Raw genomic sequence first — 540,422 nt, 5'->3', positions numbered from 1 at the left:
CACCATCCCTTACAGGTCAGCATGGTTACCAGATGGCCCTTCCCCCTGCTCCCAAACAAGTCGAGCACGGAGGTGAGCAGCCCCAGGGAAGGAGCCTCCTGAGCAGCAGCCTCGGAGCGCCTGGCCACCCTCGCTGTCGTCAGATGGCAAGGGTGACTGGGTCCAGCTGTCTCAGGCCATCTGGGTGCTGGATCTTCCAGGGCCATCTGGTCGCCTGGCTGCGCGACTAGATGGGCCTGTGGGCCGGGCGACTAGATGGACCTGTGGGCCGGACGACCAGATGGCCCTGCGGTCAAGGTGACCAGATGGCCCTGCGGGCCGGGTGACTAGATGGCCCTGTGGGCTGGGTGACCAGATGGCCCTGCGGACTGGGTGACCAGATGGCCCTGCGGGCTGGGTGACCAGATGGGCGGCCTATCGGCAGGCTGGGCTCTCTCCAACTTTTGTCCTTCCCCAGGGTTCTGTAAGCCCCCACTTGGGAGCTTAATAGTCAAGGAAAATGGGCTCCCCGGGCAGGCCGGCGGGGAGAGGACGTGGCCTGGGCTTAACCCGACTTGGTTCTAGCCGAGGGTCCTGGCGCTGGGTACGGGGATCCACTGGAGCCTGGAGAGGCTCTCCCTGGTCTCGCTAGGGTTCGGAAGCTGGGACCGGGCCTGGGGCTTTAGCTCTGTCCAGCGGGCCCCGGGGTGAGGGAGCCCCCGTCCTGCAAGCCAGCCGAGGGTCCGGGCATTGGGGACGGGGGTCCAACGGGGCCCGAGGAGGCTCTCCCCGGCCTGGCTAGGGTTCGGAAGCTGGGACCGGGCCCGGGGCTGGAGCACCATCCGGTGGGCCCCGGGGTGCAGAGCCCCCCGTCCTGCAAGTCAACCGAGGGGTCGGGCACTAGGGATGGGGGTCCACCAGGGCCTGGGGAGGCTCTCCCTGGCCTGGCAAGGGTTCAGAAGCTGGAACCGGGCCGGAGGCTGGAGCTCCGTCCGGCGGGCACCGGGGTGCAGGAGCCCCCCGTCCTGCAAGCCATCTGAGGGTCCGGGTGCTGGGGATGGGGATCCACCGGGGCCCAGGGAGGCTCTCCCCGGCCTGGCTAGGGTTCGGAAGCTGGGACCGGGCCTGGGGCTTGAGCTCCGTCCGGTGGGCCCCAGGGTGCGGAAACCCCCCCCGTCCTGCAAGCCAGCCGAAGGTCCGGGCACTGGGGACGGGGGTCAACCGGGGCTTGGGGAGGCGCTCCCCGGCCTGGCTAGGGTTCGGAAGCTGGTACCAGGGCTGAAGCTCCGTCCGGCGGGCCCCGAGGTGCGGGAGCCCCCGTCCTGCAAGCCATCCGAGGGTCCGGGCACTGGGGACGGGGGTCCGCCAGGCCTGGGGAGGCTCTCCCCAGCCTGGCCGGGGCCCAGAAGCTGGGACAAGGCCCGGGGCTCGACCTCCGTACGGAGGGCCCCAGGGTGCAGGAGCCCCCGTCCTGCAAGCCAGCCGAGGGTCCGGGTGCTAGGGACAGGGGTCCACCGGGGCTCGGGGAGGCTCTCCCCGGCCTGGCTAGGGTTCAGAAGCTGGGCCCAGGCCCGGGGCTTGAGCTTCATCCTGCGGTTTTGATGGGTGTAAGGCATGAAATCGTCTTAGAAGGATTGGACAATTAAGGTTATCCACCGGTTCCCAGGTTCGAACCCCTTCCAATCCACAAAATAGTACACCCTCCCTTTCCTTAACTTGGAATCTAGTATTCTTTGTTCCTCATATTCCAACTCTCCTTCGATCTCTAAAGGTATCAGCGTATCTGTTAGTCTGGTGTGAGGTGGACAAGGACGCAGCAGGGACACATAAAATACCGGGTGTATGCGCCAAGAAGGGGGAAGACCCAGTTTTATAGCCACAGGATTAATGATTTCTTTCAACGGCATATGTCGCTACATAACTAGGTTTCAGCTTATCTACCCCCTTGAGATCTAGATTTTTTGTGGCTAGCCATACTTTATCCCCCACTTGGTATATTGTTTCCTTCGAGCGCTTTTTATCCGTAAAACGCCTACATGTATCTTGTGCTTTGGCCAGATGGTGCTTAGCATCTATGAGGATTGCGCGGAGATACGCATGGTGGTCGTGCATGGAAGGATGTTTAGCTGTGATTGGTCACTCAAAGGGGAGCATATTGGGATTATGTCCATACAAACAAAAGAAAGGTAAACAACTCAATGTGGAGTGTTCTGTGTTATTGTAGGCAAACTCTGCAGTCCATAGTAGAGTGCTCAATTCCGTAGCATTTTCCAGACAGAAACACCTCAAATACTGTTCCAAGGTTTGATTTAGGCGTTCTGTCTTTCCGTTTTGCGGATGATAGCTAGTGGACAGATGAGCTTCTACCTTCATGGTTTTACATAAGTCCTGGCAAAACCTGAAAGGGAACTGAGTACCCCTGTTCGTAATAATCACTGCGGGTACACCATGGGCACGTAAGATGTGTTGGAGGAAGGCTTTTGCTAGTTCGGGGGACATTGGAAGTTTCTTCAGAGGAATGAAATGACCCGTCTTGGTCAAATGATCTACCACCACAAGAATGACCGTGTGTCTGTCGCTGGGTGGCATTTCCACAATGAAGTCCTTTGATACCGTGTGCCAAGGACTCGAGGAATAGGAATAGGACGAAGCAGACCAATAGGTTTAGCATGGCTGGCCTTCCCCTGCGCAAACACAGCGCATTCCTTAAAGAATGTCTTCGCTGCTTGCCATAGCAAAGGCCACCAGAAGTATATTTCGGTTGTTGTAATGGTCTTATTTATGCCCATATGTCCTCCCAGCATGGAAAAATTTGTCCAGGCAAAAACTTGAACTTGTAAGGCTTCATCAGGGATGTACATAGCATGGAGATGGTACAACAGTCCATCCTCTGACCTCCTGGTCAGGGAACTATGCTCTCCACCCCAGCAGCTCTGTTGTTGTGCCGCTGCACCCTACATCTCCCCATCCAGGTAGGTGTTCGAGGCCTTCCTCCACCCACCTCCTGCCTGCACCTCATCCCTGGTGGTCCAGTGGGAGAGCCTTGTTCTTCTGCTGGTCCGTTCGGCTGCCTACTCTGTCTGACTGTCTTTTAGTCTTTTTGTCTCTTTACTGTATTACTGTATTTGTGCCTGTCTTTTGTCTTTTTTCACTGTTATTGTTATTGTGCCTGTGTTTCTGGTCTTTTGTATTTGTCCCTTTAGCTGTCCTCTGATCCCTCTGCACCCATTTTCTCTGCCCTTTTTCCCACCCCTGCTGCCCCCGCTGCCCGTCCCCCTGCTGGTTCCAGCTCCCGCCTCCCAGCTGCGTTTCCATGCCTCCGCAAAGGAACTGGAGCAAGATCAGTGATGAGCACCTCAACTCCACCCTCAGCCACGATCCCACTCCCACCTCAACCGATACCAAATCTGCAGCCAAAGAACTTCACAGATGGATCTCCAACTGTGCAGACAAGATTGCCCCCCTCCGCAACTCCAACAGACAGCGTCCCATGAAGGCCCCTTGGTTCACCACTGACATCCAAGAATCCAGACGCACCTGCAGACATCTCGAGAAGCTATGGAGAAACAGCAAAACCACGGAAGATCGAACCACCTAAATAAACGCCATGACAGAATACCACCAATTCATCAGATCAACCAAAAGTCCCTTCATCCAGAACAAAATCCTTGCTAACTCCAGCAACTCAAAGGAACTGTTCAGCATCATTCAGGAATTCACTAAGCCCCCCAGCAAAGCCACAGACATCACACCCTCACAGGACCTTTGCAACAAACGCAACTCCTACTTCCATCTGAAAATCAAGACCCTCTACGAAAACTTCAACAAACAGACACCAGACACCAAACCCACTGCTTCACCCAGCAACTACAGCCAACCTACCGTCTCTGCCTGGACCTCGGTCACCACCGAAAACACCGCCACGACCATGAAAAGCATCCACTCCGGAGCTCCCACAGACCCTCTGCACATTTTCCAAAGGGCCACCCCCGCCATAGCACCCGAGCTAAGACACACCATCAATGCCACCTTTGAATCCAGCCCATTCCCTGACAATTGGAGAGGTGCAGAAGTCATGCCCCTCCTCAAGAAGCCCTCTGAAGACCCAACAGACCTGAAAAACTACTGACCCATCTCTCTCCTCCCTTTCCACGCCAAAGTCACTTAGAAGATCATCAACGTCCAGCGAACGAACTTCATAGAGGAAAACTCCATCCTCAACCCTTCCCAATCCAAATTCCACAGCAACCATAGCACCAAAACCACCCTCCTTGCCGCCACAGATGACTTCCGCATTCTGTCGACCAAGGCCACTCCGCTGCCCTCATCCTACTGGATCCATCTGCAGCCTTCGACACCATTTCCCACCGCACTCTCACCACAGACTCCATGACGCCGACATACAGGGAACTGCCCTCGACTGGCTCTGCTCCTTCCTCACCGGCAGAACCCAAAGAATCAGACTCCTTCCCTTCCTCTCCGAACTCACAGAAATCAACTGCGGAGTGCCCCAAGGATCATCGCTCAGCCCCACGTTCTTCAACATCTACATTGCACCCCTCGCCGCCATCGTCAGACTTCATGGACTCAGCATAGTGTTGGACTGAAAATGCGTCTGGCTGACTTCTTCTAGCATTGTGGGAGTTAAGTTAGCATTTGGGGCACCATTTTGTATTTGCCCGCCATTTTATACCATGATAGAAATTAAGCCTCTGTCTCATACTGTCGGCCTCAGAAGAAAGCAGCCTCAACTGTTTCTCTTTATCATTCAAGGTTGAGCTTCTCTGCACTAATGAATAGATCATTCTGTGACTGCATGCCTTTCCCCGTGGGTAGGTCTGCTTCCACTCTCAGGAAGACAAGCACGGGCAGAGTTACCTTGAAACTAAGAAAGCGTGTACCCAGACTCAGGATGGTAGCCCATCTTTCTGTACCGCCTTTGTTCATCAGCGCCCAGGCTGGAAAATTCCAGTCTGGGTGGGTCTTAGAGGTGTTGGAAATGTATATCTAACTTTACCTTGTGGACGTGGGTCAGTCCCTCGGCAGCTATCTAAGGAGGCTGGTCAGACCGGACTCCGCTCGAGCGCATACTAATAAATAACTTTGGTTTGTATTCTCTACTGTTTGACCGAGTCTTCATTTGTATGGAAGGTTGAGAGGCGGTCGCGAGTGATCCAGGTGGCCCTAATCGGGTCACTTCCTTCAGTTGGTGCCCGAACAGGGACCCATTGGGTGAGTGACCCTTCCTTCCCCTCGGACGGGTGTGGAGGACGGGGCCAAGTCGGGTAAGATGGGCAGACCAGGGATCTCTGCACGTGAGAGTCTGGTACTCGCAGCTGACCCGTCTGTCTGACCGGGCAGTGCCTCGGCTAGCGTATGAAAGAAAAAAAAAATAATAGAGTGTGCGATTAGGAGGTTTCGATTGCAGAGTAAAAAGTCTCATATTGCTTGAGAAGAAAACAATACGTTTGTGGAGGAACAGTTAAATACTTGACCTCCACCCCCATATGCCCCGCAGAGAATATACCCTGTCATGCCCAGCCATCCGCTCCTTCTGTCTCTGCTGTTTCTGTTTCTTCTATTATTGATTCCGCTGCTTTGGCCACTGTGCCTCCTGTCCTTTCTTTGGCTTTGCCCCTGTGCCTGTGATGACTGTGTGTCTTCCCGCTACGCCTATTGTTTCGGTATATCTCTCTCCAGCTCTTCCACGTAAGATAAACAGTCGTTAGTGACATTGGTGCCTGTTCCCTCTGTTACTACTCCGTTCCTTTTTCTTCATTCCCCGACAGTACTGAGTAGTGGAACACCCTTTCGTGGATTAGGGGAAGGACACTGAGCCACTGCTAGGGAGCAACTGGGGTGGATATTGATGCGATCTGATGTGGGAGGAGAAGTGAAAAAGGTGGTAGTTAATAAGGCCGCTCAGTGGGCTCGTCACCCCGGTATACAGTGTGAAGGGTGTGTGGAGTGTGATGAAAGATTATGAGCAGTTTGTGCAGCAGCATGCCCTTAAGAATGTGTCGGCTACTTTGATTGGACTGTGGGAGCAGTATTCCAATGATGTAGCACCCCAGATTAATAATGATATCAGGGACAATGTGTATTCTGCTGCTATGGCATCTGGTAAGGTATTTGGTAATGCTGCAACGCTGGTCTCTTATTGAGGTAGGCTGCTTGAGAAGAGCCCGAAGACAACATACAGGAAGTCACGTTCTTGGGGACGGGGTCTTGGAGCTGGTGGACAGGACAGAGCTCAGCATGCTGCTGCCTCATAGGATCGTTCGGATAGTAACAACATTGTTGACAACAAGGGTGGACAGTATTATCACGATGACTATGAAGATGGTTATCGTTTGTGATTGATTTGCATGAAATGGATGTAGCAGTGATTTTCCAGTTTTCAGCGGTTATTGATGTTCCTGATTTCTTTTTTTTTTTTTACTATGATTCCTTTTTCTGCTGTTTTCTTTTCTGTCCCTGACTGGAAAAGCACTTTTTTCAGCATTCCTATTCATCCTGCCAGCGGATATCTGCTGGGGTTCACCTGGATTTTGGGGTACATATGGGTCCACCCCACTGGTTGAGGTTTTAGGTTTTGACGTGCTTCTTCCGGCTACCTCGGTATAACTGATTAGACAGTGAAAAGCATTTCTTTGCGCTCCCCACAGATAATGCATTCGTTCAGTATGTCAACATGTAGCTAAAGATGACCATAAAGTATCCCTTTCTAACATTCAATACTGTCGACAGGAGGTTTCCTACATATGTCACCTACTGTCGAAGGAGGGTAGGGGACTGACCCTGCTGTGCATGATTCTGCTGTGCATGGAAGCATGTTCTGGACGCCCGAGTGTCAGCAGTCTTTAGAGTAATTAAAGGTTGCACTTTGCTTGGCTCCTGTGCTTGGTTCATCTATTAGTCTTTGTGCTGGGTGCAAAGCTGTTCATGTTGTGTGTACATGAGACAGCCGGTTGTGCACTCTTTGTTTTACCACAGACCTCTGGAGGTAAGCAACAGCTATGTGCTTATTTTTTCTGAAATGCTTAACACTGCCGGTTGAGCCCTACCAAGATGTCTAAGAGCGGTCGTGCCCATGGCCGTCTTGATAAGGCAATCAGTTGGCCTCATATTTGATACTGATCTCACAGTCACGGTACTCCATGCTGTGGATACATTTTTTGAATAAGATAAAGACACAGCACCTTACCCGTGCACGTCTAACTGCCTATGAATTAGTTTGGTTTGCTAAAAACATCACTAATGACAGATGTGCCACTCTGAATTTAGCCATGTTACTGCCCCTCCCTTCTGAGGAGAGACGAAAGGACGGGTAGACTTGATTGATGTTCCCCTATCTGACCCCACCAAGGGTAAAAATATGTCGATGGTTCCTATTTTGAATTACCAGAGGGCACAACTACTGCTGCTTATGGTATTACAGTCGATCGGTCAGTCTGAGCAGAACTTGGAATTGCAAGTGTAGTGTCCACCGAAAAGTCATTGATAATGTGGGAAGGGATAGAGCATTTGCAGATCAGGCTGCTAAGGAAATGGCTTGAAAAATGAAAAGGATGCTTGTAGCAGGCCCTACTAGGTGGGTGCCTGAAGTTATAATGCTTGAGGACACGTTTGAGAATGTGAAAAAAAGTACAGGGTGAGGCCACAATAGGGGAATTAGCAATATGGCAAGGAAGTATAGCACAATTGAACGACCCTTAATGGCAGAATGACAGTATTTTGAGAAATTGCCCATCTAGTGAAAATACTGTATCCATGATCCATAATGTTGAGTAAGGTATCCTTATACCACCCGGTAGTTCTACACCACCCACTTTGTTTAAGTGTTCAGTGAAAGGATTGAGGCTTATTTTGCCACTTCTTGCTGATAAAATTATCTTTGCTAGTTAACTGAAAGTTTGTATTCTATTCACTCATAGGTTCTGGAAGCCCTACCAGTCACACAAGAGGGGCCGGGATGCGATACCCAGCCTGGGTATCTATTATGGGCCGATTCAAGGTGGCTGGGACAAAGATGAATTTACAGCATGATGACGTATTACTTGCAGCAGTACCACTAGACATGAGGAGATATCTAGGAGTAATTGTTTACTGATCCCTCTGTGCCTAAAGTCATCAGGAACAATTTGTGCCTCGACTGAGGAACAGTGCACCAAAGGAGAAGTCAGATTAGTAGGGATGGAGCGTAAGAGATAGGGTGTACCCTGCCTGTGGTACCAAGGGCAGTTTAGGGAAAGGCGAGATTGGTGCATTGTTTGGACATTGGACAAGATAGATTGAACGTGCTCTCCTGAGCGATGTGGGATTTCTTCAAGAGCTGGTCCGACAGCTCCACCGCCGTTGCTCAACAGCGCCAACAGTGATGAACAATAGGAGTCTAACAGTGAGACTCTGACAGACACTGGGAACTTGTATGTTTGTCTTGCTGGAAATTTGCGCCCTTGCTTACCTATTCACTATACACCCCTTTGGCAAAATGGTTACTGACAAAGAACAACAAGTAATCCTCCTTGTTTGCATAAAAAACGGTTGGTGTACTAAGAAAAAACTGCTCCGTGCTCTTTTTGTATTTTTACTGTTGTTTATTTTGGGTGGGGTGTCCTGGGTGTTGGACTGTGATTGTAATGCCCCATCATGTGCTATATACAAGATTGTTTCTCTAGTTCATGCCAAAAGAACAATCCCAAGCAATATATTTCTAGATACCCATAGAAAATTATTTGGTGAAGGTACAGCTTCTATCCTACTGAATCTGTTACGAGTTTGAGGACTGCTTACTCATTGTCACTGGTTAATTATACATATGTGCGCCCACCACAATTCGTAGAGGTAAAGGGTGAGTTTGGAATGGGATATCAGGTCCCTGTTTGTATCATAGGAAGCCACGAGGGAAGGGATACCCAGGTTGTAACCTTAATGTGTATTGTGACAATATGTATATAGAGGAACAGAAAATTACTTTAGTGGGCTGGCATTATCAAGATTTGACAGTTACTCGAGAGGAAGGTTACTATCCTGCATGATGTCCGATAGTAAATAGTACTGACACTTTCCTATACATAAATTGTTCTGGACTGATATTGTTCAAGAATACAATGTCTTTAGTGAGGAAGAACGACCCGAGTACAGTGGGAATGAACACCAGATATGCTCCTGTAGATTATCAAGGTCCACTTTATGCACAGCCAGGATTTTACTTTTTGTCCAATGCAACCTATTCCAATGTTCATAATGGCACAGAGGACATGGCTTTGGGAATGGTGCTTCCTCGTGGGGTGACTTGTAAGTAGAGTAAACCAAATATAAGATGAGTTAAAGGTACGTTAACAAAGGAATTTTGCGACAGAGGGACAGACCTGGAGGTCAATAATTATAATAATGGTATCCCCTTTGGGTAAATACTTTCCTCCATTATTAAGTTTGGCGGTACAGGTATGGCCAGAGGTGAAAGGGCTAGGGGACATTTTGAATGTAAGCTGTAGATACTGTCTAACTCCACAGTAGGGGCCAGGAGTTCTTCGTTTGTTTCTGGGAGACCGTGTCTGGATAGCACATCGGCCTTGCCATTCTGGGGTCCTGGTCTATACTTGATGACAAAGTCGTAATCCGAAGAGAAAAGAGACCATCTCAGTTGTCTAGGCGTGATAGCCTGGGCGTTTTTCAGAAACAGCAAATTCCGATGGTCTGTATTTATTTCTACAGTGTGTTTAGCCCCTAACAGGCGATGTCTCCATTCCTCACATGTCCTTTTGATGAGAACTCTCCCTAAGGCATATTGTGAGGCATTGGTTTCCACCACAAATGGCAATTGAACATCCGGATGCCGCAGTACAGGCGCTTGGGTAAAATGAGTCTTTAGTTCCTGAAAGGCAAGTTCTACTTGCTCATTCCAAACATAAGGTATAGAACAACAGTTGGTCCTAGGACTCCTTCAACATGCATTTAAGGCCAACAATGCTAATATATTTATGTTTCTAAACATGCAGTAATATATCAAGAAAGTAGTAAAAATATATAGTTATGCACCTTAAGAGAAAGAATACGGTAACCACTGTATTTGCAGAAGGATGGTCTATTTTTACTTATAGTACTAATGCTAGAGGTAAAAACATTACCAAACATGAGATCGTCAAGAGGTTGCTCAGAAAGGAAAGAGAAGTGAAAAGAAGGGTGCTCATGTGAAGTGAAGCTTGAGAAAAAACTAAGGGGCATATTATCAAGCACGGCGTTAAAATTATCGCTGCTTTAGCGGCAGAAAACTGCAGCTGAAGCGGCGATAATGGGCTTGATAATATGTCGCAGAGAATTCCCATAGAAGCCCATGTTGACACCAGAACATGGGCTTCTATGGGAATTCTCAAGGGCATATTATCAAGCCCATTATCGCCGTTTTAGCAGCAGTTCTCTGCCGCTAAAGCAGCAATAATTTTAAAGCCGTTTCTTGATAATATGCCTCATAGAATGGAGATAGCCCAACCGAAATTACAATGGTTTGTTATGCGCAACTGTTTATAACATTGGCACCAGTTGGTTGTGGCCAGTACAATACTCTAATTTAATCAATAATTCAAGGTAATTCACAAGAAGTGTGGCAGAGAAATATCATCTGTTCAACAAGAGAGGGATGGTGATGTTGCTAGGTACAGGCCCTGGATAGGGGGTGGATGTCGACGTTTCGACTCAACTTATGGTGCAAAGGGTTGCTTTAACCGCTGCTTGCGGGTCTTCCACAGGACAGGGGCGAAGGAGGGGCAACCTACAGAGGAAGTACAGGATGAGTACTGCGTACCAAATACGAAGTTAGATCAAATACAGTGGGACCTACAGAGAGAATAGATTACTAACCTATTCCAGGCGCCAAAGGATGAAAGGCCCTGGTGACAGCTCCCTTGATCGGGTAGTCTGTAAAGCGAAGGTACATGTTAGTAAGCCCAAAGGTTAATTAGGACTAAAGCAACAAAATTTAATGGAGAGGCCATATCAACTTATGAACTTACCCGCATCACAGTTGTGGATAGGGAGGCCAAGAGACCCCTGGGGGTCCGTTCTGAAAGAAAAAATCCAAAAGTCCACATTTAGCTAAGCACATCCCAAATATAAGACACTCCTTTTCATAGTATATAAGCTATAGTTTGAACGACTTTAGAAAAGTCCCTGATGAACCGCCTGTAAAAGTTGGCAAAACCCAGAAAGCTTTGTAGGGCCTTGATGCTCGTAGGGGATTTCCACTGTGTGATAGCTCTCACTTTTCTGGTGGCCATCCGGATTCCTTTGGAATTAATGACATACCCTAAAAACTCAATCTCCAAAACATGGAACAAACACTTCTCAAGTTTGGCGTACAATGAATGCTTCTGTAATCTGTTAAGAACTGCTTGTACATGACTCACATTGTGTGTATGAGTGGTTAAGTATATAAGGATATTGTCTATGTATACTATACAGAAGATGTCCAAAAATTCACAAAGCACCTCATCCATGAAATACTGAAACGCTGCAGGGGCATTATAAAGGCCAAAAGGCATCACCTGATATTCAAACAGACCGTATTTTGTTCGGAAGGCTGTCTTCCACTTGTCTCCCTGCTTCACCCGCACTAAATGACCCGCTCCCTTCAACTGATCCAGCAACACGGGTATGAGGGGCAAGGGATATTGGTTCTTGATGGTTACCCTGTTGATTTCTCTATAATAGATACAGGTTGTCAGATTGCCTTCCTTATTTGGGATGAAAAAGAGAGGAAAAGGGGCTGGAAAAGATGAGGGACAAACAAACCCTGTTGCGAGGTTCTCATCCCAGTACTGACGTAGTTGTGTTCCCGGTACGGTTAGTGCATAGATCCTATTGCAAGGTATTGCTGCACCTGGCGTTAACTCAATTTTGCAATCATACTCCCTATGTGGAGGGAGGTGAGTGGTTTCCTGTTTGCTGAACACTGAACAGAACTGTTCTTACTCAGGAGGTAAGGAAGCAACACATACACCATATGCTCTGCACACCCAAAAGACTAAAGGCCTGCTTGCGAATCCACTGATAGCCGCTGAAACACCGTTTCTCTAGTACAATGTTCTACACAAAATTTGTAACCGAACGAGCAGCCCACTGGATCATGATGTGTCAGCCATGGCATGGCTAATATCAAACGAAAGTGGGGAGCATTGATCAAATTGAATTGTATGGTTTCGAAATGTTCCTTTCCAAACTGCATAGTTGTGGGTAATGTGTGAAAGCACACCGGCCCTGAGGTAATCACAATTCCATCCACTGCCTTCACTGGTTCAGGTGAATCCCTCTTTCGGTACGGCATGCCTATTCCTCTTGCGTAAGCTCCGTCTATAAAATTACCCGTTGCTCCAGAATCCAACAAAGCAGGCACTTGTGTCATGTTTCCAGCTTACAGCCAGAGGGTAACGAGCACATTGATTTGTGGAACAGAGGGCTGTATGATATTCACTATAACTGGTGATATAACTAAATCTTCAACACCCGAGGAAGGAATCTCTTGCTTCCCTTGCTGACTCGGGTTCTCTCATTTTCCGTCTCCTCACTTCGTCTCCAGTGTTTTTCCATGATTGCTTGCATCTTAGTAAAGAGTTGTTTCTCTGCTGGCCTCGTTCTTACCTTGCAATCTTTGATGAACTGTCCCCCTTTTCCACAATACATATGCAGTCTTTGTTTTCACCTTTTTTCTTGTTCCTCCACAGTAATGGGGCCTCGTATCCCATTGACCTGCATGGGCTCCACTCCCTTGAAATGTCTCACAACGTTTTCAAAGACTGGTCTAGGACACGGAATAAAGTACTTAGAATCGCCACAGTTCCTGTCATTTTTCTTTTATTGTAATCAGTGGTCGAGCTGTACTGTGAGTTTGATCAATTCCTCACACATGTGCGGTAAATTAATCACTTGCGCAAGGCCATCCTGTAGCTCTCCTTGTAGCCCTTGATAAAACTGTGTGGCTCTTTTTTCTTGGGGCCAGTCAGTTTTCACTAGAAGGTGATTGAACGTGGTGATATGCATTAATAGATCTCGTGAACTTTGTTTGAGGGTGATTAGTTCACAAGCTGAAGTGAGTAAATGTGATTTCCCATCAATCCGAACAGCAGTGGGGCCATCCCTGTCTATCAAGGGTATTGACCAACTTGCTGCATTTCTCCCTAAATATGACATGATAAAAGCAGTTTTGGACCGATCATCATGAAAGACTGTAGGTTTGCACAAGAAATGCAATCTGCACTGACTCAGGAAAATCCCAAACTTTTTAGGATCCCCAAAGAAGCGTTATGGTGCAACTAGAGGTATATGCTGGGGCTGTATAACCTGAATGGGTGCTGGGCCTGAAGCAGTTACAGAAGGGTTAAAGGCTGTGGTAAAACACCCCGCAACTGACACCCTCCCCCCTGTTGAAACCAGTATCGACTGCCCCTTATGGTTTCCTGATGCTGGTGTGGGAGGGGGCAACGTCCATCCCTTAATGTAAGACCTCTCCCCCCCATTCTCGGACCTGCCCTTTCTAGTTATTCCGGCCACCTCTCTCTTTATGGAACCCATCTCTTTCGTTAGTTCCTGATTCTCAGTACAAAAGGCGTTAACTTCTATCTGCAGTGTGGTCATTGTCTCCAGAATGGAGGTAAGGACTGTATTGGAATCCATCGCCCAGGCTGGATATGCTACTTGGGCTTGTCAATCTGTCAGGTTCAGCAGGTTAGTTAAGAACACAAGCCACTCACCTGTAGGAACAGAACCAGCGGTGGGCAATGAAAATTTACCCTATTCCTCCGTTCTACCACATGTTTATACATAATTTTTTATTCTCTCTCACATACAGGGTCTCAAATTCCATATTCATCTCCTACAGAAAAAGGGTATTCCTCTATGAGGAGAGTGACGATTGAAGAGGCCCCACAGTGCTGTTCCACAGCTGTTTGTTGTTTTATTCATTTCCCTTTTCCCCTGTGTGTAGATGTATGGAGAAGTATACTTTTCTGTTACTTATCTGCCCATACGATGTTAGATGTCCTATCCTCCTGGCAGTTCACAGGACATGGAAGCACACAGGTGCTGTACCCTGCATGCGCCAGCAGCGAGAAACACCCCAGGCCGTGAATCCCCTAAACAAAAGTAAAGAAAGGCGCCCCACACAGCAATCCAGTCTGTGAGCGTGGTCGTTGTGATAAACAAAATAAAATAAAACAAGAATCTGTTGTGAAGAGTAACCCTCTACTTTCTCGAGGCAATCTGCCACGAAGCTGCGGCAACACCAGAAGAGTAGTTTTTAGCTTTCTGACATGAAAGCACAGTCGTTGACTCCTTAGTGAGTCGAAGAGCGAGAGCCGACGGAAACGTCCAGTAAGCTCGTGCTGCAGAGAGAAAGCAGGACGCAGTCCCGCTTACACGATGAATGGCTTCATAGCTGCAAATGCGTTCGAGCAAGAACAGCTGGACAACAGGGGGCAGATTTACAAGCCCCTTGCGCCATGTTGCGTCACTTTTCCCATGTTAAAAGCAGGGCCGGCGCTAAGCATGGGCAATGTGGGCAGCTGCCCAGGACCCCGCGCTCAGTTCAAAACATAGGGCCCCGCTTCTGTCTGAAAGGCTGCACTTTCATAGTCAGTCCACCTGCTCCTTCAGGGCCCCTCCACAACGCGATCACATTGCCAATGTTAAGAGAGGTGTCTTGACCTCGCTGGTCCGAGCGTGGTAGCATTACTGGGGCTCCAATGGTGGGGGGAGGGAAAAGACTAGGTAGGGGACGTGACGGCAGCAAAGTGGGCTCTCAGGGACGAGGGCAGGGCAGCACCGCTGTTAAAAAACTGTGAAGACTTGTCTGCCTTTTGTGTATTCCGTTTCCAGGCAACAGAAGACTCTTTTGTTTCCAAAAGGAGCCGGACATTACCAGGTAAGGACAGGTTGATGAGGGGAAGGAGCATCCAACTCAGACTGGCACAGTAGAGCAGTGTTTAGCAGCGTGTCTCGCTACAGTGTCCAGGCACAGGGGAGGTGTTTCCTCACCCCATGGGCCTGGAAGCACTGGATAAGGCTGCAAGGTTAGGTGTGGGGCCCCTATCACTTGGACATGGGCCATAGCGCCAGCAGGAGGCAACACTCCCCACCCCCCCCCCCCACAGTAGCATGCATGTCTACACATAAATAAAACACACCACACAAATTTTGTTTGGGTAAGAAACTGCTGCAGGTTTATTACATACACCGTTATGTAATATGGTGGGTTATCTTACGGGCGATCCAAGGGCAGGCAACCAACTGGGCCGCCTGCCCGTCTGATGAGCCAAGCAGCACTTGAGCGACCCCATCAGTGCTGCCCCTTCGGTGATCCTCTTCCCGATCATAGTCCCTTATTACTCACGGCCCTTTCAGGGCGGAGCATAGCAAGGCAAGCCCCCGGTTGTTCAGGCCCACAACAGCCCGAAGGACTAACAGGGCGCCAACACAGTTTTCCAGGAACCTCCCATGGGGCTCCTGGGCTCTGGCTCTGGTACCCCCTATGGTGCCGCCCAGAGGTACCGTTCGGTACCCATTTGCTTCCCAATCGCCCTGTTACTCTGCCACAGCTCTGGAGGCGGCCACAGTCGCCGCCGGATCCCCCCACCAAAAAGCTATAGTCTTGCCCGCTAACTCTCCTGTCTAGAGCCTCCTGCAAATCTAGATGAAAGAGAACATCCCTACTGGTTATCGATGCCCCATCTATATCCCAATAGCCCTAGCCGTTAGCTTGGATCAGCTAGTGTCTGCTGCAACAAAATGCCCTTTATGCCTGTGAAGTTTGTGCCAAGCACTCTTCACCTCATGCTGCAAAGTTCCACTGCGTCGCATGACTCAGCCCCGTCCCGCTCTGGGCGGGACAGTTTCAGACACCCTGGCACATGATGCCCCACCTATTTGCTGTTCACACTGGTAGCCGCCCATCTAGCACAGTGTGTAACTGGACACATGTGTCTCCCATCTCTGGGACAGCAGCTCACATGTTAGAAGACCGTTCCTACCCCCGCTTGCTCTATACGGGCGAGGGTGATTATGCTTAACCCTTGCACAGTCCCTTTACTTGCTAAATCCATGCGCACCGGAATGTCCATAACAGGCGTATGCGACAATGAGCACGGCTGCCCTCCAGCACTTATCCTGCATCCCTTATTCCTTATGGGAATTTCGAACACTCAGCTCCCTCTGGTGAAGCCCCCTAGGCATACCCGCTCAGAGAATCTGTCTGATTCGATACAGGGCGCACTGTCTGAACCAGTGCCTAACACTTGATGTGGGGGATGCCACACACTGCCTAGGTCATGGGAACCTTGAGGGGCACACCATTAATACCCGGGCGTACCACTAAATGGGACTGACTCCGCCCAGCTGTAACGCTCCTGCTGGGCTGAGTACTGTGGCCCAGGATGACCCTTAAACAATCCGCGTGGTGTGCTGCCACAAACCGTATTGGTAATAAGAACCTCAAGAAGCACACAATTACCACCTGGGTATACCCCTCAATGAGACTGGCTCCACACAGCTGTAGGCCTGAGAGACATAAAACTCAACCTATTTACTGGATTTTGCCACTTGGTACCCTACTGGTTGCAGCTCTGTGTTTATGTGAAGCGCGTGTGCCCACGGGGCATGCAGTCGCTGATAACCGGGTATATTACCCACTCGCTGATGTATCGCTACCTGCCCTTATTTGGATAGTAGGAAAGCTGGATGATTCCTAAGGACTGCGGACTTAATACTCCAACCCAGTTTGACCCCAAAACTTGGGCAGGCCAAGAACAAATCATGCCCTTTAAGGTACATCTACCCCAGCAATGACTATCAACATACTTGGGACACCGGTCGAAGAAGGTGCCCCTTCTAGTCTCAGGTTCTAGCCCCTAGAAGGATAACCAGAGAGCGGACAAGTCTGTGGGAGCCGGGGGGGGGGGGAACATACTGTACAAACCCTGCCCTTTCCTGAATATTGGGATGCCAAAAGGTCTATGATACCCTGTCGCCCTTTGGCACTAACGCAGTGTTAACCAAACTTTATTGCGCCACAGCACACTTGTTAGCTGACAACTACCACCACCCGCCTGCTGCCCTGGTTAACGCGCGGGTGAATATATCTTAACTGAAGCGACCTGATACCTGCCCTTGGCTGCATCCGAATGCCCACCCCGTGAACATGGTACCCGGTTCTATAAGGTGCCCGCAGGTGTTCCCCATGAAGGCCCTCGTAGCCAATTGCACAATGCAGTCATTATTTGTAAGTGCCTCTCTCTGCGTTGAAATTTCCTGAGAAAGTGTAAATTATACTTTCCCACTATTGGGCATGAAACCGGTGGCAAAGGCAGGCTGACGATTAGTGGCTTCTGACATTGCCACTGTATAACTACTACAAAACCGCAGTACACCTACAACACGCCAGTACCATTGGGTTTAACAATGCTTGTTAGTTGCATAAGGTAACTGAAGTCACAATTCCGGCTTCGCTGCGTAGCAAATTGAACATGCCTCCATTACAATTGGTGGGACTGTCACCTTAATGTGTTGAACAAGCATGAATTGTCTCCCTACGATGAGTAATGAGCTTACCCGCAATTGGGACCATTCCACTAATCAACTTCCGCAACAGCCAGACAGGTCACCTGCACGTGAGCCAGGTACCGAAAGCGGGAGCCCTTTGGAAACGGAATAGCGGCGCACAATCCCCGCGTTGAAGACACAATTGACCTCGATGTGCTGCGAAAGAGGCACATGCGGAGGCAAAATAACTATTCTTAGCAAAACAGAGTCTGTCCGTATCTTTTGCCTAAATAGGGACAAAAGATGAACCATGCTATTCTCACTGTCCAAGTCTGTGATGTCCTCTTCGCTACCTCTGGCATGTTTCTCATAATTCGCCATATATGACTGACACCGCACTCTCAGCCTGTGCTTAGTGTGCTCTTGGCCCACTTTGGTGTGACCAGAGCCCCGTGAAGTATACTTGGGTTCTAGGCCGGTAATGCACAAGTGTTAGGTGTGAAAGATGAAACCATACGTGCCGAGCCCCGGCCAGAACTGAAAACCATTTTACCACTTGTCATCCGTAGCACATTCATCAATAGGACATTGAGAAGGGCCACATGCATAACTCCTGGTGGCCAAAGGACCTTGCTGGCCCGGCGGCAAAATCTTCGTTCACTGCAACAATACGAAACAGACTTCTCATGGCGCACGCCACCCAAGCGCCAAGCAGGATACCGAGGTTTACCCTAACAGCATAACTCCAAAGAAAAGGCACCCCAAACCCAAACCCCTGCGCGAGTCACTCCCAGAGGCACCGCTGAAGGATCCATCACTGAACAACGCCTTCGATGAATAGCAATCTCAACCGCAAATGGGGACCATTACACTGAGCAACACCACCAATCAATGGAAATCAACCATACCCCCCTGTAAAACAGGTAAAATGTGTGTGAGCCCAGCCATGGCCAGACGAAACCATAAACGTAGTTTGTCTGGGGCATTGTAGAGAAGTAACCGATACCAGGCCCTTCCATCTGAGAATCGATAATCATTAACAGAATGCCTAGTGACCTACAAGAGGCATATTACTGTGCAGCTCCCCACGGTGCCAAGGGTCATGCTATAAGAGGGAACCTCAAATAAGGTGCTTTCTATACCTGCCTTTGCATCATCTGTGGTAATGCGACCTTGGCTGGTGGCGTGCTATCCTGAACCTAACGGAAACTGAAAAAAACCCAAAAAACTCTGGACTGCAGCCAAGAACGCTAAATAAATGAATTTGCCCCACCCCGGGCACTCTGTCCAATTACCGCCAAGAAAGGCACACCGCAACGCCAATTGAAGGCAGACTTAGACTTTGTTCAGAGAAATGCGTTTGTTTCATGCAACCTCAATCAAATGTTTTTTCTGGTCAACAGGACCTCACCTTTGAAACATAGGAGGTTGTAAAAGATTTTTTTTCTCCTTTTTTTTTGCAGTAATATTGGGGTGCTGCTGGTGTTTCCAAATTGAAAATTACCTCGCTATGCCTGTATATTGGCTGTAGACACATTAGGAATTTGGACAAGTGTGCCTGTGCACTGTGAGTGTCCTGGCCGCAGGGGACATGGAACATCAATTCAGAGCTGTTCTGAACACGGCCCCCCCCCCCCCAATATGTTTGGCCCCGGGCCCCCAACACCCTTAAGATGTCCCTGGTCGCACTGCAATGCCAACTGAAGACAGCATAGCAAGTTCTGGCCTAGAGCTGCTCACGGTGACGCCTACATAGACGCCCAATATTGTGCAAAACTAGAATCAGCATATGCTTGCGCTACCTTCCTGCAAGGCAGTGCCACAGACAACCTGACACTAGTGTCACTGTATGCCTTGACTCATGTCAGGCGGCCCCTTCCTTAGCACCATACCTTGCTCCTGCCGTGCTGCCCCTCCTATTATCACCACAACTACTACCCTGACACCCGTGCAAGCGTGACAAGTCCACCTATTCCAAGGCCCTCAAAGCTATAAGAATGGCTTGGGCAGCAGGCCATAGTGATTTTAATGTAAATTGTATTGAACAATGCCAGTTGCGGTCATCTCTAAAAAGACAGACAGTGCCAACTCGTGGCAGGCCGTCACAAGCGCCGGTTGAGTGAAGTGCACAGGTGCAAATTTCTTTTATTCTTCTCAGTGTGAGAGCCAAACTATCCGACGGCCCACAGCGCTCCGCTTCCAGACCCCGGTGTGCCTACCTGCAAAGCTTCACCCAGCGCCGCTAGGGCCATGAGTTCCACACTTACCACGTCACTAAAATGTTTCTTTTAGATCGAGACAGAACATCCTATCTGCTACTTGGTGGAGTCGCCTATTATTTCCAGTGATATTAGTGAGCTGTTGCTGTGTTACTGTGAAAAATTACGTCACCATCCCCCAAAATTGTATGCAAACACATTTAGAAATTGGAAGGGTATGTCCGTGCACCAACCGTAACTTACCCCAAGGGGGCAAAAAAGGGCTGGACTGTTCACATTCAAGGCAGTTCCAAAAAGCCTTTCATTTATGCCACGCGTTTTATTATAATTATTTATGAAGGAGACAAAATGGAGTCACTGCCAAACCAAGCACTTTTACTTGCCGACAGTTACAGTGTTACAATGTCCCTTAAATATTCCATCGACTTTTAAAAGAAGTAAAATTATTCACCATCTACTAGACAGTTAAAGTTCATGCAAAATGTAGCCAATATTTAAGGTTAATATAAAATTCTACATTAAATAAAGCACATGTCGAACTAGCATTGTCACTGAAGAGAAAGGAACTGTTCTAAGGCATATGTGAACAATGTGCACGGACTTTGTCCGGTCACCCAAGGTGAGGAGGACAGTGGGAAAAATTGGTTTACCCATTGCCCCATGCAGTATGCTGCAAGTAGGTGGAGCCAGAATATGCGTGACACCTTAGCAGACCAATGGGTGAAGCACACTGACCAAAAGCCCCCTCTTTTTGTGTGTATATTTATTATTATATTTATTATATATATATATATATATATATATATATATATATATATATATATATATATATATATTCACGCTCACGTTTCCAAAAGAAAACACGCTGCACTCACGGGACCCCTTGGAAGATTCTTTAATTACAAGGACGCGTTTCGTCCATCTTAGGGGAAGGGAACATTTTTTCCGAGGAAATGAGTCCCTCTTTGATGCCTAGCAGCAAGAACCAATGAAATAACTTCTACCTGTTCAAATGATCAGCAGGACAGGTTGCACTGTCTTTAAACAAGCAGATGAAGGCAGAACGCCGAAACGCGTCCTTGTAATTAAAGAATCTTCCAAGGGGTCCCGTGAGTGTGTGTATATATATATATATATATATACATTTTATTTTTATTTTTTTGGAAAAGCACTAGCCTGACGAGATAGCTAAAGCTGTGCCAAGGCTATACCGAAAAGGTTTGTCCAACTGAGTGCACTTTAACCCATTGAATCCTGAGTAATATTGAGAAGATTTTCGCTCAAGACATCTCAAATCCGGAAGTCGGTCCCACTCATGGCCAGTCTCAGCAATCTCATAGGCCCTAATTATGGGTGTGTTGGAGAGTTGGTGCTGTTTATTGCACTCAATAAAATTGGACTCCCCAGTGATCAAAATGACATTGGTGCAATAACTGGCACCAATTCTGAGGTTTGGGGAATAATGTGGATTTTTGTGCTGACTGCACTAAAATGTGCATGTTGCAGTGAATACTGCACTATTTTCCTTATTAAATCTTGGTAGGTTTGATGTGCCGAGATTTAATAAAAGGTGAGATTATGAACACTCAGTAATTAACAAAATGTGATAAATACTGCATAACTCTGAATGTCAACCCCTGCGCAAAATTCGTTTGTACAGGAGTCGAAAATACCAACCCACTCATAATGTCCCGATTTTCCACCGTTCTCAGATACACTGGCAGATGGCAGATTGTCATCACTGTTGATAGCAGGTGCGCAGTGTCGGCAGACATAATATTAAACGGGAACGAATGCTAAATCTGACCACGGTGCTGTGAAAAGTTGCGTTTGAGGGCTTCACGTCACAAGAACGTACCATCTCCTTTATTTATTTTTACCGTTACGATGGCTGAGGGAGTTAGGTTGCCAATTATTTCATCCTGTTTACCTACAGCGAGGAGACTCTTTTATCACTCCAGAGGTCAGGCCGTGCCATACTGCACTTCCGCCTTTAATCTCAGCACAAAAATTATTTGACATTTTTATTTTTTTTTATTTTTTTTTTATAAAAACCTTTATTTCTTCAAGAATCTGGACACAGCTATTCAGCCGACAACCCGGAGGTTCGGCAGCTTCATTAGGAGAGTATAGAGAATCGTCCACAGTACATTGAAGGAGCAGTGAGAAGGTTCCATTTTTAATAATTACAAACACACAACAAACCCCAGCAAGGCAACAACACTGAATGCCCACGGTGGTAGCCCCTCAGGGGGAGCCGGACCCCAATCATCTAACGGTCACAGTACTATGATAAGAGGAAAAAGGGGGAAAAGCAGAGGCCCAAGAGGTCAATTAACCATCACATCTACATACGGAGCTGGAAAGAAGGTCAAGAAGAAAGCTGTTCCTCGGGGGGATCCAGATCAGGGGCAAGACATATTCCCCCCCTGTATTGGTTCCACCGCCCCCAGATGGCATGCCACCTCCGAGGGCGGCCTCTGGCGCAATATACTGTCTTCTCCCTGAGCATACTCCAGTCCATATTTTCTTTCCACGCAGTTAACGTGGGGGGCCCCCCGGAACCCCACAAGCGCGCGATGTCCCTCTTAGCAACCATGTTACCCAGGGTCACCCACTGGGTCTGTGCCTCATCATGGTCAGTGGGCCCCCAGACATTCAGGAGACAACACCGCGCCTCCGGCTGCATGGCAATGCCCGTCACCTCCCCCATCACCGCATGAACTCGCCTCCAAAATTCCATGATGACACCACATTCCCAGATGATATGTAGGAAAGTACCCACCATACCGCATCCCCTCCTACATAGGCCTTCCTCAGAGAATCCCATATGAACCAGTCGCGGCCCCGTCACATACACTCGATGCAGGATCTTAAGCTGCACCAGCCTCAGACGCGACGGGATCGCAACCTCCTTAGGAGAGGAAACAGCAGACTGCCAGTCCTCATCGTCCAACTCGAGTCCGTCCCTAGTCCACTGGTCCCGCAGCCCCAGTAGCACATCAGCCCGAACATTTATCAGTTTCTTGTAGATGAGCGAGATCGTGCTCTCCGGCATATGGCCATCAATGATCCGGTCCTCCAAAGGAGAGGACTCAGGCACCCTCTCACCCTCCACAAGGACTGACCGCAGGGCATGATGCACCTGAACATATCGGAAAAACTCAGACGCCCCCAACTCATACTCCTTCTGCATCTCTTCAAAGGACTTCACCCTACCCTTAATCAGCATATCTCCAACCCTGGAAATGCCGATCAAATCCCATTTATCAAACCCTTTCGTATGCCAAAGCCTACCCAACCTTTCAGATTCAAACAACGGGGCAGCTAAGGTGAGCCTATCCTTCCAGCCCAGAGAGTCAGTCGCCATCTTCCATACACGCACCGCCACCCCAGTGGGCCCCGTGAGGGATGAGTCGAGGGACCGCGAGTACAACGCCCTAAGATAGTTCCCACCGCGCAACAACCATCTGTCCATGGCATAACCAGGGCTGAGGGCCGGGCCATAGAAACCGTGGTTAATAGCGGACAACTGGGTGGCCCAGTAATAGCGTCGGATGTCTGGAAGCGCGATACCCCCGTCATACCATGGAAGCGTCAATTTAGCAATCGCTATCCGCGGCCTCCCATCCCACAACAGCGTCCGTTGGAGGCTTTCGACCTCCCGAAAGTACTTGGCCGGCACCCAATCTAGAGTGTTTTGCAATGCGTAGAGGAACCGAGGAAGGGACATCATTTTGAACAAGGCAGCGCGCCCGACAAGGGAGAGCGGCAGCCTCCGCCAGCCCTCAACATCCCGCCGCAGGCGCGCCAGGGGGGGGAGCAGGTTTCTCTCATACCGCAAAGCGGGGTCCATGGAGATAAAGATCCCCAGATACACGAAGCCCTGCTGAGCAATCTGGATCGAGCAAGTTCGCGGGACCGGCGGAACCTCACCACTCAGGACGTATAAATACGATTTACTCCAGTTGATGACGCGACCCGAATTCCTACCGAAGGATGTAAGAACGTCACAGACCACTATGAGTGAGTTCTTGGGCGAGGCAAGATACAACAAGATGTCATCAGCGTATAGCGAAATGCGGTCCTCGTGTTCGGGCGACCACCGAAGGCCACGTATATCCGGGTGCCAGCGTATCCACGCCGCCAGAGGTTCAAGAGCAAGGGAGAACAACAGATGCGACAGGGGGCAGCCCTGCCGAGTCCCCCTCCCAAGCCGGAACGGAGTCGATGCCCGGCCATTTACCACCACGCTCGCAAGGGGTCCCTCGTACAGCAACCTCACCCAGCTCACAAAACCAGGGCCAAAGCCGAACTTGGCTAGCACAGCCCACAAATACTCCCATTCCACTGTATCGAAGGCCATCGTGGCATCAAGAGACGCCACAATAGCCGGTTCTCGCAGCGTGCCAGCCCTGGCGATCACCCCATGGAGGCGCCGAAGGTTCAACGCGGTGTTGCGATGCGGAATAAAACCGGATTGATCCGGGTGAATCAAGTCTCCAAGTACCCTGACCAATCTGCCCGCCAGGATTTTAGCCAGGATCTTCGGCTCGGCGTTGAGGAGTGATATGGGCCTATATGAGGCACACTTATCTCGGGGTTTACCATCTTTATGTATCACAACAATTGCCGCCAGCCTCTGGTCCAACGGGAGGGTCCCACTCCCCCGCGCCTCCACAAACATGGCGCGCAGGTGAGGGGCCACCCTATCCGGGAACAATTTATACAGGTCAATCGGCAAGCCATTCGGGCCCGAGGCCTTGCCCGAGTTCAGCGCGCGAATAGCTCCCGCCACCTCATCGACCGTTAAGTCTCCATCAAGATCATCTCTATCTACATCAGAAAGACAGGGCAGAGCGATATCCCGCAAGAGGTCACGTGAGTCCCCGGGCGGCCTATCCGACACTGAGGCATAAACCTTACGGAAATAGTCCGAGAAACACTGGACAATCCCCTCAGGTTCCAAAATCACCTCTCCCCCCTCACCCGTCAGCTCCGGCACTACTCTATTAACCCGTTCTTTTTTATCCAGCCAAGCTAGGAGCTTCCCGGCCTTGTCACCAACATCATACAGGCGGCCCTGCTGCTCCCTACTGAGGGTCTTAGCGGCATTTGTCACAAGGTCCTTATACTCGGCTTGCTTCAAGCTCAGCTCATGCAGTGAGGCCGCTGTTACCTCCTCCTCTAGCGCTCCTTCCAAAGCCATGATCTCCTCCTCCACCTGCATAACCTCGCCATCTCTCCGCCGCTTGGCAGCCACTACAAGTGATAGGGCCTCCCCTCGCAGAACGGTCTTAAATGCTTCCCAGAGCGACACTGCCGAGTCCACGGACCCCTGATTATCCTTGAAAAAATTATCAACTGTCTTCACCAGTGCGCTGCGCATCTTGGAATCTCGAAAGTACCAGGGGTTAATAGGAGCCACCCTTCCCCCTCCCTCTCGGCCGACATCCAACCTGACCCACACTGGCGAATGGTCCGATATGCCACGCGCCATGTGCCTGGCCTCAGAAACCAAAGGGGCGTGCACAGCCAAAGTGAGCAGATAGTCAATCCTAGAAAGGCTACCATGCGCCCCGGAGTGGAAGGTGTATTGACGCTGTGTGGGGTGTCGGAGCCTCCAGCAGTCTATCAGGCCGAGTGTGTCTAGGAAGTCTGGAAGCCACTTCTGAGCCCCCCCTGTGTCTCTGGGCGGGTGCCTATCCAGCAGCCCAGAGCCGACAGCATTGAAGTCCCCCCCTACCACTAACATACCCCCCGGGAGATCCAGCAAGGCCCTACCCAGATCCACAAACGTGGAGGCCTGCAGGGCTGGAGGGACATAAACCGAAACTAAAACCAAAGTTCTACCTTCCCACCTCCCCGCCACCGCCACAAACCTCCCCCTATCGTCAACAACGGTGGAGTCCACCTCAAATGGCAGCGAGGCCCTGACAAGGATGCCCACACCCCTAGACCCGGAGGAGAATCCCGAATGAGCTATGAATTTATAACCCTTTCTATTAAGAGCATAGCACGTGTTACCTATAAGGTGTGTCTCCTGCAGTAGGGCAACATCTGGCATTGACCGTTTCAAGTGTTGCAAAACTATCCCGCGCTTAATGCGATCCCCCAAACCATTAACATTCCAGCTAATAACACTTAAACCTCTACCCCCATCCCCAAACACAAAGAGGCCCACCCCCCCCCGAAGAGCCACCATGGGACACTACCGAAGATGATCACTACGCCTTGCAGAAACAGACCCCCCAACAACAACCCCAAAATCCCAACCATCCCCCCCACCCTGCACCCCTGCTGCAGCTTACAAAGCCCCCCAACTTGCAGTGTGCATGTCGCCCTACAAACCCCAACATCTACAAAAAGCACCCTAAGGGAGGAAAGAGCTCCCCTCGTCCTCCCGCAACCCTCCGCATTTACTGCACTCTAATCAAGTCATCAAATAAAGTCAAATCGAGTCAGACCGGCTCCGAGAAATCAGCCTTGCCCATCCCGGCCACTGTCCCCATCCGCGGCAGTATCCTCTCCCGTCCGCCGCCGGGGCAAAGCGTCCAGCCATTCATCGGCCATAACAGGAGACTCAAAGAAGAATGTCCGATCTTCGTACACCACACGTAGTCTGGCAGGGAAGAGCATGGCATACTTCAGATCCCTCTCCCGAAGTCGCCTCTTCACCCCCAGAAAGCCCTGTCTCTGCCTCTGCACCTGCTGGGTGAAGTCCGGATAGAAATTCACCGACGCGTTCTGGAAGGGGACCGGGCCCGTCACCCTCGATGCTTGCAGGATAGCGTCCCGATCTCGAAAATGAAAGAGCCGGGCGACAATCGGCCTCGGTGGGGCTCCCACCTTGGGCCTCCCACCCGGCACTCTATGGGCCCTTTCAACCGCAAAGAACTTCCCAAGACCCTTAGGCTGCAGATGGTTAAGCACCAAGTCCTCGACGAGCAGGTCAACCGAAGCCTCATCCGAGGACTCCGGGACCCCGATAACGCGCACGTTGTTGCGCCTGGCCCGGCTCTCGAAGTCCTCCAGCCTGCGGGCGGCGAGATCACTCTCGGTCCTCAGCTTACGAACCTCGGTCTGCAGTTCCGCGACATCATCGGCGAGGCCCGTGGTCTTGAGGTCCAGGGTTTTAACCCGTTCATTCGTTTTGCCCAAGTCCGCACGGATCAGGTTGACATCCACCAAGATGGCATCCACCCTATGCGCCAGGCCATCAAACTGCCTCCCAATCGAAGTCTGCATCCCTTCAAGCGCGCCCATGACATCCTGCAGCGAGAGCTCCGGGGCCAAGGGCGAGGCCTCCTTCTGGGTATCTGGCGACTGGCTCGACCCACTCGGTGGTCCCTTCTGCAGAGCATAGCGGTCCATATTATTGACCTGAGTATAGGCACCCCGCCTGGTAGATTTAGGCTTCAGCCGATCCACCTCTGCTTTGCCCGACATGGTTGGTACCAAGCAGGTCGGTTCAGATAAGACGGCCCTCCCTCAGCGAGAGGAATCAGGAGTGATCAGTTCTGCAATGGGCCGCCAGAGTAGCATGTAGAGCGTCCAAAGGAGAATGAAGCCACCAAGAGCTCTCCAGGGGCAGGGCAGACAAAGGGAGAGAAAGCGAAAGTGAAAGGACGGGGACCTCCATCCGACAGTTCACACCTCGCCTGGCCGTTGTTGTTCAACTAGAAGTCGGGCGTCCTGCCAACTCTAGCCCCTGGCATTCCTCGGAGATAGGCCGCAATCTTCCGCCATGCATAACTCCGGTTCCCGGTGGGCGATCCGACCGCGGGTAGCATCAATCGCCTCCCTGGCAGGTCATCTACACGATGCCATGCATACAGACAGGATTAGAGACAGGATAGTCGACGGAGGGCGCGAGGGTCTCGGGAGCTCAGAGCTCACGCGGCCATCTTGGTCAAGCGCTAGGCTCCTCCCCCTATTTGACATTTTTTAATGCCTATTTCAAGCTGCATGAAAACACCCAGAGGCTCAATGGGTGTTTGCGCAAAGGAGGAAATGGTCCTAACAGAGCTCAAAGTAGCGTCGTTGGCTTTCCTGCCTTCCATAAAGGAGGTACAAGAAAATTAGATCCGAAGCTGCAAAACACAGAAATGGGGATTGTAATATCTGCTGGACCCTCAAGGGAGGCTTCAGACCGTTTGTTATTGTACCAGAAATACCTGGACGCCGCTGGCCACAAGCCCGACCGGTCAGCCCGTGAGCCCTAGCACAGCTCAGCAAGCCTGGGACCCCGCATGCGGATCAGCGCTTGGGAAGGCATGCGATGCGCTAGGTAACATGGCACAACTTATGTAGGCGCTGGGACTTGAACCCAGGGCCCTCGGGCCACGTCTATGCAAAGCGCTATCACACACATGATTAGTGCTTACCCCTGAGCTACCTACCCACCAATGTAACACTTGGGGGGGAGGGAGGGTGCGACAAGGGGCACAGGCAGACCCGCATCGGTGGACCCCACCAAGGCACCACCGCACTGTGCACGCGGTCACCGTGCTGCCCCCTGGGAACAGCAGCGGGACAGCTCCCCTCCCGCCATGCAGCGAGACCCGCAGTTAGCAGGACGAAACCCAGGGCCTCCAAAACCAAAGCCCGTGCCTGGTCTGCCAACCCACATGCGCTCCAACCGCGAGCCAAGACAATCAGACCCCGATGACTCTCCCCGCGCTGCACCCGTCCGGCGCTGACATGCGGGACAGAAGTCGGCACCACCGGCGCGCTGGGAGAACAAGCCATTCAGATCAAGCCACGCCAAACTCCCAGCCACCAGCAGAGGCCGAGCTCCAGAGGCCGAGCACCAGGGGCGAGCCCCCCCCCCCTCGAGCTCCGACCCGCAAGGGCGACCACTTTCCCTGGCCACATCCCTACAACGAAACCCTCCAGGGGCCAATCTCGGAAGGGGCTGCCCAACGGCGGCTCGGCAGGGGAGCCGAGCAAAGCCACCTCCACTTGCCCGTGGCTGCTCGCTCCGGCCCGAGCCGCCCCCCGCAGCCCACAGGGTGCCCCCCATATGGGGTAAAACGGAAGCGCCACTGTCCCCCGAGCGCCGGGCACGCCGCCACGGACTGCGGCGGGAGTCGGACCCCCCTCCCAGGTGCCGACGACAACAGCCCCCAGCGGGACCGAGGCCCGGACGTGCAACCGGGGCGGGGTCCCACACTGCTCATGGCAGCATGGTGAGACCCGGGGAGGGAAGGGGGGTTAGCTATTAGAGGTGTTGGGCTCACCTCAACTCGCCGTCCACACAACCTCCAAAACTCGGAGAGGTAACCCGCCGCAGCTGGTCCGCATGACCCCTTAGATGGCGTGTTTCCAAAAGGAGCCGGACATTACCAGGTAAGGACAGGTTGATGAGGGGAAGGAGCATCCAGCTCAGACTGGCACAGTACAGCAGTGTTTAGCAGCGTGTCTCGCTACTGCTTCCAGGCACAGGGGAGGTGTTTCCTCACCCCCTGGGCCTGGAAGCACTGGATCAGTCGGCAAGGTTAGGTGTGAGGCCCCTATCACTGGGACATGGGCCATTATGCTGCGAAGTCCATGGCAGCTGGGCCTTGCAGCCCTCTATCAGGCTGCAAGGTCTAGAGTGGGCCCCTTCCGCAGGGCTTTGCAGCCGTTATATAGTGCTAGGAGGCCCAGGGCATGGGGGCCCTGTCCTTCGCCTCGCAGAGCTATACTGTTGGATAACTAGATTTTCTTACACAGAGGGGCTAGCATGTTTGCTTCCTAGCCCAGGTCACCAGTGCTAAACTTAAAGGGCTGTCTAGTAAATGCAGCTCGGTGCGGAAAACCTGTTAAGTTTTGTTTTATTTTGCCAAGTCTTCGATTACTTTGCACTCAAGTTTTCTTTTGTTTTTGCTCGTGGGCGCTGTTCTCAAAAGATGAGGATTGTTTTATTGCAAAGCTACATTGTTTCTTTCTTATGTGTATTTTCTGAAATTATGTTTTAACACATAATCATGCAGTACACCCCAATGCACACCACTCCAATCCGCACTACTCCAATCAACGCTATTCCACGCCAATCCACTTCAAATCACAACACACGAATCTGCCCCACTTAATCCAATCCACCCCAGACCAATCCATACACCTCCACTCCACCACACTCCAATCCTCAACCTCTAGCCCAAAACAATCTGCCCCACTCCAATCCAAAACAATCTGCCCCACTCCAATCTGCCTCACCCCAGTCCACCCATTTAATCCTAATTCACTTCACTCCAATTCACCATAATCTATCCTACTCCAATCCAATCCACCCCACACCAATCCAACCCATCCCAATCCAATCTACCCCACTCCAATCCAATCCTGCTCACCTCAACCCAATCCAATCCACCTCCTCTCCAATCCATCCCACTGCAATCCAATCCACCCCACTCCAATCCCAAAAAATCTTCCCCACAACAATCTGCCTCACTAAATCCAAAACAATTTGCCCTACTCCAACCCAAAACAATCTGCCCCACTTCAACTCAAAGCTATCTGCCACACTCCAGTCCAAATCAATGTGGCCCACTCCAATCAGCTCCACTCCAATCTTCCCCACTCCAATCAGCTCAAATTCAAAACAATCAGCCCCACTCCAATCTGCCCCATTCTAGTCTGCCCCAATCCAAAACAATTCACCCTACTCCAAAACGCTCCAATCCAATCCAATCCACCCCAATCCAATCCACCCCAAACTAATCTAATACACCCTTCTTTAATTCACCCTATTTCAATCCGCCACACTCCAATAACCCACACTCCAATCCTCCACACTCCAATCCACCTCACCCCAGTCCACCCATTCCATCCTAATTCACTTCACTGCAATGTATCACAATCAACCCCACTCCAATCCAATCCAATCCACCCCACAGCAATCCATCCCACCCTATTGCAATCTAGCATACTCCAATCAAATCCACCTTACCTCAACCCAATCCAATCCACCCCCTCCAAATACATCCCACTGCAATCCAATCCACCCCACTCCAATCCCAAAAAATCTTCCCCACAACAATCTGCCCCACTCAATCCAAAACAATTTGCCCCACTCCAATCCACAACAATCTGCCCTACTCCAGTCCAAAACAATGTGCACCACTCCAATCAGCTCCATTCAAATCATCCCCACTCCAATCTGCCCCACTCCATAACAATCTGCCCCACTCCAATCTCCACAACTCTAGTCTGCCCCACCCAATCCAAAACAATCTGCTCCACTCCAATCTGCCCCACCACGTAACAATCTGACCCACTTCAATCTGCACAACTGTAGTCTGCCCCATCCAATCCAAAACAATCCGTGCCACTCCAATCTGCCCCACTCCATCCAAAACAATCTGCCCCACTCCAATCCGCCACACTCCAATCCACCACACTCCAATCCGCCCTATTCCAATCTGCCTCTCCCCAGTACACCCATTCAATCATAATTCACTTCACTCCAATGCACCACAATCCACCCTTCTCCAATCCCATCCACCCCACACCAATCCAACCCACCCTAATCCAATCTACCCCACTCCAATTCACCTCCTCTCCAATCCATCCCACTGCAATCCAATCCACCCTACTCCAATCCCGAAAAATCGTCCCCACAACAATCTGCCTCACTCAATCCAAAACAATTTGCCCTACTCCAACCCAAAACAATCTGCCCCACTTCAACTCAAAGCTATCTACCACACATCATGTTGGACCTCAGCACAGCCTTTGGCACTGTGTCCCACAGCCTTCTACTTGAACAGCTGTGGAACTGTGGAATTGGCGACTAGTCTCTGCTGTGGCTCGCCTCCGTCTGCAGAACCGCACCATCCAAGGTTTTTCCACTACAGCAGGGGGTGTCTCAGGGCTCTTCTTTGAGCCCTACCCTTTTCAATTTATATTGGCGCCCTTTGGCAGATATCATTGAGTGCTATGGCTTCAACATCGTGACGTACGCCGATGATATGCAGTTGGTAATCACGCTATCTCAGAACACACCCACCACTGTGGTTCTGCTTAGATCCTGCTTGTTGGAGGTGGCTGAGTGGATGAAACCCAGTTGTCTCAAGCTAACTGCTGAGAAACTGAGGTTCCTATCCTTGTCAAGCAGCATTCGATTTGGCCCCCAGCCTGGTGGCCCTAGTCGCATGGGCCTCTACCTGTACCCAAGTCAAGAGTTAAAAATCTTGGTATCTGGTTTGACTTAAAGCTCTCATTCGATCGTTAAATCACAAGCCTAGCGGGACAGTGCTTTGGGATCTTAAAAACTTTTTAAAAGATCCTCAGATTACTACCAGAAGCAGCCAAGAAGACAGTGGCCAAGTCTCCGGTTATATCCAGATTGGACTACTGCAATGTTTTGTATCTGGGGTCTCGCAGCCACGACTGATGAGACTCCAGCATGTGCAGAAAGCAGGAGCTCGACTATTGTTCAATCTGCCAAGATGTTGCTGTACAGCACCTGCTCTTGGAAAATTGCACCGGCTACCACTAAAGGAAAGGGTTTTCTTTAAGGCCATGTGCTATTTTTACAGAATCTTTCACAATGATATCTGCACCCTCTAGTCACACCCTGCTCCCTAAGGAGAAGTTTGGGATCAGCTGGGGCCTCTCTGGCCTTCATCTCTATCAATAATAGGTTCTGCATCGGAGGATGCTCCACTCGCCTCCTGGCCGCTAAGATGTCGAACTCTCTTCCCCATTTGCTTAGGCAGAAAAAACATGAGCTATCCTTCCGGAAAAAGCCAAAGACTGGGCTCTTTAAATCAATGTAATTGTTCCTCTTTTGTGGCTCCTCTGTTCTGGACTCTGGGAGAGAAACCTTAGTGCTGGGACACTTCAGCTGAAGTAACTATGTGCTCTACAAGTTATATTATTATTATTATTATTATTAGCAAACACAGTACACTTCTTAAAACAGCAAACAATCCCATCTAACTTTGTGCGTGACCTCAAAAATTATTGCACCAGTAATAGCGAAACACTTTGTCTAATTATGTGCGTGTCCAAAGAGGTAACATATACAATACAATATAGTGGCTGAAATTTGATTTTTTTATACAATGTAAGTTTTCACAATATTTTTGACAAAATGTTTCTGCACAAAGGTTGCTCCACCAATCATTTATATACTAAGATGAAAGGATGCATGGTGTGATACATATTATGCACACACTAAATTAAGATACAAAATAAAATAAGCAAATGCACAGTTAAATAAGAAAGTGCAAGACAAAAAAGTCTCAGTGCAATCGCTTAAAAAGTGAAAAATTCCAATACATTGTAAAAGAGGTGAAGGAAATTCAATCTGTGCTGAACGTAAAAGAAATATACTTAGTTTATGACTGGTTAGAGGTAAATTACTTCATTCATTACCCCCAGAAAGTGTAAAGAGGATGGTAAGCCAGGACTGTGAAAAAGAAGACCAGAACTTGAAGTACAGAAATTTGCCAGTAAGTAATTGGGACATTACCTCCACTTCCATCTACTTCCTCCCAGTTCCAACTAACCATGCAAGATTGAACTACAACAGAAAGCACCACACAACCCCAGGCGCTCAGAAAAAACAGCCCAATTTACTACATTACGGGAGTCACCATCGCAAGGCCCTACGGGACAACCTACCTAAGGGGAGTTTTTGCAACTGAGGCGCAACTGCAGCAATATAAATGACTACACAGCACAAGCGAGCGAGTTAGCAGATCACCTAGCCAGACGAGGGTACCCCTGAAATGTATCAAGGCAGCTCAGAGAAGAGCACGTAATAACAGCCGGGAAACTCTTCTAGAGATCCAAGACAAACCCGAGTCAGATTTCCTAACACGTGTCACCACCTTCACTCCAGAATCCAGCTTTATAAAAGAAGTAATCACAAAACATTGGAGTATCCTACAAACGGGGACACACATATTTAGCCCTCCAAGATTCGCATATAAGAGAACACCGAATCTCAAAGATATGTTGATTCACACTAGACCAAAAGCCCAAATCACACCTAGAACTAGACTACTTTGGAATTTACCTCCAGTTGTAGGCCACTATCCTGGATGACATTGTAACGTTAGTCCACTAACACACATAACCAAAGTCATTCATCTAAATGACTCATTGACTCTCAAGAAACACACCAATTGCAACACACACAATTGTATTTATTTGATCACTTGTCCATGCATATTACTATACATTGGCATGACAACAAGAACAGTAAAAGTACAAATTTCTGAACACCGCAGCAACATCAGGTGTAAAAAAATCAAACGCTAAAATGAATATGCATTTTATCTCATTAGGCCACTTCCCTTACGAGATCAAAGGCATAGTTTTGCAAACACACCCATCCATAAGACAGGAGGCACTGTTCAGAAAAGAACAAAACTGGATTTTCAGTTTGTCAACACACAAGGATGGTCTGAGACTATGACATTGCATGGTTTGAATGTAATAAGTAATCCGGATACCAAGAGACCGACTCTTTTTTGATCCTGGTATCATAACCAATCACAGAGTTCTTACCAAAACTTCTCTGATACCTGAACAACACCACTCTGACCGATAGGATAAGTATTACTAAGTATTTTAGGATCACACTATCTTCTTTTCACACATGGGTAAACTTTAGGTCAGGATACTAGAGATCACCCTCTTTAGATTGCCGCCTAGGAAGGTCTCTTGACATTCCCTTATGGCATGTATTATCAACATTGTATATTCTGTATGCTTTGACACGCTAAAGTCTAGGTGATGCATAAAGAAAGCTACTTTATTCGAAGACTCAACACATATACTGGACAATGGTCTTCCTTTTGGAACCAAGGGGCAGATTTATGTTAACTGGCGCATCCCTGCATATCAGCAGGGATGCGCCAATTATTAGGCGCCACAGCTGCGCCACCATGGATGCGCCGCATTTATAATGCGGCGCACCATGGGGCAAAAACGGCACAGATGCGTGACGCATCTGTGCCGTAAAAGTGGCGCATTGCTGGAGTTGCGTCGCAAGCGCGACGCAGCTCCAGCAATGTTCTGGGGGGCCCTATCTGTACAATGCTGCGTCAATCCTTACGCCTGCTTCAAGCAGGCGCAGGGTTTTGACGCAGCATGGGCCTAAAAGTGACTGAGTGAAAAATTGTAGATTTCACTCAGCCACTTTTACGAGGCGTTCCTGCGCCGGAACGCCCCCACCTGCCCTGGAACGCCTACATGTGGCGCAGGGCTTTACAACGTGACGCATCTCCCAGATGCGTCACGTTGTAAATACCCCGCACCATGGCGCAGGATTTGCGCCGCTGCTGCGTCACAAAAGTGACGCAACGGCGGCGCAAAAGTGGCGCAAGTGCAACATAAATCTGCCCACAAGTATCCATTTTTTGATGAACACATACATATCACTCGGAAATGCTGTCATCATGATCTCAGTACGGTCACTCTCACCATTGTTATTTGTGACTGTTCAAAACTTTAAGAATACATGATTTTACAAAATTGTCCTACATCTATACTTTGAGCATTAACAAGGACATTTGATGAAACCCAGGAACTCATTAGTTTTCTGCTCCAAGATACATTAATTATTGAGATACTACGTAGGGGTACCTATTACAATCCTTCACTATAACAGCCAACTATGGCACACAATGTTAGCATCCGTTTTTCAAATATGCCCCACGTCGATGCCTACTTGGACATTTGATGTGGCATAGAAAGTCAATAGACATTAAACATCGTGATACTGTATAAGATTTCCTCCCAAAAATCCCCCAGCAACCAGCCCAATATGGCGCATAATGCTAGCGTTCTAGACGCTGCACGCATTACCACACTCATGGATGCGCGCCCTCAACACCGATAGGTTGATGTCTTCCCAGTGACTGATCCGGAAGCAGACATTCGGCTTCCGGGGCAGGGGGGCGGGACGATCGGGGTGCGGGCCCCCAGTGCGATGGCAGCCTCCTTTATAAGGCGCGGGGAGCGGGGGGGCACCCTCTTCCTCCTGGCTCGCTCCCCGCGTCTGCCGTGTGCCCCACGCTCGGGGCGGAATTAATTATTATTATTATTTTTTTTTTTGTCTTGCAGGTCTAGGGTCGACGAAGAATTCCGCCGGAGAGTGAGCGTCAGCGTTGCACCTACAAGGAAGAGAAGCAGGCTGCGGGGGAGGCTGATCTACCGTGTGCCTTGCGGGGAAATACACTGGGTCCAGGGGCATTCCTGAACAAAGGGGGAGTGGCATAAACGAGGAATCGGTGAAAACGGAGGTGGATTGGTGTCTGTAAACCGGAGGAACGTGGCGCTGCAGGTGCCATTCGGCTGGGGACAGTGTTGAGTACTGAAAAACGGCCGGTAAAGTGTGGGAGCTGGTGCCGGTCGAGCGGCGAGATAGGCTGCAGGCAATTGGGTTACACGGAGGCTGATTTAGCTGATGTCTGCTTGGTTTGTGCAGGTTGCGAAGCAGGATACAGCAGGGCAGCCACTGGAGGGGAGACTATTTAGTAAATGCTTGAATTTTAAACAGTTTGAAGTGGGTTTTGAATGATTTCTCCCGACCAGTGCTCATTGCAGTGCCCAGCAAGGTTATTTTGCGGGGCGGCTTGCGTTGAATAGTTTTTAACCCGTTTTTGGAATTAATTTAAGGAGCTTGGTGTGAATTGTGGGGCTCTAAAAGGGGTTTTGTATTGTTTGCTACGAATTTATTCCAGGCACTGGGATTGCGCTCACAAAGGTGCCGATCACGATCCGGTAAAAACCGTGTACGAACCGTCGGTCGGAGCGTTTTCCCCGTCCGACTCGTACCCAGTCGTAAAACTTTACAAACATGGAATTACGATTCGCACGGAAACACCATTTCCGTACGAATCGTAAAAAACACCGACCAACGAAAATATACATACGAATGTGATCTGGGAATGCTGCGACGTGACGTCGGGACGCTTTCAGGCAGCGTTTCACGACCCAGGAATTACGATTCGAACCGACAGCAGTCCGGACGGCAATATTTTCACAGCACCCAAAAAGTGCCGCAAAAGCGAAGTACGGCGCGAATCGACCAGAGTAGGTGGCCCGGTACGCACCGTACCCCCCCCCGCCCCCGTAGGTACGCGCCGACCCCCCCCAGCCCCCGTAGGTACGCGCCGTCCCCCCCCAGCCCCCGTAGGTACGCGCCGAACCCCCCCCCGCCCCCGTAGGTACGCGCTGAACCCCCCCCAGCCCCCGTAGGTACGCGCCGACCCCCCCCAGCCCCCGTAGGTATGCACCGACCCCCCCCCAGCCCCCGTAGGTACACGCCGACCCCCCCCAGCCCCCGTAGGTACGCGCTGAACCCCCCTGTATGTACACCCGTGTACGTGTCGAACCCCCCCATGTACGTTCGAGTCGAACCCCCCCGTGTACGTTCGAGTCGTACCCCCACCCGTGTATGTACGGTGCGTACCACCCGTGTACGTTCGAGTCGAACCCCCCCGTGTACGTTCGAGTCGAACCCCCCCGTGTACGTTCGAGTCGAACCCCCCGTGTACGTTCGAGTCGAACCCCCCGTGTACGTTCGAGTCGTACCCCCACCCGTGTATGTACGGTGCGTACCACCCGTGTACGTTCGAGTCGAACCCCCCCGTGTACGTTCGAGTCGAACCCCCCCGTGTACGTTCGAGTCGAACCCCCCGTGTACGTTCGAGTCGAACCCCCCCGTGTACGTTCGAGTCGAACCCCCGTGTCCGTTCGAGTCGAACCCCCCGTGTACGTTCGAGTCGTACCCCCACCCGTGTATGTACGGTGCGTACCCCCCGTGTACGTTCGAGTCGAACCCCCCGTGTACGTTCGAGTCGAACCCCCCGTGTACGTTCGAGTCGAACCCCTCCGTGTACGTTCGAGTCGAACCCCCCCGTGTACGGGGGGGTTCGACACGTACACGGGTGTACATACAGGGGGGTTCAGCACGTACCTACGGGGGCTGGGGGGGGTCGGCGCGTACCTACGGGGGCTGGGGGGGGGTCGGTGCATACCTACGGGGGCTGGGGGGGGGGTTCAGCGCGTACCTACGGGGGCTGGGGGGGGGGTCGGCGCGTACCTACGGGGGCTGGGGGGGGGGTCGGCGCGTACCTACGGGGGCTGGGGGGGGGTCGGCGCGTACCTACGGGGGCTGGGGGGGGTTCGGCGCGTACCTACGGGGGCTGGTGGGGGTCGGCGCGTACCTACGGGGGCTGGGGGGTGGGGTCGGCGCGTACCTACGGGGGCTGGGGGGGGTCGGCGCGTACCTACGGGGGCTGGGGGGGGTCGGCACGTACCTACGGGGGCTGGGGGCACGTATGCGGGCACGTCTCCATGGTTGCTATGGGAGTTCGGTGCGGACGGTGATTTTTCCATCCGGTTGTAACCTCGGACGCACGGGATGGATCGTGATTCCTCGGTCGGACTTCACCTTTCACGTTTGTACGGTAAATCGTCCGAGGACGTGTCGGACACATTTTCCGACCCGAGGACGTGTGGGGAATGATTCCCAATGCGGTTCGTATGGACTTTTTACCATGCGAATCGTGATTGCCAGTTCGTACGGCACTTGTACGATTCGTACGGTAAAAAGACCGGATACGAGTCGCACGGGGATATTTTTTACCGGATCGTGATCGGCACCAAAGTGTTTGTCCAGGCTAGTAATATTTGTTTTCCGTAGGAAGCTTGACTCTGGTGCTTCTTTCCGGTGGCGGACAACGGATCACGGCAGAGCACAGCAACGGGCTGAGGACACACGGGTCTTCGGTGGTAAGGGGAGTGAGGCGGGCCTGCATTTCATTGCTTCTGGAGGGCCGCGGGGCTTGAGACCTTCCTACAAGGGGTTGGCGCTCGCCCACACGCTAAGACTAGCTTGGTGTGTTTTGCGGTCACAGTTGCTTGGTGCTTACGGCCAGCTTCACATCCTACATCTGAAAGAGGTATAATCGCCGGTGTTTGGCTAGGTCTAGTTTGCATTACGATTGTCGAAATATGCCGGGGGCGCGAGTTAATAGGAGTTCCCGCATGGAGCAAATGATGCAGGCTATGATGCGTAGGATGACGGCGATTGATAGGCGCTTGGGTAAGGTGGATGAGTTGGGTAGGAATGTGGCAGAGATTAATCAGAGGCTGGACGGGCCTCCGGGTCCACAAGGCAGGCCAAAAAGAATAGTCAACCCACCACGGCCCAGAGGTGAGTTTGTCACCCCTCCTAAGAGGGGCAAGTCTAAGAAAACTGCGCGCACAACGCCCAAGAATACAGCGGAGGGGAAGGTTCTGCCAGGGGGAGCGCCTAAGGAGACTCCCGTTCTGCCCCCAGTGGCACCGGCGGGGCCAGCTCCGCTTATACCAGCTTTGCCAGTCGCCCCTGTCGGGGTCATTCCCCCTGCCACCCCCGTGAACATTGCCCCCGTTGGGGTCCCAACCCCCCCGAATAATGTTGTCCCGGTGGAATTGGCATCACAGATAGCCGCTGTTTTGCCCTGGTTACAGTTGGGGGGGGTATTGCCATCCTCTCAGGATCATTCAGCAGAAGCATTGAAACTGGTTGAGTTGATTAAGTTGGCCAGGGCGGGGGAAGGGGCACCATTGGCACCACTTACTTCCCCAACAGGTTCCACCAGCGGGCAGACGGCGAAAAAGGATGGGGCGACGTCACAGGGGATTGACAATGGTAAGGAGGTGGCTTTGCCATTACTTAAAGATGGTGCTATACCCTCAAGGAAGGAGAATTTGGGTCAACATGCGTCTCAGGCTGTGAAAGAGATGATCTGGGCGGGCAAATATATTAACATTTTCTCCTTGCTGCTCGACAATAGGGAACTGGAATACGCCAAGTCACAAAAGGAATGGATGTTACCCAGTGAATGGAGAACAGAGTTGGTTAAGTTCAGGGTTGAGGAGACATTTGTTAACTGGATGAGGGCCTTTTCCGTGTTTAGTGCCATTACAGCTGAAAAGTCGCCCAATTTACAGGCAGAAATGGCCTGCTACCAGAGCAGGATTGCCATGTGGAGCGAGACACAAGTGGGGAATGGGTGGAAGCATTTATAATGCGGCGCACCATGGGGCAAAAACGGCACAGATGCGTGACGCATCTGTGCCGTAAAAGTGGCGCATTGCTGGAGTTGCGTCGCAAGCGCGACGCAGCTCCAGCAATGTTCTGGGGGGCCCTATCTGTACAATGCTGCGTCAATCCTTACGCCTGCTTCAAGCAGGCGCAGGGTTTTGACGCAGCATGGGCCTAAAAGTGACTGAGTGAAATCTTGTAGATTTCACTCAGCCACTTTTACGAGGCGTTCCTGCGCCGGAACGCCCCCACCTGCCCTGGAACGCCTACATGTGGCGCAGGGCTTTACAACGTGACGCATCTCCCAGATGCGTCACGTTGTAAATACCCCGCACCATGGCGCAGGATTTGCGCCGCTGCTGCGTCAGAAAAGTGACGCAACGGCGGCGCAAAAGTGGCGCAAGTGCAACATAAATCTGCCCCCATATTTTTATCTGGGGTAGTGTGCTTTTTTCCATTAAATAAATTGACATTTAGCATCACTATACCTATTTTAAGACACTTTCAATCACCACACCACACTACATGACCCACACACCAACACTTCACCTGACGGCATCGAAAAAGATCTCCAGCAAAGAGCTCCTTAGTGGGTGCTCATCGGGCATTGCAACGCCGGCCCAATGAGGCGCATGCCCAAATGATGAAGCATGAAATCTCTTGGAGTGCGTGAGGGCACTTGCTTCTATTTGTAGCTCTTCTTCCTGTGACCAGGAATTCACGCATCTCTGTTGCCTGATAGGAACTGCACACCCTCAAAAGTGCATAATGCGTGCATCGTTCCACCACTGCCATTCAGAAGTAATATCAATAAATGACATTTCATGAAGTAACACTACTAAAGTTAAAAATGCAATAAATCTGACATTAGAAACTGCTAAAACAGAAAAAATATTTAGTACTAAATATAAAGTGGAGTGCTGCCATGGTATTTGAGGTGCACAACAGCACATCATCACATAACCGGACACAGCCATCATCTGATAGATGCAGCCATCATGTTTCCAGGTCCAGCCCTGAACACCCAATTAATGCCTCAAAGGCCCGGTGCAGACTCAAATGACCAGACACAACCACCATATTACCCAGGCATATCATCACTTCTTCAAGCAGATCCAATATTTTGCCCATATTTTTCTCAAATGCCAAACTACAGAGTCCGTTACGTAGCAACATCTACGAGTGCCAAGCCACAACCATTATCTTCAGGCACAACCATCAGATGCCTAAGTATAGTCTAAAATGGCCAACTGCAGCCTCATATGTTAAGGACAGGCGAAGAGCTATTGGCATCTCTTCCTTTCTGTTTCATCCTGCCTGCACACACTGGGCTCAATTTACTTGTGGTGTCAAACCAGGACCTTAACTTGAAGCGATGTGCCTAGTCAGCAGAAAGCACTCCAGGTCAGTGCCGACCAACTTGTTGCCTTCAGGACAGCACTTTTTCCACCACCTATAAAGTTCTGTAATCTTAAGTGTCTATGTCAACAACGCGTAAGCACCAAAAGTGTAGGAAGAGGTCTCTTATACTGGCCGGCGAGCCGGGGTAGAAGGTGTGGAGCCCCAGATCTTTTTCCTGCCCAGCTCCGGAGGTGAGCATTAGATTATTTAATTCTATGCTATATTTTTGTGAAGATGTCTGTTTACTCACTCAGTTAAAACAATGATCGCCCTGTAAAATATTGTGAAAGTATGACCACAAAACCACTTCAGAACATAAGTTTTTAAGTATTTATACAACTCTGAGAACAAACAATCAAAGACTTGACAAATAAAAGAGAAGATTATTACTAAATATTTGCAGAAAAGTTCTTAACTTCATCAAAAAATGTAATAAACTTGACATAAATAAATCAAGTGTGTATTTTATTAATGGACATATCTCTGCAAGATGACTCTCTCTCCCATACCAATTCTACTTAAGCAAATAAAGCCTCAGTTGAGTTGGTCCTGCATTTGATCACTTGAACGGGTCTAGTGTTCAACATCAATCAGTCTCATTAACTATTCATGATGTCACCTTACCCAATGTGCCATCTGTGTCTTGAATGGACACCTGTCATCAGGGGGAAGTGGATGGTGAAAGAGCCTGGGATGGTTTGCATCTTCAATTATATCTTATTGAGTGGTTGTAGGAGGCTGGCTTAGTATATGGTATGTAAGTGTAGCACCCTGCACTAATCCAGACAACCCTTATGGTGATTTTAGTGGTCTTAGACAACCTTAAAAAGATCTCTAAGTGGTAGCTGTGGAGAGCTGTCTTCAGACTTAGTCCAGGAGTGTAAAGCAGCTTGTTTTACCGGATCTTAATCTTATTGGTAAAGGTTAAGTGAAAAAGAACCACACAGTGTATTTATAAAAATAGGTATTTATTGTAAGACACTCACTAATCACACAACAATATCTCCTACCCGGAGATATGACACAATGCACACAATACTTTGCAATAAAAACAGGTAAGTAGCACAAATACACAGTAATCGCCAGAGGGAGACCAAACGATATACTAAAATAGTGGAATGCGAACCACAACTGGAGTCAAGACTATACCCAGAAGACATAGAAGTGCTGGGGACCCATGGAACCACCAGAGGTAAGTGCCCAGTAACCCCACGGAGGCTGTGTGCAGAGTGGGAACACGATACTGTGCTCAATTCAAGTCAATGGTTAAGTCGCGGTTTCAATTCTAAAGAAGAAGGACCCTTCCCAGTGGACCCTTAAGAAACCCCGTGGAAGACAGAAGGTTGAAGAGCCACTCCACCCGCGGATTCCATAGGAACCATTATACCTACACCAGGGAAGCCAGTTGCATAGGTGTGAAGTGGCTTCGGAAACTGGAACTGAAATCAACGGAGGACTTCAGGAAGATGACATTGCTCGAGAAGGTCAAAGTGTCAGGTGGAACCCAAAGAGAAATTCAAGTCAAGAAGTACCTGCAAGCAGAGAGTACCGAGTCTATTCCACTCAGGAGTGACCAGGAGGCACGGAAGACACATGCCCGCCTATGTCGGTAGATGCAGGAGAGTTGACGATGACCTTGGAGCTGCAACTGTGTGGAGCAGGTGATGCTGTGGAAGACCAGGAGCCATTCACAAGCTGTACCATGCCGGATTACGAGAGCTGAGGGGTCTGTGTCTGTCGGGAGCACCAACAAGCCTTGGCAACTGCAAACAATGTGGCAAGCGAAAAAGGTGCAGAGTTAATACCAGCAAGGTCCAAGGGACCCCACACAAGTAGGGGAGTCAGAGTAGGCCCTGAGCAATCAGTGGAGCCCACTGGAGCCAAAAAAGACCTTCTGGAGGACCCACAGGCCGGAGGCACAGGAGTCGCAGGAGGACCTTGAGCAGCTCACCAAAGATGCAGGCCCACGGTGCAAGAGATGTGGTGAAGACAAACATCTTGGTTGGAGAAGATGCCTGAGTCTAGAGCTTCTTGGAGACCAGAGATCTCTGGTGAAGAGAGGCAGCAAGCCTTGGTAACGACAAGTCAATGAAGTGCATAGGGGTCTGGTTTCTGCTTTTCTGACGAGGGATACTGGCCTCAAACTTGGTGAGATGACAGTACAGGGCTCGAAGGAGTTGTAGAACCACCACCTGTGCTGCAGAGCCTTGCAGAGTCCATGGGAGCCCAGGAGCAGCAAACCGGTCAGCTTGGTTGCAGTGCCTGTAGATGCAGGGAAGTAACCCCTTCACTTCAAGGGAGATTCATCCAGGTGTCTTTGAATGTCCACAGGCCTTGGAAGGATCCTGTGTGGAGCACAGGCACAGATGTTGCAGCGGACAAGCAGGACGACGAGACCGAAACAGAAGGAGTCCTCCCAGTTGCAGTCTCGGTGCCCAGAGTAAAGTTCAGCCAAGTCCAGAGTGCCCAGATGCTCGAAGATGAAGTGGTGCCTTGATCCAAATCTTGTCCCACTATGAATCTAGGGACCCATGTACAGGTAAGCCCTTAAGTACCCTAAGGAAATGGTTGGGATGATTCAGGGACCCCTCCCAGATGAGGGGCTGGACAGTGGGGAGGGTACACCCATGTCCTTTGTCCAGTTTCGCACCAGAGCGGGAGCCAACGGCTCCCTGAACTGGTTTGAACTTGAGTACGCAAGGAGGGCACCAAGTGGGCTCTCCCAGCAGTCTCAGTGGTGCTGGCAAGCGCCCCCACCCTGCCCCAATACACTAAACCCTTTCTAGGAGGTTCCCACACCACCCTGTGACAGGATATCTTTTGTTTTGCCCTCCCCTGCTCGGGCTGGCTAAGCAGCAGGAGGGCAGAAACAGGTCTATTGTCAGCAGCAGCCCTAGCTTGCTGTACGGTTCTGGAAGACTGGTACTAGGAGCACCGAGGGCCTCCCCGGAGGAGCATTACAATGCATAGACTCATACCCCCCACATCGCTTACGGTGTGGGGGTATGATTTCATACCTCCCACACTGTTCATGGTGTGGGGGTTTGATTCCAACATGTTCGATACAGGGTTCGTAACTCCCAGTTTAGAGATGGTCCTCGCATAATGACACATGGCCACTCTATATATCGTAATGGCTGAGGTACTTAAAACACAGGAGATTGGATTTCAAAGGTTGTAGGGGTGTCCTGCTCATGCACGGGCACCCTCACACTTAGAACCAAGCACCCTGCCATGCCCCCATGCAAAAGAGAGAATGTCCTCTTAAGATATCACTGGCACAATATGTGTGCTAGCGCTGTGTATTACAGAATTGGCCGCAAAAGCTTTTGCAGCCCCTTCTGTAATACCAAAGTGCCCCAGGGGCGCACAAAGCGAGCTCAAACACCTGTTTCAATCCCAGGGCACTTCTCTAATATGGGCCCTGTTGTCTAACAGGGAAGTCAGTAAGGAAAGTAAACTTTCATACACATGGGGTTTAGGCTATCGACTACTTTGGTGTTGGTTCAAATTGTGCATTCATAATCTTGTAGTTGCACGCTCCAATGTACAATCGAAAAACCTTGGATTGCTCCTGGAAGATGACTGAGGATTACTGAACACAGAGAGTACAGTTTAACGGCCTGATTTAGAGTTGGTCGGAAAAGGTACTCCAAAGAAACACTATGGAGTACCATGTTCTCAATCCACCTACCTCATTTAGAGAAGGGCAGACCTTAGGTTTTCTGCCAACAGAATACACATTGGCTCCATTGATGTAAAGCTTGTCCGACATCCTGACTGAGGCGGGATTCAGGGTTTTGCGAATGGTACTTCATCTCTTAGCGTGGCACAGGACATTCATGCAGCCTCCCTAATGGAGTACCATTTGCCACATTTAGAGGTGACCACGGGTCCAGCGGTTGTCTCTGTACATTGCAACGAATCGTCGTCCTAGCTTTTCCTTTCATTGTACAAAAAGTTTAGTGGACAGATGCTGTTGGTTTTGACAACCATTCACCAAACTTTTCCAAAGTTTTTGTTTTTAAGAAACAAACACCCAAAGTAGGAGTTTGTTTGTGAAAAAGAAAAAAAATAATGACACCCACACACTGGGAGGTTACTCTCAGGGTGAGGGGAACTTTACTGTTTCTTTTTGTCCCTCACCAAAGGATATTACATCATCTGCCCAAAATATGTGCAATGTCCTTCCTCCTTATGGGCCCTACTCCAACGGTTCATCGGAGGAACATACTCAACGAGGGCTGCGTTGAAGGAAAAGTAAAGGTCTGTCCATCTCTAAAGGATGCGGCTGGACGGAGGGTTTGAAGGACTGGGTACTCCACCAAACTCTGAATCGATCCCTAGGTCCTTGGAAGTCCACTAGGCTGTTATTGAAAGGAAGCAGAGTGATGCTGGTGCTGATCCTTTTTCACTGATTTTTACTGAACGTTCTTTTATTTATTATTTTTTTTTTTCTTGTCCTCATTTTCAACCCGCTTAGGCTTGCCCGCACTGATGATAAGAGAAAAGTTCCACCGTCTCAGTACACTGGATCTGCAGGCTTATACCCAATAAGGGCCCAGCCTGCCGTTGTTATCTCAATCCAACAGTTTGAAGACAATGCCCTCTTGGGAGGCCCATTACTCAACTTAAAATGTTGGAGCGTCTCAAACATACCCATACGAATGCTAAAGGGTATGCCAGAGAGGGAGGGCTGTGTAATCCTTGGACAAGGGGAAAAAAAAACAACAACAAAAAAAAAAACCCTAGCTCCATTTCAACAAATTCCAGAGGTCTCGCTTCTTCTAATTTCCTGCCCGTGAGAGATCCAGTCTGGATATCCTCAAAAGAGAAGTCTGCCAATCTTAATATGTGGGAGGTAAAGAGTCTTTCCATTTAATGCAGATCTCTCTTCTGGCAAGTAGAATGGCGTAAAATAGAAGTTTCTTGGATGGGCCTTCCAAATTATTTGCAAGGCCGAAGATAAGCATAGGTAGATTGATAGCAATATGTATCCCCAGTGACCTTGTAAGTGTATTGCCCACACCATCAGAAAAATCAGTAAGGGCAGGGCAGTTCAAAAACATGTGGATATCTGAAGCTGCGATTTCCCCACATTTCACACAACATACTAGTGGACCATTTGAGAATTTTGTTAGCCTCTGAGGTGAATAATAGGCTCTGTGGATTGTGAAGAGATGATTCCTGCGGAGCCAGGCTGGTTTTACAGTGTCCCACAACATTTTACAAGAATTTAGCCATAATGACTGAAGGTATTGTTGTGGGATACAGCTCTCCCAGAGTAAAATAGGCAGTTGAAATTCACCATCCTCCTCTTCCATAATGCACCGATACCAAAACGCAACTTCTTTCTTTGCTGGGGATTTTTGTAAGATCAAGTGCTCAAATTGGTTGCTACCGCCCAATAGATGTTTATTTCGGGAGGCTCCAACTGCAGTAGCCCAGCTGGTTAGTTGCAAATATTGAAATCTAGAGAGAGATGGACCTACTTTATCTCTGAGAACCTCCCAGGGAACTAATGTGTTATCCACAAAAAGATCTCCCCACCTCTCAATTCCAGCCGTCCTACGGGGGATTGATAGACTGTCTAACAAACATTCTGGAGTCCCTGGAGAATTCCAGATTGGAGCACAACTAGAAAAATATCCCAACTTCAGCGAGACCCTCAACTTAACCCACATTCTTACCAACCCCTGTAATACCTACAGCCTAACTTTTTTGAAGAATTTAGGGTCACCGTACTTATATAAAAAACCTTCCTCTGGGATATCAGACCCTCTCAACATGGCCAAGAACATGATACCAACTCCCCTACTAGTGGGTGTCTTTAATAACATACGCGAGTGGGAGAAATGAAACGCCCAAGCATACAGCTGTATATCAGGGGCTGCTAGGCCTCCCTTCTCTCTACGCCTTCTAATTTTCTTCCAGGCTATCCTGGAATGTCGAGAAGCCCAAACAAATGTGTTAAGTTCACTTTGGAGTTTAGCCAAAGCACCAGTGTCAACAAATAAAGGAATAGCATCAAAAAGAAAAGTGTATCTAGGCAAAATGGACATCTTGATTAAATTAACTCTCCCCAGTATTGATAAAGGTAGTAGAGCCCAAGATTTCATTAACTTCCGAGTTTCTCTTGCAACCAGCATTAAATTGTAGGTGGGTATCTTATCAATGTCTTGGAGAATGTGTATTCCCAGGTATCTCATATTAGTTTTCAAAAGGGGGAGCTGATGCTGAGCCTGCATGTTCCACGTCATTATTTCGGTTTTAGAAGAGTTTACCTTGTACCCTGAAACTAAAACAAATTCTTGTGCCAACTCCATAACTACGGGGTAAGCACTATTCAGATCTGATGTATATATCAAAACATCATCGGCATACAAGGCCACTTTTTTTCCCCAATCCCCATACTTAAAAGAAGATACTCTATACTCATCTCTCAACAATTGGGCAAGAGGTTCAATATATAGATCGAACAACAATGGGGAAAGGGGACACCCCTGACGCGTACCCCTCGAGATCTCAAAGGGTTCTGCTAGGGAGCCATTTATAAATAAATTAGCCAATGGTTTGCTGTATAAGAGTGCGATAGACCGCCTAAACTTATTGCCGATCTTAAACTTTGCCAGGGCCTTCGACAGGAACAACCAGTTGACCCTGTCGAAGGCCTTAGCAGCGTCAAGGGTCACCACTGCCAGTGGGAGAGACCACGTTGAGGCTAGATCTTTAGCCCCAATCAAATCATAGGTCAGCTCTGACAGATGACGCCCCCCAACAAAGCCCCTTTGGTCCTGATGTAAAAGATCCCCTGCAACTCTTCCAAGCCTAGTAGCCAATATAGAGGCGTAGATTTTATAATCCGCGTTTAATATAGAGATTGGCCTATATGATTCACAGCTTGAAGGCGATTTTGCCGGCTTTAATATTAGGGTCATGGTTGCATTATTCCAAGACGGCGGGGGCGCCATACCATCTTGAAGGATTTGATTAAATAGGGTTGTCAGGACCGGCTTGAGTCAGTCACAGCGGAGAAAACATGGCGCCCATGAGTTGAGCGGCCGTGGCACCTCTCCGTGTATGGAGCCCTTCATTTGATTTTTCCTGACGTTATGGATGAGTAATGCCGTTTTTTTTTCTCCTTTTTTGCCGGTTGCCCGTTTATTGGCGAGAAAACTAAAATAGTACCTTGGAGGTCCCGAGGGCGTCTTGATGAGCTTTTAAAGGCGGAGGTCCGTATTCTTTTTTTTTTCCTTTTGACTGTGTGCGGCTCCCTCTCCTGCCGATGTGCGGGCTCGGTTCCAGGTTTTCTCGTCATCCCATCGTTCCCTCTGGCGCTCTTCGTTGGATCTTGGCGTCTTGGGAGCTCCGACGTATACGAAGCGCCAGTTTCGGCTTTTCACGAGGTAGGGGTCTGCTTGGGGGCACTGTGGAGTCTGCAGGAGCAAGGCGGGTCACCCTGGAGGGATCACTGAGGGGGGGGTCTGAGCTTTTGGGGGTCAGGGAAGTGGATACCGGCCTCTCCAAAGTGGTCATCTTAGACCCTGAACCTGCTACAGCCCCTCCTAAACTTAGACCCAGACGCCAGGGGGCGCTAGCTGGGCTACACGTTCATCTGGAAGCTAAAAATTCAAAGAGAAGGGGGAAGAAAGCTGGCTCTAGAATATCAACAACTTTACTACTTAAACAAAATTCGGATATTAAAGATCAGAGCCATCTGACGCCAAAAGGCTTGGAGGGGATTTCTGAGCACACAGGTGTTCCAACTAGAAAAGAAGAGGGGGAGCTATCATCCTTCTCAGTGGGGGCTGTTTCACGGAAAATAAGGGGCACCAAAAAACAGAAAGCCCAACAGGGGGGGCCCAAAAAAATAACGCCTTCTTTAAGGTCCTATTTTAAGGTACTTCCTCAGATTTTGGAGCTGACTAAACGGGATTCTGCTCCAACTAAACCAATGGAGGATATACAAGATCCCATTTCTCCTAAATCTACAGGTTCACGGGCTCTTTCTCACCTTGAGGCCTCCGATCTTGAAAGGCTGACACAAGCAGGACAGGGGTAGCTCGAACTTTCCTCTCCGTCTTCGGTTAATATTGTTGAATCTCATCAGAGCACAAACGGACATGGCGATTCAAAAGTGCGGGAATATATATCTGACGATCATCCAGAGTGCACTGTTGGAGAAATGCTTAGAGCTTTATCCCAGGATATCAAACAGGGCTTTCAAGCTACCACAGCTAATCAAGCTGAAATTAGAACTCTCTGTAAGACGCTTGGATCAAAAGTGGATCTTTTAGACACCAGAACACTTCAACTAGAAGAAAATGTTACCAACCTCACGGCCAATTTAGAATCTGCTGAGACTGAAATAAAATCTCTTAAATCGAGTGAGGCAGCACTATCTGAGCGTCTAGAGTCCTTAGAGAATAATGCAAGGCGAAACAATCTCCGAATTCTTAATGTCCCGGAGAATAAAGAAGGAGGAGACCTTAAACGGTTTGTTGTCGCCTTGTTAAAAGAAGCTCTGTATTCTGAGCTCTCAGACGAGGTCTTATTTAAAGACATCCAGCGAATACACAGGGATCCATTCCGTAGAAACTTGCAAAGGCAGAAACCTAGAAAGATTTTAGTTAATTTGCAGACATATGCCCTCAAAGAACAAATCCTCACTTTAGCACTTAAGCAAAAATCTTTAACTGCAAGTGGTTGCACCTTTCAAATAAGATCAGATCTGTCAAGAACCACTCTTGAAAGGCAATGGGAGCTGGGCAGAAGATTGGATGATTTTAGGAAACTGGGCTCAGTTGCCCAGCTGAAATTCCCTGCAACCCTAAAAATAATGCTTAACAACAAGATGCATAATGTGAAGTCAGTAACGGCAGCAGATGCACTTTTGAAAGACTTAAGCAAGTAACGACGATCTAGATGTCAAAACTATTTGATACATTCAAATGGCAATGAATATAGGAACTATAAACATAACAAAACAACTAAGCAGTTAAGGGCCATACATGGTTAGGTGCTGAATACTGGACTAGGTCTAGATACTAGGGGGAGGGGTTTTCAGGGGTGGTAAGGGAGGTCGTTGGGTCACTGGGGTCACTGGGGTTTGGGGTAGGGATAGGGGCACGTGGGGGTCGCAGGGGGAAAAACTAAAATAATAACGTCCTCATTCTCAGTCGTAAAATGCCTTCTTCTTTGTTTGGCAGCTTTAAAAAAGGGAAAAAAGAAAAAAAGTGCACATGTGTATCAGTGTTTCTCTTTTGTTTTTTTTTAGGCTAAATGGGCTGGTGAAACTGTATCCAATGCTGGTAGTTTTCTTATGAATTCAATCCATGTTCTCTCCTGGAACGTTAATAGATTGCGCACTAATCCTAGAAAACAAAGGATCTTTCAATATATACGCGATAGTAGTGCGCAGATCATTGTCTTACAGGAGACACATTTGACTGAGCAGGAGCTATTAGCCTTAGCTAAGAAGTCAAGATGGATCGATTTTGTAATCTGTACCACACAATCAGTTAATACAAGAGGGGTGGCAATCCTGGTTAAAAGAGCTGCACAAGCGACTCTCAGATCATCAACGGTTGACCCAAGTGGCAGATGGGCTGTTGCAGAACTTCAGTTGATTGGTTTGAGAGTGACGATTGCTGGCTATTATGGTCGGAATCAGGATGACCCTTCTTAGTTTAAAAACTTGATATCAGCCTAGTTGGATTTTCCAGAACCAGTCATATTATCCAGCGATTTTAATATAGTTTTAGATCCATTAGTAGATAAATCACAAATAATCGTGCGTTAACCTCTCTTAAAACAAGAGCTTGTCTCATGGGTGTCATGAAACAATTGGGGTACTTAGATATATGGAGGGCCAGGTCGGGTCTTAGACGTGAATACTCGTTTTGTAATTATAAGTATAAACATCAATCTAGAATCGACTTTATACTTGTTAGCCACTCTTTGAAGAAAATGGTAAAAAATATTTCCTAGCTCCCCTCTCATCTTTCGGGCCACTCGGCTGTGAGTTTGGATATAGAAGGAGTTGTGGTACCTTTGACGAGGACGTGGTCCATGGACCGTTCACTAATGGCATCAGATGACATCTCACTCACCCTCCGGAGAGAGACCGAAAGTTTTATGGTGAGGAATCTGGACACCGCTTCAGTGGTCAATGTATGGGAGTCATTTAAGGCTTTTTTGAGGGGTAGTATAACTAGCATTACGGTCTATAAAACGAGAAAATATAAGGATGACATTTCTGAGTTAGAGAGCAAAATTAAAACTACACAAACACTGCTCGATTTGCAAAACCCGTGTTCACTTGTGGGAATACAAGCCAAATTGCGCGATCTTAAGGGGCAGCTTGAAGCTGTATTGAGCTCACGTTAAATGCAAAGGTGGGAGGCTAGCAGAATAGCCCATTTTGAATATGGCGAAGGTGCAGGGAAACTACTTGCTTGGAAAGTAAAATCTGATCAAGCAAGAAATCATATCAACTCTGTCTTCAAGGATGGTATATCCTATATTTCTGATGAGGACATCAGAGGGGCGTTTCCCTCCTTTCTTCAGGAAATTTACAGGGAGGATGGCGATTCAGATCTTATGAAAATTCAGTCTTGGTTAAGTAAGATAAATGTCCCTGCACTAAACCCGGAACAACAAGCGGTCTTAGATCAACCGGTAACTAAGGAGGAGGTCTATAAAGAAATAATGAGATTGAAAAAGGGTAAGGCAGCAGGTCCGGACGGTCTTCCCTCTGAGATATATATAGATGTATTATTAAGGAAGTCGTTCCGGTCCTGACAACCCTATTTAATCAAATCCTTCAAGACTGAACGTTCTTTTGTTGAAATACAGAAATCCCTTGCTCATTAGACCATAGGGAGAAGACAGAGGAGGCAATATATCACACACACCGGCACATATTGGCCAGATAAGGAGTCTCTGACCACAGGCTGTCGAGTGAAACAGGCTGCTTGATAGAATCGGACAGTCTAACAAGTTTAAATCTGTCACAACGTATCTTGGACCATTTTGAACCATAGGTACATTGCTAGATACTTTAGATGACACTGTCCCAAATTTGGAGGAAATACACGTCAAATACTGTGGAAATCTTTCAAATTCACAAGATCGGGGAGTGAAGCCTCTTTTATGGAATAGTAGAGAACCAAAGGTAAGATGGCAGGGGAAGCATAATGCAGGACAGTCAGTCACAATATCAGTCTCTTACACACCATTGTGCATTATCAGACAAGCACAATAGACACCAACTAAACAACCCTGTCACACTATTAGAGGTCGATTGACATGGCTATACACCAATAAACACTTCACACACTCAGAGACCAACTGATACAAACAGACATTGACAAAAATGCAGCCAGATACTTACAGATCTGCTGACACATTTAAACTCTCACAAATAGGCACTATCAAAGACCAATGTACAAGATCAGACATTGCAAAAAAAGAAAACTTAATGTTAGACACAAACAATCAAACGTGAAAACAGCAATGAACATCTTCAGACACAGATAAACCATGGATCATTGTCAGATACTCTTAAACTTACTGCCACTTTCAAACACAAACACTAGGGGGAAATATTAGACAATCAATGGCCAATGGAGATTGTATTGGACTTAGCCCTGTTTATCCATAGCCTCACAGACACCAACAGACAACCACAGGCTAATGGTTCCTTTAAGAAGCTAAAAACCAACAATTAGAGACCCCAAATGTCAATACATACACCAAAACATGAACAGAATGTAAATAACAGGGAGAACGTTGTATAGTATCAGACACATACATATAAAAAGAGACTCTATGACATCAAACAACAGATGAACACTATTGCAAAACCAAAATTCAATGGCCACTTTTAGACGCTCAAAGAACAGCAGACACAATCAAATGCAGCCGCCTTAAATATGCTCTAACCTACTGGCAATTCGAGTTATCGGGCACACTTAGACAAGAGGGTACTGCCAGACACCCAAAAACCCAAAGAGGCTAATAGACAGCCAAGCACCAGAGACCACTGTCAGGGACACAGCGATTAATGGATACACGCAGATAAATAAACGCTCTCAGATTTCGAAAGACCAATGGAAAAGATTAGAGCCCATGAGAGATGGCAGGGGCAGTCTACTAACTAAAGCTCAGACACCAACAAATGCTGTCAGACACCCAAAGGTCGGCAAACGCGATCGGAGCCCTGCTTCAAAGTAAGAACAAACACGATCAGGCGAAAAGAAACAAACCTGTCATGAACTGAAACTGTGAATAATAGTCTGTGCAAAACGAGTGCCTGACCTGAACTCCTATGAACAAAATGAAACGTTTTTCAACGTTTGCCAATATTTGCGAATCTGTGAATTGAGTCAATAAAACATCCTTAGTCTGAACAGAATAGATTAAAAGCGAGTTTTTCAGGCATAAAGAGAGAGAGAGAGAGAGAGAGAGCAAACTAGTCGTAATAGAGAGTGAGGGAGGCATAAAAAATGAGGTTGAGGGATGCGGCCAGAGAAAGAGAGTCAGAGAGGGCGAGCGAAGTGGAAAGAAAGGGAAAGTGGGTAGCCTGAGTAGAACGAAAAAGTGGAAGAGAGAATGGATGCAGAGAAAGGCGGTGAGGGGTGAAATATTTGCCTTCGCAGGACAACAAGCAACTACATCCAAAGATTAATTAAACCCTTGAATATCCGGACTGTCCTTGCTCGTATTGTGCTCTCAAAATGCGCCATTTGGAGGCAGCTGTGAGAGAAATGCGTGCACACAGATTGTCCTTGTCCGAGTGAATGCCCGGCCAGCCGAGGGCAGATAGGTGGGTTGCGGGCAAGAGGGGAGAGGCCACGACATGCATGCGAATTATCCAGATCCTGAGAACGCAGGCACCATGGGGGCTCCCAGGGCTCTCCTTCTTCCCTGCCACTCCGCTCCTACTTTCTACCATTCCGTCTCCGGCTGCCTCGGGAGAGGCGCGCGCGGGGCCCCGAGAAAAGAGGTGAGTGCCTTCCTCGCGCCATGCGTCGACGCACGCCACTTGGAGTGGTTCTTTTAATGGAGATCAACAGATGCCTACACGATGCCCTCCTTAGCGCATACATGCCAGGCGAGGGCAAAGCCGGGTACGCCCAGCTCCGTGACCCAAAGTCTGTGCCCCGAGACATCTAGTCACGAGCAGTGCTTGTAAAGTAATACTTGGTGAGCGGCCGTGTTGGCACCTGCGTTCATGGTTTAATTGTACATCTGGCTGGCGATAGGGATCTGAGGTGTGTGCCTTCAGCCTCTATAGTCAGTGCCTTCTCAGTAGCTGCTGCGGTGGGACCTGTCAGTCTGAGTCTCTTCGAGGATAGCTCTGCTGTCTGAGAAGCGGACCTCAAGGTAGATGCACCTGTATTTTACTTACCTTCAGCTTGCTTTACTTGCTGGACTAACCCTGACCTGAATACTATTACCACCCCTCATGTACAGTGCTTAAAAAAGAAAGAAGTACGGTATGTAGCGTTGCATGAAAACACATTGTCCCTGGTGTTGTTGCTATTACCGCTATCAGTAGTGCAATTAGAACCAGGAACAACTGAGCTGGAAGAGAATAAGATGCGAATCGAGCAAACGAAACAGCAGGAGCCATGAGGTGTGCAGCGTTTGTACAAGAGTCAATAAATACACATAGCACGTGAATTTGTAAAGCGCATATTCACCCCCAACGGGGTGTCTTGGCGCTGAATAACAGATGTTTATTGTTACCCAACTCAATGGTACTCATTCTATCGACCTCGGAAAGGATGAGAGGCTGAGTGGGCCCGCCGATATTTGAACCTTAGACCATGAGGTCGAACAGAGGCCCCAGCAATGGGTGCATTAGGCCACCGAGCCACCAGACCAGCTTTGACACACACGTGTAAATGGCTACATTGTTTCTAATTAAATCACTAGTCTGGCATGATAATAACGTAATAATACCCAGAATGCATTCAGATTCCAGACGCCTGGACTAATCGTCTAGGCGCTTTCAAGATACTTGGCATGGTTTATGCACAAGCACTGTTAGTTAGCGCTTGTTGCTATATTTTAATTTTGCAAACCAAATTATAAATACAAATACTGTTTTAATCTGTAGGTTTTGTATAATGTGCTGTGTAATTATCTAGTGTTATTTCCCTTGCAAGTCTTATTGAGCATACCCCAAAATAAACATTATCATTATTATAATAATAATAATAATAATTATAATAATCATTATCATTATTATCGTTGTTGTTATTAATACTAATAATGACGATATCATTGATGTTGCTAGGGCTCTGCCTGTCTGCTTGTTCCACTGTCATCTTAGCCCTCTTCCCGCTCCAGGAGCTGTTCCACCCAAGAGTATCAAGACAGTGGCGCTGATTGACTATCAGGCTTTACTTGTTGCTAAAATCACACTATGCCTTGTTCTGGTTGATTAGCCTATTTTGTGTAAGCCAATAATAAGTTTAGCGAACTTCCAAACTTATGCTTAAGCAGTTATTAAGATTTCTTTGACTAAAAATTAGTTTATGCCTCATTCTGGCCTTAACTTAATTGTTGGGTTATGCTCTACATTTTTATCTGTAGAGCTTTAGTTCCAAGCTGTTCCACCTACCTCTTGGCATCTTGTATTTGTAATCAATCAACGATTAGGGGCAGTGGGCTTTTGGAAAGGTCCAACGTAAGTGCCCTGATATACTTCAAGAAATGAGTACGAAGTTCCTCAGTGGGTCACAAAACACAGTAAGAGAGTTCCTGTTTTATCTTGCACATCCACCATCTACACGTACTAGGCCCCTCACACCCATGGCACCTAAACGGCAAGGAACAAAAGATCTCCGGTAAATAGCCCCTTTATGGGTGCCCATCGGGTATTGCAGCGCCGACCCGACGAGGAGCAGGCCCATATGATGAAGCATGACACCTAGCTTGCTGGGTGTGTGAGGGCCCTAGTTCTGAAAGGAGGAATTCCCTCCTCCTTCGAGGACAACCTATCAACGTGATATCACATAAAGGTGCCGATTACGATCCGGTAAAAACCGGGTACGAACCGTCGGTCGGAGCGTATTCTCCGTCCGACTCGTACCCGGTTGTAAAACATTACAAACATGGAATTACGATTCGCACGGAAACACCATTTCCGTACGAATCGTAAAAAACACCGACCTACGAAAATATGCATACGAATGTGATCCGGGAATGCTGCGACGTGACGTCCGGACGCTTCCAGGCAGCGTTTCACGACCCAGGAAGTACGATTCGAACCGACAGCAGTCCGGACGGCAATATTTTTTACGGCACCCAAAAAGTGCCGGAAATGCGAAGTACGGCGCGAAACGACCAGAGTAGGTGGCCCGGTAAGTGCCGTACCCCCCCCAGCCCCCGCATGTATGCGCCGTACCCCCCCCAGCCCCCGCATGTACGCGTCGAACCCCCCGTGTATGTACACCCGAGTACGTGTCGAACTGTACGTGTCAAACCCCCCGTGTATGTACACCCGAGTACGTGTCGAACTGTACGTGTCGAACCCCCCGTGTATGTACACCCGAGTACGCGTCGAACCCCCCGTGTATGTACACCCGAGTACGTGTCGAACCCCCCCGTGTATGCACACCGAGTACGTTCGAGTCGTACCCCCACCCATGTATGTACGGTGCGTACCCCCAGCGCTGGGGGTACGCACCGTACATACATGGGTGGGGGTACGACTCGAACGTACTCGGGTGTACATACACGGGGGGTTCGACACGTACAGTTCGACACGTACTCGGGTGTACATACACGGGGGGGTTCGACGCGTACTCGGGTGTACATACACGGGGGGGTTCGACGCGTACATGCGGGGGCGGGGGGGGTACGGGGCGTACATGCGTGGGCTGGGGGGGGGTACGGCACGTACCGGGCACCTGTTTGGACGTCTCCATGGTTGTTATAGGAGTTCGGTGCGGACGGTCTTTTAACCATACGGTTGTACATTCGGACGCCCGGGACGGATCGTGATTCCCCGGTCGGACTTCGCTTTTCACGTTTGTACGGTAAATCGTCCGAGGATGTGTCGGACACTTTTTCTGACCCGAGGACGTGTGGGGAATTATTCCCAATGCGACTCGTATGGGCTTTTTACCATGCGAATCGTGATTGCGAGTTTGTACGGCACTTGTACGATTCGTACGGTAAAAAGACCGGATACGAGTCGTACGGGAATTTTTTTTACCGGATCGTAATTGGCACCAAACTCTCTTACTGTGTTCTGTGACCCACTGAGGAACTTCATACTAATTTCATGTAGTATCTTGTATTTGTACTCATTTATGATTGTCTTTTTATCATTATTATGATTTTTTTTCCAAGAAGTGCTGAATCTAATTAACAGACTCTGCATGAACTGAATTGAAAGTGTCTGGTTACATCAAATGCCACGAAGAGTGGTTGACACAAGAGGCAAGGTATAGGTATGCTTCTTAGATTGATTATACAAATTAGAACATTAGTGGTAACCTGCTATCAAATGGGTGTTAATGCTGTAGTCAAAAAAGAATTACATGGGTCAGCATACCTGGTTTTCAAGTGTGCTGAAGTGAACTTAAATATGGTAAAGAGTCCGAATATAGAGTTGGAATTGTCGACTTGTACTAATATCGAGTGCAAAATATCGAGATACATAAATATCGACTGCAAGAATATTGTGGTCAAGAATATCAAGTTTAAGATAAGTAATATTGTTTTCTAAAATATCGAAGTCATTAATATCGTTTGCAAAAATATAGGGGCCGATTCCGATCCTGGAAAAACCGGGTACGAACCGTCGGTCGGAGCGTTTTCTCCGTCCGACTCGTACCCGGAAAAAAAACATTACAAACATGCAAGTACGATTCGCACGGAAACACCATTTCCGTACGAATCGTAAAAAAACACCGACCGACGAAAAAATACATACCAATGTGATCCGGAACAGCGCCGACGTGACGTCGGGACGCATTCAGGCTGCGTTTCACGAACCAGGAAGTACGATTCGAACTGACAGCAGTCCGGACAGCAATATTTTTACGGCACCCAAAAAGTGCCAGGAAAGCGAAGTACGCCGCGATGCGAGCGGAATTGGGGGACCGGTATGCGCCATACCCCCCCCCCAGCCCCCCGTATGTACGTGCCGTCCCCCCAGCCCCCCCCGCGGATGTACGCGCCATCCCCCCAGCCCCCCAACGGATGTACACGCCGTCCCCCCAGCCCCCCGCGGAAGTACGCACCGTCCCCCCACCCCACCCCCGTATGTACGGTGCGTGCGCCCAGCGCGTAGCGCTGGGGGTACGCACCGTACATACGGGGGTGGGGGTACGCACCGTACATACGGGGGTGGGGGTACGCACCGTACATACGGGGGTGAGGGTACGCACTGTACATACGGGGGTGGGGGTACGCACCGTACATACGGGGGTGAGGGTATGCACCGTACATACGGGGGTGAGGGTACGCACCGTACATACGGGGGTGGGGGTACGCACCGTACATACGGGGGTGAGGGTACGCACTGTACATACGGGGGTGGGGGTACGCACCGTACATACGGGGGTGAGGGTACGCACCGTACATACGGGGGTGAGGGTACGCACCGCACATACGGGGGTGGGGGTACGCACCATACATACGGGGGTGGGGGTACGCACCGTACACACGGGGTGGGGTGGGGGGACGGCGTGTACATCCGCGTGGGGTCTGGGGGGACGGCGCGTACATCCGCGGGGGGGGGGGGCTGGGGGGATGGCGCGTACATCCGCGGGGGGGGCTGGGGGGGCGGTGCGTACAGCCGCGGGGGGGCTGGGGGGACGGCGCGTACATCCGCGGGGGGGCTGGGGGAACGGCGCATACATCCGCGGGGGGGCTGGGGGGATGGCGCGTACATACGGGGGGCTGGGGGGGACGGCGCGTATGCAGGCACATGTCTCCATGGTTGCTATTGAAGTTCGCTCCGTGCGGTGTTTTTTCCATACGGTTGTACAATCGGACGGACGGGATGGATCGTACTTGCGCGCTCGGACTTCAGTTTTCCGATTTGTACGTAAAATCGTCCGGGGACGTGTCGGACACTTTTTACGACCCGAGGACGTGTGGGGGAATTTTCCCAATGCGATTCGTATGTATTTTTTCCCATGCGAATCGTACTTGCCAGTTTGTACGGTACTTGTACGATTCGGACGGAAAAAAATCCGGATACGATTCGTACGGGGAACATTTTTCCAGGATCGGAATCGGCCCCATAGTTGCAAAAAATATCGTTCTTTTAATTAGTGTTATGTATTTTAGTATGTATTTTAAATGTATGTACTCTATTTTTTTGTCTAAGTATTGCATTTGTTTTTTAATATATGTGTTACATTTTTAGAAGTTATTAATTTTATTTTCATTAAATTTAGCGTTTTAGTTCCGTAGCCGGTTGTGAGTTTATAGGGGTACAGGGTGGGAAGTAATTTAATTATAATACATTTATTAATATTTTTTATTAATTCATATTTATTTATTTTATTTTGTTAATTGTGGGAATTAATTTATTATCAATAATGTATTAATTTGTTGTTAATTATTACTAATTATTTGGTAATTATGTTAATTGTGTCATTTTTTAGGAGCGGGTTGTGGGTTAATAGGGGAGTAGGGTGGGAAGTAATTTAATTATAATTAATTTATTAACATTTTTAATTAATTAATATTTATTTATTTTATACTTTATATTGTTATTTGTGGAAAATAATTAATTATTAATTATTTAATAATTGGTTGTTAATTATTATTAATTAATTGGTAATTATGTTAATTGTGGATTTTTTTTAGGAACGAGTTGTGGATTGATAGGTGAGTAGGGTGGGAAGTAATTTAATTTTAATACATTTATTAATATTGTAATATAATATTCAATGAATTTTATTTTATAGTGTTAATTTTGTGAACTAATTTATTAATAATTATTTATATTTTGCCTGTTAATTGTTACTTAATTATGTTAATTGTGTCATATTTTACGAAACTGGTGGTGACATTTATAGTGGAATATTGTGGTAGGTAATTTATTTATAATTAATTAATTATTTGTTCATTAATTCTAATTAATTAATTAAAATTTAAATATGCCAATTGTGTAATATTTTGATTTGTGAGTTGTGAGGTTTATAGTGGTAAATCTTGGGAAGTAATTTTTAAAAAATTAATTAACGATTTGTTGTTAATTGATATTAATTTATTAATGTAAAATTAGTTATGGAAATTGTGTAAATAATTTTAGGTGTGTGTTTTGGAGTTTATTGGGGTAGAGGGTAGAACATAATTTAGTTTAAAATAATTAATCATTATTTGATCATTAATAATAATTTATTAATTGATAAATATTTTTGGTAATTGTTTAGTTTTTATTGTGTGTGGGGATTTAGGTTCAATAGTTGTAAGGTTTGGTTAGCATATTCATTTCCCCTTTCTTAAAGGTGTTTTTTTATCATTAATATTTGTTTAATTGATAATTAATTGTGTTAATTATGGAGGTACACTTTTTGGTTTAATTTAGATGCGTGTTGTAAATTGTATGGTGTTATAGGGTAGGGAAATAAATGTTACATTTATGTAATTTTTATTATTGGGATTAAAATTAATTTCTATTACAAAATATGTATTTGTAATGTTTTTGTTAAACTAAAAAATGTATATTTTTATGTCAATTTTAGACTTGCTACATTAAAATATTGTTCTATGTTTAGTTTATTTTTTTTATATGTTTTGTTTTTGTTTTTTTAAATTATATTTTGTATTGTAGTTGATATTCTGTTTGTTTTTAAATTTGAATTTTGTCTGTGGGAATAGTAATTTTTACCCCTCCGCTATCCAACACTTTCCCTACTGTTGCATTCGCAGGAGTGGAAATAGTAATTTATATCCCTACGCTATCCAACACTTTCCCTTCTATTGCACTTGCTGTAGTGGGAATCGTAATATTTACCCCTCTGCTATCCAACACTTTCCCTACTGTTGCATTTGCAGGAGAGGGAATAGTGATTTTCTCCCCTCCCCTATCCAACACTTTCCCTACTGTTGCACTCATTGGAGGGGAAATAGTAAATGAATACCCTCCGTTATCCAACACTCTCCCCACTGTTGCACTCATTGGGCTGGGAATTGTAATTTGTATCCCTCCGCTCTCCAACCCTTTCCCTACTGTTGCACTCCCTGAAGTGGGATTAGTAAATTATTCCCCTCCACTATCCAACACTTTACCTACTGTTGCATTCTCAGGAGTGGGAATAGTAATTTTACCCCTACTCTATCCAACACTTTCCCTACTATTACACTTGCTGGAGTGGGAATAATAATTATTACACATCCGCTTTCCAACACTTTCCCTACTTTTGCACTCGCTGGAGTGGGAATATTAATTGGAGTGGGAATAATCAATTATTCCCCTCCGCTATCCAACATTTTCCCTACTGTTGCACTCGCTGGAGTGGGAATAGTAATTTTTACCACTCCGCTATTCAACACTTTCCCTACTGCTGCACTTGCTGGAGTCGGAACAGTAAATTATTTCCCTCCGCTATCCAACACTTTCCCTACTGTTGCATTCTCAGGAGTGGGAATAGTAATTTATACCCCTACGCAATCCAACACTTTCCTTACTGTTACACTCGCTGGAGTGGGAATAGTAATTTTTTACCCTCCGCTATCCAACACTTTCCCTACTGTTGCACTAAATGTAGCGTACAATGTAGGGTTAAAGAATATTATATATTTTAATTTTTCAAATTATATTATAATTTTTTCTTTTTATGTTACAGGTGTATGTTTGCATATATTTATCTTTATTTTTTAATATATTTCTAATAGTGTATAATTAATTAAAAGTATTATTTATTAATTATTTGTAAGTAAATATATACATATTACATTTTCTATATGTATGTTTAATTTCTTTTTAAATTACATTTATCACTTATTTTTTTTTTTTTTTTGTAAAACCGTTTTTATTGCAGAACAATAATAGCAGCAGCATACATTCTTACTTTGCCTGCGTCGCTTTCAACAATGCCATATGTCCCGTGGCCATTTAGACAGCCGTACACAGCTCATGAGCCCACATCCCGGAGGCCGGGCAGCGATGTTCAGGGTATCATTATACTGAACTATATTTTGAACTTTACTTTTGCCGCTAACACGGTAGGGTGACTACGTTCCGCTTTAGAGTTTTCCTCCTCCCCGTCCCCCGCCCCCACACTGCCCCTCCCCCATCCCATTCCCCGTCCCCCTCCCTCCCTCCCCGCCGCCCGTGCCCATGCCCGCGACTGCGACTGTTCCCGGTCCTCGCATTTAGTCTGGGGTACAATTCAGAAGTACATAACTATTCGCTGTGTTTGTGTGGGTGGAATGCTCCGGGGGACCCCCTCGGGCTCGGACGGCGTCCCGTCCTCCTCCATCACACTATTGCGCAGGGCCTGCACCAATCCCTCCCATGCCGTGGCCGCCTCCAGCGCCCTGTCATCAGCCTTGCGAGTCGCTAGTTGGTATCGAAGCGTGCTTTCACTCGCCGCCCATTTCTGTAGCTCCTTGGCCCACCTCCCGTGTGTGGGGCCCGCTTTTGACTTCCAGAGTCTCGTCACCTCCCTTTTAGCTAATAGGAGGCCCATGTCGATAAATCTACTTGTATTCTTGTTTTTGGGTGTGTGAGGAAACCAGTGTAGGACACAAACCGCCTTGGTGTATTGTAAGTCCCTGTCCGTCACCTCGGTCAGCATTTCGCCTACCGCCCTCCAGTAGTCTCGCAGGTGAGGGCAGTCCCACAGCATATGCCCCAGCTCTGCTCCCACCGTTCCACACCTAGGGCACGCCGCATCTGCCACCCCGAAATACTTCCCAAGGTTACTCGGTGTAAGGTAGGCCCTGTGGAGGATATAAACATGTATCAGCTGAAAGCGCGCGTTTCTGGTACTTTTCCGAGCTCGCCGCACTAGCCCCGCCCACGTAGCGTCAGGGATCTCAGTCTGCACTTCCAGCTCCCATTTCGCCTTTAGTGCCGCCAGCGGCCGCAGAGTCTCACGCAACATTCTGGAGTACAGGCAAGTCACCCCCTTATAAGTGCCAGCAGACATCATGGTGTACTGGCAGGCTGCGGATGTAGTGGGTTCCATGAGCCCCGCTCCCCAATGCGCCTGCATCGCACTTGTCACCGCCGCATGCATCAGGTAGTCTCCCCTCGGAAGGTCGAAGCGCTCTTGCAGCGTTTGGTAAGGGACCAGCGCTCCCTCTTCGTATAAGTCACCCAACATTTGGAGGCCCGCCTCCTCCCACATCTCCCACATCTGCAATCCCGACCAGTCTCCGCCATGCGGGAGCGCCGTTACCATTCCCAGTGGGATCTCCGGCGCATACGGTCGCGCACCCCGGCCCGACGTTGCGATCGATTCCAGCATTACCGGAACGTCTGCTCCTCCAGAGATAAGTCTCTGATAACCAGCCTCTGCTGCAGCGTAATATACGCCAGTACATGTCGAGGGGTACCCTCCTCCCTGTCCTGCTCTGGCCCCCGGTATACTCGCGCTACTTCCTGCGTAAAAATCTGCAACTGCGCTGCCAGGTAATACAGTTCAAAATCAGGCACCGCCAGGCCTCCTTCGTCTTTTGGCCGGGTCAGGGTCGCCATCGCAACTCTGCGCCGTCCCGTGCCCCACAAGAAAGAGACTACCAACGATCGCAACTGTCGGAAAACAGAGCCCGGTATCCACACTGGGAGCGTGCGAAAATAATACAGAAGCCGCGGTAATGCAATCATTTTCAGCAGCGAGACACGCCCCGTTACCGAGAGCGGGAGGGTGGACCAGAAGGACATGTTGCCCTTCAGTGCCCGGATACACCGCCCCACGATGCCATCCAGCATATCCGCGGCAGTGTGGTATATGTGTACTCCGAGGTATTGAAGGCAGTCAGGCTCCCAATTGAGCAGTGGCCGGAACGGGTACAAGCAGGTCTTGGACCAGTTCATCCGCAGCCCAGAAAGCCTGCCAAATCGTGCAAGGAGCCGCTCCGCTCCGTCCAGTGCCTCCGCCGCATTCTCCAGGAACAGGAGCAGATCATCTGCATATAAGGAGATAAGTTGCGGGGCCCCTCTATAATCCAACCCCCTGTAGTAGCGGCCTGTTCTGGCCTCCGCCGCGAGGGGCTCCACTGCTAGTGCAAACAAGAGTGGGGAGAGCGAGCATCCCTGCCTGGTGCCCCGGCCCACGCAGTACTGGCGCGATACCAGGGGTCCCACCCGCACCCTTGCCACCGCCGAGGCGTATAGGTCCTTCGTCCAACCGATGTACCCCTCTCCAAGGCCGAAACGCCGCATGGCTTTGTACAGATATCCCCACTCTAGGCTATTGAAAGCCTTCTCTATATCTACGGATAAGACGAGTGGTGTTCGAGCGTTCACCTGCGGATCCCCCATCAGGCGAACAAGTCGTCGGATGTTAGCCGTGGTGCTCCGCGCGGGGATGAACCCCGACTGGTCCCTGTGTATCTGTCTCGGCATGTGCCTCAACAACCTAGCCGCCAGTATGGTGCTCAGTATTTTATAGTCCGTCGTCAACATCAACAATGGCCTATAAGAAGCGGGGTCCTGTCCTTCCCTCCCCGGCTTCAGTAGTGGGATCATCAGGGCCTCACACAAAGATTGGGGCAGCCTACCCCTCGTCTTGGCCTCCTTATAAACCTCCTGAAGCCGCGGGGCCAACTTGTCCAAGTATCTATCATAAAATTCTATTGGCAGGCCGTTGAGGCCCGGGGTTTTATTTCGGGCCATCCGGTTCACTGCCCCTCTGATTTCCGCGAGGTCAATATCTCCGCCTAGGGCCTCTGCGTCTTCCCGGTTAAGGCGCGGCAGTTGTAATCCTTCTAGAAAGTCGTCGATGTCCTCCTCCCGTCCCTCCGGCGCGCTTTTGTCGAGTGTCTCGTAGTACGAGCCGAACCTCTCCAATATATCCATCTGGGCCGTGACCACTCCGCCTCCCTCCCTGTCTAAGGCCACGATCGGTTGACTACGTTTGTTGGGGTTGGCCAACCAAGCCAGCAGCGTTCCCGCCCTGTCCCCCTCCGCGTGCGCCCTCACCACGTAGTTCTTATAGTCGAAGCTGCGGAGCCTCTCCACTTCGACCGCCACCGCCTCCCTCGCCTCACTCACCGCCTCTTGGAGCTCGGGGTGGCCAGGCCGCGCCATCTCCGCTGCCCTCAACGTCCCCTACGCCTTGTCCAAGTCTTCCAACAGAGTTCGCCTTACCCCGGCATATTTCCCTATGCAATGCCCTCTAACAGCAACTTTGAAAGCGTCCCACTCCATTGCTCTAAGCGCCGTGGACCCAGTGTTCTCATTAAAGTAGTGGGTAATCCTGTCACCAAGTGCCGCCCGGTAAGGCGGGTCGTCTAGTGTTTCAGGCCTTAGCTGCCATGTTGGGACCCTCGAAATCTCGGTCATCCAGTCCAACGTCAGCAGCAAGGGGTTATGATCGGAGAGTGTTCGGTTTAAATACTCGGTGTGCGCGACTGATTGTAGTACAGTCGGGGATCCCAAAAAGGTGTCCAGCCTAACATGGAGGTCATGCAGTGACGAATAATAGGAGTAGTCCCTCAGTGTTGGGTGCTGCGCCCTCCAAGCATCCTCCAGGCCCCACCTCCCCTGCCATTCAAGCCTGCCCTTCGCTAGCCGGTGTACCGGGGATGTCTCTAGAGGCGGGTGGGATCTATCCAGCACGGGGTCCGCTATTGAATTAAAGTCTCCCCCCAGTAGGATAGGACCCGTTAGGTAGCTGGCCAGCACTCCAGAAAGTCTCGCAAAGTACGGCCCCTGATCCGTATTAGGTACATATACGCTACATAGCACTATGTCTCGGCCCCTAAGTTTACCCTCAACCGCCACATATCTGCCCTCAGGGTCTATCGTGTGCCTAGTTACCTGGAAGGGGGTCCCCGCTCGGATCCAAATCAGAGTGCCCCTCGCAAAAGCGGAGTACGTGGTGTTAAATAACTGTCCTCGCCACCTACGCTGCAGCGCCACGCCCTCTTGCTTTGTTAAGTGCGTCTCCTGCAATAACGCAATCTGAACACCCCTGCGCAGCAAGTAAGCGTGAATCTTATGTCTCCGTGCCATTGTGTGCAGCCCCCGTACATTCCATGTCACACATTTCACCATCCCAGTATTAACCATAGTCCCATGTCCAAAGCCAGGGTGCCATGCCCCTCCAAGTCCAGCCGCAGTCCGTAGCACTATCCCTCCCTCCCCTGAAAGAACCCCGTACCCCCCCACCAACTCCCCCGCCTCGAGTCCCCCCAACTACTCTCGGCCCCACCCCCCCCAGAACAGGACCTAACTTCGAAAAAGCAGCTCCCATCCAAACTGTAAGGAAGAGCAACCTCACTCGACCACCCACCGAAGCCGCAGTCAACACTGCGGCAGCCTTAAGGGCCTCTAGGGTGCGACCCGGCACCAAGGGCGGCAACCACAATCCCGTCCCCCCGCCCCCAATCCCCCCAGTGTCACTCACGAAAATCCAGACATTTCGGCAGCCTGATTCCTCCTCAGGAGCAGCCGGGCCCTCCGACCCCTTCACTCCAGCCGTGCGGGAGGGCCTCTCCTTCAGCCTTCCACTATTTCTCCCGAGGTCTGCGGAGTCACCACCGGGCCCCTGGCCCCAGTAAGTTCCGATTGGTCAGTGTCCGAGCTTGTAACACGGCTTTCCGAGCCCGACCCGCGGGTCGACTGGGTCGCTCCCGCTCCCGACAAGTCCACCACCACCTGCAGGGCCGCCTTCCTCTCTTCCTCAGTTTGCGAGACCGTGGGCCGTCCATCTCTCCGCTTCCTCTGCCGGAGCCTCCGCAATTTCCGCACGGGTTGTAACCGTTGCTCCTCCGCCGCTCGGGATTTCGCACCGTCCGTCCTCGCCTTGTACTCTTCCCACCACGCCCAGGCGTCCTCCGCTGCGGGGAAAAACACCGTCTTATTGTCGACCACCACTCGCAATTTGGCCGGGAAAAGGAGCGAGTACTGGATTCCCTCAGCTCGCAGCTCTCGCTTGAGCGGCAAAAAGGAGGCGCGCAGTTTCTGAGTCTCAAAGGTGTAATCCGGGAATAGTGTAACGTTGCTGTTAGCCACTCGGAATGGTCCCACATCCCGTGCCCGCTGCAGCAGCCAGTCCCTGTCTTTATAATGCAGCAGCTTCATCACCACTGGGCGCGGTGGTTGGCCTGGTCTGGGGGGTCTTGCCGGCACACGGTGCGCCCGCTCCAGCGTGAAGAAGGGCGAGAGTCCGTCCGGAGCCACCTCTGTTCGCAGCCAGGCGTCCAGGTATTGCACCATGTCATCCCCTTCCGTTTTCTCTGGCAAGCCCACCAGGCGAACGTTGTTACGCCTGCTGCGGTTTTCCGCTTTCCCCGCCCGCCGCTCCAGGACTTGTCTGCGGTCTATCGCCTGTACCAGCCTCCCCTCCATAGATTTGTGCGCCGGCACCAGCTCCTGTAGAGTGTCTTCCACGGCCGTGACCCTGTCCCTCAGCTTGCCGTGGTCAGCTCGCAGGATCCCCAAGCCGGACGCCACTTGAGCTATGTCCTGTTGCAATGCATCTTTTGTGGCCGCTATGGCCTCTAGAATGCAATCGCGCATCTGCTGTAGGTCCGCAGGGCTCTGGGTGGCCCCATCTCTCGCCTCCGATTCAGGTACCGCGTCTCCGCCTTTAATCTTGGGCTTACCCATGACGCAGGGTCTTCCGCCAATCGCGGTTCTCTCTCAGTGCGGTGCCTTCTCCAGGTAGGACTCCCTCTAGGCGTTCCGGGGGGCCCGCGGGCGCTCGCCGCCCTCTTCCAGGCTCGTTCTCGTTCCAGGGGCACCGCCGCCGCGCCGTCTGCCAGCGTCCTCATGCAGGGTACCACTCAAGCACGTGGGCCAGCGCAGCCCAGCCCCTCTCTCCCTTCAGGGCCTGCTCTCCGGTAAGCGTCTCCTCCTACGCTCCGTGTGGCCGCTGTCCCCGTCGCAGCCCGCTGGCTCCTCACGGCCGCGGGGCACAGTACTCCACCACTAGGGCGCTCGGCGCCGTTCGGCTGACCTCCTCCGCAGTCGCTGGGGGCCCCGCCACTCACAGGAGGCGCAATCCGGCGCCCCCCCCCTCGCCGCCGTCCTCCGCCGCTTTCGCGCCGGTTCAGGGGCCGCAGCAGTGTCAGTGCCTTCCAGGGCGCGTCTCTCCTCAAGCTGCCAGCTGGGAGCGCTCTCCTCGGGGCCTCAGGATCCCCCCCAGCGCAAGGGAGCTCGGCGTTGGAGGCCCCCGGTCTCTCACCCCCGGCGCGCCTTCATAGGCCCCGGCCGCCCCTTCTGCCACTCAGTCGCCAGCCCCTCTCGCCAGCTCCATCGGCGCCTCCGCTGCTTGGAGCGCGGGCCCGCCGTTTCGGCGCGGGCCGTCCAGGCTGGCAATCCGTCCCCGGGGCCACAGACGGGGTCCGCCAATCCTCGCTCTCTTGGGGGCAGCCTCCTCTTCCTCGATCCGCCACACCGGTAGGCCACAGCCCTCAGGGCGTTCGCCGGGGCAATCCTCGCCCCTCTCCCCGAGACGGCCGATCCGCCGCCCGCTCAGCGCTCGCCAGCGGGGCCCAGGGTCGCAGCCCCAAGCTACCTCCCGCAGTCAGGGCCAGCCCGGGTGGGTCCTCCTCGCGCCGCCTCCGGCCCTACCGGGTCGTCGCGATCCCGTCCGCCGCTAACTGCACAGGTCCGGATTCGCGGCCGCCACTTTGGGCTCCGTCGCTCGCCAGGTCGGCACTTTCCAGCCCCGGTCGATCTCCTCCGGATCGGCACCAGATGGCGTCCCGCAGGTCACTGCCACCCGCCCCGCACTTAGCGCTGCTACAGGGGCCCGGTGAGCGCTGGATTCCGTGCTGTCTTCAGGATTATTGCGGGGATCGGGAGCGGAGCTCAGAGCTCACGCCGCCATTCCCTTCGGCATCCAAGCCACGCCCCTTACATTTATCACTTATAATTGTTAAAATTTACAAATAAATCTAAATATATTTTTAAGTAATATGTATTATTTTACATTATTTTTATACATATAAAAAAACAATATTTTGTACTTGGATATTTTTAACAACAATATTTTTTCCGATATTTTTGTACTTACCATTATGAAGATAGGAGGTCTATATTTTTGACAACGTTATTTATGTCCCGATATTTCTGTAGGTCGATATTAGTGTTGCCGATACTCTGTCAGGTATCCCTTAAATATATAACAAAAACAATGGTCCTTAATAGGAATTAGAAAGCCATAAATTCTCAATAAAATTGTCTGCATTTAATGATGTCATATTAATCAATAAACATTAACCATCGATCATGAAAAATGCAGTGAGGTGATCAAATGTGCTCGTTGCTCAAGCAGTGTGTGATACAAACGTGTGATATACAATATAACTACATCACAAATCAGAAAAATGGCCCACACTGCACAATTAAATGCATTAAAAAGCGGTAGTCGATGGTGTTTCGATCCTATTCAAGATATTAGAATCATCATCGGGACTCAAAAGTAACAAGAGCCGGAGGGGTAAGCTTTATGAGGAGGAAGTGTTGGTGTAAAGATAAGCACAACAGAAGGCGAAATACAGTTAGACATTACTGTATGTTAATTTTGTTCAATCATTTATGTCCAATGTATAAGGATTTTGCAAAATCACTTACTTCAAACTAGAATTCTATGCGGAGCAGCATGTTGTAAGGACACTGACTAGAAGATCATAGATGCTCTAGAAATGAAGCATGAGTGAATATGCCAGAATGCTATTAAATATGGAAGAGAAACTGGTGACCCTGTATAGGGTATTGGGGTATACTTGGAATGCCGCATGGGCTGTTAGCACTTCCTAGATAGTACGGCTTAGAAAATGGAGAGTATCCAAAATGGAAGAAATGGAATTAATTTATGCCAAGTGTGTTTTGTACATTTGCCAATAAATATTAGACAGGAGGCGTAGGTATACCTGGGAGAACAGTATGGCTCTAGTTAGAAGGGTACACAGGAAAGAGTGAGTACTTCTTGGCTGCTGGCTTGCTTCTTTCAATTCTCCTGCTGGATCCGGTCTACAGGCCAGAGCTCCGGGCACTCCACAGGCATGTATACATGCCCAATTCTCGGGTAGCCCAGATGGCAATATTTCCTCACTTGGCCCTCTAAATATTATTATCCGATGATACTGAAATGGAAACATATGTTTTAAAAGCTCTAGTGTTGGATAGGCTTTTATGTCTGTCACAAATCCAGCATGCCCTGAAACAGAAGGAAGTGCTGTGAGACTCACCATAGTGCTTAAGGGCACCTGCTACATCTGCGGAACTCCGGCAGCAGAGCAGCCAGGAAGAAGCAGAACTTCCCTGACAGGAATCTTATGGTGATTCAGGTAGAGGCCTCCTCTACTGGAACCTGTCCGTACATACTCCCTGCCTACAGGACAACAGCTAGAGAAACAAATCAAGGTATTTAGAAATACATTTCCTCTCTTACAAAAGGGTTGGGTTTTGCGACAGTGTATTTATAAGACATATGGTGTAAACACATTCAAAACCCTCCAAGAATATCAGAGCACGATGATTAGTAAACTGGGGCTGCTTTTAGGCGTGAAGAAATTATTGTTGCAGCAGACACCTACATGAGTCGACCTTAGATGGGCATGCATGGAGAGCAGGGTAGTGTAAGGTAGTAGGGAAATCATATTGATAACTTCAATTTTCAGAATCAATTTTTTAAGTTGCTGTAGGGTGTGTTTTCATACCGTGGTATTGAGCTGTGGAGCATGGCACCTCTCTCCACGGCAACAGGGATACACAGTACTGTCTGTAAAGGGAGTGGCCGGTCCACCAATACATCTCCCCAGGGTGAGAGGTGTCTGTAGTAGTGTTTGAGAAAAATGTACCTCTCTGGTCATAAGTCTTCCCATACTGGCAGGTATACATAGTAGGCTGTGGGGGCGAGCTTCCCATTTTTGCTGACACATCTCTCTTGCATAATAAGTCTGCATATTAGAATCTAGAGAGACACTGGTCTCGCTTCTGTGACCAGTCTTTTGGATGATGGGTGTCAAATTAGGGTGTGAAAAGGGGCTTACCTCACTGATCACAGCTCTCCCCAAGATGACAGATGAACAAGGTGTGGAGAGGAAATGAGCACTATACTGAGAATACACTGTCCCATCAAGTCAGGCATCTCCGCAGACTAACACATGTGCAAAGAAGGCTGTGGGAAGACACTGCGCTCTGTTCATACCTTTCTGGTTATGAATGTCCATAATAGGGTATAAAATGGATTAGCTTCTCTGCTGAGAACTGTCTTTTGGATGACAGTTGTGTATATTTGAATGTGAGAACACACTCAGCTCTCCCTTAAACATCTCCCTATGAGGAAAGGCAGGTGTAGCAGGGTGTAGACACAGATAGACCTCTCCGCTGAAACTTCTCTCCAGAGCCACAAGCACATATAGTAACTTGTCAAAAAGAACTTACCTCTCCACTATCACATCATCTGCAACAGCTGATAGCAGTGTGTTGCAGAGTATGAAGATGCACTAGTCTCTGTGACAAGAGCTCTATTTTGTATGATAGGTCTCTGACAGTGTGGACAAGAACTGATCTCTCTGCTGAAACCTCACTGTTGCATGACAAGTCAGTATATCAGGGTATACAAATATATGACTTCTCCATTACCACCTCACTAGTTGCCCACACCATACTGCACATCCATGTTGTCCTGGAGATCGGTGTTAGTGGAGAGGACAATGTTTTTCTACACACTCTGGTGCCGATTACGATCCTGGAAAAACCAGGCATGAACCGTCGGTCGGAGCGTTTTCTCCGTCCGACTCGTACTCGGTTGTAAAACTTTACAGACATGGAAGTACGATTCGCACGGAAACACCATTTTTCCGTACGAATCGTAAAAAACACCGACCGACGAAAATATACATACGAATGTGATCCGGGAATGCTCCGACGTGACGTCGGGACGCTTTCAGGCAGCGTTCCACGACCCAGGAAGTACGATTCGAACCAACAGCAGTCCGGACGGCAATATTTTCACGGCACCCAAAAAGTGCCGGAAAAGCGAAGTACGCCGTGAAACGACCAGATTAGGGGGCCCGGTACGCGCCGTACCCCCCCCGGCCCCCGTGAGTACGCGCCGAACCCCCCGTGTATGTACACCCGTGTACGTGTCGTACCCCCCGTGTATGTACACCCGTGTACGTGTCGTACCCCCCGTGTATGTACACCCGTGTACGTGTCATATCCCCCCGTGTATGTACACCCGTGTACGTGTCGTACCCCCCGTGTATGTACACCCGTGTACGTGTCGTACCCCCCGTGTATGTACACCCGTGTACGTTCGAGTCGTACCCCCACCCGTGTATGTACGGTGCGTACCCCCAGCACGGGTGTACATACACAGGGGGGTACGACACGTACACGGGTGTACATACACGGGGGGGTATGACACGTACACGGGTGTACATACACGGGGGGTACGACACATACACGGGTGTACATACACGGGGTACGACACGTACACGGGTGTACATACACGGGGGTACGACACGTACACGGGTGTACATACACAGGGGGTACGACTCGAACGTACACGGGTGTACATACACGGGGGGGTACGACTCGAACATACACGGGTGTACATACACGGGGGGTACGACTCAAATGTACACGGGTGTACATACACGGGGGGTACGACACATACACAGGTGTACATACACGGGGGGTACGACACGTACATACGGGGGCTGGGGGGGTGGTTCGGCGCGTACATACAGGGGCTGGGGCGGTGGTTAGGCGCGTACATACGGGGGCTGGGGGGGTGGTTAGGCGCATATGTGGGCACATGTCTCCATGGTTGCAATGGGAGTTCGGTGCGGACGGTGTTTTTTCCATACGGTTGTGACATCGGACGCACGGGATGGATCGTACTTGCGCGGTCGGACTTCACTTTTCACGTTTGTACGGTAAATCGTCCGGGGACGTGTCGGACACATTTTCCGACCCGAGGACATGTGGGGAATTATTCCCAATGCGACTCGTATGGAGTTTTTCCCATGCGAATCGTACTTGGCAGTTTGTATGGCACTTGTACGATTCGTACGGTAAAAAGACCGGATGCGAGTCGTACGGGGAAAATTTTTACAGGATCCTAATCGGCACCTCTATGTGTGTTGTTCTCGGGAGAGGTGTCATTGGACAGGAAAATCCATTCCCACACCCAAATATAGACGGTTATTGCCTTGGGGAAGGTTCACAGTGGAGAGGCCAGTGCCTTTAATATATCTATGCAATACAGAGGTCTTACATGTGAGGTAGGTAATTTCTACACCCTACTATGCATACTACTTAGCCTGGGGAAAGATATGATTGGAGAGGCCGTATCTCGTTACACCCTACTCTACACATTGGCCACCTTGATGCCAGTGGAGAGGCCAGTCCCTGAAACACAACTCCCAAGGCCGGAAGGTCTCAGGCAGGTAGAGAGGTCCTCAGTCAAGGGGATAGAAAGGATATAACCTCCCTATTCTATACACTTTTAACCAAAAGAATATCCTTTCTATGATTTATTGGTTGCTTCCTCTAGAACTAGGAGGTAGCAACACAGGAACGACCAAAAGTAGGGGGGGTTGTTGTTCCTAGGTGTGTGATGGTAATACTCTCAAGAAGCTTCTTGAGAGAATTATGAGTATGACCAACCCGTTGTTTATGGGTGGGAAGGGAAAAAATAAATTTTTCTTTTAATAGCCCTCACTCACTCTAATAGTGACATGCTTCATCATAGGGCTCACCCCAACTCCTAAAGGTCGGGGTGGGCTCAACAGTGTTTCAGGAAGCACTTAGAATATTGTACTATTAAAAATAAAATTAATCACCCACTCCTAAAGAAATCTTTAATAATAGGGTGTGCGGGAAGGTTAAAAGATGGCGTGTCAAAATGAGGCGGCTCTCAATCCCGGAAGCGTGAAATCCCCAGCATTTATCTGCGGAGCCGATCCAGGGCACTTGTGCAGGTCGGGGAGCCTAAGCATCAGTAGTTGGAAGCAGGGCAGGACCTTTGACAAAGCAATGTTGGTTTGGAGGGGGCCAGTCACACACAGGACTTTTGGTCATTCCTGTGTTGCTACCCCCCAGTTCTAGAGGAAGCAACCAATAAATCATGGAAAGGATAGGCCAGTCCCTACATATACTCTACTATACACAGTTGTTGGGTTTGGGAGAAGTGTGAGTGAGAACCCAATCTCCACTCACACCCTATGCACTGTTGTCATACTGTGAAAAGCTCTCATTGGAGAGGTCAGATTCTACACACACCCTACTAATGGGGACTGTAAGGTATAAGTACTGAAATAGAGAAAAGTCAAAATTGCTGTCCAAAAAACGTTACAATCTCGCAAGAGTATTGCAAGATTGAAACAAAAAGTTGGGGTGGGGATAATCTTTCTCAATCAAGAGGTTTCAGGCTTCTGTGTTTGCACAGTCTAATATACATACACTATGATGCAGGTGAGGGCAGCCGTTTGGGTGCTCCACCAAACTCTCTCAGATGTCAGTATCCCTAAAAAAGGGGATTTATACCTTGAAAAAATCACATAATGTTGGAATAGGGTGGCTCTGATGAGAGCCTTTGTGTTTATAGTGCTCAATATTCAGTTTCACATAGAACTGGATGTATTCCTTGAAGTAATTAAGGAAGACCACGTTCCCTTCTACAGTGTAGTGCACTCCGTCTCACCTATAGACACCTGGCATATCAAACCAGATGTTATTATGATATGTAGAGTCCATGACATGGTCACAAAGAAATGCAGAAACTGTTTTACTGACATGATTCCAGGATTTCTCAATCTAAGGACAAAACTCTTTTGACCATTGCCATTTTTGCTTTTGACATATATCAGAATATACAAAGGCAGTGTGAAGGAGGGAGATACATAAGTTTTGGGAAGATCTCCTTCATTTGGATTTCAAGTGCAACCCCTGTGACTGTGCCTAGGTCAATGCAACCACAGTGCACTATCATGAGGTCTGGGTGCTCCCAAACCAAAATGCTGTCAACCAATGGCAACACTTGATGTTACTTCATACCTCTGTGGCCTACTCAAGTTATGTCCAAGTTTGGAAATCCAAGATTTTTGTCATTACCTCAATTATTGGCATATTTTCCAGCCCAGTGGATGAAGCAGTGTCTCAAAATCCAGAGGCAAACCGTGGTGCAGTATTGAAATCCCTGTCACAAGAGGAGTGCTTAGCAAAAGGAGTAAGCCCCAAGAGCAAGACTGAGTTATATGAGGAGAGAAAAAAATGGGAGGGTGGCACAGTTGTAAATGCAATTTGTAGATTTGTGGCAGTTAGAAATGTAGGTTAGATTGTGATCAACTGTTGTTTGTATGGTGCACAGTTACTTGATAAACAGTATGAGCTTTCCTATTGGGTGATTTTCCAATTTTGGTGCGGTCTTGTGATAGGCTCGCATGAGTAAAGCAGGCAGCACTGCCCCTTCGGAATGCACACAAGGGCTCAAGTTATAGTTACCTTAGGGCACAAGGAGTAGTTTCTTGAGATAAGTATAACTATAACTGCTGAATCTCTATGATCTTGTGTGTGTAAAATCTGAACCTAACTATAATGTCCCTGCCACCTTGTTTTTTTAGTGAATTTCTAAGGTTTTTTAAATTCTATTTCATAAATATAAAGTCTCTTTAACCTCTGCTTTGTTCTATGAATTACTATGTTTTTAATGGTGTTTCCTAACTATAATGTCCCTGTAACCTTTGTTTTTTTCAGTAAATTTCTAGTTTTTTCTACATAAAGTAATATTTAATTACCATACGTTAATCTAACTGCCGCCGTGCATGGCCTTTAGCCGTGCAAGGCAGAGGGATGACTGCATGGCTGCGGCAACCCTCCCGCATAAAGCCAACTGCACATGTGCATGGCAGGTTGTTGGCTGCAAAATCTGGCCTATGGCCCGGCCCTGCAGCCAACCCCCCATGCAGCCAACCCATGATGCGCATGGCCTTTGATTGTGCGCAACTATAGGTTGGCCGCAGGGCCAGGCCAGCGGCCGGGTCCTCTGGCCAACCCCCCAAAGGCATGTACAAAAGGGGGTGGTAATGGACAGAGCATCAGAACCAATCAAACACTCACACCCAGTCAACAGATCTGGGTTTTATCCATCACCGTTCTTTAGCCCACTCTGCCACCCCAGTTCAGACATGGCCATATGCAAATCAGTCTGACCCTGTGCCTCATGGGAACAGTCCAGCCCGAACTGCCAAGCCATGCCTTCCCTGGACCGGAAACAAGCTTCCTAGACCGGTTTCTGGCATTTCAGCCGTCTTCAGCCAGGCTTGCTTGAATCCAGTAGCAAAGTGAGCAGGGGACTCATGTCTGAGCATACCCTGCCAACTTATGGTGAACAAAGCGATACAAAAGGGGGTGGTGATGGACGGAGCATCAGAACCAATCAAACACTCACACCCAGTCAACAGATCTGGGTTTGATCCAACACCGTTCGTTAGCCCACTCTACCACCCCAGTTCAGACATGGCCATATGCAAATCAGTCTAACCCTGTGCCTCATGGGAACGGTCCAGCCCGAATTGCCAAGCCATGCCTTCCCTGGACCGGAAACAAGCTTCCTAGACCGGTTTCTGGCATTTCAGCCATCTTAAGCCAGGCTTGCTTGAATCCAGTGGCAAAGTGAGCAAGGGACTCACGTCTGAGCATACCCTGCCAACTTATGGCGAACAAAGCGGTACAAAAGGGGGTGGTGATGGACGGAGCATCAGAACCAATCAAACACTCACACCCAGTCAACAGATCTGGGTTTGATCAATCACCGTTCTTTAGCCCACTCTGTCACCCCAGTTCAGACATGGCCATATGCAAATCAGTCTGACCCTGTGCCTCATGGGAACAGTCCAGCCCGAACTGCCAAGCCATGCCTTCCCTGGACCGGAAACAAGCTTTCTAGACCGGTTTCTGGCATTTCAGCCGTCTTCAGCCAGGCTTGCTTGAATCCAGTAGCAAAGTGAGCAAGGGACTCATGTCTGAGCATACCCTGCCAACTTATGGTGAACAAAGCGGTACAAAAGGGGGTGGTGATGGACGGAGCATCAGAACCAATCAAACACTCACACCCAGTCAACAGATCTGGGTTTGATCCAACACCGTTCGTTAGCCCACTCTACCACCCCAGTTCAGACATGGCCATATGCAAACCAGTCTAACCCTGTGCCTCATGGGAACGGTCCAGCCCGAATTGCCAAGCCATGCCTTCCCTGGACCGGAAACAAGCTTCCTAGACCGGTTTCTGGCATTTCAGCCGTCTTAAGCCAGGCATGCTTTAATCCAGTGGCAAAGTGAGCAAGGGACTCACGTCTGAGCATACCCTGCCAACTTATGGCGAAAAAAGCGGTACAAAAGGGGGTGGTGATGGACAGAGCATCAGAACCAATCAAACACTCACACCCAGTCAACAGATCTGGGTTTGATCCATCACCGTTCTTTAGCCCACTCTGCCACCCCAGTTCAGACATGGCCATATGCAAATCAGTCTGACCCTGTGCCTCATGGGAACAGTCCAGCCCGAACTGCCAAGCCATGCCTTCCCTTGACCGGAAACAAGCTTCCTAGACCGGTTTCTGGCATTTCAGCCGTCTTCAGCCAGGCTTGCTTGAATCCAGTAGCAAAGTGAGCAAGGGACTCATGTCTGAGCATACCCTGCCAACTTATGGTGAACAAAGCGGTACAAAAGGGGGTAGTGATGGATGGAGCATCAGAACCAATCAAACACTCACACCCAGTCAACAGATCTGGGTTTGATCCAACACCGTTCGTTAGCCCACTCTACCACCCCAGTTCAGACATGGCCATATGCAAATCAGTCTAACCCTGTGCCTCATGGGAACGGTCCAGCCCGAATTGCCAAGCCATGCCTTCCCTGGACCGGAAACAAGCTTCCTAGACCGGTTTCTGGCATTTCAGCCGTCTTAAGCCAGGCTTGCTTGAATCCAGTGGCAAAGTGAGCAAGGGACTCACGTCTGAGCATACCCTGCCAACTTATGGTGAACAAAGCGGTACAAAAGGGGGTGGTGATGGACGGAGCATCAGAACCAATCAAACACTCACACCCAGTCAACAGATCTGGGTTTGATCCATCACCGTTCTTTAGCCCACTCTGCCACCCCAGTTCAGACATGGCCATATGAAAATCAGTCTGACCCTGTGCCTCATGGGAACAGTCAAGCCCGAACTGCCAAGCCATGCCTTCCCTGGACCAAAAACAAGCTTCCTAGACCGGTTTCTGGCATTTCAGCCGTCTTCAGCCAGGCTTGCTTGAATCCAGTGGCAAAGTGAGCAAGGGACTCACGTCTGAGCATACCCTGCCAACTTATGGTGAACAAAGCGGTACAAAAGGGGGTGGTGATGGACGGAGCATCAGAACCAATCAAACACACAAACCCAGTCAACAGATCTGGGTTTGATCCATCACCATTCTTTAGCCCACTCTGCCACCCCAGTTCAGACATGGCCATATGCAAATCAGTCTGGTCCTGTGCCTCATGGGAACAGTCCAGCCCGAACTGCCAAGCCATGCCTTCCCTGGACCGGAAACAAGCTTCCTAGACCGGTTTCTGGCATTTCAGCCGTCTTAAGCCAGGCTTGCTTGAATCCAGTGGCAAAGTGAGCAAGGGACTCACGTCTGAGCATACCCTGCCAACTTATGGCGAACAAAGCGGTACAAAAGGGGGTGGTGATGGACGGAGCATCAGAACCAATCAAACACTCACACCCAGTCAACAGATCTGGGTTTGATCCATTACCGTTCGTTAGCCCACTCTGCCACCCCAGTTCAGACATGGCCATATGCAAATCAGTCTGACCCTGTGCCTCATGGGAACAGTCCAGCCCGAACTGCCAAGCCATGCCTTCCCTGGACCGGAAACAAGCTTCCTAGACCGGTTTCTGGCATTTCAGCCGTCTTCAGCCAGGCTTGCTTGAATCCAGTGGCAAAGTGAGCAAGGGACTCACGTCTGAGCATACCCTGCCAACTTATGGCGAACAAAGCGGTACAAAAGGGGGTGGTGATGGACGGAGCATCAGAACCAATCAAACACTCACACCCAGTCAACAGATCTGGGTTTGATCCATCACCGTTCTTTAGCCCACTCTGCCACCCCAGTTCAGACATGGCCATATGCAAATCAGTCTGACCCTGTGCCTCATGGGAACAGTCCAGCCCGAACTGCCAAGCCATGCCTTCCCTGGACCGGAAACAAGCTTCCTAGACCGGTTTCTGGCATTTCAGCCGTCTTCAGCCAGGCTTGCTTGAATCCAGTGGCAAAGTGAGCAAGGGACTCACGTCTGAGCATACCCTGCCAACTTATGGCGAACAAAGCGATACAAAAGGGGGTGGTGATGGACGGAGCATCAGAACCAATCAAACACTCACACCCAGTCAACAGATCTGGGTTTGATCCATCACCGTTCTTTAGCCCACTCTGCCACCCCAGTTCAGACATGGCCATATGCAAATCAGTCTGACCCTGTACCTCATGGGAACAGTCCAGCCCGAACTGCCAAGCCATGCCTTCCCTGGACCGGAAACAAGCTTCCTAGACCGGTTTCTGGCATTTCAGCCGTCTTCAGCCAGGCTTGCTTGAATCCAGTGGCAAAGTGAGCAAGGAACTCACGTCTGAGCATACCCTGCCAACTTATGGCGAACAAAGCGATACAAAAGGGGGTGGTGATGGACGGAGCATCAGAACCAATCAAACACACACCCAGTCAACAGATCTGGGTTTGATCCATCACCGTTCTTTAGCCCACTCTGTCACCCCATTTCAGACATGGCCATATGAAATTCAGTCTGACCCTGTGCCTCATGGGAACAGTCAAGCCCGAACTGCCAAGCCATGCCTTCTCTGGACCGGTAACAAGCTTCCTAGACCGGTTTCTGTCATTTCAGCCGTCTTCAGCCAGGCTTGCTTAAATCCAGTGGCAAAGTGAGCAAGGGACTCACGTCTGAGCATACCCTGCCAACTTATGGCGAACAAAGCGGTACAAAAGGGGGTGGTGATGGACGGAGCATCAGAACCAATCAAACACTCACACCCAGTCAACAGATCTGGGTTTGATCCATCACCGTTCTTTAGCCCACTCTGCCACCCCAGTTCAGACATGGCCATATGCAAATCAGTCTGACCCTGTGCCTCATGGGAACAGTCCAGCCCGAACTGCCAAGCCATGCCTTCCCTGGACCGGAAACAAGCTTCCTAGACCGGTTTCTAGCATTTTAGCCGTCTTCAGCCAGGCTTGCTTGAATCCAGTGGCAAAGTGAGCAAGGAACTCACGTCTGAGCATAGCCTGCCAACTTATGGCGAACAAAGTGGTACAAAAGGGGGTGGTGATGGACGGAGCATCAGAACCAATCAAACTCACACCCAGTCAACAGATCTGGGTTTGATCCATCACCGTTCTTTAGCCCACTCTGTCACCCCAGTTCAGACATGGCCATATGCAAATCAGTCTGACCCTGTGCCTTATGGGAACAGTCCAGCCCAAACTGCAAAGCCATGCCTTCCCTGGACCGGAAACAAGCTTCCTAGACCGGTTTCTGGCATTTCAGCTGTCTTCAGCCAGGCTTGCTTGAGTGCAGTGGCAAAGTGAGCAAGGAACTCACGTCTGAGCATACCCTGCCAACTTATGGCGAACAAAGCGGTACAAAAGGGGGTGGTGATGGACGGAGCATCAGAACCAATCAAACACTCACACCCAGTCAACAGATCTGGTTTTGATCCATCACCGTTCTTTAGCCCACTCTGCCACCCCAGTTCAGACATGGCCATATGCAAATCAGTCTGACCCTGTGCCTCATGGGAACAGTCCAGCCCGAACGGCCAAGCCATGCCTTCCCTGGACCGGAAACAAGCCACACTAGGAGGGAGGGTACACTGCTCCCCTCCTTGGGATGATTTCAGCCCAGGGGACAGTATCCCCAAGGTTGGCCACATTTTTTAAGGGGTGGGAGGTATGTGCCCCGTCCGAGCCATTTTTGACCCTGGGGTCCCCATCCTCTAGGGCCCATTTCTGGAGTTATGGGGGAGGGGGTTTGCAACCCCCCTCCCTAGGTGGATTTTGACCCTGGAGTATCCATTTCCCCAGGCCTGGTGTTATTATAAAAGGGGAGGGGGGCCCACATCCCCCTCCCCTGGCCAGTTGTGCCCCAGGGACCTTATATTGCAGGGACCTTCATGTTTTTAAAAAGGGAGGAGGACAATCATCCCCCTTCCCTGGGCAAATTCGGCCCCAGGTACCCCTGGGGCCTGGCCAATATTTAAGGGAAGAGGGGGCATAGCAGCACCCCTCCCCAGGCGATTTCGGCCCAGGTGACCCCATCCCCGGGGCTGGCCAATAAAGGCTCGGTGTCATGTTGTCCACCCAGAGCACCCATCTTCTCCTTGTTGGGGGTTGCCGGTGAGCTCCAGGCCTCTGCAGCCCCAGCTGGCTCTCAGCATCCAGCGGGAGAGGGCATTGCTTCCGTCCACAGGGAGGAGCTAAAATGCTGCAGGAGGGAGCAATATTCAGATCTGAAGTCTGCTCCCAGCTGTCAGGAGCATTTTTTAAAGTTCCCGCTAGCTGACTTCATGTTTGATCTCGCTTGGCAGGAGCTTTGAAATTCTTCTGCCAAGTGAGAGCAAACACATTACAAGAGGGCCTTAAACTCAAGCTGAAGAGCACATAGCTCCATCTAGGAGAGCTTTAAATTGTATGAGAAGTTCTCCTTGGGTCATAGATTTTAATGTTGGTGGCGGATTACTGCACTCCTTGGTTCCCATGGACACCCTTCTTTTATATTTCTTGGGGAGGTGGTTGCAAAGCCCCCTTCCTGAGCCCTTATTGCCCTGGGTGTTGGGTAATACATCTTCCAACCCTCCTCAGAGAAACTCAAAGCAAACACAGACACCAGCAGGCTTCAAAACAGAGGAAATGTATTTGCACCTTTTTTTTTTACTGGCATGCAAATGCAGAAGGCAGACGCACATCCCAGTGTCACATCTTGGAACGAGCTTCTTCTGCCCCACTCTGACGTTCACAGGAGTTTATGGAGTAAAATAGTGCTGTCATCAGTTAAAATCCTTAGATCCGGACAAGGCCATTTGCGGGTATATATACAAATAGAATTGTCATGCAAGCACAAGACATAGAGCAAAATATACCTATTGCCGTAGAAGAACGCAAGGGAACAGAAAAGTTTAAGCTAAACTTGCAAGAATTAGAGGCCTTTTGACAGATGTTTTAGGAGCACAGAGCAAGCAGTTTGGTAAGAGACAGACATAGTTAACTCAGTTGGTCTGAGATAGTGCAGGGGAGAATTTGGCTTGATTCCCTTATCTGTCTGGTGCAAACATATAGATATATATTTTTCCCCACACTGGGGACCCTTCCCTACGGGTCTTTTTTTTTGGGGGGGGGGGGTGTGGCCTCTTCCCTGAGCCTTTACTGGCCAAGGGACCCCATTTCCTGGGCCTTTTATTACAGTAGAGGGGTGTGTGGCCCACCTTGCCCAGCCTTGACGATCCCAGCCTCTCTTTTTCATTAACCCCTTCAGTGCCCCGCCCTTTCCCCCTCCTGTGCCGGGCATTGTATTAGCGGGCGGGGTCCATGACGAGATAGTCTCGTCATGGGCACAGCGCAACCGTGCTCCATGACGAGACTATCTCGTCATGGGCATAGAAGAGGTTAAGGGGAGGGGGGCATGCGGCATCTCGCCCAGAGCCACAATGGGCCCAGTGTATCCTAGCCTCTGGGGCATTTTCTTTTTTAAGGGGAGGGGTGGCATATGCCCCCCCTCCCTGACCAAGTAGTGCCACCCAGGGCACAATGTATCTTTAATGCATTGCCAAGCTGCAGACTGCAGAGGCTCTGGAAGGGGGGCCATGGGCCCCTCATCGCCTATATTTATCTGCCGGCACCGGAAAATGTGGCTTCAGAGGCCTTTATAGGATCCGGGAGAGGGTCTGCACACCACATCCTCTTTTAAGTTGCACTGGGCCCGGGGGCTGGGATCCCCAGGACCGTGATTGGCCTGGGGATGGGGGCCATGTACCCCTTTGAAATTGTACTGGGTGCTGGGGGTGGGTTCTCTGGGGCTTCGAAAGAGGAATGGGGAGAGGGCTGCATGCCCCTTTTTTTACAGGACGGGACCCAGCTGTCATTTTGGTTTCTTTTTTTTGCTTTGATTCAGCTGTAGCCCTATAGGATTGTAGCAAAACCCCTTTTTAGGTCTTACTTAGAGCAGTGCTTTTGCTGTCTCTTTGAGACATGCAGTATTCAATACATGGGCTTTCAGCTCTGCCCATGTTCCGCCTTTCTTTACAATTAGCTCCTCTTCCTGTCCTTTGTAAATGATGACTTTTGATTAGTCAATAGACTTAGTAGTCCCTCCTTAGTACCTCATTGTCTCTATTTGCAACCTACCATGAGGACTGGCCCTCTTACTGTGGTGTTATACCGTATGTTTTATTTACTGTCTGTGAGCACTATTTTCTTCAATGGTTTTTTCCTATCACACGACATGCTTTCCTGCAATCTGCAACTGCTTGTTTATAATTTACTACTGACATGCTCCCTCTCCTCGGCTGCCTCCTCCCTCCTGCTTAATCAATGCGTTCTGCTGTCTGCTGCTAGTTTTACATTGACACCTCCACCCAGCATTAATTAGCACCAACACCCCTCCCTCTTGTTGCTTGTTTAAATTGCCCTGCAGAAATGTGAGTTGTAAACGGAGGCTTTAGTAATGCATGAGGGCAGAGAAAGATTAAAGTTTGAAAAAGCACTTATTTTGGCAAACTCATATTAAATTAAGTTTTCCCAACAGTCACCGTTTCTTTCTCAAAAACGAGAGCTTTGCAGCCATTCAGATGTTAAAAACAACTTCCACAAAAGTGCAGTGTGGCTCTTTTCAAAGAACAAGATTATTTATGAAGTGTCTCCCTCCTCCTATGTCCGCAGAGACAGCTTGGCAATGCATTAAAGATACATTGTGTCCAAAACGCACTGTCTCTGCGGACATAGGAGGACGGGCACTTTATAATTCATCTTGTTAGCCAACATTCAGCATGCTTTCTGAACCCATATTCACCCACAGGATTTTTTTTCTAAACATAAACTAACAAGAAGGATTGCTGCTTGGCTTTTTAAGTACAAATGAAAAAACTTTGTAAAAATGCATTCCATGTACTGACATGAAATGCATTACAAAGCTTTTTCATTTGTGCCTAAAAAGTGAAACAGCACAATCTTTCGTGTTAGTTGTAAGATTATTTATGAAGTGCCCACCCTCCTCCTATGTCCGCAGAGACTGCTTAGCAATGCATTAAAGACACATTGGAGCCTATTAGGATGGCGGGCGGAAAACCACCCCAACCGTCATGGATCCGGAAGTCAACCTTCCGCCGGCACCATGGAAAATCCGGCGTCCAAATTAGGATCAACCGCCAAAAAACACCGACTACTGCGGAACGAGTCCAAAAAAAACCGCCCGTAGCGGGCGGAGATGGCCAAAACCGATCCGCGGAGGTCACATTCGCGGCGGAAAACAATCAAACTGCCGCCAGGACAGCGGAGACACAGCACAGAAAATTAGGATAACCCCGAAGCCCACGCGGTACGTACCGCAGTTTCTGACCGCCGCGTCTCTAACAGTGATGAATGGGAGAGCCGGCGGAAGAGCTGCAGCACACCCACCGCTGCGGACGCTCCGTGATAAACATGGCGGACAAAAGAAAATAACCCACAATAAGGCCACAAAGTGCACACAGCAAAGCAGCCATGCCCCCAAAACACAGAACACACCCCAATGACACAACCACATGGCAAACACAAAAATACAAATCCCAGGATAACCCACACAACACACCTGACAGAAATAACCCATCTGGACACACCCACATAGATGAGTATAAAACCAGCCCCTTCCCAGACCACAATCCTTTGCAACACTCCAGAAGAGAAGGGCTTGAACCATAACAGAAAGGAGAGGCAAAACATTACACCATACACACATCACCACCACTTCCACACCTGCACCCCTGACCCTCCTGCACATCACACACATCGCCCACTGCACCACTCACACCCCTACACCCACAACCCTTTTGCACATCACACAACATGGCAACACACAAAATGCCAAAATTCACAGAGAGTGAGTTGAAGGTAATGGTAGATGAGATAGTCAGAGTAGAACCACAACTGTTTGGTAGCCTGGTCCAACAGACACCATTAGCTACAAGAGCCCAAATGTGGGCAAGGATAGTCGAAAGGGTCAATCTAGTAGGGACCACCCTGCGCTCCAAGCAGGAAATCATGAAGAGGTGGCATGACCTGAAGAGGGTTGTCAAACAGAAGAGGAGCAAGAACCTTGAGCTGGCTGACAGGACTGGTAGTGGCCCTCCCATCCCACCAAAACCATTCACTGCATGGGAGGAGAAGGTGCTCTTCATACTGCATCCAGAGAGTCTCACAGGAGTAGCCGGGGGTGTGGAGGCTGGTAAGTACAAACAAATGACTGCCACCACACTGCTATGTACTGGCTTGCACAACTACAAAGCTACACCCCCTAGGCACAATTACATTCATATGCACCACACACTCCCCAACACATGTCTCACAGATCCAACATTCACTCACTCACATCCAGCCCAAATGTAGCTAGCAACATCACCATGGGGGCATGTGAACAGGCAATCAGCACAACAACTCCCACCACGCCCCCTGTCCCAGGATGCAGGATGTAGCACCCCACACCACCCGGAAGCATGTGGAAGCCATGGTCCTACTACAAACAAACTAACAGGTAGGTAGCCATGTTGCCATGGAGGCTGTGTGTGGGTGGGAGGCCTGCACTACAACTCCCACCATGCCCTCTGCCCCACCCCTGAGCAGGATGTAGCACCCCACACCACCCCACACCACCCAGAAGCATTTGGAAGCCATGGTCCCACTACAAACAAACTAACAGGTAGGTAGCCATCTTGCCATGGAGGCTGTGTGGGGGTGGGGGTGGGAGTCCTGCACTACAACTCCCACCGTGCACCCTTGTCACCCAGCTTATCAAGATGGAGCACTCCCTCCCACCCAGATGTATGTGGCAGCCATGCCATCACTACAAACAAACTAACAGGTAGGTAGCCATCTTGCCATGGAGGCTGTGTGGGGTGAGAGGCCTGCACTACAACTCCCACCATGCCCCCTGTCCCACCCCTGAGCAGGATGTAGCACCCCACACCACCCAGAAGCATTTGGAAGCCATGGTCCCACTACAAACAAACTAACAGGTAGGTAGCCATCTTGCCATGGAGGCTGTGTGGGGGTGGGAGGCCTGCACTACAACTCCCACCATGCCCCCTGTCCCACCCCAGAGCAGGACGTAGCACTCCACACCACCCAGAATGTTTGGGGGTGGGATGCCTGAACAACAACTCACCCCAGGCCAACTCGTCCCCCAGACCATCACGATGGAGCCTCCTCTCCCACCCAGATGCATGTGTCAGCCATTGTATCACCACAAACAAAATAACAGGTAGGCAGACATATCATGCTTGCTAGTCACACCCAATTTGCAAGCCTCCACAACACACCCACACACAAATGTGTCAAGTCAAAGCCAAATGGGAAAACAGAACAGGTAAGTAGCCAATATGTGCACACAGCCAGTGTCCGCAAAAAGCATGGTGCCACATGACAACACCAGCCCTCTCATTGAACACACATACTCACAGATCCTATTGCCACTCACAGTGTGCACACAGCTAAGCCAATGAGACTGTCACAGCAACCAAAGTGTGACACACCAATGCACATGTAGAAGAAAGTCTGGGCACAATCATGCACAGCACTGAATTCCATGTGTAAGTGCCATGGGGCCAGAGCAGCAAGGATCAAATGAGAAACTAGAAAACATGGTTGGTGGTACAAATCCAGATATGCACATGACAAGACAAAGGTATGCAGGAGATGACAATTTCCTGTTCATGGCCAGATGTAACGTCTGACAGGGCAGAGTGAGCAACAAAGAGTCCTCACAGAAATTTTTCCTGCGCAAGTCCCTAGATGGCAACATGTCCCTGTACTCAGAAATCATGCACGTTGCGCATGGTAGGTATTGACAACTCACACCATGGACAAGTAATGCATGTACCACAGCACCATGTCAGGAGGCACAGTAGTGCACATACAACAAAATGTGATGATTAGTCAACTGTGTGGTGTACAAACAGTGAATGACATACAGGTAACACAAAGCTTTCAGTGTGCACTACAATGAGCATCTCCCATCTGACCCACAGGTGACCAAGAACTCACTGCAGAGGACAACACCAGCAACCTGCAGAGCCAGTCTCACCCACCGGTACATGGACTCTCGGATGTTTGACTGTCGGGATTCTCTGGACGATGAGCTCGAAGCCGGCCCATCTGGTGTGCCAGGGCGCAACAGGTCCCAGGATCCCATCTTCCCCCCCACCACATCTGCTGCAATAACAATGTCACTGCAGAGCCCTGCTGTTACGGCCTGTGCGTCCACTGCCACCACCACCACCAGGGCTGCCTGCAACACCCTCCCTGTCACAGAGGATGACCACCCCACACCACTGACTGAGGAGGGCAGAAAGAGTATGAGGGTGCCTACAGTGGTGAGGCAACAGGACCGTGGCATCAGGAAAGGTGGGAGGGGCAGGGTCACCCACAGACAACAAGAGGCTGGGACCCAATCCCTGGACCATATCACCAAAGTCCTTGGGGCATATGAACGGGCCAAGGGACGAACGGGCCGGTCGGACGAACTGTTCCGCGAGCTCATCCTGCTGATGAGGTCCATCGACACCCGCATGGGACAAATTGTGGACCTCTTGGGCCAGCAAGTGGTGGCACTGAGGGACAGGACTGCGCCACAACCAACACCTCCACCTCCCTCTGGTGGGCCGCAGGATGATAGTTCACCATCCTCCCCTGCGCCCATTGAGAGGGGTGAGTTCTCAGACCCCACTGGCCCTACAGCAGGGCCCTCCCAGCCAAGCGACGAAGGGGCCGTCCTAAGAAAATCCTGGGAGTACCTGGAGGCACTGCACCTGCCAAACGCCAGTCACGGAGCTAGCCCTGATGGCAACCCTCTTCACCAGTGCATTGACTTTTTGGACTGTCCTTCCCCACACTGCCTTGTGAATGGCACCTGTCTGTTGGACTGGGTCACCACATCAATGTGGTGGCAACTCGATTATCTCATCTACCATAACTGACAACTCACTGCTCTACTAATAACCTCAATGTAAATGTTCACCCCCCCTCACATGTCACCATTGTAAATAAAAAATCCTTACACACATGTTGTTGTGTCTGCTCCGTCTTTATTGCAGGATGTACTGTCTTCAACATGATTACAATGTACCAGAAGTATGGAATGTATGTAGGCAAGGAGAGGTTGAAGGCACCTAGGAAAACACAACAGAACAACAATCTTTTTGTGGCATCACAGACATCACACAACACCTACCATCAAGATAATCCAACATGAACACATCACAATGGGCAACAAGTGCCAACACAAACATCCTGTCGAAGTACAAAACTGCCCTGTTCCAGAAACATTGTCAACCACCACAGAGACAACAACCGGCTGCAGTCACAAAGCCCACATACACCTTCACAACAACAGCAACATCATCAGACAATGGATCCGTTGTATATTTTCACTCACCTTCAAGTGAAGTAGCGGGTGATGAGCTGTTGACGCAGGTCAACACCTTCCTCCACTCCACTATCCTCATCACTGGACATGGGTTGGTTTGCAGGCGGGGGCCTTTGCTGCTCATCAGCATCCAGGAGTAGGAGGATCTCCTTACGAATGGCTAGGTTGTGGAGCATGCAGCATGCCATTACAATCTGACACACCTTCCCGGGCGAGTACATCAGTGCATCTCCGGTCTTGTCCAGGCAGCGGAAACATGACTTCAGCAGACCAAAGGTGTGCTCCACCACACGACGTGTCCTCCCATGGGCATTATTGTAGCAGACATCAGCTGCTGTCCTGGGAATCCGCAGTGGGCTCAGCAACCAAGGACGGTTGGGATATGCAGAGTCACCTATGTGTGACAAACACAGATACACATTGCACTGTGGCTGGGTCAGAGGACAGCATGTCACACACACAGCACGCTATTTGACTAGGCATACTCACCAACAATCCATGCACGCTCGGGAACCAGATTAGCCATCAGCTGGGGCACAATGAGGTTACGCAGGATGTAGGAGTCATGGGACGAGCCTGGCAATTTGGCACACACGTGCAAGATGATCATGTCTGCCTGGCACATCACCTGCGCATTTATGGCGTGGAAATGTTTCAGATTCCGGTAGTTGTGCTCACGTGCCTGTGGTGGTACAAGCCCAACATGGGTGCAATCAATGGCACCAACCACATGGGGGATGTGTCCAAGGGGATAAAAATCTCCCTTTACAGCAGCCAATTCCTGCCCCCTGGGAAAATGGATATATGTGTCCTTGTATCTCATCATGGCGGACAGGACATCCCGTAGCACCATGCTGAACATGGGTTGCGACATCTCACCTGCGCTGGATACCATGTGCTGGAACCATCCTGTGGCAAAAAAATGCAGGGCCGCCATCACCTTAGACATGGGGGTGAAAGCTGTTGTATATGTTCGGCGAGGCTGCAGGTGGGGCTCCAACTGAGCACAAAGGGTCTGTAGGGTGGCTCTATCCAGACGGAATTTCCAGATGATCTCCTCATTCTCCATGTCTGCCAGCACCGTAAAGGGACGATGCATATATTTGGTCTCCTCCTAGTTAAGATGAAAGTGGACACATGTCAATGCAATACATTATGAGATGGGCACAGTATCTCACGTTTTGCCGGACACAACACCAACAGTGACTGTCATCTAAATTATGTTACAGACCAGCTGACATGTAGGGACTCCTTCAGCTACACTGATCGTACACCTGACAACTGACACCCAGCAAGTACATCCAAATCATACTCACCATATGAGAATGCACATATGGATATGGCCACGTTCCCCATGGGCACGCCTGGGAGTATATCATCCAGCATTGGTATAAAAAGGCAACACCACTGTCTCACACCTAGCTGCTGCACCTGACACACCTTCATGCGTTAGTCGAACCTGGCACACATCAACAACACAATGACCACAGGCTGAGCGTACATGACGAGTGTTTGCATGGTCAAACATAAGCGAACAGGCACATATGGACAATCTTCAACTTGTAACACATCACAGTGATATTCCCTGCACTTTTACAACTTGGGGAGTCCATAACAACACTGTCCAGTGTACAGGCACATCAATATCACAAATGACATGTGAGGGAGTACATGCCAATCTAAGAAATCACATACACAAACATGGCATGTGTGCTCAGCAGTGGGGTACATGGCACATTGGCATTGTGTGCACTGTGACGTGCCATCAACCATGGGGACACTGTGCACTGTGGATGACTGACAGATGGCCATTGACACGGCATGATGTATCCATTGGTGCTGTCACAGTCACCCGCCACCCAAATCCCGGTCACCCTTGTCACTGTATGGCACCCAACTCGCGGTAGCTACCACCTGGCCCCTGCGGTGTGTCACCGCCAATGCCAGGGACACAATCGCGGTAGTCACTGATATATATGTATTGCCAAATGGCGGTTGGCATGCTCCGCTACACAAATTCCGGTCACCCATGTCACTGCATGGCATCCAACTTGCGGTAGCGCCCGCCTGGCCCCTGAGGTGTGTCACCGCCAATGCCAGGGACACAATTGCGGTAGTCACTGATATATATGTATTGCCAAATGGCAGTTGGCATGCTCCGCCACCCAAATCCCGGTCACCCATGTCACGGTATGGCACCCAACTCGCAGTAGTTCCTGCCTAGCCCCTGCGGTGTGTCACCACCATGGACCATGCCCTTACAGCCAAAGGGATCTGCTATCGAGGTAGTATGATGCAATTTTGAAAATCGCGGTAGGCGTGCTCCGCCACCGCGGAGCCGGTCCTTGGATGCAATTGAAAGATGCACCAACGTGGTAGCGCCCGCCTGGCCCATGCAGTGTGTCACCACCATGGACCATGCCCTAACAGCCAATGGAATCTGCTATCGCGGTAGCATGATGCAATTTTGAAAATCGTGGTAGGCGTGCTCCGCCACCGCGGAGCCGGTCCTTGGATGCATTTGAAAAAGGCTGACCTGGAACACCAATTGCAGCAGCTTAGAACCACAGAAACAACACCAGGGGCCTATATATGTGTGGGAGAGAGCCCCACATTACCACTGCTCACAGAGCCTGCTGCCTGAGACCCCTCACCTGCTGCTGCCTCCAAGGTCTGCTGCCTGAGACCCCTCACCTGCTGCTGCCTCCAGGGACTACTGCCTGAGACCCCTCACCACCCACTGCCGCCGCTGTTGTCTCAAGTCCACAGTGATGACAAGGACTGAGAAGATCCGTGCCAGTCCCTTCACAAGCGAGGAGCTGGAGGTCCTGGTGGACAAGGTGCTCACACAGTACCCAAGGCTATATGGTGCCCCAAATGTCGTGGTAAGTCTTCAACAGTGGGGGAGAGAGTGTACGATTGAAGGAGCATCAGCAGCAAAGTGGAGGTGAGTTTTCTGGGAAGGGTGACTTTGGCTGTGTGTGGCTGCATGTGTACCAAGCCTGTGCCAGCACTGGGCTATGTGATGTTGGTAGTGTGATGCAGTGGCTTGTGAGTGGCCTCTGTGCTGAGTGCAGCTATCATGCATATGTCCTACCTGTACTACCTAAGGGAATTCGAGTACTGGGCATTTCAATTGCATTCTGGGTGGTGGGCTTCATGACTGAGCTATTTGTGTTACTGTTTGAATGGAGAAACATGCAGGATGTTGTGCTGTGTGGTCATCACATGGCTCACTTATGCCTGGTTTTCTTGTTCACACGCGCTGTTTGAGTGACAAAAGTGTGTTTGCACAATGTCATTGCACAGGTTGGCGTGCAACATGTAGATTTAGTCATCCTCAGTGTTGCTTTGCTTGCATATGTTTGTTCTGTTTCTGCCACTGAACTGACCCTACCTCTCATGCAGCATCTCCCGTGGTCATGGAGGGACAGGGGACGGACACCAGTGGTGAGGAAACAAGCACAGCAGCTGCACAGGAGCCCAGTGACACAGATGTGACCAGCGCCTCGGAGGGGGACCGGAGTCTGCTGGAGGAATCACAACCCGAGATGCAAAGTTCTACCTCATCTGATGCCAGCGGTGACGCATCCATGTTGGAGGGCACAGAGAACGGGGACTCTGCATCATCTTCCACCACACAGCGAACAGTGCCCACCCTCCCAGTCACTTCCTCTGGTGCTCTCCGTGTTCGCACCAGTAAGAGGGGAAGAGTGTCCTTCAACCCAGGCACCGCTGCCCCTACCCCTGTCCCCCCTGCTGCCATCATCGCTGAGTCTGTGGACCTTTTGTGCCAGCTGTGTGTAGGCCAGACAGCTCTCCTCGATGCATTCATAGATCACGACAAAAAATTGGCACAGGTGGTTGCTTTCATGGAGGGCATACATTCAGACGTGGGTGGGCTGCACCGGACTGTCCAGTCGATGTCCTCCACAGTGACGGCAGCCCTTCAACTGACACAATCTCGTAGTCCAGCTCCAGTCCCTTTGTCCACCCCCATGCCAGTGGCCACGTCTGACGATAGTGACCACGCTCCACAGACCTCAAGGTCACGATACAGCACACGTAGCACACAACAGCAGCAGCAGTCCAAGTGGTCCAGGCCGCAGACACCATCCCCACAGAAAACCAAAGCCACCCAGAGCACAAAGAGAAAACCCCGTCAGGCGACAACAAGGCCAAAAAACGCGAAGAAGCAGACCTCAGGGTCACATGCCTCAGAGGCATCCCAAGCCAAGGACTCTCCTGTCCCAAAAGCGTCTTGCAAAGACAAGCAGACAGTTTCCGTGCCCACTGAGAAGGTGGTGCCTGCCAAGGCTACACATAAGAAGGGCTCCAAGGCAGATTCACCCACTACCTCGACTTCCATTCCAAGCCCAGTGAAGCAGGGAAAGGAGGGCACTGTAGGGGGAACACCTAGTAAACAGGGGATGGAGGGGCAGAGGCAAGGCCAGCCGAAGGATCCAGCATGTCCCCAAAGGGAGGGCCAGCGTCTGTACCTGATGCAGCCTTGGTGTTGCGTGTGCCTGTTGTGTCCACACCACTTCCCATTGATCCAAAGTCAGGCAAGCCATTTAGAATCCCCAAGAAGTGGAAACACACCCCTCCACAATCTCCCACCCACACTGTGTCTCACATCAGCATGACTCCTCCTCCACGTGCCACTACACCACCTGGTCCAAGCAGCCCTCCGGCTTCCCAAGCCTCTGATAGCTCTACCTCAGCTGAGCCTCTCACTCCCAGTCAAGTGCTTTAACTGTGCCCGACACACAGCCAGCTCCCAGTCCTACTGAAGACAAGTCTGAATGTTGGTCAACCTCACACACCTGTGTCTCCCACAGCGGGGCCTGTGCTGCCCATCATGACATCCCTGACTGTGTTGCTGACCATGGCAGGGTACAGTCGCACACATTCCCTGTGCAGCTTCTCATGGACTCACTCTGCACTTTGTATTGGCCACTGACCTTGTTGCTCCTTGCTGTGTTAAACTATTCCCGCTGCAGCTTCTCATGGATTCACTCTGCACTTTGTCCTTCCCACTGGCCTTGTCGTTCACTGCTGTGTTGGACTATTCCCTGTGCAGCTTCTCATGTACCTCAGCTGCACTGTGTGCTGCACACTGGCCCTGTTGTTCACTGATGTTCGAGTCTTGCCTGTGCAGCTTCTCATGTACCTCAGCTGCACTGTGTGCTGCCCACTGGCCCTGTTATTCACTGATGTTCCAGTCTTGCCTGAGCAGCTTCTCATGTACCTCACCTGCACTGTGTGCTGCCCACTGGCCCTATTGTTCACTGATGTTCGAGCCTTGCCTGTGCAGCTTCTCATGGACATACTCTGCACCTTGGACTGGCCACTGGCCTTGCTGTTTGCCCCCTGCATGTGCAGCTTCTCATGGACTCAGTCTGCACCTTGGACTGGCCACTGGCCTTGTCGTTCACTGCTGTTTGCCCCTTGCCTGTGTAGCTTCTCATGTACTCAGTCTGCACCTTGGACTGGCCACTGACCTTGTCGTTCACTGCTGTTTGCTCCTTGCCTGTGCAGATTCTCAAGGACTCACCCTGCACCTTGGACTGGCCACTGGCCTTGCTGTTTGCCCCCTGCCTGTGCAGCTTCTCATGGACTCAGTCTGCACCTTGGACTGGCCACTGGCCTTGTCGTTCACTGCTGTTTGACCCCTGCCTGTGCAGCTTCTCATGGACAAGCTCTGCATTTTGTGCCTTTTTCTTCTCTAATGGGGCTTATCTGTGCAATTTGTGAATAAAGAGAGTTGCTCCTGTTGTCTGTTTTGTCAGTGTCCTTACTGAATAAAGTCTTTCCTGCGTGTATTGGTTTACTGTGCTACATGCTTTGTATGCCACTTCAACATTGCCAATGGCTTGTCTCACTTTTTCTAGTTTTTACAGGTGTGATAGGGACTTCATTTCCTCCTGACTCTGATGCTTGTGGGTGCAATGATGGTGGTTTATGATGAAATACCGTTATCATTATCATTCTTTCTTCATGGTAGCTATATTGTACACATGTCAGGTTTGGGGGCACTGCCAGCACAGTGTGTGATTCTTTCTACTGGATTGCAGGCAGGCTGGCCAGGATCAGCATGTATGTGTGTTCTTACTTTCTGTGTGCCCAGCAGTGTAGGTGTATGGTCATGTTGTGATGGTCAGTCATCCTAGTCACATGGGTTGCTTTCAATGTGTGCACTTGGGTGGTCAAGAAGTGAGCAGTGTGAAGGGGGTGTGTTTGTCGTGAGTGTTGATGTGTGTGTGCCCATGCAATGTCAACTACACACATGTGTCACCCAGGAGTAGAGTGCCTGTTTGTGTGATTGTTCAGGCCTGTGCTTGTGATTGTGTGCACATGTGTGAGTTGTATATTGTGCACTGTGCAGTGTGTTGGTGTGTCCTTGCAGTTCTGGCTGACTCCTACTTGTTGCTTTAGCCAATTGTGAGTATGCAGAGTGTGTGACTGGCAAGTCAGGCGTTTGTTTTGTTGAACAGCCGTGTGTCTTGATACTGTTTGTACTCACTGTGCACACCTGCTCAACCACACTGACATTGTGGGTGTGATGTGCTCATGCATTGCTGTCACATGTTGCTGTGTTGCCTCCAGTGTGGCATGTGGTGTGCAGTGTCATACCATCCCCTATCTGTGCTTCAGATGCCTTGACATTGTGAGTCAGCACTCCCTCTATTTATTTATGGTGCACTCCTGCCATGTCCACTACTAAAGTACACACCACTTCACTTTGGTGTCAGCTGTCCCCTTGTGTTGCCTGTGTGTGTGCCTCCCATCACTTAATTTGTGACACTGTGCTTTGTGGTGCAGATCTTTGTCAGGAGCACTGTGCCACTCATGGCATTTCCCCAATTGGTTATCTGTGTTGTTGAAGTACTGTTCAGCAGTCATGGTTGCCCATGTGCAGTTCAACTGTCTGTGCTGGCCAGTCCTCTGGTCAAGTTGTTTCCACTTTGGTGTCCCAGACTTGTGCATCTGTGGGTGTTGTGTTAGGTGTATGTGTGTATGCTGGGGTACTGCTTGACGTCCTGAATGTGATGCTGTCAGTGTGCTGTTTTGCTTGTTGTTGTGGATGTTCATGGTGTGTCACTCATGGCTATGTGGGACTGTTATGTTTTGTGTGCACACACTGCTTGTTGTGCATGTAGTGCTGTGGGTGTATGTTACCTTGTCCTGGCCTGGTGTGCATCCCTTGGTGTCCTGCTGTGTTTCCTATGTGATATATTGTCATGTGCATCTGTTGTATGTTTAATGTGGCTGTGTTGTTCACAGTGATGGTGCACTTCTTGTGTGTGTTGTGGTATGTTGTCTGTGCATTGTTCCTGACGGATGTGGTTGTGCTCTCCTGTAGTGTCTGTGCTCCCATTGCCTTCCCACAGTTTGGCTGCACAGGAAATGTGTGGTCATGTTGTGGTTCTGTGTGTGTTTCTGTTATGTGTTTGGCTGTTGTTTTTGTGCAGACATTGGTTCTGGCATCCCTGTGTGTGTGTGTGATGTTTGTGGATACCCCCAGGGAGTGTGATTGTTTGTCTGTGTGTTGACTGGACATTATTGACACTCTTCTGTGTGTCTGGCACTTGGGTTGTGTGCTGCAGGTGTGACAGGGGTATGTGTGGAGAATCCTACTTATGTTTGACAGTCATGGAGTGTTTCAATGTGCCCTGTGTGTTGTGCTGCTGGCATACTCCTGTGAAGTTGTTGTGTACATATGTGTGGCTGTTCACAGTTTGACTTCAGGGCCTTCTTTTCCTCCCTGTGCCTATACATGGGTTGCCTTGCTGTCTCCCTGAGTTGTTGCACTGAGGTGACTGTGGTTTGAGTTCACTCACTGTGCCAGCCATGTGTGCTTTGATGGGGTGGGAGTGTTCTCTGTTCCTTGTCTTGCATGTGATGTACACATGCTTGTTGGTTGTCTCCTTGGCCTCCTATTTGTGTGCACCTCACTTTGACTTTCCTATATGTTGTGCTCCATTGCTGGTGGCATATGGTGTGCGTATGTGGCTGTGTGTCAGTGTGGGGTATGTCTGTGTGACTTGGCAGGCTGTGTGTCCAGTAGGATGTTTGTTGATTGTATGTGTGTGTGTGTTCATTTTGTGCTTGTGCTCAGCTTTCTTGCCATGAATGTGGTGTTGTTGTGATGTGTGGGTTGCCCTGGGCCTGTGCTTCTGTGCTGTGTGTTCCTCTGCAGCCACTCCTGCTGTGGCTGTCTCCCTAGTTGTTTGTTGTGTGGTGCAGGGTGTGGATTCACCTAGCATGTTGTCAGGCATGGGGGTGCACAGGGGGGTGCACATGGCATGTCCATTCGGGGGGGGGGCAGTGTGTGGAGTGTGGAGCTGTGGCCCTGTGTACTTTGTGCCCTGCCCATGCCTGGCGCTGGCCCTGCCTTCTGCATTGTGCGCATGTTTTCCCTTGTCTTCACCACTGCGGTGACATGACCGGGACATTACTTGGAGATCGCGGCGATGTGTGAGCTGGCTGCGGAGGGGTGACTTGGTGGCAGGTAGGAACTGTGTGGGTACACTTGTGGATATGTTCCTGTCCCCACCAGGATGTCTGGTGTGGCCAGGGACCCTGTATCAGCCCATGAGTTGTGTGTTGTGGGCGGGATTGTGTAGTTGCGTACCTGCGGTGGTGTCCGGAACAGTCCATGAGTTGCTGGTGATGTATCAGGTACAGCACCAGAAAGACGTGAAGAGCTGGATCCATTGCGGACCGGGAATCGGGTTTCGCACTCCGCTGTCGAGCTCCCGCCGTCTCTAGTTGGTTTCTACGCTGCAGTGCGACTGGCTTTTTGTGGCATCCTGATTTGTACAGCAGACGGGACGTCATTACGCACAGTGGTGAGTCTCCATGGGCTCCCACCGCCGTGGTGGCGGGCACACTTTGATGGCGGTGCGCGTCGCACCGCGGCGGACCGTAAATGGGCTGTGTTTGGCCATACTAATATGGCAGGCGTGAGACCCACTGCTGGCGTGCGGAAAAAGGCATTTTCCGCCACCGCAGGCACCACGGTGGTGCCACTGCCCGCCATCCTAATAGACCCCATAGTGTCCAAAACATGCTGTCTCTGCTGACATAGGAGGAGGGCAGGCACTTTATAAATAATCTTGTTGTGCTTATATGTGTAGTAACAGCCCCTTGCATCATTTATTAACACACAGCTCCTCGACGGATATCACTCAATCTTCGGTCTTTAATGAAAGCTTCTTTATTTGTACAGAGTTTTCTACCAGATATTATACAGGAGCCCTCTGCTAACCTCTGCCAATGAACATAAAAATTCCCTTGCATATTTTAATAACAGCATGTAAGCCCTTTTAAAGCCCATGTACTGTCACTTAATGCCGTTTTTTTCTGGCTTTAATGCAAAGGGAGTGTTTTTCTTTAGCGCACATTTCAGTTGTGAGACCACAAAGCTTGTGAAAATGCAAATGTCACTGCTCTGTGAAAGCCAGCCTTTTATTATTCTGAAGTAGAGTTTATTGCTAAGTGTTCACACTACTTGCAAGCTTTTTTATGGGTGCTCCAGGAAGGAGACAGCTTTGATAAGATAAGGATCAGCAGTCAAAGGCTATGTCTGTTTTTGTGAAACGTGCTGCTTTTCTGTTATTATAATATGATACACGGTGACATTTTTGTCAATCATCCATTTTTTTAAATTTTTTTAAAATCATTTAAATCTCAACACTACTCGCCTATCATAACAAATATTCATGATACCTTCAAAGGCTTTTTTTCTTTAATATGGGATAGTGTGCTGCTTTTGTAAAAATGTTCCTTTTTTAAATGTCTTTATTTTCTAAAGCATCTACCATATAATTCAAAATCCAAGGGAACCCAAGGACTGTAAACAGGGCATATCAGATGTAACCAATAGATCTGGGCTATTTGTTATAAGCAAACAACCATAACCCACAGGTTCCTACAGAAGGACTCCACCTTTACTGGAATAAAGAAACATTCTGCTCACTCAGGAGCAATAAACAGGACAGCTTTCTTTCTAAAAATTGTAGGAATGTTAACATTGCTTTTTTGAAGCTTTTGCGTGATGTTTTCACTGTTTTTAGAGGGAAGGCTTTTTTATATGTACTCAGTCCGCACTGCTGTAGATAAGACAACAAGCATTCAGCACCGCATAAATCAACACAATGCCACACAATTCCACAACACACAATTCAGAGCCACACAATTCCACACCACACAACATAATTACAATCCACATAATACCACTTAACACCACATAATTCAACTCCACCTTATTGCATGCACTCAATACCACATAAATACACTCCACATAAATGCACTCTATGCCACATAGCAATTCACATAAATACACTCCACAGCATGCCACATAATTCCATTCAACATATTTTCCCGCAACAACTCACTGTTCCATGCCACACTATTCAACTCCACACAAATCCATTCCACACCACATAACTGAACACCAAACCACATTATTCCACTCTACAACACGATTCCACTACACACCACTTATATTAAAGTTAGAACACAGAATTCAACATCATACCTCAAAATTCAACAGCACACTATATAATTAAACTCAACCACGTAACAGTCCACAACACAAAATGCCATTCCACACAATTCCAATACAGTTAAAAATATGAAATTACTATTCACATAATACAACTGCACACCATGCCACATAATTCCACTGCACAAATCCACGCCACGCAACAGTGCCACAACTAACAATTCCAATCCATCCCCCACATAATTCTACTACACACCACATACATCCACTCCAGTCCATACCACATAGGTAAGATATTTACATTTACAACATCAATGCCTCTAACTCTCGTTCCTTTTTTAAACACTTAATCACATAGATCTGGAGCTTAACTCCTACCTATTTGTTCTTTTTAGTCACCAAAAACGCAACGCTATTCACACAGTTCCACTCCACACAATTCAACTCCACACATTTCCAATCCACACCTCATAATTCACCACCAAACCACATTATTCCACTCCACAACACAATTCCACTACAACTCAACAAAACAATGACACGGCACACCACATATATACAATCCACACCACACAATTCCACAAAATTCAACAGCACACCACATAATTAAACATAATTAAACTCCACTACATACCACTCCACAACACAAAATACCATTCCTCATAATTACACTCCACTTGATTCCAGTAAACTACCACTTAAATACTATTCACATAATTCCACAGTTCACCATGCCACATAATCCCACTACACTAATCCAATCCACACCCTTAACTAATCCAATACAACCTACATAATTCCGCTACACACCACATACATACACTCCATAACATACAGGTAAAATACACTACCATTTACAATGCCAATAGCTCTAACTCAAACTACTGCAAGACTGATTACATTTTTAGTTAAAAAATATGCCAGCAGTAGCATAGGTAAGGGTGCAGTACCTTATATGGCTAATAGAGGTCCCTTAACAACTCCACAAAGACACCTAGTAACAGCCTGTGGTACTGTACCCTTTTCTTGCTTGTGGATTTTCTTTTATTACTTATGCTACTGCTGGGAATTTTTTTAACAAAATAAAATCTAACAAACATTATCATTTGCACCACCAATAGCTGAAACTTTCAGTAATGTGAGACCTATTGCATTCCCCCCCAACAGGGACTAGGTGGCAGGGTATCACTGCACTGCCCTTTATATCTCTTTTTTTTAACTATATAAAAGTCCCCCGAGTCATCTAATGGCTGCGGCAACATTTTTTCTCATGTTGTAGCTAGCCAATCAGAGTGCACAAGGGGAAAAAAGGCTCCTATGCCAATCAGAATGCTTTATTTTTTTAAGTTGATTTCAAGGGACTCTCGTGAGATCCAGCTTCCTGCCAAATTTGGTGTAATTCCATTCAACAGTCTTTGTGGTAGCGCTGCCTAAAAGGTCTATGGAAATGCATTAGAATTATGTGTTTTCGAAACTCCCTTTTTTCCGCCCAAAATTGATGGATCATGGCGAAACTTTTAATGAAGAAACTAATCAAAACAGAGGATCTTTTTTTTAAAGTTTTTTGACGTTTGATCAAACGACACTAAAGTTATAAGCAAACCAAAAAATGCTTTTCCTGTGGAAACGTGGGCTTAACTATAACTACCTCGCAACACCACATATTACAATATATGTTTTGGCCCTGAGGAATAGGGCTCCCGGGCCCACTATTGGCTCTCAGAAGATTGGCCCTGTGCACCTTTCCCTTAAAGCTCCCAGGGATGGGGCCTACAGTGGCTCTGGGAGGGAGGCTGAGCGCCCCCTTTCCTTAAAATATATGTTTTGGCACTGGGGATAGGGTGTCTGAGGCCCCTTGTCACTCAGGGAGGGGGAACATGCTCCCCTCCCCTTTACAAATATCCTTTGGCCGAGGGGAATGGGGTACCCAGGTCCACTTTTGGCTCAGGGATGGGAGCCATGTGCCTCCCTCCCCTTAATTTGAAAAACAAAAGGCCCCAGGGGTGGTGTTGCCAGGACCCTTAGTGGCTTGGGAGGCACACACCCCTGAATAGGAAACAAAGACCCCAGGCGATGGGGTCCCCAGGGCCCAAATTGGCTAGGGGAAGGGGGCAGTGTTTTTATTAAAAAAAAAAAAAAAGGTCCTAGGGGGTAGGGTCCCAGGGGCCCGACGTGGCTTTGCGGAGGGAGCTGCACCAATGTGTTGGACACAAGGCCTAGCGCAGCTAATTACACCATATATTACATCACACATGACATGCTATATAACATCATTGATAACATCACTGCAACACTTGACATGACATCATAGATGAAAAAACTGTGTATGACAGGATCACAAGTTATAGTTACATTAGGGCACGAATTATAGTTTACAGTGAAAACAATATATATATATATAAATATATATGTATATATATATATATATGTCCACTCACAGACACACACACACATATATGTATGCGCGGTAAAAACATGGGCAAAGGCATGCTTGATAAAGGCATCTGCGTGGTAAAAGACTGTGTAGAAAAGGCATGTGTGGTAAAGGCATGCTTTGTATTGTCACACAACCGGGCAAACACCTCCCTTCACACCTAACGTGCAAACAGTGGCTGCTTCAAAATCAACAGACCCTTGTGTTTAATGAGATGAATAAAACTGGGCGTTTACCCTAATGGTGACAGGGTGGAGTTCCTGGAAGTGCAATGGTGTAACAGATTTCCGTTGTGTACAATACACTCTTTCTGCATGATGGCTCTGGAGCACAGCGAGCACAAGCACAGATTTTGTCATCTTTTTTACTTTTGTGGCTGAAACTATATATGTAAACATATTGTTGATTGGCATTTCTCTTTTTCTTTACTGTTCCGACAGGAGACCTTACATTATCTCATTGTTGTTAGGAAGCTTTCCCCTGAAGAAGGGTTCTACGAAACCCCAAATGCACTGGCACCCTTGCTACGAACTGCTAATGTAGTTTATCTGTCTTTCACAATGTATTGCACTTGAAAAAGTTTGGATGTTACACATGATTTGTGCAAAAATTGTTTTGGAATTGAACAATGTGAAGATAAAACATTAGTTTTGATTCAATACTGTTTTGAACTATATTTCTTCTTAGTTTTTAAATCTTTTTAGATACTTCAACATAAGTGATTCAATATTTTATTAGAAACCTTAGGGACTAGAGCTGTGCGCTGCGAGTCTAGGAAGGCAGATTTCTGTTTCCCTTCGTTTTGTAACAAAGGTAGCGCCAGACTCCTCAAACATGTGTTATTTTGTATTAAGAATACCTCGTGCTTTCAGTGAGCCAAAACATTGCGTTTTTTGGTGTCGTGCAAAAAATGTGCCTCTTATCTGAGTGACAAAATTCATCGAAAGTGCTGTGCTACACCTTGTAGAGTAGAGTAAGGTGTAGTTACCTGCATATCTACAAGCATGACTGACTCGTGACCACGGTATCCTGCCGTGTAAATATTCTACAATGGTCTTGTGAGGATTTTCGCATAGTTTTATGATTTGTAGGTGGTCTTTTGAGGTAACCCAAAAACTGCTTCCAACCATTTTCCTCCAGAAATATTGCGGACAAGGCTTTTTGTTCTTTACCATTGCTCAAGATCCCGAACAAAAGGCTCTTAAGCAGGAGATTATGGGATTTTAAACAGAAATGGGAAGGTCTGAATGCCTTTAACTAACACATGCATTTAAAATGTAGCAAAGTGCTGTGAAAATATTCCATGTATTTACCCCCTGAACGGAATTTAAAGTCAGCCGCAAAATGCAAGGAGAGGGAGAGAGAACGACGGAACTCTGAGAATACTGAATATAGTAGAGTCCAGAGGAGGGGACAGAGAACCGCCTCGTGCAATAGGTTTCCAGATTGTTTGTTTAAGAGACAACTTAAACTTAGCATTGCCGCCGACAGAAGAAGGAGCCTGACGGCCAGTACTCCTCCGGCCTGAGAGGTAAGATGTCCGCTCATCGCACATGTTCGGGCGATGGAAGGTCCGGCAGCCCTTTCTTTAGAGCTGTTGGCGGTGGTGGTCCTGCTGGGGGGACTGATTGGTCCTGAATACCCTGCTCTCCTCGAAAATAGGGGAGCAGCATGCACTGTACTTGCTGAGAGCATAAATTGCACATCACACTCCTGTTAGTGAAGGTCGCCAGCAGGCTGATCACCACTCTGAGGTGCCAGGGTGTCAGGCATCCTGCTCTGCTCCTGCCCGAGAGCTCGAGGGTGGGTCTGAGGGGTAAGGGCTCGCTACCATGTTCTGCACCTGCCTGAAAGATCAAAGGTGGTTCTGAAATGTGAGGGTGCCAGGCATCCTGCTTTGCACCGACCTGAGAGAGGTTCTGAGTTGTGACTGTTATACAGCCTGCTATTGTCTGAGAGCTCACAGATGTGTCCGAGAGGTGCTCTGCACCTGCTTGAGAGCTTAATATGTGGGTTTGAGAGGTGAGGGCTTCCAGCAACCTATTCTATATAATTCTGAAAAGTACGGATGTCTGGCATAATGCCATTTTTGGGTCTACGCCTGCGAGAGCGCATGCGCTGCATGCACTCTCGTTTGCAAACGATATTGTATACACAAAATGACTTGCTGCCTGCCCATTGCTTAACTTTCTTTGGCTTCATTGTCACTCTTGATTGCTACCTTCCAATTGGTCAGCATGTGCTGGCTTCACTTCCTCGTCTTTAGGCTGGAACATGAACCAAGTACTGATAACTTCGGTTTGATTGCTATCCTTCCACTAATTGCTGTAACTGAGGTATTACTTTTTCTAGCATTGTTGAACCACTAGCCATTTGTATGAATGTTTTACTATGCCACACACACTTCAAAAAAGCCCTTTTCTCTTTTGAAATGGACGTTTTGTGGCAAAAAGATGTTATCTGCTTTTATTGTGTCAACAGGTTTTATCTGCTTTCAAATGTATTTTTACTAAGATATAGGCGCAATTGCTTTTTTTATGCGACAGGATTTTTTGCAAAATGTTATATATGTATATTTTTTAGGATTTGCTCAGAATCACAGGGATGTTGTGCTGAGACCTAAGAGGCATTGGCAAAGCCAATAGGTTTCACTTTTGGGGCTATTGGCTCTGCCAGTGTCTTTTGTTCCTGCTACACAGCATGGGCATTTCCATCTTTAGTAATGATTTGCAGCCATGCTGTGTAATAGCATGGCTGCTGTGCCGCATGGCAAAAAAAAAATGGACTATGACTCAGCTAGTGTTAGTGCACTTTAAAGAGAAAAAAAGCGCATCAGCCTTGGCTGCGTAATTGGACTTTTTTTTTAAATTAGTTATAGCCACACTGCAAAGCATCCGTGTTGCTGTACAACAAGGCTACAAAACACTGCCAAATGCAATAGCTCTCATAGGAAAGACCTATTGGCTTTGCCAATTCTTGTTCTGAGAGCTGACGATGTGCCACTGCCTGCTCTCTGTTTGAATTGCATCCATGATTTGCAGCTTATCTGCTCCAATGGGACTGTTGCTGGTGGCCGGCAGCCTGGATTACAACTGTGAAGGAGCAGGGCTTTAAGTGGGATGAAAAAGGTGTGAGGACTGGGTTTCTCTAAATGGAACCTGCCCAAATAAGCATACCAGAATCCTTTCCAAGAAGTGTGGCCTTTGTAATTACGGGCACGGCTTACAACTTTTAAACTAAAATCCTGTGAATTACACAGCGTGTCACCTGACTAGTATGTGACTGCTTCTCTGTGAGCTTTTTATTATTGCATTCAGACAGATTACATAATAATGATTATCTGCCTAAAACAAGCCAGGCCTATTACAGTTGCCAATATTTGTTAGCAGAATCAGTAAAAGTAGTAATAATAATTATATTTTTGGGTGTAATTAGAATTAAAAAAAAAATTACTGAAAATATGAGACTATGAATTAAACATTTGAGGTCTGTGGAAGAGAAACATAGTGGTCTCGAGATTATCACAGTCACTCATGTTCTCCAGTGCACATGTCTTTCCTCTACAGCCTCTCTGTGACACACTTACACCCCTTTTCTTTACAAAGCTTTCTGAAATCCTCCACCTGCATATTTCACACCTCACCCTTTTCTTTGTCTACTTTCTTTTCACTCTTTTCTATAAGTGAGTCCTTGTCCTTCACTTCACCATCCCCCCAACCACACATAACTCATCTACACTCACCTGCAAGGTCTTCATTTTCTTTTACTTTCACCCAGTCAATAGTTCAACAGTTTTGTGCTTCCTTCACACACTTTTGAATATAATCGCATTATGTCAACATTGCGCTCTAAGGATGGGCCATGGACTGGATGATCAAATATACAGAGCTCCGTCCTGGCCATTATAAACACCCACCCACAAACACAACTCACAGGCGTCTCAGTTCACAGTATGCGTAATGCAAGATTAATATGCTCCAGGAAAGAAAACTACCTGAAAACAACATCCTTGATCAGTGATTTCCCATAGAAAGCATATCATAAAAACCCAATAGGGACCCATTTAAATTTCAGGGGCATATGTACAAGCCCCTAGTGCCAACGGAACGTCACTATTTTTTGACGATCCGGTGGCGGTATGCCCTGCATCCTCTCATATCTCTTTTACTATTCCAATCCCCCAAAACAAGCCTTACTAAACCCTTCCCCTCTGACTCTTCTCCCTCCACAACCCTTTTACTCATCCCAAGCCTCCTTCTACTGCTATGACCTCCAAAACCAAAAAACCCAGAAAAGTCTAAATCCTGCCCTCCTCTATCCCTCCACTATCCTTTTCAATCCAAATAACAGACTAACATGTTCACCTCTCAAATTAATTTCATATTTCACTATACTAATTCACCACTAATCCTTTATGGGTTCCAGAGTAGCGTGCTACTCACCAAAAAAGAGCTTCAACACCTCATCAGAGGTAGCAAGCGCTATATAAATGCAAACCTTATTTCCTCCTCTATCCCTCTGCTATTCTTCTCAATCCAAATAACTGACTGACATATCCACCACGCAAATTACTTTCATATTTCACTACACTAATTCACCATTAATCCTTTATGGGTTCCGGAGTAGCGAGCTACTCGCCGAAAAAAAAAGCAAAAAAATAATGCTTCAACATCTCATCAGGGGTAGCTAGCGCTGGATAAATGCAAACCTTTTTCCCTCCGCCATCCTTCTCAATCTAAATACCTGGCCAAAAAAGAGCTTCAACACCTCATCAGGGGTAGCAAGCGCTATATAAATGCAAACCTTTTACCCACTTCTATCCCTCTGCTTCCTGCACATAAACAATCATTCCTGCAATGCAGGCACCCTTGCACTATGGTGCAGGGGTGCATGCATTGACGCTATGCAGCTAATTTTAGCGCCAGCAGTAGGGAAGACAAAGGGGTGCGTTGTATTGTAGTAAACACGGTGCATCCCTGTGCTTTGAAAATATTGGAGCGCAGCACTGTCAAAGTTGGCACAGCTCTGCGCTCTGACATTTTGTTGTAAATGTGCCCCTCAGTTTTTAATTACTGCCAGGACTCAGGCCCAGAGGGACCTGCCCCACTTAAAGCCATGAGAGAGAGGTCATGGTGTCCAGCTAACCTGTTCTTTGAGGGGGAACGATGCCGATATCCAATCAGGCACCAGTTTGAAAGAGGGGGGTATGTATATCTGCCACTAGCAGCATGCGCTTCACCGCTGGGGAGTGGGAAGGACTGGCAGCAGTGCAGGTATGAAAGATTAAAGTGATTAAAGGTCTAGCCTGGGACTACCAAAGGAAGGGTGCGCAGCAATGGTCTTTAAAATGATGTGCCTGGCTCCATGTAAATACATTTGACCATCTTCGATATATTTTCCAACAATAATTCTATGTAATGCTAAAAACTTCAAAAGAGCTGGAAATCTTTATGAGGCTCGAGGGCACACCCTCTAACAGATATAAAACAAAACTGATGTGGAGCTGTGCTTTTGTATGCAGGGTAGAACATAGCTAGCAAGACACACATTTCAAATGAGGTCACGGAGTAGTGACTTTAAAAATGTTAAAAACAATATTACATGTTACTTTAATCTCGCAATAAATTCCATATGAGACTTTGAAGAAAATATAGCAAGCAAAGGGGTCAAAATGGGCAAGGGTGTCTCTTTTTTTGTCTGTCACATTAGCGTACCAGTGTGGCAAGTGTATCCATGTAATTTACAACTACTCCAGCCAGATGGCCACTCTGTTTTTCTTTCACTAAAATCACAGCACTGTTTCCAGCCTGAGGCTTGTTGGTGTTCTGCAGGCGCATACCAAATGCTCCTTTTGGCCAGGGCTTTCCCACTCCCATAAAGCTCATGTGCCCAGTGAGCCCACCCTAAAGGTTGAAAACCCCTGGGGCAAAGTTCACTTGGCACGCAAGAATCAACTGTGGGCCTGTGATAGAAGAGCAGCCCACTGTTCCCTAGTGTGAGGACATTGGGTCTGGCAGCCCGCGCTGCACTGTTATGAGAGGAAACTCTTAAGCACCTGTGTGGCTGTGCGCCTCTCCAAGGGTTGCCGAGGGCAGGCCACGCCCCCGCACCTTTATCAAAGGGGAGGGGGTCTAGCAGCCTGGATGTCCAATACCGTCTTCTGAATTGGTTACAATAGGCAGAGATGTACCTATGATCCTAAGAACGCCTTGGTGCAAGAGGCTCCAATATCGAAGCGAACCCCCACACTAATGGAGCTCCACCCCCTGTTCGCCCCAGGCCCTAGTAAATGTGTGAGGCCCCTGGCCAAAGTAACATTTTAGGTGCCTTCTTCAAATTTTGCAAGGTACTGCACCATCATTCATGTTAGCGTTTCTGGGAGGCCAGACTGTTAGGCATCATGCACTGTACCTGTGTGAAAGGTGCATGGAGAAGCCTGCTCTGTCACTGTCGAGAAGGTGTGTGATTCTGACAGCTAGTTTGTTACTTTCTAAAGTGAGACTGTTAACACTCTGCACTGGTTTGAGAGGTAGCATAGCTGTTAGTAGACAGTTTACTTTTCTTTTTAATCAAATTATAGATATGTGGTGTCTCCCTTAGAAAATTAAACCAGAGGAGTATATAGATGCCCTTTTAAATATAATGCCAACAATGATCAAACTTTATTACAATTCTGAAAAGCTGGTTCTATATTTTTCAGATGCCAGCCTATGATGCTCTTCTGTCCGTCTGCCGCAGCATTTCTAGGCGCAAGAAGGTGTCCACAGTTAACCCTGAAGGATCAAACTTATGTCGCTGTTTGTCCACGCTGGATTTGGTGGCTTTGGGGGTCGGCAGCACCCTGGGAGCTGGAGTGTACATCCTGGCAGGAGAGGTTGCGAAGGCAGACTCTGGGCCCAGCATCATCATCTCCTTCATGATTGCGGCACTGGCATCCATCCTGGCGGGGCTTTGCTATTCAGAATTTGGAGCCAGGGTCCCCCTGACGGGCTCTGCATACCTGTATAGCTATGTGACTGTTGGGGAGCTGTGGGCGTTCATCACAGGATGGAATCTAATATTGTCCTACGTCATCGGCAAGTGACTGTCTTTGTTCACAGTAGTAGGGCTTCTGCTTGGAGAAAACAATCAACAAATGAGAGGACCCCCAGACATCTCTAGTATTTGCTGCTAAAGCCATGGGGAAGAAACATCTTCCTCTACCAGACTATCCTCAAACCAGAGAGCCCTTCTCTAACACATGTCCATTAAACCGGGGATACCAACCAACTGTTACTACATGCTCTTCAAACCATAGGATAGGCAAACATCTCTAACGCTTCCTATTAAACCTTAGGATTGGCAACCATCTCTAACACACACCCATCAATCCAATAGATCTCAATACATTGCTACCACAAGCCCATCAAGCCAAGGGATATCTGACCATCTTTACTACATGACTATCAAACCAAAGGATTACCAACTACATCTACCAGACAGATAAGCAACATCCTTGAGGTTCCATATAACCTTCATCTGATAACCATTTACGAGTGGGATTCCCAGCCATCATAAATCATAAGCCACCCCAGCTAAATGTCCCACAAATCATAGATTTTTAAACCTCTTCCACATCAGCAGGACTGCCAACTACCCACTTCCTCCACAATATTACTCGAAGACCCCAAATCTTTCTACCCATGCAAACAAATCACTGGAATCCCAACTACCTTTAACACATGCTGTAGTAATCACGCCGGGCAAAGGTAGGTTTAAGTTGATTTATTGTAAAGGCTACACGGTAGACAGGACTTCACAGAAAGCTTCCCATCCAGCTCCAACCGCCCACAGTTTTTAAACAATACATTCCTAACAGTAATGCTACAAGGCAACAATACAACTTCAGGGAGATAATGGACAGAGAGAGCTAAGAGCTCTCTGCTTCCAGCACTAAGCATGAACACAACATATGAACACAACATATGAATACTACATATCCTCCTTCCTCATAAACAAAAAAAAACAAAAAAAATGCAGTGCACAACACCAACGCAAGTTTATACACAAAACCTACTGGGATGAATCTGGTTCTGGAGCTTCTTCTATCGGAAACCCCTCACAAGTCACCCTCAAATTCGGTTTCACCTGCACTCTCTTGATTAACCTTCCTCTTTACCTTTACAATTCTGCCAACATTCCACCATTTTCCACCTTCAACCTGGACAGCATTTCTACCAACCTTTACCACAGTAGTCAGAGCACCAAAATTGTCCAAGCCCTTTTTCACATGGACAAGTGACTTAACCCACACCAAATCACCCACAACCACAGGAACAGTCTTGACTCCTTTCTTTTGATCACACCAACACTACTGTTTAGTCTGTGTTTTCAACACATTCTCTTTCACAGTATCCATAAAACTCTCTACATCAGACTCTGACTTGATCCACTTGTTTATCCATCCTGGTTTAAAATGTCTGTTGGCACTCCTCCACCTCAATACTTCAAATGGATAAATCTTGGTGGTGGAGTGAGGAGTGGTTCTGTAGAACCACAACATGTTGTTCAAAGACTTGCCCACATCATGGTTGCTCAACTTTACCCACCTGACACACTCACCCGCCACTCTATTCATACGCTCAACAAGACCATTGCTTTGTGGGTGATAAAGGGAACTCTTCACATGCTTGATATTGCAAGAAAAGATTTAAACTCATCACTCACAAATTGCGTACCATTATCCGAAACCAGCACCTCAGGAAAACCCTCTCTCATGCAAACCTCCTTGAGAAACGACACTAGGCTGGATGCACTAGGGTCCTTCACCATCTTGACTTCCGGCTACTTGGATAATTATCAACCAGAACAAAAATATAGCGGGAACCTCCAGGTAAGGACTCAAAAGGACCCATAATTTCTAACCCAACCTTGACCCACGGCCTTGAAGGACAATCAATGGGAAGTAGGGGCGGTGTGGCCACTTCCAAATTTTTGTCTGCTGAACCCAACACAACATAATTCCCCACTGCATCCATGCTAGGCCACCAAAAGGTCTCGCGGATGTGACGTTTGGTGAGGGTTGCTCCCAGATGGCCTTCATGGGCTTTGCTGCTGATGTCCCTCCTAATACCATGAGGAGGAATAAGTTTATCTTAGCGCAACAAAAGTCAATTTTCTAAGGATATTTCCGCTTCAACCTTCCAATGAGGTTGTAGAAGCGGAGATAAGACTTTCTCCCTGGCCAACCACTTCTGACTAGATCACACATCTGCTGTAAAACCACATCCTCCCTTAGTGCACTCATCCAATTCTCCTCCAAACAAAGATTAGGTTCTGATAATTCCAGGGCAGCCACGAAATAATCCCAGAGTCTTCTTCACAGAGTTCATGAAATTCCTGTCCATCACCTTCATCACTGCTCAAAGGGAACCGGGACAAAAAATCAGTCCTTCCATTCTTACCACCAGAGATATGAATTACATCAAATTGATATTGCATTAAGTGAGAATCCATTCTCAATATCCTTGGTGTACAACACTTGTTATCAGCTGTGCCCAGAATACTGACCAATGGTTTGTGATCTGTCCGCAGCGGAAAACGTCTACCCCATACATAGGGGCGAAACTTCTCCACTGCCCACAGACAAGCCAGCAGCTCCCTTTCAATGACAGAATACTGTAACTCTGCATTCTTCAGCACTCTTGAAGCAAACGCTACAGTGCTCTCTTCATTTTGAAAATTTTGTGTCAAAACCACACCCAGTCCTACTTGGCTAGCATTGACTGTTATACAGCATGGAAAATCAAGGTCATAAGACTTAAGAGCTTTACTCTCGCTCAAACACAGCTTGACTTGCTGGAAGGCCAAAGCACACTCATTGGACCACTGAAATGTGACTCCTTTCCTAAGTAGATTGCTAATAGGCCGTACAATGGTAGCAAAATCTGGAATAAAGCGTGAGTAATACTCAAAGAGACCCAACAGTGACTTCGCACCAGTCTTGTCAACAGGAGTAGTGACACCAACAATGACGACTAAAAGACCTTTCCTAGGTCTAATGCATTCTTTAAAAATGAGATGACTCAGATATTCCACCTCTTCACGTAACAACTTACATTTTTCAGGCTTAAACACAACACCATGCTTCTCAAAAATATCCATTACTCTGCACAAAATACTGTCATGTGAATAAGAATAAGAACATCGTCTTGGAAGACTAACACACCTTCCACAGAGCCTAGCAAATTCTGAATTACTCTCTGAAATACAGAGGCAGCGGATGCCAAACCAAACAGGAGTTTTTTGTACTGAAAAGTTCCTAAAGGGGAGACAAAGGCTTGTAAATCAGGATGTAATTCAATCTGGTGATAAGCGCTAGCAAAATCCAGCTTAGAGAAATACTTAGAACCTCTGACGCACGCAAACAAGCCATAAATCTTGGGAAGGGGATGTGACTCCACCCAGATTTCTTTATAAAGAGAGCTCAAATCAATGCACACACGTAATTTTCCACACCTCTTGTGTGCTACCACCAAGGGAGACAACCACAAAGATGACTCTATGGGTTTAATGATCCCCTGATCACACAAAGATCATAGTTCTTTGTCCAGGTCTGCCCTCACACTAAATGTGACACCCCTCAGTTTGTGTTTCGCAGGTGAAGCGCTATCTTTCACAATAATTTTATGTTTGAAACCACATATTTTTCCTAGACCTTCACAAAAAACTGAGGAAATCTGTTCTTCCACTTGTAACCCACCTCATCACAACCAACCACTAAAACTTGCTCCTTCGCACCTGATCTAAGAACCATACCCAACAACCCCTGAAACCATCCTAAAATATTCAATCCTTTGTTTTGAAACTGGTGATCTCAACTTGACTCTTGCTTTTGACATAAGCAGGCATTCCATTACGAAAATCTTTTGGTTTCAACTTTCCACTCCCAACCACGACATCTACAGCCTCACAAACTTTATCATCTAATTCTTTTACCAAAATTTGGGAAATTTCAATACTTTTGGCTACTCTGATAGTTTTGCCAAGTGATAGGTTTCCCATAGAATGTTTGCCGGATTTGTTTGTCTTTACATTGGCAAACAAACTGATCCCTGATCAATTGATTGGTGAACATCTCAAATCGACAAACTGATGCCAGCCTACGTAACACCGATATATAAGCATCAACATCTTCACCCTCGCCCTGTTTTCTTTTAAAAAATGAATGCCTACGGACCATGAGACTAGTTTGTTGGTCAAACCTAGTCTTAAGCTTGGTAATAGTGTCTTGGTATTCATCTCTGATGTCACCGTCTTGATGTGTTACTTCAGGTAGATGTTTGAACATAGACCTCTCCTCAAAACCCAAAGAGTGTAGCAATAGACACTTCTTTCATTTAGCACTGTATCTTGAAGCACTAATAGCACTGAGATAGGTTTCAAATGCGTCGAACCATACCTCCAATCTAAGAGGTTCGCCGGGATTGTCTAAAAATGAGGGAGGCGGTGCAACAGCTTGCATGGTACACATGATGCTAAGTAAAGAAATAGACTATACTTGTAGAAGGCAGATCCTATAAAATGATAGTAGCCTTGCAGTACGTATAGAAGAGTTATAAGGGGCTAAAGATGACCATCACAACAATAGATACTTTTAGAAAATGTTGTACAGTGGTTGGAAATGAGTGTGCGAATCACTGATTCATGCCGAACAAAAATATGTGTCAGGAAAATAATTTCAGAGATATATGGTTTCATTAGACTGACGTGAAAAGAAATGTGCTAATCAGTGATCTGCGGGGAGCAGAAAACAAGTGTACATAAAACAGTGAAAGAAATCACTGTGATCCGCTAGCTTGCCAACAAAGTGTGCCAATCACGTGATGATTTTACTCTCTCAGAATGAACACAATTAATGGTGTGCGAATCACCGTGATCCGTCTACTCGGAGTGAGTAACATCAAAACTTGATGGGGATACACAGGAGCTGCGCGATGACATAAACGAGTGTGGAACAATGGTGTGCGAATCACCGTGATCCAACTTCTAAAAGGTTAGTGGGGAGAACACAGCAGCTGTGTGCCTTCACAAGACAAACCATTGCCAGGGTACTCCGCTGGAAAAAATTGTGTGGAGGCATTAGGCACATGGACCAGGCAAGACGTGGAGGGCCCCCAAATGACGGGAGACGTTGTGTGTCATAGGACACACAGGCCAGTCACGGAGAACGGGACAGACATTGCGTGAAGGAGCACACGTCACCGCCAATCACACAGGATTGCCACAAGGTCTCCTGCTGCGAGGTATCGCTCATGATACTTGCATGCAGGTCCACACTGCACCCCAAAATCCATAAAATGGCACCCATAGAAAGGTTAAAAACCGCTGACCTGGGTCCTCTTGGAGAGCGGGTACAGAGATGGGGAGAGCGAAGGAAGTCACCGATGAAGGAACCAGTGCTGTCGATCTGGACATGGAGTTGAGTTTAGCAGCTGAAAGGGCGAGTCCAACGCATTGCGTAATTTTGACGAGTGTGGGAAGGAGCTGTGGGGTGAGCTGGAAATCAGGTGGAGCTTGAACCAGGGAATTAAAATAAATTTGACGGCTTGAACATTGCTGCACGCGTCGGGTTCGAGGTGTAGCCGTGTAGCCAACTCGTCGCTATATTTTGTAGTAATCACGTCGGACGCAGGTAGGTTTAAGTTGATTTATATTAAAGGCTACACGGTAGACAGGACTTCACAGCCAGCTTTCCATCCAGCTCCAACAGCCCACAGTCTTTAAACAATACATTCCTAACAGTAATGCTACCTGGTAACACTAGGACTTCAGGAAGAGAATGGGCAGAGAGAGCTAAGAACTCTCTACTTCCAGCACTAAGCATGAACACAACATATGAACACAACATATGAACACTACACATGCCCAATAAACTAATGAGATCTGACAACTTAAAATAATTGTCAAAGTATAGAGTGCTGGCAGGTCCTTGGATGCAACGGAGCTTCATGCAGTGAACTGCCAGAGATGCACTTCTGCCTCCTTCCCCAATGATCCTTCGGCCCCTCCAAAGAAAATAAAAGCTTTTTGTCCTTTAACGGGCATCAGCTGAGTACAGCCTCCAAAGAGGAGCTGGGGACCGACTCAGTGCAGGGGTTCCCAAGTCGTCTTCCCTCCCACTGTATCATATCGGCTTCTCATCAGGTGACCTTGTGAAGGGAGCAGATATTGCAAGACACACTGTGTAAGTTGGCAGGTCTGCAATCTCTTCCACATTCCTAAAAACCATAGTGCTTGTAACACCTTGAGGACATCAACCACATTTCTCACCTGCCCCACAAAGCACTAGATTCCTAACCACCTCCCCAAAAGTGTCCTGTAAGCCACAAGATCAATCAATCAATTAGCAGATTTGTAGAGTGCTACTTACCAACCTTGAGTGAATCTGGGTGCTGTCAGGGTCCAGTTGATTAGCCGAATAGTCAGGTCTCAAGGGACTTTCAAAACTCTGGAACAGATGAGGAGGTCTGTAGATGAAAGGGTAGCTTGTTTCATATCTTTGCTGCTAGGTAGGAGGAGGAGTGATCTCAACATCTGCTATGTCTGATGCAGGGGGAGGGTAAGAGAAAGGTATGCGGAGCGGAGGTATCTGGTGAGATGATGGAAGTTCAAGCAGTGGTTCAATTAGGAGGGTCCATGGTTGTGTAGGGCCTTGTATGCATGGGTCAGGAGCTTGAACTAGCATATTTTATGTACAGGGAGCCAGTGTTGTTCCCTAGCGAAGTGGGTGATGTGGCTTTGACTAGGAAGATCCAGGACGAGTCTGGCTGAGGCATTTTGTATGGTTTGTAGTCGGAGGAGGAGATGTAGTGTGATCCCTGCGTAGAGAGCGTTGCCGTAGTCCAGTTGGTTGGAGATGAGGACCTACATGATGGTGCTTCTTGAGCTTTGGGATAGCCATTTGAATATCTTATGTAGCATGCAGAGGATGAAAAAGGAGGAGGAGGAGACAGAGTGCACCTGAGTCATCATGGTTAGCTTGTTGTCCAGAATGATGTCTAGGTTCTTAGTGCAGTCAGTAGGGGTAGGAGTAGATCTGAGTTCTGAGGGCCACCAGGATGCATCCCATGGGGAGTTTTTGTTTCTGAAAATCAGTGCCTCTGTCTTGACCATGTTAAGCTTTAGGCAGTTTTCCTTCATCCAGTTGGCAACGTCTGGCCGGCAGTTGTGGAACTTGTGGTGATTTGTGGTGTCTTCAGAGAGGGAGAGGATGAGTTGTGTGTTGTTGGCGTAGGATATGATGTTGAGTTTTTGAGTTTTGGTGATGCTGGCCAAAGGTGTCAAATGAGTGTTGAAGAGGGTGGGGCTGAGTGAGTATCTTTGGGGTATCCACAGATGATTTACTTGGGTTCGGAGTTGAAGGGGAAAGGCAGACATTTTGCATTCTTTCGGTGAGGAAGAAAATGATCCATCTGAGATATGCTCCTTGGATGCCTATGTTGTGCAGGCTTGTGATGAGTGTGTGGTGGGAGAGTATATCAAAGGCTGATGAAAGGTTTAGGAAAATCTGAGTCGCAGTCTCTCCTTGGTCGAGTAGGGTTTGGATGTCAACGGTAGCCGCAATGAGGGTTGTCTCGGTGCTGTGGTTGCTGAGGAATCCAGACTGGGAGGAGTTAAGTTGGAGGTTCCATTCCAGATGTAATGAGAGTTGTTGGCTGATGGCTTTTTCTAATACTTTGGCTGGGAACAGGAGCAGGGAGATCGGTCAGTAGTTGTTGAGTTTGCTGGGGTCTGCTGATGGATTCTTTAGTAGGGCATTGACTTCTGAGTCTTTCCAGTCCTCAGGGAAGGCAGCTGTGGCAATTGAGGTGATGAAGAAGGTGGTGAGTACGTGGCTGATTTTGGCCTCACCTAGGTTGAAGATGTTGTGAGGGTATGGGTCGGTTGGGGCCCCTGAGTGTCTTGTGGGGAAAGCTGGCTCCATTCAGTTAGCCGTATGTCTGTGGTGTTAGCGGGGTCATTGTGTTGCTTGGAGAAGTCAGTAGCCTTGGGCTGGGGTTGAAGTTTCTTTAGATGTTGTGGATCTTGTCACAGAAGAAGTCTGAAAGATTGTTGCAGATTTCCTGTGAGGGGGTAATGTTGTGTGTTGTAGCTGAAGGGATGGAGAAGTCTTTCATGATATTGAAGAGTTATTTGCTGTAATTGGAGCTTGATTTGATGCGAGAGACTAAGGCCTTTTTCTTCGATTCTCTCAACTGTCTGCGGTAGAGGTTGAGAGCTGTCTTGAAGGTGGTCTTGTTGGGTTTGTCTTTGATGGCACGCCATTTCCCTTCCAGTGGTTTACAGTGTCGTTTAGTGGTTCGGAGGTCTTCAGTGTACTAGTTGTTGTCAATGGGAGCCACGCTGATGGCACAGTTGGGGATCCAATTGCTGAAGTTTCTGACATTCTGGTCTAGGTTGTTGGAGGAGATGGGGTGGGTGGTGTTGAGGGTGTTGATCCATGTGGCCTTTGAGACTTTGCTCCAGCTACAGTGTGGGACATTGGGCAGACTCAGTATGGAGGTCTGTGAGCTGTTGATGTTGAAGTGGACGATGGAGTGGTCGATCCACATGAGTTCTGTGTTTTGGCTGTACCGGATGCGGTCACTGGAGGGGAAGATGGGATCTAGCGTGTGGCCTGATGGTGGTTTTGCTGTCTGTTTGCAGTCGGATGTTTAGGTGTTCCCTGGCTGGGGTGATGTCATCATTTGTGGAATTAAGTGCATTCAGTGGATGCCTTATGTATGATGGTGATCCCTCTGCCAGGCTTGTAGATGTAGTTACCTTGTGTGATCTTGTATCCTTCGGGTATTGTGCTGGCAATGCTGGGCATGGAAATGGGGTTGAGCCAGGTCTCGGTGAGGAAGAGGATGTCGGCTGTGAGGGTGAAGATGTGGTCCCAAATCTCAGTGGTGTGTTTGCATAGTGAGTGTATGCTGAGAAGGGCGTGTGAGAATTAGTGTTTTTGTTCAGGTGTGTGCCTGTGGTGTGTTTGGGGTGGGGCTTGATGATGGGCTGGTGTGTGTGCTGTGGCAGATTAAGTGGCAGTGGGTGCAGGTGAAAGGTCCTACCTGGGAGTATGGGTCAGCAAAGGGACAGTGTTTGCTGTGGCGCATGGCGTTGAGGGTGTAGAGCTCGGCAATTGTGTATCTTTGGGGACAGGAGGGCCGGGGGTCATAACATTGGGCACGGTGCAAGTGCCGGCGGGCTTGTCCTTGGTGCACCAGTAGTGCGACCGCAATGCGGGATGCATTAAGTAGGACCTGGGGTGGGCAGGGTTATGTTGGCAGGAAGAATGGTCAGCAGGAAAACCTGTGCGGGAAAACCTGGACAGCAGTGGTGTCACTGAATCGGGCTGGAACAAGCAGGAACTGGAGGCCACAGGTAAGTGGCCGGCTAGGTGTCCAAGTGCCTACAAGATCCCTGACCACCTACCCCAAAAAATCATAGGATCCCCAAAAAAGTTATAACCTCCTCCCCTACTTGCCCATCTCTATCATATATCCAACAAACATTTGGATGCTACACTACCTCTACCATATGCACGGTAAAATGCTGCATTCCCAACCACATTCACTATTTGGCCAACAAACGGAATCATCTTCACATGTCCATAAAAAAAGGAAACCCAACCAAGCGCCCAAACATTTCATGCAAATTGAAGGTTTGGAGAAGTGTCTAGAAAGTGCCCAATACCACCATTAGACCATCATAGTGATGAATGGACAAAGCAATAAGTATTCTGATCATATTTAGGGATCCCTTACACTTTCACCACATGTCTACCAAATCTTGAGGTCAACCATAAAAATCACAAGTCAGGCAAATCATGATTAAAACTACAACCTCCATAAAATGTTTGCCAAACACAAAGGGCCCGATTCACAGAACTAACTTAAGACAAAATCCTAAACTTACTACCATTTTCGTATTCACAGAAGGCACTTACTCATTTTGGTATTCACAGAAGACACTTACTCACTTCGGTATTCACAGAAGTTAGGAGTCCTAACTTTAGGACTCCTAAATGCCTTCTGTGAATACAGAAAGTCTTAAAATTAGGATTTTTCTCAGTTTAGGATTCCTAAAGTTAGGACTCCTAACTATACTACTACAAAACTGAGAAAAATCCTAATTTTAACGCTTTCGGTATTCACAGAAGTCACATAGGAGTCCTAAAGTTAGAACTCCTAACTTTACTACTACTAAATTGAGAAAAAACCTAATTTTAAGACTTTTGGTATTCACAGAAGGCATTTAGGAGTCCTAAAGTTAGGAGTCCTAACTATACTACTGCTAAACTGAGAAACTCCTAATTATAAGACGTTCAGTATTCACAGAAGGCATTTAGGAGTCCTAAAGTTAGGACTCCTAACTTCTGTGAATACCGAAATGAGTAAGTGCCTTCTGTGAATACCAAAATGAGTAAGTGCCTTCTGTGAATACCAAAATGGTAGTAAGTTTAGGATTTTGTCTTAAGTTAGTTCTGTGAATTGGGCCCACAGGCTTCTTTCCATTCTCAAGCAGATTCATCACCTATAGACAGGACCACTGGAATTATGAGATTCTGTGACCATGACTTTTTCCGCATAATTATGGATTTGTCTCATTTGCTACACAAATCATCATCTGCTGCATAATCTGCAGAGATTTTACCACAAATGCTTCTAGATCAAATTAATAAAAAGTTACTAAAAATGTTTTAACGTTCCCACTCAGTGGAAGGCCCGTCACAAAAGTTGGTTTGTCATCTTTCAGTTGCTTATTACTGTATTTAGTTGTTAAACTGGCACTAATGAGGTGAAATCTTTGGCCAGACAGTATTACAATGTATCAATGACAACATGTTGAAACAAAACTATCACATGTGGAGCAATACGCCACATTATTTGCTTTTCCTTGCTGCATAATTTTGTCAACCCTGATGTATAATTTGGCCCTTCCTTTCCACATAATTTCAGTGGGCCTGCCATGTGAGATTACCAACCACCCCCACAGTTATCTGCAGGCGCTATGAGGTCTCCAGCCACCTGCAGCACAACTCCAAAAGGCTAGGGAAGATCTCCAACAATCTCCTTCCTTGTCCTGTGCTCAGGGAAATCTCTAGCTGCCTGGACAAAATGCCAGGGAACCCATGGGACTCTAACCCCTCTCCATCATGTGCCGAGTAGGACGCTGCATCCCAACCATCATTCCCTAATCCACAGCATACTGCATAATTCCCTCTCAGTCATTCCCCATTCACCACAAATGGTGTTCCAAATCCATCTGCTCCAATACAGTTCTCTCTGTAGCCCACAACTATAGTGGGGCTGCCCAGCACTTTTGAACTTGCCTTTTCAGAGGTTTACTGTACTAAACCAGGCTTCTCGGTATCTTTCATCTTAGAATTCATGCACATCACACTCTTGGGCTCCCAACCTCTCCACCTTTGATCCAGCAATCCCTGAGCTAAACACAATGAGAGATGATAAGAGAGAGAGAGAAATGATGAGAGAGAGAGATGATGAGAGAGAGAGATGATGAGAGAGAGAGAGAAGAGAGAGGGAGAGAGAAAAAGAGAGCGAGTGAGAGAAAGAGAGCGAGGGAGAAGGAGAGAGAGAGAGGGAGACAGAGAGAGAGAGAGAGAGGGGAGAAGGGAAAAGCTAGGAGCAAAGACGGACATAAGAGATAAGGGCCATGGAACGGGTGGAAAGCACTGGAATGGGGAAGGGTGATTGCTAGAGGAGGACTGCAGACACGGTATTGTGGGACTGACTTCCCAATGTGTCTAACAACACATGCTCTGATCTCTCATTCAGGAACCTCTAGCGTCGCCCGAGCTTGGAGTGCCACCTTTGATGAATTGCTTGGCAAAAGAATTGGAACTTTCCTGAGTTCATCGGTGCCCATGAACTTGCCTGGCCTGGCCGAGTACCCTGACTTCTTCGCTGTTTTTCTAATCTTACTGCTTGCAGGTTGGTCTTTCTGATCTCCCATTTATCTCGCAGTATCTAACAATACCGTAGAATGAAACAATATTTTACAATAGCGTTTCTTTCCATTTTTTAAATTAAAGACTATATTAATCTCGAAATGAATTCTAAATAATGCCTCATGATTAGAAAACCTACAGCCTCTATCCGGCTTCATTTTGTACTTGTGCAACTTTTTGATTCTTTAAACTCTACTTTCCGCGGTCTCTAACTTCTTCTAACGCACTCTGGGGCATATTTGCAAGCCTCTATCGCCACCACAACGTCACTTTTTGTGACGTTGTGGAGGTGATAGGGCCTTCGCCTTATTTACAAGGTAGCGTTAAGCCACAATAAGTGGCTTAACGCTGCCTTGTGAATAAGGCACCCTTTCACGCTGTACTTAGCATGAAAGGGGAAGGTAATGGTTGTTGTGATTGGCGTCTCACCGCAACACCCATTGATTTTGATGGTGCCCCCTATTTACAAGGGTGGCGTAAATAGGAGGCAGCGCCAAAATTAAGACCAGGGAAAACCTGGTCTTAACCCCTTCGCTGCGGGGGTAATTCCCCCACGGTGCGGGGGGGTGGGCACGGTGCCGCGGTGCTCGTGACGAGCCTAGCTCGTCATGAGTCACAGTGGAGCTGTGCTCATGACGAGCTGGGTTTGTCACAACTCCGCCCACTCATTAATTCTCCCGCACAGGTGCTCGTCATGAGCACAGCTCCACTGTGACTCATGACGAGCTGGCCTCGTCATGAACACCGAAGGAATTAAACAGGCTTTATTTCTACCCGTTTTTGCTGTTTCCAAGTGTGTTGCCTTGTGCATCACACATAGTCACAGCAAATCGCCATTGATTGTTTATGTGCAGGAAGGTGACCCGTCCTGCACATAAAAAATAGAAAAAAAATAATTACGTTTTGCAACTTCTATGTGTGCTGCACATAGAAGGTTTAAAACGCCATGAATGATTGTTTATGTGCAGGAAGGGAGACCTTCCTGCACATAAACAAAAGTTTCCCCCAACGAGCATTGGCGCTAGGCAGCTGAACTCAGCGCCAGTGCTAGGGGAAACGCAGGGGTGCGCTGCATTCTTATAGATACGGCGCATCCCTGCATATTCAGAATGGAGAAGCGTGGCATTAGCAATATTTTTTAACGCCACGCTTCTCCATTCTTTTGTAAATATGCCCCACTAACTCTTTGATCAAGTACATAGTACTACGGGACTGGAACGGGACCCCTTTTCAACGTGGACAAGTGATTACTTTTACAGCTGTTATAGCAGTTACGTTACTCTTTTTTTCTGAAGTGATACTATTTTTTTGCTTTAAATTTAATAACGAATACAGAACGTCATAGCTGACTTTCCATAGGACAGAAGCTCAATATATACACATTGATATGTATTTGTAAGACAACAGTGACCATCCCAACTGGTAATAATTTGTACGGTACTGCCAAAAAGGCAGCACTGTACAAAGTGTATTAAATTTCAAGGGGAAGAACGACCCTCTAGATCTTATCACCTGCAATAGACTCTTTTGCTTATGAATTCTACTTCGCTATCATGAATGTGTGGTAAAGTAGGATTAGGCGTACACATAGATTGTGTAAGAAACCCCAGGTTGATTGCTGCCCCCATACACAGCCTCAGAGCAAATGTCTCTCCCTTCAAATTCCCGGCACCATTCCAGCAGATAGAACTTAGAACGCACTATGACTCGCATTGGATTTCCATGGGGCCATAGACAATACCACACATCTTCCCTTGATACTAATGAAATACAAAGCATACAGAATTAACAAAGCATTTTACAGTACCTAACCAGTACAGCTCCTCGAGGGAGTGCTGCGGGGCAAGGTGGGGTGAGGGGCTAGTTGGGGGTAGTAAACTCCGGCATACGACAAACGGACTTACGTAAAAAAATAAAGAAATACAACTAATTACATTGTGCTCGCTGCATCGCCAAATGGCGATGCAACGCGCGCAATGTAATTAGTTTTTGTTTCTTTATTTCTTTACTTAAGTCAGTTCGGCCATATGCCGAGGTTTACTACCCCCCCAATCTGCCCCTCCCCGCCCTGCCTCACCACCCCGCAGCACTCACTCGAGGAGCCGCCACTGTACCAAACAGACATAGAGCACATTTACAAATTAGACTCAAATTAGAATATGTATTAACACCAATATATAGCCAATACTGTTACAATGACTTTATATATATTTATATATGGATGAGTCTTTATGTTCTTACATAATCTTTGAGATAACTAGGAATTCTGCAGAACCTCTTTGGCTTACCATCTCCTGGCGACACCTTGCCACTATTAATATGATGATCATCTGTCCCTTTGGATGATTTCCCAAGATATTCTCTAGAACCTTCACAATATGTAGGTTCATTGTCGGAAAGTGTGTGTTGAGTATTATGCTCTTTCGACAACACCACCCTACTAAGATTCCATATCCTACCACCCTCCGTTTTGATGGCATTTCCTAATATTTTTTCACTTTCCTAAGTTCACTATATAGTGACCACAGGCTGAGCTCCCACCGGAGCTTTCATTTCCACCCAGTCACCTACAACCACATTTGTATCTCTTACTACATGCCACCCATCAAAATCCTCCTTCAGTTTAACCATTTTCTCACACTCTTTGCTTCTTCAGTTATCATTTATCGAGACATCTACCCATCCCTTATTCCAGTCCATCCATCCTGGTACCAACCTAGGACACGATTCTGATGCGGTTTGGAAAGCTTCCTGACCGAATGGGTTTGGGAATGGTTTCCAACCTAATCGGATCGGGAGAGTCCAACCGACTGAGTATGATGCTGCTGGATGCTTCAAGATACGATTTGGTTGGACTCCCTTTGACTTCAATGGGAGCCTATGTTCCTAACCGCATCGTAATCGGGCCCTAGGTGGGAATGCTTTCCTAACCACATTGTAATCGGGCCCTCGGTTGGAAAGACACATTCCCAATCCGATTTGGACGGAGCAAATGCTGTTAGGAGGCCTTCCTAACTGCATCAGAATCAGGCCCTTAGAGTTGGCTTCCCTTCCTCTACACAGTTCAAATGGAGACTTACCAGTCGTCATATGAGGGGAAAGATGATATGATACTAGGCAATTCTGTAACTCCCTTTTCCAGTCTAATTCACTGTTCTTAGCCAACTGATACCCCCTTCCTTAAATGTCATATTAAATCTTCCTATCATCCAGTTGGTTGAGGGATGGTATAAGGCTGATCTCTTGTGTACCACCCCATATGATGCCAGCAATTCTTCTACTTCTCTGGAGCAAAACTGCACTCCATTATCTGTAAAACAAGCTGTTCGGAACCCCTTCCCTCCTGAAAAGACCTTCCAAAAAACGAATAACAGCTGCTGAGTTGATTTTTGACATACACACCACTTCAGGCCATATTAAGAACAAATCCACTACTACAACTGACTAACTAAGTCCAGGGCTATTCCTCGCCATGGATCTCTGGGTAGCTCTCTACAAACCATGGGCACACACCCCAGTTTTGTGTATTTTGTCACTTGCCTAGCACTCTATATACTCCTGTATTTTTCTCTGAGTCCCAATGTCCAAACCTGGCCACAAAAAGTCATATCTAATTCTCTCTTTAGTTTTGCTCACTCCTAAGTTCCCTTCATGAGCCATTTTGATGACTCTATTTCTCATGCTCACAGGAACAACCAGGTGACTGCCCCTAAACACTAACCTATCATGACCATCCAAAATGGGCAAACCCCTCCACTGAGTTTATTTTTTACAGGCCATCCATTCACAGTGTATGGAATGATGGACATCATAAGTTCATCATTCTTTACCTCTGTTTTCATTTCTTCCTCACTGATAGCACCTTCCATCACAACACAAGCACATTCATCATGTTTTATTATACTATTGCTCATGTTGTGCTTTTCTTGCCCCTTTCAATGCGTATTTTCCTGCGCCTTCTGTGCATTTGTTTTCCCCTTTCACTGTGGTATTCCCCTGCTCGTTCTGTGCATTGTTGCCCCTTTTACTGTGTTCTCTCTTGCTCGTTTGTGCATTGTTGCCCCGTTGACTGCATCTTTTCCTCTACCCTTCATCCTCTGTACCCACTGCTCCTCTCTCCCCTTGCCGTTCCCTTCTCCCCGTTTCTTGCCACTGCTGACCCGCGGCCCCTCCCCCTGCCCTCGCCCGTTTCCTGCCTCCCAGTTGAGCGTCCCTCCCCTCCCCTACAAAATGCCGACCATTGAGGGGGAGCGCTGGTAAGACCTGGACTTAGGTCACAGGCCTGCACTCTCCCCGGCAGCTCCAGTCGCTCCGTCGCCACTGCTGACCCCCAGCCAGGGTGTTCGAGGCTGCTGTGGCCCGCCTGCCACATTGCGGTGACTGTTGACTCTGCTGTTTTGTTATACTCTTGCTCATTTTGTGCTTTTCTTGCCCCTTTCAATGCGTATTTTCCTGTTCCTTCTGTGTATTTGTTTGCCCCTTAACTGTGTTATTCCCCTGTTCGTGTTGACTCTGCTGTAATGTTATTCTCTCACTCATATTGTGCTTTTCTTGCCCCTTTCACTGTGGTATTCCCATGCTCGTTCTGTGCATTGTTGCCCCTTTGACTGTGTTCTCTCTTGCTCGTTTGTGCATTGTTGCCCCGTTCACTGCGTTTTTTCCTCTACCCTTCATCCTCTGTACCCACTGCTCCTCTCTCCCCTAGCCGTTCCCTTTTCCCGCCGCTGCTGACCTGTGGCCCCTCCCCCCTGCCCTCGCCCATTTCCTGCCTCCCAGCTGAGCATCCCTCCCCTCCACTACATAATGCCGACCTCTGCACGGTTGTGCTGCTGGCGCCCCGAAGGCGTGCCTAAGGTAAGCCCATCTGTGCCCATCCACGTCCCGACCACGGCCAGCGCCAGGAACCCTGGCTCCCCAGAGCCCCCCGATATGATGCCGCAACCCTCCTCGCTCTCAACCCCGGAAGGCACCCAGACTGCCAGAACTCCTCACCAAGCACCACCCACGGACCTTTCTCCTGCAGACTCTGCCATCGTTACTTAACCATCTACAGTGCCCCCATGTCCGCCGCAGGCTCACGGGACGCCCAGGACATCGACGGCCTGCCATGCATCCTCCTCAACGCGCGCTCCCTTCACAGACACACCGTAGAGATATGGGACCTGATCGACACCCTCACACCTGACGTCGCCTTTTTCACGGAAACCTGGACCAACGCCACCTCTGGTCCTGACATCGCCACCGCTATCCCCAACAGTTACAAGATCCAGAGCAAGGACCGCTCAAACTGCCCAGGAGGAGGACTCGCCATTGCACACAAGACCTCCCTCCGACTCTCCACCTCCAGCACGAGTGACCCCCACTCCAGCACAGAACACCTCCACTTCCAGATCCAGACCTCCCCCAGACCACGCTCCGCGGCACCCTTGCCTACAGACCCCCGGGACCCCGCTCCCTGGCCACAACAGCAATCACTGACCTCGTCGAACCCCATGCGTTCGCCTCCACAGACTACATCCTATTCGGAGACCTGAATTTCCACCTCGACAACCGCAGCGGCCCTGATTCCACCACCCTCCTCAACAACCTCTCCAACCTCGGACTGAAGCAGCTCGACAACACCTCCACGCACAGAGCAGGACACACCCTCGAACCCATCTTCGCAGGAGGGTCAAACGTCCTCTTCAGCCACACCACACAGCCAACCTGGACCGACCACCACTGCGTACATTTCCCCTTCAGCACCACTACCGCACCCAAACCGGGCCCACGCCTGCCACAAAGGAACTGGAGCAAAATCACAGAGGAACACCTCAATTCCAACCCTCCACCTAGACCCCCCCTCCACCACAACCAACACCAACTCCGCAGCCAAAGAACTCCATCGATGGATCTCCAGATGAGTCGACAAGATCGCTCCCCTCTGCAACCCTGCCAAACAATGCTCCCTGAAGGCCACTTGGTTCACCACCAAACTCCAAGCCGCCAGGCGCACCCTCAGACGCCTCGAGAAAATTTGGCGATGCCGGGAAACCACAGAAGACCTAAACAACCATAGGAGTGCCCTAAAGAACTACCACCAGCTCATAAGGGACACCAAATGGACCTTCATCAAGAAAAAACTCGACACCAATGCAACAAACGCAATACAGCAATTCACCAAACCCACCAGCGAGCCACGGACGCGACACCATCCCAGGAACTCTGCAATAAGCGCAGCACCTACTTCCATCAGAAGATCAAGACCCTTCTGGGACCATTTCAGTGACCAGATGCCGTTCACCACCCCTTCCTCCTCCGCGGACCACCAGACGACCATCACCACCTGGACCCCCACCACGGTGGAACTCATCACCGCGACCATGAGGAAAACCCGGTCTGTAGCCCCCACAGACCCCTGCCCACCTCACATCTACCAGAAGGCCTCCACCGCCATCGCCCCCAAATTAGGATGGACTATCAATGCCTCCCTCCAATCCGGCACCTTCCCTGGCGACTGGAAGCAGGCAGAAGTCAAGCCCCTCCTTAAGAAGCCCAAGCCCGACCCTACAGATCCTTTCTCTCCGGCAGAACCCAGAGGAGACTCCCCCCTTTCATCTCAAAACCCACAGAGATCAACTGCGGAGTACCACAGGGATCATCGCTCAGCCCCATGCTCTTCAACATCTACATGGTCCCCCTCGCCGCCATCATCAGCATGGGCTCAACATAGTATCTTACGCCGATGACACCCAACTCATCCTCTCCCTCGTGAAGGATCCAGAGGACACCAGGCTCAGCTTCCAGCAAGGAATGAGAGATGTCGCAGCCTGGATGAAGGACAGCTGCCTGAAGCTCAACACTGATAAAACTGAGGTCCTTATCCTGGGACCCTAGACCTCCGTCTGGGACGACACATGGTGACCCTCCGCCCTAGGGAGTCCCCCAACTCCAACAGACCACGCTCGGAACCTCGGCATCATCCTTGACTCCTCTCTCACCATGACACACCAGATCAACGCCGTCGCCTCCCCCAGCTTTAACTGCCTCCGCATCCTCCGAAAGACCTTCAAATGGATCCCCCCCAAACACAGAAAAACAGTCACCCACGCACTCATAACCAGCAGACTGGACTACGGAAACGCCCTCTATGCCGGTATCAACAAGACACTCCTACACAAGGTCCAAACCATCCAGATTGTCGCGGCTAGACTCGTCCTCGGGACCCCATGGCACGAACGCACGACACAACACCTTCGAGACCTACACTGGCTCCCGGTCGAGAAGAGAATAACCTACAAGCTTCTCACCCACGCCTACAAATCTCTCCACAACATCGGACCCAAGTACCTCAACAACAGAGTCTGTTTCCTCGCACCCAGAAGAACCCTCCGATCCACCGACCTCGCTCTAGCAGAGACACCCTGCATCTGCAGAAGCAGAGCAGGAGGAGGGCCTCCTCCTACATTACAGCCACAACCTGGAATGAGCTCCCGGTCAGCATCAGACACTTCCCTTACCTGCACATCTTCAGGACAGGACCTCAAGAGCTTGCTCTTTGGCAGAGCTGGAGATAACCCCACCCCACCCCCCCTGCGCCTTGAGATCCTCACGGGTAAGTAGCACGCTTTATAAACCCCTGATTGATTGATTGATTGATTGACTATCTAACCCTTTTTTCAAAAAGATCTTCTTTAGTGGCTTATGATCAGTTACTACTGTGAATGAGCTTCCCCATAAGAAATAATTGACCTTTGTAATTGACCACTCACTTGCAAGACCTCTTTCTCAATTACAGAGTAATTGTGTTCTGCCCCTCTCAACTTATGCGATGCACATGCAATAGTGTGCTCCTCTCCATCCTTAGTTGAAGAAGAACGGCTCCTAGACCCTCATTATTGGCATCGGGGACAACCTTGGTAAGTATGTGTGCCTTGAATTCATTTTGATTCGGAGCCTACTGTAGCTCATCTTTTATGGTATCAAACTCCTTTTGACACTTATTACTCCAATTGAATTCTACACCTTCCTTGCACAGTCTCCTTATCTTTACAGTTTTACTAGACATATTGTTTATACATTTACTCCAGAAATCTACCATGCCCAAAAAGGACACCACTTCATCTTTGTTCTTAGGAGTACACAGTTTGCATATCGTTTCCACCAATTCTGGTTCAGACATGATAGTATGACCCAAATATGATATTTCAATTTTCCAAACAAACATTTCTCTACATTTAATGTCAAATCAACATCTGTCAACTCACACAACACAGATAAAATGTTCCTATTGTGTTCCTTCCAGCTGTTCTTATAAATGAGTACATCATCCTGGAAAAACTGTACCCTTTCATCTTTCCAAGCGCTGACACCATTAACCTCTGGAACACAGAGGCCACTGACACAAGGCCAAACTGCATCAACATGAATTTAAATGCTCCCATGGAGGTTATAAAAGTGGTCAGATCCTGATAATCAGGATACAGTTGGATCTGTTGATAGGTGGATGAGAGATCCAGGTTAGTGAAAAAACCTTGCATCACAGATAGTGGACATCATTTCTGAAATGTTAGGTAATGGGAACTTGTCCACTATCACTTCTTTATTCAACCCCCTATACTTAGACCAATAGCACCTAAGGGCTTTTTAGCCATTATTATTGGTACTAGTCATTCTGTGGCTTACACTGGGGTTATACTTCCTTCTGATTCTTATCTCTCTAATTCCTTATGTACATCCTGTTGTACACTGTGTGGGATTTTCCTGACTTTGGTGAAACTGGCACAGCACCAGGATTAAGTTTGATGTAATGATGGTATTCTCTGACACATCCTAATTTCTTAGAGAAATCTTCTGGGAACTCACTTAAAGTCTGCTCAACCTTTTTATTATATGTCTGGCTCCCACACAAGGTTGTGCATTTGAATCCAAAAAGACACCCAAATATTTTTGGTGAGGCCATCTGAGTATGTTATCACCCTTGAATGCAACATATATCTTTGCAGGAATAATATGCCCTCGGTATTATACAGTGCTTAAAAAATAACCCTAAATCTTTATTTCTTGTCCGCCATACCCCGCTGGCCTAACATCCATGTGGTACAGATTGATTCCAGGAAATGTTTCCTTAAATACACCATTATCTATTATGGTTAGCCTCAAACAAGAGTCAAACGACATATTAACATCAACATCGCCCACTTTGACTTTATCTAATGGATTATCAGATGCTTAATATCACCTTTTACTTCATTGATATGTAAAACATATTCTTGTCCAACCTCTTTAGTTCCACAGTTTTTATATAATTTTTCTTTGGCGTTACCAATGTTTCCAGCACAAAAGGAACTGGATTTAACATAATGGTAACATTTCATGAAATGACTCTTTCCTCCACACTGGTGACACACTATTTTCAAAGCAGGACATCCACTGTCATTTAATAAATGCCCTATTTGTCCAAATCTAAAACAACTTCCTTTAAAGTCATCTTCACATTTAGTTATATGTTTTGTCTCAATGGCCTTTACCACTTCTTCCATCAAGTTACTTTTGTCTAGTAGAGGAAGAGGTGTGGCGCCGCGGCCAGGGCGACTGACTCCGGGATCTGGGGATCACGGTTCGATCCCCAGTGCCGGCGATAGGTCAGCCCAGCACCATGTGACTCTGGGCAATAGCTTGCTTAATCTTCCCGACGGCCCCCAGCGCCTAGAGAGCCTTACGGGTGATTGTTTGCGCTTTACAAATGTGGATTATTATTATTATTATTAGTTCCCTGACACATTTAAGCATGTGCTCCAGGCTCTTCGTGGTGGCCCTTACATCACCCAACGGTGGATCATCTTTTAACCATAAGTCCCCTCTAATGCGATAACTTTTGCAATGAAGTAGAAATACTGTACTCTTCAATCAATGCACCAAATTTGCAGGTGCATGCCAGTTTCTGCAAGCTTATTACATATTCCTCTAGTTTCATCATCTTCTGTGTATGTCTTCCAAAATGATATCTCTCCATTATTGTACCCGTACGAGATAAACAGGGATTATCCAGTTTCTTGATAAATATTTAGAATTCATTCAAGCCCTGCTCTTCCTCCGGGCTAACTTCGGGCAAATTTTCTGAAACATCTTATCCCTCTGCTCCAAGAGTGTGCATTAAGAATGCGAATTATCATTCCATGCATAAGCTGGTGCCGCAAACTCTGGCATAATTGTAAAACATTTTCATTCACTTTGCTCATTTTATAGGGGGCTCTCATGGGCTATTAAGGAAGAATGATCGAGGAGTAACATTCTGCTTGGTTCAAAAACTTTAGACAGAAAAACTTTCTGAACCTCACCCTATATAATATTCAATTGTAACTGCAACAACTTTAGGAACAGCATAGAAACATTAAGATAAGAGTCACTATTGGCTACCCTGAAAAACACAGAGATGAGGGTAGAGGCTGTTAGAATCGGCACCCAGCAGATGAACAGTGTCTAGAGTTACAAAATAGCGCAAGGAACCAAGGAGTACCCCCCTCTATACTCCTTATTTAGGAACAAATCCTACAATAACATTTGATGCACAAAGGTTCAGCACTATATAACATATATATATATCGTATCAAAGCTCACAACAATTAGCACACAAATGGATCATCCAAGATGTATATTTCTTGAAGTGGTTTTTCTTTATTTTTCTTTTTTCAAATGTTTTTCTTTATTTTTCAGAAGTCAAGGAATCATAGCCATACCCAGCACGTTTTGTCTCACAACGAGACTTCTTCAGGGCTATTAAAAGATACATACAAATAAAGTATTTAAAACAAATAAGTTTTCAACATACAGGAACATATACAATACATTTAAAATGAAAAAGCACATGTTTTTTCAAGGAAAAAGTTTATATAATAAAAATTATTTTCTATTTGTTTAACATAATATGATAATTATATGTGGGCATGTATGCCTCAAATATTTCTATATTTGGGGACAAATTATATACAAGAAGACTGTACTGTAATGGGCAATCTATCTTGTAGTTCACAGGTTGTATTTAAAAAAACATCATCAATTATTACATAATTATGGTAAACATCATACCTTCACAGTAAGGCAAACCGTAATTTCATATGCTGTTTTTACAGTTCTGGTTTTGAGAGTTCCAACATTCCGAAAACTTCTATACAGTATGCAGTTTCTAAAATGACAAATATATACAATATAGAGAAACATATCGCTATTGTGTATATGTATATATGAAAAAACAACCTTCATTCCTATCTATACCCATTGTTATATGACTTCAATAATTTCTATTTAACTCAATATCATATCTAGATGTTATGACAATCACTGATCAAGGGAATCATTTACTCAAAGTAAGTTTCACATGATCTTATTTAAATCACAATCTCTATAGGAAAAAGCAGATAACCCAAGAGACCTATTCAATGAATACAACTTCAATTGTTTAATCTATTGACGGATGTAACAGCTTCAGTCTAACTCTGTTTGTTATATGTCCATAGATGTTTCTACTGATGTTAGCTATCAGTATATAACATGTCTTAACTGTAGACCAATAACTGACACCAATTTAAATAAAGCAAAAAATAATCCATATTTTGTGGTGACAATGGTATCATTTAATATTGCCATTTTGTTGCCCAATCTAATACTATTCCTTGTAACAATGCTGTTATTTAGATTTCTCATTTTAAATGTAAAACAGGACAAAGAATACCTATTAGTCCTATTACTCAAAAACATATAGTGTATTGGAATAATGATAACCATCTCAAGGTGCCTCACATTCAAAGAATATGTCAGTATATGTTGTTTTTATTAAGGGCCAATTTGAACACTTCATGCTAACGAACGCCTGATAAACTGCTGGGTAACCAACTCTTTAAAAAAAATTATAAATGGGGCTAGAAAGCAACAGAGGACGAACAGTATACAATTTGCAGCTAAAGCGAGTACCGCAAACCCATTTTTTTATATCTTATATTTTTTTTAAAAAAAGGGAATGACGATGGCAATCATCTTAAACATCTCCTAACTCAGTATATGAGATGCATGTCATTATATCAGAGATGGCTTTTGTGGACAATAGTCTATAATGAAATACATGTTTAGGACTGTATCTATATAAGGTTATATTTTGCTTCAAGTATTCGTTTTCTATAGAAAAGTACTTGAGACAACACGAGCAACTATGCATAGCTATGCAAAATACGTATATCGCCCGTGAGCGGTTACATGTTAAACCGCAATCAGTACGATGCAGTATAACTTAGTCACTTCCAAGTGATGGGATAATAGCCCGCAACTCATGTAGTCCAGCAGTATTTCAAAAGTTTCACAATAATAAGTGAAACGTATAAAACAACAAAAGACAAGCAATATTAAATTCATGATCCAAACAAACAAAGCAAACATAATTCTATGGGAATACGGGATGACCGCAGCGGCCATCTTAAACGTACCACGACTCATTATATATGATACTCATTGTTATGAGCGTGAATGCTTCTATAGATTTTTGACATGTTATGTCATAAATTTTGAAGACTCAGACTATATTATATAATTTCTATTGTTAAAAGTTCACATTTCAACCTCAGTTGATCCAATTCTAAAAAAAACAAAATTAACTAGGCAATTGTTTGGCATAATATATATAATTTCTGCCACATTGCCATTTCACTTACCAGCAGTGGCATAATAACCCACAGCATGTGTGCTCCTTATATTTCAGATTGAAACGGAACACCCGTAAACGGGTTTATTTAAACTCCACCGCCCGGAAGTGAAAAAATGTCGGATGTCGGATAAAGATCTTTAAGACAATGCCCAGAGTTACACAAGAGTGGAGGCCATCTTTAAAACATAGAAATACATGGATAAATATATTTTCTCTCATAATGTATATCTCAATATGTACAGTAAAATCGTCATAGAATAACACAACACTTGTTAAGTGAAGAAAGTATAATCTTAATACTAATGCATCAAAAGCAGCTATAATTATAGCGCATATAAATGCGAGATACCACATGTTTAGTGACAAATTTTAAACCGCGTCCAAGGATATATAGAAACAGCAGCCATATTTGAACATCAAAGTACATGTATAAATGTATTCTATTGCCACATTATATTTCTCATTATACAAGATACATCATGTAGTGCCAAACTACATCGATAAATATATTTTTCTCTCATAATGTATATCGTATTGTGCACATTGGAATCGTCATGACATGACACGACACTTGTTAAGTGATGAAGGTATAATCTTAATACTAATGTATCTAAAGCAACTATAATTATAGCCCATATAAATACAAAATACCGCATGTCTAATAACACATTTTAGATAGCGCCCAAAGATATACAGAAACGACAGCCATCTTTAAACATCGGGGTACATATGTAAATGTATTATATTTCCACATTATATTTCTCATTATACAAGAAACATCATATAGTGCCGAACACAGCGGCCATCTTTAAACATCAGGGTACATATCTGAATATATTATATTACCACATTATGTAAATGTAAATGTATTCCTCATTAGACAAGTTAAAAACTTGTCTGATGTCTTAATGATTCCAAAGTTTTCATTTTTAAATTGGAAATATACTGGTATATTTTATTGGCTTGATAGTATGTAAGGCATTGATATTCCAATTTAACCCCTACAGAACCAAAAAAGGGGAATCCTTTTCAATCAGTTGTGTAAACAATTGTCCCTAGTGGCATTCAGTATTGCCCTGATCATACAGCTATCAGATGTTAATCGCACACACATTTTATTTATGTTTATAACTCAAATGAGTGCATATATTTGTGACTCAGATAAAATAGAGACCAATTCTTGAAAAACGTCATTCTTCTAGTGAAATTGGTCTATCCGTATGATAATCTAATCACTCCAGAACAGAGTCTGGCGCACAAGGTAGAAAAAAACCTCATGAGCGCAAAATATGAGCGGAAATATAAATTTCCAGCATTAGGCATGAAAGATATTTAATTATCTCATAGAAAATGGTGTAGCTCATCATTAACATTGAGCCCAAACTTTACAGTCCTAAGGCGGCATATCCACGATGCCTCTCGTTGCCTGAGAATTAACTCCCTATTGCTTCCTCTTTCAGGCATCTTAACATGGTCAATGCCACAAAAGGTGAAGTTCTTATCATTTGGATGTTCATATTGTATGTGCATAGTAACTGGATATTTCGCATCACAATTTCTTATGGCTCTAGCATGTTCTTGAATCCGCAATTTGAGACTGCGGATACTGCTGCAAATATATTTCTTTTTGCAGGCACATATAACCATGTATACTGTAAATGTTGTATTACAATTAATAAAACAATTTACTGAGAATTCTCATGATTTACTGCCATTAAACGTCTTGGTCTTATTCATACCAAATTTACATATGCAACAGTTCCCACATATATGAAAACCCAGAGGTTTATCAGATAACCAAGTTGTAGAAGAGATTTGGGCACTTTTAATATAACTGGGGCTTAGTATATCCTTTAGCGTCCTACTTTTCCGATATACCACTTTGGGTTTTTTGGATGTTATGTTACCCAGAGAGCCTTCCTTTTCAAGGCAATGCCAATTTTTTCTTAAGATATTATAAATGTGATTACTGAATACATTATGTTCTGTGATGAACAGAACCTCAGAGTCCTGTTTCTTAGTATTTAACTTTCTTTTCAGCATTATCCAAACAGGTCTGATTGTATCCCCTCCTGGAGAACTATGTTTTAATCTTATTAATATTCTTAGTGAAATCTTCATCCAAGCTGCAATTGCGCCTAGCGCGAACCATTTCGCCATATGGGATGGCTGCAATGATAGATTGTGGATGTGCACTGGTGGCATGTAAATAGTTATTACATGATGTCTTTTTTCTGTATATGTCACTATGTATGCTGGTATCTCTTACAAATAATTTCAAATCAAGGAACTCTATGCTGTTCTCAGAGTATTGAATAGTCAATTTCACATTGAAACTATTCCTATTTAGATAATGATGGTAAGAGTTTAGTTGTTCAACTGTTCCATGCCAAATCATGATGATATCATCAATGTAGCGTCCGTAAAAAATTACGTTATCACTCCACAAATGTGCCCCTGGGCCCCAGACATGCTCCAACTCATACAGCCTCATAAAGAGGTTGGCATAGGATGGAGCAAATCTGGAGCCCATGGCCATAACTTGTCTCTGTAAAAACCATGTGTGTTTATGCAGAAATGCATTTTGTGTCAAAATCATCTCAGCCATGGACAGTAGCATATCAGTGTGTTCCAAGTATTGTGCTCCCCGTTTGAAAAGAAAATGTTTAAGAGCTCTCATTCCATCTTGAATTTGAATACAATTATACAAACTTTCCACATCCCTAGACACAAAAAGTAGATTGTCATAATCCCAGTTGAAATCCTCCAGTTCACATAAGAGATCAGAGCTGTCCCTAAGATAAGATGGCAAGTTCTTTACAATAGGTTGAAGAACGTTGTTCACATATTGAGCAATGTGTTCTGTTGGCCCACCATTCCCAGACATAATAGGGCGCCCCGGTGGAAACAGCCCCCCTTTATGAATTTTCGGTAAGATGTAAATACACGGTGAACGAGAATGGGGGGCCTGTAAAAATGTATATTCCTGATCAGACAATAGACAGGACTCATGTCAATCCCAGAGTTTGGAGTTAATATTTTGCTCTATCTGAATAGTGGGATTGTTCACTAATTTCTCATAGCATTGAGTATCATTTAATTGCCTATCAATCTCTTGTAGGTAATCATCTAAGTTCATAAGAACAATAGTTCCGCCTTTATCGGCCTCTTTGATGACCAGATTTACATCTTCTTTTAACGTCTGTAATAGTTTATACTCTTCTTCACTGAGATTATTATTGTGCATACAACCCCTCCTTTTATGATGTTGATTCTCTAAGTCATATAGATCATTTGTTACCTTCTTATAAAAGGCATCTATAGCTGACTCCTGTATTTGTGGTGGCATAAATTTTGAAGTGCAACGCAAACCACTGGAAAGTAAAGAAATTTTTTTTAAAAAAATAACAATAAAGAAAAAACACTTCAAGAAATATACATCTTGGATGATCCATTCGGGTGCTAATTGTTGTGAACTTTGATACAATATATATATGTTATATAGTGCTGAACCTTTGTGCATCAACTATTGGCTACCCTGTTGGTGGGTGTTGCTTCTTTTCATGCGCCCACTCCTCTGTTCTGTTCTTTGTCCAGGAAGCAGTTTGTCAAAGTAGAAGTGACGCCAACCTTCATAGCCCTACAACACAGACCAGGGAATGTCTTGAGAATCACACCTGAAAGTCAGCCTCAATTATATTTTCCTAACAAAAGGTTACAAAGGCCCCAGACCTGCTCTTTAGAATTCCCTGTCTCTGTAGTATTTCCCTTATCAACCCCTTCCTAAGAGGGGCCCAGGCCCCACTGGCCTTTCAATAATAAGAGAGTTCTTTTGGCGTTTACCAGAGAGCCTGATCCTCTCTTCTTCCAGTGTGTCCCACCCAGCTCTCGGGAATGTGGCAATCCACAAACCTGTCTGGGCGGGCTTCTCCATCTTTTTTTTGTAGATATCGTTTTCACAGCAGCAGCTTACTTAATATCCTGAAGAAAGCTACAACACTCTCTAGGTCATTGGATGTCTAGGTCATTGGATGAAACATGTCGATCTGAGGTCAGTACGATTGGATCTAATGGTTTCTGTCATACCTTTTGTTTTAATCCTAGCATAAGGTAGCCATAATAAAAAATATGTGGTAAACCCTGTAGCTAGTTTTAATCCACTCCACTACCATCACTGCACCACTTACAACACTTGGTTAGCTCACATTGGGTTTTAGTAACAAACCCTCTTGCACAAAAAACATCTCTGAACTCCTCCCTCGCAGCGAGGGGAATGTAGCCTGCACCATGACTAGGGTTCATGGGGAGAGAAGGATTCGCAAGAATGAAGCATACCACCTCTGGTGGGTGAGGGAATCTGTCCTTTAAATGGACGCCTTCTTCCTAGTCAGCTTTCTTTGCCCCCACCCTTTTCTCTTGATAGAGGCTCTTGTGGGTTTAACCACCAGGTCTACCATGAAAAAAATAGTAAATATGTACACAGTAGAATATATAATCCCTAGTTATTGAGCATAATAGGGATTACCGAAGTGCAAATCACTAGCCCCATGGTTTGTTCAGGTGGGTCACTAATAACAAAACTGTTACCTGTTTTCCACACATAGTTACAATTGGTGCATTTTCAATGCACGATATTTTCACCCAACATGTGTTTCGAGGCGGTAAATGCAGTTTCTTCAGGACAATTATAAATCTCATTATTCTTGTATCTTTTGATGTCTAATTGTTCTTAGGCAAAGGCACAATGGATATGAAAATGCAATTCCTCAACTGTTGAGCCAAATATGTGAAAGTGACCAGCACTCAGAATATAGTTGGCAAGAATATTATCTAACAGAAATATTGTGACCTAAATTTCGTTTACAAAAATTATCATCTAATTGGGTTTTAATTTTCTATTATTATAGCTATAGAACCTCACCCAGCCCTTCGCCCAGATGGCCTTGTAAATCTGTATATCATAACTCTATTTTTGGCCTTAGTTCTCTGAACCTAGAGATGCTTTTGTGGTATCGCCTATGGCTCACAAGGTAATCCATTGTGAGTCATAGTGGGTTCTAAGTTCCATATGCTTGAACGGTGCGGGAAATTTGAAGGGAGAGAGACAGTTGCTCTGAGGCTGTGGATGGGGTAGCAATGAACTTGCGGTTTCTTACACAATCTATGTGTATCCCTATTCTTACTTCACAACACTGGTGACGAGCGAGTCTCTGCCCCAGCATGTCAAGAAGAGGTTTAAAGAAGGGTGCTGCCTCACCAATATCTGATTCCTGTTACCTCTGGAGGAGCTCAGCAAGACGTTCGACTTTTGTAACTAGGACTGTGGATCAACGTCTGCCAGTATTCTTGCTGGATGAGAGGACATCACCTAGTAAAATCAAGACCACTGTATCTGGAGCGTCAGCATTGCCTGCTTGCCGAGAGCAGAGACCGCATGAGAAGGAGAAAAAGACTGCCTGGATGGAACATGGCCCAGTGTGGGATCTGTTGAGCGAATCCCTGAAGAAGAGTGTGTAATTTACAGTCCTCAGGAACTTCGACATCGATTTCGCCATCCCCCGATGTGCTGCCCAAGTCAGCAACCCCATACGCTAGTGGGGGCCACTGTGAAGGGAAGTGTTGCTGCACCAATCAGGTTGTTTGCTTGTGTGCTGCCCACGTCAGTGACCCTGTACACCAGAGGGGGCTGCCATGATCTGAAGTGTTGCTTCACAGATCGGGCCCAACGCCCATGTGCTGCCTAACACACTGACCCCATATGCCAGAGGGGGCTGCCATGAAGGGAGGTGTTGCCACACAGATCAGGCCGACTACCCATATGTGCTTCCCAAGTCAACAAAACCGTATGCCAGAGGGAACTAAAGCATCACTGCACCGATCGGGCCATTAGCAGATGTGTCACTCGAGTCAGTGAAGAGCAGCAAGCTCTGACTATGCACCCAGGGCACTGACTTGAGCATTGGAGACCAAGTGACCACCAAAGACCTGCAGTCGGGATCACAGCTTACTGCATAATCAGAGGAGAGTTATGAACGCCCAGCCACATTGCCAGCAGCAACAAGACTACAGCTCTTCACTGTCATCCTCTCCCGACTACTGAGATGCAAAATTGCTGAAAGCTCCTGGGGTCCTTGATATCACAACACCAGCGGGAGCGGGTAATACAGATCAACTGGCTGCAGAGCCTTGGGGAAACTTGCTCTGACTAATAGCACTATGGCACTCGGATACTTTGACTTCTAAAAGGTATTGTGGAACTTCTAAGACTCATACTTACTAACAAATCCTAATCTGAATGTTACCTCACTGAAGTGTGTCTCAGGACCTTACCAGAACAACTCTAGAGTGCTGGCTTTAAGAAGATTGATATATTGTTTGTGAGTGCCGTATTTCACTTTGCGTTTGTATAATAATGATATAAATACTACTTTTGCCAAAAAAGCGAGCATCTGGCTGGACATTAATTTATTGAGGTTGCTGGATATATTTTGAGTCCTTTGTCTTGACCTACCTTCCCCCTGAGAAGCCTCGAGGTGCTCAACCCGTGCTGCCACTGAGAGTCAAATGCTGAAGGGGTAGTATTTGGCCCAGTTGCTCAGAACCCGTAGTAGGCCGGGCCTGTGACATCAGGAGCAAAAGTCCTCAAACCCCACGGTTGGGCCCAGTAGCCCCTGCTTGCCTCGTGGCTCTCTGAAAGTGGCTCTGACAGTTGCATTTTCAACTCAGTGACATTACCTAACAGTACTTTCCTGTGATAACAAAGTAACATCTGACACTGAGCACCTGTCTGCATGCCTTCAATGCCTGGAACATCTAGGGCACTATAGATGTCTTGTTAGGTCTAGCCTAGTGACAGTTGTAGTTGTCTCACCAGCCTCCTTTATATTATATACATGAAGAGAAGTCATACATTGGTTTGTTAAATAGTCACTCACATGTTGCTTCCACTCACTGCAGCATACAGAATGGATCAATGGGTCATCCCACTTCAGCCATTGGCCCTCTTGCACTGTAAGTCATGGTATTTTTCCTTAAGTACATTTGCACATCTGCCAGAAAAGTAGTTGTGGCAATTCAGGATTCACGACTCAGACTCAAAACGACCCTTGCGTTCTTTTATTCAGTGCACAGGGTAACACTGCTTGTCTCTGAATATGGCTTCTACAACTGAACTGTATGTAGTGGCAACCCTCTTATTTTATTATTATTTTTTGTTTTATATAGCGCTAGTTAGACCTGAAGGAATCATGGTGCTTTACATGTTATATGAGGATGTTTACAAGAGGTATATGAGAGGATGCATAAGAGGTATAGTTGAATATTACAGCATTACTTTGTTCTTGCTATCAAAGTGTATTTGTTGTTTTTTCCCCCTCATCAGAGTTTATAGAAGAAATTGTTATAAAAGCTCCCCAAATGCGACTATGGCAACAATTTATATATTTTATTAGCAGAGTAGAAAGTATGGATCGATTTCCCGCCTTGTTTTCAACACATAATCAGATTACATCCATAATGTTAGTATAATGAACTGCATTGACCAAATGTTGCAATGCATTCCACACCAGAATCTCCCTTCACGAGCAAGATGAAGTCAGCGTGAGTGCTCGCGCTGCTCGGCTGCTCACGCCAGACGCGTGAATGATCAGCTAGCTGCCCTGCGTCCTGCGATGCGATGCCAGCTCTGAGAACGCAGAGAACGCTGAGGCTGCTACTGGGAGGTCACGAATCTCGGCAATTATTACGCGGACGTGGCACTACCTGCGAGGCAAGAATCAAGGCCACTTTTTGTATTTCTATCCACACATCGGATCCCCTGCCAGATCGGTGCTTTATCGCGGCCTTGATTTGGACCTCGCCGCTCACAGCACCTTTGGCTCCATCTATCAGCAAGTTCTGCAGCCTCGACATGAGCGCCCGGGGGGCCAAGAAAGGTGGCGAAACGAAGACAGCAGCCATCCTCGAGCCCAGAGAACCCAGGGATGCTGCATCTACAGAAGGAACTGTTAAACCCAGGCAAGAGGTTAGTGGCAGCAAAAAACTGTTGGGTAGAGCAGGGGGGGGAGGGCCGCTTAAAGACATAAAAGACACAAAAGATTCAACATCTATGCAGCCCCCCCTAGCAAAAATGTTTATGGGAGCCAGAACTCAATCCTCAGGCGCTATTTCCAAGACTCTTGCGCTCCCAACTGAGAGTGTCGCCATGGCCCCACTAACCATGCTGACTGCACCAGCATCTGCACCTGGTCCGCAGCAAGAGGCTTGCTTAGCGGTTAACCAAGAGACTGTCCTGGCAGAAACCGGACCCAGGGAAATGCCACACACTGACGCTGGCACTAGCACCAATGGCACCTCTGTGGGGCTATCAGATCCTGCTACGAACTTAGGTATCTCTCTCTGTGTACCTCCTATTAATCCCCCAAATGGGGCAACCATGCAACAAACTTTATCAACTCTGCCCTTTGTAGCGCAGGAACTTGGCAATGGCTCCAATGTTGTGAGCCTTGGCACCCCTCTCACAGCGCCAGAAATGCAGACGTCGGGTACAGCCATCTTTATCCAGCGCCTTGAGGCTCCCCCTGGCGCACAAGCTCCCTGGACCCCAGAAGCAGGGCCTGAGCATTTCTATTCCGTCTCCGATAGCACACCTACCTCTTCGGGTGAGGGAGGGTCCAACACAAGTGAAGGAGACAGCGAGGCCTCAAATCAGGACACTGGCACGGTCCAGCGACCAAAGAAACCCAGAAGTAAGAGCAAGCGGTGCAGCCAGCTGAAATGGGACTACTCAGACTCTCAAATGTCTTATCCTCTGGACGAGGATGATCCCAGCACAACACAGTGAGGGTCTACAAAAAACCCGCCTGCAGACCTAGCTGATCCATCCCTCGCCTCTATCCTAGCTTCCATCAAAGAGTTTCAGGAGGAGGTCCGGGCCGACAATCGCGCAGCCAAAAGTGCTGCTAAGAAACTTCAGGGAGGCATAAGAAGGCTGAATAAAACCTGCGCCGACATTAGCGACCGCGTCTCCATGGTGGAAGCGCGTACAGAGCATTTGGAAACCGAATCCGTGGCAGTCAAGCAACAGAGCGAGTCCAACACTGCCTGCCTGGTAGACCTAATGGCTAAGATGGAGGACCAGGAAAACCGCCAGTGGAGGAACAATCTTCGCCTGCTTGGTATTCCGGAGGGGAAGGAAGGGGACGACCCCAGACGCTTCATTGTGAAACTTTTGCAGGACTCCTTTCCTGACCAACAGGGCTGGGATTGGGATCGCGAGGTGCAGAGGGCGCACCGCTTTCCCTTTAACCAGAGACGGCAACATGACCGCAGCAACACCACTGGGGGACAGCCAAGGGTATTCCTGGTTTACTTTGGCAACTTTCTTCTTAGACAGTTAATCTACGATCAGGCTCGCCCTAACTCCAAGAAAGGGGCCAATGGTATAATATTTTTCGCTAAACCTGACTTTTGCCATCAGACAGTAGAGCGGAGATGGCGCCTGAGACAACTGATCTCTCCATTTCAGCAGCTGGGGGCCGAAGTATACTTAATGAACCCTGCTAGACTCAAAGTAATCTTCAACGGGGGCACCAAAGTCTTCCTATCTGAAGTAAAAGCTGGTGAATACTTGAACGAGTTGAAATCCAGGAAGAGTCTTAGATGAAAAGCTCATTCTCTTGCCCCTGCTATTTCCTCTCTGCTCTTACTCTCGTTCTACAGTTTCTATAAATTTGCAAGCCTCCAAGGGCCGTGACCATGGTCGCACTACGGCAGCTTTATGTGAATCTTAAAATTGACATAGTGGGCAGCCCTTTGTTTTCTTGATTGTTTGTTCCGTTTTTTTAAAACAAGGGGGCTACTAGCCGAATGAAAGCTTAATTTGGTTCTTTTTAGGCGTGGTTGACAGCCGGGGCTCATGACTGACTATCATCACTCAGGTTATTCCTGATTGCTCAGAAGAAGTGGGGGGGTGGGCTGGGCGGGGGGCAGGGGGGATGGGACGGGCACTAGAAATGGCACAGAAGAATTAAGGGCACTCTTTGGCACGTACACATCTCCGTACTCCTTTGTTAAGTTATTGGGCGAGGTGAAATGTTTCCTCTCAACATCTAGATGGCTCAGATAGATTCACTTAGGCTTGTCTCTGCCAATATTTGCGGTTTGAATGACACTTCTAAAAGGCAAAATGTTGCTCAAGGTCTACTCTCTCTAGGGGGCAATATAATCTGCCTCCAGGAGACCCACATAGAGTGTTCACAGAAGGACTATGGTTCAAAGTCGTGGGGGCTACCACACAGGGCGCTAAGACAAAAGGGGTAGGAATTATGGCAGATAGAAGACTTTCTCTTAGTAATCCCCGGGTTAAATCAGATCCACTTGGCCGATGGGTAATAACTGAATGCCACCTTTCCTCTAACCCTCCTTTTACCCTCTGCTCACTGTATGGCAGCAATGTAGATGACCCAGGGATTATTAACATGGTCTCAGGGGAGCTGGCCCATTGGCCCACTCCTATCATTCTATGTGGCGACCTCAATATAGATTTGCCCTCCGACTGGAAAATTGACAGCAAATGGAGATACAAAGGCAGAAAGCCCCGAGTATTCCAAGCACCAGTTAACCTAGTTCAGATCCACGGGCTAAGTGATATCTGGGCCAGTTTAAATCCTACACAACCTGGCTACACCTTTTTTTCGGCCCCACACAACACTCTTGTTAGATTAGATTACTTTTTTGTTTCATCTTCACTTCTTGGTAACTGTACCATAGACACTGCACCTCGCTTTATGTCAGATCATAACCCTCTTATAGTAAACATCAAGGGATTAGGGAAGTGGAAGGAGGCACCTAGATGGAGTTTCGAGAAAGCCCTTTTACAAAACGCAGGCTATAGGGCACATATGCAAGGCTGGATCCAGGAATTCCTGGAAATAAACATCGGAACTACCTCAACGATGACTGTCTGGGACACACTAAAGGCGGGGGTCAGGGGCGAAACTTTGAGGTTCTCAGTAAGGAAAAACAGGAAGGAGAAGTTGTTAATTAATGATCTGCAGGAGAAACTAAGGAGAGCAGAAATAAACCTGGTCGTATTGGTTAAATCAGGACAGGATACTGAAAATGCCCAAAAAGAGGTAGTCCTTGCTAAAGCAGAAATAGGAGCAGTATTTGCGGAAAAAACTGCAGCTCAGTGGGCAACACTGTGGGAAAAAAATTACGAGTGCAGTGATTGCATTGGGCATCATCTAGCCGTCAAAACCAGGCAACAGTCCACAAGTAGTGAAATACGTGCAATCAAATTAACTACAGGGAATGAGACCAATGATCCTAATGCAATACAGAAGGGATTTCAGGAATTTTACACCGAGTTATACACTGAGGAGAACCGCAGTGCGGCTGGCCCACTTGTAAGCGAGATAGCTAGCTACCTAAGCGAGATACATCTTAGACAGCTTAACTCTGATAACAGCGAGCTGCTAGAACTCATTCCAACTTGGGATGAAATCATGGAAGCTCTATCTAGCCTACCAGATGGGAAAGCCGCAGGAATGGATGGTATTCCTGTAGAGTTCTATAAGATCTTCGCCGCTCAAATTAAATCAAGTTTCACCGACGTGGTAACATCTATCTTTAATGGGGCTTCCCCCCTGCTTCCTGGTCCAATGCTAGAATTTCTATATTCCCCAAAAAGGGTAAGTCCCCACTAGAGATGAGCTCATACAGACCCATCACCCTTATCAACTGCGACTCTAAAGTCTTCTCTAAAATACTGGCATCCAGAATATCCTCTGTGATCGAGTCCTTAGTTTCAGAATGGCAACATGGTTTTATTCCTAAAAAAGGCACCACGGAACACGTCAGGCGGGCCATTACCCTGTTTGACGCAGCGCAGGTAGCAGGAGACCCGATGTCATTAACATTATTTGATGCTAAAAAAGCATTTGACCGGGTCTCCTGGTGGTTCTTGTGGGCTGTCATGGGCAGGATGGGTTTTGGGACTAGACTTACGCAGGCGGTACAGGCTCTATATTTAAAACCGACGGCCTGTGTCTCCATTAATGGGCGACTTACTGACCAATTTAACATTTCCCGGGGCACTAAACAGGGCTGTCCTTGCTCCCCGCTGTTATTTGCCCTTTACCTAGACCCATTCATTAAACAAATTGAAAGGAATCCCGCCATCTTAGCAATTAGCACCCAGGGCATTAACATCAAAATCATGGCTTATGCGGACGACTTGGCCATAACTTCCCCTGATCCCGAGAACGCCATAACTGCATTGGAGCTAGAGGCACAAAAATTTGGGAAAATCTCGGGCTACGCCTTGAACAAAAATAAAACCCAAATAAATATAAACAAGGAAATCACCTGGATTGATGCTAGGGTAGTGCCAAAAGCTAAATATCTGGGGGTTTTCATATCTGCCAATATTGTAGAAATCGTAACAGATAAGTTAGCTCCTCTCGCTGCATAAACCAAGAAGGCCCTTAAACAGATTGATAACCTACACCTGACCCTCGTTGGCATATGCAACGTAATTAAGATGACATACTTTCCTAAACTTCTTTACTTCTTTCGCACCGTACCCCTGGAATTCAGCAAAGCTAATTTGCAGAAATTCCAGCAAATATTCACGCAGTTTATTTGGGCCTACTCACAACCAAGGAGGGCTCTAAGGCAACTATCTCTTCCTAAAGAGCGGGGTGGGTGGGCCTTCCCTAACATTATGCTTCACTACTGGGCCGCAGTTATGCAATATAGCTCTGAGCTGGTGAGGGAACCCCCCCTCTCACCTACATTTGGCCTCTCCTCGCCTTTCCAACTTCTACTAGGTGAAGAGCACTGGGGCTGTCTCCTCCGAGAGACCTCGTTTGGATATTACAAACGTGTGGGATTCAAGACCTTAATGAACTCATATATGGTCTTCTGTAATATCCGCAGAATATTCGGGTTGGGAAGATTTAACTATTACTCTCCCATCATGACAAATTTCAATCTTCCTGCTATTTTTGCCAGGTCCTACTTCTCAGATTGGCACAGGGCAGGCATCACGAAACTGGGGGATCTCATTACTAGCGAGGGAGTCAAATCATTCGTAAACCTGCAATTTAAAAACAGTCTGAAAAACCAGGACGTTTTCAAGTATCTATCTATGTCTAATTTTCTTTCCAGAAAGGTTGGGGGCAATGCAGGATTCACAGAAGTGGGACTTCTCAACAAATTATGTGACACCACGGCCCCTAGGATAGGTCTTTTGTACAACATACTAAATAGACAAACCCCAGAAGACTTACAAAAGATAGCCGATAAATGGCACACCAAACTCGAATCTTCACCCAGCAAATTTTTCAACTCCTTAGCATTGTCTCAAAATATCTTGCTGTCAGCCAAACTACAGGCACAACATTTTAAAACCATATTTTTTCTGTATATTACCCCCAATTAAATCGCCAAGTGGGGAGTTGGCAAAGGGACACTATGCCCCCGGTGTTCTGAGTTTGGTGTCGACTCAATTCACATATTTGCAACCTGTCCTAAACTTGCCTCAATCCTCCTTAAGGTACAGGAATTTCTAGGGGAAGTCACCACCCAGACTATTGTGCTAACCCCCACAGTCATCCTGTTGGGGACTCAGTCTGAAACCATCAGGATCAAAAGTGGGGGCTTAATATTGATTGCAATGGCAGTCTGGAGGATCCGTGTTGCTTCCGCATGGTTGGATGCTGATCCTCCACCATTCTCTCAGTGGCTGGCCAGACTAGTCGCTACTTACCATCTAGAAAAAGCAGTCTACGCCAGGAAAGGGCGCAAAAGTCGGAAGAAGGGCCTGGATGTGTGGGGAAAGCTAACATCTTGGCTAGAGCAGCCGGGCTAACCCGGCCTGTGTTCTCTCCCTTGCCTGTTTTCTTTTCCTTACGTTGTTATATTCTTTTCTCTTTTTTCTTTTTTTTGACGCCTGGATTATTTCTTAGTATCCTCTCTTTTATTATTATCCTTTCTTTTCTCTTCTGATTCTTATAACGCCATTTACTTATGTTTACCCTTCTTTCTGTGCCACTGATTCTGTAGTTTTACAGAGTGGGGGGTGGGGGGAGGGGTGGGCGTCTTGAATGTCATACCTCTGTACTATTTTTTTTTTGACTTTGCAAAAAAAAAAGAATCTCCCTTCACATTCCAATCTTTACATCACACATTCCAATCCACCTTACATCATACTACTAAAGGAGTGTGTCACAGTGCCAGGACTGCTGGATCAGTGTTATATGTGTTTTTTTATACATATTATCACTTCTCTAGGTATTTTCATGGTGCCATAAGCAGTTCTGTTGTAGCCAATTATATTAACTGCATTTAATAACATACAAGTGTTAGTGAAAGTCAGTTTTCTTTTCTTTCAATTACAGTTCCTTCTTATTTTTTTGTCTTTCTCCAAATCCTAAATATGTGTGCACAAGGATATACCCTTTCTCCTCCACAACTTTATTGGTCTGCCGGTAGTTCACCAGGGGCCATATGTAGAAAGCCTAATACCGGTCGGTAACGGCCGATTTTCGGTAAATATCCCGTTACCGACCGGTATTTAGGGTTTTGGTATGTAGGGGGCATATTTCAGGATTCGGTAATTTACCGAATCGGTAAAATTACTGACTCGGTAATTTTACTGATTCGGTAAATACCGAATCCTGAAATTATATGTAGGGGGAGTGTGTCGTTGGTGTGGGGATTCGTTATTTACCACCAACTAAAAGTTGATGGTAAATGACGAATACCTGTAAAAAAGCATTTTTTTACCATTTGAAGTGTGCAATGTGGCAGACATACATGCCCTTAGGGCATGTGTGTGCGCCACATGTGCACACATGGATGAATCAGGGGTGCAACAGGGTGTCAATGTGACACCCTGCCACCCATGATGATGCCTCCCCCATTACCGAATCGGTATTTACCGAATCGGTAATGGCAACTGGCTTCCCATTCATCCCTATGGGCCTCCAGGCCCATAGGAATGAATGGGAAGCCAGTTGCCATTACCGAATCGGTAAATACCGATTCTAAAATACCGACATATACCGGTAATTATTTACCTACATTACATTTACCGATTCATAAATACCGAATCGGTAAAATTCGGTATTTAAGAATCGGTAAATCTAATTTACCTACATATGGCCCCATGTATGCCCTGGGTTGAATGGAAAGCGTATTTCTTAAACTACATTGAAACGTTAGATTCTAATGGTAAAATGAAACCACCTGAAAAAAAAGGCGTTTTCTTACATTCCTTAGGCCCTGAAGGTCTCAAAGCGTTAAACCAATTACCCAGAACTGAAAGCAGTGGTGATGGAAATGTTTTTGAAAAGTCTATTTTGGATTTCGATCGCTACTGTTCTCCTAAAGTGTGTGTTGGTATTTCTAGGTACAAATTTTTTCAAAGAAAACAGCTTACAGATGAATCCGTTGATAGTTATGTTTCCGCACTTAAGACCTTTTCTTTAGATTGCAGGTTTGGTAGTCTACAAGAGGAGTTCATCAGAGATCAAGTAGTAATGCATACTAACAATTCTACGATCCAGGAGCGGTTATGCGTCAATGGTGATTCTGATCTTGAAAACATACTAGTCAGCGTAAGAAAATCTGAAATGTCATGTAGAAGCGCAAAACAAGTTAAGGGGGAATCTAGCAGTATTAATAATGATACTATTACAAAAGTAAACACAAAAAATCGTTTCAGAGAACAAGACTTAAAGAAAAAGAAAATCTCCAATTCTTTCACGAGTAAAAATGAAGATCCAAAAGATAATTTGAAGTGTTACAAATGTTGTAGTAAAACTCACCTTGCTAATTATAAATTATGCACAGCCATCGAGCAAAAGTGCTCTAATTGTGGTGTAGTTGGTCATTTTTCAAAAGCTTGCAACAAAAAGAATGTTAACAACAAAGTCAAGTGTATAGATCAAACTGATGATAGCGATGGTGAAGATCCTAACACTGATTGTAGTGATGTAAGTTCCTATGTTCTCATCATTAAGGATTCTGAACATCCTATTCTTAATATTGACAATTCAGTTGTTAAAAGAAAACCTATATCTCATATGGTTATTGGCGGAGATAACACCAAAATGTATGCAGATTCAGGGTCACCGTACTCCATTGTGAATGAGATGGTATGAAATTCACAATTTGTACCAAAATTAGCTAATGAGTTAGAATTGCCTGACATCAGCCCAGAGGGTTACTCGGGCAAAAGAATTGATATTCTAGGATACAGAACTCTAAATTTTAGATTCAAGAACCGTGAGTGTACTGCCAAACGATATGTTTATAAAAAATGACCTTCTGTTTTAAGCTGGTTTGATCAAGGTAAATTAGATATTATCCTTAACCCCAATAGCCCTGATACAGTTATGGTTATTTTTTTTTTTTTTTTTTTTTTTTTTTTAAGTTTTGAAAAACCTTTATTGAGACATTACGATACACAGCAATGAGCCAACAACCCATCGGGCCGGCCGCGAAAAACACATTTGGATGAATATCTGATCACACAGCCCTATGCCGTCAACCCGGAGGTACGGCGGCGTTACGGAGTGCACGGGTATCGTGAGGTAAGGAAGAGCGTTGTTTGTCTCAGACTTAGCAAACAATCACGGCATAAGGCAGATTGCCAGGAGGTATACAGTGCAGGAACTTACCAACTCCCCCCCCCCCCCGAACCGTCGATCAGCACTGCGTTTTCATGTGTGCCCTTGGCTAGCCAGCGCTCTCTAACCCCTCTCCAGCTCCCTAAGTTGCGATGAGACGGGTCTAAACGTCTCCAGGGTCATCCTGCACAATGGAGGGAGGCTCGCAGATTCCCCCCCTAAAATCATTCCACTTGGACCACACCTCGACCCACTTGCGCGGGCACCCCCTCGCCACATACCCTGTCTTTTCCTGCAGCATGCACCAGTCCATGTCGCTGGCCCAATCGGAAAGTTTCGGTGGAACAGCACTACCCCAGAGCCTGGCAATGTTCCGTTTTGCTATTATTTGCCCAAGTGTAACCCAGATCCTCCCTTTTGGCGACAGGTCAGTTGGTTCCCATATGTTGAGGAGGCACCTCTTGGCCTCCGGGCGTATCCCCACCTCCCACACTTCTTCCATCTCCCGCACCACCCTCCTCCAGTACCTCTGAATCTTGGGGCAGTCCCACAGCACGTGGAAAAAGGTTCCAACACCCCCGCACCCCCTCCTACATAGCGTTGTGTCAGCCCTGCCCATCATATGTAATCTAGTGCAAGATATATAAACTCTGTGCAGGACCTTCAATTGGATGAGCCGCAATCTGGCCGATATCGCGACCTCACGCGGAGAGGCCAAAGCGTGCGTCCACTCCTCGTCATCTATTTCCAGCCCTTCGGCGATCCACTTGTCTCTGAGGGGGAGGAGCAGGTCTGGGGGGTTGTTAATAAGCTTTTTATAGGTGAGGGATATGGCATGTTCCGCGAGGAGCCCGTCAAGTAATCTATCCTCGAGCGGGGAGGCTGGCGGCAGCTTGACCTCCGGTGGGATATTTGCCTGCAAGGAGTGGCGCACCTGCAAGTATCTATAATGTTCGGCATCTGCCAATTCGTAGGCTTCCTGCATTTGGGCGAATGAGCGGACCCCGGCGGGTCCCCACATATCTTTGATTTGAGAGATGCCGATAAGGTCCCACTCACGGAATCCTTTGGTGCGCCGCAGGTTACCCAACGCTTCCGAGGCCCATAGTGGCGTGGCCATCGTGAGGACTCCGGACCACCCGAGCTTTTTCTGTGCGATGTGCCACAGCTGTACCGAGTGCAGCGTCGGGCCGGTGAGTGTGCGCGCCCCCCGCCTAGAGTAGAGCGCTATTTCGTAGTTGCCTCCGGGCAGCAGCCATCTATCCATCCCGTAAGCCGGGTCATTCCCGTCCCCGTAAGTCCCTTGGTTGATTGCGGATAGGTGGGCCGCCCAGTAGTACTTGCGAATATCGGGGAGAGCGATGCCGCCATCGTACCACCCCAGCGTTAGTTTGGCCAGTGAGATTCGTGGCTGCCCAGCCCAGAGGAGTTCGCGGAGCGCCGCTTCGATTGCCAGAAAGTAGCTGTTTGGGACCAGGTGCGGGTAATTTTGAAGGGCATATAGAAACCGCGGGAGCGAGAGCATCTTAAATAGGGCTGCCCTGCCCAGCAATGACAAGGGCAGATGCTGCCAGGATTTCGCCTCCCGTTGAAGCCGAAGGAGCGGCGGCTTGAGGTTGTGTTCATAGAGCAGAGCTTTATCAAGGGTAATATACACTCCGAGATATTTGAACCCGTCCTCTGCCACCCGAATAGGGCAAGAGGCAGGAAGCCTGGGAGGGTCCCCACGGAGGACGTATAAATGCGATTTGGCCCAGTTGACTCGGAAGCCAGAATTGCGGCCGAAACTGTCCAATATATTCAGCGCCGCGATCAATGACCCGCGCGGCTTCGAGAGGTAAAGAAGTATGTCGTCGGCATATAAAGATATCTTATCCTCCCATCCCTCCGTCCATGTTATGCCCTGCACGGTGGCCACCTGTCTTATCCAGGCCGCGAGCGGTTCAAGGGAGAGGGCGAATAGGAGGGGGGACAGGGGACAGCCCTGTCGAGTTCCTCTGGCCAGCGTGAATACTTCAGACACCTTGTTATTTACAAGCACCTGCGCCAGGGGTTCCGCGTAGAGTAGACGCACCCAAGCGATAAACTGAGGTCCAAAGCCCAACTTGCGGAGGACTGCAAACATGTAGGGCCACTCTAGGGTGTCGAAGGCCATGGTGGCATCCAACGAGACCACCACCGCGTCCTCTTGCAGACTGTGGCACTGCCCCAGCACCCCATGCAATCTTCTGATATTGAGGGCCGTGTTGCGGTGGGGCATGAATCCCGATTGGTCAGGGTGTATTAGCGACGAGAGCACCGGCTTGAGCCGGTTGGCCAGCGTTTTGGCAAGTATTTTAGGTTCCGCGTTTAGAAGCGAGATGGGTCTGTATGATGCGCAAGCGTCTTTAGGTTTACCTTCTTTCGGAATCGCGACTATGGTCGCCAACCGCTGGTCCCGGGGCAGCCGCCCTTGTGTTTTACAGCTATCGAACATGAGTTTGAGGTACCTACTGGTGACGTCTGGCTGGAGTTTGTAGAGCTCTATGGGTATGCCGTTCGGTCCGAGCGCTTTACCAGGACGGAGGTCACCGATCGCCTGCTGGAGCTCAGTCTCGGTGAGCGGGCTGTCAAGAGCCTCCCGATCCGTGTCCGAGAGAGTAGGCAGTCGTATGTCCGCAAGGAGGTCCATGGAGTCCTCCTCCGGCCTGTCCGACTCTCGCCTGTACACCTGCCGGTAATAGTCGGCGAACTGTTGTACTATTTCCCGGGGTTCCGTGAGCACTCTCCCCGAGTCAGTGCGGAGCTCCGGCACCACCCTGCTGGCCTGCTGTTTCCGCTCAAGCCAGGCAATAAGTTTCCCGGCTTTATCGCCCTGGTCATATATCCTGCCGATCCTATGACGAGCCACCGTCTGGGCCTCCTGAGAGACCAGCTCTCTGTACTCCGCCGCCTTTAGCTGCATCGCGTGCCTGAGTTCCCGGTCGCCGCTGATCTGTGCCTCCCTTTCAAGTTCCCCGAGTTGCTCCTCTAGCGCTACGGTCTGCTGGCTACGTTCCCGTCGCCGAGCCGCGATAGCCGACAGAGCCTCGCCTCGCACCACAGTCTTAAACGCCTCCCACAGGGTGGCAGGGGAGGCGACCGACCCATCATTCTCCATAAAGTAGCGCGAGATTGAGGTGGATATGTGTTTACTAGTGACCTCGTGTTTTAGGTGCCAGGGATTAATGGGCGCAGTGCAGCCCTCCCGTCTATTCCCGAATATAAGCTGTGCAAGGAGCGGTGAATGATCGGAGATACCCCGGGGTAGGAGTTCGGCCTCTGATATCGCCATGTCGTGTTGGAGCAGGGCGAGGATGTAGTCCAGCCGCGAGAAGGAGTGGTGTGCGCCGGAGAAGAAACTGAAGCTACTATCAGTGGGGTGGAGTAGGCGCCAGACGTCCGTCAGCCCGAAGGACTCGAGGAAGTCCGGCAGCCACCGTTGCCCCTGGGGCAGGTCTCTAGGTGGCGATCTGTCTTGTGTTCCCGATGCCACAGCATTCAAGTCCCCTCCCAGAACGAGCCGACCATCGGGTAGCGACAGTAGGAGTGAGCCCAGGTCTTCGAAGGCCCGGGCCTGTAGGCCTGGGGGGATATAGACTGAGAGGAGATTGAGCGCCTGGCCCTCCCATCGCCCCGACACAGCCGCGAAGCGGCCCTGCGGGTCGGTCTTGATGGTGTCTACATGGAGGGGCAGGGAGCGACGCAGGAGAATACCTACTCCTCTCGATCCAGTGGTGAAACCGGAGTGCACTATTAGAGTGTACCCATATCTATTTAGAGCGTGACAGACATTCCCCAACAGGTGGGTTTCCTGCAGAAGCACCACGTCTGGCTGGTGCCGTTTGAGGAACTGCAATACTATAGTACGCTTGAGTCTGTCCCCTAGACCGTTGACGTTCCAGCTGAGAATCTTGAGGCTTTTTTCCCACCGTCTAGCCATGGCCGTGTCGTAAGAGGGTGTCTTGTCCCACCACCCGGGCTACAGTCGTGTGATAGCAATGTGCGTGACCGTAATGGATCCCCAACTCCCACCCCTTCCTGAGTTCCACCCCCCCATAATAAATCAGACATATAACAACAACCCCAACAAGTCTGACGTTGAACCCCCTCCCTCCCGGGGCTGGCCTTGACCTCCCAGCCCCCCCACTCGAGAACAACTCCCCCCACCCTGCCCCCTGCTCCGTGGGTCTAGAACTGCCCACCACCCCAATTAGCAGAGCGCCTGTCGCCCCACCCCCCCCCCGGTGAACCCACCGAGAAACTCAACTTGGGAAGTTCGTGGGCTAGTCCCCTGTGGTCGCCCTTCCGCAGTGTCCCAGTTCGTGCAGCCCCCTTGTTACGGAGTCACCCATAGAGGGAAGTCACCCATGCAGGCAGTGAGGCGGCCCGGGCACCCAGAGTTATTAACAAGTCTCAAAATAAAGGCACGTGAGGTATACATACTGTCTGGTATCTTCAGCGCTATTACTCAAGGCCTCGGCGCGGCGTCCCTTCTCTGGACGAGCCCCAGCGGGGACTGTTGGACCTGGAACGCCAGGACCGCTGACTCGGCGCACCACCCTCGGGCCGGCCTGACGCCGACTCCGTGACGTGCTGGCCCGCCTCTTGCCGCTGTAATTCGCCCCTACGGGAGTCCTGCGTCGCCTCTCCCCCATCCAGCCACTCCTGCACCGCTTCCGGCGTGGTGAAAAAGAGGGATCTCCCACCGGTGATGACCTTCAGTTTGGCGGGGAAAAACATCATATATTTGATCCCACGCTCGCGGAGCGCCACCTTAACCCCTTGGAAGGAGCGTCTTTCCCGCTGGACCTGGAGCGTGAAGTCGGGAAAGAATCGGACTGTGGCCCCCTCATATCGCAGGTCACCGTGCTGTCTTGCCGCCTGAAGTATTGCGTCTCGGTCTCGGAAATTCAGGATTTTTGCAATGATCGTCCGTGGCATGGCTCCCGGCTTGGGTCGTGGGATAGGGGCCCTGTGCGCCCGCTCAATGGTGAAGAGTTTCGAGAGACGCTTGGGTTTAAGGTGCCGTAGGATCAGATCCTCCAGGAATAGCTCCACACTGTCTCCTTCAAGGCCTTCCGCAACACCCACGACGCGGATATTACTTCTCCGAGCCCTCCCCTCTTGATCATCGAGCCGCAGGGCCATAAGGCGGTGTTGGTGTATTAGTTCATTCACCCGTCCCTCAAGTCGCTTCTCCGAGTCCTGTAGGGCCTTAATATCGACTTCATTAGTCTTGGAGCGGTCAGTAGTTTTCCCGAGGTCAGCTCGGAGCAGGGCCACCTCAATAGTGATCTTATCCATCTTGGTTTCCAAGTTCGTGCCCAAGGTCTGAATAGCCGCCATGATGGACTTCAGGGAAGGGTCCGCGGGGTCCGCGTCTTCCTTCGGGGCCCTCTCCGCCGGAGGTGGCGCCTTGGCTATTGTGTATTGGTCTAGCTTGTTGGCCTGAGTTGCGGCTCCGCTCTTGGGTCGCATGGCGGTCCGGGCACCCTGCGGGCCGCAGGCGGCACCGCCCTCCGCAGCACCGAGGCGTCCCGCGGTCCGATCAGCGCTCACAGTCACAGCCCCTGGGCCCCGCTTTCGCCCCGGGACCAAGAGAGGAAGGAGACCTCCGCCGCCACCAGAGAGGCCCAGGATCCGCCACAGTACCCCGTCTCGCCCCGGGTCAGCCAGGCGGTGTGCAGTTCCAGTCGCGGCTGCGGCCTTACCGGGTGTGTGGGCCGGGCGCTTCCAGGCAGCAGACAACCTACTGCTCGGCAAATTAGCGTCTCCTCCTCTGCCCGGGGATCACTCTTCCGCAGCCCCAATCACGGGCGTTCTCCTCCTCCAGGTCATCCAGGGGTACCCTCCACAGCGCCCAGGCGTCCCCGGCTCCGGGTTGAGGTCGACGGACGGAGGCTGGAGCTCAGAGTAGTCTGCCAGGGAGCGACAGGGGGAAGAGGGTCCCCGTCGCCACCAGTCGGGTCCGGGGAAGGGTAGAGCGTTCCGTCCCTTCTCCCAGCCAGGTGGTGCGCAATCCAAGGCGCGCTCCGAAGTCTCACCGGAGGGCAGGGCAGGGCGTCCCTCGGCTATAGGCCTTCCTCCGCTCCCTTGCGGTCGATAAATGGCGCCCTCCTCACGGCCGCGGCCCCAGTCGCGATCCACACCTGCTCCGGTGCATCCGATGTTTTCCGGCTCTGATCCGCGACGTCAGCCGCTTGTCCCCAAACCGCGTTGCTTTGTGCGCGTCAGCGCGTAGGCCCTCGCCGGGGCCTCACGTATCTTCAGGAGCCGCAGCAGAGTTCCGGAGCCAGGGCGTCCGGCCGCCGTCGACCTCCGCAGCCACCCTCCTTGGTCGTGTGGGCGTCGCCTGGGGCCACCGAGCCTCCCCTCCGGGCACTTGGTCAGGGGGAGCCGGGGGGGTTCCAGTGGCGCTCCCCACGGCGCGGATTAGGTCCGGATTTCAATGGGACATCTACGGTCCCGGCGGAGCTCCGGGATCAGGCGGCCATTCACATCGGCGCCTAGCCACGCCCCCATCACAGTTATGGTTATTGATGAGTCTAACGGTCTTAGTGAACACTTATTACACAAATTTCCCAGTGCTTTCAGAACTGATATAGGTAAATTAATTGGTTTTAAGCATGAGATCCGTTTAAAAAAAGACTCGTGCTCAAAAATTCACAAAGCTGTGTGCGAGGAGGTTAAAAAAGAACTTGATTCTCTAGTAAAAGATAAATAACACCAAAGATACCAATACTGATACTTATCTTTCTATCCACTTTTTTTGTGTGAGGACGGTTCAGCATGATATGGGAGTGAATGTGGATATGAAAGATTTGAAATGAATGAAGTGCGTAAAGAATGTGATTGGAAGAAAAATATTTTTATATGTTCACAGCTTTATATTTGTGACATATGTTTGAAGTTTTCCTTGTGGAGTCACTAAAAAATTATGGTGAATTAAAAGAAAAAAATTGATGAAATCGATTGATTAAACAGACGGAAAAAGTGGCCTAGGCTCATTTTGTTGTTACTCAAAATGTCCCCACACAAAAAAAGTGGATAGAAAGATAAGTATCAGTATTGGTATCTTTGGTGTTATTTATGTTTAGAGGCTTGGCCTTACTGATTGAAGCCTGAACCCAGTTTACGTTCTCTAGTAAAAGATGGCATTATTGAGAGTATTGAGTCTTCTGAATGGGTTTCACCCATTGTCGTTGCCAAAACGTGCCAATGGGAAAATTAGATTATGCATCGACTTACGCCATTTAAACAACAACATTATCATCGATCAATTTCCTCTACCACGTATTTCAGAAATGTTGACCAGTGTTGGGGGACCTAAATTGCTTTCAACTATTGATTTATCTCCAGCTTACCACCAGATTGAGTTACATGACAATAGCAAAGATTACACTGCATTCCTTACCCCTTTCGGGTGTTTCAGATATAATACAATGCCTTTCGGTCTAGCTTCTGCTGCAGCTATTTTTCAATGTGTGATGCCGGATATTCTAAAGAATTGCAATAACGCTATCTGTTTTCAAGATGACATTCTTGTTTTTGGAAGTGACGCCCAGGTACATTTATCAGCATTAGAAAACGTAAGGTTCTTTCTGATCACGGTCTAACTATAAAACATTCCAAATGTAGATTTGGAGGGAAATCTGTGACTTATCTAGGTCACGAACTGTGTGAGGAAGGAATCAAACCCAAAAATGACTTAGTGGAGGCTATTCAATCTGCCCCTCATCCCAAATCTAAAGACGATGTTAGATCTTTTTTGGGGCTCACTGAATTTCATTCAAAGTATGTGCCGAACTTCTCTTGTCGTATTTTTAACATAAGACAATTAATCAAAAACAAAAACAAGTTTTTGTGGTCTAAGGATTGTGAAACTGAATTTAATGACGTAAAGAAAGCTATCTGTTCTGCTACTGCCCTTTCAGGTTTTGACCCGTCACTTTCTTGCATTATTACCACAGACGCTAGTTCAAAAGGTTTAGGGGCGGTTTTGGCTCAGAAGTCTAATACTGGTAAAGAATGCATCATTGCTCATGCGTCCAGAGCACTCACACCTGCAGAGGAAAAATACTCTACCATACAAAGAGAAACTTTAGCTTGCGTATGGGCACTTGAACACTTCAGGGTGTTTGTGTGGGGCCAGGAATGTTTAATTAGAAGTGACCATAAACCTTTAGTGCGCCTTTTAACCACAGAAGGCATGTTGAAAGCTTCAGCATGAATTGCACGCATGTCTATGCGTCTTCAGGATTTTATTTATACCATTGTTTATGTACCTGGTAAAGAAAATGTAACTGCTGATTTTCTGTCAAGAATGCCCTTACCACTCAAAGAAAGTACCTACAATGAGTGGGATGATTTTCATATTGCTTTGGTACACGATGAAGATACTTTGCCAATTGATCGTAATGTTTGGCTTAAAGAATTTGAAAATGAGCCTGTTTTAAAAAGCGTTGAAAGGTACATTTTAAGTGGATGGCCTAATAAAAAATACATCAATGCTGACCTTAGATGTTTTTGGGAAATAAGGGACGAGCTTTCGTTGGTAGATGGTGTGCTCAAAAGAGGTGATCGAGCCATTCCTCCATGTGAGTTAAGACACAATATCGTTTCCCATGGTCACGAGGGTCACTGTGGTATCGTTAGAACCAAACAAAAGGTAAAAAATAATTTTTGGTGGCCAGGCATGGATGTCTTCATCGAACGTATTGTTAGAAACTGCATCACATGTGCTAATGCCGACAGGACCTTGGTTACCCTTAAACCAAATATTGGTGAACATGCCATTCCGGATTTTCCGTGGCATACCATTGCCATGGATATTGTGGGTCTAGTTGGTCCAAATTCTAAATATGTCATTGCAACCATTGATGTTTTTTCAAAATGGCCAGTTATCAAAATTGTAGAAAAAGTGGATACTAATTCTGTTCTATCCTTTCTGGATGAAACTTTCACTGAGGAGGGGTTATCGGTACGCCTGATTACTGACAATGGGGTTCAATTCCTTTCTAACAAAGCAAAGGTGTATTTTAAAAGAGTGGGCATAATTCATTGCACTACTTCTCTGTACAATCCCAGCGGAAATGGTGTTATTGAAAGATTTAATAGAGTTCTCAAAAGTGCTGTCCAAGTTACGGGAATTGAAAATGATAAATGGGAATTACAAATTTTAAAAACAGTATGGATGTACAGAACCTCCACTAATGTCATGATGGGTTACTCCCCCGTTTGAAATTATGAGAGGTAGACTTCCGAGGACCAAATGCAACCCTGCATGGTTAGCTCCATCTACCATGTCTAACTTGGATCTTGAGGCTGTAAAGAAAAGTCTCATCCAAAATCATACTATTAATAAAGAACGATATGATAAAAAAAGAGGGTCTGTACACGATCCGATTGTCAATGTAGGTATGCTAGTTAAAGTAAGAAAACCTTGGAAGGTCAAAAAAGGTGAGAGCCATTTTATGGGTCCTTTTGAAATAAAAGAGGTACTTAAGAATTCAGTCAGACTCGCCAATAATAAGGTTTGGAATCTAAGCAGAATTGCTGTTCTCAAAAGTGATAAAAGTATTTATCTCAATTCTGATGATGAACCGATGCCCGTTGACAGTTTTGAGGATGAAGATCTTGTTAATTGTCCAATTCATAATACTGAATTAGTCAATGTTTCAAATGATATTGATTGTACTGTAGACTCTAGAAAACGCCAACGAAAAAAAACAGGTTGGATGTCTGATTTTGTTTCATTTATCAAAAACAAATTTGTGTATTAAATGTTTTTTTTTCTTTCTCTTTATTTAAGGGGGGAAGATGTGTTATATGTGTTATTCCTCTTGCTTGCATGCACGAGCCCCTTCATGTGTTATTTTCCAAACTCTTGGTCCATGGCACGATCAGCATGTTCTAGAATAGAACATCTGATTGGTCCCATGGATCAAGAGTGGACAGTTGCATGGAGCCAGCCGGAGCTTGAAGTCCTGTAACCGGCAGTGCTTCCTTTTCTTCTTTATTGGATTAAATCTTTTTTGAAAGCTCATTTACGAGTCTTGAATCCAACTTAACAATCAGTCTCTCCTTTAATTTCCTTCTTTTTTCTTTTTACTCACATTTTGATCCGCTAAACTTGTGGGATCATCATCAGGACCATACTGTGTTTGCGTGGATACATAAACCAATTGGGAAGCATGTTAAATCAAAATAAAAACTTGGAAAAATACAGATAGGGGTAGGAGAAAAAATGTAGAAAAAAAACTAAGAAATAGAAAGGTAAGAGTAGGGAAACAGGGAAAGAAAGAAAAAAAATAGCCACTTGATTGCTAAGGAATCAAGTGACTATTTTTTTCTTTTTTCCCTTTTATTATATTACAGTAATGTCCTGATCATCATCCCACATGTTTAGTGGATCTAAACATAATCAACCTGATCGCTCGGACACACGTGATTGCGCAAAATTGATTCTTGGGTGCAGCAGTGTTGTTTTTGACAGAAGTGTGACTTTGATCTTCTGTAATTCTTTTTGACACAATTTCTTTTTCCTTTTTGTTAATTTGATACCGGGTCAGGTGTGCCCCATAGGGATACCAACTCCTATAAACTAATTTTGCTCTCATATAATAATAAACTATTTTTTTAAACAATTGATTGGATATTTCTTGGGCATTATATTTGCTCTTTCCTTATCTAGTGTTTAGGGACCTTTGTTCTTTATAGCATAGACCAGACAAGCTGGTATCAATAGTCACAAAGCACTTGTGACCATCCTGAAGGAAGCGTAACACAGCACATTCCTCAATAAGTTTCTTAAGTTTGTCAAATGTACTGTGTAGTTCATCCATCCAAGTGAATTTGATACCATTTCTCAGCAAAACCCTCAAAGGCTGTACTGTCTTAGCATAGCCATGTACAAAGCGAGCATAATATTCTGCTAAACTCAAGAACGAGTGCAGGGTCTTTCTATCCTTGGGTGGAGCAGCATCACAAATCGCTCTGATTGAGGAAACTTTTCATTTGATACCTTCGGGTGATAGGGTGTTTCCCAAATAATAAAGCTCCAGAACACCAACCTCAAATTATTCTTGCCTTATTGCACAAGGTACTTTCTAAACTCTCCAGTGCCAGTATGACAAAGTGTCATTATGGTCCTTCCAACTGCTATCGAATTCCAGTAAATCATCTTGGTAAGCCCGGACCCCAGTAATGCCACCCAAAAGACTGTCCATTAGCTTCTGGAAAACACCAGCAGTGGAGGCAAAAACTTCAGGTACTTGTACGAACCAAATGGGGTTACAAAGATGGTTAGTTCCTGCGAATCAGCTGAGACTGGAATTTGGTGGAACGCTGACCTCAAATCTTTAATGGAGAAAATTCTTGATACCCTAGGCTGGCTAGTAAATCATGTTTCCATGGGAGTGGATGAGTGTTAGTCAGCACAGAGCCTGACTGCCCGATATTTCCTCCTGCCAACAATAATGGGAAAAACCCATTGCAATGAATCACATGGTTAAATGATCCCCTCAGAATACAAGTTCTTAAGAATGCCTTTCAATTAATCTCTGCACTCAATGGCAAAGGGCAGACTTTGTGTACCACTGGTTGAGCCCCTGGCTTGAGGCCTTTGATGGTTCCCACATTATCAGAAGATACTCTGGGAAACTGATTCAAAATATTGCTAATGTCTGTGATAGAAGGACTGCTTTCAACATTTACAACCCTCGTCATTTTCCATGTAAGCTTCAGGAAGTTTACCTACCAGCACATGAACCTCCTTTTTTTAAAAAATATTTTTTATTTTAATGCTTCACAACGATACAGAAAAAAGAGATAAGAGAGAAAGTCGTGACAAACATACTTAACATGAGATATAGTACAAAACAAAGATTCCAGGTCATGTTCGATAAGAAAAAAGAACATAATATAGCAGACTTAAGACTAGAAATTCACCAATTAATTATATATCTCGACTCAAGAAGGAAAGTAGAAAAAAACCTATTATCTATTACTTGAGCCACTCCCGAACAGGAGCCCAGATCTTATGGCCCAGCTCGGAGCTCCTTCTACCACGCCTCAAATAGACTGCAGCCTCCAGGTTATAGAGAGCTAGGATCCGGGATCTCCAATTAAAAAAAGTAGGGGCTTCTGGGCTAAGCCATTGTGACATAATACATAGCCGAATTAAGGACATTGTTATAAACAGAAAAGGTGAGGCATGCCTTGTCCTTTCAACTGACGTAATACCCTCAGATCCCAGCATCATCATCTCTGGAGAGATGTTAAGAGAAATGTTAAGCGTAGAATTTATAAAGTGCTCGACATCAGATAAGAAGACCCCTAACTTTGTGCAAAAATTAAACATATGTATATCATTAGCAGCCTGGAGCCCACATCTGGCACAGCAATTACCCTTACAACTTCCCCATTTTGCGATTTTTGCCGGTGTATAATACAGGTCGAATAGTGCCATATAACTTTGAGTGCGGAGGCTCCCAGGTATTAAGGCATAGCTTGCTAGCTCCAATAACATACTAATATCCACTCCAGTTTTATCTAATTTACCCTCCCACTTGAGATTCTGAAGTGCCAGGTCATCAGGAAGATCAGATATCAGATGATGATACAAAGCCCCAATTCTAGCCCTTCTTTGAATTAGTTCAAATAGAATGACCTTTTCGAAAAGATTTGATGTTTGGTGCTGCTTTTTATCTATAAAGCTTCTAATCTGTAAATATTTAAAGAAGTCATGGGTTTTAAGATGAATCCTCTCCTTTAAAGAGGAAAAAGAGGCCATTTGTCCATCAATACCCAGGTCACCGATTACTGCCAACCCCAATGACTGCCACCTATAGATGACCTGATCTTGAAAAATAGCTGGCAACAGTCGAGCAGCGGTAAAGTGAGTATAAAAATGTATATTTGAGATTGACCATTTACGACGGATTTTATGCCAGACTGAAAACATAGCACCGATAACCTTAAACTTTGTTTTTTTGTAATAACTCGCCTCCAAAAATCCACATCAGCACTCCCTTAGCAGTCTTACCCAGGCCCAGTTCATAGATGGTAGGTCTACAAAAAGTCTGAACCTCCACCCTATCACCCAGCAATGGAAGCCCAAGATGTTGAAGCATGGCTGACCAATAGTATAATAAAAGATTCGGGACTGACCAGCCACCGCGATCTCAAGAGAGACACATCCATTTGACTGCCCTACTTGGGCGGCGGTATCCCCAAAGAAATCTAGTACATATCCTTTCGACCCTGACCATGCTTTGCTGTGAAAACTCCAATGGAATGGTCCGAAATCAATACAGAAACTTTGGGAGGACCATCATTTTAAGAACATTACATTGGTCATATAAAGAAAGATGTAAATTATCCAATCTTCCCAGCTTGAAATTGACTGATTCAATAACCGGGAGAATATTTAAATCTGGAATATTATCAACTTGGGCAGTACGTTTAACCCCTAGATATGTTGCTTCTGGAACCACAGGAGCTTGGGAGGAACTCATAGTATGTGTTTGAATAACCTGTGTTTTTGTAACATTGAGTTTATAGCCTGATAGCTGGCCAAACTGCTCAGCTAAGGTTTTTAAGGCAGAAAAGGCAAGGGTAACATCACTGGTTAGAACCACAATATCGTCCGCGTATGCCAGCGTCTTATACTCTGTATCATTGACCCTAATAGGAAAGATATCCAAAGCACCTTCAATCTTACTAAGAAAGGGGTCAATGTACCGGGCAAATAGCAAGGGCGAACACGGACAGCCCTGCCTAGTGCCCCTGCTAATATTAATAGACGCTGAGACTAGACCAGAGATACGCAAATTTGCTACTGGAGAAATATATAATGAATGAATAGCCTGAATAAACTTGGCACTGAAACCCTTCCAGCGGAGAACTGCCCATAAAAACCCCCAGGCGACCCTGTGGAATGCCTTTTCGGCATCCAACAGGATCACTCCGAGGGGAGAGCCTGTGATTTGAGCCCAATCCAACAATGCAATAACCCGCCGGACACGGTCTGTCGTATCCCTGCCCGGAATGAAGCCGTGCTGACGTAATGAAACCAATGGAGTAATTACTAGCGCCAATCTGGTTAATAAGATTTTAGACTATATTTTACTGTCTGTATTTATGAAGGAGATGGGTCGAAAGGATGAGGGATTTAGCTCAGACTTATCTTTCTTTTTAAAAAGAACGATAGTAGTTTGACGCCAAGAGTCCGGTATGATACCCCCCTGTGCTGCCCTAAAAACTAATAAAATATCCTGACGAATCTCCTGACAGAACGTCCTATAAACTTCCAGCGGGATGGCATCAGGACCTGCAGCCTTACCATTAGCGATTGATTTGATTGCCAGCTCAACCTCCTCCCACTCTATGGGGGCAGATATATCTCCATTCTGCTGAATTGTAACTTGGAGGGTATCAATATCCTGAAAAAAATCCCCGGCATCAGACAGACTATCAGAGCTAGAGCTCTCCTCTGTATAAAATGTAGTATAGAACTCATGGAAATTACCCATGACACCCTCCTGTGTATCATGAACACAGCCCTGATCATCTTGAATTCTGATGATCTGGTTAGCAAGGCTCTTCTGCTGAAGCCGTTTGGCTAAGATTTTGCCGGCTTATTCCCCAAATTCATAAGTCATAGTACGATATTGTAGATACTTAGCAGCTAAGTCCTGCCCCAAAAAATCCAGAACTTTGAACTTGATTATGGCTACTGATTGCTGACTTTGACTAATATCAAGACCCATCTTGATCATTCATGTTAATTCCAACTCTGCGACCCTGAGCTCCTCGATGCGCCCCTTAGTTTGTTCCTGGATAGTTTTCCGCCTGAAGGCTGCGAAGCTCTTGGTCTCGCCACATATTGCAGCCTTGAGTGTATCCCAAACTATACTATTAGAGGCAGTCCCCCTATTAATATTTAAGAACTCAATTAACCACTTCCTCATATGATCCTGATAAGCCTGTTCCAATAATAATTTCCTTTCAAACGTCCAGGTCCTAGGGACCCTTGCCACACGGAAAAAGGGACATTGTACAATCAGAGGATTGTGGTCAGATAAGATTCTTGGGGGGGCAGAAATGGAAGCGCCTTCTGCCAGCTGATCTGAGATAAAGAAATAGTCCAAACGGACCATTTTATTGTGTGGGGCAGAGAAATATGTGTAGCCATCTTGATCCTTATTATGCCGGTACCAGAGGTCAATTAGACAATGTTCTTGAATCAAAGCTTGGAGAGCCCTAAACACCCTGGGTTTCCTTACCGAATATTTTTGACCACCAGCTAAGTTGAAATCCCCAGACAAATTAATATTCATATCTCCAGAAAAACAAATAGGATGTGGTCAGAGTGCTAATTCTACATTTAGATCATTTATCACCTCCGGATCGTCCAGATTTGAGCCATAAATAGTGCAGATAGTTAATGATCTATTGTTAATTACCAATTCAACTATTACCCATCTACCCGCACTATCCTGGCTGGTTTTAGTACAGATTCCGACCCCACGTTTCAGCAAAATGGCCACGCCTCTAATCATAGAGGTCTGGCGGGAGCATCCAATTAAATCATAACCAGGGATTTTCAAACAATCCAGTTTATCCCAGGGTGTGTGTGTCTCTTGTAGACTGAGTAACTCCATCTGCATGGTTTGAACAATTTTAGTAAAGAGAGCCCTTTTTTTAGCGTCATTGAGACCACATATGTTCCATGAACATAAACATAGTTTACCCAGCCCCATTTAAATTCATAAGCAAGCCTAATCTACAGCAAAAAATAATGACCATTTTAATCCAACATTCTAAAGAAGTACAACAACTAGTAATGAAAAAAGCACCATGAGCGCCACGGCCAAGACTCAAATTCGAGCATTTAAAGACCCTCCACCCCACCCCTGCCATCCCCCCTTCCCACCACCTTTGGCCCCTCCCCCAACCTTCAGCGCCCCTACCCCCCCCACCCCGACACCCCCCTAGCCCCTCACCCCCCTTATTGGGCAACAGGACTGAGTCCTTGTGATGGAAGAGGCTGGTTTACCCCCGCTCTCCCCTGGCCATGGCCTGGGACCCCCCCGATCCTAAAAGGATTACTTGAGGATGTGCCTTATGGGAAAAAAAAGAGTAATAAATTCACCAAAAAAAAAGAACTCTCATATAAACGGCACAAACTCCTAGCTTTAAGAACCTAAGCCTCTTAGAGGAGGAAAACATTTTGAAAAAAAAGAGGCAGGAAGTGGCTATATTGCATTTAAGAACTCCTTAGCCTGAATTTCGGACACAAAAAATCTAGTCTGCCCTGATGAATAATTTTCAATTTAGAGGGAAAGAGTAAAAATGACTGTGCCCCTTTCAGCTGAAAAGGTGCTATTAACTGTCGGAGCTACCACCTCCGCTCTACAGTTGCTGGACAAAAATCTGGCCTAACAAAAAATTCGCAACCTTCCCCTGCCCTCCTCCTGTCCGGTCTGGCCAGGTCATAGATCTTCTCCCTGGCTAGAAAGTTATTCAGGCAGATTAATATAGCACAAGGCTTTTCCACAGTCTGAGCAGACCGCTGTCTTTGCTTAAACGGGAAACTATGTGTACGCTGGATTTCAGATCACCAATCCCACTGTGTAACATCAGGAAACGCCTTGGTAAATAGTTCCACAACAAACTGCCTAATATCTGATCCTTCACACCCTTCTGTAACCCTCAAAATCCTAAAATTGTTCATCCTGGCCCTGTTTTCAAGATCAGTCAACTTCCAGAGCATATCTTTCCTCTGCGTTTTGATAAGATCTGTAATGCCCTTCTGAGCGGCAAGATCATCTTCTAGAGTAGAAATCCTCTCCTCATCCTCAACGATCCTGGACGCTATGTCAGAGCATGTTTTGGCCACTCTACGAATTGAATTTTGCATCCTTCGACATGCACCCTGGGTTCGTACACTCTCCTGACGGGTCTCTTCACGATGGGTCATAATTGTTTGATAGATAGTTGAGAGTGTCACCTCACCAGGGGGTAGCTGGGAAGGGCTAGCCCCTCTATCCCCCCCCCGAGATCAGTAGGGTTGACCAGTAAACCAGATTGTGTGGAGAAGGAGTAATCCCAGACTAGTGAGCCTGGATTAGTGCTTGACAAGAGGGCCGCCTGCTCTCTAACAGCTTTTCGGACTGCACGGGGGCCACGGGGCGAAGCCTCTGCCCTTGATACTTCATTCATTTGATGATCACCAAACTCACTATTGTCCTCGTCATCAGTCCACTCCTTGTCAAAACATTCCTCCTCCAATGAGGCAGAGTGATCAGATAGGGAATAGAATTTATCTCCCCCATCTAAGTCTCTTGTGCTTCCATTGAGTTGAATCCGAGCACTTTGTTGAACCTCTTGAATTCCTGCATCTAGAATAGCTTTATTTTGAGTTGGTAGTTCGTCAATTTTTTGTACCCGGAGAGCCCCATCTTCAATATTCAATATATTTGGGACTACAGTTCCCAGAATACCATTGGGTGGATTTGATGCCACTGGCTACGCTTTGTTATTGGGGTCAGACTGGGGAATTTCAACACCATTAATGCCATTCTCTCTCCCCTTAGTTCTTGCTTCCAGGAGCCCTAGATGAGACCGGTCACCTGCTACTTGACCAGATGTCACCCCCACACCGCACAAGTCTGGCCCCTCAGAGAATGGAGCAGCACCTACCTTCTCACTGGTCAGGGGTTCCAGAGATTTCATGAGTACAGGTACCGGGTGCCCGCGTTTGTTCTTTGCCAGCAGCTGAGGAGTCTTTCCTTTTCTGGGTTGTAATTTGAATAGTGCGGGGAGAGTCTGTCTCGTTTTGGCCGGTTGCAGGGGCGCTGCCTGAGCATCGCTGGTGATCAAAGTTAATACTGATATGTATGTCCCCTTGAGAAATCGGGGACTCACCCCCAGCACCTGCCAGCTTCGCAGATCCAGCCGTCCGGGCTACACGATTCACCGCAGCCGATGAGGAATTCTTCAGCGCTTTCCGAGGCATGGCGTTGCTAAGAGACCCAGGCAGCGAGAACAAACAGTGATAGAAGCAGCAAACAAAGGAACTGACCCACAGACTTAGCAACCTGCTACTCAAATGGTTCCGTAACAATGGTAACCCCCACAGCATAGCCAGCAGTGTCACAGGTTGCCACATTAAAGTAAGTGTCTTTTTTCCACATTTCTCCATATTTTTTCCGAGTCTCCCAGCCCCAGGAGTCACAAGAAGTCAACGATCGGGAGGGTCAGTCCGGAGAGAGCGTCCACCCAGCTCAATCAGCCGAATGACCGGCCGCCATCTTGCCAGCACATGAACCTCCACTGCTGGTTTCAAATACAGACCCATTTTGGCCAAAACCTATGATCCTCCTGCCTCTAACGGCCACATACACCTTAGTGATTGTGTAGCTTCCTCATCACTCTAGTCTGGACATAAAATACCCAAGCATTTCAAATTCAGTTTTGTCAAACGTGTTGAGGTTTAGGTCTGACTTTGTGAGTACTACACCATCTTTCCAATTTTCATAAAATGTGACATCAGCCAGGATGGTGATTGGTGAACCAGAGTCGACATGACTTGAAGCACCACATCACCAGTCACCACATTGCACCATGAGCCCTTGACACTGCCCACACCTAACACGATAACAAGTATCAGTATTGTCAAGGACCTCAATGCTGTGAATGTCTTACCCCCTCTACAGACTGCTTGAAAGTGGCTTACCTTCTTACAAGACATACTGTGGTATCTTCCGGTTATAGGGACTACTGTCCTTTTGCTGCACCCCTCCCCAAATGTGTATAGTGGTTCTTTCCCTTTGCGCGACCTGGTAGAACGCTGCTACACTGAAGGTTCTAAGTCGGTGTGAGCTGTGGCTGAGGTCTTTATCTGAAGCATCTTAATAAATCCTCTACTTCAAGAACACATGACGGCTTCTTGGGATGTTTCGATGTGTGGACGTCCCTACTAAAGTTTTACACTAGCGACGATGGACGGGCACAGAAGCGTTGATGTGGAATAAGAAGTGACCTCAACACGTGAGGAATCAACTTAGCAGGACTGTGCGAACGGCGGTGCTGTGAGTAATTACCGTGAAACACTCGCGGATTTTAACTAGACTGAAACGGACGCATCGTTAAAACCTTCACATGTCTAGTTACTGACAGGAGTCAGGTGGTACTGCTATCATTGGGGACTGTTTTTACTCTCTCAGACCTCTCGGGCATCCGCCTTGGGTGGTCTACACGGGGAAAATAGAAGAATTACTTTTCTGTGGAGAAAGTTAGTGAGTAAAATGGGCTGTCACATCAGCACTGTTGTCAAGCTGTTTCAGAAGCGTCACTCATGAGATAATGTGGCAGAGTGAGAGAGATTTGGAGGAGTAGAGCAATACATTTCCGTGTTGCAGTCCACGCAGCAGAATAGGTTGTATGTGGTTGTGTTTCACAACCGTAGGCTATACTTGCCTGGTGTGAGACATCAGCAGAAGAGAGCGAGTTTACCTCTTGAAGGGTAGTAAATAATTCTTTCCAACTTTGGTGCGAGTTACCCAGGAGTATCTGAGCTGGAGAAACGGACGTGTTGTCCACCTGAAAAGCAGGCGCAGGGACACTCCGCTATCAAGAGCCATCGGATAAATGGTAGGGCCGGTCGCGCTCACTGGCACAGTTTATCAGGGACAACTCCCTAAGGGGCACTTTTGAGGAGCAGCCACTGTTGGATACGATGACTGACACAGCAGGTGTGTGGTCGGGTGTTGTGAGGTTGCCCTAGCTTGGAGCTGGTGAGGTGAACTCTCATTTGTCACGCTAACTGGCACAGCACCTCATAACCATCTGTTGGAAGGGACACTGCAAGGAACTGCTGTGTCCGACCACACAGTCTGGTCTAACATAACAGAGACGTTTTTTGTGGTGTGGGAGTCCGCTCTCCTCATTGTGTACACTGAAAGAGAGGGTTGCGTTAATTGACAACTGCACTTTCGTTCTCCCTCTTTATGATGATCAGGCACCAGGAAAAATGGGCAGGTCTCTCTAACATTGTTATTCTCATGCAGATCAGGAAGGACGGACAGATTCCCGTCACTGTCCTCGATGCAGGACCCCTTACTATGGGCTGTGGAAATCTAATACTGAATCAAGAACTGTATTAATATTACTTTGACTTCAATTGAACGTCTGTCCGGCTATCATACTGGATGAGATGGCTGTTTCTTTGGGACTGGATTGATGCCACCCTCTTTATATTTGTCTTTGATGTTGGTGATTTCCTGTATTTCAGTAACAAGTGGAATAATAAAGCCCTGAAGAAGTCCTACCAGAATAGGACGAAACGCGTTGACTGAAGGACTATTTGAACAATAAAAATCATCATTTGGATTAAGTTGCTTCTCCTATACTTTTTGGACCTAATGAGAATCTATGGACATTTAATACTTATGTGTGTAACAGTGGTGCAGTTCTGATCTAGTAAAAACTGTTTGTTTCCTTTCATAGGTAACACCCTTGGACAGAGGGTGTTTTCAGAATTTGCACACAATTTTGATGTTTGACTGTTGGTTGTACATTTCACATTGGTGCTGCATTAGTGCGATAAACCCAACTGTCCATTGTTTTTGCATACTCTCTAACATTGTGCTCAAGCTGTTCACAAATATGTATGCAAAGTAGACATCTTGAACCCTGTTAACTCATACCTGCAGATTATGCCTACATTTTGCTAAAATTGTAGGAGTACAGCGCCATCTAGTGGACTAGTCTTTAATTTTACCTCTCCATCTTGAATCGGTCCTGTGGTTACCTCAGGATTTAGGACTTGACTTTGTTGTATTTTTCTCCTTGGGGTTGGTGAGACACTTGGACAATAAGTTTGTGATTAGGAACTGTACTACTTTCATGCAAAACATGCAGAATGTTACTCCACCCCCATTCTTCTTGGGCACACCAGGGGAGTCTCCTCTGAAATGGAACAAGTGGAAAAAAGTGTTCCAGAACTATGCTGTGGTTTGTGGGCCTAATCTAGGTTTGGAAAGGAAGGTGGCTTTACTACTACACTAGGAGCTGAAGGTCAAGAGATTTTAGAACACCTACCTGACTTGAATCCAAATGATGCCAGAGGTCTGAATGAATATGAAATAAGTTTGAAAAAGTTAGACATACATATCTTGCCTAAGATTAGCACCATCATGGAACGTTACCATTTTGGGAGAAGGGGACAGAAAGAAGGAGAGACAGTGGAAGAATTTGTGTCAGAGTTAAGAAAGTTGGCTGCAAGCTGTAAGTTTGGGGGGGCTTGCAAGGAAAGAATAAGAGATCAGTTCCTTTTGACGTGCAAGATCGAAAGAATACGTGAAGAGCTCCGGCTGAAAGATGATCCACCTTTGGGGGAGATATTAATCATTGCCAAACCGGTGGAACACATGATGAAGTGTGTCAGTGAAATTTAGCCAGATTGCGAAGAAAAGTCTAAGGTTAACGAAGTCAAGAGTGAGAATGAAAGTGTGTTAGTGGTTAAAGGTGCAAAAGGTGATCAGAAGGAAAACAAAGGAGGTTGGAGTCCAAAAGGGAATTGTTACGGGTGTGGAAGAGAAGGCCATTGGGCTAACAGTAGGGAATGCCCGGCGCTCAAAGTAACTTGCAACAAGTGCGGAAGGAGAGGTCATTTTAGAACCTGCTGCAAGAGCAATATTAGCTACAGGAGAAACAGTAGAGAGGATTCTACACACGTCTGTGAGGAAATTGTACTGCATGTTGAGAGTGGGGCTGTGTGTAACCCGAAAGACTACATAACAATTAAAGAGACAGAGGTTGAAGCCATGTTTGACTCATGCTCAAAACTTACATTGTTTCGGCAGAAGCTTTTGATAAAGTTTAAGCCTTGCCTAAACCAATACGTGCCAACACCACCAACCGTGAAGGTGATGATGAGGAAGATGGGTCAGGTTCAGAGGAAAGAGTTGTTGATGAATATCTCAAGGCCTTAAAGGCTTTAAACGATAATTATAGAAAAAAATACAAGCATAGTTGTGGAAAGACACAGATTCTTTTCAAGAGCACAATTAGCAGGTGAAACGGTGGAACAATATGTGGCTGTGTTAAGATTGTTAGCTGGCAAATTTCTTAAAGGGGTGTGGCCTATCTGAGTAGGGGCGTGGTCTAAATCAAGATAACTAGGCTTGTGTGCTTAAGAAAATCATGAAGTCGCATCCAGCAAAGGATAATAAAATAGGCAAAAAGGTATATTTATTAAGTACCAACTACAAAAAAATTATTGTATCCTCTTGTAACGCAACTGGTGCTATTATGTAAAGCGCTCTGATACCCGATTCGGGTCAAGTTCGCGCTATATAAAACTCCGTTAAAAAAGAAAAAACTAACAGTATACTTAGGAGAGGTTATTTCCCAACAGTTGTTTGGAGAAAATGCCAATTCAAGACTAGAGCAAACTTAACCATCACCAGAGAGAAACTCCACAATAATCGGTGCAAATTTGCCTGAACATTTTCAATGCAGCCACAAGCAAAACTAAAATTCTCAATTGTAACAATATTTTCGAATTCTGGGGAACCAGTGGCACTCAATATTTGCCTTGATTTCCCTTCGGAGGGCTGTTAAATCTTTTCTACGCATACGCAGTGCTTTCTATGAGGGTGCTTTACCACCGCACATATAGATCAATAAACAGAACAAGTCAGCATTGGCAGTGAGAGTGTTTTGAAAAAGATGAATGGCGTTTTGCGGCGGAATGAGAAAGCTGCGGGGAAGGGGATTAAAAAAACAGCCATTAAAATACTCAAAATGCGGGCTTGCAGGCTGGGAGGGCAAGTCTTATGTGGCTTCAGAAGGATCCTGGCTGAGGCAGCTCAGATGCGGAGGCAGGGACCTGACGGTGCTGGTGGGGCTGGGGCGGCGTCACAAAGGTAAGTTTCCTTTTCACTGCTGCTGGATTCTGTTGTAGACCCTCGTCCCTCGCTTGCTTTATGGCAGAGCAGGGTCACACTGGTTGCTGGAGAAATCTTCCTGCAGGCTGTAAAAGCAGGGTCGTGCCGGTTCTAACCAGCTGTTGTTGTGCCGATGGCTGGCACGATGACGTGGGTGGCGCTGCGTGTTCCAAGAGAAGGGAACTCCCAAGAGAAAGTGTCTCTCTTCAAAGGATTTCCCTTCCTGCTACAATGACGTCACGCCTTAAGCAGTGCATGCGCATGCTCACCCGAAACACCAAAAATAAGCGGGACGTCTGGTCATCCTACCTTTGACCTTTGAGGCCCGAAAATAGAGCCCCCTAGAGACTCCTTTCGAGGCCCCCCCCAAAAAACATTGGGGGTGCTCAGACCCCCACAGACACCCCCCGCCCCCCACTTAAAGCCCTGAATCTACACATTTCTGACGATCGGAGGTTTAAATAGCAAGCATGGTCCAGACTGGAAAAGAACCAAAATCAGGTATGTGGGTGTGTGGGAAGTACAAGTCGTTTCCAATGTGTAGCAAGTGAAGGCGCATTATTATTCCAATGACCGGGAGCATCTGACACCTGTGAGCCGCTAGATGCCGTTCCACTGCCCGAGCATGGAATACATATCAAATGTCTACAAAGCATTGTGATTGAGGAACAAGACCTGGTGAGGCCATGCTTATCTTGAAAGCCACGTGAAGTTACGAGTCTACCTGCTACAGGCAGGAAAGCACCGTTCTGTAAAGGGCAGTGGTGTCGTTTTCAATGCCAAACACTTATGACACTAAACAAACATTATTTATTAATCAAAATCTCTAACTTTTTAATTCAAAACAGAAGTCCTGATCAGTCAGTTGGAAGCTGACCCGAGATCAAAAGGGGCAGACTAGATGGAAGTTTTTGTGACTACGTTGGCATGGGCAGGGGTGCCATTGGGCACTTCCCATGGAGGTAAAAAAATTAGGTAGAAATATTGGTGAAAATGTCACAAGTGGCCTCTCAGCATGGCAGCCAGCCGGATAAAAGTAAACAGTTTCAGAAAGAGGAAGTTGACCAAACCATGTTTGAGCGACTACAAAGTCAAGTTCTCAATGTGAATACATCAATGTTTACCCCAATCAATGCAATGCCATGCATTAAAAGTTAACGTCCTTACATTCACAGAAGACATCAACAGTTAGATGGTAATGTAAAATCTTCCGCTTTCTGAAGGAAAGAGTACATTTTGGTTAAATGGTAATGCTCCACTATTCGGAGAAAATAATAAATCTGAAAAGTCCACTAATTGGTTTACCTATATATATACTATTTTATTGGCAGAGTTAATTCATCCAGTGGATTCTCTCTTCCAAATTTAGCAATGTCTCAAAAATTGGGGAATTGTCTGTTACCACTCAACTCTAAATCAGGCGGCTACATCTTAACCAAGTTTCATCTCAAGATTCATGCAGCAGACGATAAGCAGTGGCAGCCGGCGAGTAACTCCACAGCTTGTACTGGGTGGATGACAGCCTGTCTGACTGAACCAATCAGGAAATACTGCTGTCTGGAGATATCAGGGGCGTGCACAGGGTTCCTCCGTTTCTCCTCTTCATCACAGGTGATGGAATGCTTACTTTGAGAGCCTTCCATCTAGGTGCAGCATGTGCTGGTGGGACATGCTATCCAAATAGGAATAGGCATGGTGTTGCCATACTGCAATGATGATGTCACTGTTGTATCTGATCTGTTGTTGTAGTGATAGTGCACGCGCTAGTTGCCCTACTTCGTAATGCGGGTGCCATGGTTTGCTGGTGCCATTAATTCTACTTTGTGTTTAAATGTAATCTGTGTGACATTCCATGTTCTGCGGTTCTGGTTGCGGATCTGTTGTGGCTGTTACCCAGTCAGTTGCTATACCGCAGATGTGGAGGTCGCTAGTGGATGGGATCGATGTTCGCACTTAAAGAAGAATAAATTACTCACTTTTGGATCACACTTCGTGGATTTTGCCAATTTGTTTGAAACGTGAATGTAACAGTCACTTCATGTTTTCTTGTTCTCCAGGCCTCCTCTCCTTTGGAGTTAAAGAATCAACGATGGTGAATAAGGTGTTCACGGCTGTGAACATACTGGTCCTGATGTTTGTTATCATCACCGGATTCATCAAAGGCGACCTCAGGAATTGGACCCTAAGTGAAGAGAATCTGAGGACTGATGCTGAAAAAATGAGGTAAAAAAAGGACCAGAGCTCTTGTTTAGTGGTTAAGTAATTTAAAGAAGAAACCACTTCCCCTGCACATAAAAACTCTCTGCTTGGAGTTTTTTCTGCTCCCGTGGAAGCCAAGGGTATAAGGTCATGTTATGATAGTTGAAATCCAAATATATTCTAGTTAGAAGTGTTGTTTCTTCAGCGGAGTAGTACATTTCTTAGAAATGTAAAGTCCATCCAACAGTCCTCAGATGTGAAGTTTTTAATGTTGTAGTAAAAGTATGCAAAATTAGTTCAAGATGTCATAAGTGAGATACATATTTAGCCATTCATAAAAGGTAAGCAGACAGAATTCAGAAGGGACACTGAAAGTAGTACCAAACTAAAAAAAATAAAGCTTACCACTTTAAGCAACGTCTACTATCTTATGACCAGAATAAAATGTCATCTCTCATGCAGAGATAGACACTGTGTGCTGCATCTTAGCTCATAGCCAACAAAAATATATTGCTCCTGAGTTAAAAGGTACCAAATTCCGCCTGCATTGGGAGACATAGTTGAAGGATTAGATGAGTTATTCCTAGAGCAGGACAAGGAAATCTTGTTGTGTAAGTGGGGCTTTAATTGGTCACAGGGGTGTCTACATGTGTTATAGAGGGGGGTGGAGTTTGTGGTCTGCTATCCATTCAAGATAGCCCATCGGGCATCAGTGATAAGAGGGTGAAGGCCTGTGGCTCAAGAAGAATTGAATGATGTTGTCCATGCTGAAGCCCATGACGGATGTTCTGGAGAAAATGTATTTGTGGGTTACCAGCCCGGGTTCCAGAATGCCGAAGTAATATCTTTGCATTGGAGAGATTGTACAGCTGTAGGAACCAGCTTGAGGCATCCACCCCAGCTGGTATGGAAGATGTGGACGTATTTTAAATTAACCATTAGTTCTCCAGTTATAGATGCCAAATCACATTAGAGTAGAACCAAAATGTTAAGATATTTGGAGAGTTAAGAAACAGTTGTTTTAAGCACATCATGACGAGGAGTTTCTAACTCTGACTTGATGCACATCTTTACTACAAAGAAACTGTGAGCTTTTTTGACAGGCCAGCACCTATGTGAAATCAGTAGCTTGTTGACAATAATAGATATCAGGCTAACAGAAGATGTAATTTAGCTACATCGATTTCATAATTTGAGACACATTTGCATCTTCTTCGGGGAGGTTTGACACTATCATCACATCCAAGGGCGGTTTGGGACACGATTATCCAAAGAAGTGACTTTCTATTAGTGGAGAACATGGAGCAGGTTTGCTGTTTGTGAGATATTGGTTAAAAATTATGACTTGTGGAAGGATGGTCCATTAGAAAGGCAATATCACACAAAGGAGGGTCCAAGGGAAATTAGAGACCCTGCCGGATTAATTCCCCTATCCAATAAGTCAAAACACACAAATAATCTGAGGTCTAATGAAAGAAAAAAAGAAAAAGAGATATGTCTCTTAAACAGGTATCTACTGCAAAGTGTTTAGATAGAAAAAGAAAGCAAAAGAGTTTTGTAGAAAGAGAAATGATCCTTCATTGTCTCAGGATACCCATCAATCGTCAATGTGATCATTATCATCATTTGGGTTATCCAACCAATCTCCAGTTGTCCTCTTGATCAAAGAGGAATGCCAGGTTTATTGTGACCTCTTTCTGGATCATTCACAGAGAGAACAAGGAGGAAAAAAGAACAGCAGTGAAGGACGTTATCTGCTCTTTTATAGAATCACCATATGAAGTGAGTGAGTGCAGTGCGGAAGAAATAAGTGATTAAAAAAGGATTCGCAAGAGAGATGCAGTTCCCATCAAATGTGTAATGTCACGTGCAATCCTTCTTAAAAACAATCATCTAGCAGTGTCAGAGAGCAACTGCTACCACTGGTCGACATGTTTCAGCCGGCTGGACAAACTGTCCTCGGCTTTCTTCAGGACCTTTAGTTTGAAAATAACTGTATTTAGCTACTGCAGTTGCACCAATGTAGGTTGCAAAACGATATAAGAATTTTGAACATACAGCTAAGATTTATGCAAACTCCTCTGTATCAACGTGAAGTTCATCTGAAAAACACAAGCAGTGACACCTGTCATCACAATTTGAAAATACAAAAAATATAGAACTAAAACTAATCAAGCACTCATACAAACGTGCCACCAATAACAATCGGGAGTGTCTCTTAGAACCACCGACAGTCAAACCACCTCTAGGCCGCCTTACGTTTGTCAGTACTTTCTGCTCACTAACGAATGACATACAAAGATGCGTCAGGAGACATTGGCGTATCTTGAATAGTTGTACAGAGAAGATACCCGTACCACTCTTTGCGTTCAAACGAGGTATTAACTTAAGAGACAGACTTGTACACACTCGACCCAACATTCCATCTACACATGCTGTAGGTACTTTGTGGAATCTTCCTGCAGTTATAGGCCACTTTCTCTGTGGCTCTTGTGCAGCATGTCCACAAACCAGACATTCTAAGACCATAGACATAGGGACTGATAAACCTTGGATCCAAAAAATATTCACTAATTGTAACAGTGATAATCTTATTTACCTTATCACCTGTCCCTGTGGAACCCGGTATGTTGGGATGACTACCCGCAAAGTAAAGCTACGAATGCTAGAACATAAAAGTACTTTTAGGTGCAAGAAAACCATCACCAAATTGACAAGACACTTTGTAGACTCAGCACATAGCGCAGAGGAGTTTTCCTGGACAGTTCTAGAAAAACCTGTTATTCCTTCACATATCACCGATGTTTCCCATTTCCTTTTTCTACGTGAACAGAAATGGGTGTTCAGACTCTCAAGTGATACTAAAGGCCTGAACGATGCGATTCCATGGGTGTCATTACACTAATAAAATCTGTTAAGATACCTTGTGAACGGATGACTTTCTGCGTTTTTTTCCTACTACATTGATTATACTCCCAGTTTTTTCATCCATCATTTTCATTTGAGTATAAATTATGTGATTAGATCTGGTGACTCAATCAATGGACTCTTCACAAGAGCCCTCATGCATTTTTTCATAAGAAAACCTCTATTGGCTGATACGAGACGCTGTTGATCTACTATGATCATCTGATTGTTCTCATGATTCCAGTAGGAGTTACATTTAATGATGACATTTAAACAACTGCTTCAGACGTATTTAAGGCAGTGATACATGTACTTTTGTTTTCTTTGAGAAAATAGCAACCTGCTTGACCTTTCGATACGCTGAACAGTTATAAATATATCCCTCTATAAATAAGGGAGTCTTGCAAATACCACCTAACACTCAGAACGTTCAGATACTTATTTAGATATAAGATTTGACTGATTAAAGATTTATTTTTTGCGTTCTAATAGGTTGGTTCTTATTTTAGATAACATCTAGTCCGCGGGTATACACACCCAGCTTAGCTCATAGAAATGCCTCTCACTTCGCTACTGGTTAATAATAACAATAATAAAACGAAAAAGAATACAATTCCCATGAACATTTTGAATTTATTGTAGTTCTATAATGCTGACACAAAAAAACTTGGTTTCCGTTCATGCGTTTAATGACGACGTTGATGCCGATACGCTCTGTAGCGTTGACGGCGCCTGGTAGTCCTTTGGGAGAATCTTCCTCCTTTTAGTGACATCATCACAAGGGCGACTAAATCCCTTGAATCACAAACAGGTGTTATGTTTTTTTTGTATAAGAGTTCTCCTTAGTTCCTGGTCCGTCACCTCCATTTCCAGCTCAGTTGTGGCGTGAGGTAACGACGGAGAGGTAGGAACACACTGGGGGCTTTCATTAAACTCTTTACGATGTTGAATTTGTATTTTTATTGTTGTAAATACACCCGTTTAACTGGGCAGCGCACATTGATGTTATATGTGCTTGGTATGCGCACTTTAATACAGTCCGCACCTGCCTCTGATGTTTTGAATTTCGTGCCTATTTTTGAGGATAAAAAGCAAAGTCTCCTTATGAGTTGTGCTATTTTGAGCACTAACTGCGTTATGCCACTATTTAAACAGTTTTTAGGTGACATTGCGAGACATTTTTGTTTTCATGTAGAACACGCGTCAAATCTTTAAAATCACAACATGAGGCATATGATGTGTGACTGATAAGATTGTATCTATTCTCCATTCTTTCGTATGGACCAATGAATACCTGATGCTGATGACGCTTGATGTAGATAGAGGTTTATCAAGCTTTGTCAATTTATTTTCAAATTGCCACTTTCTCTCATTTTGAAAGCACACATGAGAGACTAAAATTAGTCTCCATTCATAGTTGGACATGTGGAGTACATTTATACAGGAATTATATTTATTTTGGCTTGTTATTTTGTTAGAGCGGGGCCTCATTGACAGGAGCTGATGCCCGGTGAGGTCTAACCCCTGTATCTTACGGGTGAGCATTACTCTTTGGCGACAATACGTAAGAGTATAATTTGCATATAACTACATATGAGTTATATATTATATATTTTTTGTATTTTCAAATTGTGATGACAGGTGTCACTGCTTGTGTTTTTCAGATGAACTTCACGTTGATACAGAGGAGTTTGCATAAATCCTAGCTGTATGTTAAAAACTTTAATATCGTTTTGCAACCTACATTGGTGCGACTGCAGTAGCTAAATACAGTTATTTTCAAACTAAAGGTCCTGAAGAAAGCCGAGGACAGTTTGTCCAGCCGGCTGAAACATGTCGACCAGTGGTAGCAGTTGCTCTCTGACACTGCTAGTTGATTGTTTTTAAGAAGGACTGCACATGACATTACACATTTGATGGGAACTGCATCTCTCTTGCGAATCCTTTTTTAATCACTTATTTCTTCCGCACTGCACTTACTCACTTCATATGGTGATTCTATAAAAGAGCAGATAACGTCCTTCACTGCTGTTCTTTTTTCCTCCTTGTTCTCTCTGTGAATGATCCAGAAAGAGGTCACAATAAACCTGGCATTCCTCTATGATCAAGAGGACTACTGGAGGTTGGTTGGATAACCCAAATGATGATAATGATCACATTGACGATTGATGGGTATCCTGAGACAATGAAGGATCATTTCTCTTTCTACAAAACTCTTTTGCTTTCTTTTTCTATCTAAACACTTTCCATTAGAATGGCACCCTGTGTTCCAGTGAGACTGTAATTATCTGCACTACTACGTGAGCTGTTCAAGGCTTCTCTCTTCTAATCCTATTGCCTGTCTTACTTGCAGTAACCGGTCACTGGCTGCCAATGAGACGGAACACTTTGGCGTTGGCGGGTTCATGCCTTTTGGCTTCACGGGCACGTTGGCAGGGGCTGCAACTTGCTTCTATGCCTTTGTCGGTTTTGACTGCATCGCAACAACAGGTGAGGGAGGAATGCAGAGGAGCACATGCAAAGAGCTCCTGATTGTCAAGGACTCCGTGTACTACATATTGCTTCTGCATATGTCTCGCCCTGAATGCACCTGCAAAAGTGGAATCCAGATTGAGGGGTGAAATGTTCACACTGTCACTTGCAGGAAATTCACTGTGCCCGGTCATTCCAGCAGGTGAAGTACTGTATGCTCATTTTTCCAAGGTAAGTGTTGTGAAGAAGACTCTACATGAAGGTAAATCCAGTTCTGGTATTTATTGGATCTCCTCTGCTCATCAGAAGTACAGCACTGCCTCTCCTATCTCTGCAAGTTCTCTCACACTCCTGACTCAACATTCTAATGCAGCCTCTGAATCAACTGTAGGGAAATACCAACCGGGTAAGAGAGGGAGGGGAGGAACAAGGGAAAGTGCAAGGGAAAAGAACACCTACCAAAATGTATACAATGGGAACTGAAGATAAAGTTAAATGTAAACAGAAATATATATTACAGGAAACGGAAAATAACTAAGTCAAGAGAATATAACAGTAAGAGTCTTGCATTTCACCTTCTCAGTCTGACATCTGACTCTACATCAACATAATGCAACAAACACAATTGTTTTGGGTTTTGGTTCATCGCCAGAAAATGTCAGATTGTTAAATGCAAAAACCAAGGTAATTGACAAAAATTGTAAGGTTCTGTTCAATGGTGGAGAGGTTATGGAGTTATGATTTATTTACGGGATTTCTAATGAGAGAGAGGTTGAAAAATAAAAGGTCTGTGTATGCACAGTATGTTTAACAAATGGAGGTATTTATTGGCGAAAAAATATTTTATGATGGTGTTCAACTGGGGACCCCACTTCTTTGTATAGACAGCTGGCACACACCTATTGTCAAAGGTAGTTGTATTAATAGTGCTTCGGTACCACCACAAACACCCTTCCTTCAATCCCACTATTACTTTGAGTTCCCCAGATGCAATCTTTGACAGGAGAAAGAGAGGGGGGATAGAGGAGAGAGGGAGATGTGAGAGAAGATAGAGGACTGTTTTCGTCTGTCTGTCTCTGAATCTGGTAGGGAGCAGGTTAGGATCACTATGTACTGTTTGTAACAAGCTTGGCTACCTGAATCCTTCTGCCCTACAATGGTCTCGGCAATACCTAGAGGTTACAAAATATGTAAATTGGATCATCCGAGAGGCAGAGTAGGGGGTTGCCATGATTTTTAGAGAGAAGTTTGTCTATATAACACTACGAAACGTGGGTCTGTGCGGGGCAGAAGCACTCGGTTTTTGCCCCACCCTCCCACCCCATCAATCTGTGGCCAGGGTCTTAGTTTATCGACCCCCAGGGCCCAGCAGGCCCTTTCCTCAATTTATTGTGCGATGCACTACCACAATTGGCCCTTAGGTACGCCTCCTTTATTATACTGGGAGATTTTAATCTCTATTTGGATAACACAGAGGAGAAGGGAGTGATCTCGCTAAATGGAAGCATTTCTTCCTTGGCACTGTCTCAATCTGTGTCTCAATCTGTTTTCAACCCTATGCATCAGGCGGATGCCTAGTGCCCACAGTGGAATGGTGTGAACAACTGGCTGACTATTTTCAGACCAAGATCGATTCAAGCCAGCCTCCTTCTTTGCAAGCAGCAGGAGGAGACTAGGGGAAATCTGCAACCTTAAGTCTGGCTCCCCATTCCTAAAGTGAAGAGGTCAGGAGAGGTATGGTGCCCTCCTTGTTCAACTCGGTCTAGTGAGCTGCAAGTAGAGTGCCACATGGCTCGGCTCTGAGCCCGACTCCCTTTAACATTTATCTCACCCCCATTGCTTTTTAGGTCTCACCTGAGCCAGCGCATGCGCTGTCTCAAGCGAGACATTTAGTAAGCCGGTTTTGAAAGCGCTACCCAGAGGCTTTTGCCGGCCACCAGCTTGCTGTTACGCGCACAAACGCTCGCGACGTGCACAGCTGCCAGCGTGAATCCCCTCCCCTACCCCCTCACTTCTCCCACTCCCTCCTGGTCAGCTTCATGTTACTTTCATTTTCGCGCCGCGCGGCCGTGTCACTTTCACGGCCGCGCGGCCATTGCTTGTTTAAGGTTACTGGGCGCTAGTGTTTCAGTTCAAGCACGGTTTTCTACTTTTCGAGTGGCGTATTGGGGCTGTGTGTACTAAACGATCTTGTTAGCAAGAATGCCAATTCTCATCAAAGTTAAGTACGTTACCCGACATTTTGTTTTTTTATTTTATTAACACATAGGCTTTTTCGGATTTGTACTGTATTTCATAGGATAAGTTGCAGTGTCATGCATATGCCCCACGTAAAAACTTATTGACGCCTGCAATGTTCTGTATTGTAAATGAAATATACTGTAACGTACAGTAAACTCGAAGACCAATTTTTCATTCAGGCTTGCATTTCATAGTGAAGTGATGCTACATGTATACAATGCTGTTTTCTAAAAGAGTTCTCTTTAAAACGATTCCCATCAGAGGTGTAAGCTAGTAAATAGTGTTCAGTTTATATGTGGGCACATTGTGAGAAAATATGACCTTTTGCATTAAACCTTTCTTTTGTTTAAAAGCCGACCTTTTCCTAATGCTCAATACATTCCAGATCAATAGTACAATGTTAACCGCACTACAAAAGCCATATTAAGGGAAAGGTGCTGGACTGAGTAATCAGCTGGGGCCATGTTGCTGGTACAAACAGAAAACGAGAAGTGCCACATTTAATAAGATTTGCCTTGAAAAATCAGTTCTGTGAAGCTCCTGTCCAATGTAGTAGAGATCACTGCTTATATGGACTCTACCGTTTCTCTATTCTTTCCTACATATAGGACTTCATTTTGCCTTAGGCTTAAAGAGACCAGAGACCCTTTTATTATGGCAATAGGAAGCCTGAGCTCACACAAACAACCTTATACCCACTTCCTCACTCATTTTTATCCTCCTGAAGGAATAGAGGCCTTCATATTTATTATTTGCAATATCAAGGCACCAGTCCCACCTCACTAAGAAAAGAATGTTTGATGCACAACGTACTTCTTATGACAAGTGCTGACACAGCTCCCGAGCCTATCCAAAGTGCTGCTGTGCTGGAAGAAATTGGTCTCCATTTATAGCCTTTTCAGAAATCTGCAGTTTTAATGTGTAGCACTTCTAGTTAGTTTTAGATAGAAATGTATGAAAAGGGGGGGTGGTGGGGGGGGGGGGTAAGCATTTTGCATACCACACTCCTATTAATGTCAACCATAAAGCTGAGTTTGGAAAAACCGAAAACGTGCCTAGTCTTTTATTGATATTTGAAATCTTTCTTTTATTAGTTAGCTTCTGTTTAGTTTCTAATATTTCTTTACATTCTATTTTCTGCAGTTCTCTTTGTTTAGTGTGTATATGACTTTTGGTTCTTGTGTGTTTCATGAATGGATTTTTTTTAAAAAGCGCTTTACTATGGTCTCTTTTAGTACCAAGTTTTCAAATCCATCTGTTGCCCCATCCAGTTTCAAGCTGGAATTGGGATTGCAGGTCGCTAAGAAGATGGCCTGAGTCGCTGAATAGCAAAGTCATTCTTGAGGCCCATGTGGAAATCTGTTTGCTCGGCTGTTAGACCCCTTGTTGGTCAAGGGCCAAAGGATCCTTCCATCCTTCAATAATCTTAGCACTTCCATAGACTTTGTCACAGAGGTCTTGATTTATATAAATTTAAGTTTTATAGAAACCTATCAGGTTATCTGATTTTTATTTGTAAGTTCTTTCTGAGATCAGGACTTTTGGTAGGTGATAACTTGCAGGCCCGGACAGTCTGGCCCATGTGGGTTTGCATGTCTACAGTCCAACAAACGCTATAGTGTTGACTTTCGCAGTGAAAAGAACATTCCCATCCATTTAAAGATCCCATGTCCATAGGCTTTGTACACCAAGTGTTCGACTCCATCTTTTCAGAACATAATTAATGAGATTCAAGATTTGCCATATGTTTGCATTGACTCCATGAAATGCCATGGTTTTAAAATTAATTCTTTAAAAACTGGGTGACGCTTCTCGTGCTGGAGCCTCTCCAGTAGTCATAGACATCCCTCACTCAAGCTCTGGCAGCACATCCTAAGGCATCCCCTTTACGTTTACCTCTGGGTATAGCTTGGTTTCCGGGGATTCTGTCCCAATTCATACACCTCCCTTTCTTGGGAAAGCACTCCTGATGAATGGATATGGTTGAAGCGAGCGAGGTGAATAATCAGGTTTACATCTCTTTGGAAGATGAACCCATTGTCAGACTAGACTTGATGAAATCTGAGCCTTCCCCAGGTTGGTGTTGTTGCTCATGTCCTTTTAGCAGGTAAGTATTGGAGGCTTTCAATGTCTGTCCAAGAGAATATTTTAGAATTGCAGTGCTAATTTTCAGAAACCTTTGGTCTTCCTCAATTCAGCCAAAATCATATTTGTGAGCCCACTGATAAAAGGTTTTTGTTGCCTTTTTTTAACCCACTCTTCCACCCATTGTTGCATGATAACAATGGAAAGCAGACAAGTATCTTCATATTTTTACCAAGCTCTAAACAAGGTGATTGGCTGATTCTGTCGGGAAGACAGCATATCGAATTTCAGCAGTCTACAATTGGCTAGAAGGACTACATGCCACGATTTGACTTTAAGATGTTGTAGAAATTGAAGATCTGTATGGATTCTCTTACCAGCCATTTGAAAGACAGTACTCCTATACCTAGCAACTTATTAGAAAGGTGTTCTTTAAAACTTCTATAATTAACTGCAAACCTCGTGCAGTCTCGGCACCAATTCACTTTCAACAATTACAACCAAGCCAGTGATTAAATATCTTTCACCCTCAACATAGTTTTACCTGATCGACAGAGTAGTTCTTTCCAGTTTTTAGCGTGTTGCAAACTGCTTTGCTAGATCGTATAAATAGCCAGCACTAAAAAGAAATAGTACACTCTGATCCTCTTCCTTAGACCATTAAATACACATGCGAAGAGCCTGACGCGTCTTCAAATAAATGTAAGATAATTTGTGTACACAAGGTAGGGGGAAAGATTTCCTCGAATAATTGGAGGAATGATGTGGCATGGTTTCAGGCTTCATCTTCTCCACTTTCACCAGCTTCCTGTTTCAGCTATCATAAGTCTACCAGCTGGATGCCATACAGCTGATACTGGCTTGGGAACGGAGTACCTGTTTTACCCCCTCATTTATTTTGCAATATAAAGGAGGAAGCTGCCTGTGGGCCGCTATGGACCTCCAAACGTTCAGAAGCTTTCTTTCTGGAGAGGCTGGGGAAAAATGCACTGTGCCTGAAGTCAAAGCCTGTTGACCTCAAGGCATGCCTTGTGAGAATCTCTTAAACTATAAAGAGGGCAGTAAAGTTTGTGTGAAGTCAGTAGGGGAGCATGTGGCAAAAAAAGTTATAAATTACATTCGGTGTCCATTGACTCACACATGTCTGAGATAGGGCAGTTCTGGCCTTATTCTTGAGTCCTGTAGCTGATTTCATGGCAACTAAAACGTACGTTTTAAATTAATTAATTTGATTCTCCACTGATGTCTTGTCAACCACATCCTGTCATTGACTTTAATAATGCTCTATTTGTTTTGGGTATTGAACATTTTGAGACAGTTAAATTGGTAAATGAAGTTAGCATTATTGGTTCCTGTGATCTCAGTCCCTTTTGTTCAGTTCTCAATTTGTATTTATTTAAACGATCTGTATGCCTAGTTTTATATGTACAAGCGTTTGGCCCATTCCAAACGCTCTACTGGGTTTTCACTCGAAATATGTAATTTATTTCCTAAACTTTTACCCGCCCATCTTCAGATACTGAGACGCTGTTGTTTAGTGTTGTTGTGTTCTCTTGGATCTGAGGGCACCCAGTCCATCTACCGATCTCTCAGTAATATATCACTTACTGCAGTCGTGCTCCTTGGGGGGAAGAAAGCATCTAAGGTTTCTGTTGACCACTTTACAATAACTATCATTTGTAGTGGACTATTACTTTTGGAGTGGGCTTCCTTTTCTTAACGTTTTGCTGCTTGCAGGAAATCAAAGCTATTAATATGACGTACAAAGCTCTCGTGTAAAAATGCTGCACGCTTTTTGCAGACTATGCTTTGAGAGCAGCTCTTGAGCTAAGGCTCCGCACTGCCGTGCTGCGCTGCCGAAAATCTTGGTCAGTACCCTGCAGGGCCCTTACAACTGGTTACTACTATATCATTTTAGTGCATGCATGGAAATCTTGTCGTGTATATGAACATACAGGAGGGAAGCGTGGCTTCGGATGTAAGATCAGTCACTTTAGCACATACCGTAGTTCATTTGTTCAGTCCCATCTACTTAAAACGCCTTGTGTTTTCCATCTTGGTAGGTATTGAGTAAAGCAACGGATTAAAAGGCAAGAGTCTGTGGAATGTATTACAGGCCACTCTTGCTGTCATGCTTTCATGTTTATGCTAGACCGTCTCCGGTCCCTCCTTTTGAGATAGGATGTTCTAGGCATCTGAGAACAAGCATTGGCATAGCCAATAGTTCTCGCCTTTGGGACCTTATAAGTATTTAGTTATGCAGCACAATATCCTTGGTGCAACAACATTAACTGTTGCATGGCTAAACACTTATAAGGTCCTAAAGGCGAGACCTATTGGCTATGCCAATGCTTGTTTGGCAGAGGCCCTGGAAGCAACAAATATTTCTTATGCTGATGACACCCGGCTACTATTTTCATGGGGCAGAGATAAGATGTTTCCCAGTGAAAAAAATCAGAATCTGCATAACAACGGTTTTTCGATGGCTGATACACCATCAGTTTATATGTAATGAAGGAAAAACTGAAATACTCTGTTTTTGGTGTTAGGGCACAAGAGCCCTGGCAGTCGTTTTGGCCTGTGGATGTTCCTCCTCCACTTTGCCAGGCGAGTGTGGTGAAGAGCTTTGACATTAGGTTTGATGGCGAGCTATCCTTTTTACCTCAGGTCAATGGTGTGGTTGGGCTTGTTTTGGTCGGCTGCTTGTCTTAAAGTTCCTGCGCTTTCTCTCTCTTTCAGCAAGGAAACAGGTAGTTCTGACCTTAACATCTAGGCTTGACTACAGTAATGCTCTGTATTTGGGCCTGCCTAACTTCCTGATTAGGAAATTGCAGGTGGTCCAAAACGCAGAAGCCCGGCCTCTTCTCAGTCTGCCTTTGAGAACACACATTTCCCCTTATCTAAGGACACTGCACTGGCTTCCAATAAGGAAGAGGATCCCTTTCAAGACCCTGCTGTACATAGGGCTCTCTATCAGTCTGTGGCTTTCTATCTTACAGCAATGATCAGCTTTCATGTTCCACTCGGAAACTTGTGCTTTGCCAATCTTTTTCAGGCCACAACTCCAAGGATCCAGCGGTCCAGGATGGGAGGCAGGTCCTTTTCATTCTTTGGACCCTCAGCATGGAACAAACTTCCTCTGCAGTTATGGAGCACCTCAGCCACCTCCCAGTTCAGGAGAAACTGGAAACTTGGCTTTTTAATCAAAATGAATATGGAGGTCCCTCAGTTGCTGATCAACTTGGATGCATAGAACCAGGGCACTCCCCGGAGTATTAGAGCACTTTATAAAGGACCGTTACATTATATTTCATACATCTTACCTGAGATGGTAAATGAAATCATAGAGGGAAGTGGCTCCTTTGCTGAAGGTGGGGGGGGGCAAGACTCCACTATATTACCTGAGTACGTTGCTTCATATTTCTTCGTTGATTCCTTTAGTTAGTTGTTCCTGAGGTTGTCCTGTCACAGGGCCTGGGCATATCTCCACTATGGTATGTTCATAAATGAATACAGTTTTCTGCATCTGGCCATAGGCAGAGCTCAGGTACAGCATTAGTTTTGGTCAATATTATTTCTCGACTTATGAGCAATATTTATATCATGTTATGTTTATATCAAGTTTTGATACAGCACTACATATGTCTGAAAGAGTGTAGGTCAACAGATGGACGGGTCAGCAGGTGTCCATACAGGATATTAGTCAGCAGTCTGTAAAATACTCTCGAACATAAGAGACCTACCCCAGCCGGTCATAAGTGTGTTTTAAGGCCTTTCTTGAACCTCTTTCAATTGCATACTCCCTAGTACCTGTGTACCACATTGATAGTTTGGCTCTGAGTACTGGGATCTGGGATCCATTTTCTAGAGATTTCCAAATTTTCAGTGGATAAATAACAAGCATTTACAATGCAATGGTCTCGGCATTGGTAAAGTTAGAGCTATTGGCACTGCTCATGACATTATTCTTGTTTATGTTTTTGTTTTTAAAACATTTAAAGAAACGGCATTGTTATTTACAATGTCAATAGCTCTAACTTTAACAATGCCGAGAGGTGCCCAGGTCATGGTTAGTTGCAGGGGGTGGTTGTGCTCTATGCACATTCAAATCTTGGCCTCTCCTTTTGGTGCGAGCTTGTCGCCTGTGCTCTTTCTTTCTTTGGCCTTTCCCTTCTAGGATTACCCTTGGGCGTGAGGGCAGCAGAGTTCTACCCACCTGTCCATTTAATTGCCTGCCCCTCTGCGGAGGGGTCGTTTTCAATCAATAAACAGTGTCAATCTTATGCACATTCACTGTTTGGCCTCTTTGTTTATCTGCTCTCTCTCCTCCCCAGGCCCCCATCTCTCTTCGAATGGACTGGACTGGAGGGGCTTCTATTGAAACCCTAGTGCTTTGATTACCAGCTGAATCCTTTGCCCTCCACTCCTGAGCTTTCCCCTCACAAACCGTGTGTCCTGGTGCTTTTGCCCAGTCAGGCCAATGGACGTGAGACAGGATTACAACTAATAATGCCAATAAAGGTTGTAATAAAAAAGCATTTATACTAACAATACTAAACATAAATTGTGTTACTATAGCGCTTGTAACCTCAGTGTTTTTTTCTAGGCTTTATAAATAGCTGATATTGTTTCTCTCCATTTTAATGACACTCGGGTTGCAAAAGCTTATTAAATGGAAACCTGAGCTCGAGAAACACGGTCCTTTATAGCCTATAAAGGGCCGTGTTTCTCTCCCCGGGTTTCCACTTAATAAGCTTTTAGACCCCGAGTGTCATTAAAAAGTAGAAAAACAATATCAGCTATTTAGAGTGCCAGGAAAAAAATACAGAGTTAACAAGCGCTAGAGGGTAACTGTAAGTATGCCACCCAGGCAGGTCTGCCGCCCTCACCCCGTCTTTGAGACGGTGACCCCAGTACATTGTCAGAGAGCAGCAGAACCAGGTGAGTGCCCCCCCACCCCCCACACATCCCCTCCTCTCCAATCTAGACCCTTTGTGTACCACCCTGGGGGGGGGATGCATTAAATGAGCCTCCCTGCGGCTCGGCCTGCCCTGTTGAACAAACAGGGGGCTTGGGGGCTGACCTCAGCTGCAGAAGCCATTGTCAGGTGGGCCCCTGAGCTCCGAGGACTGGCCCCCGCGGTGACTAATGGCAGCCGGGCTCAGGCAGAAGCCGGCCTTCCTGTGCGCTTTGTGTCTTCACAATACCCCCAGCATGTTTGCTCTTGGGCACTTTAAAGGGGCATGCGTCTTACAAGACATGCCTGCCTGTTTGCACAGCTTATCTTTTCTTCTCCTTGTCTAGGGCCTGAATTCCTTGAAAATCCTGCTCTGTTTTTTTTTCTTTTAATGTCACAAAACCTGCTTTTTGGCGGTAATTCATGAGTCACTGTTGTGGGATTAGGCCCGAGTTAAGTGACTTCCGCCAGCGCGCTCCCCTGCCTTTCATGTCTGATATCACACACCGCGCCCTTCTCCGGCTTGGCGCTGGCACCTCAGTGCCACGGTCTGCGCTGGCTCGGGGTGTTTGATGTTTGCTGCGAGATCCCTGAAAGGGCACCTGGAACACTGGTGCGGTGTTTACAGCGGAGTAGGTGCCTGCCTGCCAAGCTCACAGCCCTGATATAGCGCCTAGCGACCGCATCCTAAGAAATGGGATCCCAGTTGTGGCTCAATGGTATAAAGACACTTCACAAAAAGTTGTTTGCAACTCCCAAGGCTGAAGCCAGATCAATGCTGCAGCTGCTAGTCTGGAATAGCCAATGCACACATTCCCTAAAACACAGGAGGTACGAGGCGAGATCTGTCAGGCGCCATTTGCCAAAGAAAGACAGACTGGTGCCCTTTGATAAATCCAGATTGCAGTTAAATTAGAAACTAAGGTGCCACGAAGACTGTGAAGCAGGCACGAAGCCCTACAACTACACAGAGCCCCGACATGAAAAGAGCCGAGTCACTATTGTGGGATTAGGCCCGAGCTAAGTGACTTCCGCCAGCGCGCTCCCCTGCCTTTCATGTCTGATATCACACACCGCGCCCTTCTCCGGCGTGGCGCTGGCACCTCAGTGCCACGGTCTGCGCTGGCTCGGGGTGTTTGATGTTTGATGCGTGATCCCTGAAAGGGCACCTGGAACACTGGTGCGGTGTTTACAGCGGAGTAGGTGCCTGCCAAGCTCACAGCCATGATACTTTCTGAGAAAAGAAAAACATCTACTCTCGCAGCCTCGGCGGGAAAAATACGGGTTCCGCAGCGACTGGGGTTGTTCCGGTGATTGTAGACTCTACATGCCTTGGTAGAGAAGCCACAGGCCTCTTGAACAAGGAGATCAGGTGAGGGAGCAACGCCGGGACACCACCGCCTTTCTCCGAGGCTGAGAAGAACTGCCTCGGAGAAACGCAGCGTCCTTTTCGGATTGGGGGGCGTGTTTTGCTGTTGTCTCCTCCCTGAGACTTTTCGCAAAAAACACGCCCCCCGATCCGAAAAGAACGGGGCATGATTGGAGTGACGGGACCTCTTCTCCAATGGCTGGCCAGCATTTACTAGGCCAGCCAATGGAGAACAGGGTAGAAGAGGGGCGGGTGCAAGCCCCTCTTCTCAAAGACATTAAATCTCCGGACTTCCGGTCTGCCGACCGGATGGTCCCGAGACCTAATAAAGGGAGCTGGAAAGAAGAGTATGGGCTACTGAGATCTTTTGAATACTTGCCACACATACACAGAGCCCCGTCAAAGTAAGGCTCAGTGATTCACAGTTAGTACCTTACATTTTTTCAAAGTCCTCCACTATGAACCAGCTGAGATTCTGTCATATGCAGCATTTTTTGTATTTACCTGAGCTCATCTCCTGAGCCGCCAGAAAGCAGGCTGTCTCATGGTCAGCCTAGAAAGCAAGGGACGGTGATCTTCACCAGTGAGGACATACATTTGCGGTGCAGGAATAGCAATAGATCACTTGCAAGAATCTAACACATCTAACCTAGTTATTCATTCATTTTTGTATTCAGTAAGAGCTCTTGATGCAGCCAGAAGCCCAAGTTCTTAATGGATTGTGTAGGTAACAACATTTGTCCAATGTCCTGTAAACACCGATAAACTTTCTGTAACTGCAGAGCCGCTGGCACCATTTAAGTTTCAGAGGTAAATTTCAGCTATGGTTTCAATCTGATTGAAAATCAATGAGTTCAACTGTGCTGGGCGGGCAGATGTCTTCGACCTCTTGAAAAACGTGCTTTATGTACACACTGTTTGATCATGTAAAATAATCATAGTGTCTCTCACTCAGGATAGAATCCCGCATACAAAGTTTGCTTGGAAGTTTATTTACAAGCCCTTCTCACATCAATGTTGAATCAATGCAATCAAAAGAAAAAGCAATCACAACATCCTGAAAATCTAAGTAAAATGCTCCAACACAGAAAACAGTCAGAACATATGACACTTTCTTAGGCTATAGTGGCCACACACATACGGTAGAGGTAGCAACCTTTCTCTCCTTCCATCTGGGTATTCCCAGTAGTGCCCTGTTTTCTCAGTAAATGACAAGACAGCAGATACAATGTGTGGGCAGGAGTGAGATAACTTCAACTAATATCCCTTTCTTTTTCACCTACAAGGGCTCTCAGTTCTTTCAGGAAACATTAGGATCAGTGGTATTGGTATAAGGAGCCGCAGCCTTTGATCAGGTCCCTTCTGGACCCACCAAAGATAACTATGATCTAGCCCATAGCCCTTATATAACCAATGGGACTGGTAGCCCATAGTGGTGACTCACTGCATGTTGCAAACTTACTGTGTACTCATATAATCAGCTGGCACTGGTACAGAAGTTACTCTCCATTCTATGGGCCTTGGTGCACTTCATGAGTTCAGACTACCGACTCAGAAGGGTGAAAACAGTCCCTTCACCCATGTCACAAGGGGCAGCAATAGACCCTGCAAGCAGATCCTACTAGCACTACTTCTACCATTCTCTAATTGATAAACTCTGGAATTTCCTACTCGCTCATACACTTTGTTATGTAATAAGCACACAGTCAGACAGCAGCACAACCCTCCAATCATCGCAGAATTAGTTGGGTGCCCACCACTTGAACATCTTGCTTCCCTGATGGAACTACATTGTCAACTTCCAATGCTCGTTTTGCTTTCCTCTATGCTGGACACTACACCTGTCTCAATTGTACAAATCCTTTCATACACACTTACACATGCCTACAGCTGAGCTAACCTACTTGTATATGCAGACATTTCTTCATCCATGTGCATCATTGTAGCAATGTAATGGTATTGTTAAAGTTAGAATGGGAAGTTTTGTCATAGGTAGATTGTAGAATGTTATTTTTTAGAATCAACAGCAGTTACGATCTGGAGATAGAAGGAATGAGACAGAGGTTAATGAGTTGTGCTTTTGCCTGCAAGAAATAAATATTACAACTTAAGTTATGCTTTGGCTAACCAGGGATCATCTTTTCAAATTGGCAACATGCGCCAATCAACCACACCGCCTTCTCAGCTGTGGCGAATCCAGAGATTGTTTTTACAAATTGATAACAAACGCCAATCAACCCACACCACTTGAGGAACAGATTAAGTCACAAATAAAACATAAAAAGCAATATTAAGATTAAGCCAAGCATGAAAGAAAACCCACTTGAATACTGAAATTAATGCAATATTGACATGCTGCTTTTAATTGATCTTATTTTGCAGAGGTTATGTCAGTGGTGGCAATCTTAAAGTCAGGCCCCAATAATGTGAGACCAACAAAATCATGGTGGCCATCTTTAGGTCAGGCAGATTTCCATCTATGGAAGAAGCCATTTTAAATACAGGTAGGTATCAAATATATACCAGAGCAACTGAAATGTTATCAGAAGACAAGAAATATCTCTAGAAACCAAATAATAATAATCTTATGCAATTTCTTTTAAATATGTCAAATAGAGAGATTGGACGTGAAAGTTTAATTGCAACAAATACACACACAGATAACCTATATATGGATAATGAAGAAACTATCATAAGAATGATTTTTTGAGACTCTAGGATAACAGACCATTTTGCAAAGATAAGAAAAATGGAGAAGAAGATTTGATCATTTCCTAAAGGCTACTTAAGTAGAACATCTAGATGTTTCCAGAAAAAGAAGGAAGCACATATAAAATAACTTATTACATTTTAAAGGAGACATTTGAGCTACAAAGAAACCTACAATTTGAAAGATATCATTGTAAAATGTCCTGCTAAGAAGAGGAGTTCATCAACGAGTATGTTACAAAACAATAAAATTAGTGATGCTTTGTTAATTTATTAAGTTAAATAAGGAAGACTCATACACATGCAGTCATGCCTACAGGGAAACTAACCTACTTATGTATACATCTTTCTATTCATCCACGTGTCACAGAGGTAATTACATTCAAATGAGCACTAACCCAGCCCTGAAAGGAGCAGTTCTCCATTCTTAATCTACTAGGACTGATTCAAGGCCATCTAGTCAGACAGTAAATGGTGTAGTACATTTTCTGCACTTTTTACTGTCATGTTAAGATTCGGTTTACTTGGTACTGCTGCTGTGCGCTTTGCGGCTCCATAATTTGGTCAATATTAGCCGCTGTCACTACAATACAGTACACTGCTAAACTCTAAAGTTTAACATACTAGGAGAATGGCAGCCTTGGAACTAAAGATGGGCAGAACATTGGGTAAGAAGTCGACCAACTCCATCCAGGTCATTAGTGACACTGTTTACAGTCCTGGACTTGTGTCCCATTCTAATGAGCGCTGGATACTGTAGTATTGTTTTACTTCCATTGAACTAATTAGATTACAACACCTGAAATAAATGTTCAAGACCTGAAACCATTCTTGTAATGACCTGGAGTAAGGTGGTCACCCTATAGGGTAACATTTCCACATTTGGGATATGTGAGATTTGTCACCTGAAATGTGAGACTTTAATGTAAGAATATATGATCGGAAGATATTTAAGTGCCAATAATTCCACTAAACAATGACCTTGTGCCTGGATACCTTCAAAGTGTAAGGCAAACGTCTAAAAACTGAAATACAAGATGCCTCCACCGAGGACACTGCTCAAATATTGCCTGAAACATGTAATCATGAAGTAAATGTTTGGTCTAAGAACCTTACTAAATGTTCATAATGTGCTTTCATTCATTTGCCATTACTTCATAGCCTTCACTGGCTGCCAGTAAGAAGCAGAGTGGAATTCAAGGCCCTCTGTACCGGTCATCGCATTCTTGCTCGGAAAGCGCCGGCACCACTCCAGAACCTAGCCATCAAGTATGTACCCTCACGTGCTTTGCGTTCTTCTCACGGAGGTCTACTGGTGGTCCCTAGGATCAGAAAGGCCCGCATGGGTGGACGCTCTTTTCGCCATTTGGCAGCGAAATGCTGGAATGCCCTGCCTCTTAATCTCCGCCTAGACCCTTCGGAATCCAGTTTCCGGAAAAACCTAAAAACTCACCTTTTCTCAAGATAACTGAACCTCTCCTTACTTCTGCTCTGAGTTTGCAATTGTAGTGCGGGGACACGCTTCCTGCGTAACCAAGCGCTTTATAAACTTCCCTAATAATAATAAGAATAATTACATATATATGTCTGCAAGACAGCTCAGTGACTCAAATGATTGCCACTGACAACCCCTGGGAATTATAGTCGGAGTTCAAATCTCAGCAAGGCCGGATCACCCACCCATCTTTCCGAGGGAGATACATTGGGTGCAATTACATAAGGCAAAAGCACCTCTTAATCAAAGTTCTTAAAAGCAACAGAAGTGTTCTGCGAAGTGAAGGGGTTTGTAAAAAGCATATTATTTGTTGTTATTCTGTCTCTGCTGGTCCTGATTGGAGATCTGATCCTCATCTCACATACACTGTTCCCCAACAGCTGACCACTTTTCCAGCAGGTGTCTCATTCAATTATTTTCAATAGAAACTTCGGGCTGAGCCTGCACTTCCCCTGTTGCAGGATACTCACAGAGAAGTTTGACAAGTCGAAACAAATTACTTTGGCAAAATCACATTTCTTTTTTGACGAAACACGCATGTGCAAATCTTGAGGAGAGGCCAATGTACATATTCCTAGGTCTCCGCCGCTCTCAGTTGAAATATGACAAATATCAACAAGCAATAGTGACAATGACAAATAGCAAAGCAGTTGGATTAGGACGTATTGTGATGGATTGTATGACTGGGTCATTGTGGACACTAAGAATGAAAGCTAGATCTGTTTGCCCCACTCCTTTGATTTCCTACATCCCTAATTATATAGCATTGTAATGCACTGGCATTGCATTTATATAGCACTTACTACCCCTGACAAAGTGTTGAAGCGATTTATGGTGGGTAGCACGTTACTTTGTAACTCAAACGTTAGTGGTTAGCAGTATGTAGAAAGTAAACTCTGGCCTTCTGAACTGAGGCTTGTGGTGTATATTTCAGGGGAAGAAGTCAAGGACCCCCAGAAGTCCATTCCCGTGGGCATCGTCGTCTCCCTTTCCGTCTGCTTCCTGGCATACTTTGGTGTCTCCGCAGCCCTCACCCTCATGATGCCCTACCACCTCCTGGACACAAAGAGCCCTTTGCCTGCAGCCTTTGAGTACGTGGGTTGGAGCGTGGCGAAGTACATTGTGGCTGTGGGGTCACTCTGTGCCCTCACGACCAGGTGAGCACTTGAGGTGGGGAATATGAAGAAGGGACTAAACACCTCTCACAGCGAACCATACAACACTCGGGCAGGGCTGGTCCACAGAACCTCTCCTCACTGTATTCATGGAGGTCCATCACCGGCAAACCCACAACCACAAACCAATGTCATTTCAATGGACGCAATAAAAGACCAAGCAGCTGACCACAATGAACTACATGAAAACCCAAGCAATATAGCAATCCCAAAAGCTTATCAGGCTCAAGCAACCACCTTCTAAAGGACTTGTGCCATGGGAGAGAGCGAGAGATGACTCTAGTCGTCCCCCTGCTGCTCAAGGGTTTTCGTGGTAGACTACTTATCTCCCAAATACTAGTGTGCAGCACATTTGGGCCAAAATGCATCCGTTTATTACCCCAAATTTCCTTAACATGCAATACAGTGAGCACAACATGATTGGATTGACTTGTAGGGGCACACTGGTCGTGTTTCATGTCCGATTTGAAATCAGTTTTCCAATTTTGAACTGTTTTAAAAATCCTCTATTTAGCACGGTGCCCATATTCTCTCAACTAACTCTGTTTTCCCAAAGACACGCCCAAGAATGCACAACATTTGCATTTACATTTCTAAAATGTAGAACTTGGTCTACACTTGATCTGATTCAAGAGATGCAATGTCGGACCGATCGAAATGCAATACAAAAGCGTCTGAAAAGATGAGACTGGCACACATCCGTTCACAGAGGTCTATTATCGGCATAATTGATGTTTGACCTGTTCGGATTTCGCATCACTGTGCATAGATTTGCCCCTTTCAGCCGCCCCGCCACTCACACCTCCCCGACTGTAATTCACCGAGGCACCAATGTGTGCCTGCATAGCATTTTCCATCGTAGTGCTGTATTGGGCCACCACAGCTCCAACGAATACAACATAATCGCAATTCCCAGTATGTGTCTGAACTTTCAGAGCTGTTTTTTGTTGTTTTGCCTGTTTATGTTTTTCACAGCTGGCTGTCGTTGTTTTCCTGTTTATGTTTTTGCACAATTCTGACCTCCATCTTGGTCTCTCTACAGCCTGCTCGGGTCAATGTTCCCAATGCCGCGGATTCTTTTTGCCATGGCGAGAGACGGGCTCCTCTTCAGCCCCCTGGCCAAAGTGAACAGTCGCCAGAGCCCCGCTATCGCCACCTTGGTATCGGGAGCTGTAGCAGGTAAGGCATAGACGGCACCTGACAGCGCTGAAGCAGGAGGAGCGGATTTGGGGGCATATCAACAAGGACTTTATCTCTGCTTTTTTGGCTTTAAAAGCCAAAAAAGCAGAGATAAAACTAGCGCCCTATCAGCAACAGGGCGCTAACACGCAAATTCGAATGTTAGCAACCTTTTACTCTACGCTTCCCCTTGCATCTCTAATGAGATGCAAAGGGGGCGTTCCAGAGTAAATCAATAGGAGAAATGTCGCTAAGCGACATTTCTCCTATTATCAAGGATATCGCTAACCCTGTCAGCGATAAAAAAAGCAGTGTTAACCGCGGTTAACGCTGCTTTTTTACGTCTGGTATTTTTCTGACTTAGCCATGATATCCTATGTAAGGTGGATATCATGGCTAAGTATGTCTATCCCTATCAGCAAGCTATCGCCAAACCTTGTGGGATTATCGCTGTATTTCCAGCGATAATCTCACAATTGGCAGCTTGCGCTCTGAATTTCATCGCTTTGGAGATAAGAGTTGCTGATAGCACGCTATCTCCACAATAAAATTTAGAGTTGGCCAGCGATAATTATCCTCACGCTAAGAGCGCTGAGCGATAATTATCGCCGGCCCTTGCTGATATGCCCCTAAATTCTTCATGTGAGACAATGCCAACCTAATGCTGGACGTGGACCTGGGGAGGGTGCGCTGTGTTTAGCAATAACTTACGATTTAAAAACACCTTCAGCAGAGTTCCTTGTGCGTCCAGTTTTCAGGCAGCATTAAAAATGTCAAGATAACTCTTGTGATTAATGTTCCTGCTAGAGAGGATGATCAGAGTTTTGTCTAGGGTCAGTTTTGACTCTCCATAAAGTAGCTCAGAGGGTTAATATGCCTGCTGCAAAGAACACATACCATGCAGATCACAGATCTATATTTTATGTGGATAGCTGAGTCAATTACTGCTTTTGTCACAGAGATCCTTTTGTTACCGCAGTTCATAAGATACAACCCTGATATAGAACAGTGACTGTTACGAACTGTCATCAAAGAGCTGAATGCAAACTGCATAAAATAGGTTTGGACGTACTGATTTTTTTTCTCCCAGTCTCATTTTCTGTTCCTAATGTTGCTGAAAAGTGTTTGTTTGGGTAGATTTACATTCTTATTAGTAAAGTCAGCCTTTACTTTAAAACAAATGAAATGTATGCGAGAGAGGGGTTATAGAGAGACAAGGGGCACTTTCACCTGGAGGTTGTGAGGGAACCTGATGAGGTGGTCGGGGGGGCACCAAATATGATTGTCGCACCCGGCGTCAACAGCTCTAAAGCTGGCACTGATGTCAGGTGCACTCAACCCCACACTGCCAAGATTCTGCCCTAAACTGATCACTTTGTTGGGTCAACTATATTATTGATCGGTTTTATACTGTGCATTTCTAGCTCGCTTTCTCGTCGTTTTTAATTCTCACCTGGATAGTGCATGTGCTGTCTCTTCTAGACGTTTTGTTTTCTAAAAATGGGCATAGAGATTGCAAATTGCTTATTACCAATTGGCTTCATTGTAACTCTTATTTGCTTGCTTTTTATTGGTCAGCTGCTGTAATCTTCATTCCTCTTTCTCTGCCCACTGGAGCATTAAGGCATTACATGTGCCCTTCGACACCTCATTTTTCAGCACTAATTTTTTCTGTGTGTTTAAGCAATTTACAAGAGTGCATCTTTTTCAGCTGGCTGCCTTCGGTACATCTCCCACATTGATGTCCTCCTCCTTTCCCTCATCTGCTTTTCTTGCCCCCCACCTGTCCACCATCTCTCATCTATGTTGCTTGCCCCCATTCACCTCCCATCATCTGTGTTGCTTGCCCACCCTATCTTCCTTCTGTGGTCTGTAATGTTGCTTGACCCCACCCATCCTACCTCTTTCCTTTGTTGTCTGTGTTATTGCTTGCCCCCAGCCCTTTCACCCTCCATGTCCATCAGCATATGAACCCTCAGTGGTCCATATGCTTGCTCCACCCACTGTTGTTCATGTTGGCCCTGACTGGCCCTCCTTTCCTTCCTGTTGCCTTCCATCCCACCAGCAAGTGTCAGTGTTTGGTTTTATTTTTTTTTATTATTTACTTTAAGCCATGCTGCACAGTAGCCATGCTGCTGTACAACATTACTAAAAGATATTGACAAAGCCAAAGCTGTCTAGTAGGCGAGACCTATTGCCTTTGCCAATGCTTGTTTTGTCTGTTTCCATTCCTGATTATGTCATCCAGCAGTGGCAAGCAATAGCTTAGAAAACCTTTGAGGCAAAATGTGGGTGACTACTTCAATCTCCACTTGATTTAAATTAGGGGGCCTATGAGGGGGAACAAAAACATAGATGTTAACATTCAAGCAAAAAATAGGTATGTTGGGCCCTCGCTCAGTTTCTAACGAACCCTTATCTAATTTCTCTTTGTTCTATGAAAAGAGAATAATATATCTAAATTCTACAGAGACTGGTTTCTCTTTTAAGTGCAAACATAGCAGAAGCAGTAAAAAACAAAATAATACATTTCTGAATGTAAAAGTCAGTATTGCATCAAGTTGGTGAAAATGGTGTGAAATACTTCACCTACTTCATAAAATGCAATGCTTTGCAAGGAAGTGAAGGAGATATCACCAGGTCACTTGCTTCTTATAATATTCTATACCTGTTATTCTCTGTAAAGTGATCTCTGGAAACGTTAGTAAAGTAATCCCTTAATTTAATTCCGGAAGTGGTGGTGAAAGTTATTGAATTTACTGTTACATTTCATGTTTTGTTTTGAGAGGGAGTTCCATGGAAGCAGAAGTAGTATGTAAAATCAGAACCCTTTTTTAGACAAAATGTAATTAAATCTTCGCAAACAATTACAACACACACATCTGACTGTAGACCTAATCAGCACCACTCATGGGTCTACAGAAACGTTCGCATGTTTGAGAATCGAACTGGTGTCAGGTTAAAAGCAACATCTCACACCCACTACAAGCCCGAGCAAAGGTCCTTGTGCCTGTTTTAAGGGCTGCACCCAATTAGATGGAGTGCAAACACCTCTTGGTTTTGTACACCTAAACACGAGCTTTCAGTGGAAGTGCAAAACATGAAAACATGGTAATAATGCATATTCTATAACCATGAGCTTAAGGTGTGACCAGGGACCTAAACATTACAAACTTCTCATCTGCAACACCACACACATGGTTCTACGGAGGAGGCCCACCACTGCAGTGCGGGTTTGTGGCTCATCGCCATGGGTGTGCTTGCATCATCTGCCGAGGAAGACACGGCTCAGGTTCTGTTGTCCATCAGCAGCTGTTTCGGGACACTCAGATTTTTTTAGTGGCCAGCAGATGTTTTTCACCTCAAAGATCTGTGCCATGTTGTGCCTGCTGTCTGTTTATTTGATGGAGTCACCAGAGTCAGTATGATCTACTCCAGGGGCATGGAGCAGGAATGCCCCAAACCCTTCCAAGAGGCCCCGTTTCGCCCAAAACCAAGGAGTTGCTGTGAGATATGGGAGGCAGAGGTTTCTCTGCACATTCCGCATATCCCCTACCCGGCATTTGAGTTCCCCCCTTTCTCCCTGACCTCGCCATGCTTCCCCCCCCTTCCAATCATTCAGTGGACTACAGTTTGCGGTGCATAAAAGGCCGCAGTTTATTTTAAAACATGGGTCATACGTTTGGCAACTTAATGGTTGGTCATTCGAAACCCATGTATGTGTGTTACATCTTTTCCAAACTGGGGCGCCGTAATGCCCCAGTGCCGGACGCACAGCTGGGTTTGATGCATCACAAAACAATGCCACAAATAAACTTCTTTTTTTCAATGTTTTATTTTCTTCTTCAATTTTTTCACAGTTTCTCTTTAACCAATGTTTATCCAGTTGTCACATGAGAAACGCTTATGCTTTTCGCTATGTCCTTAATGCCACAAAAATGACAATCCAGGCCTTATCTTGGAGCATGGAGCGTACATAAGTATTCCTCCACTGTTGATTCCAATAACCCAATGCATTTCGGGCATTTGCTGGCCCTTCGTCAGGGGTGCTCGTAATCCATGGGTGCAACTCGTCTGGAGAGCAGTTAATAATGTTTTTGAACATAAAGGTTCAACGTGACGATTCTGACCGACGTGCGATTCTCCAGGCCTGTAGGACACAATCTTCGATGCCCAGCAATGCCTGTTCTGCACCTTCACAACTGCACATAGCTACTCTCTCTCTTCCTCTCACTCATCTGCTTTCTGCCCAACAGAGTGGTCTGTTTCAAATAAAAGCAAAAAAACATAACGAACATCCAACAAAGTCACGATATCACCCTGTGCATGCAGGAATCTTATCTTCAGCTCCTAAGACTAAATCACATCACCAGATTCTTCAACCAGTAGATTTTGCATCTACTTCAAAGATTAATTAAGCAACAATGTTACTATAGAAAAGCAGGAAGAGGTCAGCTGAAAAGAATCATTTTATCTCCTCTGCAGCGCTGATGGCCTTTCTGTTTGACCTCAAGGCCCTTGTTGACATGATGTCCATCGGGACACTCCTAGCTTACACCTTGGTAGCTGCCTGCATTCTCCTGCTCAGGTAAGCTAGACGGGGAATCCCCAAAAGGATGAATACGGGTTAGTTACATGGAGTATCTGGGGGTTCTGGGAAGCTACTGTTTCAATCATTCCATGCAAGAGTGTATAATGCAGATCATCAATGGACCTTAAAGAGAGGTAACTATTCTGCTTCTCAACCCCGTCAATTGCCTCGAAGGAATCAAAAAAATGGAGAGTGTGTAGCAAAGGAATAATTCCTAACATATTGTAGCAAATCTGTTGTGTGTACTCTGGAAAAAACTAACTTTCAACTAACTCCAGAGTAAACATTACGTACCGTTGGTCAAACAAGATGCAGCAACATGGGAATCGTTTCTGTGTGAGATGATTTGTTTTGGGAACTACAATTGCCCACTCCTGCAGCTCCTCCAGGGGCTCTTCTATAAAATTATGTGGTCTGTTTCCAGACATTTTCACTGGAGCCTTGGCCCACCCACAGTCACCTCTTGGCTCTAAGAAGAGACAGAGGATACCACTGAAGGTCTATGCCATGTTCCTGGACCTGCTGTTGCCTTGCCACCCAACGAGCATAGATTTCTTGCCTCAACCCAGGGACCTTTCTTTTCTCTAGGTACCAGCCAGATGCAGAAAACAGCCCCAGCATAGCGATCCCGGACAAGAGAATAAGTCTTGACTCGTTCCTCCACCCAGCCCTGGTTCCAACGATGCACACATCCACTTTGGTGACCTATATCGTCACCCTCATAGGTAAGTTAGCAGAGTATCTGTAACATGGAAAATTAACGCTGCTATTAGATCTGTGAAGTACTCAAGGCACAAAGGAACAGGTCACTTATAAGGGGTTCTTGATGTAAACCACCATTTCAGACTGAGCCAGTCTACTAACCCACCACTGAAGCAGCAGCCCGAATCTCCAATACCTTGTATATTTGTAAAACAATGTTCTCTTTAGGAGCATAGTTCCATCAGAATGTTAACTTGTTAGGTGTCGACATGTTTTGGCACATTGCTGAACTTGCTAGAAGGACAGATCGAGATTATCCCTGGGCGTAGTTCGCGAAGTAGCACTTCGCGAAGCTACGCAAAGTGCACTTCGCACTACGCGAGCTATGCGTAGCACTTCGTGAACTGCGTAGTACCTTGTTCGCACTGTGCCAGATGTCGTTTTCAATGATTGCACAGTGCGGACAAGCAACCGGCACTGTGCAATCATTGAAAATGGCATCTTGCACAGTGCGAGCTGTAGTTTTCTGCTGCTCGAGTAGATTTTTACTCGAGCAGCAGCTTTCTCAACGCGAACTGGTAGTTTCTCATCGCGAATGGTCGCGAGCATACGCGACCACTCACAATGAGAAACCTGACCTCGCGTTGGGAATCTCGCCGGGAGGTTTATTTTCCATGCTCGCGATCGCCAACTTGATGTTGCTGATCGCGAACAAGAAAAAAGTCTCGCCGGGATGTCATTTTGCTTGCTCGCGGTCGCCAACTTGACGTTGAGGACCACGAGCAAGCAAAAAATTACCGCAGCACTACGCAACACTAAGCTACGCGTTTTCGCACTGTGCTACGTGCAATTCGCGTAGTGCAAAGTAGCGTGAACTTCGCAAACTACGCGAGCGTAGCGTATTGCTTTGCCCAGGCTTAATCGAGATGTAGATCAGTTGCCAGAAGAGAACTTATCAGAAGAGAGCTATGAGTGGCATCAAGTGGTGAGGTGGAGAAAGCATCCCATACCCCTTAACCCTTCCATTTCCTTTTCCATTGCACCTTTCTTTAGATATGAGCAAATTAGGAACAGCAAAGAAACAAGTTGTGGTTAGTGAACCAGAATCCTGCATAATTGAAAAACTTGGGTCCCAACACATCTTCATCCAACCCATTCCATTTCTCAGGCTTGGAAAGCTTTTCTGTAGACAAACTGATGCCATCACTGCCCGCTTATGAAACCCGTCCTAAAAAAGCTTTTGCCAGTTACTTTCACTAGGCGTACAGACACTCCCCTCATTGTCCGCCTGTGGTTCCATTCCTAGCTATCCTGATATGCGTCACAAGCGTGGTGGCCACGGTGGGACTGGATTGCTTGATTTCTGCTGGAGCCTGGTGCATCACCATCATGATCCTGCTGCTCCTGGGTATCCTGGGGTCAACGCTCATCATCTGGAGGCAGCCACAGAATCAGAGCAAAGCATCTTTCATGGTCAGTGTAAAACTCAACATTGTTCCATCACGATTGGTGAGCGTTGGTCACAGTACTTCAACTGTGGATAATAACTAGCATCACAGGAACTGCGTTTGACTTCTTTACAAACTTGAGTCACATTTATGGATTAGGTTAATTCTAGTACCCGGGATCATAGGAGTGATTGCCATGGAGTGTATGATGTACTATGTTGATTGGAGCAAGTGGCAGTGGTTAGGGAGCACCTGTAATGGATGATAGAAACTCTAGCCAATTTGATTTAAGTATGGAAGTCACACCTAAAAGATACCTCCTTTTGGGAGATGTTGGACCAGATGTGAACATGTATGACAGGTCTGCGTCAACTTTCCTGAGTGCAGCAGTGTGCACCTGTGGGGACATTGAAGCAGCACGGAGTCTCTTTTCTAGGCAGCGAGGTTCACATTTCTACAGATCTCAACAAAAAAGAAACTTCCTCTTGGTTGGCAGTCAATTCAAAGACAGGACAAAAAAGGAAGACTGCAGTTTGTTCATCTTAAAGTGTTATCTGAACGGCAGGTGACACAACTGAGCTTGGCAACACACTGGCAGAGATTCTCTCGGTTCAGATCGAGTGCCCAAGTAATAAGGTCACCAACGAGTGAGGTGGGACACCCCTACATGTAATCCTTGTCTGACCAGAGGATTGCAGCAGGTGGAATCTTTAGCAGGTAAAGGGTCACACCCAAGGAGCACAGGAGCAAAAGGTGGCAACCTTAAGGATAGGTGTCCTTCCACTGCGAGAGAAGGTCGGCTTCTAGTACCTCAATATATGTATGGCCCTGTTTTCAGAGACAATCGTGGTGTGCAGTACGCGCAGATGTATTAACAGAACCAGTGGTGAGCTACGCCCGGTGCACTGGCATAGCCTATTATGGATTCTCTGTTGTGCCCTTTGCCAACTCTGTCACTTAGTAAAACAAAAAGCTGAATGTAGCACATTTGGAAATGTGCTGTCTGGAAACAACCTCCCCCCACAGCTGTACTCGAAATATGGGGTAAGAGAAGGGCTTTAAATGGGATGAAAAAACTTGAGAGGGGAGGATCTCTCAAAGGGGCAAGGCCGATATAATGAACGACGTGGCTTAAAACATTTATGCTAAAAATCTGTGCTCAGAATAATGTGCCGCCCAACTGGTATTTTGCTCCACATATATAATACAACAAGTAACATTACACCTACAACATGCCAGGATTATTGCCTTTGTCAAAGGTTGTTAGCTGCATAAGATACATATACTACATGCATACATACAAGTGTGGCATTGTTGTATATAATATTGAAAATGTTTTAGTTCTTGTGCGAGAGGTTGGGGTGTAATGGCTAGAGCTGCCACCTTTGGAGCGGAGGAAGCAGGTTGGAGACTCAGCGTCCGCTCAAAATCCTGTGTTTCTGGGCAAATCACTTAATTGTCCGTGCCTACCAAAAAATAAATGAAGATGTCCTTGTTGGTGCTCACGTAAAGCACTTCGAGTTTTGCAATAAAGAACTGGGGGGGAAATAAGTTACATCAAAAACAGAGTACTGCTGCAGAGTTAAGATTTTTGTTTCCATTCTGAGAGTGAGGGCGAAAATGGAGAGCCCGATAAGCACCCGTATCGGCACCTGCTTTTAAGAACTGTCGGTGCCAAGCACCGGCAGGACCCGGCCGACTTAAAGTCCTCGGTAAGAGTTACGTGTGCCTGGCCTGTAAAGCCAATCCGCTGCCTCCAGATTACCAAAGGTGTCCTGGGAGCGTAACTGATTTTTGTGCTCGTTTACGAATGTCCTAGGGTAATGCTGTATTACAGAAGAGGCTGCAGTCGTTTTTGTCTCTTTTGTAAATCACATAGTAAAATTATTGATAAAAGTGTCCATTCTCTCTGATACCAGAGGGTGCAGTCTCGGGAAATGATGGAACCCTTTTGTCTGTTCACCACGTTCCATATTGACTGAATGTATTAAATGTTTTTATTTGCTTGTAATGAAAGCATTCAAATAGCATAACTCTGAATAACATACAGTATTAAACCTCAGTGCTGATTTTTTAAAAAAACACAGTACATATGCATATAAATCGATGGCACAGACTCTCAGCTGTTTGCATCACACATGTGGTTTATCACATTAAAGACTGTCCTAAGGGCTTGCGAATCCTGGGAAAAGTAGCAAATGAATGTGGTAAACAAATGATACACCAACTAGCCAAAGGAGGAACTGAGAGCGAAATAGTCCTCGGGGTGGAGCCACGGCCCTTTCTGTGTACATTTTAAACAACGTGGTAGCACTACGTGTCTCGGATGGCTGCAGCTTACAGGGGCGGCTGGTGACATTTGAAAGTGGAGGGGCGTAAAATGATTGGCATACTGCACCGTATCGAGCGAGCCCGAACAACCTAAGGAGGGTTCGGGGGCTTCCCCCAGAGAAAATTTAGAAAAAAAGAGGAAAAATTGTGCATTTTCAAGCAAATTTGAGAAAGCAGGAAGGTTAATAAAGCAATTGTCAAAGTGCAGTTATTACATTAATAAAGAGATGTCATATAACATAGGTAGCTGCTTATTCAGTATAACCACAGAGCTTCATAACAGACTTCAAGATACAATGCATTTCTGAGTACCTCCCTCACAGATTCTCCACGAGTCACGACCTGAACGAGCCGAACCCCGTCCCCCCCCACAGCCCAAACCTCCCCAATAGGCCACCACCGCCGCGGAGAGCAAAGGTGCCACGAAGTGCATATGGAAGAAAAAATGGACGCGCTCGCCTTTTATCTATTGTTTTCTGCCAATCGTCGATTGTCCCAAAGCGTCACTCTGTGGGTGAGGTAACAGGTCTTACTCTTAGCCACACACAGCAGGCACCCACTTTCATGGCAAACTGTACGTTATTCAGGAGTACCAGGTACCCATGTCATGTCAGGCCTCCTCTTCTCCACGAGTCACGACCTGAAAGGAGCCGAGCCCCTTCCCCCCACAGCCCGCACATCCCCAATAGGCCGTCGCCACGGAGAGCGCAGGTGCCATGAAGGTGCATATGGAAGAAAAAATTGACGCGCTCGCCTTTTATCTATCGTATTCTGCCAATCATCGATTGTCCCAAAGCGTCACTCTGTGGGTGAGGTAACAGGGCTTACTCTTAGCCACGTGGAGCAGGCCCCCACTTTCATGGCGAACTGTACGGCAGCATATTTCTTTTTATGGTGTGCACCACTTGGGTGGTCTGTCCGCTTCACAAACTTCTTTAACATTAAATGGTAATACACCTTTAGTGTTACCTTAACTTTGCAGTAGACTACTCCTCGCTCCTCCTGTGCAAGAGACACGAGACAACACCGGCACGAGGTCCATCTGTGTGATGCGTGCGAGTGAGTGCGAGTGACTCGTGACTCCGTGGCGCGGTGACATGCCACCGGAGCCGGACGCTGCGACAACAGTGTAGGAAATGGCCAATCACTACTGCATGGCTTCACATAAGCCACAGTGATTGGCCAAAGTGCGGCAGTGCCACCACCCACACGCGGTAAGCATGTGCCATTGCTTGCCCGGTCTCTCAGCCAATCATGGTGCTTTCAATGCAGCGCCAGGATTGGCCAGGGGGGCATGGTTACTCCTCTCCCCATTAGGCCTCAGGTCCCTTGTCAGTCGCTACGGAGGGAAGGTATAACTGTGCGGCATGTGCGCATGTTCGGACTGGTCATAAAAATGACCAGCCCAATTTTGGACATGCGCACTGCTGCTGCACTGTCGGCTGCGCTGCCGCACTCACTCAGCTGCCGCAGCCCCGCCCCCACAGGCCCCACCCCTTCAGCCAGCGCCGTCCGATTGAGCTGGGCTTGTCCCGGTAGCAGGCAGCTACCGGGAAAAGTTTGTTTGTTAATGTCACATGTTTGAAATTGTTTGTTAACTTAATAGTGAATTAAATTTTAGCGATGCGTGCGTTCCCCAGGCTTAGTGAGGCAACGCCCCAATGGACGCACTGCCGCTGCTACAAGCCAGAGACAACAAGAAGATGTTTGCTTGTGGGCACGTGTAAGCCATATCTACGAGGACTCGTTTTTTTCATAGCCAGTGGCCCTTCACACGTTATTGTGAATTACATTCTTACAACGTATGTAAATTCGCCCAAAGCATCACAAGTCTTGTCAACTAATTCCGACTGAAGTTTTTTCTTCTTTTTACAAACTTCCATGGCTTCTATTGCAATTCTAGAACACTGTCATGTCATGAGTATTAAGGGGTGGGGTAGCTGCAGTTGAACCCATGATTATGTGCTTAATGAGCCCAGAGGGTAATGCATATTCTGCCGTAGATTAGTAAACTAACCCTCTAGTCATCTCCTCTATGACTAGGCCACATTCCAACCTAGCTTCTGGCCTAATAGTACTAGAAGGAAGCTTGAACAGTTGTCTGAGACAGGAGCTTTGGGCTACGTCCAACCATTTTTCGAGATTACAGTGGTTGGTAGGTTGAGATGCTGTAAGTTTAGGGATACTAGACTCTAAAAATGTCCAAAATCCCAGCTCTAGATCCCAGAGCGGTTCATTAGAGAGACTGCAAAGACTGTGCGAAAACACGATCTCCAGAAAACTAAGGTTCAGCGAGTCATTTCAGGATAAAAAGTTGGAATTCAAAAAGGATGACAACCATTACAGGGTGGAAAGAGTATATTCTGGGGCTTGCAATGCAAATAGTTTTATGAGGGTTATTTGCAAAAGGCTGCTCTATCCCTAGCATAGCACTTTTCTCAGTAAATACATTGACCGGCTGTGTGGGGCTGTTACAGAAGGCAGGCGATGTCATTTACTTAGGTCAAAGAGGAACGACGGCCATCCACAGTTCAAAGCGCAGTTGGGTACAGATAGCAAAGAAGATGGAGGCCAGAGATATCTAGGGAGATTCAGGGTAAAAGGAGCCCAGAGTCAGGAGAGCTTATTCCAGAGCCTCTGGACATAGCAGAAGATTTCTCTGGGTCTTTACATTTTTATTTTCTGGATCTATTATTGTCTGGCCGGGGCGATAATGCTCGTAGTCTGGAGTCAGCCAATGGGGAGAGTTTCTTTGCTAGGTGGTTGGGTTTATTGGTATCAATACCCTTGAAAAGGAGTCTTAAATTTTATGCAGGATTGGGGACGTCGCCATTGAGGGCTGATGAAAGTGATCATCTTTCCTCTGACGCTTGAACGGAAAGCTGCATGAAAGACCCTTCGGTGGCCCGCATACCAGTGAGCTGTTTATTTCCCCTGCCAATGTGCCACAGTTCAAGGGCTTGGCCAGTGGGCGTTGGTGGGTGGCGGGTGGAGTGATTAAGAAAATTTTGGCCACCTGGTTTTCCATTCTCTGCAATTCTCAAACGTATTCTATGAAGTAGGCCTGTGTATGTGATTTTTCCAGAAATCAAAGCATTTTAAGACCAGCAATGGGTAGGGAGAAACACCAGCAGGGTAGCACATGTGTCCCTGTCCAGTCTGTGCTGCTCCTGGGCGTGCAGTGAAGCTCCCACCACAGAGCTACTCAAAACAAATTGCAGTACTGAAAACCTTTCAGGTCCAACAAACAAAAACCCACTCTGTTTAGATTATCAATTTTCATGTCACCCAGCAGGGTTAATATAACTTAGTGTCAATTGATTGATCAGGTCCTAATGATACTCCTGTGGGTTAGTGGAACATGAGGTTAGGCACTGCAAAGATAGCCAGGTGTGCTCATGAAGAAGCGTAATAGAACCATACGTGCAACTCCAAGGTAGCCACAGGGCCTTAAGTGAGGAGCCCAGCATTGCAAACTCCTGGTCAATAAATACATATAGCCCTAGTGGGAAGCTACCAGAGTTCATCATAGAAGATGATTTACAAAAGCAAGCAAACCATATGGGAGTACGCTTAAAGTGAGAAGTAAGCAAGAAGGTCAGAAGAGACGCTAACTAGCCATATAAGAAACAAGGTAGAGTAGAACTATGGATGAAAAGAAGAGATTTCCTCGCAAAGTCTTCTGTGCAAGTCAGAACACAATATTGTAGGATGGTGAGCATATGAAACTCCGAGACAACACACCAGCTCTGAGGTCTCGCCATGGTAGGCTGTTGAGGATGTGACGTCAACCTCATTGAAGTTTCGTGCAAGCGTCTCTGAACTCTCATGATATTTTGTGAATTCTTTAGCAACCTGTTGAAGAATGTTTCTAAATACAAGAATGTTATTTTTAACTTGTACATCACAGGTACCCTGCCTGCCCGTGTTGCCCATCTTGAGCATTCTGGTGAACATCTATTTGATGGTTCAGCTCAGCGCCGACACATGGGTCCGCTATGCTGTCTGGATGATCGTTGGTGAGTTTAATGCAAAATGTTGCGTGACTACAGGCACATTGAAAAATGCAATTATAAAATACAATTTCTTTTCCAGGCTTCTTTATTTACTTTGGCTACGGCATCCATCACAGCTCAGAGGGTCGCTGCCTTCTAGAAAATCCCTTAGAAAAAATGGGCAGCACGACCACAGAAGAAGCCAATGGAAAGACAACCAATGCCGAACTACTGGAAAAAAAGATGAAACCGTAGAAGAGCTCTGGAGAACTTTTCAAGCAAATCAGCGCACAGCTCCAACCCATATACATCACCCAACCTAGGTTATAGTGATGCGGCGAATTCTACCTAATCTGTATAGAAGAGCAACAAACCCGGCATAATCCACCTTCTGCATCAAAGTACAAGACTCTAGTTTAGCAGCACTTACTGCATGGGAAGCAGCAACAGGGCTGCCTAAGCCATGCCACAGCAATCTAAGGAATGCCAAGAGAGGTGCCCCCCAACCTATATACACCACATGGATTCCAATTGTCTCAGAGGAGTAGGGTGATCAAAAAGCCTTGCGCAACGTCCACACACTTGAAGCACATTGGTCCTGGGAGGCAGATCGATAGCTTATATATTCATTGACAGCACAGCTGCATTCCATTTTGAGCCTAAGGCAAGTTCCTTTCTCCTAATGAATACAACATGTGCATTTGTAAATCGCACAGTCACATTTTGGCACATCTCTGCACTGAATAACAGAGGTTTGTTACCAAACACAATTTTACTCATTTTGTCGACTTTGGAAGGAGAAACATCAGCATGAACCTTGCTGTGTTTTTTAACCAGCACCATGTGTCAAATACAGACCCCCTGCTGTGCAGGCATTAGTCCAGCGAGCCATCAGTTAGTCATTGCATAGGAGGGCGCACACAACCCTGCCTCATTGGACTATTGTGCCATGTGAACAGTGGTCCTCATCTGTTCCGGTTATGCTTTATAGGGCACGCATGTCAGTTTCAAAGGCCGCCAAGCACACAGAGGATTTGAATGTAGGTTGCTGTGCTCAATCTTTTGATTTTCTTTTTTACATGTACACTTAACTAGTCGGACCAATAACACAGTGAATAAGTATCGGTATAGCCAATAGATCCCGCCTCTGGGACCTTATAAGTGTATAGCCATGCAGCACATTATCCTTTCCATTACATATTAAAGACAAAGTTTGTGGTAAATCATCCAGAATACACTGGCCCCATTACTACCAGGCATTAATTAAAGTCCTTTGACAGGGCTGGTGCCGCTTCTTAACTAAACCTTTATGGTCATTCTGATACAAAAGATTAAGTAAATAAAAAAAGGAAGACAGTGAGCACATCACTAATAAGGAGGAAATAAAAGTAAAAGGCGCACTCTCCACTCGGAGCCTAAACGATGCGGCAGCGTGTCCTCTTCGATTCGGCTTAGCAACTCAGAGCGACTGTTCCAAAGGGAACCCATGACGAGGAAAAACAAGCAATGCCACTTCACACATTTTTCTTTACTCTGCCAAATCTTAAATTCGGTGCCTTTTAATGCGAAGCCTCACAATAGTTCTACTTTATGGGGTAGAAAAGCGCCACGCATTTTGCTAACAAAGCTCTGTGTGAACCTGCTGTGATGGAAGTAGACTTTGGAGAGGGAAGATGGCAGCTCTTTGAGTCCAAGGGCAAGTAGTTTTGACCTAGGAGAAAATAAGGATTCTCTCTGCCTCAATTGGTCTTTAGGCATCTGAATGTGTAGGAAAAAACACTTTGGATAATTGAGCTGAAAGGGTTGCTCTAAAGTTCACCTCGAGTTAGACTAGTTCCAATATATGTATACAAACATGCAGCAGGCAAGAGCCGTGCCGTCAAAGAGAATTTTATGAAGACAGGGGTCAAGCGAGTAGCTAAAAAACTGAATATTCAGTAACTTTCTTCCGTCCTTCACCTTTAGGTAACTACATAAATAACGCACAGCTTTAATGAAAATTAAATGCAAGTTATGTTAGTCACTGGGAAATGCACCATCAGACATTGTGAAACAATTATTAGTTAATGCACTGCACCAGAGAGCCACCAATTTAAAGCCTAGTTAGTGCAGTGGAGGACAGTGCCTTGTGTATGTTTAGTGCTACAATGTCCCAGTGTTGTCTGTGACAGAAAGGACTGGTAACGTGCAAGTCATTATTTTAAATTTGCATTGCTCACAATACAAGATAGACTGCTACAAAATACGCACAAGGATACAGGATAAAAAAAAAAAGATTTCAAAGTATAGATTTTAGTAATACACAGACTGTGCATAGTGTAAAGATTGTTTAACTGTATTTTAAAAGCACACACTTCACACCTTAGCTGGTAGCTCCTTACACCATCTCTAAAAAATAAACATGTGATCAGGAAGTGATTCCATCAATTGAAGCAAATACCGGCTTCAGAGCACCCTTGAGGCTTGCAGGTAGACCAGTATCGCATGTTTTACATTTCTTTTACAGAAGCAGGCACCCTGGAAGGAAGGCTTGTTTAGCTGTCTGAGCCTCCCTCAGTTTCAGAGCGGAGGAGACTCCCTCCCTAACACTTCAGCCGAAACACGTCCACCGCTGGAATTAAACTGTCCCGGGACGGTTGCCTTTTCATACAAAGCAAGGGAACGTGTCAGAGCACTTTGCTGACAACCATGCTATTTGATAGCACACTAGAGATTTGTTGCTGAAAATTGGGGCATCATACAATAAAGTCAGGCTACCTTTTTATAACCACGTCCATGGATACCCGTCCCGCATATTCCACTATAAAGCAAGTAAGCTCATTTCCTTCATAATGAGCCAAGCGCACACAATGCATGCTCCAATAAATTGTGACTCAGACTCCTCCAGATAATATCGAGATTGCGATCCTTAAAACATTCTGCCAATAAGGGGGATGCAAGAAAAGCACCCCATGTGTGCCAAACCCACGTCTATTTTTTTAAAAACAATTAAACTTATTAAAACACTCTGCTTAAAGTCGATAATTCCCACATATACAACCACACAAGTTTCAATTCATTCTAGCTTCCCGCATTGCGTATACAGCCTCACCTGAATCTGTGTCAAATACGAATACGAGTGGTTTGGGGAAGCAAAACACCACATCCGTATCGCGCCCGCTTTTATCCCCACCTCACGGCGACCCAATTAAATAAAACACACCTGTGCAGTTCTTCCAAGGGAATGGTCATCAAAACCGTCACAAATCCAGGCTGACAACAAAAACACTATCTCGCGTTGTCACCCAAAGCCATCAATTTGAAAGAGACAGCTTGTTGGCACACAAGCCTCACATACTCGTACCTCGCTTGAAAAACAGCGTAATGTCGAATGTCCCATATTTGGGCAGTCGCTAAAGGAACAGCACCGAGAGACAGCGCGCGCACTCACGGCGCATATCTACACCGCAACAAGCATCACTGGCACAGCGCATCCCGCGCAAATCCAGCATCATATTCTGTGTTTTAATTCGTTTATTGAATTTTGAAAAACAAGGGAGGGGAGGGGAGCAACACGCATGTTTACATTCCGACAGATTACATAGTTCAATCACATTTGCATAATAAATTGGACTGTCGTGAAAAAGCTAAAGCATCACGTGTTATTTGTGGCATTTAGTCACTCAGTGTATGCGCCTCGACAAATATCATTGCTTGGCATCTCCATCATGCTGGACTTTAATGTCGGGTGTTAATAGTGTTGCGTTTGTCGTATGTTGTGTGGTCGGGGGGGGGGGGGGGGTTTAGGTGGGGTACACTATTAACCTTCGGCCAACTTTACTATTCTGTCGCTCCCCAGCACTTACAGCGCCCTTTGGTGATTAGATCAACCATGTGTCCCATCTCAGTACATCCTATGCCAGGTCTAAGGTGTGCATGTGGGTAATGCCAAGGTGCTGCGCACTGTGATGCTCTATGTATGGAGTCACATATGCTTCCTGATTGCGATTAGCGGATGTGTCAGAATCGCTTTCGGAAGATGCCTGGGGCGCTATTATTGTCGCCAGGCCTTTCGGGAGTCCAGGAGAATTGCATCCTGTGCAGCCGCCATCGGGTTCCTACGGATCCCCCTGGTGTCCTCTCGGAGAGCCACTCTGGGGTTTCCAGCGTTTGGTGATCAGCCATGATTAACCCAAAGTCAATAAACCTTGACGTTGTTTTATGTTTTTTAGATGTGCGGGAGAGGCCTAGGAGGCATACCTCCCAGAAGCATCCAACTCTCGTTCAGTGCAGTTCAACAGGCAGTTAGTTAAAAGTTTCCAGCGGGTGGTGAGGGTTCTACAGTATGTGCAACAGGTCTGCGTCTACATGAGTACATCTGGGGCATTTAGAGTCTGCGTGCCCAAAGTATTTATTAATTTTGGCTGGTGTCAGGTACGCTGTTTGGACTATATAGTACTGTATAAGATGGAGCCTAGCATTTCTAGGGATTCACTGAGGTCTCTCCAATATGGCTACCGATTCCTGATCTGTGCATGGTCTTTGTACATCAATGTCCCAACTTTGTCTAAGAGATGTCAGTGGTTGTGTTGTATGTGCCCTCAATTAGTCTGCAAACCATTTGGTGAGAGGTCTTCCCATTCCTAGTTCGTGCAGATTTTGAATGGCGAGGTGTGTTGTGGGCTCATATGCTATTTCTCCCCATAGCGACCGCATCGCCAAGGTTAGCAAGTTGTACAGTAGGAATTGGCCCCTTGGCTGACCACCCTGGTCGGCCAGTGTGTTGAAGGGCACCATTTGGCTATCACAGTACATGTCTCCTATAGTTTGCATTCCGGCCTCCTTCCAGGCAGCTAACTCTCCCGCAGTGATGGCCCGCGCTCCTTTAGGTGTGCCCTGAATGGGTAGAGAAGGCACGTATGGAATGGTGTGTCGCGTGATGCACAAACATTGGCAGAAGCAGCTGTAAGCCACACCCAGCAACAATTGAGTAGGGATTGCCCCCTTCTTTCCTAGGTGGAACAGGCTTATGACGTAAGAGTGTGTGTCACCTAGCAGCTGTGTGGCCGAGTCTGTCAGGCATGCTTCTCCAACCCATTTGGCTACCCATTGGAGCTGTGCAGCCAGGTAATATTGGTCCATGTTAGGCACCGCCAGCCCCTCTGATCCATGTGCAAATACAGCTTAGATAGTGCTACTCTGCAGCGCATTCCCTGCCAGATAAAGTCTCGCATGGCATGCTCAAGCGAACAGGAGTTCCAACATAAAGTGTCAGATTGGTGAAATAATATAAGAGACGTGGGAGCACCACCATCTTAAGGTGTGCTATACGACCCATTACGGTTAGGAGGGGGTGGGGTTCGATGTGATTGTGCTGATAGCGCACATGAGGTTACCCTCCAGTAGGTTGCCTGGCTGTTGATAAATCTGGACCCCTAAATATCGGAACACAGTCTGTTGCCAATGCACCTGTATGTCATTGACCACCAATGTTGGTTGTCAAGGGTTTCTTGGAACGGGTATAAGCATGACTTCGTCCAATTTACTCGTAGGCCAGAGTGCAAAACAAAGTCAGATAGTGAGTTTGCTATGTTATTACAGGGGACTCTTATATCTTGTAGAAAGAGTAGTAGATCGTCTGCATATAATGAGACCTCATGTGTTCTATCACCAAGTGGAATTCTCCAGTCCTCACCTCCGCAGCAGAGTACTTCCGCCAATAGCTCTATGACTACGGAGAATAGCAATAGGAACAGCGGGCACCCGTGTCTGGTGCCGCGACCAATAGATATTGGGTCCTATACGTAATGCCGTGTTTTTACTCTGGCTGTGGGAAGAATGTAGAGTAGTTTGATTAGGCTAATGAAGTGGGCTCCCAGTCCAAATTTGGGGAGAATGGTTGTTAGAAAACGAGGCAGCATCTGTGAGGCCTGCACAAATAACATGACTACATTTGGCCTTCACCGGGAACCAAACACCCAATTGTAGCGCCTGACTCTCAGAGGGTAGCGTTGCAGAGCAGTCTGAGGCTTACTCAAGGGAGGTGGTGTGGGCTAGTAATCGCCATTTGCAGGTGCGCAGAAATAACACTCAATAATTGATTGTCCAGTCTGTACTTTGCTTTATAAAAGTAAGAGTACATTTATTAAACACACACACTACTCAATACTATGCACCAATTTACAAATACACATAAGCTGTTGGAATTACTTTGTGACATTGCATAACATCTCCACCTCTCCCGCAGGGGGGGTGGGGTCTAGTACCACCACTCCCATGTATGCACATCAACTTGCCCCCAATGCAGTTAGTTGAACATAACCTGAAGCGAGGGCCCTGCGCACTGGCACCATCCCAGTGGCGACCCACCCCATTACCTCAACAAGCATTAAAAAGGGGTAAACCTGCCTTAGTGAGACATGACCCTGACTGAGCATCTCCTACTGACCATAAAGTATGCACCTCTATATCTTAAGGGCTAGCAGTCTGGGGTCTTCACCTAAGCGCAGCAGCAAGAATCCATGTTTACGCACACTTTAGAATGACATTACTCATCACCTTGGTTGATCATTTGAATGCATTGCAATTACAGCCCCTAAGGGCATCACAGATGAAATCACAGGATTGCGCATATACAGCCAGACACCCTAGCAAGACTGTCTGGCAACATAGCCCCACTTGGCTTATGACATCACCGTACACATGTGACTTACGGTCCCTTCAAAAGAAGTACTCCTGGCAACTACACTTCTCCTGCAGTGCGCCTCTTCACTTTAAAAGGAATCACAGGTAAAAGCATGGATTACGTAAATACAGCCAGACCCCCTAGCAGGAAGGTCCAGCAACATAACTCCATTTTGCTTAACATCACCTTACACAGGTACTTCACTTTACACATGTGACTTTCAGTCCACCTAAAAAGAAATAACCAATAGTAAATGCATTTCGGTGCAATTACACTACTTTACCTCTAGGGGATGCCCTTCTCCAGACATCCCCAACTCAGCCCTTCACTCCATGATGCACTTCATAGTACACCCACAGCTGTAGAACGTAAGTTCCAGCCTAGAAGGTGTTAAAGGCTGGCTGAGCCCTTGAGGGGTTATTCTTTCAGATGCCCCGTGAAACTTAGGGGTGGACTGCTCTTCTTTATGCCGGGGGAGACTGCGCTGCTCCTGCAGCCCCCCTGCACCCCTTTTCACACAGGAGGGTGACCCCCCTCCTCTGGGGGCCACGAAGCACCAAAACGGCAGATTTCCAAATGCCTGGTGAGGCATTATGGGGCGCTTCATGCTCCTCTTTACCAGCCCCAGCCACTGGGAACACTCTCCTCTGCCCTCTGGGTCTCTGAGAGGGTAGATTCAGCAGTGTGCTGTCTTCCGTGAGGGTGACCCCCCTCCTCTGGGGGCCACAAAGCACCAAAACGGCAGATTCCCAAATGCCTGGCGAAGCACTATGGGGCGCTTCATGCTCCTCTTTACCAGCCCCAGTCACTGGGAACACTCTCCTCTGCCCTCTGGGTCTCTGAGAGGGCAGGTTCAGCAGTGTGCGGTCTTCACTGGCTCCCTGCGGCAGCCTTTCGCCAGGCTCGCCTTCTGGGCCTCTCTCCCTGCGCAGAGGCCCCTGCTTCTGTGCACCAGTCCTGGGCTCTTCTTCTGGTGCTGATAGGGTCCTGGGGGCAGTCAGGGGGTCTCTCCTTCCAACTGCCCATTGCGCCAGGCTCCAGCACCTTCACCCTCAGCAGACCACACCCCAGAGAGACCTTCTCTTCCTGTGCAAGCACTTTTTAAAAGTTGAGTAGGGGGCTGGCAGGATGTCTCTGTTGGTCCTATCAAACAGCGACACATCACGTCCTTGCCCCTGCTCCCTCCTTCTTGTCCAGCCTCTGAGCTTGTTCAAAATGGTGTCGTCCAGGGTTTCTGCCACATGTCTCGGAAGCACCTTCCCCCAAGCTGCCTTCCCTCCTTGGTGCAGCCTGGTGCCTGGCATCCAGCGACAGAGGTTGATGGATTGGCCTGTAGCCCCACCCATCTTCTCTTCGTGGAGAGGAGGCCCTCGCTTGTGGAAGAAAGGTTATCAATCCATCCAGCTGAGGTCAGCCCTCAGCCTGGGTCTGGTCTTGGCTGGCTCAGAGAAATATGACAGTTCTGGATGACCCAAAAGCAGTACAAATAGGACTTTGGACTCTGCAGAATACTTATTTTCACATTCGCTACATTGGACTTAAGTGCGTGTCTGGAATCTGTAGGCCTAATTGAAGTTAATTTAGCCCCTGGCTCCACATTCCCATAGGGGAATAAGGAAGTGAAAACACAGTAAACACACTGACTTTCCCTGGCATGTCTCTTCCATCCTGAGTTCAATGTGGGTGAGTCCCAACTTATGAGGCTCCCCCACAGTAAAAGCTCAACAATAAGGTGCTCAAAAAGCGAAAAATCCGGGCGGCCCATAGTGTCAGAACCACCTTCTAACAACGGTAAATACATATTCCCATTCTAGTGTGTCAAACAACTTTTTTAGATCCAACACAAAGCATCCAGAGTGCGGCCAGCACGTCCTAGAGTACTCCGCTGCTCAGAAGAGACGGCGTATGTTTAGGGAGGTGTTGCGGGCCTGTATGAAACGGTTTCGGTCGGCGTGCCATAAGTGGGGCTTCAGGGGAGTCAAGCGCTCAATATTTTAGCTAGGATCTTATAATCCATATTTAGGAGCGCTAGTGGCCGGTATGAGCCCAGCATTTCAGGGTTTCTGTCTGGTTTGGGAAGCGACACAAATAAAGATCCCGGGAGCATTGCCAGTAGGGCAGACATCTCTAGGAATTTGTCATATACTGCTAGTAGTTAGGGGGCCAGCAGCGGTACATATGCTTTATAAAACTCAGCTGGTAGGCCATCTGGGCCAGGTGCTTTACCTGTGGCTAATGTCTTTATGACTGCTTGGACCTCTAAGAGCGTGATTGGTTCTTCTCGTTCTGCTCGTTGTGACGGGGATAGTGGTAGTAGTGACAGAGGGATAAGTAGGACTGTAATCACCTCCGGATCGCTGTGCATTATATATTCATACAGCATCATATAATGTGCAACAAACTCCTGATGTATATCTTGTTGAGTGGTCAATGGATCTCCTGTCCTTGAGCATAGCGCCTAGATTTGGCGCTGCACCAGCTATTGCCAAATGAGCCACACCAGTAGGCATCCTGCCTTGTCAATCGTGGCATGGGTATGGGCTGAGTACGCAGCATAGTTCAGGCATCGTAACCGCTCCAACACCGCCACGTGTTCACGACGAGTTTCAGTAAGTTTAAGAACAATCTCTCGGTCCTGAGTTGCATCTGATTCCAATTGTAAGAGTGCATTTTCAAAAAGTATCACCTCTTGGTCTAATTGTTTATGGATGCACCACCCCATGCCCAGACATTGCCCTCTCATCACCACCTTGATCGCTTCCCATTCCGTTCTCTTGTCAGCAACCGAGCCGGCATTGGTCTTGAGGTAGGTGGTGATGGCAGTGCCCAATGCTGCGCGAAATGGTGGGTCTTCGAGCGCTGTTGGTTGTAGGTGCCAGAGTGGTCTGGTTTGTCCTGTCCCTTGCCTACTCAATTGAAATAGATGGGAATTATGATCAGCGGGTGTCCTCCCCAAGTATTCTGTCTGGCGACACTCCGAAATCATGTTTGCTGACCCCACAAAGCAGTCTATACTGACATGTAGTTTGTGTGGGTGCTTTAACCTCTAAATGTCAGCCAAATGCAAATGGTGTAGCCATCCCCTCAATGCCCTTGCATTAGTTGTGACTGCTGTTTTGCAGGAGCAGCAGTGGGAATGACCTATCTAGTGTGGTGTCTAGCACTGCATTGAAGTCTCCCCCTATCAGCCATGGGATTCCGCAACAGGGGGACAACACCCTGGAAAGCGTGCACCAGTAAGTTTGATTGGTCTGTGTTAGGGGCGTAAATGTTTCCCGAGTAACAGTGGTTTCCCATCAAGACGACCCCTTACAAATCCATAGCTGCTATGTGGATCAATTTCCGTCTCGTCTTCCACAAAGGGATCCCCTGGTCTTAGCCAAATAAGTGTACCCCCTAGTGTATGAGGAGTAGCCTGTGGCAAACAGCTTTCCCCACCATCAGCACTGGAGTCTATGGACCTCAGATTGTGCAAGATACGTCTCCTGCAGGATCACTGTATGCTGCCCTATGTATGAGGTAGGAATAGGTTTCATACCTGTGCACCATGTGTGCATCCAGTGCACATTACAGGTGACTATGTTAGTGGTGGACATGTTTTGCATAAGTGGGAGCCTTTTGGTGAGTGAACTGCACTGTGCACTGGGGGGCTAGTCGATGTGCTTTCTTGTGTTGCATGCGGGGACCGCACCCATGGGATCCACATCTGCATGATCGCAATAAGTACCATACCATAAAACAGAAAACAGTTAAGGAACGGGAAAGAAAGAAAAAGGAGGGTCTCAACAGGTAGAGAGCAGAGGGACAACGTGTTTCCGCCCAAACTTTGAACTATGCCTAGCGGCAACTAACTAATTCAGTGTCTTTAAAAGTGTCAGCTGTGGAAGGGTGGGTGGAAAGATTAGTATGTGTAGTGGTCCTAGTATGCTCCTGTAATGAGCGCACAATGCCACACTTTGTGTCAAAGGACCAGTAGGTGGTAGCTTGCATGGTAAGGTGTATGCTTTTTAAAGTTTATGACCCAGAGGGGGGCCCACCTCCCCAACTATTTCAGTAATTGTGAGGTATGTATGCAGTAATGCATCGATTCATATGAGGCTTCAAACTGTATAATTCAAATGATCTTATCTGCGGTTTGCTGCGTTATATCTGGGATCAGCCTCGCGTCTCCTTCAGATGGCCATAATCGCAGAGGAGCGGTCATCACGGAGAGTCTAGTCTGATGCGTCAGATAGTTCCTGTTCGTGGCTTTGGCTCTTTGCTGCTGTTTGTGAGACCTGTCGCCTTGCCTGCAGGACCTGTTCTAGGTTGCTGCCTGCCCGCAGGCGTGGAGACTGATGCTTGTTTTGTTTATGCATTCCCCTTCGGGGTCCCGGGTGACCACTAATGGCCTGCGTATGTTCCATTGAGCACGACAATGTTGTATTGTGCCCAGCCGCCTCCAGCCAGGTCTAGGTCTCCTCCTGTGAGTTCAAAAAGTGAGTGGTTCCTCCCGAGATCACCCTGAGGCAGGCCAGGAATTTTCCCCTTCTGTTTTGTACTCCCGGGGCGTAATTTGGGAAGAAGAGCACTATGGTATTGTCTACCTTTATCTCCTCTAATTTTCGAGCCTCACGGAGCATAGCATCTCGGTCCTTGAAGTTGAGGAGATTGAAGAGGATGGGCCGGGGACGAGCTCCCGGAAGAGGTCAGCCCGCTGGTACTGGGTGGGCTCTCTCAACCACAAAGTGAGGGGAGAGTGCTTTGGCCGGTGACAGAGATTTCAGACATTGTTCAGGTAGGACACTGCATCAGACCCTTTTGTGCCCTCAGGCTATCCCGCAACGTGGATGTTGCTGCGGCGGGAATGCCCCTCCGCATCTTCCACTCTGCACTCCATTGCTTCCATGCATACTGTTAATGCTTATATTTCTTTTATGCAGTTTTATTGGCGGGGCAAATTTCACCTACTTCCAGTTTTGTTTCCTGTACCTTCTCCACTAACCTCCGGTGGTTGGCGTGCAATAGCATAAAATATGAGGTGATCTTGGCTATGCACCCCTCGAGGGAGGTGTGCGTCTGAGTAAATGAGGTGCCCACTTTCTCAACTTCCTGTAGGATGGAGTCCAGTTTTGACTCCAGCGTGAGGGCCACCATCGTGTCCAACATCCCGCAGTCCTGATCAGCTGGCCAAGTGCTACTAGCAGTCTGCAGGGGAGTAGGCCACATCCCAATGCATTGTCTACCATTTGCAGATCTGCTTCAGGAAAAAGGCAATGTCTGCCTGTTGCTTTAGTCTGTTTCACCAAGCATTGTTGGAGAGGGTGGGGGGGAGGGAGGAAGGAAGGATGCTGTAAATCCCCCCTGGATGCAAGTTGATGTCAATTCAAGTATGGGAGTGCGGTTGAGGATTTAAACAATGCCAGGTGGGTTTATTGCCCTGTATGCATTGCTCCAAAATGCTTAATTGTACTTTGAAGGGGAACGAGTCCAGGTCCCACTCGCATTCAGTATCCACTTGGACACTTGTGCCTAGGAATATGCTGAGCTCAGGTTCTGCCCTTTTCTCGCTATGGCAATCAGGTTGCATAAGGGGCCCAGCTCACATCAATGTGGCTAACCCGTTTTCAGACATGTGCTACCTTGGCACAGGCAGGAATACCGTTTAGTGGATTAGCACAGGCCTGGTGGTCCAACTATGTGTTCAGCAATGGTGGCCTCCGGCTCCATATCCTCCAGTGTTGCAGTGCCAGGGGCAGCCGCAGCTCCACCCACTGCCTGAGGCTGAGCTAAAATGTCCAGGACATCTTCATGTGCGTGGAGTCTTTGTTGGTCCGGTGTCAGCAGCAGCTACCGTGCTCTCATGATTGCTGCAAACAGAAATGCCCGGGGTTGCATGAGGCAGGCCTCAACGGATCCCACGCCGTCCAACAGTCCCGCCGCAATCTCTGGCAGGGAGGCCCAGCCCCTGGGCCCCTGCCATACTTTTGGCTGCCGTGCTCCCGTCCGGTGGGATTGCACGTGCTTCTATATCCGGTGGTGTTGTCAGTGTCCCACACGCACTTCAGGAGCCGGAAGCCTGGGTCTGACAAGACCCCTGGGCTTCAGCAGTGAGTGATAATCCGTTTTCCCTATTTAGTGGGGAGCTGTTTCAGCCCTGGCCTCCCGACCCACCGCTCAGGTCCCTGCAGTCCCACAGCGGGCACCCTTGAGCGGCCAGGGAACTCTCCCAGTCCTAATTTAACCTGTCACACAGGAGACGTAAAATGTATTCAAAAAGTTTCTAATACTGCAGATGTGCCGATCCAGGCCTCTTTCTGTAGTACGACGTATACATCAAACAATCATCAGTCACGTAATTTAAAGGGAAAACGTGGAATATGGGGTCAGTTTAAAGGCAAGGCTAAAAGCCATTGATGCATTGTTGACCGTTTGCTAGTACCATGGTCTGATTACACAGTTTAACGTTGTGGTTTCTAAAGTTGTAGTGAACCCCTGACAAAGGGCGATGAAAAGCCTGAAATGCATTGGGAAATACCACTGAGGTTGTTTGATGTATACGTCGTACTACAGAAAGAGGCCTGGATCGGCACATCTGCTGTATTAGAAACTTTAACACAATTTACGTCTCCTGTGCGACAGGTTAAATTAGGATTGAGCAGTATGGTATCATTGATCAACAAACAATAAAAATCATTGAACATGAAAAACCTGCGATACCTTTGACTTTCTAAAGGAATAAGCTGTGTGTCCGATACAGGAGCAGGATGCCCTCCAGCTATGTGATAAGTTTTCAAGTGAGTGGTTGTTAGGCAAACCACAATAAATCTGGGCTGCACGCAAAAGCATAAACAATGAAGAAACTTTACAATACAACGTCGGATGAAACTGGTGTGCATTTCGTCACGCTTGGTTGAACTCTCCCAGTTTGTCTGGGTCTACGTGTTGGCCTACTGTGCGCCCACTGCCAGCAGCAGGGGCGAGATCCGGCAAGGCATCCAGTGCTCTGCTGATTCCTGATCCACTTACCGATCAGGAGTCAATGGATGTGGAAGCCTGCACAGATATGCTTCCACTGGGGCCCCAGGGGACAGGAGGTGCCACCCGTCGCCAAGCACAGTCCACGTCCGCAACACATCCACTGGTCCACCGTTCTGGTGTGTCAGCCCTTCTCCAGCAGCACGCCGTCTCCGAGCACACAGTTAGTGCCACAATGCTCCCACGGTGTTTGGTACCTGTGGGATGTAACATGATGTGCAGATGGTGTTGCAGGCTTATGGGTTTAGACGGATAATCGAGCCAAGCTGCAGAGCCTCACTGGAGTGTGTGCCATCTTGGCTGGCTAGCCACGCCCACCCCAAAGCCAACATCAAATATGGCCCACAAGCAACTGTCACTAAGTTGCAGATGATTCTGATAATTACATAATGAAGATTCATGTCCTATGTAAGCCCAATTTACGACACTTCCAACATCAACACGAAATAATGTTGTGATGCACCTTCAAGTGCCCATGGAAAATAAAAACAATAAAACTAGGAACCCCAGCTGCTGTGAAACAAACGCAGCCCCTGCCAGACCTGGTCAGCAGATAGCAGATTGTTGAAATCCGTATTATGGACTCTCCTCTGTGGCGTCCCTATCCCATGTGGCCTTAACAATCGAGTGTCCAAAATGACAAACTTACGCATGCCAAATTCGGGGATGGTGACTTGTTAAAATACTTGAAAAAACAATAGGTTAGGGGGTCAAAGGGAATTTTAAAGACCTGCGCGGACAAATCCCCAAATCCCTCAAACTTCAACAACACAAGAATCCGCGGGTCTATAACAGTCTAGCTGAGACACAAAGACAGAAAACCAGCATATTCAGACACAGAAAGTCCTTAAATAGTGGAGAATTATCCTGTTTCGGTCCCATGGCGCTTTTGCTGTAGGTATGTTTATATGTTTACCGACATGTGTGGGTGACTGCAAGGTTTCGTAACCCTTTACATATTGGTTATGTTTGACACAACAGTCACAGTGCCCTCGTTGAGAGGTGAAAGGCCTCTGTCCTCTTTGTTAAGTATAACGATTGATAGACTGTTATAGACCCGCGGATTCTTGTGTTGTTGAAGTTTGAGTGATTTGGGGATTTGTCCGCGCAGGTCTTTAAAATTCCCTTTGACCCCCTAACCTATTGTTTTTTCAAGTATTTTGTGCAGCTACGGCTGCGGGTCCATTTGTGCTTTACACACAGTAGTGCTGTTGTGTATTATTTTCATGTCATACTTTCTATCTTCTTTTCCATATTAAGTGTTGTCCTTTGACTTTTTGAGCATGGCTGAATTCACAGGTCTGGCCTTTGATGATGATATGGCTAGACTCATATTGACCACCACTCCCAGTATTCTAGATAACGTAACTAACTCGGCAGGGGGAACTGGAGATGACTGGCCTAAACTTCTCATTTTAAAGAAATCGCACACTCGCACTGGTATTCATGGTGCAATTATGACAGAATATTTACGTAGCAATTGTGCACCTACTGGTTTAATTGTCACCAATACACCCCGCCTTTTTTTACAAGATGAGATCTTCCTCAAAGATTGGTCATTGATAGCATGGCGCTGCACTCGCGACTGGTTGATCTTGATCATCAGTACCGCTAAGCGCATCGCTGATGCTATACTCATTGAGATTCAACTATTAGAGGGACAAATCAAGACCACTTTGTCTAACACTGTCTACAAGAAAAATCTCGATGAGAGTAATAAATCTAATAAAGATTTTAAAGATGGGATTCTCTCTTCTAAAATTGAAAAATTTAAAAAAGATTTAGCTAAGTTTTCCTTAGAAAGAGTGTATCCGTATACACAAGAGAACTATGTTCCACCTGAGTTCAATAGGAAAGGAAAAAGATATGGCTCAAATTACTCCTCTTCAGGATCAGATGACTGGTCCAGTGACTCTGATTCCACCACACATGAGTCTACACGGAATAGAGGAAGAGGGAGTAATCTCAGGCTCAATTGGCGAGGGAATCAACAACCACAATGGTGGCATCCTTCACCGTGGCAATATCCTAATCCTCCCTTTCTTCCGAATATGATGCCCTTCAATCCTCCACCACAGCCTTTTTTAGGTCGGGGATGGAGAAGGGGACAACAAACCCAAAATCAAACAAGGGTTCATTGGAGCCCACCCACATCACCACGGCACTTACGCAGTATGTTCGAAGGGTCCAGTAGGGACAGGATCAAGCAGCAGCTAGTGGTGAATTTGAGCTCCTATACTTTGACGGAGGTGGAAGAGAGTTCTCAACAGAGGTTTGGGCTTTGTACTGACCAATATGGGGGACCCCTTCACTATTCAATATGAATTAGCAAACCTTTTTTCGCAAAATCAGACTACATTTCTTTTTTAAAGACAAAAAAGGTGACAACATTGCATTAGATGCCAGTGAGAGTGATAGCGGGCTTAGAAACAAATCCACTTTCAATCCACCTGTTCATTCCTTGCCCGCTCATGTCCTTGCCTACGAGACAGCTGTCACTAAAGACATCTCTGATCTTAAGACTGGGTTGACCAGACAATACCAGAATTTACCAAACTTAGAAAAACAGGCTTTGACTTCTCTCTCCAAAAATTCTACCATCATTATTAAGCCCGCCGACAAGGGCGGAGCCATTGTGATCCTTAACGCTCTAGACTATAGGACTGAGTGTTTAAGACAACTAAGTGATGAGAGATCTTATAAACTTCTTGATATGGACCCTACACCGAGAATCCAAAAGGAAATTATTGAGTTGGTCAACGAGGCCAAGTTGGAAGGTTGGATTTCAGCACATGAAGCGGACTATTTGGTGACTGAACACCCGGTTATTCCCTACTTTTACGTGTTACCTAAGGTACACAAGGCACAACGTCCCCCCCCCGGGGAGGCCTATTATATATGGGCTGGGATCACTCCTTGAACCGTTGTCCACTTTCGTGAACGTCTTTCTTAGGCCCTTAGTTAAGACCATGCCAACGTACCTTCAGGACACTAAGGATGTTTTACAGTTGCTTCCTGGTTTGGATTTTAACACCGACACGGATTTCCTAGTCAGTTTTGACGTGGAGTCCCTATATACCTGCATTCCTCAGACAAAGACCCTTGAAGCTATCAGAGGGCTGTTAGAAGCCAATCCAACCGGCTTGAGCTCGCCAGTGGCATTTATTATGGATTGTGCCAGGCTGGCTATGACTGAAAACTTTTTTAAGTACGAAAACAAAGTCTATCTTCAAGTATCCGATGGGCAGTGTTTTTTCCCCCAGCCTGGCCAACCTGTATGTCCATCTGTTCGAACAACATTCCGTTTTGAACAACAACAATCCCTTTCGTGACTGTATCGTTGTATGGAAACGCTACATTGACGATATTTTTGCCATTTGGAGAGGTGACCGGGTCACTTTGGAGGCTTTCCATGTGTGGCTCAACAATCAAAATAACTTCCTCAACTTCACTATGGAAGCAAGCAAACTTAGCTTGCCGTTTTTGGATCTTCGTATTTTCCCAATTGAGAATGGTCTGGGTAGTGAATTATACACTAAACCGATGGCAAGAAATTCCCTTTTGTCATATGATAGCTTTCACCCCAAGTCACTCAGGACAGGTCTACCTTTTGGGCAATTTCTTAGATTGAGGCGAAATTGCTCCACTATGGACAGCTTTAGAGAGCATGCTGACGTCTTGTCTCAAAATGTAAAGGTTCGACAGTACCCTTCCAAATTTATACGACAATCATATAAGCGGGCTTGCAATAACAATCGAGAAGCTTTACTGGAACCATCTGTACCAAAAGCCCCTTTGAATAGATTGACATGTGTGAATACGTTCAGCACCCAATCTAACCAAATACAGAAAATCATACGGAAACACTGGCGAATTCTAAATGTAGGACAGGCACATCTTCCACCCCCACTATTTTCCTTCAAAAGAAATGTCAATTTGCGTGACACATTGGTCCATACACGTCCAAGAAACATGGCGGTTTCCCCTACAAACACCTTGTGGAACATGCCACCTGTCCAGGGTCACTTTGCATGTGGCAACTGTGCTGTATGTTCAAACACACATCATACTACAGAGATCGACATCGGGACATGCAAACCCTGGAGACAGATGAAACACACAAACTGCAATAGTGAGAAGGTGATTTATTTAATCACCTGTCCTTGCAATAAGAGATCTGTAGGGATGACTACCAGAAAGGTTAAATTGAGGATTATGGAACATAAGAGCACCATAAGATGTCAAAGACAGTCAACTCGTTTGACCAGCCACTATGTTGAATTGAAACACAGACCTGACGACTTGATTTGGACAATTCTTGAACAACCCTTCATTCCAACACATGTCACTGATATTTCCAAATTTCTGTTCAGAAAAGAACAGCGTTGGGTGTTCAAATTGAGAAGCGATGAGTTGGGGTTGAATGAGGCTATTCCCTGGACTCTGCTATAACACAGTTGTGCTCCACCTTTATGTTCGGGGAGATAGCTCCTACATGAATATTTCAGCTAGTAATTCGGGGGATTAACGATTCCGATACAGTTTTATTGCCAAAATATTTTGTGTTTACCTTTACTGCATCTCATTTTGTAGCCTGCAGTGGATCATATTAATAAGCGAGAAGGCGGGGTTTTACAACAGCATTACCGATATAGCGCCGGGTGGCTGATTCCATTTTTGCCACATGTTCATTGAACCTACGCAACTGTAGTTGCACTATTGTACCTGTGTCAAAAATCGCATTATTTGAAAGACCATTATACTTACAGGTGGATGGCCTGGAACAGCAATCACAGAGCCACTGCCGACTCTAAATGGTGTTCTTCCCTTTTTTGTTCGATCATAAGTAATCTGGGGGACTAATGATTCAGACCTCGTTTTTGATGCTAAAAATATTTAGTGTTTACCCTGACTGCATCTCATGCTGTAGCTTGCTGTGGACCATATGCACAAGTGATAAGGTGGGGTTTTACAACAGCACCGCCGGTACATCACTAGGTGGCGACTTCCATTTGTGCAATATGTCCAACGAATTCGTGCAACTGCAGTTGCACAATTGTATTTGTCATAAAAATCTTATTATTAGAAAGACCATGATACGTACAGGTGGTTGGCCGGGAATAGCAATCACAGAGCCACTGCCGAATGTTAATGGCTTTCTTTTCTGTCTGATTACACTTTTGGCAGGACGTATTTCTGTATAAGACCACGTTATTTAGAGCAGTATGGCCTCCAACAGCAACCATAGAGCCACTGCCGAATTTAGACGGTTGTCTTTTCTGCTTGATATATGTATCCAGGGCAGGACGTATTCCTTCATAACTCGAGTTGAGCGAACTGAACTATAGTACCCAGCATGCTCATTCCCGTACACATTCTTTGACGTGCACGGCGCAGGAGCGCCCTTGTCATGTGACGAGGGCCACGTTGATGCAGCGTTTGGCGTTCTGTAACCAATACCTAAAGTTCATCGTATAAATTAGTCTTGTTTACACTGGTCCAGTTACCACTCGGAAAAACTAGGAAGAAGGTCCGGGGTAACGACGGACAGGTAAGCATGATTTTGACTTTAGGACTTCGTATTTTCCCCACAAAATGATGTGGAGAATTATCCTGTTTCGGTGCCATGGCGCTTTTGCTGTAGGTATGTTTATATGTTTGCCGACATGTGTGGGTGACTGCAAGGTTTCATAACCCTTTACATATTGGTTATGTTTGACACAACAGTCACAGTGCCCTCGTTGAGAGGTGAAAGGCCTCGGTCCTCTTTGTTAAGTATAACGATTTTTACTAGAAAATACTTATGTCGGTATCTGTGACAAGATGTGCTATATCAGTTGTGAACAATACTTGTTGAACCGCATTCAAGTACTTGGTTCCAGACGTATACATGCTCTCCATAGTCATTCGACCCACTTTATGTGTTTTAATAGTCAAGCCTGCTCAGGCTTGCCCCGGTGAACGAACAAATTTCTGTTTTCTACATGGCATTAGTTGTCCAGAGTCCCGGACTGGGTTTTCATAACTGAGACCTGGGCAAAGGATTCCTCTGGTCCTGATCTCGTGGAGGCGGTTCCCGATGGCTATATTTTAGTCAGAATGGACAGAACGGGCCGGATGGGGGGAGGGATTGGTATCTTGCACAGGGACCATCTGACCTGTCACATCATTCCCCTAGATGATCATCAGGAGTCCTTTCAGGCTCTCCAATTTTCTATTAATGGGGATTATGGAGTGCCGTTTAAGGGCCTCCTGATCTACAGACCCCCAGGGAGCAAAGTAGACTTCTGTAGTCAAATGCTGGAGGTCCTAGAACCACACTTCGGTTGTGACCATCTCACCGTTCTGGGGGATGTAAATTTTCATCTAGAGAAGGTGGATTTGCCCGAAACCCAGTCTCTTTTGGATACTTTCTCGGGGTGCGGTTTGACACAGCTAGTCAGAGGCCCCACACATTTGGTTGGCCATACGCTGGATGGGGTTTTCTCCAACGACATGCGGTTGGTCACTGAATTGCCTATCCCCCTTTCATGGTCAGACCATTATGCAATTCCTCTGGTCCTTACAACCTCTCTGTCCAGTAATAGGGGTAATTTGCCTTCCAAGTTTGAACGAAGACGTAACTTAAAAAAGTTATCCAATAATCTACTCGCTCCCAAGCTTGCAGGGCTTTTGATCGCCCCGGGGGAGGAGGTAACATCGGCGGTGGAAAGGCTGGAGAATGGGGTTACTTTAGCCCTGGACGAACTTGCACCGGCCATCTTGTGCTATTCGGCCAGAAGAACTCCATCCGCCCCTTGGTTCTCGGAACCACTCAGATTACTTAGGCAGGGATTACGGCGACAGGAGCGTCGTTGGCGGTCCAGTGGGTATGTGTGTGAGAGGGACAGACATAAAACTATGTTGAGGCTATATAAGAAGGAGGTAATAAAAACCAAACAAGAATATTTTACCTCTCTTACTGCCTCACTTTCCTCACCTAAAGATCTTTTTAAAATCGTGGACACGCTTACCTCACTAAAGATGCCAGACCCGGTGGTGAGCTCACAACAGCTGTGCAATGATATTGCACAATTCTTCAACACCAAGATTGTGGATATTTATTCAGCTCTGGAGCTACAAAGGGTGACTCTATCTATCCCCTTAGACTGTGTTCCGCCATCTTTATCTGAGGAGGTGCCCTCTGGAAGTTTGTCTAGTTTTCCCTCTCTTTCCCTACTGGATCTTGAAGGCCTCTTGACCAAGGTCAGGTCGGGTTCCCCATTAGACCCCTGCCCCCTTAAATTCCTCAAACAGTGTAAAGACTGTCTTCTTCCACCATTATTGGGTGTGATGAATGGGGCAATTAAGGAAGGGACCTTCCCCCTTCAGTGGAAGAAAGCGGTGGTCAAGCCTCTTTTAAAAAAACCCTCTCTTGACCCGGGTGTGCTTAAGAACTTCCGCCCTATCTCGTTGCTTCCAGCTCCTGCCAAGATGCTGGAAATCCATCTAAATAAGCATCTTGTTGATTTTCTGGAAGCCCATGATAAGCTGGACCACTCGCAGCACGGCTTCAGGAGAGAACACAGTACCGAGTCTGCCCTTACTATCGTGCTCGACACCATTCGCACTAGGGTTGATAAGGGACTGACTACTCTCCTCATCCTCTTGGATCTCTCGGCTGCTTTTGATACCCTGTCTCCCTCAGTATTAACATCAAGGCTGAGGGAGATCGGGGTCAAGGGCACAGCACTTAGTTTGCTGACATCTTTTCTTAATCAGAGGGAACAGAGGGTAAAGCTGGGGGATTTTCTGTCTCCATCCCTTCCTGTGCTTTGTGGGGTCCCTCAGGGGTCGGCTTTAAGTCCGACCCTCTTTAACATCTATGTTACCCCACTGGCCAGGCTTATTAGATCTTTTGGGATGGAGGTTATCTCCTATGCTGACGACACACAGATTCTGCTGTCCTTTACCCAACCCACTATCCAGGCTGCCTCCAATTTTAAAAACTGTTTGAAGGCAGTCGCTCAATGGATGGTGGGTAATTCATTGAAATTCAATGGGGATAAGACAGAGTTTCTGGTGTTCGGGGGAAAGGAGGATTTCTGGTCAGCTGATTGGTGGCCGCCCTCTATGGGGGTGTGCCCTATACCGTCGACCCTGGCCAAAAATCTGGGCGTTTTGATCGATCCCCTTTTGAGGATGGATCAACAGGTAAGCAGGACCATCTCCACCTGCTGGGGACTGATAAACATCTTACGGAGGATCAGGCACTATCTGTCTTTCCAGGCCAGGAAACAAATTGTCCTGGCATTGATTGGGTCCAGACTTGATTATTGCAATGCTCTTTATTTGGGCATCAATAAGGGCTTGGTGACCCGTCTACAGATGGTGCAGAACGCTGCCGCTAGACTGGTCCTGGACCTGCCTAAACGGGCCAAGACTCATCAGGCAAGAAGGACCTTGCATTGGCTCCCTATTGAGTCCAGGATATCCTTTAAGTCCCTGACTTTGATTTATAGAGCCTTGGCAACCAATCGGTCTGGGGGTATGAAGGATTTGCTGGTCCCCTACATTCCCCCCAGAACTCTCCGGTCGTCAAATAAACTTCTGCTTTCAGTGCCCAGGATACGTAAGGCTAGGTGGGGAGGTAGAGCTTTTTCAACTCTTGCTCCCAGGCAGTGGAATTCCCTGCCTTTGGAGATAAGATCTCTTCCATCGGCTCTGGCTTTTAGGAAGGCCCTTAAGACCTGGCTTTTTGCCAAGGCCTACGCTTAGATACGATCTGCCTCTTTTTCGAACTGTTTTGTTTAGGCGCCTTGATGCCTTCGGGCTAAGTAGCGCGATTACAAGTTTCCATTCATTCATTCATTCATTCATTCTCTTTGTTTCTGTCTTTTAGAGCGTTGCCTCACGCCCTGAGTTGTTACCAGGAGTGCAGGACGCATCCCCGATTGATTATGGGTAAGGAGGCCATCTAGACTCCTTCATGACAAATGTTTACTATTGGCACATTTGTTTTAAGTCACTGAATACTTTTGACCTCAACCAGCATATATCAGTCATGTTTTCTCCTGTTTAAATTTTCCTTTCTTTAACAGGTGATTATTTTACATACCTACTGTGCCGCATATCTGAAGATAAGCAGGTACCTGTGTAGGTTGTATCGTTCCTTTGTTGTGTTTTTCACTTTATTTTCAACATTTGCAGTAGTTTCACGATTTGGTCCTGACGAAAGCCACTGTTTTATTGTTTAGACACTAGTTGGCTGAAACATGTAGACCACTGAGGACGTGTTCCTATAATTTTTGTGTACAAGTGTTCCTCTTATTCCTCCATTTTACTTTGACCCCATTAGATACTGAGTAAAAATATTTTTCTACTGGTAGTCAATTTTAAATCACATTTTCTTTCTTATACACTGCACTTAGCTTCACCACACAATTGGCAGCCTTTGTCACTAGGAGATTTTTACCCTCCATGTCACATCATAAAACATCCGTGAGCTCCTCCTTTTTACAGTAAATAAAGGAGTTGCCGCTCTTTAAATGCACCAGGTGCGGTTAACGGAGGTCCCAGATGATGAAGCATGCCACCTCGGTGGGTGATGGAACTTGGTCCCCTATTTAAGGACTTTGTGTCTGAATATGCTGGTTTGCTGTCTTTGTGTCTCAGCTAGACTGTTATAGACCCGCGGATTCTTGTGTTGTTGAAGACTAGTTAAAATAGACACATGCAGCAGAAATTTACTAAGTCAATTACGCAGGCCAAAATCGGAGACGGTGTCAAGTCAATATAGATGCATGCTAGTGTAATAGTGTCCCTAGTGGCAGCCATTGTTATGTCAGGCAGAGTGTTACTGTTTCATTCTCAGTTTGCATTCGTCTAGGACTAGGTCTTTCACACAAAAATAATAAGAAAGTAGGGGGACAAACAGTGAAAAGGGAGCGTGTGGGTGGACAGAAGTGGTGCCCTCGGAAAACAGACAATATGACGAGAGTGGCGCTCGGAGCATGAACAGTAAAGAGACAATTGGGAACCTTCCAAAAACAGGGGCTGATATAAACAAAAAATGTAGTGCACATACACAACCAGAAATAGACGAAAGTAAAAGGATTCAAATCATAGGGGCGATCTATCGTAGTCAACAATGGAGAAAAAAGTTGTAACAAGCAGGAACCATTTTTTTTTTTTTTTTTTTTTTAAAGAACACTGGCAACAGCCAATCAATCTGTAGGCTGGATGTAAGCCCCCTGACTGAATACAGCATGTTGAGCTAGTGCTCACGCTGCCTAGGCTCGAACTAAAAGGAGAAACTGGTCTACTCTTGCCTAGTCCTACACTACTTCCATCTGTACTGTTTCCCAGTCTTGTCAACCTATTGCATCACTCCCATTCCCTTTCTAGGCGCAATTTACTGTTTGCCTGCACCACACCACTATTGTGGAAAGGTTGCTCCACCCAATCAGTATCTTTACCATGGAAGCAATACTACTTTGAGTCTATCATACATTCTGTTCACACAATGTCCAATTCAAGAATATTTTTTTACTAAAAACTCCTTTGCACAGAGTGCGTTTAGATATGGTGTTGGGTTTTTAAAGAATGAGTAACCCAGAATAACATGACAGAGCCTTTGGAACAGTGGCCATGTGAAACAATTTAATCAACAAAGGCCTGGCTTGTCAAGGGGCAAAAATCCCATTTATACATAAGACAAGGAGTTACGGGTGTATCTAACTCCAACCACCCGCTAATAACTTTTAAAATTCATTTTAGACCCATCCTAGATACCCACATTCTACAGATAAACAAACAGTCAGACTATTCCACAAGTATACCCCCTTAATGCAGAGAAAGGTGGATATAAAATATGTCAAAAAGTGAGTGAAGAAGTGAGAAAGCACCTCACGTGTGCAACACCAGAGGAGCTACTGGCAGGTTCTCACCAGCATGCATCTATCATCATCGGTTGCTTTCTCACAGAAAAGAAGGAATTGTGTGTCCAGTCAAAAGACAAAAGCAAGTAAAGAATTTATAAATGAAAACCCTGTGAACTATACCAAAATGTGTATTGCTAAATAAAATTGAGTTAAGTCTCACATTGGCATGGCCCTCTTTATTCACAATCGTGAGCTTACTCAATATTAAAAATCACAGCATGTTGCAAACCTTTTCAAAGTAGGCCAACAGGTTTCATTGCCTCTGCAGCGTTGTGGCAATTTCGTCAGGTCGCAAGGTTAATATTTGCCTCTCTGGACACCTGACTTGTGTCTCCAAAATAGCAAGGGGGAGCCAAGGGTGCACGTACCGGCTTCCACCGTGCCAGAAGGGTGTCTATTCATACGACATCCCTCTATTTTGAAGCACTTTTGTTGCCCATAATATACCGCATCTCAGACTCTGATGCACTTGTGAAACAAGCCTGAAGAGTGCTCTGCTGCCTCCAGGTACAGTCACAATTACACTTTATTTTTTGGATCTCTTTTTAAGACTCATTGGAGAGAGAGAAAAATAAATTAAAAATAAATCGAGTAGCCTTCTGCCCAGATAAGCTCTATGGTGTGTAATTTTGCCTTTATGTAGGCCTGGCGTGAGTCCCGGTAAAACGCTGCCGTATCGACCCTTGGGTGCTGCCTTAGGCGTCTCGCTAAGAGACGGCAGCGTTTTACCGGGACTCACGCCCGTTTTCGATTCTTTAATTTATTCTTCCCAGCACATCCCTGCATATTTATTACAGCAGATCTCCCACGCCGGCAAGCAAGACCACAGCTGATCGCACCACTTGGATTGGTTGCGTTTTTATGAGGACTCATTAATCACGATTGAATAGGTGATTTACTTAGGGCTGTCATCTCCTACTCCCCTACACCTGTCCTGATGAAGACCCGCCTTGCCTTCTTAATTAAGCATCGATTGGGTTGAAAGGGTCCAGATCTAGCAAGGCTCTGGGTGCAAATGATTGAATAATTTGTACAAGCATCAGAGTCATTGTGTTTGTCGTAATACTCTGGCCCACACCCTCCTTTTCCCTTGTATATACTGTGGTTTTAATCACCTTGTACATAATATATGCACCATGTTCTACCACCGAGCACAAAAGTCACTTTAGTACACATCACTGTATACTTCTCCTTGTATTGACAGCACGGTTTACAAACTTACGAGTATATATAAATGCTTTTATATAAAAAACAGAATACTCATCAATTTGTGTCATAGTTTTCTGCTATGTGTTCCATATATTTCAGATATCATTAATGGAGGTTGTTTAACTTAACGCAAAAGAAATAATTCTTCTATAAAGAAATAGTGCGCATGACCGACAGAATCGCTGTTTTTTGTTTATATATCCATACCCAGGTTCTGAGGGACACAGGGTCACCCCATTGTTGTTTAAACTTTAACATCTACTAGTCACACAGCAAACCTCTCCTTCAAACAAAGACATGGTGAGACAGACACCCCCTCCCACCCATATGATGGCTAGATCAACCCTCCCCGGGAGGAGCTACCAGACAGCACCCACCCCTACGGGGTGCACAATGACATGTATATAACCATTCTATACTTCCACTGTCAATCATATCCTAATCTTATGATGGGAATTCGGTGCAGTGAAAGTACTTTATTTCAACATAGGTACAATCTGCTGAAGAAATGCCAGATGTAGGAAACAACTAACCTCCAGTAGGCTAGCAGATTGTGAAGTCTAGAGTGGGTGGTGGGAGTTTGCTCATTGGGTTGGTCATCACAGACTGACAAAGCCACAAATAATTTATGCCCCAGAATGTGGTGACTACCTTTCACAAATTACTATCCAGGGAGTCAAAGTTGCTGGGCCCTTACTTGTAGGGTTATCAATCCTTGGGAGCCATCTTAGGCGTGGCAGCTCTAGCCTGTTTATAAGGCTCTCGCGTCTGCTCATGGTTTCCCATTCACCAGGATACTGGGAAAGAGAAGCCTGGTTTCATGTGTATTACTCTCCAGAACCATCCCTCACTACATGCAAGGTGGGCAGCTTTCTCTCAAGTAGTGCAATAATGGAATTGAAACAATTCAAAAGCAATGCAGAGGATGAAGAAGACATCAAACAAAGAAGAAGGACTTCACACATTGAAAAGGCACCAGATTTATTTGCCTGCTACACACTTACACCCCCTAGAGTGGAGATGCCTCCGGTATTTCCACAGTAAAAGGCTTACAGCAACACAAAGAAGACCCACGACAACCACTGCTCCTCGCCTCAATTTTGGAAGCATGGATTGCGCCGCAATATTAGTGTCTGGGGATTAAGAAGAAAAAGCATGTTATAGATGGCCAACCACCAACACATTAAATGGTTTCATTTGACCCTTCCCCCACCTCAACACCATGCCAGAGTATAGGCAGAATTCCAAACAAATGTGTACCCTTCTATAAAGAAGACATGCCTTTCTTGCCTCAAATCCCACAAAGACCTTATGGTTGTCTCATTATACCTAGCCTAAGCTGTATAAGACAACTTACTCCTGTGCAGCTCAACCAGCTTAAGACTGACGGTCTGAGATTAACTCAAATCAAAAGCGTACAATGTTTTTGCCCTCAACGGTCAATGCTTCTGGTCTGCAATATACAAGAGTAGGAAGGTATATTTTGCTACATTGTGCCAAATTTGAGAGATGGATGTTATAGGCTTGTGGAACCTATAACGCCAAAGAGTGGGAGAAGTACAATTGGCTTTTGAAACCTCCATCAATGCCCTAGATTTGTACAAGCTTGTCTTCAGAACAAAAGTAAGAAACAAGAGCATGTCTGCATAGTGGCAATGGAACAAAGGTCAGTGCTCCACATAGACCATCATACCTCCTAGTACAACTGAAGCCTCGTCATCTTCAAATTTAAAAAAGACCGGCCCCTCCACAGTCACAAGAGTCCTATGGTCCATGTCCAAAGCTTCAGTCATTCTTCTCTCTGTGAATAAATTATGAAGTCAGATGACTTGGGTGAAGGTGGGACTGTTCAACTACTAGTTTATGCCAAAGTACAAACCAGTGTATAACACAAAGTACTGGTTTGCGTGAAGGGAGATGGCGTAATAACTAAAGTGTACAATTCAGACCAAAGTAAAAGAGAATAAAGTGCCAAGTATCAATGTCAACTCAAACCATACGTTAGTGTCAAGAAAAGCAAATCTTACTCCTGAGGAATGTTGGGCAGGTAGTCAAGCAGGACTCCAGTAAAGAAGGGAAACACACAGAAGCACTGCAGTGGAAATAGATCTGCGAGAATAAAAAAACAAAAAGGCATGTGAGCACATCACAAAACTCCTCAGTCTTAACTAGCACGAACCTCTGCTATAAGAAACCAGGACAAATCCATTGCAGACCATGTGTACAGACTGGTAACATCAGTGAAAAAAGCAAGCTTGTTTGAAATGTAAAGCTTACAAGGCTACAAAACAAGGATACATGCTAGCCCCCCCCTCCTCCCCATAAAACTACTTATTGAAGACTCACGAAGCAGCCCGCAAAAACGCGTAGGCCTAGCTTCTGCCAAGGTTGAGGAACACCTGTGAGTGGAGCGTATAACCTGTATGCCAAGAAGGAAGGCTGCCAAGCTCAATCCCACTGTAGTGAGGAGATCACGGTTTGAGAAATACCCCTTTCTTCACAGGCAGCATAGACACTGTTTCACTCCGTTACAGCGGATCCACTGATCCTTTGATATAGAAGAGTTTTTATTTGAACTTTACCGGCAGAGTTATTTTCAGATTTATTCTGCTCGATTATGGTACATTTTCCCTTTCGCTTTATTCTGAACTGGTTTCTCAACCTACACCACTGGCAACATCGTTGTGTATTTTTCGGTCCGGCCTAGCGACGCAGCGCATGCGCTGCATGCCTTGGCGAGATCTATTGTTTGTCGGTTTCTTGGCCGAAGGGGGAACAGGAGATGTGCACGCGTACGGACAGGAGATGTGAGTGTGTGCACATCGCCAGTCCCTCTCTGTCTCCTGCTCTCACCTTGGCAAGATCTATTGTTGTCGGTTTCTTGGCCGAAGGGGGACAGGAGATGTGCATGTGTACGGACAGGAGATGTGAACGCGTGCACATCGCCAGTCCCTCCCCGTCTCCTGCTTTCGGCCTGCTCTCTGCTCGCTGTGCCAGCGAGGACAGGAGATGTGCACGCACACAGCCATCAGAAGTTAATCCAGGCGTAGGAATCAGAGTGTAGATTTAGAACACTAGTAAAGAGATTTACTTCCATGTATTGTGCGACCAAGGGGCGGGGCGCGGACGTTACGTGATGGAAATGCTCTGGGACTGGAAGTTTCTCCCCGCCAAGCTTGCGTGTTTGTGGTTGTTCTCGCAATCCGTTCCCTCCTGTGACATGGTACAAAATGTAATATTCTCCAGGCAGGAGTACGTCTTTAAGGAGGGTGGAAACGGAGAACAGAATCACCCAAAACTGTTTGCAATGCAGTGGAATGGGTTTCTGTAAATGAGAGGGATTTGCGCATGCGTAAATGTAGGTTACCTATATTTGTTTCCAAAAATACCCATATACGCATGTGAGAATGTTGAGATTTACAAAGAATTCCACAACTGACCTCACAAAAGTGTGATTGTCTTCATGGTTTCCGGGCAGTACTCCTACAATCCTCTGCCAATTCCAAAATGTCGGAAATTTACTCCTGGATAACTTTTCTTGAGAATCGACCCTATATCTGTCGCAACCAGGTCAGCAGAGCCGTTGTAGAGCCAGAGAACCAGGTCAGCAAAGCTGCTCTAGAGCCAAAGAACCGAGGGGCATATTATCAAGCACGGTGTTAAAATTATCGCCGCTTTAGCGGCAGAAAACTGCCGCTAAAGCGGCGATAATGGGCTTGATAATATGCCGCCGAGAATTCCAATAGAAGCCCATGTTGACACCAGAACATGGGCTTCTATGGGAATTCTCAAGGGCATATTATCAAGCCCATTATCGCCGCTTTAGCGGCAGTTTTCTGCAGCTAAAGCGGCCAGAATATTAACACCGTGTCTTGATAATATGCCCCCAGGGCAGCAGAGCTGCTGTAGAGCCAGAGAACCAGGTCAGCAGAGCTGCTTCAGAGTCAGGGAACCAGGTCAGAAGAGCTGCTCTAGAGCTAGAGCACCAGGTCAGCAGAGCCGCTGTAGAGCCAGAGAACCAGGCCAGCAGAGCCACTGTAGAGCCAGAGAACCAGGTCAGCAGAGCCGCTGTAGAGCCAGAGAACCGGATATTCAGAGCTGCTTTAGAACCAGGTCAGCAAAGCAGTTGTAGAGCCATAGAACCAGGTCAGCAGAGCCGCTCTAGAGCCATAGAACCAGGTCAGCAGAGCTGCTCTAGAGCAAGAGAGCCAGGTCAGCAGAGCCACTGTAGAGCCAGAGAACCAGGTCAGCAGAGCTGTTCTAGAGCAAGAGAGCCATGTCAGCAGAGCACTGTAGAGCCAGAGACCCAGGTCAGCACAGCTGCTATAGAGCCAGAGAAAAAGGTCAGCAGAGCTGCTATAGAGCCAGAGAACCAGGCCAGCAGAGCCGTTGTAGAGCCAGAGAACCAGGCGAGCAAAGCTGCTTTACAGCCAGAGAAACAGGTCAGCAGAGCCGTTGTAGAGCCAGGTCAGCAGAGCTGCTGTAGAGCCACAGAACCAGGTCAGCAGAGCTGCTGTAGAGCCACAGAACCAGGTCAGCAGAGTCGCTGTAGAGCCAGAGAACCAGACCAGCAGAGCCGCTGTAGACCCAGGGAACCAGACCAGCAGAGCCGCTGTAGACCCAGGGAACCAGGTCAGCAGAGCTGCTGTACAGCCAGGGAACAAGGTCGGCAGAGCTGCTGTACAGCCAGGGAATAAGGTCAGCAGAGTCGCTCTAGAGCCAGAGAACCAGGTCAGCAGAGCCACATTAGAGCAAGAGAACCAGGTCAGCAGAGCTGCTTTAGAGCAAGAGAACCAGGTCAGCAGATCTGCTTTAGAGCAAGAGAACCAGGTCAGCAGAGCCGCTCTAGAGCCAGAGAACCAGGTCAGCAGAGCCGCTATAGACCAGGTCAACAGAGCCGCTGTAGAGCCAGAGAACCAGGTCAATGGAGCCGCTGTAGGGCCAGAGAACCAGGCCAGCAGAGCCGTTGTAGAGCCAGAGAACCAGGTCAGCAGAGCTGCTGTAGAGCCAGAGAACCAGGTTTTCAGAGCTGATGTAGAGCCAGAGAACCAGGTCAGCAGAGCTGCTGTAGAGCCAGAGAACCAGGTTTTCAGAGCTGATGTAGAGCCAGAGAAGCAGGCCAGCAGAGCCGTTGTAGAGCCAGAGAACCAGGCCAGCAGAGCTGCTGTAGAGCCAGAGAACCAGGCCAGCAGAGCCGTTGTAGAGCCAGAGAACCAGGTCAGCAGAGCTGCTGTACAACCAGAGAACCAGGTGAGCAGAGCTCCTTCAGAGCCAGAGAACCAGGTCAGCAGAGCCGCTCTAGAACCACAGAATCAGGTCAGCAGAGCTGCTGTAGAGCCAGGGAACCAGGTTTTCAGAGCTGATGTACAGCCAGAGAACCAGGCCAGCAGAGCTGCTGTAGAGCCAGAGAACCAGGTCAGCAGAGCCGTTGTAGAGCCAGAGAACCAGGTCAGCAGAGCTGCTGTACAACCAGAGAACCAGGTCAGCAGAGCTGAAGTAGAGCCAGAGAACCAGGTCAGCAGAGCTGCTGTAGAGCCAGAGAACCAGGTCAGCAGAGCTGCTGTAGAGCCAGAGAACCAGGTCAGCAGAGTCGCTGTAGAGCCAGAGGACCAGAGCAGCAGAGCCGCTGTATACCCAGGGAACCAGGTCAGAAAAGCTGCCAAGGTACAATGTCAGCAGAGCTGCTTTAGAGCCATAGAACCAGGTCATCAGAGCCTCTCTAGAGCCAGAGAACCAGGTCAGCAGAGCTGCATTATGTGAGAAGGTGGCCTGATATATGCTGTCCCCTAATTCTAGTGGGCACCTTGTATCAGTCCAAACAACCCCTTATGGCGAATGGTTAAAGACAACCTTATGTGAAAGCTATCCTAGTAGTAGCTATGGAGAGCAGCCTTCAGGCTAAGTCTTGAAGGAATGTAAAGCAGCTTGTTTTACCAGTCTATAATCTCTTGAATGATCAAATGAAAAGACAACCACACCAGGTATATATTCAAAATATATGTTTTTAAGGTTAAACACACCCCTCTAGTCTCTTTATGAGACTGGAGTTCGAAGTACTAAAGTTACAAGCGATTAAGCATCAGTAAAAGCACAATTAAACGTTTGAGCCCTAGGGGCGTACCAAACCATAAAAAAGTGGTATAAGAACCACGACTGTAATAGGCACTAGGCCTATTGCCTCTAGAATCGCTGGTACCCCAAGTAACCACCCAAGGTAGTGACACAGGGGACCCACGGGAACTGTATGCAGTGTGGAAACACAACCGCGGGTTCCTATTATCTTCTATGGGGAATGTCGCGGTTGGAATTTTAAAGATTAGAGACACTTCTAACTGAGTCAGGACCAAACCCTCTTGGACTTCGGTACTCTCGTGGGTGCTAGCCCTAGAACTACCCGAGTACCGGAGTTACCTCACCTAGGGAAGCCGGGTGCATAGGTGTCTTTGTGTCGGGTCGCGTCGTCGATTCCAATGGAAGCCTGCAAAGAACTGCTGCTGCCGTGAAGAGAAGTGTCCGGAGAGATCCAAGCCTGGATCTAGGATAAAAGGAACCTGAAAGCAGAGGGGACAGAGTCTGGGTCACTTGCCAGTGACCTAGGGCAGGATGGACCAATGCCCACAGATGTCAGGTGAGTTGATGGGTGTCTTGACTTCAGCCACGAGGTCCAGGAGGCATTGACGAAGTCCATGACCCGGATTCCAGCTGGCCCACGAAGTTTGTCGAGTGCTGCGGTGTCAGTGACCAGAAAGGACCCAACAAGCCTTGGCAATGGCAAGTCACAAGAAATCAGAGAAACGACTGCGGTGCAGACCAGCAAGGTCTGATGGACTCACCCAGCGAGGGTAAGTAAGGGCAAGTCTGGAGCAACAAGAAAATCCCCAGCAGAAGTGGAGTTGCCTTCGTGTGGACCTGCTAGCCAACGGGCTAGCGATCGCAAAGAAGCCTCGAACGGTTGCACTAGAAGCTAGCCCACGGGTTATTCGTGGAGTGGAGGCCAACAATCTTTAGTGCAGGAGGTGCTCAAGGCTGGGGCTACTCGGAGCCCAAGCACAACTTCGAGGATGACCAGAAGATAGTGTTGCTGCAAAAGTTCACGGCGTCCAGGGGGTCACGGTTCCAAGTTACCCACAATAGTCACGGGCCTCAGCTTTGCTGTGGACTCAGGGTAGCCTCGGGGAAGTCTGGAAATCCACCTCTGGGGATGCAGAGACTTCGGCGTCCAGCAGGAGCTTCAGAATTGCAGGTCGGTCAGTTGCTTCTTTGGTACCTGCCAAGCAGGCGAGTCACTCCTTGACCCCAAGGGAGATTTCTTCCGTCTTCTAGTCGTGATAGAAAGTCGAAGCTCCAGGATATATGTTGCAGAGGTTCGTCCAGGGTAATCTAAAGTCCTAGGGACTGGATTCCTATACTTATACTAAGTTTAGGGGATGGACTAACTCTAAGGCTCCACCTATGGGTGGGCCTGGGGTGGGGGTGGTTACAACCCTTCCCCTTTGTCCAGTTTCACGCCAGAGCAGGGACTGAGTGCCCCTGCAACCGGTTTGAACTGGGCTATGCACAGGGACACCTGTGTGCCCCAGGCAGTGTCTCAAAAGCATTCTCTGAATGCACCGACCCTGCCCCAATACACATCTGCCTGTCTGGGGAGGTGGTTACACCTCACTGTGACAGGAAACCTATTGTCCAGGACTCCCCTGCCGGAGTATCCCTCAGCAGCAGGAGGCCAGACCCGTGTCTGTGGCAGTGGCATCCTGTGAGAAGATGGCTTGGCATATGCTGGTCACTAGTTATAGTTGCCACCTTGCACCAGTCCAATTCGACTCTTATGGTAGATCGGTTTAAGACAACCTTTTAAAGAAAGCTATCCTAGTGGTAGCTGTGGAGAGCAGCCTTCAGGCTAAGTCTCCGAGGAATGTAAAGCAGCTTGTTTCACCTTATAATCTCTTAAATTACCAAATGAAAGGACACCACACAGGTATATATATTAAATATATATGTATTTATTTCTAGACACACTCTACTAATCTCTTTATGAGATTAGAAGTAAGGAACACATTCAAATATCAACGTTTCACAATAAGTTAAGCACAAATATGGCTGGGGCCCTAGGGGCGTACCAGACCATATACTAAAAAAAGAGGTTTAGGAAAGTCGACTTGCAGAATGCCAAGGCCTAGGGCCTGTAGAATCGCTGGGGCTTCACTACTGCAGTGAAAGCAGGTAAGTAGCAGACCCACGGGAGACGCATGCAGTGTGTGAACACAGCCGTGGGTTCCCTATTGATTACAATGGAGCAAGTCGCGGTTTGATTTTTAAAGTTTTAGGGTACTTCGAGGAAGTATACAAGCAAGCCACTTACAAGGTAAGTAATTCTAGGGCCAACACACACTAGGGCACTGGAGTGTACGAGTTACCTCACCCAGGGAAGCCGGGTGCATAGGTGTCTTTTGGTGTTGGGTCGCATCGCTGTTTTCTATGGAGACCAAAGAAGATTTGCTGCTTGTGGTGACTGAAGAAGTGTCCGGTGGAATCCAAGGCTGGATTCTAGATGTAGAAGACCTGAAAATTGAAGGGACAGTGTTCACAGTCACTTGCCAGTGACCCGGGGTCAGGAAGATGGATGCCCACGGATGTCGGGTGATTTCAGGTGATCAAGGGTGTTTTGACTCTTTGCTCACGAGGTCCAGGAAGGATCGATGATGACCAGCAGCTGGATTCAGAGTGTCCCACAATGTCTGCAGCTGATTGCATTGTCGGCAACCGGATTAGAGCCAACAAGCCTTGGCAACAGCAAGTCTCACGTAGAGTGAAGAAAGTCGATGGTGCAGACCAGCAAGGTCTGAGGGACTCATCCAGCGAAGGTGAGTGAGGGCAGGCCTGGAGCAACCAGGGAAGCCCTTTGAGTTGATAAGAAAGTCTTCAGGGGACCCACAAGCCAACGGGCAAGGGATCGCAAAGACGCCTCTTGAGGAAATGCTTCACAGGAGCCCACGGTCAGTCGAGATGGGGTAGGCTTCTGATTTTCGCTGCAAAACTTGCTGGAGGCTTGGGCCATAAATGGTCCAATGCACAAGTTCGTAGAACGTCGTGAAGGGGTTGCAATTGACAATAGTGCATGGTACCCGGGTATTGCTGTTCCTTGTCACTTGTGGCGTCCACTCACCTCAGCTCTGCTGGGGACTCACAATGGCTGTTGAGAAGTCAGGAAATCTACTTTTGGGGCTGCAGGGACTTCGGACTCCGGCGGGAGGGGGAAAGTTTGCGACCATTGATTAGAGTTTCTGGTGCCTGCCAAGCAGGGGAGTCACTCCTTGACTCCAAGGGAGATTCTTCTGTCTTCCAAAGGTAGCGGAACATCGAAGGGCCAGGATTATTCTTTGTAGAGCGTCGTTCAGGGTTATGTGTTTTGCAAGGGCAAAGTTTGCTATCTTATACTGAAGATAGGGGAGGGACTAGCTCTATGACCACTCCTCTGGGAGGGTCAGGGTAGGGGGTGGTTACACCCACTTCCCTTTGTCCAGTTGCACGCCAGAGCAGGGACAGGTAGCCCCTGAACCGGTTTGAGCTGGCATATGCACAGAGTAGCCTACTGCTCCCCCAGTGCAGCACTACAAAGCACTCAAGAAGTGCACCCACCCAGCCCCAATACACTAAATCCTGTCTGGAAGGTAGTGACACCTCCCTGTGACAAGATGCCTATTGTTGGGCCTCCTCCACTGTGAGTTTCAGTCAGCAGCAGGAGGGCAGCCCAGGGTCTGTGCTGGTGGCATCTATTTTGTGATGCCAGGGCTCTTTCAGATTTCTACCGTGTTTCCACAGTAGGTACATGTCGTCCCCTCTAGAAGGGTGGGATCATACTCCCACACCAGTTACTGGTATGGGGGTATGATTCCAAGTTGTTTGACACCAAACAAGACATGTTTTGATGCAGTCATTCCAAAGTTAGCATTTTAATTTACTTAGGAGTATATGGTTTAACCGCATCCACAAACAGCCACAAGGAATAGACCCTGCCAGCTGCAGAGGGTTCCTGCTCATGCAGAGGTACCCCCTCACATTGTAAACCAAGCACCCTGCCCTCAGGATTGATAGGGCCTGCCATAGGGGTGGCTGATAGGTTTATATGAGTGTGTATGGTGAGATATAGAAACCTATACCTCAGTGAGGAGTGCCAACACGGCCTCACATAGGCTGCAGTAGCAGGCCTGTGGTGTCAGATTGAGTCTGCTTCCCAGGGGTGGCATAATACATGCTGCAGCCCCTGGTAGGCCTGTGAAGTGCCTATGCCCTAGGTACCATAAACTAGGGGCTCATAAGGTACCACAGTATCCAATCACTAGTGCATGTAATATGCACACCAGTCATTTAAGGGAGTAAGCAGATAGGCTGGGGTCCTGGATAGCAGGATCCCAGCCAGACTAGTCAAAAACAATTCAAACACCAGGAAAAAAGTGGGGGCAACCATGCAGTCAGATTCCACCTTCCTACACATCCATTTTGTGATGCCAGGGCTTTGGAAAGATTTAACCGGGTTAAGCCAGTGTGAACATGTCTCTCCCTCTAGAAGGGTGGAATGCTACCCCCGCCGCCAGGACTGGCGGGGGGGGGGGGGGGGGGGAGTAGTATTCCAAAGCATTTGACACCAAACACGACATGTTTTGATGCAGCCATCCCAAAGTTAGCATTTACCGCGAGGTTATAATGCACTTAAGAGTATATGGTATGGCTGTATCACAGAACAGCCATAAGGAAGTATTTCCGAAAGCTGCAGAGGGGCTCAGCTCATGCTTAGGCCCACTCTCACATAAAACCAAGCAGTCTGCCTTAAAGATTGTCAATGCCTGCCATAGAAGTGGCTTATAGGTTTATATGTGTCTGTATAAGGTAGTGATATAGGTAGCCTATACCACAGTAAGGGGTGCAAGCACATCCTTACCCAGGTTGCAGTAGCAGACCTGTGGTGTCATTTTGGAGTACTTCCCAGGGGTGGCATAATACATGCTGCAGCCCCTGGTAGGCCTCTGAGGTACCTATGCCCTAGGTACATAGTATACCATATACTAGGGGTAAAAAGGCACTCCAGAATCCAATTAGATATGTACCTAATGTACACGGAAACTATTTTATAGAGGAAGCAGCTAGGCTGTGGTCCTGATTAGCAGGGCCACAGCCAGACTAAGATCGAAAAACAGTGAAACACCAGCAAAAAGTGGGGGTACCCATGTGAAGCAGATCCTACTCTCCTACACATTAGAGCCAGAGAACCAGGTCAGCAGAGCTGCTGTACAGCCAGAGAACCAGGTCAGCAGAGCTGCTGTACAGCCAGAGAACCAGGTCAGCAGAGCTGCTGTAGAGCCACAGAACCAGGTCAGCAGAGCTACTGTAGAGCCACAGAACCAGGTCAGCAGAGCTACTGTAGAGCCACAGAACCAGGTCAGAAGAGATGCTATAGAGCCACAGAACCAAGTCAGCAGAGCTGCTGTAGAGACACAGAACCAGGTCAGCAGAGCTGCTGTAGAGACACAGAACCAGGTCAGCAGAGCTGCTGTAGAGCCACAGAACCAGGTCAGCAGAGCCGCTGTAGACCCAGGGAACCAAGTCAGCAGAGCTGCTGTACAGCCAGGGAACAAGGTCAGCAGAGCTGCTCTACAGCCAAAGAACCAGGTCAGAAGAGCCGTTGTGCAGCCTGAGAACCAGGTCAGCAAAGCTGCTCTAGAGCCAGAGAACCAGGTCAGCAGAGCTGCTCTAGAGCCAGAGAACCAGGTCAGCAGAGCTGCTTTAGAGCCAGAGAACCAGGGCAGCAGAGCTGCTTTAGAGCCAGAGAACCAGGTCAGCAGAGCTGCTCTAGAGCCAGAGAACCAGGTCAGCAGAGCCGTTGTAGAACCAGAGAACCAGGTCAGCAGAGCTGCTATACAGCCAGAGAACCAGGTCAGCAGAGCCGTTGCAGAGCCAGAGAACCGGGTCAGCAGAGCTGCTGTAGAGCCAGAGAACCAGGTCAGCAGAGCTGCTGTAGAGCCAGAGAACCAGGTCAGCAGAGCTGCTGTAGAGCCAGAGAACCAGGTTTTCAGAGCTGATGTAGATCCAGAGAACCAGGCCAGCAGAGCTGCTGTAGAGCCAGAGAACCCTGGTTGTAATTAAGTACTAGATGCCGTATATACATTCACACTAGGATGTTTTTCTTTTCTTCTCTTTTTTCTCAACCTTTCATAAACTTAGATGCCGTATCACTGGCAGTTAGCATGAATTTATGCGTCATCGTGGTGCGGTCTGGATGTTTAAGATCACTTTTTCCAACTGTGTATATGTATTAATTGTGCTACTTTTTGGCTACATTCTTATGAGGCTCTGAGAGTTATTTATACACCTTTGCCAACAAGGTATGTGCCCCGACAGGGATTTCCACTGCCACAGGACATTAAGGCCCAGGGGATTTTTTTTAATGATCAAATTCCTTGCTAATGCCAGATGTTTCTGGCTGTAGGTCCAGGTATCTCGGGGATTCAGCTGCTCCTGGTTTCACAACCGTTTTTCAGTTGGAAGTATTCAAGCTTCACTGGACACCAAAAGGTGGCAACTCTGCTTAAGAGCAGGATTTTCTCTGGGATTTATGTGTGCGCATAGAGTGAGCGACAATCGACTGGCATCTTTAAAGCATTCTGCCAACGACATTGGGGCTTATTTACAAGCCCCTTGCGCCGCTGCTGCGTCACTTTTTCCCACACAAAAAGTGAAGCACTGGCGGTGCAAGGGACTTGTAAATAAGCCCCATTGTGCCTATTCACGGAAAAGGTGAAATAAAGAGCCAGTTTCTAAAGTTATTGCTCTTTCCACAGTCTGGTAACTCAAGTCTCCTGTCTGAGGTCTACTACATTTATTGTAATTTAAAACTTCAGGTATCAAAATGCAAAGTTGTGTGAGCTATTAGCCTTACACTGGCTGAACAACAACTGGCTGAACAACAAGTGTCTACAAACCTAAGATTGTATTTTGGGAAGTAGATGATGTACCGCATGCCTGCAACATAAAACAAGCATTTGCAATGCAATAGGGCCGGCATTACTAAAAGTTTGAGCTATTGGCGTTGCAAATGATAATGTTAGTTTTTGTCAAAAAATATTCCAGCAGTAGCAATAATGAAATAAAATCCAAGTAAACCACCAGTAACACCACCACTAACACCACCACCAATACCACTACCACAAGTACCATAACCACCACTATAATTATTACTATTAATACTCTGTGGGGATAGTAATAATAGTGGTAGTTATGGTACTGGTGAAAAATTACTATTATAAAATTACAATACCTGTTAATTTTTCAAAAGGCATTGCCATTTACAATACCAATCGCTCTAAAACTCAGTTGTGAGACCTATTGCATTGTAAATGCTAGTTCTTCCTTTGATCAGGTCTGTCAGGATTCAAGCAAGCAGCGCCTACAAACCTTCATTGAACTACATTACCCAGGAAGCCCGCTGGTGAAGGGGGATTTAGGCTCCAGTGTCACGCAGGAAGTTGCGCGTAATACTGTATCCGTTTGGTTTCACTCTCTCGGCTGAGAGAGTAAGGAAGCAGGAAGGCGTCTCTGGGAATCTCGGGGTCCAAAGACTTCAGGCTGGATTGTTCGTGCCTCGAGGAAGACCGCGAGTACTGTGCAGTGGGGAAGTCGGGAGCTCGGCTTCTTCGACGTCAGAGGAGGATTTCTCGTTCTGGTTGTAGGAGCGGAATATGGCGGTGCTTCAGCATATTGCCGTTTCCTAAATCTGGTTCTAATTTTAGTAGGAGGACACAGTGGAATACAGCGGTGGTCACAAACGCGTATTGCCGTGTGTGCAACGTCTCATTGGTTGGTGAAACACTTTATCTGCGGAGTACGGCGGTGGTCACAACCGCGTACTGCCGTGTAAGCAACTTGTGTAATTGTGGATTACATTCTCAACGGAATACGGCAGTGGGTTGTAACCGCGTATTACCATTTGTTAACCGGATGACATTTATTTATTGCTTCCCCTGAATATACAACAGCTACAGGCCTCTCCGCTAAAAAACTATGTTTAGCTCCCCTGCTAGGTCCTATCACCGACTTTCTTTGGAACCATCAATCACTGTTACGAAGGTGAAGTAAACCCCGTAGGATCCAGTGGTTTTGACCTTTTACTTTCCTCAGAACTGGGAGTGAGGTTCCGCCTAGATTGTGCTCACTCTTTGAACCCTCTTGCTAGGGTATTCTGAGTTTTCCCTTATTTTCTGGGGATACTGTCATGGGTATGTCTGGGTATGTATAAGATATACTGGAAAATTGATGAGGCGAAAGGGAAGATTGATGAAGTTAATGCTTTGCGTGTTTTCCGTTTCAGGCTCAATATCTGTCTTCGTAACCATTAAGGATCCCCAAGGAAGGTGTTACATCTGTAGTTATATTCAGGTACATGATCCAATCCTCTAGAAAGATATAAATGAGAGTAGACTTGTACACGTTATTAACCCTGTGTGTTTGTTTCAGGTTCTATTCCCAAGCTGTCCCTTCCCTTTCCCTCGCCTGATCCTTCGAATACCCTTTGCACTTTCACGTTTCAGGGTGTTGGTAATATCAGGAGGGGGACCTTCTTTTCTACTACGACTGGATCCTGCGGAACCGGGCCTGACAGAATTACATGCCCACGTAATTTAGCTCCGCCCGGTTCAGACGGGGTAGAAGGAATGGCTACCATGGAGGATGTCCTCCAAGCGTTAGTGCTGGTACAACAAGAACTGGAATCCTCAAAGGCTGAAACAGCCGCTTTAAGGGATAAAGTAGAAAGGTTATCTAGGAATCCTTTTGATGTTACTCCTGCAGCTTCCCAGATTCAGGTCACGGTCCCTCCTCCCATTCCATTAGCAAGTCCCGAAAGATATGCAGGGGATCTATCCAAAGTACAGGTTTTTTTTTTACACAGATTATGTCACTTCTCCTGCAAACCAGCCTCTTTTCCCAATAACCACTCTAGAGTAGCATTTGCGATTTCTTACTTGATAGGGGATGCGGCCAATTGGGCGGTCCCTTTAGTCAGGAACAACGATGCTGTCTTGTTGGATTGGGCAGCGTTTAGGGCAGAGTTCAAGATGGTTTTTGACCGCCGGGCGACTACGTTTAGCGCTGATAAGGAATTGTTGGAACTTAAGCAAGGGAGGGGTGATTTGGTTTCATATTTAACTACGTTCAATCGATTAGTGGCTGAAACAGCCTGGCCTGAGGAAAAAAGAATGTCTTTGTTTTACCAGGGACTAAGAGAGGAGTTGAGGGATGTTTTGGCACAAATTGACCTGCAACCCACGATCTGCACGGACATGATTAATTTGACCTTGCGGTTGGATGGGAGAATGCTGGAGATAGGTGGCGAGAAAAAGAAGTGGGAAAGGGGTTTCTATAGGTCCGAGAGGCCTCCACGCCGACCCATGTATAGCCCAGAGACGTCAGCAGAACCCATGGAAATAGGGGCCGTTCGTACACCTTTATCTAAGGAAGATAGAGAGAGTAGAAGAATACAAGGGTTATGCATGTACTGTGGGAAAAGAGGGCACTACATCCGAGAAGGTCCCACTAAACCGAAGGCTTCTGAAGCATGGTCCCGGAATAAACGCGTGGCTGTGTTTTCTTCGGGTCCCGCAACCTCTTCAGGGGTTTCCCCTGGAAGTGGTGAAGGTAACAAAGGATGGCATCTCCCTTCCTTTGCTCCATCCGAATTGTTAGATACAGAAACACATATAGTGCTTCCTGTGGAACTTGTCCAAAGTAATCAGTCTCACCATGTACATGTCATGTTACATTCTGGTGCCACTGGTAACTTTATTGATAGTGGTTTGGTCACACACCTTGGGTTACAGAGGGTACCTAGGAAGACGGCAGAGGAGGTATTCGCAGTAGATGGTAAACCTCTGAAATCAGGCTTGATTATTGAGCAAACGGAAATCCTTCTCTTGACCTTAGACCTGACAAAGGAAAAACATATGGAGGAGTTGTCCCTGAATACAATAGAAGCACCACAGTATGAGGTTATCTTGGGTATGCCTTGGTTAGGTCACCATAACCCCACTATAGATTGGAAAACTAAATCCATTCGGTTCCTCTCAGAAGAATGTCAATAGTATTTAGTTCCCAATAAGCAGACACAAGCGGGGGCTCTATTACATCCGTATGTGGTGGCTACAGCTGCTGAAAAAGAAGTCATGCTACCCATAGAATACTCCCAGTTCAAGGAGGTCTTTAGCGAAGAGCAGGCAGAACAGATGCACCCTCACAAGAAGTATGATTGCAGGATAGATCTGGTAGAAGGGACTACGATAACTGCCTGTAGGGTATATGCGTTCTCTGAGCCCGAAACCAAACATTTGCGCGAGTACCTAGACCACTACTTAGATATAGGATTCATTAGACCATCTAGGTCACCAGCGGCATCTCCGCTTTTTTTTATATCCAAAGCCAATGGTGATCTGAGGGCTTGTGTGGACTATAGAGACCTAAATAAGAATACTGTAAGAAACCGATACCCTCTTCCCTTAATATTTGTATTGCTTGATCAAGTAAGAGAGGCCAAGATATACACCAGGTTAGACCTGAGAGGGGCGTATCATTTGGTGCGTGTGCGAAACGGGGATGAATGGAAAACAGCGCTTAAAACTCGCTATGGGCTGTTCGAATATACTGTCATGCCGTTCGGCCTTTGCAACGCCCCAGCGGCATTTCAGTATTTCCTTAATGATGTCCTCAAGGAGTTTGTGGATTTGTTTGTTGTTGTATACATCGATGACATCCTCATTTACTTCGGCACAGTGGAAGAACATGCCAGTCATGTTGTCAGTGTGTTGTCCCAGCTGCGCGCACACAGGCTCTTCTGCAAACTGAGCAAGTGTGAGTTCGGAGTGAGGCAAGGGGAATTCCTAGGGGTTATGCTTTGTCCAGAAGGATTACGCATGGCAGAGAGAAAGGTCTTAGCAGTGCAAGAATGGCCAACACCAAAGAATGTGCATGATGTGCAGTGTTTTTTAGGTTTCGCTAATTACTACCGTAGATTCATCCTCCACTTCTCTCAAGTAGCTGTTCCAATCACCAGGCTACTTAGGAAGGGTATTGCGTTTCAATGGACTAGTGATGCGGAGGAAGACTTTGCTTTCCTAAAGAATGCCTTTACATCAGCTCCAGTGCTTGCACATCCTCGGCCAGAACATCCCTTTGTGGTAGAGGCAGATGCCTCAGACGAGGCCATTGGGGCTATATTGTCTCAAAGAAATCTTTGCTCGGGGCAGCTGCACCCTGTGGCTTATTTGTCCAAAAAAATGAACCCTGCGGAAAGGAACTATACCATTGCCGAAAAAGAGTTGTTAGCAATAAAAAAGGCCTTTGAAGAGTGGAGACATTACCTGTGGGGGGGCCGGCCACCCAATCACCATATATACGGATCATAGAAACTTGCAGTACATGAAATCCGCACGACATCTTTCTCAGACAAATGAGATGGATGTTGTTTTTCGCGGAGTACGACTTTTATGTTACCTTTCGATCAGGAGTAGAGAACCGTAAGGCCGATTCCTTGTCCAGACAGGAAACCAATGAAATTGTTCATGAAGTCAAAACAGAGGCTATCATCGATCCATCAAAGGTACTGTGTGTTGTTCGAGCGGAAAATTTCTTGGAAGAAGTGATAAAACATAAATCTCTTTCAGTATGGGAAGCATGGGCTGCAGAGGAGACGGAGCGCGTAATTAGGCAAGGGTTGCCTTTTCATAAGGACAGATTGTTTCTACCCACTGTTGCTCTACAAAAGAAGGCCTTTTTGTGGTGTCATGTATCCCTTTAGCAAGTCATCCAGGAGTGAGAAAAACCCAGCAGTTAGTACTACGTCACTTCTGGTGGGACGCCGAAAGATTGATGTTGCCTCTTGGGTGGCCGGATGTGAGGAATGTGCCTGAGCAAAGAATGAAACCAGGGGAAGGAAAGGTAAACTCATTCCCATGCCCACACCACACTTTCCATGGCAATACATCAGCTTGGATTTGATTACAGGTCTGCCCTTGGAGAAAGGGTTTTCGGCTATTTTAGTGGTAGTGGACGGTCTCACTAAAATGGGGCATTTCATCCCTTGTGTAAGTCTCCCTACGGCCAGTCAGACAGCTCAGTTGCTATTATCCAACGTCATTAGGATACATGGATTACCTGAAATCATTGTTTCCGATAGGGGCCCCCAGTTCATAGCCAGGTTCTGGAAATTATGGTGAAAAGACTTGTACATCGAACCATCACTGTCAACAAGTTTTCATCCACAGACGGATGGGCAGATGGAGCGACTGAATCAAACACTAAAAAAATACCTCAGGTGTTATGCAAAGGAGGCCCAGGAGTCATGGGTGGACTTGTTATGGATGGCAGAATTGGCATATAATAATGCTTGGCATAGCTCCATCGGTCTGTTCCCTTTCCATGCGAATTTTGGGTATGATGCCAGAGTTCTCCCTGTGAACATCCCTCGGGAAGTGGTCAATCAACCTATGGTGCTGTCTCAAGTACGTAAGCTCCACTCAATACAGCATAAGGTTAGAGATCATCTGGTTAAAGCCAAAAAGGCCTACAAGAAGTGGGAGGACCGACGGGTGGACTGGTTATGGATGGCAGAATTGGCATATAATAATGCTTGGCATAGCTCCATCGGTCTGTCCCCTTTCCATGCGAATTTTGGGTATGATGCCAGAGTTCTCCCTGTGAACATCCCTCAGGAAGTGGCCAATCAACCTATGGTGCTGTCTCAAGTACGTAAGCTCCACTCAATACAGCATAAGGTTAGAGATCATCTGGTTAAAGCCAAAAAGGCCTACAAGAAGTGGGAGGACCGACACCGGCGAGAGGGGCCTCAGTACAAGGAGGGGGACAAGGTGTGGCTATCCACCAGAAACATACGTTTCAAATTATGCAGTATTTTCCATCCACGGTTTATCAGACCCTACACCATTGTGAAACAACTGAATCCTGTCACCTACAAGTTGCAATTGCCTGGTACCCTACGAATTCACCCTGTGTTCCATTGTAATCTCCTGAAGCCTGCTGTGGGGGCGCGTATGCGCGCTCCGCCTCCTGTGATGTGTGATGGGGGTTTGGAATACGAGGTCAAGTGCATTCGGGATTCCAAATTGAGACGAGGGGTGCTGTGGTATCTGGTTTAATGGAAGGGGTACGATGTAGAGGACGATTCATGGGAGCCTTGGCAGCATGTCCATGCCCCTTCGGCAGTTCGTTCCTTCCATCAGCGATTCCCTTTGAAGCCTGGGCCTAGGAGGCACTAGGCGAGGGGGACCTACTGTCAGGATTCAGGCGAGCAGCGCCTACAAACCTTCATTGAACTACATTACCCAGGAAGCCCGCTGGTGAAGAGGGATTTAGGCTCTGGTGTCGCGCAGGAAGTTGTGCGTAATACTGTATCAGTTTGGTTTCACTCTCTCGCTGAGAGAGTAAGGAAGCAGGGAGGCGTCGCTGGGAATCTCTGGGTCCAAAGATTTCAGGCTGGATTGTTCGTGCCTCGAGGAAGACCGTGAGTACTGTGCAGTGGGGAAGTCGGGAGTTCGGATTCTTCGACGCCAGAGGAGGATTTCTCGTTGTGGTTGCAGGAGCGGAATACGGCGGTGCTTCCGCGTATTGCCGTTTCCTAAATCTGGTTCTAATTTTAGTAGGAGGACACAGCGGAATACAGTAGTGGTCACAACCGCGTACTGCCTGGTGTGCAACGTCTCATGGGTTGGTGAAACACTTGATCTGCGGAGTATGGCGGTGGTCGCAACCGCGTACTGCCGTGTGAGCAACTTGTGTAATTGTGAATTACATTCTCAACGGAATACGGCGGTGGGTTGTAACCGCGTATTAACGTTTGTTAACCGGATGACATTTATTTATTTTTTCCCCTGAATATACAACACCTAAAGGCTAGCAGGCCTCTCCGTTAAAAAACTATGTTTAGCTCCCCTGCCAGTTCCTATCTCCGACTTTCTTTGGAACCATCAATTACTGTTACGGAGGTGAAGTTAACCCTGTAGGATCCAGTGGTTTTGAGCTTTTACTTTCCTCAGAACTGGGAGTGAGGTTCCGCCTACATTGTGCTCATTCTCGTTGAACCATCTTGCTAGGGTATTCTGAGTTTTCCCTTATTATTTTCTGAGGATACTGTCATGGGTATGTCTGGGTATGTATAAGATATACTGGAAAATTGATGAGGCGAAAGGGAAGATTGATGAAGTTAATGCTTTGCGTGTTTTCCATTTCAGGCTCAATATCTGTCTTCGTAACCATTAAGGATCCCCAAGGAAGGTGTTACACCTGTAGTTCTATTCAGGTACATGATCCAATCCTCTAGCAAGATATAAATGAGAGTAGACTTGTACACGTTATTAACCCTGTGTGTTTGTTGTTTCAGGTTCTATTCCCAAGCTGTCCCTTCCCTTGCCCTCGCCCGATCCTTCGAATACCCTGTGCACGGTCACGTTTCAGGGTGTTGGTAATATCAGGAGGTGGACCTTCTTTTCTACTACGACTGGATTCTGCGGAGCCGGGCCTGACAAGGTCTAATTCTAGTACTGTCCGACATTAATCCTCAACCACAGCTGTGCGGGTTCACCCCATTGCAGAATTATTTTCCTTGCCTATTACAGCAAGTTTAACACTGCATGATTTTTTTCTGTGGCCGTGCAGGGCTATATTCTCCATTCCTCCCCCCCCCCCCCACCCCTTTTCCTCCAAATATCTTTTTTCGTCCCACATACACAAACCCATACACATGCACCCTTTTTCAAGGTTTTCCCTCCTTCCCCTTATCGTGGGTCTCCACATCGCAGTATTTCCATCTGGGTTGATAGGTCACAGTGAATACAGAAAATAGACCATAGTCCAGGAACTCTTTTTTTTTTTACAATTCCCTTTATTTCATTAATAGGAATAATTATTTTTACAATATATTCTAGATTTAAAATTCAAGTAAAATTCTTTTATTTCAATAAATGCTTAGAAAAGTAAAAAGTACACTGTTTTACAGAGACTACATGTGTGGCTGGTCAGGATTACATCCTGGGTCAAGTAGACTTTCTTTGCAAAATCAGCAGAAGAAACTCTTGTCAAGGCGTGTCTCCAAAAAGGAGACACAATGCTTTGGAGTGGTTACATTGGTGTTCTCCATTTTGGATTTCCATCCAGAGAGGTGGTATCAGAGGACAGAGTATGTTACGCACAAGCTGAAGCCAGAAACAAAACCTTAAATAGCCGGGGGAGCCATTTCGCAGAGGAGAAAAATGAAATAAATCTCACCTGGCCTCTTAAATTTTGTTGATTATCTTTTACGAAGGTGAAAGTAGTGACGGCAAAGCGCTTATGGTGAGTTGGGAATTGAAGATCAGAGGAAGCAGCCCCAACTGGTATGACTTGGGTCTTGTAATTATCTCCAGGGTATGGACACCTGCACGACAAAGTGGTTATTGACAGCGATTCTCAAAGCACAAAGACCCTCTGCCAGCTGCCCCCTTGCACACCACTCACCTCTTCTCCAGGATCGCCCACCGCGGCTGCTGCTCGGGATCGCTGGAAGGGGTGGCCCAGCACTCATTCAGAACCAGCACCAAACTGGGGTCCGTGCTCTGTAGAACGCGCACCTCCACAAAGACTGGATCCTTGAGGACCTTTATCACAGGGTACTCGCCGTCTCTGTAGTAAGAGCTGTATGCTTGATCTGTGGGAAACAAAACCAGAAGGGACACCAGAAAATGCCATAACATCGGCTACTGTGGCAGTGTATGGATACTCGTGCACAACAGTATTTCATGGGAAGTATGAGATTTCCACAAAGTGCTTTGGATGTAGCATTCCCTACACACATCTTTAAAATCTATGAATTATGAAGCACATACACCATTACCACTCCACTGGACTCGCTGTTCCCTCCCACACACAGCTCTCGCTCTTACTGTAATCAGCCAGTTGGTGGGGTCTACACAAGGAGTCAGTCATTAGGTTTTCGTGGAAACCATGGTGATAAGAGTGCGGGGATGGAGCAAGAAGAATGTGGTGAGCAAACCTGTCCTAGAAGCATGAACCACCAGATCTGCACACAGAGCTTCTATCAGCTTAGGCACATAACCGATCTAGTGGTGCTGGTCTTTTCATAGCACAGTTTGCGAATTCCTTGGCTTTTTGGAAATTTCAGTTCTTGTGGGCAGGTTGGCATCTGCGGTTGTGGATTTACTGAACAGTGTTTCCGTGGGATATCTGGTGTTGGAAATTTCAACCATTTGCTGTCTGTGCACGAGTGGGTGATGTGGTTTGCAGGATTCATCTTTCCATACTATAAAATTTAATAAAAAGAAAGCAAAGATCTTATGGCCCTACAATCTATTCCATGAGAAATGTGTTTTAGGTTATCCCTTGGGAGTGCTCATGGAAAGATGGCGTGACAGGAAGGATTAAAGTTTAGGTCTTGAATGTCATTTTCTCCTTGTTAAGAGGTGGTTTGTACAGGTGAAACCATGTGCCCTTCCAAAAGACCCAAGTATTTGTCAGACTCTTTATAGTATAGGTTTTGACTTTTGTTGTGTTTCAGATCTAGATTTTGCTGGAATCAATGCCACCCTGGCTTCTTTACTACCCATGCCGATCTCCCTGCAGCTGGTACAGAGCAGTCCACTTTGACCAGGTCTGCCATTTCCCAGCCCCAAGTCACTTTGCTTACTTGAAGGATGCAGAGTTACCTGCGGCAATTCTCATCTCCAAAGGCAGGATGCCAGAGCTGCTGATCGGAAGGGGAGGTGGCACCGTGAACACTTCTATGGTCAGCGGGACCAAGTCGCTACTGGCACTGAAGCTGCACCGCACAGTTAACCTGGGTGAAGGGAAGTCAGATCAAATACAAAGAAAGAAATAATAAGCAAACAGTGGGCAGCAGTAACCCATACAGTAATCACTCCTTTTCATGTAATGAAATAGGTCTACACCAGGGGTCTCCAACCTATAGCTCAGGAGACACCGGTAGCTCGCCAGTACCCTGGAAGTAGCTCCCTGAAGAGCAGCCTAGCACAGTACTTAATTCAGAAGGTCTACTGTAGCCATATTGTAGAATGGCACTTTGCCAAGAAGAAAGAAAAGGTTCTTTGCACGCGTTAACCCAAAAGGAAAGTGCAAATTGGATAGCAAACATTATATTATGCGAAAATTATGAATATGTGTAAACTCAATGACTGAAAATTCAACATTGTCAAACAGTTCTTTGATTGATAATCCATACAGATTTGTGGAGAGTTATAGATTTGAGCATTTCCTTTGTGCATGTAGGCACTTACTGCTGTGATGATAATCATTAATTCTGTAGATGTTTCATTATGATAAAGTTTTTCATGACACTGCTGTTAATATTCCCCTCTTATGCGTTAGCAGGGTGGTTGCTTTTTAATTACAATATCAAATTATGAATGTGTTTCAGCCAAAATAAATATTGTATCCAGAATATACACTAGCACAATGTCATTAAGATAAGTATGGAAACGAACATTCTTAACTGCACATCCCTTTATCTTGGAAAAAAAAAAGACAAAAAAAAAAGTATATAATATATATATATATATATCCAGCACAACATCCTCCGTTTACTGGGGGCCACCGACTCTGCAGGGTGGGCTCAAAGGTTGCAGGAGCGGAGAAGCCTGCATGTTCAATGCTTCAAAAATAAAGCCCCACTCCGACTTCTGTGCAAACACAAGACTTTATTCGTCTGAAGCAGCATATATATATATAACTCAAGTCCTGACCGGTTTCGGCGTCACCACGCCTTGCTCACAGGTGAGTTCAATATTTACCATGTGGTCACGAGGCCATAGGATCAACCACAGCCCCCAGCATGCATCATCGTTGCTTTGTAATCACGAGGCATTGCTTAATATTCATGTTTTGCCCAAATAGCGTTTTATGAACAATGTCCCAACAACGTACCAATTTGTAATGTGCACGCATTCCTTCTCACAGCAAGTGCACTTTTATGCTGCCTCTGTCCATGATAAGGGTTAGCACTGCGGAGCTTCCAAGAGGAGAAAACTCCCCTATTCCCTTTCTCTCTGATGCGCTACCAATACTTCTGGCAATCCTTCGTTTGGTGCGCGAGAGCATGTCATGCCCCCTCCATAAAATCCAGCACAACATCCTCCGTTTACTGGGGGCCACCGACTCTGCAGGGTGGGCTCAAAGGTTGCAGGAGCGGAGAAGCCTGCATGTTCAATGCCTCAAAAATAAAGCCCCACTCCGACTTCTGTGCAAACACAAGACTTTATTCGTCTGAAGCAGCATATATATAACTCAAGTCCTGACCGGTTTCGGCATCACCACGCCTTGCTCACAGGTGAGTTCAATATTTACCATGTGGTCACGAGGCCATAGGATCAACTACAGCCCCCAGCATGCATCATCGTTGCTTTGTAATCACGAGGCATTGCTTAATATTCATGTTTTGCCCAAATAGCGTTTTATGAACAATGTCCCAACAACGTACCAATTTGTAATGTGCACGCATTCCTTCTCACAGCAAGTGCACTTTTATGCTGCCTCTGTCCATGATAAGGGTTAGCACTGCGGAGCTTCCAAGAGGAGAAAACTCCCCAATTCCCTTTCTCTCTGATGCGCTACCAATACTTCTGGCAATCCTTCGTTTGGTGCGCGAGAGAGTGTCATGCCCCCTCCATAAAATCCAGCACAACATCCTCCGTTTACTGGGGGCCACCGACTCTGCAGGGTGGGCTCAAAGGTTGCAGGAGCGGAGAAGCCTGCATGTTCAATGCTTCAAAAATAAAGCCCCACTCCGACTTCTGTGCAAACACAAGACTTTATTCGTCTGAAGCAGCATATATATATAACTCAAGTCCTGACCGGTTTCGGCGTCACCACGCCTTGCTCACAGGTGAGTTCAATATTTACCATGTGGTCACGAGGCCATAGGATCAACTACAGCCCCCAGCATGCATCATCGTTGCTTTGGTGGCCCCCAGTAAATGGAGGATGTTGTGCTGGATTTTATGGAGGGGGCATGACACGCTCTCGCGCACCAAACGAAGGATTGCCAGAAGTATTGGTAGCGCATCAGAGAGAAAGGGAATAGGGGAGTTTTCTCCTCTTGGAAGCTCCGCAGTGCTAACCCTTATCATGGACAGAGGCAGCATAAAAGTGCACTTGCTGTGAGAAGGAATGCGTGCACATTACAAATTGGTACGTTGTTGGGACATTGTTCATAAAACGCTATTTGGGCAAAACATGAATATTAAGCAATGCCTCGTGATTACAAAGCAACGATGATGCATGCTGGGGGCTGTAGTTGATCCTATGGCCTCGTGACCACATGGTAAATATTGAACTCACCTGTGAGCAAGGCGTGGTGACGCCGAAACCGGTCAGGACTTGAGTTATATATATGCTGCTTCAGACGAATAAAGTCTTGTGTTTGCACAGAAGTCGGAGTGGGGCTTTATTTTTGAAGTGTATATATAAAAAGATTTAATGAATTGGAAAAGAAATGGTCTAATATCAAACCAAGAATTCAAATTCATGATGAACGAATATCCAATAATTCCTACATTATACCTAATCCCGAAAATCCATAAGGGAACTTGTCCAGTACCTGGCAGACCCATCATCTCTGCAATAGGTGGTATGAGCGAACAAATCTCACAATATGTGGATCACTTTTTACAGATACATGTGCAAACTCTCCCATCGTATATCAAGGACACTAGTGACTTCCTTGAAAAAATCACAAATATATTATGGGATGAGAGCTTTTCGCTCATTACATTGGACATTGAATCACTGTATACGAGTATTAATCATGAAAGTGGTTTGAATGCTACCAAACATTTTCTTGACACCAGACCTCTCATTTTTCATAATCATAATGAGATGCTTATTCAAATGATTAGATGGTGCCTCTACAACAACTTTTTCTTGTTTGAGAACAAATTGTACTGTCAAAAGCGAGGCGTGGCTATGGGAGCCTGCTTCTCTCCCAGCTACGCGTGTTTACACGTGGGCTGGTGGGAGGAGCAGGTTCTCAGGGGCTCATTGGGTTCCAAATATGAGAACAACATAGTGTATTGGCTAAGATTTATTGATGATGTGTTCCTGGTATGGAGGGGAGACACCAATAGTGCTGTATTATTCATCAATGAGATTAACATCAACAAACTCAATTTGAAATTTACATCTCACATTAGTCAAACACAGGTCCCTTTCCTTGACACTACTATCTATGTATCAGGAAACAAATTGGAATCCACATTATACAGAAAATCTACCGCAGGTAACTCCACCTTACATGCAACTAGCTCCCATCCTGGCCACCTCATTAGGAGTATCCCCTATGGGGAACTATTAAGGCTCAAAAGAATTTGCAGTACAGAAAATGAATTCACAAAATGCAAGGTAGAGGCACTGGCAAGATTTAGAGCTAGAGGCTATAGTGAGTCTGTTCTCAAACAAGCGAGTGATAAAGCAGCACTGAAAGCTAGAGAAGAACTACTGGGCACAAATGTTAGGCCATGTACTACGAGAGAGAATGGAGATGAGGAGAATGCTCCACGTCTCATAATGACTTTCAACAGACAACATAGACAGTTGAGAGCAATTATTAATAAAAATTGGCCCATTTTAAAAACCGATGGTGTACTGGCGCCTTTCTTGTCAGATAAACCGTCCATTACATATAGACGTGCCACATCCATGAGAAGCCAGCTGGTTAAAAGCAGCCCAGAGAATGTATCCAATAGTACCTGGCTACAACCAAAGAAAGGTTTTCACAAGTGTACATCTTGTAGAGCATGTAAATTTGGGACTAACCGTACTACATATAAAACTCCCTTTAGTCCCAAGGAAACACCAATCAAAGGGCATTTTAATTGCCGTACAGAATATGCTGTCTATGTCCTCACCTGTACCTGTGACCTATCGTATATTGGTAGTACCAAACTTCAAGTGCATACCCGTATCCTGCAGCATTTGAGAGCCATTGTTAATAATGACAGCACTTATCCAGTGGCTCGTCATTTCAAAGACAAACACAACAATGACTTAAAATGTCTTAGTTACTACGTAATTGACGCCATCCCTAAATTACGCCGAGGAGGCAATAGGGAAAGGCTACTAAGGCAATTAGAGACTCGCCTAATACTGGAAATGGATACGAAGGCCCCTTATGGGTTAAATACCACTGAAGATATGCACACCTACCTTTAAATCTGCTTAGAAGTCTGCTTGGAGAAACCTCATAAGAGCCTCTTTAACAGGAGCAATCGGGAACAAGTCTCCTGCCATATTGATTGCAATGATGTTGATATTTGCCCACAAGTCACACTTATGAAGTATTACTAGTATTAATAGGATCCTTTAAATTAAGTTGATCCACTTACTTGAAATGAACACACATCTAGTTTGGGATTCTTATGCCCCTCTGAAGTTTCCACTGATTTAATTTATTTATGGACACTTCTCACTTTAATTTTCTTTTTTATCTTTACACTAGTTGTGATAATAAATAGGTATTTTATTGTACAGTTTTTTAAGCATTCTACTACATGTACTAATATGTACTTGCCAACATTGACGGTGCATTAAATTAAATTCCTATTAGAAGATCTGCATTATGCACTTTTCGCAACTTTGCACATTTGAGGGGTCAATCGAATGTTTTTTACACTTTTCCTTGGTTTATGGGTGATTTTGATTATGAAGTAGAGTCTTTTTCTGTGACACCTTCATCCCTTTTCACATACACATAGTTGAGTTTTGATGGAAATTAAGATCAGGTGGACAACCACACATCTAAGACTCACTAAATTACGCATTTATGCCATCATTTTAAGAAAACGATTTTAACATATAGTGAATTATATTGTATTTATACTGAAATGTATTTATGTATTTATTTATTTATACGTAAATGTGTATTTAAAGGTGTATATATATATGTTATTCCTTCCACTTTATGTAGCAATATGCAATTAATGTGGAGAGATACCACCTAGTCTGTTTTCCAAAATCTAGTATGTGTAAAAATGTCGCAGTCTATTCTCTATGTCTAGTAATCATGTGACACTGGGTTTGAAAGAGGAAAAAAAACATTTAAATTGGAGTTTTCCCGCTATGGCGTTGTTATGTGAACAAGGCCGACGGTACGGCCGAAACGCGTCATGACCAAGAGCAGTGAGAACCGAAAATAAATTTCGTTTTGCCACCTAAGAGGAGTTCGTGTCATTTCCTGATGGAGTGATTGTTGCAACATATATATATATATATATATATATATATATATATATATATATATATATATATATATATATATATATATAAATATAAATAATCTACTGGCGGTCGCCAGTATATAGTTATAGTTAGGACCGTGTTTCCATAGGAAATCTGCAACATTCTATTTGGAATAACTTTGGCGCCGGTTGACGAATCCTCGCGAACTTTTCAAAATAGGTGGGGCGCTCCACTCCGCTCCTACCCTGAAAGTCTCGGGGGGATTCGTCAAGCGGGGGCTGAGAAAAAAGGGGGGTCCCAAAACGCGTTTTCCCCATGCAATTTTCCATAGGGACCTTTAGTCCAAGGTACAGCCCGAACGGCTGAACAGAATTACTTGAAATTTGGCAGAGAGGTAGTCCTCAGGTCAGGGATGTGCCTTTTGCAGGTCTGGTGTCAATCTGTTCAGTAGTTCCTGAGAAAATCAAAAGTAAAATCATATATATATGTGGGCGGAGCCTAACCACACATCTCATCCTGAGATCTGATTGGCTGTCAGCACTTCATCCAAGAAGTGTTGGCAGCCATCTTGGGACCAATATACATGATAGCACCTCATTAAAAAGCATTGCAGTTAATAGAAGGTTTTAAGACTTTAGTTACATTATAAATCATTTGTTGATGGTACCATACTCATTTTAGGAATTGTGGTGTGTTCTAAGGTGATTTCACCATGTGAAAAAGCCTTCTGCTGGGATATCATGATTGAGAGAAAAATATTTTCTCATGCTTTTCCCACAGAGGTTTGGAAGGTGATCTATAAGCTAAACTGAGAGCTTATTTTCTGTAAATTCACATTATCTTTCTCAGTCATGTGAGAATTAAGTCTGACATTCTCAGTAAAACATGTACATCCAACAAGGGCAGAGACTGTCAGTTGATTCCTTTGTGTTCTACTGCAGCTTCCCAGAGTGTTCCAAAGAACAACTAGAACGCTAACAGTCCAACTTATGATAAACGTATGGCACACCTGAAGCCATCTTGCTTGGATTAAAGTGGTAACTCTTAAAACATTTAATTTAAAAAGGAACAAAATGAGGGGGTTCATTTTCCCATAAAAAGTATGATTAGTGCTGCAGAAAGAAAAATTAGGGCACATTTTGAGTGACTTCTCAAATCCTCTTCTATTTCATAAAACAATTCTGACATGCAGACTGAAACATGCACTTTCAATACCAGCAGCAGTTTTCCCTGGTGAGCAGTAGCTTTACTACAGTGATCTAATGAGCAAAAAGAGTGCTAACATTCTGAATTTATGGCAAATGTGTGACACATCTGAATGCCTTTGGAATCAAAGTAAAAACACTGAAAGTATTTCCTACTGAGGAGACTGCAGTAAATGAGGAAATTAGGAAACTTCATAACAAATAAGTCTGCCAAGATGGCCACCAGAGACAAAAGAGCCCAAATGTAGACCAAATATCACCCAGATGTAGCCCAAGTATAGCCCAATGACAGAATGTCCCAGAGTGTTCTTAAAAACAACTAGAGCGCTTACTGTCTTCATTATGACAAAAGTATGGCACACCTGAAGCCATCTTGATTGGAATAAACTGGTAACACTTAAAACATTTAATTTAAAAAGGAACACAATGAGGGGGTTTATTTTTCCATAGAAATTATGATTAATGCTGAAGAAAGAAAATGAGGGCACATTTTGAGTGACTTCTCAAATCCGCTTCTATTTCATTAAAAAATTCTGACATGCAGACTGAAACATGCACTTTTAATACCAGGAGCAGACTTCCATGGTGAACAGTAGTTTTACTACAGTGATCTAATGAGCAACTAGAGTGCTAACATTCAGAATTTATGGCAAATGTGTGACATATCTGAATACCTTCATGATGGAATCAAAGTAAAAAACTGAAAGCATTTCCTACTGAGGAGACTGCAGTACATGAGGAAATTAGGAAACTTCGTAACAAATAAATCTCCCAAGATGGCCACCGGAGACAAAAGAGCCCAAATGTAGTCCAAAATCACCCAGATGTAGCCCAAATATAGCCCAATGACAGAAGTGTGCAAAACACTTATTATTTTGTGTTTTTGCAGTGTTATATAGTGCAGACTTGTCAGGTATTGGAGTGCTTTACATGAGCATTGGTTACATCACACAAGAACAAATTCATTTTGGTTGTAGACATGGGGAGACTAAGTGATTTGACCAGAATCACAGAATGTTGAGCTGAAGCAGAAACTCCAACCTGGTTCCCCAGTTGCAAAGTCTGCAGTTCTGGAAGTAACACCACATCCTCTCCCCTAAGTGCAACATTTAATCAAGTGGTCAACTGGATAAAAAAACATAAAGGTAACAAATAATTTAAAAGTGCTTTGTCGCTATTTGAAAACTCAGAAAATATGTCCTTATTTTAGTCTTTTAGAGCACTAACCATAATTTTGATGCCAATAAGACCCTCTCATATATGTAATTTCTAAAGGAAATGCTCTAGGTATTACCAGTTTTGATTACATCAAGATGACGTCAGGCGTTCCACACTTTTGTAATAAATATAGAATGTTAGCAATCTAGTTGTTCATTAGGATACTGTTGAGAGGCAGAGGCCAGGGGCACGGACTCTGAAAATTGAAGGCAGGTAGGAGGGTGCAAAGGCAACAATTTAACCACACTGAACAGGCAGGAAGGGCAGTGGCAGCACAACAGACTATGGAGGGCAGTGGAAAGGGGGGCAGGGGCAACAAACCAACAATACAGGACTTGCAAGAGAGGCTGTGGCAATGTAATAGACCATTGTGGGCAGAAGGAAGAGGCAATGGTAGTACAACCAGCCAGGAAACGTCCAATGTTTTTAAGCTCAAATGGGCTTTATTTGATCTGTCTCCTGTCTACAATCTCCTCTTTTTCAATGTAACTCAAAGGGGAAAATCAATACCCCAGTTTTTTTTCAAAATCTCCCTCTTACCAAGTTCAAAATGTTCGCAAGTATGGTACATTGGATCATGGAAGGAAATGGGGTAGGGACATGGACTTGGATAACAGAGGACAGAAGGGACATGGAGAGGTGCACCAAACTGACCCTGCAGGGCAGGCATCAGGGTTTGCAGCAGCACAATACACCACACAGGGCATGCGGGACGGGAGTGCAGCACAACAATCCATAGAAAGCAAGAGGGAGGGGACAGGACCATGCACATGGACAACAGAGAACATAGGGGCAAGAGGCAGGACCATAATGAACAGACAGGAGAGAAAGCTGCAGCATAACAGACCATAAAGGGCAGGAGGAATGGATCAGGGGCATTACACTGGAACAGACAAGCCAGGAGGGAGGGAGTAGGGGTCTGCACATGTAAACAGAGGGCTGGGGGCAAGGGGGCAGGGCAGGAGCAGCAGGATAGCCATGGAGGTCAGGCAGGATGGGCACTAGAAGCAAGACACACCATGAAGAGCAACAGTGAGACTGTGATGGCATACACACAGACCATGGAGGAAAGGTGGGAGGGGTTCAGGGGCAGCTAACTGACCACACAGGGAAGGTGGGAGGGGCCATGGCAGCACAGAAGACCATGCATGGCAAGTGGGAGGGTTAGTGGTAGCACAATGGCTATGATGGGCAAGAAGGAGGGTGCAGGGGCATGCACAAAGGACGATGGAGGATAGAAGGGAGGGTCAGGACCTGTGCACAGACAAGAAAGTTCAGGGGAAGGGGCCTCACAACAGACCGCACGGGGCAGGCAGGAGGAGCAGTTGCAGCACAACAGACCAGGGAGGGCAGAAGGGTGTGGCAGTACAATGGACCATGTAGGACAGGAGGAAGAGGATAGGGGCATGGCATGTGGACAGGCAGGGTGGAGGGGGCAGGGACAGGTTACAATCATCTGACAATGCAAGGCAGGTGGGAGGGGAGTGGCAGCTCAACAGAACACTCAGAGTAGATAGGAGTGGCAGGTCCATGGAACATGGTGGGCAAAAAGGATGGAGCAGGGGCATATACAAAGACATCGGAGGGCAGGGGGAAGGAGAATAGGGGAAGCAAGCTAAGCACAGAGTTTAAGCAGGAGGTCAATGATGGGGCATAGAATTGGGCAATGGAGGGCAGGAGGAGTGGACTGGTACATCATACTAAATTGAGGGCAGTGGCAGCACATCAGACCATGCATGGCAGGAGGGAGGAGGCTAGTCCATGGATTCACACAACAGAGGATAGGGAGGAGGGGATGGGGCAGCAAGCTAACTGTTCAGAGAAGGCGGGTATTAGGAACTTTATTGTTTTTAAAACGTGTGTCTGTGCGAACTACTTAAAACATGAACAAGTATGCAGCATAATCTCACTTTTATTCAGGAAGAAGAGGACGTTTGTGACTGTGACTCCGGGCTCACTTGGCAGAAACACCCCCTGACCCTCCACCCCCTATCACAAAATGTAATGCCCGTGAAAAGGGTAGGTGAACACAGTGTTATATAGAACATAGTCCTGAGAGCACGATTGAAAATGAAAACTAGATATAGTGTATGGTATAAACTATGCACCAAAAAGTGTCATATAAGATGAACCGGGCGTGAAATATAATATGCAATACATTGTGCGCAATGACAGATTCATTGGAGAGCGCGAGATAGCACAGGCACTAGCGCGTGCTATGCGATATGCGCCTTGGAGTGTAATATGCACAGGGCAGTGTTGTGTAACCTAACTAGTCTCTAAAGTTGCAATATAAAATATGTGCTGGGGAGTGTAACGTTGCATATGCACTGTGACAAAGATATGGATCCCAGATTGTAATATGTATGGCATAGCACTGTGCGTTATAACATAGGCATCGAGGAAGGCACGTTAGATGGGGCAATATAACCCGTGCGAAGACAAGTGTGGCATGACATATTCACGGGGTGGTGTTACAGTGCACATGGGCTAGAGAGTGTCATAGCATATGCACTAGCTAGTGGAATACAACACAGAGGTGTGTGGCACTCAGCAGGCAATGGTGGGTGTAACACAGCATTGGGCTCTGCCAGGAGAGCGCTGTGACTCTCAAGTGATGTTCGTCCCCTTTCCAGAGAGTAAAATAAAAAGTATTACACATCCGGCAGTGGATGTGTGTTTTATTAACCGTGAGGGAGGTTTCTTACATAGTTTTGGTCGAATTTTTGTCGAATCCCCTTTGAATGGCTTGGTGTGCATGTGTATTAAATGTGCCCGTCAATAGCTACCCATGTTTGTATAAATAAACGACAAGGGTGTCTACCGGGATTAGGCACGGTAGGGCATCAGACATGTCAGAGCTTCACTAGTGGTGTAAATACATTCCACGTGGATTCATTGTATGCATAGTCGCCTTTTAATGAATAACACGCAAATCGTCATGGTGATAGGTACGTACGGTTTGTCCAGCATGTCCTAGGTGTGTCTATAAATATATATTTTTTTAAAATAATAAAAAACAGTGGCCGGCCCTGGGGATTGGGGTAAAAAAAATATAATTAGGAGACAGTCCATGGGGGATGGGGTCATCAGGGCCAATAAATTAGAATAAGAAGGGGAACCACACAGCCCCCCTTCTTAAAAAATTAAAATAAATAAAAGACTGGCATCGTGCCGGAGGCCACGCCCCCTCCTTGCAGCACTCTGTAAACGCGCCCCCTGGCGAGTTGTAAGTTGAGGAATTAATTCCTCTTCAATACTGAGGGTCCCTAAGGGCCAACTAGCCCAACAGGCATCTCCAGTATGCACCAGGGAGCTGCGCTGCAGACAGGTGTTCTGAGGCCAAGCCCCTTTTTTTTTACACCTTAGGATTCAAGGGGACTTAATCTCTCAACTTAGAAAAGCCAGAGGGCGCGTTTACACAGTGGTGAAGGGAGGGGACGGGGCCTGAGGAGACATGTGCAAACACGCACTATGGCACGTTTTAAATTGGGGATATAATTTTCCTTCAATACTCAGGGCCCCTGGGGGCTAACTAGCCCACCAAGTGCTTCCAGTAAGTGCCACTGAGCTGCATTGCAGAGAGGTGGTCCAGGCCGTGCCACTTTTTACACATCTCTGCAACGCAGCTCTGTGGCACTTACTGGAGGTACCTAGTGGGCTAGTTGGACCCTAGGGACCCTCAGGATTAAAATGAACTTAATCTCCCAACTAAAAACGGACACAGGGCGTGTTTACACAGTGGTGAAGGGAGGGGACGGGGCCTGAGTTAACGTGTGCAAAAACGCCCTGTGGCCTGTTTTAAGAGGTAGTTTTAATCCCCCTGCCCTATTATATACTAGGGGTTTACAGAGGAGGTCATGCTAATCACAGGGGGACCCCAACGCATAATGTTCCCTAGTGTATGTAGGTGTTTTCACTGCATTCTAAGTGTCTTTTAACATAGCACTGGCTCTAGGACTGGTTAGTCAGACTCAGTTACCACCAGTATCCGTCTGAAAAAGTTGAGGGTACAGGATGATTTTGCAACAAGGCTTCTTTCTGCTCTTCTTTTTGTTCTTTCTGCACGTTATCCTTCTTCCTGCACTTTTCTTCGTCTTTGAGGACTTCTGTTGCTTCTTTCTGCACTTCTTTTTTTTCTTTCTGTGCATTTTTTCTTCTTTCTTCACATGTCCTATCTCTGTAGGCATAGTTAGAAATAATTTTGCAATCAGTCCTTAGCACACGTCCTTTTCTATCAAACATCAAGTTATCTCGTGTTTACACAATGACAGTACAAATCAGTAGGCAAAAGAAATAGATTAGTCTCCTCTTATGGGTGGTTCTTTATTCGTTAGGTGTCTTCCGTGCGATACACAACATCCAGCCGACACGTGTTTCGTCGCAACAGGGGAAAATTAGTCCCGCGACTTTTTCAAGGCTGTGTTACAAAAGAAATTGAGAACCTATATAGTACATAACTTGAAAACATGTACTTAATGGCAATGCCAAAGCAACTTGGTGGTGAGACTCAAGAACCGACTATCAACGGGTGAGCAAGTAGTCCATTGCAAAAAACACTAAGCATTGAAAAGTTTAACATTTCTTAATTAAAGAAATCTTAGTATAAACATAACCTATATATGATTCTAATAGGAAGGAGAGAGCTGGAGAAACGTGCTGAAGTGGGGAAATACGCTAAAAACCAAAGCTAATCATAATTTAGAGTGGCAAAACCCACGTGAACAGTTTTGTGGTGTGATGTGGCTAGGTTCAATTCCATGTGTTTAAAAACCAGACGTAGTGCGTCTATATGTGTGGTCATGCGATGATATTTTGTGTGCCATATATCAGTGAAGACAAACGTGAACGTGAAATTGGGAGTCATCCGGTCATAGCTACCTATTCTTTGTTTGGTAAGTATTTCTGAAAAAATGATAAATATAACCTTATTTAGTTCTCGTAAAAGGGACTCAGAAAATCCAGGACCGAAAATAAACATGGGCAGTGTTTGTTAAAGTAAAAACACCTACTTATTAAGTGGTGATAATTCCAAACCACCTATGGTTTCAGTAGTGGTGGCATCAAATTCTTCCTCAGTATTTGTTCAATGGTCAGGTTCAATACAGTTATATTTCCAGTACTGTGAAAAATAAGTTAAATGAGTTAATTAACCTATATCATATGCTGCATACTGATTCTAACGTCGTTGTGCGGTGTGTTATATTAAACGCTAAAGGCTGAGCTTGAATTCAAAACTCAGTCCTTGTATATGGATATGAATACTAAAATAAATATTAAAAAACCGAAATACGGCTGGTCTCAAAAGTGACAAAACGTCTTTCACGTATAGTGGCTATGGGGTTATTAAGCGCAAAAGTAGGCGCCGGCTCATAATGAAAAGAAAAGCCATCATTGGCCAATTAATCAGTTATCGGAATGTATTCTTAAAGACTTAATCGTCCTGTTACGAAAATGGTGTTGGACGTCAAGAAATGATTGCGTATATCCCCATGTGAAGGGCGTTGATGCGGAGTGTAAGCAAGCCCTGGTCAGTATCTGTCCCCAAACTAAAGTGTACCTGATTGTATTTAAAAATAGCGCAAGCCCCCAATTAGTGCTTAAAAGGCTCTATTGGTACATCCTGACATTATTCGTGTCATGACCTGAAACCCGACCTGAGTGCGGGATGAGGTTTCTACACTGTCTTCTCAGCTCACTGGGTAAATATTCCTAGTAAACTTAAACGCCTGAGGGACGTATGCTACGCTTACCTTATTAGACTGAAAAACGAGCCGGAATAGTGCCCGTCACTGGTTTCCCGTTCGAAGTGTTCGCATGCGAGTGGCTTACCTGGTGATTATGTTTCCGGTTTCGAAACGTGAAGCGTGATCACGTGACTAGTTTCATTACGTGCCTCTTCTCATGCAGTGAATGGAAAAGGGACTCAGGTGAAATGGCTAATACTTCGGCCATTTTAAAGCTATGCTTTGTATCCTAGTATTAATGCTAATATCTATATTATAGATCTCTCCAGCTATTAGAAACAGTACAAGATAATCGGATTTCTAGAATGAAACAAATGATTCAAACAGTGTAAAAAATAAAACTTATTGTAAAACATCTATACCATGAATATCCATGGGTTAATTAACATCATGTGTTCCACAACTGTGATTAGACAGAAACGTTGCAAATTGGAAAAAACATTCAATTCTAACATAATGTATACATCAGCATATGAATAGATACGTATATCATATGACATTTTCGTTTGAGTTTTAGTACTGATCACACCCGTGTGTAGTAGTGATGTGGGTAGAATAACCCAATGACATGTTGTATGGTGAATCATGGCAAAAGGGAACTGTGAATAGGTCTGTGTATACGGTGACTAGAATCTAAGTACTAGGGGTCTTACCTTCCTAGGAAGTAGTGTAGTTCATGGTCAATGTTAAGACCATGTTCCACACTACGCATTTTTAAAATCCATTGAGCCTCTCTTTGCCTCAATGTCAGTTCTCTGTTTCCTCCTCTGGGACTAATTGGGACATGTTCTATTCCATAGAATTTGAATGTACGATTACCTGTTTGTGCATGACAAGTAGACATGTGCGCTGCTAGTGGGTATCTCATGTCTACCTGTTTGATTGCTCTAGTATGTTCCCCTATGCGGTCCCGCAAGGGTCTGATTGTGCTACCAATGTAGTATTTATCACATTTGCATTGTATTATATATACTACAAATTTGGTTAGACAGTTAATGTTAGAGTTTATTTTGTATTTCCTTCCCCCTGGTCCCAAAAATTCAGTCTTACGATCGTCAGCCCATTTGCACGAGCTACAATGACCGCATGTGTAAAAGCCACATGAATATTGGCTAAACCAATTAGTTGTGGTGATTGTTTTTGGATAGCTAGGACTCAGTAGGTTCCTCAGTGAGACCCCCCTCCTGTATGTTATAGTAGGTTTGTCTGCAATGAACTCCCTAAGGGTATTGTCTGCCTTTAGTAAGTGCCAGTGTCTGTTGGTCACGGCTGAACTAGACAAACATGACATCAAGAACACGGCCTCCCGTATGAAGAAGGATACCCATGTATTTACACTGTACCAAAGGTACACAAGAACCTTCCATTCCCACCAGGTAGACCCATAATATCGGGGATAGGTGGTCCGACAGAAAGGATATCTGAATACGTAGACATCTTTCTGAAGCCTTTAGTAACCAACTTAGCTTCATATATAAGGGACACTAAACACATTCTGAGTACCTTAGCTGACCTAAACTGGGAAGATAACATGACTATGGTCACACTGGATGTAACCGCTCTGTACACCAGTATAAAAAGAGATATTGGCATTAGAGCAGTCAAAAGGATGTTGAACAGAAGGGTTGCTAGCTCCTGGAACCATACAGAAATGCTCATTGAGATGATAGAACTAATTTTGGACAACAATGTGTTTCTCTTCAAACAACAATGGTTTAGACAAACACAGGGAGTAGCGATGGGCTCCAGATTTTCTCCCTCGTATGCCAACCTCTTTATGGGTTGGTTCGAGGAGACGAGAATCTGGGGCCCATTGGGTGCTGAATATAACGACTATTTTATTTTGGGGTCGTTATATTGATGATTGTATCATGATCTGGACAGGGACGAATACCAAACTCTTAAGTTTTTTTGAATTTCTTAACAACAACGATTGCAATATAAGATTCACAATGGAACACAGCAAAACACACATATCATTTCTAGACGTGGAACTATATATATACAACAGCAAAATTGAGAGTAGACTGTACCGCAAGGCAACAGCTTGCAACTCTCTGTTGCATGCTAGCAGTGCACATCCCTATCACCAAATTCGTTCTATCCCATTTGGAGAATTAACCAGAACCAGACGTAATTGTAGTAGGGATGATGAATTTCATACACAGAAGAAAGGAATATTGACAAGGTTCAAAAGAAGGGGCTACAGTAAACCCTTACTTAAGAAAGCGGAGGAAAGAATAGATAATATGACCCAACTCGAAACATTGAAAGAAAAACCCAAACAGGATGATAATGATCAAAAAATCAGATTGATTACCGGTTACAACAACTGGTCGGTAGTTTTAAAAAGGAGCCTCAACAGACACTGGCACTTACTAAAGGCAGACAATACCCTTAGGGAGTTCATTGCAGACAAACCTACTATAACATACAGGAGGGGGGTCTCACTGAGGAACCTACTGAGTCCTAGCTATCCAAAAACAATCACCACAACTAATTGGTTTAGCCAATATTCATGTGGCTTTTACACATGCGGTCATTGTAGCTCGTGCAAATGGGCTGACGATCGTAAGACTGAATTTTTGGGACCAGGGGGAAGGAAATACAAAATAAACTCTAACATTAACTGTCTAACCAAATTTGTAGTATATATAATACAATGCAAATGTGATAAATACTACATTGGTAGCACAATCAGACCCTTGCGGGACCGCATAGGGGAACATACTAGAGCAATCAAACAGGTAGACATGAGATACCCACTAGCAGCGCACATGTCTACTTGTCATGCACAAACAGGTAATCGTACATTCAAATTCTATGGAATAGAACATGTCCCAATTAGTCCCAGAGGAGGAAACAGAGAACTGACATTGAGGCAAAGAGAGGCTCAATGGATTTTAAAAATGCGTAGTGTGGAACACGGTCTTAACATTGACCATGAACTACACTACTTCCTAGGAAGGTAAGACCCCTAGTACTTAGATTCTAGTCACCGTATACACAGACCTATTCACAGTTCCCTTTTGCCATGATTCACCATACAACATGTCATTGGGTTATTCTACCCACATCACTACTACACACGGGTGTGATCAGTACTAAAACTCAAACGAAAATGTCATATGATATACGTATCTATTCATATGCTGATGTATACATTATGTTAGAATTGAATGTTTTTTCCAATTTGCAACGTTTGTCTAATCACAGTTGTGGAACACATGAGGTTAATTAACCCATGGATATTCATGGTATAGATGTTTTACAATACGTTTTATTTTTTACACTGTTTGAATCATTTGTTTCATTCTAGAAATCCGATTATCTTGTACTGTTTCTAATAGCTGGAGAGATCTATAATATAGATATTAGCATTAATACTAGGATACAAAGCATAGCTTTAAAATGGCCGAAGTATTAGCCATTTCACCTGAGTCCCTTTTCCATTCACTGCATGAGAAGAGGCACGCAATGAAACTAGTCACGTGATCACGCTTCACGTTTCGAAACCGGAAACATAATCACCAGGTAAGCCACTCGCATGCGAACACTTCGAACGGGAAACCAGTGACGGGCACTATTCCGGCTCGTTTTTCAGTCTAATAAGGTAAGCGTAGCATACGTCCCTCAGGCGTTTAAGTTTACTAGGAATATTTACCCAGTGAGCTGAGAAGACAGTGTAGAAACCTCATCCCGCACTCAGGTCGGGTTTCAGGTCATGACACGAATAATGTCAGGATGTACCAATAGAGCCTTTTAAGCACTAATTGGGGGCTTGCGCTATTTTTAAATACAATCAGGTACACTTTAGTTTGGGGACAGATACTGACCAGGGCTTGCTTACACTCCGCATCAACGCCCTTCACATGGGGATATACGCAATCATTTCTTGACGTCCAACACCATTTTCGTAACAGGACGATTAAGTCTTTAAGAATACATTCCGATAACTGATTAATTGGCCAATGATGGCCTTTCTTTTCATTATGAGCCGGCGCCTACTTTTGCGCTTAATAACCCCATAGCCACTATACGTGAAAGACGTTTTGTCACTTTTGAGACCAGCCGTATTTCGGTTTTTTAATATTTATTTTAGTATTCATATCCATATACAAGGACTGAGTTTTGAATTCAAGCTCAGCCTTTAGCGTTTAATATAACACACCGCACAACGACGTTAGAATCAGTATGCAGCATATGATATAGGTTAATTAACTCATTTAACTTATTTTTCACAGTACTGGAAATATAACTGTATTGAACCTGACCATTGAACAAATACTGAGGAAGAATTTGATGCCACCACTACTGAAACCATAGGTGGTTTGGAATTATCACCACTTAATAAGTAGGTGTTTTTACTTTAACAAACACTGCCCATGTTTATTTTCGGTCCTGGATTTTCTGAGTCCCTTTTACGAGAACTAAATAAGGTTATATTTATCATTTTTTCAGAAATACTTACCAAACAAAGATTAGGTAGCTATGACCGGATGACTCCCAATTTCACGTTCACGTTTGTCTTCACTGATATATGGCACACAAAATATCATCGCATGACCACACATATAGACGCACTACGTCTGGTTTTTAAACACATGGAATTGAACCTAGCCACATCACACCACAAAACTGTTCACGTGGGTTTTGCCACTCTAAATTATGATTAGCTTTGGTTTTTAGCGTATTTCCCCACTTCAGCACGTTTCTCCAGCTCTCTCCTTCCTATTAGAATCATATATAGGTTATGTTTATACTAAGATTTCTTTAATTAAGAAATGTTAAACTTTTCAATGCTTAGTGTTTTTTGCAATGGACTACTTGCTCACCCGTTGATTGTCGGTTCTTGAGTCTCACCACCAAGTTGCTTTGGCATTGCCATTAAGTACATGTTTTCAAGTTATGTACTATATAGGTTCTCAATTTCTTTTGTAACACAGCCTTGAAAAAGTCGCGGGACTAATTTTCCCCTGTTGCGACGAAACACGTGTCGGCTGGATGTTGTGTATCGCACGGAAGACACCTAACGAATAAAGAACCACCCATAAGAGGAGACTAATCTATTTCTTTTGCCTACTGATTTGTACTGTCATTGTGTAAACACGAGATAACTTGATGTTTGATAGAAAAGGACGTGTGCTAAGGACTGATTGCAAAACTGTTTAGAGCTAAGGCTCTCTTTTCTGGGAAGTCGGGCGGTACTTCCCACCTTCTAGCACCGTCATATTACTTAAGCAAATAGATAACATATGTGAAGTTTCCCTGTGGCGCCGTTACCTAAACCTAAAACCCCAGTAACAGTTTCATAGTTAGAAATAAGCATTTAAAAAACCTTTGAAATTCACAGAAAAAACCATAGGTTTCAGGCACGTAATAGTTAGGAATTAGCATTTAAAAAACCTCAGAAATTCACTGAAAAAACCATAGGTTTCAGGGGTGTTATAGTTAGCTGGACTTTTCACTTGTATAAAACCATTGAAATTCCCCCGTTATAGTTAGTGCAGCTAACTATAACTCGCGCGCCCGCAATGCACTGCTGATGACGTCACATATTACATCACTCATGACATGGTCAGTGACATCACTGATGACATCACTGATGACATCATCCTTGTGATAGAGTGGCAGACCTCCTCTCACCCTAATATAACCTTTGATACACACATTTAAAAATAGAGACTAAACTTTTCAAAACAATGGACATACCAATACCAGTTACAACAACCTCTTCAGTAATTCTAAGATCCACATACACATCCACTCATTCACCAACAGTCCTATACAGTCACTCATACATGTATTCACTCATCATATGTACTCATACACCTATACATCCTGTTACACAATGCCACTCATCCATAGAGTTACTCACACACATAGTCACTCATGCTAATAAAGAATCAAACATACATTTATTTGCATATACAGTTATACACACACAACCACACTTACTTCCACGGAAACTTACACATACTTAGTCTTTTAAACAATCACTTATAGAAACACATACTTATTCATACAGGAACTCTTTCAATCTCTCACTCTCACATATACTCACTTATATACACCAATAGTTACATATACTAGTTTAAAACATATGTAGTTACTCATAAAGACACTTTTGAGACAGTCATTCACTCACTAACACACCCATACACACACTCATCCACCCATACAGTCCTGCACACATGCTGTCTTCAACACATACAAAGAGTGAGTCACTCATTCATGCACCTATGCACTACGTAATACCCCCCACCGAACCATGCAGACACTCAGACTGATACTCAAAAAACCAACTAATAACCTATATAGACACTCATGTAGCTACTCACCAACCCATGCAGCCACTTGTACACAAAGTGAGAGACTGATACAGATATTTACATATTTAAACATTACTCACTAAGCCATGTATTCACTATGATACACTTAATCAGTCACACAATCAATTTTTCAAAAATAAATCATCCATTTAGACACTTATATACCCATTTATTCTTCCATCGACCTTGAGATATACATATATAAAACATATTTAATTTTCAGAAAAACACACATTCACTGGATGATGTCATGAATGATGTCATTTGAGATGTCATCAGTGATGTCATGAGTGATGTCACTGACCATGTCATGAGTGATGTAATATGTGACGTCATCAGCAGTGCATTGCGGGCGCGCGAGTTATAGTTAGCTGAACTAACTATAACACCCCTGAAACCTATGGTTTTTTCAGTGAATATATATATATATATATATATATATATATATATATATATACACACATACATACACACACATACACCCACACACGTACATATATAGGTCTTCAAGGTATGTAGATGTGGATTTTAGAGTAGTCAGTCGATACTTACCCCTATATTTATTTATTTTCATGATGTTTTATTAGTCAATATTATGGGCATTACTCGATATTGTTACATACATCTGAGAGGCCAGTACTAGTAATTCTGGAATGTGTGGAAACTATTGCGATCATCTCTTTAGTGGTCATTACCACAACAATTGTCAAAATCATTAGTAGCTCTGGACTATTTTAATTTTTCAGAAGTAGCTCTTGTTACATAAACATTTAGAGATCCCTCCATACCCTTCGATGGCTCCCATACGTCTCACTCGTCTCAGTAGCAGATGCTTAAAGTGCAAACAACTAAAGTTCAGAGATCCCATTTTAAACCCTTGAGCTTCATTACCATCTACCTGAAGGTGCTCGCCCTGGTAATGGACCCATCACTTGATGTCCTTACATCACTTGTGGCCTCGAGCCTGTTCTCATACACCGTGGCATCACCATCCTAGTGGAAGGAATAAGTGAATTAATAAAATTTAAGCCTTGGATTTCGGTGCAAGGGCATGGGTGTAGTTTGACCTACGGATTGTAGTGAAAGCCATCAGTTTGACACATTCCCTTCCCCACCACCCCTCCATGTACAAGAATGAACGAGCTATGGTAGTATTAAACAGCCTTTTGCTTCTGTGTCTCCTCTGACCTGCTCAGCTCAGTGATAATAGGTGCACACGGCAAGATGAGAAGCTCAGAAATGTTCTCATTCACAGCCCAAACCAGGGATCATCTGACACCACCAGAAATTCCCTCAGCTCCCAAATGAACACAGTGCATGCGCAAGTCAGTTCGACTGTGGCTGACTGCACGGGTGAGGTTGTAGCTGAATGTATGTACAATGTAAATAGACTCCCAGGAGCCGACCTTTTGGTTTCTTCCACATGATCAGTCTCTGGCTGTGATTCAATGTACCTTCATTCAGTCAGGCACGTGAGTCACAAGTGAATGACTATGGCACAGAATAAGGGGACACATTTCATATACATTAGAGAAGCATTTTTTGGAAAGCCATAGGTTTGTTAAAATGTACAATGAAAAATATTTTTTGTGTTTGATCCAATATGCAAATGGCGAGTTAACATGATTCTAGTTGGACCAAGTTTAGTATGATGGAAGGAAGTGTTGATTATAAGGATTCCTGGATAATATGAAAGCTGCTTGTCATTCACTCTTGTATTTATCCCCTACTATCTTGTCCCCCTGCGCACCTTGTCTCCTCTCAAGCTCTGCGGAGTTAAAAGAGCTGATGTAATCGATTATTCCTACAGTTATGAACACAAAACTTTCAATTAACTTTCTAGTGTTCCTGATATGTTGGAACATCCAAGGTCTTTCTGCTGTAATTCCTCTGTGTAGACAGTTACTATTCATTTGTGTGAAATGATTTTGTTCGAACATCTTTGGATGGCAGTAGCACTGAAGATACTGGGTGTTATCGTACAATGGGATAGTGCTTATGTCATGGTACTGATGTTAAATCTTCTGATTTGTTAGAGACTAGTTACTTTCGATCATGTCATGATGAATCTGTTTTAGCTAATTTAATATGTAAGAATTGTATAGAAGAAACCCTTGTTTCTGGGGGTTTGAGACAGATTGTTGAGAATATGTTCCTACTCTATTAGGAATGCTGTCTGACCGTTTTCTGGTCTTGATCTTTCTGTTCGTTTGGGACTTAGAAGGATTCCTGATTTTGACTACTCCAATAACTCTGCATTGGAGCCTCTATGGCATTTGGTTGAGATTTCTGCAATTCTACAATTTAACTGTTTTCCTTGATCTATAACTCAATCATCAAGTGGTCCCATTTACGCATTTACTACGCTGCTGAATTGATGTCCAGGAGGGTGCCTTTTGTGCGATTATTTTCATTGGGAAAACCATTTGAGGTAAAGTTATGGTGGTTTTAAACATTGGGGTACGGTTTTTGCTACCCCAAAGTGCTGGTAGAGGAGTACAGGATGGTTACATAATAGAGAGCGCCTTCTTGGCCAGGGATCCCCAAAGGGTATTCTGAAGCTCTTAATGCCCATTCTAAGGGAATAGCTGATTTTCTGGAACTCCACCAGTGGTTCCTGATACCAGAGCTTTCCCAGGAGGTCAGAATTGCAGTGCATTCCTAAACAATTTGTAGTGAAATTATGAAAGGGGTGATCTGATTAATATATGGTGTGGAGATTTGAAAGTGAGGTGAAGTAGAAGTTTGTGAAATAGATTGCATATCCAAAATCTCAGAGAAAGCATAGCAATGTGGATTGTAGAATCAGTTGGTGGATCCATTACTTTACTGTTGAATCAAGATTTGTGAATTTATTTGGTTCAATTTTAGTTGATTTGGTTATCGGATTTGTCAAAATCCGATATCGATATATTGTGGTTTTACTTGCCTGCATGAAGTAGTTTGTAATGGGAGGTGTCACATAGATGGGGGTTTCTAAATTAATGCGTTTCTCCTTTTTCAGGTTGGTGTATCCGTGCTCCTAAGTGCACATGAATAAGCACATTAACAGGGGTGGATGACAGCCGGAAAGTTAGGGGGGGGGGGGGGGCATCTATCTAGTGTGAACTTTGATTTTAAAACCATACTGTGAAAGGTGCGGTCTTGTTCTCATTATTAATCGTGAAAATGTGACTGGTGTTACTTTGACTTGTAATCTTCCTTCTTATTTAAAATTGAGCCCACACGCGTTTTGCAATTGTTTTTCACATTCACAGTGAAATTGTGCTGTGATTGGTTAGTCAACTAGAAAGCCACACTGGGATTGGTGAGATATCACGACAAAGCAGTGTTGTCATTGGTTGGTTGCTGGCAGAGCTACATTGTGATAGGTTGACCTTTCACAGAGCTAAGTTGAGATTGGCTGTTAGTTAATTTGTGTGAAGTCCAAGATATTTGTTGTACATTTTACTGAGGCTCAGAAAACATAGGCTGGGGGAATGCCTGCATATGAAATTATGATGGACATTGGGTTTTATTCCTGTACCTCGCTCTCTGAATGGCATGAATATAATGCACCTGACAAAGTCTTACATTTTCCTTTAGAGGGTACCTTTAACATTAGATAGCTGGATTTCCTTACACAAACCATGAATGACAAAACTAGTGCCTCAAAAGGTGTAGGTCTGGGCATCAATGGGGTAAACTATTGAATGGCTACGGAGGAGAGAAAAAAAAACTAAAAACACACAAAGCAACTGAAGGGTTCTTTTATACTGTGGCTGGAGATCAAGTGAGATCAACAAGAAAAAAAGCTGGAGGGAGGATTTGGTAGAAGGGGTAAGAGCTCATTCTACCATAGTCAAAGAAACAAATGATCAAAATGAGACCAATGAAGGGGAGAAGTATGGCAATGATTCTGAGAAGGATAATTTTCGTAATGATCTTTTGAATTCCAGACCTTCTTAGCATACAGCTAGAGCAATGGGAAGAATTAGTTCTGGGGCTGGACCCGGACATGGGAGAGGGAGGAGATTGCACTACAGTGCAAGCTCCTATGGTAATGGTAGCAAGTGCACCAACTGAAAAGCCAATGACAGCCAAACCTAGTACCAGTAGAGATACCCATTCTGTTGCTCTGGTTCAAATCAATCCCCTTGCTAGAACAATAGTGGTCGAAGAGCCTCCTAAAACTTAATATTGGCATTTTGAAGATCAAATTTAGGTGAAATGTTAAGGGAAACTGATTTAAACAAGCTATTGACACAATGCAGGTGAAATTAGATTTTTGATTAAAGAAGCAGATATTTGATTAAATGAATCACAATAAACTAGAGGTGGACAGCAGTAAAAAGAAAAATGAAGCAAATAGTTTTGACTCGATGAAATTAAAGAAATGGGGTTGATCACTTATAGATCCCACAATAAAGATTCACATTGAAAAAAAAAATGGCTTAGCCTGAAAAAATACTAGAAAAGGTGAAAGAAAGTGACGGTGAGTATAAAGTAAGTGAAGGAAATTGAAGGTAGAGCAAGGGATACATCAAGTGATTCAGAAGCTGGGACAGGAATGGTTTTAGAATTTCCTTTAAGGGAAGTGCATGGAGGAAATCTTATGTATGTGCCATGGACAAAGGCTGGTCTTTATGATTTTACTACAAATTTTCTAAAATTGCGAGAGGAACCAGAGAAGTGACACTAAGAAGTGCATTGGTTTATATATATTTCAGGTGTTGTGGAATGATCCTAGCGAATTGTGGGCAGACTGTAAGGCAGTATTAGCATGGCCAACTGAGGAAACCGCTAGGGTTGCTCCTAATAATGCTCCGTCTGAGTAAGTAGCTAACAAGTACAAACAGGCAATTGAGCATTTGAATAAAAGAATGCCTGAAAAGGATGTAAGTTAGGGAAACATTTTGAGAATTTCAATGGAACTAAAAGAGTCAGTTTATGCTTTTTATGAGAGGCTAATACACATTTTCAAGAAACATAATGGAGTGGACAATCCCGGGAAAGATGGGGTCAGTAGTTTTGCCTCTGCTTTTATAATGGATTTGCACCCAGAGCTTAGTAATCATATACAACAGAGTGAATTATGCTGGCAGACGAAAGTATAGATAAACTCCTGAAGCTGGTGAATTAGAGTAGTGATTACTTTGCTGGAAAGCAGAAAGATTAAAGAAAATTTGATGATTGCTCAAACAAAACTTTGAGAGGGGATTCCGGATCCCAATGGATTCAAATAAGAATTATGTTCAGCCTTTAGTGAATGAAATGAATAGGACAAATAAAAACGCAAAGTGCACAAATAGGAGTGATGCAAATGCAAAGTTGAAGAAGAAGAATGATCATTAATGTAGGGGTGAATACTGAAATGGAGAAAAAAAAAGAAAGGGAAAAAAACACCACTGCTCGTCACTTCTATGTGAATATTGGGCACTAGAAAATCAAGCGTCTCCAGAATCCAAATTAGTTCATTGTGATGCTGTTCCTCAAATGCAGATAAATGATGGTCCCAAATTCTGTGTATGGTGTACATAATCAGAGACCATTTCAAATGCGGATGCCTTCAGCATCACTGATTCAATTCACAATGACTGTGCCTGAGGAGGGAGGGGAGGACGAGGATTTACCAAGAATAGACCAAAGTGGCCCATAGGTTGATGTGGAAGTCAGTGACTGACTTGTTTCATTTTGAATAAACGTGGGGGCAACGTCTGCTACAGTTTGCTATGTAAAAGTCCCAAACCTACCACTCTCAGAAAGAGAAGCCTATGTTGTAGGGGTTAGTGACAACCAAATTGTTGATCAGGTTACAACAGCTTTCCCAGTCAAAATTGATCAGATGGAAAATAAACACAAGTTCCTTTTGTGCGATTCAAATCCTGTAAATCTGTTGGTCAGAGACTTGCTTTACAAGATGGATTGTGTAATCTATTCCACACTGGATGGTGTTGTGATTGAAACAAAATGAGTATTCAGTGTTCAAACTAAAAAAATCGCAAGAGCCTAGATAGAGGTCACTTGTTCTAGGTTGTAAGTAAAGGCCTTTCTTTGGATTTACGACATATGGCCAAAGATGAGGTATAGGAGTATTCTGGAAATGAGCGATTGTATTGATAAAAAGTGCTTAAACAGTTAAAAGAAAATTGAGATAGGATGCAATTTTCCATAGAATAAAGCAGTATAGACTTTCAAAGGAAAAAAGAGGAAAGGGTGATTGAGCTGGGAATCCTCTGGGAGGAACTGGTTAGTCTTTGTAATTCTCCTGTGATGGGTATAAAGAATCCAAGTGGAGAATTGTTCAGGGTCTGAGAAATATAAACCGAATTGTCATCCCATGTTTGGCGGTACAGAGTCCAGAAGTAATTTTGTTCCAAATCCCTTCAGATGCAGAACGATATACAGTCATTGACTTAAGCCAAGAATTCTACTCAGTCCCATCACATGAAAAAAAGTCAATTCCAATTTGTGTTTCAATTTCAAAATTAAGTTATCACAAAGTGTGGAATTCCAAAAAGGTGTACAGAAAGTACTTTGTCAACTCTTGAATAAAGATCGAGAAAATGTGAGGTTCCTATGTAACTCTGTCTTAGTGCAGTATATAGATCTGTAAGTTCCATACAAAAACCAAAGAGGACTGTAAAGTGGATACAATTAAATAATCTAGCGGACAATGGACATAAGGTCTCCCTAATAAATGCAGTACTGTACAGCGAATCTATTTTGAACATCATATCAAAAAGGATGTTACAAAAGTCTCAAATAATGCGCTGCTGCAATTCTAAAAATAATCCCACCAACCATCCAGACGTTCAGATGTTTCTTGCAATTGTTAGCTACTGTCTCAATGGATTCCAAACTTTCTCTATTGTGAAGCCTTCGGTAAGACGGATACAGTGACATGCAAGATCCAGTACCATTTGACAAAGCAGGTTCGGAGGCATTCAAAGAAGGTAGAGTGTGATGTGAACCAGCACTGGGAATGCCAGACTATAATTTGACTTACTTTCTGTTTTGTCATGAAAAAGGTGGATGTGCATTATCAATCTTTGTACAAAAGCATGGTGGGTTGAAGTGTCCAGTGACATATCTTTCAGCCATACTGGCTCTTGTAGCTGTAAGTCTTTCAGGATGTTTGAAATCAGTTGCAGCCGTTTGTGTTGCCACTGAAAAAAATTGAAGGAATAGAGATGGCTCATACCTTAATTATATATGCCCCTCACTCGGTTGAAAATTTGCTGACCTGAACAAGAACAAAGTAGGCTGACTCATGAGCAAGTCATTCTTGCAGTGGATAACATTTCTCTTAAGAGGTGCAACTCTTTGAAACCAGTAACACTGCTTCCTATTTCAGACGGACGCTGTGAAAGCAGGGAAAATTATGAAATTGATCATACTGATGACGAACCAGAACACAATTGTATATCAGTTACTGAGTTATGTACCAAGCCAAGGCCAGATATTAAAGAAACCCCTTGGGAAATGGCCGATTTGATATTTTTGTTGTTGATGGCTCTTGTTTAAGAAACTAATATGGAGAATTGAAAGTGGCCTATGCAGTACGTTCCAGTTCTGAGACCACAGAAGCAACTTTTCTGCCAACTGTAACCTCATCTCAGATGGCAGAATTAGTAGCCTTAACAAGAGCTTGCTGTCCATCAGAAGATGTAAATGTGACAAGTTATACAAACAGCCAGCATGGCTTTGTAGGGGTTCATGCCTTTGGTCAACTGTGGTCAAATAGGGACTATATGACATCTTATGGAGCTCCTATAAAAAAATAAATGGTTGTATAATGGATTTACTGAAAGTAACACAACTGACAAAAGAAATTGCAGTAGTCAAGTGTGTTGGCCATAAGGCTGGTAAAGACTAAGTTACACTTGGCAAAGTAAATGCAGACCAAATGGCAAAATACTATCGTATGATGACAGTAGTGCTAGAAAATGAAAACGATAAATCAAGAATAAGCAGTTTACAAAATAAGGAAAATGTTAATTCTTTCTTTATGAGTTCAATTCATTCTTCTTTGGGTGAATTGAGAGGCCTTCAGGGGGGAATTTCAGATGAGAAAGAAATAAGAATTGGTTACAAGAAAATTCATCAGGATTTGTATGTTAACACTGGGAATACGAATACTCTCCCATGTGCAATGTTGTACCCAATGGGTGAATATTTACATGGCCAGATACATGCAGGAAGCGATAGCATGATACTTGTATTCAGAATAATGGGAAAATATAGTATTTAGAAATGTTGCAGAGGACATTTGCTATGTGTCTGTTGTGTCGAAGAAACAATCAAGTTAAAAAGATAAAAATGAATCATATTGGCAAATCAGAAAGCCCGTTTACAAGAGACCAAGCAGACTTTGTGGAGATGCCCGCATACAATGGTTTAAAATACATCTTGGTCATTGCTTGTTTTCTAAATGGGTAGAGGCCTACCCCACCCAAACATCAGATAGTTGCCAAAGTTGTGCTGACGTAATTGATTCCAGATTTGGAATGCCAACTTCTATTGAGACAGATTATGGAACTCATTTTAAAAAGGAGGTTTGCAAATAATCTGCACAGCATTTTAGCCAATTCAATAGTTACATTTGTATCATCATCCTCAATCTTCAGGCGTGGTGGAGAGGGCTAACTCTGAAGAACAAAAAAGCCAAAATGTATGCTTCAACTGGCCTGACAAAAATACTCATTTATCACCCATGAGGTGACCATGGGAAGAGCAATGAGGCTTGCATATATTGCTTCAGCTGCTTTAGTATCAGTAAGTGATAACATTGTGCTAGATTACTGCAGAGGTCTGGCTGATCTGGTGAAATCGGACTTTCATCATGTGAACGTGGCAACAGGTGACAAACAACATCACCTGTCGAAATCTGAATCCTAGAGACAGGATAGTGGTCCAGAATCACATCAGGAAGAACTGCTTAGAAGAGCAGTGGTGCATAGCCCATCAGGTAATACGGATGACTATCACTATGATAAAGAGTGCTCGTGTGCCACAGTGAATCCATGCTGCGCATACGAAAAAAGTGAAAGCGGTAGAAGAAGTGGTAGAAATGACTGAATCACCCACCGAGCCACTAGGTCGAGCACAAAGTGAAGTTCAAAACCAAGCTCAAGTTCCCAGTGTGGACCCAGAGGATGGTGAGAATTTTGAAACTGATGGAGAAAGAAACAGACTCAAATGTCAGGGCAATGAAAGCTCTAAAGAAGAACTAGTAACTCCTAAAGTCCAATTTCAAAGCAAGGATCAGAGTGAAGAGCTGATACCATTTAAGTGCCAAAGGCATGAGTGGCAGCAATATATAGTAGTCTCTGATCCAAACAATAAGAATTTGCAGTTGAACATTTTGAACTAACATTTCTGGATGGCAGTGTCACAGATGGTGTGTTTTCAGAATGGGGTTGCGCATATGTGTTAAAGTAATTAAGTTAAAGAGTTGTACGATCAGGCCATAATGAATCTACTGTTTTAGCTAACTTATCATGCAAGAATTGCATACAAGAACTCAGATTCTGCGGGTGAGACTAAATTTAGGAAGATTGTTTTCTGTAATAACTCTGCAGTTGAGCCTTTATTTTTATTCAATGGATTTTGAGATTTCTGCAATAAAACAACTTTACTTGTTCCCTTGATCCACAACTCAATTAGTGAGTAGTCCTAGTTACTTAATTTACTGGGGACACCGTAACCACTATAGACTCTTTTCCGGTTAAGATTTGTTCTCAAAATAGAGAGCCCTGACCAAGAGGAGGCTTTCCCTGGAAACTGAGAAAATTACTCTGGATTCTATTCCCTGGGACAATCGTGAGGCAGTAGGGGAAGCATTTGGTTCTTTGTCCCAAGTAATATCGTCAACACTGGTTGGCAAGGCTAGGGAGTTAACAGAAGAGGACATTGCCGCAGCTGAACCCCTGGTCAAAAGGAAGAAGGCCGGGGGATAAAGTGCAACCCAGACTCAATCACAACACAAGGCTTCCCAATCAGCCAATATGGACTTGGAGTAATTTTCAGACAATCTATTTCCTAGGTTGTAATGTCTGTTTAAAGTCCTGTTCGCTCCCGTCTGGTTACTGCTGGAAGGTATAGAGGCCAAGCTTAGTTCCTTTTCCCTTCTTGCCCCTGGTGCTCCAATCAGTGTTTCGAAGCCTAAGGCTGTGAGGACTAGTCATGCAGCTGGGCTCACATCCATGGGATCACTTAGTTGATGGAGGCAATCACAGGAGCCTAGTCATCCAAATCAGGAGAGTGAAATCATTAAATTACCCAATCAGGGGGAGGGCCAAGTGACAGGGGTTGCCCACGCCACTGAGATCCTGGGCACCAGTGTTCAGGTGGATCACTTACAAGGGGCTCAAACAATAAATGGGAGCAAAGCTTTTATATCCACCATGAACAGACTCCTGACAGCCCGTGCAGGAACTCCGATTTCCTTAGAGCTTCCCCCAGAATCAGCCCCTCTAGTGGCCATCTTAATGGGAGTCCCATCAACTACGCAAAGATTGAAAGAGACCACGCTGGTTCTTATGCACAAGGTTACTCACTGGTGCTACACTAATATAGTAAATGGGCAAATCTTGTCTCCTCATGTTATAATGGCTAGAAGAGTGGTCTGGGTGGGTCATAGGGTGATGAAAAATGTTGAGGGGTTGACTGTGTCATAGGGAATATAAGACACCCAATAAATGCCAAAGCAATGGTTGAGAGTCACTTTATGCAAGACTCTAAAACGACAATCAAGATTGTACCCCTTCAATATTTTTATACCACTTACTCCTTTCTTCTTGATTGCCCTAGACGGTCTGTATTCAGGCCATCGAGGATTACACAGGACGATAATGGTAGGTTCGCATTTCCATTAGCCAATATATTCGAAACCTTGTTAGGTCCAGATGGGCTTGATGGCAATGATTGACTGGCATCTGCCCAGGCAGAGTTGTTGGGCTGAAGGCCAGTGGGCCATGTGGGTAATGTATCTATTTCACCACCCAAGTCAGTTTATTTCACTCCCGTTCCCATTTGAATGAATATCATGTCCTAGAATATAGCAGGACTGAGGTCCAAAAGAGATGACGCTTTGTGGCAGAGGATCCTAGATCCTTGCCACACAACTGCTTTGCAGGAAACATGGGATAGTGATGAGTAACATGGGATAGTGATGAGTATTCTATTCTTAGAAGGGGAGAGGAGTTGGCCTAACGGCTTGGGCGGTCGACCTCGAATCTGGGGATCTAGGTTCGAGTCTCAGCAATGACAGAGCGTTCTGTGATTCTAGGCAAATCACTTAATCTTCCCGTGCCTAACAAAAATGAATGTGTCCTAAGGTAACGCTACTGGTGCTATGTAAAGCGCTCCGATACCCGATTCGGGTCAAGTTTGCGCTATATAAAACTCTATATAAAAAATAAATAAATAAAAAAGATGGCTTCTCTTTTGTTTTAAAAGTGCATCCTTATCTCCAATGGGCAGAGTCAAGGGTGGTCTCCTCCTTCTGGTTTTACTTAAATTAACTTGTACTTCCAGAGAGGTAGACTGTCACTCACCCCACTTGTTAGCAGTACAGTTGCTGTTCACAAACCATCCTCTCCTGCCGGTAGTACGTTTTTACAGTTCTTCTTGTAGAAATTTTGATATTGAACACTTCACAGCATTAGAAGGGTTTCTTCAATACAGGGAGAGGGAAGACTTGCTAGGAGGCCATCATTTTAGGAGATTTTAGCACACATCAATGTCAGCTTGACTGTACTTTTGCAAAGGGCCATGCGGATAGGATTACCGCAGGCTGCCCATTTTAAGCACTTGGAATCACGTCATCTCATAGAAGAGCTTGTTACAGCCAACAATCTGATTTGCCTAGCACAGGCTGGAGGGGAAGCTCCTGTTCCCACTTATTCAGGCTGGGTTTCCTCCAGCACTATTGATTTTATAATGCTCTCTGCTCCCTAGCGTCTGCAGTCCATAGACAGAGTGTCTCTTGGAACAGTTCTAGTGATCACAACTCCTTAACACTTGAACTGGTTCATTCCTTTGACTCATACAGAGGGGAGAGAAGGAACATTCAAAACTCTGCTATTAGCACAAGAGACCAAGCGCAGGTTAAAATGGGAGAAGGTGATACCGGAGGCTTTTCTGCATAATCTGCATGTAGATTGTGCAGATGAGATTTCACTCTGTCTGGATACGAGAACGCCGGACAGAATTAGATTAGATGCTTTGAATAAACTTACTAAGCAGATAGCCAATAACCTAACCACTAATCGTAGGTCTAATGGAGCCAAGGAGAAAAAGTGGTTTGACGGCACCTGTTCCAAGAATCACAGGAGCCTAATGCTGGCCCTTAAGCAAAATCCAAGGGTTGAGGTAGGGGTCAGGAGTTGAAGGAGGGCCTACAAACTTGAAACCCAGCAGAGGAAGAAGGCTATCAGGGAGCAGGCAGGGAGGCTTGATCACTGTGCCACTGCATTTCAACACAGAATAGGTACATAAAGCCATCCGGGCCACAGCTGGGGGAAGCGCCGGCTCCAAAGGGGATCCCTATGGACCTCTATAAAGCTGACCCTCAGACCTGGGCCAAGATATTGACACAGGTTTTTAATGCGGCCCATCTGTGTGGCTTTCCCTCTTCTTGGTCAAAGGCTATTATTTTAGCTAATTTTAAAAAAGGAATCAGGTATGACCCAGCGTGCTATCGACTGATTTCCCTTCTATATTCAGTTGCAAAAAATATGGGAAAGTTGATCCTGGAGCATTTAACCTCCGGGTTGAATAATTTTAATGTTATTCAGACTTGCAGTATGGCTTTAGACAGGGCAGTGGGACGTTAGATCAATGTATTAATTTACAATTGGTGGTGGGGATATATACATTAGTTAAGAGGGGATCCCTGCATATACCTTTATGGACCTAATTTCGGTATTTGACCGCGTCAACAGATCAAAGCGGTCGTCTATTCTGCTGGATCTGGGCATGGACTTAGATTTGGTGGCTTTTCTGCACTATGCACATACTAACAGTACTGCTTTGGTGAGATTTGAGGATGGCCGTGTGCCAGCCTCTTGAGAGGTCAAGAGAGGGGCCAGGCAGGGGTGTATTTTGGCCCCCTTGCTGTTTACATGTTGCTGAAAGGGTGTCCCCTAGCTTATTGCTGTAAAGCGTAAAGACATCCCTAGGGCCGGCTCCAAACGTATTCCTGCACTTCACTACGCAGACAAGGCAGTGTAGTTTGCCAGGACTGCTGAAGGTCTTCAAAAACTTTTACATGCTTTTATAAGTTTTATGGACTCCATTGACCTCGTAACTAATTTTTCTAACTCTCATACCATGACGATCGGTACTCAGAAGGCTGTTAGGTGTAGGCTTTTCTGTAGGGGGTTAGAACTATCAAATGTTTCAACTTTCCCCTACTTGGGTGTGCGGTTTGATGACAGCGGGTTGCGCAAAGAGCACACTAAAAGAACGTTTTTGCAAGGGCAGTGGGAGCAACCATGGATTTCGTGAAGAGATTAGGGGCCAAGCCTGAACCCACCCTGTTAAAGGTGTATAGAGATAAGTGTATCCCCAATGGCCACATATGGATGCCATGTGTGGGGGTACAAGGATGTGAGAGACTTTAAATCAACTTATAATAGACTGTACTGCACTTGAAGGAGCTCTGTGTATTCCGTGGATAAGGTACATCATGGAGCAAATGAGGCTGCTAAGTTGCCCTGATTTGTACATGAACCCAAAGCCTTTACGCCCTAGTGACATTAGGAACATTAAACATCTGTTTCTGGCTAGGCAGCAGGAATAAAAAAAAGGGATGGTATGTAACTTGCTAAGCCCTTGGTGAGCAAATATATTTACACTGTGCTGAAGCTCACAGGTGGAGCCTTATTTGTCACTTGTTACAATGTTCACCATCGCTTCTCGTTAACCAGATTTAGATTTAACTTTATACCCTGGTTACTAGCCTTTCCCAAGAGCTTCTCGAAGCCAGGTGTCTTAAAGCCATGTCCATGTGACAATTTCTCTGACCAGGACACCCTGCATTTTGTATTTTTTGCAAATTTTATGGCACTTTGCGGAAAAAATGTATCCTTCCGATGTGCCTTATTGCATTTACAAATGCTTTCTTCTCCGATGGTTTGCTTCGGGATTGCAAATTTTTTTTTGGGAGCATTAATACTCCGGAAGAAGATGCTCATGGTCCAGCAAGTCTGGAATTCCCATTGGAATTATTAGTGTTTATTTCATGAAGGAATATTGTACAGCTTGAACCTGTTGCTTCTTGATCATGCCAACGCACTGCCAGACTTTCACTTTATCTGCTGATTTTTACATCCCAAGCCGTATTCTGTATTCCTTTTATATTTTTTTAATAGTGAGTTTTATTTTCTTGTATAAAAAGTCTTCGACATTTTTAGGTCGAGCCTAGCATCAGCGCTCATGCGCTTCTTGCTCTGTGAGGCATGCAGTAGTCGAGTATGCTGTGGAAGCCTCGCTTTCTCTCCACCCATATTTTTGATTGGCTGGTGTCATTGTCCTTGGTAAATGCTGGTTTCCGATTGATAATGAGGCTCGTTAGTCACTCCTTGTTACCGCCAATTGTTACCTTCCATGAGGACTGGATCTACTTGTGGCATTACACGGTCTCCTTCACAAGTCGGTAAGCACAATTTTTTCTTTTTTTTAAAAAATATTATTTTTATTTTCTATTTGCAGCACGGTCCGCTTTCACTTTAGCAGCCGTGCTTGTTTATTTAATTAATTTGCCATGCTGGCCGAAAGTGAGTGTTTCTATTCACTAATCTACCAAGCTTTGCAAAGCAATGGGTCTCGCATTTACACGAGTTTCAGCTATTGACATTGCAAATAACAATGCCTTTTATTTTTAAAACATAAAAGGCATTGTCATTTTTTTTACGGAGGTATATATAGCGCGAACTTGACCCGAATAGGGTATCAGAGTGCTTCACATAGCACCAGTTGCGTTACATGAGGACACATTCATTTTTGTTAGGCACGGGGAGATGAAGTGATTTGCCCAGAATCACAGGATGTTCAGCATCATTGCCGAGACTCGAACCCAGTTCCTCAGATTTGAGGTCGACCGCCCTAGCCCCTAGGCCAACTCCTCTCCAAATCTTACAATGCCAATAGCTTAAACTCACGTACATGCGATACCTATCGCATTGCAAATGCTGGTTTATTCATGTTAACTGGACCTGCTATGTATTTACAGTTTTTTTTTTTAAGGTTTTGGTATTTTATAAAAGCATCTTTGGTGCAATTGTTCAACATTTTTTTTTTTTTTTTTTTTTTTTAAACGGGTGCGCTTTTATGGCATTTTATTTTGCCAAATAAAGAATCTTTCAATGCCACTCTGCTAAATTGATTTCGGGGACCATGCCTCTTTGCACAATTATTTTGAGTGGGAAAATCTCATGGGGTAAAATTTCAGGGTTTAAAAAATGGTGGGGGGGGGGTTCTTAAAAAATATTGCAGCACAGATTTTTTCCCCTGTATAAAACAGTATAGCACCAAAAAGAAACCGGGCTTGGAAGTCTTGTAAAAAAAGGAAAAATGGGAAAAAAATTACATAATGTATGGCTTTTAACTTTGATACAAATAATGAAACAATTCTGGTCAAAAAAGAAAAAAATGTTTTGATAAAAGTAGCAATTGTTGCATATGTAATGTCTCAGATCGAATGTTAATAGAGCGTTGGTGGTAATCTCGCCCTAAAAGAAATATAGGTCAGGTGGGAGGTGAGAGAATCCATTGCTCCCTGCTTCTACAACTGCTTATGCAGCTTGAAAAGGGCCCTACAACATCCGAGTAGGTATGGGGATTCATTTTAGTCCAGACCAAAGAATAAAAAGCAACCTAATCTCCCAAAACTGCAATAAAAGAAGCTTCTGGTAGCTTTCATTCCAAACTTCTTCCAGCAACCAAAACAAAATCTTCAGAATCACTTAAAGATATTTCAGCTTTTCGCAGAATGCAAGAGAAAAACTGGTAGTCTTTAATGACAAAACAGAGCCCGGGCCGGGTAGGCGAAGCCGGACCCGATAGGGGCCCGGGCAAAACGCCGTCCGGGGGCGGCGCCCCTCCCCCGGCCACCCCCACGGGAATGTAAATTAAGGGCTAGGCCGACGGGTGCCAGGATTGGCCCCGAAGGCAGGAGCGAGCCCCCCCCCAATCAGGGGGCGCGCTCGTGGGCCAGGGGGGGGAATAAAAGGGGGCCACCAGGGCAGGTCTCCACAATTCCCCCCCCCGGGCCAAGGGCGAGTGAAGAAGACGGCGCGGGATCAACTCTGGAAGCAGCGGCGGCAGCGGTGACCGGGTTTTGGCGCCAAAGGAATTCCGAGGGCTCGACGCGTAGGACGGGCAGCCCACGCTTCAGCGAGCCTTGCTGAGTCCCCGATCGAGAAGCGTCAGCAGCGGAAGGGCGGAGCGACGCAGGCAGCGGGAAGGGCAAACAGCACCGAAGGACCCCCGGGGACGACGAATATCAGGGCTCACACCAACCTCGCTGCAACGAAGGCAGCCTCTCGCCAGCGCGCCATTCCCAGGACTCCTACAGCGAGCCGCCCGGCTGCACCTCCACGCAGGCGGCCTCGCTCCAGCACGCCTCGCTCCAACACGCTTCCGCCTGCATCAATTTCAGCAGCGGAAGGGAGGGATTTGGCGAGGGGCGCGCCCACTTAAAGGGACAGTACACGTCCTTAGAGCAGGTGGCAGCAGCAGTGAAGGAGAAACTGAAAAAGAGGATGGCAAGCAGGAAAGGGGCGGCAGGAAGGAAGAGGCAGCCCCCAGCCCGCTTCAGGGAACCACAGGAGCAGCCGGCCACAAGGACAACAGACACAAGGAAACGCAAGGAGGACGACATGGACGAGGATTTATTGGACATGCTGGAGCAGGCAAGGGCACTGGTGGCACTGAAGGGCAGGAGCTGGATGGAGCAGCAGATCAAAGAAGCCCCCCCTGGGAAAGGGAGGCGACGGAGCCAGGTGCCCACGCCGCCACCAAAGAGAGCAAAGACAGGGGGGTCTGTAGCCAACACGGCGCCCCCCCACAAAGACAAAACACGGGCGAACAAAGAGGGAACCTCGTCACAAGCATCCAGGAGGAAGACCCAACCACCGGCGGTGCAGGTGGACAGCTCGGACTCGGACGAGAGCAGCGAGGGCGAGGGGTTTGTGGCCAACACGGCGGCCCCGCCAGAAGGACCCACGCAGAGCACCCTGGGTAAGCATGGACTATCACGCAGCGCTCGGGGGCAGACAGGGGGGCTGGGGCCACAAAACAGAAAGGGGCCACAAGCAGAGACAGGTAACAGCGCGACAGGAGGGGGCCCATGGCAGACACCGCCACCCTGGCATACAGGCGCAGGCCTGGAGGCCTGGCCCGGGGGAGCGATGCAACCTCCACCCTGGGTGCCCTGGTGGCAATGGCCAGGTAGTGGGGTGCCATTCCCAGGGAATACACCTTGGAACGCAGGGGGGCCAGCAAGGAACCTGGCGGCGGACAAAGCGGCCAAGCAAGGGCCACAAGCAGCCGGGGGGGCGGATGAGGAGCCCGCAGGGGGTGGCCAGGGAGAAGGGGCAGAGGCAGTGCACACAGGACAGGGGCACGCGGAGGCCAGGACAGGGGAGGGCGCAGCCACAGCCGGGGTAGGCGAGGGCAAGCCGGCAAGCGAGTACATACGCCCATCCCCAAGCGACCCTCCCACGACAACAAGGTTGCTGGGTCTGGCAAACCTCATCCCACTCACGGTGAAGGAGAGAATCTGGAGGAAGGAATTTATAGACATATTTTCCTTGCTAGAGGTGAGGCAGGCAGGCCTGGATCTAACCACTCAAGACAGGAAAGATGAGGACAGGAGGGGCCCCAGGAAACCCAGGGTGGAAAGAAGCATAGAGAACTGGTTAAAAGCCTTTAGGACATTAGCGTGCGTATTTATTGAGAAATTTCCAGAAAACGCAGCTGCACTGATACTATACGAGCAGAAGGTGCACGAGGCGCAGCAGCAGTTCCAGGGGAATGCATGGCTACAATATGACGAGGGCTTCAGGGAAAAAATGCAGGTATGGCCAACGATAGGCTGGGACTGCCAGGACATGGAGGGCTATTCCAAACACATGGTGGCGGCCAGAGAAGGAGTGGGGGTGAAGGAGTCTAATTTTCGTGCCTACGGGAGTAAGGGCAAATTTGAAGGGTATGGGAAGGACCACAAGGGTAGGGGACAAACAGCCACAAAATCCAACAAAGCATGTTGGAAGTTTGACAAGGACGAGTGCAAGTGGGGGGCCGCATGCAAATTCAAGCACGAGTGCGGGTCTTGCGGGGGGAACCATCCCGCAGTCCGATGCCGGCGCCCCACAGGGCAGGCAGCAGAAAAACCAAAAGGTGACCCAAAGAAATAGAAGTGAGGCGCAGGCCCCAACGGGGGGGGCCGGGGGCGAAGGGGGCGGGGGACAGGCGCTCCCAACACCCATAAGAGCAGGTAGGCTATTGCACCTACTAAACAGGTACCCCAAACTCACAGACAGGAAACTATTGGCGGAAGGGTTTACGCGCGGTTTCCCCATCCCATATTGCGGCCCGAGGGGGGCGCGGGAGAGCACTAATTTGAAATCGGTCAAAGACGCCCCGGAGGTAGCAAAACAGAAGGTGGAAAAGAAGGTGGGGCTGGGCCGGGTGGCGGGCCCTTTCCCCACTCCGCCAATGGAGGACTTGATAATATCCCCGCTGGGTTTAGTCCCCAAGAAGGAGCCAGGCAAATTCCGCTTGATTCACCATCTATCATACCCGGAGGGGGAGTCAGTCAACGACTGGTTGGAGCAGGGAGCATGCTCGGTGGCCTATGCCTCGGTCGACGATGCGGTGGACCTGATTAGACAGGAAGGGGAGGGGGCCCTCATGGCCAAATCCGATATAGAGTCAGCGTTTAGGCTACTACCGGTGCACCCAGACAGCTATCACTTGTTGGGCTTTAGACTGGATGGGGGTTACTATTACGATAAGTGCCTCCCCATGGGCTGCGCAATCTCATGTTCACATTTTGAGGCTTTTAGCAGTTTCCTAGAATGGGAACTGGGGCAGCGGACGCCAAGTGGAGGGCGGGTCCACTATCTGGACGATTTTCTGTTCGTGGGTAGGGCAGGCACAGAGGACTGCACCAACCTCCTCGCTAGTTTCAGGGCGCTGACGCAGGAGCTCGGGATCCCGCTAGCTCACGAGAAAACAGAGGGTCCCACAACGAAACTGACATTCCTGGGGATAGAGCTGGACTCAGTGGCAGGGACATGCAAGCTGCCACCTGACAAGATTGCGGACATGCTGAAGGATATACGTAGGTTGAGGCAGCAGAAGAAGGCGACCCTGGGAGAGCTACAGCAGCTACTGGGGAAACTGAACTTTGCCACAAGGGTCATCCCCGCAGGACGCGCTTTCGCCCGGCGGATAGCCTGGCTCACGAGGGGTCTGGCACAAAAACACCACAGGGTTCGCATCACGCAGGGAGTAAGGGACGACTTGGTCCAATGGGAGAGTTTTCTAACAGAGTTCAATGGCACCCTGATCTGGCGGGCCCCCTGGGCTCTGGCCTGTGAAGTGGAACTCTACACTGACGCAGCAGGGGGTTACGGCTTCGGGGCCCTGTTGGGGACGGCATGGTCAGCAGGGGCTTGGCCGGAGGCATGGCGCACAGCAGGGTTAACCTCAAACATATCTCTACTAGAACTGTTTCCCATTGTAGTAGCCTTCCACATCTGGGCCTCCCAACTAGCGAATAGACAGATTACTTTGTGGTCAGACAACCACGCAGTGGTGCAGGCGATCAATACAGGAACAGCGCGTTGCCCAGCAGTGGCGGCCTTGCTGAGAAAGTTAGTGGGCTGCCAGTTGAGAGGGAACATTGCATTGAGGGCCAGGCACATTCCGGGCGTGGAAAACTTAGTGGCGGATGCTATTTCTCGTTTCCAGTGGGACAGATTCAGGAAGCTAGCTCCGGGCGCAGACGTGCAGATGACCCCGATGCCGGAGGAAGCGTGGGCATGGGTGGAAGCGGTTTGAGGTGGCTGCTGGAGAATGCACTGGCCCCAAAGACCAACAGCCGGTACCGGAAATGCTGGGAAACTTTCAGGGCTCAAGCTGGCCTGCGGAGGGGGCAGTTGGCCTCCAAAAGGGACATCCTGGAGTTCATCGAGTGGGCTTTCCAGGAAGGGAAAGCAAAATCTTGGGCACAAGCACATTTAAGTGCAGTAGCTTACTACACAAAATTGGCAGGGCAGGCCGATCAAACAGGGGGATTTGAATGCCGCATGGCCATGAAAGGGTGGGGTAGGTTGCAGCAGGCACCGGGGGATGCAAGGCGCCCCATCCATTTCAGATTACTGCAGGCAATGCTGGGGGCCCTGGACGGGATATGCTTCTCGAGGTGTGAAGTCAAGCTGTTCCGGGCGGCATTTGCAGTAGCTTTCTTCGGGGCATATAGGGTCAGCGAGGTGGTAGCCCCCTCGGTGGTAGAGGCAGGAGCAGCTTGCTTACAGAGAGAAGGGGTGGTCATACAGGAGGAGCACATGGACATACTACTAAGAAGGTCCAAGACGGACCAGACAGGCAAGGGAGCATGGACCAGACTGCGCTGCACGGATAATGAAGACCATTGCCCAGTATGTTTGCTAAAGAGGCACCTAGAGAGCGTGCAGGGGAGGACGGGGCCGCTATTTCAGCACAAAGATGGATCTTTCCTCAGCCGCTTTCAGTTTATAGCAGTAATGAGGAAGGCATTGGAGGCGTTGGGCCTCCCCGCGCGGGAATATGGGTCGCACTCCTTCAGGATCGGCGCGGCAACGACGGCGGCGGGGCTGGGCATGGGGGGGGGGGCTATTAAGGGGATAGGGCGGTGGGCATCCGGCGCGTACAAGCGGTACATTCGCCCAGCAGCATTCTAAGCCCCCCCCTCCCCCCCTTTCCCGTCTCTTCTAGGCTCGGAGGCTACACGCAAGAAGGTGTGGATCGTGGGGCACTCGTACGTTACGCGGGCACAGCGGTGGGCAGCGGCTAGACGGGACTTTGGCGGTATCTGGCTGCGGGACACCGACATAGAATGGTGGGGGCGCCCTGGGATGAGATGGGGAGAGCTGTTGTCCATGGCGCAGGAGGCACAGCGGCGGGGCAGCAAGCCAGACGCAGTGGTGGTCCACTTGGGCGGGAATGACTTGGCGGCAATGGGGCGCAAGGCACTCCTGGAGGACATGCGGAAGGGCCTCACAGCATTAGCAAGAATGACACGCCCCGCGGACATAATTTTCTCAGAAATCATCGTGCGGAGCACCTGGCGGGGGGCGATTGACCTGGGGGCCGTGGAAAAGTCTAGGAAAAAACTTAATATCACCATGGCAAAAGTATGTAAGGCCAATGGCTGGGGCTTCGTGCGGCATGGGTTCATAAACTTAAGATCCCCGGGGTATCACAGCGGAGATGGAGTCCACCTCACAGGGGTGGGTATGGATATGTTCCTGCTGAACATCGTGGGGGTTCTGGAACAGAGGGGCTTCCTGTGACAGTCGGGGGTAGGAGTCGGCGAGGGGGGAGCTCCCTCTGATCGGAAAACCATAGGGAGCGTGGCGGAGCTAGGTAGACTAAGCTATCAAAAGAAAGGGGAGAACCCAGTAGAAGATAGATGAGAGGCTCCCGCAATGCCTTGGGGATGCCGCACGGCAGGGGCACTGAGGGAGCCAAAAGGGCGGCACGCCGCCAACAAGGATTAGAGACAATACTCTCCCCATGACCCTTGGGATGCCTCACGGCAGGGGCTCAGAGGGAGACAAAAACAAAGGACCCAGTCACAAGAAGTTACAGTAGATGCACAAGAAAGGCCCTTGGGATGCCAGCCGGCAGGGGCCTCGGGGAGAAGGGAGGGCCCCTGTAAGGTCACAGGGCGAGCGGGACGGCACTTGCGGCCCGGACAGGTCCAAACGGAGACCCGCCCATTCGGTAGCAAGCTGAAGCCTAAACCCGGAAGCAGAAAGGGTTCCCTCCCCTCCCAGTGCATTGACAGAGCTGGGACAAGATTAACCATGCATTATGTACATGACCTTGAACAATGCGTTACGATTGTATAAAGTTTTTTGTGATATGAATAAAACTGCGACCTTTTCAGGCACCCAACAGAAGTTGTCAGTGGTGATTTGAGGTAGCAGAGCATAACAGGTTGAAAAAGGGGGGAAGCAGGGAGGGGAGATCCGACGCCTGGACGGGGTTAGAGCCCGGGCCGGGTAGGCGAAGCCGGACCCGATAGGGGCCCGGGCAAAACGCCGTCCGGGGGCGGCGCCCCTCCCCCGGCCACCCCCACGGGAATGTAAATTAAGGGCTAGGCCGACGGGTGCCAGGATTGGCCCCGAAGGCAGGAGCGAGCCCCCCCCCAATCAGGGGGCGCGCTCGTGGGCCAGGGGGGGGAATAAAAGGGGGCCACCAGGGCAGGTCTCCACAATTCCCCCCCCCGGGCCAAGGGCGAGTGAAGAAGAAACCCACCCACCCACACCTAAAAGTCGGGCGTCGCAGCTGCAAGGTGGAGGGTAGCGGAGCTAGGTAGACTAAGCTATCAAAAGAAAGGGGAGAACCCAGTAGAAGATAGATGAGAGGCTCCCGCAATGCCTTGGGGATGCCGCACGGCAGGGGCACTGAGGGAGCCAAAAGGGCGGCACGCCGCCAACAAGGATTAGAGACAATACTCTCCCCATGACCCTTGGGATGCCTCACGGCAGGGGCTCAGAGGGAGACAAAAACAAAGGACCCAGTCACAAGAAGTTACAGTAGATGCACAAGAAAGGCCCTTGGGATGCCAGCCGGCAGGGGCCTCGGGGAGAAGGGAGGGCCCCTGTAAGGTCACAGGGCGAGCGGGACGGCACTTGCGGCCCGGACAGGTCCAAACGGAGACCCGCCCATTCGGTAGCAAGCTGAAGCCTAAACCCGGAAGCAGAAAGGGTTCCCTCCCCTCCCAGTGCATTGACAGAGCTGGGACAAGATTAACCATGCATTATGTACATGACCTTGAACAATGCGTTACGATTGTATAAAGTTTTTTGTGATATGAATAAAACTGCGACCTTTTCAGGCACCCAACAGAAGTTGTCAGTGGTGATTTGAGGTAGCAGAGCATAACAGGTTGAAAAAGGGGGGAAGCAGGGAGGGGAGATCCGACGCCTGGACGGGGTTAGACTATTAGAGGAACTCTATCACCCTTGATTCGGCAAGTCTGCCGAAAGTCCAGTCTAAAACCATCTCCATGAGGATAAATTGGGACATGTTTGAGCATCTTTATCCTTCCCAGCAGCAGCGCTTTAGCGAGTGTCTAAAGTCAATCCACTACTCCATCTCTCTAACAAGTATTAACCTCCTGTGTTAGGACTTTAAATCCCAGTCCTATGCGACGCCAGCCTAATTGTAAAGCAGGGGTATGCTGTACATGAACAAGGGTATTACAGCGGAGCAGACTAACAAGGGTAGGACAGAAACCAATTGGCAAGGGAAGGATTGCGTAATAGAATAGGTGGGCATTGTCCATGCACTGCTGATGGAGGCGGGGGTGGGAATAGGGAGGAACAAGACACCACCCACCAACACCACATCACAATTGGTACATTACAGCATACTACATACTTCTTTGTACGTGTGTATTGTCAAGGGATGCTTAATATGGCTTCTCCCTTCAGGAGAGGGGCGGTTATTCTGGTGGTTGCTTAAAGAGATGATGGCCAGTCAACAAATTCAAGTATTCACTGGATGCCCTATAGTGCGTTTGAAGCCAGATACCAAACTCCATATTCTAGGTGTGTCCTCTGCTCAGACCCTCATACTTTACCTTAATTACAGTCACACCTGCATAGAAAAAAAACATTACCATCACACATGCATAGAAATAACCACATTACCCACTTAAGAAACCATTGTGGAGTGTCTGCTTACCTGCCCCCCTGGAGGCACTTGCACAGTCCCACTTTTGGAAGGAGGTCTTGTATAGTGGCCTATAACCCCCGCATTTTCCCCCACTCCCGGTTTCCTTACGTGGATTCCCTGTCATAAATAAGCCAACGGAGACTTGCTCTTGTGGTGGTCATTGTTGGCCACAGTTTATAATGCATACCCATATATACATATCCTTACTGTTGTACATCCTGCCATAAATCATTATTGCTGAGCTGTCATCCTGTGTCTTGTTTTGCTTGCATCTCGTTATACATTGTGTTTGCAGAATCATATGTACATTTGGACACATTGCATATAGACTGACAGTTCGTTACATGGTCATTTGCAGGCTTGTAATATCTCTTGGCTCTATGGGGTCGTTGCTTCGTTCGGGTTTGCCCTTCCAGGGGTATAGCTTTTTTGTCCCAGAGTTAGGCCACAACTCGCTACCTTGCCATTTCTTGTTGTGCCCCGCCATCCGGTGGGGGCTGGGCAGCGAGCACTGTCTCCGATAGCTACCCCCTTTTGGTTGGCCAACTCACCCAGCCGTAAGGCAGCCCAGAGTGAGTGGTCCTATTCCGGCACACTGCCCTCCGGTGTGCCTCCGTACCAACCATTATCCCTGTAGTTTCTCGCCACGCCACCAGGGAGGCTCCAGTCTTCCTGCGGCTCCCCCCCCTTCCACTGGCTTCTTTATTTGCAACTCACCAATGCCATTGCGCCCCAAAGGTTGCTCCAGAACACTCCCATGCCCATCTCGGACAGGTGCACCCCGTCCCTTGCATAGAACTCGGGCTGGCCTGTGCCTAACCAACTCCAGCCCGTTGGTTCTGAAAAATTTGCTCACTGTTAGGTTCAGTTTTTTCCTCGAGTTCTCCACCGCGCTCTGTGAATGTGCCCTACGCCATTCGTTCCTGCTGATTAGTTCTGACCATATGATGGAGGTATCTCTGAATACTCTGCGAGCCTCCGTCAGATCCCTTTGTATATCCCGAAGCAGGTCCCGCCTGCCCCGTTTGGCCAAGTCGTTCCCCCCTAGGTGTATGATCAGGACGTCCGGGTGTGCGCCGGCCTCTGCTCTCAGCTCCGCGAGCCTCGCTGGCAGAGGCCACCAACTCGCTGACGCGAATGCGGTGGCAAAGGCCGCCCTGAATAGCTGTTGCTCGTAACCTTCATTCGTGATGTCTTGCGGCACCCCCAGCAGGGCCCTTAGCTTGGCGAAGTCTATCGGGCGTCTGGTATCCCTGCTCACGCCCTCAGTTCACTTCCACCAATTCATTGCTGCCTTGGTGCAGTGTGTGGCCACCGAGTACAGCCCAGTCTCTAACCTAGAGTAGTATGCCACGGGTGACAGGTGTGCTTGAGTCCATGACTTGGACTTCTGGGCATTAAACGCCCACTGTATTAACTGCTCTGCTGCCCTGCGGGTAGCTCCTGTGTCGCCTAGAGACTGTATCTCTCCTATTCGCATTACAGTATTGATGCATGTTCTGTATCTCCTAGCCGCTGCCGGGGTGAGGGCTTGGCTGACCAGTTTTGACAAATCTATCCCGCCAGGTCCCACAGGTGGCCAGGGCAGGGGGTCAGGTCCTGCTCTGCGCCAGTTCCCAGAACTTCTCCATCCATGCGCGGGACAGGGCATCTGCGATCTCGTTGTCCACCCCTGGTACATGGTGCGCCCGCAGCTCTATGTTGCCCTCCAGCTGTAACTTAACCAATCTGCGCATTAGTCGAAGTGTATCCGGGAATCTGGCTGTGCCCCTATTAATCGCTTGCACTACCCCCTTGTTGTCGGACCATAACATCAGCTTCATGCTCTGCAGCTCGCGCTTCCAGACCGTGAGTGCGACTATGATGGGAAATAGCTCCAGGAAGGTGATGTTTCTGGTCACGCCTGCCCTGCGCCAGCTATCAAGCCTTTCCCCTGCGCACCATCTCATGCCCAGGATTGCCCCGAAGCCCGTGCTGCTTGATGCATCAGTGTAGAGCACGATCTGTTTGTTGGTCACCCAGCCTTCCCTCCATATCAGTAACCCGTTGAAATCTGCCAGGAACGTGTCCCACATAGCTAGGTCCTTCTTGACCGCTGGGATTACCCTGGCCGCAGTAACCCGTTGAAATCTGCTAGGAACGTGTCCCACATAGCTAGGTCCTTCTTGACCGCTGGGATTACCCTGGCCGCAAAGTTCAGTTTGCCAATCAGTCACTCCAGGTCCCTCAGTGTCGCCTTGTCCCGCCCTCATAGGTTTCGGATATCCCCCCTGAAATCCTCCACTTTCTCGGTGGGTAGCCTGGAAGTGCCAGCGACGGAATCCAGTTCTATTCCCAGGAAGGTGATTGTTGTTGCTGGGCCTACCGTTTTGTCAGCTGATATTGGTACCCCTAATTCCCCAGCCAGTTTTTGAAATGCTGCTACGGTGTCGCCGCACTCTGGAGATGTAGCGGGACCCGTGAACAGGAAATCGTCCAGGTAGTGGATTTTCGCCCCTCCCGGGTGTCTGACGTGTAATGCCCATTCCAGGAAGGTGCTGAATAATTAAAAATAGACGCATGACACGGAGCACCCCATGGGCATGGCTTTGTCGAAGTATAGCTTGACTTCCCATTGGAACCCTAGTAGATGAAAGCTTGTGGGGTGAACTGGGAGTTAGCGAAAGGCAGCCTCGACGTCCGCCTTTGCCATGAGGGCCCCTGGGCCCCCCCTGGGCCCGTTGCTCTGACTAAGTCGATGGCGTCATCTATTGTGGAGTAAGACACTGAACACACCTCTGCGTCAGTCCCGTCGTTCACTGAGGCACCGTCAGGGAACAATAAATGGTGGATTAGCCGGTATTGGCCTTGTCCCTTCTTGGGGACTACCCCCAATGGGGAGATCACTAGTTCCCTGGCCATGAGATCCAGCAGGGGCCCTCAACCATACCCAGGGCCTTCTCCTTTTCTACTTTCTTGGTGACCACCCCTGGGTGCAGCAGAGCCGATTTCAAGTTTTTGCTGCTGCTTGGCAGGCGGGGGGTCTGTAAATGGGATGGGAAAACCTTCTTCGAAGCAGTGGACTAAGGTCTCTGCGTCGGGCCTGTTATGGTAACTGTTGGCCAACTTTCACAACAGGTGTGTGTTGATGGGGGTGCATGCTAGCTTATAAGTTCATATACCTGTTGACCCCCCTGTGTCCCCCCGCCTACGTCACTGCTTCGGTTTCCCCTTTTTGTCCCCCTTGTGATCTTGCTTGCGCTTGCACCCTGCAGCTGGGTGCCCCCCCCCCAATGGCAGAGCAGATGTGTTGGAACTTGCATGCCGCCCCGTAGGTACATTCGTTGTACTCAAACTTCCAGCAGATAGCTGGTGTCCCGCTGCTATGAGGGGCCTTCCAAGATCTGAATTGCTTGGTCTTATGAAATGCCTCCCTTTTCCCTTGTGGGGGGGGCCCTCGAAAGGAATGCTTGTTTCTACCCACCCATGCTTTGGCCTCACGCGCCACCATCATCTGGTGTATGAAACCGGACACATCCTCCTCATTCCACTCCATTTCTGGGTGCGTCTGCATTTTTAGCCTGAACCCCTTATCGTATTCTAGCCATGTGTCACCTGGTAACTGCCTCTGCGCGTTGTGCATGTTGGATTCATATAGCCAAAGGTCAGCCGCGCAGCGCATGTGTATTTCTCAACTATAATGCAGGCCATAATCCGAAAAGCATCTAGCCAATTATCAAAACTCCGCTCCTTGCGCTCTTTTCTCTGTTCCCTTTTGTCCTCATCTTTTTTTTCACAGGTGGTCAAGTCGAGTCCATCTAACTGTATCTCCAGGAGTGAGAAAATATCAATGAACTCCTTTCTCCAAATCCTCTCGAGGGACGCATATATGTTTCAGGTGCCGCTAGTGTGTGGGGCGGGATGGGCGTGGGTGGAGTACTCCCCCAAGCCATTGTGGGTGACCCTCCCTCGCTCTGCCCCTCTATGACGCCCTGCCACCCTAATCGCTGCCGGCGCACGGGGCCTGGGTCTATCAGATGCCAAGTTAGCCCTAAGCTCTCTTCCTCTGCCTGGGCCCCTACCCCATCTGGCCCTCCCATGCTGCCTTGTGCTTGCGCGCCTGGTGTATCTGCTTGCCTGCCTAACCCCTGAAGAAACATTGGTGCCATAGTCTTGAAGCATTCCTGTATAATTGCACTTATATGCTCACCGTTTGTTGCTGTGTCTGTGGATCCCCTGGTCGGCCCCGCCGCCACCGTGCTGGCTACAGGTGGCTGGGTCTTCCTTTGGGGGGTCTTCTTAGAAGCCCCTGCCTTTGCGGGCTTGGCCGGCACTCTCCTCTGCCATTTGGCTGCCGGTGCGACGGGCATCGTCTGGAGCGGTTGACTTGGCCCCTCTTCCCCGTCGTCCTGCAGGTGGGTGTCTAGCCAGTCGCGACCGTGGACCTCGGACGCCACCCGGATCCGCCGCACCAGATAGTCGAGGTCCTCTTGCTGCTTCTTGCCACGTTTTGCCATCCTTCTGGCCGCCGCTGCCTGTGTGCGGGGTACTGCCGCAATTCAATGCACCAAAAAACACTGTTGTCTTAATACACTTCACAATATTCTGCAGTACAAGCCTGTAAAATAGTCCAAGCCAAGCCAATTCCTCCTGTTCCTTTGTTGCACACCTGGCCTTGCCCACGTTACCTTGTGTGCCAAAGTCTCAGCCCCCCCCCCCAAAGCATTAGGCCACCATGCCTATTGTGAGCTGTGCACCTTAGCTGGTGTCTGGCCCTTTAAGAGCTCTACTCCCCGTGTGCTCTGCCCCTTCCATCACTGTTGCTGGGGGCGGGGGAAGACTGCCGGATGCCTCTCTGGGCGGTATCGTTGAAAGGCCAGGGTTTGAACACCTAATCTTCGGTGTGGGCGTCTAAGACCTTCACCATTAGGCCGGGGTGACGCTTCAGTGATCGACAGGAGCAGCGTGCAGCCGCCAGCCACCGCGGTAAGCTCGTATCGGCCTACCTTGCAGCCACTTGTTAAAAAGGCTCCCAGTCTGCACGGGCTGCTGTTCTCGGCGCCGGGGTGGGCTCCCGGTCGTCAGCTGCAGTGCTTGTCAGTCGTTACGTTCGAGGCGGCCGGGGTGGGCTTCCGGTCGTCCTCAGGCGATGACGCTGTTGGGGTGATCGAGGCGGCCGCGGTTGTCTCCTGGTCGCCCTCACAAGCGGCACCGACGTTGAGGGCGGACGAGGCGACCGGGGTGGGCTCCCGGTAGTCTTTAGCAGCGGTGCTGGTCGCGGCAGCCAGGGTGGGCTCCCAGTCGTCCTTCGTCGCCGCGCAGTCGTTGGGGGGGGGGGGGGGGGGGGTTACGGCAGCCGGGGTGGGCTCCCGGTCATCTGCGTTTGTGACGCTGTTTGCTGGTAGGTCGCGGCGGCCGGGGTGGGCTCTAGTCGTCCTCCCCCTCAGGATATCGCTGGTAGGTCGCGGATACCGGGGTGGGCTCCCGGTCGTCCTCAGCCTCAGGGTATTGCCAACGTGGGGGAGGCCGGAGTGGGCTCCCGGTCGTCCTCTGCATCCCCGTTGCCCTCTGCTACAATGATCTCCGACGCCTCTGCTACAACGATTTCTGATGCTGCTCCCCCGCTCCCCAACAGATAGGAGCATCTCTGGGGAGCAGCGCTTATATCCCCTCCCCCCCCCCAGGTGCTGCACTGCTTTTCCTGGTCCCCCCCATTGGAGGGTTTGTACCATGCCTCTTGCCCCCATTGGCCGGGTGGGCCGGCGACTGGTTTCATGGGGGGGGGCTCAGCTTCCGTTATGGCGCCGGCCCTTTAGGCCCCCTTCGGCGGCAGCCTCTGCTCGTCTGGTGGCTAAGCAGTTTGCTTTTTCAACTTGCGCTTTAATCAGGCTCCAAGTCTTGAAGGAAAGCACGTGATTCTGAGGATATCCACGCCATTGAGCCTAAAATTGTAAATGTATGAAATCCAATCCAATTGTAAAGGTGACATTAAATGTCTCTTGGTGGGGGGGGGGGGGGGGGGGGGGTCCGGAGTTTGCCAAACGTTAAGATGGCCAAAGCCTGACTAAGCTCCCGCGACCAATTTAAGGCGCTAACTGCAAGGTTCCGCAGGAGCCATCGTCCCGGTGCTGTATCCCACCATCGCCATGTCATAATCGATACTCTCAGCTGAGTTACACTGAGGATTGCAACTGGCAATCCGGACAGGTCACCCCCCGAGCACACTCCCCGTGAGTGAGCCCGTCCCCTGATGCCACCTCTGCCCTGAGCTGTGCCCTGCGCTTCTCTGCTGTGCCCCGACCGCCGGTTCCGCTTAGTCTGCGGATCTCCTGTGCCCCCTGCCACCAGCTTGCTTCGCCGCCTGTTCCTGTTTCGTCTCTCCCGCCGTTTTGCCCTAGCCCCCTGTGCTCCCCCCCTCCCTTGCCCAGCCCCGGCCGCGTTTCCCGCCACCTCCCCGCCGCTGCCCCCCTGCGGCCCCGCCCCCTTCCCTCGCTCGCCCTCCCCATTCGCCCCCCCGCCCCCCCCTCCCAGCTGCCCCTCCCTCCCACGAGACTATTTAGAGTCCGTTGCTGCCAGTGAGGTGCAGTGACCTCTGTCCCTCCGGACAGGTCACCCCCCGAGCATACTCCCTTCCCCGTGAGTGAGCCCATCCCCTGGTGCCACCTCTGCCCTGAGCTGTGCCCTGCGCTTCTCTGCTGTGCCCCGACCGCCGGTTCCGCTTGGTCTGCGGATCTCCTGTGCCCCCTGCCACCAGCTTGCTTCGCCGCCTGTTCCTGTTTCGTCTCTCCCGCCGTTTTGCCCTAGCCCCCTGTGCTCCCCCCCCTCCCTCGCCCAGCCCCGGCCGCGTTTCCCGCCACCTCCCCGCCTCTGCCCCCCTGCGGCCCCGCCCCCTTCCCTCGCTCGCCCTCCCCATTCGCCACCCCGCTCCCCCTCCCAGCTGCCCCTCCCTCCCACGAGACTATTTAGAGTCCGTTGCTGCCAGTGAGGTGCAGTGACCTCTGTCCCTCCGGACAGGTCACCACCCCGAGCACACTCCCCGTGAGTAAGCCCGTCCCCTGGTGCCACCTCTGCCCTGAGCTGTGCCCTGCGCTTCTCTGCTGTGCCCCGACCGCCGGTTCCGCTTGGTCTGCGGATCTTCTTTGCCCCTGCCACCAGCTTGCTTCGCCGCCTGTTCCTGTTTCGTCTCTCCCGCCGTTTTGCCCTAGCCCCCTGTGCTCCCCCCCTCCCTCGCCCAGCCCCGGCCGCGTTTCCCGCCACCTCCCCGCCGCTGCCCCCCTGCGGCCCCGCCCCCTTCCCTCGCTCGCCCTCCCCATTCGCCACCCCGCTCCCCCTCCCAGCTGCCCCTCCCTCCCACGAGACTATTTAGAGTCCGTTGCTGCCAGTGAGGTGCAGTGACCTCTGTCCCTCCGGACAGGTCACCCCCAGAGCACACTCCCCGTGAGTGAGCCCGTCCCCTGGTGCCACCTCTGCCCTGAGCTGTGCCCTGCGCTTCTCTGCTGTGCCCCGACCGCCGGTTCCGCTTGGTCTGCGGATCTCCTTTGCCCCTGCCACCAGCTTGCTTCGCCGCCTGTTCCTGTTTCGTCTCTCCCGCCGTTTTGCCCTAGCCCCCTGTGCTCCCCCCCCTCCCTCGCCCAGCCCCGGCCGAGTTTCCCGCCACCTCCCCGCCGCTGCCCCCCTGCGGCCCCGCCCCCTTCCCTCGCTCGCCCTCCCCATTCGCCACCCCGCTCCCCCTTCCAGCTGCCCCTCCCTCGCTCCGCCCCCCCACTCTCCTCATATGGCAGAGTGGCCAACGCGCAGCGGGCGCGCCGATTGTGCGCCGAAGGTGCGCCAAAGGTAAGCCCGTCTGCGCCCGTCCGTGCCTGGCCCGCGCCCAGCGCCCGAACTCCTGGCTCCCGAGGACCCCAGCCCACCCGCCAGACGTGCGATGCCGCCACCCTCAACGCACTCAACACCGGCCGAATCCCGGGATGCTACCAAGCCATCCCGGGATGCTACCAAGCCACCCCGAGACGCACCCACGGACCCTTCAGCTGCCACGCCTGCAAGTTCACCTGCATCCGGACCTGCCCCGCACCAGCACCCGCCAAGCCGAACACCAGCAGCAACCACCTCAAGTGCATCCTGCTCAACACCCGCTCCGTCCACAGACACGCCATCGAACTCTGGAACCTCCTCGACACCACATCTCCAGACGTTGCCTTCCTCACGGAAACCTGGATGAACGCCTCTTCAGGGCCCGACATCGCATCGCCATCCCAGAGGGATACAAGATCATCCGGAGGGATCGCGACAACCAGATTGGAGGAGGCATCGCCATCATCCACAGGGACACCATCCGCATCACGACCAACACCGACGACACCCTGACTACCGCCGAACACCTACACTTCCAGATCCACAGCGACCCTAAGACCACCCTCAGAGGCACCCTGATCTACCGACCCCCGGGACCACGCACACCATTCAGCGAAGACATCGCCGACTTCATCAGCCCGCACGCCCTCCCCTCCGCTGACTACATCCTCCTGGGGGACATCAACTTCCACCTGGAGAACAACAACGACCGCAACACCACCACCCGGCTTGACAACCTCGCCAACCTCGGACTCAAGCAGCTGGTGTCCACCCCCACCCACCTCGCCGGACACACACTCGACGCCGTCTTCTCATCCAGCAAAGACATCGCCTCAGCCACGCCACTAGACTCCACTGGACGGACCACAGCTGCGTCCACTTCACCTTCAGAAGAACCACGATCCACCACCACCAGCAACAGGATGCTCGAAGAAGCTGGAACAAGATCACAGCCGACCAGCTCGCCGCTTCCCTGAGCCAGCACCCTCCAGCCAGCTCAGCGAACCCTAGCCAGGCCGCCGACAACCTCACGAAGTGGATCAGCACCTGCGCGGACGAACTCGCCCCACTGAGGACCCCGCCCAGCAGACCCGGCAGCAAGAAGGCCCCATGGTTCACCGACGAACTCAAGAGCTCCAAGAAGAACTGCCGAGCCCTCGAGAAAGCCTGGAGAAGGGAGCCAACACCGGACAACATGACCATCCTCAAGCTCGCCACCCGGAAGCACCATCAACTAATCCACACCACCAAGAAAACAGCCTTCAAGGACCGGCTGGACAACAACGCACACAACTGCATGGAACTCTTCAACATCGTGAAAGAGCTCTCCATCCCCAACGCCGGAAACAACGACATCACCCCATCGCAAGACCTCTGCAACTCCCTCGCCTCCTACTTCCACAACAAGATCGCTGACATACACAACAGCTTCATCCCACAAACAACGCCCCCCACGACCGCACCAACGCCCCCCACCACCACCCTCAGCGCCTGGACCCCGATCAACACAGAAGACACCATCCGCACGATGAACTCTATCCACTCCGGATCTTCGACCGACCCCTGCCCTCACCACGTATTCAACAAGGCCGACGCTGTCATCGCACCCCACCTGCAGGACATCATCAACACCTCCTTCGACACCGCCACCTTCCCTGAGAGCTGGAAGCACGCCGAACTCAGCGCTCTACTAAAGAAACCAACAGCGGACCCCACCGAACTCAAGAATTACCGCCCCATCTCGCTCCTCCCGTTTCCAGCCAAAGTCATCGAGAAGACCGTCAACAAGCAGCTGGCCGCCTTCCTCGAGACGAATGGATCCCTCGACCCCTCACAGTCTGGCTTCCGAGCCAACCACAGCACCGAGACCGCCCTCATCGCTGCCACCGATGACATCCGAGCCCTGCTGGACAACGGAGAAACAGCGGCCCTCATCCTCCTAGACCTCTCCGCAGCATTCGACACTGTCTGCCACCGCACCCTAGTGCAGCGCCTCAGCAACGTCAGAATCCAGGAGAAGGCACTGGAATGGATCATCTCCTTCCTAGACGGAAGGACACAGAGAGTCCGACTACCACCGTACAAGTCAGAGGCCACCGAAGTCATCTGCGGCGTCCCTCAAGGATCCTCGCTTAGCCCCACCCTCTTCAACGTCTACATGAGCCCCCTTGCGGCCATCGCACGCCAACGCAACCTCAACATCATCTCCTACGCCGACGACACCCAGCTGATCCTCTCCCTGACCAACGACCCAGCCAGAGCCAGAGCCAACCTCCACGAAGGGATGAAAGACGTAGCCGAGTGGATGACGACCGGCCGCCTGAAACTGAACTCAGAGAAGACGGAAGTCCTCATCCTGGGCTCCTCGCCCTCCGCCTGGGACGACTCCTGGTGGCCCCCCGCCCTGGGCACCGCACCCAAACCGACAGACCACGCACGAAACCTGGGCTTCATCCTGGACTCCTCCCTCTCCATGACCAGACAAGTCAACGCCGTCTCCTCGTCCTGTTTCAACATCCTGCGCATGCTACGGAAGATCTTCCGGTGGATCCCCACCGAGACCAGGAAGACGGTCACCCAGGCCCTCGTCACCAGCCGACTGGACTACGGCAACGCCCTCTACGCCGGAACCACCGCCAAGCTCCAGAAGAGACTCCAGCGGATACAGAACGCCTCAGCCAGACTCATCCTCGACATCCCCCGAAGCAGCCACATCTCCGGACATCTGAGAGACCTGCACTGGCTCCCCGTCAACAAGAGAATCACCTTCCGTCTCCTCACCCACGCACACAAAGCCCTACACGACCAAGGCCCGAGCTACCTCCACAACCGCCTCAACTTCTACGCTCCCAAACGCCATCTCCGATCAACCAGCCACGCCCTCGCCGCCGTCCCCCGCATCCGAAGAGCGACAACAGGAGGAAGGTCCTTCTCCTACCTGGCCGCCAAGACCTGGAACTCCCTCCCGACCGACCTGCGCCTGACCCAAGACCACCTCTCCTTCAGGAAGAAGCTCAAGACCTGGCTGTTCGAGCAGTTGCGGCCCCCCCCCCCCCCCCCTCCCCCCCAAGCGCCTTGAGACCCTCCGGGTGAGTAGTGCGCTTTATAAATGTCTTGATTGATTGATTGATTGGCAGGGGCGCGGCCTGCTGCGCATATGCATACCCATGAGGCTGTGACTGCTGGGATTCTCGTCTGTATGCGATCGCGCCGGCTGGGAGTGAGCTGGTGATCGGGATCACCTGGGAGCATGTTGCGTGGTCTGCTTGGCCCGCGCTACCAGGGTATGTCCTGTGCCCTCGGTCTGCTGCCGGTTAGGGCCTGCTTGTGCACCTGGAATCCTGAGCGCCTGCACTGGTGGCGTAGAGCAGAGGTTGCCTCGGTGAGTGTGCTGCGGTCTCAACTGCCCCGGGCGTCTGAGATACAGCTGCACACCAATCCCTAGTGGCCCCGGGGATACTGAGAACGGTACTGTTGCAGCAGGGCGGGAGCGGCGAGCCCAGGGCGCTGTGCAGAGATGGGCGAGGTAGCTCTGATCACCTCGCTACAAAGGCTCCGAACTATCCATCTATCTGGATTTTACATTACAGGTGCAGGAGGCGCAGAAACAATATGTTCCAGTGAAAGGCAAGCTGAGAGCTCAACATAGAATATGCCATGCTTTACCCTGCGCAACTCAGTGACATTGGATGGCAAATCAAAAATGTACACGGATCCGAGTAGTGTGCTCCAGATGCTGAAGTCACGCTCCAGTGCCAATTCCAAGAAAGCTGGACAGGACTCGACTCTGAACAATATTGAGCTTGTAGCGATTTAGACCAACAGGACTAGTGCCCTGCTTCTGGTATAGTTTTTATTCATCGTTATATGTACTAGAAGGCTTTGGTAGCTGGATGTGGAGGTGGCGATGTCAATATGACTTAGGATTGGATCCTAAATGCAAGCTTCTAATTGTGAAATTGATATATGTCCAGTGTATTTTGAGGAATGTGGGATTAAAGAATTAGCACCATAATTGTAATATTTGCAGTATTAAGTTAGTAAATTGGAGGGTTTCATGTATGGCGGCAATCGGTCATTAGAATGTAAGAGCTGATGACCAGCTCAGGGGCACTGGCCGCCCCCGCGTGTATTACATGCATTTTCAGGTTCATAGTGGGGGGGTGGGGGGGGTCAAGTTGCAATGTAATTGGGAGGTAAACATGGCGTGGGAGGGGGGGAATTTATGTTTGAAGAGATTTGTTTCGAGTAGCCAAATGGAGATAGCCAAACTGGAAACAACTTACAAACTAGCTGGTTTGATTACAGAGACGTACACCGAGTTTAGATAGCGAGCAGGGAACTTCGCCAAAAATGAAGGTAGCCACGATAAGCTATGACATGGAACATTAGAAGTCCGGATTGTTGACACAGTATAGACCGAGGGGCTCCTATGTTGCGGCCGGATTCACACCCCATACACGGGGGTTCGGATACGGGCACGTCGCGGTTCTGTGGTACAACTTCAAGAGGTGTGTGGACAATCTGGATGTGTTGCTGGTGTGCATCAATGGCTGAATTACGATGACCCTCAGTTTTACCGGTCTTCAAATAGTAAACTCGCTACATTTGCAAATATTCCTCAGCTATGGGGTGGGATTTTTAATTGCGTCCTATTGCCCAAACTAGATAGATCCAGGGGATCCATTAGAAGGCCATCTGTTGCAGCAAAAACGATATCCACGATAGCTGAAGCAAGCAGGTTGACAGATGTTTGGTGCTACCGATCACCACAAGGCAGAGAATAGACCCACTTCACATCAACACATGACACACGAACACGCATTGACTACTGGCTCGTCTCTAGGAGTCTACTCTCTTACATACACAAATGCACGCACTTACCTCATACATTGTCGGATAATTGCCCCTAAATCTAATGTTGGCCCCTGTAGGTGTACAGCCTAAGTTTCAGACATGGCGTTTTCAACAATATTCCTTGCAGAACACAGCATTCCGTGAAGTACTCGCTCAGGCAATAGATGAATATTTTCTTTATAATATCTGGAGTGTAACAAGTATGGCCGCCATCCGGGAGGCCTTTCAGGCCTACATTTGTGGGGTAACAATCGCTAAACACGCTGGGGTACTTGGGTCCTTAAGAGATGGTATGTATAAACTAGAAAAAAAACTAACAGTTCTGGAGCGCGACACACAACGAACGGCCGAGCCTGAAAGGCGGTCACTGATCAGAGGGAAGATTGAAGAATATAATGAACTTGCACAAACTGAACTAGTCCACCTGGGAAAATATGCCACTGCCAGGGTGTACGGGAAAGGGGAGAGACCTTGTGTCACATTGGCTGCATTGACTTACCTCCGAGAAAAGATAGCAAGGTGGTAACGTGACAAGAATGGTACACAGGTCTGGAGTGCCCCACAAATCACTGAATGTTCGAGCCTTTTATGCAGAACTTTCCGCGTGCAATATCAATACAGATAAGCCAGCCAAAAAATATCTAGCATATATTGCCATGAAATGACTGACTCCCATAGGGAGCGATTGATGGCCCCTCTCCGTCCTACCGACATTATTGAAGCGTTGAAAGCAATGCAAAATATTAAAGCACCTGAGTCTGTCAGTGGCCTATTATAAGTCATACCAAGATCGTCTGATTCCGCGCCTAGTCAATCTAGTTGAGGAAATGGTGAGAGAGGGGGTATTGCCCCCAACGATACAAGAGGCAATACGGATTACACTGGTAAAGCCTGGTAAGACACCTACAGAGTGTTCATTATATAGGCCATTGTCGCTACTTAACACAGATACAGAACATTTCCCCCAAATACTAGCAAACAGGATCCCCCCCCCCCCCCCCCCGGCCACCCCCCGCTCCCTGGCTTGGTGGGCCCAGAACAATCAGGATTTGTCCCTGGATGGCTCCTTGACAAGTAACTTATGTACTCCATTCTGGGTAGATCTCCAGAATTGACCCTGATGTGCGTGCAGCGGCTGACTTCTTGGATGCCAAGAAGTCATTCGACTCGGTTGAAGGGAGCTTTTAACTGGCAGTATTGAGACATGTTGGGGTGGGAGAGGTATTTATAAAGTTAGTTTAAGTATTGAATGTGAAGCCAGTGGCCAGAGTGTGAGTTAATGGCATGCTACCTGCCCCAATCATAATTACCAGGGGCTCAAGACAGGGCTACCGTCTTTCTCCATTGCTATATGCTCTTGTGACTGAACCCTTAGCGTGTGACACAGGAGAATACTATTCCCGCTGAGGTAAACAATTTCTGCAATATAATTTGACAATATCCGCGTATGCTGATGACACGCTGTTGTATGTCAGAAACCCTGAACTTAACCGAACTCTAATATTACAAGAAGTTGAGAGATTTGGTGGTCATTCTGGACGTCGCGTTAACTGGAATAAATCACTTAGATTTCCCTTAACAGCCTCCACTACCCAGGGACAACTAGAGCATCCCTTAACGTGGACACTAGAACCAGCGCAATATCTTGGAGTTCAGGTTCACACGGACCTAGAGATAGTTATTCGCGATAAATCTTCTCTACCAGCTGGCCTGGCTGGTTGAGAATAACTTAGCTTCTTCATGGCTATTTGAGAAGTAAACCATTTAAAAACTGAAGCTACAAAGACAGTGCTATGTTCTTAGACTTGCAATAACCTAGCCTAATACAATGGAGCAGGTTTGGTAAATGGTTGTTGGAAAAAAGGTAACATGTAGGATTTGGGTTCATGCAAATATGTGGACTCCTCCATGGAGCTGGCTCTTTGGAAGGAGATATTTTCACACCACCTTGATCACCAACACAACAGTAAAATATGTGCATACACACCCATATCATGCACAAACACCAGAAACCCCACTCACAAGTGTCCTACCCGGAAGTAGTTTGCAAGACAGAATGATGAAGTACTTAACGAAATTTGAAATTAAAAGCCTTGATCCAACCCTCCCCTACCTACCATTCTCACTCAGTTACCAACCTTACCTGGTGCTTGCTCCCGCAGACCAGAGGAATTTGATAAACAAGAAACACATCATTGTTGTTCTTACTAAAGCCAGAGCATGTGGCCGCCGCATTGATGAGATGGACGGACCCCAGGTCCAGGGATGGAACAGTAATGTACTTGGAGACAGCGACAATTGCTTGTCCTGTGTGGCTGCAATGGGCAGTCACTAAAAGCAAGTGGAGAAAGGCAAATCCCAGTTAGTCAATGCCACAGACAACTCCAGATTAGTATGTAATGTGCAAACGAAACAAGCCATGACTGTCCCTCCATTAAACTAGCACAGCTCCCCACTAGCCTCCACACCCAATACCCCACAATGATCAATGATTTTGGATGCCAAAATCTAATGCAAGTGAGCAAACGGCCCAGATGTCGTGCAGCACTGAAAGGTATAAGCAAATCTAATCTGCAATGGTAGGTGGCTATGGATTTGGGGAGGGGTGATAAAAAACAGTCATAAATTAAAATAATATTTATTCATGTTAAAGTTAGCATAAATTGCACTGTTGAAGACTGTGGCTTTTTAAACTTTCATGGAAATTTTCATGTGTACATGTTTTTCTCCCTCTGTTTTTCTTTTTCATAAAATAGTCGAAATGGGATTCATGTTGTGGTGCAGTTTCTTGTACTCTATCTAACTTGTGCTTCGAATGAAGCCATGCCTGAGGAATTCCTGCATATTGGCCATTATAAAATGTATTGTGAAAAGCGCAGAGAGGCATATAAGTGGCAGGTAAGGCCACAGCTCAAAATCCATGCCTAACAATCTATTCAAGATACCCAATTGGTGACTTATTAATCCCAAGATAGGTTACTTTGTACCACAACATACACCCACCTGGACTCCCAAAATAGCATGGGGTGGAGGAGCTGCTGAAGTCGAAGCAGCAGCTATTTGCCTTGCATTCAGCCTGGGTGATGGGTAGACTGCCGCAGGCCAATCGGTCTGCATTATGCACTGCATCACACACATCTGCACCGGGAGCATCCATGGCTGTAGAGAAAGCATGACAAGGTTCAATGTAACCCCCAATATGGAAGAAGTGCTGACCATTCCCAGAAGATACCAGATCTAGAACACCAGTCCTCTTACCGTGCAATACTGGGCACCTCAGCATCTTTTCCAGAGAGATCTTCAGTCCATCAAGGACTTCTTCAATCCCAAGGGTCATGGTGTACTCCCCATCCTGCAGCATAAATAGGAATGGGTGAAGGTGATGAGGAGAACGAGCTACAGTACAGTAGCATGGACTCATTCAGTCCCGAGCGCATAATTTCTCCCCCCCCCCCCCCAAAAAAAAAGTGCTCGTTAGGAATCTATGGCTGTTGACAGTCAAGTGACAGATATTCGACCTCAAAATAAATATGTAGTCGGTTCAGTAGACAAAGACTTGACAAGTAGGCACAGCTGTAAGCAGGACCTCATGATGCACTAATGCAACTATGCTGGTGCCATCTGTTGAGACAACATATGGGACTTAAATCTGTTCTGAACTATGGAACAATGTTTGCAGAGATTAGTGGTTAAGCAGAGAAGTCCGCATTTAAAAGAGAAAAGCTCTCAATACTCGATAGGTGTGGACCCCCACATGTGGCATGATTAGATTCATGTTCAGTATTTTAGAGCCACGCAACAAACCTGGGGAGCCTGAACATGGTTTGCAAAGAACTACTCTAGGCATGGAAGGAAATGTAGCGGACCACTGCTCACACCTGAAGCTCTCACCTTCTCATTTATGAAGCACCCAGTATACGCAGCACCAACTACCGGGGAGCCATCTGGTGTACGCGACACCCAGGTCCCACAGGAAGAGTCGTTTTGGAGGCTGTGCATCATTCCATCCGCTCCTAGGGAAGGAAGCACAAGGTGAGGAGACATTCAGCCCTAAACATTGTCAAAATGTAGCTACTTCCAACACCCTAGGACTTTCCAAATGCCACTAACAAATGTCTTTGTGGAATGGGGTGATGAAGGAGGAAATGTTTCCAATCCACTCCTATGCACACCATGCAAGCATACATTGGACGTTACTTTCGACTAATCAGCACCGGTCATCCTGTAAAGGAACATCCTATACACACGCCGGGATGTAAAATTAAGTACATTCCTATCCTTTGTCTCAGTCAACACACAGAGGTCAGCATGCATAAATTATTGCAGTTATATTGATTTAAATGAAAGTCGAATACAGAACAAGAAGACATGTAAACCCCTTCTCTTAAATTGCTCCAGGACATGGCACCCATGAAGGGCCAGCTGAGAATTACGATCAATAAAGAACAACTGGCTCTGCTCTATCTAAAAAGAGACGCAGATCAAGGGAGGCCGTGTATGCCACGCCCTTCGCGCCACAGTCGAGGGAGAAGGATGAGAAAAGCAATGTCCGTGAGATCCTGTTGGACTAAGGTTCGAAACTGGCTGGAAATAATAAGAAAAGAAAATAGACATTTAGGGAATTGTACAAATACCTAGATCCAGCAGATGCGGATTCGGTAGATGAACAAACAAAACAAAGCTACATCTTGCAGGCATATCTACCAATGACGGGCCCCACAGAGGTGGAAATTCTCAGTGTACCTATAACAGGATAAGGAACTCCTCATTATTCGCTCTCTTAATACGTACAAGTCCCTGGATGGCTACACTGGGAACTTAGAGATATTTTGATCCTCAACTGGTGAGCATTTTAACAAAACTATATAACAATATTGCCCAGAAAGAGAGTTCAACTTAAGCGGAGGGTCGGGGGGGGGGGGGTGGGGTCACAGTTGTGCTCAAGTGGGTGGGAGAACTTGCTTTTATGCTCTCCTTACATAGCCATAGCACTCCCAAATATCAACACAAAACCCACATGAAAAAACTGGCCTCCAGGATAGAACTGCTAATGACTGACTTAGTCCACCTCTACCAGGGGAACTTTATCAGTGATGGACATGCCAACAACAATGTGGGGCAGGCTACCCACCTGGTCATGAAATTCAGATACCAACTAGCTTTTTCTTGGATGTGGCGAATGCTTTTGACCCGATTGACTGGTTATTCCTCAGGCGAAAGCTGAAGTCTGATTGCGGAGATAACTTTAAATGGACAATTGTCACCTGTGCAAACAGGGACCAGACAAGGTTTCCACCTCTACCTAATTTTGTTTCTGGTGAGCAGCGAGCCTTCTGCCTGCCAGCAACACCAAGAAATTCAAGGGCTCTCTTTTGGACCCGATGAGCACCAACAAACACTTGCTGACGGCAAACTGCCAACACTAAGTGATCAAGAATTTTCCCTCCCACCCCTCATCACTCAATTGCAGATATTACAAGACCAACGTGGATATAAAATAATAAAGAGATCTGAAAGTCTTAATTTCACCTCCAAAGAGACAGTAACATGTTTACAACAAGCCTAACATTTGAAGTGGGCTTAGACAAATTATAGCCAGGGATACATTAACATTTGCAGTACCAGACATAGACAAAGAAAAATATCCGTGTCTCCTGACTGACATTTGAAGAGATTTGTGGAAGATGTCCTTACTATCTATATTCCTTTAAGGTTTGATACACATGATAAAAATGAACATATGACAAATGGGAAACATCCTATACCCTGCAGTCACAACAACAACCTGCCTTTACAAAACACACATTTATACATCTCTAGGGTTATTTTTATGGGGGGTGGTAAGTGTTCTATAAGTACTTAGGGTTTTTTTAGGCCATGTTTGACATTTATTTAGAATTTCATGGGGTGATTCTTTTAGAAGGGGACTGTGCTTAAATAAAGGTTAGGGACCACAGTGTGACCAGGTGGGGTTAATGGGAGATGGCCCTTCATCTGTAGCACGATATTGGAAAGGTCTGCGGAATTTTGCATTTCCATTAAAATAGTTGTTTTTTTGTTTAATATCGGCTCAATCCACAACCCTTTTATCACATTTTTTCATGGACGTGGAATGCATGCCAAGACTAGGGCTGGGTGATTCATTCCACTCTGCTGGCAGAGTTTTGCCCACTCCACATTAAGCTTGTAACACGGAGTCCCGGCAAAACTCCCCCCAATCATCGCATGGCAGAGTTTTTTTCTTACACACGACTGTCCAGCATTAAGCTGGAGAGCGTGAATTGGCTTCCCCTAGCGCGATTTTCTCAATGCGGGCTGTCGCGAACGTTCATGGTGAAAAGTTGCCGCTCAAGTAGAAAATCTATTTGAGCAGCAGCAAAGAAGCAGTGCCCTGTGGCACCCAGATTTTGCAGCATGGAACAAAATCCTGGCGCTAAAAAGTAGCGCAACGTGCCGATTCTATCCGCGGAACTCCGTGAAATCTCAATGAGTTTTTATGCAACTCCACTGAATTTGGTCGAGTGAAACTCCTTGAATTCTGCCCACCCCTAGCCAGGTCCACAGGAAAGGACAACATGACTGGGCAGCAATACACACAGAAGTGTTTCGTTGGGTGATGGTGGAGTTTTGAGGTTCAGATGACAAATCGCTGTGGTTGGGAGGCAAGAGTTGTTGTAGACAGCCAGGGGTACCAACTAGTGGAGTTTAAGCAGGGGAAAGGATGGCCATATTTATTTCTTTGACACTTTGGGGGACAAGGACCGGGTACTGATGATGGGGCAGGTTGGCTGATTGAAGAGGGACTTAAGGAAAAGAAAACTGCCTGAATCTGCATGCCCATAGTTTGGATGGAACTGCTCTGGAGTTATCAGTGATAGGGAGCATTATAATCAGAGCTGGATTGGTCTTTCATTCCATCAGGCATTTCATCAGATGTCTGGGGCAGTCAGAGGCCAATTGTGAAAGTCCAGGACCGCTGCTGGTGCTTCTGTCCTTTACCCAGTTCTCAGAACTTAACTGCAGCAGATGCAGGAGAGTTGGAGAGAAAGAGGGAGAGCAAAAGGGCAAACGATCAGAGGAGGAGAAGAGAAAGGAGAGAAGATAGGCAGGTAGGATGGATTAACAACAACAAAAAAGTCCAAGTCTAGCATGGGAACTGCCTGGTTTGAGCATTTTTGCCAGGTCTGTTTAAGCATCCCCAGTCTGGCCAAGAATACTGCCCACAGGGGGATGCAGAACATAAAGGTGGAATTGAAGGGCTGCACACAAAGTGTTGGGACTGTGGATTATTTTGCGATGGTGAGATACATTTGTCCTCTTTGCTAAATGAGTGTAATGTGATATGTGATATATGTACAGGTGTAATGGATAACCTGTGGGGAGAAGTCTGAGGAGTTTAGAATAGGATGAGCACCAGCAGTGAGAAGAGATATTGAAGGAATGGGTGGGGCAAGAAGATATTTCAACTGGGATTTTCCCGATTGGTGGGTTGGGGGCAAGGTGGAGGGTGGATCTTATGATGGAATAGAACTGCAATGCGCCGTTGAGTATGGATGGGGAAAGAAAAAGAAAATCTAAAAAGGGCGTTGATAAGGAAGAAGGGGAGTGATTGAATGATGTGATGTGTATCGGACGATTGTTGTGAAGGGACTGGTAGAAACTTTAAGATGGGTGCTGAAGTGTGTGTGTTGTTGTTGTTGTTAGGCACTGACATTGCATTATCAGTGAAGTGAAATGGCTTTAGCGTGTGTAGGAGAGTGGCATCGACTGCATAGTTGCCTCCAACTTTTTGCTGATGTTTTGGCTCTAGCCAGGCTGTGGCCCTGCTATCCAGGACCCCAGCCTATCTGCTTCATCTCTAAACTAATGTGAGTACCCTAAGTACATACCAATTGGATGCTGAGACCACCCTATGAGCCCCTTGTTGATGTTACCCTAGGTACCCAGGGCATGGGTCCCTCAGAGGCCTACCAGGGGCTGAAGCACTCCTTGTGCCACCCCTGGGACAGCCATACAAACTGACACCACCAGCCTTGGTAAGGTGGTGCTTGCACCCCTTACAGGGATATAGGTATCCTGTATCCCACTTAAATACAACACATATATCCTCATAGGTCACCCCTAAGGCAGGCCTTGCTAATCCTACAAGGCAGGGTGCTGAGATGTGTGAGGGGGAACCCCTACCCGAGTAGGGCCCCTCTGCAACTTTCGTTAAAACTAATACGAGGTTGTTTGTAGTGCAGCCATACCATATTCTCTTAAGCGCATTATAATCAGTTGCGATAGGATGCTAACTTGAGAATGGCTGCACAGAACCATGTCGTGTTTGGTGTCAAACATCTTGGAATCATACCCCCAATCCCATCATGGGGGAGAGGGCATGATTCCCCCCTGCTAGAGGGGCGATATGGTAAAAGCGGCAGATTTTAGACACCAATTTAAAAGAGCACACGTAGTACAAAATGGATGCTACCCGCCACCCACACGATTCTGGCAGCCTGTTGCTGGGCAGGACTCCAACCACGGCAGCTGGACCATAGGGATCTTGCTGCAGGGAGGTGTCCCAACCTCCCCAGACAGACTATGTGGATTGGAACTGGGTAGGTACACCTTAGGATGCCTTTCAAACTTGCACGTAGGCTTCTCCAGTGCCTACTTCTGCATACACCGCCTCAAACCGGTTCAGGGGCATCCTGTCCCCTGCCCAGGCGGGAAACACATAAAGGGGAGAGGGTGTAGCCACCCTTTCCCGTCTGAACTCCCATTGGTGGGCTCTGATTTAGACACTCCCCTAATCCCTGGATAAAGGTGGGTGCAGGGTCCCCAGAGCCTCAGATTAATCTTGGACGAGAACTTTGCTTCAAAGACTTGAAACTTCGACGAGCTGCCGCTCAGCTGAATGAAGAAATCTCCCTTGGGGTAAAGGAGTTACCCCCCTGTTTGGCAGGCACCTGAAACACTGCAAGTGACCCGGTTGGAACTCCGCTGCTCCTACAGACATCGAAGACTTCTGCCTACCCTGAGGTGGGTTCCCAAGCATCCCAGAGGCCAGTGAGTGTGCACAGCAAAGCTGAGCACCGTGGACCCCGTGGGTGCCGAGATCCCCAAAACCCCAGGACACGGCCACCTCTTGCCCAGCACATGAACCCGACAAGTGGGGAAGTTGTGCTTTGGCCCATAATTGAGCCAACCTCTCAGCATCACCTGTGCCAAAGAACGACACCCCAGCCTGCTCCGGCGACCTGTGGGCACATCTTTACACACTCCAAATTGCTGCCTCCCGCAGTCCCCTGTGTCTCGACTGGTGGGCCCTGGCGGAGGTCAATCTTCAAGGGCTCCCCTGGTTGCTCCAGGCCTGCCCTACGGTCTCCTTGCTGGAGACCTCGCTCAGACCTCGTGGGTCTGCACCGTAGCCGTTTCTTGATCCTTGCGTGGGTTGCGGTTGCCAAGGCTTAGTGGATCCAATCCGGACACTAACACCGCAGCGGCCTTCATCCTTTGTGGGACAGTCTCCTTCTAGCAGCTGGCCTTCCTTGACACCTCCTGGACCCTATGGCTGCTGATCCAAGCTACCCGTCTTCAACCTGGAAGCACCAGACATTGAAGGGCTTCTCCTAAGGCACCTGGTCACTGGCTAGTGACCCAGACTCTGTCCCCTCTGCTTTCAGGTCCTTCCCTTCAAGATCTATATCTTCAACCTGCACGACATCGACGACGCTTCTCGCCAGCAGCAGTTCTTCACGTTTTTCCACAGAAAACGAGAAATCGACCCGACATCGAAAACGACCTATGCACCCGGCTTCCCTGGGGCAGGTAACAGTGGTACCTCGGTACTGTCGTGGGTGTGGGCCCTCCAAGAGCTTAACTTAAAACTCCTGAACTTGAATTCCTGCTAGAATTGACTAGATTCTTGCATTTTCCAACCACGACATTTCCCGTAGGGTTTAATAGGGATCCCGACTGTAGTTTCAACACTGCACACACTTCCCGTGGGTCCCCTTCCTCACTACCTTGGGTGGTTTCATAAGGGGCCAGCGTTCCTAAGTGCCCTAGGCACTGTCTGCAGAACTGTCGTGGTTCTTGTACCACTTTAATATATGGTTTGGTCCCCCCCCTCGGGCCCTGTGATTCCAGTGCTATCTATTGTAATTATAAATGTTTTATTGAATTGTATCCTTACCTCCAGCCTCTCAAGGGACTAGTGGGATTTGTTCTTAGAATAAATACATATATTTTGAATATATACCTGTGTGGACTACTCTTTCATTTGGTCATTCAAGAGGTTATCCATGGTAAAACAATAAGCTTAACACTCCTTCAAGACTTAACCTGAAGGCTGCTCTCCACAGCTACCACTAGGATAGCTTTCTTTAAAGGTGGTCTTTAAACCCATCACCTTAAGAGTCGAATTGGACTGGTGCAAGGTGTCCCCTATAACTAGTGCACAGCATATGCCAGGCCACCTTATCACAGCGTGTACGGCATTGCCTCACTTAACGCAGACCTATTGCATTAAAGCATACTTTTAACCACTATATTGGTGTCTGTAGTGATTATGCCATCTCATTAGATATCCTTCGCTTTGTAATCTCCTCTTCAACCGTACCTCACCTATCAACCACTAGTAGTAATCCTATGTGTACAAAGAAGGAAGGTGCACTAGGAAGTAATCAATAAGCTTCAAGTCTATTAATAAAATATAACCTTTATTGTAGCTGTAGTGTTAAAATTGGTCATCACCCAATGCGTTTAGTTCCAGAAGGAACTTCATCAGGGCTGAAAAGATGCACAGATAAAGACAAAACTAAATAACACATAGTACAACAACATATATATAAAATACATACAACAAATATAAAAATATATATATATATATATATATATATATATATATATATATGCTTAACACACAAATCCATTATCATAGAACGGCACAGAAAAGACAAAAAACTAAGATATATATATATATATATATATATATATTCACTGAAAAAACCATAGGTTTCACACACGTTATAGTTAGGAATTAGCATTTAAAAAACCTTGCAAATTCACTTAAAAAAACATATGTTTCACACATGTTCTAGTTAGCTGGACATTTCACTCTTGAAAAACCATTGAAATTCCCCCGTTATAGTTAGTGCAGGCAACTATAACTCACGCGACCGCAATCCTCTGCGGAGGACGTCAGATATTACATCACTGTATTTAGACACTTATTTACCCATGTCTTCTTCCATTAATTTTTAGCTATACATATATTACAAATATGTTTTTTTTCAGAAAGACACATATGTCATCAGTGATGTAATATCTGACGTCATCAGCAGAGGATTGTGGTTGCGTGAGTTACAGTTGCCTGCACTAACTATAACGGGGGAATTTCAATGGTTTTTCACGAGTGAAATGTCCAGCTAACTATAACATGTGTGAAACATATGGTTTTTTAAGTGAATTTGCAAGGTTTTTTAAATGCTAATTCCTAACTATAACGTGTGTGAAACCTATGTTTTTTTCAGTGAATTTGTACGGTTTTTAAATGCTAAGTTATGTATTTTTTTTAAAAAAAAAATTTTAAGGTTTTTCACCGTGCGCGTACCGTACGCGCACGGTGCTCTTCGCGCACCATGCGCGCGCTGTGGGCGCACGGTGCGCCTCGCGCACCGCGCGCCCACATTACGCAGTTCGCGGAATTTTTCAGTTTCTACTGTACGCGCACGCTATGCGTACTCCGCGATTTTTCGCAAAAAAATTGAAGGAAATTTTGGCCCTTGGGGGTCCTTCTGGGACCCCCTGACAAAGGCTAGGGGGTCAGGAACTGTCCACCCTGCCCCCTTTTCACGTTCTGCACCTTTGTTTTTCACCCCCTCAGACTGCGAGAGACAAAATGGCGGCCGACTTCCTGGTTTCGACCGATTCGAATGTTTACTAAGATCTAACAACCAATCAGAATCGCGCTCGCGCACGGCAGCGTGCGCGTACGGTAAGTTTTACCGTACGCGCACGATGCGCGCTTATAGATATATATATATATATATATATATGCTTTTAAATGCTATTTTCTCAGGAAATACTGAACAGATTTACACCAGACCTGCAAAAGGCACATCCCTGACCTGAGGACTACCTCTCTGCCAAATTTCAAGTAATTCTGTTCAGCCGTTCGGGCTGTAGCTTGGACTAAAGGTCCTATGGAAAACTGCATGGGGAAAATGCGTTTTGGGACCCCCTCTTTTTCTCAGCCCCCGCTTGACGAATCCCCCACCCGAGACTTTCAGGGAAGGAGCGGAGCGCCCAACCTATTTTGAAAATTTCGCGAGGATTCGTCAACCGGCGCCAAAGTTATTCCAAATAGAATGTTGCAGATTTCCTATGGAAACACGGTCCTAACTATAACTATCTACTGGCGACCGCCAGTAGATTATATATATATATATCTCTCAACACACATTTCCTAAATTAAATACCACAACAATTATATGTACACATAAAACCATGTATGTATTTAAACACGCACGAGTGATCCCACCAAAAACAACAGATGCCAATTAAAATCAATTCATCTCGCATGGTGTCTCATCATGGAAAAGACAAATCACATAAGGTGAAGCAAATGCACGATGGGCAAAGTTAGTTTCCATATGATCTGGATATAGTAAAGAATCCTCATATTCTAAAATTAATTTCAAGAGAGTGCCGAATACTTACCAACTCAGGACATTGATAAAGGGGGAGAAAAAGGGGGAACAAAAGGAAAGGAGTAGCAATGACCAGGGGAAAAAGAGTAAGACAGAGAGAAAAACAAGTATAACAAAATATAAATTAATAAAATGGTAATCAAGAACCATCTAGAGGTCTCACCCCAAATATCAAACTATTAGTCCGATTGGTATATATATATATATATATATATATATATATATATATATATATATATATATATATATATATATATATATACACCAATGAATTCCAAGTTCGAATGATGTAAATCAAAAAACAAATTTCTACTAAAGAAAATGAAAACAATATCTAAGACTAAACAGGTTTCCTTAAATCAGACTTGTTTCCTTCTTGGTATATATCACCAACAACAATAATCAGAGCAAAGCAAATAAAGCCCCACTTGAATATGGTGTAAGCCATTTCAAGCAAGAAGTATATAATTGTCTCACCATAAGTTCCAAGGACTCTTCGGCTATACAATTTAAGAGTCCTACAGTCTTCCAAAGTGTTAGAATCCGGGTTCTCTGGTTGGCGCAGGTAGGTACTTGTGACAAGCAGGGAACCCTTCCTCTAGTCAGGGTAAGGGGTTACACTCCTAAAATAACCCCTGCTCACCCTCTAGGTAGCATGGCGCGAGCAGACAAGGCTTATCTCGGAGCGTTATAGGTTAAGCATTTGTGAACACATACAGTAACCAAGTGACAACACTACAGATGGACACCACACAGGTTTTTATATTAAAAATAAGGATTCTTTATATAGAGTTACCACAAGACCATTAAACGACAAAAATACACAATACTGTTACTTTAGATGGTAGAAGTTTGCTTAGTTCTCTTAAGTTCTTAAATGCGACACTTTAAGTCAATGTACCTTAGATGCAACATGCAGGGCAACGAAAGTGTTGCAACGATGCTAATGCGATGAAGTTTTTGGTGCAAAGAAATAAAGACGTGAAGATCTTCCAGATGCGTTACGCTTCTCCGATGTTGCGAGAAGACTCGTCTCGATGCGTCAGCTGCAGAGGAGTCACCCCTTTATGCGATGCGACGACAGCGGCCTTGGCAGCGGCACTCTTCTCCGACGCTTGCGAGACGCTTCCGCTCGATGCGATGCTGCCGCGGCGTCACCCCTTTACGCGATGCGACGACAACAGATCCAACGGCGGCACGCTTCTCCGTGGATGCGAGGCGCTTTTCTTGATGCGGTGCAATGCGTCAGCTACAATGGCTGCGAGGGCGACACGCTTCTTCGGCGTTGAGAGATACTTCCGGAATGATGCGAGACGCTTCCGCTCGATGCGATGCTGCAGCGGCGACACCCTTTGCGAGATGCGACGACAACAGCTCTGACGGCGGCAAGCTTCTCCTTCTTGAGTCGCGCTCCCAGCTCCTTGCGACACGCAGTCCCTCAGAAGGCCCAACAACAGCAGCAGGCACTTCCAAAGAACTCTGGGGAGCTGGGGGTGAAGTCCACTGGTCCTGGGACTTCGTTCAGGGGACAAGCTCAGCACAAGCCCTTGGGAGATCTTTTAAGCACAAGTTGAAATAAAGTCTTTGTAGTCTTTCTCCTCTCCTTCCAGCAGCAAGGCAACCACTGCAGGCCAATCCCCCAGGTCAGGGACAGTAATCCTCCTTACAGCTTTCCCAGTTCCTTCTCCTCAGGCAGAGGTTCTTCTTGTCAAGCAGGATCTAATTTCTTGGGAGCAGGGTCCCAATACTTATACCCCTAATTCTTTTGTTCCTCTGGGGTAGAGGGGCCTTTGCCCAGTCCAAATCAGTTCTTGAGCACTTTGTTGACATGACTCTGCCTTTCTATTCAGGGTGCAGGGCAGAGACATCAGCCCCTCCACAGGAGGTGGAGCCAGCATTGTGGTGGCAGAGCACAGCCCTATTCAGAGTCCAGGTGCACTCCTCCCACCCATCTGGATGTCAATCTCTCTATTCACCACCAGGCTACCTAGCCCTGCCCCTCTGGGTTTCCCCAGCCCCGTCACTCACACAAACCAGACAGGCAGATACACATCATAGCAGAGACGGGCGGAAATTGTTAGGCAAGCAAATACCAACTTTCTAAAAGTGGTATTTGCAAACACAGAATATTAAAATAAACTTTACTAAAAGATGTATATTATTATTCTGAGTTCAGGCATACTAAACTCGATTTTCTACCATGTTCCCTGGGTCTGTTAGGATCATAGGATGTAACAATTCTAACAGCCCATTCTGGCCTATGGAGAACAGGTAGCCTTACAATAGTGAAAAACGAAAATGGCTGTAATTCACTATTAGGACATGCCACACACATCAGGGCTTGTCCTACCTTAGGCTTACAATGCACCCTGCCCTTGGGCCTACCATAGGGGTGACTAATATGAAGTTAAGGGAAGGTTTAGGGACTGGGAAGTGGATGCACTTGCCCAGTCAGCATGACAGTACCAGACTGCACACAGGTTCTGCAATGGCAGACCCTAGGCACATTTTACTAGGCCGCTTCTGTGGGTGGCACAACCAGTGCTGCAAGCCCACCAGCAGCATTTGTATTTAGAAGCCCTGGGCACTCCTGGTGCACTTTACTGGGGTCTGACAGTAAACCAATTAAGCCAATCATGGAATCCAACCAACGTATGCATTTTAAATAGGGATCACTTGCACTGTGGCACTGGTTGGCAGTGGCACAGTGCTCTGAGCAGCTAACACCAGCAAAACACATGAGGCACAGCGACAAAAACTGGAAGGGAGACTCACGCCAAGGTGCCAGGTCTAACACAAAGTATAAAGGCCCCTGGGTTAGCCCAGAATCTGGTGGTGACAAAACCCCAATACCAACAATTAATGCGTGCCCCTTTATGTCATAATTGTGTTTATTCACACCATATTATGGCATCAAAAGACCCGAACCTTCAAAGGAGTAGGAGGGCAATGACTTATACAACGAAGCAAGAGACAAATAGTGCAGTCTTACCTCTCTAATCCTCTATAGAGGGCCGGACTGCCACGCAACGTCCCTTGCAATATTGCCGAATTCCAAAAATCAGTGTTGTAATCAGGAGTCCTAAAGGAGTTATATGTTTTATGTATATATATGCCAGGTATAAATACATAGTTTCACTTCAGAGTTAACACAATCAGAAATAGTTATCAAAAAAGGTACAGCCAGGGAGCAATTCCTTCCCAGTCTAGCAACACTCACATTTTGAAATCTACACATCCATATCCACTGTCCCCATATTTCACTGCTATAAATAAATAACAAAAAAAACAGAGAGAGAGGAGGGGAGCTCTCCCTAGAACCAATGTATATTCGGCCCGCAGCACCGTAAACTATCAAGCATATGGGCATAAAAAACAGGTAGGTCGCCCCATAGCGCTGTGAATGATTAAGCATATGGGCGTTAAAAAACGGGTAGGTCGGGCATGTATTTTATGTCAGAGTCGATCCAATACCAGATCAAAAAAACAGAAAGGAAACACAAGGCAAAGACCCAGACTCCTGTGGCACCCTCTGGTCCCACGATGTAATACCACCGAATTCCTAGCTTAGGTATTCCTTTGTAGGTAGGGTCTTTTGATGTCATAATATGGTGTGAATAAACATAATTATGATATGAAGGGGCACGCATTAATTGTTGGTATTGGTTTTTGTCACCACCAGATTCTGGGCTAACCGAGGGGCATTTATACTTTGGAAGACTGTAGGACTCTTAAATTGAATAGCCGAAGAGTCCTTGGAATTTATGGTGAGACAGTGTGATGAAGTCTCCGAGGACCCATCCCAACGCATTGAAAATAATGCCGAGAAATCCAGCATGGCCGCCGAGTCGCCCGCAGCCGGAAGGATCGGTGGCGGTCTAGTAGTTGGATCTTCTGATGCCGGAACCACGGGACACAGAGAAGGAAAAGGCCGGCTATATCCAGAGGGGGGGTGGGTTCAGGAAGGAGACGCAGAGCAGAGAGCGAAGGGAGACCACGACCGACGTACAATCCAGGAAGGAGGACACCCCACGGGACGCGCTGGAAGGAGGCAGCAAAAAGGGAAGAACCACAAGGACAGAGGAAGACCGTCCCTTAAATGCGATTGAGACCGGTTCCTCCAGCAGAGGATAAGGAGGCGGGTTCTCCCCATACCATGGCCCTGGAGGGTCGTGGATACAGGCAAGGGGCCTTTACTCATCCGTTTTCATTTAGAAAGTGGTGGGCGGGACGGAGGGCTACAACAGGTGGAGCACAGTGAACGTCCCTCACCCTAGGCACTGCACAGCTAAGGACACTGGTGGTGGTGCGCACATCCCTAACCCACTCACTGAGTACAAACAGACAAGTGTCTAAAGTCCCTTTTGTTTTTCTTTTCCTTCTTTTTCCATTTGCCTCATCCCGGCCTTCTCTCGGAGCCATTGACCACGGCCAACAACCCAGGACCAAGGAGCAACTATAGAGACGACCAGACTTCGAAGGAAGAAGACTTTAGTTTTCTTTAGTTCCTAAACTGTTTTGTTTTGATTAACAATAACTTTATTGGGCCTCTGAAAAATAACAAATAAAGTAGAATAATATGCCCCACAAGCAGGTCTAACGTCCCTACTTTATTCGGGAGAGAAGGGGCAGGGGACCATCCCAGCAGGCCAACTTCATCACAGTGGTGTCAGAAGTGGGATATTAGATCCTGAAACAATGACCCAACCCGTGGCTATGGAGGCCATCATTACACAGCTAGCGGAGGATCAACGCCATTTACAATTAATTATGGAGCAACAGACCACACAGGCAAGAAAGGACCGGGAGGACTTTCAGGCGGCTCTTAAGGACCAGGCTACCCTCTTGTCCACTAATCAACAGGTCCAGGATACTGCTATCCTGAGGCTTACGGATGCTATTGCTAGCTCCAGGATACACCCGAACGTTCCAGGGTCAGTTTTACAGAAATACCAGACGTGGGACGATCCGGATTATTTTTTTGTTAATTTCGAGCGTGTTGCAACCACTGCTTCCTGGCCCCCGGAGAGATGGGGTCAGTATATAGCCCCCCTTCTCTCCGGTGAATTACAAGCAGCCTATCAGGCCGCCAATCCAGATGGAACAACTAGCTACCATGACGTCAAAAAAGCCATATTAGAACGACTAGGTTGCGATCAAGAAGATTATCGTAACCGCTACAGGAAGGAGAAGTGGTGCGTAGGCGACAACCCCCGTGCTCTATACTTTCGTATCAGGGACCTTGGGAATCGCTGGCTACAACCCTCAATAGTAACCCCAGACGAGATCGTAGAAAATATATATCTGGAGCAATATCTTGATGCTCTCCCCTACAATACTCGAGCATGGATCAAACAGCATCCCAACCTAACCGTACCTTTAGCAGTAGACCTGGCCTGCGCTTACCATCGCTCCCCGGACTTTAGAAATCCAACCCACCGACCCTCTGTCTCTTCCCCGAAACCCCTGAATAGACACCCCACTCACCAGAGAGAATCCAAGGGACCCCTGTTCCCGAAAACCCAGTTAAAACCACCCTCCAATACAACACCGACGCAGGGACCTCAATGCTTCCACTGTGCAGAGTGGGGGCATATAGCCCGGCATTGTCCGACACGTAACCGCGGGCCCGAACCTATGGAGGTAGGGTATACACGCCGGCGGGTTTTGGTCACAAGTCGTAGCCCCCTCCCATACATGATGCAGATCCACATAAACGGAAAAGCGATAACAGCTTTCCTTGACACCGGTTGTCATTACACAGATCTCTAAGGAGCTTATCCCTGAAGCACAAATACGGACGGGGGAGTTCGTTCAGGTCATTTGTGTTCATGGGGAAAAACGACTATATCCCTTGGCAGAATTAGTCCTGGAAATCAATAGGGAGGCCCAATTGAGGAAGGTAGGAGTGGTCCCCGACTTACCCGAACTAGCCCTGTTGGGAACTGATTTGCCTCAGTTCCATGAATATCTACATTCACAGAGTTCCCCTACCCCCTTCGTGGAATGGCTAGAGACTGCCTCTTTTTCGAAACATGACATACAGGCCCCAACTACCGAGAAAAGAGAACAAACCCGTAGTGAAAAAATGAAGGAGAGGGTGTTATACAGTTTATCTAAAAATGTCCTGCTTATGCCTATCCTTACCTCCTCAGAGACTCCTCAAAACCCTCCTCAAAGCTTCCGTCAGGTCCAGAGGGATGACGCCACCCTGCAACATGCCTGGGGACAAGCCCAAGACGAGCAACCCGGAAAGGTAGGTCCCTACTTTTTTGTCAGAAAAGGTCTTTTATTCAGAGGCATACAAGAGAAGAATCATGGGAAAGAGCAATTGGTGGTCCCCAAAACATTGCATGAACAGGTGTCTCTAGATTATAGCGAAACCGGGGGAGGCCATTATGGAAAGGAGAACACTCAAATATTTACTAGAGAAGTTCTATTGGCCAGGGGTGTACCAGGAGGTAGCTATATTCTGTGCCACCTGTGTGAGGTGTCAGTTAATTAACAATCCCGTCCTACCCCGGGCTCCGCTCCAACCCCTTCCGATCATTGACATTCCCTTTAGGAGGGTTGGGATGGACTTGGTAGGTCCGCCGATTCCTTCTGCCAGGGGCCACCGGTACATACGTGTCTTTCTGGACTATGCCACCCAGTATCCAGAGGAGTTTCCCGTAACATCTACCACCACAAAGGCAGTAGCCCAGGCAATGATTACCTTATTTTCACACATCGGTTTCCCACACGAACTGCTAACACATCAAGGAACACCTTTCGTATCCCGGTTGATGAAACAAGTGTGTGAGATATTGAAAATTAAACAAATCAGGACGGTGGTATACCACCCACAAACGGATGGTCTCATAGAAAGATATAACAGGACCATCAAAACAATGTTAAGAAAGAGCATTGATCGAGCTGGGAGGGACTGGGACCGACAATTACCGCTGGTCCTTTTTGCTATCCGCACCCATGAACAGAAGTCTACGGCGTTATCACCATTTGAGCTGTTTGGAAGAAGACCCCGTATACTCCTGGATATGGCTGCGGAACAATGGACCGAAGAGGAGGATGACACGAAACCCCTGCTACAGTACAGCGCGTCCCTTAGAGACACTTTGTCCTCCTTATGGGAAGTACACACAAACATGGAGAGATCCCAAAACCAACAGAAACGATGGTATAACAGACACACCAAATTGAGGGAATTTGTAGCCAGGGACCAGGTTTTAGTACTCCTACCCACTACCGAGAAGAAGATGTTAGCCAGCTTGCAGGGTCCCTTTTCTGTTCTGAATAAAGTCACCCCAGTAACTTACCAAGTGGCCCTCCCACACAGAAACAAAACCAGCCAGATTTACCATGTCAACCTCCTAAAAGCCTGGGAAGGACCGGTCCCAGCTTCCCCTTCTACGAGCGCTAGTGTCTACCATGTGACTACGAATAAACCTTTAGATGTAACCCCAATGCCCCAGAAAACATCCGACCCACCTCAGCCTAACTGGGGGTGCCAAACCACAGAAAAACAAAAAATCCAATTGAGAACCCTTTGTTTGTCTTATCCATCTGTTCGGTCTGGTATTCCGGGAAGGACGTCCTTAGTCGAACATGACATTATTACCCACTCACCACCGATCAAACAACGACCCTACCGTATCCCTGCAGCCTGAAGAGAAGCTGTAGAACAAGAGATAAAAGCGATGATAGAGGCAGATATAATCGAACCCTCACATAGCGCCTGGTCATCCCCGATAGTTCTGGTCCCTAAACCCGATGGAAGCATACGTTTCTGTATCGACTTCCGAAAGCTTCAACGCGGTGTCGAAGTTCGATGACAATCCTATGCCACGGGTAGATGAGCTCATTGAAAAACTGAGCAACGCCAAAATAATGTCCATCATAGACCTCACAAAGGGGTACTGGCAAATACCACCGCGACCTACTGCTAAAGACAAGACTGCTTTCTCCACACCCTTCAGCTTATTTCACTTTAAAGTACTTCCCTTTGGTCTCCATGGGGCCCCGAACACTTTCCAAAGGCTCATGGACACCATACTTTCTTCCCATCAAACCTACGCCATGGCCTATTTGGACGACATCGTGGTCCACAGTCCAGACTGGGATACCCACCTAGTACATCTTAAAAACATCCTACAAGCGTTACAAACCGCAGGTCTCACACTCAACCCCAAAAAGACAACCTTTGGGGCCGATCATATTGAATACCTGGGGTATGACATCAGAGCAGGACAGAGAAGGCCCCAAATTAGCAAGATAGAAGCCATCACCCAAGTACCTCGACCCACTTCTCGGAAGAAAGTACGATCCTTTCCTTGGCCTGGTCGGGTACTACAGACGATTTATCCAAGGCTTCTCAGAATTAGCGAGCCCCCTCACAGACCTCCTTACCAAGGCCCAAGCAAACCGCAAGTTTCAATGGACCAAGACACACGAACAGAGCTTCCTCTTACTGAAAGATTCCCTCGGTCGCTATCCTGTGCTGGCCTGCCCAAATTTTAATTCCACCTTCGTTTTACAAACTGATGCCTCCGGTAGGGGGCTGTCCTATCCCAACCCGAGGACCTGGGAGACCTCCACCCTGTACTATTCCTAAGCCGTAAACTATTCCCCAGGGAAGTAGGTTATGCTACCATCGAAAAGGAATGCTTGGCCATAAAGTGGGCGGTGGAGTCCCTCCAGTACTACCTTCTAGGCCGTCATTTCATTTTGCTTACCGACCATGCTCCCCTTTCCTGGTTTTCCCTTCATAAAGATACTTACCCCAAGGTTCTTCGGTGGTTTCTCACCCTACAGCCCTTCTCCTTCGACACCCTCCGCGTACCGGGGAAACTACAGGGAAATGTGGATTTTCTCTCAAGGTACCCCATGTCCGAATGGCCCATACGTCCATTCTTAGGGGGAAGGCAGTGTGATGAAGTCTCCGAGGACCCATCCCAACGCATTGAAAATAACGCCGAGAAATCCAACATGGCCGCCGAGTCGCCCGCAGCCGGAAGTATCGGTGGCAGTCTAGTAGTTGGATCTTCTGATGCCGGAACCACGGGACAGGGAGAAGGAAAAGGCCGGCTATATCCAGAGGAAGGTGGGTTCAGGAAGGAGATGCAGAGCAGGGAGCGAAGGGAGACCACGACCGACACACAATCCAGGAAGGAGGACACCTCACGGGACGCGCTGGAAGGAGGCAGCAAAAAGGGAACAACCACGAGGACAGAGGAAGACCTCCCCTTAAAAGCGATCGAGACCGGCCCTCCAGCAGAGGATAAGGAGGCAGGTTCTCCCCATACCACGGCCCTGGAGAGTCGTGGATACAGTCAAGTGGCCTTTACTCATCCGGTTTCATTTAGAAAGTGGTGGGCGGGACGGAGGGCTACAACAGGCGGAGCACAGTGAACATCCCTCATCCTAGGCACTGCAGAGCTAAGGACACTGGTGGTGGTGCGCACATCCCTAACCCCCTCGCAGAGTACAAACAGACAAGTGTCTAAAGTCCCTTTTTTTTCCCCCTTCTTTTTCCATTTGCCTCATCCCGGCCTTCTCTCGGAGCCACTGAACCACGGCCAACAACCCGGGACCAAGGAGCAACTATAGAGACGGCGAGACTTCGAAGGAAGAAGACTTTAGTTTTCTTTAGTTGCTAAACTGTTTTGATTAACAATAACTTTATTGGGCCTCTGAAGAATAACAAATAAAGTAGAATAAGACGCCCCACAAGCAGGTCTAACGTCCCTACTTTATTCAGGAGAGAAGGGGCAGGGGACCATCCCAGCAGGGCAAACTTCAACACACACATATATATACTTCTTGCTTGAAATGGCTTACACCATATTCGAGTGGGGCTTTATTTGCTTTGCTCCGATTATTGTTGTTGGTGATATATACCAAGAAGGAAACTAGTCTGATTTAAGGAAACATGTTTAGTCTTAGATATTGTTTTCATTTTCTTTATTAGAAATTTGTTTTTTGATTTACATCATTCGAACTTGGAAGTCATTGGCCTATATATAGGCCAATCGGACTAATAGTTTGATATTTGGGGTGAGACCTCTAGATGGTTCTTTTTTTTTTTTTTTTTTTTTTTTAAAAACCTTTATTTGTGCATAGTAAAAGAACAAATACGGGCCTACAACCATCAGGCCGGCCACAATACGGTTGAGCACAGAGACAAACAATACATCCCCTGTGCGTCAAGGTCAAGATTAGCAACGATTCAGGATTCATACACTGGAGGGATCCTTGACACCGGGGGAAGGAGAAGTGAAGGTTAATTTTAAGGTTTTCAAAAAAAAAAAAAAATTTTTATCGAGAAAAAAAAAAGGCAGTAAAGGATAGAAACAAGGAGATTCGAGTCCGCAAGTCGGCTTCATACACTGGAGGGCAGCAGCATCATTAAAACAGCCATAGAAAATCTCATACAGTAAGGCGATGCAGTTAGATAACAGGATCATCACAGTAGTAAATACGCACCCCCTAAAAGCCGCCCCCACTCAATCCACCCCACACCCGGACCCCGAATCGAAACAAGTATAGCGCAGAGACATGAAAGAAAGAGGCCCATAGAACTAAAAAGAAACAGTAAATTACCCCCCCACCCTACACCAATGCGGAGGCTATGGCCTACCCCCCCCCCAGCATAGTGCCTGTCGCCCAATGAACCCGAAATATAGACAAGAGAGAAAGTAGGAATAGAGTAAAGAAACTAAGAGAAGAAAGAAGAAAGGAGGTGGGGAGGAGCCCACGTATCCTCGGAGCGCCCGACACCACCGGCCAACCAATCCTCCACACACTGAAATCCCACTACACCCAAAGGCGGTCGTGTGAAGATAGCATGTAACACCAAGGCAAAGAAGGCAGACAGATCGCGACGAGTGCGCACAACATATGTAGACAATTCCAGTCCCAGTCCAGCCCGGCCGTGAAGCCATGATGATAGAGAGTAATCTAGCCCTGGCCCGATCGCGGGCGTACGATTAGACCCGCCCCCTCGTGAATGCCCCGCATCCCGAACAGACAAAGACAATATGGCCACTTGGGAGAAGATGGAGAAGTAGAGTCACAAAATGGCCGCCGATCATCTATGGAGGTCCCCTTGCACACCATATAAAATCCAGACCTGGCTTGTAAAGTACATGAGTTCCACATAAAAGGAGCCGTAGGCCACCGTGAACGGTTCCTCGAGGTCGCCAGGTGTAGTTCAGCTGGAAACTCCTGCGGGCACGGTGAGGCAGGCAACAACAAAGCAGGCAGCAATGACCGGGGAAACAAAGTGTCTGCCATTGAGCAGGAGAGCGATTGATCCTGAGCGCCGGGAAAGCCAAATGAAGACACCAGTGTAGCACCGTTATACCCAGTCGTTGCTTCCCCGCAGGAGGACCACAGCACTGGCAGACTCACGTCTTGTTGATCACAAACGGGGCGCTCACGGCCCGCAGCAGACAGTGTAGAGTCGAACCGCTCACTCAGCGTTTGCAAGCCGACACACAATTGCAGACGAAAGTCCCGCAGGGCAGCCAGAACGGAGCCGTATGTTAGCGGAAGCTGCGTCCCCACAACGGCAGCGATCCGGGACGGCACTGGGGAACTGGAGTCTGGTAGAGGGAGGGCGAAGCGGGCAGCGGGCGTGACCGGAGCATCACCCCCCAGCAGCGAGCAGGCAATCAGCGCCATGTTTTACCGTTGAACGGTACCGTGGCCAGGGGGGGGATCGTGACAAGGAGGCAATTCCCAACAGGTCTGCGCCGCAACAGGTGAAAGCCAGCAGGCGCTTCCCCTCCCTCGGGCTCTCTTTGCAGCCGACTAGACCATAGAAGAAGGGGGTCTGCAGCCTTCCACAGCGTGGTCCACAGAGCGGGGTAGGAGACCCGCCACACCGGGGCTTACCCTCTAGCTCCAGCCCGTCAGGTGCAGGGTACAGGAGGTGTCCGGGCGTCTCTCTCCCGGCTCTTCTGGCGACCGTACGTGGCGTGAGGCGGGATCGGGACCTCGGGCTCAGATTTGCACCAGCGGGTCCGGTGACTGCAACGCTTCCAGAGGGCCGGCCGAGGCCACAGTAGAGCAAGGGTCCAGGGCGGAGAACAAAGGCACCAAGAACTCCGGCATCCGGGCGGGCTAAGACTTCGGGAAAGCGACGGCGCAGTCAGCGCGTCGTCGCACGCGTTGCACCTCGAAAATCGGCAAGGATAGGAATCAGGATGATAGTCCGAGGCCAAGGGCCGACGGAGCCGGGCGCTCAAGCGACTGCTCCGGTCGCCATCTTGGCTCCTCCCCCCTCTAGATGGTTCTTGATAACCGTTTTAATTTATATTTTGTTATACTGGTTTCTTTCTCTTTGTCTTCCTCTTTCTTCCCTGGTCATTGCTACTCCTTTCCTCCCCCCCCCGCCTTTTATCCCCCTTTATCAATGTCCTGAGTTGGCAAATATTCTGCACTCTCTTGAAATTAGTTTTAGAATATGAGGATTCTTTACTATATCCAGATTATATGGAAACTAACTTTGCCCATCGTGCATTTGCTTCACCTTATGGGATTTGTCTTTTCCATGATGAGACACCATGCGAGATGAATTGATTTCAATTGGCATCTGTTGGTTTTGGTGGGATCACTCGTGTGTATCTTTAAATACATACATGGTTTTATGTGTACATAATTGTTGTGGTGTTTAATTTAGGAAACGTGTGTCGATATATATATATTACTTTGTTTTTTGTCTTTTCTGTGCCGTTCTATGATTACAATGGATTAGTGTGTTAAGCATATATTCACTGAAAAAACCATAGGTTTCACACATGTTATAGTTAGCTGGACATTTCACTCGTAAAAAAACATTGAAATTCCCCTGTTATAGTTAGTTCAGCTAACTATAACTCGCGCGCCCGCAATCCACTGCTGATGACGTCACATATTACATCACTCATGACATGGTCAGTGGCATCACTCATGACATCACTGATGACATCTCAAATGACATCACTGATGACATCATCCAGTGAATTCGTGTCTTTCTGAAAAATACATTTTTTTTTATATATGTATATCTAAAGGTCAATGGAAGAAAAAATGGGTAAATAAGTGTCTAAATGGATGGGTTTTTTTGGTAAAATTAATTGCATAACTGACTTATTAACAGTATCTTAGTGAATACAAGTATTAGTGAGTAATGTTTAAATATTTAAATATCTATATCAGCGTCTCGCTTTGTGTACAAGTGGCTGCATGTTTTGGTGAGTAGCTACACGAGTGTGTATATGGGTTATTAGTTCATTTTTAGAGTATCAGTATGAGTTCAGTGGGGGATGTTACTTAGCGTATGGATGCATGAATGAGTGACTCACTGTTTGTATGTATTTTGAAGACAGTATGTGAGCAGGACAGTATGGGTGGATGAGTGTGTGTATGGGTGAGTAAGAGAGTGAATGACTGTCTCAATAGTGTCTTTATGAGTAAGTCCATATGTTTTGAACTAGTATATGTGAGTATTGATGTATATAAGTGAGGATATATGAGAGTGAGAGATTGGAAGAGTTCCTGTATAAATAAGTATGTGTTTCTATAAGTGATTGTTTTAGAGAGTAAGTATGTGTACGTTTCTGTAGAAGTAAGTGTACTGGTGTGTGTACAGCTGTACATGCAAGTAAATGGATGTTTATTTGCATGTGTGAGTATGTGTGTGAGTAACTATGTATGAGTGTAGGTGTGTAACAGGATGTATAGGTGTATGAGTACATATGATGACTGAGTACATGTATGAGTGACTATATAGAAGTGTTGATGAATGAGTGGATGCGCATGTAGATTTTGGAATTATTGAATAGGTTGTTCTAACTGGTATCTCTATAGTATTCAAAACCTTAGTTTTTATTTTTCAATGTGTGTATCAAAGTTTATATTCAGATAAGAGGAGGTCTGCCACTCTTAAACAAGGATGTCATGAGTGATGTCATTTGAGATGTCATCAGTGATGTCACTGACCATGTCATGAGTGATGTAATTTGTGACGTCATCAGCAGTGGATTGCGGGCGCGCGAGTTATAGTTAGCTGAACTAACTATAACGGGGGAATTTCAATGGTTTTTTACGAGTGAAATGTCCAGCTAACTATAACATGTGTGAAACCTATGCTTTTTTCAGTGAATTTGCAAGGTTTTTTAAATGCTAATTCCTAACTATAACGTGTGTGAAACCTATGTTTTTTTAAGTGAATTTGCAAGGTATTTTAAATGCTCATTTATGAATGTATTATTATATTTTTTAAATATTTATTTTACAATAAGCTACCTATGTATATAGTTAAAGATTGACTGTATCCTGTAATATGGAATGGCTCAGCCCTTTTTTTTAAAAAAATTTGGATAAAGTTGAACAGCATAGTTAATATCTTCTATAAACTTATAAACACTTTAAAAAATGTTTTTTTTTAAGGGTTTGTGATCGTGCGTACGTGCTCCGTGTGCGCATGCGTACATGCTCCACGTGCGCATGCGTACGTCGTGCGTGCTCCGTACGCGCGTGCGCTCCGTGCGCGCATGCGCGCGTGCTCCGTGCGCGCACCCTGCGAGCGCTCGGTACGCGCGCGCGCGCACACTGTGCGCGCACGGCAAGTCATGTGATTAAGAAACAACACTTTTCATTGGTTTATAGTAGTTTCAGTTCCAGAAACTTCCAACACCACACCCACTCCCCTCATTATTTCTTCTGATTCCATGGGAGAAGGAGCTGAGCAGATTTTCCAGTACTCCAGTACTTGAGAATGGCAGAGCAGCAGTCATCTTCTGGGAGTGAGCAGGAGACCCTTGTGCTACAAAGACAGAGGAAACAGAAAGACTCTTTTATATGGCAAATTTTCACATTTCCAGAGGGGCAGAAGAATGCTCCAAAAGTCACCTGCACCATTTGTGGTGTTGTCTTATCAAGAGGAGATCGTAAAAAGAAATACTCTTAGTATTTTCACTATGATCAGGCACGTTAAAGGAGTACATCCTGTGGCTTTTGCTCGAGCTGCTAGAGACAACCCTCCAGCAGCTCAGCCGAGCACATCATCGGCAGCTCAGCCGAGCACATCATCGGCGGCGGCAGCTTCACCTGCTTCTGTTCCTCTGGATATGCACCCTCTGTTCAAGAGGGTGCATATACGGTGCAATGCGTGCAATGCCCTTGTCTCTTATGGTGACACCAGCATTCCCCTAATAGAGAGCAAGATACAGCAGCACACATGCGGCACCCCATAATTTTTTTCATTTGTTTGTTCCTCTGTTCCTCAATTAACACAACGGCTCTTTTTAGAGCCACCCAACATCTAAACACTTGAATTTAATTTTTAATTCTATTTTTTTTATGATTTTTTTCCGACGTGCACACCTCGCGATTTAAAAAAAATAAATAAAATGTTTTTTACACCCTTTGGGGTCCTTCAGGGACCCCCTGACAAAACCTAGGGGTCAGGAACTCTGTACCCTGCCCCCTTTTTGCTTTCTCCACCTTTCTTTTTCACTGTCACACACAATGGCGGAAGACACTTCCAGATTCCAACCGATTCGAATGTTGGTTGACATGTAACCACCAATCACAATTACGCTCGCGCACGTTAAGGTGCGCGCACGGTGCACGCTTATAGATATTTATGTACTTTTAACTGCAATTTTCTCAGGAACTACTGAACAGATTGACACCATATATGCAAAAGGCACATCCCTGACCTGAGGACTACCTCTTTGCCAAATTTCAAGTAATTCTGTTCAGCCGTTCGGGCTGTACCTTCGACTAAAGGTCCTATGGGAAAATGCATGGGGAAAACACGTTTTGGGACCCCCCTTTGTTCTCAGCCCCCGCTTGACGAATCACCCCAAGACTTTCAGGGTAGGAGCTGAGCGGAGCGCCCCATTAGTTTTGAAAATTTCGCGAGGATCCGTCAACCGGCGCCAAAGTTACTCAAAATAGAATTTTCACATTTCCTATGGAAACATGGTCCTAACTATAACTATCTACTGGTGACCGCCAGTAGATCATATATATATATATTTATTGTATGTATTTTGTATATATGTTGTTGTACTATGTGTCATTTAGTTTCGTCTTTATCTGTGTATCTTTTCAGCCCTGATGAAGTTCCTTCTGGAACAAAACGCGTTGGCTGATGACCAATTTTAACACTACAGCTACAATAAAGGATATATTTTTTTAATAGACTTGAAGCTTATTGACTACTTCCTGGTGCACTTTCCTTCTTTGTACAAATTGAATTATCTGGTTTCCAGTGGAGTGTAAGTGCGGCAAACTCCGGAAGCAGCTGCACAGACCCTTGAATTTATTTTCTAAACTTTGGAACGGAGGTGCTAAACCGTGGTCAGCCGCATTTAGTTTTGCTATTGGGCTAGTAGTAATCCTACCTGCTGTGGTGATTTGGCTTGGACGAGGGATTCAAATAAATCCACACAGAGTGGCACAGAGCAGCACTATGTTGAGGTTGTTACCACCCATTAAAACAAGCCATTGCAAAGCCAATAGGTTTGGTGTTGCTTCATTGTTGAGGGAGAGGCCAGGCACTCACCAATATAAAGTAAACATTTTAAATGTCTGAAAGCAAAAATATTTTTTCTCAAAAAGCAAACATTGCCATAGTGGGTTCTGGCTCTGAAGAAGGAGGGGTCTTGGATTACTATAGGTAAAACAAATACCTCCCTTTGATACAAAAGTCAGACATAATTTTGCTGTTTAATTTCTCTCTTCATTACATGTCTGCCTAGCATCAAGAGTATTCAGAGCACACAAATGTCTTTCTGCCCTGGGCAGGTGGAGGGGAGAAGAAAGGGAGTGAGTAAGGCCCATAAAAGGGCAAAAGTAGTGCATCCCCAAAAGGGAGGCCCAGCGAGCGGGTGGAGCAGATTATGCTTCCATGTGCATCAAAATGTTGGCTTTTTGAGATACAAATGTAGCAGCCATTATACACCTCAGACTTGTGTGTCCATGTGCCTAAGCCTGTGATGCTCTCTGAGATAGAATGGGAATTTGAATGAAGAGGGCCACCTAGATGGAGACCCCCAGCAGCCTAGAATCCTGGGAATATCCCCACCCCGGCAAAGCATCAAGGTTTGTGTTAAGCTCCTCAGAGGAAGCAAAACACCAGGTCTATCAATTCTCAACGTACTTACCAATATGCAACAGGACCCTCCGGCACAACGATGATGCACTAATCCCCAGTATTCAACTGCAAGTTCCAGAGAGACTCCTGTTCCACAACAGGACCATCCCAGCTGCTATGGGTGTTCGGCACATCCATCTGTGTCCTGCCAATTGTCAGGAGTGAGCCCGGCCACCACTATGTAGGAGGTGGAAAGCAAGTGGAGTTCAGGCAGGCATCTGATATCTCCAGCCGGCAGTGAGAAACCCATTGACCACCAGAAAAGAACAGATTGAGGTGTTAGATGACACCCTTCATCATATTAGCTTTCTAGAAAGAGGCCCTTCTGCTCAGAACAAGGCCTCTCATTCATCAAAACAAGGCCATCCTGCCACATAAGGTCCAGTACCAGTAGAGAAAAAGCCCACCAGATAGAACAAGACCTATTGACTAGCAATTCAAGACGTTCCTGCCAGAGCAAGAGAGCAAAACCCCTTTTTCCCCTCTGGAAGAAGAGTTCCCTCAGTGACGCGCTTAACGCAGGTTTAATAAGGAGTCTCACTCCAAGTCAATCATAACGTTCTTCACCCTGTCAAGATTCATTTTGTGCTTCCTACTCTGTGATTTATGATTAGCTTCTCCAACCTTTCCAGAAACCTGTCATTATGCCACCTCTTTCCCCTCAAACCACCTCTCCAAAACTGGATTAAATTCCTTTAAAAAGTCACTTCTTCGCCAAATCTATTGAAAAAAAATGCCATAACAGTTTAGAACATAAGATTCTAATGGAATTTCCAGAAACAATGATGGCTGATCAATATCATTGTGCTCGGCAGGGATCCCTCAAAACATATCTGCTACTTTGTACTGACAATATAGACTAATAGGACAGCACCTTACACCGAGCCCCAAATCTTTCTTTAATAAATGTAATCCCCTGTGAGCGCAAGCCTGCAGGCTTCACCCCCTTCAATGGCTATTCAGTCTTCGTTAATGGAAAGATTATGCTCCAATCCAGCAATGCAGATCCACTCTCGCTATATCACCCTTTTCAATCTCTCAACTCCAAGTAGCCTACCCCTTCCAATGCCACCCTGTGATCTCCTGGATCCTAACCAATCTAAACCCGATATGACCGCAACTGGCAATCTTCCTCCCCCGGATCACACCTCCATACTCCCAGTCTGCCCACCATTGACATGACCCCCTTTGGTTTTCAACCAATTCCCACTCCTCCTTCTCTTCCCAATACCCTCGCAACTACCCAGTCAATGACACCTCTACTTTTAACTTCTCATTGCACCAGCAACTTTTCTGTCTGACTTCCCCTTTAACACTCCCCTGAACAACCATCCCACAAATCTCCTTGCTATCTTCTCCCCTTAGAAACTTGTCTGATCCTATCTCACTTCTATCCCTTCCTTCTCATTCCTATCTCACCTCCCACCATTTAATCTCTCCATTACAGCCGTTGTTCTACATGTCAGCCCTCTCGTATAAAACCTACCTCTTTTGGCTGCTATCGCCACACACTCTTCCTCCGATCAACACACCCACGCCCATCCTGCTCAGCTTCCCTCTCCAACTCTTACTCATCGGCCCTTTGCTCACCCACTAAACTTGCTCCCCTCCCCTCAATAGCAATAAAGCAACCACATCAGCTAGCACACCACAGCCATCCCTCTCCTTCCATCTTGTATCCTAATTTCTACCATTCTGCCACTGTGGTGGTCTACAACTGGCCCCAACATAAATGCCAACCTTTCTAGTCTGATTCCAACCTCTTCACAGACAACTCAGTTAAATATCTCCTGAACTCAGTCCTTGCTTATCGATCCCTCTAAAACACCTCTGACTTTACCTCCTCCGGCTTCCTCGCACTAGCTTGTAGCCCATCCTACTTTTCTATGAAAGAAAATAACTCCTTGTCACAAGCAGTTTCTCAAATCTAATCCTCGTTATCACACTCAACTACTGTTCGCCCCATAATCTCCAATTCAGTGCTCACTCCCTGAAGAATTCCTCCTGGGGTGTCAATCTACCTAAAAGCAACACAAATCTAGGACTGGCAGAACAATTCCCTCACTGGATTATGATCTTCGTCAACTTTAATGTAGTCAGCAAACCATGCATAACCGTTCTTAAGAATACATTCTTCTTCCCATCCATCTAGAACCGCACACGACCCTCATCATACTCTCCAACCAGGAATAAGGGACTCATCAACCTCATTGATGTTACCACTGAATGGCCAAAATGTCCTGTCTCTAAGTCTACTCACTGAACACTACGATGCATGGAACATAATTGCATATCTGCATTTAAATGCTCCGTGCAACTTCCAAACTATATTAACATCAACCTCGATATCCTGGTCCTCAACGAAACTTGGCTGAATGATGCGTCAAGAAAAGTCCTAGTCTCCTCCCTCCACATTAGTCTATTATCTGAAACCAGACAAAGTGGTGGTATAGAAGTAAATCATAGAAGCATGCCTAGCTGCAAATTACTTTCAATTGATATCACTGCCTTCCAATCCTCTCTTTTAAATTAGTGCCCCACTGGACTGCAAATTTCCGAATGAACGTCTGTTTTTGTTTTTTGGGGGGGGGGGGGGGGGGGGGTAACAGATTGTGTAGAGCAGGCTCGACCTTAAGGTTTTGAAGCGCTTTATATGAGCACCAAAATGTTTTGTTGTTGTTGTTGGAACGGGGAAATTAAGTGATTTGTATTAATAATTTATATCACACACACATACACACTAATTTCATCGTTCTAATGAAAACAACACTCCTTAAGGAATGCTTTGGATTTAGATCATCACAGCTGACACACTTGGAGTCCCTCCTCTTCCTTGTAGAATTCAGTCTTCACTGGGGTGAAGATAAACATGTGAACCTGTTCTCTTTCCTACAGGACAACAACCTCCTCCAGCACCGTCAGAAACCAACACATTACAAAGGCTCTATTCTCGATCTCATTATCTCCAAGTGAACACTCATGATCCCCGAAGGCCCGAGTCCAGTGGATTGGTTCAACAATCTAGAAATGTCTTTAATGCTATCAGTGGCCCCTCCAAAAACTTTTGGCCAATTCAAGAGAGAAAAATCATGACAAAGAAAAAAAATTGACATCCATTCCACAACAGAAGAATATGAGTGCATTGGTAGCCTAATTAATGAATATGCCCCACTGAAATGCAAGAGGAAAAAACTGCCTAAGCTTCTCTTACCTGGTTCTTGGAGGATCTATTTACCGAATAAGTCATCCGACGCATTTAGAGAAAACCCGGACACACTCACCCTCATCCTTAAGACAGACAGTTGTCGGGCCACCAGAAGAAACTACAAATCTAACATGGCCAAAGATGCAGATTTTGGAGCTGGGCAAGTCATTTAATCTCTTCCTGCCTACTAACGAATGTGCCCAGGTGTAATGTAACTGGTGCTCATGTAAAGTGCTCTGATACCATCGGGTCAAGCTTGCATAATACTACACAAAGAAAATTTAAAAAAAAATCTATATCTGATGCTAAATCTAGCCACATTAAATCAATGCTGGTTGCTGTTAAAAATGACCCAATGCTATTTTTCCTTATCAAACTCCCACTCCTCCACCTGAACAGTCTCCACACCAACATCTAAATGTGACGAACTTGCCATCTCCTGTGCAGAGAAATCCAAGTCTATTGAACAGACACTTCTGCCAAAATCAACTGCCCTACAATTGCACGCTGATACGCATAGCCCGGTGGTCCTGGGTTTTCGCTAACACAATCTTCAAGTCAGTCACCCTTTCTGAGGCTTTGCCTAGCTCACTGAACAAGGAAATAGCCAATGTACTGCTACCATACTGGACAACCCCAATAACCTCCTCACTTAAAGTGTTTTCTAGGCCTGGGCGAAAACTTCAATTATGCTAGCATTATTTGTGTACTTTCTGTAATTTTGCTAGTTAAACGAAATAGCGCCATTTTGTGGTATTCACTGTAAAAAGTTACTGCGAACATGCAATTTATAGTAAAAATGTAGCGTAAACACACAGGAGGAACACAAGACCGACTTCGCATTCTTTTTGTTTAAATGAGTCATTGTGGGAAAAATTAACACATGAATTTTACACCAAACTATAGCGAGAAAAGACAGATTTGCATTCTGGGTAATTGCGCACAATTGTTTATAATGTCGCCTAAATTTCACATAACCACATTATGTGAATTTTTCATACTCCTAGTGTTCCAGAACCCCCCCCCCCCCAAACAGTCTGAAATCGATTAGGTCTTCCCTATCCTGAGAAGAAAAAAGGAAAAAAAAAAATCAATGCCGACAACAATGACCTGAACAACTTTTGCAGGATGTCAATACTTCCCTTCTTAGGGAAGGTAATAGAAAGCTGCTTAACATCAAAGCTATCACTCCACACTGAGTCCAATAACTTTTTTGACATCTTCCAGTACAGCAGGGTTGAACCACAGAAACTGCCCTTCTGCAAATTGTGAATGGCTCTTTGCCTTTTAGACTCAATGAACTCATGTCTACTTGTGTTCCTAGGTCTTTCATCTGCCTTCGATATAGTAAATCGCCATACTCTGATCAACATCCTGGAGGAATGAATGTGCCTGAATGGGACAGACCTAAAGTGGTTTGACTCCTATTTAGATAATCATTACCAAATAGCAACAATCATTTGCATTGCAACAGGTCTCGCATTTACGCGATTTTGAGCTATTGACATTGCAAATATCAATGCCTTTTATTTTTAAAACATAAATAAAAGACATAGACATTTACTTTTTTTTTATTTATAGTTTTTTATTTATGCATTAGCACTAACAATAGTTATGGCAGAGCATACATCGGAGTCATTAATTGGCAAATCCATGCTAGAAGAGAACAGAAACTATAAAAAAAATAACAGGCATTTCCTAATAACTAAACAGGATCAAAATACATAATGGCAGATATGACGAAAGAAAACATTATTCACCCCTATCCAGCTAATTACTGGCGCCCATAATTTCTTGCCCATTTCGTGTCTCCTACGACCTTTTTAATCTGTATACCGCTGATTCCATGCTATATATAGCAAGTAACCTAGCCCTCCAGTTTATAAACGTGGGGGGGCATCGGGGCTAATCCATTGAGATGTAATACCTGTTCTCAAGATGGCCATTGCAATAAAAACTAGGCCTATTTCCGATCTGGACCACCCCGCGATATTCTGAGTCCGATCTATCCCCAGGATCACTAGACCTGATGTTATTGAGATCACCTTGCCAAGGGTCTGGCCCAAGAATAATTCAATATCTTGTAAATATTTAACAAGCTTAGGGCACGCAAAGAACATATGGATCGTGTCAGCAGCCAGTTCTACATGAATTACCACGTGACCCAGACCACTTAGAAATTTTCCCCGGGGTGTAATATAAATCGAAGGCAGACATATAATGTTGAGCCCTCAAGATGCCAGTTATTAAAATCTGATTTGCCAATTCCAGAGATTCTTCCAGAACAGTGCCCTCCTGTCCAAATTTCAGTGCCCTCCTGTCCAAATTTCCTGTCCCATCTATCGTTCTGGATAGCCAAATCATCAGGAAGAGCAGATAGCAGCATTTGATAAATGTTCCCAATCCTGGACCTAGACGCTATAGTACCCACCAGGGGTATTTTCACAAACTTGACCCTCCCTGTATCAAAGTTTTAACCAAAAAACTTCTAGTCTGTAAAAACTTTAAAAAGTGTCTCATGGGGAGCCCAAATTTTTCTTGTAGTTTAGAGAACGAAGTGATTTGACCGTCACAAAAGAAATCCCCCAAGACATTAATGCCAAGAGCCCCCCAGCTAGTAGTTATCTGGTCCTGGAAGATTGGCTGTAAAAGCCCATATGAGAACAGAGGGATATGAGCATTTATAGTCTTGATACCAAGCCGAAGCCGCATTTTTTTTCCAGATAGCGTAAGCAGATTGAATGATTTAAAATGTTGTTTTCTTGTAATAGCTTGGTTCGATAACTTTGGTTAAGCAATATCGAGCATCCTCCCCAAGTAGACTTCATAGATAGAAGGTCTGATCAGTTCTGGGACTACTGCCTTAGCGGCCCCAACCAGCAGTATCCCTATTTGTTGCAGTAGTGCTGCCCAGTGATATAGCATTAGAGAAGGTAGTCCCCAGCCCCCCATGAGTCTTGGAAAATTAGCCATTTAGCTGCCCTTCTAGCTTTAGGATATCCCCATAAAAATCAGATTTTTATGGGGACATGGTCATTTACAATGCCAATAGCTTGAAAATGCGAGACCTATTGCATTGCAAATGCATGTTTTTCCTCCTGTTTCGAAATGTCCCTCTTGGATTTCTCAAATGTTGACAAAAATGTGTTGACCCCAACCGCAGTCTTGGGAAATACAATGTGTTACTATTACCCAACTCGGTGGCACTCCTTTTATCCCCCCTGCACCCGTGAATCAGGTCGCATGAAATTCGATCCTGCAGATTGCACACAGACTTCTGCAGCAGGCGCAAGAACCCACCGAGGTGCCTTCAGCCTCATTAATATTTAATGGCTTATGACAGCCTAAAGGCGGTTCACAAAGACGGTTCTAGGCACACAATGGCTGGAAAAGATTATAATGTGCAAATCACAGGGTGCAACATATAGGTTACCAGCGCACATGAAATATAAATAGATATTTTTATATTTTACACTTTGCTTTATTTTGTTAAGCTGTGACACGGCAACTTTATCACGATCTACAAGCATATTCTATTTACTTCCATTATTTGTTTCACTGAATATCTAGTCTACTTTTTACTGTACATCGCATTTTTACTGCTTCCACATCTTTCATAACCCGTTATTTGAATGTCTGTTTTTAAATTTCTTTTAGAGCGCCTTAAGGCTTCCAGGGTCTACTTCGTGCTCTAGAAAACATCAAATAAGCAACAAGTCTGGTATATCACGACATGCACACTTTACGCATAAAACACAAGAAAATGGGACTGAGATCTCAAACAATAGTAAACTACTCGTGCGCTTAAGAGTCAAACTTTTACGCACATATCTAATTCCACTTCTTTGTAAATCAGGAACAGTTTTCGTCCAAAATTACTGAAAGGGGCCAAAATATAGGAAGAGATTTAAGAAAAATTCCTGGGTATTTATTTTACATTGAAATTGAAGGGGAGAAAGTCCGAAGTTAGAGAAAGGTCATTTTACTTCACCCAAATCTAGAGTCTATCCACACGTCTTGTACGTCGCGCTACGTTTTTAGGTTAATCTCCTAAGAGGTACCAGGGTCGCCGATTCATCCTTCCAGAGGGACCTGAGCAGTCTGCTATTTTTGACGCTATTTTTATTTTGTGAGAGTGCGACCCTCTTTTACATCTGTTACCTTTGAGCAAGTCTTGTAAAAAGTTGTAATTAACCGGCATGAAGATTCATTTGCTGATGCCCCATAACACCCCTCCCCCTTTTCTGTCCCCTTCAGGGAGAGGAGCTCCCGGGCAGGGTGTTCACTCCAAAGACAACACAGCCAGGAGTGTGCCCCCCATCAGCTGCTCTGGGTTGTCTGTCCTGCTCAGATCACAGCCTGCCCATAGCAGGACATAGGCCACAACACTGAACCGGGCATTAATACACGTTAAATACCCAACACTCACTCCCAGTGCCTCGAACGGAACCCTGACTTCGAGCTGTGTGCTCCCCGGCAGCGGCCGGTGAAGGGATTCTGTGTAAGGTAGCATCCCCCCCCCCCCCCCCCCTGCTCTTGATGTCTGTGTCAGAAGTGGGAGCGGGAGGAGGGAGAGGACAAAGATGGGCTTCAGTCGCTAAGTTTGAGCACGCGAAAGTGAAAGCTGAGATGTCAGATAAGAGACGCTGTGCGCATGCACATCTCCTGTCCCCCTTCGGAAGCAAAACCCACAACAATAGATCTCGCCAAGGCCTGTTCATTCCCAAGCAAGACGTGAAATCAGTGTGCAGTTCAATTTCTTTATTTCGATGGTTAGAAAATCATCATAAAAAGTACATATTATAAAAACACAGCAGCACATATAACTATACATTACATTAATATAAAAATAACCATCGACCAAACTGTTACAATTCATATAAAGTGCAATGTTACATCAAAACAAATTAGTCTCTGGTGTTCCTTAGTCTTACTGCAGCTTTCAAAAAGCTAATTACTGAGCATAGAGTGAACATGTCGTTTGCTCTTCGGAGGAACAACAGAGCTATCTTGGCATGTCGGAATTTTCCATTTTTTAAAATATCAACTAGAAACATACGCCTGGGAAAACGATAAAATGGGCATAATAATACAAAATGAAGGGTGTCCTGCGGAGACATATTGTCGCAGCCGCAGGCACCCTTCTGCTCAATAGTTACAGTAAAACCAGACGGGTAAGATAAAATGTTATGCAACAAATTGAGCCTAAAACGACATTAAAAACCTATCCTGCTGATTATGCATCAAGAATAGATAGGGTTCCATACCCGCTGTCTCTTTAACTAAACAGTGCGCTACAACTGATCGTTTTAGTACTAAAGCTTTAGTCTCCCTGAGCATCTCCAATTTATCAAGCAACAGTCTTTTAATTTGTGATTTGCTATTCCTTGAGATTAGAGCAGGGGAACTAAAGAGGATGTGCTGGTCTACGGACTCTAGAGTTGTTTTGATGTATTTCAGCCAAGGGATTTGCATCCCTTTGTCCCTTTGTATGCAATCGGTGAGGATTTCTTTACTTAGTTCCGCCTCCGGATTAGCCCAAATACTGAGCCAAACCAAAACCGGTCTAATCTTGACCAGGTCCATGATATATGGGATACCGAGTTCGGAATGTGCGATTTCAGCTGGTACTGAATGTGGGATCTTGAGGATTCTACGAATAAATTTATCTTCCTCTAATTGTAACTGTTTTGCGTCCCTAAAGCCCCAGACCTCGGCTCCATATACTGCTTTGGCTATGCTTATTGAGGTGTACAAGCTCATTATTTGCTCTGGGGACCAGCGTCCCAGTCTTTGGGCAAAACTCATAATTGCACCACATGAAGAAATCAGTTTGGTACAATGTTCCTCTAGTAGTGTGTCAAATTGAATGTTGCCATCAAATAGTAGGCCTAGATACGGGAAGGTTGTTACAATGCCCATAGTATGGGTCCCGATTTTAAATACCGGTTTTTTAATGGTTTTTTTGCCTGCAATCAGTGCAAAGGATTTGGTCAAATTCACGGACAGGTCTAATTTTTCCATAAAGTCTACAAACCCGTTAAATCAGTGTTTGGAGACTTCTCGGTGTCCTGGCAAGCAGGACAGCGTCATCCGCATACAAAAGTACTGGTATTTGACGCTTCCCTACCTTGGGACAATCAGCAGCCTGGGCTAGGGGGCAAGGATACAGCCCTGCCTCACACCACTAGAGCATGAGAAGGAGTCAGTTTTCCCCCCCTCCATACTGAAGCGAACCCTAGCTGTGGTGTTCCAGTGCAGCTCTCTTAAGATGTTTATAAGTCCCCGGTCAATTCCCAAAGTGTTCATCCTTTCCCAAAGTTTGCTTCTATTTACATTGTCAAAGGCCGCCGCCAGGTCCATAAACCCCATATAAATGGTACCATTACTTGCTCTAGTGCATTTGGCGACCAGTAAATATAAGTTTAAACATTGATCACTGGTCGATTTTCCCGCTCTAAAACCGTATTGCGTATCGGCTAGTGTATGGTGCTCTTCAGTCCAGGCCATTAAACGATTTAAAACCACCCGCCCCAGTATTTTGGCCGAGACATCGATCAGTGATATGGGTCTGTAGCATTGGGGATTATCCCTATTTCCTTTCTTGAAAATGGGTACAATTAAGGCAGTGGACCACGACCTTGGGAGTCCTGTTTTAATAGCTGCGTTTCCCACCCTCGTTGAGATTGGAGCCCACAAGTCGATATTGCTTCTATACAGATCTGGGGGGGTACCGTCGGGCCCAGGGGCTTTATTTGGTTTCAACCCTTTGATTGCCTGTGTAATCTCAATGAGTGTGAAATCCTGCACCCACCTCCTTTTACCATCCCATTCCCCTTCTTGTTTGAGATCCTTAGAATGATTGTAAAGACTCTCAAAATGGATCACCCATTGCTGTGGGAGAATATGTGTGCTAAGGGCCGGGGCACTACCGTCATGAAAACAGGGCCTGTTTATGATCCTCCAAAATTCAGTAAAATCCCTGTTTTCTCCAGCCTCTCTTAAATCGGCCCATAATTCTGCTTTTAGGGTAGCCTTCCTTTCTTTAGTCTTGATTTTATAAATTTTTCTACACTTTGCCACTTCCGCTATATCCCTTGGATTTGTCTTAAGACTTGATTTTAAATTTCTTAATGCTCATGCGCAATTTGCGTCAAACCATCTTGGTTGGATCCCTGGTTTTCTAGGGCCTTTTTGCCTCTAATAATTTTTCGGCAAGTTTGGTTAATTCCCTGAAAGCAGCAACAAAGTCAGCTCCCTCTATTTTAAAATCTAGACACTCCTCAACCCACTTTTTCCCCTTTACAATCAGTGCAGTATAAAATTCAGAGGCACTGATTTTTGCCCACTTTAAGCGCCTTCCCTGATCTGTTGGCTGTAAAATGCTATCCAACTGCTTATTCATTTCAGTATAGCCCTTGTGAGGGAATTCTATGGATAAGGGACTATGATCGCTAAAGGAGCTCCATTTATGCTTACCTTCCCAATCCATTGTTTGGCAAAGGCGAATATCAGAATGTAGTCTATAATAGACGAACATCCCCTTCCTTTGAAAGTTGGTACCAAAGTACCCTCTGGCCCTGGGATTACCAAATCAATGCTGTGTACTAGTGAGTGACTGCCTATTAGTTTTGTTAGTAATGTGCCCTCTGTACTGTGTTCAAAGTGAGGCCCCTTTCTGACTGGGCAGAGATCCCAGTCTATAGTTACCGGTATCAAGTGTGAGCACAGGTGACAATTAAAATCCCCCATTAAAAGGACAAATGGATCTCCCCCTCCTTTTCTTAGATCAGTTTCCTGTTTTAATCTAGCCTCAAGTTCCTCTAACACTGCATTAGTGCCGCTTCCTGAGCCTGGGTTATAGATATTAAATAATTGTACCCTCAGCCCCTGTCCTTGAAATATTACTGCTTGCAGGTTATGTGAGGTCCAAGATGGCATTGTCCATCTCCCCTTTAAATTAATATCAACATATATTATTAAGCCTCCCTTTGCTCTGTCTGCCCTGCTCTCTTGCGCTGGGACAAAAAAAGATTTATAGCCCTCCAAATGGTAAAAATCCGGCTCGACCGCCCAGGTCTCCTGTAAGACTACTATGTGGGAGTCCCTTAGTTTGTTCATACAATCTGCATTAGCTATTTTTCCGGCTCAGCCTGCAATGTTCCAGGATGTTATTTTCACCTTTCCCCCCTGTGCCCCGGTCAGATTTAAACCGTGGGCATCAAGGTCATCTGCCTTCCTCCCTTCAGGCATGGGATCTTGCATCTCCCCATTCTGATTTGGCAAGAAAGCTTCCAGGGGATTCAGTGTATACCTTTCTATAGATGTTAATTCACTGATATCCATGGGCATCATTATTTCCTTCCCCGCCGGTTGTGTCTCTGGGTTGGTTAGTCAATCATTCTCTTCCAAAGATTGGAGGGGGCTGAATCTATTCTTCCACTGCGGGCCATCCAAATTTAATAGCGGTGGATGACAATATTCAGGATTCCTTGTCCTGTATCCATCTATTCCTCCTTCCTTCCTACCCTGATTGTAAGTCAAGGGGTGAACAATACTATTTCTAGGATAGAAGTAACCTAGTGGCATAGATCGTATAGTACTGGTTGAGTTTTTGTTATAATTACCCAGTATGTACTCAACTAGATTTGGGTTCCTAAAATTTGCAATAATACAGTCCCCTTCAATGTCCTTCCCTCTACTTCCCAACCATGGTACTCTCCTCACATGAATAATTTCTCCCCTTTCCCTCCCTTGGAGAGGTCTGTGTATATTTAGCCAATTTATAATCTTATTTTTTAATTCTAAATATGGCTCCTTTTGGCCCGCCCTGAGTTCGGGTACCCCAGCAAATACCACAACATAGGGGCTTGCTTGGGGGGGGTAAATGTACTCGAGATGGGGGGGGGGTGATTTTTTCCCTTGCTCTCATAGCCTTTCTGCTGTCTATCCTCCTGACTATGAGACGCAACCTGCCCTGGCAGCATCTGTGCCCAGATGGGCTGGCCCAGAATTTTGGGATTAGAATCTCTCGTTTTCAATAAAGCATCTATCCTGCAGGTGGGCTGTAGTTTTGGGTGGAGCATGAACCTGTGCAATAATACATGGTTCATTACTTATGCAGTTGTTATTCATGGGAAGTGGCCTTGAGGAGGGGATCACAGTTGATGTTAGGTTTCCCGTAGAGATGGGGTTTATAGATTCCTTCAACTGCACCTGTTTTTGCAGTTCATTAGTGATTTTATCTAATTTACTAAGTAATGGTTTTATTTGAGAGGTAATGAAGGTTTCCAGATATTTTTGCAGATCCACTATTACCGGGTAAAGCCATTCTGGTGGAGTTAAAGGGCTTTGCACATCTATTTCTATAACCTCATCTTCTGATGATTTTATCTTCCCACCCCTGTTGGTTGGTTTTGATTTCCTTGCATGCGTATTCTTTGAGCCCCTTTTAGGCAGCCTATGCTTCGTTGTATTTGTTCTTTTTATTGCCCTGCCAGAAGGTGGCTCGGCCTCTGTTATCTGCTGACCACAAGGTACATTTCCGAATGAAATATCTGGGCTGTTGTCCTGTGGGCTTTCGAAAAGGTTTGTATCTGGACCTTGCGAGGGTCTACTCTGCATTTGAGTGTGGATATTATTTATAGGGGTCATTGATAGGCGTCTCTGGGTGCGTTCAATCTCCCCATTTACTGCCCCAATAACCTTCCTTAACATTAAATCTATAGCAGTAGGGGGTGCTGAATGTCCAACTGCATTATCAGTCTCAAGTCCAGTTTGTGTAGTGATCAGCGGGGTACCTGCTTTCCTCTTAGTTGATCTTGTTTTGGGTTTGGAAGCCATAGTACCCTTTCAATAAATAATCCCTTTTCTCCCAATGTGGTCACAGCGGGATAGCTAAATAATAATCAATATTTAACAACCAAGGATTACAGTGCACATCTAGTATATCAATTGCAGTTCCCAGGCTCTGCTAAGCAACACAGTATCCAACTTATGGGTATTATACGCTATATCCACCACTCCAGCCTGCCAAATGGGCCCCTATTGTCTTGCGCCTGTATCTGCCCCAATACCTGGGATTTCAGCCAATTGATATGGCCCAGCCCGGCCTCCTTGTGCCTCTGAGGGCCACAGAGGGCCCGCCCTTTGCCCGGGCTTTGCCCGGCGCTGCCCGCAAGCGGTCCCGCGACGCGGGGGGGGGGGGGGGGGGGAGTAACCAATTTAAATAGCGCCTCCAGGCGCGAGTGTCCCGTTGTCGACTTCCGGGGGTAGAAGCAGAGGAGTCTGGGGATTGTGGTCCCACCTCCACACAGCAGCCGCGTAGATGACTGTGGCGGCGGCGGGAGGGAGACCTGGCCAGCCAAGTACACACACGGTAGGGAGAGCCCCAAAGCAACAGCGTTCAGGTAACCAGCCCAAGCTTCAGTGGTATTGCAGCGCCCGCTCCACCGGGGGAGTAACCAATTTAAATAGCGCCTCCAGGCGCGAGTGTCCCGTTGTCGACTTCCGGGGGTAGAAGCAGAGGAGTCTGGGGATTGTGGTCCCACCTCCACACAGCGGCCGCGTAGATGACTGTGGCGGCGGCGGGAGGGAGACCTGGCCAGCAGAGTACACACACGGTAGGGAGAGCCCCAAAGCAACAGCGTTCAGGTAACCAGCCCAAGCTTCAGTGGTATTGCAGCGCCCGCTCCACCGGGGGAGTAACCAATTTAAATAGCGCCTCCAGGCGCGAGTGTACCGTTGTCGACTTCCGGGGGAAGAAGCAGAGGAGTCTGGGGATTGTGGTCCCACCTCCACACAGCGGCCGCGGAGATGACTTGTGGCGGCGTCAGGAGGGAGACCTGGCCAGCAGAGTACACACACGGTAGGGAGAGCCCCAAGGCAACAGCGTTCAGGTAACCAGCCCAAGCTTCAGTGGTCCAGGCAGGTACTGTTTCATTCCAGACTCAATTAAGGTTACTCACTCCTTTCTGGTCTTCTGAAAGTGCATCTTGCTCCTCTGAGAGCAGTGCTCCATGCAGCTACCTGCTTTGCGATAGGCCACAGGAAATTCAACTACATCTATTCTTTGCACCCTTCAATGGTTCCCCATCAATACAAGAGCCCAATTTAAGACTGGATACATGACTCCTAATAGCCTCCACTGCCTCCTACCTGGTTGGAAAACTGTCTCTGGAACTCTGGGCGGATTCTCTGTTAAAGCAATAAAGCTTTGGAAATCCCTCCTACCAGCCCTACACACAACCTCTCGTCTGTTCACACTCCTTTTTGAGAAACGTCTGGCTTAAAGTGGAGATTGTTGCTCGCGTCTTCTATGTTGACATCACCTGCATTCCGTTAGGAAATGTTGGTTCACTCTGCTCTCTTGGTTACCTTCTGCTGACTTACACTGAAGGTTAGACAATTACTTCTCATCCAAAAAGGACATTTCAGGTACGAACTGTTTGTGAATAGGTTGTTCTATGATGTTTGTTAACCAGAGCTTCATTTCTGCTCTCTTGCTGAAGTACTAATGCCTTCGGGCCAAGTCCATGGTGTATAAAATCTGCAAAAATAAATAGATACATCTAGTTTGTGTGGCTGTATCCCTTGTGAAAGAGCAGAATGCCAACACTCACAGTGAAGTTAGACATTGGCTGAGTCATTGCCTCTTGATGTAGGGGGCTGAACAAAAACGTGAATGACAGGACAACATGCCAATTGGAAAAGAGAGCTGGCTAAAATAAATAAGTAAATAAACAAATGAATAACGATTTGTTAAAAGCAAAAGGTCTTCGCCAGACCTAAAAATTTCAAGTTTTAAATACAATGCAGGAATATCGTGAGGGGCTGTGTAGCCAGTTGCAGAACCCGTAAACCTCATGTTTAAGTTTAAAGATGATGAATTAGCTAAAAAAACATACATCTCTATTTAAGGGGTAACCACACCTGAATGCGAACCCATAGCGCATTGCATTCTGGTACCTGCAATTTTAGAGTTTGGCCCATGTTCACACTTACAAACGACTGACGGAGGTGAGAGAAGATTAAGGAGCAAGAGGGGTTGTGACTTTTTGTAAACATTACACCTAAGCCCAGTTTGTGCTTTTAATTTGGATTGAGCGGTGCAAATCGTTTGTTGCGGGTTCTTCTTCTACACTATTCAAGCAGCAGGGACTAGTGACACATGGGGCAATACATGAACCATAGTAGAAAGGTGCGTAATATGACGTGTTACTCTGCGTAACACGTCATATTACGCACCCAGGATGGCCCCAAAGAATTAGCCATTCATTATTTTCAAGATTTTACTCCCCTTACTCACCCTTAGCAGTGATTACAGGCGAAACCTTTCCTTTGTGACTTGAAGACAGAACAAACTGCAGGCTCTGAAGGCCACAATCCAACACGTAGGAGCCCCTATCAAGTACCAACTCATCGAGGGTCCCGAGAGCCCCCATACGAGACACTAAACCATAGAACAAGAACAGCACCACCAGCGCTCCACACCCACCCATGCTGCCAGGGAAACTCCAAGCGTCTCCCTTCGGCGGAGACACTCACTCTGCGAGGTAGGCAGGGGGCACGGTGTGTGCGACAGAGCCTACAGCCTTCCGGTCGCGGGTAAACTCAGGTGAGGCCAATCAGCTGTCAATCACACCTGCCGAGAATCAGCCAGGGCAGGTAATCAAGGCAGCTGCGTGACTGCAGACTTGATCGTAAATATTAAATGCTATCTTTTATATGTGCTGAGGTATCAACTGAACACAGTCACTTGTTTCCACGCAAATAAAACTGTCAAAGTAGGGGCCCTATCTCGCTCTACGCCGCCACACCATGTATTCAGGTCTAACCTTTCATTTTGCCGAAAAGTGCATTCTGGGGCCTGTAGTTTTGTTTACTTCATTTACACCAACCTGACTGAAACATTGGATGATGATTTGTAAGAGGAAAACAGTGCGACACCAGGTTACCCGTCTGGAATATGTGACGTTACAACGCGTACTAATACCACGCGTGCCATTACAACGCAGGTATTACTACGCAAATACTTTTACAAGGACCTACCATTACAACGAAAACTTTTATCACGCATATGCCTTTACCACACATGCCATTACAATGCAGAGGCATGCGTGATAAAGCCATACACTTGGTAAAAGTGGTTAAGATAGGTAAATATATATATGTATATTCATTTTTTAAAATGTTATTTTAATACCCCTAAAACCTTATAATTAACCTTACTACCCCAATACCCATACCCCTAAAACCCTAAAATTAAACTTACAACCCCAAAACCCATATCCCCAAACCCTAAAATTACCCTTACCACTCCTTAACCCATACCCACCAAGAACCCCAAAATTGCTCGTTGCACCCCAAAACCCATACCCACCCTGAACCCTAAAATTACCCTTGGCACCCCAAAACACAATCCCACCCTAAACCCTATATACTTACCTTACACTTACATGTAAAACACATATGCCTTTACCATTCATGCCTTTACAACAAAATTCATTGTAAAGGCATATGCGTTGTAATGAGATTGGGTTATGTTGGTATTTGCTCTGGGATGGCTTGCGTCGTGATGGCATGCATTGTACATTGTTCGTTGCAATGGCTGTTTCCCACTTGCTGCACATCGGGCTCCTGTGTAAGTGTCTGCACATGTATCTGTGTGTATCAGACCAAACTAACAGTGAAAGCATGTCTGCTTTTCACACTCTCACCCAGTGAAGCTGGAATCATTTTCAGAGTGGGGTTGCTGCCATCAATATTATGTCACACTCAGTTCACAGGCTTAGTGAAAAATCAAAGCAAGAGCCACATGAAGTGCAGTAAATGAGCCCCGCCCAATCAGCAGGAGGATGGTAGGGCTGAAGTATGGGACCAGGGGTGCCTTTTGCAGCACCTTGTCCCAAATACAGGAGTAAAGCATGGAAGTGGGAGGCGGGGCTCTCCCATTAACAGAGAGCATATTTTTCTTTCAAATGGTCTTTAAACTGCATCAAATGTGGAGTTTACTGCTCACCCTCTATGTTTCACAAACAACGTGTGGAAATTTTGGTTTCTGGACATATTTATTACACAAGAAAAGTGTCTTTGTTTGTTTTGATCCCATTAAAATCTTTGTTTTCGTCACACTTTAATGGTTTACGTTTCTTTATTGATTTTCAGTAGGTGAAAGGAACATAGAAAAGCAATACAAGTCTATGACCCTCCTGTGGTAGGGGGCATATGACATCATCAAAACTAAACACCTCAAACTCCCCCCAACCTGCAGTTGGGCCTCCCCTCCCACCCCCCGCCATCCATCCATTATTCATTGAATGAGTTGTTGCTGGTCATCCTCCTCTCTTAAGGTGCTGCTGACGGGGGTCTGTGAGTCTTAGGACTCGTAAGTACTTTGGTCATGTAAGTTCTCGGAATTCGGAGGAGAGCATCGTTAAGAATGGTTTCCAGAGCTCAGGAAACGAGGCTCCTTGATTAGTTAAATAAAAAGAGATGCACTCCATGCCTAGGATATAGCATGTAGGGTGTAGCCACCCTCTGTGTGTGGGGAAGCAGGCGGCCCCCCACAGTGCCAGAATATTCTGAAGGGCCGCTCCTGGTGCCAAGCCTATCTGGCGACCACTGCGAGATTAAGAGGAAATGTTAGAGCATTAGGCAATCCTAAGAGGATGTAGGTTGGGAATCGGGGTAGTTGTGTACCTAGGTAAGTGTCGTCATCATCAAGCACTTGTGTCCAATATCTAGCAATTTGGGGCAATCCCATAGTATGTGTGTCAGTGTACTAGGAGACCCGCAGTTCCGCCAACACAGAGGATCTCTTGCAGGATTCCCCCTGTGTGGTCTGGATGGCCTAAGGTACCAATAGGTGGCTATTATAGTTGCAGTTTCTATATGCGCTACATTGCGCGTTGTGTGTCGAGCCCTATAACATATGTCCTCCCATTCCCGTGGCGTAAGTCTATGGCCTAGCTCCAGTTCCCACCTCCTCTGTCCCAGGGACTTAGTAACCGCTGGGGCCGGTTGTAGTGGGCTGTAAAATTCGGATATAAGACGGGTGTCTGAGGATTTGGATAAAAGCCATTTTTCAAATGCAGTTAGGTGGTGCTGCGCCTGTGAGCGGATCTCGGGGTGCATCATCCAGTGTTTGATTTGTTGATACCGGTACCGTTCAGATTCTGGGAGCTCCTGTTGTAATCAGAAGTTCTCGAGGGTTAAGGGGCTGGTTTCATCAAAGAAGTGTCCTATGGACCTGCAACCTTCCTGAGTCCACTGGGCAAAGGTCCTTTCACTCAGACCTGGAGTGAATTCTAAGTTACCTACTATAGGTGTTAGTGGAAAAGGGAACGTTGTTAGTGCTCTTTTCTCCACGGCTCTGTCCCATGCCACTAGAGAGGCACGTGTAACATGTGAGAGATAAAGTCTCTGCTGTCGCGCCCTTTTGGGTAGAAAGGGGATTTTCCACAGTGACTGGCATGCCCCAACCCTATCCATGAAAAGTCAGTGCTTATCTAACTCAGGACGGGAACATTCCATGAATGTCTTGATCTAAACTGCCCAGTAGTACTCCCTAGGTTTTGCACCCTCAAGGCACCCTCTTTTGGAGACCTGTAACACAGATCTCAGTGTAGTCGGGGTCGCTTGTCGGCCCATATGAATCGCTCCCCCTCCCTCTGCAGGGAGCACAGAGAGTGCCAGGTGGGGGTTCTAGCAGTAGGGTCTGGAAAATAAATAATATTTTGGGAAGTATACTCATCTTGACTGCCACTATGTGGCCTCACCAGGACAGAGTTTAGGGTTGCCAGCGGCATGGGTCTGCTTTTAGTTGGGTGAGTAGTGTGGTGTAATTTAGTGTTATGGTGCGCTGTATGGATGCTGCAAGCTGTATTCCAAGGTACGGTATTTCAGCAGGTGCCCATTGCATATGGTAGGTGCATTGTAATTCTGTTAGCGTTGTATATTTAAGGGATAAATTGAGAGCCAGAGATTTATGGATATTGATTTTAAAGTTTGCCAGTAGGGAGAATTGCTCCAGTTCAGCCAAAAAGGCCAGGAGGGGTATTCAGGGATTTTCTAGTGTTGCTATCACGTTGTCTCTGTATAAGCTAAGGATGTTGTTGTGTAGTTCCTATAAACCTAAATAGGACCTTTGCGTTTTGACAACATTTACTGTGGGATTGGTGTCCGGACTGATTCTAGACACCCCCAACGGGTATTTTAGCCTGTGTACCAGCTAGCTCACAGTGCCACTAGAAACCCCTCTTACCAAGGACAGAATAGTTCTTGGCAACTATCGAACATGACAACCCTGGTCCCTCAGGATCGTGGAAACAGTGCGATACTTTTCGCTCAGTCACTCGTGCTCACTTTGTCTTAGAGAGATACACAGAATAAACGGTGGGGATGTTTAACATTAAGCATTTATTGAACCAGCGTCATTCTAGTGTAAAATAGGTGTGCTCAAACAACCATTAGACAGAAACAGATATAAATGATTAGAAGCACTAACAGAGTAAAAGGATGGTAGATTTCTACCATTGTGCTAAAACAATGAATACAGGCAAGTATATAAAATGCAGGACAGTAATAGATGCGTACTCCTACGATGCGACCCTAAATAGATGTACCGAAGTGTACCTAGCATGTATGTGGGTGTAAAGCCAAGAATCCCTCTAGGGTAAAGTCAATCCCGTTACCTGAAGTGAGAGACTGTGAGACCCCGTCATGGTCTTGAAATGGACACCCCGCAAGCGATGTCAGACCACTGCGAGCTAGAGTATCTGCGTACAGGAACCTCAGCGTCTCACGTCAGTGTGTCATCATGGAAGTCCTTTTCTCCTCTGACTACCTTAGCAAGATATGGTGTTTATATACCCAAAGTGGTACCCTCAAAGGTTCTACCCTGCTGTCTCATGTCGGATTTAGAAGGACGGAAGAAATGACACTTCTACATAGTTATTATGCATGAGATGGTAGTCCTGCTGAGTTTCCAAGAATCCTCATGCATAATGGATGAGACTAGTTGTCAGGGAAAACTCTACGTCCTGTAATCAGTATTATAACTAGGTAAAATGTCAGTTCCAAGAGCCGTTATGTAGTGTAATGTAGGGGAGAATATAGGTAAAAGCTTAGGTGACTACCTAAGCCTATATTGGGGTACCTATATGAAACATAACAGTGTGGTCATATCCCCCAAAGCGTATTCCAGTGATGAGGGGATTATCGCGTGCCCTTTGGGCAAATGGCTCCATATATAGAGCAAAGAGTAGGGGAGAAAGGGGGTACCCCTGCCTAGTTTCTCTTTGTATGTGAAAGGGAATGGATGTGCATCCGTTTACTCGCACCAATGCTCTTGGGCTAGTGCAGCTGCTCAGGACCCAGTTTATAAATCTATTGGGAAGCCCAAAATGTTGCAGGGTCTCGCTCAGGTAAGGCGAATGTACCCTATAAAACGCTTTCTCTGTGTCGATGAAGAGCAGCATGCGTTCGGGGTCAAAGCGCTGTGTTTTATCTATAATGTGGAGCAGTCTCTTAGTATTGTCAGAGCATTGACGATTGGGAACAAAACCCGTTTGGTCCAGGTCTATTACGCCAGGGAGGAGGGGGGAGAGCCGTGAGGCTAGGATTCCGGTGAATAGTTTGAGGTCCACAATGAGAAGAGAAATTGGCCTGTAGGAGGCGCAGTATGACTTCCTCTATTCTAATAGGGGACTCCCCATTGCTTGCCTTTGTACTATTAGTCGGTTAGCTAGCAACTTCCCACATCTATCTCCCCCTGTGTAAAAGGTATGGCGGAGTCGCAGTGCCGCATACTCTGCTCTATCTATGTCCAAGTCGGATAGTTGGGCTCATACACCTTCTAATTGTCGCCAGACAGGGGGGGCGCCTGTCCTCTGGTGAATGCGCTCTAATTCTTGCACCTGTTTCACCAGAAGGTCTCTTTCGTCTCTACAGGTCTTATTATCCGAAGCTGCGATAGCAATAAATTCCCACCTGACAACCGCCTTTAGAGCGTCCCAAAGAGCGGTCACATGAGTTTCCGTGCTGTAGTTTATCTCAAGGTAGTCCTGTAGTGTTTTTAAGATCTGTTGAATCCACACAGGGAGGTGTAGTAACGTGTTCCTAAGTCACCAGCATCGTGGCAGAGGGTGGGTGCCTAGTAGGGAGAGGGCAAACAATGCCGCTGAGTGGTCTGACAGTGTACAAGGTAATATCTCAATTTGTGTGGGATTGTATACTCGGTGTGCCCATGAAGTAATCGATTCTTGCGTATGTTTTGTGGGAGTGGGAGTAGAAGGTGTATTCCCTGTCTGTGGGCTGTGTGGCTCTCCAGATGTCCCATAGGCTCACCCCTTGCAGGATCTGGTGTCCCTCTTCGGAGAGAGCCCCTGACTGTCCCTGCCTTTGGGCTGACCTGTCAAAAGTGTTATCAAAAGCAAGATTTGGGTCTTCTCTCAATAACAGCCTCTTGTCAGGAGATCAACTAATCTCCCCCACTGCCCTCTGTGTAAATCCCTCCTGTCCTTCGTTGGGGGCGTAGACCGAGGCTATAGTGAGTGTGATTGAGCCTAAAAGAAAGAAATAGGCCAACAGTCTCCCTTTAATTTCTGCTTGCTTAGAACCCAACTTCCCAGGAAACGTGGATGAGACCAAGATGGCTACCCCTGCTGTTTTTGTGGATAGGGAGGAGAAAAGCTGTTGGGGGAATGCCTTGAAGCGAAGCCTACATGTATCTCCGGGGAGCAGATGGGTTTCTTGGAGGAGGCAAATGTGTGTCCCTGAGTGTTCGAGATAAGAGAGGATAGCTTGGTGTTGGAATAATAAATCCTTTAATCACCCGTAAGGGTCTCTAGGCGCTTGGGGCCGTCGGGAAGATTAAGCAAGCTATTGACCACAGTCACATGATGCTGGGCTTATCTGCCGCCGGCGCCGGGGATCGAGCCGTGATCCCCAGATTCCGGAGTCAGTCGCCCTGGCCGCGGCGCCACACCTCTTTCCTTTAACATGTAGGGTAATTATTTTAAGCGACTGTGACGTGGCAAACATCATTGAAAAATGCTAGAAAGTGTGTTATTGATGGAGGGGAAGTCATCGTGACCTTCCAGAAATGAAGGTCGGTGGCCCATGCCCATGACACAGTAGCAAAATGGCCCTTGAAATCGGGCCTAGGGAGCGGGGGAAAGAGGAGACCTAACAAGCCCATTTAAACAGAATTAACGTTCAGCATTTAAAGTGATTGTCCTGGGTGGTAAAACCCATGGGAAAGGAGTGGATCCAATTGGAGCGTCATGCCCCTCCATCCTACCTGGGCCGACCCCCCTGAACAGGCAAATAAAAGACCAAGAGAAGCTTATATTAATATAGCCCCGGTGACTCAGGGGGAAGCGAAGATCAAATCATTCTGGGCCGGAGGAGTAGTCTCCTAGGAAATCCGCTTGACGTATCTTAGGTCTCGCCTGACCCAGCGCATTCGCTGGTCTGGCGAGACTTATTGAGAGGGCTCCAAAAAGTGCTACCAGGCCAGCCTAGAGCTACAGTGCATGTGCGCGGGCGCGCGCTTTATCACGATTACTTTCACTTTCGCGGCCGCAGGGCCGCTTTGATGTTTGATCGTGATCGCAATCGCTTTCACTTTCGCGGCCGCACAGCCGCTTGGCATAGCCAATAGGTCTCGCTTTTGGGACCTTATAAGTATTTAGTTATGCAACTGTTGCATGGCTAAACACTTATAATGTCCCAAAGGAGAGACCTATTGGCTATGCCAATGCTTGTTAGCTATTGTCTCTGGGTCTGGGCATAGCCGAGTTGAAGTATGCCCCACAGTCATCCACGTGCAAGATTCTCGAGTTCTGCCTGAGCCGGGGACTGGTACTGGGCATTCAGGCAAGTCTGCAGTGATATTCAGCAGTTGGCGAGTTTGCAGGGTGGAGGCAGCAAGATCCTGAAACAGAGTGGGCTGGTGCCCCTGGTATTGAACTAGGTGATTGTCTCTTGCTTTTTGGAAAATGCGCTCTTTTAGTTGAAAATCATGAATGCAAGTGAGAATGTCAACAGGGGCATTGGGGATGGCCTGTTCGGGCCCACTCGTTGCATGCAGTCAAGCTTAATTTCCAGGTCCAATGGAGCCTCCAAAATGGATCTAAAAAGACCACTCACGAATGATGCTATGTTCTGTCCCTCCACTCTGTGTGGGATACCGCAGATGCGGATATTGTTGCATCTTGAGCGATTCTCCAAATCTTAGACGTGCGCCTGGAGGTTAAGGTGGTGGTCTCTGAGGTGGATCACCTCTTGCTGGAGTTGTTCAAGCTCTTCGTCTCGGCTGGAGCCCTACATCTCCAGTGTGACAACTCTTTCCCCCAACTCTTCGACATCTCTTCACATCTCTCGTATCTCTTGTGCCAGCTCCGTCTTCATGGTCTTCAGATCTCCCCTCAGGGAGGCAAAGAGCATTTAATGAAAGAACAAGTGAGCAGAGCTTCGGCATCTGCCTGGTCTGGTGGCTCTTGCTTTCTGGGGCCTGCATGCCAGAGCCTGGAGTTTTGAGAACAAGATCTTTGACTGAGCGATCTTTTTTCCATTTGTTGGCTGCCATTTTAGAGGTAGTGAGTCAAACACTGCAGTTGAAGGCCCTACTCACCTCCCCCTGCCCCAAGGCCTCCTTGTGTATGGGCTGGGGGACGAGCTTGAGTTTGCTGGACTCCATGAGGTCAGTCATGGCCCCAACACAGGCCAGGAAGAGAGAGGAGGATACTGTTTCAAAGGGCCCCATATCAGGTGAGTAAGTGAGAGGGAGATATATTATCCTCCTGCTGAGGCTTGGGTCAGGAAACCAAGCCGCCAGCAAGGTAGGAGGTCTTTGCTTAAATAATGTTCCATCTAGCGAGAGGCTCAATTTTGCAGCTGACCAGCCATAGTTTAACTGGGGACCTCAGTATTAGCTGTCCAGTCCTCCGAAGTGTTGGAGCTAGGGCCTTCCCTCCTCACCTCCTTCCCAGATCTCAACAGGCCTAGTATGGTATTCGGGGCCTAGTTAATGGTCCAAGGCCTCTGGAAGGGGGCGCGGTGCTTTTAAGGTGGAGGGGGCACAGAACTCACCCCACTCTCAACAATGCATAGAGCAGACCAGTGATTCCACTGCCGAAGGGTAGATACTTTAGAGGCCAGGGGCCCTTGACCAGGTGAGTGAGTGAAAGGGTGTTATACTGTCTTCCTAATGAGTCTGCAGTTAGGACACTGCTTTCCTAGCTAGGTAGTAGGGTGTTGTCTGATTGATGTCTCAGCTAGCGGGAGTTCTATTTTCGCGGCTGTCCAGTCACGATACAGCTAGGGACCCCAGCAGGGCAATCCGGTCCTCTGAGGCGTTGGGGCTGGGGCCTCCGCCCCTCTCTCCTTTCCCAAGTCTTCACAGGCCCAGTAAGGTGATCAGTGCTTGGGGAGGGACCCAGGCCTCTGGAGGGGGGTGCAGCGCTCTTGCGTTGGCAGGAGAACAGAACTCACCCCTCTCCCAGCGATGAGTGGAGTAGGACAGCAGCTCTGCTTCCGAGAGGTAAAAGCGATCTCGGGTCTCTGGCTCTCTCCACCTCTAAACACTCTCTCTGCTAAATCTGCTGCAATCTCCCACACAGCGCAGGCCTCCTCTCCGAATCTGAGATCTGAGGATGGGGGGGCGTCTCACGATTCCGTTGGGTCAGGTCCGGTGGGCCAGCGGGGGTCGTCTGGAGTCAGCCGCCGACCACAGTAGAATTGGTGCGGTCCACTCGGCCCGGCCAGCACATTCTCTTCCCCGTAATGCAAGTCGGGCCTCTGCGGCTCTCTGGAGAGCACAGCCCACCACCAGGTCGCCCTGCAGGGACCACGCCGCAGTTCAGAGCCCTCCACACCAGCTGGCACGGCGCTGTCAAGGAGTTGTAATATGGAGCTGAGAAAACAGACGCTAGGACCTCCTCAGCCAAGGAGGCGTGGAACGGGGCGGGACCAGGGAGGAGACAAGGGGAAGCCCGGGAACGGGCAGAGTAGAGTAGGCGAGGGATGAGAAAGGCTGTATTAAATAAAGCGTAACGTTAATCTGGCCTTGGGTCCGTGTCCTGTGTATGAAGGACACTACAACTGGCGACGAAGGTGGTCACGGCCCATGTGGCGTGTGCCCTTTGTCTGCAGCTGCCGGGAGGAACTGTGCGAGCGTGAGGAGCACTCTGTTCCGGAGGGTTCACGTGGCGCGAGTCGGGAGCCTACCCCGACCGCGTTTGATCAAGCGGGCTGCGACGCGGGTGCCCACCCCGGTCGCTTATGGACACTGACTGCGGAAGCGGCAAAGGTGAGCCCCGATGACAAAGTGGCGGAAAGTGTGAGGGTCATCTGAGAAACCCCCCGATGACGTTACAGCGTGGAGGTCCCACTTTCTGTATACGCGACGACGATCTGGGAGCCCACCCCAGTCTGGACACCGGTGGTGAGTGCCTTCCTTCGCATTTGCACGACTGGAGATGACCGGATCGTCTGAGACGCTGTGGCCAGTGTGTGCAGGCTGAATCGAGAGGGGCGTGTGAGAGCAGGGCGGCGATTTTTAGGTCAGGCGCCTGCACCAATCCCCTGCGAGAAACCCCCGGCGGCCATTTTGAAGACAGACGAAGGTTGGAATTTGGCAACAAGCATTGGTTCATGCAACCACAAACCTCGAATGTCATCAAGCATTGATAAATACAACTATAAAAGCCTCAAAGTCATCAAGCATTGGTAAATGCAACTGAATGGTGGCAAATTCATCAAGCATTGGCAAAATCAACCGAAGAAGCGTACCAGGTCATCAAGCACTGGTACATGCAACTGAATGGCCTGAGAGTCATCAAGGATTGGTAAAGTCAAATGAGAAAGCCTCAGAGTCAGTAAAGAGTGGCCAGCGCAACTGCATACCTGAGTGGCACTCGCGCACTGACACAGTCAACGGACCTCGAGCAAAATCTCGTCAAGAACTTAATAATCTCAACTAAAGGCCTGGGTCCTCACCATGTCTACTTCACCGACTGGCCGAGCAGGGTCAACGTCAGCCAATGCTGGACAGATAGGGATACTCGGAGTGTCTTTTCTGCGCCCACCCGAACCGCTGGTCCTTGAAACAGGAGGAGGTATGGGTCTTCGGTGGAAGGAGTGGCTTGAGGATTTTGAAGATTTTATGAAAGGGTCGCAGGTGACAGACGCCGGTCAACAGCTAATAGCACTACGCAATCTAATAGGCAAAGACGTCGGGCAAATCATAAAAGGAACTACCCACAGCCGACGCGGCGTCTTACACGGATGTGTGTGTAGCCCTCAACAGAAAATTCTTGCACAAAAATAACATTGACTATGAGAGATACACGTTCAATTTAGCGGCCCAAGAAAAAGACGAGCCCATGTGCGCCTTCATCACTCGCCTCAGACGTCTGGCATGCTATTGCGAGTTTGACTCCTTCTTGACTGAGAATGCCCTTCGTCTGAGGGTCATTGAAGGGTGTCAGTCTGAATCTTTAAGACGGAAACTGTTGAAGAAGAGCTATTCGCTGGACGAAATTGAAGAGATGACGCGGGTGCATGATCAAGCTGAAGAGCATGCAAAGAAAATGGAAGCTGGGAGAAGTGAGAAGCGCGAGCAAGCCTTCAGACTTCAATCTCACAACATACGCAGATACTCTCCAGCGAAACAAAGGTCTTCCATGGCCAAGAGGCAACAACAGTCAGTACATCGGCGACGTCGTAGTTCAAGTCGAACCAACAGACGGAGGGAACGGCATCTCAAATGCTATCGCTGTGGCTATGATTTTCCCCACACGGATGGATGCCCTGCCATGGGTCAGTCATGCCGGAAGTGTGGAGGAGAGAACCATTTTGAAAACGTCTGCGGAAATTACAGGAAGAGCAAACAGAAAGATCAGGAAAGGTCATCTCGATCCACGAGCATGCGTCATCAGGCCAAAGCAGTACGTGATTGCAGAGATTCGTAAACAGGGTCCTCCCGCTCTAGCTGTCAATCTCACTGAAGCTATCGATCTCGACACACGTCGTCTCAAGAATCAAGGTCACTGTCTCCCATTTCACAGGACAGTGATGAGTATGTGTGCATGGTTGCTGATCCTGACCGACTAAAAAAATATCCCCGGCTCAACATCCAAGTTGGAAAGCATCGGACTAAATTTGTCATGGACAGCGGAGCTTCCTTAAATTACATGCCAGTGGCGGAATACCAGCGTATTAATCCACTTCCGCGATTAAACCCGGCTCATGTGAAAGTATACACGTGGATGTCAAGAAAGCCACTCCCATGTCTAGGGAAGTTCTCAACGCAGCTCACGTATAAAGATCGTACCATTCCTGCGTACATCCATGTCATTGAAGGGCCAGAGGCCGACTGCCTCCTGAGTCTTCCGACTGCCGAACGGCTACGACTTGTAGACATTCTGTACCGAGCTGATGATGAACTTGACGTAACGCGGAAATTTCCAAAGTTATTTGTTGGCCTGGGGAAGATGGCTCATTGCCAAATTCGACTACACATCAACGAACAAATAGCACCGATAGCACAACACCATTGACGGGTCCCCTTTCATCTCCAACATGCAGTCGAACAGGAGCTACAAGATCTGCTTGCGGCGGACATCATTGAAAGGACGGATGGACCCACACCCTGGGTTTCTCCGGTAGTCGTAGTACCAAAGAGAGGAGAACCTGACAAAGTCAGGCTGTGTGTTGACATGAGGGCGCCTAACACAGCCATCGAGAGAGAGAGGCACCCAGGGCCACACATCAGTGATATGATCGCGTCACTCAACGGAGCCAAGATATTTTCCAAACTGGATCTCAACAAAGGTTATCATCAACTGGAATTACATGAGAGGTCGCGCTACATCACGACGTTTTCCACCCACGTTGGCCTCTTCCGATACAAAAGACTTAGCTGCGGAGTGTCTTCCGCGGCTGAAATTTTCCAAGAAGCCATTAGGAAGACGATTCATCACATTCCCAACGTTCTCAAACTATAGTGATGATATCCTGGTATATGGGTCCACCACACAAGAACATGACACTGCTCTGGAACGAGTCTGCCATGCATTAATGGAAGCTAATCTCACCTTAAATAAAGCCAAGTGTGAGTTCCACAAGTCCACGCTGAAGTTCTTTCGCCACATCTTCTCTCAAGCGGGAATGAGACCTGATCCAGACAAAGTGGCGGCGCTGAATGACACCCTCAACCCCCGAGATGTAGGAGGGTTCGCTCCTTCTTAGGGATGGCTAGCTACTGTGCTCGGTATATCCAAAATTATGCAACTATCAGTTATCCCCTGAGACAGCTCACAAAACAAGGTCACCCATTCCAGTGGTCATTTTAGGTGCGAACGGGCCTTCAATGAAATCAAGGCAGCTGTGGAATCAGCCGACAACATGGCGTACTTTGACCAAAAAAGAAAGACGGAAATTACCATGGATGCCAGCCCTGTGGGGTTGGGAGCCATTCTTGCCCAATATGACTCGGAAGGGGATCAAAGGCACATAATTGCCTACGCAAGCAGGAGTCTGACTGATGCAGAGAAAGCATACTCACAGCCCGAAAAGGAAAGTCTGGCCGTTGTCTGGGCCTGTGAGCACTTTCACATCTTCATATACGGAAAACACTTTACACTGATTACTGATCATCAGGCCCTCATCACCATCTTTGGCAATCCTCGGGCTAAAATGCCACCGAAAATAGAACGCTGGGTCCTTCGCCTTCAAGAATACACATACACGATTGTGCACAAGCCTGGAAAAGCTGAAAATCCTGCTGATTATATGTCAAGGCACCCCAAGGAAACAACGAAGGGCAGATCATCTGTAGCTGAAGAATATATATGTTTTGTGGTTGACCAGGCCCGACCACCCGCTGTCCCGTTAGAAGCCATCATAGATGCCACTCTTGAAGATGCCACCCTGCAAGAAGTAAAGCGACGTACACAGAGCAATGAGTGGAGACACCTAGACGCTGATGCCTCTAACAGTGCTGTTGACAGACATGAACTTGCAGCCTTCAAGCACGTGAAGGAGGAACTGCCACTAGCCACAAATGGACTACTTCTAAGAGACAATCACATAGTTATCCCAAAACATCTACGTCAAGGCATCATCAATCTGGCTCATGAAGGCCACAGAGGCATTGTGGCCACCAAGAGATCCCTGAGGGAGAGAGTATGGTTTCCGGTCCTCGACCAAATGGTAGAGAATACACTGAAAGACTGTCCTCAATGCCAACTGGTCAGTCGACCTGATCCTCCCGCACCACTACAAATGTCCAGATTGGCGGAGGGTGTGTGGCAGCAAATTGCTGTAGACTTCTTTGGGCCATTTAAGTCGGGACAGTACATCCTGGCTATCATGGACGAATACTCACGGTTCCCGATTGCACAACTCATCTCATCAACCAGAGCGTCAAGCACAATACCGGTTTTGGATGAAGTGTTTGCTGCATGGGGTATTCCCAAAATAGTGAAAACAGATAATGGGCCCCCGTTCAACAGTCAGGACTTTGCAGAATTTGCCAAGCACCTCAACTTCAAGCATCGCAAGATTACACCTCTGTGGCCGCAGGCTAACGGAATGATCGAGAGATTTATGTCCAGCTTAAAGAAAGCCATTCAACAGGCAGAAGTGGCACAACAAGACATTCAGAAAGTTCTAAATGAAATTCTGCGGGCTTACAGGAACACACCTCACTCCACAACTGGCAAGTGTCCCGCGACCCTAATGTTGGGCCGGTCTGTGCGCACTCGAATACCCATGGTTGACTGGACTGATAAAGCAGTGGATCATGAATCTGAATCTGATGAGATATCTCACACGGATCGACTCAGGAAAGAGAATGAAGACGTATGCGGATCGTCGCAGAAGATCTGCCCCGCCTGGGATTCAGGAAGGCGACTGGGTATTAGTGAAACAAGAGCAGCAGAAGAAGACTGACTGTTGTTTCAATGAAACCCCACTAGTTGTCATCAAACAAAAGGGAACTATGATCACGGCGGAATCGGATGACAAGAGAATAACCAGGAATGTGGCGCACTTTCAGAAGTGCAGTCCCAAAGTCAAAGAATTTCTCAACGGTCCAACCAGTGGAGAAACGGGACTAAGTGCAGCCGAGATCAGCGCTCAGTCACCGAGAGTGGCTCATAGCGGAGGAGAAAGAGATTGTCCCGAAGTCAATGTTCGTCCTCGCCGGAACATCAAGAAACCGATTCGCCTGATTGAAGAAAACTGTAACTATGTGACATTATTTTGGGGTAGTTAAAAAAGAAAAAAAGAAGTGTGATTTAATTTATTTTGTTAAGAAAGGGGGAGATGTAATATGGAGCTGAGAAAACAGACGCTAGGACCTCCTCAGCCAAGGAGGCGTGGAACGGGGCGGGACCAGGGAGGAGACAAGGGGATGCCCGGGAACTGGCAGAGTAGAGTAGGCGAGGGATGAGAAAGGCTGTATTAAATAAAGCGTAACGTGAATCTGGCCATGTGTCCATGTCCTGTGTGTGAAGGACACTACAGGAGTGTCCGAGGCTATGGTTCTCCTTCGATCCGATTCATAGCGGCCCCTCGTTGGTAGGTCCGTACTCGCTGCTCGGCCCCAAGAGCCACTTTGCTGCTCACAATTCTTGGGCACCTTTCGTCCTCGCCAGGCCCCAGGGTTTTCTTTGGGGGTGCAAAAGCGAGTACCCTGGTCCTGCTCTGTAATTGTAGGGTGGTGGGCCCAGTCGGTCAGACGGAGCGATGAGCAGGCACGTCCTACTTGGTCGCCATCTTGGTCACGCCCCTTTTTCGTCACACTTTAGAAGTAGGAAAATATACCTCTCACTTGCAACTGTACATTTTTCCAATATTGTACTTAATGAATCTTCAGCAGTCATTTGCTCTTTACTAGCTGCTGACAGAATTTTAAATATTTGCAAAGTTCATTTACAAGTTTCTCAATTTTGTTTACGTTAGAAAACATTTAACATACTACAACCTAATCTTTTCACACTCACGATACCCTAGGCCTAGGATGATTGTCAGTTGATTGCAAAATTAAGTTACTTTGAAGTAAGAGAAGAGAAAAGTTAATGGCAGTCTCAATGCTAAAACAAACCAGCAGTTTGTCAATAGATATTGCATAACATTAGACTTCTGCCTTTGAATGTACAGCACATGCTACATGCTGCGATATTAAAACAAAATGAAAGGTGTTTTTCAGGGCCGGCTTTAGCGCTTGTGGCACCCTGTGCGAAAATCACTTTTGGCGCCCCTGCGTCCCATGACCACCTCCTCGGATTCTCTTCCTACCACCTGCTAAAGTGCCCCTCATCTCCCCTATCATAAGATATTGCTAAACACAGCACCCCCCTGAGGTCACAGCGCCACCCTCCACTGGTCAATGCCCAGTGCAGCCGCACCAGTCGCACTGCCCCTAAAGCTGGCCCTGGTGATTTTATTGATCATTCTTCTTCTGAAGATCTGCAAGGTTATTCTGGGGGATGCTGTAGATCCTCACGCATCCCTGGTTGCGTTGCCATGGTCTCACCCAGTGCATTGTGGGAGTTATGGCTTACAATGTTCGTGAAACCAGAGTCAGAGCTGTAATACACCATTGCATGTAGTTCTACCCCAGTGCATGGTTTCATAAGTAATTTTGTCCGCATGAATGACTTTATTTGATGTCCTGTCACAGTGAATGATGTGTCTTTTAAATTGCAGTCCTGTATTACAACAACCCCAGCTCATCCCTGTGTTATCGTCCTATTCGAGTGGGTGGCTTTACTCGTAGTCTTGTTTTAATGAATGGCTTTACTCGTTGTCCTATCGCTAGTGCATTACTTTGCTCACAGACCAGTTCCAGTGCAAGGATTTATCTGCAATCCACTCAGAGTTTTATTTGCTCTAGAGCATGGTTTTACCTATAGTCAGGGCTTTAAATGGGCTGGGTCTCTCCGGGTCTCATACCCGGTGATATTTAAAAACAGACATTAAAATGGCTCCCTAACTCTAATAGCAAAAACATGATCCGTTTCTGAACGTTAAGGTAATCCTAATGTGCGGGCTTTACTTAAAATTCCATGCCAAGGCCTGACATTACGTTTTGTCCTGTTGCAGTGTGTGTAACCCACGAGCGTACATTTTAGGTCTGGCTTAGCATTTCTGCTGTTGGCAGACCATATGTGATCAACCGTAAAAACAAAAAAATGCAGCTTTAAGAAGCGTTATTGAGGGAGTGGCTTTGGCATCAGCAACATTTTGAGTTGAGTTTCTGTAGCCAGATTTGGGCAGAAGGTGTGTGCGTCCACTGAAAAAGAATGCCATATTGTGCTTTGTCTTGTAGGAAAGCTAATACTTAACCCAGCAGGACTCACTCAAATATGGTGACAAGCTTTTGACCAAGATTGTAAACCTGATCTCTTTATTCTGAAAAGCTACATGAAAGGCAGAAGGCATGAGTTATTTATTGTGAAACATATGTTAAAGCCAATATGTCTTGAGGGTGGATTGCCATTAAACTGTGTTAACGTGTAAGACAGGTATTTTCTTACAGGGACTCTCATAGATTACAACAACAGGTAAGAGCTTTTGTGTTGGTTAATCCATTTGACAAACCCTAGGAGAAGATTCCTACTTTGAGAAAACTTGGTCAATGTTTTCACACTATTAGGAGAGCAACCTAATTTCCTTGTTCACGTTGAACTTTCCAATTCGAATTGCATGTATCTGTTATCACTCTTGTTTTCAATAACTTTCCACATTTTGTTTTCCAGTTAATTTCCAGACATTGGTGTCTTTTTCCATAAAGTTATTTTTATTAATTATCCGATTCCATCACACTTTAACAGACACAGCCAACGCATTTCATTCCTTATACGGACTTCATCAGGGCAATTTGATTTATCCTCCTTCTCAAAATTCTTCTTTTCCATTCATTCCCCTTTTAAATGTCTAGCCTTCTTTCGAGCAGCCTTTTGGCGTGTATGTCCTAGTCCTGTGAGATTGATCAAAAGAAGTATTTTGAGAAGGCTTGGGCTCGATGGTGCTTGCATCTAAACTGTGGCCTAGTTAACATATATTCCAAAAACATACTTCTACACATCATAGAAAATTTGTTTCAAAGGCATCAGTACTTTGTTACAGTAAAAATGTGAAATCGAGTATGAAAATGCATTCTACACGTTATTAATGATGTATATAAACATAACCCCACAAAAATCTTCTACAATCCTCACTGACTATTGCAGAAGATGAGGGTTTTCACATTGCTATCCCCCTGACGTAGCCTGTGGATAAAAGATTTAAACTTTGACAATCATTGTAAACCTTATACGAAGGGGTTGAATATTATTTTGCGAACTGCAATTTGTATATTTATAATTGCCTTCTGAAAAAGCCTATGCAGAATTCAGCAGGCTTGACTTGGCTAAGCTGATGAGCCAACAATGAACACTTTAGGCATGAATGTTTTATTTTAGAAGAGATATGGCAGAGGCCATATATCTAAAATGTTTATTATGAAAGTTAGAGCAGAGGCAGTAGGCCTGACTTACTTATTGTGAAATTCATTTATTAAGCCAATAAGTGATTAAGGGAGATTTGGTACTACACTGTGTTGCAGGTTTTAGACTTGTATTTTGTTGCATGCACTCTCACAGATTAACTCCAGATAAACTCCATAGCACAGGTTTTGGTGTTGGTTACACCCCTAGAAAAATCCTTAGCATTTAACCTGTGTAATGTGAAAATCCTTGTGTCATTTTCTTAAGAGCCATTATAAATTGTTTTGCCAGTGGTAACTTTATTTGTACTTTTGATGACTGTGGTCGCCTTGTAAGAAAGCTCATGACGAGTCGATGATGATGGCAAGTCTATGGTTATTGTTAATGGCTTGATTGGTTCTTTTGGGAAAGTAATGTCAGATAGGACTGATCTCTTTATTATGACCAGTTCAGACAAATATAGTATGCCTGGTGCGCCTATTCTGAAAAGCATATGTTAAACCCAATAGCTTTGCTTCTCCTCAGGACAGCACACCGATGAGGCAAAGAATAGCCCATTTTTTGCCATTGCCCTGTCAGTAACAGCAGTGTGCCTCATCACATATGCAAATCAGCTGGACTGAATAGGAGTGCACTTGCAGCCAGTCCTTTAATTCTCCTTTAGGTTTTAACATTTCCCTTTTATAGGTCACTTTTAATTTTGTTCCTCCATGTCCCCTTTTTATTTTAAAAGAGAGAGTCCTCCCAGGCCACTCGCTTGTTGCTAATTTCATCTCCTTTTCAGCAACTATTTCAAAACTACGCTGCTATCTTGGAAGGGTTTTGTTCATGGAGTATCACTGTGTTATCAGTGAAAGTTTTCCATCATGGTTGGAAGCATCATTTTGGCCACCATAGATCGGTACAACAGGGATACACCATCCACTTTAGTATTCAAATATGTCAGTCCAGTGCAATATTTATTCAGCTGCTATAGAATGTCATTGTGCTTGGTGTACCATAACATGTTAAGTACAAGATAACCAACACATTTCAGTTTATTTTTTCTACTTTTATTCTTTTAATTTAGCTCCCAAACTCTTGTTGAGTTTGTGTGCCTCTTTTATATCAGATAGTTGATTGGGTGAGTGAAAGAGTGAGTAAGAGGGGGAAAAATAAATGTATGAGTGCAGGGATGAGTGAAAAACGGCGTGTATGTTGACTTATGCCTGTACTTATCATTGACTAAAGAGGTAATTTCTGCTCCAGCGCATGTTAATGTGAATGGCTGTCAAATGATTCTGTGTTTCTAGGACACATTCTTGGCAGCCCTGTCCTTCCATTTACATAATTCATTGTTTTCAGGTGTGTAAGTCCAATTAGTTCAATTAAACTGAACTCTGCTAATGCACAGATTCCTAGGATTCCAAAACAGGTATCACAGTGACACGGAATCATCTGACATTCCTATTTAATTGAAAGCCATGTTCATTGCTAGATGCGCATCCATGGCACAGTGCTGCCCACCAATTCCCTAAAAGCTCTCATGGAAGTATGGAGATAATTCTTGGCATATTGTAAGTATCAATTGCACAGCAGCACAGTCCGTCAAATAAGGTTGACCCTGTCACAATGATGGTCATTCTTGGCATGTCATGGGCAAGCATGGTAGAACGATCTGTGCATTGTGGTGATAATTATTCCCATTTTATAAACATGTTTGACATGAATGCACACGCTGTGGTATAATGCTGGCTCTATGGTGGTAATACCTGATGTATTGTGGCAGCCATGGTATGATGGTGCAAATGTTCAGAAAAGAGGTAGACCGATGCAAGGGAACATATGCAACACTTATGCTCGTGTACTTGTTTATCCAAACTTCTCCCAAACCTAGCATGGAAACATCTTCATTGGTGCCTGAATTGTGGAGAGAGGGCTGAGCATGGCCAAACCAACTGCATATGCAAGTGCTTTTTTATTGGAGCATAATTTTTTTTGTAGTGTATCTCAAGTGCATGCTGTACTGAGTATAAGGGTATACTTGTAGCCCTGGCCTTGTGGGGGGCGAGAGACAATCTGGCCTTCTAGGCCATGGGTGGATGCTTCCCGGCCGCCATGGTTGTATGTTTCAAGACGAGGCGCCAACAGAGCAGGAGTTATTTGAGAAGCTAGATCTGGAATCTGAACGAGTCGTTGTAGTCTTACAGAGGCTGTCACCCCAGGTACCGGACCAAAGTCCCTCAACCATCAGAGATTCATCTTTTAATATAAGAGCGAAGAGCTGGCTGGCTGGCCTTATTCTTTTGTTCCTCTGTGCAGGGTTTTAGTTCCTAACACAGAGCTCCTGTGCCACCGTGCTCGTGATCTTGTCTTTCACACTGATCAGAAACATTTTGCTAATCCCACTAGCTTAATATGTATTCCATGGGATTTTTTGTAGTAGAGACAATAAAGAAGTGATGTTGACCTCGTGCAGTGACTTTTCTCCCTCTTCCCACTGCCTGGCGCAATAGACTGCACAATCCTGGCCTCCTTCCTATGGAAGCTATCTGTAGATTGTTGAGTGTCTACATTCGAGCCACAAAAGTGACAGTGTGGCAGAGAGGGAAGCATGGTACTGGACTCACCAACTTTCACAAGGAGCTGAAATCTTTTGACAGAAGACAAAGGGCACTGGTACTGTGTCATTTGAAAGTAGAAATGTTCTGCACCCATCCCCTCCATATGCTTAGTCCAGCTCAGGTGAAAGAGTTACATCCTCAGCATCAGCCTCCGATCAGCTGTGGACCTTCTGAAGTGAATTCACAAACTATAGTGGTTGTCGTGGGCTGCCGTCATCACCATCATTTCTGAGACACCAAATTACGCTGTTGATATTAAGGGATGTTTCATCACTGTGAACCCGAACAATGTAAAAATTAGATCACTAGAATTTGGTGGGTTTTCTCCTCCAAGAGCTTAAGAGTGGCTTAAGAGTGGCTCAGCAGCCAAGGGATTAGGTGGGTTGGCACCACCTGCCAAGTGTTGTGAATTGAAACATGAAGCAGAGACAGGATACTGTGTTGCTGTGTTTCTCGATAGTCAGAGAAAGGGTACAGCATGCATGTTGTGGTGTGGGAGAAAAGGCAGGGAAAATACTGGCCTGGTTAGGCAAAAGGGAGGAAGGCCGGAGATGGGTTCCTATGGTCTGTGCTCCCCGGGGTACCCTGGTTGATACGGATGAGGGCATAGTTCAAACATTCGCACGTTATGTTCTTGATCCATATGTCATGCGCCTCTCAGTGGAGGCCAAGGACCCATGTATGGCTTGGTAAATGAGATTTCAGTGCCACAATTGAGGAGGTTTGATGGGCAGTCTCTAGACCAGGACATCACATAAAGGGAGATCCTGGAGGTTCTGTCCCAATTGAAAAGCGGGAAATCACCTGGACCAAACGGATTTCCGGTGGATTTTTTCAAATGCATTGAAAAAGAGGTGGTTCCACCACTGAGGAAATTGTTTTATGCCTCCAGGTTGCAGAATGAATTACCCCACACCTTTGGCAGACATACATAGTGCCCATCCTAAACGGGGTAAGGCGCCGGAGGACTGCATCTTGTATCGGCCCATATTCCACCTAAGCATAGAAACCAAAATGCTGGTGAAGAATTGTAGCTCTGGATCAGTCTGGATTCACACCCTGCTGGTCCACAAGGCATAACCTTCGATGTCTGTATGGCAGCCTGACCTGCATACATAGAGTTCAGAAACAGAGTGCCTTTGGTGCTTTACGCAGAGAAAACCTTTGTCTCCTTGGAGTGCTCTACCTGTGGAACCTCCTGAGGCAGATGGGTTTTGAGCCCTCGTTCCTGTCAAGGGTGCACCTTCTCTACAGTAAGGCAACGGTGAGAATTAGAGTTAATGGGACACTATAAGCAGACTTCGAGCTATGGAGGGGTACTCCTTAGGGCTGTCCCCTATCGCCCCTGTTATTTGTGGTGGCCATGGACCTGCTGGCAAACTTGATCAGGGGAGAAGCACTGCTACGGGGACTGTGTTGGGATGACAACGATGAAGATGTCATCTCCCTTTAGGCAGATGACGTCCTGCTGTACCTTGTGAACCCGGATGAGTACCTTCCAAGGATCCTAGCACTTCTTAAGGTTTTTGGCTTCTTTTCTGGTAATACTATTAATTGGGGGAAATCCATTGTATTTGCCCTCATGTCATGGCATGTCCCCATCAAAGCGGCTGAGAGACAGCCGACCACGAAGATCATATTTTGGATCCTGGAGATTGAGTCCTTTATGCCTTGCTAGATGAGAAAACTGACCCCTCAGGGAAATCAGAGATGACCTATTATAAACTAGGATATGTGTGAATTTTGTTGTGCTTGTGTGCCTCTTGGTATGGCCGTCCCAGATCATCAGGAGCTGATTATCAATAGTTGCATCATTCAGCATCTTGCACCAAAAACAGAGATTGCCCACCACTGACGAACATGATTGCTCCTATTTGGTCTGAGTCTGTACATGTAAGACATCACTAAAATAAGCTCTTAAAGCTACCTTCTGTCAATCACACATCCCAGACACTCAAGTTTACAGCTGATATTCTTAGGAAACAAAACATTAGGGAGGTTTGCAGAGGCAGAATTGTATGCTGATTAAGGGTGGGCGGTAAACTCCACTTCGCCCATGGAGTTCTCGGAGTTTTGACTATTTCGTGCTCCACTCGGAGCATGGAGTTTGTCAAAAACTCCACCTACCCAGGATGACGAGAATAGACTGCCACTGCAGAATAGCTCGCGGAGGTGTGTGCACTATAGCTTGAAAGATGCCCAGAGGTGATGCAGTTTGCAGTGTTGTGCTACACAAGCCTCCGTTTTTCTCACATGATGGACGCATATTAACTGTGTGTGACCGGCCGACCGCCTAGGGGTCGCGTCACCCCAGGAAAGAAGGGCACTAGAGCTTGTTCTGGAGTAACGAGTTTTTTTATTGGAGTATTGGTTCACATGAAAGGTGGGGGGAATTCGTCCGTCAGTGATAGAAGGTACAGAGCTGGAACTGCCCCTTTTTTCGGCGTAGGTGCTGGTCTTCTTAGGATGTTCGACTGTCGGGATGTTCTCCGCCGCTCCGTTCAGGGATCCCCAAAAAGAAGTTAGAAAAAAAGGACAGTGTAAGGGCACTTTTATTTGCTGCACACCAAGGGCCCAAGGAGGGGTTGTGAGGGGAAGGGGAGTTCACCACGGTAGCTTGCCTCTACCGTTAAGATTGTGAGGGTGCTCGTGGAGGAGGGCAGGACCTAATGGACGGGACTGTATCCGTCTACGGGGTCCCTTAGGGGTCTTGACTAGCCTGGATAGCCCTGCTCGGCCTCCCGACCCAACCCGCCACACGTCTCCGTACCTGGCGTAGCCACTCCTCTCCAGAGGGGTGGCTGGGCGATTCGCGGGACCGTTGGCCTCCAAGCACCTCTTCGTTCGCTGGGATGTCGTCCTCCGCTCCTCTCTCGTCTTCTTCAAGGGTTCTCCGTCTTTCTCCGGTCGCGTCTTTCTCCTCCGTCTCTCCTTCCGGGTTTCCCGTCTTCCTTTCGCCTCCTCCCCTTTTTCTGTCCAGGTTGTCGTAGGCGATTGGCTGTGGGTCTACCGCGTCATCCGTGAGGGCGTTCCCGCTGAAGGATTGGTACCAGTTAAAGGGACCTGTCTCTATTATGGATTCGTCCGACCTCCACGTGTCCTGGGGCATCTCCAAAGTCCTTCCCTGTGAGGAAGGAAACACACCATGTTGTTCATGTGTCGGGGCCCACCAGCTGTTGTCCTCCCCATGGTCCATCCGCTCTTTTTGCGTTGTTTCGGGCGCGTCCCCGTGACAAACCTCTCCCCTAAGCTGCTCCCGGTCAGGGAGGGGTAAGACTCGTGAGAGAAAGTCAGCGTTACCATTAGCACAACCCCGACGATGTCTGACCTCAAAGGTATAGGGTTGCAATGTTAAGAACCATCTCATGATTCTAGGGTTTTGTCCCATGTTCTGGCTCATCCACTTCAGGGGAGCATGGTCAGTGTAGAGGGTGAACTTAGCTCCATCGAGGTAGTATTTTAACTTGTCCACTGCCCATTTGATCGCCAGACATTCTTTTTCGATTGTGGAATACTGAGTTTCCAGAGGAAACAGTTTCCTGCTGATAAATAAAACTGGGTGCTCAACTCCTGATGAGGACAGTTGGGAGAGGACCGCTCCTACACCTCGATCGGAGGCGTCCGTTTGTAGTATGAATGGTAGGGCGAAGTTAGGGGATATGAGGACGGGGGCAGAGGTGATGACTTCTTTAAGGGAGGTAAAGGCGTGTAGTGCATCTATTGATGGGGTTGCCAATTTGGAAGCAGGGTTACCCTTCTTTAGTAAGTCAGTTAGGGGAGATGCGATTTCCGAAAATCTAGGGATGAACCTGCGATAGTACCCTAGCAGTCCTAGGAATGCTCTGATCTCTTTTTTGGTGGTAGGGAACGGGGTGTTTTGTATCGCCCTTACTTTTTCTTCTTGCGGTTCTATTACTCCGTGTCCTAACATGTATCCCAAGTATTTTACCCGGTCAAACCCTATTCGTGACTTCTTGGAATTCACATGGAGTCCTGCTTCTGCTAGGCTGCCTAAGATCTTTCTAAGGTCTTCCATATGTTGGTCCCAGGAACGACTGTAAATCACAATATCGTCCAGGTAGGCGGCCGAGCACTCTCGATGCCTATGGAGTACCCTGTTCATTAATCTTTGGAAAGTGGCTGGAGCTCCATGTAGGCCGAAGGGCAACACGGTGAACTCATACAAGCCATCGGGAGTGACAAAGGCTGTCTTTTTGCGATCCTCTTCTCTAAGGGGCACCTGCCAGTAACCCTTGGTTAGGTCCAATGTAGTTATGTACTCGGACTCCCCTAACCTCTCGATTAATTCATCCACTCTGGGGATGGGGTATGCATCAAATTTCGAGATGGAGTTCAGGGCCCTACAGTCCATACAAAATCTTGAGGAGCCATCCGGTTTGGGCACGAGGACAATGGGGGAGCTCCAGTCACTCGTCGAGGCCCTAATGACCCCCATTTTTAGCATGTCCTGAACCTCCTTCCGGATGGCCTCCCTTCTGACTGCTGGTATTCGATAGGGTCGTAGTTTTACTGTTTTTCCTGGCTCGGTCTCTATGACATGTTCAACCATATGGGTTTTCCCTGGGGTGTCTGAGAATGTGGATGTGTATTCCGTAAACACTTGTTCCAGACCTGCCTTCTGCCTCTCATCCAGTTTCGGATTTATGACCAGGTGCTTATAGGTTGTGGCCTCTATCGGGAGGGTTTTGGTTAAGTGAACGGAGGAGGGAGGTTTGCCTAGCCATTTCTTTAGGTTGTTGATGTGGTAGGTTTGGGTCTTCCCTGATTTTAGTTGTACTCTATATGTGCTTTTTCCAATGGTTTCAATTATTTTGTATGGTCCTAACCACTCGGAAGATGCTTTACAAAGTCCCAAAGGAAGCCTAGAGGGCCCAGTCCCCGGGGTCTAATCGTCTCCACTTCTTCCCTTTGTCATAGTACCTCTTTTGCTTTTGTTGTGCTTTCTCTAACTGCGAATAGGCTAAATCCCGCAACTTCCCTAGCTTCGACCGTAGGTTGTTGGTATAGTCTAGGAGTTGGTGTGACTCCTCTTTTTCCTGCTTTTCCCACGCTTCTTTTGTCATTTCCAAGAGGGAGCGGGGTTGCCTTCCGTATAACATCTGGAAGGAGGAGCACCCAAGACTACTCTGGACTTGACTCCGCAGGACGTATAGGGCTAGGGGAAGTAGCCGGTCCCATTCATTCCCTTCGACTGTTAGCATCTTTTTCAGGGTGCGTTTTAAGGACCCATTATACCTCTCCACCAGCCCGTCTGTTTGAGGGTGATAAACCGAGGTCCTGAGGTGTTTAATATTAAGGGTTTTACACACTTCTTGCATGAGTTTTGACACAAAGGGCGACCCCTGATCGGTTATTACTTCTGTGGGAAAACCAACGCGCGAGAAGAGCTCTATCATGCAGTTGGCTATCGCTTGGGTGTTAGGAACACGTAACGGGAAGGCCTCGGGATATCGAGTGGCGTAATCTACCACTACCAGGGCGTATTTATGTCCGCTACTCGTTCGTGAGAGAGGTCCTATTATGTCTAGCCCAATGCGGGAAAAGGGTGTACCGATCACTGGTAGGGGTTGTAATGGAACGGCCGGGGGGTATAGGAGCTGTTTCTTTGACAAGTCTCACACTGTTGACAATACGTTTTCAGATCCCGATAAACCCCCGGCCAATAGAAGTGTCTCAAAACCGCCAGGGTTGCCTTCTCTGCTCCTTGATGTCCGGCGGTCAAGTGGGTATGGGTGTAGAAAAGGACTTGCTCCCTGAATTCTAAGGGGACCAATAGTTGGGGATCACTGTTATGGTCCCTCTTCCTGTATAACAACCCATTTTGGACTATAAAGTAGGGCGACGTGGAATGAGTGGGTTCATTGGTTATTACGGCTTCCCAGGCATGCTTAAGAGATGTGTCATTGGTTTGGGCAAATTTGAAGCTCCTATCCAGGAGCCAAGGTTCAGGGTTGGCTAGAGCAGGTACCACTTGTTCTCCTGTTGCTGTCTGTGCGGGGTATTCTCTAGTAACCCTCCTGAACAAGTCCAGGAACTGGGGATTATCAGTGCCTATAATCAGTTCCTCAGGCAGACTACCCAGGACCCCCACCCGGACAGAGCAAGGATCCCAACCTGGTATGTCTAGGGTCACTGCTGCTAATGGGTAGGGTTTAATGTCCTCATGTACACATCCAATGTGTACCAAGGAACCCCTAAGGTTATCTTGGTTACGTATGAGGTCCCTTAGTATTACAGACTGTTTGCACCCGGAGTCTAATAAAGCCTGAACCCTCTGCCCATTGACCCGTACACTTACGTGGAAGGCTGGTCCCATTTCGGCGGTATAGAGGATGGCCTTTGGGACATACCCAATATCCATGGGTTCCTCCGCTGTCTTAGTGTGGGGACATACCCTCGCTATGTGTCCCCAATCCCCACAGTCAAAACACTGGGGTCCCCTCGAGTGTGGTGGTTCGGAGGGTTTAGGTCGAAGTCTGGGAGGATCGAGAGGGCGTCGGCTGGAGGGACACACAAACTTCCCAGGCAGTGGTCTGAAAGTCTTTTCCGGTTCTCCTGGTTGATGTTTCGGCTGGGCTCTGGCAAAGGTGGTGGCCATGTCCATCGCCTCTTTGGAGCTAAGATTGGCGTGTTGCCAGATCCACCACTGTGTAGAATAAGGAAGCGCCTCTAAGAACTGTTCCAAATAAATTTTTTCAAGGATCTCCTCTTTGGAACATTCTTCAGGTTTCAACCACTTATCCGCGGCGAATTTTAACCGGTGAAACAAGGTTTTCGGGTTCTCTCCGGGGTGACCCTTGTCCCGTCTGAACCTCAAGCGATTCGCCTCCTCGTCGAAGCCGAGGTGGTCCAGTATAATCCTTTTAACGTCCCCATACGGTGTGTTACCCATTGGGTTCGCAACTTGATATGCGGCCTGAGCTTCTCCAGACAACAGAGGCGCTAAAAAGAAGGGCCACTTCTCAGGAGGCCAATTGCAGGCTCTCGCTGCTCGCTCGAAATTCGTGAAGTAGGCATCTGGGTCCTCGCCGTGCACATATTTCTGTAATGCTACCCCAGCTGGACCATGGGGGGAAGCCCGAGGTATAGGGTGAGGACCTGGGGCTTGTTCCGTTGCTACTTTGTGTAGTCCCTCCAAGTGTGCTGTTATGGTATTAGTAAATACCTCACGATCCGCTTGTGCCGAGCTCAGGTGGCGCTCCAGGGCCCATCCCAGTTTGTCCTGGGCCTGCACTATATGTTGGATCAGGGCGTCCATATTGTCTAATGGACGGGTGCCGGCATTCTCCACCACGTGTGACCGGCCGACCGCCTAGGGGTCGCGTCACCCCAGGAAAGAAGGGCACTAGAGCTTGTTCTGGAGTAACGAGTTTTTTTTATTGGAGTATTGGTTCACATGAAAGGTGGGGGGAATTTGTCCGTCAGTGATAGAAGGTACAGAGCTTGAACTGCCCCTTTTTTCGGCGTAGGTGCTGGTCTTCTTAGGATGTTCGACTGTCGGGATGTTCTCCGCCGCTCCGTTCAGGGATCCCCAAAAAGAAGTTAGAAAAAAAGGACAGTGTAAGGGCACTTTTATTTGCTGCACACCAAGGGCCCAAGGAGGGGTTGTGAGGGGAAGGGGAGTTCACCACGGTGGCTTGCCTCTACCGTTTAGATTGTGAGGGTGCTCGTGGAGGAGGGCAGGACCTAATGGACGGGACTGTATCCGTCTACGGGGTCCCTTAGGGGTCTTGACTAGCCTGGATAGCCCTGCTCGGCCTCCCGACCCAACCCACCACACGTCTCCGTACCTGGCGTAGCCACTCCTCTCCAGAGGGGTGGCTGGGCGATTCGCGGGACCGTTGGCCTCCAGGCACCTCTTCGTTCGCTGGGATGTCGTCCTCCGCTCCTCTCTCGTCTTCTTCAAGGGTTCTCCGTCTTTCTCCGGTCGCGTCTTTCTCCTCCGTCTCTCCTTCCGGGTTTCCCGTCTTCCTTTCGCCTCCTCCCCTTTTTCTGTCCAGGTTGTCGTAGGCGATTGGCTGTGGGTCTACCGCGTCATCCGTGAGGGCGTTCCCACTGAAGGATTGGTACCAGTTAAAGGGACCTGTCTCTATTATGGATTCGTCCGGCCTCCACGTGTCCTGGGGCATCTCCAAAGTCCTTCCCTGTGAGGAAGGAAACACACCATGTTGTTCATGTGTCGGGGCCCACCAGCTGTTGTCCTCCCCATGGTCCATCCGCTCTTTTTGCGTTGTTTCGGGCGCGTCCCTGTGACACTGTGTTTAGAATTATATTTATTTACAGGTTCAATAAAGCGCCAAGCTTAGAAGTGAAGCGGCTCAGTAAAGCACGGGTGTGAATTGAGGCCAACCGTATAATTGAGAACTAGACAGGAATTCACTTGAACCTTCAAAAGCTAGGTTTCAGGTAGTTTTTGCAGGCTGGAATAGTAGGGGAGAAGCGTGCAGGATAAAAACGACAGCAAAAAGAGACCCTCAATCAGCAGTGACCAGAAAGATGCCTCACCCGGGCTGAAGATCGTGAAAAATAAATGATGCTTAATGGTGATAAAATAACACGAGCCACAGCACGTTTGTTTGGGCGAGGTGATTTGTGCCTGCTGTACTTGGTGTGTTGCAGGGATTCTGCTCATGCACAGAACTATGCACAGGAAACCAGGACCTCAGTGAATTGTGGTGTACCAAAAACTCACCTCAGAACCCAGAACCCCTATCCGACCAGCATCAGTGTCCCATTCGTTATCCGATTTTATCTCGGCGGTCCCAATGTATAGACAACCCAGAACAAGCGACTTAGTGTATTCTCAGGAATGGTGGGAATCAGAAATACCTGTTCATTATTCTTCTCATATCAGTCCACAACAAGAGTAAACAGAGACACGGTAAAGTTTAAAGAGTTTATTTTATAGACATCGTGTCCTAAGATGCAGTACTTTGGCTAACATAAGCAGACAAATGATTAAAATCAAAACCATCAGCATAGTTACAATACCATAGAAAATGAAAGGAGAGATCATAATAAAATGACAGTGGATAGCAGCCACCTTCCTTTCGCTAGTAAACTAATATTATTATTATTAGACTAATAGAAGGTCTCTAGGCTTGAATGGGGAACCCCATACCGTAAAGATCAGCTTAGTGGAATCACATCACAGGGTCAGGTATACTCTGCTCCTGGGAAAGCTCTTCTTCCGAATGAATGAATCAAGCAAGCAGCCTGCAATATTAAAAGTGCTCGACTCTCAGGTATTTGCAGCTGCGTGCGTGTTATGGCTAAATAGTGGGCCGATCAACCTGAACCCAAAAGCATGCACCGTCTAGCGACCCAGACTGTTTCTTTACACAATGTTCAGACCAAGGTCGCAGCTCACTGTTAGGGATGTGAACAACAGACAGTTCTCATGTGAAGAAAAGGCGAGCAAGCATTTCTCAAATAATAACATGTAACTGCAGTGTCGTTTGCAAAAGCAGCAAAAGTGGCAAGATGGCTTTCTAATATCTAACGCGGTTATGCTAACTTAGCAATGTACGTATATAAATTGCAGCCCTCACTACTCCCCCCCCCCCCCCCTTGATCGGACCACTAACCAATAGGGGTACAATTAAGGAAAGCAGAGTTCAAGTTCGATAGAACGGAACTAAGGGCACAAATTGTGAATCCATATAAGGGCAGTGAAAGTTCGAAGAGAAAAAAGAGAGAAAAAAAAACATTTAAAGGAAAAAAAAATATTATTGATGGATATCGAACGAAAAGGCAAAAGTTATTCCAAAGGAATGTTGGATGACCTCCAAGTTAATCCATCAATGTATAAGCACAATAAGTAGCAACGGCTTTCAAGAGGAAATCATTGGAACGTCCTACAAAATTATCTGCCATCCAGTTCAGCAAGGGGAATGAACACACATGTTCTTTGACAACTGGAGCCTCTAGTACCATCAGAGAACAACTGGCGTGTTCAAGATAACTTCTTGCCAGGAAGTCATCTGCAGCCGTACCGATGTCCCAATTCCCTAGGACTCCATGTGCTGCTCCACAGGCCATAATCCTGACACCAGAACAGTCCAACTCATGAGCCACTAAGGGGCTCATTAGTCGATCATAATCCGGGGCGGGAGACACCGAGTTTGACAAGCACAAATCCAGAGCCCATTGGAACGGACACTCTAGGCAATGAAAGACAAGTTGTACGCAAGTAAAGTAGGGAAACCGGAAGGACAATCCATAGACTATGCTCAATGTTGCCAGTGGTAGTGTTCCATAGTATTCAAGCATCCTGTTACGAAGATGGAGCAGCCGGGACAGGCTGTCGTGTGACACAAATTGTGCATCCATTGCGTAGTAAGCAGACCAACAACAGTACCCCAGCCACGAGGGCGAGAATCAACGGGAGACCTCCGAAGACGCTGGGAAAAATAGAATGAAAAAATGCCAGTATCACACCAAAAATAGTTTGGAAGGAGGTCACGAGGCCGGAGCCCACAATTTTGAAAAAATGTGCCAGGCCACTTGTTGACGAGGCATTAAAGATAGTCTGAATCAGGGCACCAAAATGAAGTGGGAGATCAGTATTCAAAAGCGCTTGCACCTCTGTGCGCGTGTTTGCTACGTGAAGGACAAATGTTTACCAGGATGAAGTCAACGCAACTTCTTTTTCAGACAATAGAGCCCTTATTCTGCTCATCTTGTTGAACTCTGCTTTCAAGGTTGGAATGGAAGGCCAGATGGATGCATCGAGCCGTCCATGCGGGGGTGGGAAAAGGACGTTGTTACAGCAGCCTACTCTCTGTGATACAGTCACTATGTAGGGAATTCCCACTAACATCCCATAGCAAGCTTCATTATTTAATAGCAAGTAACTACCGTTAGCCAGCAGCGTAAACGACGGTGTTCTGACTGGCACTGGGATCCCTTTCAGGATGCAAGCTAAATTAGGAGCGTGCACATTACATGCACCATGCAATTGAATGTGCCGACACACCACAGAGTGATCCGGAGTGGAAGTGCACTCTTCACCTTTTAAGTAAACCTCTTTACCGTCCCTCACGCACCTGTACGTGAATGGGAGTGACCAAACTTCATGCAGGAAGGCAGTACCTAGTTGTTCATATCTGCCTAGCGCATAATGTTTCATGCAGGAACTGAACTTAAACAGGGAAAATGGTAATGTGATTAACCCGTGGATAAGCCACACAGCGGAGTTTAATTCGGCAACAGAGAAAGGCAAAGGTTCTAACTTTTCAATGTGCAGTAATGAGTAGGTTGCATCTTTCATGGACATGAACTGTTGTTTTGCAGTTAAATTAAAAGGAAGGAACAAAGTGGAAGTATTCATGTAATCCCAAGGGACTTTCCCAGCCTTTAACGTTTGCAATGTCCATGCAAACTGCATTATGGTACGCAATTGATGTTGACCATGATATAAAACAGACACATCATCTTGCACAATGTCAACAACAGATGAAACGATGTTATCTAACGTATAAATTCTGGAAGACAGGGTGTTAATGCTATTATCTATAACAGCCAATACCTTCTCCATATTGGCTTGATCAATAGCTCGTAATCTGGATGCAGCTTCAATTTGTGATAGCTTCCAAACTTCGTTATAAACAGCATATACTCATCTTTTGGACCTGCCAACCGCAGGACCCTTAACAAAATCATTCAAATTTATTTTGTCGTGTAATTGTGATAAATGAAGTTTAACAGATGCTAAGGCGGAATGTTGCAGCCAAGATTGGCATAACTTACCTGCGTCAAAGATATAGGTGACGTCGGGCGATGTCAAGGAAGTAGCCCATTCTATCCACCGGGGATGCAAAGCTTTAGAATTTGGTACACTCGCTTTGGTCACTGCCTTAAGGGCAGGTATCTTCAGGTAGACCATCAGCTGTTGGTGGCAACAAAGGTCCAGTAACTGTATGCATCTCGATGGCAACATCAGGCAAGGTGGTAGAAGCTGGGGCCACAACAGAATTTCTCAGCATCGCAGGGCAAGAAACCGCTGGAGTCATACTAAGAAGAATCGGCCACTCGCTGTAGCTTGACATTGTCAATAGAGATGTACCTGTTATCCTTGCGACCAGGAAGTGGAGGTAAAATGACTGTTCGTGTACCCTGCACGCCAAGCACTGGAACCGGGGCACGATAAGAGGGGCCGAACTCCTTCTTGTTCTCCACCTTCTCACGGACCAGATCACCAACTCGAGGTAGCCAGCCGACTACCGGAATCTGAAGCGCAGCATCAGATGTGGAGGGCACGTGTTCCTTCGCTAGACTGTCTCTGACTTCTTGTAGAGTCTGCAATACAGCACAGTGATCATCTACGTCAAATGGTGCGGCTGACGCCACCATGTCTAGACCATCAAGGTCCGGGGCAAACATTTGTATGCCAAAGAGCATCATGTATGGGGTCCGCCCACCCAGAGACATTCTAGGGAGATTATTAAGTGCACGTTGGACGTTTTATAAATGGGCTAGCCAGTTCCGGCCAGTGCCTAAAACCCTAGCTGTCAAAGATTGCTTTAAGTCATGGTTCATTTGCTCCACCACACTATTACCCTCAGGTCGGTAGGGAGACGAAAATTTTACTTGGACCCCCAAATTTCTCATGGCTTCTTTGTACGCCTTAGAGGCGAACGCAGGGCCCTGATCAGAATGAAAGGTACCACATGCAAAACTTCCCACAAAGACACGCAAATCCCTGATGACAGTATGGGCATCAGCACTCCTTTGTGGCCATACCCACAGAAAACGTGTGCACGAATCCACTGCAACCAAGATGTACTTGTACCCAATATCAGAGGTGAAGGGCCGCAGTGATCTAGATAAACACACCCTAGTGGTTTATTAGATATGTACAACTGAGTTTGTGGTGGGCGTGCAGCAGTTGAAGGTTTAATCTGCTGGAAAATGTCACAGTCAAGAGCATAAGCGTGAGCTTGTTTATATAAACTGCACCACCAGTAGCGTTGTTGTAACAGAGATACAGTAGCTGCAATGCCAGCATGGGCAGATGCCATACCTTCGTGAGCCGCTAATATCAAAGATGGTCTGCAGTCCGCGTTGGGAATCAATCTGTCACCAACGTCGTTAATCCTCACTAACGGGACGTTATCAGGACTTAAGTGATAATGGTAATGAGAAGGGAAACCTCTTGGGTAATTAGTTCCCTTCTCTGTAGCAGCAATAGCTGCAAAGATGTCATAATCGATCTTACTTTTGGATCTTGTAACTGCTGCCACTAAGTATGTCGCCACTGCTGTTTTTGCTGCCTAGTCAGCTAAGCTGTTGCAGACAGCATGGACACCAACTCGTTGGTGACCGAGAGTGTGACTAACATTCACGAGAGGCAGATGTTCTTTAAGTTCTGCAACTCTAACCCAAAGCATTTTATGCTTAATTGTGCTACCTTTGGAATCACGGTATTCATTTTGAGACCAAAAATGTAGATTGTCGTTGTAAGATTAAACACAATAAAACGAGTCACTCACTATAAGAGTAGTGACCCGAGAATCAGCAAACTCCAGTGCGAGAACCAGAGCACGGAGCTCTGACAACTGTGCGGTACAATCACCCAATGACTGCGTATGCACGACACCAGATTGGAATTCACCATTCACGAAAGTACCCACCACAATTGCACAGGCCGCTGAATAGGCATGCTTCGATCCAGTCGCCGGTTGCGCAGAACCGTCAGTGTAAATGACACAATGGTAATCCTCGAGCGGGCGCAAAGACTGAGGAGCTGGATGAACGAATTCATACTGTAAGTACTCCTGAGTCTGTAATGCTGCGTCAAAGATATAGGTGACGTCGGGCGATGTCAAGGAAGTAGCCCATTCTATCCACCGGGGATGCAAAGCTTTAGAATTTGGTACACTCGCTTTGGTCACTGCCTTAAGGGCAGGATATGGTGTGACCACCAACATGCGTTTCCCTTGTGACAGCGCTCGTTCTTTAAGACTCGCCATCTGTACTGCCGTCAAAACTTTCTCGACAGAGGAAAAGCGCAGTTCAGCCGAAGTGTACAGGTGTGATTTGTAGGCAATGAGGACGGTGTCGCCCTCATTGAACGTTAAGTACGTGAAACCCACTGTGCCTGGCACAATTCTTATTACCAGGTTAGTGCGGTTATCACGCGTCAGTAAGTATTTTGAAGCAAGAAGGTCAGCTTGCAAAGATTGCAATATAGCTGAATGCTCCGGCAGCCAGCATGATTTGGAAAAAGTAGGTTGTACCAAGGCATAAAGCGGCTTGATACGCTGGGCATAATCAGGAATGTACGTGCAACCGAAATTCAGAAAGCCCAGCAAAGATTGTGATTTTCAGTGTTGTAGGAGCACGCAGGCATGCACATTTCTCTAGGAAGTGCGGAGCCAATCCTCGACCCTCATTGTTGAGTTCGTGTCCCAAAAACAACACTGTATACTCTGCAATGTGAGACTTCGCAAAGTTGAATTTGTAACCGAAGTCTGCAAACAAAACAATAATGCGATCAATGCGACACAGATGCGGCCACAACTCGTCATCTGTGAGATAAATATCATCCACATGCGAGTACGCATCAGGGTCAATGCTCTCTAACAGAGAGACTACACGAGCGGCAAAGACTCGAGGGCTGTTTTTATAGCCCATGGGTAATCTTATAAAATGGTTTTGTTTGCCGCCCGATGTAAACGCCGTCCACTGACTACTAAGAGAGGACAGGTTATGGCTGTAAAAGCCATTGGAAATTTCAAGTGTGGTCTTAAACCTTTTTCTCACGAGACTATCGACGAGAGCAGAACTGTGGGTATTCTGTACTGCGCATGTCCGGCAATGTGAGTTTAAATGCCGGTAATCTAAAACTAGGCGGTACGACCCATCAGGCTTCGTCACAGTGAATAAAGGATTATTCATTGAAGACACACATGTTTCAATAACACCTTGATATTCCAATTGTTCAAGGATTGCCGCGACGTGAGGTCTTGCTTCGCGACGCCTGGGATATTGGGGTTGTGGCTGGGGCATGGACCGAAATGGAATCTCATGGCTGGGGGACAATTTATCCCAGCCTACCTGAGTACGATACAAAGCCGGTGCAAGCACCAGAGCCCACTCCTCGGCGAACTTCTTTGCTTGGTCCTTTGGCACTGTGTGCGCAAAGGACGGGAGGATCACCTCCTCCCCTCTAGGAGCATCTAAAATGAAAGCCGGGGGCCAGTCTGCCTCTGCCAATAGAATATCGTACGAAGAGGTCAGATTATACCAAAAAATCCCCTGAATTGTACGTTGTATGTCACCTTCAATTAAGAGGACTATATTATATAGTCTGTCAGGGGGAGCCACTCTAGTGTCAGCAGTTTCTACAGAAATGAACGTGTCAGTTGCTGTCGCCACCAGATATGGACACAGTGCTTGTCGCACTAATGTAACTTCCGCCGCGCTGTCGATCAGCATTAGTGCCCATGTCAGGTTCTGAAGCTGCGTCCGCACTATCTGTGGCATACCTCGCTGTTAGCGCAGCAACCTTCTTCTTTTGATACGGGGGTCATTGACGTGCCGACTCGTCCTTCTTGCCTTTACCGTCAGTCTGACGGGGTTGCTCCCGTCCTTGGGCACCCCGTCCTTTCCCACGGTCTCCGCCACCGGACTGTGAAGCCGATGTTTCCTGTAAAGAACGAGGAGAACGTTGTTCAGAAACCTGAAATCTATCAGGTGACTTAATACTAGAGCGATCGCGCAGATCATATGTGCGTTCACTAGTCGACTGTATGGGTGAGGCAGGACAAGACCCCTGTTTCTGTTGCTGCTTCCCCGGTTTCTTTGCCCGCCAATTTTGTTTTGGAAAATTTGGGCGTTCGTCTTTACCAGATGAGCTCACCTTAGTTTGCTGTTTCAAATCAGGAATTATTACAGTTGGTTAACACCTAAGGCACTGCGGCCTATGGTTCTATAGGCTTCCGCAATAATCTTAGCGAACTCCTTAGGCCTGTCGAGTTCGTCCACGCGGTCCAATTTATTAGCTACTTGGAACTGCATAGCATCGCCTTTGAGGTTGCCCATTACCATGGAAGCAACCACATCGAACACCCCGACAAGGCGCATTCCTAATTCTACAGCAGCCTCCGCACCGTGATTATCTTGAACACGTTTAATGACGGAGGGAAGCACAGACATAGACGGAGTGCCGAAGTACTTCGAGTATGTTGCGGCAAAGACCTTGCCCCAGTTGTCACAATCGGCCATATCTGAGACTAAGTCTTTCAGCAAACTAATGGCGAGTATCCTGTGTTTCTCCACAGGAGTAGTATGCGTAAAAACCGCTTCCAGTTGGTCAAATTTCTCAGCAAGCCAATAAGGTAAGTCATCCTTATTTTGGGGGCGCTTGCCCATTACCGAATTAACCATAACAGGACTAATAACCACTGCGTGGTGTTCAGCTGGTTGTCCCGCAACAGCAGGTGCCCCCACCTGCACGTTGCGTGACACGTACTGCACTAAAGCCCTATGCACTATAATAAGGGCTGTGTGAAGTACATGCAACTCAGCCACCGTTACAGTGAGATAGCGGGGATGAGGCGTAAATCCGGCCAGCACCGGCCATGTGGCCCCTGGAATTGACAAAGGGCCCATTCTAGCCGGTGTAACCGCATGGGGAAGGGCGCCATTAAACCAAATGCTATGCTGCCAGGCAGAAATAGGAATTTCTTGTGTCCTATATGGCATATAGGTTGCAGGTAGCTGCGTGGGAGTATAGGAATGAAACGTATCATCGTCTGCATCCACCGCCGGCAAAGTCACCCAAGAGTAAAACAACTCGTAAGGGAAAGACGCATCAGCGCTCACCACAAAAAAACCAGCCATCCCATCGTCCGGCACCCCATAGGTCGTCAAATGACGCCGCAGAGGTGTACGGCTATGTGCAGCAATCTCAACCGCCATAAGGACACACAAAAGATCAACAACGAGTTTAATCAGTAGCAGTAGGGTTCAGATATTGAAGAAACCTTTTTAATGATCAAGCCTGAAAGAAACTATTAGTCGAGTAACAGGTAGGTTTAAATCCGTCACTCCCGTTATCCGGAAACAAGAGTGAGGGAGTCATGGACTAATATAAGCACTACTAAGGCGTTTCAAATCAATCGACCAAACGTTAGGTGCGCCATGTTGAAGGGATTCTGCTCATGCACAGAACTATGCGCAGGAAACCAGGACCTCAGTGAATTGTGGTGTACCAAAACTCACCTCAAAAACCCATCAGTGTCCCATTCGTTATCCGATTTTATCTCGGCGGTCCCAATGTATAGACAACCCAGAACAAGCGACTTAGCGTATTCTCAGGAATGGTGTGAATTAGAAATACCTATTCGTTATTATTCTCATATCAGTCCACAACAAGAGTAAACAGAGACACAGTAAAGTTTAAAGAGTTTATTTTATAAACCTCTTGTCCTAAGATGCAGTACTTTGGCGAACATAAGCAGACAAATGATTAAAATCAAAACCATCAGCATAGTTACAATACCGTAGAAAATGAAAGGAGAAATCATAATAAAATGACAGTGGATTGCAGCCACCTTCCTTTCGCTAGTAAACTAATATTATTATTATTAGACTAATAGAAGGTCTCTAGGCTTGAATGGGGAACCCCATACCGTAAAGATCAGCTTAGTGGAATCACATCACAGGATCAGGTATACTCTGCTCCTGGGAAAGCTCTTCTTCCGAATGAATGAATCAAGCAAGCAGCCTGCAATATTAAAAGCGCTCGACTCTCAGGTATTTGCAGCTGCATGCGTGTTATGGCTAAATAGTGGGCCAATCAACCTGAACCCAAAAACATGCACCGTCTAGCGACCCAGACTGTTTCTTTACACAATGTTCAGACCAAGGTCGCAGCTCACTGTTAGGGATGTGAACCATAGACAGTTCTCATGTGAAGAAAAGGCGAGCAAGCATTTCTCAAATAATAACATGTAACTGCAGTGTCGTGTGCAAAAGCAGCAAGATGGCTTTCTAATATCTAACGCGGTTGTGCTAACTTAGCAATGTACGTATATAAATTGCAGCCCTCACTACAGGTGATAATGCATGTCCTGATATGGTGTCGTGTATCAGATCGGACCCGGTTGTGTATGGCGTGTGTAGTACAAGCAATGTTTTCACCAATAAACATACGCAGTATACTATGCAGTAGTGAGAGATACAGGCAGAATGTCATAGAAAGGATGAATTTTGGACGCCTTGTGATGATTTTCGCAGGGACACAGTTCCCATAGCACCAGGATTTTTGTACCCAAATAGTTGTTCTGCTATCATCGGTTTGTGAGTTGGGCTTGTTTGAGGTATTTTCAAAGACAACGCAGCTAGCTATGCAATTGTCTTGGAGGCACACAGCAGTGCTTGCTTCATCCATCTGATCTAAACTCCAGATTTTTTTACAGCCCATTATGCCCCCCTGTGTGATGAGATCGCAGGCAGCCCACTGTGCTCTGCCCGGAGCCTATGAGCACAGCTGCAAAAATAGAATTCTGCCAAAAAAGAGAAGATTTAGACAACTAATTGTAAGTTATCAAATTGGCGATACAGCAGTATTAGCGTCGCATGTAGGGAGCAAACATCTTGTTGCACAGTTGCAGGGAGCTCAATGGCTGTGCTTGTTATTACTTACTGCCACAGCTCACCTGGCAGTGTACGCTCATGGCCTTGCTGTGTGGGGTGATGGCACTGCACTGGAGACAACTTAATGCCTAATAGCAGATGGAATGATGTGCACAAGCTTGTACGGCGGAACTCCGTGAAATTCAATGGAGTTTATAGCTGACTTCACAGAATTGAACTCTGTGAGCGTCGCCCACCCCTAATGTTGATTATTGTTTATTACTATAATATTGTAATAATTGTATCCCTCCTCGATATGGAGAACTGGCCTGGCATCTTAGCACAGGAGGACCAAGGTCTGTGTTATGTTAAGTTAATATAATTTATATTGCACACAAATCACCCCAGAAGGGCTATCTCGGCCCAGGCAAAAGCATTGACAGCACATAGACTAGTGGTTTTAGAAGAGCGCCGTCTTAAGTCATTTTCGGAATTGGAGAGGTTCAGTACACATTCAGATGTGTTGAGTTAATTTGTTCCAATACAGCGTGGCTAGATAAGAGAAAATCTGCCCTCTGTGCGGGTCCTTTTGAGTAGCCCTTTCTCACTAGATCTAAGTCTAGATGGACAATAGGGAGTAAGCCTTGAAGATAAGTACCTGGGGCCTTTCCCAATCAGGGAGTTATGTCAGGCAACACATTTTTTAAATGATCTTTTTTCAGACTGGTAGCCAATACAGTGAGTACAATAGAGGGAAGAAAGGCATTCCAGATGGAAGAGTGCAGATAAGATGTGCAGCAGTGTTGTGCACCACTTGAACTTAGGATAACAACTTCTCATTTGCAGAGGCCAGTAAGGCATTTCCATAATCCAGGCGACTGATAACCAGCGCCTGCTCCAGAGTTTTCCTTGCATAAAGGGGGAAGAAAGGTGAAAACTCTCCTCAACAGGCCCAGTGTGGGGAAGCAAATACCAATATTAGACAAAACCTGCTCCTTCATAGAGTGTGTTTGGTCCAATTGGACACCCAGGTTTTTGACTATATATTTGAGACTCAGCACTGAACCCAGTCACGAAGGCCACCAGTCAGAAGACCAGAGCTCTAGGGCATTGCCAAACAACATGGTTTCAGTTTTGCCAGCCTTTCACTGAATGCAATTTCCTGTCATCCATTCGGCACTTGCCTTCATCCAGGATGAAAAACACTCTCTGGCTTTGGTCTACGAACCGTAACCCAGACGCCCCCAAGGCCACTGCTGAAACCCTTTTCAACTCCTCCTAGTTTTGCACACACCAGAAGATGCCCCGGCAAATCATCCCTAAAGAAAGGCTGTGGAGGCCAAGAGTGCCCTCATAGCTGACAAGCTACAAAAAAATAGAGTCTGCTCAGGATCAGCAAATTGCCCTGCACAAGGAGGAACTGGAGCTATAGGCTGCACACCATAAGGCCATCCACTCATCCAACCACAGTGGGAATTTGACTTAAGGCTCAGTTGATCAGTGCAGAGGAAGGACACTGATTCAGCCTTCAGAGGGGAAAGGAGACTAGGTATTTCTTGAGATTGTTTGAATAGAGAGTTTGTATGTGTGTGTTGTCAGTTAACATAGAGTAATGAAGAGCTAAACCCTAGATTAAACTGTGGCTCACCTTACATCATGCATGACCTGGCGATGCATAGTAGTGCGTACAGTGTACACTTGAGGGAAGTCCAAGCCACCAATGTTTTCAGTTTCACTAGTAGTGGCATCATTTCTGAGGGTACAGATTGACACTGTCAGATCCATGTATTACCCAAGCCTTGGTGGCTGAGGCTGTGCCGTCGAGATCAGTCACCACCATGTCAGTAGCTGAGGCTATGACGATAGTAGTTGCCAGGGTGGGTTTCTCTGATGGGGCATCTGTGGCTGAGGAGCCCAACTCATTAGCATTTTGAAACATGGCCTTTGGCTATAGGTGTATGTTGTAATCTGCTTGCTAATATAATGCATCCTCCCCATTGTTGTGGTCTGCCTTGCCGCTCAGCCAGTGGTGAGGTAATTAGAATGCTGGAGTGTTTGTGCGTGAAGTAGGTGAGTCAGTTGGAGTGTATGGGCTGAGCAGCAAGGAGGCTGCTCCTGGTGGGGCATTACATGGAACATACCATCTTCCTGTAACTGAAGATAAACTTGAAGAATAAACATATAACCTTTTTCTACATAACCGGTCTATGTGGCATACTTTGTTTTAACAGAAAACTGATGCAGCGGAAGTGTTGGGGGATTTTAGTCAGCTTACCTATCCACACCAACCACTATAATAATCGGAAACGTAACTCTAATGACGGGCCCATAAGCCATTATCAGTCAATTAGCAATATCAAAGGTCCTCCGATGAAACTTTGATAGAGCTCAAAGGGACTAAATAATGAAAGACGAAATTCTATTTCTCCATGAGGACCTACAATGAAGAAATACGCGAAACTTTGGTCATTATAAAAATATCCAAATAATTCAGTAACTCAGTAACAAAGAAACACAATTCTTTTCTCATTAGTTTTTCTTGTTATTTCATAAAATGAATGGTCAAGCACAAATACAAGCTACAATATCATAATTTGTATAATATAAATACAGATTAGATTCACAATAATCATACTGCTCAATTATGAAAACATCAGATATAGAGGAGTGAGAGAGAGAAAAACATCAGCGAACCACAGTTCACTTACGAAAATGAAATACTAATGCACAGCCTGCAATTAGTCTGAAAAGCTAGCCCCATGGCCGTTAGGGTATAGTAAGAGTAGCATCACCAGCCGATGATGTGCAAAGTCTCTAGAAAAATCTCTTAAGGATAACAGGATTCACTAGCCAGAGAATCAGGAATCAGTACAGCATGTCACCAATCTTGTGAACAAGCCAAGGATCACTTTCCCACAGGAATCTTTATAGTACGCTACTTCCTTTCTTCCGATAAAATGTTGCATTCTCTCTCTTCAGCAAGCCTCTCTATTGGTTATTCACAATGGTATGACAATCTACTGTCAGTGACTTTAATTCTATTTTCTAAACACTCTTTGTCTGAATATTGCATAAAAAGGAAGAGGAAAAGAACCTGGCTACACATTAAAGTAGTTACATTCATATCATCTACAACCCTCGCCTAGACAGGAAAGAATCCTAAAAGACTTTTAGAAACAGGCTAAACATCTGCACTCTAAGGAAGCATTTGTAACATTTGAAGGACAGGACAGCACGGAAAGTACATCCTCTAACAATTCTAATACCTACTTTTTGTGCAAAACAGAGAATAATTTCTAAAGCTTACACTACTTTCACGAAGAATAAAAGCAGTTTCTTTTGTCATTTATTTTTCTGCAGTTAGGAAGACAGAATAACATTCAGTTAGCATTATTATCATTATGTCGAACAAGAAAATTCAAACTATTGTGCCCTGTGCACAATTTCATGCGTTGTACATTCTTGTATTATATATTAGTACTTTCACTCATGTTATTAAAACATGCATTTGGGTGAATTACATTGAGCAGATTTTATTTTCAGAAATCGTGCTCCATCAGTGTACTCAGGCACCAACAGAGAAGCTTACCTTCAAGGTACTTTGCATGGTTTTTCCATGCCTTTCACCAATTCAGGGCATTATATTTACATTAAAAGTCCCAATATCTCCCTTCTTTCCAGCGGAGGTCTTCTGCTGCCCATCTCTTGGCGGTTCCAAGGTTTTGCTACTCTAGATCATGAGGTCATGCCTTTTCAGTTGTTGTGTCTCTAAATCCTGAAACTTCTTGCCCAAAGACCGGCACACTTGTAGATAGTTACTATCCTTCGGGAATCATTGAAAACCTGGCTTTCTTTGCAGTAGTTGCCTGCAGCCACTTACCTCCTCTCTGTTAACCTTTGGCTTCCTTAGAACCAGGATGCGTTGTAGGCAGCAGAGTGCTGCACAAATCTATTTGGAACGACATTATCTAGAGGCACACATTCTTAGAGGATAAATGTTCCTCAGGGATGAAAGTGATCTGCAAGCCCAGTATTTATTGCACAGTCCTATAGCACTGATGTCGATGGCTGATAAGGCCACAAACTGTGCTTTGAATACAGTTACTAGAATCATTTAACGAAGGGCAATCCTTTTCCCAGACCCAGAAATGAAGAAATCTCATGCAAATAATAAGGATGCCCCATAGGTTTGAGTTAGGTCTGTCTTCACTTGCTCTCAGTCTCTTTTTAAATTTCAGGTGCATCATATTAAATTACCGAAATTCCGCAAGCGGTACGGAATTTACCTCTCAAGCCTAGTTGTAATTCCCTGCAGGGAAAAGGATTCGTGGTAAATGATGTTTACCATTTCAGCTACTTAAGCGGAGTGTACTCCCTGTAAATAAGCAGCTTACACAACTCCAGAAATGGTGCAGACAGCAAACGCTGCTCTCAAATAACCTGCTTTGTCTCTTAGACATGAACCATCAACAAAAAGGACTTGGTCTAAATCGGGCAGAGGTTCATCAACAATACCAGATCTTGGTTTGGTGCTGCAATGATTGAGAAGAATAATGTATTGTCCATTGACTCAGTTTTGCATAACTGACTCCATTTTCTGAGCGGACACCATTTTCTGTGCTCGCACGTAGCTGCAAAGTGGGGGGAGCATCTTTCTGCTCCTTACTTGTTTTTCGCACCTCAACGACCAGAGTGAACTGGAATATGTTATGTGGGAAGCGTACTGTGGAATGTACAGCTCTGCCTCGGAGTCAAAACACGGGAGCTTGGCCAGCCTCCGTCTTGGCCTTGACGCAGACCGGTACATCCAGCTCGGTTTTTTCTAATGAGAAGGGGCGAGGTTTTCTAGAAGCTTCGCCCCACGTTGAGTAATGGTATTAAAGCTGGGAGCCTTAGGGGGTCAGACGGAAGTTCACCACAGAATACACATATTGCTGTGGAGGTGACGGAATTTGGGTCCTGATCGAACTCTCCTGCCTGGGCTATTGAAGGGTTTCCCCAACTTGAGTTGGCAAGGATGATGCAAATTCGATCGGTGAGGTGTTGCTAACCATATTGTATATATATTTTCTATTCTTTGCTACTTGTATATACTACATTTTATTCTAATTGTTCATTTAAGTCACTTGATATGTGGGAATCTGCATTTACCAATATATTCAGCCTACCTTTCTAAAATATTGCATTAATAAACTTGTGTGTGTTTCAAATGCACCTGGATTTGTTTTCTTGCCTCACCTAAAGGGAGTGCTGCTCAAAGTGTATTATCTAAAGGTGCAGTGGTACATTTGCCTCCATTTTGGAGTCCAGGGTTTGGGTGTGTCCTTTTTTGGAAAAAAGCACATTCATTACATCTTGGCGTCATTTGCAGGATTTGAATGTTGAATTAAAAGGGGAAGGAAAACGTTTTCTAGAAAATCAAAATCGCATTCCCACATACCAATGGAAATACCGGGATGGGAGATGGTCCCATACGGTGCACTTGCCCAAGAGTGGGCTTATTGTGCTGGGTTGAGTGAGAATTGGAGTGTGTGTTTAGCGGACGCTGAGCCAGCACAAGTGGTTTTGTTTTCAAAAAGTGCCTGTGAAGAAAGGAGAGGAGCTTGGTACGTTAGGAAGAAGGGGCTGGATCCTCTTAAGTGCTTATTGTAAAATGCATGAAAAATATGTTCAGCTTCAGCCTGAATATGGAGAATTATAGAAAGTTTGTTGAAGTCAAAAATACCTCTACAATGTTAACCTGTCAGAATAAGTTATTGCAAGATAAGTTGAAAACCTACCAGACTGTGGCAGAAAAGGCTGCAGTTCGTATCGCGCAATACAAGTATAGGAAAAGGAGAGGAAGGGTTAACAAGAGAAAAGTACGTTTAGCTATTGCAAAGTTCAGAATTGACTGGGACCCTGAAACATGGGGTGGAAATATTTGGGATTCCTTAGAGTTCTCGGACTCTAGAGGAAAGTGTGATAAAGCTGGCAAGTGTGATCAGGCTGGCAGGCAGGGTGAGTCGGAAGAACGCAAAGTGATTCAGGCGCAACCCATATGTCATCGAAAGATACAGGGGGGTCCAAATTATCCACAAGGGATTGCGATGGATTGTATGGAAGATTTTACTCAGCAGGAGATTAATGACATTTCAGGCAGATTTTGAAAAAGACCCGGGGAATCTCTGCTTACGTGGATGGTGCGGTTGTTTGATCTGGGCGCTGCTGGAGTGATGTTAGATCCTGGAGATGCAGTGAAATTTTGCACACTCAGTTCTGATTCTACAGTGCAGGAGCTGTTTAGGAATTACAGTGACTAATCAAATCAGCTTGTTGCAGTTGGCTGTAGTTGGATGTAATCATAAATACCCGAGTCAGACTGGCCAGTGAATGATAAACCTTGGTATACATTGAGAGATGCTAGGCAGTGGCTTAAGGAGGAGGTGATGAAAACAGCGATCTTTCTGGATAACGCACATAGGTTGATGGATGGCCTGTTGAATGAGTCTGTGCGAAATAGAATAATTCGTACAGCTCCCCACGCATACAAACAAGTGATGATGACTTTGCTAATCAATCAGACTGGTAATACTCTGGCGCAGGTGGTTGAGGCAGTTCGTGAGTTAGGTGAGTTGGGGGACTGGATAAAGACATAGAGCTTCAAGGTCTGAGACCCGTACAGACAATAACAGACTATCTAGAAGAGATGTTCTTTGCTCTGTTGAATGATGGAGTGGAGAAAGAAAAGACAGATGGAATAGATACTAAAAGTCTGTGGGAGATTGTTCTGCTCGATTTTCCCGGCCTTCTTGTGAGAAAAGGTGTTTGAATGTGCCTTCAGTCTCTTACCATTCAAGTCTAAGGGTTAGAGTAGTGAATGGAGCCTATTTACTAGGCACTTCGACATGATTCTGTGCTCTTCCCCATAGATCAGGGCTTGCACACATAGCCTAGGGGATAGATTCGTTAGTATTAGGGATAACCTGTCCTGTAGTGAGGGTATTTCATGGAGCCGTGCTGAATTCAGGCCTGGTAGGCCTCAAACGGGAGGGACTCCATCTTTCTTTCTGCTCCGGCAGCTTGGGATTCTTCTAGGTCAAATGCAATGTTTTAGTTATGAGGTGTTATTCGCTTGGAGAGAACCGGTTCAGGCCGGCCCTTATCGAAGGATTGTATTTTTCTTCATGCCGAAGACACTACATCAGGCCGGCCGGCTGGGAACGTGTCCTTGATACGGGGAGGTACAAGAATTTGGTGGGCGGCAGGTTACGGGCCGGAATTTTCCATGAGGAAATGCACCTCTATATTAGTGAAAGTTTGAGGCAGTTACATGTTCAGTCCGTAGGCGGCATCTAGCCGTTAGCAGTAGAGCTACTACTTATTCCAGGGAAGACAGACGCCATCTTGAAGGCGGAGAAGAACTGAGAGACAGATGCTTTCCTAACAGAATAACCAGAGAGGAGAGAGCAGCCGATAAGGAAGAGGTCCCAGTGACTCGGAGAAGGGTGATTCCAGGCGAGCCGAGGCACAGACGAGAAGGGAGCCTAGATGACCACTGAGTGCAGGCTACATACTACTAAGGTGATGTCGACCCTTTCTTATTAGAGTGTACAACTTAATCTTTCACTTTTCTTTGCAGGTTATGTGTTATATCGTAATGTTATGTGATTGTATGTGCAATGAGTAATAAAGTATCCAGTTTGTAGTGAACCAACATATGCTGTGTGTTCTTGTATAAGAGGGTAGCCTATTCTTCTAGTCAGCTGCGGCTACATGAACAGATGTTAACCCTGATCAGGTAAGTGGTAACTGAATAGGGGAAAGAGGAGCCCCTCAAACCTGAGAACAGGCTATGCCCGAACTGGCAATCCTTGTGTGATCTGATGAATAGTGAGACTGATTCCCTTTTTGTATGTTATGGTGATCATAGGATGAACTGTCGTATGAGACTGCCGTCTAGGTAGAGAGGTCTGGATTCGTAGGGGATCGCGAGGCCACCAACTGTGCTGAGACTGCCGTCTGGGTAGAGAGGTCTGGGTTCGTATGGGACCGCGAGGCCGCCACTTGTGATACTGTCGTATGGGCAGAGAGGTCTGGGTTCGTATGGGACCGCGAGGCCGCCACTTGTGATACTGTCGTATGGGCAGAGAGGTCTGGATCCGTATGGGATCGCGAGGCCGCCGATTGTGCTGAGACTGCCGTCTGGGTAGAGAGGTCTGGGTTCGTATGGGACCGCGAGGCCGCCACTTGTGATACTGTCGTATGGGCAGAGAGGTCTGGGTTCGTATGGGACCGCGAGGCCGCCACTTGTGATACTGTCGTATGGGCAGAGAGGTCTGGATCCGTATGGGATCGCGAGGCCGCCGATTGTGCTGAGACTGCCGTCTGGGTAGAGAGGTCTGGGTTCGTATGGGACCGCGAGGCCGCCACTTGTGATACTGTCGTATGGGCAGAGAGGTCTGGGTTCGTATGGGACCGCGAGGCCGCCACTTGTGATACTGTCGTATGGGCAGAGAGGTCTGGATTCGAATGGGATCGCGAGGCCGCCGATTGTGCTGAGACTGCCGTCTGGGTAGAGAGGTCTGGGTTCGTATGGGACCGCGAGGCCGCCACTTGTGATACTGTCGTATGGGCAGAGAGGTCTGGGTTCGTATGGGACCGCGAGGCCGCCACTTATGAGATCTTGGTATGCATAGTAGGAATCCCCTGTCCTTAGGTGATAGATATATGTGGTTGTAGGATTGTAAATAGGTTCTAGGGAGGGGGTAACGTTCTGGCTGGGTTAGTGAGGCTCTGATGAGCGGGTTCTATCTGATCCGAAAACCCAAGCAGAACATTTGGCGTCACGAACCGTTTACGAAACCTGTGTGCGTTGTGGTTGTGTTGTGTTTGCCTTTGGCGCGTGCGTGGTTTTGTTTGTATATTATTTGTATCTACCTGCGTATAATTTTCTTTTCTCTTTCTTCTTTTTCTTTTTCTCTTTTTCTTTCTTTTCAAAAATGTTTTCTAGAAAGTCGAAATCTACTTTTAAATTGCCCGTTGATATTCCCGGTTGGGATTCAACGCCTTATGAAGCCTTAGCCCGTGAGTGGGCTGATTCTACTGGTTTGAGTGAGAATTGGAATTCTTTTTTGGAGCTGGCGGAGCCGGCTAATGTGATTACTTGCTTACAGAAGGCGCCGGTATCTAAGGGTGATGAGCTTCCCGTTTTAGGGCGCAGAGGTTGGATTGTTCTGTCTGCGTACAGGCTTCTCTATGAGAGGTTGTTGAAATTGCAGAACTTGCATAAGGATGTGGAAGCGAACTTTGTTGAGATTCAGAATGCTCATACTTTGTTGCGGTGTCAAAATAAGTTGCTTGCTGACAAACTTGAGACGTACCAAACTATTGCCGAGAGAGCGGCTGTGCGAATTGCTCGTTATAAATACAAGAATCGGCGTGGTCGAGTTTCGACGCGGAAGGTGCGTCTGGTCGTGGCGAAAGCCGGACTGGATTGGAATTCTGATGAATGGGATGGTAATATCTGGAATTCGAGTGATTCTCCTTCCTCGGGTGAGGAGTCTGCCAAGCGCGAGTCCTCTCGCTCCGGCCGTGCTTGTAAATCTGCTTCTCGCGCCTCTGATGGTGCACCCCGTGATTGCGCTCGTCCTTCGAGCGGACTCGATGCTTCTTCCACTGATTGTTCCTCTACGTGTACTGGTCGAGCTCCTTGTGATGCTCATCCCGCGGTCTCGGCGCATCCAGTTTTTCGACGGAAGGTGCAGCAGGCTCCCGGTGCTCCGAATGGTATTGCTTTAGACTCTTTGGAGGATTTTACTCAACAAGAAATTAGTGATATTTTACAGCGATTTCGGCAGCGAGTTGGTGAGCCCTTGCTCACATGGATGGTGCGCCTTTATGAACTGGGCGCTGCTGGCATTATGTTGGATGCTAGCGATTGTTTGAAGTTTTGCTCCTTGAGTTCGGATTCTACTGTACAGGATCATTTTCGTAACTTTAATGGTGGTGGTCAAATTTCTTTGCTTCAATTGGCGACTGAGGGTTGTAATCAAAAATATCCTACTGAGTCTGATTGGCCTGTGAATGACAAACCGTGGTATACTTTGCGCGATGCTGCGCAACGTCTCAAAGAGGAGGTGATGAAAACGGCAATTTTTCTGAATACTGCTGACCGGTTGCTTGATGCTTTCTTGACATCTTCTGTGCGGAATCGTATTATTCGTTCTTCCCCTGTTGCTTATAAGCAGGTCATGATGACTTTATTGATTAATCAGACTGGTAACATGTTATCTGTGGTGCTGGAATCGGTACGCCAACTCGGTGAGTTGGGTGAGTGGTTTAAACCTGAACGGCAGCCCCGGCCTGACACTCGTACTCCTGGTGAAAATAAATTTACTAGACGTGATATGTTTCTTGCTCTTCTGGCTGATGGTGTGTGTAAGGAGGACATTGATGGTGAGACTACTTCTCGTTTGTGGGAAATGTTTCGCAAACGTGGCTTGGATCGAAAGGAGGGTGCCCGGCGTGTTCGGACAACTGAGTGTGATCGTGGTTTTTCTGATGGTAGCGGTGATGACGACCGCCGTGGGCGCTCTGATCGTCGTGATGATCGACGTTATGCGCGTGATTTGTCCCCCCGTCGTGAGAGAGACAGGGAGAGAGAGGGGGAAAGAGGGAGGGGGAGAGATGATTATGTTAACAGCAGACGTAGAGATGATAGGGATCAATCCCCTGAGTTGAGAAGGAGAGAGGATCGACACATATTGGCCGATCGAAACCCGCAGTACAATGCAGGGAACAGTAATCCATTTCGTAATGGAGATGGATATGAACAGGAGGTATCGATACCTAGGAACCGTGAGAGTCTTTATCCTGATTTATCCTGGTACACAGAACACAATAAAAAGGACTAGGAAATAGGTCAAGCTCCAGTACACAGATGGGCTCACAGAGATAATAGACCCTATGTAGATATTGATATTTATTGGAGACATCGTAATATCCAAAGGGCCCGAGCATTGGTAGATACAGGAGCGGAGGCCACTCTTATTCATGGAAAATCAAAGAAGTTTAAAGGTCAGCCTTTTACAATTACCGGATTAGGTGGAAAGGAAACTCCCGCAGTTCAAACCTTACTTGAAATAAGAATAGGTAGAATTCCTAGAAAAGAATACTCTGTATTAGTGGTGCCACTCTTAGAATTCATAATTGGAATTGATATTTTGAAAGGAATGACTTTGCACTTGGATGATGGATGTTACCAATTTGGAACTAAACATTATATATCGTCCAGGCCTGTACGGGTTGGTCGTTTAAGAATGCCCCCCATAAAAGTTCCTCAGGCGACAAAAGTGGTTCGTCAGAAGCAGTATCGTATTCCAGGTGGTCATGAAGAGATTAGTACCACTATTCAGGAGTTGGTGGATGCAGGAGTTATAACCCCAGTTACTTCTGCTTGGAATAATCCTGTTTGGCCTGTACGTAAGAGTGATAATTCTTGGCGCATGACTGTTGATTATCGAGAATTGAATAGACACACACCCTCTTTGACTGTTGCAGTACCGGATGTTATTACCCTAATTGAAAGAATCCAGAAACATCCAGGTACATGGTATGCATCCATTGATATTGCTAATGCTTTCTTTTCGATTCCGATTGCCCCTGAGTGTCAGGAACAATTCAGTTTTACGTGGAACGGGCGTCAAATGACGTTTAGAAGTCTTCCTCAGGGCTATGTGCATAGTCCTACGATATGTCACCGGCTGGTGGCAGAGCATCTGGCTGAGGTACCAGTTCATCCACAAATTCAGATATGTCACTATATTGATGATATTTTGATCCAAGGTGAATCACAAGAGGAAGTTCAGACCCAATTGGATAGAGTCATTGAGTGCTTGCGTGAGAAAGGTTGGGAAATCAACCCGGATAAATGACAAGGTCCGTCCCAGGCTGTGACATTTTTGGGTATTAATTGGCATGAAGGGCACCGAGAAGTGATCCCTCAGGTTAAACAGAAAATTCTTGATTTTGCAGTTCCGAGAAATAGGAAAGAAGCCCAAAGCTTCATTGGTTTGTTTGGATTTTGGCGCCAGCATATTCCTCATTTGAGTCAAATATTGGCCCCTTTGTACCAGGTCACTCGTAAAAAGAATGCATTTGAATGGGGTAAACCACAGCAAGATGCGTTCAGTCTGGCAAAAGAAGCAATTCAGCATGCTCTGGATTTGTGGCCTGTATGTGATGGTGATGTGGATTTGAATGTGTCTGTACAAGGCCTTTATGCGAATTGGAGTTTGTGGCAGAAACAAGGCAAGAGTAGAGTACCGTTAGGTTTCTGGACCAAAAAGTTACCTGATGCTGGTGAGCGTTATACACCTTTTGAGAAACAGTTACTTGCATGTTATTGGGCTCTGGTGGATACCGAGCAATTGACTTTGGGACATGATATAGTTTTGCGACCTGAAATTCCTATCATGCAGTGGGTTATGAGTTCGCCGAAAACTCACCGGATAGGACACGCCCAAGAGGCGAGTGTGATTAAATGGAAATGGTATATACAAGACAGGGCACGTGTGGGACAAAAAGGAGTTGCATCTTTGCATGAGCAGGTGGCACGGGCGCCATCAACTGAAACTGAGAGTGAATGTTCCGTACCTTTAGTACAGGAGTCTCCTGTTAAGTGGGGTAAACCTTTTGATGATTTGTCCGCAGAGGACAGAAACCATGTCTGGTTTACGGATGGTTCAGCAAGGTTCATAGGGACGAAACGGCATTGGAAGGCAGTGTCCTATAATCCGATCACACAAAAATTGCTGAGTACAACTGGTGAGGGTAAGAGCAGTCAATTTGCTGAACTCTATGCTGTTTATCAAGTTCTGAAACAAGAGTTACCTGGCACATGTCATATTTTTACCGATTCTTGGTCTACTGCCAATGGACTGGCAGTTTGGTTACCGACTTGGCATTCCCATAGTTGGAAAATCCATTCCAAGGAATTGTGGGGAAAAGAATTATGGCAGGAGATTTGGGAAATGCTCCCACAGAGTACTGTTACAATCTTCCATGTGGATGCTCATACCCCGATAGACTCTCTTGACAAATTCTTTCATAACATTGCAGATGAGAAATCTAAAATTGCTGAGGCAGTGGTGGACACGCAAGATTCTGATATTGCGGGATTGGCGAAATGGGCCCACCAGAAAGCAGGACACTTTGGAGAGAAAGCCACTAGCAGGTGGGCTGCTGATCGAGGAATTTATATTCCCCTAGATTTAATTAAAAATGTTATTCTACATTGTCCCATTTGTCAGCATATCAGGCAGCGCAAAGTGCCCCAAATTGTTAAAGGTCATTTACATCGCGGGAAATTGCCCGCTCAAATTTGGCAGATTGATTACATTGGTCCACTTCCTATGAGTAGGAATTGTCAATATGTTTGCACCATTGTTGATACATACAGTGGCCTGTTGGTGGCCCTTCCCTGTAAGCAAGCTACCCAATTGAATACTATTAAAACATTGGAATTGATTATGATGTATTATGGTGTGCCATTCCAAATTCAATCTGATAATGCATCCCATTTTCGTGGAAGATTGGTACAGGAATTCTGTGTGGAAAACAATATTGAATGGATATTTCATATACCATATTATCCACAGGCCTCGGGTCTTGTGGAGAGGTTGAATGGCCTGCTAAAAGACCAACTTCGCAAATTAACAGATGACAAGTATAAGAATTGGCGAGATTTTTTGCCTCAAGCGCTATTGATTTTGAATAACCGTCCTTTTCTAAATGCTGAATCCCCACTTATGCGTTTGTTTCCTCCGAATGTTGATGCTAAACCTAACGAGATCAGAGAGACTGTGATGTACTGGGAGATTACTCCCGGAGCTTTGGCTCCATGCAGAGCGACCCCAGGGTCGGCAGGTTTAGACTTGCATGCCATGGATGACACCATTATAAAAAGTAAAGATCGAGTCATCATTGAAACAGGTGTTGGTGTTCAGATACCACCTGGAAATTTCGGATTAATTGCCCCTAGATCGGGGCTGGCTGTAAAAGGTATTCAGGTGCTTGGAGGAATCATTGATAGTGATTATCAGGGAGAGATTAAGGTGCTCCTGCTGAATAGCAGTGAGGTTGACTTACTGATACATAAAACTGACCGAGTGGCTCAATTGCTAATAATGCCTGTCTTCAGTGGTGAGATGGTAAAAGGCACTGCCCCAACATTGCTAACTGTACGAGGCCAGAAAGGTTTTGGCTCCACAGATAATCCTGGGGCCAGAGTTTGGGTGCAGTCGCCTAAGAATCCCCCTGAACAAGCAGAGGTCATTGCAACCGGTCAAGATAATACCATTTTAGTTATGAGACCAGGGAAAGATAGCTGGGAAGCAGTCCCGGCTGACAAATGTTACTTACGAGAATGAATAATGCCTGTATTTGATTCTCTTTCAGATCATCCTTTGGACTGTTGCTGCAGGATGTGTCGGTGTCGGACTGTTTTCGGGCTGGTGCGACGAGAGAGGAGGGATCCCATCAACCCGGGATGAGTTGAAAACCCGAGTGTCGCGTTCCTTTGCTGTGTGGGATTCGTCATCGAACTTTTGGACTTTACTAGCGAAACGGGTGACTAGCGCCACTCATTTCTGCTTGACACCGATGATCGCACGATGTTACTACCTGCCGGATGGCTTTTCTCATGTGGTAATACTTCCTGGCCATATGTCCCCGCAAATATTTCTGGAGGCCCTTGTGCCATTACTAGACTAAGCTTGCTCATGTTTTCATCACATCCGAATGCCAACTCTCGTGTGATTCGAGATACAGTGAGGTTACAGGAGGATTGTGACTCATCTTTGCATTTATATTCTAAGTCCGAATACCTTAGCCTGGCTATTTCAATTATTGGTGTTCCTGCTTTGGCAGTTTATAATGCAAAATCTATTGAGAAAATGGCCTGCTGGATGGTGAAATCCATTAATAATACTTCTACAGTCCTGTCGGACATGCTATTAGACGCCCAGGGTGAACGAAGGGCTATCTTGCAAAATCGAGCGGCCATTGATTATCTTTTGCTTAAACATGGACACGATTGTTCTGATTTTGAGGGTCTTTGTTGTTTTAACTTGTCTGATCATACACAATCCATTCGAGCTCACATTAATAAGCTACATGACTTAACAGAAGAAGTTAGAAAACACATTGACCAGGGATGGTTTGACTGGCTCTTTAATTGGTTACCTGATTTACATATGTTACGTCAAATATTAGGAGGTATTTTGATTACTATCGGCATTTTGTTTTTTTTTTTTGTTTTTTTTTTTTGTTTTTTTGTTTTTTGGAAACCGTTTATTGCACGATGAAAAATTACAAGCATGGGCCTACAACCATCCGGCCGGCCGCTAGAGTAGCAAAAGGCATATAACATACATACAGTGAGAGTCTCTTGGCGGAGCAGAGTGGCAAATCAGGTGAAATCAATAGCGTAGGCCGCATAACTCCTAGCCCACAATACGGTTTCCTTTTGTCAAACAGAACAACACAAAAAAAAAACCACACCCGCAAGGCAACCCGCGATCCAAGTGACAGTACATGCTCCGTAAATGGGGGATCCTAACCAGCAGCAAAACTCTGAAGAGGGGAATGGGAGTATAGCAGGGACTGGGGAGCCACGTGCCCACGGCTGAGGGAGGGGGTCGGCTAAGGAGATGGGGCTGGCGAGGCTGCCGGTAGGAGTGGCGGCTCACAAATACCCCCACGGTAGGCGTTCCAGGGGCCCCAGATTTTCACCCACGCCCCAGGCTTACCCCTCGCCACATACACTACTTTTTCACGAAACATACACCAATCCATATGTTCTTTCCAGGCCAACACCGCCGGGGGCCTCTGGGATCCCCACAATTGGGCAATGTCACGCTTCGCTATCATGTATCCCAGAGTCACCCACCGCGTCTGCGGGACCGAGTAATCATTTGGTTCCCACACATTCAGCAAGCATCTCCTCGCTTCAGGCAGCAGTGCGACACGCGTAACCACACGCAAAACCTCATGCACACCACGCCAGAATCGCTCCACTTTCGGGCACTCCCACAGTATATGCATGAAAGTTGCCAAAGCACCACAGCCGCGCTTACACAATCCGTCACCAGCAAAGCCCATACGTAGAAGCCTCGGCCCCGTGACGTAAACCCGGTGAAGGATCTTAAGCTGGACGAAACGAAGGCGAGCCGGGATGGCCACCTCCTTCGGAGAGGCCACCGCGGAGATCCAATCCTCGTCGTCCAGCTCCAGCCCATCGGCAACCCAGGCCTCGCGGAGGCCAGTCAGCAGGCACGATCTGTCATTGATCAGTTTTTTATATATAAGGGAGATCGTGCTGTCTGGCACATGGCCATCCAGCACCCTGTCCTCCAGGGGGGAAGACTCCGGAATGGACGCAACATCCGGGAAGACGGAGGCCAGCGCGTGGCGGACTTGTAAGTATCGAAAGTACTCACTGCCTTGCAGCTGAAACTCCGTCTGCAGCATCTCAAAAGTCTTGAAACCCCCCTCGTCCAGAGATCTCCCACCGTGCTGATTCCGATCGTGTCCCACTTCTCGAAGCCCTTCGATGTCCACAGGGAACCCAACCTCTCAGACGCATATAGCGGTGACGCCCGGGTCAAACGGTCCTTCCACCCCATAGCTGCATTAGCCGCGTGCCATACACGCACCATGACACGCGTCGGTCCCGACAGACGGGAGTCGGGCGTGCCAGAATAGAGCGCTCGATTATAAACGCCACCGGGCAGGAGCATCCTGTCCATTTCAAATACTATCGGCATTTTGATTTCCATCTGTTGCTTTATTCAGTGTATTCCTTCACTACTTCAATTCTGCACACCTGGTAATAGACATAGATCAGTTAGTTTTGTTTCATATTATTCTTCCACGGATGTTAGTTCTGTTTAATGAATGTATAATAGACTGAAGTCAAGGGTGAAATGTTCTGCTCGATTTTCCCGGCCTTCTTGTGAGGAAAGGTGATTGAATGTGACTTCAGTCTCTTACCATTCAAGTCTAAGGGTTAGAGTAGTGAATGGAGCCTATTTACTAGGCACTTCGACATGATTCTGTGCTCTTCCCCATAGATCAGGGCTTGCACACATAGCCTAGGGGATAGATTCGTTAGTATTAGGGATAACCTGTCCTGTAGTGAGGGTATTTCATGGAGCCGTGCTGAATTCAGGCCTGGTAGGCCTCAAACGGGAGGGACTCCATCTTTCTTTCTGCTCCGGCAGCTTGGGATTCTTCTAGGTCAAATGCAATGTTTTAGTTATGAGGTGTTATTCGCTTGGAGAGAACCGGTTCAGGCCGGCCCTTATCGAAGGATTGTATTTTTCTTCATGCCGAAGACACTACATCAGGCCGGCCGGCTGGGAACGTGTCCTTGGTACGGGGAGGTACAAGAATTTGGTGGGCGGCAGGTTACGGGCCGGAATTTTCCATGAGGAAATGCACCTCTATATTAGTGAAAGTTTGAGGCAGTTACATGTTCAGTCCGTAGGCGGCATCTAGCCGTTAGCAGTAGAGCTACTACTTATTCCAGGGAAGACAGACGCCATCTTGAAGGCGGAGAAGAACTGAGAGACAGATGCTTTCCTAACAGAATAACCAGAGAGGAGAGAGTAGCCGATAAGGAAGAGGTCCCAGTGACTCGGAGAAGGGTGATTCCAGGCGAGCCGAGGCACAGACGAGAAGGGAGCCTAGATGACCACTGAGTGCAGGCTACATACTACTAAGGTGATGTCGACCCTTTCTTATTAGAGTGTACAACTTAATCTTTCACTTTTCTTTGCAGGTTATGTGTTATATCGTAATGTTATGTGATTGTATGTGCAATGAGTAATAAAGTATCCAGTTTGTAGTGAACCAACATATGCTGTGTGTTCTTGTATAAGAGGGTAGCCTATTCTTCTAGTCAGCTGCGGCTACATGAACAGATGTTAACCCTGATCAGGTAAGTGGTAACTGAATAGGGGAAAGAGGAGCCCCTCAAACCTGAGAACAGGCTATGCCCGAACTGGCAATCCTTGTGTGATCTGATGAATAGTGAGACTGATTCCCTTTTTGTATGTTATGGTGATCATAGGATGAACTGTCGTATGAGACTGCCGTCTAGGTAGAGAGGTCTGGATTCGTAGGGGATCGCGAGGCCACCAACTGTGCTGAGACTGCCGTCTGGGTAGAGAGGTCTGGGTTCATATGGGACCGCGAGGCCGCCACTTGTGATACTGTCGTATGGGCAGAGAGGTCTGGGTTCGTATGGGACCGCGAGGCCGCCACTTGTGATACTGTCGTATGGGCAGAGAGGTCTGGATCCGTATGGGATCGCGAGGCCGCCGATTGTGCTGAGACTGCCGTCTGGGTAGAGAGGTCTGGGTTCGTATGGGACCGCGAGGCCGCCACTTGTGATACTGTCGTATGGGCAGAGAGGTCTGGGTTCGTATGGGACCGCGAGGCCGCCACTTGTGATACTGTCGTATGGGCAGAGAGGTCTGGATCCGTATGGGATCGCGAGGCCGCCGATTGTGCTGAGACTGCCGTCTGGGTAGAGAGGTCTGGGTTCGTATGGGACCGCGAAGCCGCCACTTGTGATACTGTCGTATGGGCAGAGAGGTCTGGGTTCGTATGGGACCGCGAGGCCGCCACTTGTGATACTGTCGTATGGGCAGAGAGGTCTGGATTCGTATGGGATCGCGAGGCCGCCGATTGTGCTGAGACTGCCGTCTGGGTAGAGAGGTCTGGGTTTGTATGGGACCGCGAGGCCGCCACTTGTGATACTGTCGTATGGGCAGAGAGGTCTGGGTTCGTATGGGACCGCGAGGCCGCCACTTATGAGATCTTGGTATGCATAGTAGGAATCCCCTGTCCTTAGGTGATAGATATATGTGGTTGTAGGATTGTAAATAGGTTCTAGGGAGGGGGTAACGTTCTGGCTGGGTTAGTGAGGCTCTGATGAGCGGGTTCTATCTGATCCGAAAACCCAAGCAGAACAGAGATGTACCGGAAAAGATGTTTGGATAAGAAGGAAGGAAGCAGGAAAATGAATAAACAAAATAAAACGCAAAGACAGTCGGATGAGGGCGAGGGGCAGGAAAAAGAGGATGACAGACCTGCCCGCTAGAGTAAGAAGGAAAGGAGAGATCTAGAAAACTACTGGCTCACTGAACTGTAGGGAGGAGGAATTCCTCCCTCGAGGATATGAAAGATTGTACCCGGATTTGACTTGGGCAAAGGTTAACAGATACAAGGCAGATTAGGAAATAGGTCAAGCTCCGGTGCAGAGATGGACTTGCAAAGACAGTAGACCTTATGTTGACACAAATTCATTGGTGACATCGAAATGTACAGAGGGCCCGAGCCCTAGTAGATACCGGAGCGGAGGGCACTTTGATAAACGGAAAACCCAGAAAATTTAAAGGACAGTATTTCACAATCACAGGCTTAAGCGGTAAAGAGACACCAGCAGTGCAAACAAAGGTCCAAATGAAAATAGGGAGAATACCAAAAAGGGAGTACACTATTGATTGTGCCCCTCTCTGAATATATTATTGGAATTGACATTTTGAAGGGAATCACTCTGTATTTGGAGGATGGGTACTATCAATTTGGATCAAAGAAGTACATTTCAGTTGGCGCTGTAAGAGTGGGTCACTAAGATTCCCCCCAATGATGGTGCCCCAGGCTACTAAGGTGATTCATTTGAAGCCGTATAGAATTCCAGGAGGGCATGAAGAGATCAGTGCAACTATACAGGACTTGTTGGAGGCAGGGGTGGTGACTCCTGTCACTACCGCTTGGAATAACCCTGTGTGGCCGGTGCGCAAAAGTGACAATACTTGGCGCATGACAGTTGATTATCATGAATTGAACAAGCATACACCTCCTTTGACTGCTGCAATCCCTGATACGGTTACTTTACTTATGAAAATACAGAAGCATCCTGGAACTTGGTACGAGACAGTTGATATTGCCAATGCTTTCTTTGATACCGATATTCCCTGAATGTCAAAAGCAGTTTGGTTTCTCATGGGGCGGTAGACAAATGACATTTAAGAATTTGCCACAAGGGTACTTCCATAGTCCCACGATCTGTCACCGGCTGGTGGCAGAGCATTTAAATGAGTGGTCAGTATCAAATCAAATCTAAAACTTCTTTATTCGACCTTCCGAAGACAGGTCATAAAAGATACACATACAAATAGAGTGTTAAAACATCTCATAAGAATGTACCAACATTAAAAAAATCGTTAAATTTAAGTTTTAAAACCAAAAAAATACATACACAGATAATCACGGGAATTTGATCACTGCTAAAGTGACAATGCATATAAAGTGACTGGATAAAGAGCATCAATATATTTTAACCATCAATAAGTAATAAAATCGGTCATATAATAAATATAGATTAAAACACTCAAATCCCATCATTGACCCATCCCAATCGTTAAACCCTATTAAAATCATCCTAAATTAGTTCTATGACGCGAAATATACTGCAAAAAATTAGAAACAATGTAAACCAGGCCCGCCCCGTCCAGTAACTGTAAAAAGAGAAAAGCTGGACGACAAGTTCGGAAACCCATTCGTTTTAAAAATGGGCTAAGTAATTTTTTCCGTTGTTCCATATAATATTTGCAGAAAAGGATGGTATGCATTGTGGATTGGGTAGAAATCCCGTCACAAGGACAGGGAGGTAAATTTTTTTTGCCCAGTTATTTCTCAACGGGAAAGCAACTAAACGGTGGAAGAAGTTCAGCCTAAACCTAACCAAAAGAAACAATTCATAAGCAGTAATACTATAGGTTAGGTAAGGCTGCATCCCAAATACTGTCTGAACAGTCAAGCTGTGTCTGACTGATTGTTTCATGACCTCAGAAGTGAGTCGCAGTTCTTCGAGGTGGTTTAGACAGAGTTTCTGAAAAGCCTTCCTCGATATCTCCCGTATTAAAAAGGGATCATGGTGGATCATGGTAATATTTTACTAACCCTAAGTCAGTTAAAAATCTTTTAACATAGGATAGCCACTTAGATTTGAGTGCGTTTTCCAGAGCTTTACAGTCTTGAATAATTGTTTGTGAAAAGGCTGTTTTATCCGACGACCAAATTCGGTGCCACAGTAAAAGTGGCTGTATTTTCGCCAGATCTGCCACATCGGGAAGACCCAATTCCAAGTGGCAAAGAAAATTTGCAGAGCTCCTAGGTAATGCAAGAAGGTACCTCAAAAAGGTGTTCTCTACCCCCTGGATAAAATCCAAAGCTACGTGGCCCCCCACACCCGCTCCATACAGAGCCACTGTAATACATTTAGCTTTGTAGATTTTAACCATTTCCAAGGGTGCTTTTTTACCTAATTTCCTAGAGAAATTTACAAGGGCTGTGGTAGTTCTCATAAATTGAAGTTTCCTCACATCGACTGCCGCTTTCCAGCTTAATTTCTGGTCAATCATCACACCTAGATAAGGATGTTTATCTGTGGTCGCCAATTTTTCATTATTCAGGTAAATAGCCCTAGTTTTATTTTTATTGCCAACCCCGGCCTTCATAACAAAGGTTTTTCCAATATTGACCTTGAGATCCAAGGTGGCCATAAAGGATGAATACCTACTTAAAGCCCTTTGTAGTTCGTTAGGGGTGCGGGCCAGTATCACTGCGTCGTCCGCGTAGAGAAGAGCCGGTATTGGACGATTACCTACCATAGGGATGTCCTGGGCCCCCCTCAACATCTCCCTCTCCAATCCATTGGTATAAAGGGAGAAGAGAAAGGGAGCCAGGACACATCCTTGCCTGACACCCCTCTCCACTCCGAACGACGCAGTGAGTTCTCCACTGGTCCCAAACCTCACCCTGGCGGTCGCATTTGAGTATAGTTCCCTCACAAAGGTAACTACACTCTGCTCCACCCCCATCTCTAACAGAACAGGCCAGAGTTTAGCGTGACTGACACAGTCGAATGCAGCAGATAGGTCAACGTAGACCATATAGAGAGCTCCAGCCTTGACATTTACATATTTATCCATCAGAAGTGATAGATTTAAGGCTTGGTCAATGGTCCCCAGACACTCACGAAACCCATATTGTAGGTCGGATAAGATACCACTATCCTCCGCCCACTCCTGCAAACGCCCAAGAATTATTCGACCCATCACTTTCCTCAGGGAATCCACTAGGGAAATTGGGCGATAGCAGGATACTGAGCTCCGGTCCCCTTTCTTAAAGATCGGGACCAGTATAGATTTTTTCCAGGATTCCGGAAGTCCCATTGTGCACAATGCATTAAAGACCCTGGTCAAAAAGGGGATCCAAAGATCAGTATAGATTTTTAAAAAGTCTATTGGGACCCCGTCGGGGCCCGGGGCCTTCCCTTTCTTACTTGCACTCAAAGCCCGAGTGATCTGGTCTGATGAAATGACCAGGTCAATGGGATATGGGGAAGACCGTTGATAGCGAGAATCGTTATCAATTTTGTTAAAAGATGCGGAGTTGTTCATAAATTTTTTTGAAAAGTGCTCTACCCAGTCTTTCATCAATAGCGACCTCAATTTGGGGGGAGTCACCGTTATCAATTAAAAAAGGTGATTTTACCACTTTCCAGAATGCAGCACTATTTTTATATAAACAACTCACGCAATTGGTCCCAGAGTTGTTGTTTTAATTCCAGTTTTCTTTCTTTTATGGCAGAATTATATGCCCTCCTCAATTTAGAGATCTCGACGGGAACCCTAACTGTCATACGTAAAGCAGATTTTAAGTTTGAATAAGCTACAGTACACCTGTGATTAAACCAGCCCTGTCTTTTCCTTGGTGTTATATTTTTTTTCACCATTAGGGCTTCGTTTATGGCCTTAATCACAGTGCCAAAATTGGTAATAACATCAACATCTGTAGTAGCCAAATCTAAACATTTCTGAATGGACAAGTGTACATTGGTTACCACAGTTAACAATTTCAATGGGATCAACAAGAGCCCATTTAAGAGAGTAGCCATTAAATCTGTCTACTACTAAATTATTTTGATCCAATAAACTAGGGATATTAGGGTTGGACCTATATGAGAGTTGAATAGTGATGCTCAGGGGATAGTGGTCACTCAAAGCATTCTGGTGTAAATGGAAAGAGCTATCTCTTCTTATTACTCCATTTGACACCAGGATAAAATCAATAGTGGTGTAAAAACCTCTCCCATGAAATGTAGGGGCCATCGCCATGTTCGGATTAACTAAATTATTGGCAATTCCTAAGTCTAGGTTGAACATGGTTTCATTTAGGGAGCTACCTAATCTCGTGTGACTAAAATGGGGGATAGGGTTATCTCTCTCAACGTGGATGCCACAGATAAATTTGTTAGTTACTTGACAAAAAGTCTGATTAAAGTCTCCACCCCATATGGTAATTACCTCCCTGGCTAATTTCCTTATAATAGATGATATTAAGGAACAGATAGAATTTACTAAGTTCACTGCTTCTATCTCGGGAAGATTGTTATAAAAGTTTACCAACAGGAAAGTGTCCTTCTTGTTTATACAAAAACTAAGGATCTGGAAATTATGGTCAAGTTTTATAACCCTCATCTCGTCTATATTTATCAAGTTTGAAATATAAATAGTTAGGCCTCCCTTAGCCCTACCAGACTTAGAAGGTTGACCAGGTGAAAAATAAGTTTTGTACCCATCTACATGGATCTCTGTTGTCAACCATGTCTCCTGTAGGCACAGAATAGTAAAATTTAAAATAAAATGTGTCCAGACATCATTCCCTAGTTTGGAGCGTTGTCCAGCTACGTTCCAGAATACAACATCCATTTTTGGCTTAGTGACCTCCCGGTTACAGCCAGTCATATTGTTTGATGATAGAGGGGGGGGATTCCAACACTTCATCCACCCATTGAGGGACAGTGCTTTCATCCTGTTGTACGTTCTTATTGTGAACTGTAAAGGAATTTGGGCAGGGGATTAGAGAATCGCTGTTCTCCAATACCCTGTCACCAAATTCTTGAGAATCACGTTTTTTTCCCCCAATAGGGAGTCAATCTACGTCCTCCAGCCCTCGGAGAGTTGAAAAACGATTGGAAATAGGAATATTAAAGTTGAAGCCCCCAAGTTGGTGCCGGGGATGGACTCTAATCTGTAATGGATTCCTCATTAGTGTCTGGGGATAAAAATAGGTCAAATCATAAGTTCTAATAACACTCTGCCCTTGCCCTGGATACCAATTTGTTATATGCATTGTTGCCCTGCAATCTCTAAAATTAACAATAATCAAATCCCCTTGTGTTTCCTTCGGCCGGTGTCCAACCCAGCCGAGTCTGCGTACGTTTAAAATTTCCCCATCAATATTAGGGGGTAAGGGTCTGTTCTGACCCAACCGGTGTACAACCTTGTTCTTTAAATCATAGTATCCTTCTTTTTTCCCTTTCTCTAGTATTGGGAATCCTACTAAAACCACAACATATGGGACCGCCTCCGGGGGCAAATCTATATGTTGACTGTTTGCGCCGTCAGACTTTCCCGGCACAATAGAAGCAATTTCATTTCGACTAGGCAAATCAGACCCATGGGTTTGCGCGCTGGGATTTGTCTGCCCACTTTCTGACTCAATATCATCCTTCAATTGACGTGTCAGATTTTTTTTAGCTCAATAGGGGAGATAAACTTTTAACGGCCACTGACTTAGTCTGTCTATCATCTATCAGTGAAGATGGTTTTACTTGTATGGAGCTATTTAAATGTATCGCTCTATTAATAGATAGATCTTTTATTTGATCGGTGTTACTTAGAATCGACTTCTCCAGAGACCCAAGTTGGTTAGACACTCCCTTCATTCTTTCAAGAAGTGGAAGTAGAAGTGATCTGACAAGTATCGCCATACGTCCCATTGGTTCATTAATTAATGGGTCAAAGTAATGGAGGTCCGAATGAGTTCCCCCTTCCCCCCCCCCCCCCAAGGCCTTTGGGACGTCTAAAGAAACAGGCATCTTAGTAGATTTCACTGATTTACTTTTATTGTTACTGATAATATTATTGTTATTTATTTTTCCTCCCCTCTTCCTTTTTTTTGGTGGGGGGCCTGCGGTGATGGTTTCTCTTCTCTACCTGAGCGGTTACAACATCGCCGCTAGGTGTCTGTCTCTCTATGGTAATAAGGTCTGAGGATATGTCAGAAGATAAGTCAGAAACAAGCCCTATCGAGTCATTATAGGTTTTTGCCAAGGGAATGCTATCTTGCATAAGTAAGGGAGTACTGGCGTCGCTCAATGAGTTGTTCACCAAACAAGACATTGGGGGTGTGGTCTCCGGTGTGATAGCCAACTGGATTGATCCAATCGAAGAGCGTTTATTTAGTAAGTGATCAGCCGATAGGCGCCGCTCTACCAAGTCTATTTCTTTCTCAAGCACTGAGGTAGCCCTAATAATAAAGTTGTCCAAAGTTCCTCGTACTGACCCTCCTAGTAGTGAGGGTCTACTTTGGGGAGTACGGGAAGGCAGAATTGAGTTAATATATGCTTGGGCTGCTCAGAGTGCCGTAAGTCACAATACCGTACTCACACAAGAAGGATTAAAAAGTAATACAACCTATCGAATACTCGGTACTGGAATAGGATGAAACAGTTAATTATGAATCTTACTCTTTTTGTCCCAAAAGGCAGATCAAAGAGAAAGGGCCCAGCCCTGCCTCCTCCTGCCCCGGACGGCCACATACAGCCCGCCCTTTGCCCGGGCTTCGCCCACGCGTGCGTCCCGCGCTGCGGAAGGGTTCCGGTGCTTTTGAACACCTCCCGGCGCAAATGCAGCATCAGGGTGGCGCAAGGCTGCTGGGAAGTGTAGTTTGGACAGCCGTTCTCCTCACGGCGTGGAAAGAGCAATGTGGTCCGCTCTCCTTGCGGCAGGGGCCGCGATAGGTGGTCGTTCCCCTCAGGACAAAGAACAGCAACGGCCTGGCAAACTGCAAAAGATACCCGCGCTGCGGGAGGGTTCCGGTGCTTTTGAACGCCTCCCGGCACAATTGCAGCGTCAGGGTGGCACAAGGCTGCTGGGAAGTGTAGTTTGGACAGCCGTTCCCCTCACGGCGTGGAAAGAGCAATGTGGTCCGCTCTCCTTGCGGCAGGGGCCGCGATAGGTGGTCGTTCCCCTCAGGACAAAGAACAGCAACGGCCTGGCAAACTGCAAAAGATACCCGCGCTGCGGGAGGGTTCCGGTGCTTTTGAACGCCTCCCGGCGCAAATGCAGCGTCAGGGTGGCGCAAGGCTGCTGGGAAGTGTAGTTTGGACAGCCGTTCCCCTCACAGCATGGAAAGAGCAATGTGGTCCGCTCTCCTTGCGGCAGGGGCCGCGATAGGTTGTCGTTCCCCTCAGGACAAAGAACAGCAACGGCCTGGCAAACTGCAAAAGATTCCCGCGCTGCGGGAGGGTTCCGGTGCTTTTGAACGCCTCCCGGCACAATTGCAGCGTCAGGGTGGCACAAGGCTGCTGGGAAGTGTAGTTTGGACAGCCGTTCCCCTCACGGCGTGGAAAGAGCAATGTGGTCCGCTCTCCTTGCGGCAGGGGCCGCGATAGGTGGCCGTTCCCCTCAGGACAAAGAACAGCAACGGCCTGGCAAACTGCAAAAGGGGTCAGTATTCCCTGAAGTACAGCTTTGTCATTACATTGAAGATGTGTTGATACAGGGAGAGACAAGAACAAGTGCAGACTCAGACAGGATTGTGGAACATTTGCAGAGTAAGGGATGGGAGATAAATTCCGCCAAACTACAAGGACCTTCTCAAAGTGTGAAGTTTTTAGGTATTCAGTGGTATCAGGGACACAGAGAGGTGGTGCCCCAAGAGAAACAAACGATCAGAGCATTTGCGGTGCCACGAAACAGAAAGGAAGCCCAGAGGTTCATTGGTTTGTTTGGTTTTTGGAGACAGCACATCCCTCGCTTGAGTCAGATTTTGGCCCCTTTGTTCAAAGTTAAGTGCAGTGAAATGACGAAACTTGAAGTGGGCCCCCCTGCAAAGGGCATGGAAGGGGCCCCCACGCTCCGGACCCAGTCAGGAACTCTCAGGACGACCTGTGCACAGTGTCAGAGGGGGCATCCAGGATCCCAGGGGGTCCCACCACACCGAGCGGGCTGTGGGTGCTATTGATACACCATGTTTTCAAGTGCTCTGCGCCTTTACTGGTGGTGCATTGGGTGCGTGACTTGTCAAGAGTGGAAAGGGTTTTGAACCACAACACATTCTACCTGCTGCAAGCCAAATATCCAGACAAAACGGGTAAATTGCTCACCAACCCCTTCATACATCTCCTGCAACAGTTCTTCACGATTGTTAGAACTGTAGGGCAACTCTGCTGATGGCACAGACAGTTATACAGCGCTGTAGGGCCGAGGCTTTAGGCTCTGGTGGTTTATAATGTCTAGCATTCTGAATGTCCCCCCTGCATCTGTAATAAACATGTGATGGCCAGAATCCTGTGTTCGGTTGCAAGTGCTACACTGCCCATTGGGTCTCGGTCCCAGACGTTTGATTATCCCCCGTGAAAGAACATTAAATAAATGTGCACCTGTACGTTAGCACCGCAATTATCCCCTGTAGCTCTTCATAATTAGTATGAAGTGGCTCCCATCAGTTTCATTTTCATTCAGTTTCCTCTTGTGGCATCTACCTAGCAGATAATGCCAGTGCTTGCCTGTTATGTCCCAGTCCAGCTGGACCATAGGTTCGGATTTCGTGGTCCATTCACTGAAGACCTTATTTTATGCCCACCACCACACCAAGATGTAAGAAGAAGGTCCTCTATGGAGCCCGTGAGGAAAATATTCAAGCCCATGCTAGTAGGATAACTCAGCTGGTTGAACGCCCACTGCAGAGACCTCTGTGAAATGTGCAGGAAATAAGGTGTCCTAAAGGGCTTTTCCTTTCATCACAAGAGGCCGATGAAGCACTGACTAACGAGGCGTTTACACCGATTACACAAATATTACACAAGAGAGAATTAAACTAGTGCAGGCTATGTTAACACTTAAATATTACATTGCTGTGAAGACGCCCACTTCAAAGCAACACAACAGGTCACAAGGTAGCAACATGAACACAACCTCCCCACACTGGGAAACCATGCTTTGTGTGTGTTCCTCCACTGAGCTGTCTTTGGCTGAACGTTAATTTGTCAACATAGGACATGCAGTCTCCTGAAATTAAAAACTTTGTTTGTTTTCATAATACCTAAAACAAGAAATATGGTAAAAACTCACGATGTGTACACAGCACAGAGCCAGTAGCAGAACGAAACTTGAGGCCTCCCCCTGCAAAGTGCATGGAGGGCCCCCCTTCCGCACTTACTCGGGAGCTCACAGGCCATGGTACTGCACTGAGGTAATGCAGCTACCTAACCTTCCTCAAAAAGCCCAACTCCCTGGTAACAAACTATGCGCTAACGTACAAAGTTAAACATCAAGGCACTACATGTTAAGGACTTACCTTCTCCCTGCAAGTCATTGAACGATGGAAGTGAATATTTCCAGTAGTTCCTGCTCCACAAAACCATTCTGCTCCATCAAATGAATACCGGGTGGCCCTGACCATAGACGTGGTTCGTCTGAGCTACTACAATGGTACCAGGTCCCAGGGTGCAGAGAGGCAGGCCTCTGTGCTGCCATAATCGCTTAATATTACCACCCAAATGGGGTGCGGGCCCATGTCCCTTGCTTGCGTTAGGGTCCATTACATCGTAGGGGCAGGGCTGGGCGATCATAGTGTACGCAGACACACATCTTGCCCACAAATCCTGGTTTGCTGCTTATGAAATCTGGCAACCAATGTATCATTGCTAGACTATGTTGTCCATGCCATTGTCAGTGGATGACCTTGCAAAAAGGAGGCTTACGGTCTTATTGATAGCAAAAATACCCGAAAATGCAGCTTTATTATGATTGTACACAAAGTCTTGTAACTCTAGCAAGTGTCGCTCTTCGATATTTTTATCACATTCGCACTACTATCACACTCTGCCTGCATCCGGAGTGTGGCCAAGTGTTCATTACCAAGACCGCTGGAAAGTTCTCTCTCACGTGCATTAATATTTAACAGATTTAGAGAATGTGAAAAAAAGGCACAAAATAAACAAAAAGCAAATCTCCGTGTGGCACAAGGTCAATGACGTTATTTTTCAGTGCAGTAACAAGGAGACTTCGGTGCACCCTTTAATTCATGAAGTCAGAGGCTTACAGATTGAGTGAGGGGACCGCTGCATGGAGCACGCCCCACCCCCGCAACGCAGCCCGGGGCATCCGCGCACTACTTAATTAAAGAGGAGGCTGTGCGCACCCTTTAATTCTGCAACTAAGAGGCTTGCTCATGCTTGCTCTGCTGAGTGAGGGGGCCTCTGGAGCACAGGCCCCCCCGTAACACGGGGGCTGTGGGGGCCTGTGTTACGCCCCTGGTTACACGAAAGAAAAATGCATTTGAATGGGGAGAACAGCAGCAAACTGCATTTGAATTAGCAAAAGAAGCTATACAGCACGCTTTAGATTTGTGGCCAGTACAGGAGGGGGATGTTGAACTGAATGTGACAGTGCAAGCGCTGCATGCTAATTGGAGTGTGGCAGAAGCAGGGAAGAACGAAAGTACCTTTAGGGTTTTGGACAAAGAAATTTCCAGATGCTGGAGAGCGGTACACCCCTTTTGAAAAACAGTTGCATGCATGCTATTGGGCTCTGGTGGATTCTGAGCAACTGACCCTAGTGCACAATGTGATTTTGAGACCTGAGATTCTGATAATGCAGGGGGTGATCAGTTCCCCTAAAACTCATAGGACATGCGCAGGAAGCCAGGATAATCAAATGGAAGTGGTATATACAGAATAGGGCTCGAGTAGGTCCCAAAGGCACAGCAGCGTTGCATGAGCAGGTGGCACAGGCCCCAATGGAAGAGACAGAGGTGTTGTATGATGTACCTGAGAAACAGGAGTCTCCTGTAAAGTGGGGTAATCCATTTGGCAAATTGTCCATGGAGGACAAGAAGCATGTGTGGTTTACTGATGGTTCAGCCAGGTATGTAGAGGCTAAGAGGCACTGGAAGGCGGTGTCATATAATCCTGTGACCAAGAAATTGTTGAGCACTACTGGAGAAGGAAATAGTAGTCAGTTCGCAAAACTATACGCTGTGTATCAAGCTTTGAAACAAGAGTTGCCAAAAAAATGTCATATTTACACTGATTCGTGGTCTACAACCAATGGGTTAGCAACTTGGCTTCCCACGTGGCAGCTAGGTAGAGGAAAATTACCTGCCAACTAGTTGAGGATGTCAATATGTGTGCACGGCTGTGGAAACATACTCTGGATATTTGATAGCTTTTCCATGTAAACGTGCTACTCAGTTGAATGCATTGAAAACACTAGACTTGCTGATTATGGTATTCCATTATAGATCCAAAGTGACAAGGGATCATTTCAAAAGTAGATTGGTGCAGGAATATTGTGTACAACACAATATTGAGTGGATTTTTCATATCCCATATTACCCACAGTTTGATTGAGCGCATGAATGGGTTGTTGAAAGATCAATTGAGAAAGTGGTCTGATGGCTCGTTGAGAAATTGGAGAGATCATTTGAGTGAAGCATTACAAGTGCTAAATAAGACCTTTAACAAATGCAGAAACACCTTTAATGCGAATGTTAACTCCAGCTTTGGAGATTCAACCTCATGTTGCCACCAATACCATTCTTTACTGGGAGACAGCTCCTGGAGTTTTGGCTCCGTATCGGGCGACACCAGAGGCTGCAGGTCTTGACCTGCATGCTTTGAAACTGTACAGACTGAAACCAAGAGATATTGCACTCATTGAGACAGGAGTGGGAATTCAGATTCCCCCAGAGCACTTTGGCTTAATTGCCCCTCGATCTGGATTGGCTCTAAAGGTCTTGCAAGTGCTGGGAGGAGTCATTGATGCAGACTATCAAGGTGAAATCAAATCCATCCTACTTTATAGTGGAGATGCATATTTGATGATACAATCTAGAGACAGTTGATCAAATGGTGATCATGCCAGTGTACAGAGGAGTAGTTAAGAAGGGGACTGCCCCAGCCCTCCTCACTGTACATGGGGGAAGGAGGGTTTGGCTCAACTGATAAGAACCCAGGAGCAAAAGTGTGGGTAGAGTCTCCAAATAGACACCCGAACAGGCAGAAATCATTGCAACAGGAAAGGACAATGTCCTATTGATCATCAAGCCAGGGTAGGAAAAATGGGAACATGTGCCTGCTAATAAAAGTTACTTGCGAGAATGAATAATACCCGTTTTGTTTCTGTTTTTCTTTTAGATCACAGTATGGCATGTCTGTGCTCTGCTTGCGCTCGCTGGAGCCTGTTTGGTTGTATGCGTGTGGGGACAGGGAGCCCCTTACCTTGAAGTGGCCAGCCGACCGCGCAGATTGGCAGCGCTGCTGAATCGACCTGACAATGTGTGGTCCTACCTTGCACAGACCGTTCTTAACAGTTCGAACTTCTGCATGTCAAACATGAAGAGTACCATGGATATCGTTTCCACATGCCTTGTAGCTGTACCTACCCCTGTTGATGTTCTATTGCAGACATTCAATGTAACAAATGCAGACGGGGCAGTGGAGGAACATGACGTAAAGTCTAATTTATCACCTTATGAGTTTTGCCGATTTTGACCGGAAACTACTGATAACGACTGGAAGAACATGATACAAGTTATCACATTTAACATTACTGAAGCCGAAGTTTGTTACAATTTAACTTGTGATCCAACTACCATTGGTAAATGTGCGCAAATACGACTTGACGAAAGTCAACCCACTACGTCTTACCAAGACACAGTTTTATGTGAAACCAAACGTGACAACGTTTGTGCAAATGTGAAGAACCACCTGGTGTGCAAGAATGTAGTATCTGCTGCCAGTCATTTCAAACATGTCAAGCTACCTGTAGGGTGGTTATTCTCTTGTGGAAATATTACTTTTACGTATATTCCAGCAAACATTACAGGTGGACCATGTACTTTTACTAGATTAGGTCTCATGATGTTCCAGTTCGATCCATCATCACATGCTCGGAATACGAGAGAAGCTGTTCAGTTTAGTGAACATTGGGATTCTGAAGGGCATTTACTATCGAAATCTGAATATATCCTTTAAGCTGCTTCAATTGTAGGAATTCTAGGCCTAGCCATTTATAACTTTAGAGCGGTTAGTGAATTAGCATGTTTTATGGTGAAAAATATTAATCATACATCAATTGCTTTTGCAGAATTATTAGATGTACGGGGGCAAGGAAAGCTATATTAAAGAACAGAGCCGCTATTGATTTACTCCTGAAACATGATCATGGATGTTCAGAGGGAATGTGTTGTTTTAATCTCTCAGATCATTCAAAGTCAATTCAATCCCACATTGAAGCTTTACAAAAGTTAGCTAAAGTTGTCAAGCAGGATGTGGAAAAGGGATGGTGGGATTGGTTGCTTTGGTGGTTGCCAAGTTTTGGTAAACTTCGTTCTGTTCTAGGTGGGATAACATTAGCAATATGTATCTTTATGTTGTTGTATTCAATGTGTGCCTAATTTCTTATCCATGCTTAGACCCCAGGTAGTTTATTTTAGACCGGTATGTTATGGGAGTTGTAAGACCTGGGGTCACCAAGCCCTAAGGGGGTAACGTGACTCGAGCGGTTGGGCACCCAGAGGCTTATGTGTAAAGCGACCATACAACACACATATCCTCTGAAGCAGGGAACGCACACAATAAGGGACGCCACACTGTAGGGTTTATGCAAACAACTCAAGTTTATCTAAGCAAATAGGCGTAAATACAGTTCATTATATGTAAATGCAATTCATTAGATGTAAATGCAGTTCATTAGAGGTAAATGGCCTTCTCCACATAGGTTAGCATCTGTTGCACCAATCATACATAACGGTGCTGTAGGCAGTACCTGGTGACCTCAGCGCTATATTCACCCGCAATTTCCCCTGGGGCCCTAGGCCACACTCGTAGACCTTGACATCCGTTGTACGGACGGGAAATCGTAGCACCACACCTGGGGTCTAGTAGGGGCTCAGGACCGACTTCGCGGGCTTCCCGCCCTCCTGGTACTCTTAGCGCCTCAGTGGGCGGTTACCACGCCACTCGCACCAGTCAGGCCTTGTACACTTTTTTTTTTTTTAAAAACCTTTATTTTCAAAAGTCTGGACACAGCTATTCAGCCGACAACCCGGAGGTTCGGCAGCTTCGGTAAAGAGGAACAGAGACGCGTCCACAGTACAGTGAAGGAGGAGTGCAAAGATTCCATTTTTAAATAAACACAAAACACACAACAACCCCCAGCAAGGCAAGAACACTGAATGCCCATGGTGATAGCCCCCCAGGGGAGGCAGGACCCCAATCATCTACCATTTACAGTACCGTGAAAAGAGGAAGAAGGGGGACAGCAGAGGCCAAAGAAGTTCATTAACCATACTGAGCTGGAAAGAAGGTTAGGAGGAAAGCTGTTCCTCGGGGGGATGCAGATCAGGGGCAAGACAAATTCCCCCCCTGTATTGGTTCCATCGCCCCCAGATGGCGTGCCACTTCCGAGGGCGGCCTCTAGCGCAATATACCGTCTTCTCCCTTAGCATACTCCAGTCCATATTTTCTTTCCACGCGGTCAATGTGGGGGGGCTCACGGATCCCCACAATCGCGCTATATCTCTCTTAGCGACCATGTTGCCCAGAGTCACCCATTGGGTCTGCGCCGCATTGTGATCAGTGGGCCCCCAGACATCCAGGAGACAACACCGCGCTTCCGGCTGCATAGCAATGCCCGTCACCTCCCCCATCACTGCATGGACTCTCCGCCAGAATTCCGTGATGACACCACATTCCCAAATGATATGCAGGAAAGTACCCACCATACCACATCCCCTCCTGCATAGGCCGTCCTCCGAGAATCCCATGTGAACCAGCCTTGGCCCCGTCACGTACACTCGATGCAGTATTTTAAGCTGCACCAGCCTCAGACGCGACGGGATCGCAACCTCCTTAGGAGAGGAAACAGCAGACTGCCAATCCTCGTCATCCAACTCGAGGCCATCCCTAGACCACTGGTCCCTCAACCCCAGAAGCATATCCGCCCGGACGTTGATCAGTTTCTTATAGATGAGCGAGATCGTGCTCTCGGGCATATGACCATCAAGGACCCGGTCCTCCAAAGGAGAGGACTCAGGCACCTTCTCACCCTCTATGAGGACTGATCGGAAGGCGTGACGCACCTGAATATAGCGGAAAAACTCAGATGGCCCCAGCTCATACTCCTTCTGCAACTCTTCAAAGGACTTCACCCTCCCCTTAATCAGGACATCTCCGACCCTGGAGATGCCGATCAAGTCCCATTTGTCAAAGCCTTTTGTGTGCCAAAGCCTACCCAATCTCTCAGATTCAAACAGCGGGGTAGCGAGGGTGAGCCTATCCTTCCAGCCCAGCGAGTCAGTTGCCATCTTCCACACACGCACCGCCACACCAGTGGGCCCCGTGAGGGACGAGTCCAGGGACCGCGAATACAACGCCCTGTAATAGTTTCCACCACGCAGCAACCACCTGTCCATGGCATACCCAGGGCTGAGGGCCGGGCCATAAAACCCATGATTAATCGCACTCAGCTGGGTGGCCCAATAGTACCGTCGGATGTCTGGAAGCGCAATACCCCCGTCATACCATGGGAGCGTCAACTTTGCAATAGCTATTCGCGGCCGCCCGTCCCACAGCAACGCTCGTTGGAGGCCTTCGACCTCCCGAAAGTAGTTGGCCGGTACCCAATCCAAAGTATTCTGCAGCGCGTAGAGGAACCGGGGAAGAGACATCATTTTGAACAGGGGCGCACGCCCAACGAGAGAGAGCGGCAGCCTCCGCCAGCCCTCCACATCCCGCCTCAGGCGCGCTAGGGGGGGAGCAGGTTCCTCTCATATCGCACGGCAGAATCCATGGAGATAAAGATCCCCAGATACACGAAGCCCTGCTGAGCAACCTGGATCGAACAAGTTCGAGGGATCGGTGGAACCTCGCCACTAAGAACATATAAATACGATTTACTCCAGTTGATAACGAGACCCGAGTTCCTACCGAAAGATGTGAGTACGTCACAGACCACTATAAGTGATTTCTTGGGTGAGGCAAGATACAACAGGATGTCATCAGCATAGAGCGATATACGGTCCTCGTGCTCAGGCGACCATCTAAGTCCCCGTATATCCGGGTGCCAGCGTATCCACGCAGCCAGCGGCTCAAGGGCGAGGGCGAACAGCAATGGCGACAGGGGACAACCTTGCCGAGTACCCCTCCCAAGCTGAAACGGAGTCGACGCCCGGCCATTTACCACCACACTCGCAAGAGGGCCCTCATACAGCAACCTCACCCAGCTCACAAAACCGTGGCCAAAGCCGAACTTGGTCAACACGGCCCACAAATATGCCCATTCCACCGTGTCAAAGGCCATCGTGGCATCGAGAGACGCCACAATAGCTGGTTCACGCAGCGTGCCCGCCCTGGCGATTACACCATGAAGGCGCCGAAGATTTAACGCTGTGTTACGGTGCGGGATGAATCCGGATTGATCCGGATGGACCAAGTCACCGAGTACCCTGATCAACCGGGCCGCCAGGATTTTAGCCAGAATTTTCGGCTCTGCGTTAAGGAGTGAGATAGGCCTATATGAGGCGCACTTATCTCGGGGTTTGCCCTCTTTGTGTATAACCACAATCGTCGCCAGTCGCTGATCCAACAGGAGGGCCCCACTCCCCCGCGCCTCCACGAACATGGCGCGCAGGTGAGGGGCAACCCTATCCGGAAATAGCTTGTACAGGTCGACCGGCAAGCCGTTCGGACCCGAGGCCTTGCCCGAGTTCAACGCGCGGATAGCCCCCGCCACCTCATCGACCGTTATGTCACCATCTAGATCGTCCCTATCTATATCAGAGAGACAGGGCAATGCAATATCACGCAGGAGTCCTCGGGCGGCCTGTCCGACACTGAGGCATAAACCATACGGAAATAGTCCGAGAAACACTGCACAATCCTCTCAGGTTCCACAATCACCTCTCCCCCCTCTCCCGTCAACTCCGGCACTACTCTATTGACCCGTTCTTTTTTGTCCAGCCAAGCCAGGAGTTTCCCGGCCTTGTTAACAACATCATACAGACGGCCCTGCTGTTCCCTACCGAGGGTCTTAGCGGCATTCGTCACCAGGTCCTTATACTCGGATTGCTTCAAGCACAGCTCATGCAGTGAGCCCTCTGTAACCTCCTCCTCCAGCGCTCCCTCCAAAGCCGCGATCTCCTCCTCAACCTGCAAAACCTCGCCATCTCTCCGCCGCTTGGCAGCCACTACAAGGGAGAGGGCTTCCCCTCGCAGCACGGTCTTAAATGCTTCCCACAGCGACACTGCCGCGTCCACGGATCCCTGATTGTCCTTGAAAAAATTATCTACTGTCTTTACCAGCGCGCTGCGCGTCTTGGGGTCTCGGAAATACCAAGGGTTGATAGGGGCCACCCTTCCCCCTCCCTCTCGACCCAGATCCAGCCTGACCCACACCGGCGAATGGTCAGATATGCCACGCGCCATATGCCTGGCCTCAGACACCAATGAGGCATGCGCAGCCAGAGTGAGTAAGTAGTCAATCCTAGAAAGGCTACCATGCGCCCCGGAGTGGAAAGTGTATTGGCTCTGTGTGGGGTGCCGGAGCCTCCAGCAGTCTATCAGGCCAAGCGTATCTAGAAAGTCTGGAAGCCACTTCTGAGCCCCCCCCGTGTCTCTGGGCGGGTATCTATCCAGCAGGCCGGAGCCAACAGCGTTAAAATCACCTCCCACTACAAGCATACCCCCCGGGAGATCCAGCAGGGCCCTACCCAGATCTGTGAAAGTGGAGGCCTGCAGGGCCGGCGGGACATAAACCGAAACTAAAACCAAAGTTCTTCCTTCCCACCGCCCCGCCACCGCCACAAACCTCCCCCTATCATCAACAATAGTGGAGTCCACCTCAAATGGTAGCGAGGCTCTGACTAGGATGCCCACACCCCTGGACCCAGAGGAGAATCCCGAATGAGCTATGAATTTATAACCCTTCCTATTCAGGGCATAGCACGTATTACCTATAAGATGCGTCTCCTGCAGCAGGGCGACATCCGGCAATGACCGTTTCAAGAATTGCAAAACAATCCCACGCTTAATGCGATCCCCCAAACCATTAACATTCCAGCTTATAACACTTAAACCCCTACCCCCCATCCCCAAACGTAAAGAGGCCCACCCCACACCCGAAGAGCCCCCATGGAACAGTCCTGGAAATAATCACTATGCCTTGCTGAAACAAACCCCCCAACAACAACCCCAAAATCCCGGAAACCCCCCCCACCCTGCACCCCTGCTGCAGCTTACAAAGCCCCCCCAACTTGCAGTGTGCCTGTCGCCCTACCAAACCCAAAATCTACAAAAAGTACCCTAAGGGAGGAAAGAGCTCCCCTCGTCCTCCCACAACCTCCGTGTTTACTGCAAGTCATTATCTAAAGTCAGTCCGAGTCAGTCCGGTTCCGAATACATCAACCTTGTTCATCCCGGCCACTGTCCCCGTCTACGGCAGTGTCCTCTTCCGTGCGTCGTCGAGGCAGAGCGTCCAGCCATTCATCCGCCATGGCAGGTGACTCAAAGAAGAATGTTCGGTCTTCAAACACCACACGTAGTCTGGCAGGGAAGAGCATGGCGTATTTCAGATCCCTCTCCCGAAGCCTCCTCTTCACCCCCAGGAAGCCCTGCCGCTGCCTCTGTACCTGCTGGGTGAAGTCAGGATAGAAATTCACCGACGCGTTCTGGAAGGGGACCGGGCCCGTTACCCTCGAGGCCTGCAGGATAGCGTCCCGGTCTCGAAAATGAAAGAGCCGGGCGACGATCGGCCTCGGTGTGGCTCCCACCTTGGGCCGCCCACCAGGCACTCTATGGGCCCGCTCCACTGCGAAGAACTTCCCTAGACCCTTAGGCTGCAGATGATTGAGCACCAAGTCCTCCACGAGCAGGTCCACTGAAATCTCGTCCGAGGACTCCGGGACCCCGATAATTCGCACGTTGTTGCGCCTGGCCCGGCTCTCGAAGTCCTCCAGCCGACGGGCTGCGAGATCATGCTCGGTCCGCAACTTACGGACCTCGGTCTGCAGGTCCGAGACATCATCGGCGAGGCCCGTGGTCTTGATGTCCAGGGATTTGACCCGTTCATTTGTTTTGCCCAAATCCGCGCGGATCAGATTAACATCCACCAAGATGGTATCCACTTTGTGCGCCAGGGCATCAAACTGTCTCCCAATCGAAGTCTGCAGCCCGTCAAGTGCACCCATGACATCCTGCAGTGAGAGCTCCGGGGCCAAGGGTGAAGCAGTCTTCTGTGTATCCGGGGACTGGCTCGGTGCACCCGGTGACCCCTTCTGCTGGGCATAGCAGTCCATGTTATTGGCTTGAGTGTAGGCTCCCCGCCTGGTGGCCTTGGGCTTCGGCCGATCCACCTCTGCTTTGCCCGAGATGGTGGGCTCGAGCAGGTCGGGTCAAACAGGACTGCCCTCTCTCAGCGAGAGAGAGCAGGAGTGCTCAGTCTTACGATGGGTCGCCAGTGTGGCATGCAGAGCGTCCAAATGATAATAAAGCAGACGCGAGCACTCCCTGGGCTGGGCAGACAAAGGGCAAGAAAGTGAAAGTGAAAGGATAGGGACCTCCGTCCGGCAGATCACACCTCGCCTGGCCGCTGTTGTTCAATTAGAGGTCGGGCATCCTGCCAACTCGAGCCCCTGGCATCCTTCGGAGATGGGCCTCAATCTTCCGCCATGCATAACTCCGGTTCCCGGTGGGCGATTCGACCTCGGGTGGCATCGATCGCCTCCCTGACAAGTCATCTACACGATGCCATGCATACAAACAGGATTATTTACAGGATAGACGACGGAGGGCACGAGGGTCTCGGGAGCTCAAAGCTCACGCGGCCATCTTGGTCAAGCTCCTTGTACACTCTTGAACTGTGCTCACGAACCCAGCGCTACTCGTGATAATTGCGCCGTGAATCCTTGTGAGCAAAGCCTGCGAACATAGCGTTACTCGTACTAATTGGGCATCAAACACTTCAGAGCAATGCCTACCAACACAGCGTTACTCGTAATAATTGAGCATTGAACACTTCAGAGCAAAGCCTGCGAACATAGCGCTACTCGCGGTGAGCGTGCTCTGGTCTCCGCACACAAAGGGGGGGGGGGTCAAATTAAGAGGGAGAGCTCCGCACTCAACGGGGATTGATGCCGGGGATCCCAGGCCAGGTCAGGGAGCACAGGGGTCTCCGCGCTAGTACCTGGTTGATCCCCAGCCATTCCGCAATCAGCTTTAGCGTAAAATTTCAGTGTTCAGGTTCGACCTGAAGTCTCAGCATTCAGGTTCAGCATGCAGTCGTGACATGAGGTCTCAGCATTCAGGTTCAGCATTCAGGTTCAGCATGCAGTCGTGACATGAGGTCTCAGCATTCAGTTTCAGCATTCAGGGGTGACCTGAAGTCCTGATGGCGCAGATGTGTCTGGCGCCCTTAGGGGTTCTGTTCCTGGGGGTAGGGATTGAGTTGGCGACTAGGTCCTTCCTAGTCAGGCTGGGCAGAGGCTCCCTGGGTCCTCCTACTGCTGGCCAAGATCAGTGGGCTTTACAGGATCCCTCACTCACTTAAGAAGCAGCACCTAAATCCTGTCACTCTCAGTGGCATAAGTCCCTGGCTAGGCCCTACCGCCTAAAACTCCTGCGTGGATTCTCCAGCTCTGCTTTACCCCACTGGCCAACTAACTAGAAAAAGTTCCCTCCCTCTGTTAAGTATCCCTAGGTCAGGTGACCTCTATCCAAGGCGGCAAAAGTAAAAACCACACCTCCCTTCTAGAAGGTTCCAGCACATTCCAGGAGCTTCCCCATTCTACCTATGGGACAAAAAAGGCGGGCTGGTGTCGCAACATTGTTGTGGGGTCCCAGCCAGCTCCTGGCAGCTAGGGCGCTACTAATGAAGACCACTCTGCAGTAGCAGGGGCCTGTGGCAGCCATCTTGGGAGAAGGGAGCACCTGCACCTTAACACTGATTGGCAATGAAAAGGCGCCCGGAGACCCAAGTCCAACATAAAAATGAGGGTGGAAAAAATGAGGCACGATCAAAAATAGAGGGGAAGACTACCCTAGGGCTGACAGGTCCAACACGCGTCCCCCCAGCCGAAAGAGGGGAGAGCTACCCAACCTCTAGGGAGTTCTCATCGCTAAGGCGGAAAAACCTGGAGAGACCGTCAGCATTGGCGTGGTCAACTCCGGGCCGATGTTCCACCCGAAAGTCCATCCCCTGTAGGGAAATGGACCACCTCAACAACTTGGGGTTTTCGCCTCATCTGCATGAGCCAGCGAAGTGGGCGGTGGTCAGTCTGAATTAGGAAGTAAGTTCCAAAGAGATATGGCCTCAACTTCTTCAGAGCCCAGACCACCGCGAAGGCTTCTCTCTCAATGGTGCTCCATCGCCGTTCGAGGGAGGAGTCTTCTGGAGATGAAGGCCACAGGTTGATCTTGGCCCTCGGTGTTGAGTTGCGAGAGCACCGCACCTATGCCATGCTCGGAGGCGTCTGTCTGTACAATGAATTCCTTACTGAAATCTGGGCTTGCGAGTACTGGAGCGGTACACATCGCATGTTTCAGCGTGTCAAATGCCTCCTGGCAAGCAGCTGTCCATATGACCTTGCGAGGCTGCTTCTTCGAGGTTAATTCTGTCAAGGGGGTTACGATGGTACCATATCCCTTGACGAACCGGCAGTAATACGCAGTGAGGCCGAGGAAATCTCGGACCTCTGTTTGGGTCTTGGGGGCTCCCAAGCCAAGATGGTTTCTATTTTGGCCCGGAGGGGTTGCACCTTACCTCTGCCCACCAGGTGTCCCAGGTACACGACAGATCCCTGTCCAATCTGGCACTTGCTGGCTTTAATGGTTAGGCCAGCGCGTTGCAGCGCCTGCAATACCTCCTGGAGGTGCTGCAGATGGTCCTCCCAGGTGCTGCTGAAGACAGCTATGTCATCCAGGTATGCCTCTGAGAAGGACTCCAGACCAGATAGTACCTGATTCACTAACCGCTGGAATGTGGCCGGAGCATTTTTGAGCCCAAAGGGCATCACTCGGAACTGTTGTGGCCCTCGGGGGTGGAGAATGCAGTCTTCTCCCTTGCTCCATCGGCCATGGCAATCTGCCAATATCCGGATGTTAGATCAATGGTGCTGAGGTACCGGGCTGCTCCCAGCCGGTCCACCAGCTCGTCTGCTCGTGGGATGGGCTGAGCATCTGTCTTCGTGACAGAGTTCAATCCCCTGTAGTCCACACAAAACCGAAGTTCCGGTGTGGTACCCGGTGGGGCCGCTTTCGGCACCAACACCACCGGACTAGCCCATGGGCTGCTGGAAGGTTCTATCACCCCCAGCTCCAACATCTTGGCTACCTCACGCTGGATGCTTTCCTTCACTCGGTCAGAGAGCCGGTAAGACTTATTCTTCACCGGGGGGCTGTCCCGTGTCCACATCATGGGTACACAGATGAGTGATTCCAGGCGTGAGGGAGAACGAGGCGAACTGTCCCAGGACATGGCGGCAGTCCCTCTGTTGCTCTTGGGTCAAGGATGGGGAAAGGACTACACCTACCGAGCCATCCTTCTCCTGTACCGCTAGAAGGTCAGGAAGAGCTTCACTCTCTTCCTCTTCGCTCCCATCGGTCACCATAAGGAGCGCAAGCTCTGATCGCTCATGGTGCGGCTTCAGGCGGTTGACGTGGAATACCCTCAGGGGCTGTCGGGGGGTCTTTAGATCCACTACGTATGTGGTCTGGCCTCGTCGCTCCACAATGTCATACGGACCAGTCCACCAGTCCTGGAGAGCGCAAAGCTCCCCAGGTTCCATGACCCACACCTTCTGTCCAACGTCCAACTCGACCGTCCGAGCGTTGCGGTCATACCACTCCTTCATAACGGCCTGGCTAGCCTCTAGGTTCTCTGAGGCCGCCTTCCACAGCTTGGCCATCTGGCTGCGGAACGCCAGCATGTAGCTGACAATGTCACGGGAAAGCTTCTGCGAAGTGTTCTCCCACCCCTCCTTCACTAAACTGAGGGGACCCCTAACGGGATGGCCATAGAGCAACTCAAACGGGCTGAACCCGACTCCCTTCTGCGGTACCTTCCGGTAGGAGAAAAAGCAGGGGAGGAGGACGTCCCATTTACACCTCAAGCCCTCTGGCAGGCTCCGGATCATTCCCTTCAAGGTTTTGTTGAAGCGCTCTACGAGCCAGTTAGTCTGGGGGTGGTAAGGAGTAGAGAACCGGTAGGTCACTCCCCACTCCTTCAACATGGCCTGCATATAGGCCGACATGAAATTCGTGCCCCTGTCCGACACCACAACCTTGGGGAATCCCACTCGGGTAAAAATCCCCAACAGTGCCCGCACCACCACCGGTGCAGTGATGGTCCTCAGAGGAATAGCCTCTGGGTACCAAGTGGCGTGGTCCACCAAGACCAGAATGAACCGGTGTCCCGCTGAGGTCGGAGGGTCCAATGGCCCAACAATGTCTATTCCAACCCTCTCAAAAGGAGTCCCGACCACCGGGATCGGTTCCAAAGGGACCTTCAATTTAGTCCCAGTCTTGCCACTTGCCTGACAAGACTTACAGGTCTTACAAAAGGTGTCTGAGGCGATCCTCATCCTGGGCCAATAAAAATGTGGGACCAACCGTGCAAAGGTTTTGTCCTGACCCAGATGTCCGGCTAAGGGTATCTCGTGCGCTAACTCCAGCAGGAAGGCCCGGTAACATTGGGGGATCACTATGGCCCTCGAAGATCCATGTAACGGCACCTTAGGTTCACTGTACAGGAGACCATCCTCCCAATACACATGATATCCGCCCGCCTCCTGACTGGCCTCTTGGGCTTCGGCCTGTCACCGCATGCCTTCAAGCGTGGGGCACGCCCTTTGTGCCTGACAAAATTCATCCCGGGTAGGCCCTCCTTCCACATGCCAGTCGGCAAGGGTCAGCAAGTCCCCCACGGGAACAACATCCACCTCTGCGGACTCTGGGGGCACCTCTGCGGCCTCCCCATCCATCTCACGGGGCGTGTCCTCTATCACCTTCTTCTTTCCACAACCCGGTTGAGTTCCATGCCGGGCAGCCATGGACCGCGTGGCTGCGCAAGTCCACCCTGGTAATCCCAGCATCTCGGTATGAGCTCGAAACTCTACATCTCTCCATTTGGTGGGCTCCAGGTCGTTCCCTAGCAAGCACCCCACAGGCAAGGCAGGGCTCACCGCAACTCTCAGTAGGCCTTTGACTCCTCCCCACTCAAATGGAACACGAGCCACTGGATAGTGACTCACACTGCCGTCAGCCAATACAGCCGGATGGAACTCCTCGGGGACTTCTTGGTCTGGGGACACCAGCCGCCTCACTACGGTGGTCATGCTGGCACCTGTGTCCCTCAGAGCCTCCACCTCCTCCCCGTTAACTTTCACCCTCTGCTGATATTTAGCAGAGTTCGGGGGCAGGAACACTACGGGGACCACCTCTCTATCCCCGAGTGAAACCAGGGTCAGGCCTGTCCAATCCCCTTCCCTATCTAAGGGCAGCTCCACCCCAAGCGCTACACTACATACCCCGGGGCTCTTCCCGCCCGGTGGGGCTGAGGGTCGCTTGCGACACTAGGGATCTCCTTTGTAGTGTCCAATCTCCCCACATTTGTAGCACCTCACAATCCTTGGCTGCTGACTCCTGTCCGGGTAAGTGGGTTTTGTGGAATTGGATGGGGTGGGGTTCCTACTCCTTTCCCAAACTTATTTTGGGGGCCTTTTGAGAACTCCTTTTTATCTCCCCCCTCTTTCTTCTGGGGGAAACCCTGTCCGCCTTTCGAGCCATCTCCCCCGGGGCTCTTGTGAGACACCCGGGTGCTCATCCAAATGTCTGCCTCCTCCGCAAGCTCACGGGGATCCGTTAACTTGCGGTCCATCAGATGTTGGCGCTGCTCCGGAAAGCACTTATCCAAGAGGTGCTCCCGTAAAAAAAGATTGTACACCGCTTGGTAGTCCTGCACCTCGCTGCCACGCACCCAACCATCTAGTGCCTTACGGGCACAGTCAAAAGAATCCACCCAAGTCTGTGTGGACAGCTTATGGCTGCCACGGAACTTCTGCCTGTACCTCTCGGGGTTGAGACCAAATTTCTTGAGTAAGGCCTCTTTCATCGGGGCATACCTGACCTGATCCGCCTTGGTTAAGTATAACAGGGTGTCCCTGACATTGGGAGGTATATAGCGATACAGGCCCCCTCCCCAATTGCTCTCGGGAACCCCATGGGCGGTCAAGGCCACCTCGTATGCTTCCAACCACTTGGCAATATCATCCCCTACTGTGTAGCTGGCAATGACTTCTTTGGGTAAATAAAATTGACTCATGGGACTCTCTTGGTACGCTGCCACCATTGTCCTTATTGGACGCTTTTAACTGGAGGGCGAGCAGCTCCAACTCCTTCAGCTGAAGCTCGTGCGCCAGCTTCTTTTCTTCCATTGCCCATCTCTTGTTTTCCCTTTCTCTCTCATGTTCCAATTTCGCTAGCTCCCACTTTAACTGCCTCTCCTCCTTCCTAGTGTCCTCATACTCCTCTGGAGATGCGCTCCTGCTAGACCCGGTCCTACTACTGGCCCCAGAACGTCTCCCTGGGGGCACATTTTCAGACACATCTACATTTAGTATGTCTAGTACTTCCTGGGCGCTCTCCTCCTGAGGTGCATCTGGCGCCTCCTGTCCCTCATCCTCTCTCCCCTCTGGGTGGGCCTCTACCCATGCCCTTAAGGCGGTACGGAGTTCAGGTCCTTTGGCCCTCCGCACCCCAGGCACCCCCATCCCCTGCCCGAATTCTCAGTTGCCTTACAGTGTACCCCTCGAGGTCAGCTAACCGGAACTCCACCATGACCGGTGGGGACCTAGATACTAAGGAAGAAAACTCTAGGATATGGGTGACAGTTACCAGCTAACCAGGATTTTACACCCTCAGTCTGGACAGTGGAATGTAATCAGTGCAGCAATAACAGTTGCAGAGCTTAAATACAATAGGTGTTTAATTGTGGCACCCTCCGCTTCACGGAAGGGTGCTGTATGGTCACAGGTCCTAATCCCACCGCTCGCCAACAATGTAAGACCTGGGGTCACCAAGCCCTAAGGGGGTAACGTGACTCAAGCGGTTGGGCACCCAGAGGCTTATGTGTAAAGCGACCATACAACACACACATCCTCTGAAGCAGGGAACGCACACAATAAGGGACGCCACACTGTAGGGTTTATGCAAACAACTCAAGTTTATCTAAGCAGATAGGCGTAAATACAGTTCATTATATGTAAATGCAATTCATTAGAGGTAAATAGCCTTCTCCACATAGGTTAGCATCTGTTGCACCAATCATACACAACGGTGCTGTAGGCAGTACCTGGTGACCTCAGCGCTCTATTCACCCGCAATTCCCCCTGGGGCCCTAGGCCACACTCGTAGACCTTGACATCCGTTGTATGGACGGGGAATTGTAGCGCCACACCTGGGGTCTAGTAGGGGCTCAGGACCGACTTCGCGGGCTTCCCGCACTCCTGGTACTCTTAGGGCCTAAGTGGGCGGTTACCGCGCCACTCGCACCAGTCAGGCCTTGTACACTCTTGAACCGTGCTCACGAACCCAGCACTACTCGTGATAATTGCGCCGTGAATCCTTGTGAGCAGAGCCTGCGAACATAGCGTTACTCGTACTAATTGGGCATCAAACACTTCAGAGCAAAGCCTACCAGCACAGCGTTACTCGTAATAATTGAGCCTTGAACACTTCAGAGCAAAGCCTACCAGCACAGCGTTACTCGTAATAATTAAGCCTTGAACACTTCAGAGCAAAGCCTACCAGCACAGCGTTACTCGTAATAATTGAGCATTGAACACTTCAGAGCAAAGCCTACCAACACAGCGTTACTCGTAATAATTAAGCATTGAACACTTCAGAGCAAAGCCTGCGAACATAGCGCTACTCGTACTAATCAAGCTTCAAGTACTTCTGTGCAGTTCGTGGGGCACAACGCTGTTCAACAGTCTCGGAGGAGAGGGGCAATCCCTCGGCGGGGTGTCAAAGTCTTGGGTGAACGGGGGGAACTCCCACGGAGGGGGGATCCGAGTGTCAGGGTGCGGTGCCGCTCCCGGTCTGTAGGGGGCGCACCGGGTCCGTCCCAAGCCTCCCGGCTTACCTTGATCTTGACGTCTGGAGGCGTCCGACCCAGCTCCAGACTCCGCAGTAGATCCTTCCGTGACTGGGCCGGCCACGTCCTTACACACCTCCGCATCCAACTGCCACAGCAGCGACAGGGCCCTGGGCTTCTCCGCGGGCCACGCTGTGATGATGCACACTTCAGGCTTCCGGGCCGCGGTGGTGAGCGCGCTCTGGTCCCTGCACACAAAGGGGGGGGGGGAGGGGGGTCAAATTAAGCAGGAGAGCTCCGCGCTCAACGGGGATTGATGCCGGGGATCGCAGGTCAGGGAGCGCAGGGGTCTCAGCGCTAGTACCTGGTTGATCCCCAGCCGTTCCGCAATCAGCTTTAGCGTAAAGTTTCAGTGTTCAGGTTCGACCTGAAGTCTCAGCATTCAGGTTCAGCATGCAGTCGTGACATGAGGTCTCAGCATTCAGGTTCAGCATTCAGGTTCAGCATGCAGTCGTGACATGAGGTCTCAGCATTCAGGGGTGACCTGAAGTCCTGATGGCGCAGATGTCTCTGGTGCCCTTGGGGGGTTCTGTTCCTGAGGGGTAGGGATTGAGTTGGCGACTAGGTCCTTCCTAGTCAGGCTGGGCAGAGGCTCCCTGGGTCCTCCTACTGCTGGGCAAGATCAGTGGGCTTTGCAGGATCCCTCACTCACTTAAGAGGCAGCACCTAAATCCTGTCAGTCTCAGAGGCATAAGTCCCTGGCTAGGCCCTACCGCCTAAAACTCCTGCGCGGATTCTCCAGCTCTGCTTTACCCCACTGGCCAACTAACTAGAAAAAGTTCCCTCCCTCTGTTAAGTATCCCTAGGTCAGGGGACCTCTATCCAAGGCGGCAAAAGTAAAAGCCACACCTCCCTTCTAGAAGGTTCCAGCACATTCCAGGAGCTTCCCCATTCTACCTATGGGACAAAAAAGGCGGGCTGGTGTCGCAACATTGTTGTGGGGTCCCAGCCAGCTCCTGGCAGCTAGGGCGCTACTAATGAAGACAACTCTGCAGTAGCAGGGGCCTGTGGCAGCCATCTTGGGAGAAGGGAGCACCTGCACCTTAACACTGATTGGCAATGAAAAGGCGCCCGGAGACCCAAGTCCAACATAAAAATGAGGGTGGAAAAAATGAGGCACGATCAAAAATAGAAGGGGAGACCACCCTAGGGCTGACAGGTCCAACAGGAGTCAAAGGATGGAATGTAATGATTGAGAAGAATAATGTATTGACCATGGACTCCGTTTTGCATAACTGACGCCATTTTCTGTGCTCGCAGGTAGCTGCAAAGTGGGGAGGGCATGTTTCTGCTCCTTACTTGTTTTTCACACTTCACCGACCAGAGTGAACTGGAATAGGTTATGTGGGTAGCATACTGTGGAATGTACAGCTCTGCCTCGGAGTCAAAACACGGGAGCTCAGCCAGCCTCCGTCTTGGCCTTGACGCAGACCGGTACAGCCAGCTCAGTTTTTTCTAATGAGAAGGCAGCAAGGTTTTCTAGAAGATTCGCCTCACATTGAGTAATGGTATTAAAGCTGGGAGCCTTTGGGGTCAGACGGAGTTCACCACAGAATAGACTGATTGCAGTGGACGTGACGGAATTTGGGTCCTGATCGAACTCTCCTGCCTGGGCTGTTGAAGGGTTTCCCCAGCTTGAGTTGGCAAGGATGATGCAAATTCGATCGGTGAGGTGTTCCTAACCATATTGTATATATATATATTTTCTATTCTTTGCTACTTGTATATATTGCATTTTATTCCAATTGTTCATTTAACCCCTTCGATGCTCATGACGGAACGGTTCCGTCATGAGCATCGGTTGAGCTGTGCTCATGACGGAACCGTTCCGTCATGACCACGCCCGCGCTAGAACCCTTCAGCACCGCGGGGGAATCCGCGCAGCGCTGAAGGGGTTAAGTCACTTGATTTATGGGAATCTGCATTTACCGATATATTCGGCCTACCTTTCTAAAATATTGCATTAATAAACTTCTGTGTTATTTCAAATGCACCTGGATTTGTTTTCTTGCCTTGCCTAAAGGGAGTGCTGCATCTTTTCCTCATCTTTAGGGAGTGCTGCTGAAAGTGTATTCTTTACAGCTGCAGCGGTATATTTGCCTCCATTTTGGAGTGCAGGGTTTGGGTGTGTCCTTTTTGGGGGAAAAAGCACATTCATTACAGGTGCAAAGTTCAATCACATTCAAACAATCATGGTCCTCACAATCTTCCCCTTTGACATTTGGAATAGGCATTTAACAAGGGAACGTTCTCCGGGGCAAGAATAACCTGCTCATAGGGTGTGAGCTGTTTATTAGTCAAGTGCTGTGTTTTGGTTCTCGTCATCAGGAGCTCAACTGAAAGTGGAACAAACGAAGAGGATGACCCATCACAATGCTTTCACATCTTTCAATGCGGACACCAGTTGCAGCAACGGATCGGAGACATCCGGGCAACCCTGAAGCTACAGGATCTAATGTAGCTGAGAAATAGGTGACTGGTCTGCAGACACCCCCCATATGTGTCTGGGTGAATACGGACAGTGCACAACCCTCCCTCTCACAAAAGAATATAAAAAATGCTTTGTTGTAATCAGGCATTCCTAGAGCCTAAGGCAACACAGGCTCTCTCTCAGCTCCAAGAAGGCAACCAGTCAGTCATTATCCTTTGGTACTGGGCCACTCACATACTTGTGTGTCAACCTGTGCAAAGGTTTTACTTTCAATGAAAAGTTGGGAATCTACTGGCAACAGTAACTAATCGTTCCCAAGAAGATCCTGACTTCCTTTTGCGTGGTAGGCGCATTCATTTTCATGATCGCCTCAATGCGGACAGCTGACACCTTCCTCTTGCCTCTCTCAATGCGCTGATCCAAATGCTGGACTTCAGGCAAACAGTACTGGAGTTTGCTTAGGGACACCTTGCTACAGTTGTCTGCCAGGTGGTTTAACAGAGGAACAGTATCAACCCTACAAGCCTCCTCCATCTCCGAGGCAAACAAGAGGTCATCAATATTCTGCACAAGAACAGAACTTTGCAGCAGTACTAGACTCGATTCTTCATGATCAGATTAAAGATCAATGAACTCTCAGTATACCCTTGTTGGATACGACACCATGTTAACATACGATTTTCCATCCAGAAAGCAACTAAAAAATTGGCTTTCCTCGTGTAAGGGTATCGAGAAGAACGCCTGAAATAGATCAATCACAGGGAACCATACTGAAGGAAGTGACCCGATTAGCGCCACCAGGGTCACTCGCAACCACCTCTCAGCCTTCTATACAAACGAAGAGCTGGTCAGACAGTAGAGAATACAAAGTATTTATTCAGTTAAACTGGAGCGGAGCCCAATCTGCCCAGTCTCTGGGGATTGCTGCAGAGGGACTGACATCAGAAAACATGGTGATACATTATGTACGATTCAGAACCAATGAAGGCACGCCCAGACTGGAAATTTCCAGATGGAGGCAGCTACACAACGGAGGTACAGAAGGATAAGTTTTGAGCTTGAGACCAGGCACACACACTGTCTATGCCAAGGTCGTTCTGCCGGTGCCCATCACTGGACTAGTGGGAGCAGGCCTCTATCTAGTGGGAAAGGTATGTGTCAGTAAGAACAATGTATTCATCAGGGCAGCAAGGCCCAACCTTGGAGAAAACAAATTACCAGCGGCTTCTCGCAGAGGCAGAGAAAATTAGTTTCGATCAGGACTCAAAATGGCGGCCTAACAAAATGGTGCAGCGAATGCTAACTTATGCAGAACAGTATATAAACAATACAGCGAAGACATGGTTATTCTAACAATTCAACTTCACAAGGAATTTGGAATAAAATCACAGATGGATTCGGTACCACAGGACAACAAAGAATCATCAAATCCCACGGTATGGGTTTAACATCGTACGCCGATGATACGCAACTGGTGCTAGCGGTACACAATGACGGAGTGGCAATTGCTGCAAATTTTCAAGATGGAATGTTGGCCATCAGTGCATGGATGGCAAACAACTGCCTCAAATTAAACTCAGACAAGACGGAGGTGATGATCTTTGGTAATCTCTCCCCTTGCTGGTCCCCTACATGGTGGCTTTCCAAGCTGGGATCACCTCCGTCCCCTGTCACAAAGGTTAGAAACCTGGGTGCTATGTTCGACGATAAGCTGTCATTCATACACCACGCCAACACTGTTTTCCTTGTCCTTCTATGGCCTCAGAATGATACAAAAAAAGCCTCCAACTTGTTCTCCCTACCACTGCCGGTAGAACTCTCACCAGCACACTGGTTATGTCGAAGGTTGGCTATTGTAATGGTCTGCTTATCAATGCCCAGGAAAGGGTCCTAAATAAACTGCAACTGGTGCAGAATGCAGCCGCCAGGATTCTGTCAGGCACCCCCAAGTTTAAACCAATATCCAACGTGGTGCGACAGCTCCACTGGCTACCCATAAGTAGAACCAAATTCAAAGCGCTATGCATCGCATACAAGGCAATCCACAACACAGGATCTGCGTTCCTGAAGAAAGCTCTCCGCTCCTACATGCCTAGTATACCCTTGTGCTCATCAGCAGCTAACCTGCTGATTGTCCCTCAAACCAAGAAAGCCTCATGGGGCAACAGAAGATTCAGTGTTGCTACTACCAGACTATGGAACACACTCCCCCCTCCATATTAAGACTAGCCCCACCCTGCTAGCCTTCAGTAAACAAGTAAAAACCTGGCTCTTCAACCAATAAGTCACCCGCCTCTGGCTCTCTTTTTCCTCTTAGTCCTCAGCGCTGAGACACCTTAGGGGTATTTGCACGCTTTACAAGTTGCTTAAATAAAATAAGTAACATGGAACTACAATCGTGTTGCCCTATCGCAGGTCCTGCATGATACTGTATTTCCCACTGCTTCTACAGTCTCATTAGGGGTGAATTGCACGGGCTCCCCAGGATTTCCTTCAGAATACCCTGCTCAAAATTGACTCAATCACAGGTGTAATTCCTCTCACTGTTTCCAGGGTCAGATTTACTGAGGAGTTCTTGGAAACTCAGCACTCTGCTTGATCTGTATCTTAATTGGCTTAACTCCTCGAATCAGTCCCATCTCTTCTCCCATGAAGTCTCACACCACTGGAGAAACAGAGTCCCTCGAATCATACGGCAGTTCATCCACCATTAACACAGGGAACAACTCTACACAGATATTCTGATTCGCTAGATTAAATGTAATGTCAGCATCATTGGTCCACAACTCCACTCCTTAAGACTTGCAATAGATGGTACAATTCAGCTTCCACAGAAGATTGCAACCTATCAGACTGGACTCAAATCACACCACAAACTGGTGCCAATCCTGTAATGTTCCTATTCTTACAGGTATCTTGTCGGTCAATGGATTCGTCATTCTTTTATTAGCAACTCCTACAACTAGGATCAATTGTCCAGAGAGGGGTAAATTTGGGACTACTGTGGACCTCACAGTAGAATGGGTAGCACCAGTATCAATCAAGAATGTAATAGGATGACCATTCACATCTGCCTCCACATACAGTCCTCTGGTCTACCTCCAAAGGTAGAGTCTTCACCCCCCCCCCTCAGGCACTGTCATTGTAACGGGTCTGGATCAAAATCATCTAGAGTTTTGATAAAGGGCATCATTGGTACACTCAATTTCCCTGTGAAATTCTGAGAGGTTGGGGTACCTGCACTTGCTGACTCGGACCCCCTCCGTTAACAGATCTGGGTCTAGTTACAGTATTCACCACAGGAACCTGTTCTATCTCCTCATCTTGGAACTGATTTGCTGGATTCAATTGACACTCGAGCTTCCATCGCCTGATTTTTTGACAATGTCATGCAGTGATTTTCTTAGGGTACAGACTTTGTCTTGGGATCTATTACTCTTCCTCTTCCCTGTCCTAAGATTAGTTGATGCATTCTGGGTCACTCCATGATTATTTCCCTGCTTTAGATCCAAAGTTCCTCCACTTGTCTGTTCTTGTTCTACCCTATCTGCATTATCTGGACCAGCATCAATTTATCCTTCATCTACCTATGCTTAGAGTCCACTTTGTCACTACAGTATCTGGCATTCTGCAGGATCTCATCCACGGATTTGTTCTGCCAGCAGATCAAATGCTGTTAGATCATGAAGCTAATTTCTGGTCCCAGTCCTAACACAAACTTGGAAACAAACTGTCCCATGTCCTTGGAATCCAGAGTATCCAACCCACTGTACTACTGAAAGGCCTGCAAGAGCCTTTAGTAATAATTATCTACTGACTCCTTGGGTGCTTCGATCCATCTTAACCCAGTCAATATTTTGTGGTGAGATCTTAGACTGTAACCATGTGATTACCTGCTCAAACTTTTTCATGACCAAATGGGAAGGACCATGTGTTATTGGGACTATCTGGTTTGACAGACAGCCAGTCAACAGCAATATTTTACAAGCAGATCACTAGGTACCACAATGTCAAACCAATCTGCAACACCTTTGAGATTTTCAAAAATCGATCACCTTGTTTATACCATTCAGCAGTTTACTCCCTCAGCTGAGGAACGTGGTTTGTAAATGATGCCAAATCACCTCTGCTCTAAGGCACATGCACATACCCTCCGCTCGGTACTTTTCGCAATGGGTAAGCTTTTGCTTCTTTTGTCCCTCCCTCCTGGAGGTAGCATATCTCCTATCCCTTGGACCATCTTTGACCATCTTTCTTTCCACTTCTCAAGAATGCTCCATGTGCGCATCCCTACAACCAATTCTTGAATGAGAGTTTAAGTCTATGACTTTCATCTTCCAATTCCTGATCACTATAATTCAGCCTATGCAACATTTTTGTTTTGGATTAATCAACATCATGCTTCTGTGACAATTCTGTAAATTTCTCATGTGCCGTCCTTGCCTTCCGAGTGATATCCTTTGCCACAAACAGCAGCTTGACCTGCTCAAAGAGTTCTATCCTTTCTAAAGGCAGACTTACAGTGATTATCTAGTCTGTTTCTGCTTTCAGACTCACTTCATCTAACAATTTGCCTTCACTGTAGCCTTGATTGTTCCCAGACTTGACACGCTACTCTATTCTCTTGCACTTTGATTCTTCTGACAATTTCCTGCTACTGTAGTCTGGAACACATTCAGATCTCCCTGATCTGCACCTGCTTCTGGTATCCTTCCCATGGGCCCTCTAACTAGAGCTTCCTACATCCTCAAGTCTGAATGTGAATGCCAATGACGCTGATCGTACTGTACTAGACCCCACAAGCACCCTTGAAGGGTCTGCGGTTGCTGGTAATGGAGTACTTGCTTCCACAGGCACCAAAAATTGACCATTTATGTTCACTGTCACATTGACTCCCACGTTGACCCTTTCTCCCAATCCAGACTGTGGTCGACTGCTGCTTTCCCCTAGACTTGGGTCATACACTGACACTACAGGTTCAATGGTGACCGGTACCATAACCTCTTCCGGTAATCACATAGCAACGTTGACTCCACTCTGGTATTTCCTGGTGCCGACATACCTATGCCCTCTGTCCTTGTCGAAACCTTCCCCACTACTCACACTAAGGTCCGCCGGTCGTACTACCATACTTTCCATGCTCACTGCATTTGCCAATTCCCATCATCCCTCTTCTAAATTTGGATTGTATGGCGGAGGATGCTCTGCTAACAGTCTATCTAGAAAGTTCAGTGTCCCCATCAACTCCATTCCTATTCCGAGCAACTCCTTCCTTCACTAACATTGGGTATAATCCTTCTCCCTCAATGGGGTCTACTCTTAAACTGTGCATCCCATCACGCACCTTAGTATGCCTCCGTTTTTAATCCTTCCCTGACATTTTCCCTGCTCTTTGCCTGTGCTGCTTGCATCCAAGCGTTTGATGCCTCAAACGGTGTTGGTCTAGACAAGGGTCGTAATGAAGACATCACCCCTCAACTGATCTATTACTTCCAATCGAAATGAACCAGAAAGTGTAAAGCCCAAATCTCCCTAATTTTCAGTAATCTTATGCAAATTTAAGACAAACTATGGTATGGAGACCTACATTCGTTGCCATGTAATGTGCTGGGATATCCTTGGGCAGTGCTTACTCACCCACTCGAGTTACCACTCCTCTATCCCCCCTACAAACATCTCGTAATACTCTACAGCATTGCATGACTAAACCAATTTTTACAACTAATTTCCTTTCAGTTCCTGATGACAACCAACCAATCCCAGCGCGGCATTACACCTAACCTATCACAGCATGGGACACTCATATGTCACTCTACCCCCCCCCCCTCACAGCGGTTCACCCTCCTTCACAATCTCACTTTACTTGTTTCTATGATTGTGAGTGTGAATGTGTAACCTTCTGCCATCCAAATGACCAGTCACATAAGCAAGTAATTGTCTGCCAGTCTTCAAGATCGATAGAATTCAATCACTCAAGAACATTCATGCACCGTGACCCTTGACCTGCAGTGGGCACACAAATCACTGTAGTTCACCTCTGCACACAAGGCTTGCTACACACCACTAGCAAATCCACTTACACAAAGTTCTTTGTCTCAGGCAGGTCGAAAGCTCTTCCAGACTTCCCAACAAACCAATGGTCAGACAATTACAACCAATCTGTTTTCTACACCACAAATATATCCCGGGATCTTAGGCTACTTGAGCCAGTCATCAAAACCAAACCAAAACTAATGGACCACACGCATACGGCCGGAAATTACATTTAATTGACTCATCCCAACTCCGCATGACATCACACAGTCAAGCCATTCCCGGAATCTAAAACATAACATCCCTTGTCAGTCACTCCACCGTTCATCGCTGTTCTTGCTGCACCCTCAATCTCCAGTCTCTGCCAAAGCCCGCCGTCCGCGACCACTGGGCTCTTCCTTTCTCTGGGTGTAAATCATTATAGATTCTCCCCACACTCAAGAGGAAACCATCCTCTGCTACCAACTGATGGGGCCAGGTTCCACATTCTAGATTTACTCTAACCCTTGGTCAATGGATCGTTGGTTCCTGCTTAAAAATAGAGGGGAGCAAAATTATTTGCCAATCATATCGCAAAATTCAATTAACCATGACTTTGAAGGGTCACCGACTCCCGATTCTCAGTTTAGTCAGTTTATTACAAAGACAAGAACTGGACATGCAAACACCTCATGATGAGGGTGTAGAAATACATTGGAACTAATACAAAGCCAAACCTCTGTGTAAAGTTTAGTCTGAAGCATACAAAGTATGACCAGTTCTAGAATCAGGATGCAGAATATAACTGTCTACATTGAGAGTCATTGGAAACTCTTAAGTAAAAAGCATTAGTCTGTCCCTACACTATCACTAGCGTGCCATCCATACTTAAAATGTCCTAGGCAAGTTCAGGAAAAAGGTGTCCGCGTGTGACAACTTCCTAAGAAGTACACTCATGTTGAATGGGTTAAGTAGCATAAAGCTACAGAGCTCATTCTAAGATGCTCCTTCCTCTCCAGCCACATCAGATGTCCGCTGGGCTCTATCCCCAACCCAAACACCAAAAATCATAGGACACGCCCATCGTCACATCAAACGACCGTCCCCATCCAGCTAGACCCCTCCTCGTAGGTAACTTTCCAGGCGGTTGCGATGCTCCCAAGCACTGGCTCAAACCTGGATAACCAGGCCTTCACCATGAGAAAGAACACCATCCTACATTATCAGCACCACTTGTTCAAATGTAGCTTCTCCTCCCCAAGTCCAACTCCTAAAACAAAAGCGTTATTTTAACTAACAAAGAAAGTTCTCCACCTGCAACAAAAACATAAGAAAAGATTCTGCATACACAAACACTACGAACAGCTAGTCTGGAGAGCCAGGGAGAAATACACACGAGGCTTACAAAGTCAGTTAACATAAGAATCAGTGTGGAACTTCATTAATCAAACATATACATGATCATCATCACTGTAATGTATTGATTTTAACGTGCACAGTAAATTTGTCACTTATAAAATCAAAACATTAAAGCTTCAAAAAGTTTACGATCACTATGTTAATATCTCCACGCTGTACGGAAATCTCGCCATCTCTTCGCTTTAGATATTACATTAGATGTTCAAATAACCAAATGTTAACACGATAAAAGATTATAAATAGATGCTAACTACTCGTGATTATAATGCACCCCTACAAGTAGAGCGCACAATTGTGCTATATCATTAGTCAACCGATAGAGCATTTTATTTGAATGCAGTAGTTCTTTAAACCCATCAACCTTTCCTCGCACATATATTCCCTTATCACTTAGAAGTACCTAATCTGGAAGTGCTCTGAAGTTACTGCGTTGCTGCAGCATTAGCAGTTACTGGTCACACCAAGCAAGTGAGATTGTAAACCCTGTGCCCACCCCCCCCCTCGCCCTACAATCACACCAACCTCTGGAAGCTCCTTCAAGGCTGTAAGGTTGTAACCATTCCCAGACTCACACTGCTTGCTCCAGCTGACTGGCCAGGATAGCTCTCCATACTGTTGAGGTGCTCTGTCACCCCTGGGCAACTGCCAGGGGGGGGGGGGGGGAGGGGGGGGAGGGGTAGCAACTCACTCCCACTATGATTCAGTAGAGCTCCTCTCAGACCAGAGGAAAATAAGCAATGTACAAATCACATTGTCAGATTATACAATCCTGCACGAAAAAAAAGTGAGCGTGTGCCAGTGAACTCTACCGGCGGAGATTTGCTGATCTATGCGCTCCAAGTGGAGCGACAAAAACTCTGAACTCTGCCAGCAGATCAGAGTTCACTGGCCAACCCTACCTACACCCAGTCCCCTTGCTCACAAGACTGCACAAACCAGCAGCAGAGCCATCAGTAATGTGACCCAGGACACTGGCAAAGGCACAAAAATGGCTAGGGCAGGAAGATGCTTTTTAAATTGGCATTTTTATAGTTGACAAAACACAAAGACTACCATTGTATGATTTTTTTTAATCATACTAGTCTAAACATGGCATTTCTATGTGCACCCATTCAAAAGTTAGCACTTTAAGTGTAATAATTTATATGACACGGGGGCGCACTGCGAGATGGCTGCGCATTAGTGCGGCTCCGCTGGCCGAAATAATTATCCGTCGAGAAAGAGCGCAGACGGCACCCAAAAATATGCCAAACAAAATTGCAAATCCAATTACCGGCTCTACCAGAATACGTAAGCAGAGGACACTTAAAACTAAAGTGGACAGGAAAATGCATTTCAAACCAGCGCACTCGAGACCAGTGCTCTATTCAAGATGCGGACCCCACTGAGCACTGAATTAGTGAGGAAATCCATAGAATTCAACCACAATTCAGTGCTCCTATCTGCTGTGTATCAAAAAAGAATGAGATGCATGGCACCCTGTTAGTCTGCAGGTGTGAAGCGCAAATCGTAAACGCCACTGTTGTCGTGCTGATCAGTGTGCAGCACGAGATGCAGTTGGTGAAAGAAAATGGCAGCGGAACGCAGCAGCAACATTAATATTTTGTAACTTTTCTAACCACCGCGACATTATATGGTACGTGATGGGCAATAGCTCTTAGTGACAGCGAGTGATGGTACACAAAACCCAACGCACATCGTGAACGCAACATGTGTAGAGGCGGGTGCTGCATCCTGGACACATGGTGGCAGTGCGGTGCTATGGGGGGCTTGGGGGGGGAAGGCGACCGCAGGGAGTCCCCACCCCCGGGCAGTTTGGGAGGGGGCGTGTGGAGGGAGGGGTTTGCTGGCCCTGCGCGGTCGTTTTGAACTTGGGCTTGCTGGTAGGGAAAATGTAGCCCAAATGCAGCCCAATTAGAGCCCAAAAGTAACGGAATGTTGCTCAGGTATAAATACCTTGGGCGCCCGCCCCCGGCCACCATTTTAGGTTTGGTGACCTGGTGGCCGGGAGCTAGGATAGTGTCGTGTTTTTTGTTGGATTGCTAGAGTACTGTTAGTCAGGGTGTATTGTCTGCCGGTATTGCCAGTTTTCAATTTTGATGGCGTCGCAAGATTACCGGGTTCTTGAGGCCCTCCGGTTGCTGTCCGAAGCAGGCCGCATGGATTTGGTCGTGGGCGAGGTGGCGGGGCCGTCGCGCCCTACGCGTCAGGCCTCTGCCGGAGTGGCGGCTGCGGTGGCGGCGTGCTCATCGCCGAAGCGGGTGAAGCAAATGACGGTGAGTGAGCGGGGCCGCCCGCGTCTACGTAAGGCGGCCCCCGCTCGTGTCGCCTCGCCATGTGGGTCGGGTGCGGCGGGGGGTGTGTCGGCGGGTGGGGCAGGCCTATCTGTGGTGCCAGCGAGCGTTTCTCTCTCCCCCGTGGTGGGAGCTAAGCGCGGGGGCGGGCGCGGGCTGAAAAGACGCGCGTCGTCTGCGCCGAAGGGTGAGGTATTGAGCGCGAGGGAGGGGGGACGCGCGCGGAGTGCGGAGGGGGCGGAGGTTTTGTTCCCTGTCCTGGGTGAGGAGCGTGGGGGTTTCCCTGAGGCGGAGCGAGCGGGGGGGGGTGAAGGGGGAAAGGGCTGTGAGGTTGGTAGAAGTGCTAGGTGCTATGAGGCAGGGGTGAGGTTGTCAAGGGATTCAGTGTCAGGAGGGCTGGGGTTGGTGAAGTCGCATGAGTTGGGCGGGTTGGGGAGGGTGCAACAGGCGAGTGGGGGGTCAGAGCCTGATAGCCCCTTGTTGTTTTCCCCGGCTTCTTCTGCGGGGGGCGCGGGTTTTTCGGTGGGGGCGAGCTCGCTGGGAGAAGGGGAATGGGCGCAGGTGGAGGGGTGGTGTTCAGCGCAGGATTTGAGGTGGCAGGGGGAGCAGGGGTTTTTGGAGCGGGGGAGTTTAGAGCAGCTAGAGGTCCAGGGAGGGGCGGGCTGGCAGGCCGTAGGTGAGGAGTTTGTTGGGGGGGCTGGGGAAGGGGAGTGTGGGGATGAAGGTTGGTTTGTTGGGGTCGAGGAGGCAATTGGGGGGGTGTGGCGAGCGAGGGCCTGGATATTTTTCCCTCCTGGGCAGAAGGTGTACGGGGTCTTGGTGGGGAGGGAGCGGGGGGGTGGTCAGGTGCCCGGGGGTCGGTAACGGGAGGTGGCAGCGGGTCGAGGGCGGTGTATGGGGCGAGCGGTCGTGCCCGTTCTAGGCCGGTTAGGTCGCTGTCTATGGGGAGAGGTTATGGCGAGGTTGCGGCGTCGGCGTTGGGTCACGCTAGGCTGGAATGGAGTGAGGATGAGGAGGAGAGGGTGGCGCCGCAGCGTGTGGGAGTGGGACGAGTGAGTGCGTCGGTTAGTGGGGTGTCGAGTGCGGGTTTTTTGCGTGGTTTTGGATCGCGGGCAGCTAGTGGTTTTATTGCTCCTGGCACACCAGTCCAAACTTTTTCTTTCCAGGATAGGTCAAGTAGCAGAGCAGCAGACTCGGTAGGGCGAGGTGCGGCCCATTATCGCCGAGGAGAAGGGAGGATGAGGCCTTGCGCGGCACATTCCGTACCGGCGGGGGATCCCGTCGCGGCCAGCTCACGAAGGTCCGGCGCGGCCTCGCTGGCCCCAACGTCACGCCGGTCAAGGTGGATGGAATTTTCTGAGAGGATGGACAGTTGTGTTAGGCGGAGTAGAGGGGAGGACCGGCGTGTACAGTCGGCTCCCCCGCAGGATGGTTTTAAGGCCGCGGAGGCCGGTAGTGCTCATTCAGGGTCCGGTAAGGCCCGTGTGGTGGATTTTGCTCCAGAGGAGTTGATGGTGGATGAGCCAATACTCCTGGATTATGATGAGGACAGCCCCGAGGAAGGGGAGATTCGGGGCTCCGAGGGGGGGGGAATTTCTCATGTTTCTCATAGTCTGTTGCAGGTTCCGGGTGTGGCACCTATCGCACAGTCATTGGTGGTGAAGCCTACAGGAGAGCACGGCCCGTCAGCAAGGGCGCATCCTCCAAGGGATTCTTCTGCACGGGGAATGAGGCGGTCGGAGTCGGTCCGCACACCCTCTTTAGAGCCAGGTGAGAGCGCAAAAACACAGGCCAAACCTATTATGGTGTCTGTGGGGTCTGGGGAGGACGGGGGTGGGGGTCTGTCAGAGGGGAGATTATATAGAGGCAAGTATGTGAAGGACACGGGAGTTGGTACGGGGACGGAGGGAGCATTGTCGGGGGCCAAGGTGGAGAGTGGGTCTAAGGCGGAGGCGGGTGATGGTAAGGAAAAGCCGCAGAGCAAGGAACTAAAGATCAAGAAGCTCCCCTATATGGGGGTGACTAAGCCCCTGGGTGCGCATTTAATGCTGGCGACAAAAGAGCGTATTTGGAAGGGTGAATATGTTGAGATTCTGAAACTGTTACACAGGGAGGTGAGGTCTAAGGAGGGTTCTAAAGAGGAGGAGTACGAGTTGGACAAACGCCCTAAGGTGCCGCTGACGATCGAGAATTGGACGGCGGCGTTCTTAATTTATGCTAGTGTTTACTGCGAAAAGTTTCCCGAGCGCTGCGTAGCCATATTTAAGTATATGGACGTTATTCGAAAGGCTCAAATCACTGGGACGGGTTATGCTTGGGCTCAGTATGACGAGGAATTTCGAGCCCGTATGGCTTGGGATGCTGAAGCTAAATGGGGCGAGTTGGATAATGACCTGTGGCAACATACTATGGGGGCCGCCCCAGGGGGTAAGACGATTTTTACGGCTAGTGGTCTGCCGTTAGTTTATCGGCCCTTTCAGGGAAAGCCCACCCGGGGTGGGGTGGGAGGCTCAGCCGCATCACAGTCTGGGGTCGGGGCTTGTTGGGATTTCAACAAGGGCCTGTGCACGCGAGAGTATTGTAAATACAAACACGAGTGTTCTAAGTGCGGCAAGCGGCACCCCCTCGTCAACTGCTGGGGAGTTAGGCCATCAGGAGGGCAGCAAGCAGGTGCAGGGTTGTCTGGCAGCGCGCAGCAGTCACAGGGTGGGCGAGGGGGCAGGGGTGCACAGGGTCCTGGGCCAAAGGGCTCCTACTCCAATTAAATTGGCTCGGCTACAGGCTGCCTTGGATGGCTACGGGGACTTGGTGGCAAAGCGAACTCTTTTGGATGGTTTCAGGTGGGGTTTTCATTTGGGGTACCACGGGCCCCGGCAGAGAAGGTGGGCGGATCATTTGAAATCCGCAGCAGAACACAAGCTGGTGGTGCGGGAAAAATTGCGTAAGGAAGTGCGTGAGGGGAGGATGGCAGGCCCGTTTGGAGAGTGGCCAGTTCCTAATTTGATCATTTCCCCTATTGGTGTGGTGCCCAAGAAAGAGGGGCAGTTTCGGCTGATTCAGCATTTGTCATGGCCTGAAGGGTCGTCAGTCAATGATTTTATCGATGAAGACGCTGCTTCGGTGTCATACTCCTCAGTTGACGTCGCCATGTCACTGGTTGTGGCCGCGGGCGCAGCTGCAGGGATGGCAAAGTGCGATATTAAGTCGGCTTTCCGGCTGCTCCCGGTTCATCCGGACGACTGGCCTTTGTTGGGCATACAATTTGAGGGTGAATGGTATGTGGATAAGGCGCTACCTATGGGCTGCTCGGTGTCATGTGCCCTTTTTGAGCTCTTCAGCACTTTTTTGCAGTGTTTTTTCACGCATCGCACTGGTCACAGCTGGGTCACACATTATTTGGATGATTTCTTTTTTGTGGGTTCTTCGGAGTGCCGGCGTGCGCTGGAGTCGTTTCAGGAGCTTATGGAGGAGTTAGGGGTGCCTTTAGCTCCGGAGAAAACAATGGGGCCGGATACTGTCATTTCATTTCTGGGCATTGAACTTTACTCAGTTGCGATGCAGGCTCGGTTGCCCGCGGATAAGAAATCCAAAATGTTGGTTTTGCTGGACGAGATGTTGGCTCGACCGAAGGTGACGGTGAAGGAAATACAGGTGTTGCTAGGCCATCTGAACTTTGCTTGTAGGGTGGTTCGGGCGGGGCGGACTTTGTCGGCGCCTGGGCTGGGCTTTAGCAGGCCAGCACTTGCCTCATCATCATGTGCGCCTGTCGGCAGGGGTGAAGGAGGATCTGCGGATGTGGTCCTTTTTCTTGCACTCATTTAACGGGGTGCCTTTGGCCAGGGACGAGGATGTACAGTGGGATGTGCAGCTGTTTTCAGATGCAGCGGGCAGTGAAGGTTTTGGCATTTACTGGCAGGGGCATTGGTGTGCAGAGCAGTGGCCTCAGGAGTGGAAGAATGGTGGGCGGAGCATTGCCTTTTTGGAACTTTTCCCACTTGTGGTGGCTTTGACCATTTGGGGCAAAGAGCTGGAACACAAGAGGGTGCTTTTCCATGTGGATAACATGGCGGTGGTGCAAATAGTCAATAGACAATCGGCCAGGGATGAGCAGATTTTGAAATTAATAAAGGTGTTTGTGCTGGGCTGTTTGCGCTATGACATTTCATTCAGGGCTTTGCACGTACCGGGCGTGGACAATGACATCGCGGATGCTTTGTCTCGTTCACAGTGGGGGAGATTCCATGGGCTGGCCAAGGAGGCGGACAGGACACCGACCCCGATGCCGGAGCACCTCTGGTCGGTCGGCAACGCAGGGTGTTTCAACTGGTGGTAGGTTCCTTGTCGGTTTCCACGCGTACGGCGTACACATTGGCATGGAAGGAATTTGGCTTCAGGTGCTAGTAGGAGGGAAGAGCCGGGGCGCAGTTCGGAGGATGTGGTTCATTTTATCCTTGACCTCATTGAGAAGGGTCTGTCACGAGTCACTATTGCGGGGAAGCTGGCTGGGGTTGCTTTCATGGGTAAGCTTTTTTGGGGTTATGCCCCGTCTGTTGGGGAAATAGGTCGCAGGATGCTTGAGGGGTGGGCGAGGGAACGGGGCGGTACTGGGGTGTCCCGTTTGCCGATTTCCTGGCAGACACTGGCTCGTTTGCTGGCTGTGTTGCCTGCAGTTTGCACTGATGAGTTTGAAGTTGCATTGTTTTCTACCCTTATGGTTTTCATGTTTTTTGGAGCTTTCAGGGTTTCGGAGCTCCTGGGGACCAAGGTGAAGCGGGGTGTTTGTTGGCAGGATGTTTTCCTATCAGACACAGGTGTACACGTTTGGTTGGCCAGTTCCAAAACAGATCAGAAGGGGGTTGGTAAAGGGGTTTGGTTGGAAGCAGGATCCCCTAGTTGCACATGTCCGCTGCGCTTGGCCTGGCAATGGAGGACGCTCTCAGGGGGGGATGGGGGCGAGTTAGTTTTTCAGCACATGGACGGGGCGCGCGTCTCTGACTATCAGCTGCGTATGGTCCTGCGTAAAGGGTTGCAGCAGTTGGGGTTGGATGGAGCTCAGTTTGGGACACATTCTTTCAGGATTGGGGCAGCGACTGAGGCGCATAACCGGGGTTGGTCGCAGGGCGATATAATGCGCTTGGGGCGTTGGTCCTCTTCCTGCTTTCACAAATATGTGCGGGAGGATCCTCCTTCGGCGCCTGCGTCAACTGTTTTGGTGTGAGTCTCATATTTGTTTTTCATTTCAGGTTCGGTGGCCGGGCCACACACGAGGGAGTTGACGGTGTGGATTGTGGGGCATTCCTTCGTCAAGTGGGCGCACGTTCAGGCGTGCAAAAGTTATTTTGGGGAGAGTTTGGGTTTCAATGGCAGCCTTTTTCGATTGGTATGGAAGGGAAAGGGGGGGATGCTTTGGAGGGAGCTGATCCCCTGTCTGAATAAAGCCATGGTGAAGGGTCAATGCCCAGATATTCTCTTAATTCACTTGGGGGAGAATGATCTTTGTAGTGTGAAAGGGGTGGTATTGTTGCGAGCCATGAAAAGAGACTTGGCGTTGTTGAAAGAGCATTGGTCGGGTTGTCATGTTCTCTGGACAGAATTGGTCCCGCGGAGGGTGTGGAGAGGGGCTTTGAAGCCCAGGGCGGTTGATAGGTCTCGGAGGAAAGTGAATTTGGAGATCTCCCGGTTTTGTCGAGATTTGGGCTTCGGGAGAGTCACCCACAAAGATATCCGCTTTGAGGCGGTGGAGTTTTTTCGGGGAGATGGGGTCCATTTGTCGAGTTTGGGCATGGATCTTTACTTGTTGGAGCTCAGGGAGGTCTTGTCTCGGTGCTTGAGGGGGCAGAATCAGGCTCGTTGTGTTTAAAGCCTTTTTTGTTGGGGGGCAGAAAGAGGGGAGGGTAGTTGCACCGCCCCCCCTCTTTCTGGGTGGCGGGGGTTATGGTGAATTCTGGTCAGTTTTACCGGAAGTTGGTGGAGTTATTGTGGTTGAGTTGGGGTTATCGACAGGAAAAGGTTAGTTTGGTAAGTTTAGTTCGGTTACACAGTTTGGGGGCCGATAGCTGAAAAGGGGCAGGCAGGGGAGTTTTGGTTAACAGAAGGTTTGGATTTAGAGATTGTTGGGGGGTTATACAGGAGTGTAATGTTTTATAATGTTTTATAATGTTTTATAATGTTTTTATATTGTTGTAATGTTGTAATGTACGGGCGGGGGCGGGCTCGAAGGTATTTAGGGGAGGGGGCGGGGGTAGGCATGTTATATTTAGTGAGGCCTAGTTTTGGAAGGCGTTTCGGCCAAGGATTTTAATTTGTAATGTGCACCTGTTTCCAATAAAGCGGCCTTTTACACACAATAATCTTGTCAGTGGCCTGCTTCCCCCCTCCACCCCTCCCTCCCAAGCGATGTGTCATACCTCCATTGTGTAGGACTTCCATATCAACACCACCTACAAAGGCGGGCATTGGCTGTGGTGCCGACTTCCTGCCCCCCGCTGCCAAAACTGTGCAGAAATTCCCCATGGTGGATAGATAGCCAGAAGCAAAGAGACGATTGTGAAACAAGATCTGGGAGGAACCGTGGTGCACATACAAAAGGTAGGAAACACGCTGCAGTAACTGAATAGGAGAACGTGGCTCTCAATCCACAAGAAACATTGCCACGCGGAGGTGCCTCAAACTACCACTGAGAACACAATAGGGCGCACTTGGCCTGAATACGCCATGCACTGCGACACGACCGCCTGCATTGATACAGCAAGCGCGCCACTACTGCACTCAGCAACAACGCGGCACAGCACCCAGGGGCTCAACAACAAAGTGACCGTCCAACAAACAAATACTGCGATACTCTCATTAAACAGCCAAACACCAGCCCAAAATAACATCCGACGCACGCCGCATGCCCAGGACGGCCTCAGCACACTCAGATACTGCGCAGGATACAGAATACGCAAAAAAAAATCAAACATGGAAGCAGCACTGCACGCCATACAACAAAGCATGCAAGCTGTCAACTACAAAATTGACACGATCAAAATACGAGTGGACAATTTAGCTGCAAAATTAGATAAACAAGGCAAGAGGCTTAGATGCAACGGAGGTGTGCATATCAGCAGTTGAATACTAATCTGGCACCACGGCCAAAAAATGCAATGCGATGCAAAAGCTACTGGAAAGCATTAAAAAAAAAAAAAAGAAGATTTAGAAGAGATCTCGCCGGAACATACGAATAATGGGAATTCCGGAAAGTGCAAACACTGGGTGCTTAGAAACGTTTAAGACATGTTACATGAGATCTTCGGAGCAGATAGTTTTTTCCCCCCACTACATTATTAAACGTACACATCAATCTTTAGCGCCAAAACCACCACCAGGCGCTCCGCCACGGCCAATTATATCCTGAGTATTTAATTATAGGGATCGAATCACGATTTTGCGCCTTGCACAAGAAAAACAGATTACATACCACAACTGCAATGTCTCCTTTTAGCCAGACTTCACGCTAACGATGCAAACAGCATGCAAGGAATTTGCATCAGTGAAAAAAAAAAACTCAAGGACATGGGCGCGGAAAATGCGATGCTCTATCCCGCACGACTGCGTGTCACCTACGAGGGACAATCAAGAATACTACCACACCAAAAGCCGTTCATGATTTCATTAAACAAATGTCACCCAAAAGGAAGCCTACGGGGCGTGGCTAGCAGCCGACAAGCATGGCCGTTAGCTAAGAGCTCCCGTACCCCCGCCGACTATCCTGAACAATCCTGTGCCATGGGGAGCTGTAAACTCGCTCCGAGGGCTGCACGACTTGGGCGACCCAATGCTGGCGAAGTGACGGTGAAAAGAGCCCTATACGACATGCCGGAGTGAGCCGAACAGACTAGGATGGAGGCACCAACATGGCGGCACCCAGACATGCTATGGCGGCATTTGGATTCCAGTGGCGCCTGCACACCGAAGCCCCATCGAGACAAGCTGCGGACTAGGGTGAGGGTCAGAGAAGGCGGCTGACCCAGCGGAAGAGACAAGCGGGGTCCAGGATACAGCTGCGGCTGACCGGAGGTAACGGGGTGGACGTCCCGGGGCAGAGACCACAAATTGAGGCCCCGGCTCTGAAGACCTGCTATGCCTCGACCGGGCCCTGCCGGAAAGGAAATATTTGTGGAGCGGGGGACAGCGGAGGGGAGGATCGGAGCGACCCGGGGGCAGCAGCAACAACTAGCAGCTGCTGGCAAGAATGTCCAGAAGCTGCACCCCCCCCTGGCCCCTCGTCTCCATGTGCAGACCGGAAGAGAGACCTGGCCCCGGCACCACAGGAGGTGAGCAATCAACAACTTAGCTGAGGCCGTGAGCCACAAGCAGCCCTATTGAGTTAAACCCCCCTCCCACATGTACTCAATCGTTTACTGTGGCTTCAGAGCGAGGGGTGGTGAATCCTGGCGCGACCTGGGCTGCAGAATCCTGGCGAGACCTGGGCTGCACGAGTACACTAGCAGAGACAGTCAACAGCTGATGTTGGGATCCCTGAGACAGAGGGTGTCCCAGAGGTTGCCAAAATAAAACAGAGGATAGAGGACATGAGTGGGGTTAAAGGATGTGCGGGAACACCACCACCTGAAGTGACACATTGAGCAGCGCGAGGGGTTTTCCCCCCCCCCCCCTCCCATTCTGGCCAGAGGTGCCAGAAACCAACTGAAAGACAGTGACGGGCACCTGGAAACAGCCCTGGACAGTGCGCAGCTATAGTTGCAGAAGAGATAGACGGCACCAACCCGCCTAACCAGAGAACTATGGGAAGATTAGGCGATAGGGGTGTGGCTTGTTGAGCCCACACCGTCACAGAGTACCCAGACACAGCGAGTGCTCGTAGACGGACAGGAGACCTGAACACTAGGAGCCGGAGAGGAGGGACCCTAGGGAAACCAGACAGGTCAACAGCGAGATTGCTCGACTCGCTGGGGAGGCGGCGGGAATTACCGAGGCTGTCCCTGACTTTACTAATTGTTCGCAAAACTTCAAGGCGCAAACATGGCAACCGGCAGGGGTTGCAAAATAAACTTGCCAAATTAGTCTGGAATAAAACGGGATGACCGAGAAGTGCACCAAATGGACAAAACAGAAGCGCAAAATGCCCCCAAACCTGAGTCAGAACCAACGCTCCACAATGTCATGGCAGCCATAAGCGGACTGCACCTCTCTGGACTCAGTTAACGTAGCGGTATCTCTGAGCAGACTTTTGTAAAATGGACGAAAGGGTGAAGGAACTTAAAATTGTCACGACAGTGCTGCAGACCGACACTTCCCAGCTCCAAACGTAGGTGGCTGAACTACAGCAGAGACAGGAGCGAATGGCAACAACTTGAATAGGAAGGACGGGCCCGTCGCAACATATGTATATTAGGCATTTCGGAGCAGGCCGAGGGGCCAGCAGCCGACCTGTATGTAGACTAATTGAGAACCACGCATCTACAACCCTAAACCCGGTCACAGAACTTCGATAGGGCACATAGGGTACCAGGAGGCAGGCCGAAACCTGCCCCCCCCCCCCCAATCGCTTGTGTCTTTAATTATTGGGACAGGGCTATCATACTGCAGATGGCAAGATCCAGCCCGCCTCTAAGGATTGATAACATCGAAGTCACATTCTTTCCTGATTTCACAGCCAAAGATTTCACAAGCCCAGCGACGCAGCTTTCAGGCAGTGAAAAAGAGCTCCAGGACCAGGAAGTGAAATACGCCATGCTCTTTCCGGCGAAGCTCAGAGTGGAGTCTGACGGCAGGACGTGGTTCTTCACATAGCCGGAAGCATGGGACTGGTGGCGCAGGGTGGGGGGGGCCAAAAAAGGGATCGCAATGGTGGACCCAGGTTGCAGAAGGGGAACTTGGATGATCCATCTGTAGGTGACTCCGCTGCCATGTAGGAGACGGAGCCCACATAGACCTTGGGGATGAAGAATGACCGCTGGTAGTTCTACGAAAGTGCAAGTATCGCAGAAGTGGCGAGACTTAAATTATGCAACAATCAAATCCCCAAGCAACCACATTTGTATGCAAGTCTTGTTTTAATCACACCCCACTTAGGGAGATACTCACAGGGCACTTTACTAGTATGGACAATGGATAGACCGCAACAGGCAAGATGTAACGTGCAACTAGTGTGGATTGGGGCTGACTGAGCCTGCGCTTTTTCAGTATTTCGGGGGGGCTCTCTCCCTAGGTGGGGAGTGGGTAGTTTAAAATCCACAGGCAGGGAGGGGGTGGGAGGAGGCCAGGAGGGAAGGGGTGTTCATTTTTTCAATGTTTGGTAGACTTGCAATGTGAATTATATATTGCAATGTACCAATGTTCTAGCCGGTTTTAGCAGCCGGGGAAACAGAGTTACTCTGGTTCAGCTAGTATCAAATGCAACTTGTCCATTATCATTGATCTACTGTATTATGATTTTCACCATGGCACAAGATGGTGGATGAAAGATCGGTCACTCTGTTCTAACCTGAAATGTGAACAGGATGGGGGATAAAATCAAAAAGGTAATTGTCCAACAGTACTTGAAGAGACAATCTCTGGATCTCGTACTACTGCAAGAGATGCACTTGGTCAGGCATAAAAGTAAAGCCAATACTATATGGGGGTACAAACTGTTACTACACGCAGACTACACCAGGCTCCAGGGGAATGGGTATCCTGGTTAAAAGTACCTTATCGTACACTGTGTGTGGGAAGACCCTGGGGGACGATTTGCTGTTTAAGAGGCCCAGTGGGAGGGGAGGGCGTTTAACGTGATTTCACAATACCTGCCGCCAGCATTGGGTAAGGAAGCCCTGGTAGACCTTGGTAACATACTGACCGATCTCCCCGTGGGTACCTTAATCCTGGGAGGTGACTAATATGACAATGGATGATACAATTGACACCCACAGCGGCCGGGAGCGATATCAAAAGGACTCATGGCAGAATTCACCACAGCGATGGGGGCTGACCGATGTGGGGCAAGCACTTCAACAGACTGGCACACAATACACATATTTCTCCAACACACAGAAGTTTCTCAAATCGATTATTTTCTAGCACATACAGCCTCATTAGGTAACTTTAGGCACCCCAAAGCCCTGCCAAGAGGCATTTCGGATCACTCCACGGTCAGGATCGAATTCATGCACTGGGAATGACAGCCACGCACCATGATTGTCCTCAACCCATGGCAGCTGAAAATTCCTGACATGAGAGGAATTATGCACACAAACCGGTAACTACTTCAAAGAATATCTGGGCTCGGATTCGCGCAAACCATATGGGAGGCATATAAAGTGGTTATGGAGGGGCAAGCCTGGTTCCTAAAAACTGGGTATATTCTGAAGAAGCTCCGATTATTAGTTCAGGTGGAAGAACAACTGGAGTCAGACCACGCGAATAGCCCATTGGATGAACATCGCTTGGCACAAAGAGTACAGAATTAAAACTAGAGCACACATGATGGCCAAACACCACGGTATTCAACACAGACTGTACGACTTGGGTGACCAGGCCGGCAAAACCCCAGCATGGCTGGAGAAGCGAGAACAGGGAACAAGATGGGTGCCCAGGTTAACACTGCCCAAGTGGCGAGACACTTACCCACCCCAGGGACATAGCAGAGGCATTTGCAGATCACTTAAAGATATACTCCCCCTCTACCAAATACACAGAAGACTAGTCAACTCCTCAAAGGATTACCAACACTTTCTAAATCAGAAAGAGACACCCTTGATGACCTAACGGATAAAGAGATTCAAAGGGCCATTGGTCAAATCAACTTGGGAAAGGTGATGGGGCCCGAATGGCACTCCCATAGAGTTTCTGAAAGACGGCCTCTCAAATAGCCCCACACCTGCGAGGTATGTACAATGAAAGCTACGAGAAGAGACAGCTGCCTAAAGACCAGTGTCTGGCTACCATAGTTATCCGTAAGCCTGGGGACAGTAGTGGCTCGTACAAGCCTCATCTCGCTGATTAACGTAGAGGCCAAAATCCTAGCAAAAGTCCTAGCCATACGGCTCGTTGGTTATTTCCGCCCTAGTCCTCCCTGATCAATCTGGCTTTATTGATCACAAAAGAGGGGGGGGGACGAGGAGCTTGTTAGAAAGAGGTCCTGAACCAATGCTCCCAAAATCAGTACAAAATCACAATGGATGGTTTGTTCCTATAAGAAAAGGGAGATACAGCCAACAGTTATGTGCTGTAAAAAGAGGAGGGGATGTCTCCTAGGATAGGTGAGTGTGCTCGGAGGAAGAGGTACTCCTTTATTTGGTACGTGGTGCCCTCACACACCCTTTCGAGTGTATAGCATCATCATCGGGCAAGATTGCTCCTCGTGGGGGTGGCGCTGCAGTCCCTCACGGGCCCCGAGGGGCTCTCTGGCGGAGATCTTTTAGGAGTTGCCGCAGTTGTGAATGAGGGTGTGTGGGAAGGAAGTGCTAGTGAGTGTAGATTAAAATGGGTCAGGAGGCCCTAACAACTTTATTAGTGGGACCCCTGATCCAGGATAAAAATCCACGGGGATGGAGATGCACGATAGTGCCGTTAGGAGAGGGGAAACAAGACCAAATAGATTCCCACTTCCCTCAACCCGTGTGGTGTGTAGTGAAGTGCAGATTTAAAAGGGGGTCGACATGTTTCGCGCTATAATTAGGTCCCTAGAGGATCCCAGAGCGCTTCATCAGGACCAGGTGAAAAAATAGAGAACGGGAATCAGGAAGAAACAACCTGTATTCCTTAATATATCCTAAATAAGATTAGCGACAATTGTAGTCTAAGGACCAGTTTTTATACTGATGTCCTTAATCCAAACCTAAAGGAGACAAAAAGAGGGGGGGGAAGAAAAGAACAAAACACAACAAAACACAAAAAGAGCCCAGTGACATATCAGTTATATATGGTACTGTAGAATAAGCTCAAAATCACGTGTGCACAATCTGTGCCCAAGTGCCAGATGCATGCAACTAGTGACGCGCGGGTGCGTCTTCTGTGCGGCTAGCATCTCTAAAAAAAGGGGTGCTGTGGGGTCCATACTACCTAGGTAACAGCAGCAGGGTACTCAGTGTTCTACTGTGACGAGGTATATCAAGGTGAGCTATGCCATATCGGGGTGATAGTGACAGGCTGATACGGATAGTGATAACACAAACCGGTAACTACTTCAAAGAATATCTGGGCTCGGATTCGCGCAAACCATATGGGAGGCATATAAAGTGGTTATGGAGGGGCAAGCCTGGTTCCTAAAAACTGGGTATATTCTGAAGAAGCTCCGATTATTAGTTCAGGTGGAAGAACAACTGGAGTCAGACCACGCGAATAGCCCATTGGATGAACATCGCTTGGCACTTAAAGAGTACAGAATTAAAACTAGAGCACACATGATGGCCAAACACCACGGTATTCAACACAGACTGTACGACTTGGGTGACCAGGCCGGCAAAACCCCAGCATGGCTGGAGAAGCGAGAACAGGGAACAAGATGGGTGCCCAGGTTAACACTGCCCAAGTGGCGAGACACTTACCCACCCCAGGGACATAGAGGCATTTGCAGATCACTTAAAGATATACTCCCCCTCTACCAAATACACAGAAGACTCTAGTCAACTCCTCTCAAAGGCTTACCAACACTTTCTAAATCGGATAGAGACACCCTTGATGACCTAACGGATAAAGAGATTCAAAGGGCCATTGGTCAAATCAACTTGGGAAAGGTGATGGGGCCCGAATGGCACTCCCATAGAGTTTCTGAAAGACGGCCTCTCAAATAGCCCCACACCTGCGAGGTATGTACAATGAAAGCTACGAGAAGGAACAGCTGCCTAAAGACCAGTGTCTGGCTACCATAGTAGTTATCCGTAAGCCTGGGGACAGTAGTGGCTCGTACAAGCCTCATCTCGCTGATTAACGTAGAGGCCAAAATCCTAGCAAAAGTCCTAGCCATACGGCTCGTTGGTTATTTCCGCCCTAGTCCTCCCTGATCAATCTGGCTTTATGCCAGGGAGAAATACAGCACTCCATAACGTGCTGGCGCGCAGAGAATTCCTGGAAGATGCAGTGGTGCAGTAGTTTGATGCCTTCATGGCATTCAATTCTATAGAATATCCATACCTATTTGAGGTTCTAAGCCGGGTGGGACTTGGCCCCAAGTTTCTGGGTTGGGTGAAACTGTTGTATACCGATATACAGGGGCAAGTGAGAGTCAACTACACATCCCATGCGTTCACACTACAGAGAGGTACCCAACAGGGATGTCCTTTGTCTCCACTGATATTTCCCTCATTAGAACCTCTCGCCGCGTGGATACATCGTGACGTAATGGTAAGGTGGCTGTAATGGGCAGAGGATCAGGAAGACTGAATATCCTTGTATGCGACGACATACTATTGTACCTTGCCTCCCCCTACATGCTGTTTTAAACGTTCACAAGTTTCTGAAAATATTCTGGGTATGCAATCAATTGGAGAGAATCAGTTCGGTTAGTTCAGGGGGAGGGGGGGGGGTAGATCCCTCATCTTCCAGTGAACTTTACGAAAGAAGTGGCTAGAGAGGGGTTCCGGTATTTAGTAATATTTATAACATCAGATCTGGCTCTTTCACAACCATAATTTAGTGCCCCCGCTAGCCAGGCTACAAACAGATTTAAAGCACTGGCGATCCCTGCACTGGTCCCTAGTGGGCCACGCTGCCCTCTTCAAGATGCTGGCCCTTCCGTGCTTTTTATATATTCTTCAGAACTGCCCAAACCGTGTCCCAGATGCATATTTCACAACAGTGGAAAGTGAAGACCATATGCTTCTGTGGTATGGTAAGGCCCCTAGGGTGGCAATGAAAAAGCTAGCGAAAAGTTGGTATGACGGGGGCATAGCATTACCAGACCTTAAGCTTTACTATTGAGCCTCACAACTGTAGCGGTAAACCATTGGATGTATCACCTCCCTAACGATCAAGCCTATGCTCTGGACAAATAAACAGACCACTCGGGTTATCTAGGAACCTTGTATTCAAAAACCAGGAAACTAAGATATTTTGGACCCACCTCACACACACACACTAGGGATTTGGCACCAAGTGAACTCTTGACTGGGCTGGCTGCCACAAACCAAAGCAACGCCATTGTGGTACGCCCAAAAACTAAGCATGCTATGTCAACCAGGGTTCGACAAATGGGACATGATTGTAATTTCAGTGGTAGGAGATTCGGTTAAAAAGGGTTCTATCCTTGGTTTTGAAGAACTCCAGGACACTACCAAATGGCTCAAGGGGAACTATTCAGGTACCTGCAAATACGACATGCCTTACAGATTGCTTTTCCAAATCTCAAAGACATGCCAGAATCATCGCCATTAGACGATAGATTGCTAGATAGGCCACTACACTCGAAAGCCATATCTTGAACATAAAAAAAATAAATAAAAGAAAAAAAAAAAAAGTATCAACCTGCCTGACACCTTTAGTAAACAGACGTGGCAGAGGGACTTGGGACCCATTGATTAGGATTGGCAGTCGGCCCCAATGTCCCCCAGGGAAGAAGCCATCACACTTCACTTTTGACTGATACAGCTTAGGATTTTACACTGGTCCTAGGACAGGTATCACCTTGGCTAAAATAGGCGCAAGCCCTGATGACCTCTGTCTGAAGGGCTGCCAACAACCAGCCACCTTCTTTCACTATCTGGGTTTGCCCTGCTAGTGAACATATATGGGAGGGAGCAACAAACTACATTCAGACCGCACTGGGAAAAGAGGTGGTTCTCACACCACAGCTGCGACTGCTAAACATCTGGGCAGCAACGGACCTTACTGAAATTGAACAGCTGCGAACTTAAACACCTGGTTGACCAACTCGCTCGATGCTATCCTCCCTAAGAAAAGACTACTCACCAGGGGTAAGAGAGTGGGCTCAGCTCCCTGGTACACGCCAGAGCTCAGAGCTTTGAGGAAGGGTTGCAAGAGGCAGGAGCGGATCTGGAAGACGGACTGGGGCGAAGTGAGCCGGAGAGAATACCGGGCAGCACTTAACATCTACAAATCCGCCATCCGGGTAGCGAAATTCAAGTTCTTTGAGGAGAGAATAGGACTCTCTAATTCCTCGAAAGAGTTGTTTAAGGTAATCAGAGAACTTCTGCAAACCACCGAACCTCCGGTCACTCATGACAACCCGCGTGAAAAATGCTCAGAATTAGCCACGTTCTTTAAATCTAAGATAGAAAACATCTTGGCGTCCCTCCCTCGGTTAGCGCAGGAGCAATCCTCCGAATGCAACCCTGGGTCTCAGCCTGGGGTGAGGACAGCAGAGCTGGACTCCTTTGGCCCAGTCACTGTGGACGAGGCTCTTGGGGTCTTGGTGACCCTGAAGAGTGGGTCTCCGAGAGATCTGGTACCGATGAAATACCTGAAGCAGGTAGCTTCTACCATCGGCGGCCCAGTGACGAACCTTTTGAACCTATCCTTCACCCAAGGAGTTGTGCCTCCCAGCTGGAAAGGAGCGGTAGTTAAGGCCCTCCTCAAGAAGCCCAGCCTGGACCCCGCTGACCTTGCTAATTTTAGGCCTATCTCCCTGCTCCCCGGCCTTAGCAAGGTGGCGGAGAAACTTGTGAATAGGCACCTTTCGGGTTTTCTGGAATCCAACTCTTGGGTGACTCCCAAACGGGATTTCTCCCTGGCCAGGGGACGGACACTGCCCTGCTGGCAGTCGTGGAGAATGCCAGGAGCATTTTGGATTCAGGGGGATCGGTGGCAGTGATCCTCCTGGACCTTAGTGCGGCATTTGACACCGTAGACCATCAGGTGTTACCCCAGCGGCTGTCGGGGGTGGGGGGTCTCCGGGTTGGCCCTGAAATGGCTCGCGTCCTTCGAAGATCGGACGTTTGAGGTCTGGAAAGGCCACGAGAAGTCAACATCGGTTCCCCTCCAGTGTGGTGTGCCACAGGGCTCATCGCTGAGCCCCACACCATTTAATATCTATATGGCCCCACTGGAGAGTGTGGTACTGCCACTGGGTATCAAGATCATCAGCTATGCGGATGATACCCAGTTGGTAGTTGGGCTTCCCCAGCCGGCGAACCAACCCGACCTGCTGCACACATGTTTAGCCAGGGTTTTTCACCTGGATGTGCAACTCAGCACTTAAACTTAACGGTTCAAAAACCGAACTGATGATGCTGGGAACTCCCCTCCCTCCTTGTCCCCTAGTAGCTGGCCTAGCTGTCTGGGAGCGCCACCTACCACAAAACAGGAGATTAAGAGCTTGGGGTTTGGCTGGAGCAGGACCTATCCTTCAAGACACATGCAAAAAAGACAGCAGGCGTGTGTTTCGGCCTGCTCTGGTCAGCCTGGAAGATCCTACCCCTCCTCCCGATGGCCACTAGGAGGTTACTAATCCAGGGTCTCATCATTTCACGGCTGGACTACAGCAATGCGCTGTTTCTGGGGGCTCCAGAATCAACTCTAAACAAATTTCAACAAGTGCAAAATGCTGCCGCCAGGCTTTTGACGGACCTTCCCAGGCGGCAGTCAGCCCGACCTGTGTTGAAGGCGCTCCACTGGCTCCCTGTGAGAGAGAGGGTGAAGTTTAAAGCACTCTGCATGGCTCACAAAATCTTGCAGGGAAAAGGGCCCCCTATCCTGCGGAGTATGGTCCAACCTTATAAGGCCTCTCGCGCCCTCCGCTCAGACCACCAACATCTCTTGCAAGTCGCGAAAGTAAAAAAAGCCAGGACTGGCGGTAGAAGATTTTCCGTCAACGTGGCAGCATTATGGAACTCCCTCCGCATGCCCTTCGCTCCGAAACTGGCACCTTGCGATTTCGCAAACTTTTAAAGACTCATCTGTTCCCTGCTTAGTGCTCTGCTGGTTTGGTGTGTACTCTGGACGAGCGCTGGGATGCCCAAGGGTAACCACGCGCTATACAAGACTCAATAATAAAGATACACACTGGTCAAGCAAGAACTGGCGAGGGGGAGTGAACTCCACCTTCCATTTCTGTATGGGCAAAAGAATTAGACAAGTGCATGATAGCGGAGTAGGAAGTATTTATAACCCGGGGTGCCCCAAAAGAAAAAATAAATAAATAAGACATGAATGGACCAAATGAAATGTCTATCGTGGAGACATATGTATATCCCCAATGGTGGAGTTGGAAATGTGCAGAAGTGAGAACAGATTTAATCAATTAACGTATATGCTTTGCTGACCCCTGCATAATATACAAATGTATGAGTAACTACTATCTACTAATCGGTACTATGTATGATTGTTATTGAATTCAATAAACACTTATAACAAAAATGGCAGCCTACGGAATACACACCATCTCCACAGTCGGACGGTGGAAGTGGTTAACTGTATCAAACTGCACCACAGTAAGGCGGAATCTTCCCAAGTGAGATGTGGATACTGAACAAATGCCATCCGGGCCAGAGCTTCTTAAGGTAGGATGAATACCCTGCCCACTGGATGGACTGCACTAAAAACAATGCATGAAAAATCAGACATTGTGTATGCCTTCATGTAAGAACTATGGAATACCATATATTGATATACAAATGTACGATAGCAGAAAGACTGCCGAAGTATACTGCCACTCACTGCGTAATTGTACAAAGACAGGTATGTCGATATATAAGAGTTGACACAGGACATGCACTAGACAGTCATCCAGCTGACACCAACTCCAACATGTATGGGTAGCGAATGCAAACACCACAGCTGTACCTATGCAGAATATAGGATTCCATTGAATATGGCATCCGTATACACTGTGCATTCCGGCTGCATCTGCATTGCGGGTGTAAACGAGAACCTGGCGGCCCCCTGTGGGTAATCCACATAAAAGTGGAGATGTTAGTTCTGTTTCAAGGGGTATATCTTTTGTATAATTGGGATGCTGAAGGGGGGGAATGGGTTGGTTCTCAGGAACAAGAGAAGAATGTACAATGCTAATTGCAACAATGAGATACAATGCATGTGGGAGCACTAGATATCACCACTCAGGACACAATACAAATACGAGCAGGAGCATATTCCAAATACATAGCCACTGATCTCCATTCCGGAATAGACAAATAAGGAGAACATCACCAATTCGTATACCAATGTGGAACATCCGAGGGCTCAACCTGTGGATAATAAGATCGGTCTTTGCATACTTGGACAGACATCACATTGAAATAGCCCTGTTGCAAGAGTCTCAGACAAAAGATGCGAAATGCACACTGGGGAGCAAATGGGCAGACACCGTACTGACATCCTATTCCAGGGGCGTTACTATATTTATTAATAAAAGGACACAATTGTAGACCAAACAATCTCAGATGATCAAGGCAGACCTTAGTCACGGGGTACCTGTGTGGTACCAGAGTGGGACTGGTAAACATCAATGGTGCAAACATAGAAGATCCCGACTTTCAGCATAACCTGGGGTAAACTGAGGGGCCTCCATCCTAGGCAAGTCCTTTGGGGCTGGGGTCTAAATCTCTCCCTCAATGACGCACAGGATAGATCTGGCACAATGAACACTCCAGACAGGCAGTGCAGGACGGCATGGCTGAATTTGGAATAGTGGATATTTGGCGCTTGCAAAATCTTCACATGCTGGAGGGCACACATGCATCCACAATAGTTGGTCGCGCATAGACTACTGGTTGGCAATGGCCGGCACATGTGCGAGTACAATACCGCAACTCCCGAAAATATTATCCAATCACAAACCAGTAATACTTGCTCTAGACCTACCCACCTCCGCCCTTCATATGGCGCTTTAATGCCAGGGCCTTGCTAGACCCACTCTACAAATCCACGATATGCGCTGCAATAGAAGAATATTTTCAACTAAATTAAGACTCTGCAAGATGCCAGTGTGTTATGGAATGCTTTTAAAGCTACTATGAGGCGTATGTATAAGTACGAATGCTAGAAATTTGCAAGATAACTGCACTCACCTGCAAAGTGTGAAGTTTAATGCAGCCACACTAGGTGAAATAAGGGAAGCACTATTCGAATACCAGGAATTTGCTGAAAGGGAGGTTAAATATCTCACAGCGCCAGATAGCCCGAGTATCTGGGGAGTGAGGCAGATCGGGGCGCATATTGGCGCAAGAGATATGCAATGCGCGCAAAACACATTGTAACCCACATTAGACACAGGGAGTCCCACCATTATGACACAGCGAATATACTGAGGTCCTTCATGACAACATACGCGGACCTATATGCGACACGCGGCCACAGCCGCAGAAATACTTAGGAGACATAGCCTGCCTTTGATACCCAACGAGAATATCCAACACAGCCGATCACAGTCAAAGAAGCCATCAAAACACCCCAATGGAAAAGCCCCGGGTAGAGATGGGTTCACTGGGGCGTTTTATAAAGAATGCATTGGAGCTACTGTGCCCTTTTCTGGTGAAAATGTACAGAAACGTGTATGATAAATACTGCTTCCCACACTTCGAGAAGCATTAATAGCCCCATTGAAACCAGATAAAGACCCTGTTGGGGGCCAACTATACAAACTCATGCAGGAGGATATAGCGAGGGATGCTAGTTGATCACGAGAGCGTTGGAATGTCCACCTAGACACCCCCAAGCGCGGAGGACTGGCAAAGATCCTGTGCCTGGACAGCAATGCTTACCCCAAATGGTAACTTTGCATAATCCGCTATAAATATATACATCAAACATCACTCCACTCAAATTGCAGAAATTCGGTCTCCGAGACACGGCCCGTTGCCGGCGATGTGGGGGGGGGAGGAGAATGCAGACTATGCATTTGGCATGGAGGTGCGCCAAGATTAGCAAATGCTGGGAGGAAATAAACACCGAGCCACATGTTGGAAACAAAACAATGCTCACTGCCAGTTTGTCTTTTGGGCATAGTAAAACAATCTCGTAAACGCAAGTTGTGCCTCATAGCACTACTACCGGCGAAGACTCCATCCACTGCGACAGTAAGCACTCCCCTAGCAGAAAACAATGGTTAGTAGATCTGGCATGCTGCAGAGACACTTCAAACATGAAGAGCTCCCAGCAATGTCCAGGCCTAAAGAACACTGGATACTCCCAACGAATTACTTAATCGAACCCAGATTTGTTCTCCAATCCCACGATGTAAACAAATTTGCTCCGAATGTATAAAAGAGAAATGTATTGTACTGTGCACTACAAACAGGTTTATCAACTGCACCGCCAAGTAGTGTACTACATTCCCCCGAGCGGTTAGCGTTATGCAGTTTTTCCTGAAGATCATAATAAAAAGTTATGGGAGTGGTAGGCCTAAAAGTAAAAAAATAAACTCACTACCTGGCATGAAACAGGTCCTACTTTTAAAAACACAATTCATCCTCCCCTAGGGCTCTTTAAGGCAAACCTTCGGGGATATGATATATGTATTAACAAATGAAGGTTTAGGCATGGCAAGTTTAAAGCATCTCAGGTCTGCGACTGCAGCCTATAGTACAATTGTTAGTTTAGTGGGTGGCCTCAGTGCTGCAGGCCCACTATTGGCATCAATTTTACAGGCCCTGGGTACATAGAGTACCCCTTTACTAGGGACAGACAAGTTAAACAAATGTACCAAGTCAGGTGTAGCCAATTATACCATGTTTTAGAGAGAGCAAACACTTTCACTGCCACAGAGTCCCAAAGACAACAAAAACTAAATTCTGAAAACAGGAGTGCTGAAGGCAAACTGTCTAGGGGTGACCTTGCTGAGGGGGGCCAATCCACTACCTGGCAAGATTATAGCAAGTGAGTTACCAAGATTTTCGTCCGAGCACGACCGATTTTAATGTGGCTCCGCTAGCCACATTAATCAGAAAGCTGGGTTTTTGGTTGTCTGACTACACTCAAATTGCAGTCTCAGTAGCTGGCAACCAAAAACAGTCAGCGGCCACTTTCAGCAATTGCAAGCAAGAAGTTCACAACTGGATGACGTGCAATAGTCTGAAGTTGAAATACAATAAAACTGAGGTGGGCCTGCTGGGAAATACCTCGTTCTGGTCACAAGACTGCACCAGAGGAACTTGGCTCCACTCCAAACCCAGTCACTAAGGTGAAAACGCTAGGGTGATTTGAGACCCATCTGTCGTTTGACAAACAGGTGAACGCCATTACCTCAAACACCATTCAAGAACCATTCTGATAAAGATTCTACTTTTAATTCCTTTGGTGCTGGAGTAATGGTAACTGCCCTCACCCTATACAAAATAGACTACTGTAATGGTCTGTACATCAATTTACAGAAACTGCTCCTTAGCAAACGAAAATTATGCAGAACTCTGCAGCTCGCCTAAGGCTGGGAATACCGAGACAAGGCTCTGCGGCTAAGGTGCTAGCGGTGCTTCACTGGCTGCAAGTGGATAAGAGGCTAGACGAAGGCACTTTGCATCACCTTGAAGGTCATACATGGAGACGGCCCAAACTACTTTAAAAATAAATTGATGACATTACAGCTAGGCCACTTCGATCCTCTGCAGTCAAATTTAAAGTACACAAGTTAGAAGAAAGTGTATGGGGGTGGGAGGTAGAAGCCTCATGTATGGTACTCCCAAATGGTGGAATGACTTGCCCCTTCACTTAAGCCAAGTTCTTCCCTGTTAGTTTTTAGAAATAATCTTAAGACCTGGCTTTAACTCATACCTCCACAACTAGGTGTTAATCATCCATCTGTTGTGATGCCAGTGCCAAAGAGGCCCGCGACCATAAAAACGCTGTGTAAAACTTATTTTCCTTTTAGAATACCAAGTGTGTAACATCTGAACCACCATCTTGAGAAGGAGCTGTGTTGGAAGGAGGCATTTAATTGGCTTCCTAATGGACCAACTCAAAACCTCAGGTTGCTGTGCAGTTTCCTTCTTCCACAGTGGAAAGAGGAAAAGTCACATCCTACAAAGGAGACATTAGCTTTCACTGTGCACAAAGCCCCTCCCTGCACCAGTAGCCACATTCAGGACGACAGCACACAGCATTTTAAGAAATATTTTTAGTTCAGGTCTTCACAGCTGCCATTTCAAGTTGTACATTATGATGCTTCCGGCGCCCAACCCACTGCACTAGAACACAGACCACAGCGATGAACACCAGCAATCCAACTGTAAGCACCACCAGCCACACCCATCCTGGCATCAAGGATTCTCGGGAGCCGCGAGAGCCTGACGGACAAAGACATGGTTGCAGTCAGTTTTACAACATTAATGACGCTTCTCCTCCCCTAGCACCCCCCCCCCCCTCCTCACCATTCTGCTAATCGTTTTAAGCCACTGATCGACACAATTACCCTGGGTAAATGTAAATGTTGCGGTCTCTCACCTTCAGGTAATACGATACGGCTTAAACAAAAATGTAAATGCCAGTTGATAATCCGTGTGCTTTTCCCAATCACGTTATGAAACCTCCATTAATTAATGTAATGCACCATATATACTGAGCCACAGGATGGAATCCGGTTTAGTGCAGTGGAGAATAGTGACTTGCATGTTTAGTGCTACAATGCCCCAGTCTAGTCTGGGGCAGAAAGCACTGGTAACATGCAAGGCACCATTTTAAACGTGTATAACCCCCGATATAAGATGGGCTGCTACATAAAAAAGTGCTTTAAAATACAGATTAGTAATATCCAAAGTGCAAAGGCTTGGTTTTAACAACCCTTAAAGCCTACTTCACACCTTAACTAGCTCTCAAAGAACAAACGTTTCAGCAGCACCGGACTGGGAACCCAAAACAGTTCAAGCAATTTGGTCAGCCCAGCAGGGTGGGTAATTTTAAACACCGTGAATGGCATCCCAGGCCCCTTCTAAGCCGCTTCACTTACCCGCTAGTACAGCAGCATCTTCTGTGAGGAACAGCACGGGCCCCTCGGCAGTCACGAGACTCGCAGGCTCAGCATCCACGCTCCAATCCTGAATCATTCTCCCTACGAGGAGGAAAGCATCACAAGAGTTCAAGGTTTGGGGAGGACGACCAAAGAGCTTACAAGAAGGCAAAGCCACAACAATACAGCGTTGGAGCAACCTCTAGACAAGAGGAATGCGTGAGGCTAATGACACAGTCCTGCCAATTAAAACGTATCACATAAAGAACCAAAAAACAGCCTTACTCTTCCTTGAGGAGCACGCGGCGGAGCAGGAGTCGCGTGCAGAGGGGACGCACACCGAGGCGGCGCAGTGGAAAAACACCTGCAAGAACAAGAGTGGTCAAGCGGGGAAAGGCCTCGAGGCACGCTAGCAGTGCACAAAGACAATACAAGACGACCAATAGAGCACAGTACACGCCACTGGATACCCGACGTGTAACACAAGCCCCGCCCCTCCCCGGAGTTACCGTGCACGAGGGCCACCGCAGTCTACCCTAGTTTAGGAAACTCCATCGAGAATATCTTACCGGGCCCCTCATGTTCTTCTGAGCATTGTCCACGAAGGTGAAGGTAGAGACGGCGAAGCGCTGGTAGTGAGAGGGTAACTGTAGCGCGGGGAACGTCTCACGGACCCGGAGAAGCAGGGTCTTATAATTGTCGCCATCATAGGGACATCTGCATTAGGAACAAGCGGAAACCAAGTTTAATACACATGATGCACCATTTACTGCCAGCACAGCCATCTATCCCTCAGAAATAAGTCACCTGTCCACCAGGATGGGCCACTGCATAGGCTGGCGCGGGTCACTGGAGGGGGTGGCCCAGCACTGGTTCAGAACCAGCATCAAGGCGGGGTCCGTCCTCTGCAGTATCCGAACCTCCACAAAGACAGGCTCCCGCAGCACCTTCACCACTGGGTATTCACCCATACTGTAGTACGCGCTGTACGTCTGGTCTGAAAAACAAACGAAATTAATTTGTTGCTGCACATCCTAGGTATGGGAGTTTAGCCTTTCCACTCAACCTCACAAGCCCTGCGACTCCTTTAGTCACATGATTTGACACAGAAGGCATCCATCAGTTCATCAATTAGTGGCCATGTAGCAAAACTGCACCACACGATCCCTGGCTCAATGGCTATAAATCCATGGCTGAAAATGCTGGGTCTGATCACAGGTGCATCGTCTCGCCTCAGCCTGCCCGAATACTCAGCCACGCCCAGCTCTGAATCCAAGCCAGAAGAACATGAACGGATAAGATACAGCCGAGGTTCCAGTATCTGGTAATGTAGGTGCAGGGCATAAGGACCTGCAGATATGGAGGCACACTTGACGGAGGGAATAACGCCTCCACTAATAAACTGCATTCTTAGAAGTTAAGAGCTAAGGGAGCAAGAACCACAGCCTTTCAACATAGCACCACTACCCGTTAGCCCCCTTGCCAGCCTTGGACAACAAGCAGTTGAAAGAATCGCAGGCCATCTATACCACAGCTCCTAATGCCTGAATCCCACTGAAGGCAGCTGTATGGTTGCAGGTGGGATATGAACAGCTGGTTACAAACCTATTTGCAGGCATGCTGTATGGCCACATCGGATTACACCGAATCTCCCTTACCAGCTCCCCCACCACACTACAAGCAGGCAGAGATGCCATGCAGAAAACACGACCTGTGACACGAACGGTGATTCTGTAACAATCACTGGGACCATCTGCCTCAGAATGGTCATGCGTTCAGCACAGATTGGATTCATTAAGGTCTACCCAGGAGATTAACAGTAAATCGATCAATAGTAGGCTTGGCTTACAATGAAAGTAAACAGGCCTCAGATTGGTGTCGAATGCGAGACTTTAATCTGTCACCAGGAAGATGCAACCCCCTCTGCCTGCACAGAACGAAGGTCCAACCTCCTGACCAAAAGATATTTTAAACCAGTAACCTAGTTTTAAAGCAACGCCTCAAGGTATCCAATCCACCCAACTGAATTCCTTCACAACTACTGAAGGAAAAGCTCAGCCTCATCTTACGACTCGCAGGATCACCTGCAAACTGATACCACAGCAACCATCACATAAGATGAGGTCTCCAGGACAATCGCAACTCTGCATGGACTATCACCATTCTAGATATCCAAAGGAGTCTAATCTTAGTGTAAATTGCTCCACATCATGAATAACCCTGGGTGGTGAACTCCGCCGCACTCAGTATTCCGCGGAGCTCCGAAATACACGGCTTCGTGCAGCGGAGGGGAGGTTTTTTTTCCCCTCATTCATTAACATCAAGTTGGTGAGCGTGAAAAATAAACCTCCCAGCGAGAATACTCAATGCCGAGAGGGGGGGGGGGGGTAGGGGAATCAAGTTTCTCAAAATCTATGTGTGCGGCAGACAGAAAAGCAGTGCTCGCTTGCGCTGTGCATGGTGCCATTTGCGATAATTGCACAGTGCAGGCAAGCATCCGGCACTGAAAATCACCGCAAACTGCATTTTACTACACCGCTTGCAGTGCTTTATTTAGTGCAGTGGCATTTAACCTCTTTGCGGAGTTGTGTAGCACAACTCCGCCCAGGGTTTATCATGAAGTGGAAACAGCACTATTTGAACTTCCACGTCTCAGCAGGGATACTCCCCTACACAGCAAAGCAATATTAAAGACAAGTTTCCTTAATTCACTAGGCTTGACAGTCAGCCTCTTACACCACACTCCTACCACCATAAAATGCGGATTGGATTGGGTTCTCAAATCAGTACACACTGGGGATGTCTAAAATAGGTTGAACAATGTGCAAGTGAACACATTAGACTGCCCAATATTTAGGCATAAGCAGATGCACTCTCCTAGAACCAAAAAAATACTCATACTGGTAGAGGTACAATCACCTATTTAGTGCAAGATAGTGTGCTTGACCCATAAACTGCAGTCAGTTACATACTTTACACTTCCTGGCGATAGGCTCAGTGCTTTATCCTGCAATACCAAAGGCAAGAGACCATCTTGCCTGAAATTCATATCCAATGAACGGGTAGCAGCATTAGTACCATGGGCTGGCACTAGTCCAAGCAACATACCTTTTGCAATCCTCATTTCAATGAGCAGCGGTCCAGGACTGCTCACAGGAGCGGGCGGTGGTAAAGTGAAGACTTCTACTTGCAGTGGGATGAAGCTGCTGCTGCTTGTGAATGTGCAACGCACAGTCAACCTGATGAACAAGAATAGAGCAAAGCCATTAACGATACTCCAATGCAGCTAGACGGGTGCAAGATACATACACCAACAGAAAATTACTGACACTGAAGAACTGAGCCTTACACCCCAGTCTGTAGCCTGATCAGATCATGTGTGGGCATGGAGGCGGCCTCACTGTAGAGGTGGCAGGCACCACAGCTCTAGAAGCCAATGGACATACAGCCTGGTGAGTTATGCTGTTGTCCTCTTAGCAAGTACAAACAAGAGTGTAGAATTATGCAGATACATTCTCACTCATGGAAGCACATTTGTGTGCCAGGATAAAGGACAAGACAGACCCCTTGTTTCACCCACACCATTCAGATGGGTTGGGACAGGAGACAAAATCAAAAGGTCTCGCAATGTGAAGATTCCAAGAACCAGAGAAAACTCTGGGAAAGGGGGGGGGGGGGGGGGGCGGGCTAGAGACTGATTGAACCGGCCAGAGACTTTGTTAATGGGAAACATGCTGTTCGAGATTTTCCATTTGTCATCGGTACTATCGGGAACAAATGGGAGTGTTCGGGAGCTTGCTGCCAGAGGAATAGCCTGTTAAGAGGAAGCACTCGGTGAATACGACATTTATGCATCTACCCAACTAAGATCCTGCTGACTAGTAGCATCGCTTTAGACGACCTTCCCCCTCCCCCACTTCATTTGGGAGATACGAAATAAGACAACATCTATATTATGGGGCAAGGAGGGTGAGAACTTAGTACAAGTCAGTCCTTGCTCGGACGTGGGTTCCTCCCAAGTGTATGCGTATGTTTTGTGGGAGTGGGAGTAGAAGGTGTATTCCCTGTCTGTGGGCTGTGTGGCTCTCCAGATGTCCCATAGGCTCACCCCTTGCAGGATCTGGTGTCCCTCTTCGGAGAGAGCCCCTGACTGTCCCTGCCTTTGGGCTGACCTGTCAAAAGTGTTATCAAAAGCAAGATTTGGGTCTTCTCTCAATAACAGCCTCTTGTCAGGAGATCAACTAATCTCCCCCACTGCCCTCTGTGTAAATCCCTCCTGTCCTTCGTTGGGGGCGTAGACCGAGGCTATAGTGAGTGTGATTGAGCCTAAAAGAAAGAAATAGGCCAACAGTCTCCCTTTAATTTCTGCTTGCTTAGAACCCAACTTCCCAGGAAACGTGGATGAGACCAAGATGGCTACCCCTGCTGTTTTTGTGGATAGGGAGGAGAAAAGCTGTTGGGGGAATGCCTTGAAGCGAAGCCTACATGTATCTCCGGGGAGCAGATGGGTTTCTTGGAGGAGGCAAATGTGTGTCCCTGAGTGTTCGAGATAAGAGAGGATAGCTTGGTGTTGGAATATTAAATCCTTTAATCACCCGTAAGGGTCTCTAGGCGCTTGGGGCCGTCGGGAAGATTAAGCAAGCTATTGACCACAGTCACATGATGCTGGGCTTATCTGCCGCCGGCGCCGGGGATCGAGCCGTGATCCCCAGATTCCGGAGTCAGTCGCCCTGGCCGCGGCGCCACACCTCTTTCCTTTAACATGTAGGGTAATTATTTTAAGCGACTGTGACGTGGCAAACATCATTGAAAAATGCTAGAAAGTGTGTTATTGATGGAGGGGAAGTCATCGTGACCTTCCAGAAATGAAGGTCGGTGGCCCATGCCCATGACACAGTAGCAAAATGGCCCTTGAAATCGGGCCTAGGGAGCGGGGGAAAGAGGAGACCTAACAAGCCCATTTAAACAGAATTAACGTTCAGCATTTAAAGTGATTGTCCTGGGTGGTAAAACCCATGGGAAAGGAGTGGATCCAATTGGAGCGTCATGCCCCTCCATCCTACCTGGGCCGACCCCCCTGAACAGGCAAATAAAAGACCAAGAGAAGCTTATATTAATATAGCCCCGGTGACTCAGGGGGAAGCGAAGATCAAATCATTCTGGGCCGGAGGAGTAGTCTCCTAGGAAATCCGCTTGACGTATCTTAGGTCTCGCCTGACCCAGCGCATTCGCTGGTCTGGCGAGACTTATTGAGAGGGCTCCAAAAAGTGCTACCAGGCCAGCCTAGAGCTACAGTGCATGTGCGCGGGAGCGCGCTTTATCACGATTACTTTCACTTTCGCGGCCGCAGGGCCGCTTTGATGTTTGATCGTGATCGCAATCGCTTTCACTTTCGCGGCCGCACAGCCGCTTGGCATAGCCAATAGGTCTCGCTTTTGGGACCTTATAAGTATTTAGTTATGCAACTGTTGCATGGCTAAACACTTATAATGTCCCAAAGGAGAGACCTATTGGCTATGCCAATGCTTGTTAGCTATTGTCTCTGGGTCTGGGCATAGCCGAGTTGAAGTATGCCCCACAGTCATCCACGTGCAAGATTCTCGAGTTCTGCCTGAGCCGGGGACTGGTACTGGGCATTCAGGCAAGTCTGCAGTGATATTCAGCAGTTGGCGAGTTTGCAGGGTGGAGGCAGCAAGATCCTGAAACAGAGTGGGCTGGTGCCCCTGGTATTGAACTAGGTGATTGTCTCTTGCTTTTTGGAAAATGCGCTCTTTTAGTTGAAAATCATGAATGCAAGTGAGAATGTCAACAGGGGCATTGGGGATGGCCTGTTCGGGCCCACTCGTTGCATGCAGTCAAGCTTAATTTCCAGGTCCAATGGAGCCTCCAAAATGGATCTAAAAAGACCACTCACGAATGATGCTATGTTCTGTCCCTCCACTCTGTGTGGGATACCGCAGATGCGGATATTGTTGCATCTTGAGCGATTCTCCAAATCTTAGACGTGCGCCTGGAGGTTAAGGTGGTGGTCTCTGAGGTGGATCACCTCTTGCTGGAGTTGTTCAAGCTCTTCGTCTCGGCTGGAGCCCTACATCTCCAGTGTGACAACTCTTTCCCCCAACTCTTCGACATCTCTTCACATCTCTCGTATCTCTTGTGCCAGCTCCGTCTTCATGGTCTTCAGATCTCCCCTCAGGGAGGCAAAGAGCATTTAATGAAAGAACAAGTGAGCAGAGCTTCGGCATCTGCCTGGTCTGGTGGCTCTTGCTTTCTGGGGCCTGCATGCCAGAGCCTGGAGTTTTGAGAACAAGATCTTTGACTGAGCGATCTTTTTTCCATTTGTTGGCTGCCATTTTAGAGGTAGTGAGTCAAACACTGCAGTTGAAGGCCCTACTCACCTCCCCCTGCCCCAAGGCCTACTTGTGTATGGGCTGGGGGACGAGCTTGAGTTTGCTGGACTCCATGAGGTCAGTCATGGCCCCAACACAGGCCAGGAAGAGAGAGGAGGATACTGTTTCAAAGGGCCCCATATCAGGTGAGTAAGTGAGAGGGAGATATATTATCCTCCTGCTGAGGCTTGGGTCAGGAAACCAAGCCGCCAGCAAGGTAGGAGGTCTTTGCTTAAATAATGTTCCATCTAGCGAGAGGCTCAATTTTGCAGCTGACCAGCCATAGTTTAACTGGGGACCTCAGTATTAGCTGTCCAGTCCTCCGAAGTGTTGGAGCTAGGGCCTTCCCTCCTCACCTCCTTCCCAGATCTCAACAGGCCTAGTATGGTATTCGGGGCCTAGTTAATGGTCCAAGGCCTCTGGAAGGGGGCGCGGTGCTTTTAAGGTGGAGGGGGCACAGAACTCACCCCACTCTCAACAATGCATAGAGCAGACCAGTGATTCCACTGCCGAAGGGTAGATACTTTAGAGGCCAGGGGCCCTTGACCAGGTGAGTGAGTGAAAGGGTGTTATACTGTCTTCCTAATGAGTCTGCAGTTAGGACACTGCTTTCCTAGCTAGGTAGTAGGGTGTTGTCTGATTGATGTCTCAGCTAGCGGGAGTTCTATTTTCGCGGCTGTCCAGTCACGATACAGCTAGGGACCCCAGCAGGGCAATCCGGTCCTCTGAGGCGTTGGGGCTGGGGCCTCCGCCCCTCTCTCCTTTCCCAAGTCTTCACAGGCCCAGTAAGGTGATCAGTGCTTGGGGAGGGACCCAGGCCTCTGGAGGGGGGTGCAGCGCTCTTGCGTTGGCAGGAGAACAGAACTCACCCCTCTCCCAGCGATGAGTGGAGTAGGACAGCAGCTCTGCTTCTGAGAGGTAAAAGCGATCTCGGGTCTCTGGCTCTCTCCACCTCTAAACACTCTCTCTGCTAAATCTGCTGCAATCTCCCACACAGCGCAGGCCTCCTCTCCGAATCTGAGATCTGAGGATGGGGGGGCGTCTCACGATTCCGTTGGGTCAGGTCCGGTGGGCCAGCGGGGGTCGTCTGGAGTCAGCCGCCGACCACAGTAGAATTGGTGCGGTCCACTCGGCCCGGCCAGCACATTCTCTTCCCCGTAATGCAAGTCGGGCCTCTGCGGCTCTCTGGAGAGCACAGCCCACCACCAGGTCGCCCTGCAGGGACCACGCCGCAGTTCAGAGCCCTCCACACCAGCTGGCACGGCGCTGTCAAGGAGTTGTAATATGGAGCTGAGAAAACAGACGCTAGGACCTCCTCAGCCAAGGAGGCGTGGAACGGGGCGGGACCAGGGAGGAGACAAGGGGAAGCCCGGGAACGGGCAGAGTAGAGTAGGCGAGGGATGAGAAAGGCTGTATTAAATAAAGCGTAACGTTAATCTGGCCTTGTGTCCGTGTCCTGTGTATGAAGGACACTACAACTGGCGACGAAGGTGGTCACGGCCCATGTGGCGTGTGCCCTTTGTCTGCAGCTGCCGGGAGGAACTGTGCGAGCGTGAGGAGCACTCTGTTCCGGAGGGTTCACGTGGCGCGAGTCGGGAGCCTACCCCGACCGCGTTTGATCAAGCGGGCTGCGACGCGGGTGCCCACCCCGGTCGCTTATGGACACTGACTGCGGAAGCGGCAAAGGTGAGCCCCGATGACAAAGTGGCGGAAAGTGTGAGGGTCATCTGAGAAACCCCCCGATGACGTTACAGCGTGGAGGTCCCACTTTCTGTATACGCGACGACGATCTGGGAGCCCACCCCAGTCTGGACACCGGTGGTGAGTGCCTTCCTTCGCATTTGCACGACTGGAGATGACCGGATCGTCTGAGACGCTGTGGCCAGTGTGTGCAGGCTGAATCGAGAGGGGCGTGTGAGAGCAGGGCGGCGATTTTTAGGTCAGGCGCCTGCACCAATCCCCTGCGAGAAACCCCCGGCGGCCATTTTGAAGACAGACGAAGGTTGGAATTTGGCAACAAGCATTGGTTCATGCAACCACAAACCTTGAATGTCATCAAGCATTGATAAATACAACTATAAAAGCCTCAAAGTCATCAAGCATTGGTAAATGCAACTGAATGGTGGCAAATTCATCAAGCATTGGCAAAATCAACCGAAGAAGCGTACCAGGTCATCAAGCACTGGTACATGCAACTGAATGGCCTGAGAACCCTCCGGAACAGAGTGCTCCTCACGCTCGCACAGTTCCTCCCGGCAGCTGCAGACAAAGGGCACACGCCACATGGGCCGTGACCACCTTCGTCGCCAGTTGTAGTGTCCTTCATACACAGGACACGGACACAAGGCCAGATTAACGTTACGCTTTATTTAATACAGCCTTTCTCATCCCTCGCCTACCACAGTAAAGTCAAATGAGAAAGCCTCAGAGTCAGTAAAGAGTGGCCAGCGCAACTGCATACCTGAGTGGCACTCGCGCACTGACACAGTCAACGGACCTCGAGCAAAATCTCGTCAAGAACTTAATAATCTCAACTAAAGGCCTGGGTCCTCACCATGTCTACTTCACCGACTGGCCGAGCAGGGTCAACGTCAGCCAATGCTGGACAGATAGGGATACTCGGAGTGTCTTTTCTGCGCCCACCCGAACCGCTGGTCCTTGAAACAGGAGGAGGTATGGGTCTTCGGTGGAAGGAGTGGCTTGAGGATTTTGAAGATTTTATGAAAGGGTCGCAGGTGACAGACGCCGGTCAACAGCTAATAGCACTACGCAATCTAATAGGCAAAGACGTCGGGCAAATCATAAAAGGAACTACCCACAGCCGACGCGGCGTCTTACACGGATGTGTGTGTAGCCCTCAACAGAAAATTCTTGCACAAAAATAACATTGACTATGAGAGATACACGTTCAATTTAGCGGCCCAAGAAAAAGACGAGCCCATGTGCGCCTTCATCACTCGCCTCAGACGTCTGGCATGCTATTGCGAGTTTGACTCCTTCTTGACTGAGAATGCCCTTCGTCTGAGGGTCATTGAAGGGTGTCAGTCTGAATCTTTAAGACGGAAACTGTTGAAGAAGAGCTATTCGCTGGACGAAATTGAAGAGATGACGCGGGTGCATGATCAAGCTGAAGAGCATGCAAAGAAAATGGAAGCTGGGAGAAGTGAGAAGCGCGAGCAAGCCTTCAGACTTCAATCTCACAACATACGCAGATACTCTCCAGCGAAACAAAGGTCTTCCATGGCCAAGAGGCAACAACAGTCAGTACATCGGCGACGTCGTAGTTCAAGTCGAACCAACAGACGGAGGGAACGGCATCTCAAATGCTATCGCTGTGGCTATGATTTTCCCCACACGGATGGATGCCCTGCCATGGGTCAGTCATGCCGGAAGTGTGGAGGAGAGAACCATTTTGAAAACGTCTGCGGAATTTACAGGAAGAGCAAACAGAAAGATCAGGAAAGGTCATCTCGATCCACGAGCATGCGTCATCAGGCCAAAGCAGTACGTGATTGCAGAGATTCGTAAACAGGGTCCTCCCGCTCTAGCTGTCAATCTCACTGAAGCTATCGATCTCGACACACGTCGTCTCAAGAATCAAGGTCACTGTCTCCCATTTCACAGGACAGTGATGAGTATGTGTGCATGGTTGCTGATCCTGACCGACTAAAAAAATATCCCCGGCTCAACATCCAAGTTGGAAAGCATCGGACTAAATTTGTCATGGACAGCGGAGCTTCCTTAAATTACATGCCAGTGGCGGAATACCAGCGTATTGATCCACTTCCGCGATTAAACCCGGCTCATGTGAAAGTATACACGTGGATGTCAAGAAAGCCACTCCCATGTCTAGGGAAGTTCTCAACGCAGCTCACGTATAAAGATCGTACCATTCCTGCGTACATCCATGTCATTGAAGGGCCAGAGGCCGACTGCCTCCTGAGTCTTCCGACTGCCGAACGGCTACGACTTGTAGACATTCTGTACCGAGCTGATGATGAACTTGACGTAACGCGGAAATTTCCAAAGTTATTTGTTGGCCTGGGGAAGATGGCTCATTGCCAAATTCGACTACACATCAACGAACAAATAGCACCGATAGCACAACACCATTGACGGGTCCCCTTTCATCTCCAACATGCAGTCGAACAGGAGCTACAAGATCTGCTTGCGGCGGACATCATTGAAAGGACGGATGGACCCACACCCTGGGTTTCTCCGGTAGTCGTAGTACCAAAGAGAGGAGAACCTGACAAAGTCAGGCTGTGTGTTGACATGAGGGCGCCTAACACAGCCATCGAGAGAGAGAGGCACCCAGGGCCACACATCAGTGATATGATCGCGTCACTCAACGGAGCCAAGATATTTTCCAAACTGGATCTCAACAAAGGTTATCATCAACTGGAATTACATGAGAGGTCGCGCTACATCACGACGTTTTCCACCCACGTTGGCCTCTTCCGATACAAAAGACTTAGCTGCGGAGTGTCTTCCGCGGCTGAAATTTTCCAAGAAGCCATTAGGAAGACGATTCATCACATTCCCAACGTTCTCAAACTATAGTGATGATATCCTGGTATATGGGTCCACCACACAAGAACATGACACTGCTCTGGAACGAGTCTGCCATGCATTAATGGAAGCTAATCTCACCTTAAATAAAGCCAAGTGTGAGTTCCACAAGTCCACGCTGAAGTTCTTTCGCCACATCTTCTCTCAAGCGGGAATGAGACCTGATCCAGACAAAGTGGCGGCGCTGAATGACACCCTCAACCCCCGAGATGTAGGAGGGTTCGCTCCTTCTTAGGGATGGCTAGCTACTGTGCTCGGTATATCCAAAATTATGCAACTATCAGTTATCCCCTGAGACAGCTCACAAAACAAGGTCACCCATTCCAGTGGTCATTTTAGGTGCGAACGGGCCTTCAATGAAATCAAGGCAGCTGTGGAATCAGCCGACAACATGGCGTACTTTGACCAAAAAAGAAAGACGGAAATTACCATGGATGCCAGCCCTGTGGGGTTGGGAGCCATTCTTGCCCAATATGACTCGGAAGGGGATCAAAGGCACATAATTGCCTACGCAAGCAGGAGTCTGACTGATGCAGAGAAAGCATACTCACAGCCCGAAAAGGAAAGTCTGGCCGTTGTCTGGGCCTGTGAGCACTTTCACATCTTCATATACGGAAAACACTTTACACTGATTACTGATCATCAGGCCCTCATCACCATCTTTGGCAATCCTCGGGCTAAAATGCCACCGAGAATAGAACGCTGGGTCCTTCGCCTTCAAGAATACACATACACGATTGTGCACAAGCCTGGAAAAGCTGAAAATCCTGCTGATTATATGTCAAGGCACCCCAAGGAAACAACGAAGGGCAGATCATCTGTAGCTGAAGAATATATATGTTTTGTGGTTGACCAGGCCCGACCACCCGCTGTCCCGTTAGAAGCCATCATAGATGCCACTCTTGAAGATGCCACCCTGCAAGAAGTAAAGCGACGTACACAGAGCAATGAGTGGAGACACCTAGACGCTGATGCCTCTAACAGTGCTGTTGACAGACATGAACTTGCAGCCTTCAAGCACGTGAAGGAGGAACTGCCACTAGCCACAAATGGACTACTTCTAAGAGACAATCACATAGTTATCCCAAAACATCTACGTCAAGGCATCATCAATCTGGCTCATGAAGGCCACAGAGGCATTGTGGCCACCAAGAGATCCCTGAGGGAGAGAGTATGGTTTCCGGTCCTCGACCAAATGGTAGAGAATACACTGAAAGACTGTCCTCAATGCCAACTGGTCAGTCGACCTGATCCTCCCGCACCACTACAAATGTCCAGATTGGCGGAGGGTGTGTGGCAGCAAATTGCTGTAGACTTCTTTGGGCCATTTAAGTCGGGACAGTACATCCTGGCTATCATGGACGAATACTCACGGTTCCCGATTGCACAACTCATCTCATCAACCAGAGCGTCAAGCACAATACCGGTTTTGGATGAAGTGTTTGCTGCATGGGGTATTCCCAAAATAGTGAAAACAGATAATGGGCCCCCGTTCAACAGTCAGGACTTTGCAGAATTTGCCAAGCACCTCAACTTCAAGCATCGCAAGATTACACCTCTGTGGCCGCAGGCTAACGGAATGATCGAGAGATTTATGTCCAGCTTAAAGAAAGCCATTCAACAGGCAGAAGTGGCACAACAAGACATTCAGAAAGTTCTAAATGAAATTCTGCGGGCTTACAGGAACACACCTCACTCCACAACTGGCAAGTGTCCCGCGACCCTAATGTTGGGCCGGTCTGTGCGCACTCGAATACCCATGGTTGACTGGACTGATAAAGCAGTGGATCATGAATCTGAATCTGATGAGATATCTCACACGGATCGACTCAGGAAAGAGAATGAAGACGTATGCGGATCGTCGCAGAAGATCTGCCCCGCCTGGGATTCAGGAAGGCGACTGGGTATTAGTGAAACAAGAGCAGCAGAAGAAGACTGACTGTTGTTTCAATGAAACCCCACTAGTTGTCATCAAACAAAAGGGAACTATGATCACGGCGGAATCGGATGACAAGAGAATAACCAGGAATGTGGCGCACTTTCAGAAGTGCAGTCCCAAAGTCAAAGAATTTCTCAACGGTCCAACCAGTGGAGAAACGGGACTAAGTGCAGCCGAGATCAGCGCTCAGTCACCGAGAGTGGCTCATAGCGGAGGAGAAAGAGATTGTCCCGAAGTCAATGTTCGTCCTCGCCGGAACATCAAGAAACCGATTCGCCTGATTGAAGAAAACTGTAACTATGTGACATTATTTTGGGGTAGTTAAAAAAGAAAAAAAGAAGTGTGATTTAATTTATTTTGTTAAGAAAGGGGGAGATGTAATATGGAGCTGAGAAAACAGACGCTAGGACCTCCTCAGCCAAGGAGGCGTGGAACGGGGCGGGACCAGGGAGGAGACAAGGGGATGCCCGGGAACTGGCAGAGTAGAGTAGGCGAGGGATGAGAAAGGCTGTATTAAATAAAGCGTAACGTGAATCTGGCCATGTGTCCATGTCCTGTGTGTGAAGGACACTACAGGAGTGTCCGAGGCTATGGTTCTCCTTCGATCCGATTCATAGCGGCCCCTCGTTGGTAGGTCCGTACTCGCTGCTCGGCCGCAAGAGCCACTTTGCTGCTCACAATTCTTGGGCACCTTTCGTCCTCGCCAGGCCCCAGGGTTTTCTTTGGGGGTGCAAAAGCGAGTACCCTGGTCCTGCTCTGTAATTGTAGGGTGGTGGGCCCAGTCGGTCAGACGGAGCGATGAGCAGGCACGTCCTACTTGGTCGCCATCTTGGTCACGCCCCTTTTTCGTCACACTTTAGAAGTAGGAAAATATACCTCTCACTTGCAACTGTACATTTTTCCAATATTGTACTTAATGAATCTTCAGCAGTCATTTGCTCTTTACTAGCTGCTGACAGAATTTTAAATATTTGCAAAGTTCATTTACAAGTTTCTCAATTTTGTTTACGTTAGAAAACATTTAACATACTACAACCTAATCTTTTCACACTCACGATACCCTAGGCCTAGGATGATTGTCAGTTGATTGCAAAATTAAGTTACTTTGAAGTAAGAGAAGAGAAAAGTTAATGGCAGTCTCAATGCTAAAACAAACCAGCAGTTTGTCAATAGATATTGCATAACATTAGACTTCTGCCTTTGAATGTACAGCACATGCTACATGCTGCGATATTAAAACAAAATGAAAGGTGTTTTTCAGGGCCGGCTTTAGCGCTTGTGGCACCCTGTGCGAAAATCACTTTTGGCGCCCCTGCGTCCCATGACCACCTCCTCGGATTCTCTTCCTACCACCTGCTAAAGTGCCCCTCATCTCCCCTATCATAAGATATTGCTAAACACAGCACCCCCCTGAGGTCACAGCGCCACCCTCCACTGGTCAATGCCCAGTGCAGCCGCACCAGTCGCACTGCCCCTAAAGCTCCGCCAACACAGAGGATCTCTTGCAGGATTCCCCCTGTGTGGTCTGGATGGCCTAAGGTACCAATAGGTGGCTATTATAGTTGCAGTTTCTATATGCGCTACATTGCGCGTTGTGTGTCGAGCCCTATAACATATGTCCTCCCATTCCCGTGGCGTAAGTCTATGGCCTAGCTCCAGTTCCCACCTCCTCTGTCCCAGGGACTTAGTAACCGCTGGGGCCGGTTGTAGTGGGCTGTAAAATTCGGATATAAGACGGGTGTCTGAGGATTTGGATAAAAGCCATTTTTCAAATGCAGTTAGGTGGTGCTGCGCCTGTGAGCGGATCTCGGGGTGCATCATCCAGTGTTTGATTTGTTGATACCGGTACCGTTCAGATTCTGGGAGCTCCTGTTGTAATCAGAAGTTCTCGAGGGTTAAGGGGCTGGTTTCATCAAAGAAGTGTCCTATGGACCTGCAACCTTCCTGAGTCCACTGGGCAAAGGTCCTTTCACTCAGACCTGGAGTGAATTCTAAGTTACCTACTATAGGTGTTAGTGGAAAAGGGAACGTTGTTAGTGCTCTTTTCTCCACGGCTCTGTCCCATGCCACTAGAGAGGCACGTGTAACATGTGAGAGATAAAGTCTCTGCTGTCGCGCCCTTTTGGGTAGAAAGGGGATTTTCCACAGTGACTGGCATGCCCCAACCCTATCCATGAAAAGTCAGTGCTTATCTAACTCAGGACGGGAACATTCCATGAATGTCTTGATCTAAACTGCCCAGTAGTACTCCCTAGGTTTTGCACCCTCAAGGCACCCTCTTTTGGAGACCTGTAACACAGATCTCAGTGTAGTCGGGGTCGCTTGTCGGCCCATATGAATCGCTCCCCCTCCCTCTGCAGGGAGCACAGAGAGTGCCAGGTGGGGGTTCTAGCAGTAGGGTCTGGAAAATAAATAATATTTTGGGAAGTATACTCATCTTGACTGCCACTATGTGGCCTCACCAGGACAGAGTTTAGGGTTGCCAGCGGCATGGGTCTGCTTTTAGTTGGGTGAGTAGTGTGGTGTAATTTAGTGTTATGGTGCGCTGTATGGATGCTGCAAGCTGTATTCCAAGGTACGGTATTTCAGCAGGTGCCCATTGCATATGGTAGGTGCATTGTAATTCTGTTAGCGTTGTATATTTAAGGGATAAATTGAGAGCCAGAGATTTATGGATATTGATTTTAAAGTTTGCCAGTAGGGAGAATTGCTCCAGTTCAGCCAAAAAGGCCAGGAGGGGTATTCAGGGATTTTCTAGTGTTGCTATCACGTTGTCTCTGTATAAGCTAAGGATGTTGTTGTGTAGTTCCTATAAACCTAAATAGGACCTTTGCGTTTTGACAACATTTACTGTGGGATTGGTGTCCGGACTGATTCTAGACACCCCCAACGGGTATTTTAGCCTGTGTACCAGCTAGCTCACAGTGCCACTAGAAACCCCTCTTACCAAGGACAGAATAGTTCTTGGCAACTATCGAACATGACAACCCTGGTCCCTCAGGATCGTGGAAACAGTGCGATACTTTTCGCTCAGTCACTCGTGCTCACTTTGTCTTAGAGAGATACACAGAATAAACGGTGGGGATGTTTAACATTAAGCATTTATTGAACCAGCGTCATTCTAGTGTAAAATAGGTGTGCTCAAACAACCATTAGACAGAAACAGATATAAATGATTAGAAGCACTAACAGAGTAAAAGGATGGTAGATTTCTACCATTGTGCTAAAACAATGAATACAGGCAAGTATATAAAATGCAGGACAGTAATAGATGCGTACTCCTACGATGCGACCCTAAATAGATGTACCGAAGTGTACCTAGCATGTATGTGGGTGTAAAGCCAAGAATCCCTCTAGGGTAAAGTCAATCCCGTTACCTGAAGTGAGAGACTGTGAGACCCCGTCATGGTCTTGAAATGGACACCCCGCAAGCGATGTCAGACCACTGCGAGCTAGAGTATCTGCGTACAGGAACCTCAGCGTCTCACGTCAGTGTGTCATCATGGAAGTCCTTTTCTCCTCTGACTACCTTAGCAAGATATGGTGTTTATATACCCAAAGTGGTACCCTCAAAGGTTCTACCCTGCTGTCTCATGTCGGATTTAGAAGGACGGAAGAAATGACACTTCTACATAGTTATTATGCATGAGATGGTAGTCCTGCTGAGTTTCCAAGAATCCTCATGCATAATGGATGAGACTAGTTGTCAGGGAAAACTCTACGTCCTGTAATCAGTATTATAACTAGGTAAAATGTCAGTTCCAAGAGCCGTTATGTAGTGTAATGTAGGGGAGAATATAGGTAAAAGCTTAGGTGACTACCTAAGCCTATATTGGGGTACCTATATGAAACATAACAGTGTGGTCATATCCCCCAAAGCGTATTCCAGTGATGAGGGGATTATCGCGTGCCCTTTGGGCAAATGGCTCCATATATAGAGCAAAGAGTAGGGGAGAAAGGGGGTACCCCTGCCTAGTTTCTCTTTGTATGTGAAAGGGAATGGATGTGCATCCGTTTACTCGCACCAATGCTCATGGGCTAGTGCAGCTGCTCAGGACCCAGTTTATAAATCTATTGGGAAGCCCAAAATGTTGCAGGGTCTCGCTCAGGTAAGGCGAATGTACCCTATAAAACGCTTTCTCTGTGTCGATGAAGAGCAGCATGCGTTCGGGGTCAAAGCGCTGTGTTTTATCTATAATGTGGAGCAGTCTCTTAGTATTGTCAGAGCATTGACGATTGGGAACAAAACCCGTTTGGTCCAGGTCTATTACGCCAGGGAGGAGGGGGGAGAGCCGTGAGGCTAGGATTCCGGTGAATAGTTTGAGGTCCACAATGAGAAGAGAAATTGGCCTGTAGGAGGCGCAGTATGACTTCCTCTATTCTAATAGGGGACTCCCCATTGCTTGCCTTTGTACTATTAGTCGGTTAGCTAGCAACTTCCCACATCTATCTCCCCCTGTGTAAAAGGTATGGCGGAGTCGCAGTGCCGCATACTCTGCTCTATCTATGTCCAAGTCGGATAGTTGGGCTCATACACCTTCTAATTGTCGCCAGACAGGGGGGGCGCCTGTCATCTGGTGAATGCGCTCTAATTCTTGCACCTGTTTCACCAGAAGGTCTCTTTCGTCTCTACAGGTCTTATTATCCGAAGCTGCGATAGCAATAAATTCCCACCTGACAACCGCCTTTAGAGCGTCCCAAAGAGCGGTCACATGAGTTTCCGTGCTGTAGTTTATCTCAAGGTAGTCCTGTAGTGTTTTTAAGATCTGTTGAATCCACACAGGGAGGTGTAGTAACGTGTTCCTAAGTCACCAGCATCGTGGCAGAGGGTGGGTGCCTAGTAGGGAGAGGGCAAACAATGCCGCTGAGTGGTCTGACAGTGTACAAGGTAATATCTCAATTTGTGTGGGATTGTATACTCGGTGTGCCCATGAAGTAATCGATTCTTGCGTATGTTTTGTGGGAGTGGGAGTAGAAGGTGTATTCCCTGTCTGTGGGCTGTGTGGCTCTCCAGATGTCCCATAGGCTCACCCCTTGCAGGATCTGGTGTCCCTCTTCGGAGAGAGCCCCTGACTGTCCCTGCCTTTGGGCTGACCTGTCAAAAGTGTTATCAAAAGCAAGATTTGGGTCTTCTCTCAATAACAGCCTCTTGTCAGGAGATCAACTAATCTCCCCCACTGCCCTCTGTGTAAATCCCTCCTGTCCTTCGTTGGGGGCGTAGACCGAGGCTATAGTGAGTGTGATTGAGCCTAAAAGAAAGAAATAGGCCAACAGTCTCCCTTTAATTTCTGCTTGCTTAGAACCCAACTTCCCAGGAAACGTGGATGAGACCAAGATGGCTACCCCTGCTGTTTTTGTGGATAGGGAGGAGAAAAGCTGTTGGGGGAATGCCTTGAAGCGAAGCCTACATGTATCTCCGGGGAGCAGATGGGTTTCTTGGAGGAGGCAAATGTGTGTCCCTGAGTGTTCGAGATAAGAGAGGATAGCTTGGTGTTGGAATAATAAATCCTTTAATCACCCGTAAGGGTCTCTAGGCGCTTGGGGCCGTCGGGAAGATTAAGCAAGCTATTGACCACAGTCACATGATGCTGGGCTTATCTGCCGCCGGCGCCGGGGATCGAGCCGTGATCCCCAGATTCCGGAGTCAGTCGCCCTGGCCGCGGCGCCACACCTCTTTCCTTTAACATGTAGGGTAATTATTTTAAGCGACTGTGACGTGGCAAACATCATTGAAAAATGCTAGAAAGTGTGTTATTGATGGAGGGGAAGTCATCGTGACCTTCCAGAAATGAAGGTCGGTGGCCCATGCCCATGACACAGTAGCAAAATGGCCCTTGAAATCGGGCCTAGGGAGCGGGGGAAAGAGGAGACCTAACAAGCCCATTTAAACAGAATTAACGTTCAGCATTTAAAGTGATTGTCCTGGGTGGTAAAACCCATGGGAAAGGAGTGGATCCAATTGGAGCGTCATGCCCCTCCATCCTACCTGGGCCGACCCCCCTGAACAGGCAAATAAAAGACCAAGAGAAGCTTATATTAATATAGCCCCGGTGACTCAGGGGGAAGCGAAGATCAAATCATTCTGGGCCGGAGGAGTAGTCTCCTAGGAAATCCGCTTGACGTATCTTAGGTCTCGCCTGACCCAGCGCATTCGCTGGTCTGGCGAGACTTATTGAGAGGGCTCCAAAAAGTGCTACCAGGCCAGCCTAGAGCTACAGTGCATGTGCGCGGGCGCGCGCTTTATCACGATTACTTTCACTTTCGCGGCCGCAGGGCCGCTTTGATGTTTGATCGTGATCGCAATCGCTTTCACTTTCGCGGCCGCACAGCCGCTTGGCATAGCCAATAGGTCTCGCTTTTGGGACCTTATAAGTATTTAGTTATGCAACTGTTGCATGGCTAAACACTTATAATGTCCCAAAGGAGAGACCTATTGGCTATGCCAATGCTTGTTAGCTATTGTCTCTGGGTCTGGGCATAGCCGAGTTGAAGTATGCCCCACAGTCATCCACGTGCAAGATTCTCGAGTTCTGCCTGAGCCGGGGACTGGTACTGGGCATTCAGGCAAGTCTGCAGTGATATTCAGCAGTTGGCGAGTTTGCAGGGTGGAGGCAGCAAGATCCTGAAACAGAGTGGGCTGGTGCCCCTGGTATTGAACTAGGTGATTGTCTCTTGCTTTTTGGAAAATGCGCTCTTTTAGTTGAAAATCATGAATGCAAGTGAGAATGTCAACAGGGGCATTGGGGATGGCCTGTTCGGGCCCACTCGTTGCATGCAGTCAAGCTTAATTTCCAGGTCCAATGGAGCCTCCAAAATGGATCTAAAAAGACCACTCACGAATGATGCTATGTTCTGTCCCTCCACTCTGTGTGGGATACCGCAGATGCGGATATTGTTGCATCTTGAGCGATTCTCCAAATCTTAGACGTGCGCCTGGAGGTTAAGGTGGTGGTCTCTGAGGTGGATCACCTCTTGCTGGAGTTGTTCAAGCTCTTCGTCTCGGCTGGAGCCCTACATCTCCAGTGTGACAACTCTTTCCCCCAACTCTTCGACATCTCTTCACATCTCTCGTATCTCTTGTGCCAGCTCCGTCTTCATGGTCTTCAGATCTCCCCTCAGGGAGGCAAAGAGCATTTAATGAAAGAACAAGTGAGCAGAGCTTCGGCATCTGCCTGGTCTGGTGGCTCTTGCTTTCTGGGGCCTGCATGCCAGAGCCTGGAGTTTTGAGAACAAGATCTTTGACTGAGCGATCTTTTTTCCATTTGTTGGCTGCCATTTTAGAGGTAGTGAGTCAAACACTGCAGTTGAAGGCCCTACTCACCTCCCCCTGCCCCAAGGCCTCCTTGTGTATGGGCTGGGGGACGAGCTTGAGTTTGCTGGACTCCATGAGGTCAGTCATGGCCCCAACACAGGCCAGGAAGAGAGAGGAGGATACTGTTTCAAAGGGCCCCATATCAGGTGAGTAAGTGAGAGGGAGATATATTATCCTCCTGCTGAGGCTTGGGTCAGGAAACCAAGCCGCCAGCAAGGTAGGAGGTCTTTGCTTAAATAATGTTCCATCTAGCGAGAGGCTCAATTTTGCAGCTGACCAGCCATAGTTTAACTGGGGACCTCAGTATTAGCTGTCCAGTCCTCCGAAGTGTTGGAGCTAGGGCCTTCCCTCCTCACCTCCTTCCCAGATCTCAACAGGCCTAGTATGGTATTCGGGGCCTAGTTAATGGTCCAAGGCCTCTGGAAGGGGGCGCGGTGCTTTTAAGGTGGAGGGGGCACAGAACTCACCCCACTCTCAACAATGCATAGAGCAGACCAGTGATTCCACTGCCGAAGGGTAGATACTTTAGAGGCCAGGGGCCCTTGACCAGGTGAGTGAGTGAAAGGGTGTTATACTGTCTTCCTAATGAGTCTGCAGTTAGGACACTGCTTTCCTAGCTAGGTAGTAGGGTGTTGTCTGATTGATGTCTCAGCTAGCGGGAGTTCTATTTTCGCGGCTGTCCAGTCACGATACAGCTAGGGACCCCAGCAGGGCAATCCGGTCCTCTGAGGCGTTGGGGCTGGGGCCTCCGCCCCTCTCTCCTTTCCCAAGTCTTCACAGGCCCAGTAAGGTGATCAGTGCTTGGGGAGGGACCCAGGCCTCTGGAGGGGGGTGCAGCGCTCTTGCGTTGGCAGGAGAACAGAACTCACCCCTCTCCCAGCGATGAGTGGAGTAGGACAGCAGCTCTGCTTCTGAGAGGTAAAAGCGATCTCGGGTCTCTGGCTCTCTCCACCTCTAAACACTCTCTCTGCTAAATCTGCTGCAATCTCCCACACAGCGCAGGCCTCCTCTCCGAATCTGAGATCTGAGGATGGGGGGGCGTCTCACGATTCCGTTGGGTCAGGTCCGGTGGGCCAGCGGGGGTCGTCTGGAGTCAGCCGCCGACCACAGTAGAATTGGTGCGGTCCACTCGGCCCGGCCAGCACATTCTCTTCCCCGTAATGCAAGTCGGGCCTCTGCGGCTCTCTGGAGAGCACAGCCCACCACCAGGTCGCCCTGCAGGGACCACGCCGCAGTTCAGAGCCCTCCACACCAGCTGGCACGGCGCTGTCAAGGAGTTGTAATATGGAGCTGAGAAAACAGACGCTAGGACCTCCTCAGCCAAGGAGGCGTGGAACGGGGCGGGACCAGGGAGGAGACAAGGGGAAGCCCGGGAACGGGCAGAGTAGAGTAGGCGAGGGATGAGAAAGGCTGTATTAAATAAAGCGTAACGTTAATCTGGCCTTGTGTCCGTGTCCTGTGTATGAAGGACACTACAACTGGCGACGAAGGTGGTCACGGCCCATGTGGCGTGTGCCCTTTGTCTGCAGCTGCCGGGAGGAACTGTGCGAGCGTGAGGAGCACTCTGTTCCGGAGGGTTCACGTGGCGCGAGTCGGGAGCCTACCCCGACCGCGTTTGATCAAGCGGGCTGCGACGCGGGTGCCCACCCCGGTCGCTTATGGACACTGACTGCGGAAGCGGCAAAGGTGAGCCCCGATGACAAAGTGGCGGAAAGTGTGAGGGTCATCTGAGAAACCCCCCGATGACGTTACAGCGTGGAGGTCCCACTTTCTGTATACGCGACGACGATCTGGGAGCCCACCCCAGTCTGGACACCGGTGGTGAGTGCCTTCCTTCGCATTTGCACGACTGGAGATGACCGGATCGTCTGAGACGCTGTGGCCAGTGTGTGCAGGCTGAATCGAGAGGGGCGTGTGAGAGCAGGGCGGCGATTTTTAGGTCAGGCGCCTGCACCAATCCCCTGCGAGAAACCCCCGGCGGCCATTTTGAAGACAGACGAAGGTTGGAATTTGGCAACAAGCATTGGTTCATGCAACCACAAACCTTGAATGTCATCAAGCATTGATAAATACAACTATAAAAGCCTCAAAGTCATCAAGCATTGGTAAATGCAACTGAATGGTGGCAAATTCATCAAGCATTGGCAAAATCAACCGAAGAAGCGTACCAGGTCATCAAGCACTGGTACATGCAACTGAATGGCCTGAGAGTCATCAAGCATTGGTAAAGTCAAATGAGAAAGCCTCAGAGTCAGTAAAGAGTGGCCAGCGCAACTGCATACCTGAGTGGCACTCGCGCACTGACACAGTCAACGGACCTCGAGCAAAATCTCGTCAAGAACTTAATAATCTCAACTAAAGGCCTGGGTCCTCACCATGTCTACTTCACCGACTGGCCGAGCAGGGTCAACGTCAGCCAATGCTGGACAGATAGGGATACTCGGAGTGTCTTTTCTGCGCCCACCCGAACCGCTGGTCCTTGAAACAGGAGGAGGTATGGGTCTTCGGTGGAAGGAGTGGCTTGAGGATTTTGAAGATTTTATGAAAGGGTCGCAGGTGACAGACGCCGGTCAACAGCTAATAGCACTACGCAATCTAATAGGCAAAGACGTCGGGCAAATCATAAAAGGAACTACCCACAGCCGACGCGGCGTCTTACACGGATGTGTGTGTAGCCCTCAACAGAAAATTCTTGCACAAAAATAACATTGACTATGAGAGATACACGTTCAATTTAGCGGCCCAAGAAAAAGACGAGCCCATGTGCGCCTTCATCACTCGCCTCAGACGTCTGGCATGCTATTGCGAGTTTGACTCCTTCTTGACTGAGAATGCCCTTCGTCTGAGGGTCATTGAAGGGTGTCAGTCTGAATCTTTAAGACGGAAACTGTTGAAGAAGAGCTATTCGCTGGACGAAATTGAAGAGATGACGCGGGTGCATGATCAAGCTGAAGAGCATGCAAAGAAAATGGAAGCTGGGAGAAGTGAGAAGCGCGAGCAAGCCTTCAGACTTCAATCTCACAACATACGCAGATACTCTCCAGCGAAACAAAGGTCTTCCATGGCCAAGAGGCAACAACAGTCAGTACATCGGCGACGTCGTAGTTCAAGTCGAACTAACAGACGGAGGGAACGGCATCTCAAATGCTATCGCTGTGGCTATGATTTTCCCCACACGGATGGATGCCCTGCCATGGGTCAGTCATGCCGGAAGTGTGGAGGAGAGAACCATTTTGAAAACGTCTGCGGAAATTACAGGAAGAGCAAACAGAAAGATCAGGAAAGGTCATCTCGATCCACGAGCATGCGTCATCAGGCCAAAGCAGTACGTGATTGCAGAGATTCGTAAACAGGGTCCTCCCGCTCTAGCTGTCAATCTCACTGAAGCTATCGATCTCGACACACGTCGTCTCAAGAATCAAGGTCACTGTCTCCCATTTCACAGGACAGTGATGAGTATGTGTGCATGGTTGCTGATCCTGACCGACTAAAAAAATATCCCCGGCTCAACATCCAAGTTGGAAAGCATCGGACTAAATTTGTCATGGACAGCGGAGCTTCCTTAAATTACATGCCAGTGGCGGAATACCAGCGTATTAATCCACTTCCGCGATTAAACCCGGCTCATGTGAAAGTATACACGTGGATGTCAAGAAAGCCACTCCCATGTCTAGGGAAGTTCTCAACGCAGCTCACGTATAAAGATCGTACCATTCCTGCGTACATCCATGTCATTGAAGGGCCAGAGGCCGACTGCCTCCTGAGTCTTCCGACTGCCGAACGGCTACGACTTGTAGACATTCTGTACCGAGCTGATGATGAACTTGACGTAACGCGGAAATTTCCAAAGTTATTTGTTGGCCTGGGGAAGATGGCTCATTGCCAAATTCGACTACACATCAGCGAACAAATAGCACCGATAGCACAACACCATTGACGGGTCCCCTTTCATCTCCAACATGCAGTCGAACAGGAGCTACAAGATCTGCTTGCGGCGGACATCATTGAAAGGACGGATGGACCCACACCCTGGGTTTCTCCGGTAGTCGTAGTACCAAAGAGAGGAGAACCTGACAAAGTCAGGCTGTGTGTTGACATGAGGGCGCCTAACACAGCCATCGAGAGAGAGAGGCACCCAGGGCCACACATCAGTGATATGATCGCGTCACTCAACGGAGCCAAGATATTTTCCAAACTGGATCTCAACAAAGGTTATCATCAACTGGAATTACATGAGAGGTCGCGCTACATCACGACGTTTTCCACCCACGTTGGCCTCTTCCGATACAAAAGACTTAGCTGCGGAGTGTCTTCCGCGGCTGAAATTTTCCAAGAAGCCATTAGGAAGACGATTCATCACATTCCCAACGTTCTCAAACTATAGTGATGATATCCTGGTATATGGGTCCACCACACAAGAACATGACACTGCTCTGGAACGAGTCTGCCATGCATTAATGGAAGCTAATCTCACCTTAAATAAAGCCAAGTGTGAGTTCCACAAGTCCACGCTGAAGTTCTTTCGCCACATCTTCTCTCAAGCGGGAATGAGACCTGATCCAGACAAAGTGGCGGCGCTGAATGACACCCTCAACCCCCGAGATGTAGGAGGGTTCGCTCCTTCTTAGGGATGGCTAGCTACTGTGCTCGGTATATCCAAAATTATGCAACTATCAGTTATCCCCTGAGACAGCTCACAAAACAAGGTCACCCATTCCAGTGGTCATTTTAGGTGCGAACGGGCCTTCAATGAAATCAAGGCAGCTGTGGAATCAGCCGACAACATGGCGTACTTTGACCAAAAAAGAAAGACGGAAATTACCATGGATGCCAGCCCTGTGGGGTTGGGAGCCATTCTTGCCCAATATGACTCGGAAGGGGATCAAAGGCACATAATTGCCTACGCAAGCAGGAGTCTGACTGATGCAGAGAAAGCATACTCACAGCCCGAAAAGGAAAGTCTGGCCGTTGTCTGGGCCTGTGAGCACTTTCACATCTTCATATACGGAAAACACTTTACACTGATTACTGATCATCAGGCCCTCATCACCATCTTTGGCAATCCTCGGGCTAAAATGCCACCGAGAATAGAACGCTGGGTCCTTCGCCTTCAAGAATACACATACACGATTGTGCACAAGCCTGGAAAAGCTGAAAATCCTGCTGATTATATGTCAAGGCACCCCAAGGAAACAACGAAGGGCAGATCATCTGTAGCTGAAGAATATATATGTTTTGTGGTTGACCAGGCCCGACCACCCGCTGTCCCGTTAGAAGCCATCATAGATGCCACTCTTGAAGATGCCACCCTGCAAGAAGTAAAGCGACGTACACAGAGCAATGAGTGGAGACACCTAGACGCTGATGCCTCTAACAGTGCTGTTGACAGACATGAACTTGCAGCCTTCAAGCACGTGAAGGAGGAACTGCCACTAGCCACAAATGGACTACTTCTAAGAGACAATCACATAGTTATCCCAAAACATCTACGTCAAGGCATCATCAATCTGGCTCATGAAGGCCACAGAGGCATTGTGGCCACCAAGAGATCCCTGAGGGAGAGAGTATGGTTTCCGGTCCTCGACCAAATGGTAGAGAATACACTGAAAGACTGTCCTCAATGCCAACTGGTCAGTCGACCTGATCCTCCCGCACCACTACAAATGTCCAGATTGGCGGAGGGTGTGTGGCAGCAAATTGCTGTAGACTTCTTTGGGCCATTTAAGTCGGGACAGTACATCCTGGCTATCATGGACGAATACTCACGGTTCCCGATTGCACAACTCATCTCATCAACCAGAGCGTCAAGCACAATACCGGTTTTGGATGAAGTGTTTGCTGCATGGGGTATTCCCAAAATAGTGAAAACAGATAATGGGCCCCCGTTCAACAGTCAGGACTTTGCAGAATTTGCCAAGCACCTCAACTTCAAGCATCGCAAGATTACACCTCTGTGGCCGCAGGCTAACGGAATGATCGAGAGATTTATGTCCAGCTTAAAGAAAGCCATTCAACAGGCAGAAGTGGCACAACAAGACATTCAGAAAGTTCTAAATGAAATTCTGCGGGCTTACAGGAACACACCTCACTCCACAACTGGCAAGTGTCCCGCGACCCTAATGTTGGGCCGGTCTGTGCGCACTCGAATACCCATGGTTGACTGGACTGATAAAGCAGTGGATCATGAATCTGAATCTGATGAGATATCTCACACGGATCGACTCAGGAAAGAGAATGAAGACGTATGCGGATCGTCGCAGAAGATCTGCCCCGCCTGGGATTCAGGAAGGCGACTGGGTATTAGTGAAACAAGAGCAGCAGAAGAAGACTGACTGTTGTTTCAATGAAACCCCACTAGTTGTCATCAAACAAAAGGGAACTATGATCACGGCGGAATCGGATGACAAGAGAATAACCAGGAATGTGGCGCACTTTCAGAAGTGCAGTCCCAAAGTCAAAGAATTTCTCAACGGTCCAACCAGTGGAGAAACGGGACTAAGTGCAGCCGAGATCAGCGCTCAGTCACCGAGAGTGGCTCATAGCGGAGGAGAAAGAGATTGTCCCGAAGTCAATGTTCGTCCTCGCCGGAACATCAAGAAACCGATTCGCCTGATTGAAGAAAACTGTAACTATGTGACATTATTTTGGGGTAGTTAAAAAAGAAAAAAAGAAGTGTGATTTAATTTATTTTGTTAAGAAAGGGGGAGATGTAATATGGAGCTGAGAAAACAGACGCTAGGACCTCCTCAGCCAAGGAGGCGTGGAACGGGGCGGGACCAGGGAGGAGACAAGGGGATGCCCGGGAACTGGCAGAGTAGAGTAGGCGAGGGATGAGAAAGGCTGTATTAAATAAAGCGTAACGTGAATCTGGCCATGTGTCCATGTCCTGTGTGTGAAGGACACTACAGGAGTGTCCGAGGCTATGGTTCTCCTTCGATCCGATTCATAGCGGCCCCTCGTTGGTAGGTCCGTACTCGCTGCTCGGCTGCAAGAGCCACTTTGCTGCTCACAATTCTTGGGCACCTTTCGTCCTCGCCAGGCCCCAGGGTTTTCTTTGGGGGTGCAAAAGCGAGTACCCTGGTCCTGCTCTGTAATTGTAGGGTGGTGGGCCCAGTCGGTCAGACGGAGCGATGAGCAGGCACGTCCTACTTGGTCGCCATCTTGGTCACGCCCCTTTTTCGTCACACTTTAGAAGTAGGAAAATATACCTCTCACTTGCAACTGTACATTTTTCCAATATTGTACTTAATGAATCTTCAGCAGTCATTTGCTCTTTACTAGCTGCTGACAGAATTTTAAATATTTGCAAAGTTCATTTACAAGTTTCTCAATTTTGTTTACGTTAGAAAACATTTAACATACTACAACCTAATCTTTTCACACTCACGATACCCTAGGCCTAGGATGATTGTCAGTTGATTGCAAAATTAAGTTACTTTGAAGTAAGAGAAGAGAAAAGTTAATGGCAGTCTCAATGCTAAAACAAACCAGCAGTTTGTCAATAGATATTGCATAACATTAGACTTCTGCCTTTGAATGTACAGCACATGCTACATGCTGCGATATTAAAACAAAATGAAAGGTGTTTTTCAGGGCCGGCTTTAGCGCTTGTGGCACCCTGTGCGAAAATCACTTTTGGCGCCCCTGCGTCCCATGACCACCTCCTCGGATTCTCTTCCTACCACCTGCTAAAGTGCCCCTCATCTCCCCTATCATAAGATATTGCTAAACACAGCACCCCCCTGAGGTCACAGCGCCACCCTCCACTGGTCAATGCCCAGTGCAGCCGCACCAGTCGCACTGCCCCTAAAGCTGGCCCTGGTGATTTTATTGATCATTCTTCTTCTGAAGATCTGCAAGGTTATTCTGGGGGATGCTGTAGATCCTCACGCATCCCTGGTTGCGTTGCCATGGTCTCACCCAGTGCATTGTGGGAGTTATGGCTTACAATGTTCGTGAAACCAGAGTCAGAGCTGTAATACACCATTGCATGTAGTTCTACCCCAGTGCATGGTTTCATAAGTAATTTTGTCCGCATGAATGACTTTATTTGATGTCCTGTCACAGTGAATGATGTGTCTTTTAAATTGCAGTCCTGTATTACAACAACCCCAGCTCATCCCTGTGTTATCGTCCTATTCGAGTGGGTGGCTTTACTCGTAGTCTTGTTTTAATGAATGGCTTTACTCGTTGTCCTATCGCTAGTGCATTACTTTGCTCACAGACCAGTTCCAGTGCAAGGATTTATCTGCAATCCACTCAGAGTTTTATTTGCTCTAGAGCATGGTTTTACCTATAGTCAGGGCTTTAAATGGGCTGGGTCTCTCCGGGTCTCATACCCGGTGATATTTAAAAACAGACATTAAAATGGCTCCCTAACTCTAATAGCAAAAACATGATCCGTTTCTGAACGTTAAGGTAATCCTAATGTGCGGGCTTTACTTAAAATTCCATGCCAAGGCCTGACATTACGTTTTGTCCTGTTGCAGTGTGTGTAACCCACGAGCGTACATTTTAGGTCTGGCTTAGCATTGCTGCTGTTGGCAGACCATATGTGATCAACCGTAAAAACAAAAAAATGCAGCTTTAAGAAGCGTTATTGAGGGAGTGGCTTTGGCATCAGCAACATTTTGAGTTGAGTTTCTGTAGCCAGATTTGGGCAGAAGGTGTGTGCGTCCACTGAAAAAGAATGCCATATTGTGCTTTGTCTTGTAGGAAAGCTAATACTTAACCCAGCAGGACTCACTCAAATATGGTGACAAGCTTTTGACCAAGATTGTAAACCTGATCTCTTTATTCTGAAAAGCTACATGAAAGGCAGAAGGCATGAGTTATTTATTGTGAAACATATGTTAAAGCCAATATGTCTTGAGGGTGGATTGCCATTAAACTGTGTTAAAGTGTAAGACAGGTATTTTCTTACAGGGACTCTCATAGATTACAACAACAGGTAAGAGCTTTTGTGTTGGTTAATCCATTTGACAAACCCTAGGAGAAGATTCCTACTTTGAGAAAACTTGGTCAATGTTTTCACACTATTAGGAGAGCAACCTAATTTCCTTGTTCACGTTGAACTTTCCAATTCGAATTGCATGTATCTGTTATCACTCTTGTTTTCAATAACTTTCCACATTTTGTTTTCCAGTTAATTTCCAGACATTGGTGTCTTTTTCCATAAAGTTATTTTTATTAATTATCCGATTCCATCACACTTTAACAGACACAGCCAACGCATTTCATTCCTTATACGGACTTCATCAGGGCAATTTGATTTATCCTCCTTCTCAAAATTCTTCTTTTCCATTCATTCCCCTTTTAAATGTCTAGCCTTCTTTCGAGCAGCCTTTTGGCGTGTATGTCCTAGTCCTGTGAGATTGATCAAAAGAAGTATTTTGAGAAGGCTTGGGCTCGATGGTGCTTGCATCTAAACTGTGGCCTAGTTAACATATATTCCAAAAACATACTTCTACACATCATAGAAAATTTGTTTCAAAGGCATCAGTACTTTGTTACAGTAAAAATGTGAAATCGAGTATGAAAATGCATTCTTCACGTTATTAATGATGTATATAAACATAACCCCACAAAAATCTTCTACAATCCTCACTGACTATTGCAGAAGATGAGGGTTTTCACATTGCTATCCCCCTGACGTAGCCTGTGGATAAAAGATTTAAACTTTGACAATCATTGTAAACCTTATACGAAGGGGTTGAATATTATTTTGCGAACTGCAATTTGTATATTTATAATTGCCTTCTGAAAAAGCCTATGCAGAATTCAGCAGGCTTGACTTGGCTAAGCTGATGAGCCAACAATGAACACTTTAGGCATGAATGTTTTATTTTAGAAGAGATATGGCAGAGGCCATATATCTAAAATGTTTATTATGAAAGTTAGAGCAGAGGCAGTAGGCCTGACTTACTTATTGTGAAATTCATTTATTAAGCCAATAAGTGATTAAGGGAGATTTGGTACTACACTGTGTTGCAGGTTTTAGACTTGTATTTTGTTGCATGCACTCTCACAGATTAACTCCAGATAAACTCCATAGCACAGGTTTTGGTGTTGGTTACACCCCTAGAAAAATCCTTAGCATTTAACCTGTGTAATGTGAAAATCCTTGTGTCATTTTCTTAAGAGCCATTATAAATTGTTTTGCCAGTGGTAACTTTATTTGTACTTTTGATGACTGTGGTCGCCTTGTAAGAAAGCTCATGACGAGTCGATGATGATGGCAAGTCTATGGTTATTGTTAATGGCTTGATTGGTTCTTTTGGGAAAGTAATGTCAGATAGGACTGATCTCTTTATTATGACCAGTTCAGACAAAGATAGTATGCCTGGTGCGCCTATTCTGAAAAGCATATGTTAAACCCAATAGCTTTGCTTCTCCTCAGGACAGCACACCGATGAGGCAAAGAATAGCCCATTTTTTGCCATTGCCCTGTCAGTAACAGCAGTGTGCCTCATCACATATGCAAATCAGCTGGACTGAATAGGAGTGCACTTGCAGCCAGTCCTTTAATTCTCCTTTAGGTTTTAACATTTCCCTTTTATAGGTCACTTTTAATTTTGTTCCTCCATGTCCCCTTTTTATTTTAAAAGAGAGAGTCCTCCCAGGCCACTCGCTTGTTGCTAATTTCATCTCCTTTTCAGCAACTATTTCAAAACTACGCTGCTATCTTGGAAGGGTTTTGTTCATGGAGTATCACTGTGTTATCAGTGAAAGTTTTCCATCATGGTTGGAAGCATCATTTTGGCCACCATAGATCGGTACAACAGGGATACACCATCCACTTTAGTATTCAAATATGTCAGTCCAGTGCAATATTTATTCAGCTGCTATAGAATGTCATTGTGCTTGGTGTACCATAACATGTTAAGTACAAGATAACCAACACATTTCAGTTTATTTTTTCTACTTTTATTCTTTTAATTTAGCTCCCAAACTCTTGTTGAGTTTGTGTGCCTCTTTTATATCAGATAGTTGATTGGGTGAGTGAAAGAGTGAGTAAGAGGGGGAAAAATAAATGTATGAGTGCAGGGATGAGTGAAAAACGGCGTGTATGTTGACTTATGCCTGTACTTATCATTGACTAAAGAGGTAATTTCTGCTCCAGCGCATGTTAATGTGAATGGCTGTCAAATGATTCTGTGTTTCTAGGACACATTCTTGGCAGCCCTGTCCTTCCATTTACATAATTCATTGTTTTCAGGTGTGTAAGTCCAATTAGTTCAATTAAACTGAACTCTGCTAATGCACAGATTCCTAGGATTCCAAAACAGGTATCACAGTGACACGGAATCATCTGACATTCCTATTTAATTGAAAGCCATGTTCATTGCTAGATGCGCATCCATGGCACAGTGCTGCCCACCAATTCCCTAAAAGCTCTCATGGAAGTATGGAGATAATTCTTGGCATATTGTAAGTATCAATTGCACAGCAGCACAGTCCGTCAAATAAGGTTGACCCTGTCACAATGATGGTCATTCTTGGCATGTCATGGGCAAGCATGGTAGAACGATCTGTGCATTGTGGTGATAATTATTCCCATTTTATAAACATGTTTGACATGAATGCACACGCTGTGGTATAATGCTGGCTCTATGGTGGTAATACCTGATGTATTGTGGCAGCCATGGTATGATGGTGCAAATGTTCAGAAAAGAGGTAGACCGATGCAAGGGAACATATGCAACACTTATGCTCGTGTACTTGTTTATCCAAACTTCTCCCAAACCTAGCATGGAAACATCTTCATTGGTGCCTGAATTGTGGAGAGAGGGCTGAGCATGGCCAAACCAACTGCATATGCAAGTGCTTTTTTATTGGAGCATAATTTTTTTTGTAGTGTATCTCAAGTGCATGCTGTACTGAGTATAAGGGTATACTTGTAGCCCTGGCCTTGTGGGGGGCGAGAGACAATCTGGCCTTCTAGGCCATGGGTGGATGCTTCCCGGCCGCCATGGTTGTATGTTTCAAGACGAGGCGCCAACAGAGCAGGAGTTATTTGAGAAGCTAGATCTGGAATCTGAACGAGTCGTTGTAGTCTTACAGAGGCTGTCACCCCAGGTACCGGACCAAAGTCCCTCAACCATCAGAGATTCATCTTTTAATATAAGAGCGAAGAGCTGGCTGGCTGGCCTTATTCTTTTGTTCCTCTGTGCAGGGTTTTAGTTCCTAACACAGAGCTCCTGTGCCACCGTGCTCGTGATCTTGTCTTTCACACTGATCAGAAACATTTTGCTAATCCCACTAGCTTAATATGTATTCCATGGGATTTTTTGTAGTAGAGACAATAAAGAAGTGATGTTGACCTCGTGCAGTGACTTTTCTCCCTCTTCCCACTGCCTGGCGCAATAGACTGCACAATCCTGGCCTCCTTCCTATGGAAGCTATCTGTAGATTGTTGAGTGTCTACATTCGAGCCACAAAAGTGACAGTGTGGCAGAGAGGGAAGCATGGTACTGGACTCACCAACTTTCACAAGGAGCTGAAATCTTTTGACAGAAGACAAAGGGCACTGGTACTGTGTCATTTGAAAGTAGAAATGTTCTGCACCCATCCCCTCCATATGCTTAGTCCAGCTCAGGTGAAAGAGTTACATCCTCAGCATCAGCCTCCGATCAGCTGTGGACCTTCTGAAGTGAATTCACAAACTATAGTGGTTGTCGTGGGCTGCCGTCATCACCATCATTTCTGAGACACCAAATTACGCTGTTGATATTAAGGGATGTTTCATCACTGTGAACCCGAACAATGTAAAAATTAGATCACTAGAATTTGGTGGGTTTTCTCCTCCAAGAGCTTAAGAGTGGCTTAAGAGTGGCTCAGCAGCCAAGGGATTAGGTGGGTTGGCACCACCTGCCAAGTGTTGTGAATTGAAACATGAAGCAGAGACAGGATACTGTGTTGCTGTGTTTCTCGATAGTCAGAGAAAGGGTACAGCATGCATGTTGTGGTGTGGGAGAAAAGGCAGGGAAAATACTGGCCTGGTTAGGCAAAAGGGAGGAAGGCCGGAGATGGGTTCCTATGGTCTGTGCTCCCCGGGGTACCCTGGTTGATACGGATGAGGGCATAGTTCAAACATTCGCACGTTATGTTCTTGATCCATATGTCATGCGCCTCTCAGTGGAGGCCAAGGACCCATGTATGGCTTGGTAAATGAGATTTCAGTGCCACAATTGAGGAGGTTTGATGGGCAGTCTCTAGACCAGGACATCACATAAAGGGAGATCCTGGAGGTTCTGTCCCAATTGAAAAGCGGGAAATCACCTGGACCAAACGGATTTCCGGTGGATTTTTTCAAATGCATTGAAAAAGAGGTGGTTCCACCACTGAGGAAATTGTTTTATGCCTCCAGGTTGCAGAATGAATTACCCCACACCTTTGGCAGACATACATAGTGCCCATCCTAAACGGGGTAAGGCGCCGGAGGACTGCATCTTGTATCGGCCCATATTCCACCTAAGCATAGAAACCAAAATGCTGGTGAAGAATTGTAGCTCTGGATCAGTCTGGATTCACACCCTGCTGGTCCACAAGGCATAACCTTCGATGTCTGTATGGCAGCCTGACCTGCATACATAGAGTTCAGAAACAGAGTGCCTTTGGTGCTTTACGCAGAGAAAACCTTTGTCTCCTTGGAGTGCTCTACCTGTGGAACCTCCTGAGGCAGATGGGTTTTGAGCCCTCGTTCCTGTCAAGGGTGCACCTTCTCTACAGTAAGGCAACGGTGAGAATTAGAGTTAATGGGACACTATAAGCAGACTTCGAGCTATGGAGGGGTACTCCTTAGGGCTGTCCCCTATCGCCCCTGTTATTTGTGGTGGCCATGGACCTGCTGGCAAACTTGATCAGGGGAGAAGCACTGCTACGGGGACTGTGTTGGGATGACAACGATGAAGATGTCATCTCCCTTTAGGCAGATGACGTCCTGCTGTACCTTGTGAACCCGGATGAGTACCTTCCAAGGATCCTAGCACTTCTTAAGGTTTTTGGCTTCTTTTCTGGTAATACTATTAATTGGGGGAAATCCATTGTATTTGCCCTCATGTCATGGCATGTCCCCATCAAAGCGGCTGAGAGACAGCCGACCACGAAGATCATATTTTGGATCCTGGAGATTGAGTCCTTTATGCCTTGCTAGATGAGAAAACTGACCCCTCAGGGAAATCAGAGATGACCTATTATAAACTAGGATATGTGTGAATTTTGTTGTGCTTGTGTGCCTCTTGGTATGGCCGTCCCAGATCATCAGGAGCTGATTATCAATAGTTGCATCATTCAGCATCTTGCACCAAAAACAGAGATTGCCCACCACTGACGAACATGATTGCTCCTATTTGGTCTGAGTCTGTACATGTAAGACATCACTAAAATAAGCTCTTAAAGCTACCTTCTGTCAATCACACATCCCAGACACTCAAGTTTACAGCTGATATTCTTAGGAAACAAAACATTAGGGAGGTTTGCAGAGGCAGAATTGTATGCTGATTAAGGGTGGGCGGTAAACTCCACTTCGCCCATGGAGTTCTCGGAGTTTTGACTATTTCGTGCTCCACTCGGAGCATGGAGTTTGTCAAAAACTCCACCTACCCAGGATGACGAGAATAGACTGCCACTGCAGAATAGCTCGCGGAGGTGTGTGCACTATAGCTTGAAAGATGCCCAGAGGTGATGCAGTTTGCAGTGTTGTGCTACACAAGCCTCCGTTTCTCTCACATGATGGACGCATATTAACTGTGTGTGACCGGCCGACCGCCTAGGGGTCGCGTCACCCCAGGAAAGAAGGGCACTAGAGCTTGTTCTGGAGTAACGAGTTTTTTTATTGGAGTATTGGTTCACATGAAAGGTGGGGGGAATTCGTCCGTCAGTGATAGAAGGTACAGAGCTGGAACTGCCCCTTTTTTCGGCGTAGGTGCTGGTCTTCTTAGGATGTTCGACTGTCGGGATGTTCTCCGCCGCTCCGTTCAGGGATCCCCAAAAAGAAGTTAGAAAAAAAGGACAGTGTAAGGGCACTTTTATTTGCTGCACACCAAGGGCCCAAGGAGGGGTTGTGAGGGGAAGGGGAGTTCACCACGGTAGCTTGCCTCTACCGTTAAGATTGTGAGGGTGCTCGTGGAGGAGGGCAGGACCTAATGGACGGGACTGTATCCGTCTACGGGGTCCCTTAGGGGTCTTGACTAGCCTGGATAGCCCTGCTCGGCCTCCCGACCCAACCCGCCACACGTCTCCGTACCTGGCGTAGCCACTCCTCTCCAGAGGGGTGGCTGGGCGATTCGCGGGACCGTTGGCCTCCAAGCACCTCTTCGTTCGCTGGGATGTCGTCCTCCGCTCCTCTCTCGTCTTCTTCAAGGGTTCTCCGTCTTTCTCCGGTCGCGTCTTTCTCCTCCGTCTCTCCTTCCGGGTTTCCCGTCTTCCTTTCGCCTCCTCCCCTTTTTCTGTCCAGGTTGTCGTAGGCGATTGGCTGTGGGTCTACCGCGTCATCCGTGAGGGCGTTCCCGCTGAAGGATTGGTACCAGTTAAAGGGACCTGTCTCTATTATGGATTCGTCCGACCTCCACGTGTCCTGGGGCATCTCCAAAGTCCTTCCCTGTGAGGAAGGAAACACACCATGTTGTTCATGTGTCGGGGCCCACCAGCTGTTGTCCTCCCCATGGTCCATCCGCTCTTTTTGCGTTGTTTCGGGCGCGTCCCCGTGACAAACCTCTCCCCTAAGCTGCTCCCGGTCAGGGAGGGGTAAGACTCGTGAGAGAAAGTCAGCGTTACCATTAGCACAACCCCGACGATGTCTGACCTCAAAGGTATAGGGTTGCAATGTTAAGAACCATCTCATGATTCTAGGGTTTTGTCCCATGTTCTGGCTCATCCACTTCAGGGGAGCATGGTCAGTGTAGAGGGTGAACTTAGCTCCATCGAGGTAGTATTTTAACTTGTCCACTGCCCATTTGATCGCCAGACATTCTTTTTCGATTGTGGAATACTGAGTTTCCAGAGGAAACAGTTTCCTGCTGATAAATAAAACTGGGTGCTCAACTCCTGATGAGGACAGTTGGGAGAGGACCGCTCCTACACCTCGATCGGAGGCGTCCGTTTGTAGTATGAATGGTAGGGCGAAGTTAGGGGATATGAGGACGGGGGCAGAGGTGATGACTTCTTTAAGGGAGGTAAAGGCGTGTAGTGCATCTATTGATGGGGTTGCCAATTTGGAAGCAGGGTTACCCTTCTTTAGTAAGTCAGTTAGGGGAGATGCGATTTCCGAAAATCTAGGGATGAACCTGCGATAGTACCCTAGCAGTCCTAGGAATGCTCTGATCTCTTTTTTGGTGGTAGGGAACGGGGTGTTTTGTATCGCCCTTACTTTTTCTTCTTGCGGTTCTATTACTCCGTGTCCTAACATGTATCCCAAGTATTTTACCCGGTCAAACCCTATTCGTGACTTCTTGGAATTCACATGGAGTCCTGCTTCTGCTAGGCTGCCTAAGATCTTTCTAAGGTCTTCCATATGTTGGTCCCAGGAACGACTGTAAATCACAATATCGTCCAGGTAGGCGGCCGAGCACTCTCGATGCCTATGGAGTACCCTGTTCATTAATCTTTGGAAGTGGCTCCATGTAGGCCGAAGGGCAACACGGTGAACTCATACAAGCCATCGGGAGTGACAAAGGCTGTCTTTTTGCGATCCTCTTCTCTAAGGGGCACCTGCCAGTAACCCTTGGTTAGGTCCAATGTAGTTATGTACTCGGACTCCCCTAACCTCTCGATTAATTCATCCACTCTGGGGATGGGGTATGCATCAAATTTCGAGATGGAGTTCAGGGCCCTACAGTCCATACAAAATCTTGAGGAGCCATCCGGTTTGGGCACGAGGACAATGGGGGAGCTCCAGTCACTCGTCGAGGCCCTAATGACCCCCATTTTTAGCATGTCCTGAACCTCCTTCCGGATGGCCTCCCTTCTGACTGCTGGTATTCGATAGGGTCGTAGTTTTACTGTTTTTCCTGGCTCGGTCTCTATGACATGTTCAACCATATGGGTTTTCCCTGGGGTGTCTGAGAATGTGGATGTGTATTCCGTAAACACTTGTTCCAGACCTGCCTTCTGCCTCTCATCCAGTTTCGGATTTATGACCAGGTGCTTATAGGTTGTGGCCTCTATCGGGAGGGTTTTGGTGAAGTGAACGGAGGAGGGAGGTTTGCCTAGCCATTTCTTTAGGTTGTTGATGTGGTAGGTTTGGGTCTTCCCTGATTTTAGTTGTACTCTATATGTGCTTTTTCCAATGGTTTCAATTATTTTGTATGGTCCTAACCACTCGGAAGATGCTTTACAAAGTCCCAAAGGAAGCCTAGAGGGCCCAGTCCCCGGGGTCTAATCGTCTCCACTTCTTCCCTTTGTCATAGTACCTCTTTTGCTTTTGTTGTGCTTTCTCTAACTGCGAATAGGCTAAATCCCGCAACTTCCCTAGCTTCGACCGTAGGTTGTTGGTATAGTCTAGGAGTTGGTGTGACTCCTCTTTTTCCTGCTTTTCCCACGCTTCTTTTGTCATTTCCAAGAGGGAGCGGGGTTGCCTTCCGTATAACATCTGGAAGGAGGAGCACCCAAGACTACTCTGGACTTGACTCCGCAGGACGTATAGGGCTAGGGGAAGTAGCCGGTCCCATTCATTCCCTTCGACTGTTAGCATCTTTTTCAGGGTGCGTTTTAAGGACCCATTATACCTCTCCACCAGCCCGTCTGTTTGAGGGTGATAAACCGAGGTCCTGAGGTGTTTAATATTAAGGGTTTTACACACTTCTTGCATGAGTTTTGACACAAAGGGCGACCCCTGATCGGTTATTACTTCTGTGGGAAAACCAACGCGCGAGAAGAGCTCTATCATGCAGTTGGCTATCGCTTGGGTGTTAGGAACACGTAACGGGAAGGCCTCGGGATATCGAGTGGCGTAATCTACCACTACCAGGGCGTATTTATGTCCGCTACTCGTTCGTGAGAGAGGTCCTATTATGTCTAGCCCAATGCGGGAAAAGGGTGTACCGATCACTGGTAGGGGTTGTAATGGAACGGCCGGGGGGTATAGGAGCTGTTTCTTTGACAAGTCTCACACTGTTGACAATACGTTTTCAGATCCCGATAAACCCCCGGCCAATAGAAGTGTCTCAAAACCGCCAGGGTTGCCTTCTCTGCTCCTTGATGTCCGGCGGTCAAGTGGGTATGGGTGTAGAAAAGGACTTGCTCCCTGAATTCTAAGGGGACCAATAGTTGGGGATCACTGTTATGGTCCCTCTTCCTGTATAACAACCCATTTTGGACTATAAAGTAGGGCGACGTGGAATGAGTGGGTTCATTGGTTATTACGGCTTCCCAGGCATGCTTAAGAGATGTGTCATTGGTTTGGGCAAATTTGAAGCTCCTATCCAGGAGCCAAGGTTCAGGGTTGGCTAGAGCAGGTACCACTTGTTCTCCTGTTGCTGTCTGTGCGGGGTATTCTCTAGTAACCCTCCTGAACAAGTCCAGGAACTGGGGATTATCAGTGCCTATAATCAGTTCCTCAGGCAGACTACCCAGGACCCCCACCCGGACAGAGCAAGGATCCCAACCTGGTATGTCTAGGGTCACTGCTGCTAATGGGTAGGGTTTAATGTCCTCATGTACACATCCAATGTGTACCAAGGAACCCCTAAGGTTATCTTGGTTACGTATGAGGTCCCTTAGTATTACAGACTGTTTGCACCCGGAGTCTAATAAAGCCTGAACCCTCTGCCCATTGACCCGTACACTTACGTGGAAGGCTGGTCCCATTTCGGCGGTATAGAGGATGGCCTTTGGGACATACCCAATATCCATGGGTTCCTCCGCTGTCTTAGTGTGGGGACATACCCTCGCTATGTGTCCCCAATCCCCACAGTCAAAACACTGGGGTCCCCTCGAGTGTGGTGGTTCGGAGGGTTTAGGTCGAAGTCTGGGAGGATCGAGAGGGCGTCGGCTGGAGGGACACACAAACTTCCCAGGCAGTGGTCTGAAAGTCTTTTCCGGTTCTCCTGGTTGATGTTTCGGCTGGGCTCTGGCAAAGGTGGTGGCCATGTCCATCGCCTCTTTGGAGCTAAGATTGGCGTGTTGCCAGATCCACCACTGTGTAGAATAAGGAAGCGCCTCTAAGAACTGTTCCAAATAAATTTTTTCAAGGATCTCCTCTTTGGAACATTCTTCAGGTTTCAACCACTTATCCGCGGCGAATTTTAACCGGTGAAACAAGGTTTTCGGGTTCTCTCCGGGGTGACCCTTGTCCCGTCTGAACCTCAAGCGATTCGCCTCCTCGTCGAAGCCGAGGTGGTCCAGTATAATCCTTTTAACGTCCCCATACGGTGTGTTACCCATTGGGTTCGCAACTTGATATGCGGCCTGAGCTTCTCCAGACAACAGAGGCGCTAAAAAGAAGGGCCACTTCTCAGGAGGCCAATTGCAGGCTCTCGCTGCTCGCTCGAAATTCGTGAAGTAGGCATCTGGGTCCTCGCCGTGCACATATTTCTGTAATGCTACCCCAGCTGGACCATGGGGGGAAGCCCGAGGTATAGGGTGAGGACCTGGGGCTTGTTCCGTTGCTACTTTGTGTAGTCCCTCCAAGTGTGCTGTTATGGTATTAGTAAATACCTCACGATCCGCTTGTGCCGAGCTCAGGTGGCGCTCCAGGGCCCATCCCAGTTTGTCCTGGGCCTGCACTATATGTTGGATCAGGGCGTCCATATTGTCTAATGGACGGGTGCCGGCATTCTCCACCACGTGTGACCGGCCGACCGCCTAGGGGTCGCGTCACCCCAGGAAAGAAGGGCACTAGAGCTTGTTCTGGAGTAACGAGTTTTTTTTATTGGAGTATTGGTTCACATGAAAGGTGGGGGGAATTTGTCCGTCAGTGATAGAAGGTACAGAGCTTGAACTGCCCCTTTTTTCGGCGTAGGTGCTGGTCTTCTTAGGATGTTCGACTGTCGGGATGTTCTCCGCCGCTCCGTTCAGGGATCCCCAAAAAGAAGTTAGAAAAAAAGGACAGTGTAAGGGCACTTTTATTTGCTGCACACCAAGGGCCCAAGGAGGGGTTGTGAGGGGAAGGGGAGTTCACCACGGTGGCTTGCCTCTACCGTTTAGATTGTGAGGGTGCTCGTGGAGGAGGGCAGGACCTAATGGACGGGACTGTATCCGTCTACGGGGTCCCTTAGGGGTCTTGACTAGCCTGGATAGCCCTGCTCGGCCTCCCGACCCAACCCACCACACGTCTCCGTACCTGGCGTAGCCACTCCTCTCCAGAGGGGTGGCTGGGCGATTCGCGGGACCGTTGGCCTCCAGGCACCTCTTCGTTCGCTGGGATGTCGTCCTCCGCTCCTCTCTCGTCTTCTTCAAGGGTTCTCCGTCTTTCTCCGGTCGCGTCTTTCTCCTCCGTCTCTCCTTCCGGGTTTCCCGTCTTCCTTTCGCCTCCTCCCCTTTTTCTGTCCAGGTTGTCGTAGGCGATTGGCTGTGGGTCTACCGCGTCATCCGTGAGGGCGTTCCCACTGAAGGATTGGTACCAGTTAAAGGGACCTGTCTCTATTATGGATTCGTCCGGCCTCCACGTGTCCTGGGGCATCTCCAAAGTCCTTCCCTGTGAGGAAGGAAACACACCATGTTGTTCATGTGTCGGGGCCCACCAGCTGTTGTCCTCCCCATGGTCCATCCGCTCTTTTTGCGTTGTTTCGGGCGCGTCCCTGTGACACTGTGTTTAGAATTATATTTATTTACAGGTTCAATAAAGCGCCAAGCTTAGAAGTGAAGCGGCTCAGTAAAGCACGGGTGTGAATTGAGGCCAACCGTATAATTGAGAACTAGACAGGAATTCACTTGAACCTTCAAAAGCTAGGTTTCAGGTAGTTTTTGCAGGCTGGAATAGTAGGGGAGAAGCGTGCAGGATAAAAACGACAGCAAAAAGAGACCCTCAATCAGCAGTGACCAGAAAGATGCCTCACCCGGGCTGAAGATCGTGAAAAATAAATGATGCTTAATGGTGATAAAATAACACGAGCCACAGCACGTTTGTTTGGGCGAGGTGATTTGTGCCTGCTGTACTTGGTGTGTTGCAGGGATTCTGCTCATGCACAGAACTATGCACAGGAAACCAGGACCTCAGTGAATTGTGGTGTACCAAAAACTCACCTCAGAACCCAGAACCCCTATCCGACCAGCATCAGTGTCCCATTCGTTATCCGATTTTATCTCGGCGGTCCCAATGTATAGACAACCCAGAACAAGCGACTTAGTGTATTCTCAGGAATGGTGGGAATCAGAAATACCTGTTCATTATTCTTCTCATATCAGTCCACAACAAGAGTAAACAGAGACACGGTAAAGTTTAAAGAGTTTATTTTATAGACATCGTGTCCTAAGATGCAGTACTTTGGCTAACATAAGCAGACAAATGATTAAAATCAAAACCATCAGCATAGTTACAATACCATAGAAAATGAAAGGAGAGATCATAATAAAATGACAGTGGATAGCAGCCACCTTCCTTTCGCTAGTAAACTAATATTATTATTATTAGACTAATAGAAGGTCTCTAGGCTTGAATGGGGAACCCCATACCGTAAAGATCAGCTTAGTGGAATCACATCACAGGGTCAGGTATACTCTGCTCCTGGGAAAGCTCTTCTTCCGAATGAATGAATCAAGCAAGCAGCCTGCAATATTAAAAGTGCTCGACTCTCAGGTATTTGCAGCTGCGTGCGTGTTATGGCTAAATAGTGGGCCGATCAACCTGAACCCAAAAGCATGCACCGTCTAGCGACCCAGACTGTTTCTTTACACAATGTTCAGACCAAGGTCGCAGCTCACTGTTAGGGATGTGAACAACAGACAGTTCTCATGTGAAGAAAAGGCGAGCAAGCATTTCTCAAATAATAACATGTAACTGCAGTGTCGTTTGCAAAAGCAGCAAAAGTGGCAAGATGGCTTTCTAATATCTAACGCGGTTATGCTAACTTAGCAATGTACGTATATAAATTGCAGCCCTCACTACTCCCCCCCCCCCCCTTGATCGGACCACTAACCAATAGGGGTACAATTAAGGAAAGCAGAGTTCAAGTTCGATAGAACGGAACTAAGGGCACAAATTGTGAATCCATATAAGGGCAGTGAAAGTTCGAAGAGAAAAAAGAGAGAAAAAAAAACATTTAAAGGAAAAAAAAATATTATTGATGGATATCGAACGAAAAGGCAAAAGTTATTCCAAAGGAATGTTGGATGACCTCCAAGTTAATCCATCAATGTATAAGCACAATAAGTAGCAACGGCTTTCAAGAGGAAATCATTGGAACGTCCTACAAAATTATCTGCCATCCAGTTCAGCAAGGGGAATGAACACACATGTTCTTTGACAACTGGAGCCTCTAGTACCATCAGAGAACAACTGGCGTGTTCAAGATAACTTCTTGCCAGGAAGTCATCTGCAGCCGTACCGATGTCCCAATTCCCTAGGACTCCATGTGCTGCTCCACAGGCCATAATCCTGACACCAGAACAGTCCAACTCATGAGCCACTAAGGGGCTCATTAGTCGATCATAATCCGGGGCGGGAGACACCGAGTTTGACAAGCACAAATCCAGAGCCCATTGGAACGGACACTCTAGGCAATGAAAGACAAGTTGTACGCAAGTAAAGTAGGGAAACCGGAAGGACAATCCATATGCTATGCTCAATGTTGCCAGTGGTAGTGTTCCATAGTATTCAAGCATCCTGTTACGAAGATGGAGCAGCCGGGACAGGCTGTCGTGTGACACAAATTGTGCATCCATTGCGTAGTAAGCAGACCAACAACAGTACCCCAGCCACGAGGGCGAGAATCAACGGGAGACCTCCGAAGACGCTGGGAAAAATAGAATGAAAAAATGCCAGTATCACACCAAAAATAGTTTGGAAGGAGGTCACGAGGCCGGAGCCCACAATTTTGAAAAAATGTGCCAGGCCACTTGTTGACGAGGCATTAAAGATAGTCTGAATCAGGGCACCAAAATGAAGTGGGAGATCAGTATTCAAAAGCGCTTGCACCTCTGTGCGCGTGTTTGCTACGTGAAGGACAAATGTTTACCAGGATGAAGTCAACGCAACTTCTTTTTCAGACAATAGAGCCCTTATTCTGCTCATCTTGTTGAACTCTGCTTTCAAGGTTGGAATGGAAGGCCAGATGGATGCATCGAGCCGTCCATGCGGGGGTGGGAAAAGGACGTTGTTACAGCAGCCTACTCTCTGTGATACAGTCACTATGTAGGGAATTCCCACTAACATCCCATAGCAAGCTTCATTATTTAATAGCAAGTAACTACCGTTAGCCAGCAGCGTAAACGACGGTGTTCTGACTGGCACTGGGATCCCTTTCAGGATGCAAGCTAAATTAGGAGCGTGCACATTACATGCACCATGCAATTGAATGTGCCGACACACCACAGAGTGATCCGGAGTGGAAGTGCACTCTTCACCTTTTAAGTAAACCTCTTTACCGTCCCTCACGCACCTGTACGTGAATGGGAGTGACCAAACTTCATGCAGGAAGGCAGTACCTAGTTGTTCATATCTGCCTAGCGCATAATGTTTCATGCAGGAACTGAACTTAAACAGGGAAAATGGTAATGTGATTAACCCGTGGATAAGCCACACAGCGGAGTTTAATTCGGCAACAGAGAAAGGCAAAGGTTCTAACTTTTCAATGTGCAGTAATGAGTAGGTTGCATCTTTCATGGACATGAACTGTTGTTTTGCAGTTAAATTAAAAGGAAGGAACAAAGTGGAAGTATTCATGTAATCCCAAGGGACTTTCCCAGCCTTTAACGTTTGCAATGTCCATGCAAACTGCATTATGGTACGCAATTGATGTTGACCATGATATAAAACAGACACATCATCTTGCACAATGTCAACAACAGATGAAACGATGTTATCTAACGTATAAATTCTGGAAGACAGGGTGTTAATGCTATTATCTATAACAGCCAATACCTTCTCCATATTGGCTTGATCAATAGCTCGTAATCTGGATGCAGCTTCAATTTGTGATAGCTTCCAAACTTCGTTATAAACAGCATATACTCATCTTTTGGACCTGCCAACCGCAGGACCCTTAACAAAATCATTCAAATTTATTTTGTCGTGTAATTGTGATAAATGAAGTTTAACAGATGCTAAGGCGGAATGTTGCAGCCAAGATTGGCATAACTTACCTGCGTCAAAGATATAGGTGACGTCGGGCGATGTCAAGGAAGTAGCCCATTCTATCCACCGGGGATGCAAAGCTTTAGAATTTGGTACACTCGCTTTGGTCACTGCCTTAAGGGCAGGTATCTTCAGGTAGACCATCAGCTGTTGGTGGCAACAAAGGTCCAGTAACTGTATGCATCTCGATGGCAACATCAGGCAAGGTGGTAGAAGCTGGGGCCACAACAGAATTTCTCAGCATCGCAGGGCAAGAAACCGCTGGAGTCATACTAAGAAGAATCGGCCACTCGCTGTAGCTTGACATTGTCAATAGAGATGTACCTGTTATCCTTGCGACCAGGAAGTGGAGGTAAAATGACTGTTCGTGTACCCTGCACGCCAAGCACTGGAATCGGGGCACGATAAGAGGGGCCGAACTCCTTCTTGTTCTCCACCTTCTCACGGACCAGATCACCAACTCGAGGTAGCCAGCCGACTACCGGAATCTGAAGCGCAGCATCAGATGTGGAGGGCACGTGTTCCTTCGCTAGACTGTCTCTGACTTCTTGTAGAGTCTGCAATACAGCACAGTGATCATCTACGTCAAATGGTGCGGCTGACGCCACCATGTCTAGACCATCAAGGTCCGGGGCAAACATTTGTATGCCAAAGAGCATCATGTATGGGGTCCGCCCACCCAGAGACATTCTAGGGAGATTATTAAGTGCACGTTGGACGTTTTATAAATGGGCTAGCCAGTTCCGGCCAGTGCCTAAAACCCTAGCTGTCAAAGATTGCTTTAAGTCATGGTTCATTTGCTCCACCACACTATTACCCTCAGGTCGGTAGGGAGACGAAAATTTTACTTGGACCCCCAAATTTCTCATGGCTTCTTTGTACGCCTTAGAGGCGAACGCAGGGCCCTGATCAGAATGAAAGGTACCACATGCAAAACTTCCCACAAAGACACGCAAATCCCTGATGACAGTATGGGCATCAGCACTCCTTTGTGGCCATACCCACAGAAAACGTGTGCACGAATCCACTGCAACCAAGATGTACTTGTACCCAATATCAGAGGTGAAGGGCCGCAGTGATCTAGATAAACACACCCTAGTGGTTTATTAGATATGTACAACTGAGTTTGTGGTGGGCGTGCAGCAGTTGAAGGTTTAATCTGCTGGAAAATGTCACAGTCAAGAGCATAAGCGTGAGCTTGTTTATATAAACTGCACCACCAGTAGCGTTGTTGTAACAGAGATACAGTAGCTGCAATGCCAGCATGGGCAGATGCCATACCTTCGTGAGCCGCTAATATCAAAGATGGTCTGCAGTCCGCGTTGGGAATCAATCTGTCACCAACGTCGTTAATCCTCACTAACGGGACGTTATCAGGACTTAAGTGATAATGGTAATGAGAAGGGAAACCTCTCGGGTAATTAGTTCCCTTCTCTGTAGCAGCAATAGCTGCAAAGATGTCATAATCGATCTTACTTTTGGATCTTGTAACTGCTGCCACTAAGTATGTCGCCACTGCTGTTTTTGCTGCCTAGTCAGCTAAGCTGTTGCAGACAGCATGGACACCAACTCGTTGGTGACCGAGAGTGTGACTAACATTCACGAGAGGCAGATGTTCTTTAAGTTCTGCAACTCTAACCCAAAGCATTTTATGCTTAATTGTGCTACCTTTGGAATCACGGTATTCATTTTGAGACCAAAAATGTAGATTGTCGTTGTAAGATTAAACACAATAAAACGAGTCACTCACTATAAGAGTAGTGACCCGAGAATCAGCAAACTCCAGTGCGAGAACCAGAGCACGGAGCTCTGACAACTGTGCGGTACAATCACCCAATGACTGCGTATGCACGACACCAGATTGGAATTCACCATTCACGAAAGTACCCACCACAATTGCACAGGCCGCTGAATAGGCATGCTTCGATCCAGTCGCCGGTTGCGCAGAACCGTCAGTGTAAATGACACAATGGTAATCCTCGAGCGGGCGCAAAGACTGAGGAGCTGGATGAACGAATTCATACTGTAAGTACTCCTGAGTCTGTAATGCTGCATCAAAGATATAGGTGACGTCGGGCGATGTCAAGGAAGTAGCCCATTCTATCCACCGGGGATGCAAAGCTTTAGAATTTGGTACACTCGCTTTGGTCACTGCCTTAAGGGCAGGATATGGTGTGACCACCAACATGCGTTTCCCTTGTGACAGCGCTCGTTCTTTAAGACTCGCCATCTGTACTGCCGTCAAAACTTTCTCGACAGAGGAAAAGCGCAGTTCAGCCGAAGTGTACAGGTGTGATTTGTAGGCAATGAGGACGGTGTCGCCCTCATTGAACGTTAAGTACGTGAAACCCACTGTGCCTGGCACAATTCTTATTACCAGGTTAGTGCGGTTATCACGCGTCAGTAAGTATTTTGAAGCAAGAAGGTCAGCTTGCAAAGATTGCAATATAGCTGAATGCTCCGGCAGCCAGCATGATTTGGAAAAAGTAGGTTGTACCAAGGCATAAAGCGGCTTGATACGCTGGGCATAATCAGGAATGTACGTGCAACCGAAATTCAGAAAGCCCAGCAAAGATTGTGATTTTCAGTGTTGTAGGAGCACGCAGGCATGCACATTTCTCTAGGAAGTGCGGAGCCAATCCTCGACCCTCATTGTTGAGTTCGTGTCCCAAAAACAACACTGTATACTCTGCAATGTGAGACTTCGCAAAGTTGAATTTGTAACCGAAGTCTGCAAACAAAACAATAATGCGATCAATGCGACACAGATGCGGCCACAACTCGTCATCTGTGAGATAAATATCATCCACATGCGAGTACGCATCAGGGTCAATGCTCTCTAACAGAGAGACTACACGAGCGGCAAAGACTCCAGGGCTGTTTTTATAGCCCATGGGTAATCTTATAAAATGGTTTTGTTTGCCGCCCGATGTAAACGCCGTCCACTGACTACTAAGAGAGGACAGGTTATGGCTGTAAAAGCCATTGGAAATTTCAAGTGTGGTCTTAAACCTTTTTCTCACGAGACTATCGACGAGAGCAGAACTGTGGGTATTCTGTACTGCGCATGTCCGGCAATGTGAGTTTAAATGCCGGTAATCTAAAACTAGGCGGTACGACCCATCAGGCTTCGTCACAGTGAATAAAGGATTATTCATTGAAGACACACATGTTTCAATAACACCTTGATATTCCAATTGTTCAAGGATTGCCGCGACGTGAGGTCTTGCTTCGCGACGCCTGGGATATTGGGGTTGTGGCTGGGGCATGGACCGAAATGGAATCTCATGGCTGGGGGACAATTTATCCCAGCCTACCTGAGTACGATACAAAGCCGGTGCAAGCACCAGAGCCCACTCCTCGGCGAACTTCTTTGCTTGGTCCTTTGGCACTGTGTGCGCAAAGGACGGGAGGATCACCTCCTCCCCTCTAGGAGCATCTAAAATGAAAGCCGGGGGCCAGTCTGCCTCTGCCAATAGAATATCGTACGAAGAGGTCAGATTATACCAAAAAATCCCCTGAATTGTACGTTGTATGTCACCTTCAATTAAGAGGACTATATTATATAGTCTGTCAGGGGGAGCCACTCTAGTGTCAGCAGTTTCTACAGAAATGAACGTGTCAGTTGCTGTCGCCACCAGATATGGACACAGTGCTTGTCGCACTAATGTAACTTCCGCCGCGCTGTCGATCAGCATTAGTGCCCATGTCAGGTTCTGAAGCTGCGTCCGCACTATCTGTGGCATACCTCGCTGTTAGCGCAGCAACCTTCTTCTTTTGATACGGGGGTCATTGACGTGCAGACTCGTCCTTCTTGCCTTTACCGTCAGTCTGACGGGGTTGCTCCCGTCCTTGGGCACCCCGTCCTTTCCCACGGTCTCCGCCACCGGACTGTGAAGCCGATGTTTCCTGTAAAGAACGAGGAGAACGTTGTTCAGAAACCTGAAATCTATCAGGTGACTTAATACTAGAGCGATCGCGCAGATCATATGTGCGTTCACTAGTCGACTGTATGGGTGAGGCAGGACAAGACCCCTGTTTCTGTTGCTGCTTCCCCGGTTTCTTTGCCCGCCAATTTTGTTTTGGAAAATTTGGGCGTTCGTCTTTACCAGATGAGCTCACCTTAGTTTGCTGTTTCAAATCAGGAATTATTACAGTTGGTTAACACCTAAGGCACTGCGGCCTATGGTTCTATAGGCTTCCGCAATAATCTTAGCGAACTCCTTAGGCCTGTCGAGTTCGTCCACGCGGTCCAATTTATTAGCTACTTGGAACTGCATAGCATCGCCTTTGAGGTTGCCCATTACCATGGAAGCAACCACATCGAACACCCCGACAAGGCGCATTCCTAATTCTACAGCAGCCTCCGCACCGTGATTATCTTGAACACGTTTAATGACGGAGGGAAGCACAGACATAGACGGAGTGCCGAAGTACTTCGAGTATGTTGCGGCAAAGACCTTGCCCCAGTTGTCACAATCGGCCATATCTGAGACTAAGTCTTTCAGCAAACTAATGGCGAGTATCCTGTGTTTCTCCACAGGAGTAGTATGCGTAAAAACCGCTTCCAGTTGGTCAAATTTCTCAGCAAGCCAATAAGGTAAGTCATCCTTATTTTGGGGGCGCTTGCCCATTACCGAATTAACCATAACAGGACTAATAACCACTGCGTGGTGTTCAGCTGGTTGTCCCGCAACAGCAGGTGCCCCCACCTGCACGTTGCGTGACACGTACTGCACTAAAGCCCTATGCACTATAATAAGGGCTGTGTGAAGTACATGCAACTCAGCCACCGTTACAGTGAGATAGCGGGGATGAGGTGTAAATCCGGCCAGCACCGGCCATGTGGCCCCTGGAATTGACAAAGGGCCCATTCTAGCCGGTGTAACCGCATGGGGAAGGGCGCCATTAAACCAAATGCTATGCTGCCAGGCAGAAATAGGAATTTCTTGTGTCCTATATGGCATATAGGTTGCAGGTAGCTGCGTGGGAGTATAGGAATGAAACGTATCATCGTCTGCATCCACCGCCGGCAAAGTCACCCAAGAGTAAAACAACTCGTAAGGGAAAGACGCATCAGCGCTCACCACAAAAAAACCAGCCATCCCATCGTCCGGCACCCCATAGGTCGTCAAATGACGCCGCAGAGGTGTACGGCTATGTGCAGCAATCTCAACCGCCATAAGGACACACAAAAGATCAACAACGAGTTTAATCAGTAGCAGTAGGGTTCAGATATTGAAGAAACCTTTTTAATGATCAAGCCTGAAAGAAACTATTAGTCGAGTAACAGGTAGGTTTAAATCCGTCACTCCCGTTATCCGGAAACAAGAGTGAGGGAGTCATGGACTAATATAAGCACTACTAAGGCGTTTCAAATCAATCGACCAAACGTTAGGTGCGCCATGTTGAAGGGATTCTGCTCATGCACAGAACTATGCGCAGGAAACCAGGACCTCAGTGAATTGTGGTGTACCAAAACTCACCTCAAAAACCCATCAGTGTCCCATTCGTTATCCGATTTTATCTCGGCGGTCCCAATGTATAGACAACCCAGAACAAGCGACTTAGCGTATTCTCAGGAATGGTGTGAATTAGAAATACCTATTCGTTATTATTCTCATATCAGTCCACAACAAGAGTAAACAGAGACACAGTAAAGTTTAAAGAGTTTATTTTATAAACCTCTTGTCCTAAGATGCAGTACTTTGGCGAACATAAGCAGACAAATGATTAAAATCAAAACCATCAGCATAGTTACAATACCGTAGAAAATGAAAGGAGAAATCATAATAAAATGACAGTGGATTGCAGCCACCTTCCTTTCGCTAGTAAACTAATATTATTATTATTAGACTAATAGAAGGTCTCTAGGCTTGAATGGGGAACCCCATACCGTAAAGATCAGCTTAGTGGAATCACATCACAGGATCAGGTATACTCTGCTCCTGGGAAAGCTCTTCTTCCGAATGAATGAATCAAGCAAGCAGCCTGCAATATTAAAAGCGCTCGACTCTCAGGTATTTGCAGCTGCATGCGTGTTATGGCTAAATAGTGGGCCAATCAACCTGAACCCAAAAACATGCACCGTCTAGCGACCCAGACTGTTTCTTTACACAATGTTCAGACCAAGGTCGCAGCTCACTGTTAGGGATGTGAACCATAGACAGTTCTCATGTGAAGAAAAGGCGAGCAAGCATTTCTCAAATAATAACATGTAACTGCAGTGTCGTGTGCAAAAGCAGCAAGATGGCTTTCTAATATCTAACGCGGTTGTGCTAACTTAGCAATGTACGTATATAAATTGCAGCCCTCACTACAGGTGATAATGCATGTCCTGATATGGTGTCGTGTATCAGATCGGACCCGGTTGTGTATGGCGTGTGTAGTACAAGCAATGTTTTCACCAATAAACATACGCAGTATACTATGCAGTAGTGAGAGATACAGGCAGAATGTCATAGAAAGGATGAATTTTGGACGCCTTGTGATGATTTTCGCAGGGACACAGTTCCCATAGCACCAGGATTTTTGTACCCAAATAGTTGTTCTGCTATCATCGGTTTGTGAGTTGGGCTTGTTTGAGGTATTTTCAAAGACAACGCAGCTAGCTATGCAATTGTCTTGGAGGCACACAGCAGTGCTTGCTTCATCCATCTGATCTAAACTCCAGATTTTTTTACAGCCCATTATGCCCCCCTGTGTGATGAGATCGCAGGCAGCCCACTGTGCTCTGCCCGGAGCCTATGAGCACAGCTGCAAAAATAGAATTCTGCCAAAAAAGAGAAGATTTAGACAACTAATTGTAAGTTATCAAATTGGCGATACAGCAGTATTAGCGTCGCATGTAGGGAGCAAACATCTTGTTGCACAGTTGCAGGGAGCTCAATGGCTGTGCTTGTTATTACTTACTGCCACAGCTCACCTGGCAGTGTACGCTCATGGCCTTGCTGTGTGGGGTGATGGCACTGCACTGGAGACAACTTAATGCCTAATAGCAGATGGAATGATGTGCACAAGCTTGTACGGCGGAACTCCGTGAAATTCAATGGAGTTTATAGCTGACTTCACAGAATTGAACTCTGTGAGCGTCGCCCACCCCTAATGTTGATTATTGTTTATTACTATAATATTGTAATAATTGTATCCCTCCTCGATATGGAGAACTGGCCTGGCATCTTAGCACAGGAGGACCAAGGTCTGTGTTATGTTAAGTTAATATAATTTATATTGCACACAAATCACCCCAGAAGGGCTATCTCGGCCCAGGCAAAAGCATTGACAGCACATAGACTAGTGGTTTTAGAAGAGCGCCGTCTTAAGTCATTTTCGGAATTGGAGAGGTTCAGTACACATTCAGATGTGTTGAGTTAATTTGTTCCAATACAGCGTGGCTAGATAAGAGAAAATCTGCCCTCTGTGCGGGTCCTTTTGAGTAGCCCTTTCTCACTAGATCTAAGTCTAGATGGACAATAGGGAGTAAGCCTTGAAGATAAGTACCTGGGGCCTTTCCCAATCAGGGAGTTATGTCAGGCAACACATTTTTTAAATGATCTTTTTTCAGACTGGTAGCCAATACAGTGAGTACAATAGAGGGAAGAAAGGCATTCCAGATGGAAGAGTGCAGATAAGATGTGCAGCAGTGTTGTGCACCACTTGAACTTAGGATAACAACTTCTCATTTGCAGAGGCCAGTAAGGCATTTCCATAATCCAGGCGACTGATAACCAGCGCCTGCTCCAGAGTTTTCCTTGCATAAAGGGGGAAGAAAGGTGAAAACTCTCCTCAACAGGCCCAGTGTGGGGAAGCAAATACCAATATTAGACAAAACCTGCTCCTTCATAGAGTGTGTTTGGTCCAATTGGACACCCAGGTTTTTGACTATATATTTGAGACTCAGCACTGAACCCAGTCACGAAGGCCACCAGTCAGAAGACCAGAGCTCTAGGGCATTGCCAAACAACATGGTTTCAGTTTTGCCAGCCTTTCACTGAATGCAATTTCCTGTCATCCATTCGGCACTTGCCTTCATCCAGGATGAAAAACACTCTCTGGCTTTGGTCTACGAACCGTAACCCAGACGCCCCCAAGGCCACTGCTGAAACCCTTTTCAACTCCTCCTAGTTTTGCACACACCAGAAGATGCCCCGGCAAATCATCCCTAAAGAAAGGCTGTGGAGGCCAAGAGTGCCCTCATAGCTGACAAGCTACAAAAAAATAGAGTCTGCTCAGGATCAGCAAATTGCCCTGCACAAGGAGGAACTGGAGCTATAGGCTGCACACCATAAGGCCATCCACTCATCCAACCACAGTGGGAATTTGACTTAAGGCTCAGTTGATCAGTGCAGAGGAAGGACACTGATTCAGCCTTCAGAGGGGAAAGGAGACTAGGTATTTCTTGAGATTGTTTGAATAGAGAGTTTGTATGTGTGTGTTGTCAGTTAACATAGAGTAATGAAGAGCTAAACCCTAGATTAAACTGTGGCTCACCTTACATCATGCATGACCTGGCGATGCATAGTAGTGCGTACAGTGTACACTTGAGGGAAGTCCAAGCCACCAATGTTTTCAGTTTCACTAGTAGTGGCATCATTTCTGAGGGTACAGATTGACACTGTCAGATCCATGTATTACCCAAGCCTTGGTGGCTGAGGCTGTGCCGTCGAGATCAGTCACCACCATGTCAGTAGCTGAGGCTATGACGATAGTAGTTGCCAGGGTGGGTTTCTCTGATGGGGCATCTGTGGCTGAGGAGCCCAACTCATTAGCATTTTGAAACATGGCCTTTGGCTATAGGTGTATGTTGTAATCTGCTTGCTAATATAATGCATCCTCCCCATTGTTGTGGTCTGCCTTGCCGCTCAGCCAGTGGTGAGGTAATTAGAATGCTGGAGTGTTTGTGCGTGAAGTAGGTGAGTCAGTTGGAGTGTATGGGCTGAGCAGCAAGGAGGCTGCTCCTGGTGGGGCATTACATGGAACATACCATCTTCCTGTAACTGAAGATAAACTTGAAGAATAAACATATAACCTTTTTCTACATAACCGGTCTATGTGGCATACTTTGTTTTAACAGAAAACTGATGCAGCGGAAGTGTTGGGGGATTTTAGTCAGCTTACCTATCCACACCAACCACTATAATAATCGGAAACGTAACTCTAATGACGGGCCCATAAGCCATTATCAGTCAATTAGCAATATCAAAGGTCCTCCGATGAAACTTTGATAGAGCTCAAAGGGACTAAATAATGAAAGACGAAATTCTATTTCTCCATGAGGACCTACAATGAAGAAATACGCGAAACTTTGGTCATTATAAAAATATCCAAATAATTCAGTAACTCAGTAACAAAGAAACACAATTCTTTTCTCATTAGTTTTTCTTGTTATTTCATAAAATGAATGGTCAAGCACAAATACAAGCTACAATATCATAATTTGTATAATATAAATACAGATTAGATTCACAATAATCATACTGCTCAATTATGAAAACATCAGATATAGAGGAGTGAGAGAGAGAAAAACATCAGCGAACCACAGTTCACTTACGAAAATGAAATACTAATGCACAGCCTGCAATTAGTCTGAAAAGCTAGCCCCATGGCCGTTAGGGTATAGTAAGAGTAGCATCACCAGCCGATGATGTGCAAAGTCTCTAGAAAAATCTCTTAAGGATAACAGGATTCACTAGCCAGAGAATCAGGAATCAGTACAGCATGTCACCAATCTTGTGAACAAGCCAAGGATCACTTTCCCACAGGAATCTTTATAGTACGCTACTTCCTTTCTTCCGATAAAATGTTGCATTCTCTCTCTTCAGCAAGCCTCTCTATTGGTTATTCACAATGGTATGACAATCTACTGTCAGTGACTTTAATTCTATTTTCTAAACACTCTTTGTCTGAATATTGCATAAAAAGGAAGAGGAAAAGAACCTGGCTACACATTAAAGTAGTTACATTCATATCATCTACAACCCTCGCCTAGACAGGAAAGAATCCTAAAAGACTTTTAGAAACAGGCTAAACATCTGCACTCTAAGGAAGCATTTGTAACATTTGAAGGACAGGACAGCACGGAAAGTACATCCTCTAACAATTCTAATACCTACTTTTTGTGCAAAACAGAGAATAATTTCTAAAGCTTACACTACTTTCACGAAGAATAAAAGCAGTTTCTTTTGTCATTTATTTTTCTGCAGTTAGGAAGACAGAATAACATTCAGTTAGCATTATTATCATTATGTCGAACAAGAAAATTCAAACTATTGTGCCCTGTGCACAATTTCATGCGTTGTACATTCTTGTATTATATATTAGTACTTTCACTCATGTTATTAAAACATGCATTTGGGTGAATTACATTGAGCAGATTTTATTTTCAGAAATCGTGCTCCATCAGTGTACTCAGGCACCAACAGAGAAGCTTACCTTCAAGGTACTTTGCATGGTTTTTCCATGCCTTTCACCAATTCAGGGCATTATATTTACATTAAAAGTCCCAATATCTCCCTTCTTTCCAGCGGAGGTCTTCTGCTGCCCATCTCTTGGCGGTTCCAAGGTTTTGCTACTCTAGATCATGAGGTCATGCCTTTTCAGTTGTTGTGTCTCTAAATCCTGAAACTTCTTGCCCAAAGACCGGCACACTTGTAGATAGTTACTATCCTTCGGGAATCATTGAAAACCTGGCTTTCTTTGCAGTAGTTGCCTGCAGCCACTTACCTCCTCTCTGTTAACCTTTGGCTTCCTTAGAACCAGGATGCGTTGTAGGCAGCAGAGTGCTGCACAAATCTATTTGGAACGACATTATCTAGAGGCACACATTCTTAGAGGATAAATGTTCCTCAGGGATGAAAGTGATCTGCAAGCCCAGTATTTATTGCACAGTCCTATAGCACTGATGTCGATGGCTGATAAGGCCACAAACTGTGCTTTGAATACAGTTACTAGAATCATTTAACGAAGGGCAATCCTTTTCCCAGACCCAGAAATGAAGAAATCTCATGCAAATAATAAGGATGCCCCATAGGTTTGAGTTAGGTCTGTCTTCACTTGCTCTCAGTCTCTTTTTAAATTTCAGGTGCATCATATTAAATTACCGAAATTCCGCAAGCGGTACGGAATTTACCTCTCAAGCCTAGTTGTAATTCCCTGCAGGGAAAAGGATTCGTGGTAAATGATGTTTACCATTTCAGCTACTTAAGCGGAGTGTACTCCCTGTAAATAAGCAGCTTACACAACTCCAGAAATGGTGCAGACAGCAAACGCTGCTCTCAAATAACCTGCTTTGTCTCTTAGACATGAACCATCAACAAAAAGGACTTGGTCTAAATCGGGCAGAGGTTCATCAACAATACCAGATCTTGGTTTGGTGCTGCAATGATTGAGAAGAATAATGTATTGTCCATTGACTCAGTTTTGCATAACTGACTCCATTTTCTGAGCGGACACCATTTTCTGTGCTCGCACGTAGCTGCAAAGTGGGGGGAGCATCTTTCTGCTCCTTACTTGTTTTTCGCACCTCAACGACCAGAGTGAACTGGAATATGTTATGTGGGAAGCGTACTGTGGAATGTACAGCTCTGCCTCGGAGTCAAAACACGGGAGCTTGGCCAGCCTCCGTCTTGGCCTTGACGCAGACCGGTACATCCAGCTCGGTTTTTTCTAATGAGAAGGGGCGAGGTTTTCTAGAAGCTTCGCCCCACGTTGAGTAATGGTATTAAAGCTGGGAGCCTTAGGGGGTCAGACGGAAGTTCACCACAGAATACACATATTGCTGTGGAGGTGACGGAATTTGGGTCCTGATCGAACTCTCCTGCCTGGGCTATTGAAGGGTTTCCCCAACTTGAGTTGGCAAGGATGATGCAAATTCGATCGGTGAGGTGTTGCTAACCATATTGTATATATATTTTCTATTCTTTGCTACTTGTATATACTACATTTTATTCTAATTGTTCATTTAAGTCACTTGATATGTGGGAATCTGCATTTACCAATATATTCAGCCTACCTTTCTAAAATATTGCATTAATAAACTTGTGTGTGTTTCAAATGCACCTGGATTTGTTTTCTTGCCTCACCTAAAGGGAGTGCTGCTCAAAGTGTATTATCTAAAGGTGCAGTGGTACATTTGCCTCCATTTTGGAGTCCAGGGTTTGGGTGTGTCCTTTTTTGGAAAAAAGCACATTCATTACATCTTGGCGTCATTTGCAGGATTTGAATGTTGAATTAAAAGGGGAAGGAAAACGTTTTCTAGAAAATCAAAATCGCATTCCCACATACCAATGGAAATACCGGGATGGGAGATGGTCCCATACGGTGCACTTGCCCAAGAGTGGGCTTATTGTGCTGGGTTGAGTGAGAATTGGAGTGTGTGTTTAGCGGACGCTGAGCCAGCACAAGTGGTTTTGTTTTCAAAAAGTGCCTGTGAAGAAAGGAGAGGAGCTTGGTACGTTAGGAAGAAGGGGCTGGATCCTCTTAAGTGCTTATTGTAAAATGCATGAAAAATATGTTCAGCTTCAGCCTGAATATGGAGAATTATAGAAAGTTTG

At 47.2% G+C, this 540,422-nt stretch overlaps 3 protein-coding genes across 5 annotated transcripts; 1 reads left to right on the top strand and 2 right to left on the bottom strand.

Annotated features, from left to right (window-relative positions):
- The first annotated feature begins 53,818 nt into the window (after positions 1–53,818).
- LOC146810629 (cationic amino acid transporter 2-like) lies at positions 53,819–214,673 on the top strand. The gene is made up of 12 exons (XM_085617682.1): positions 53,819–54,178; positions 108,666–109,041; positions 120,787–120,942; positions 175,309–175,474; positions 180,711–180,847; positions 196,620–196,842; positions 197,903–198,039; positions 202,525–202,627; positions 203,219–203,355; positions 204,639–204,805; positions 211,022–211,130; positions 211,207–214,673. The coding sequence occupies exons 1-12, from the start codon at positions 54,032–54,034 to the stop codon at positions 211,359–211,361; spliced, it is 2,013 nt and encodes a 670-aa protein (XP_085473808.1). The 5' UTR covers positions 53,819–54,031; the 3' UTR covers positions 211,362–214,673.
- A 23,209-nt stretch (positions 214,674–237,882) lies between these two features.
- On the bottom strand, positions 237,883–362,065 carry LOC146810628 (zona pellucida sperm-binding protein 4-like). 3 transcript variants are annotated; one of them, XM_085614438.1, is made up of 12 exons: positions 361,948–362,065; positions 320,241–320,362; positions 319,608–319,701; positions 319,353–319,508; positions 318,493–318,680; positions 280,612–280,706; positions 259,670–259,800; positions 258,465–258,654; positions 258,237–258,384; positions 238,946–239,027; positions 238,612–238,719; positions 237,883–238,051 (listed from the first exon to the last, which is right to left on the bottom strand). In XM_085614438.1, the coding sequence occupies exons 2-12, from the start codon at positions 320,349–320,351 to the stop codon at positions 237,900–237,902; spliced, it is 1,455 nt and encodes a 484-aa protein (XP_085470564.1). In that variant the 5' UTR covers positions 320,352–320,362; positions 361,948–362,065; the 3' UTR covers positions 237,883–237,899. The 3 variants fall into 3 exon arrangements, with proteins under 3 accessions (XP_085470564.1, XP_085470563.1, XP_085470562.1); XM_085614437.1 differs by having other exon boundaries at positions 361,898–362,030; XM_085614436.1 differs by having other exon boundaries at positions 361,709–362,003.
- Positions 362,066–482,604: 120,539 nt separating this feature from the next.
- On the bottom strand, positions 482,605–489,903 carry LOC146810627 (zona pellucida sperm-binding protein 4-like). The gene is made up of 7 exons (XM_085614980.1): positions 489,848–489,903; positions 486,536–486,666; positions 484,235–484,424; positions 483,997–484,144; positions 483,713–483,791; positions 483,428–483,529; positions 482,605–482,768 (listed from the first exon to the last, which is right to left on the bottom strand). Exons 1-7 carry the CDS (start codon positions 489,901–489,903, stop codon positions 482,605–482,607), a joined length of 870 nt encoding a protein of 289 aa, XP_085471106.1.
- Positions 489,904–540,422: the final 50,519 nt, after the last annotated feature.

Source organism: Triturus cristatus, chromosome 7, assembly GCF_964204655.1.
Source record: "Triturus cristatus chromosome 7, aTriCri1.1, whole genome shotgun sequence".
In the NCBI taxonomy this organism is placed as follows: domain Eukaryota; kingdom Metazoa; phylum Chordata; class Amphibia; order Caudata; family Salamandridae; genus Triturus; species Triturus cristatus.
The sequence above is the reverse complement of the archived record's forward strand: the minus strand, read 5'-3'. Positions and strand labels throughout refer to the sequence as shown.

Excerpts from the sequence above, each read along its gene's own strand:
- LOC146810628 (XM_085614436.1), bottom strand. The coding sequence starts at position 361,901 with ATGGGTGGGTGTGGAGCGCTGGTGGTGCTGTTCTTGTTCTATGGTTTA. Across the intron at positions 319,702-320,240 it reads GGTGCTTCATAAATGAGAAG|GATGGGGAGTACACCATGAC; the intron begins GTGAGAGCTTCA and ends TTTATGCTGCAG. Across the intron at positions 239,028-258,236 it reads AACAAAATTTAAGAGGCCAG|ATCTATTTCCACTGCAGTGC; the intron begins GTGAGATTTATT and ends TTATTCTCGCAG.
- LOC146810629 (XM_085617682.1), top strand. The coding sequence starts at position 54,032 with ATGCATGCGAATTATCCAGATCCTGAGAACGCAGGCACCATGGGGGCT. Across the intron at positions 54,179-108,665 it reads GCGGGGCCCCGAGAAAAGAG|ATGCCAGCCTATGATGCTCT; the intron begins GTGAGTGCCTTC and ends TATATTTTTCAG. Across the intron at positions 202,628-203,218 it reads GCCTGCATTCTCCTGCTCAG|GTACCAGCCAGATGCAGAAA; the intron begins GTAAGCTAGACG and ends TCTTTTCTCTAG.
- LOC146810627 (XM_085614980.1), bottom strand. The coding sequence starts at position 489,903 with ATGACTGACCTCATGGAGTCCAGCAAACTCAAGCTCGTCCCCCAGCCC. Across the intron at positions 486,667-489,847 it reads GTCCCCCAGCCCATACACAA|GTTGACTGTGCGTTGCACAT; the intron begins GTAGGCCTTGGG and ends CTTGTTCATCAG. Across the intron at positions 482,769-483,427 it reads AGATGCTGCTGTACTAGCGG|GCTCTCGCGGCTCCCGAGAA; the intron begins GTAAGTGAAGCG and ends TTTGTCCGTCAG.